This window comes from Ursus americanus, chromosome 25 (assembly GCF_024610735.1).
Source record: "Ursus americanus isolate L20-20 chromosome 25, mUrsAme1.1.p, whole genome shotgun sequence".
Lineage (NCBI taxonomy): Eukaryota > Metazoa > Chordata > Mammalia > Carnivora > Ursidae > Ursus > Ursus americanus.
The window spans coordinates 18,133,152-18,709,867 of NC_142151.1; the positions used below are offsets into that span (position 1 = coordinate 18,133,152).

The 576,716-nt window shown below is 36.1% G+C and overlaps 3 protein-coding genes and 2 pseudogenes across 5 annotated transcripts; 3 read left to right on the plus strand and 2 right to left on the minus strand.

The window, feature by feature from the left end:
- Positions 1 to 23,317: 23,317 nt before the first annotated feature.
- Positions 23,318 to 377,526, plus strand: PIK3C2G (phosphatidylinositol-4-phosphate 3-kinase catalytic subunit type 2 gamma). 3 transcript variants are annotated; one of them, XM_087855664.1, is made up of 33 exons: positions 23,318 to 23,360; positions 52,639 to 53,397; positions 58,027 to 58,109; positions 61,775 to 61,932; positions 66,392 to 66,506; positions 84,308 to 84,410; positions 89,854 to 89,924; positions 100,655 to 100,718; positions 113,132 to 113,254; positions 117,837 to 117,870; positions 122,746 to 122,941; positions 127,943 to 128,065; positions 134,432 to 134,563; positions 148,565 to 148,679; positions 156,248 to 156,378; positions 163,980 to 164,168; positions 180,034 to 180,127; positions 183,362 to 183,456; positions 243,649 to 243,829; positions 246,817 to 246,924; positions 251,693 to 251,785; positions 253,222 to 253,351; positions 257,577 to 257,713; positions 259,554 to 259,723; positions 281,935 to 282,091; positions 288,611 to 288,720; positions 307,219 to 307,408; positions 307,903 to 308,024; positions 311,387 to 311,495; positions 332,822 to 332,897; positions 344,099 to 344,193; positions 362,008 to 362,133; positions 370,918 to 377,526. In XM_087855664.1, the coding sequence occupies exons 2-33, from the start codon at positions 52,720 to 52,722 to the stop codon at positions 371,068 to 371,070; spliced, it is 4,461 nt and encodes a 1,486-aa protein (XP_087711790.1). In that variant the 5' UTR covers positions 23,318 to 23,360; positions 52,639 to 52,719; the 3' UTR covers positions 371,071 to 377,526. The 3 variants fall into 3 exon arrangements, with proteins under 3 accessions (XP_087711790.1, XP_045637337.2, XP_045637338.2); XM_045781381.2 differs by lacking the exon at positions 23,318 to 23,360 and adding an exon at positions 26,192 to 26,275; XM_045781382.2 differs by lacking the exon at positions 23,318 to 23,360 and adding an exon at positions 26,896 to 27,444.
- Positions 117,911 to 122,733, plus strand: LOC123781711 (serine/threonine-protein phosphatase PGAM5, mitochondrial pseudogene; annotated as a pseudogene).
- LOC123781758 (tetraspanin-2 pseudogene) lies at positions 166,354 to 167,180 on the minus strand (annotated as a pseudogene).
- A 20,598-nt stretch (positions 377,527 to 398,124) lies between the features above and the next one.
- Positions 398,125 to 445,420, minus strand: PLCZ1 (phospholipase C zeta 1). The gene is made up of 12 exons (XM_045781377.1): positions 445,292 to 445,420; positions 433,791 to 434,022; positions 429,829 to 430,030; positions 425,378 to 425,522; positions 420,171 to 420,320; positions 416,848 to 417,078; positions 415,270 to 415,417; positions 411,017 to 411,133; positions 409,765 to 409,937; positions 402,638 to 402,770; positions 398,995 to 399,144; positions 398,125 to 398,210 (listed from the first exon to the last, which is right to left on the minus strand). Exons 1-12 carry the CDS (start codon positions 445,400 to 445,402, stop codon positions 398,125 to 398,127), a joined length of 1,878 nt encoding a protein of 625 aa, XP_045637333.1. The 5' UTR covers positions 445,403 to 445,420.
- Positions 445,421 to 447,419: 1,999 nt separating this feature from the next.
- Positions 447,420 to 448,319, plus strand: CAPZA3 (capping actin protein of muscle Z-line subunit alpha 3). Its single transcript, XM_045781380.2, has one exon. It carries the CDS (start codon positions 447,420 to 447,422, stop codon positions 448,317 to 448,319), a length of 900 nt encoding a protein of 299 aa, XP_045637336.1.
- Positions 448,320 to 576,716: the final 128,397 nt, after the last annotated feature.

Sequence of the window (576,716 nt, forward strand, 5' to 3'; positions counted from 1 at the left end):
GGCCTGGGTGGCTCAGTTGGTTAAGTGTCTGCCTTTAGCCCAGGTTATGATCTTAGGGTCCTGGGATTGAGTCCCACATTGGGCTCCTTGCTCAGCAGGGAACCTGCTTATTCCCTCTCCCTCTGTCTACCACTTTCCCTGCTTGTGCTCTCTCTCTAAAATCTTTTAAAAGAAAAAAAAAAGACACAGAAAGATTAAAAGTAAATGGATTTGTAATGCATTATATATGCATACATGTGTGTGTCATTGGCTTCTTTGTCAAACCCTGCTCAAATACTGTATCATCTATAGAAATACTATAATTTCTAATAATTCTAGAGACCTGGAGGGTTAAGTATTTCTTAAATTCTTCTTACTTTCAAATTATCTTAGCCTGTCTTGTTCTTTGCCTTTTCAAATGAATTGTAGAAAAGCTTATCAAGTTTCATGAAAGAACATGTTGAGATTTTAAGTAAGAATTACATTCACTTAATAGTTTAATTGAATAACATTTCTGTCTTTAAGACATTGAGTGTTTATATCCATAACAGTGATAACTCTCTCCAGTTACTTATGCTTTGTTTTATATTCTTGAATAGTAATTGCTTTCTCTGTAAAGATTTCATCTTTTGTTAATATTTGTTCAGAGGCATATTATTGTTTCCATGTTATCATACATTATATCTATCATTAAGTTGCATTTTTAATTGTGAATTACAAATATTGGAAACCTGCATATTTTTACTATTTATTCCATAGCCAGAAAGTTTTCTGAATTTTTACTTATTCTAATAGTTTGTGAAATCTCTTGGCTTTTCTATACAATCACATCATCAAAATATAATAACAACTGTTCCTTCTACCATTACTATATTTTAAATCCCACTGTGTTAGCTAGGACCTCTAATGCAATGGTGAATACAAGTGGTGTTGGTAGTTCTTATTTTATTTCTTATGAAAACAGAATTATTTTAAATACTTCATATTTCATTGCAAATGATGTTTTATATTTCTGTTAGACATTCTTAATGAAGATGAGGCTATTCCCATCCATTTCATGCTTGCTAAGACTTTTTATTTTGAATTAGTATAAAATGTTAATTTAAAAATATTCTACCTATAATGAGATAGTCATATATTTTTCCTCTACTTGATTGTTAATATGTAAAGAAATCATAATAGATTTCCAATGGTAAGACAGTACTAGATTAAAATCAACTTAGTTATGAGGCATCATTTCATTTTCATAAGTACCTGTTTTCTTTTTTTAAAAAGATTTTATTTATTTATTTGAGAGAAAAAGAGACACAGAGAGTGAGCTTACAGCCAAGCAGGGGGGAGGGGCAGAGGGAGAGGGAATCTCAAGCAGACTGAGCATGGAGCCTGATGCAGGGCTCAATCTCACAACCCTGAGATCATGATCTGAGCCAAAATCAAGAGTTGGTCACCTAACCCACTGAGCCACCCAGGTGCCCCTCATAAGTACCTGTTTGCTTTTTAAATTACTGTCTTAGAATTACTGTTCCTATGTTCAAAAATAAGTATGGATTATATTTTTCCTCTCCTTATCTGTTTTCCTACTTTGATGGGATTTTGGGTTTTTGGGTATCCAGGTTATATTAACCTCATAGAAGAGTTAGTTTTCCATTCTTTCAAAAATTTATGCACAATGAATTACCTGTTTCTTCAAGATTCTGTGTATCTTGTATTAATGCATTAAGAAAAACAACTTGTTTTCATGACTATTGTTCTAATATTCTATATCCTTCTACTGCTTGTTTGCTTTAGCAATTTTTCAAGAGTTGGATTAAATCTCAAAATACTATTGTAGCTTTTTAAATATTTCAATTATTTTAATTTTTGCTCTGTAAATCTTGAAGTTATGTTGTTAGGTATGTTCAGGTTTGAGATTTTTATGTTTCTGTAGAATTTCTGTATCATATATATAGAATATCTTTACTCAGTAATAATTGTTTTGCCTTCAGTCTATTTTTTCTCATACTAATACAGATATCACAGTTTTCTTTTGCTAAATGTTTGCCTGAGATCTTTCTACATTATTTAAATTACACCCTCCTCTTTGTTTTCTTAATGTCTCCATATTTCACATTTTTCACTTTTGTATAATGTACTTATTTATTGTTTATTTTCCCTCCCTCATTAGAAATTCAATTTCATGAGAGCAGGAATATTTATATGTTTGATTCAATGATGTACTGAAACTACTAGAACAATGCCTGGCACATAATATCTCAAAAGATATTAGTTGAAAAACAAAGATATTAGTTCAATGAATAACATGATGTCTTTCATATTACACTTACCTGGATACTTTTATATATTTAGTCTAAACCAGAGTCTCTGTCTTTCAACTTGAAAGGTTCTTCCTTTTTATTTTAAATATCAACATATTTGGATTTATTTCTACATTGTATTTCTTGCTGCCATGCTTCAAAGCTATTTGCCATGCTTTTTAAAACAGTCTTGTTTTGGGGCACCTGGGTGGCTCAGTCGTTAAGCGTCTGCCTTCGGCTCAGGGCATGATCCCGGAGTTCTGGGATCGAGCCCCATGTCAGGCTCTTCCCTGGGAGCCTGCTTCTTCCCCTCCCACTCCCCCTGCTTGTGTTCCCTTTCTCGCTGGCTGTCTCTATCTCTGTCAAATAAATAAATAAAATCTTTAAAAAAAAATAAAATAGTCTTGTTTTTCTTAATCTACTCATAACTTTCTTCTCTTATTTTATCTGATTTTTCTTTATTCCCATTTACTGGTTTCAAAACATACATATTATTTCTGTATTACTAAGGATTACAATAAAAGGTTTTTTCCATGTGCATGTGACTTAACATGGTCTACAATGATTCTTAGACCTTGCTAATCTCTTGGACTGGGGCACCTCTGCAGTGCACTGCGTGTTGTATCCGTCTCCATATTATCTGAGGTACAGACCTCAGGTCTTGATTTCTCACAAGGAGACATTTTTCTTTATCTAACAGGGAAAAATTTTGGTTTTCTTTTCTTCCAAAACTCGTGCTCAGAATATGTCCAATACCTCTTTCACTTATTGGGAAGTTCCTTGTAGGTTCAAAATTTATTGCTAGAGTCTTTTTAAACTCATACCCCCAAAGTAATCACAGGGTTAGCTTATGCTCTTAAACCTAGTTTCTGTCCCCTCTCCATGTGTGTCACTGGAGGTTTCTTGTCTTTTGTAAGAACTCAGATAGCAATTCGTATAATTCAGCACTTCAAATTGTAGAGATAAGGAAGATTTTTGGCATTAGTTTAAAAGACAAGTTTATGGAAATAGATTTGTTGCTGCAAATTACTACACTAATAATACTTGGTGTGAGTTGTTGTTTGTTGTCGTTGTTTGAGAGAGAGAGAGAGAGAGAGAGAGAGAATCCACATACACAAGCAGGTGGTGAGGGGCCAGAGGGAGAGAGAGAATCCCAAGTAGGCTCCATGCTCAGCACAGAGCCTGATGCGAGGCTCAGTCCCAGGACCCTGAGATCACAACCCAAGCCAAAATCAAGAGTTGGACGCTCAACCGACGGAGGCACCCAGGCACCCCAGTGTAAGTGAGTTTTAATGGAAAGGGAGGAGGAAGCTGCTCAAACATATATAGCACCATAACGGCAGGATTTCTAAAGTAGAAGTGTACAGAATATCACCAATATTTGCAGAAATATTGTAGAGTTTGTATATTCACAAGGTGTATATTGGGAATTCAAGTTAATTTCACTTATCCAGACTAATTATAGATCTATAAAGTGATATAAAGTCCTCCAACTGATGCTGCTGAAACAGTGAGTGTTTTATAATAATCTACAAAGGGAAAAATGATGATTATTAACTAGATCTATAAGAGGGAAGGGCCCAGGTGCATTCTTAACAAAGACAGAAGTTTTAGGAATTTTTTTTGATAATTATTCTTATTTAGCCACAGAATCCAATTAACTTGAATGTGCTATTACTACTTTTTTAAAGCAAGATTTCAGTGTATTTTCAGAATAGATTTCTCTAATTGAATTTTTAATTAAATAAAAAAAGGAAAAATAGCACTCTACCCTAATGTAATCCCATTTCTAATTACTAATATTGAAATAATGTAAAGTTACCACGTAGCTATAACAAACTCACACTGGACCAACTTTCAAGTGATTTTTAGGAATTACCAGTAATATCTACTATTATGTTTTCACAAAAACGGATGAGCTTCACTAATTAAGCAGATGAAATTTCATCACATTTTATCCCTGTGTAGAATCTGGGATACATAATTTAGTTCGTTCTAATGAGGCTCAGATTTTACACACACACACACACACACACACACACACTTTCTAATAACATAACAGTATGTTAGTATTGTGAAGGATGTAATTAACCCTTTAATTTTTATAGGCTTTATAGATGAAGAAACTAAGATTAGAAGTTTAAGAAATTTACCATAAATTACAAAATAATTACAACAAAGCTGAGCTACCCATTAGGTCTCCTAATGCTAGATGGAAGCTTTTTTCACTAAGACCAATGGTTCTCAAAACGTCATTGATAAGCATACATGTTCTAGGCACCTTTGAGGAGGACCATGAGGTCAAATAATTTCATAAAAATACAAAACTTATTCTTTTTCACTTTGTTGACATTTGCACTGGTAGTGCAAGAGCGATTATGGTGAAACTGATCACAATCCAAAAAACTGGAACTAAATTGTTCCAGTTGTTATTGTGTTCTTCACGGGCCCACAGGGACAGTAAAAAAAAGAAAAAAAGAAAAAAAAAGTAAAATTCACTAAGAATGAATAGAGGAAAAAACATTTTTTATAAAATCTGATGAAGTCATATAATCATTTTTTGTACAAAATCTCAAACTTCAGGGGTGCCTCGGTGGCTCAGTTGGCTAGGCGTCTGCCTTCAGCTCAGGTCATGATCCCAGGGTCCTGGGATAGAGCCCCACATTGGCTCCTTACTCAGTAGGGAGCCTTCTTCTCCCTCTGCCTGCCGCTCCCCCTGCTTGTGCTCTCATTCTCTCTCTCTGTCAAATAAATAATTAAAATATTAATAAAAAATAAAATAAAATCTCAAATTTTAAACACAAGTTATTTTAACACTTTGTGTAATTAAATAAGAATTGCACATAGAGCATGCTTGTTACATGTTAAAATATAAGATTATCATGAGGAAAGGCAAACATGCAACTGTTCAAATTGAAAAATGAACTTTACGTTTCTAAAGAACACCATTTTTACTTATCAGAATTAGTGACAGGGAAATTATGGCTACTCAACTTGGGTATTGAATATTTACTATTTTTTTAAAGATTTATTTATTTATTTGAGAGAGATAGAGAAAGTGGGGGGAGGTTGTGGGGGGAGAGAGAGCATCCTCAAGCCAATTCTCTGCTAAGTGTGCAGCCCTACACGGGGCTCCATCTCAGGACTCTGAGATCATCACCTGAGCTGAATTCAAGAGTTTGATGCTTAACCAACTGAGACAACTAGGTGCCCCCTTGAATATTTGGTTTCCTTAAAAGTGAAGTGTACTTGTCATTTCAAAGAAAACAATTATTTGTTGCCAAAATAAAACAAAACACCTTAATCTTTGAAGCAAAAGTCTGAATTCTGAAGAATTATACCCACCACTCTGAACTCTATATGTTGCCAATACTTAAACAGATTAGTGGTGATATAAACAAATATGATTTGTTTTTGGATATTCTATAATGAAACATGCCAATGTTGGGAACAGGTGCATAACTCAGTAAATCAATATTTTCTAAATAAACAATGCTTGGTGTTGTAAAATCATGCACGAGTAAAAGATCCATTGCAAGATAAAACCGTGAATTTTAAAGTAGCGGTGTGTGAAAGGTTTGTTAACAGGATTTCAGATTCCATATTGTACTAACACTTAATGAGTGTTACTAACATTTAATGAGTTACGAGGTAGTATCAAAGAACGATGTCCACACTGATTTGAAAACAATAATAAAATATTTCTCCTTTTCCAACTACACAGCTGAGCGAGGGCAGGTTCAAAACAATACCATAACACATTGAATGCAGGAAAGTTTATCAGAATCTATCTGCTTTTATTAAACCAGACTCCAACAGGTTTTGGAAATATGTTTTTTAAAAATGCCACTTTTCTCTCTCTGTCTCTCTCCTTTGGATATTATAGTTATTTTTTCATTAAAATGTCTATTTATTTGTCATATAATAATTTGTTATTTACAAATAATTCCACGACAATAAAAGGATTATAAGAGACTACTATGAACATTATATGCCAACAAATTGGATGATCTAAAAGAAATGAATAAATTCCTAGAAACATATAACTTACCAAGACTGAAGCAGGAAGAAATATTAATCTGAATAAACCAAGTATTACTAAAGAGATTGGATCAGTAATAAAAAACCTCCCCACTATCCGATGGCTTCACTGACGAATTCTACCAAACATTTAAAGAGAATTAATACCAATCCTTCTCAAACTCTTCCAAAAACAGAAGAAAAAGAAACATTCCCAAATTCACTTTACAAGGCCAGTATTATCCTAATACCAAAGCCAGACAAGGCACTACAAGAAAAGTAAATTATAGGCCAATATCCTTGATAAACATAGATGCAAAAAAATCACCAACACAATATTAGCAAACCAAATTCAACAGCACATTGAAAGAATCATACACTATGATCAAGTGGGAGTTAGTCCAAGGAGGCAAAGTGATTCAACATTCACAAATCAATCAATGTGATGTATCACATTAACAACATGAAGGATAAAATAATATGATCACCTCAATAGTTGCAGAAAAAATGTTTGACAAAATTCAACATTCATTCATGATAAAAACTCTCAAAGAACTGGGTACAGAGGAACATACTTAAAAATAACAAAGCCCATAAATGACAAGCCCACTGTTAACATCATACTCAATGATGAAATGCTGAAAGCTTTCTTCTAAGATCAGGAATAAGAAAAAGATTCCCACTTTTGCCACTTTCATTCAACATAGTCCAAGAATTCCTACTCAGAGTACTTAAGCAAGAAAAAGAAATAAAAGGTGTTCAAATTGGAAAGGAAGGAATAAAGTTGTCTCTATTTGTAGATGACATGATATTATATATACAGAAATCCTTAAAGATAGTAAGTTTGCAGGATGCAAAATCAAGATACAAAAATCAGTTGTGTTTCTATACAATAACAACAAAATAGCAAAAAAAATGAAGAGAATCCCATTTACTATATATATATATATATATATATATATATATATATATATATATATATATAATACTTAGGAATAAATATAACCAAAGAGATGAATAATCTGTACAAGGAAAATTATAAGAATTAACATTGTTAAAATGTCCATAGTACCCAATGCAATCTACAGTTTTAATGCAAACTCTATCAAAATTCCAATGGCATTTTTCACAGAAATAGACCAAACAATCCTAAAATTTGTATGGAATCACAAAAGATCCTGAATAGCTAAAGCAATTTTAAGAAAGAAGATCAAAGCTCGAGGCATCACACTTCCTGTATTCAAATGATATTGCAAAGCTATAATAATGAAAACAGTATGGTATTAGCATAAAAACAGATGCAGAGATCAATGAAACAGAATGGAGAGCCAGAAACAAATCCATACATATTTGGTCAACTCATTTACAACAAATGAGTCAAGAATATAGGAGAAAGGATAGTCCCTTCAATGAATGGTGTTGAGAAAACTTGAAAGCCACATGCAAAAAAATGAAAAATGGTCCACTATCTTACACCATACACGAAATCAACTCAGAATGGACAAAATACTTGAACGTAAGACCTGAAACCATAAACTCCTAGAAGAAAACATAGGAGAAAATCTCCTTGACATTAGTCTTGCCAATGATTGTTTGGATTTGACACCAAAAGCAAAGGCAACATAAGCGAAAACAAATAAGTGGACGCATCAAATTAAAAACTTTCCCCCCAGCCAGGACAACCATCTACATCAACAGAATAGGAAAAAGTATTTGCAAATCATATATCTGATAATGGGTTAATATTTAAAATATACAAAGAATTCATACAACACAATAAGGAAAAAAGAATCTAATTAAAAAATAGGCAAAGAAGTTGAATAAACATCTTTCCCAAGACATACAAAGAGCCAACAGATACATGAAAAGGTGCTCAACATCACTCATCATCACGGAAATGCAAATCAAAACTACAATGAGATGTCACCTCATACCTGTTAGAATGTCTATCATCAAAAGGACAAGAAATAACAAATCTTAACAAGGGTATTGAGAAAAGCGAGCCCTCATGCACTGTTGGAAGGAATGTATATTGGTGCAGCCACTAAGGAAAACAGGATGGAGTTTCCTCAAAATCCCCATAACAGCTACCATATGATTCAGCAATCCTACTTTTGAGTATATATCCAAAGAAAATGAAAATGGGATCTCCAAGAAATAACTGCACTCACATTTTGTGGCCAAGAAATGGAAACAACCTAAGTATCTATCAGTGGATGAATGGATAAAGAAAATATGGTATTTATATATAATGGGATATTATCCAGCCATGAGAAACAAAACCCTGACATTTGCAACAAGATGGATGGACCTTGAGGGCATTATGCTGAGTGAAATAAGTCAGACAGAGAAAGACAAATACTGTATGGTCTTACTTATATGTGGAATTTTAAAAAGCTAAATTAATAGAAACAGAGAGTAAAATGGGAGTTCCTAGGGGCTGGGAAAAGAGGGAGATAATGGTCAAAATTACAAACTTCCAGTTATGGGACTCCTGGGTGGCTCAGTCAGTTAAGCGTCTGCCTTCAGCCCAGGTCATGATCCCAGGATCCTGGGATTGAGCCCACATCAGGCTCCTTGCTCAGCAGGAAGTCTGCTTCTCCCTCTGCCCCTGACCCCGTTGGTTCTTGTGCTCTCTTTCGCTCTCTCTCTCTCAAATAAATAAACAAAATCTTAAAAAAACAAAACAAAACAGAAAAACCCTTCCAGTTATAACATTAAGTTCTAGAGGTCAAATGTATAGCACAGTGATTATAGTTACAAATTTTGTATTACAGGAGCTCTGGGGTGGCTCAGTTGGTTAAGTGTCTGCCTTCAAGCTCAGGTCATGATCTTGGGGTCCTGGGATTGAGCCCCATGTTGGGCTCCCTGCTCAGCGGGGGAGTCTGCTTCTCCTTCTCTCTCTGCCCCTCCCCTCCGCTCATGCTCTCCCTCTCAAATAAACAAGTAAAATCTTAAAAAAAAAAAAAAAAGAACTCTGTATTACATACTTCGAAGTTGCTAACAGAGTAGATCTTAAATGTGTTCAAGATAAAAAATAAATAGTAATCAGGTGGCATGATGTGGGTGTTAATTAATGCTACTGAGGCTATCATTTCACAATATATGTGTATTAAACCAATATGTTGTATACCTTAAGCATGCCCAATGTTAGATGTCAATTACATCTCAATAAAGCTGAAAAAAATAAATACACAGAAAAAATTTATATATATATATATCAAATGTTTCTTAATTTTAATTTCCAATAGGAAATCCTAAAAGATGTAACTTACATGAACAGAAGCTATTCAGCGGTTTTTATCTTTCAGAAGATAAAAGATTCTTGAGACCAAAAAGTTTTTAGAATTGCTCCATTAGACTTAACTCCATTTCTAATGAGATCAATCAATCTAGTAATCTTTTTATAGAGAAGAAGTTTGTAAGAGCTACAACATACACCTCCAGTCCCAGCCCACTAAACCACCAATGAAAACTTTTAGATTTCATATGGGTGACAGAAAAGAGAGTGACAATTTCAAACCATAATCAAGTTTCTAAGAGAAGTTTATAAGAGACCTTGTATAGTCTGGACCTCCCTGTCCAGGCCTTGGCAGCTAGTGAAAGAGGAAGGATTAAACAACTAGATTATTACCAGTAACCGTTTAGTTGTACAAATTAAATGTGTCAATAGAAAGTGTTAATGGAAGAGATTGGAGAAAATGATTTTGATAGTTGTCATGCCAGTCACTCAAGGTGCTCAAACAAAGCATGGGAACATGTAATTTTAGTTGTAGCAACTGATAAGATAAAATCAAGGGTGAACAAGAATCCTTTCACAGCGTTGTAGTGAATCATTAAACCTGTAATAAGCTTCTAAGCTCAACCTGTTTGCATTTCTAATGGAAATAGAATTAAAATTTTAAAATAGAGAAGAAAATATATGGTGAGTCATACTAACATACAGTGTGTTGTGAAATATTTAATCACAAAAATGCCTAAATAATTGTAAAAATTATTAGTTCATAAATGGAGTTTGAATTCCAATAAGCAAAATTTTCTTCAATGTGCATTTAAAAAAAGTGGGATAGTTGTTCTGGACAACAACTGTGGAGAGAATAGGGTAAAGCAAAAATACTTTGTATAATCAGTTAACTGTTGAAGATCTTGGTTCAAAACTCTTCTTTTAGAGATGGGACTATGAAACCCAGAAAGGTTAAATGACATGGTCAAGGTCAGTATTTGACTTGCACCTGGTCCAAAGAACAAATTCAGAATCAAAATCAAAAGGGGGTAAAATAGAAACTAGAAACAGAGAGATAATTGCACATTTTAGCCACAAGTAGAGTAGGGAGCCACAGAATAACAATTAGTGAGAAAGAACCCTAAACCCTCAAGAAACCAGTGTCAAGATAATAAAGTCTTTCTTACAAGATCCATCACTTTAGATTTTTTCATTTTCTACTTTATGAAACTAGCTTTCATTTTTAATGCATATACCCATTTCTTATGGTTCTCATTTTAAAAAAGAATTTCAAATTCTGAAATTCAAACATAAAGTGGGCTTCACACTGAATCTGCCATTTTAATATATTTAAAGGACACTCAAATTCTTTAATGTATTAAACATTCTGAGCATATTTATGTGCTCTATTCCTATAAATAACAGAAATATTTAAAAGAGTACAATTAAATCCCTGCATTCAAGAGTTAACATTAAAAAAAAAGAGTCGATGTCCAGTGGGAGAGAACAAAGTGACAATTATAGGTCCAGGTACAGTGTGGTGATAACTATGAGACACAGAGACTCTATTACAAGAGTTTAGTATAAAAATAATGATAGAAGAATATTAGCTATCAAAGTGGTCTTGGTAAATTAAAGATATAGAATCAAGCAAAATAAATTTATCTGCCAAAGAAAATGTGGGGAAGAAAAATACTTTTTTCCCCAAATTTTGTAATATACAACAAAGTAGAAAACTAACTGCCAGCCAATAGAGATAACAAGATACTCAAAACCTAATAACAAAGCCTAAAAAAATAAAATATGATGAACCGAAGATAATTCCAGGATAATTGACTCTGGTCAAACCCTTAGTAGATAGACATTTTAGATTGTAATATGTTAGGCAGTATAACAAATTGGAATTTTGGAAGTTTTTAGTGGATTGATAAAAGGGCATAATAAAAAACAGAATTTTGGTAGGCACAAACATTGTGTTACTTTTAGTGGAATTCTGGGCTTATCTGATATCTGATTTCTGGGTCTTTGAGAAGCACCTTTTTCCAGGTGGTATTTCTAAGTCCAGGTACTTATTTTCTTTGATATGTTACATTATCCTCCTACAAGTCATTTTAAAGTAAAGTGTTAACCAAATCAAGAAACTATGATTCCCAGTCATTGTTTGATGAGATACATCTATCTGCTATAATGCTATTAGTTGTTTTGAAGCTGTCCTGTCCTCAGGACAATTACGGTACATTTGTAACAATAAACATTAATTTTAAAAACAATTCAGAAATAATTCATGACAATATAGGGTTAAACAAAGTATACATCATAGATAATACATAATATTGATGGCATCTGGGAAGGAAAAAAAGCACAATCTCTTTTTTTTAATTTAGAAAGCTAGATTATTATAAAAGATTCCTTTTGAATTTTAAGTTTTGGATGAGATTCTCTGATTTTTTTTTAAAGATTTTATTTATTTATTTGACAGAGATAGCGAGAAAGGGAACACAAGCAAGGGGAGTGGGAGAGGGAGAAGCAGGCTTCCCACTGAGCGGGAAGCCCGATGTGGGGCTCGATCCCAGGACTCTGGGATCACACCCTGAGCCAAAGGCAAACGCTTACCGGCTGAGCCACCCAGGCATCCTTGATTTTTCTATGTGTACTCAGGCAAGTCTTGTATTTCTTCTGGCTCTCAATTTTTCGACTATAAATGGGATGTATTTTCATTTGCCCAGCCTTTTTTTTTAAGAAGATTTATTTATATATTTATTTTAGAGAGAGAGAGTGAGGGCAAGTGCAGGATGGAGGGGAAGAGAGAGAGGGTCTTAAGCAGACTTTGCCCTGAGCGTGGAGCCCAATGTAGGGCTTGATCTCATGACCCTAAGATCAGGGCCTGAGTGGAAACCAAGAGTTGGACACTTAACCCACTACACCACCCAGACACCCCTGCCCAGCCTTTTTAACAGAATTTTGGTGAGGGTCAAATGACAAAGCATATGAACTGAATAGTACAATAAGAGATTAAACAGGCATCTGTATTTTAAGATATTAATTTGGAGGCACGTGATCCAAAAAGTTAGGGAAACACTATGGAAAAAGAAAAAAGACATATTCTATAATATCCAGTTCAATGGGAGTATTTCTTACTGGACAACCATGGTGCTTAATTCTTCATATTTTATTACCTCTTATTTTCAATGAATTCCAATTCTAACTCAAAATTAACACCTGCATTTTACATTTTTGATGTTTGTGCAATATAATTAAATATTGAAAAGAAACCTACTTCATAGTGAAGGATTTACTTACATTTCAGTATTATATCAGAAATTGTTAAGGTAGGTCTGAATACTTCTGCAGCATTCTCTTACATCATTGGTATATAAGGCAGAGTCCAATTCAGTCATTTACCATTACCAATTTGACTGTCATGCACATTGGAATTCTCTGATGGTCAAAACTAGAACATCCTCTCCCCACAGGCTGACTTATATAGAAGCTCAAATTATAATCAATTGTTTGCTTTGCAGAGTCTGAAGCAGAAAAACGGAAATTTTATAATTTGAACATTTAATGGCAATAGACTAAGATGATGGGATTCATTTATTTTTATGTTGGAGATCATCTATCCCAGAATTTCCCAAATCATATTATAATGGGTTGATGAAGAAAAATGATATGCTGTGTGAATCAATGTGTACTCAACAAATTCTAGAAATTTGCTTTCTCATTGCAAGACTTCTTACAGCTTTTCACACCACAGTGTTCATTCTTGATGTCTCAGAGGGAAATTTAATAATCCTTATATCCCAAATAGATTTTTTTTAATTTGGCAGGTAATGGGAGCTGAACATCTGAACTCTCCCAGAACTAGAGATCCAAGAAACCCAGGCTTAGACTATATAATTATAAGACTCAAAAGGCTCCAGTTTCTCCTCCCAAGATGTGTGGACATCTCTTTTGTGGCATCTCCAACATTTATGGGGAAGTGGCGGGAGTCAAAACCATCAGAATCAATGAGATTCAAATTAGTGAGAAGTGGTGGGAAGCAGAAAGCAATACCTCTAAATATATGTTCCTCAGACTTTAATGAATCAAGGAAATAGAGCTTTTAAATAAAACAACCAACATAAATATACATTTATATTTTTATAGTTATTTGGAGAGATAAGAACATGGTGTAGATGCAAAACTTTGTACAGCATAATGAAATATGTTTTGCTTAAAAAGAAAAGAGAGGAGGGATGGGGAGGAGAAGAGAGATGAGATTAACTTCCTAGATTGTGAACTGTGGAAATGGTACCTGAGAGTTGCCAAGGGCACTTGAGAATGGTGTAGACAAAGAACCAGAAATGAGATAGGAAGAAAGATCAAATCAGGTAGTATAGAATTCTTAGATCAAGCAGTGTCTGAGGTCAAATATCTCTCTTAATTTTTAAATCACATAAACTTGTAAATTCTCTCTCTCTTTCCCTCCCTCCCCTCCTAAACCAACTGGCAAACAAAAGTAGGTTTTACTGATTCACTTGGGCGATATCTGGATAGGTTTCCTCAACTTTGACTTCATAGCTGCCTTTTGTATGTTTCTATTACTGACCAGTCACCCTTAAAATTGTCATGTTCTTTATATGTGTCAAGGTCACATACTATACATAAAGACAATACTTTGGTGCATGTCTTGTTCCTATCATATATCTCTTTGAGGTGATTTATTTTATCTCTGTTCTGACCAATTATGCACTGGTTTTAAATTTAGTTCTCCAGGGAATTTTGTTTTATTCGTAAGTTCTCATTTTTTTCCCCTTCTGTACTACTTGCAGGCATAATTGTGAACTGAGTTGAAGAGTTCCAACCACCTTCTTTTATATAAATCTCTTTGATCTAATGGGGTGCTTTTTGTTATTAGGACTCTAGCATATATTCTCTGTATCCTAAGCACATAAAACAGTATCCAGCACATCATAGGCTTGAAGGTTGTTGGATTTCTTCCTAGACAGAGTAATTAATCTGCAATTTTCTCTTGCTGGGACTTTCACCGTGCCTGAACCGCACATGTGCTGAAAAATTTGGTCTGCCTTTCTCTCTCTCACTCCTTGCCAAGAAAAGATGTTTTTAAGGTGACTGAGATTTTTAGAAAATAAATGTGATACAAGTGTTAATGATTATATAGTATTATGTTTTTTCACCTACTGATGGTAATTTCCTATTGAATAAGAAGAATTACTTTCAAAAAAATGAATATCTAATGGTGAAATTTAATTGAAGAGAGTTTGAGACTATCAACCCTGTTTGCCATCTTAAATTAATCAGTATCCATCTTTCCCTTAAAATTGCTATTATTCTTGTTCACCTTTTTCTCCTACTTCCACTATAAGTATTTTCATCTTCCTTGTAGTTCTTTTAGGCCTTCAATAATGAGTAAGTTTTATCTCATAAATAAACGCTATTCTGCTAAGACTGTTTGGAGCAAAGTATTATATATACTGTTTCCTGGATTAGAAAGAATGGAGCCAAGGTCAGTTAGTGATATCTGCCATGGGGAGGAGTAGTTGTTCATGTACAATAAATTTGCTCCTCCAAATTTAGCCAAATGTTTGTATGATGCCATTACGATTGACTAGACTGTATATCTAAATCTGATGTGACCAGAATTAGAAATTAAAACAGGGATTAAATTTTTTTTTAGTCTTCAGGGGTGCCTGGGTGGCTCAGTAGATTAAGCCTCTGACTCTTGGTTTCAGGTCATGATCTCAGGGTCCTGGGATGAGCTCCACAGCACCAGCACAGGGCTCCCTGCTCAGCGAGGAGTCTGCTTGTCTCCCTCTCTCTGCCCCGGCCCCTGCTCATATTCTCTCTCTGAAATAAATACGTAAATCTTTAAAAAATGTTTCTCAACCTTTACCTGATTTTTTTAATTAAAAAAATAAAACCTTGGAAATACCAATAGTTCCTTTAAAAATCTTTGAATTGAAGTGAAAATATTGTTTTCTTGGAGGTGACAAATGTGGGATGCCCTGGACTTAAATCTGAACCCTAGCTAATGACAAGTTTAACTAACTTAATGTAGTTAAAATTAGTCAGGAAACAAAGGCCGATTATCTCATGTCTTATGGCAAACAAAACATATATTCATCAATTAGCCTTAGAATATACAATTAACTAGGACTTCTAAGGCTTAGCACAACCTTAACTGTGTTAACGACAGTGTTCCATATTTCTTTGTACTGTTACTAGATATAGAGAAGCAGAACAACTTTGCTATTTAGTTTTATCAAGTGGAAAAAGTGAAATTGACAAATTTATTCCTATTATAGCAGTCAAAAAATCTGTCATTTATTCTGCATTTGCCACATATCGGTGTCTTCTTTAACTTAAATCCACCAGTGGGGGAGGTGGGGAATATCATATTTGCTTGAAAGAAGCATATATTTCTCATGAGGCATGATTTTTCTCAGTACCAAGACCAACTTCTGGCACAATCACAAGGAGCCTCTTCTATTTTTAGAGAAGCATCTAATTTTCCAGAAGGTGGCACTCTAGAATAGTTGGGAACCCAGATTTGCTTTCATTTGAAACACAGCAGAGGTGCACTCATTAACATGCAAGTTAACCAAAATTCTGAAAACACAGAATGTGTACTCAAACCAAATAAATGCCCTGCTGTCTTTTATTTGATAGCTTTCAAAGCTATACATATTTTTCTATGTCTCTGACCTGATTTATTGTCTGGGAAAACTAGAGACACAACAGTGTAGATACTGCAGCATTAAAATAAAATAGACAAAAATATAATGGGGCATGTTAGAAAAGTGGGTCAGTTTTACAGAACAGTATAGCAGCTTCTGTTTTGATTTTCAATAAAGTTCATTTATAAATGTACTTGAATAACATTTGATGCCATAGAATTGGATTATATGCAAAATATATGCAAAATTAGATAGTTATAGAAATCTGTAATTTCCCAGAGACTATTAAAGATATAGCTGAAATTATAAAAACCTTAGTTTGTAATAAGCATATGGAGAAGCTGAAAAAGAAGTAGAAAGTAAGAGTTATAAAAAGAATTTCTTCTTTAGAGAAGAGAGGAGAATACCATTAATTCCTGAATTTTCTAAGTAGAGTTCTTAGAAATCTTTGCCTAGTAAAAAGGTATGTGGCATTATGGAAGTAATATAGTTCGGCTACTGTAAACTGATCCATTTTCTATGAGGGACAAATTGGGAACATTTGTCATCCTGCTGAGATTGCAAATATCTCCAGCACATTTATTTATTTCTATTGGCAGTAAGAAGTTATTTAGTGGTCAAAGTCAAACTATATTTACAATGTCAAAGTCCATTTACGCTGTCAACTAATAATTTTCTGAAATAATTGGAAGTTTTAGTCATAATCATTTATGTCCTGAGAGCCATTTGTCTGAGTATGATTGTTTACCAATTGTTATATTACACAAGCCACAAACGCATCTCTTATATAACTGTATGTGACAGTAGCACAAGCTGCCTAAAGCCTGTTGGGGTCAAGAACAGATACCCGACTCACTATTTGAGTATTTAAGCTGTTATATTAAATCTGCTTTTCTTGAAATATGCAACAAAAATGCTTTATCCAAAACATTTAATCCAAATCAATTTAACCCAAAAATGGATTATTCAAAAGTAATCATCCTTTGGTCTTGGTTAAATTATAACTTCTCTTCGGCCTCAATTCACAATGCATTATAGAAATATATACACACCCATCTGTAGGGATTTGTGAGGATGTTTGCAAATTAAACCAGTAATTTATCTTAAGGGAAAAAGACTGAGCATACCAAAATTACATGCGATGCAATATAAATATCTCTACTAATAATCCATCCCTGAATGTAATAAACTATCTTCACTTATTTTAAAATATGTAAATTAAATTTATTTTTCTTTAAATTTGTCTGAAAATAGAGTTTAAAGTTGTTCCCAGCTAAAAAGCTATGAAACAACTCTTTCAAATATTAACATTTGGAATTAAGTAGACCAAATATTCAGATTCAAATCAATGTTTCCAGTTCTCGGGCAAATATCAACCAAGACAGGATGTCAAAAAAAAAATGTAAGTAAAAATTAACCTGATTATGGGGCTTTCAGTTCTGACTGAAATGAGTAATGTTTATCAGATTTATAATTCTGCTGCAAATAACTACAAATCTGGACAAAATCGGAAAAAAGAGAACTCAGGGTTGCGTCAATGAAAGAAAGTTAACACAGAAAAGGAGCTCTAAGTTCATCCTGGCTTTCTGCTAGGGATCACTTTCCAATTTAAGAAGAGGAGCTCAGACACAGAACAGCAATCTCCCTGAGAAGGAACAAAGATTGGAGTTCTGTGCCACCAAAGTACCTGATATTTGCAGGGAAGGGTACCAGAAAGAAAGCAGCTGGGCAGAGAACTCCACAAACTGGGTAAGAGTCATCTTGCATCTTTGCGCAAATTCTAAGCTGTGCTTGTGTAGAGAGAGTCTCCACAGGCATGGCACACTCTTCTGTAGATTTGTAAACCCAACTGAGAATCTGGGCATGGCAGTACTAAAATATACCATAGACCTCGCCAGACGGAAAGGAGAGACTCTGTTGAACATCCTAGCAGTTAAGTCGAAACTCCAGAATGGCCAGGGCTTTGTGCAGCGCTGGTCTATCCCCATATTGTAATCAAGCTCAAAATGATCAGGTTGAAACACTAGTAAAGCTACTTGTCTGCCAGAGCAAAATTAAAGACCCTTCACAGTCTTCTGAATCCAGAAGATCTATAAAGGTGGGAGAAATCGATGTGATAGAATTTAGGACAGTAATTGCATCTGGGAGGAGAGGTTTTGTTAAGAGTCTGATGCAACTTTCCCCGGGATGATGGAAATGTCCTGTATTTTGACAGAGCTCTGAGTTAGGTCTATGCATTCTGCCTAACATCGAACTGTGTACTTAAGATCTATACATTTCATTGTATGTAAATTATGTCTCCAAAAAGATAGATCACATTCAAACAAGATAACAGAAAAAAGGGGGGGTTGCATTTTAAAAAGTTGTGCGAAAATTTTTTATGGAATCGAAGAGGACTTTCCTTCCTTACTGTATTAATTTTGGCTCTAAAGAGCAACAAAATGAATAAAGAAATAAATGTCAATTTTTATTTCCCAAATGCCCAAAATATAATTCCAATATGGTTATCACTATCCCTTATGTTCAAATTCTAATTATCTATGGTAAGGTAAAGTATAACCATTAGTAAATAACATCAACCCAAACCAATCTGGCGACTTCAACTAATTTTCTTTCACTTTCAAGAGAAGTTAGCCCAATATTTTCTTCCCATCTCTATTCCTCAAGCTTCATATTTCAGCTTTGCTCTCACCCTGGCAACTCTAATAGCCATAAGGCAGTGAGAATTTTCTCAGGTTGTTCCAAGGAGACAAACCTGAGCAAAAGAAAATAAAATGGATATAGACCTTTGGTCTTGGATTTGAGAAACAAGCTTTGGGATAAAGGAGGAATACACTTTTAGTTTTGTTTTTCTTTTCTTAAAAAATGTAGAAAAATTTGGGACACCTGGGTGGCTCAGTCGGTTAAGCGCCTGCCTTCGGCTCAGTTCATGATACCAGGGTCCTGGGATGGGTCTGCATCAGGCACTCTGTTCAGCAGGAAGCTTGCTTCTGCCTGCTTCTTCCTCTGCCTGCCACTCCCCCTGCTTGTGCTTGTGCTGTGTCAAATAAATAAATGACGTTTTTAAAAAAAGTAGAAAAATTTACTCTATGATGTCGTATGCAAAAAAAAGTCTGAATTCCTTTTAAAATCAATCCTGTGTTTCTTTCTGTGCACTCTGTACTCTGAACATTAATTTTTACACACACTTAATGATCTAAGAGAGTTTTCAGTTGTTATTAAGTTTTAACTTGCTTTTTTTTTCAGAATGGAAATTAGAATTAGATATTAGAATTAATTTAATGATTACTGGCATCAATATTCAACAGAAAAGTTTTTAATGTAAATATTCTCTGAAAATAATTATTGGAGAACAATTAAATTTCTATTCTAAATTTGTGGAATATAAATATTTGTACTATTCTTATTTTTGAACATGCATTCAGCCAGGAAGTGTCAGTTTGAATCTCTGACTTAATTTTTGTGAATAATGCAAGTAAAATTTTAAGAAAAATAATCATTTGAATTTATGCATACTGTAGTAGTTAATGTAGTTTTAATTTAAACTCTGCAACAAAGATACCCAAAATACAGCAGTGTAAACAAGACAGAATTTTCTCTTTTGTGTTTTCTCTCTCTTCTTTATATCTAAGGTAAGGATAAGAGACAGCAATTCTGGGCCGCCAGGGTGGCTCGGTAGGTTAAGCATCTGATTCTTGGTTTTGGCTCAGGTCATGATCTCAGGGTCATTTGATTGAGCCTCACCTTGGGTTCCATGCTCAGTGGGGAGTTTGCTTAAGATTCTCTCTCTCCCCTCCCCTCCCTCTGCCCCTGCCCCATGCTCTCTTTAAATAAAATAATCTTTTAAAAACAACAACAACAAAAACCAAAAGACAAAAATAGCAATTCAGCTTTACCTTCCTCAGCACAAGGTATCCCTTTCCAAGGTGGCTACTCTATTCATCACGATCTCCCAGGAGTGTGTGCGTGGGGGGGGGGGGGATAGGAAAGAACAGATAGGACAACGTGTATACAATCCTTCTAAGGGCACAACTGGAAGAATCACACATCACTTCTTTTCACATTTCACTGAGGAGAACTAGTAACTTGCCCACATCTCATTGAAAGGGGAGCTGGGAAATGTGGCTTTTGAGTGGGTGACCATTACTATAAGGAGGGAAAAGGATGCAACTTGCAGCCTGCCACCAAATTTCCAGTGTACAACTTCATTCCACATATCTGCTCCCTCTACACATATGTACACACCCAATATTATAAAGTCTTATTAAAAAAAAACAGAAGAGTATAGTGTTGTAGGTAGAGTGGTAAGCATAGATAGCTGCCTTCTAAACAATGAAGAAAAGGAAAACACAACTGTCATTTTTCAAAGCAATAGTCAAATCCTATTGGATAAGAATTGCAAACATTCCCTTGTCTGGCAGTGAAATTATTAGAATAGATCCTGATTATATTTTCTGGGATTCTCTCATCCCTTGTCATTTGTGGTTCCTATTTTTTTACTATGGGATCTTTTTTTACTGTGGGATATTTATCCACTATTCTATTGCCATAGGGACTGGTTTTCTTGTGACCATCCTGATTTATATATATTGTCCTGGTTTAATATTGAATGAATGAATTCGTTGTTCTACATGTGTCCCTTTCACTCTCAAAAATATTGATGACCCTATAATTACCTCCTTACAAGAGAACAGGATGCTAGTTCATCAGAGACTGCACACATTTTGTGGGCTATATTCTGCAAAGCCACCTTGGGAAGCTTCTAGAGTTGCTTTAAAGGTCAAACACACATTGGCTTTTACAAATCAATACAGTCCCTAAAAAACTTAGTATGCTTTTGGTCTAGTTACTGACCATCAGATCCACAGGCAAATAACCATCACCAAAGATCTCATCTAGACAAGGTTTCTATGCTTGCAGACGACCTTTTTATATTTACTGGTTTCTTTGCTCAGCACGTTTCTGCTTCCCTTCAATTTAATGGTGTCTACTTTGAAACTATCTGAAAATATTAGTTTAGATAGGAAAGCTCACCCTTAATTCAACCTTTGAAACTAGAATGGACCCCAATTAACCGAGAAGTTTTAATGTGGGCACTGGAGGCCTATTTACTGTTAAAGAGGCTTCTTTATTTTTTTTTCTTTTTTTTTAATGTTTTTTTATTATATTATGTTAGTCACCATACAGTACATCCCTGGTTTCTGATGCAAAGTTCGATGATTCATTAGTTGCGTATAACACCCAGTGCACCATGCAATACGTGCCCTCCTTACTACCCATCACCGGTCTATCCCATTCCCCCACCCCCTCCCCTCTGAAGCCCTCTGTCTGTTTCCCAGAGTCCATAGTCTCTCATGCTTCACTCCCCCTTCAGATTACCCCCCCTTTCTTTATCCCTTTCTTTCCCTACCGATCATCCTAGTTCTTATGTTCCATAGATGAGAGAAATCATATGATAGTTGTCTTTCTCTGCTTGACTTATTTCACTTAGCATTATCTCCTCCAGTGCCGTCCATGTTGCAGCAAATTTTGAGAACTCATTCTTTCTGATAGCTGAGTAATAGTCCACTGTATATATGGACCACAGCTTCTTAATCCAGTCATCTGTTGAAGGGCATCTCGGTTCCTTCCACGATTTAGCTATTGTGGACAATGCTGCTATGAACATTGGGGTGCATATGGCCCTTCTCTTCACTATGTCTGTATTTTTGGGGTAAATACCCAGTATTGCAATGGCTGGGTCATAGAGTAGCTCAATTTTTAACTTTTTAAGGGCCCTCCACACTGTTTTCCAGAGTGGCTGCACCAACCTGCATTCTCACCAACAATGTAGGAGGGATCCCCTTTCTCCACATCCTCTCCAGCAATTGCTGAAAGAGACTTCTTTAAAATCACCTCTTATAACCAGCCCAAGTACATCTTGTCATAGAACTTTGCACAACAAGAAACAGCTGACATGCCTAAACAATCTGTTTTTTCAATGTTCTGAGTTCTTCCAAACAGTTCATGGAGGTTACATGTTCTTTCAGCAAGTAGACTACCTTTTTTAAGGATGACAAGTGACAGTTTTACCAAATGTTTATAATGGTGTCATTAGGATCGCTTGTTTCCAGACTGCAGTATCTGCACCAAAGCCTCATTTTTTTTAGTACAGTAGAGTTCCACTTCTAGTAACCAAGTTATATTTTATTTAAGATTAAGATGCCATTAAAAGACTAAAATCCAGCATTTTAAATAAGATAGATGTATGTCTCATAAAATTATTCAGAGCAATCTACCATTCTCAACATGTAACTTCTATTTCTGGATTCAGGGAAGTGGTTCAATTTTTGCCTTCACACAGTGATCAGTAAGAGGGAAAGGTGCCAGAATATTGCATGCTGTATCATTTTAAGGACAAAAACCAGAAGTATCAAATCTAACATCTGTTTAAATTCCATTATCTAGAACTTAGACACATGGTCATACCTTTCAGTAAGGCAGGCTGAGAAAGGCAGTCTTTAATTGAACAGATATGTGACCTGTCGAAACCATATTATGGAAAGAGATGAAGACATGGGGCAACAACTCATAGTCTGACATGGTACTGTGTTATTCAGAAACAAATCTAAGTACTTAAAGCAGGGGGGAAGGCATAACCAGAGAATACAGGACTTTCAAAAAATGATGAAAGGAAGAGCCAAACCTGTGGGCTCTAAACTGGAAAAGAATACTCCAGAACAAACACATCCAGGAATTGAGGCCACCACTGGAACTACTGCGTACAAACATTCCACTTTAAAAGCAACCCCATACACAGAAAACTGGGAATTAGCTGTCACCACTACTTTTGCCACAGCTGCCTCCCAACGCCCAGGGAAGAGAGGAATGAATGGTGGAGGATTGCTTTAGAAATCATGATCTTGCTTGGAAGTAGAAAAGAAAATCCAAAGCAACACAAATATTCCTTGCTTTCACCTTTTAAAATATGTTCGAATACACCTTATTGGTGGAACCTAATTCTCATCCTGACTCTTGGCGGCAAGGTCCGTGGGAAGTGTCACTTTAAGATTTCAGAATCTGCAGGCAGATGTGTACAGAAGGAAAAAGGTTGGAATGGTGTTTAATGAACCAATCCACAGCATTCTCCAGTGCTAGTAATGAACAATGGGCACCCCAGGAGAGCAGGTAATATTAAAACACTGTTTTATTTCAACTGAATACTCTTTAATGAACCTTTCATTTCTGTTTATTCTTTAGTAATTGAATAATCCTTTACAATAAAATGATAGGATTAATTTCACAAACAATGTCAAAACATAGTTTGTATAAGGTTTGGAAATATGAATATCAATTTCTTGCTCCTTTATACTAGACTTTAAACAAATACTATTTTTTCTGAAAGTTCTATCTTTATAAAGACTTCATACTCTATTGATACATTTTCTTCCTTACCCCCAGGCTAAAGTGAATGAAAGAACAAGCAATTTACTTTTCATATAGCAGCAATGCAACTAGCACTTAATTTCAAAATGACTTGATCAGGACATTTCCTTTCTTTGTCGGTTTCTTAATATTTGAAGTGGGAATATACAAATAACTATATCATATCTGCAACTGCCTTCACTTGTTTGTCAACGAGATACTAACTGTGTTCAAATCACATTACTAGGCAGGGCTGGGGGAAGGAAATGTAAGCTCCATGATAGCAGGGACTTTGTCAGTTTATCAGACTACACCCAGAACCAAGCAGGTGCTAAGCACTTAGTAGATACCCTATCAGAATTCTTGACTTAGTAAGGGAGGTCCTATTTTCAAAAGGATTCATGTACATAATGTTAAGAGGAATGAGGGGTAGGGAAATTGCTGAGCATATATGAAACATGCATCTTGCCAGTCTCAAGGTGTGAACTATAATGCTCTGTATCAAAATTTCAAGATTACGCTTAAATTCTATCTTATTGTTAAAGCCTGGGTTGAAGAATCTTTCCCAGGTTTGAGGCAAGACTGCAGGCTGACTAGCAAGGACACTTACAGAACCTATCTTGGAATGTGTTTTCTAAAAATAACAGCATTTAAAAAAATAAAAAAATTAAAATTAAGGCATTTTGAACAAATAAATTATATTTCCTAAAAGTGGGGGGGGGAATAAACATATGTAGAAAAAAAAGTTTGTATACTTAATGCCATGAGCAGGAAAGTTTTAGGAGTCTATCCACCAAGACACTTAAAACTCCTGTTTTCAACACTTTTTAACTTTGCATTTTATAATAAAAATATAGATAAGATAACCTAAAGTAATATTAACACAACACACAGGAAATGGAAGAAACTGATACTCTAAAGATTGCTCTTTTCCCAAAAGACTTGCGATTTCAGCATTGACAGCTGATCATTTTGTTTAAATGCTTCTCCTGAAAAATGAGAATACTACTTGGTAAGAGACAAAGTTTTGCCTGTTTAAGTAGTAGGCATAGAACAAAAACATGAGAAAGTGAATGACAAATAGCACAATTGTCCATCTGATTTTATTTTTAATTAAAAGTTCTTCTGAAATAGGTAAGCATACATATTAAGTAAGGAAATAGATGGTATTGAAGAGCATATTTTCAAAGAAAACAAAGTACAAGGTACATTTTGGTACCCGCTCTTGTTAACAAATAATGACTACCAAACCGTGCTAACCTTAATCTTTCAGTTCCTCTAAGATTAGATTGTTCCTTTCCAAAACAGTTCAGCTCTCTCAGCTTCTCCTCAAATGTACATGAGTCTACCATAACATAGGATAAGAGATTTGTAGGTCCAAAAATGCCCAATTTTTCAAGGGAGTATTTTCTTAAAAATTAGTGGCCCATTGTAGGAATTAATGTAAAGAGAGTTTAGCATAAATGTATTAAGGAAAGATCATTACATGTAAAGCTATTTTTAAACCCCTCTACCTCTCCAGAGTCTCAAAGTTAGAACTGCAAACTAGGTTATGATTAAAATATAAAGGTGCAACCATTTTCACCTTCCATTTCCAGGCGAAGCTTCCACTTTGTCTTAATGCCTCACACCTGTGTTGCTCTGTAAGGAAAAGAGTATGAGGGGAGGACGTTCATTTTGAACCTTTGATATTATAAATATCTTTTCATAAGCAGCACTGAGAGTGAATTAAATTTACAATTTTCTGTTCTCCATCCTTCTATCTAAGAAATCCAGTCTTAAAAAAAAAACTAATAAAATATTAAAAGAAAGGAAAAAAAACAAGAAAAAAGTGAGGGTCCTATGATTTTATTTTGGTAACAAAAAAGTGACCCAACATATTTTTGGTTGCTAAAACTTTCTCCAGTAAAGCAAGCATGCTTCTGGCTGAACCTAGTTCCTGGATCCAATTAGATAATTTTAGGGGTTGCCACAAAATTTCCACTCATTGCTCATTTTCAACAGCGGTATACCAAAACGAGAACAACAAACTACCCACATCTATTTTCTTGTTAGCCTTCTAAATATTCCTTTTTATTTCTGTTTCTTTGAAATATGATTAGATAATAAGAAATATTTTAAAAATTGAAATTTACTATGGTCCTGAGGTTGAGAAAACAAAATTGACATTTCCCTAAACTTGAAAAAAACCGAACATATTAACTAAAGAAAATAACTTGATAGTCAAACTCACAGAATGGCTAGAGTAGCATTTTCAAGGGTTCACTTCTGCTTCTGCGAATTGAAACCACTTGCCCCCAACCACTTCTGCATTCAAATGAATAGTAATATGAGCAAAAACACGGAGGAGAAATATGCTCACCTTACCCACTTTTTTCAAAAGTATTTTTTTGTTTGCATGTTGCTATTTGGCACAAATTCTGTTTAGCACAGAGAAGCTAATTCATTGTTAAGTTTTGTGCTTAAATCCATTATGTAAACTCCTTTTTTCCATATAGCCCTCCAGGGTTTGATGAAAAATAGATTCCTAAACAAGCCAAACCTGCCAAACAGGAATAAAAGCTTTCAGAGGAAGCATAATGTTCCCTTGAAATAGAAGTGTTTTAGCTTGTAGGAGCGTATTTCACTCTTGAAAAGAAATGAGATCATGTTTCATTTCAGGAAGATGTATGCTTCAGGTAAGACATTGAAACAAGTAAACTTCCTGTACTTAACCAAATACATAGAAGAGTATTTGAACTCAAATGTACTGCTGAGGCAAACTAGCTCCTTAATTATATTGTAAAACTTAAATGTAGAGAAGTTTAAAATCGGAGTAAGTTTGTAAATATTCTCCAGATGAACTGATTATGCCTTTATTATCCCTTTTCTCCCTCTCTCCTGCTTTCCTTCCCTTTCTTCGGCTGACCCTATAATATCATATCCTTTATGTCATCTCCTAACTGCTCACTTTTATGTCTGTCAGAGTCTTGTGCCAATTTTCGTCATGTCTGCTGGTAGATTGTTTCTTTGTGCACATTTTCTTCAGTATCTTGAAGCTGATGCCTGTAGTCTATAGACTGCACGCTGATGATGACTCCAAAAGGATTTTCTTATTAAAGGAAGGGTGGATATTCTTAACATATGGGCTGCAAACTGACCGGAGTCCCTGCTGGAGAAAAGCAGCTGTTTTCTTTCTGTTCTGTAACACTCCAGGCTGGGCTCCTGCCCTGCCCTGTCTGCCTGCCACTGTACTGGCAGCTCACTGAAGGCCAAGGGGAACGCATATGTGTCCCAGTCACCCCCTCACTTTCATACCTGGAAAACAAATAGATTTCTGGTATTTAGGATTAAAGACAGAAATGATATGCCCTACTTTAAAACAGCAATTTTAGTATGTAACTTGTGTATAGTGTCAAACTTTTTAAATACATTATCTAATGCCATAGCGTATATCAGGTAACAGCAGAGAGGTTAAAGAACACATGTCACTTACGTTACGAATAACGTCACCTAGGTCATTAGTAATGTCATCAAAAGCTCAGATTTGAATCAAGGGTTTCTTGTTCCAACTCAAGGGCTCTTTCCATGACATGCAACTCCTGTTCCATACTTGTCTACTTGCCATGTGGGCCAGGCAGAAAGAAAGTCTGTGAGCTGAGCATAAGGAAATAGTACCAGGACGGAGCTGGCAAACAAGATGGTGGCAGCCAGCTTCTATGCAAAAGGATCACGTTAAGCCGATGAGTTAACTCATTCATTGAATGAACAAGCTCATTTGCTGCCCGCGTCAGCCTCCAGGCCGTGATTTCACTTATTTTTCTTCTCTGAGCTGGGATCATTTTCGTCGTGAGGAAGCCCTCTTCAAGTAAGCAAACAGAACAATATAATTCTCTTGGAGCTTAGAAAGAAAAAGTGATACAGTAGTCATTTCCTATCTAGAAATATATTGCATTGGATGTCTACCTAAATTACTAGTTTCTTTTCCAAATTTATGATCCGGTGAAACGATATACAGATAATCATAGCAAAAAATGAATCCTTATAATTATTTAGGCATAAATCTATTTCTTATCAGCTCTTAGCAATAGTCCTTTAATGATACAATTTGTCCACTTTTTATTATTAGTTATTTGTTTTTCTGTTGGATGGAATATTTTCAAGAATTATTTTCTGGTACAAGAATAAGGATGATGTGTATCTTTGAACATCTAATTTATACAAACATGTTTCTTTTCTTGACAACTTTATTTTTGTATTTCTTTTTTTATTGTGATTTTTTTCATCTTGAGTTATTTAGAAATGTTTTGAAGTTGAATATTTATGAGTTATTTGTAAATTTTCTTTTTATTGATATTTAACTATATACTGGGGTCAGAAAGAATAGTCTGTGTAATACTGACTTTGAATTATGTTAAAAGTCACAGACTATATGGTCAATTTCCGTAAGCAATGCTTGTCCTCGAAAATGATGTGTAATTTCCTTTAATTGAATGCAATAGTCTACATATGTCCATTACATCAAGCTTGTTATTTTTTTCAACTCTTCTACATGCCTAATGATATTTTATCTAATTGACCTATAAATCTTGTGAGATTACTATACAATCCTTTCATTATGAAAGTGGACTTGTAAGTTTCTCTTATAGCACTATAATGTGTAATGGCATGAATTCTGAAGGAATTGCTTTTAGTACATACATATCTCAGATACCTACAAAGTGAATTGAATCTTTTAGTTCTACAAAGTGATTCTTTTCTCCTCCAGACATGTTTTTTGCAGGTAGGTCTGTTTGGGCTGTTTTTAACATAACGACGCCAGTTTTCTGTTGTTGCTACTGTTTGCCTGAGATAAGCTTTCCTGTCCTTTTCATTTTAAGTAATCCTTATTCTTGCATATCTAGTATGTCTCCGTACACCTGATGGGTTTTTTTCTTTTTTAATACAATGTCACAATCTAGAGATTTTACAAAATATATTCAGACCATTTACATTTATGTGCTTCCGATACACTTTTTCATTTCTACCATTTATATTTGTCCAATTTTCCATATTTTCCTGACACCACTGGACCTTCTTCCAAATTGATCAAGGGTGGTTGTTGTTACTGCTTTCATTTCCTTCTCTCTTTCTGCTGTAGAAAGATACACCCTCTGTTATCTTAGTGGTTACATCTAAAAATTTAGCATGCATTCCTGAAACATCTAAAGTTATCTATATCTGTACTTCTTCCTAGACAATACAAAGAACTTTTAAAATTTGGATCACCCAACCCCAACGTACATAGCCTTGTGGTCTAGTATTTAATTATATCTAATTTATTTTGATCTCCAAATTAACAATTATTATTGTTTATACAGCCAATGTTAGTTTAGAATTATCCACATATTTACTACAATTTTATTCACCATTCTTTATGAGAACATGTTTTCATCTTGTTCTACTTCTTGAAAGACAGTTTTGCTGAATATTGATTGACTTATGTTCCTCATTTGATTTTTTTCACCATCATTGTTGGCTCCCTCTTTTGTTGTGATATTTTTGCTTAGGTTGCATTCTGATTACTTTCTTAAAATTATGCACTTTGAATAGTAGTGATTTTTTTCTGAGGCAGCACCCTCTTGAAAGACTGTATAAGAAGGAAACCAGGAAAATTAGCTATGCGAGCACACAGCCTGGATTCAGATCTGTTTTTCAGAACATTTTCTCATCAACACTCTACCTTTTACATCAAAAACTAATGACGTACTGTACGGTAACTAACATAATATAAAAAAACAAAACAAACACTCAACCTTTTGGGTAAACATTCTCCAATCCAGAAAGACATCTACCTGGCTCACAGTGAAGGCCAGAATGAATGGTCAGATGAGCCATGACAAGGTATTTGTCTTCAGCTAATTGAAACCAGTGTCACCACTTTTGTTCTCCTCTCCCTTTGGAGACTAATATCCTGTTTCTAAAAGCATTCATGGTATGTCTGCATGCTTGCTTACTCAGCAACGCTGTTCTTCAGTTATTTGGAGAATTCTCTTTCTTAGAGTCTTCATGATGATGTTCTCCTCCCACAGTATTGAAAAAATTCTATAACATCAGATTGGTTATTTATTGATTGTGTGTGTGTGTGTGTGTGTACTTGTGCATGTCCATATGTTTGCATATACACATGCATGGCTATGTATTCAAACTTTAAGAAGAAAATGTTTATCCAGAGAAATTAGTGATATATGTATTTTCTTTTTAACTGTACTCTGATCAGTTATGCTCTGCTTGAATCCCCTCAGATGTGCCCTATTTTCTAGCTCCCGATGAGCTTTCAATTTATCCAATTCTAAGGAACTAAAAATAATTCCACACACCCATACCTAGATTCAGATTACCTGAATACATTACTACACACACATATGTGCATGCACAAATGTACACACACACACTCAAACACACACATCCTCAGAAAAAAAAAACTGCTGTCAGAAGGTTTTTAATCTTTTTTTCAAACTTACAGTGACTTTATACAAGAACACTGTATGTTCTTTGATGTAATTCACCATTATTAGCCACCCCCTACTACTACTACTTTATAGCTCATTATTTTCACTTGGTTGGAGTTTCAGAATTGAAGAAGGGAAAAAAAACCTTTTTGTAACATGCATATAACATTCAAAATTACTTTCTTAGATCATTCTCAGGTTTTTCAGCACCATAAAAGGAAGACCATGGTCTTATCTCTATTCAAGGTCACATCTCCAGTGACTGGCATTGAACAGGTGTTCAATATACTTTCATTTAATATAGGAAGACATAAACACTGATTGCCTCAAAGAGCAGAACTCACACAACACATAATTTTTTTCCGATCTTTGAGACAGAACAAGATAGAAGCCTTCTCTACGCCTTTCCAACAACTTACCTTAATTTTCCTTTTTACTAAGGGTTCACAAATCTGACCTTTTTGGTGGTAAAGCAATCCACTTTAGTGAATTGTCATTTCATTATTTGTGTTAATTTTCATGAATTCATGTCAATTTCCAATTACTTTGCCAACCACATATCTTTGTTATTTCAAATTATTTTTAAGCCTTTACTTTAGAGTTACCAAATGGTTTTCTATGCTAAATATAACAGATGAAAAATACATATACTATTCCTTAAAATCAAAAAACCATGAGTAGTGTTCAAAATAAAAAAACAAGACTAAAAATCTTCCTGATATGTATTTTAAAAGTACAGTACTTGGTTTGCTAATCCTTATACAATATAATACCATGTAATTATTTCTGTTACTTCATGCTTTAAGTTTATGTTACTACCAATCAATAATTTCTTACAGTACTAGTTGTCCAAAAGATGATATCAAAATCACTGACATCAAGAGTGGTTTGTTGAGCTGATCTCTTAAAATATAATAATCCTCTTTTTTCTAATTGTTAAGGGTTGATTCCAACTCTTCCATTTTCTAGCTATATAAGTTCCTAAAGATGCTTATTTCTTCTAAAATGAAGAAATTGATAATGCCTATTCAAAGGACCACGATGAGGCTTAAGTTTTGTATTACGATTAAAGAAGTTAGAAAGCACTTAGAATAATGTTTTGCACATTCTAAATTATCACTCGAAGATGTTTGGAATGGTTGTAATTATTAAATTATATTTTTTCTTCCTAAGCAGCATTTTCCAGAATATATTCTGACAGACAATTTTCCAGAAAATATTAATGAGTGTGGCTAGAAGGGGTATGGCCATGTCTGGGTTTTCATTCTCCTGTTAACAGAACATACAGTTAGGCTCATGGTCCAGTCTTGGCTAATCCTAGTACTTCACTCTCTGCCTACCACTGACCCCTGTGATTTACCCAAAAGATGTGCGTATGATCTAAGCCAGCTCAATCAGATTCCTGCTCTAAATTTTCAAACTGATGTAATTTACTATGCAGGAAAAACATGTTTCCCAAAGGTCTCTACCCATATTTCCCATCCTGGAGAAAAAGTCCATTTTGCTGTAGAAAATGCAGAAGCCAATGTATTTAGAGAAAAAGAACTTCGAGAGAGAGAAAGAGAGGCTTTGTTGTGACAGTGTTCATGTTCCTAGTTCACATCATATTCTCTATTGCATTTTCTGCCACTTGTGACCAAGACACCTGACCAAAACAAAAGTGCTCTCAAAAAAGTATCTTGAGTAAACCAGTTGTAAAATACTGCAAACTATAGCCCTGTCCTGACATTTTATGAGGTTTAGTAACATTTCTATGTATTTCTACATTAAAACAAACAAACAAACAAACAAACAAACAAAAACATGCTTACCTTGTGTAAGTCAGCATTTCTTAAAACATATTTGGGTATATTTTCCTGACAACTTCTCTTAACAAATGACAAACTTGTGTTTCATAGCACAATCTAGTGTTTCACAGTGGTTTGAGAACCACTGATAAAGGATTCTCATGATTCCATTTTTTAGGTCTCTATTCCCTATAAAACTTACTTTATGATTGTAATCCATATTTAATGGTGTTGTTTTTTTATCCAGGTGATTAAGTGTGTCTGCCCAGTTACATCTATTAAGCAACCCAGTATTTCTTTCATGTCTAACTTAAACTAAAAATTTATATATGCTAAGGTTGATTCATGCATTTTCTTTTTAGTTTCTTTGATGCATACATCTGTAACTGCTTAGTGCATTGTTTAACTTATTGTGTCTTTAAAATGTGTATTATTTTTCATATGCAAGTCCCTACTAATATTTTTCCATCCTTTTCTTTACCAAAAGTGCCTTAGAATCAGCTTATCACTTTCCCAAATAACGGTATTGAATTAAATGATAGATTCTTCCAAAGTTTATATTTTTTTAATTTTACATCTTCTCATATTGAAATATTGTGTCTCCACATTTTTAAGGATTTAACACATTCTCCATACATTAGTATATCATTACAAATAATAATAATAATCTCCCTTCTAATGGTTATAGCTTCATTTATCTTATTGCATTGGCTATATTTCTAAAATAATTTGACAGAAGAAATAATTTTCTTATTCTTGATTTGAAGGAGAAATTTCATAGTGTTTCTTCATTAAATAAAATTTGATTGTTAGTGTGTGCAAATTATTTTTTATCTGTTTAATTGTTTTAAACAATTTTAAAAAATCATAAATAGATGAAAATATCAAATCCAAATTTATTTTTCTGTTATGATTTATTGATGAACTACTTGTTAAAAGATTCAATCTTGGGCAGATTAAAAAAGAAAAATTATAAAATGTTAGTGTAAAATTTTCATCAATAAACAGTTGGTTATAAAATCCCAGAACTGTCCATTAATTCACTTTTTAAAAAGTACACACAGACACACACACACACTCTCTTATTTGATACACAAATGCCTATATCTATTATAACTTCTTTAGAAATTGCAGTAAAATGCTCTTGGCGCTTTTTGTCCTCTATTGTTTTCTGATACTAGACACCAATATTTACTATCTTGTTTAATTTTGTGTGCTTGTGTGTCTGTGTGTCTGTGTGCATATGTATGTGTATGTTTGAGTAACATATTTGGCAACACTTTTAACTTTGCTTTGATGCTTTTTATGTTTCTGTTGCAAAAATTACATAATTGAGAATATATTTTTGAATGATTTTTAATCTGATTAGCTGCTTGTATTTACTGTTATTAGAGATGCAATTGATCCTACCTGAGTCATTCTGTTTTCTGTTCTTAATTCATATTTTTAATTTCCTATTTCCTCGATGATTATAATGTAAATGTCATCAAATTTTGATTCTTCTAGCATTCTGGAAACTATACATGCCATTTGTCTTCAACCAGTAAGACTCTGTAATACATAACAATTATATATATGTGTGTGTATATATATATATATATATATGCAAAAAATATAGGTGAATTTATTTTTTCTTTTTTAAAATATTTTTTTAGATTTTATTTATTTATTTATTTATTTATTTATTTATTTATTTATAGCACAAGTGGGGGAGGCAGGGGCAGTGGGAGAATGACAGAGAATCTGAAGCAGACACCACACTGAGCACTGAACCTGACATAGGACTTGATCTCATGACCCTGAGATAATGACCTCAGTGGAAACCAAGAGTCAGTTGCTCAACCAACTGAGCCACCCTGGTGCCCTGAACTTATTTTTTCTTAATCATCAATAAAATGAAAACAGCATATTTAATCCCCTTTCTTCCTGTAAAACAGAAAATTTAGCGTGTCTTTCAGTTTTTAGTTGAAAGTCTATAATTTTTCATCTAGTTTATTAATACCAAATAATTTTTGAAGTTATCATATTTAAAATTGTTTGCAATAATTATTAAGTCTAAGTCAACGTTAACCAATTTTTTAAAACTTATTCTTAGTTCCCTATTCTTGAATTCCTATTTTGATTAAAACTTGTCAACCAATGCACCTTTTCCATTAGAAGGGTACAAAGATTTCTAAGCACATACTTACATGCAAATATGTTTTAGCTGGTCTCACAAAATGGAAAACTGAACACTCAAAACTATATAACTAAGTAGCTAGTGTTCCCTTGTCTTAAAGGTGAAGTCTATATAAAAGCTAACTTTTTCTTTCCTTTTTCCTCCCTTTTCCCACCTCACCTCTTCCTCCCTATTCTTTTCAAAGGTAAATATTTTTGAAATTTAAGAAGTTTACATATTTTTCTTATTTTTTTCCTAGTTGTGTGTATGCGTCATATACGTATGCAGATTTGATATGCATATTCAGAGCTTTACTCAGCCCAGTTTGATTTACTTTTACAATCTTTAATGTTATCTTTCTATTTGTTTCATTTTATTTTTAGAATTTCAGTGTGATGTTAGATGTGCTTTCTCTGTTGTAATTGCAATAGCATCTCTCACTCATTTCTATCACTAGCTCCTTTTCCTTTGTATTCATAGTGTTTCTCAGTGTTTATCTCAAAATTTCATTTTCTGCTGTGCCAATTCTGCTTTTATTTATTTATTTTTAAATATTTTATTTATTTATTTGACAGAGAGAGAAAGAGAGAGAACACGAGGCGGGGGGAGAGCAGAGGGAAAGGGAGATGCAGATGCAGGGTTCTATTCCAGGACCCTAAGATCATGACCTGAGCCAAAGGCAGACGCTAAAGACTAAGCCACCCAGGCACCCCCCCCAATTCTGCTTTTATTTTATTTTATTTTTTAAAGATTTTATTTATTTATTTGACAGAGAGAGAGAGACAGCCAGTGAGAGAGGGAACACAAGCAGGGGGAGTGGGAGAGGAAGAAGCAGGCTCCCAGCGGAGGAGCCTGATGTGGGGCTCGATCCCATAACGCCAGGATCACGCCCTGAGCCGAAGGCAGACGCTTAACAACTGAGCCACTCAGGCGCCACCCCCCCCCAATTCTGCTTTTAACAAATATTTTAAATGTGTGACAACTTTTAGTTTCTTTACATTTCAATAGCTCATTAAGCTCCATTTTTATTAACATCTCCCTTTTATCCAATCTCTTCTATATTTTTATCCTGTATTTTGTTGCTATATTATTTTGTACTTAATTTTTGTCATATTTAATCAAACACATGGTTCCTTAATTTTATAAAAAAACATATAGCTTAATGCACTTGCGTGGCTCAGTCAGTTAAGCGTCTGACTTTGGTTCAGGTGATGATCTCAGGGTCCTGGGATGAGCCCCACATAGGGCTCCCCACTCAGGGGGAAGTCTGTTTGTCCCCCTCTCTCCCCTTCAGCTCCTCCCGCTGCTTGTGCTCTCTCTTGTCTCTCTCTCACAATAAATACAATCATTTAAAAAATATATATAGCTTAAGTTTTTATACAATTTACTTAGGAATACTATAGCATATATTTTTCAAAAGTAATTTTTCCTTTCGTGTCTTGTTAGTCATTTTACTTCTTACGAAATATTTTCACATCTCCCGTGTTGATTTTTTTTTTCTCAATTACTCATCCTTTAGGAATGAAGGTTTTCTCCACTGATGACTCATAAATAATGTCTGTAACTTCTCCTAGTTCCTTTCATTTTTTTTACCTGGTTGCTGTTAGAACACGTTTCTTAGGTTTTCAGCTAGAGGAACGGTAAATGCGAACAGACTTAAGTTTAATTACTGGTCACTAACAGTCAATTTAGCTAAATTCTGAACTTCATCTCTCTTGCTTTTGTTGTCTGGTTGATCACTTTGAGAAGGTAAAGATATTTCTATATAATTCTAATCTATATATAGTCCTTTTGCCAAAAATAGTCTCCTTTTGCACTTTCTCATGGCATTTTCTCATCTCCCATTCCCAGATGTAGTAAACCAAATGCTTAGCCACAGAAGACTCCAGATATTTTCATTAATGCAAAATTTAATCTTAGAAAGCATGTAAAAAGAGGGTTGTTAAAGCAGCTCTGGCTACAGATATCCTTTTTTGGGTTCGGAGGAAAGCTGATCAGACCCTAGATCCAAGCTAGGCAATAGTAGGGAAATGAGTCATCTCCTTACCATTTTTCAGGCTGGTAGATTTATTCACCTTCAGATAACAAAGCAAGTGTCAGCCATTTTTTCCCCCTTCTATTTCAGTTTGATCTACTTTGACTCACATATGGTGAAAATTGGGGCGATCAAACGAATGGTTGTCAGTCTTTTTTGCTGGTAATGTCATACTATGAATAGATACTGTTTGGTTTTTAATTTTTTTTTAAACATAGGATTAATTTTTTAAATCACATACTACCAGCCAGATGCCATTCTAAAGAAAATAACTGAACTGATCCTGAAAACTCCAATCTCTTTTATTATTATCATTATTCTAAGATTAGGGAACTGACTCATTTACTAAACTCACAGTCTGTGAATCAATTTTTATTTTGGTAATTTGTGCTTTCCAGAATGTTTTAAAATTTTCTGATTCTGCCTTACTGTTTATTTTTTTCATTTAACCTTTACATACTGTTAAATAACAAATACTCAACCAAGTAAATTTTAAAGGTTTAATTGGCTTTATCAAACAATTCATAAATCAGTCAGGATCCCATCTAGCAAATAGAGGGGCACTCTGAGGAGTTGTACATAATGGAAGGTTTTTATAAAAGGAGGATGAGGCAAGAAAGTTATTAGCAAAGAAAAAGGATTGTTTCAAGTAAGGCTGCTTCCCTTGGGGAGAGGGCTAGGGGTCTTATGCAGATTACCTAATCTTCCTTTTGGGGTTGAGGGGAATGGAGAGGGCTCTAAGCAGACTCATTGGTGATGATGGAAAAAAGTCTTTACTGACCAGTTAAGACTGCATTTCTGGAGGAGAGTGAAACTGCAATTATATTAAGTATTAAGCCTGGTTTGGAAACTAGATTTAAGTGACATCATTTTGGGCCTGTGGTTTTCTTTTAAACAATACTATTTCACTCAACTCTTATACTATGTTAATTTTTATGTGCATTCTTACTGTTGTAGCTCCTATGCAGTGAATAATATTATGTATGCCTTTCAGATGTATATTTTAAATAGAACACACATATTTTAAAGGAACTCCTTGTGGTGTATGAGCTGGTACAATAAACATGCCCGTAGAAGCATTAAAATTACCACTGTATTTATATTATTATGGTTTTTCCTACACTTTTTTTTTTTTTGAGAGAGAGAGAAAGCGTGTGTGTGTGTGTGTGTGAGGAGGGGTAGAGGAAGAGGGAGAGAGAGAATCTTAAGATCTTAAGCAGGCTCCACACCCAGCACAGAGCCCCACACGGGGCTCAATCTCAGGACCCTGAGATCATGACCTGAGCGAAAATCAAGTCAGACACTTAACTGACTGAGCCACCCAGGTGCCGCTCCTACACTTGGCTTTTTACAAATTTGTAAGATCTCTCTCTAAATCATATTGAAATAAAAATTATCATAGCAATAACTCTTTCAAAGATTCAGTTGAAATTTAGATTTCTTGAGAATTCATATTATGTGCTAAAGATTATGTTAATACTAATATCATTAAGTAGGTATCTCTTCATACCTGCAATATTTTGAACATTTAATTCACCTGTAAGTCTGAATGTATTTGGTGAAAACATGGATATGTTTCTAGATACTAGAACAGTAACGAATACCATGTGGCATGCGTGCCTCTGCTCCCTCTTCTGCATCCGGGCAGATGGTGGTAATGGGGCATTATCGCTCCCTGACCTTTGCTCAGCCACACAATTCTTCTCCAACTGTGTCCTGGAAAGCTACTACCATGTAATGAGATTTCATTTGTGAGATAAAATTATTTACCATTTTAGTTTCAGATCCGTATTAGAGTTCCCCCAAAGAAAAAAATGTTATTGACCTGCTTCTGCTACTTAGATCAAATATTTACAGAAAGGGTAACCTTTTGCATGTATGGAAAATTTTGCTAAGCTATGTTAGTATTTAGCAATGAAACTTGAAGTAGATGGAAATAAATATGACAATCAATCAATATTTTTATATTTATTTAAAAATGCCCAGATTCATGTTTTTAAAAAGGTAAAATAGATAAAAATTTATATATTGGAGGATATGGTAGAAGATCAATTTGCTGTAGTTTCACGGAATTATGTTTAGCCCCTGGAATTGCCCTAATGATTATTGTTTCCCACGAAAATATTTAAGGGCTAAGTTCCTGGGTCAGGTAAAACAAAGTAGTCCAAATGATTTTGGACCAGGATACTATGAAATTTAGCCTAGTTACATAACGATTTGTGGTTTTACTCTAATTCTTGACAGTTTGAAATGACAGAAAACAATCTATTGCTGGTACTTTATAATAAAAATGTATAATGTTTCATAAATATAAATCCTTTTAAATAATATTTGCATATTCTAAAAATGTAACTTTGATGTGCCTGAAATGGATTACTATAAAACATACAAATAAATTGTTATTTAAACAATTTCAATATACTTTAATTAAACAGCTAATTTTAAAAAACTAGAACAGAATTAACTAGTGCTTTGTATTCCGTGTCCCCTCAATGTAAGAAGAGTAACAGAAATTCCAAGTCGCAAGATACAGGGGGAAGCACTTTTTCCAGATGAGATTTAATTTCTACAAGATGTGTTGTTGAATTCTTTAGCCTTCCTTCACTTTCTTTTCCTAAAGGGAAACCTGGCTCAGCTCAGGACCTGCTCCTTTGCAGCCCTCCTGTGGAAGCTGTTGATTCTTCCATGCCCACATACCAAGGAACAGGAGGAGGCAAGGCCAATGTTCATCCAGATTGCCACTGCTTTATAGGTCTTTCATTTCTAACATTTTATTCCTTTTTAAGAAAAGATTTATTTATTTATTTATTTATTTATTTATTTATTTATTTACTTTAGAGAGAGAGAGCGTGCGGGGGGGGGGGGGGGGTTGGCAGTGTTGGGGGCAAAGGGAGAGGAAGAGAGGAATTCCAGGCTGGCTGCATACAGAGCCTGACACCCTTCCCTGGTCTCCATTTCCCGACCCTGAGCCGAAACCAAGAGTGGGTGGCTCAACAGACTGTGCCACCCAGGTGCCCTTCTAACACTTTATTCTTAAACAACAACAGTTCATAGTAAACTCTACTCTTCAGAATCCCAGGACATCTTGCTCTATTGCCTACATCCTTCCTACTTACTAACATCTACTGACCTTGTTTCTCCACATCTATCAGGCACTTCTGTTCCTAGTGCACCTGGTTCAATGTGTGCATTTCACATTCTAACTCCAGGCCTCCCAGAGAAATGGAAAATCATCCCATCATGAATGTTCTAAATAAGATGATTTCTTCCTCTTAGTAACAGCATAGTCATCTTTTTTCTGGTCTCATGGCAACACCATAAGGAACCACATTTCCCAGCCTTCCTTGTGGTTTTATATTCAGGCCAATGGATGTGAAAAGAAATACGTGCAACTACCTAATGAGGTCTTAAAAGGGAGCCACTTGCCTTACACTTTTTTCCCTCTTTCTACTTCCAGAAGTGTACAAAGTGAAATGATAGTGGCTTACAGTTTTCTTCCTACCTCTCAGAATATTTTTTATTTTTACTTTTGGGGTCCATTCCTTAAATAGGGGTTGTCTCCTACATCAGGATTCCATTTTTAGATCGGTTACATCTCTTCTTAATTAATTAAACTCTCCTTAAACAACTCTCCTGAATGAAAAAAAAACGTATGTGCAAATATTTACTTGGCATCTTCATTTAGATTTTGTACAAATCCTCAATTTCCACATGTCTACAAAATCAAGCTGCCTATTCCCTTTGTAAAATTTATGATATTAGCAATGACATAAAGCAAGGGTACAGCTTAATGTGCTATCATAAGTTGAACAACCACCCTCGTTGTCAAGAGATAAACCTTTCCTGCCACCGATAAACTCCCCCATGCATCTCCCCATCACAACACCCATCCTCTCCCCAAAAATAAACACCCTTCTGGTATCACACTGTACTTTTCTATATAGTTTCATTATCCAAATGCATATACCTAAGCTGTATGGCTTTGTTTTGTCTTTTTTCCTTTGGCAGTCAGGTGGGAGTAGGTACGTTTTTATAGTTTTTTTTTCGATTAATGTATTTCATTTTCATTCCTTTTTTTCCTCGCAATTTATTTGTTGAAGAAATTAGCTTATTTTTCCTATATCGATTTTTATCTTGTTTTTGGTTTAACATGTTCCTCTGCCCTCTGTGTTTCTTGGACATTAGTAATTGGATATAGAAGTTTAATCAGATAAATTAAAGTTGAGTTATTTGTAAGATTTCTTCATGGTAGTTTCGAATCTTGTATCAGAAAGGTGGCTGATGTTAGAAGCCACCAATGCTTGATGCCTAGATTTTATAATTCATGATTTATTGTAAACTATTGATAACCCAATTTATCATTCTTTCTTCATTTATTAGTTCACGGCGTCTACAAAGAGAAATTTTGCCTTAGTTATGCAGGGATCATTTGATATAAAAAAAGACAAAACAAATGTTTTATGATGTACTCTATTAACCCTGTGTTGTACAAAGGAAATTAGTTGTATGTGTGTCATTATGAATGTATGCATTTAAACACATACGGTATGTTTTCATCCATTTTGGCACACCCTTGTATCTTCTGATAGCTTCCTTACTAACTACAGTAATAGGATCTCTTAAACTCACCTTATACATTATTTTCTCTAGATCAGAAATGAGCTGGTCCCCCAAGCAGCCCTGCTTTTAATGAGTAGTATTTCAATATCACAATCTGGATGTTAGTGATGCTCATTGCTATTGAGATGGGCATTTTTTTTCTAGCCTTTCCAAGGAAAGGCTTGTATATTTTTGTATATTTTTCATCATGTTTAGTATAATATCATTAGCCTTGAATAATACCATTGGACCCATAAAGTGTCACCAGCGATGCTGGAAGTTTGCCCAAGAAGCAGAGAAAAGTCATGATATTACAAGAAAAAGTTGAATTGCTTCATCTGTACGGTAGATGGAAGTCTGTAGCTGCAGTTGCCCACCATTTCAAAATAAACGAGTCCAGCATATGAACTATTGTAAAAAAAGAAAAAGAAATTTATGAATCAATGATGGCAGCCACACTAGCAGGCATAAAAACCTTGCACTTTTTGTGAAATTCCTTTTAATCTCATTGAAAGTGCAGCTTTTATGTGGGTGCAGGATTACGAAAAGAAAGGCGTACATATATGCCTAATATGGGCAATATATACAACTGAGTCTGATATGACTCAAGAGAAAGTGAAGTCATTATATGACAACTTAAGGCAAAAGAAAGGTGGAGGATCTAAAGCTAGAGAATTTAATGCCAGCAAAGGATGGTTTGAATATTATAGAAGGAAGTTTGTATTTAAAAAATGTCAAGATAACAAGAGAAGCAGCTTCTGTTGATCAAGAGGGAGCAGTTCCCAGATATCATTAAGAAAATCACTGAGGAGAAAAGATATCTGCCTGGACAGGCTTTTGATGCAGATGGAAGTGTCCTATTCTGGGGGAAAAAAATGCCACAAAGGACATTTATTAGTAAGGAAGAGAAGCAAGCCCCAGGATTTAAGGCAGGAAGGAACAGGCTAACCCTACTATTTTATGTAAATGCAGTCAGGTTTATGATCAGAACTGCCTTTATTTATAAAGCTTCTAACCCCAAGCTTTGAAGAGAAAAGATGAACACCAGCTACCAATCTTTTGCTTGTATGACAAGAAGGGCTGGACAAGAACCCTTTTCTTCTGGATTAGTACCATCAATGCTTTGTCCCTGAAGTCAGGAAATACCAAGTCACTAAGGGACTGCCTTTTAAAATTCTTCTGATATTGGACAATGCCCCTGGCCACCCAGAACCCCATGAGCTCAACACCAAGGGCATCAAAGTGGCCTACTTGTCCCCAAAAACAAAGTCTCTATAATCAGCCTCTAGATTAGGGGATAATAAGGACCTTTAAGGCTCATTACACACAGTACATATGGAAAGGATTGTCAATGCTATGGAAGAGAACCTTAACAGAGAGAACATCATGAAAGTCTGGAAGGATTACACCATTAAAGATGCCATCGCTGTTATAGAAAAAGCCATGAAAACCATGATTCCCAAAATAGTAAATTCCTGCTGGAGGAAAATGTGTCCAGATGTTGTGCATAACTTGAGAGTATTTAAGACAGAGCCAATCAAGGAAATCATAAGATTGAGAATATGGCAACAAAGGTGTAGGATGAAGGCCTTCAAGATACCAATTTTGGAGAAATTCAAGATCTAAGCAGAGGAATTAACAGAAGACAACTTGATGGAGATGAGTCTTTCAAACCAGTGCCAGATCATGAGGAAGAAAATATAGAAGAAGCAGTGCCAAAAAACAAATTAACATTAGGTAATCTAGCTAATGAAGGGTTCCAATTATTCAAGACTGCTTTTGACTTCTTTTATGACATGGACCCTTCCATAATACATGTGCTGAAAGTAAAACAAATGATAAAGAAGGATTGGTACTGCGTAGAAACATTTTTAGAGAAATTAAAAAGCAAAAAAAGTCAGAAATTACTGTGAATTTTTGTGTGAGTGTGCCTGAATCTCCTGCCTCCCCTTCCACCTCCTCCCCCTCCATGCCTGAGATGATAGAACCAACCCCTCCCCTTCCTCCTCTTCCTCCTCAGCCTGCTCAATATGAAGACAATGAGGATGAAGACCTTTATGATGATCCACTTCCACTTAGTGGACGGTATATAATCATCATGCCATACAGTTAATAAACTAATCTATTGTGTGTGTCTTTGTGTGGAAATCTAATAACTACATGGCAAGAAATGTATGAGATTGTGTCATTAAGTATTCATTGTGTAGAACATTGTGTATAAAAGACTTGTATGGAAGTGGATAGCCTATCCTTACATAGGCATAGTGTGAGTGGTATTTAATATAAAATAACCATGTTAATTTTCTTACTGTTTTATAACTTTGCTTTAAAAAAAATCACATTATCATACAGTATGTCTCTCTTGTAATTGGAGAAACTGGGTATCAGCCTATCATCATAGGTAAATGATTTTTTAAAAAATGTAGCAAAGGAGGCACCTGGGTCTCTTAGTAGGTTAAGTGTCTGACTCATGATTTTGGCTCAGGTCATGATCTCATGGGTCATGGGACACTGGGCTCCATGCTCAGCATGGAGTCCGCTGAAGATTCTCTCCCTCTGCCCCTCCCCCAATTCCCATGCCTGCATGCGCTCTCTCTCAAATACATGAATAAATCTTTTTTAAAAAGTAACAATGAAAAAGTGACAGTGTTTCTATAGTGTCTTATGAACATGAATTACCATAAAGCAATTGTTTGATTACACTAGGCTATCAAAAAGCAATCATATTGCTGTCTTTGTTATCAATGCATGAATCATTGTACCTGTAATAAATATGAATTTTTTTCACATTATCTTTTATTTTTGATGTCTAGTCTTAGTAATACATATATAACACCTACAGTGTTTTGTATTACATAAGCCAATATTGATGTAGGTTCTGACAGATGATTCATTTTTTAAACTACCTAAACTTTTTGTGTCAATAAGTACAGTACAGTACTGTGAACGTATTTCTTCTTCCTCATGATTTTCTTGATAACAATATGTGTTAATCGACCATCTACATTATTGGCAAGGCTTTCAGTCAACAGTAGGCTATTAGTAGATATTTGGGGGAAATCAAAAGTTACATGTGGATTTCTGACTGCAGGAGGGATCAGCGTCCCTAACTACTGCATTGTTCAAGGGTCAACTGCAGATGGATGAATAAATGAGTTCATTTATTTAAGCCAATATCTCCCCAAAATAAGAATAAATAAGAGCTTCAGATTTTTCATGTATAAGAAGCTTAGGCAGTCTAATGAGAAGTGAGGCTTTTATTGGATTACACGTGTATAAGAAAATGTCAATTGTTCATGTAAAAATGCACCTGATAGAGACTTTTGGAGATTAATATTTTCCCCAAGCACCCCTTGCTTTCACTTAGGTGAAAATAATATCAAGGCTCATGATAATAGTAACACATTTACGTCATCATCACCCAATTCCAAATTAGACATAATGTAAATTATATATATATTACATACATATATATAATTGTTTGTGGTCTTCTCTATATTCATACAGCAAATTGAGCTGAGAAAGTTCAAATTTACATCTATCTAAAATGTAAGTGTCTCTCTGTGTCTGCATGATATATGTAATTGGTTCAGCAGATGAAGAAAGATGGGAATTTCAGATCGATCACCCTTTCAGCCCAGAGTTTTCTCAGGAACCAGGTTAGCTCCATAGTCTATAGACTTTCCCTTCACCTTACTGACAATACGGATCGTTTGGCTTGATTAGTCTTTGACATGTCTTATGTTGGCACGATTTTATCTTCTACGACATTTATATATATTTTAAAAACTGGTAAGTTTCCAATGCCTACAATTTGCTATCTGATACAAAAATCATTTTTCTTCAGCCTTGTAATATATTTCTCTCACCCTCTTCTCAGTTCCCCCCTGCAGATATACTAATTCAGTAGGATAGCCAGGACTTTTTGAATCAAGAACAGACACCTTCAGACATTTTCTTTGCTCTTTTGTAAAACAAACATTTTTGTTCCCATTCTGAACACTGGGGCTATTTGGATGATATCTGCACCTTTGTAGATTTAGAAAATGGAAGCAGCGGGCAGAGGCTGCCCTTTCTCTGATAGTGCCTAAATTCTGTCTGTACTTTCTCCTGAGGCCAGATGAGTAATTAACCCTCAATAAAAAACTGATATCTGAAAAGTTGAACTGAATGGAAGGTTAAAAGCAATTGCAGTAAACTAAGTTGTCATTATTAACATCTTTTAAATACCCCATTTGAATTTAGCTGAACGTACCAACAAAGAATAAAGGACTGTTTTTATGCTGTCTGCTATAATTCCAGTCTCTGGTTTTCCAATTAATTTAGGAAGCAGCTTCCAGTTTGCATATTGTATTGATTTTATATTGTTACTGTGACAAATGATTACAAACTTAGTGCCTTAAAACAAAACAATTTATCATACAATTTTGTATGTCAGAAATACAACATCGGTCTCATTGTACTAAAACCAAAGTGTTGGAAGGGCTGTGTCCCTTTCGGGAGGCTTTTAGAAAAGGGAAAATCTGTTTCCTTGTCCTTTCTAGCTTCTAAAGGCTGTTTGAATTCCTTGGCTTATGGCCCGTTTTTCCATCTTCAAAGCCGGCAAAAGCAGGCTGAGTCTTTCTCAAATCATATCACTCTGACCACCTCTATTACTTCCTCTTCCACTTTTAAAGATCCTTGTGATTATGCTGAGCCCACTCAGGTAATCTCCCTATTTTAAGGTCAGCTGATTAGGAAACCTAATCCATCTGCAACCTCTTTGCCATATAACCTAACATATTCACTGGTTTTCATGTATTAAGACATGGAAATATTTTGGAGGGGGGCATTATACTGCCTATTACACTTTTTTGGGGGGGTTCTGAAGTGTCTTATATAAATCAGGAAGCGATAGCCATGTCTTCTCAATTATGTTGTAATTGCTTTTAATCTGTATGTACAGTTCTGCCTCGAAGTCAAGGTATATGACTTTCAATTAGTTTATTCATTACTTCATAATGCAGAGTATACACATTTGCTAGCTGGTACTAAATAATGTTTTTATTTGTTTATAAACTAAGAAATAATTTAACTTCTAGATTGTGATGGTAAGGATGGGATTTAAAATTATTAGAAATTCCTTAAAATCACCAAATTTAATATTGAAAAAGTGAATCTGAAAGAAGTTTTGTTTTTATTACATTTTCAATATAGATAAGTATTTCTCATTCTCCTTTATCTCATGATAATGAGATTTTTCAGAGAGGCCTCTAACCCATTTCAAATTTCAGTACTGTGAGAAATGCTTGAGAAAATATCATTATTAATAAAAATTTAAAAGTTTTCAACTCTTTTCAGTAGAGGTTCTCTGAGTTGAGTTGGTACTGTGTTGCAGTGCCTAAATTCAGGCAGCTCTAGATATGATATTAGTATGATATGACCACCTATATGTCTCTCTTTAATCCTTACTTAAAACAAATCTGTAAACACAAATTTGGAGACCTTGGGTAAATTAATTCACCTTTCAGTGTTTCAGTTTTCTCATTTGTTAAGTGGCAATAATAATATTACAGGTTGAGATGAGAAATAAATGTGTTAATACATATAAAGTAGTAGCACAGAGTTGGTCTCAAAAATATTAGGTATCACTTTTATTATTAACAACAACAAATGCTACAGCCTAAAGGAATCTTTAACTTCAGGATCAGACTAGTGATACCTTTAAAGACCTTCTTTAATGGCTCTACAAAATTAAGAAATAATTTTTAAAAAACCCAATCAGTTCTTTGAAGCCACGAAAAATTATAAAGTCACTTCTCTATGTGTAAAGAAAAAAATCATATTTTTTCACTTTAAAAAACTTTTAATTTGTTTAATTTTTTAATCATTTTATTTATTTTTATCATGATAACTATACTTTTTAATTCCCATCCTCTATTTCCCCCAACTCCCCACCCACCTCCCCTTCAGTAACCTTCAGTTTGTTCTCTATAGTTAAGAATCTGTTTCTTGGTTTGTCTCTCTCTTTTTCCTTTGCTTATTTGTTTTGTTTCTTCCACATATGAGTGAAATCATGTGGTATTTGTCTTTCTCTGACTGACTTATTTTGCTTAGCATTATATTCCCTAGCTCTGTCCATAATGTTACAAATAGTATTCTGGTGTATATACATATACCACCTCTTCTTTATCCATTCCCCTATTGATTGACACTTGGGCTGTTTCCATATCTTGGCTATTGTAAATAATGTAATGCTGTAATCAACATAGGGGTGCATGTATCCCTTTGAATTAGTGTTTTTGTATTTTGGGGGTAAATACCCAGGAGTTCAATTACTGGATCATAGGGTAGTTCTATTTTTAACTTTTTGAGGAATCTCCATACAAACCGTGGCTACACCAGCTTGCATTCCCACCAACACCGCAAGAGGGCTTTTTCTCCACAACTTTGCCAATACTTGTTTCTTGTGGTTTTGATTTTAGCCATTCTGACAAGTGTAAGTTGATAACCTCATTGTAGTTTTGATTTGCATTTCCCTGGTGATGAATGGTGTTGAGCATCTTTTCATGTGTCTGTTATCCATCTGTATGTCTTCTTTGGAGAAATGTCTCTTCGTGTCTTCTATTTTTTTAATTGGATTATTTGGGTTTTGGCCATTGAGTTGTATCAGTTCTTTATATATTTTTGATACTAACCCTTTATTAGATAGGTCATTTGCAAATATCTTTTCCCATTCAGTAGGTTACCTTTTAGTTTTGTTGATTGTTCCTTTCACTGTGCAGAAACTTTTTATTTTGACATCGTCCCAATAATTTATTTTTGCTTTTGTTTCCTTTGGCTTGGAGACATATCTAGAAAAATGTTGCTACAGCCAATATCAGAGAGATTACTGCCCATGCTCTCTTCAAGGATTTTTCTAGTTTCAGGTCTCACATTTAGGTCTTTAATCCATTTTGAGTTTATTTTTGTGTATGATAAAATAAAGCTGTCCATTTTTATTATTTTTGCATGTGGCTGTCCAGTTTTCCCAATACCATTTGTTGAAGATAGTGTGTTTTCCCCATTGAATATTCATTCCTCCTTTGTCAAAGATTAATTGACCATATAATTGTGGGTTTATTTCTAGGTTTGCTGTTCTGTTCCATTGATCTATGTGTCCATATTTATGTCAGCACCGTACTCTTTTAATTACTACTGCTTTGTAACATAACTTGAAACCTGGAATTGGGATACCTCCAGCTTTGTTTTTCTTTACAAGATTGTTTTGTCTATTCAAGGTGTTTTGTGGTTCCATACAAATTTTAGGATGGTTTTTTTGTAGTTCTGTGAAAAATGCTGTTGGTATTTTGATAGGAATTACATTAAATGTGTAGATTGGTTGAGTAGTATAGACCTTTTTAAAAAAATGTTTTTTTTTTAATTTTTTAAAAAAAGATTTTATTTATTTATTTGACAGAGAGAGAGACAGCCAGTGAGAGAGGGAACACAAGCACGGGGAGTGGGAGAGGAAGAAGCAGGCTCCCAGCAGAGGAGCCTGATGTGGGGCTCGATCCCAGGACTCTGGGATCATGCCCTGAGCTGAAGGCAGACGCTTAACGACTGAGCCACCCAGGCGCCCCTAAAAAAAATGTTTTATTTATTTATTTGAGAGAGACAGAGATAGCGAGAGAGAGCACAAGCGGGAAGGAGAGAGGAGAAGCAGGCTCCCCACTGAGCAGGGGCTCAATCCCAGAACCCCAGGATCATGACCTGAGCCAAAGGCAGCCGCCTAACTGGCTGAGCCACCCAGGCGTCACAGTATAGACCTTTTAACAATATTTGTTCTTTCAATCCATGAGCATGGGATGTCTTTCCGTTTCTTGGTATCATCTGGAATTTCTTTCATCGTTGTTTTGTAACTTTCAGAGTACAGGTCTTTCACCTCTTTAGTTAAGTTTATTCCTAGATGTTTTGTTGGTTTTGGTGCAATTCTAGGTGAGATTGTTTTCTTGATTTCACTTTTTGCTGCTTCATTATTAGTGTATAGGAATGCAACAGATTTCTGTATGTTGATTTGGTATCCTGCGACTTTACTGAATTCATTTATCAGTTCCAGTAGTTTTTTTGCTGGAGTCTTAAGAGTTTTCTATATATAGTACCATGTAATCTGCAAATAGTGAGAGTTTTACCTTTTCCTTACCAATTTGGATGCCTTTTTTTCTTTATGTTCTCTAACTGCTGTACCTAGAACTTTTAATACTATGTCGAATAAAAATGTTGAGAGTGGACATCCTTAACTTGTTCCTGACTTCAGGGGAAAAGCTCTCAGCTTTTCCCTATTGAGTATGTTGTTGGCTGTGGGTTTTTCATATAAGGCCTTTATCATGTTGAGGTGTATTCCTTCCAGACTTACTTTGCAGAGGGTTTTTATCATGAATGGATGTTGTACTTTGTCAAATGCTTTTTCTGCATCTACTGAAATGATCATATGGTTTTTATTCTTTCTCTTACTGATGTGACATATCACGTTGATTGTTTTGTAAATATTGAACCACCCTTGTGTCTTGGGAATAAATCTCACTTAGTCATGGTGTATGGCTTTTTTTTTAATGTATTGTTAAACTCGGTTTGCTAATATTTTGTTAAGGATATTTGCATCTATATTCATAAGAGATATTTTAAAGTTCTTTTTAAAAAATTTTTTTATTTATTTGAGAGACAGAAAGAGAACCGAGAGGGCAAGGGACAGTGGGAGAGGGAGAGAATCCTCAAACAGACTCCCCACTGAGCATAGAGCCCATCACGGGCAAGATCTCACGATTCTGAGATCATGACCTGAGCTGAAATCAAGAGTCAGATGCTTAACAGACTGAGACACCTAGGTGTCTCTGTAGTTCTCTTTTTTGTGTTGTCTTTATCTGTTTTTGGTATCAGGGTGATACTGGCCTCATAGAATGAATATGGAAGTTTTTCTTTCTCTTGTATTTTTTGAATAATTTGAGAAGAATAGGTATTAATTCTTCTTTTAAATGTTTGGTAGAATTCACTGTGACGCCATCTGGTCCTGGACTTTTGTTTTTTGGGAGTTTTTTGATTACTTATTCAATTTCATTGCTGGTAACTGATCAGTTAAATTTTCTATTTCTTCCTGCTTTATTTTTGGTAGGTTATATGTTTCTAGGAGTTTATCCATTTCTTCTAAATTGTCCAGTTTGTTGGCACATAGGTTTCCATAACATTCTGTTACAAATGTTTGTATTTCTGTAATGTTGGTTGTTATTTCTCCTCTTTCATTAGTGATTTTGTTTATTTGGGTACTCTCTCTCTCTCTCTTTTTTTGATGAGTGCTGTTGGAGGCTTATCAATTTTTTTGATCTTCCTTTTGTTGGGTTTGAGTATTATTTGTCAATTTATTAAAATCACCTTAATATAGCCACATTTACCACATTTAAGCTAAGACAGAGCAGGCTGGGCTAAGAAAGACTGCAATAGGGTATTAAGTCTGGTTGTCAGAATTAAAGTCACACCTGCTGACAAATACTGAGTTTCATGATAGAGTCAGATGAGGGAGTCCCATTTTTGTTTTAATATTTATTTATTTGTTTGTTTATTTATTTTTATTTTATATTATTTATTTATATATTTTCAAGTTTAGTATTTATTAATTTTAGAGAGCGAGAGCATGAGCAGGAGGGGCAGAGGGAGAGGGATAGACTTTCAGGCGGGCTCTATTCCCACTGTGGAGCCCAACATGAGGCTCGATCCCGCAATCTCAAGATCATGACCTGGGCCAAAACCAATAACTGGATGCTTAACTGACTGCACCATCCAGGTGCCCTGAGTTTCATTTGTTTTAATGAACCATAGTATTCATTACTAACATGAAGATTAAAAAATGGCAATTCCTGAAAAAGACTGGCTAGATAATGTGACCTATGAATTAGCATAGTTTGGAATAACATTTTATAGATTATTTTTTTTTGGTTAACACTTCATTCTATACACTTCTTACTTATATCTCTTGAAAGTTTAATTCTTGACTGCATTGAACTAAAATTTTTCACCAAATCTATCTGTTCAATTTCTTGTGTAAAGCAGTATAATAAATCTAACTCATTTATTTCTTAGGTCATTCTGAGTTTTAAGTAAATCTTAGTGCCAACAGAATAAAAATCAATTGCCATTGTAAAAATTGATAGAGAATCATATTTGATAGTGAACCACTATCATCATTATCCCCCCTTTTTTTTAGTCTTTAACACACAAACATATAATTGTTAAGGGAACTAATAAATTCATAAAAATGACACAAATACTTTTCAATTTCATTTTCTTATAACTCAATTATAATTCTTTAACTTATTGAATCATCTGTTCAACAAATACAAATGTGTAACTACTATGAGTAAAACAAAATACTTGGTAGTGAGCTATAAGTGAGAAAGATTAACATGGTCTAATGATACAATGGGAAAGAGAAATCTTACATATCTATAGATGTTATCCTGAGGCAGTAGGAAAATCACTGAAAAGCTATATCCAGAAGAGATACTTGTGTAGTCTCTTAAATACATCACTATAAAGGATTACAGGACACAAGAGTGGATGCAGAAAATGTAGAAGCAGTTTCAGAGACAACGCCACATTCCCAGTAAGGGGATAAAAGCTTTAGACTAGGATTGTGGCAGTGGTAGAGAGGGAGAAGAAAGATTTTCTATAGAAACTGGTAGTTTATTTTATATAGGAGAATAAAGATGAGGTAAGATTCAAAGATGAAACTCTGGTTTCTGGTCTGAGCAATTGAGTGCACGGTCAAGTCATTTTCTGTCACAGAGAACACGAATTGGAGCAGGTTCTTGGGCGAACTATGATACTAGTTTTAGACTTTCTCTTGTAGGTTAAAAAAAATTTCAAAGTGGAGACATTGAGAAGGTAATATTAAGATAGTCCAGGCTGGCATCATTAACATATAAATGGTACTTAAAGCCACAGGAAGTATGAAATAACTTACAAGAAGAGAATAATTGAGAAGAAAAGAAGCACTGACAAGAATCAGGTGGAAAATTAGTAATAGGCAAATGAGTCTTTGAGAAAGAATAAACAAAGAAGGACTCAGAAAGTACAGTATCACAGAGTCAAAGTAAGAAAGCAAAAAATTTTAAAATGAGAAGTATGGTGAATGGAATCAAGTATTGTAGAGAGATAAAATAAAATAGAAACTGATGAATATTGGGGCACCTGGGTGGCTCAATAGATTAAGTGTCTGCTTTCCACTCAGGTCATGATCCTAGAGTCCTGGGATTGAGCCCCAGAAAGTGGTCCCTGCTCAGTGGGGAGCCTGCTTCTCCTTCTCCCTCTGCCTGCAGCTCCCTTCTCTCTCTCTGTCAAATAAATAAATAAAATCTTTAAATAAAAAAAAGAAACTAATTAATGTCAAGTGAATTTACTGACATGAAGCTCATTGGTGAACCTAATGAAAGTCATTTTGGAGAAGTAATGAAAGAAGTTTGCAATTGTTTAAAGAGTTTTGGGAAGGAGAAGAAAGGGTCTAGCCAACCTACAAGATAATTGGTTATGGAAAGGAGAAAAAAAGTTAAGACTATGTCTAGGGATGGAGTAATTGCTGATCCAGAAGAGACAGTTTAGCTAATAGAAGACTTTAACATGCTAGCACACTTATAGATGATTGAATACAGAAGGAGATGATAAGTGGAGACAAGTGTTATCTTCAGTAGGAAAAGGAGTTCAAAGGGGAATATTGATTTTTGATTGATTCATGAAATTCCTGTCATAATTCAGATGGACTTATTATTCTCTTATAAGAGTTTCACAAATCTAAAGTCAATACTCTCCCATAGACTTTAATGTTGTGAGCCCTGATGGAGTTTTAGATTATTCATGAATCATTTTATGTGCTAAGGAGAAGTTTCAAAACAATTGTTTATATTTATTCATCATATTTGTTTTTTTGCAAGTTCCTTTATTTCTAATTAATCAAAGAATTTTTTGTTTCTTTTTATGTTTTCTCTAGGAAAATTCCTATCCTCTTTTATAATATCATCAGGTATATATCTGGAGCAGAATCAACCCGCTCAGTCACATAAAATAAAAAATGGCATATTGTTGGAAAACAGATCTAAATACCAGTGAATCACATCAAGAGCAGCATGAGCACCAAGAATTTCCCTCTGTAAATCAGTTTCTTTTCCCTAGCCAAGTCAGTCTGGGTTTTGATCAGCTAGTAGATGAGATCAGTAATAAAATTCCACTCTATCAGAGTGAAATTGAAGACAACACTGGTTTTGTGCCCGGTGCACCAAGCTGGGACTCAAGAAGGCATTCGTTAGATGAAACACACCAAATATCCTTGAATGAATTCACTTCTAAAAGCTCAGAACTCTCCTGTCACCATGTTAAGAAAACACCAGTAATTGGATTTAGGAGCTCTGTGCTATCAAATCCTGAAAACACGAACAAAGGAAGCTCTTGGGGAAACCCCACAGGAAAATATCATGGTGCCGATGATTACAGATTCAATATTTTAGCTTCATCATCCACTAGTTTGGATAAAATTAATTCACAGAGCGAATTAGAAAATGAAAATCATAACTACCACATAGGATTTGAAAGTAGCATCCCTTCTATGTATCCAGCCTTCTCAACTGACTTCATGCCAAAAGAAGAGAATGAAATATGTAGAAATATGGACACTGTGGAACATTCTCTGATGCCTTTTGAAGGTTCTTCTTTACCCAGGACCTGGGAAAATACATGGCCAAAGAATAGAGAGGTATGTATCATATATGTTGACCTAAACAAAAGAATCTGGAAGAATCATTCAATAATGTACTGGATTAATTTGGTAATGAGGGTCACTCATCTTAAATAGGAAAATGTATTAATATTATTTGTAAAAAAATAATTTATTATTCACAAATTCTATCTTCCTAAATTAATGATTTTTTTCTGAAGAAAGAAAAACAAAAATTTTATATCATTTTTAAAGTTCCAGTTTGATCAAAACAAAATAAAATGTTATAGTCCTTACATTTTATTGGATAAAAATATCATAATTGGAGGTTTTGATGAAAGTACTTTTGATTCTTATTGTGTTATTATACACACACAGAAACATATATACATCTCATTAGATTTATATTTTGAGTCATACTGTCATAAATTAAAACTTTGTGTCATTATGGTAGAAAAAATGTCCTTTTGCCCAGAGGCTCCTAAATTATACTGTTGGCAGGCATCTTCTATTGGGATCATTCCAAGAATAGGAAATTAAGCAATCATTGTGCAATTCATCCTAATGGTTTCATCAGTAGTTCTCCAATCAATTTAGTCACCTTAGAGTTTCTTGTATAATATTTGAATATTTCTCTGCTTACACTGAGTCTAGACACAAGTGAAACTGGAAGTAAACAGCAAAAAATTAAAAAAAAAAGAAACACTATTGCAGCTGTAATTTATAGGGTGAAGCAAAAGGATTCCTCATTTATTCAACAACTATCATATTCTTAAAATAAACATGATATACTAGGCATAATGAATGCAAAGAAAAGACATGATACTTCATTTCGGAAATAGCATATTGCTCAAATTAACTTGTCAACAAATAATGGCAAGAAGAAAATAACAGATAGAATGAGTCCACAGAGGAAGAGATACCTAATTTTGTCTGAGGCATATGCAGAGGAGGTAGCAACTCATCTCATCTGAATTAAAAGTCAATGAATTTTAGAGACATCTATTTCTGATCAGGGCAGAAAAACAAGTACTAAATTTTTCCTGATTTCAGGCAATGAACACAAGGCAGTATAGGACATGGCGCTTGAGAGAAGCGAAACACCAAAGTGTTGCATGATCATTCTCGTTTCTGCCTGGGGGCACTTTCTTGCTAGTAGAGAAGGACAGTAGAGCCTAATTTGAGCAGCAGTATCACTAAGCTTGAGCAGGCAGAGCCTGCGTTCCAGAGCAGAGTACCTTTCCAGCTATGGAATGGGTGGGAGTCAGAAATATGCATGAGATTTACTGCAGGTTTTTGGCCAAGCGATTGTGTTCACCACACACAAGTATAAGTTATGCAGCGCCAAAATTCTAACCTAGCAAGAGAAGACACTGAGCTGAGTACTTCAGGCATTCAACTGAGATCACCCAAAGCTACCTCTTAAAAGTATAAAGCAAATACTCTAGAGTGAATGCTGCACCTACCAAAATAGAAGTGACCTAACAAAAAATAAAATAAAGGCTGAAATACCAAAGGATCTTCCTGCCTGCCAGAGAAAAATTATATACTCTGTAAAAAAGACAACGCAATTTACAATGTGTCATCTATAATGTTGAACATATAATAATAAATGCACAGATATGTAAAGAAGCAAGGAATTTTGGCTCCAAATCAAGAAAATAACCCAGTCAATACTGAGATTCTGACACAGTCCAGATGTTGAAATTAACAGATAGAGACTTTAAGGTGGTTATAAAAGAATGTTGAAGTAGATGAAATAAAAGATGGACATAATGAGTAGACCAATGAAGAATCTCAAGAGAAAGTCAGAAACTACAAAAAAAATAAAGACTACGAAAATTCTAGTACTGAAAATGTAATACCTGAAATGAAAAATACCCAGTGATTACAGATCTAAGAAGTTCAACAATTCCCAAAGAGAATAAATAAAAGACAACCACATGTAAGACAAATCATACTCAAATATCTGTGAACAAAAGGTAAAGAGAAAATCATAAAAGACAGCCCCAAGAGAAAATAGATTTCACACTGTGGAACAACAATCTGAATTAAAGCAAATTTCTATCAGAAATAATAGAAGCCAGACAACAATGGAATGACATTTTAAAAGATATATATCTATACCTGTATAATATATACATGTATCTATATATAGATACATACACACATATGTATATCTCCATACTTCTGTATCCATTGAGTATACACTTCAAAACTTACAATAGATATATAAACAAATGTTGAGTGAAATTAGTCAGCTAACAGGTACACAAAAATACGAAAGTAAGTGCTTTGGGTGCAAGGAAAATGACACCAGATGGAATCTAGGAATGAACAAAGTGGGACACCTGGGTGGCTCAGTTGGTAAAGCATCTGCCTTTGGCTCAGGTCATGATCCTAGGGTACTGGGAAAGAGTCCTGCATTGGGCTCCCTGCTCAGTAGGGAGTCTGCTTCTCTCTCTGCCTGGTCTGCCTGCCACTCCCCCTGCTTGTGCTCATGCTCTCTCTCTTACAAATAAATAAATAAAATCTTTAAAAAAAAAAGAGAGAAAAGAAATGAACAAAGAAAGAGCAGTACAAATGGTAAATATATTAGTAAATATGAAAACCTACTTTTAAATTAACTTTTGATAGCTGTTTAAAGCAAAACAACAGCATTTTATTGAGAGTTATATAAATATATCGATAAATGAAAAATATATGACAACAATAGCATAAAGAATGGAAGGAGTAAATATTATTTGCTATTGTGAATCCTTACATTGTAAATGCAGTGGTACAGTTTTAACTGTGATATGTTAAGGATGCATGTTGTCATTTCTAAGCTAAGACAGCCACTAGAAAAATAATACTGAGAAGAAAAACTAAAAATCCAAAAGAGAAATTAATGAAATGAGAAAAAAATCAAATAAACCAAAAAAAAAGCAAGGAAGGAAAAACAAAAGAATAAAACAGAAACAAAAATGAGTATGGCAGTCTTAAATCCAACAATATCCATAAGTACACTAAATATAAATAGACTAAACATTCCAAGTAAAAGGGGGAAATTGACAAACTAGATAAAAAAGAAAGATTTAACTACTATCTACAAGAGACACACTTAAGAAAGGCACAAATAAGTTTTTCGAAAGTAAAAGAAATAAAAATATATCATATTCAATCAGCAAACAAAAAGCTGATTATTAACAGCAGAAAAAGTACAGTTCAAGGCAGAGTATTATTAGTATTGGCATTATCATTTCATAATGATGACGGGGTCAATCAGGAAGATATAATAAACCTAAATGTGTTATGTACCTAATAACAGCTTCAATATACACAAAGCAAAAATTACTTCTTTGATAGTTAATCATACACCCACCTTCTGACTGAGCCATTTATGGATTTATTTGTAAGAAATAAAACACATGTCCATATAAATATTTGTATATGAAAATTAATAGTTTTCTTTATAAAAACTATGAACAACCCAAATGTCCATCCATAAGAAGATGGATAAACAAATTGTGAAATACTCATCAATAGAATAGTACTAATTGGCAATAAAAAATGAAACTATTGATGTGTGGCACCACAGATAAATTTAAAAATATATATCATTTAAGTGAAAGAAACCAGAAAGAAAGGGGCATATATACTTAATCTATGATGTTAGCAATCTGAATAACAGTAGTTACCAAATGGATGTACAGTTTGACAGAAGGAGGTGTGGGGGCACTTTCTAACGTGATGCAGATGTTCTGTATTTTTATTGTGATATTGATAGCATGGTCGTCTACATTCTTTAAACTTGAATTATATATTTAAGATTCATACATTTTCTTTTTTCTTTTTTTAAAAGATTTTATTTATTTATTTGACAGAGAGAGAGAGAGACAGCCAGTGAGAGAGGGAACACAAGCAGGGGGAATGGGAGAGGAAGAAGCAGGCTCCCAGCGGAGCAGCCTGACGTGGGGCTCGATCCCAGAACGCTGGGATCACGCCCTGAGCCGAAGGCAGACGCTTAACCGCTGTGCCACCCAGGCACCCCTCATACATTTTCTATATATGTTACTTCACTTAAAAAATCCCCAAAAAATAAAAACAAAAAACAGAATGAATTGAAGGGATGCAGGATGAGATGCCCCAAATGGTGCCACTTTGGCATAAAGATTATTTCCAGTTAAAAGTAATAAATACCAAGCAGATGCCAAAAAACTCTCCACTTCCCCCATAACTACTTGAATTTACCTTGAAAAGGAGAGCCTGCAACAGGAAGAGAGCTAATAACAGAGACACCCCTTTACCTAAGGAACTTACCTGCATAATAGGGCAACTTTCTTTTCAAATATCTCCTTTCCCCTTCTTGCTAATGGCTTTCCTCCCCTTTGTGTCCTCAGGCTCCTACCCCTCTCCCTAGCTCAAATAAGCTTCAGGTTGCCTCACTGTTTTTGTAATCTCCTGTCTGTGTGGATTCCCCATACATAGGACTGTGAAATTTGATTTTCTCCTGTTATTCTGTCTCCTGCCAATCTGATTCTAAGTCTAGAAGGACCATAAAAGGACCATAGGGCAGAGGAAGGTCTTTCTTCCAGACAGAATCTTTAAAACAAAATTAAAATTGTACAATTGTATTAATGTCTTCTTCACACCAAACTGTATTAATTTAACAGTTTTTACTTTCAGCTGACAGGTTTTTCTCTTCGGCTAGCTGAAGTACCGCAAGGCAGTAACAAGACTCTGGCCTCCTTCTGCGACAAAGTAAAAAAGTGAGTGTTGCTATTTCATTAAACTTTGAAATTTCTGTACCAGCATAAATTTGTCTATTGTAATTTAACATAACTGAACTGATTAATTTTAAATATAAAATGTTAAAGTTTTTAAATAATTTTTAACATAATGAAAAACATAAATTTATGACAAATTAGTTCATTAACTGCTAGTATTGTTTTTGTTGTTTTAGTAAAACAATTTTACTCTCTTGAAAATTCAGTTAAAGCTAAATGTTTCATAATTTCAGACCTGCCCTTGCTATTTATTGATCATTTAGATTACAGTGAATTAATTTCTTACTTAATGACATAATTGACTGACTTCTCCGGTTCTGTACCAAAACATCATAGATTTATCCTTCTTACCTGGGATATACTATTTAAAATGGTGACAATGCCCTCCTCTTAATAATTTAATCTTGCCTTGAATGAACTGCCAAAATAAATGAGCAAATGCATAGGTGTTTGTCCACTGAAAAATAAATTTATTCGCTAGGGGATATTACAAAAACATCACTGATCCTCTTTGCTCATTCAAAATGAACTTACAACTATAGATGCCTTTTTTAAGGAACAATTTCTCATTAGCAGTTAAAATTTATATAACGCCATCTCTTCTATTGCTAAGGTTCCCTAAAGTTTTGAAAAATTAATGCATTTACATTTTGTTCTCTTGATTTTTATCTATTTATAGCTGTTTTAAAAATAATAAGCACACATATAAATGAACTATAACTTATCAGCTATAGCAGCTTACTACTAAATGGTCATTTGGGATTAAACACTGGAATCATTTATGTAATCATTAATTTAAAAGGCTATTTGAAAGCCTAATAACTAGTCCATGTATGAGAGATAATTGAAATGTAGAACAAGCAGAAAAGCAAGGTCTGTGCCCTAAAAAACTTGTAACCCTATTGGAAGAATTGAAAGGCACACAGATAAAAAACAAAAAACAAAACCAAGGAACTCAAATCCATGAAAATATTTAATATTTAATTAATGCCTCACTCTTGTTCACAGAAAACAATTAAAATGACTGGATTCCTAAATTAGGATCTTTAAAGATATCAATATTGATTCTTTTTTTTTTTTTTTTTTTTTAAGATTTTATTTATTTATTCAACAGAGATAGAGATAGAGATAGCCAGTGAGAGAGGGAACACAAGCAGGGGGAGTGGGAGAGGAAGAAGCAGGCTCATAATGGAGGAGCCTGATGTGGGGCTCGATCCCATAACGCCGGGATCACGCCCTGAGCCGAAGGCAGACGCTTAACCGCTGTGCCACCCAGGCGCCCCTCAATATTGATTCTTTTAAGAATAAACTACTCACTGTCACAAATTGACAAGCATTGCCAGGAACTTGACACTTTAAATCTAAAATGTGATCATTTCTATCCTCTAAGCACGAGAAATAGCTCTCTTAGTATCACAAGACATCGCTCAGTATAAATCCATTGACAAAACACTTATTACTAGTCCTTCCCATCACTTTTTTTAATACAATGTAATATTCTTAGATGAAATCTTCTTGTGGATGCAATAGTGACACAAAATATTTTATGTAATGGTTTGTCAGTAGCTCATGGTGCATTTTCTGAATTCTTAAATGTAAATTTTCTCAATGGTTCTTTTCAAAGTATGCATGAAAACTAAAACAGACAACCAAACAGTAATAAACTTTATAGAGTAGTGAAAGGAAGATATAGGTTATATCCACACACATTTCTCTTGGTTTTCAATCATCTTTTTGGATGTATACTCATATATAAAATAATGACATTTATAGATGCATAATTATTTTGTACACAAACACACTATTCATTCAACAGCAACTATTTCGGAGGATCTACGGACTTGGCACTGTCCAAGTCTCTTCATTCAAGAGAAGACCAAATTGAGTTTGAAAGCCAAGTTTCATAAGAGGGTCACAACAGAATGGATTTATGTATCCAATTTCATCTGTTTTTTTTGGTCCAATATTTAAATAACCATACCTACAAGTGTTATTGACATTCCTGTTATACACCCTTTAAAGAACCTGTCTACTTTGTTGGATTTGGTTCCTTGTGACATATTTTAAAGCCACATCTTTTAAGGAATGTGTCATATTTTTGTAAAAAATACAATAAAATGGCATGGCATATGAAAAGTTTTGAATACAATAGACACTCAACAAAGTTTTAGGAGAGAATAGGTCATTAATTTGCATTTTAAATTTAATTCCCCAAAACAGTAGAAGCTTAAATCATGTATGCATAGAGTAGTATCCTATCATATGGTGAATGCTAAATCATAAAGCTCCTCAACCAGAACTGGAGTCTAGACCTTTTTCATAGGTGTAACAAAGGAGAGTGGCCCATATCTTTATCCTAAACAATGGGTTCTCAAATTGTAGTGCCAGAGTAGCAGCAGTAATGGCTTACTTGGGAAACTGTTGGTAGGGAAAATGTGAAGATTCCTGTATAGAACTATTGAGTCAGCAAGGATGAGGATGGGACTCAGAAAATAAGGTGATTCTGATGCATGCCATGCACTTTTTCATTTGTCAGGCCCCTCAAGGAGGGGATGTTTCTATGCAATTTAAGGGCATAGAGATTAAGCTACTTCAATGAGCCTGGCACTACTTTAATGCTGCACAAATAGAATGAATGCCAAGGATGTAATTCATATCGATACATTACATAGAATGCATAGTATCCCTTCTATACACAAAACGTATAACTTTCTCTTTGGAAATAGCACTACAAAATTTAGATATCTGCATAATTAACAACAACAACAACAACCCCCCCCCCATGATTTCATATTCATCGTCAAAGCCATTTTAAACATCTAAGTTGCAAATAATTTTATGTTATATTCTACACGTGGGCAATAACATGGATCAACAAGGATTCAGCTATAATAATATGTAATGATAATTATGATGCATCGTATGGGTATATGCTTATGTTCTACAAAAATCTTTTGCATGACTTTTCACTTTTAATCCTTGCAATAAACCTTTGAAGTAGATATAAATATCCTCATTTGTACAAAGAAACTGGTCAAATAACTTGCTTCTGACCATAACACTACTAAATGGAAGAGTCAGGATTCAAGCTCAAGGCTTCTGGCTCCAAGGGTAAACTATTTTGCAATTCTCTGACTCATCTGAGCAATAAAGAATTGTTCAGTGTGTAAAATGACTTCTGGGCTAAATTACTTATGTAAAATCCAGAGATTTGTGTAAAATCCAAAAATTTATAACCAAGAATGGTATTTACCAATTGGACACAAGGTAATTTATTTAAAAAAATCCTTAAATCAAAATGAATGTCTTCCAGCTTGAGAACATTATGAAAAACCAAGGGGAGGCATTCAGGCTTCGAAACTAATGTCAGTGAAGGAAGTAATCATTGTTCAGAGTGAATTTTCATGCCTAATGAATGACAGTGTATTCTTAATTGCTTCAAATGAGATGCTCCTGGGGAAATCTAAAGAATGGTCCTTTACAGTTGTTTTGGTATAACTGTAATCTTTACCAATCTGGCCTAGCTAACACCACTGTACCACAAATCAGATGTTGACCGTTTTCATATTTTAAATCTTCTATAGCAAAACCGTGCATGAAGTTTCTTATAATCTTCTCCTAAGTATTATTTTCCATATATTTTTCAGAATAAGAGAAACATATCACGCAGCTGACATTAATTCCAATTCAGGGAAGATTTGGAGCACTACTACAGCATTTCCCTATCGGCTTTTTACTAATACCAAGTTTAATATAAATATTTGTATTGATAACTCAACGCAACTACTTCATTTTATGCCATATGGTAAGCAACCTTGCAAATAAGTATAAAAATCTACGTTAAGCTGGTATAGGCTGCATAGCCTTGAATCCACAGACTGAAAGCATTAAAAGAAGCATTATTAAATGCTAGTATTTTGCTCTGAAGTGAAGAGGAAAACAGCTGGAAACCTTTTGCTAACATTTGTTTAGCTATTGTTTTTAAGAATATGCTACATTTTTTCACATAGCTCACCCCAGGACACTTTACTTTTCTGCTATAAAATAGTTGGTGGCAAGCATAACAAATTTTTAGAATATTAAAAACAAAAACTAAATTTCAAAAAGAATACAGATAAAGCATATGAATGAATATACTATACGAAAATGGCAATACTCCCCATTAGAAACAACTACGTCATTCAAATGTGAATGAATTATGACATAAAACAGGCACTGATACAGTCTTTATTCCCACTGTACAAACTATAGGAGCCTTATGCATAATGAGCAGATAGATGCATAACGAGCAGATAGATCCATTGAATCAGTCTCTGGGGATGGATCCTGGAACCTAGAATCTGCATTTTATCAAACTCATCAGATGATTCTTATTTTTCTAAAGTTTTAGGATCTCTTTAAAGTTGTTTACTATTTTATTTCATTGTTATTGTTAACTATTTTGCAAAACAATAATAGTTCCTCAAACATTAGTTGTTACTAAATGAGTTTCTGCATATGAACCGTTTTATCTTGACAAATAATGTTCCAACAAATATTTTCTTTCATTGATTGTTATTAATATAATTATTATTTTGCTTTTTTTCTTTCTTACTCTAGTCAAAATTCTGAGTTAGTGCAGATGGTTACAAACATAACAATGTTATGTTGGAATATTTAGTTAGGACCATCTGCTTTGAAACTAACAAAAAACAACTCTTGCTGCCTTAAGAAGAAAAAAACATTCTTAAAGAATATAGAGAATTCTTACAGAATTTAAGAGTAGGAATACAGTGGATTCAAGAATGTACTAAAGGCACAGATGAATAAGCAGTCCACAATTCCTGTATGCATCTCACCTCATCTCTTCTATATAACTGCTTCTCAGGTTTCCCTTGTTTTCTGCTGACTCATTTCTCTTGCTTTTCCAAACACATGGGAAGCCAAGCTCTCAAGTTTAAATGCTATTTGGCCAGCTACCTAAAGAAAATTCAATCTCTCTATTCGATCTAATTCCAAATTTCTAAAAGCAGGATTCTGATTGCCCAGCCAAAATCAGTGGTGTTGAACCCTGAGCCAATCACAATCTGTGTCTTGGCCTCAGTTGCTGGAGAAGAGGGAATAACTGAACTAGGGAAACCACTTCTCTTCTTTCAGTTTACAATATTTAACTTCCAACATCTCTCTCTCTCTCTCTCTCTGGATGTTCTTTTGATGAATATTGCAAGTTGGAGGTCATTTTTGACTTTTAGAAGAAGTTTCAGGAAAGTGATTAGGTCATTGTGTCTAGTGTTAGAGATGTATAGTTGTAAAGAGGCTGTCTACACTCTCAAGGATATTAAAAATGTTTATAAGAAGGAGGAAGGGGAGGTGGAGGAAGGGGTGAAGTACAGAGGAAGAAGGAGGACAAAGTAGAGGAGAAAGGACACATTAAATAAAACACACAGAGCAGCATAGGCCACTGTTGGGAGGAAAACCTTTCCTCTATTCACTTATATTTGAAGGGGGTGGGGATGGTGGCTGTAAGGTAGCTGACAATAGACAGATTAGTAGGAGAAAAGACAAAGTTATTTACACATGCATGTAGGGGTTACTTGCTGAATACCCAGAGGTAAAGGTTTATATACCAGTTTAATGTAAAAGTGTGTATGTGTGTGTAGGAGGTGTCACTTGGAGCTTCAATAGGAAAATAGGAACTCTCTCTCTATATATATATTTATGTTAATTGATGGGCAGTCTGTCTCCTTCCTGGAATTTGCAGGAAATTACCTCAGAAGAAAGTTAATGGAAGCTGTATTTTTGGGAGTCTCTGTTTTAGTCAGATAAAGAAAGTTCAGTTACAAGATTTCAAATGTTTTCACTTTGAAACAATCTGTATGCCAAAACTGTGATCCTTTCACCACTTTACATAAAGTGTTTTACTAGTAAATACAGATGTGCTATAAAGAACAAAATAGTGTATCTGAAGAGTATATCAAGAACGACTTCAATAAAAGGTAGAAGCTATTCCTAGAAACTTCGGGAATAATGAAATCTAGATAAATAAAGAGGTAGAGATAGGTGAAGATAAGGCATTTTCATCCAAAGAGAACACTGTTTCCCCAAGAGTGAGGAAATGGAATCCTTTAGAGAAGTAGGTGTTTTGAGCAAAGAATTCTGTGTTCCATCATCTTCAATTATCACTTCAATGAAGATGGTTCCCTTATCCTTATTTCCAAGTACAAAATTGCTCTAGAGTGTCTTTCCTTTCAGATTTAGATGATTCATGGTTAGAACTGTATTAGGAGGCCATTTGTGACCTGCAAAGTGTTGGAAGTAGAAATCAGTTTGCAAAGACTAAAGAGTGAAGGACAATGGTTTGCAGAAGTTATCTACTTTTTAAAGAAGTTTGGCAGTAATGGGAAGGTTACAAAAAATACTGTCTTAATGGAATGAAATGGATAAGGGGAGATTTTATTGGAAGATTAAACAGAAACAGAAATTTTAAGAAAAAACAAAAGCATCTTTGTAATGGAGGATATTGAATATATAAAAGGGAGGGGATTTAATTGATAGAAATGGAACCTAGTATAAGAAAAATAAGAGATTAAGATGTAAGAGATAGTAAAAAGCAATGATACTTATATTTCAAAAGATGGGTAAAGGTAGAGGATGATGTGCAGAAAACTAGATTTAATGCACAGGGTACTTAATTAAAGAATCTCAAATGGGCATTTTCCTCTTCAATATGGTAGGCAATATTGTCAACAGATTGAGAAGGACTCCATCAAGTAGAAGAGTACAAGAAATTGTGAAGCGTATTATATTAGCTGCCAAAGTGAAGGTATAAGCATAAATCTACTTAAAAGAAGCCATAGTATTTGTTGGCTTACAATATGGATGAGAAGTTTAACTTACAGACACTTAATGGCTCACTTCAAGGAGAAAGATGATAATTTCAGGTTTAGATATGTCTAATTCGAAGTAATAATGAAACATTCAAAGAGTAACATGAAACAAATAGTAGGAGATAATTAAACTGAAGCACATGAAAGAAGTAGCAGTAGAAATTGGATTATGGAGGCTATCCTATAGAGTGGAAAGATGATTGTAGTGAAATAATGAATTCATGCATGCCCCCTATAGCACAGGGGATGCAGCCTGGAAATGGGAGAGCCAAATTAATTAAAATGAACTGATGTTTCTGGAGATATTTTCCTGCCATCTATACGAGCAATGTTCTCCCCTCCTTGTCAGAACCCTTACAGTCATGATTTTGCTGTGGCCATATTTTCTTCTAGCATCCATCATAGCATTTCAGTCAGTATTCCCAAGCAACAGAGTGTTTAAGATACGCTCTACCATGTCAAAACATTTCCACAATCCCTAATTCCATGATGATCTTTACCATTTGTTTCTCTGATCATTTCTTAGAAAATACCTCCATCTACCATAAAACCCACATTTTAAAATCCAGCATTATTCTCTCCCCACACCCCTTTTTTTTTCTTTGTGGCAGGTCCAGCAATGTCAGTTGCACTACATTTTGTTAGCCAGTTTGTGTCAAAAACCTTTTCCTCCAAACAAAAACGTATGGAAGTAAAAGAAGCTACAGCAAAGTAAACTCGTAATTGCAAACTAAACACAACTCAGATGAATACAATTGAGTGTTTGCAGTATGCAGTTCAAATTCTCACTGGTTAGGGGTCATCAGTACAGTCTGTTTGCACTTGCTTCACTGATTGAGACTGTGAGAGCATACTCAAAGCATGGAGACATATATATATATATATATATAGTTTAAAGATTTTATTTATTTATTTATTTGACACAGAGAGAGAGCTAGTGAAAGAGAGAGAGCACAAGCAGGGGGAGTGGCAGGCAGAGGCAAAGGGAGAAGCAGACTCCCTGCTGAGCAAGGAGCCAGGCTCAAACCCAGGACCTGAGAGATCACAACCTGAACTAAGGTCAGACCCTTAACTGAGGGAGCCACCAAGACGCCCTCACAGAATACTTTTTATGCAGAGCCACAATGTATTAAGGTATTAACATGAGGAATACAGTACCCTAGCTCTGTCAGTAATATGAAAACAGACTGATTAAAAAAAATGCAAAGAATTGTTTTTCGAAAGTATCTCCAAATTTAACCAGACAAATAAATGAGATGCATCTCATTTTAATTCCTCTTGATGGAGCTAGACAGTTACAATAGTTCATAACGTATCTTTTTTTGTGTGCTCAAAACATTTCCCAGCCAATATATGACAAGCTCTTATTAACTTCTTACTATTCACCTTTGTTTTTAGCTAATTATCTTGTCAAAGACCTAATTGCAGAGATTCTACATTTTTGTACAAATGACCAGTTATTCCCCAAAGATCATCTTCTAAGTATATGTGGCTATGAAGAATTTTTGCAGAAGTGAGTATCTTATTAAGGTAAATTTTGATCGCTGTTATAACCTATGCTAAGGCATGCTTCACTTTTTTTCTTTTAAACATACTTTGTACAAACACTGTACTCTTCTAACCAACATTATTAAATCAATTTTGCCCTTTTTAAGGTGAATTCAAAAATTTTATGACTCATAGTGACAGTCCCATTCTTGGTTTTATTTTGTATTTTGTGTATTTATGGCAACATGTATTTAAGTGACCTATGACCAGGAGGGTGATAATCTCAAAACAAGGAAATTTCAGTTTTAAAACCAAGAAAATCCTCGGCAAAACAAGTCACTGTAATAAAGTTTATTAGAACTGATCACAATTTTTTAAAAGTAAATTATTTTGCAGTAAGTAATTTTTTATTTGGAATAATATGAGTATGCTGATTAAATGCTGATTTTTGAAAATCACAGAGGGTTTGAGTATGAGCATTACAACATTTTCATAAAAGAGAAACCTTCATTTCTTTAGTAAGGCAGCTCTTATAACAATTAGAAAAGTCTGTTCTCATGTGGGTCAACTGCAAATATTTATTTGGTAGAAAACTCACCTTCTCTTATTTATCACAATTATGACTATTTTGAAATTCCTTAAAGACCAACCTTGAAAATATAAAACAATTTTAAGAAAGGAGATATTTCTCTGCTGGTACTGCGGTTGTTATAGATAGTAAAGTCATAAACAAAATTAGTTAATAAAGTGGATTGTTATTTACATTTTTCCTTTGTGTTTCCACAAGTGTCTAAAGACTGACAACCGTCTCATGGAAGTAAAAGTGTATTTCATTTCAGATACTCATTGTCACTGTCATTATTATTCCTTTACAATGTATGTGAAAACTTGATGAATTAAAATTATCAGTAAATCCAGTCTTTTATTGTGCAGTGTTAACTGTGAGCGACTTTTAAGACTGATTATGTCCCTTTTTGTAATCCCAGCTATAACAAAATAATGATAAAGATTTATATGAAATCCCAGATATTTTGTTGTACTGAACTCACAGATAGTCCCCTTCTCTCTTATCTATTTGAACCTATTAACATACCCAATGACTAGGCTGCTACTTTCTTCCAACATATGGTTTTTTAAAGTATATCCAAAGACCAAGGAGAAATACTTGAGAAATATAACCTTATACTGGTAGTCATTAAACTTCATTTTCTGAATGTATATGTCTCCAAATGTACATCTGGACTTTAGCTAATGTCAAACATCAGATACAAAGAATAAGAAACATTATCAAATTTATGTATTTAGTATTATCAGTAAGAAATATCCCATAAGCAAAAGTGTTAAAGAAACAGAAATTTGGATGAGTATAATGTGAACAAATTTAGAATGGACCTTGTCTTAATTGTTGCTTCAAATGTGTAAGTCATCTGTAATTAGCTCAATTGTTGATTGCTAAAAATGTATATATCATTTTGCTCTTGTTTCTTGCCAATATGAATATAATAGGTTTCTAAAATATTTTATAGTCATTTGTTTCTAACAAAATTTCATTTACCTGGGTTTTTATTAAGATGGTAAAGTTACAAGTATTAGTATAGATTAATTACAGTCATTTTTCCCTTCTGGAATTTGAAAGATATGTATATATCAGGGATCTACTTACTATTTAAGGTTAACATCCTACCTGTTTGGAATGATTTTTTAAAATAAGCATAACATTCATTATCATTCTTTCTAGCATCTAAATCATTCAGATAGGTTTTGTTGTTGTTGTTGTTGTTGTTGTTGTTGTTGTTGTTTTATTCCCTTGCAACTTGTCTAAAAAAATATGTCCTGGGGTGCCTGGGTGGCTCAGCTGGTTAAGCGTCTGACTCTTGATTTTGGTTCAGGTCATGATCTCAGGGTTGTGAGATGGAGCCCCACATTGGGCTCCATGCTGGGCATGAAGCCTGCTTAAGATTCTCTCTCTCTCTCTCTCTGGGCGCCTGGGTGGCTCAGTCATTAGGCGTCTGCCTTCGGCTCAGGGCGTGATCCTGGCATTCTGGGATCGAGCCCCACATCAGGCTCCTCCGCTGGGAGCCTGCTTCTTCCTTTCCCACTCCCCCTGCTTGTGTTCCTTCTCTCGCTAGCTGTCTCTGTCTCTGTCAAATGAATAAATAAAATCTTAAAAAAAAAAAAAAAGATTCTCTCTCTCTCTCTCCCCCACTCCTGTCCCTCCTCCCCCACTCTCTCTCTCTCAAAAAATAAAAAAATTATAAAAATAAAAATAAATAAAAAATATGTCCTTAAATACTTGGAAATCTTTATAATGTTCTTCTATAGAAGGAATATAGGTAATACATAATGAAGTTAATAATGTAATAGGTAATAATTTAGACTCTAACAGTTATAGTACTACATCTGGAATATTTGATTAGCTTTGACTGTAATAATAACAACCATTTATCAAGTGCTCATTATTTGGTTACCTCATATTGGGTAGACTTCTAAGTCTTATGACATTATCAATATGATAGATACAGTAATTACCCCTGTTTTACAGACAGGAAGTCTGAGGCTTTGTTTAAGATCACACATCTAGGAAGCTGGTAGAGTGAAGCCTGAATTCAAACCTGGGTTTGGCCGCTTGCCCTGGGTCTAAACTATGAAACAATAGTGCAAAAGCTCTTGAAGGATATACAAGAAATAGCAAATAGGTTCTTCATGCAGGAGCACAGGGTGAAAAATCTACGTAGTTTTTTAGGTGTCTGCGGAATGGGGTGCAGAGATTGTATTAGTCTACTTCAACTCCTATTGAAAACCACACACATATAAAACATATGGTTAATCATTGAGAATACAAAGATAAGTTACATATAATTTTTGCCTTCTCCCTTTCTTAAAAATTCATAAAGCCCTGTGATCACTTCTTACAATGTCCTATCATGTGGGCAGTATTGGCATTATTATATACAAATGCTGTAGATCACAGAGGGATTAATGGCAAGAACATGGAAACAGTGCACAGAAAAGTCAATGATAAACTTATATTTAAAGAATACTGAGGAAAAAATCAGTAATTTGTGATAAAATGTTAATGGCTTTAGAGTATATAAAATGCACTCAAATTTTGTTTTTAAAAAACAATTGTCAAGAAAAAACAGGTTAAGAATGTGAATAGCATGAATAGAAATTCAAGGGAAAAATTATTTAAAGAATTTAATCTAGCTAATAACAAACATCCAATTAAAACAATGAGATACCATTTTGCCCATCAAATTCTTAAAATACTTATGATGAAATTCAGTTGGAAATGGACAATATGTAAACAGCTGCTAGAAAAACACATTGATATAGAATTGAAGAGAATTTTGTCAAACATGTTAAAGGTCTGTAGAAATGTGTCTAAAACTGATAGATTATCTGTATTTCAGAAATTCTGTTTCAGTGAGTATTTCTAAGTAAGCATCATAATAACACAAAAGACTTAGTTATAAAGGTTATTTACCATAATGTAATTTCTAGTATTAACAACAACAAGAACAACAACTGGGAAAAAACTACATCTCCAATAGTACTCTGAAATAGGAGTAAGATAGGTCATGAACATAATTTATTATAATATGACAGAATTTATAAATTATTAAAAATATAGAATCATATGTCTTGAAATAAAAACATACATCATAGTTTTTAAGGATAAAAATATCTTTTTCAAATCATGTTTAAATATATTAATTTTTGTTAAAACAAGTATATTTCTATTTGGAAAATAAGAAGAATTTTTTTTTTAAAGATCTTATTTATTCACTTGAGAGGGAGGGAGAGAGAGTGAGGAGGGGGGAGAGAGAGAGAGAGAGAACCCAGGGGGGAGAGGCAGAGGGAGAGGGAGAGGCAGACTGCCTGCTGAGCAGGGAGACCTAACTAGGGGATCAGGGATCATGACCCCAGCCGAAGGCAGATGCTCAACGTACCGAGCCACCCAGGTACCCCAAGAAGAAATCTTATATACTAAAATGTTAAAGTAGTTACTTCCACCTTTAAAAGGAATTACAATACTAATGATATTTATTTCATTTTTAATTTTAAAAACTCCTATGATAGGGGCGCCTGGGTGGCACAGCGGTTAAGCGTCTGCCTCCAGCTCAGGGCGTGATCCTGGCGTTGCGGGATCGAGCCCCACGTCAGGCTCCTCCGCTATGAGCCTGCTTCTTCCTCTCCCACTCCCCCTGCTTGTGTTCCCTCTCTCGCTGGCTGTCTCTCTCTCTGTCAAATAAATAAATAAAATCTTTAAAAAAAAAAAAACTCCTATGATAAACCTGCCTCTTTTTTTTTTTTGCTATCAAGAGATTAAGGAAATAAATAATTTCACATGGAGATGAAAATATTAACAGTTAAAACAACAGCAAAATCTACACCACTTTTTAAGTTTTTAATGGACTAGAATTTTCACCTGTAGTACCATTCATTCTCATATAAGAGAACCATGATCATTTTCATTTTACAGATGGGAAAATTGAGGCTAAGAGAAAATAATGACTTCCTTAAGGTTATAAAATTTGGAAGCAACAAAGTCAGGATAGCACAGGTTTATCTGGCTCTGAAGCCCGAATCTTTCTAATATAAAACAAAGCCCCTTCATAACAAAGGGCCACTTGAAAATAAAAATTATAGGGATAATATTTCGCTGGGGATAATGACCATTTACTTGGGTTGTAAACATGGGTTTATAATTCAGCATACAGCATTTAAGCCAAACACAAGGAAAACAACTTGTAGAGCACTCATTTTCTGACATATTTAAATTTTTAAAAATCTTTAACCAGAAAACATTTAGAAGTGTTTTGACTAAAACGAAGGTAAATTATAATCACTAAAGGTGGGCTTGTTAAATTTCTGATTAGATAAAAATTTTCTTTTTGGAATTTTGAGACTCCTTAAGCAAATAAACATTATCAAAACAAATTCTGCCCACTATTGATAATGTTACTTTATCACTGTTGCTTTGGCAAAATGAGTTTAACTTCCTTTAACTTCAATTTCTTTATCTTTAAAAAAAATTATTTTTAATGTATTGTTCTACTTTACAAATGTGCCATAGGATTACATTTCGCTAACCTCTAATTTCAAATGTAAAAATTTTATTAAGCGTTTACTAATCTTTTCAGGTTGTATAGATTGCTTTGAGGTCCTGTGAAGTGTAGGTCTAAGTAAATTGAAAATATTATGTGGTTGTTCAGATACAGTGAACTTAAAAGTAGAAAAGTATTCTCTCTCCCCCTACCCCAGCAAAAAACCACTATTATTTTTGTGGGATGATGTAGAAGTATTTTTTTCATTTTAAGTTCTCCTTATGTCAATCAGAACTATGTTTTTCAATCTGTTCTGCGTTATGAAGATAGAGATAAATTATATTTAGTTGCTAGTTTTGCAATTTCTCATCTACTTTAGACTAGGAAAGGGCAAATCCTTAAAATGTAAACTCCTTGGTTTCTTCCAGTCAGTATATTTGTCTGACTATTCTAAGACTTTCTGTCATCACAATTAAAATGTCAATGGTCTGGATGTTTTCTCATAACTTTGCTGATAGTGTATTTATGATGCTCTATTCGTATTTCCTCCTTAAGTCATACTATGCTATTTCATTGAACTCCCCTGTCTGTAGAGGCCCAGAGATATTACTAACCTAATCATTTAGGCTCTATGAAAAATATTCACACACTTTTCCAAAACAGTACATTGAACAAAACTGAATTTAATAAGCAAAGCAACTAAGATACTATTTATATTTTGTAGCCTATTGCAAAATTAAGAAAGATAACTTTTCTAGGAAGTACAAATTCCCTTTTTATATGTCAACTATATTATTATAGCAACTAAATTATAACATTCAACCTAATTTAGTATTACAACCTTTTTCTGTAAATTTAAATATTCTGTTTTTTCTCTCTCTCCCTTTCTCCCTCTCTCTCTCTCTGTAGCTCTTGCTCTTGATCTTCCTTTCCCTGTTCAATGTTTCCATAAATACAGGAACTCACTTTAATAGCCTGTCTCCATAACTATTCTCAAAAATGAGAAGGTTCCTGACCTCTTACATCTAGATGTCATGTATTTACCAGATACTTCAATTATATCAAATAGTTTCATTAACTACAGTATTCTCCTCAAAAATTGTTTTCTTTATATATTTTAAATAATATATTATGAACAAAGAAAAAAATTAAAGAATTAGGACAGAAACTATCAATTTTCTGATAGGCTCAAGATAGCTTAATACAAAATGGTCAGCATTAAAAAGTATGGAATACAAAAACTGCAAATTAGAATTTGAATAAATTAAATAGAGAAGTAACAGAAGAATAAAACGAATCTTGTACATTCAAAAAATATAAACATCTTCCATTATGTTCCTGGTCTGTAGACCCTAAATTAATTACCGCAGTAGGAAATGTCCTTGGTAATTTCATTTCCCCTTTTCCCATGATCTTACCCGGTAGACAGACCCCATCAGGCTAATACAATGGCAGGCTTGAGGACAGGATCTACTACCTCTTTTCTTCCCTGTTAGTGCAGCTAACAGATATAAAACCCAGAGTGTGCCTGCTTCTGCTTTCCTTCCAGGGAGTAACAAGACTCCTACTTCACCTACTCTTGTAACCATTTTACATGAGCTTTTTCTTCATAAATATATTTATAATATATGAAGTATAATGTTACTTCACAATTTACCCCTTACCATCTAGCCCAGCATTTACTGGGAGTGCAAGTTTTTCTGTTTCTCACTCCTAACGTATGTGATTTAAGTAATTTCTTCTCTCAAAAGTCTTGCTATGTGTTTTACTTTCTAATTCAGCTTAAAAACAATGCTTCTTAGGTGCTGTGTGAAACAAAATTTACTGTACTTAAAAGCTTTTTGTTGAATAAATCATGACGGCACTGTCAGTAGCAAACCACAAGTACTGTGTAAGAAGAAACCGAATAGTCTTGAAAATTCTGCTTGGGCCAATTGTTCATGGTTATGACCAGGTGTTATATCCTTGATTTAAGCAAAACAAAATGAAACAAAACAAAACTGTTCTTTATGATTTAATTGACTCTTGTCAAGGAATGCTGGAACCCAGAGTGCTGAAAAAATGTACAAAGAAAGAAGAAAAACAAAACCTATTGTAACTAAAAATCTTACTTTGAAATTGTCATATACATTCTTAAATCTAAATTTAAAAGGCAGTATCTCCCTCTTTATTCATCGGCAGCATTGATTAGTTTGATCTGGCTTTCTACTTGGAAGTCCTTTTCTCTTTTCTGACCTTTCCTAGTAGAGAAAATGTTGAATAACCTTTGATTAGAGTGAGAAAGTCCTCTTCGAAAATTAAAGCTAATTAGAATTTTAAAATAAACTTCTTAAAAAAACCTTCTATTTAAAACAAAATAGCTAATCTCATGACAATTTGTATTAATTTATTCTTTAAACATTTGATTATAAATTGGAATTTTTATTCAAAGTAATCCGACTATTAAATACCATTTATTTAATAGTTAAATAACTACTAAATATTAACTATAAATATAACTATTAAATACTAAATTTTATATAAAGTTTAAGCTATATAAAGTTTAAACTTTATATATAATGATTATACTCATTAATAGTAAAAACTGGGTTGTATATATTCCTGGGGGAAAAAAAATGAGTCTCTTTCTTCTTAATAAAAGTAAGGATTCCATTTAGCAAACTTGAACAAATTGATTATTTTCAGCACATTTGGAACAGCCTAAGATTACCAATATTATAATTGACTCTTTTTTAGCTTTTTAGTCTTAATTTGGTCAAATAAATAGCTTAAGGTGTTTTTCTCTTTTACATAACTTCGCTCTTCCACTTACAAATCACAAAATCATGACAGAGAGTTGGAAAAAGCATGTCATAACACTGAGATCTCTCACATATGATAATAAAAGTTGTGTTCTGGTAATAAATCATTCATTAAGAGTATCTTGAGTTACTTCAATTCAGTTATTAGATCTCCTTCACAATACTTTTCCTAACATTTAAAAATTAATTTTCGCTTCTATCTTTAAGAAGTAGTTAGCTAAAATAACGATAGTAATAATATATAAACTTGCATTTGGTTTTAAACAATAATTCTATACTAGAACAAATGTCCTAATATGTGAATTCTCTCTACATAACTTCATTTGAAAGAAATTCCCCAAAGAAAGAGCTTGTACTAAATAAAAGTTGTTTTTAAAAGCTACAGGTAAGAATTATAGCATATTTCAGACCCAAGTTTTCTAAAAAGCTTTGTCATGCTTATACACGCATCATTAACCAACAGACTTCATAAAAATAAAAACCTGTTGCATGATATTTCCAAGAAGACAAGGCAAATCAGAACTAAACAAAGGTATATAATTTTATTTTGTTATACCTAACACTATAATAAACAATAGGCAGCTATCAAGTTATTTTTGTTACTTGAAAATATTTACTTGTAAGAGCTAAGAAATAAAAATCCTACTGCCACCCCCCACAAATTTTGAATCAACTGAAGTTCTATTTTTCTTAAATAAAGTAAAGGAATTAGCTAAATAGTATGTGTATTGCATAGTATTTCAAATTAGCCAGTATCATCTTAACGAGGTCTAATGGCATTATTTTAAGTTTAGTTCTTTAAAGTCTAAAGAATGTTTCTCCTCTGGAGATTTGTGGGAAAAATAATGAAACCTGGAAATGGGATAAGATCTGTATTTTTGCTTTTCTTGAGTTGGTGACTGTATAACAAATTTTGCACACCATTACTCCAAAATAACTCCCTAGAGTTTAGTATACATTTTTGCAAAGGACACAAAGTTCCACATTCACTGATGTGTTTCTTCTCTATTTACTTTCTATCTTCCTTACCTTTATTTATTTAAATTGTTGTGCTAGTATTTGTCTTTGTGAATGCACAGCTTAAAAGAGGGCATTGTAAACTTGAAAGTTGTTATAAAACATTTCCTCTAGATTAAAAAAAATTGAATTTTAAAAAGTATGTGTACTGTATATGTAAAGAAATACAACCATATTCAAGTGAAGAGCCATGAGGGATAGTTGCCTTTTTGCAAGCTGGAGGGAATTCTTAAGAAAAAATGGGGCATCTGAAAAGAAAGGTTTAGATTTCTTAGGTGCAGCTCTCTCTTGAATTGTAGCTGCTGGTATCAATATGTCCCATAGAGGGTCCCTATTCAAAACCATGACCCTCGTCTACTAACCACCCTATGGCTGTGAGCCCATGTTTTAGAATTTAACCTATGCTTGTCTCTCTACATCATGAAGTTTAACTTTTCCTATTCATGGTTCCCCTGAAAGCAAAATAACAATAAAGTTGAGGAACACTGATTGAGGGAAACAATATACCACTGATCTTTATCTATGCTGAGTAGCAAAAAGTAACACTTTAAGCATAAATCCAGGGTGTTTTCATTGGTTACAAAACTTACTAGAATTAAAGATTATGATAGATGTAACATCATCAACATTTTTAAGTGAAAATACAAAAGGAATATGTGTGTGCGCAGAATACACACACATAAGTATTTGAAAAATATTCTCTGGTGTGCTACACTATTATTAATATTTTAATATTTTGTTATATTCACCTTACATCATTTAGTCAACCTAACTATTAAAAGGCAGCTTAACTGTTGAATTTCCTTAAAGAAGTACTTTAATAGCTCTCAGCAATCCTGGCTTTCAATATTTATAAAATCAAATGGACATACTTTTTTTCCCTACATATGACTATAATATTTCACAAGCATCTCTGTGACTACTTCATACACATAAGAATGGAGAATATTTAAACCTAACTAGGTTATCCTATTTAAAAAAGGATACATGTTTATTTCAATAAAAGAATAATGTTTGTAAATGGGAATTTACAAGGAGTGCCTAGCCTGCTGAGAATCAATATTTGTAGGTCCAACATTACTTACAATGTCTTTTTTTTTTTTTTTGCCCATAAGATAAATTTGAAGTATTTGCATACCATTTTTTGGTGTTAAGGTCAATAGTTTCTCTTTATATAAACATACTGCTCTAGAAATACTTTAAAATAACATGAGCTACTTATGAATAGGAAATAGGAGTAATTATGTACAAGGATTCATCTTTCTGGTGTTCATCTTAAATGACAGGTATACTCATAACAGTTCCTAAGATAGTAGCTAAGAACACATAGTTGGAATCAAAGATTTGTCAAGGGAATAAATAAATGGATGTGCAGAATTTTGATTTTCTAGTATATATGAAGAAAAAATCTAAACTTTTCATTGTATCATAAAGATTCAGTCTTAGATTAACTTAGTTTAACAGTCTTATTTTTTTTACATGATCGTTAAATAAAACTACTAAGACCCCATATTTGAAATATTACCAGATTGAGACAAACATCTGCTGTGTATAATCTGAAGTAGATAATTCCAATGTTCACATTATAAGTGTAGTAATACCTAATGTGCCCTTTTCTCTTAGTGCTCAAATCCGGTTCTCCAATATTACCCATCTTAGTGGCGATGTTTTTTGTTTCTTTCTCTTGGTATGGTAGGCTTTCTTCCTATCTTTTCTGATACCCAGATTCATCAAACACTAATTGCTTTTTCCTTATTCCATTTACTCATTAAATTCTATATACAAAACTTCTTTTTATTCTTTAATGCTTTGTTTTCTTTTTGTCTCTTCTCTTTCATTCCCCCTAGATAAGGCTCTGTCCAGTGGAAATGTAATGTGGGCCACATAATTATTTAAAGTTTTCTACTAGCCACTTTAAAAACATAAAAAAAGAAACTGGTAAAAAATAAGTTTTAATAAAATATTTTACTTATTTAACTCAAATATTTTATTTAATGAAAATAGAATCATTTCAACATGTAATCAAAATTTTTAAAATATTGAGATGTTTTATATTCCTTTTCTGTGCTAAATCTTCAATATTCAGTATGTTTTTATGCTTAGAGCACATCTTAATTCAGACTATTGATATTTTAAGTGTTCAGTAGTCACATGTGCCTAATGGTTACCATATTGGATAGCATAGCCCTAGATCATCACAAACAAATTGACCAAAATGGTGGTCTTGCCAAGTAGAGTGATGGCAAAGTGGTGAATAGCAGTCTATAGCTCTTAGAAAGCATTATGGTTATTGGTCTTAATCTTAAGTAACAATCCTAGCACAATAATAGTTTCTGTTCTTGCTAACATACATAAAAAGGACTGTTAGTATTTTTAAAATGATATCTGAAAAAAAATGAGGTACTGAGTACAATCTCAATATAACATGTTCTGTAACATAAATTAGCTTATCCATAGAAGTCACCTTAATACATGTAAAACATTCTGGCATGTTAATGTTTTGTTCCACTAAAAACAGTAGCTAAAAGCAAAGTACACAGGAAGCTGCTGGGGGTGACGGTATTGTACACGGTGACCAGTGACCATGCACAAAACATGCATTTTTTTTCTCAGCTCAGTCTCAGGCTCTGTCTTGAAAATGCTTACTGCAGAATTTTCCAGTTTTTGTGCCTTTTGCTCTTACCTCTGTATTTAGAAGCATCAAAGGTTTCTTATATCCTCCTCCAACCAAACTAAGACTTTTATAAAAGCCAACTCTTTTATTTACTATGATATTTCCTTATATTTTTTGGAAATTAGATGCATCTTTTTACAATTTTTCTTTTATTTAAATTCAATTAATTAACATATAGTGTATTATTAGTTTCAGACATAGATTTCAGTGATTCATCAGTTGCATATAGCACCTAGTGCTCATTACATCAAATGTCCCCCTTAATGCCCATCACTCAGTTACCCCATCCTCCCACCCACCTCCTCTCCAGCAATCCTCAGTTTGCTTCCTATAGTGAAGAGTCTCTTATGGTTTTTCTCTCTCTCTGATTTTGTCTTATTTTATTTTCCCCTCCCTTCCCCTATGATCCTCTATTTTATTTCTTAAATTCTGCATTAGTAAAATCATATAATTGTCTTTCTCTGATTGACTTATTTCTCTTAACATAATACCCTCTAGTTCCATCCATGTCATTGCAAATGGTAAGATTTCATTTTTTGATGGCTGAGTAATATTCCATTGTATATATATATATACACCACATCTTCCTTATCCATTCATCTGTCGATAAACATCTAGGCTCTTTCCATAGTTTGGCTGCTGTGGACATTGCTGCTGTAAACATTGGGGTGCATGTGCTCCTTCAGATCACTACATTTGTATCTTTGGGGTAAATACCTAGCAGTGCAATTGCTGGGTCATAGGGTAGCTCTATTTTCAACTTTTTGAGAACCTCCATACTGTTTACCATCTTGCATTCCCACCAACAGTGTAAGAGGGTTCCCTTTCTCCATATCTCGCCAACATTTGTCATTTCCCAACTTGTTAATTTTAGCCATTCTGACTGGTGTGAGATTGGTATCTTATTGTGGTTTTGATTTGTATTTCCCTAATGCTGAGTGATGTTGAGCATTTTTTCATGTGTCTGTTGGCCATTTGTATGTCTTCTTTGGAGAAATGTCTGTTCATGTCTTCTGCCCATTTCTTGACTGGGTTATTTATTTTTTTGGGTGTTGAGTTTGATAAGTTCTTTATAGATCTTAGATACTAGCCCTTTATCTGATAAGACATTTGCAAATATCTTCTCCCTTTCTGTTGGTTGGTTTTTGGTTTTGTGGACAGTTTCCTTTGCTGGTCAAAAGCTTTTTATCTTGATGAAATTCCAAGAGATCATTTTTGCTTTTGTTTTTCTTGCCTTTGGAGACAGGTCTAGCAAGAAGTTGCTTTAAAACCGTGCTGATGTTTTTATTATGATTTGTATATGTGTGTCCATGTGTGTTCTGGTTAGAGATCTGTATTGATTTGAGTGGTGTCTTCCAACCCTATTTTCCCAAGAGACCTGTTATTTTTAGCCCACAATTTGCAAAACACTTCACTGCCACCTTATATAAAAAGAAAGATGTGGAAAAAAGAAAGGAAAAAAAAGAAACACGTGTATCATATTATACCAGGAATGCCTGAATCTATAAATAAATTTTAAGTGTGCTATTTTTACTCCAAGTATTTATGTTCTAATGTCTGGTCTTATTTTGTCAAACCCAGTGTCTTAGTTTGCAAAATGAGAGATCTGGGCCAGAACTGTTCTTTTCCAGTTTTTGAGATCTTTCTTCATGCAAAATCATACATGATACCCCCATAATTAGAATCATAATTAGATATCTTCAGGACTGATTAATATACTAAAATGCAAATCTACCCACCAGCCCACCAAAATTCTCATGAAACGACAGGAAAAAATATTACTAAAAAACCTCCTGGTAAAACAAGAACAGTGACAGCATGGGAAGGACGAAACAATTGCAAGGGGATTGTGGAGCTCCTAGATAAGATGTCAAAAGATATTTAAAATAGGAGGGACTTGGAACATTGATTTGACAGCTTTATAAAAAACAAGACAATTTCCTAAGGAATGATGAGCTTTCAAAATTAGCTCAAGGAGTGATGTATAAAAGTAAGAAAACAATGAGCAGTGTGGAGTGTAAAGTTAGTTTTCGGCAAATTGCACCAAACCTTCAGGGACTAGAGATTTTCCAATTAAGTAAACTATTCCAGGACAGAGAAAAGGTATATGCAGTTTACAAGGCTGGCCTAATTGTGATGCCTAAAACAAATAAAGGTAATAAAATGTTAAAATTATAGGCCTATCTAAATTTTGATATATGCAAAAAAAACTTAAAAAACTGCAAATTAAATCTGCTAGTGGGACAAATCTACACAAAAATGTAAAGATAATTATACATTAGGAAAATCTATCAGTGAAATCAGTATATTAACACAATTCAAGAAAAAAAAAATGATCTCAATATGATGCCACCCGATAGATACAGAAAACCTCTCTGATAAAATTTGAAATTTATTTATAATTTTTTAAAACCATTAACAAAATAGAACACAAAAAGTACACAGCAGGAATACACAGCAAATATCATATCCAACTGTTAATCATTTGAGGTATTTCCTATAAGCAAGAAAATGATAAGGGTGTCTACTATCATTACTACTATTCAGGAGTGTTCCAGACAACAGGAAGCAAAAGTATTGGGAAGCAATAGATAAAAGTGTAATTATTTTAAAAGAATATAATTTTCAACTTATCCAAAATAATCAACTGAAAAACCATTAGATATTACAGCAGGATTCCACAAGCTAAGTCAACACATAAAATCAATTAATAAATATGAAAAAAACCCTCTGACTTATAATAGAACAGAATCTATAAAATATCTTGCAAAAAGCATAATATGTGTAGTGATGACCTGAAAGAAAACTAACACTTTACTCAAGGGCATAAAAGAGAATTAGAGTGCATGTAAAAATATACTTATCCTTGAAAAGAAGATTCAATATTATAAAAATACCAATTCTTCTTACATAATCCCATAAATTAAATATAAGTCAACACTATATTAGCATTTTCTCCTTAGCAGTGGCACACTAATTCTAAAATTGTTCTGGAAGAGAAACTGTGCAAAAATAGATACTATAATTTTTTTAAATGGTGACTTTCATTTCCACACTTCAAAATATGCTAGAAAATTATATAACTGAAGCAATTTGGTATTGGCACAGGAATAGATGTATAGATTAATGGAATATTTAGAGTCCAGAAACAGATCAGATATTTATGAAAGCTGGTCATGTGATAAATATAATAGGTCAGAGATGAAAAGATGTCCTCATTAAAGATGTTCCAGAAAGTTGCCCTTATGTAGGAAAAATGTCCAAAATTGGAGTTATACGTCATTCTTTACTTAACAAATGCATTCCAGATAGATTGTATATAAGGACATAAGTATAAAGAACAAAAAAGAAAGTGTTGCTATGAGAAAAATTAAGTTGAATTCTTTATAGATAATTGATAAAGAGGAATCATTAAAAACTAGTACTGCTGGATTAAATGTGGAAGAAACAACTTTAAAAGATTAGAGCAATAATTATAAAAATCTAAACCAATTTTTTATTCAGGTTGTTCTTCAATTCCAAGTATATGCTCTTTATAAAGAAGGTGGAACTAGAAGTTAGAGATAATTACTTACAAGTTTAGTTTATGCCATAAAGAATCAATAAAGGTGTAATCAACAGACCTGCATCCTATATCAAAGGCTTTCTGTACTATGATACCAAAACTTAGGCGATTGAGAGTCTATTTACATACTTTTAGTTAAAAATAAAATGTTCTAAGACATCTTTTTTATAATTCCAGTCTCTACCTTTGTTTTATTTACACTTTTCTCGATCTCATCAGTTAAGTGATAAGAGAATATGGAACTAAAATTCAAAATGGTCTCTAATTGGGCAATTGGAGGGCAATGGGAGAGAAATGAACTGAAGTCATATTTAGGCTCTAAGGCTTATTTGAGAGTGTGATATACACAGTGCTTAAATTGAGGTTACAATGGAAAAGTCTTGATACATGTTATTTAAAAATTACGTAACCATTGGAAGATTAAAACTATATTTATCTCACAAGCATCTAAAGATAAAGAAGAGATTCAAAGAAGTCTCAATCTCAACAAATGAAGGAAAACAATAAAAAAATTATAGTTAATATAAACCAATGGTAACAAAGCAGAAGGCACTGCCTATGAGTGAGATACTTTAAATTTTCTGATTATAAAGCAGTCTCAGAGAATGAGTTAAAAAACATTTAACTATGGGCTAGAGATACAGCTAAAATAAAATGATTTCATTTTTAACAGAAATATATATGTACTTGGCCACTTATTCTGGCTTATGAAAGAAGTGCCATAAACTCTGAGTAATTGTTATTCTGGAAAAGGGAAAGAGGAGAATTTTTTTATCTGTTTTGTTTTTTACAGTTTACTGCAATTCAAACGTTTTCCATGAGACCACATTCCCATAAGATAACTTAAAAAAAAATGGAAAGATGAGTTATAGGGGAAAAAGGAGACTTGCAAAATCTGATAATTATCCAAAATCTGATAATTACTCAGATCTTGCCATACACACATACACATACCCAGAGTGAGGCAAAGATAAGGGAAGAATTAGATCCTACTTTTAGAAAGGGGTAGAATTGGCAGATTAAGTAAATGAAAATATAGGCTGTCCAGTTAAATTTGAATTTCAAAGTTTTAAATTATATATCAAATATTACATGACACATACCTATACTAAAAAAATTACTCACTATTATCCGAAATTAGTATTTATCAGCTATCTTCTATTTTATCTGGAAGCCCTAGTAAGGGGTATACATGCATACAGGTGGGTGAAGAAAAAAAAGTTATTTCAAGAAAGCAATAACCATATCTGAGGCTGAAGTCACTAGACTGGGGTCCGTTGTCCGGACTTCAACACACTGAGGAATGGAAATACTGATAGCAAGGTGGGCCACTACTTTTAAGCTGGTTCCCAGGATAGGAATAAGAAAACAGGACTCTAAGCGTGGAAAGAGGATTTGGTGGTGGGGGATGAAAGGAGAGGAACTTGAATCCATGTGAGAATATGAAGAATGTCCTTGGAGCAGAACTTGGGTGATGAGGAAGGCAGGAGCTCAAGTAATACACATGCCATGCCTTATGTTTAGACTAGAGGTAGTAATAACTCAAGGAGCAATATAGAACTCCTGGAGAGCACTGGGACAGAAATCTAATAGGGGGAAGGGGCATAGGGTGTAGAACACATGTTGTGAATACTAACATTCACCATTTTGACAAGTGGATAGGTGTTTTCTTAAAAAAATAACAATTGTCAAAATAAGAACATTTACAGAAAATTTAGTAGCTATCAACAGAGTAATGCTTTATTTTCCTGCCATTGTTGAGAATAAGTGGTCCCAAATATTTAGTGAATTTTCCAGATAAATTAATATATCACCTTAACGGCCTCAAACGTTTTAACATGTTATTTTTTTCTTCTGAAGCCCTTCATATATTTAATTAAGATCCTTAAACAAAGTACATTAACAAATTCATCCTTTTTAATGACTCTTACAGAGGGAGAGAAGGGAGGAAGGAAGGAAGGAAGGAAGGAAGGAAGGAAGGAAGGAAGGAAGGAAGGAAGGAAGGGAGGGAGGGAGGGAGGGAGGGAGGAAGGAAGGGAGGGAGGGAGGGAGGAAGGGAGGAGGAAAGTAAGTAGGAAGGGAGGAAGGGAGGAAGAAAGAAAAATTATGCCGTTAGAAATTTCTGAAATATGTAGGGATATTTTTTTCTGTTTAATCTGCTCATCAACACTTTGATGTAGATATTAATAATATCAATTTTAAAAAATGTATATTGAGTTTCAGATAGTTTAATTGGCCTGCCTGTCATGGAGCTAGTAAATCTGTCTCTAAAGCCTATGACATTTCCACCTCACTGCTCCACTTCCTTGATACAGTGGTCCCCACATATTCTTTGTGGCATCAGTTAGACCTCCCAGAAGCATGTTGTCCTCACCTTTGAGATGGCTAGATAAAACTAACTCTGAATATGCAGAATATTCTTTATTATAATTTATGTCCATTCTAAAGGTATCTAATCATTTTCTAAATTGATGTACTTGAAAAATAATTGTAATATCTTAATAACTATAATATTTTAAATTGTCATTTAAAAATGAATATGAGGATATATTTTTAAATAAATATATAAAACTAAGGCTATATATAAAAATTTACCAGACTAAATTCCAAAAAAAAAAAGAAAAGAAAAGAAACGAAGTCAATGAAGTCAGAGAGGAAAACATACACTTTGGGGCATTATGGGAGGAAATAACTATATTCATTTTCTTTCTCCTTTAGTGATTACTCTTTGGGGAGCCACAAAATATTTCAGAAAGATAAATCTGTTATTCAACTTAATCTGCAGAAAAATGGGGAAGTTCCAGGAAAGTTATCTCGAAAGGTAAGATTTTCTTAGCATTGGTTTTAATTTGCAAGCTAATCATTTTAAGGACAATATTCTTGTCTTTATGGATTGTTGACAATTTGGAATTACATAGCTTAATGAATACATGTTCATTTAAGTATATTTACCTAAACATAATAAAATATTTATCTAAATGCCTGTTAATGATTTAGACTGAAGCAATCACATGAACACATTACTGCAACCTTAGCATAATAGCAAATCAATTGGTCTCTTGGAAAAATCATTTATGAGAAACTTATTAAGATTATTACATTCATACTATCCATGAAGCCACTAGGAAGTGAACAGAACAAAAAATGTGAAGGGGAAACTACTGAAGAAAGAAAAATAACACAACTCTCATTCTATTTGAAGACTGTTTATGTCAGTGTCAACACAGTTTAAATCAGGACAGATTAATATTCATAATATATATAATAAAACAACCTCAAAAGGGATTACTGTGCTTTAAAGACACAATTTCATGCTGTTAGATATGAATTTTATTCCCTATATGATGTCTTGTGTTATTTCAAACCCAAATTGCACAGTAAGCAATGAACTTTGATATTTTGGCAGCTTTCTCTGTAGAATCTTCCAATTACCTGCTTTAAGCAAAAATCCCATCACCCTGTCATTTACATCTGATAGCAGATTTCCAGTGCATGACTCTTTTTTTTTTCTAGTCTGAGGTGTTTCATCATAAAAAGTGTCAGGTGGTGCATTAGGTTGCAATATATCTACGTGGAATATAACATAATGAGGCCAAAAGAGAGTTGTTTAGAAAAATCTTTTGGAACAGGTACTCAGCTCAGCCAGTGTTGACAGCTCCAGGGCTATGCATCTGAAATCTCCACAGAGAAACATTATAAAGTACAACTAATACTCTCAGTATTAATATATCCTAAGAGTCTTCAAATTGTCCTCAATGTTTTGGAAAAAGCTGAAATCATCACGTTTCATTTCAACACAGGGGAAGAAGAGAAAACGTCTGATTAGAATTTCTATTCTCCCTGAGAACTTTCATGTTGCTGAAAAATAACTTACTTCATTGGTAGTAATTCACAAATCCCTAGCATTTCAATTTCATGTAAATTAAGGTTTATATTTAAATACATTTAACACCACTACTCGGATACAATGTGTACTGACATATATTTTATGTCTGAGAATTAACATTTCTATTAATCTTCACAATAATTCTATGCGAGAAATACTACTAAAAAATAATGAAACTGAATCACAGGGAGCTCCATGACTTTCCCCAGATCATATTCATGGGACTAGTAAGTAAGCAGAAGAGGTTGGGTTTGAATCCAGTCAGTCTCCACAGCCCATATTTTTTGCTATCAATTTATATGACAAGCACACTTAGGATTTAGATGTGACTGAATGCAAAAGGTTTAGATGTGACTTTCAGCACAATTGGTAAAATTATATATATATATAAACATATATTAACATAAATATATATTTTGATTTTTAGAGAAAGAATGAGTAGGGGAGGGGAAGAAGGAGAGGAAGAGAGAGAATCTTAAAAAGGCTCCACTCCCAGCACTGAGCCTAATGTGGGGCTTGATCTCAAGACCCTGAGATCATGACTTGAGCCGAAATCAAGAGTCAGGCATTTAACTGACTGAGCCACCCAGGTGCCCCTTGTTTTGTTTTCCACAGGTATTTCACTTACCCCAAAGTCTGCGACATCATAGGTGTTTACATGTATTAACTCACAACAGCTCAAGAGCAAAAAAAAGGGATAGTTACTATTATTTTCCTTTTTAAAATGAAAGTACTGAAAATTCAAACCAGTAACTGAATGGCCTAAAGTTTCACAGCTAGTAAATAAGGGAGATGGGATTTGAGAAAATCTAGCCTGGTGACAGGTCTCCCTATAACATAAAGCCAACCAATTAAGTATCTTTGGGGTGTTGTCATATGTTTTTGGGACAAGCATATAGTCACTTCTGGGTGTAAAGTGTATAATTGTCACTAGAAACACCTGTTTTTCGATGTGTCATTTGGATCATAGCAGGAATTAAGTTACATGGTTGCCTTTTTTAAGCTTCAACTCACAAACTTTACTTCCTACAGTGAGTATCACCATCTCTTGGCTAATTCAACAATTTACAGGTAAAGAGTATAAATGCTTTTTCTCATCCACAACTTTTCCTAGCACTAACACTGCTATTTAAAAATAGATAATATGCTTGATGACACAGATTTATATATATAGTCTTCATTCATTCAAAATATTAGCTATTAAACTGTTGTGTACTAGGCCCTACTCTAATGTTAGTTAGAGTGCTGAACAAAATCAACGAGATCCCAGTCTTCATAGGGCTTAGTGTCCAGGAGATTCAATCTGCTCTGACTAGCAATTAAAGAGTAGTGGTGGCCTCCATATAGACTATCAGAAAGGCATTCCATGTCTCTATCTCCCCAGATCCTGGTTCTTGAAGGATTTTTTTTTTAGCATCATATTTCCAAAGAGAAGATATTACGTTTTATTAAAATCTATAAGGATTTACTTTCAGATACCATGCTAAGTACATTACATATATGATCTAAAAATAATTAATTCAATAAATATTTATTAAATAAATTTACATGCCATATTTAATACTTGCCTTTGAGAATCTCATATATGAAGAAATAGGTTAGTGAACCTACTTAAAATTCAGAATTATGACTTAGAAAACATGTATACACAGATTGATACTTACTTGTTCACTGAACAAATGATAATTGAGCACCTACTTATACCAGGCACTCTTCTAAACACTGGAGATACAGCAACAAACAAGACATCTCATTACTTATTCTAGAATGCAGAGTTCTCATCCTAGTAAAGAAGATATGCAATAAACAAATATACATTTAAAAGTCTGATAGACTTAGGGGCGCCTGGATGGCTCAGTTGGTTGAGTATCCGACTCCTGGTTTGGGCTCAGGTCATGATCTCATGGGTCATTGGATCAAGCCCCACCAAGGGCTCTACTCTCAGCGGGGAGTCTGCTTGAAGATTCTCTCCCTCTGCCCGTTCCCCCACTTGTGCACATGCTCACATGCATTCTCTCTCTCTAAAGTAAAATAAAATAATTATTTTTAAAAAGTCTGAGAGAGATACTTGTTTTGAAAGAAAAGATAACTATACTTTTAAAGCCTAGGGTAGGAACACCTGAGACAGATGAATATGACGGGCTAGTTGTGGTGATTATTTTTATGTATAAATCCTAGAACATATAGACCCAGTTATTTTAACCTTATAAAATAAAGAGTGTTAAATTTACTGATTTGGCAACTTGTTTAAAAACAGATTCTGGATTCATACTGCCAAATTCAAATGTCTGCTCTTGGACAAATGCTTATATTCACCCTAGTTTTCTGGTTAAGAAAAATGTGAATAATAATACATATCTAATATGGTTATTATTAGAACTTAATTGAGAAATGTAAATGAAGAGCTTAAATCAGTGCCTGTGCCTAATCAGGACTACAGAAGTATCAATTATTGATGTAATAAAATTAGGGTGTTAGACTAGATGGTATTTTAGCCTTTTACTATTAAAAACTCTATATGGAAAGGAGAGACTGACTGGTCTCCTCTCTTGATTCTATTGTTTAACATAGTGTCAAAATTCTCTAGGATTTTCATAATTTTAGCTGTATAAAAACATTTATAAACAATTATATTTTCTTTCCAGTAACATAACATAAAATGGCTTATGGTATTCTTTCTTTATAATACTAGGAACATAATGATGACTGTCATTCATTAAATTTATTGACACCATTGCCTTACAGTAAATAGAGTTCTCTAATTGTACAAGCATATTGCAAAGCTCAATTCATCTCAGATGCCTTTCCTATTTTAAACTTGTTTGTGTTACACTGAAATATGGTAATTTAATTCTTGTTCCATGAGATTATTCATAAAATACATTGACAGTCCTTAGAAATCTTTCTAGATTTCAAAATTTTATAATCCCTATCCTGATTAGATGTGTGTAACTGAGTCTTTTATAAAAAAAAGTTGTTCTGTATCTCTCTCAAATTTGATAAGTATTGCCAACATTGTTGATATTAATCATAAAATCAAGATTTCTTTCTAGCTCAAGAAAACATTCACGGAACACATACAACAGTAGATTTTTCATATAAAAAGGCAAAAAAAAGACACCTTGATTTTTTCCTTAAGATGAAGGGATGGCCTTCAGCTTTGGAGAAAAATAAAGTGTACAATATATTCCATGGACAACTGTTCAAACCTGTTCTCCAGACTTTTGAGCTCCTTTAAATAAAAAATACTTTTCTTGTAAGTGACAATATGACAAAGGCCAATTTCTCCCTAAAAAGCATCTCTGGAAGCCAAGTAAAGTGGTTTTAAAATGAACATGATTATGCTATACAGAAAGATGCAAATAAGTCATTATTTATATGCTTGCTTTGGTTTTAACTTCAGAAAGAGGTTTCTTTTCTTCTGCTGAAAGCGTTTCTTTTCTGTAGCATGCATTCTAAGCATTGTATTATAGGAATGCCTTAATCTCTCCATGTAACTGCTTCCTTACTCTTCCCCACAAAACCACCCAACAAAAATATTAATATACCTTTGATCTTAGGCCATATAAAAGTTTTCCTTCTGATGTTTTCTGTCAGGAGCTCTAATACGCAGTTTTAAAAATAGATTGTATATTAACATACAAGATTACATGCACTCCAGGCATTTAGGGACTCACTCAGCTCCCAAACTTAACAGCTGTGTGTCATGAAATAGTGCCATTATGAGGGTCTATATCGCATTCTCCCTTTCAGACTTGCATAGGATTTTCATAAGTGCCTGTTGCAGAAGAGCTAACTGAGGAGTTGTGGGGTGTGTGTGTGTGTGTATATGTGTGTGTTTGTGTGTTTATGCATATGGACCACACAACTGATATTTTATGATGAGTTAGTTTCTGGTCATCTTGGGATAACACACATGCCTACTGATAACTCTTACACTAATATTTGGGAGGCAAGATGTGGTAAAGTTGAAAAATGGAGTTCATTCCTAGTCTGCCAGCCAATCTGGCAAGCTGTTGAGTCATACTGCCATGGCATCCCCAGCCTAATCATAAAGAAACTGTGCATGTATGTGAAAGAACTAGTGTCTGCCAAACTGCCTTCCTGTTAGGAGAACTTAATGTTTGAACTTGGTGATGCCAGGATGTTTTTCAAGTGTCCTTGAGGTTTATCCTCAACCAAAGCTCAGTTTTCTGATTCACTTTTTGGAAAGAATGCTTACAGAGTTAAGAAGAGTCTTTAAAACAAAGTATTAAAATGATGAATGAGGGTTATCAAAAGAGGTGAATAAAATGACAGCAGGAAGTTACAGACCTATTTTTATCTGGTACTCATTCCTATTCACTCTATAAATATTAATATATTCTGCTGTCTACAGCATGAAGATGACCACAGTCAGTTTTATCTGAACCAACTTCTAGAATTTATGCATATTTGGAAAGTATCCAGGTAAGATACTTTATTTTGTTCCAAGACTACTTTCTGACTGAGTTCTCAAGTGCCAAATCACAATATTTTTCAGTTGATTGTAAAAACTGTCCTTTCACTAGTACCGTGGAAGCTATTGTACTTTTAATAGGTATCTCCCTTTGGCAAATTTTGTTAATAATTATCTATTCTTCACAGCTATTCAGATACATTTGAAGAGCTGCTAACACCTTCCAGAACAATCTAACATTCATTTTAAAATCTCTCTGCTACCCGTTATTACGTTTTCAAGGATTTTTTTTCTCATTCATTTTGTGAATTTGAGTGTGCATGTGTCACTGAGCTCTTTGTATAATTGAATTTCCATACTTTGAAAGTCAAAACCTCCTGCTTTAAATTTCTTTCTTGAACTCCCTGAAAATAATTGGTATATCATAAACAGAGGAGTGTGAATTCAAATTGGAAAACTCAAATGACAGTAAATGAACATATCCTAATTGATTCCGATATCTAAATGTATGCATGTATTATTTGAAAGAACAGACCCATCAGGAAGCTAAACTGGGAGAACATAGTAGTGCTACACTATGGGTTTATCTGGAATTAAAGTTGTTCTGAGCTGAATGAGTAAAAAATGGGGTATGGGACATATATTTCATTAATCTCTGAAGCAAACCCTGATATAAAAATATGAGTTAAAATTGTTCTTAGTGACTATTCACTTAGTGAATAGCTATCAATCACTTAGTGGAGTTATTATAAATTTTGCATACATTATATCATCTAATTCTCCCTACAACCCTGTGATAAGACACAGAATTTACTTCAGAATCAAAGAAACTAAAGTTCTAGAAGAGTAAATACCTTGCCTAAGGCCACTCAGTTCATTAGTGGTAGGACCAAAATTAGGTCTGCCTGAAATTTGCAAAGACGTTATTTTTTTTTTATTAAACTACTGTGTCTTTCCATATGTGCCTCTCTTTATTTCCCCCAAAATATTCGTCCTCAACAATAAAATCATAGAATGGGTACGGATAAGGAGGACTTTCAATATAACCTAATTTTTTATTTTATAGCTAATTTTTATTTTATTTTATAGCTAATTATATGAATCAGGTATAGGTTCCCATCAAAATGACATATTAATAAAGGCTGTAGTTTCCTTATTCCAAAATAAATTTATCAAAAAACAAACAAACAACTGTAGAGAGACATCAACTCTTACAAATTCTTTAAAAAGTGAGAATTCCTTGGGAGACAAAGGATTGTTTTGAACTGGTTTGGTGGAGGGTTGTGACTTACATGTAGACAGCTGTTGCCTGGGACACAGAGAAACAAGGGGAGGCTAGGAGAAGAAGGTGAGAGCAAGGTAGTTTTCCTTCTGTTCCTGACTCACTCACCCTGCCATTGCCTGGCCCTTCACAGAAGACTGGTGACCTTGACCATTGTGCAGTATAGGTGTTCACAGGGTTAAATTAGGGCAAAGCAAGAGCTCTGCCACAGTGAAGACTAGAGGAAACCTGACATGGACAGACTAGCCTCAGAATCTAACTCCTCCACACTTTCTCTTCAATCCCGGGGCAGTGCTGCTTATCCTCTGGTAAGGAAGCTAAAACACAGAAAAGTTCACGACTTTGTCAACCATCATACAGATAATTAATGCTCTAGCTAGGACTAAAATCAAATGTCTCTCAGTAAGTGTTTATTCCACTTCAATTGTATATATTGCATATAATTTTATGAGTATATATAAAATACTTATATATATATGATACATATATAAATATAAATTTTATATTTACATATAAAGTATACAGAATATATTTTTATTTTATATATAGTATTTTATATTGATACATATTATTTTATCTATAATGGCATTATATATGTGTGTGTGTATATATATATATATATGTATGTATATATATGTTTATGTTTGTGTGTGTGTATATACATATTTATCCATTCATCCATTGATGGACATTTAGGTTGTATGTCTTGGCTATTGTGAATAATGCTGCAATGAACTTGGGAGTGCAGCTATCTCTTCAAGATAGTGATTTCATTTCCTTTGAACACAAGAAATGAGAATGCAGGGTGATATGTTAGTTCTGTATTTTTTTAATTTTTATTTTTTGAGGAACCTTCATATTGTTTTCCATAGCAGTTGTACCAATTTAAATTCCCAACAGTATACCAGGGTTCCCTTTTCTCCACAGTGTTGACAAGAGTCTTTTTGATAATAGCCATTCTAACAGGTGTGAGATGATATCTCATTGTGATTTTGATTTGTATTTCCCTGGTTAGTGATACTGTTCATGTACATGTTATTCAGATGCTTCTTGACTATTTGTAGATATTTTTTAGGAGAAAGGTCTACTCAAGTCCTCTATCCAATTTTTTTCATTGGATTTTTCACTATTGAGTTTTACATTTTAGGTATCAATCTCTCTCTTTTAAAGATTTTATTTATTTATTTATTTGACAGAGAGAGAGAGACAGAGCACAAGCAGGGTGAGCAGTAGGCAGAGGGAGAGGGAGAAGCAGGCTCCCTACCAAGCAGGGAGCCCAACGGGGGCTCAGTCCCAGGACCCTGGGATCATGGCCTGAGCCAAAGGCAGATGCTTAATGGACTGAGCCACCCGGGTGCCCCTAGATATCAATCTCTTATCAGATATATGGTTTGCAAATATTTTCTCCCATAACCTAGGTTGCCTTTTCATTTTGTTCATTCTTTCCTCGCTGTGCAGAGCAAGACTTAAGGTTTAAGATAGGGGTGCAATTTCATTCTTTTGAATGAGAATATCCAGTTTTCTCAACACTATTCATTGAAGAGACTATCCTTTCCCCATTGATTATTCTTCGCTCCTTGTCAAATATTACTTGACCGTGTATGTGTAGGTTTATTTCTGGGCTCTCAAGTCTGTTTAATTGGATTATGTGACTATTTTTATATTGGTGTCATAATTCTTTTTATTTCCAAAGCTTTGTAATATAGTTTGAAATCAGGAAGTGTGATGACTTCAGATTTGTTTTCTTAAGATTGCTTTGGCTATTCAGGGTATCATGAGGTTCCATATTAATTTTAGGGTTGGTTTTCTTATTTCTGTGAAAAATGACATTGGAATTTTGATAAAATTATATTGAATGGGGTGCCTGGCTGGCTCAGTCAGTAGAGCATGAGACTACTGATCTCAGGGTCGTGAATTCAAGCCCCATGTTGGGTGCAATGCTTACTTAAAAATATATATATAATGATATATATATTGAACTATAGATGACTCTGAGTAATATGGACATTTTAACAATATTAACTCTTCTGGAAGCCTTTCTATTTATGTGTTTTCTTCAATTTCTTTCATCAATGTCTTATAGTTTTCAGTGTCATCAGTTCTTTCACTTTCTTGGTTAAATTTATTCCTAAGTATTTTTTTATGCTATTGTAAGTGGGACTTTTTTCTTAATTTTCCAAAACTTTCATGTCAGTGTATAGAAACCTAACCGATTTGTACATATTGATCTTGCATCCTGAAACTATAGAATTCATTTATTAGTTCTAAGAGTCTTTTGGTGGAGTCTTCACAATTTTCTACATACAAGATTGCACCATCAACAAACAGACACAATTTTACTTCTCCCTTCCAGTGCGAATGCCTTTTATTTCATTTTCTTGCCTGATTACTCTAAGACTTCTAGTACTATGTTGTATAGGAGTGGTGAGAGTGGGAACTCTTATTTTGTTCCTGATTTTAGAGGAGGTACTTCCAACATGTCACCACTGAGAATGATGATAGCTGTGGGTTATCATACATGAAATTTATTATGTTGAGATATGTTTTTCTATACCCAATTTGTTGAAAGTTTTTATGAGAGGATGTTACATTTTTTCAAATGCTTTTTCTGCTTCTACTGAGATGATCAACGATTTGTCTTTCATTTTATTAATGTGCTTTATGTCACATTTATTGATTTATGTAGGTAAGTCATCCTTGCATCCCAGGGATAAATTTTCTTGGTCATGGTGTATATGATCCTTCTAATGTGCTGTTGAATTTGGGTTGCAAGTATTTTGTTGGGAATTTTTGCATCTGTAATCATCAGGGATATTGGCCTGTGGTTTTCTTCTCTTGTAGTGTCCTTCTCCGGCTCTGGGATCAGGGTAATCCTGGCTTCATATAATGAGTTTGGGAGTGTCCCCACCTCTTCAAATTTTTGGAAGAGTTTGAGAAGAATTGGCATTAATTTTTCTTTAAAAATTTGGTAGGATTTATCCATGAGCCCATCTGCCCCTGAATTTTTCTTCGTTGGGAGGTTTTTTATTACCAATTTAATCTTATTTATTGGTCTATTCAGATTTTCTATTTCTTTCTGATTCAGTCTTGGTAGGTCGTATTTTCTAGGCATTTATCCAGTATTCTAGGTTGTCCAATTTTTTTGGCAATTAATTGTTCATAGTAGTCTCTTTTGCTCCTTCTTTGTTTCTTATAACAGCTTTTAAAAAAGATATTATTTTCCATAAATGAGTGAAACCATATGACTCATTTATGGAACATAAAAAGTAGGAAGATCGGTAGGAGAAGAAAGGGAAGAAGGAAGGAGGGGTAAAAAGAAGGGGGAATGAACCATGACAGACTATGGACTCTGGGAAACAAACTGAGGGCTTCAGAGGGGACGGGGGTGGGGGATTGGGATAGGCTGGTGATGGGTATTAAGGAGGGCACGTATTGCGTGGTGCACTGGGTGTTATACACAAGTAATGAATCACGGAACTTACATCAAAAACTAGGGATGTACTGTATGGTGACTAACATAATAAAGAATTATAAAAAAAATAAAAAGATATTTATTTGAGAGAGAAAGAGAGAGAAAAATACAAGTGGGGAGAGGGGAAGAGGGAGAGGGACAAGCTGATTCCCTGCTGAGCAGGGAGCCAGACTCAAGGCTGGATTCCAGGATCCTGGGTTCATGATCTGAGCCAAACACAGACATTTAACCCACTGAGCCACCCAGGTGCCCCTTGTAACAGCTTTTAAGTTAAAGTCTATTTTGTGTAATGTAAGTATAGCTACCTCTGCTTTTTTTTGGTCTCTTTATGCAGGAAATACCCTTCTCCATCCCTTCACTGTGACTCTGTGTGTCTCTGAAGCTGAAGGGAGTCTCTTGCAGGCAGTATATCCTTGTGTCTTTATCCATTCAGCCACTCTTTGCCTTTGACTGGAAAATTTTACATTTTTTTAAAAGATTTTATTTATTTATCTGAAAGAGAGAGAGAGAAAGAGGGAGCACAAGCAGGGGGAGGGTCAGAGGGAGAGGGAGAACCAGACTCCCCATGTAGGACTTGATCCCAGGACCCCGGGACCATGACCCAAGCCGAAGGCAGATGCTTAACCAACAGAGCCACCCAGGCGCACCCCCCCCCACTTTTTTTTGAAAGATTTTATTTATCTGAGAGAGAGACAGCAAGAGAGCATGAGCAGGGGGGAAGGGCAGAGAGGGAAAACTTTATATTTAATTAAGTATGTACTTACTTTAAGTAAGATAGGTAATGACTTACAATTGACATCTTGTTAATTGTTTTCTGGCTGTTTTGTCCCTTCCTTCCTTCCTTCCTTCCTTCCTTCCTTCCTTCCTTCCTTCCTTCCTTCCTTCCTTAATTGCTGATTTGCCATAGTAGTATAGTTTGATTCCCTTCTCTTTACCTTTTGAGTATCCATGATAGGTTTTTGTTTTGTGTTTACTCTGAGGCTTACTTGAGGTATATTAGAGATATAACAGTCTTAAGCTGATAACAATTTAACTTTATTTGCATACTCTGCCTCAGAATTTTATGATTTTGATGTCAGAATTTATATCTCTTTACATCATACATCCATTGACAATTATTACAGCTATAACTATTTTTAATACTTTTTTCCTTTAACCTCTATACTAGAGTTAAGTGATTGACACATCACTATTACAGAATTGTGAATCCAACTATATACTTACCTTTCCAGTAAGGTGTACTGCATATTTTCATGTTTTCCTGCTACTAATTAGCATCTTTTCATTTCAGCTTGAAGAGCTAGCATTTTTTCCAAGGCAGGTCTTATGGTGAAGAATTTCCTTTCTTTAGTTTTTTGTGAAAGCCTTTATCTCACCTTCATTTCTGAAGGACAGTTTTGCTAGGTAAAGTATTCTTGGGTGGCAGGGGTTATTTTTGTTTTTTCTTTCAGCAACTTAAATTTATCGTCTTACTGTCTCCTAGCTTGTAGGATTTCTGCTGACAAATCCACTCATAGCTTTATGGTGGTTTTCTTTTAAGAGGAAAAATTTTTCTTCCTTGCTGCTTTTGAAATTCTGTGTTTTTGCTTTTAGACAGTTTCATTATTGTTATGTGTCTTGGAGAAGATCATTTTGGACTGAAATTATGAGGTGAACTATTATTAAATGCACTTGGATGTCTAAATCTCTCCCCAGGTTTGGAAAGTTCAAAAGCCATTTTTTTTATTTATTTATTTATTTATTTATTTATTTATTTATTTATTTAACTTGTCAGAACCTTTATTTTCATTTATTTATTTTATTAACATATAATGTATTATTTGTTTCAGAGGTATAGGTCTGTGATTCATCAGTCTTACACAATTCACAGCACTCACCATAGCACATACCCTTCCCAGTGTCCATCACCCAGCCACCTCATCCCTTCCACCCCTCTCCACTCCAGCAACCTGTTTATTTCCTGAGCTTAAGAGTCTCTTATGGTTTGTCTCTCTCTCTGATTTTGTCATGTTTCATTTTTTTCCTCTCTTCTCCTATGATCCTCTGTCTTGTTTCTCAAATTTCACATATCAGTGAGATCATATGATAATTGTCTTTCTCTGATTGACTTATTTCACGTAGCATAATACCCTCTAGTTCCATCCATGTCATTGCAAATGGTAAGATTTCATTTTTTGATGGCTGCATAATATTCCATTGTATATATGTACCACATCTTCCCTATCCATTCATCTGTTGATGGACATCTAGGCTTTTTCCATAGTTTGGCTATTGTGGACATTGCTGCTGTAAACATTGGGTGCATGTGCTCCTTCAGATCACTACACTTGTATCTGTGGGGTAAATACTCAGTAGTGCAATTGCTGGGTCATAGGGTAGCTCTATTTTCAACTTTCTGAGGAACCTCCATATTGTTTTCCAGAGTGGCTGCACTAGCTTGCATTCCCACCAACAGCGTAGGAGGGTTCCCCTTTCTCCGCATCCATGCCAACATCTGTTGTTTCCTGACTTGTTAATTTTAGCCCTTCTGACTGGTGTGAGGTGGTATCTCATTGTGGTTTTGATTTGTATTTCCCTGATGCTGAATGATGTTGAGCACTTCTTCATGTGTCTGTTGGCCATCTGGATGTCTTCTTTGCAGGAATGTCTGTTCATGTCTTCTGCCCATTTCTTGATTGGATTATTTGTTCTTTGGGTGTTGAGTTTAATAAGTTCTTTATAGATTTTGGATACTAGCCTTTTATCTGATATGTCATTTGCAAATATCTTCTCCCATTCCGTCAGTTGTCTTTTGGTTTTGTCGACAGTTTCCTTTGCTGTGCAAATCTTTGTATCTTGATGAAGTCCCATTAGTTCATTTTTGCCCTTGCTTATCTTTAGACTCAAAATGGATGAAAGACCTAAATGTGAGACAGGAATCCATCAAAATCCTTGAGGATAACACAGGCAGCAACCTCTTCAATCTCAGCTGTAGCAACTTCTTCCTAGACACATCGCCAAAAGCCATTATCTTTAAATAAGCTTTCTGCTCCTTTCTCACTCTCTTCTTCTTCTGAGATTCCAATGGCATGTACATTGTTTCTTTTTATGGTGTTCCATGAATCCATAGCCTTCCTTAATCTTTTTTTTTTTTCTTTTTGTTCCTCTGTTTAGGTAATTTCAAATAATCTCTCTTTGAGTTTATTGATTTTTTTCTTCTGCTTGGTCCCTTCTTCTGCCAAAGCTCTTAATTGAATTCTTCAGTTCAACCACTGTATTCTTTAGCTCCAAAACTTCTGGTTCTTTTCATGTTTTCTATACCTTTGTTGAATTTCTCATTATATTGTGTTGCTGATTTCACTAAATTGTCTTTCTGTGTTCTTATATTTTTGAGTATCTTTAGAACAATTATTTTAAATTTTTTGTCAGGCCATTCATGTATCTCCATTTCTTTGAGGTCAGTTGCTATGTTACCGTGTTCCTTTGGTGGAGTCATATTTCCCTGATTCTTTGTGATCCCTGGAGACTTGCATAGGTATCTGTTCATGGGAAGAAGCAGTCACATCTTCCAGACTTTATGGGCTGACCTCAGTAAAGGACCTTCACCTGCAGGTGAGGCACACTGGAGCATGCTACAACCCTGGGTCTAGTGGTGCAGGGCACCAAGTGCAGAGTGATGTGGAAGACCCAGATCTGGTGAGTGTGATGTCTCCTCAGGTCAGGCCACTGGGGCCCACAACATTAACTTTGTGGTCCTTGAAGTGGCTGCAAGTCCTGTTGATATCTTCAGTGGTGCCTCCAGGTCCAGTAGCTAGGGACCAGGGCAGGCTGTGGTTGTTGCTAGAGCTGGTGGCATATACACACACAGTTGTAGCTGCCAGCTGCAGGTGCCTGTGTAGTGGCAGGGTTGGTTGCAGGCATACATATAGTGGGGGAGGGCAGGGCCAGCAGCAAGGACTAGGATAAACTGTAGGTGCACTGGCACTGTGGGGACCCTGGCTGTTGGCATGCACTCCTGTGGCTGCAGGCCTGGATGTGCACAGCGGTGGAGGCTGTTATGGGAGACAGGCTGGTTAGGTACACAGCTGGAGGGGCTGGTTGCAAGCAAGCCCAACAATGTGAGTTAATGACAGGAAACAGGGCCAGGTCCAGGCCCACAAGCAGCTGTGGGTGTCCTTGGCTGTTGGTGTGCATTCCTGTGACTGCAGTGTCTCCCTAAGATATGTGCACAGCAGTGAAGGCCAGTACAGAAGTCAGGCCAAGGGCTTGCAGGTGCACAGCTTGGGAACTAGCTACAGGTGAGCCCTGGGGTGGCAGTGGGGTGAGGAAGGGAGTGGAGAGGGACTCAAGCAGCTGCTGTTTGTGAATGTGAATAGTGAAATCTTCCGGGGAGGGGAGAAAGAGTGAAATCTTCCGGGGAGGAGGGTCTACAGCTATATGTTGTTGTTGGTTTCTTCAGTGGTAAAAGCTACTGGGGCCCTCTGCAGAGCAGGTCTCTGGGAACCATAGTGACTCCACTGTGTGACTGATACTGGTGGCCCCAGCCCTTCTTCCTTGTTCCTAGCTGTCTTTATGCATCTCAGCTTTGCTGGTCTCTGGGTGGAGTACAACCAATGCAGGTCCTTCTTGTAATGGCCCAAAAGGCTGGGGAAGCTGCTGGCTCTCCACTCTCCGTTTTCCAGCAAGGGGGTTTCCCTCTTGGCAGTGAGAAATGCTGGACTGCGGGATGGGATGAGGCAGGCAAAATGAAACTGCCCTCCCTTCCTTTTTTGTGTGGTTATTCTCAGGTTTTGTTGTTGTTGTTGTTGTACAGTGTTGTGGAAGTTTCTTAGAAGGACTCCTAAGCTCTCCCAGAGCTGTTTTTGTTTATGGATAGTTGTTAACTGTGGGAAGACAGAGACTGGAATCTCCTACTTTGCCATCTTGGTGACCTACAAGACTTTACTTTCTGAAATACAAGGCTATTCTGCCTGCCCTCCTCAGACCACTTTGTGGTGTCATTAAAAGATCAAACACTAGATGGCAGGAGCTTTGTTTTCAGTTTTCCTCTTCCCTTACTTGACTTCCTTTTAGAAGTTGGCCAAATCACATACATTCCTTAGTTTCTAGGAGTTTTTCTAAAAAATGAATATAATATTTAACAGCAAGGTGCTGACCTAGATATATATTCTTGGGGGTCTTTTAAGTTTTAGGGTCAGATTTTATAATAAAAACCTTCTCTCCCATAGCCAAAAATTTTCACTATTCTTTTTCTATACCTCCACTGACTTTTACATAGTCTACGAATTTTGTCTTTGAACTGTTAGGTGTAACGCAACTCAAGCGATGATTTAATAAAGGCTGTGAAGGTAGCTATTGTAAAATATATTGGTGTGTTTTAACACTGTTTTTGTGTTATATGATTTGTTCAATTCAATTCAGGAGTTTTTAGGACAAATAGAAAGGGAAAGTCATAATGTTTAGGAAAATAATTTTGATAAGTGAAGTCAGAACAATCTCTACTAATCTCACATCTATTCCACCGATGCATAGAAAAGATGAAGCAATAAAAGCAGCTCAGGAAAGAAAAACACAGAGGTTTGATGTCAGAGACAACCTTATCTATTATAAATACACATCATTAATTCTGACAGCAATTCTCTTTAGGGTTTTGCATATTTAACAATTCGTGATGTTAATATTTGTCATTATCTGCTCATGAATCTTTTTGTAACTTACATTTTGAATTAAGAGTAGTTTGATACCATGAATGGTCTTTGAGAGGTTTGGTTAATTTGTCATGGATTTTTTTGGAGTTCTAAAGTTTTTAAATATGTTTATAGCCTATCAAATTACACAAAGTTTATAAACATTCATCTGAAATGGTTTTTAAAATCGTGTCAATAGCAATCCTTTTTAAACCATGTCTGCTATAGAATCATGGACAAAACAGAACTTATGATAAATATGCTAAAGTTAATATAAGTTTACCTACCCACTTTTAAACAAAGATTTTTTTTTCTTTCCAGACAGTGCCTCTCAACAGTAATAAAAAAATATGACTTCCACCTGAAATACCTACTGAAAACCCAGGTATTAACTTTTTTTTACTTCACCTGTCAATTCAAGAAGCATCTATTAACCATATACTCTTTTGCTAAAACTTTGCAGTTTTCTGAACATAAAAAGATGAATAAAGTAGAAGATCCATACTTGAGCAGCTTTCATTCTATCATGGCAAAGCAGACAAGTAAATAGATGTGTGTTAATCAAGTGTCATAGATACATCGGTCTTTCACAGACCGATGTGCATATAGGGCATCAAATTTTACCTATTTGATCTGAATATTGAAAAATGAGTATGTCAACTAGGGAAGCAGCACACTGAAGGAAGGTGGGGAGTGGGGATAACTTTCGGTGAAGAACACCATGAACAGAAGCAGTTAGGAAACAGCCTGCTGTGATTTGAAAACTGTATGAAATTGGAATGGCTACAATTAGGGTTCAAGGCCTGCAAAGAGACCAGATGAAAGGGACAAGCAGGGGCCGTTATATAAGATCTTAAGGACACTTTATGGACAATTTAATGGTTTTCTAATTTATCAACTGATGACATACAGCCATTATGCAAGGCAGTAGATTGACAGATGGGTGATTAGAGGAGCATTTCATTAGCCCAAAGAAATGATGAGGGTATTGACAAAAACTCTACAATAGGGGTAGATAGGAGGGAACAAATTCATAATAGGTGAAAGTGTGCAACTTATATGATTTGGTGAAAGACTATGAGTAAAATAAAAGAAGAGAGTGTCTAGAACACCTCCACATTCCTGGCTGCTAACTGACTGATGGAGACCTCAGTTCACTAAAATAGCAAAGAGAGGAGAAGCTAGATTGACAGGGAAAACTGATGGATTTAGTCCAAGACTACTAAGATTTGGTCACCAACAGGGCATCCAAGTTGTGGTCACCATTAGGCAGATCATTTCTTATAGCTTATTCTTCCAGGGAAGGGTTAATCTTCCACAGATAAAACAACCTATGATTATAGAAAATTGTGTAAGACAGTGGTTTTTTTTTGTTGTTGTTGTTGTTTTAAGGTTTATTTATTTATTTGAGAGAAAGAGAGAGAGAATGGGTGGAGGGGCAGAAAGAGAAGGGAGACAGAATCCTAAGCAGACTCCAAGCTGAGCACTGAGCCCGACACAGGGCTCGAGCCCACAACCCTGAAAGCATGACCTGAGCCGAAACCAAGAGTCAGACAACCAACTGACTACACCACCAGGCGCCCCAAGACAGTGTTTTTAAAACAAGTGAGGATTTTTTTTTCCATTAAATAATTGACTCCTGATATATATGAAAAGATAAAGAACCTAGGTAACTATCCCTAATATTACTTAACAGTAAAAGATTCCAAAAATAATAAATAATATTTCTTGATGAAGATACCAAACTCACGTAAATTCCACATAAATTTTAAAGACACAGTGATGACAAACACACAGCTCATATACCCTCCCAAAGTGTAATCCTCTCATTCTAATTCCATTTTTCTTTCATAAGCCTGGCTTAAGTCTGGAAGTTTAAAATGTGAAATGTGAAAAAAACTGAGAGATTGGTTTAAACCTCTAAAAGTGTCATAATTAGTGCTTCTTTCAGCCTGATTCTTCACCTTTGTGATAGTCATTTCTAGTGTAGAATTTGAAATTTACCAGGTACCCAAGGCAAATGAAGACTTCATTCCTAGATCATTTATGTCTCTTGACTATATGTAAATATACTTTGGGGGTTATGGTAAGCTACTTACGAATGAATTGTAATTACCTAAATGTCTTGGTACTGCTCATGTATTACAGATGCCTTTTTATAGACACACATGCAAATTGTTGAAAATTTGTGAAGTTCTCAGTTTCCAAGAGGTTTGATCATCTTATATATAAAGCCTCCAATATTCCCACTTTAAAAGAATCCATTGATTATTATAAATTTTTCCAGTATGACTTAGAAGTTGGCAAAACATCAAATAATTACTGTCTTTACAATAACACAGGCAAATAGTTATCATTACCCAAATCTGAATTATTTTATAAATAGGCCACAGAGTGTGAGACTTTCCAGAAGAACTCCTTCCAAAACAATGAGCTTTTTAAATGTGATTCCTCCTATGAAGTATCACTGGCAAATATCTGAGAAGTGAGGACAGACTGTGATATGATCAATTCATAATTTTGTTTCCTATTTATCTGAAAATTGCATTAAGTTGCATTTCATCAATGTTTAAAGCAGTACCAATTTGAAAAACAATTTTTTTATATTCCCCAAACTTAGATTATTTTTTTTCCCAAGGTTTTACTTACATATGTGAGAGAGAGAGAGAGAGAGAGTATGAGCAGGGGAGAGGCAGAGGCAGAGGGAGAGGAAGGCTCCCTGATGAGCAGGGAACTGATGTGGCACTCATTCCCAGAACCCCGGGCTCATGACCCGAGCCAAAGACAGACAGAGACCCAACCAACTGAGCCACCCAGGTGCCCCCAAACTTGGATTATTAAACATAATTTTGTAAAAATAGCAAACACGCAGGCTGAATAAATATGACATGAATATTATTGAGTAATATGGATAATTTAAATGTTCAAATATTTTATTTCCCCAGCCATGGTCATTTAAATATTTTAGACTTGACTTATTTCAGATTGGGCATTCTGACTATTATGTTTGCTAAATAGATAGTTTTGTAAGTAGTTTACGTAGAACTTTTCCTTTGAACATTTTCTTCCTCTCACCTATTCCACTAATACCCAGAATGGTAAGGAATATTTTCATATTCCTTTTGTATTCTGCATTCATCTCTAATATTTCAGAGAAATTAAAAATAGGAGAAAGAGAAAGAATGTTCCCTCTAAGATATTACTCAGTGCTTACTTAATGCAAATTAGTGAATTATTTACTCACTGGAATCAAGAGAAATGGAAATCAGAACCATACTCTGAAGTTGCTGATGATCTAGTTGGGAAGACAACATATTCACGTAAATACATAGAGTGGTACACATACAGAGCAAAGCAGTGTAAAACAAGATTTCAATTCATGTGCAAGAATCAACTTCTGATTCCAAGTTGCTTCTTCCTAGTAGCCTCTAATGCACTGTCTCTAAAATTTTTATTACAATGCCAAATAGGCCTTTAGAGAAAGTTAGCAATCCCTACCACTGATGATAAACTTACACTAGAATCCAAAAACTGGTGAACTAACTGTAAACTAGATGGAAGTCGTTCGAGAAAAATCTACTCATGCTTCAGAATATTGTATGGCTTCATGAAATATCTTCTTGGTCTACAAAGAGCTACAAACCTCCAAATACTTTACCATCTAGCTCATGACTCATAGAGTGTACCAACTAGATAACCAGAACGGCATCTCTATTATTCAGGTGTAAGTAACTCAGTGAGTAAGGAGGAATAATAATTATCTCAGTTTCCTCTCCCCGAGACCAAAATCCAACTGTATTCAGCCTCTAGACGGAGGCTAAAAAATTCCATATACAAGTAGAAATAAAGGGGGCACAAAGGGATCTTATATATTTAGCTTTATTAGAACTGAAGCCCTTTTAGTAACAAACAGATCTATTATTGGATTTTTAGAAGTTTAATTTCAAACATAATTTAAACACAGTGGCAGTAAAGACAGATTTAGGAGCAGAGATTCCAAAGTCAGGAATCTGTATATGACAGCCCTCCACCACTATGGAAGTTTTTATTCAACTTTCCTAGAGTTTGTATTATTCATCACTAGAGTGAATATAATAAAATATAATATAATGATATTTTTAAAAATTAATAAAAAGTGGATGTAATGTGTTTAATATAATATAGTGGTTGGACGATAAAGAGTGTTCAAGTAAAGATAAGTACAAGTGTTATTTTACTGCTATGAGAGTTACTATTTTTAACACTATTACTAAGCTAGAGGACTGTACAGGATCCAGAAGAAAAATGTCACAAAACCAATTTGCATTCACAACAGAATATAAGAAGAAGTAGGAAATGACCAAAAAAATCATAAGAAGAAAATAGAATAAAATGAATAGGTAACAAGGACCCAGCTAAAGGTTACAAAAGAAGAAGTCAAGGAGATGAAGGAGATAAAGTCAGGTCACAAGGAAAATAAAACACAACTGCAGAATTGGAACCTGCCTTAGCAGAAATAAAGGGCATACTGAAACTACTATAAGTCAAACCTATTATGTATAGAACACTCTCAGACTTAAAGAAGAAAGAAAAAAGTGAAACTAGATCTGCAATAAGGGAGATAATCACTAGCCAACATAATTTGTATTCCAAGTGAGATGGAAAGCACTGAAGAGTTTTGTCAAAGGGATGACATGATCTGACATTTTATTTGGGATTTGTGCCTTGAATTATATAATACATGAAGAACATATAATAATATATATACAAATTAAAGAATGATATTAGAACAGGCCTTCTTATTAAACAACAAGTTTAGCAACAAAATATTGCCAGTATCATAGGATCTACCCATGTGCCACTTTAGATATCTTTTCCTCTACATAAGAGATAATCTTTGGAGAAAAGTGTTTTGTAGCTTTTCTTTTCACCACTTCACCTTTTCTCGTTTCACTATCAAAGGATATCTATGCATTCATTAGCAATACAAAGTTTAGGCTTCCTTTTTAATGTCTACCTAAGCAGAAGCAAACTATATGTAGTTTTTGAGCCATGTATCTTTCACTCATCGTTTTGCAGATTTATCCACCTTGTTCCATGTGATTTTGATTTGTTTCCATTGTTGCATGGTACTCAATTAGATCAAAGAAACTACTTATTTATCTATTCTACTGTTGATGTATACTTGAGATAATATCAAGAATTTTTCTAGGGTATGTACCTAGGGTCATAGACAGTTTTCTTTTTTATATATATTTTATTTATTTATTTGAAAGTGAGAGAGAGAGAGCAAGAGAGAGAGCGAGCACACACAAGCAGGAGGAGGAAGAAGCAGACTCCCCACTGAGCAGGGAGCCCAAGGTGGAGCTCCATCCCAGGATCCTGGAATCATGACCTAAGCTGAAGGCAGATGCTTAACTGACTGAGCCACCAGGTGCCCCAGACCCTTTTCTAATAGGGTCACACATATTTCATAACAGATGAGAGTTCCCATTGCCCCATTTTCTCACCAACATGTGGTACAGTCCAACATTAAAATTTTTGACTAAGTGAGGTATATGTTTTGATCATATTTCAGTTTTAATTTTCATTTCCCTGAATATGAATAAATTCATTATTCTTTCCTTTTTAAAATATAACATCAAACTGTCTTTTTTTATTTCTGAAATATTTTTTATTTTTATTATTATGTTCAATTAGCCAACATATAGTACATCATTAATCTTTGATGTTGTGTTCAGTGATTCAATTTGTGTATAACACCCAGTGCTCATCACAACACATGCCCTCCTTAATACCTATCACCCAGTTACCCCACCTCCCACCCCTCTCCCTTCTGTAACCCTCAGTTTGTTTCCCAGAGTCCAGAGTCTCTCATGGTTTGCCTCCCTCTCTGATTTCTTCCCATTCAGTTTTCCCTCCCTTCCCCTATGGTCCTCTGCACTATTCCTTATGTTCCACTTGAGTGAAACCATTTGATAATTGTCTTTCTCTGCTTGACTTATTTCACTTAGCATAATCCCCTCCAGTTCTATCCATGTTGATGCAAATGGTAGGTATTCATCCTTTCTGATGGCTGAGTAATATTCCATTGCATATATGAATCACATCTTCTTTATCCATTCTTCTGTTGAAGGATGTGTTGGCTCCTTCCACAGATTGGCTATTGTGGACGTTGCTGCTATGAAGATTGGGGTGCATGTGCCCCTTCTTTTCACTACATCTGTATCTTTGGGGTAAATATCTAGTAGTACAATTGCTGAGTTGTAGGGTAGCTCCATTTTTAATGTCTTGAGGAACCTCCACACTGTTTTCCAGAGTGGCTGTACCAGCTTGCATTCCCACCAACAGTGTAAGAGGGTTTCCCTTTCTCCACATCCTTGCCCACATTTGTTGTTTCCTTTTTTAATTTTTGCCATTCTAAGTGGTGGAAGGTGGTATCTCTCTGTGGTTTGATTTGTATTTCCCTGACAGCTAGTGATGTTGAACATTTTTTCATATGTCTGTTAGCCATTTATAGGTCTTATTTGGAGAAGTTCCTGTTCATGTCTTCTGCCCATTTCTTAACTGGATTATTTGTTTTTTGGGTGTTGAGTTTGAGAAACTACCATCTTTTATGGTATAGACAGTCAAACTTTTCATCCATTTTCTACATTATCTTATCTTTTTCAAATAGATTCATGGGAACTACTTATATATTTGCTCATCATTTGATTATGTGTATTGTAAATATTTCCTTTTAGATAGCGGCTTGTCTTTTCACTTTCATTACAACTTGTATTTATTAAATCAACCATCTAGGATTTTAATCTACATAAAATAAAACACATTCATGTTAACCAGATAGTTTGACTAGTTTTGGAAATGCATATGCCAATGTAACCACCACAGAAATCAAGATATAAAATATTTCCATTACAGCAAAAAGTTCCCCATTTTTTTTTTGCAGGAAATATCTTCCATCCTAGACACCATGCAACCAAAAATATACTTTCTGTATATAGATTTTCTTTGCCTTGATCTCCAATAGAATTTTACTAGAAGTGATAAGAACAGGACTCTTGCTTTGTTGTTAATCTTAAGGAGAATGTTACAGTCCTTTACCATTGAGTATGAAGTTATTTGGAGTTTATGTAGTTATGGCATGAAATTAGTTGCCCTTTACGAGGTTGAAGAAATTTCCTTCTATTTCTGGTTCACTAGGAGTTTATATTATAGATGGGTGATAAATTTTGTCAAATGCCTTTTCTGTATCAATAGACAGGCATAAGGTTTTTCTCATTTAATCCTTTCAAATTTTACAAATATTTTTGCATTACTGGGATAAACCGTACGTTGTGAAAATTTAAAACCCTTTCGAGGTATTTCTGGCTTCAATTAGATAATTTTTTGTTAAGGAAATTTGCATTTGTATCGATGAGACACACCGGTCTGTATTTTTATTTTGCTGTGATGTTGTAGTTTGATTTTGATGTTGGAGTAGTGCAGAACTTATAAGTTGAGAGGTATTCCCTTTCAGTATATTTTGAAAGAATTTGAGTAGATTTGATTTGACTTCTTCCTTAAATGTTTGATAAAATTCACCAATGATCATCTTTTTGGAGTTTTCCTTGTGGCAAGGATTTTAATTATAAATTCAATTTCTTTAATTGCCATAAAACTACTCAAATCTTAAAGCCATCAACTTCCCTCTAAAGTTTAGTGGCATCCCACAAATTTCAATATGCTGGTCATTATCTCTTTAAATATCTCTCTACCTCATTCTTAACTCTCTAGAATTACAACTGCATATGTGACTTTGACAGCTCTTAAATGTCATGTGTTAGTTTTTCTCCCCACTGTTTTTTTCCCTTCATGATTCAGTTAGGATAATTTCTCTTGACCTATCTTCAATTTCATTGATAATTTCCCTAGCTACGTTCAATCTGCTGATGAGCTCACTGAAGGAATTCAGCTCTAATATCACATTTATTTTTATATTTCTAAAATTTAAATTTGCTTTTCTATACAGTTCCCATCTCTGTGTTGAAATTCCCTATCTGATCACACATGTTGTCCATATTTACTAGATCCTGTAACATGTTAATTATAGTTATTTTAAAGTAACTTGTCTGATTATTCCAATATGTAGGTCATACATAGATTTGTCAGTTGTTTCATCTACTGACAATGGGTTGCTGTTTGCTTTTTTATGCAAATTGTAATTTTTGATTGAATGCTGAACAACACATGGAGAATAGTAGAGAATGAGATAAATTGAAATCACACCTGGAAATGGGCAATGTTCTTCCTCAGTTATGCCATTACTATGCATGGTAGATATAATCTAGCCAAGATTTGTGCTTTATTCATGTTTTGTTTTTGCTATCATTATCATCAGGGCACTTCACGCTTCAGATTCCTTCAAACAGTGGTTAGCCACTATTACCTGTACATACAGTGGGGCTTGTGCTGCCAGAATTCTTTCCTCAGTATTCTTGCTTCATTTTCAGCTTTCAACAATCCCTGCTCGCTATGCCACAAAGATGGTCCCTCTCAATACTCTAGTCTCTCCCCCAACACTACTCTGCTCTTTGTTTATTATTCAAAATAGACTCATCCTCTGTAGTAAGGTAAAGGGAGGTCTGTGTTGTAATGATCAGTCACAGCCATAGGCAGACTGTGTTCTATAGTCTCAAGATTGGAACTTTCTGAGAATCCCTGCCCCTCCACCTGGCAGCCAAACTATGTCTTATATCTGTATTTAGTCTTAAGCAGAAGATGATTTTCTGCCCTTTCTGACACTAGTACTTGGCCTCTGATTGGTATCCAGGTAGGATCCTTGACTCAAGACAGAGTATCCTTCCCCTTCCCCATGGCCCAAAGGTTTTTGCTTTTACTTTTCCCTCACTGGCAAAGGATCTTCAGCTATGTCTAGCTCTCACCCACAGGGAGAGTGCTTTGGTTTCTCTTCCTGTCCCCCAAAAGTAAGATTTTTTTGCCTGGGATCAGGGTGACAGAGAGTGTTCTGCCCCTCTGAGTGTTATCGTTTTCCTAGCTTTTCGCATCAGCGTAAGACTTTTACTTCCTGTTAGAGAAGTGGGCCCACAGAAGTGGGCAGGCCTTTGTGCCTATCTCCCAGAAACAGCTGATCATCTGCTACATACTAGACCGCTAAATGGACCTTCATTTTCCTGAACAATATTTCTCCTGAACAGCTGGTAAGCATCCATGGAAAATAACTTAAATAGTGACTGTAAACTCTTCTTATGTTTTAGACTCCCAGATATTCCAAATTGACATGCTAGTTCCTACCTGGCCACTTAAGAATTTGTTATAATTTTAGTTAATTTGTTCTTATCCTCTTGTATAGTGGTCACCTCTTTCTCCTGTGCTCTGCTAAAGGTCAAAGACTTTGTATGCCCCATCTCTCCTTGGAGGGGCCTATCATTCTTTGGAATCCAGTATATTTGGTCACTTGTGACCTCAAATCTCTACTGAGGTCAGAAAAATTTATGATTTTGTATATTACCTGCCTTTTTTCATTGCTATGGTGTGACCAAATATCTACATTTTAAGCTGAAATGGAACTCCAAAGACTATTTTTAAAAAGATTTTATTTTTAAGTAATCTCTACACCCAACATGGGTCTCAAGCCCACAACCCTGAGATCAAGAGTTACATGCTTTACTGACAGAGCCAGCCAGGCACCCCTCCAAAGACTATTTTTAATCTTTAAAGAGCAATTTATAATAGCCCTAACTACTTCATCTGGAACAAAAATAATTTTAACTTCTCAATTTGTCTCGAAACTCATTAATTGAATTTGGCATTTTTCAGTGTGTAAATATAAATAGAAACTCATCAAAGTTTATAAAAACTTGGAAAATAGCAAGCTCTTACATGGCTGTTCCTCTGGTCTTCATCACAGCTAAATAACAGTGGGGAGGGAAGGATATGTTTTGTTTTGTTTTGTTTTGTTTTGTTTTGTTTTGTCTTCCAGAAAGATGCAGAGGAGAAAAGTTATCACCTATCTTCTCCAGTGTTCAAAATACTTTTAGGATATGCTTAATACCTAAAGTATTAGAATGTTGCTCCTCAGAGTCTATGATACATCAAATATTTCCTAAGATAAGCTGGGGATATAGCATATAAAATAACAAAAGTGCATTACCGTCAGTTTTCACTAACCCGAAGAGTCACAGAGATAAAAAGAATTTAGAGGTAGTCCAGTTCAAATCCTATATAATGCAAAAATCTCTCGATATTCCTGACTCTTTGCATACCTGTAATGTGGAGTAATTCTCTACTGACAGAACAGTCTCTCAAATTTTCAACAAAATAATTTTTATAAAGATTTTCCTCATACTGTGTCAAAATGAATGTCTCTAAGTTTGCAACCATTTGTTCTAATTTATCATTCCAGGGCTACTTACAGTAAAATTAATCACATTTCACTTAAACAGCCTTCAACTACTTGAAATAGTTATCATGTTTCCTTTTTCTTTTTTTTTTCTTCTAAGCTAAAGTTTCCTAGTACCATCAACTACCTTTACTTTATGCCCATTAAACTATAGTCTTCTGGCTCCGGTCTCAGCACTCTGTGCTCCATCTGTGACACAAACTCCCATTCCCATCACCTAAATATTAGATGTTCTGAAATGTTACATACCCAGTGTTCAATTTTTCTTTCCTCCATAGTCTCTGTTTAGACAGTCCAATCAAATTCTTGGCCAGGTGTCACCTCTATGAAAATTATGCTCAAATTTAGCTTTAATATCACTTCAAATCAGGGACTAATGCATGTTTCATAATCTGTAGAATCTCTCATATGGTGGATCAGCCATCACCTTCTACGAGGGTGTGTGTGTGTGTGTGTGTGTGTGTGTGCGCGCGCGCATGCGCACACATATACCCATGTGTGTATATACCAGAGGAAATTCCAGGGTTTTGGAATTTAGGAAAGTGTTTCCATATAGCAATTTTGCATGTGCTTCTGCCTGGGTCCAAAACAGTCACTACATTCTGGCACAATTTTTTGGCATAAATTCCTGCCATAGTATAAATCCATACTTCACAGCTACACATACAGTTTTTCAGGTAATCATTTTCTTCACTCAAAGCTCCTGGGTAGAGAGAGGCTTTCTCAAAAGCTCTCTTGGTCAGTAGGCATTGTTTTTCTTCTCCCACCTTTTGCAGGTAACAGTCTATCCAGTGTATTCAGAGATTTCAGCTCCAGATCTGCTCCTTTCCCTACTCCCCCCTACTGGTTTAGGTCTAAAATCGCAGCACTTGTCCAGTCCTGAGCGGTAAACTTGTCTCTGAGCCTGAAGGCCTAAATCTAATCTGGTATTTCCCTTAGGCCATTGTAGCATCATTGTTAAAGACACTGCTCTGGCTTTAAGTTCCCTCTTTAAATTTCTGTCACCCAGAAATTTATCCTATCTTTGTTTTGGGCTAAGCTATATACTTAACACATTTTTCCTATAGTTCATCTAGTGTTTATATGAGCATGTGTTCTGTGTGTGTGTGTGTTTTCTCAATCCAACAGTTGGCAGAGCTAGAATCTCACTGCATTGACCAATATCTGGAGGTTGTGTCTGCTTGGTCGTCACTGTGGAAGGTCAAGCTCTGCATATCAAAAACCGCATGCATCACAATCTCATCAAAAATCTTCCCAAAATTTGTTGCCATAATTGGTTTCTTGGTTTCCTAAGCATCTTCTTGGTTTCCTAAGCATAAAACTTTAGAATCACTTAAATCCAAACTTTTTGTTGTCCACACATCCAATTAATCATCAAGTTAATTCTACTATTGGAACATTTCACTTAACATATTCTAGCAATCTCAGCGATTCAGGAATGTAATGAATATAATATTTATCTTTCAGAATTTGAGGAAGATTAAATGAGATAAATCAGATATGAAGCACTTCAAGACTAGAGTTAAGAGATGACGTAAATTAGCTACTGACTGGCCAAGTCAACTCAGCATTTGCATTTTAATTAGTAATATTCTAAGGATTTCCACAAATTCACATCACGCATCTACTTTGAATGTATGAATGAAAACTAAACATAGCACCTAATACATGCCCTTCTCATAGTTTTTATTACCTTTTAGTTTTTATTTTATTGGTTATATGGAGATGTACAGTGTCTGATTTCTCATATAAAATGAAAAATTTGTGTGAATGAATAAAAATCAAAAATTAATTAATTAGCTAAAATTTAACTCTTATTCTCTGCCAGGGACTTTTTCATATTTTATCTTATTTAATCATTATAACAACCCTATAATTAATTATTATTGTTCCAATTTTACAGAAAAGAAAACTTAGATCCACAGAAGTTAAATAATTTGATAATAGTCGCAGGTACAAATAGAGCAGAACCAGGATTTTAGCACACATAACCTTACTGTAGAGCTGAAAACAAAGTCAACTACACTGTTCAGAATAAGTATATTAATAGTATATCAATAGTTGGGTTTCTCTTCTTTGGGAAAGTCTAATTTGTCAAGTCCAGTCTCAAATGTTGTACCAGAATTAAACTCCTGGTCAGATTATACTCATGGAAAATGTGGTGGGGATACTAACTTTCTAGTTATGGAGAGTATATGGCTTTCAATTTAATTTAATAATGAAGCAGGTCTTCTGTTAGGCATGTCACAATGTTGACTCATATTGAGTTCACACACAAATGAAACAACTGGCTTTTTCCATATGAACTACTCATAAATTTTTCTTCCCCATGTTGTAATCGAGTAATTGTGTTTTCTTAATCGGGAAAAGACGTAAGATGTATTCCAATTAAATTACATCTTATTTTTCATCCATAGCAAAATGTAGATAATATTATTGAAGAAGTAAAAAATATATGCAGTGTTCTGGGGTGTGTGGAGACCAAACAAATTACAGATGCTGTAAATGAACTAAGTCTAATTCTTCGGAGGAAAACAGAGGTAAATATACCCATTTATTATACAGTAATTATTTTAAACCTGAGTTCAATAATTAATTAAGAAGAGTGAAAGAATTTTGAGTAAGTATTGTGTGTTTGTGTGTGTGTGTGTGTGTGTGTGTGTGCACATATATATTTCAATCATTTGGGGCTAATGGAAACTTGATTCTATTATACCAAAAGGATTTAATTAAATTAAAAGGAAATTTCTTACACCTTTAAAGTTTGTAACTGCAATATATCTTCCAAGTGAGACTGAAATCAATCCTACCATCCTACCTAGAGGAATATGCTTATATAATAACATTCACAGGCAAGTGTTTATATAGACTATAAATGGCTCTCATGTGCACCAGTATATACATGGGTAAGAATCCATGCTTACGTGGACAAGCACACATATAGGAAAGACCAGTTTTTGTGCTATCTTTTGCTGAATTTGCAATGCACACTGCTTATATGATCCCACATCATCAAATAATATCCTGTTTTCTTCGGTTTAAAAAATAAGTATTATGTGATTTTTTTAAAATCTCAGAAATCTGATGTAGAACTACATGGGTGATTATTGCCCAAGAAAAAGATGAAGAAATCTGGTTACAATAAATTCATTCAATCTTGTTATTAGTTTAGCAAATGATGAAGCAGAAAGATATGATGATGATAATAATAACTAATACTTGATAGTGCACTGCAATAATAAAATAATTTCACTTATTTATTATTTCATTTTCATTTTATTTCAATTCATCGTCATATCAATGCCATGAAGTTGGTATTTTAATGTTAATTTTATTATTAAAATCTGAGGCTTAGAATGCTTGTGTACAGAGGATTAATAAGTGGCAAAATAGAGATCTGAACCCAGGCCTCTTCTTCAATATATATGAAACTCCATAACAGAGAGTGATTATATGCATTCCTTATTTGCATGGAAAAGAACAGCACAGACTACATTGAATATGCCAGGCTTCTACTGTAAAATTGGAATAATAGTAATTAATAATAGGGTTGCTATAATGATTAAATAAAATAAAATATGAAAAAGTGCCTGGCAGCCTCTTCGTCAATATATATGAAACTTTATAACAGAGAGTGATTACATGCATTCCTTATCTGCATGGAAAGGAACAGCACAGGCCACCTTGAATATGCCAGCCTTGAAATTTCAAAAAGATTGATTCAGAAAGTGGACAATTATATTAGTATATATAAATCATCATCATTGTTTCAAGTAGGTGACTGAAAAAAATGAGTAATTTCTCAATGTTGGATTTTATATGTCTTATTTTCTTAGAACTTGTTTTTGTAATTACAGAGTAATAATGAATATAGAAATTTAAATACCTTATTTGCATTACATAGTGACAGTGATGACTCAGGAGCAGTGGAATCATCCTACCAAAAGATTTTCCAGATAAGCATCCATTAAAAACTAAAATCCCAAAGCAAAGAAGAAATCAAAATTTAAACAATATAATCAATAACCACCAAAATTTGATGTCTGAAATTAATAACTGTTTATTACATTTTTCTTAATGGGAAAATATCTACTCTTACACCTTCCAATTATAGAAGAAAATGAAATAACTATGTAGTCTCCAAAGCTGTTCTTATATGTACATATTAATATCCATGGTCTTCTCAAATGATAACAAGGTAAAAAAATTGAAGTGATCACATTTAATCTGGTCATACTTTTTATTCTGTGTCAAAGTGGGAAAATTATATAGTCTTGAAAAGCCTATAATCAGTATGTTGTGAAAGTAAGTATTTTCATGAACTCAAAAACTTAAGAATTATATGATGCTAAGAAGAGCTTTCCAATAGCTAAAGTTATGTCAGGATAACAAGGTAGTGAGAGTTAACTTTCAACAAGCAGCTAGTTTCTCTTAGATGATCACAGTGGGAGACATTATAAGCACCTAGACCTGACAATAAAATACAAAGAGGTTAGGGTCATGCAAATATGATTTGAACTCAATATCTACCAGTTTTTAGCTGAACATCCTTGGGAAAATTAATTCACATCTCTGAGTTTTAGCTTTTCTCATCGTATGCATGCACAAAAAATTAAATAAATAACAGAATTTGCAGAGTTTCTATGAGCATTACAAATAATGTTAATAATAGTCCAGAGGATAATGTTTCTTGCATGAGTCACCTTATTACTGGAGGTAGTGGGGATAGTACTGGTGGTAGTTGTTGGACTCCTCCTCATGTAGCCAACATGAGGGTTTTAATTTGCCCAAGCACCACTCAGGTCCTCCTTTTCTCACAACGATTGATTATAGCCAGCCTCATGACAGATGTGAGCTTTTGCCAGAGGAGGAGATCACATGCATGAATGTGGACACATGTCCTCCCATCTGTTAAGACCACTTGGTTGTGCTTCAGTTTTTATGTCCAGCTCTCAGTGAATCAGTACAAACAAACCACTGATCAAAGAATGAGGAAAATCTAATTTTAGGATAAAGCCCTTCAAATGCTATTAAAATATTACTAGATACAAAAAGCTTTATCTTTAGAACATTCATTTTTCTGAAACTCCCTAAAAGAACAAATATAACAATTTTCTCAGAAATATCAAATCTTCAATATAGCTGAAGCCAAGAGAATCCTTCAAAGAGAAACTGAGTATTTCCTAGGAAAGCTATAACAATTATAATTCTCAAAAAAAGCTCATATTCACATTTAACATTTCTTATATACTTATGAGCACTAAATTATATGTGATTACTGACAAATAAAAATTAAGAGTTGATAATCACTAGTTTTATTTCATATATGTCAATGGCAAAAATTAGATAGTTTAATACCACTTAATAAGCAGATTCTTATTTTGAACACACTTTAGAAGTTCACTTATTCTGTATCACCTTCTTTCACACTTTTTGTTCATCTCTTTCTCTAACCTAACCATGAGCCTACCTATATATAAGAATATTGGTACAAACAGTAAGTACATTTTTCAGAACTTGTATAGTAACCAACTGCAGTTAACAATGCCAAAGTATCTCAGTGTGTCTACCCACGATGAACCTAAGATTAAAGAAATACTGAGAAAAATGAATCTTCTGCCAACAAACTCAAATTTGAGAAGCTTTCCTTTCCCTTGGCTGCAGTTTTTGGTCAACTTGCAAGAGACTATTTCCTGCCATACAGAGAAGTAATTAGGTATTTATTAAATGTAAGTTTTGGCAAGATGATGAATTATATCACAAATGCAGTTATACTCTTGTTCATGCTCTCATTCGGCATTGGAAACAATTTTCTATCCTTCAAAATTATATTCCAGAGTCTCACATAATATATTTCCATTACACGTTCACACAATAAATGAAACACAAAGTGAAAAATATGGTCTTACACATTGTGCTGTAGGTGGATGTCATGGTGATTTTAAAATACAAGTTTATATTTCTGAATAAACTGAATTCTAGTTAAGTCAGGCTAACATCTTTAATAGTCTCACCCACATGGATGGGGTGAAGATCTTGTGTACTTATTAAGCCTAGTGGTTGAAACTATGCTCAGATGAAATATTATACCTAACAGAAATGCTTCTGAAAGGGTTCATGTGAACAATGCTTTTAAGTGAAAAGCTGTATATAAATTTAATTACATTTTAAACATGATAGAAGTGTTTTCTCTCTCAAGGAGTATTGTAGCAAGTTCTTTGTTATAAGAAAACAATTATTCCTTAGTTTGTTTGAGAAATCAGGCTTTCATTAATTAAAAGCAAACTTGTCCAAACAAAATTTTTAAAAATTTAGTTTTGATTAAAATGGATTATATTTGAAAATGTGTTTGCTTTTGGACTGAAACCTTATTTTTAGTGAATCTGTGAATCATCTTACATAGTTTTTGTGATAATGAATTTATCACCAGCAATTCCTAAACCACTAAAGTAATTCTAGGCCTCCAACAAATATAAACACAAATAAACAAACAAGCAAATAAATAAATAAAACCATACTAATTGATGTGAACTAAAATGACAACAAAAAATAAAATTTCAGATAGTACTTTTTAAAATTTAGGATATGGTCACAAATGTTTTACTATCAGTTTTTAAAAATCTCCTAAACATAAATAAAGAAATGAAACTGTATCATGAGTCTGTATAATTTTGCCCACCTCCATCCAGCCTTCTTTTCTTTGCAGCCCAAAGCTTGCAACTGAATGACTGCTAATAATAAGAACTGGAAATATTAAACAGAGAATTCAAATGCACTTATTTCAAAAAAAATCATTCACTGCTGTGGAAGGGGAATTGAGGTTAGCCAGTATATAGAGAACTATTCTAATAATATCAAACAGGCTGAATTTATTCTAAGCTTTTTTCAGTCAAAAAACCTAAATTGTTTATTAAAACATTCAGAAGGCCTTTCTTTCATCTTATAATTTAGGTTCCTTCTGTTTATTAAGCAACATTGATATGTGATACCAATAAATATTTTGTGTTTTTACCATGCCAGAGAAATTTCAGTGTTTAGATCTGGATATTATCAGTTTGATTGTTTTGTGAACTTTGTTTTCTAAATAACAATTGTATCTTTGCACTTATTTTTCTTTTTCAGAATTTTCATCAAAATTCAGAGACTTCAGCAAGAGGTAAAACATACATGTACCCACATTTAAAAAAAAAGTTATAGAACCCAAAATAATTTAATTTTTTTCAATTTTTCATCCAAATATCAAGGTAATACACATACACAACGTACACAAATATTTTTTGAAGTGAAAATGCTTTGCTAAAACTCTTTTTAATGATGGAAATGATTACTCAGCAAGTGAATAAAAATCCACTCTCTAAACTTCTAGCCTGACATTTTTAAGAAATGGGAAAAGTCAAGAGATCTATAAAAATGAAAGGAATACTGAAAATATTCTTATAACTATTCTAAGAAACTATAAAATTTTATTTAGCTAATTATATTTTGATGTAAGAAGAGTCAGAAAAGTAGCAGATGTCTTTCTTCAAAGTCACTAACTTCAGATTTAAATTCAAACTCTATTTGAAAGACTAATCTAACATAATATGTAGAAGGATTAGGTTCTGGAATAATTAGTGTTCACAGAGGCTCTGAGCCTATAAAACGGCAAGCCACAGGAGGACTTTGCCTCTACAGAAAACAGTGGATGAGTAATAGTGTGATGTAGAGCAAAGGACCCAGCTTTTGAAATCTGGTTAATTTCAACTCTGTCACTTTTTGACTCTGTGATCTTAAGAGAATTAATTATTTGATCCTAAGTTTCCCTAATATACATAGAAGACACCATAGTATTTAATGTGCAGGGTGTGGTTAGAGTTGTACCTGTTTGCAAAAGCAAATGGTATTTGGCATATCAATACTCTGAGTATCTTCAAGGGAAATGACTCACAGATGTTCAACTCACACTCTAGGTGTAGAGGTCACAGTGAAGTGCAAGTGATAACCCCAACCTGCCCTCCAAGCCTTAATCGTTTTTTTTGGAGAAAGTTATGGGCAGAGGGATATCCTCTCAACTCTAATTCTCACCACTCAAAAAAGACATAATTACATTTGAAGAACTCCCTCACTTCACATCACAGAGGAAAATGGGATGGCAAAGGGCATGGAAAAAAAACAAACAAATGGCTAGTGCAAAAATCCCTGTTCCAGGCATTCATAAAACTCCAGAACATCATAGAGGAAAGGAAAAGATAGACGCCCCCTAACAATATCACCAACAGAGTCCAAGTGATAGAATGAGTAGTCGACAAGCTGGAGGTATGCTTAAATGGAATCTTCCTTTCTTTTAGGAATGTTGGAATAAAATCCCTTCATCCCATATTCCTCAGGGGTTGAGATATAAGATTCCACAAAACTCTGTAGGAATGTTCCCAAAGGTTTATATTCAATGTTAAATCATCACAGATTCTAATTAATGTATTTTAATCAAATATATATTGCCACTGTTTCTCAATTTTATGATACTGTAACTCCTTTCCCAGAGTAAAATCAGGTGTGATAAACATTATTACTCCACATTTCACCACCAAGCCCAGTATCTTGAGTCCCTAGTACATTTCTGATGATATCTGAAATGTACTCTTCATCCAGAGTTCTGGTAGTAAAGCATAATGCATAAGCACACATCTCTATACTACCCCAAAAAAGCAAATTATAACCAAGAACTGTATTTCTGCACAGGAAGTCAAGAGTAGAGTTTGAGTAATTATCCAAATAATTAACGTTTCTCAAAATACATGCTGGGGCTTGAATTAATAAGATCTCTGACCCAACTTCATGATTTCTTTTAAATGTACATTCATTTGCACAAGACTGGGAATTATTAACAAGAAGTTTGTACTTTCTGCTTCAGAGTACCAAACAGCACAATGTGGGGACTGGGAAACATGTTTCTATAAATTTATAATTCCCTGCCTCTGTTGTTCAGGAGAATCCCTGTTGGTTGGCCTCCAGAGTTTGATGAGTCCTCTTTAAAAACTATTTTTATGCTACTTTACTCTTCTGTTTTATTAATTGCTACTGCTGATTTCTCAGAGAATATTAATTAGAGCTCTTTCACGCTGCTTGTCCCCTCACTGTTTTAATAAAGGCCACCATTTCAAGTAAAATTTGGCCATCTTATAAATTTTGTACAAATTTATGAATAACTAAGTGAATAATAGCATGTGTTGAACAACAACAACAAAAAATGTTCAATTATGGACAGACCTACTTAGGGGAAGGATGTGGGAAGCAGCTCCGTGCTGAAAATGGCCTGTTCTTTGAGTAGCCAAATTGTCCGGTATTGGAACACTGCAGACTAATGGAGGAAAAAGCTGGCTCTTTGTATTATTTTCTTTTAAAAACAACTGGAAATTACAAGAAATTTATGCTTCAGAAACAACTTGATGAGAAGTGCATGTGTTTGAAAAAACAACAGTGCTACTGTGTGACTTGACTTGGCATGCATCAAATCACAGCCGGTTTTAAGAACAAAATTTCTAACGATCTGCTTACTCGTCTCTTGATGACTCCTCAAGGCCTGGGGGGGTCCGTCACAGCGTTCTTCTCTGAGGAGTTGGGGGCGCCCGCGCAGCCCCAGAAGTGCGCTGAGCCACCGCCACTAGGGGCGGGGCCGTCTGCTGCAGGGGTGTCTGGGACGCCATCCGGGACAGATGAGAGCTGCGTCCAGGTCAGTGTGTGGGAGTGGAACCTGGAGTCTGGGGATAACTGGGGTCCCAGGCTGGGCCACTACGAAGGCCAGGCCATGCAGCCCATCTTCCTCATCAGGTACTCCCAGTACCGCATGGACGCCTCCTCCCAAAAGGATTTTACTACCAACTCCCCTAAGGTGGCAAACGGGCGAAGCTAACTGGTGTCCGACTTGCAAGCTCGTCGTTGAAGCTTAATAAAATTGAGCATTCCTGCATGACCCACGCAATAGAAACCGCTGACATCATCAGCAACCACATGCCAGCGGCCTGCAAAGTCGGCACAGACTTGCTGAGGGAAGGCGCCCCCATCTAGCCTAAGGATCCGACCCTGCCCAAGTCTCAGTGGAAGCCAGAGACTGAGGGTATTATGAAGACAGAGCCCGAAGGGAGGTGTCTTCCCAAACCGCATCCACCCGGCAGATGCCAGGCCGCGGAACAGTTCTGAGATCTGCCATGCGGTCTTTCGCAACCTGCTGTGTCGGGCGCCATACTTCCTCCACAGGGCTGGCTCCGCCTCTCCCTCTACAGTGGCTGCATTATCCACTTGGTGGTCCCGCCCAGCGCCCACGCAGCGCTCAGGACCTTCGGGTACACAGGGTTCAGGCCTCGGAACAAGATCTCCCGCCCCTGAGGAGGGCCTCGAGGTCCTGCTCTTCTCCGCTGTGTGCCCAGGTCAGTGGCTGCCGCTGAAAAACACAGATTCCTTCTCCATCTTCCCTCTACAGGCTAAGCTGTGGTTCCATGTAATTTCTCCAGGACGAAGTGGCGGAAAAGTAGAAAAAAATGTGGCATTTCAGCGTGTTCTTCTGGCCCAGCATGGGAAAGGATCTCATTCAGATCAGATCAGCCTCTCAGGGTTTTCTCCCTTACGCTTGTCAACCAGAACGAACCTGTAGGATTTTAGGAGTCCTGTTTCGGGGATTGGACGAAGCCTGACAGATGCTTGTGTGAGGATGACGAACAGAGTCACACCGAGGGGTCTTTGACCATGACCACAGCTTGCTGTGCGACACCTCCGGAGACTCCTTCAGCCAAGCCGGTCGGGCAGGAGAGACTCCGAGGAGGGCACCAGAGCTTCCATTCACAACTTATTTCACTTCATACAGTCTTTCATTCCCTAAACCCTTTTATCGCTTAAATGTTTGTCAAAGATTTTCCTGATCTGGCTTAAAAAATAATAATGTTTGAGATTTTATATTTGAAATTACTCATTTAACTTTTGAAACACTACTATAGTGGAATATTAAAACAATTACAAGTCGTGAGCATATTAATGTATGTGCATACATAATGTATGTGCATTCAAAATGTCAGTAGTGAGAATTATTCACTGGCCCCATTAAGAGGTCTGACAATGAACTCCACCAGTGGGATGACGTTCATCATCCTCGTAAGCTTCTCCATTGTGATGGCGTCATCTTTCCTGATTTTAATTTAGAGTCCACTACCTGTACTACCTGGTCCATTTCATCAGTCTCTTTTTCCTTCCTCTCAGGTAGGAGTTTTTCCAGGAAAGAGTTTATTGGAAGAATGAAAGCCAGGGAAGTTTACCTTAAATTCAGTGATTAGGTCTTTTTCATATGGTCTAGGATAAATTGGTATGCCTTTATTTAATACACGCTTGGAGCTATTAGCCCCTGTACTTAGTCATTTTTTTTTTCATTTTTCTTCCTTCATGACAAGTCACTATTAGAAATAATCAACAATCCCTCTTAAATAACTAATAGTAAAACTTAGGCTTTGATTTTGAAGAGATTTAGTAAGCATCATAAATCTTTCATTTCAGGCTTATTTCAGATCCCATCCAGGTACTATTACTGTTTTCGTTTTACAGCAGCACAATGTATATGATTAGTGTTCAGTTAATGGTAAACATCATAGCATGGTCAAATCTATTATGATTAATTTTTAGATGGGATTTGTTTGAAGTACTTACAAGCCATTAGAAAACATGTTCTTTGTCTGAAAATTAAATCTAAACAATCATAAAGTAGAGCAAAACATTGCAAATTATAGAATGCCAAATTAATAATCCAAAACTCTGATTTATGATTAAAGGCCATGCTTCCAAGATTTCTGCAACTGAAGATATGAAAGCGTATTGATTATCTACACTACTATCAGCTAATTCAGGCTGCATACAGAGGCACAGATGGCTAATTGGCTTCAGTTGGTGGATGGTTATTTTAATTAAATTTTATTTAAAATTTATAATAAGAAATTTCAAAGCTGTAATTGATGGCTTATAATAAGTATGGCCCTTCAAAGATGACCTGATTTCTGTCCTTTCTTTCCCTTAGGCTTGATAGAGAAGGTGACAACTGAACTATCCAGATCCATCTTCCATCTTATCAATGCCTATTGCTGCAGCTTTTATGCAGATTTCCAACTTCTAAATGTGCCTGATGACATTTCCTGTGTAAATCGTGGGCTCCACTCCCACCTTAGCTTCACAGTGTATGCAGTCCACAATGTTCCAGAGACTTGGGTGCAGAGGTGAGTGGTGGTGAGTTTTTCATAAAAATGTTAATTTTTACATGGTTTCTAATTAGAATATAATTTGTCTTATTCTTCTTTGCAGGAGCAAATATTTCATAAAATTTTGAAACTTAACCAGTGTAGATTTATCTTAAAACCATTTTTAAAAACTTCATTCCCAAATGCACATTCCTTTTCCCTCAAGTCTTTTCCCATTCTCCATATTAAAAATCGCTACATATTGTCAGTATATCATTAGGGAAACAGAATGCTCATCCTATTTAGTAATTGCCCTAATTTTTTTTTAACAGTTGAGTTTAAATGACTAATGCTAATTAATAGAACACACAGAGAGAGAAAGCACACACATAGGGAGTAGTACTTAATAGGAAAAAAGCACTCTGATACCCATCAAGTTGTGAGTGGTAGATATTTTGTGAAATTAGTACCTTGATAAAGTGGGAATTAGCCAAGAGTTATTTGAGTTACAATGGAAATTAACCACAATTATGCATGGAGCATTGCTAGATTGTAGGTTGGCTCTATTATGTAGTATTTTTTTGAATAACATAATTAGATTAATATTATAATCATTATTTTAAATTCCTTATAGATTAAATCTATAAGAGAATGCAGATTAAATCAATTAAAGCTAATAAGATTATAGTAATTTATAAATGGATTTATTGTACCCACTGCATTTAGCACCTCAAAGAAAAGCTGAAACCATTTCAGTAAAAAGAGAAAAAATGCTATATGTATTTTTGCAAGTAACTGACCTGTACAAGTAGTTATAAAGTTAATTAGAAAATGTACTTTTGTATGTAAAAAACACTATCTACCTATGTACACATACACATATTTCTTTAAATCCATGGGGTGAGGGGTCCCTGGGTGGTTCAGCTGGTTAAGTGTCTGACTTCAGCTCAGGTCATGATCTCAGTGTCCTGGCATCCAGCCCTGTGTGTGGCTCCCCACTCAGTACGGGATCTGCTTATCCCTCTCCCTCGGCCCCTCCCCCCATTTGTGCACGCAGGAGCCCTCTCTATCTCTCTGTCAAATAAATAAATAAATAAAATTTTTAAAAATCAATTAATCAGTCGATTCATCCATGGGATGAGAATGTAAAAAACACTCTTTACCTATCTACACATACACATATTTCTTTAAACCCATGGGATGATTCTTTTATGCCTTTTCTTTCTTAATTTTATGAAAATTTAAAGGCCTGCTGTATAATATAATATACTGCTACTCTGATGTTTTCTTACAATATTTTAACCATTAGTAAATACTTATTAATTTTAATTAATATGGAAAAACTATGCAGCCAGATAAATACGGATAAAGCTATATGCATGAGCCTGCATGTATATATGGTGTGACAGTGTTGTTTATTTTTTTCCCTTTTTTTTCTATTCTCTGCTTTACTTATTTCTGGTGTAATATTTATGGTTTTCTTCCTACTTGTAACTTTGGACTTAGTTTGTTCGTCTTTTTCTAGTTCTTTCAATATAAAGTTAGGTTGTTTATTTTTTATACTTCTTTTAATGTAGGAATTTACAGCTATCAACTTCTCTCAGTACTGCTTTTGCCGCATCTCATAAGTTTTGGTATGGTGCGTGTTTATTTTCATTTGTATCAATATATTTTCTAATTCCCATTTGATTTCTTGTTTAACTCACTGATTTCCAGTTTTATTTCTGCAGTTGATTTCTAGTTTTATCCCATTGTGGTAAAAAAAAATACATACGGTATGATTTCAGTCTTTTCAAATTTGTTAAGACTTGTTTTGTGACCTAACACATGATCTATGCTAGAAAATGTTCCATGTGTTCTAGAGAAGAATGTGTATTCTACTGTTGGATAGAATGTTCTGTATTTATCTGTTAGGTTCAGTCTGGTTGTTGTATTCATTATTAAAAGTGGACTATTGGAATCTCTTATTATTGTGTTGCTCTCTATTTCTTCCTTCAGTTCTGTCCACGTTTGCTTGATATATTTGCTCCAATTTGGGGTGCATATATATTTACAATTGTTATATCCTCTTGATGAATTGACCCTTTTTTTATCATTATATAAGGTCCATCTTTATTTCCTGTGACATTTTTTGACTTAAGGGCTATCATGTCTTATGTTATGTAAGGCAACCCCTATTGTCTTTTGATTGCCATTTGCATGGAGCATCTTCTTCTGTCCTTTCACTTTCAGCCTCTGTGTGTCCTTCAATCTAAAGTGAGTCTCTTATAGGCAGCATATAATTGGATCTTGTTTTTTAGCCAATCACTCTTTGTTAAGCAGATAACAACTTCAGTCACTTACAAAAACTCTACTCCCCTCACCACGCTTCTTTTTTCCTCCCCTCACCACACTTTATGTTATTGATATCACAAATTACATCACTTCGTTTTACATATTTTTAAAAATATTTTATTTATTTATTTGAGAGAGAGAGAGCATGAGCACAAGGGAAGGGTAGAGGGAGAAGCAGACACCCTACTGAGCAGGGAGCCTGATGCAGTTCTTGATCCCAGGACCCTGGGATCATGACCTGAGCTGAAAGCAGACACTTAACCGACTGAGCCACCCAGGCCCCCTGTTTTACATATTTTTATTATTATGTTTTTTTAATACGTTGCCCTTTACATTCTATACCAGAATTAAAAGTGGTTCATGCACCATTATTAAAATATTTTACTGTATTCTGTATTTGCCTACATTTTTACCTTTACCAATGACCTTTGTACTTTTGTATGCTTTTGCGTTGCTATCTAGCTAGCGTCTTTTCATTTCAACTTTGAAGACTACCTTTAGCCTTTTCTTATAAGTCAGGTCTTGTGATGAAATTCCTCAGGTTTTGTTTATTTGGGAAAGTATTTCTCCTTTATTTCTGAAGGACACCTTTGCCAGATATAATATTCTTAATTAGCAATTTTGTCCTTCAGAACTTTGACTATATCATCCCACTCCCTTCTGGCCTGCAAGGGTTCTGCTGAGCAATCTGCTGATGAACTTATGAGATCTCTCTTTTATGTGGTGGCTCACTTTTTTCTAGCTGCTTTCAAAATTCTTTGTCTTTGACTTTTGATGATGTGATTTTAATGTGTTTTAGTGTGGTCTTCTTTGGGCTCATCCTAGTTTGGTTTGTGGGGCTTCTTGAATCTGAATGTCCATTTCCCTACACACAATTGAGAACTTTTCAGCTATTGTTTCTTTAGAAAAGCTTTTTGCCTCTTTTTCTCTATCTTCTCCTCCTGGGACTCACATAATATGTGTATTTGTCTGGATGATGGTGTCCCAGAAGTTCCCTAAGCTTTCTTTACTCTTCATTCTTATTTCTTTTTGTTCCTCTGATTAGATAACTTCAAATGACCTATCTTTGAGTTCACTGATTCTTACTTCTGCTTGATCAGTCTGCTCTTGAACCTTTCTAGTAATTTTTTTTTCCAATTCAGTTATTACATTCTTCAGTTCCAAAATTTCTGTGTAGTTCTTTTTAATATTTTTTGTCTCTTTGTTTATACTCTCATTCTGTTCATGCATCATTTTCCTGAGCTTGTTGAACATTTTTATAATGATCATTTTGAAGTCTTTGTCAGGTAATTCATATACTTCAATTTATTTAAGATCGGTTTTTGGAGATTTATTTTATTCCTATTGTTGGGCCATATTTCCCTTTTTCTTTGTATGCCTTGTTACTTTGTTCTAGAGTCTGTGCGTTTGAAAGAATACAGTCTTTATAGATTGGTTTCATACAGAGAAAGAATGTCATCAATCAGCACAACTAGAGATTCTGGGGCCTTTCAAACCTTTCTCTTCTCTGGATTTGTGTGTGTAAATTTCCCAATTAGAGATGTTTTGCTTCCTTCTTCAGGAGCTCATAATTTCTTGTTCCCCCAGTGTCTCTCTGTGGCACTACCAAGTTTGCTGGTGCTGCTGTAAGCTCCCCAGCTGTTTTTGTTTGTTGTTTATTGTTTGTTTATTTTAGGATTTTATTTATTTATTTGAGAGAGAGAAAAAGGGAGCATAAGCAGGAGAGGGGCAGAGGGAGAAGCAGATTCCCCACTGAGCAGGGAGCCTGATGTAGGCCTGATGTAGCCTCACGACCTGAGCTGAAGGCAGATGCTTAACTGACTCCACTCAGTAGCCCTACCCCCAGCTGTTTTTGATTCTCAGCTGTTCCCTGGCATCCAGAGTATGCCAGGTCCCATCTATGCTATGAGTTGGGTGACAGAAACCAGTCTTTCAGGCCACCACCCAAAAAGCTGAAATATTGGACACACGCACCAACTCTTTTTCTCCCCTTGTAGAAGCCAGAAGTTGGGGATTTCTTCCAGATTTTTTTCCTGTTCATTTTGCACTGAGAAGCCATAAGTTGGGATTTTTTTTACTGTTTATTTTGCACTGAGTTGGGGATTTTTTTTCCTTTTCATTTTGCCCTGAGATGGGACAGTGGTAAGTGAATTTGTGTTAGTTCAAACCATTGGCTTTGTTCTTAGAGGCCCCCAACCTGGCACCCATTCCTATTCAGCATTTAGATTTAGGTAGGACATAAACTAGTCCCTTGGGTAGCCCCTTAAAAAGTCTGAATGCTAGACATATGTTCCAGTCTTCTCTTTCCCAGGGAAAAGCTGGGAGTTGGGAGTTTCCTCCTGATCAACTGCACTCTGCCAGGGAAGGAGTTCTGGAAAAGGAGTGCCACAAATTTTCCTAGTGATTTCTGTGTGACTGGTTTGCACTTGCCTGGGGTGTAAGAGCTTCTTGCTTCTGAATTTCCCACAGAGGAAATTGATCCGTGTATTATTGAATTGGTGTTTCCATGGGGGAAGGAGAGTCTGGGGCTTTCTGTTGTACCATCTCGCTGATGTTACCCAACATAAATTTTTAAAGTAATTTTTAAAACATACTTTATACAATCGGATGTAACTTTTTCATTTGACTTTTAACTATAAAAATAATTGACCCATATAGAAAACTTTCTTTATAGTTTTCAGGTTATTGAATTTTTTTTTTTTTAAGCTATAAAGCATTTTCTTTCTCCTGTTGGCTTACATATGCTGGAAAGAAGTTGTGCCAAGTGAGAAGCTACAGAAGTATTCCAGTCAAAAAATTGTTTTTTCTCTTGGTCAACTGGAATGAAACGTAAGTTTAATCTTTATTTTGGCAGTGTCATTTATATAATAAAGATCAAGGATTCTTTTTTCTCTTTTTTTTAAAAGTGGAAGGTTTTTTTTTTTTTAATATTGCCAGTTGATATGATTCAGTGATGTGACAGAAAAGCTCATGCTAATAGATAACTGACTGTACAGTTCAACAGATTAAAAGTCCATTTAGAAATCTAGACAAGTGTCTAATCCATATTACCAAAGTAATCAAAAAGAGAAATTGGAAAAAACAGAATTTTAATCATTCATAGACTATGGATATAAGGGATACCCTCTATTTGGGTTTGGGGAAAGTAGATTCCAGGTATAACAATGAAGAAAGAAATTACCTAATAACATGTAATTTCCACTTGCCCATGAAAGCCAATTATAAATTTATTTAAATAGTCAAGTTTTTTGATAATAATTATCTATACATGTGTAAACTACCATCTAATTTTACGTGATTGGCTCCTACTTTCTCATTTTATAGAGACTTATTAAATCAAGAAGAAAAAAAGTACCTTCTTGACAAAATTCATTCCTTCTTGCTCCCCTCTGTCCCCCTCCTCCACCTCAAGTCCTTACTTTACGCAGAATCTCAGGACGTTCATAGGCCCTATGTATGGCTATTTTGTGAATACTTCCACTTTCCCTTGCTGTTCCTATGACACTACTCCACTAGCTTTCAGTCATTTCTCTGGGGTCTCCTGTGCTGCACTGACAGTCAGTTATCTTCCTACCTCAAATAGTAGAAAACTTACCTACATCTCATCAGCCCTTTACCAGATCTGGCTTTCTTCAAAGATGATTTGACTCCCCAGTATTGTGCTTTTTCACTGAGAAATACGTGCTGAAATTTCTGGGACTCCCAAGTATGGTGTTAAATAGCACCACTTATCCTAATCTTAGTGTTACTGCAGTCAATGGAGACATGACATGTGGCCTTCAATTTTTATGTACTCCATGTTTCCTTCCATGAAAGCAATTCCTCCTTCCACTAGGACTATGACAACATTTATCTTCCCTTCTTTGGTTAGCTTCTTAACTCCTTTGTCAGAAGACCTGATCTTCAATTACAAAATCCTCTTCTATTGCACAGAATGAGTTCTGCTTGTAAAATTCTTCAGTGGTTCCCCAGTTCTCATAAGGTAAAATACAAATCCTTTAGCACAGCACACAAGACTCCCAGTAGTTTGGCCCCTACCGATCTCTGCACCTTTGTCTCTGTAGTTAACCCCACTCCATGGCCCTGCACCCAGTCATTCTGCATCTGATCTATTTCTCCTAACTATAAACTGAGAAGTCATGCCTCTGCTAGGGGTCCTCCATCTGTCAAGAGCACAGTGCCTTTACTGCCCACCTTGGGAACACCCAATTATCTTTCAAGACACTCTTTCACCTTCTCTGTAAAGTCTTCTTTGTAACATTAGAAATGATTTGCCACTTTTCTTTTGTTAGTTGATGTAAACCTCAGTCTACTCTCTTATGGTCCCCTCTTGAATGTGTTTGCTTGTATTTCTGTTTGCTTTTGCCAAATGACACAAAGATCTTTTTTTTTTTGTTTTTGTCATTTTATTTTCTTTTTAAAATTTTTCATTCTGGCCTTAGCAGCAGCAGTATCAGATAGAGTAAGAATTCAGTAAGTGTTCTTGGGCAAATAAATGAATTTCATGTAACAAGTGATTCTTTAAAAATGTTATTAATCAGCTCAATGACTAAAATTATTCTTCTGACTTAATTAAAACTTACTCCTAGCTATTTCAAAAAATCAGATTAATTTTCAACTGATAGATATATGCTATCATTTAATTCAAGAAAAAACTTACTAAATCTAAAGTCAATTTTAAAAAAATCTCCCCCCCAGAAAAGTTCCCAAATAAATTGGAAATCATTATTGTTGTTGGAATAATTACACTGATATATTTTTCTTCTGTTCCTTCAAGACTGTACATGTGTTATCTTTACTGTTTTTTGCTTCCCTCAATAGAGTTAGTGACCTCACCCTAGAATTATTTTCATTTTATTTCATTTCCATTAAAATAGTTATTTACCATTTTTCTAGGTGCCTGTAGCATTCTTTTTGTATTTTATTAACATATGTTACACTATAATTGATTATACATTTCATTACTAGACTGTACACTTAAGGACAGAAACTCTGTTGTTTAATAATATGTGACATAGATTTTGACTATATATTTCAATCATCATTATATACCCCAAATATATTATCTCAACAACAAAAATATGAAACAGATATTGTCGTCCTTTTTTAAAGATCAGAATATTGAGGTTTATGAAGCTTAATTAAATTGCCCCAGGTCCCACAATGAGTAAATGTCAGAACTAGTGCTCAGACCTACTCTCGAGACTCCAAAGCTGATGTTTTTACTGTGATTTGTGTACTATTTCTTAAAACATATAAAATCCTTGGCAGAGTATTTATATTCTATAAGTAGTTCTTGCATCTTAAATTTAAAAACAAGTTCTACTGCATTCTCTTACCAGCAGCCACCCTATTTTTTCCCCTCTGCTTTAGGGCAAAACCCTTCCAGAGAGTTGTATATATTCACTTTCTTCAGTATTTTTTCTTTTCTTTGCTCTAAAATATACTCCAATTAGGCTTTCATCACCTCTGTTTCACTGAAATTGCCATTAGAGTCACTAGTGACCTGCATAGCTAAATCTAGTGTTGGGTTTTCAGTCTTCATCTTACATGATCTATTTAGGAGCATTCGGCACTGTTGATCTCACCCTCTGTCTTGAAATATGCTCTCTACTTAGCTCCCATATTCTTTTTGCTTTCCTCCTCCTGTACTGGACATTCCTTCTCTATTTTCTTTTCTTTACCCAGACTGATCATGGTCTTAGCACCTATGCCTCTTTTCTGTTGTATTTACCTTGCTCCTTTAACATTCTTTTATCGTCACATAGCTTTAAATGCCATCTATATGCCAGCATCTCCAAAAATTATATCACCAACCCAGGCATCAGTCATAAACCTCACACTTCTAAATTCAACATGTCTAAAACAATACTCTTAACCTTACATTCCAAACTTCTTCCATCTGTGGATAGCCTTGGATTATCCTTTTCAGTTCCAGTTGTTCAGGTCACCTCTCTACCCTGAATCTCCTTCTCTTAGATCCCATGTCCAAGAAATCCTATAGTCTCTGCCTTCAAAATATTTCCAGACTATTACTTCTCATCACTTTCTTTGGTCTAGGCCCTCATTCTGTCTCCCCTGAATTACCACAGTAGGTATATATTGGTCTCCCTACTTCTCTTGCGCCTCTAATAGTCCTTCTCACACAGTGGCTAAAGTGACTTCTTTTAAAATGGTAAGTCAGGCTATGTTATTATTCTGTTTAAAAATCCTGTAATGGATCCCTGTTTCACACCACAAAAATCCTTACAATGGTGTATTGCTTTATATCAGTATTAAAAGGAGAGTTCTAAACATTGTGACTTGATTAAATCTCCCATTTTCACTATGAAAAACTTACTCTGATCTTAGGAAAACTATTTCGTATAGAAGAAAAAAATATTTCAGAAAAATTATAGTATTTATTCATTTTCAACAGTAGAGTAAGGCAAATATATGGTTAAAACTTGAGGTCTATGCCAGCTGCTTGCATAAAAACAAGCAATTCAACTTCACTTATTGATTTGTCCCTTAAAGTATTTTTCTTCTTTTTTTGTCTAAAAGTTCATTCTTTTGATTTTTCGATAGCTATGTAGAAGTTTAAAAAAAAAAAAAGATTTTCCAGTGAGTATGAGATTATTCTGGCTTTAAAAATCCATATGTATTCAATAAATGAATAAATAACTATTTAGAGAGCATGTATTCTTACCCTAGAAGAATTTATTTTTATTAATAAAATGACAAAATGGAGATTGACAGTAACTATCCACTGTAACTTATTGAATTTTTGTTATTCTTGATATGAAAGCTCACTAATAAGTGAAGTTATACATGAAGAAGCCAGACTAAATGAGGAAAACAACACTCTAGATTATGTGAGGAATAAAGTGAAATTATAGCTTCCATTCTAGCACAGAAATATGAAAATCGAATAGAAAATCAATTACAAGTAAGAGAGAATTTTCAAGAAATTATTATGCATTCCACAAGATCATCAACATTTTATGTTGAGTTTCAGAGCTGCTTATAAGCTGAGAAGTATGTCCACATGGTCTTCAGTTGATATTATGAGTATGAAAGAATATGAAGGAAAAGAAAGACTTTTAAAGACCTAAATGTAAAACAAATTAATTTTTTAATGATCTAAACTTTGCTAATCTTGAACAAATAGACTTTCTTTACCATAGTCTTCCCTTTATTTCCCTTCCCTACTTTTATCTAGAATTAAATTTTGCCTGTCTATAATGGCTTATATAAATTATTATATTATTGATTGAATAATAAATGCATTGCTAATGTATTGCTACCGCTTGCCACCTATTATCTTATATAATATTTGATCCATTATGTGGATAAGCAAAAGTGAGGCTTATTAGTCATAGGGCCAGTATTTGAATACAGATATATCCAGATCCAAACTTCTGACTTGTCCTCTTCACACAGCTTACATATTGACATTTCACAGTTATTATTAGTTCAATTATATCATGCCTTAAACTGCACATATTACCCCATCCCAATGTCCTCTTTCTTTTATATTTATGTATCAGTTAAAGTTACCCACTATAACATAATCTAGAAGCCTAGAATTCATCTTTAATTCTTCATAATTCTACTAATATACTGTGAGTCAAATATTACTTATTAATTTTACTTCTAAAATAGCCCTTCTGACTTCCCTCTTGTTAGCCGCTTTATTGACACCTTGGATCTGGGGCTCTTTACACAGGGAAGAGTGTATTGGGGAGATAGATGTGTACTTCCTTAAAACCAGTATGGTCACTAGGCTGAATTGATGCCTCATCATTTCTTAGGCTGGATACTGCCCCACACTCATAAAAGGGTGTCACCAATGTCTTATTTGACATACTCCTCATACCTAATACCATCAGATAGTCTATAGTACAAGCTGTCCCATTTGCTTTTCTAGTTACTTCTTTTCTTTTTCCCATCCCTTGGTGAATCACTTCCCATGAGTCTTCACTTATCTGCTAACCTCTGTTCAATTTTTCCGTTTCTTCCTAGCATTCTCATTGTCTAGCAAACATATTGCCCCATCTAAGCTTCTTGATGTCTTTCATTTCCTTGTCTCATATATTGATCTCTCCTAAATGCCATACTTGTCTTGATATTCTTATGATAGAATCTGACCATTTTTATATAACTGAGATGACTCCAAAAAGGAAAGAAAGGCACCCTTCTCCCTGCCCACCATTAGAGACCTCAGATCACACTCTCAACTTTCTGTCAAAGCTTTTTCTTCTTGGACACTTACGCCACCCAGGTGTGTCCCTCCCAGTCTTTATAGTATCATTAGTGACCTTCTAGACATTCTCTTTTATATATTGATGGGTTCAGTATCTGAATTCAAGTTTTTCTCACCACTAACAATCCTGTGTTTATCCTTGGCCACATTTTTTGCCCAATATCTACAATCCATCTAGGATCTGTATTTGGAGTTCCTTCACCTTGACCTATCCAGAAATTGTATGTCCATTACATTTTACCAATCATCCCCCAAATGCCTGGGGATCTCATCATTACCCAGAATGGTTCACATTTAAGATCGTAAACAACTCTACTTTTAACTGTTTTGTTCAAATATTCCCTTTTGCATTAGGAAAAAGCTCAAATTCCCTTGCCTGGCATACAGAGTTCTTAAGCATTCTGGCAACTACCTACCTTTTCAATGACATCATCTGTAACTTCCCCAACCAACTTGACCACATCCCTCGTTCTAGCCACAATGATCTACTCACCATTTCTCAGCTACACTTAATCTTTTCATGCGTAAATGACCTTGTCTTTGTACTTTTCTCTTCTTGGAATATTCTTTTCCAAATCTCCACTAATTATAGCCATCTTACTCTTTAAGACCCATTTCAAGTTGTTTCCTTCCTTCCCCCCACTCCGTAAGACAATGTTAGTTATTCTTTCCTCTATGTTTACAAAGAGTAAATGTATAAGTCATCATATTTTTTAAAAATAAGCTTACATGTCAAAATTATAATTAAAGGAATCCCCACTGATTGAATAACCAATCTCAGTACTCTATGTATTTCTGCCATATTTCCATTTTTAGAAGATGAAACACAAAATTTCAAAAGGATCCCTCAATTCAAAAACTTAATTTTATCACATACCATTATATTAAAAAGTACCTATGAAAGTATCATTGTAACTGGGTAGATAATCTGCTTTTTTCTTTATTTTAAGGATAAATTTTCCTCTTGAAATAAAGTCACTTCCAAGGGAATCCATGCTTACCATAAGATTGTTTGGCATTGTCTGTGCAACCAATAATGCCAATTTACTGGCTTGGACTTGTCTTCCATTGTTTCCAAAAGAGTGAGTATATCATTTTTTCTTAATAAAGCTCTCATATCAATAAAAACCTCCTTGGAAATGACTGTTTTGCAGTACATGAAATAATGAGAAAATCAAGAGGACATTTTATTCCAAAATTGAGGTAGCTCAATATAAATCATGACTGTCGAAAGTGAAGCTGAGAAGCAAAAATGTAGAAATGGCTTTAGTAACAGGCCTCATGCTCAACTTGTCAACTGGGTCATTTATAATAAAAAGGTATTGGCATAACCAATTTCAATTGCTTTTCTTTCTCTGACCAGTTTCTTCGTCATTAGTAATTCAGAATGACTTAGATTGGTACTGTCATTTAGAAACAATGTGAGTCATGGAATTCTGGCTGAAGTAAAATTATACAATGTAACTGGCCTGCTGATCTTTTATTGCCAAGAAGAAAATATTTGGTAACTTTAAGAGAAATTTTTCAGAAAAGTAAACCAACTATAAGTACAGATATTCTATCAGAACTAATGGCCGTTGCAAAATTAACTGTTGACTTCACCATAAGGATTTAGAACAATTAATACTTAGAATATTTGATAAAGTCAATTACATGGTTTTCTATGCTATTAAGGAAAAATATTTCAAATAAATCAGCTTAGTTATTTTTCACATGACAGGACTTGCTTTACAATCGAATTATAAAATACAGGACCTTCAAAAAAATAGAATGTATATTGCTATTTTAATATTGTTATAAAGAATATTTATAACATAAAATGTAATAATATAATAATATAAATAATATAAAAATGCTAAGAAAACTCTTCATAAGTTTTCTCAAATTTAGTCATTATAAATTATGATCACAACAATTGTGATAAATCTTTACGATCTTCTTTGTTGGATTAATTCTGATCTGGTGTGTGTGTTTGTATCGCTCTATCATTTGTTTTCATGTGCCCATTTCCACATATATGTTTCTTGATGACAGCAACATATTTATCTTTGTAATAGCTATCATCTAACATTGTACCCCTTATAAAGAGGCAATCAGTGGAGGTTTTCTTTATTAAATTGAACTAGAAAAAAATCAAACCCTATAGAAGATTTAGAATAAAGTAAAATTTCAGAAGTCTATAAGAAACTGTTTAGTCCTGAGGTGCCTGGCTGGCTCAATTGGCAGAGCATGCAACTTTATTTTTTTTACGATTTATTTATTTGAGAGAGAGGGAGAGAGAAAACATGTGAGTGGGGGCAGGGGCAGAAGGAGAGAGAATTTCAAGTACACGCCCCACTGAGCATGGAGGCCAAGGTGGTGCTCTATCTCATGACCCTGAGATCATGACCTGAGCTGAAATCAAGAGTTGGGTGCTTAACTGACTGAGACATCCAGGTGCCCCAAGCAGGCAACTCTTGATCTCAGGGTTGTAGGTTCAAGCCCCATGTTGGGTGTAGAGATTACTTAAAAATAAAAATAAAAAAAACAAACAGTTTAGCCCTAAAAGGAATACCTACTGCTGTTAGCAGATATTTCAAAAATCTGATTTGTGGGCTAAGAACTTTCATTACTTTCTCAGTAGGAGCAGCTCTGCAAGTGCCCTTCCTTCTCAAGTGAGTTTCTTTAAAGTTTCAACTGCTATGCTTGTAACATCTAGCATGTTTGTAGAATAAAAATTCTAGGTATTCATTGTAAAAATACAGTCCATTTTATTCCCTTCCATTATTTAATACATTACTTTCCACATAGTATGCAATCAATAAACATTAAATATATAAGAATTTTGGAATATATCTGTCTTTCAGACTAATCTTCAAGGCTTTTTTCTAGATGGTTATGGTAGTAAAAATACTGCCTCCATGTTGTTTTGTCATGTATCACTTACCATTAGTAAACATTTTTATGCGAGTGTTCATGTGGGACTGATACTAGGAGGTGTTTTCCTAAGGGCAAGAGATTGAAATTGTGGATGATGATATATCACATCAGAAAACAAAACTTACTTCAAAGAGCACTTTCATAAGCATTTGTAAATATATTTCCAAAAGATCATTTCTCACGAAGATCAGAAAATCTCCTTCTCTCCTGGGCTAAACAATTTGAAGAAATCCAGATCTTTTCAAAACATCAAAAATCCATCATATAGGGCAATTAGGGAATGTGATGACTCCCACTGTGTTCGTTGCTCTGAGTGACAGAGATTCTAACCCAATTTATTTGATGCAGATATTTGCAGATCACAGCAAATAGGCCACTTAATTTCATTTCCTTTCATGGAATGACTCCTTTCCATAAACATTTCATATTAAATCTGTCACTTATTACAGTTTGAATTGCCCATACCTAGCCATGTGGAGTTGTCGTGAGCACCTATATCTTTATTTTTTCCAATGTACACACAACCCGAAAATATGCTGAATTAAAAGCTTCCTATCTCTTTGTGGTTTTCAGAAGTGGTTTTCAGAAAAACCAACGGGTGATTAAACTCAGATATTTCAGTTATGGCTGCATCAGGAATGTCTACAAATAAAAATAAACTTCAACGTTTTGAAGCACACAAATTCACCTTCAGGTCTATAAAAAAAAATCCAAAGTACAAAGGTAAAACTTTGCCCACAGAAGTTTTGTAATCCTCTCTTTTGCAGATAGAACTTCCATTGCATTTATATTCACAATGCCTCCACACTGCAATAAGAAAGTGTTTTTCTCATGTCAACAATTTCTGTGAGCTACCTTCCCTACTTAAAAGAAATAGTGTGGTAGTTACTTAGCATTTCTAAATTGTTGTAAACTCCTTCAACACAAAAGTCCTCAACATTGAACAATAGATTCTCCTGGGGAGATTTTAAAATAAATCCAAATCCCAGATGTTCCCAAATATTCTGATTTAACTGGTCTGTAGTGGGGTCCACGTATTAATGTTCTCAAAGCTCTCCGGGTGCATTTAAAGACCGGAAAAATTAGAATCTTTTCAGATTTTCAAAAGAGACCCAAAATAAATCTTAATTTCAAAACAACTTGATTCCTTAGATTGTTGCCTACGTAGCCAACACTGACCCCACTGTATCTCATCATTTCAGATATATCCTCAAAATCAAATATAAAAAAAGTTTTTGATGAGAATTCCTTATTGTCTATCCTTCCTGTCCAAGAGAGACCCACAGAGTTCAAATAGTACAAATACCTCATTTACAGGGGAAGATATCTATGATAAAGGAAGGTTAAGGGAATTTTTATAAGTCACCAGGCTAGACTAGAACAAGTACCAGAATGCAAGTCTGACCTCTCTCTACATGTGTTACTACCTTAAGCTGCCCCCCTTCTTGCCCTTAGGTGTCACACCTTGCTCCGTGAATGCACTGTGACAATCTCAGCAACATACAAGAAGCTCCTGCCTCAGCTTTGCCTGTGCTCTGCTCTTGGGCATGAAACCTGTTAGACCTATGATCAGCAGAATCCCAAAGAGTTTTATAACATCAGATCCTATGGACATGCTGGCTGCCCATATCGCGAATCTTTTCTATTCTTGGTTCTAGAATGCCAAGCCATGATGCACATAAAATCCTGTAACTGAAAGTGACAATAATTATTTTATTCAAACCGTTTATTTCATAGCTAGAGGAACAGGGGTCCAGAGAGGGTAAACCAGCCCATCTGTTCTGGTGCCACAGATTTGGGGTTGGTTTTTCTAGGCATAGGAATTTATACAATATTGAAATCAGATAGATCCTTAAGGATATTCCAGAACAAATATTTTGAACTGTTACATTTAGCAGTGTGGCCCTTTTTCTGATGGCATCTAATTCAAAATCTCAGAGTATAAGAGTGATGACCAGTCCATGTGTTTTGTTGGGTGAGGAATGGGAAAAGGGGAGAATTTAAAATCCTGGCATCCAAACTATTTACCATCTCCTTACCACCTTCCTGAAGTGCACCTCCAACCATCAAGCCATATGAAAACAAATATAAAACTCCTTTGAAAACCACTGATTTTATCCAAGAAGTTCAAAGAAATTGAACTTAGCCTACCTAATGAAGATAGGGTACAGATGCCCTGAGATATCCTGGTGTTTTTTTCACAAAAGAAATGGTTTCCCATTTCGTATCTTCATCATGTTTTTAATTGTTTGCTTAATTTTAAATGGACTTAATCAACCTTCTAACTGTAGTAATATAAAAAGTACTATGATCCCCATTGGCCTGGGTATTAAAAGTTTCCATTTTCATTTTCTTCCTGAGACCACCATCTTAGATGTGTTCTCTTCACATCTTAATTCCACTAATCATCTTCATCATCCCCATATTTTCTGTTTACCGAAGTCTTTGGGAATTTATTAGATATTACAGATATTAATGTATTAGAATATATTAGATATTATAGATATCTATTTGTAGAGATATTTGCAATATCTCAAAAGATGTTTAAGTACAATCCATTATCAGAAAGTAAATTAGCTAATATTAAACATACAGAGAGCCCAAAGAATGGTGCCAAACATCCTTTCCCTCTTGAATTGCCTTGAAGTATGTGATATATAAGCCTCACTTGGACAGCTAGAAGTTTATTCTCACTATTCTCACTATTCTCACTATTGATAAGTCTCTTCATACACATACTTGATTCAAATGTTCTGACTTCATTCTGCACACTGTGCCTCAGGGTTAAGGCCATGGCAACTGTTAATCCAGACTTCATCCAAGGAGAGTAATGACAGATACTGACAGTTATTCTTGAGTCCCTTCATCCACTGTAGGAATTACCTTGGATCACTTAGATTTTCAAAGTGAAGTATGGCCAAGACATATAAGTATAGTAAGGTCAAAAGTATAATTCATCATACAACTTAGATGTGAAGAAAAATGCAATAAATAAATCACACTTTTCCTCATGCGCTCCCACCCTGTAACTAATAAGAAGAAAAACTTTACATCAATGACAAAATATTAGTCAATTCAGTAATATAAATAGTTCTTTTAGAAATACACAGTTCTTTTGGATAAAACGTTCGGTCATTCAGATAGCTTCCTTAAACTCTAATTTTCTAAGGGTGCTGGAGTCACAGGATCAGAAAGGAACAGAAGCTTTGGCCTGTGACTTCTGATATACGGATCAAATGCATGTTTTAAGCTGGTGACTGCTTGTTACAGCTAGTGTAGCTCATGGCTGGGGCTCTTCTAGCTTGGTTAGGGCTTACTGGCATTCCCTGAATGACTCGGGCTCTCATAGGTACCACAGAGCCATCTGAGGTTTAATTGTGACTCCCAGTTGGCATCATCTTGGGTGGTTCAATCAGATGCCCTTATCACAGAGACCCCTTCTCCCCACCACATGACCGCTTTTGGGGGACCCCTCACCTAGATATTTTTAGCTGTTCCTACATCTCATCCCTTCTGTACAGAAACCAAAAAAAGGTCTAATAAAGCTAAACTCAAGAGCTCCTTCTGTCTCTTTGCCATGTGGCCCCAACTTTAAGGTCATGACACAAGTAGGTACAGGAGTAGCTCAAGATGCGATTTTCCTCCAGCATTTGAAGCGTGGAGTGCTAAAGGAGCACCCTCTGCATTGAGCTGTGCTCATTTATCTAACACTTCTCTGCATTTGCCTTCCAAAGGCAGAAGAGGGGGAAATTGGAACACCTATGTCTGCCATACTCATTCTGTTTCCTCTTTCTCCATCTTCTGCTTCCTATAATATCAAATTGCCAGAAAGTAGTGGCAGTCTCCACCCAGTGTGTCACATCCTCCTTCCTCATTCTTGTTAACCCTAAACTATGGACAGAATATTTTCTATAAATGTTATGGGGAATATTAACATCTGAGTCCTCCAAGTTTGGTGTTAGATGTGCTCCTTCTTCCTCTTGCATTCTGCCTGACGCTAATCCAAAACTTTTTTCTAGGCAGATGGATGCTTCGGACCATTTTGGGGAAGGTTATATACTCTATAGTGAAAAATGAATTAATAATTTTCTAATCTTTATAGCATTAAGCTGACTTTTAGGTTGCTAATACCATCCCTCTGGATTGTTATACCAAAAAATAAGTTTCACCAGCTGAAGGAGGTATGGAACAAAGATAAAGAAAATTCAAAATTCATCCTGCTAGAAGAATAATCCTGGGTCTTATAAAAGTATCTGTCCAATAATGTTTACAGGTTATACTCCTTTGGGCAGATACTTTCTAACAATATCTTTAGACATGGGAAATAAGCAAGTCTCAGAAAGCTAAAGGTTTAAAGAGAACTTTATTTGTTGGATTTTTCCTTCATATTTTACATAGTGTCTGTTGAATGGAAAAATGGAAGTTGATAGTATTTTTTTTTAGTTTCAAGTTTTTGTTTAAATAACTGTTACTTTACAAACAGTGTAATATTAGTTTCAGGAGTAGAATTTGCTGATTCATCACTTACATACAATACCCCAGTGCTCATCACAGCAAGCACACTCCTTAATCCACATCACCCATTTAACCCATTCCCCCACCTGCTTCCCCTCAGCAACCCTCAGTTTGTTCTCTTATAGTTAAGAGTCTGTTTTATGGTTTGCCGTTCTTTTCTCCCATGTTCATCTGTTTTGTTTCTTAAATTCCACATATGAGTGAAATCATATGCTGTTCGTCTTTCTCTGACTTATTTCACTTAGCATAATTCTCTCTAACTCCATCCACATTGTTACAAATGGCAAGATTTTATTCTTTTTTATGGCTGGGTAATATTTCATTTTATACACACACACACACACACACACACCACCTCTTCTTTTATCTATTCATTAGTCAGTGGACATTTGGGCTCTTTCCATAATTTGGCTATTATTGATAATGCTGCTATAAACATTAGGGTGCGCATATCCCTTTGAATCAGTATTTTTGTACCCTTTGGGTAAATACCTAGTAGTATGATTTCTGGATTGTAGGGTAGTTCTATTTTTAACTTTTTTGGGAACCTCCATACTGTTTTCCAGAGTGACTGCACTAGTTTGCATTCCCACCAACAGTATAAGAGTTTCCCCTTTCTCCACATCCTTGCCAATCTCTTGCTTCCTGTGTTGTTAATTTTAGCCATTCTGACCAGTGTGAGGTGGTATCTCATTGTAGTTTTGATTTGTATTTCCCTGATGATGAGTGATGTTGAGCATCTTTTCATGTGTCTGTTAGCCATTTGGATATCTTCTTTATGTGTTCCTTAGATAAGTGTCTATTCATGTCTTCCACCCATTTCTTAACTGGATTGTTTGTTTTTTGGTGTTCAGTTTGATAAGTTCTTTATAGATTTTGGATACAAACCCTTTATCAAATATATCATTTGCAAATATATTCTCCCATTCCTTAGGCTGCCTTTTCATTTTATTGATTGTTTCCTTCACTGTGCAGAAGCTTTTTATCTTGATGAAGTTTCAGTGGATCATTTTTGCCTTTGTTTTCCTTTGTTTGCCTCTCGTAATGTGTCTAGTAAGAAGTTGCCATGGCCGCGGTCGAATAGGTTGCTGCCTGTGTTCTCCTCTAGGATTTTTATGGTTTCACGTCTCACATTTAGGTCTTTCATCCATTTTGAATTTATTTTTGTGTATGGTGTAAGAAAGTGATCCAGTTTCATTCTTCTGCATATTGCTGTCCAGTTTTCCCAGCACCATTTGTTGAAGAGACTGTCTTTTTGCCATTGGAATTTCTCTCCTGCTTTGTCGAGATTAGCTGACCATATAGTTGTGGGTCCATTTCTGGATTTTCTGTTCTGTTCCAGTGATTTATGTGTCTGTTTTTGTGCCAGTACCATGCTGTCTTGATGACTACAGTTTTGTAATAGGTGTTGAAGTCCAGAATTGTGATGCCTCCAGCTTTGCTTTTCTTTTTCAAGATTGCTTTGACTATTTGGGGTCTTTTTTCGTTCCATACAAATTTCAGGATTGTTTGTTTTAGGTTTGTGAGAAATGCTGGTAGTGTTGATAGGGATGACATTAAATATGTAGATTGCTTTGGGTAGTATAGACATTTTACCAATATTTGTTCTTCCAAACCATGAGCATGGAATGCTTTTCCATTTCTTTTTGTCCTCTTCAGTTTCTTTCATAAGTGTTTTGTAGTTTTCAGAGTACAGATCCTTTGCCTTTTTGGTTAGGTTATTCCTAGATATCTTATGAGTTTTGGTGCAGTTGTAAATGGGATTGATTCTGTGATTTCTCTTTCTGCTGCTTCATTATTAATGTATAAAAATGCAACAGATTTCTGTACATCGATTTTGTATCCTGTAATTTTAATGAATTCATATGTCAGTTCTAGCAATTTTTTGGTGGAGTTCTCTGGATTTTCTACTTAGAGTATCATATCTTCTGCAAATAGCAAAAGTTTGACTTCTTCCTTGCCAATTTGGATGCCTTTTATTTCTTTTTGTTGTCTGATTGCTGATGCTAGGACTTCCATTACTATGCTAAATAACTGGTGAGAGTGGACATCCCTGTCTTGTTCCTGACTATAGAGGAAAAGCTCTCAGTTTTTCCCCATTGAGGGTGATATTTGTGGTGGGTCTTTTACATATGGCTTTATGATATTGAGGCATGTTTCTTCTATTCCTACTTTGTGAAGAGTTTTTTTTTTTTTAATCAAGAACGGATGCTGTACTTTGTTAAATGATTTTTCTGCATCTATTGAGAGGATCGTATGGCTCTTATCCTTTCTTTTATTAAAATAGGGGTATCACATTAATTGATTTGCTAATACTGAACCACCCTTGCAACCCAGAAATAAATCTCACTTGATCATAGTAAATATTTTTTTAATGTACTGTTGGATTCAATTCACTAGTATCTTCTTGAGAATTTTTGCATCCATGTTCATCAGGGATATTGGCCTGTAATTCTTTTTTAGCAGGGTCTTTGGTTTTAGAATCAGGGTAATGCTGGCCTCTTAGAATGAGCTTGGAAGTTTTCCTTCCATTTCTATTTTTTGGAATAGTTTGAGATGAATGGGTATTAACTCTTCTTTAAATGTTTGGTAGAATTCCCCTATGAAGTCATTTGGCCCTGAACTTTTGTTTGTTGGGAGATTTTTGATTACTGATTCAATTTGTTTGCTGGTTATTGGCCTTTCCAAGTTTTCTATTTCTTCCTGGTTCACTTTTGGTAATTTATATGGTTCTAGGAATTTATCCATTTCTTCCAGATTGCTCAATTTGTTGGCATATAAGGTTTCATAATGTTCTGGTTATTTGTATTTCTGTGGTGTTGGTTGTGATCTATCCAGTCTCATTTGTGATTTTATTTATTTGGGTCCTTTCCCTTTTCCTTTTGATAAGTTTTTCTAGGGGTTTATCAGTTTTATTAATTTTTTTCAAAGAACCATGTCCTTCATTGATTTGTTCTACTGGTTTTGTTTGTTTCTATATCATTTATTTCTGCTCTAATGTTTATTATTTCCATTATGCTAGCTTTAGGCTTCATTTGTTGTTCTTTTCCTAACACCTTTAGATCTAAGATTAGGTGATATCTGAGATGTTTCTTGCTTCTTGAGATAGACCTGCATTGCTATATACTTCCCTCCTAGGACCACTTTTGCTGCATCCCAAAAGTTTCAGACTATTGTGCTTTCATTTTCATTTGTTTACATGTATTTTTAAATTTCTTCTTTAATTTCCTGGTTGACTCATTCATTCTTTAGTAGGATGTTCTTTAACCTCCATGTTATTTATGGTCTTTCCAAATTTTTTCTTCCGGCTGACTTCAAGTTTCATAGCCTTGTGGTCAGAAAATATTCATGGTATGATCTCAATCTTTTTGTACTTCTTGAGACCTGATTTGTGATCCAGTAATTTATCTATTCTGCTGAATGTCCCATGTGCACTTGAAAGAATGTGTATTATGTTGCTGTAGGATGAAATGTTCTGAATATATCTGTTAAGCCAATCTGTCCCAGTGTGTCGTTCAAACCATTGTTTCCTTGTTGATTTTCTGCTTAGATGATCTGTCCCTTGATGTAAGTGGCGTCTTAAAGTCCCCTACTATTATTGTATTATTATCAGTGAGTTCCCCTATGTTTGTTATGAATTGTTTTATGTATTTGGGTGCTCTCAAAAAATATTTATAATTGTTAGATCTCCTTGTTGGATAGACCCTTTTATTTTGATACAGTACACTTCTTCATCTTTTGTTACAGTCTTTGGTTTAAAATCTAGTCTGGGGGCGCCTGGGTAGCGCAGTCGTTAAAACGTCTGCCTTCGGCTCAGGGCGTGATCCCGGCGTTCTGGGATCGAGCCCCACATCAGGCTCCTCCGCTAGGAGCCTGCTTCTTCCTCTCCCACTCCCCCTGCTTGTGTTCCCTCTCTCGCTGGCTGTCTCTCTCTGTCAAATAAATAAATAAAATCTTTTAAAAAAAATAAATAAATAAAATCTAGTCTGTCTCATATAAGTATTTGCTACTCTGGCTTTCTTTTTATGTCTATTTGTATAAGAAAATATTTCTCCATCCCCTTACTTTCAGTCTTCAGGTGCGTTTTGGTCTAAAATAAGTTTCTTGTAGACAGCATATAGATGGGTCTTGCTTTTTTATCCATTCTGACGGCCTATGTCCTTTGATGGAGCATTTAGTCCATTTACATTCAGAGTAATTAGTAACAGATAGCAATTTAGTGCCATTTTATTGCTCGTCTTGTTGTATCTGGAGATTTTCTCTGCTCCTTTTTAGTCTTTTTCCCACTCAATGAGTCCCCTCTAATATTTCTTGCAGGACTGCGTCAGTAGACACAAACTCCTTTAGCTTTTGTTTGTCTAGGAAACTCTTTATCTCTCCTATTCTGAATGATAGCCTTGAAGATAGAGTACTCTTGGTTGCAGATTTTTCCCATTCAGGACGTTGAATATATCATGCCACTTTTTTCTGGCCTGCCAAATTTCTATGGATAGCTCTGCCACTAACCTTATTTCTCTTCACTTGTAAGTTAGGGAATCCTTTTGTCTTGCTGCTTTTAGGATATTTTCCTTATCTCTATATTTTGCAAATTTAAGTACAATATGTCTTGGTGTTGGCCTATTTTTGTTGATATTGGTGGGAGTTCTCTGTGCTTTCTGGATTTGGAAGTCTGTTTCCTTCCCCAGATTAGGGAAGTTTTCAGCTATAGTTTCCTCAAATAAACCTTCTTCCCTCTTTCTCTCTTCCTCTTCTGGGACTCCTATGATATGAATATTAGTACATTTCATGGAATCACTGAGTTCCCTAAGTCTACTTCCATGATACAAGATTTTTCTTTCCTCCTTTTGATCATCTTCATTATTTTCCATAATTCTATCTTCTCTATCATTTATTCATTCCTCTGATTCTTCCGTCCTTATGGTCATTGCATCCAGTTGGTTTCAAATCTTGGTTATTGCATTTTTTATTTTGGCCTGATTGGTTTTAAGCTCTTTTATCTCTGCAGTAAGGGACTCTCTGGTATCTTCTATGCTTTTCTCAAGCCCAGCTAGTATCCTTATGATTATTTCTTTAAATTCTGGATCAAGCATATTACTTATACCTGTTTTGATTGGATCCTTGGCCATGACCCTTTCTTGTTCTTTCTTTTGGGATGAATTCCTCTGTCTTGCTAATTGTCTAGGTCTCTGTCTTCTTCTCTGTGTTAGGAAAGCCTGCTGTGTTTCCTGCTCCTTAGGGTAATGGTTTTATGAAGAAGTCATGTAATGTTCAAGACCTGGTTCTTCAGGAAGTGTCTCTGGTGTATGCTGCATGCACTCTGCTGTTGTGTTATGGCTGCTCTGTCCCTCAGGTCAATCTTCTTCAGGGTTTCTCCTTGCCTATAGTGGAGAGTGTTTGAACCTTGGCCAGAGTGTGGTGAATTTTAACTAGGTGTGCTCTAATCTGCCTTTTAAAAGAGACCGGAAACTTTCCACTAGAGCTGAAGTATTGCAGAACTCTGTGGTCAGTAGATGTGGTGCATGGAAGGGTTTGTGCCGGCCTTCAGATGGAAGAGCCTGCTGCACTGGTCCTCAGGCACACTTGCTGGAGAAAAGCAGTACCAGCAAAGCACAGTGGGGACAGGGCTTAGGTTTAGGCCACCAGTGTTGGTGCTGTGCTGTTTACTGAAGTTGGTTTATATTGAGGGGTAGGGGAGGGAAATGGCAGCTCCTTTGTCCCCACAGAGGGAAGTCTGTGCTTGCTTTTGTCAGGGAGGCCCTCCTAGAAGACTGAAGAATTTCCTCTCCTGCATCATAGGTGTTTTTCAGATCACTGTTTTCATGCTATCTGTGTCTGGGTTAATTATAGTGGAGCAGAACAGTGCACTTTGGGTTTTAGCCCAGCCAGAACAGAGTCTTAAAATTCCAATCTTTAAGCCACCCAGGTGGCTTAATCAGTTAAGTGTCTGACTCTTGACCTCAGCTTAGGTCTCAGCTTAGGACCTTCTTAGATCATTGTCTCCGGATTGAGAATTCAAGCCCCTTGTGGAACCTACTTACAAACAAACAAACAAACAAACAAACAAACTTTAGGGACCTGGTGTGGCAGGCACCTGCACTGGTGTTCTGGGGGAGGATCTTGCAGCACTGGTATTGGTGCAGGTTTGACACAGAAGGGCGGGGTTTGGAGCAAAGTGCACTAAAGAGCCAGTGTCCAGGTTAGCTGCCCTCAGCAGGTATCTCTGCATCTATGCTGAGGGGTGAAGGGAAGGAAATGGCGCCTGTTGGCTCCTTTGTGCCCAGAAAGGCAATGCCTTCTCTCTCAGATGAACTCCAAGAAGGGGGAACCATCTCCCAGTGCTTCTCAGGTGATCCACAGATTGTGCCCTCTGCCCCCTGAATTACCTTCCTGCCTTCTCTACAGGAGCACTGCAGCACCCTCAGACCTTTATACCAGCCATGCCATGGACCTCTCAAACTCCAGTCTTTGAGCCCTGCTGGTGGCAAATATAAAAATCAGCCCCTCTTATTTTCCCAGTCAATGACTTTGGGGAATTGTTTTTCTTGTGCGATCCTGTGTGCTCCTCTTTCTCTCATCTCTCTCTCCCTACCTTCCTACCTTCCACATCTGCATACCTCCTACCTTCCACAATGTGTCCTCCTCTCTCCCTCTAGCTGTGCAGTTTGTTCTGTAAGTCCTCAGATTGATTTCTTGGGTATTCAGAATGATTTGATACTTATCTAGCTGTGTTTGAGGGACAAGGCAAGCCTAGGGTCCTCCTACTACTCTGCCGTCTTAGCTTCTTCCTCCTTTATAGTGTTTTCAAAAAGACTCACTTGATGTCTTAAAGTTCTTTATAAACTTAAATTTAATTTTTGTTGTCTTCCTCACATTTTTATTTTGGCATATTAAAGTCAAAGACTGTCCTCAGTGATCATTGGAACATTTTACCAATAATCTAATTCATACATACAGTCAAGTATAGATTCTCTTTTAATTCCTAGGAAGATCTGTGGATTTGGATGTTACTGAAGCTGTTAAAACCATCCATGAATTCTTCCTGTCTAAAGTCTTCCTGTATGCAACCTCATTTACAATGGTAATTTACAACCTATTTTTAAACATTCATACTATGAATAATCTTTCTATTTAGAAGCATTTCCTCTCTGAATTCCCACAACTATTTTGATTCTGCAAATCATATGCTAATTTCAGTCTTTTCTTTCTATAAATTTAGAGCTCATACCTTTAACGATGCTCAGCAAATTTAGTCACTTTGTGGAGCAAACATGTTCTAAGGAATTGATATCTTCATTGACTTGAGGCACTCATAACTCCAAGAATATAAATTTAAGATCCTTAGTCCCATCTTGTAATCAATATTGTTGGGTATTAAGAATAAATTCTACCTGTCAGAAACTATTGTGGAAATAATTTTTTCACGTGGAAAATAAATGTAGCTTCTGTGAACATAGCTATGCATGTCATATATTAGAATTAACTACTAATCAGTATCAATGCTTATGGAATATTGTATTTCTATTCTAGCTACTGAATGAAGCCACTGAAATAACTGGTTATGTTTACATTCCAGAAGAAAGCATTTATAGATAATAATAACCTTCCTCTTGAAGTGACTTCTGTCTGTCTATATGTGTTGTCTTTTGTAGCAAATCCATTCTCGGGTCTATGCTATTCAGCATGACATTACAGAATGAGCCTCCCATAGAAATGATAGCTCCAGGAGTGTGGGATATAAGCCAGCCATCTCCAGTGATCCTGCAGGTAAGTGTCAGGCTATGAGATTAAAGTATACATGGCAAAAAAAAAAAAAAAAAAAAAAAAAGTATACACAGCAAGTATTGGTTGATAAGTAGCTTCTCAATTACAGAAACAATTTCCTATTAGGATCACACATTTTAATAGTCTTCCCTTCCTCCAGTCTGCTGGGATTTGTAAAACCTCTAGTTCTTTTATTTTGTATTCAGTACTCTCAAAACACTTTTCCCCCAGCTTATATAACAGCAATTTCGAGCCATTCTCCCTCAACCATGATCACAAAGGAAAGAAATGGAGTGTTGCCATTAGTATATTCATTATGTGGATTCATTTTTCTTTCCATTGTCTGAAAACAATCATTGGTATATATTATTAACTTGGTACATCTGCCTCTGCATTGTGTCATGATTCCTTAAAATCCTTCAATTATACATTTCCTATATGACTAGCACTAGGTCAGTAGTGGAGGAGAAACTGCAAACAAAATCCATTCAGCATACTTTCTTTACTCTTAAGACCCCCTCTTCTTTCTGTGATTTGTAATCATGAATAAAAGGTGGCTAATGATTCCAGGCTTTGGTCCTTACTGCTGAGAGCTCCTTGTGTGTTCATCATTATAAATGATCATATTGGTTGGATACTTAAAGCATGCCACTCCCATATATGGAAATGCAGGGAATATGGACTTTCCATCTTTACAGGGTAAAACTGGGAAGTGCTGTCTGGGCAGCACTGGATTTCTCAACCTCAACACTAATGACATTTTGGAACAGATAACTCTTTGTTGTGGGGGCTGTCTTATGCATTGCGGGACATTTAGCACCATCTTTGGCTTCTACCTACTATGTGCCAGTAGCATCTGCCTAGTTCTGACAATCAAAAAATACTCCTAGATATTGTCAGATGCCCTCTAGGGATAAAATTACCCTCATTTGAGCAGAGCTGTTCTAGAGAAAGCTAGTGGAGTTTCTAAGCTCAAGTTTCCAGGTTTGGGGTGAGGGACAAAGTTTAGCAAGATGCTGAAACTGGAAGAGAAAAATAATACTAATAAAAATGTGATTTCCACTGTGAAAAAGAAAGTCCTTGTCAAACATTAATCAAAGATCTACTTCTAGTTCATGGATGTGATGAGGAGAAAGAGTGTTTGTTCAGGTTCAATCTTGGCACAACATCATAGGTACTCAACATATAATGGCTTATTATTTAACAGATGTTCCATTGTAACATGATGACTACCTTTCTTTAAAAGGACAAATGCAGGAGCACCTGGGTGGCTCAGTTGGTTAAGTGTCTGACTGTTGACATTGGCTTAGGTCATGATCTCAGGGTCGTGAGATCAAGCTCCAAGTTGGACTCCACATGCTCAGCATGGGGTCGGCCTGAGATTCTCTCCCTCTGCCCCTCCCTCCCGCTCGTGATCTCTAAATAAATAAATAAATAAATAAATAAATAAATAAATAAATAAAATCTTTTAAAAAATGCATTTTTTAACAGACTATTGCTTGCCAGATACAAACTACCTCGCTTAATGAGAATCTTCCAAGTCTGACCATTGTCCAAGCTTTTAGGCTATAAAGTTATGATTCAAGGAGTCTTTATCGGCAGTGGTGGGAGTGGAAGAAGCAGGAGAGACTATCAGATTATTCTTCTCAGATGAGAAGAATAACTCCTTTAGAACACAGATCCTAGCAAGTGGAATCTCAGGATTAGTTTCAAGTATTCAAGAGCAGCATAGATTTCCAACTAGACATCTGGAGCTATAACCAAATTTATCTTATAAAAAAGGGGGGGACATGTAAATCATTCAACAGTATGCAAAAAGTTAAATAATCTAATTTTTACAAAATAGTTTCAAATGGCATAGACATGAAAGGAAACTTCTCAGGATATTTTTAATTGATGATAAAATATATGAAATAAAATAAGAGTTATTAAAGTTAAAACCCTTACTAACCAATATCACTCTAATTATATACAGCCAAATTTAGAGCAGAATCTTTCAGCCTAAAGATTATAGTGAGGAAATTAGCAAATTCTGCAACCAGTGTTTGTGTTAAGGAATCAGATAGGTATCAGGTAAAGACATCAGGCTCAGAGTTAGAAAATCTGGATTATGGTTTTAGCTCTTAAACAGAAAACTTTATGACTTTGAACAAGTCACCAAACATATTTTCACCTCTGTACAATGAAAGGGTTACACTATACCTATCCAACTTCTTTCAGATCTGTACTTTTCTGATTGTCTTTTATTAGATAGGCAGTTACTGCCCCATGGTAGCCACCCTAGTATGAGAAGGGATATGATATGTCACAAAACCTGAATCCTTTGAGTCCATCACTTTATTTTAGGTTCTATGGATTAAGTGCCAACCAGAAGCAGTGGATGGAGTGAAGCAGATCTGAGTTCAGAAATGGACAAAGATTGGGGCGGCTGGGTGGCTCAGTTGGTTGAGTGTTTGCCTTCAGCTCAGGTTGTGATCCCAGGATCCTGGGGTCGAGCCCCACATCCAGCCTTGCTTTGGGCTCCTTGCTCAGTGGGAAGCCTGCTTCTCCCTCTCCCTCTGCCTGCCGCTCCCCCTCCTGTGCTCTTTCTATCTCTGTCAAATAAATAAATAAAAACTTAAAAAAAAAAAAAAGAAAGAAAAACATGGAGGCGAATTATTGCATGATTCCATTAACCTGGATCTCCTTCAACTTCCTACCTCTCTCTATGTACAATCTAGTACAGTGGCTCTATCACAATTTAAGAACTAAGGGCAGAGTTTTAGTCAATGTTGCTCTTGTTCTATTCTATATTCCTCTACTTCCCCATCTCCCCATTCATGTCTAAATTCACCATATTCTGGCTTATTTGTTATTCTTAGTTGCCCTATCCAGTGGTGGTTTTAGTTTTCTTCATACTAGCTCTCTGCAACTTCTGGCACTCTCTTTCCCATTACAGAACACTCTTCTCCTCTCATTATCCTTTCTCTGTTTCCTTCCCAGGCTCCCCTTCTGCTAGTCTTCCCTGTTGACAGTTCTCAAAGGTTCCATCTGCTGCCCATTGCTATTCTCAGTATATATACTCTCCCTGGGAGAATCTCTTAAAAAGCTTTGTTGCGATAGAATTCACATATCATACAACCTTCCCATTTAAAGTGTGCAATTCATTGTTTTGGGACTCTTTTTTTTTTTTTTTTTTTTTTAGTTTTTTCAAAGATATGTACAATTACCACCAGCATCAATTTTAGAGCATTTTCATCACTTCAAATAGAAATCCTACATCCTTTAGCTATCACCTCCTATTCTCCCATTTTCCCCAACTCTAAGAAGCTGTTAATCTACTTTCTGTCTCTATAGATTTACCTATTCTGCATATTTTATATAGATCAAATCATACAATACTTGGTCTTTTGTGACTGTCTTCTTTCACTTAGCATAATGTTTCAAAGTTCATCTACATTGTAGCATATATCAGTATTCATTCCTTTTAAATGTTGAATAGTATTACATTGCATGGATATACTATACTTTATCCATTCATTAGTTGATATGGATTTAGATTGTTTCTACCTTTTGGCTATTGAGAGTGGCACTGCTATGAACTTTTGTGTACAAGTTTGTGTGTGGACATATGTTTTCATTCTCTCTCTCTCTATATATATATGTATATATATATATATATATATACATATACATATATATATATATGTATCTGGCACTAGAATTTCTAGATCTCGTTCATTTCTGAGGTTTTATTCACAGTATCCATCCAGATTCACTTCTTAATCTATCTCCAGTTCAGGTTCTTTCATACTACACACTTCAGACAAATACAGCCACATACCTGCTGAAACTCCCACGTGGATATTCTATAGACAGTTTCAAAGAAAACATATCCCAAACTGAGCTCACCTCTCTTTCCAAATTGCTCTCACTTCCTGAATTATTTATGTCTGTTCATGCCCCTACATACATCTCCTTGTTTCATTTGCCTCGTCCCTCTTTATCCCTACTCATATTCAGTCTATACTATATCCTGCCAATTTATCTCCCATATATTCCCCAAGTATATCCTTTCAATTTGCCACATCTGCCCTAGTTCAAAAATTCCCTTCTAGGTTACAATAGTTTAGCTGGTTTTCTTGCCTTTAGTTTTGTCATTCTATAATCCAAAATCCATAAGTTTGATCTTTCTAAAACTTAAATGTGAACCTGTCACTCTTCTATTTACACTCTTCAATAGCTCAGCACTTCCTAGAGAATTAAGGTCACGCTCTACAGCATGACTCCCTTCCCATTGTTTCTCTTGCCACTCCTTGTCTGACACTTCAAGCTCCAGCAACTTTGAAAATGTTGTTGTTTCTGACATGCACTGTCCTGCTTTTACCTTGTGCATTTACAAATACTGTTTTCTGCTGGCAGTGTGCCCTCCCTCTTCCTTTTACCATCCACTGCCTACCCCTCCTCTGACTTTGTTTGTGTAATTAATATTCATCTTTTAGGATCCACAGGCCCTCCTCTAGGAATCTCTCCCACATGCTCTCCTCTCTTTCGACCTCAAGCTGGGTTAAGTGACCTTCCTCTGCATTCACATAATAACTAATAAGATTTTTATCAACACATGGACCATATTACATTTCTTTCTTATTGACTTTTTGCCCATTGAATTCTTGATTTCTGAAGGCATTGGGTGTTTTTATGCCCAACATCTAGCATAGTACCTGAGATATAATATTTGTAAAATCAGTGCTATGTGTCATCACTACAGTAATCCAACCTACAGATATTTCTAAACTTAGCACTTTATTGCAATTTTTGGAATCCAGATTCTAGAGTGTTTGGTTCTTCCTTTTATCTAAGTGACCTTCCTCTTAAACCAGTTCTTACTCACTCACCTGAAGTATTTTACTTTACCTAACATTATATTAGATGCTTACTCTCCATTATCAACAATGTTAGGGAGAGGCAATAGTCTTATTGATACTAAGTCTTTAGAACACAGTACATTTTGCATCCTAATGTAGCAGATTTTTTATTTCTTTTCCACCACTCCTGAACTGCCTTATGGTTCCCTCTTTTACAATTCCTTCCTTTAAACTCGCCACAATTGCATCCAGTTGGTAGGCATTCTTCCTTCCCCTGAACTACCATAGTACTTATGGTCTAACATTCATGTGCCTTATAATATCCAAAATACATCTACAGTCCAAGGAGTTAGTTTTTTGAACAAGTTGACAGAATCATGGGGGCCCAGGCTGGGCCCATGGACACCTCTGGGCATGGTTGTGTCGTGGAAACTGGGGACATTCATAGCAACTTCCTCAAGGAATTCCAAGTCATGAAGTCATAGTAGGAACCATGGTGGTCAAGTATAAATGGAGAAGGATGAGGAGAAGAAGTAAAGTAAGAGGCATAAATGGAACACAAGAAGTCAATATCCAGATGTATAAGGAGGTGTGAATCAGAGGATTGGATAATCAGGTCTGAATTTTTTCCTGCATCTCTCAGAGAAAAGAGCCTCAACATTTTTTGTCGTTGCTGTTCTTGAAATCAGGAGTCTATCCTCAATGCTTGAGGCAGGAATGTAATAAATAGGTATTAGGGCATATGCAGTGGAGACAGTTGAGGAGATCTCTTGGAGCACTCCATTAAAAATACTTTTGAGACCAAAGCAGGGTTGGTTAGTTACAATGATAGAAGGAGAAAACCGGAGTCACATGTTTGCCATCACTGACTTGAAGCACGGCTTTGGGGTTTATGTATATATATATATTGTACTATACTTTAATTATTAATGTATATCTTTTCTCCTTAATTAGACTTTAAGTTTTTTGAAGGTGTTGGATCCTTTTTATATCTTCCATAATTCATGATACGTGAAAAAATTCTAGAGCAAATATAATAACATATACTTTGTGGGAACTTCACTTCTGTGAAAAATTAGAACAAGAGGCATTTGGGAGAAGTGCCAGTATTTTCTATCAGTGGGTCAGTAATTTTAGCCTCATGACATATGAAATATTGCAGTCTGTATAGGGCCTTATTCATATATCAGAAATTAAAAATTCATAGTGGAAATATATCAAAATTTATTATATATTTGTGTATAGGGATACTTCAATATTCTCATCCAGTAGCTTTAGTTTCCTCATCCACTGTGCTCTTCACTTAAAACCAACATAAAGTTGAGCTAGTTCATCAAATACTATTTCTAGTATTTTTGTTTCATGTGTTTAAAATATTTGGGCACAGAAAAAGTAACATAACCTGCCAATACTGGAGTTACTTCTCTCCAAGGGACCAAAATTAATCTTTCTGTCAAGAGGGAAAATTTATTATAATATTGCTTTTCTATGACTCAGTTCTTTTATCATGTTGGAGTAATAAATGGTACAGTATAACAAAAATTATACCAAAAACAAATGTGGCAACAAATTTTAGGGGTTATAAAATTGCTAAAACTTTTTTCAAGTAAATAACCCAAATAGATTCAACTGTATTTCAAGCTGTAACTCTCACAGTCTACCTTATAATATTTCTCAATTTTCTCTGAGATCCCAAACTAACATAGTTCAGCAGAGAAAAATAATTTAGATTTTTTAGTATGAAAAAATGTATTATAACTTTAAACACACATATGGGGCACTAAAATATCTAGCTCATTTACATAGTTTGAAACCGTATATTTTGTTAACTTTTTTTTTTATTTACGAGAATAAGATCATTGCCGAAATATGGTTTAAAGGAAAGCACATTCTGCCAAAAAAAGGCCTGAATTCTAGCCCTGTCTATAAATCTGAACAACAGAGCAAGAGCATAAATATTGTATTTGGTTATACACTTAAACAGATCTTTACCAGAAATTTCATGTCTACAAAGTGGTTCACAGCCCTGTAGATTTCCAAGTATAAACCAACATAGAGTAACTCTTGTTCTTTTCTCAGGTATTTACATGAGAAAAATATAATCACCATCTACAATTTTTGTCATTTAATCATATAAAGACATTTTAATACTGAACTGTATAAAGGATATAATTTCAGCATTAAACAAAAATATAATATTTGAATTCATGAAATTTCATATATTGCTATTTTTTTCTCATTTTTCCTCAGACAACATTACAGATTACTAATTTATACCATTAATATAAATAATTGAGGATTTGCTAAATACCATATGTATTTAAATACCAAGTCCAAACCCTAATGATTCATGATTCCTTTTCTTTTTTTTTTTTTTTTAAGACTTTACTTATTTATGTTAGAGAGAGATAGAGAGCACACAAGTAGGGGTAGGGGCAAAGGGAGAGGAAGAGAGAGGCTGTCAAGCAGACTCTACGCTGAGCACAGAGCCTGACATGGGGCTCGATCCCACAACCCTTACCCAAAATCAAGAGTCAGATGCTTAACCTACTGAGCTACCCAGGTGCCCCAACCCTAATGATTCTTTTAAAAATTAGTTTTAAGTAAAAAAGAGCACAGAAAACATAGGAATTTTCCTTTAGTTTCTATAAACTTTAGAGAGATAATATTAAATTAATAATGCATTTTGAGGCATTTAATACATGGCAAATCATTTCTTTATTCCAGATTGATTTTCCAGCTACTGAGTGGGAGTATATGAAACTTGATTCTGAAGAGAATAGAAATAATCTTGAAGAACCACCAAAAGAGTGTTTAAAACACATAGCCAGACTTTCACAGAAACAGTCACCCTTACTGTAAGTGACCCAGGTCTTGTGAGTGAATTTTGCCTACTGTTTTTGATACCATCAGTTATACTGGAAGTCACATCTGTTGGACTATCAATTAATGTATAGGAGTTAATTAGTGATTTTGTATGTTTTTTAAAGATTTTTTTTCCCATGGCTTTTAGTAATAGAGGTTTAACTTTAGTCAAAGTAAAGTTAACTTTAGTCAACTTTTATACATAAAAAGTATAAAAAGATTGGAAATCATTCAGTTCAGTACAACAAAGCAGAGACTGATTAGATATATATCAGCATTTAACAGTGATAAACCATTGCTTAACCATCCTTCAACTAAGTAAAAAGTTGTTTTAGTAAATAGGAAAAAGCAAAATTTAAATTTCATGGCAGATTTCAAAAGAATAGATATAAATAATGTTTTAGTGGCACTAAATTAGTGACTAAGGAGTACTTAAATTTTGTCAAACAGTAATTCTCCGAAAAATAAAGTAAAATCCCAGGAAGAGCTATAAGAGAATTAGTGATATCAGTACTTTCTACTTGGTAATATCTAAGCCATAGGTGATTGTGCTCATTAATAGCATGCAAAAACATAAAACTAAATAAGTAACATTTTATGTGTATACTGTGATAAGATATAAAATGTGATAAAGCCTTTTATTCCAAGAATAAGAAATTGTTTAAATACTTCGACCAGGAGAGTCATGTGATCTAAATAATGTTTTTGAGTGTGCCCTTGGACCACAAGTTGAAGAATGGCTTAGGGAGAAAATAAGAATGGAATCAGTACAGTAAGAAGGTTGATGTAATTTTTTAAGCAAGAGGTCATGGTGGCTAAAACTAAGGTGATGGCAATGGACATTGGTAGAAATGGCTAGTTTTGGGAGATCTGTTTTGGAAATTAAGAACTTGATGATTAATAGTAACTAGGGGATAAGCCAACTGAGAAAGCAAAAAATCAAGTTAAGTCAATGGAGAATCCAAATTTTTGAATGATTGAATAGGCAGATGTTAAGAATTATTTTCTGGAGAAGAAGTAAGTTTGGGCCATTTCAGACTGAGGCATTGAGGTGATCAAGGGTTCCGTTTTGGGTAATCTTATTACTGCCCTTATCTCTAATTTCACCTTGTAATACTTTTCTCCTCATTCACTTCAAGCCAGTGACATCAGTCTCCTGTATATACTTCAAATGTGCTGGTCCTTCTCCCATCTCAAGGCCTTTTCATTTGGTGTTCCCTCTACCTGAAATACTCCTTCTTCAGTTCTTCACATGACTGAATCTCTCATCCTGTAGGTCAGATATTTCACTTCTTCTTAAAGAAGCTTCTTTGATTACCCTATCTAATGAAGTTTTTCTCTTTACTCTGTCTTTTTACCTTTTATTATCACACATAACACAATCTATTATCATCTTGTTTGTTAATGCATTTTTTCTTTTCCTCCTCATAAATTTGTAAGAATTGGGAGAGCAAGGAACCCATCTATCTTGTTTGTCAGTGTATTTCCTGTACTGTACACTGTGCTGATAAATAATACATGTAAAATAAATGTTATAATGAATAAAGTTCCTTCACATAACATCAGATATAAAAAGTTGCCTTAAGGGTTGTAAATGATGGACTATTCTCACAGTCCTTATTATATATACATTTTGAAAATCCATTGTTATACTAGACTACTGTCAACTAAGTGAAGCATCTTTTCTACTACTTACTCAAAAATATAAAACGTTACATATAATAAGTGTGTCACATATCAGATTAACTAACATATTTGTAATGGGTTTTTTTTAAATATGAAAAAGGTGCCATGCTTTGTAATTTTAAGTATATTCAAACAAAAAAAATCAAAAGCAACAAATAATGATAGTAACTTCCTTTAAATATTAGGAGTTTGTGTTTTTTAAGTTTACCCCAGTGAATCCCAAATTGTTTTGGACCTAGTTGCTATTTAAATGAATAACTTATATATAAAACGAGCAACATTTTCCTCTGTTTTACTTACTCAAATACAATTATTAAGCTCAGTACAGTAGAATTTCATTCTAGATTGTGAAAAAGATGGAGAACAGCCTTCAATGTGATAAAATTTGTGTTAGAATCAGATTAACTTGTTTCAAAATACCACATTTTGTCATTTATATAGTGACAGTTATTCCTTCTTTCAAATTTATCAAATGTAATCAAAGTCAGGAAATTCAGACTCAATGAAATGCAGTGAAATGTACATAAAATATTTGTAAAAATTTTAAAAATATCGATTCTTGATGACAACTAAAAAGTTTCTTTTCTTTTTTTAAAGAGTGTTTCTAATATGAAGAAGATTCCAGAAAAAAGACAGAAAAACATTTGTTTTGAAAGGAATTAATGCTTCCAATTCTAGCTATGAAAGGCACCTATTCCTAGACTAATTCTGACTTAAGGGAATATGAGACAAGAAAAATACATATGAAACAAATGCTTTCAGAAATTGGGTGGGTCTTGAGGTGAAGTCATGAATAAAGTAGTTTTCAGCCTGGAGGCACTTTCTACATCATGGCTCTGGGAGGTATAATCAAAGAAGTGGTCTTGCTGAGATTAAAAAAAAAAAAAAAGTGGGCAGAGACCAGAGTTTAATGATGCTGAAGCAGCTGGAATTTCTAGAGCATAACAGTTAGAAAAGGATAGGAGCTGCAGAAATACATAGCTGAGTACTTAGCTCCTCATGAGCAGGTAGAGATTTTGTAAGGCCTGCAAAAGAGCCACCACAGGGAGATGTGAAATGAATGTAGATTCTGCAGGTGTCACAACTCTGAAGGACATAGAAATATTGACCAGTAAGAATGAAAAAAGATCCCAGAAAACCCCAAGCATTCAACAAAGAAACCTGAAAGATCCATATTAAGAGTAAGCGCTCTCTAGCCCAAGATTAAAGACTATGCTAGACCTAGTCTAACCTAACATATAAAAACAATTCTTAAAAGGCTAAAGCTGATCTGCTAGTACTTAAACTGCCTACTAAAAAAATCGAAACATTTAACACCCAAAAGATGGCAAAATGCAGACAATGTAGCATTTTAAATATTTAATGTGCAATCAATAATTGCTAGACATAGAAAAACTCAGGAATATATAACCATAGCCCGGGACAGGAGACAGCAGTTAACAGAGATAAATCCAAATATTTTTAAACTAGCAGCTAATGATTTCAATACAACTATTATAAAGACATCTATGGATTAAAAAAAAAAGATGTATATGAGTGAACAAATGAAGTCTCAGTAAATAAAATTGGAAATTTAAAGGCTGAAAAACACAGTATCTAAATTTTCTAAAAACCACTGAAAGAGCTTAATAAATTGCATAATAAAGAAACAACAATGAGCTTGAAGAAAAGGCAATAGAAAATTAGCCATGTTGAAGTACAGAAAAAAATAATCCTAAAAATAGTGATAGATCCTTGTAACCTGTCAGACAATACTGACAATATGTGTATTGGAGACACAGGAGTGAAGAGAAAGATCTAGGCCAAATAAATTAATTAATTAAGTAAGTAAGTAATCATAGTCAAAATTTTACAAATTTGTTTTAAACTTCTACCCACAGATATAAGAAACTTAGCAACTCCCAAACAAGCACACAGACACACCCACACATCCATATTATAGTCAAATTTCTAAAAATTAAACATAAAGATAAAAATTCTTAATGCATCAGAGAAAATAAACAAATTCCTACAGGGGAATAACTATCATATTAACTGCAAATTTCTCATCAGAAATAATGGGATCCAAAAGACAGTAGACTATTATCTTACATCTAGAAAGGGAAAAAGAAAATCTATCAACTTAGAATTCTATAACCAGTAAAATTATATTTCATAAATGAAGGCAGAATGAAAATATTTTCAATTAAACACAGCAGAGTTTGTTTATGATCAGCTTATCTGTACTGTAAGAAATCTTAAAGGAAATACTACCAGCTGATAGAAAAGGATAAATAGATAAAAGCTTAATATATAAGAATAAATGGGGGCGCCTGGGTGGCACAGCGGTTAAGCGCCTGCCTTCGGCTCAGGGCGTGATCCCGGTGTTATGGGATCGAGCCCCATATCAGGCTCTTCCGCTATGAGCCTGCTTCTTCCTCTCCCACTCCCCCTGCTTGTGTTCCCTCTCTCGCTGGCTGTCTCTATCTCTGTCAAATAAATAAATAAAATCTTTAAAAAAAAAAAAAGAATAAATGAAAAGCTCTATAAAGGGAAAATAGATGGAAATAAAATTACTTTTACTTACACATTTAACAATTTCTTTAAAAAATAATTAACTATATAAGGCAAAAATAATTACAATGTACTGCTGGGTTTGTAATATATGAGAATAAAATGTATAACAACTATAATAAGAATGAGAAATGGAAGAATGAAAGCATACTGTTTTAAGGTTCTTATACATAAGGCAGTGTAATATTAATTCATTGTTGGCTGTGATATGCTAAAAGATAATATTGTAATCTCTAGAGAACTACACCACCCAAGTTTTAAGTGCACATTTACAGACCAAGAGGAAGACAAAAATGAAATACAAGAAAACAATTCAAAAGATGACAGGAAAAAAGGGAAAAGGGACAAAGAAATTGTTTGAAAACAACAACAAACTAATAGCTATATGGTTGAGTTAAAACCAATTGTATCCATACTATGTTAAATATAAATGAAATAAAACTCTAATTAAAAGCCAGAAACTGTCATCTATGTTACAAAAGCAAGATGCAACTTTATGCTACTTACAGGCCTATATTTTTAATATAAGGATTCAGCCATATTAAAACTTTAAAAATGGAAAAAGATATATAAGAAAAATTATATCATCTTGATAGATTTGGGGAAAAAAAACAATTGACAAAATTCAACACTCATTCATAATAAAAATTCACAAAACTAGGAATAGAATGGAACTTTCTCAACCTTAAAATCCTGAGTTTTAAATCTAGATCTATGGAAAAATCTAGAGTTAACATCATACTAAATGGTGCAAGAATGAATGCTTTCCCCCTATAACTGGAAAGCAAGTATATCTATCTAAATATTTCTCCTCAATGTTGTTTTGGAAGTCCTAGCCAGTGCACTATAGTAAGAAAAAGAAATTAAATGTGTTCAACTGGGAAAGAAGGAAATAGAACTTCCTCTATTTTCAGATAACATGATTATGTAAGATCAGAATATTTGGCATCAATGTACAAAATGCAATTGTATTTCAGTGAAAAACAGAAAATAAATTTTGTTTTAAAATTCAATTTACAGGGGCACCTGGGCGGCTCAGTCAGTTAAGTGTCCCGCTCTAGATTTCGGCTCAGGTCATGATTTCAGGGTCATGAGATCAAGGCTTGTGATGGGCTCCTCACTCAGCAGGGAGTTTGCTTGTCTCTCTCTTCTTCTGCCCCTTGCTCTACTCTCTCTCTCTCTCAAATAAATAAATAAATCTTAAAAAAAGTAAAATTCAGTTAGCAATATCAAAACCTCTACATTAAAAAGTATAAAACTTTGCTAAGAGAAATTAAAGAAAACCTCAATAAATGGAAGGTTATATCATATCATTGATTAGAATACTCCCCATTGTTAAGATGACAACATAATCCTCCCCAAATTAGTCATATAGATACCACTTTGCACTCATTAGAAGGGATAATATCTTAAAACGGGGAAAATCAAGTGTTAGCAAGAATGTGGTACAACTGGCACTGTCATACTCTGCACATAGTAGTGTAAAATTTTACAACTACTTCACAAAATATTTTGACAGTTTCTCAAAAGGTAGACACATACCCGACATAAAACCCAGTCATTCCCCTCCCAGAAACTACCTAGGAGAAATGAAAAAAAATACATCCTTACAAATCATGCATACAAGTGTTTACAACAACTTTACTCATAATATCCCCAAGCAGAAACTTCAAATGTCCATCAGGTAGGAGAATGGATAAGCAAACTGTGGTGTATTCATACAAAGGAATAATACTCATTAGTTAAAATGTATGGACTACTGATATACTCAACAATAGGGATAATTTTAAAACAAACTGAGTGAAAGAAGCTATAAATAAAAGTATTTCCTCTATGATTCCATTTATGTGAAGTTCTAAAATAGTTAATATTAATCCAGAGTGAAAGAAATCCTGCCAGTGCTTACCTCTGTTTGCATGAGAAAACGTATCTTGAAAGGAGTATGGTTTTCATTCAGAATATGCATTTGTTAAAATTTATTGAACTGAGTGTATGCATTCTTTTTGATGTAAATTATGCTTCACTAAAAGAAAGTAAAAGAAAAATATTCAATATTGGGGAGAAAGGAATTTAATCAGAACAACATAATTTGCGGGGCACATGGGTGGCACAGCGGTTAGGCGTCTGCCTTCGGCTCAGGGCATGATCCTGGCGTTCCGGGATCGAGCCCCACATCAGGCTCCTCCGCTATGAGCCTGCTTCTTCCTCTCCCACTCCCCCTGCTTGTGTTCCCTCTCTCGCTGGCTGTCTCTATCTCTGTCAAATAAATAAATAAAATCTTTAAAAAAAGAAAAAGAACAACATAATTTGCTTTAGTAATAATTTGATAATAATTTTGTAATAGGATTTTTTCTTCTGAGGACTTTCTGGTGGGGAAGGTAGTGACAAAATAGGACAGGAGCCCAAGCATACTTCAAAAATCTCTATAATCCAACCCTTTCATTTTGTAGATGAAGATGGCTTTTAAAATGTAGAGAAATATTAACCTTTAAAATATTTTAATATTTCTTACTATCCTTCTTGGAAGTTTTAGCTAATTTAAGCTGAGCAACACTGTCAGTTTGGAGGAGACAGTGTTCAAAAGCTGTCATTGTCATGTGAGAAATGCTGTCCTCCAGTTGAACTGTGGTTCTGAATGCTTCTGCTGGAGTGTGAGCAAAACATGATAAACTGTCAGCAAGTCAATGGCCCTAGTCCTAGATTTCGATCTTCTGTTTGGAACCATTCTCCAGGGGGAAACACTTGGGCATTTAAACAAATCCTATTCACTGGCATTTTAACTCCAAACTTCCTGCTAAATATGAGAATTTAAAGCCCAAATCCAGGGATGAATTGAAATCTTTGTTTTTGAAGTTTAGTGCAGAGTTTTCTGAACTCTCATGAAACTTGCTTTGAGATGAAGGAATATCATCTTTAAAATATGCCATTTTTTCACAGGCACACTTGGGTATAAATTAATTTGTAAAGAAAGTAAGAGAGTAAATTTTCGATTACCTCTGTTCTAAGTAGTACATGTGGCAGGATTCAGATAAAACTTGCTCTGCCCTAAAGGAGACAGAGATTTTGTTAACCAAAATGACATTTAAAAAAAAAAGAATTAGTGGCAAGAATGAGAGGAAGGAAAAATAAATGTGAATTATCTGAACTGAACTCTATTTTATTTTTCTATAAAAGAATGAGGTTAGTAGGAAATAAGCTAGTAAAATAACCTATCAAATTATCCCAAGAAGATAAAGGACTTGTTTTCCAAAGTAAACTAAAATTGAAATTCAAAGAACTGAGTAAGATTTTGTACTGTAATGTTTGTTAGTGTAGCAAACTCCAATAAATTACAGTTTCCAATCTGGTTTTGCAGACTCTCTGAGGAAAAGAGAAGATACTTATGGTTTTATCGCTTCTACTGCAACAATGAAAACTGCTCCCTTCCTTTGGTCCTGGGTAGTGCCCCTGGATGGGATGAAAGAACTGTTTCAGAAATACATACCATTTTGAGAAGATGGAAATTTTCTTGCCCTTTGGAGGCACTTGGACTTCTGACTGCTAGGTAAGAATTGCATAACAAGCATGATATTACTGATGAGAAAAATTTGAAGAGAAAAAAATAGGACTCTATGATTAATTCAATAGCTATTCTGGTTGTTCCCAATTTCAGTAGTTATAGATATTAATTTTAGATAAATGTAAACTATGAATGTAAATCTTAAACAGATCTAAGCTATAATTGTGTCTTCTGTACTAAACTGGAAGTATAATTAATGGTCATAGTTTCTTAAATGAAGAGTTTAGTTACTCTTACAGAAATAACAAAACAAATAAGGAAAAATAAAATTCTCTATTCTTTACTCCCCTCAAAAGAAAAAAGTCCTTCATAATTGGAACCATATCTTTGATACAAAATGCCCCACGTATAGAGGGTCTACAATTAATATGCTAATGATAACGGTAAGGATAAAAGGGAAAAACTTATCCCTTATGTATTCTCCAGGCCTTGTCTCAGAATAAAATACACAGGGATGCAGTTGGGAATGGAGTAATGATGTCTTCTTATAGTTAGGGAGAAACATGTGGGAATAAGTGTGGAAACTGGCTCTAGTTTGGGGAAACAGCTCTTCCTTGGCTTCTATTTTATATTAAAAGCCAAGAAAAGCTATTTTAAATCTGTCTTGATAGCATCAGTTCACTGATGCCATGAAGAAAGTCTGCAGTCTCTAGAATCAGGTAAGAATTGTGGAGCCCAGTTCTATTCTGAATTCTCTCTCAAGGTCCTGACAGAAGGGAAAATGTGGGAGAGAGAGGGACACAAAGGACTTTTCAAACTGACTTACTTAGGTTTATGTTAAAATTAGTGTACTTTCCAAAACTTCTGGGATAGAAAAGGAGGTGAAAGTGAAAGTTTTCTTTTTCTACCACAATGAGATACCACTTTACACTTACTAGGATGGCTATAATCAAAAAGACAAACAATAATAAGTGTTGGTCAGGATTTGGAAGAATTGCAAAATTCACACATTGCTTGTGGGAATGTAAATGGTGCAACCACTTTGGAAAACAATTTTCAGTTCCTTAAATATAAAATACTGAGTTACCCAACAATTCCACTCTTAAGTATATACCCAAGATAAAATACATGTTCAATCAAAAACTCATACATGAATATTCAGAGCAGCAGTATTTATAATGGCCAAAAAGGAGAAACAACCCAAAGGACCATCAACTAATGAATGGATAAATAAAATGTGGTCTATCCATACAATGTAATATTATTCAATAATAAAAGGAATGAGTAATAATGTTATGACATCAGTAACCTTGAAAACATTATGCTGAATGAAAGAAGCCAGTCACAAAAGACTACATATCGTATGATTCCATTTATAAGAAATGTCCAAAATAGGCAAATCTATAGATACAAAAAGTAGATTAGTGGTTGCCTAGGTCTAGGGAAGGTTGGGGAAAAAGGGAGTTGACTGCTAATGGATATGAAGTTTCTTTTTGTGGTTATAGTTATACAACTCCGGGAACATGCTAAAAACCATTGAATTGTACACTTTAAGTAAATTGTATGGCATTGGAGTTATATCTCAATAAAGCTATTAAAATTTTAAAAGAATAGTTGTAAAGGTAAAAACAGAGGTATAAATCTCTATAGTATCTCTAAAGCCTAATTTTCTCACCAGATGATAAAACAGCTTTCTAGTTTCTAAAGCATAAACTGGCTTTATGGAGGGGAGTTATTATTGTTTTACTAAGATATACCTTGGTGTATTTTAAGGACATTTAAATGTGTCAACTAATACTTTTTATAAAGTTTATGGAATATTTCTTAGAAAAATCTTTTTTTTTTTGAATACCCAAGTTTTTAAACTTTATAACAGCTTTTTGATCTTCTTTTGTTCAGAGGTACATAGATTGTTGCTCTGACATAGCAAGAATTTGGAATTCTCAGCAAACAGATTTCATTATATATATGCATATATCAGAAGCATGCAGATCACACATGAATATAATTTCACTCAACATAGGCAGTAGGCATTCACTCAAGTTGGTAAATCAGTAATGAGCCAAACCTTCATACATGTGCAAATGTACAATTAACAGCAGATTATTTTAGGTCCTAAGTGTCCTTCGAATATTAAAAATGAGCTAGGAGACCGCTTCTGCGACAGCCTTGTGAAAGCTGTATCTTGCAATTTTCATGTAGAAGTGGCTTCATATCCCATCTCATGAGTTTAGCATTGCACAACCAGGGACCACGCTGATATCATGCCGAAGATTGTGAGACCTGCAATTCCAATACCAACAAATTCCGGTGACCTGAAGCTTAACGCTGATTATGGTCTCAGTGTCATCAATACAGTGTTTGTGTCCTAAAATTTCCTTTGGGCATGTGGTTTGGACCTGTTCCAACCTTTTGTTTCATGGCTTTGAAACATTGAGCGGAAAGTTCTGAGAGTCCTATTTCCCTTTTCGCTATCTGTAAGGTAATAGTTATAATAAGGCTCTTCTTACGTGGTCTGAGTATGTCATATAGCTACACCGTTGCCCATAAAAACAAATACTCCAATGGTTACTTCAGCAGCAAATATCACCAGTAGGCAGGTGAAAAGCCCCAGCACACACTGCAACTGCCTCATGGCTTCCTAACACCTGAAGAAGCCCACAGCTATTATCAGGGCTCCTTCCCCAACCAGCACATAGAGCCCCAGGTCGATATACTGCGATGACTCAACCTCTGATAAAAAATCCTTCATGGTGGGGCGCCTGGGTGGCACAGCGGTTAGGCGTCTGCCTTCGGCTCAGGGTGTGATCCCGGTGTTGTGGGATCGAGCCCCACATTAGGCTCCTCCGCTATGAGCCTGCTTCTTCCTCTCCCACTCCCCCTGCTTGTGTTCCCTCTCTCACTGGCTGTCTCTATCTTTGTCGAATAAATAAATAAAAAATCTTTAAAAAAAAAATCCTTCATGGTGCCTCCAAACCAAAACCATAGTCCAAAAGCGATGACAGCTGACCTGGTCAGCCAAAGGAGCAGGTTGAACCCAAGCTGTAGGTACTTCATGTACCGTGGACACCTGCAAGAGGCGCTGCACAGGGCTCTAGTGGGATCCTGAGTCCCCAGCCCCACGCTTGTGTTCAGAGTTGTGGCAGCCTCTTACAAAAATCTTTATCAGAATAAAGCCTATAATAGTGCTTAGTTTTCTTGCTTGTAAAATGAAAGGATTCGCTAGACGGACTTCGATATTATCTGACTCTGATAAGTAAGCATAATTCTGTTTATAGTGAGCCTTCTCTACCAAAATAGATGCTGAAAATCTATTTGACTCAATGTTTTAAATATAAAGATCAAATTGTTACTTAGTGCCCCTTAGTACTATCTAATTTTATTATCTGCAATAACCCTATCAGTCAAATACTATTATTATTCCAATTGTACCTGTGAGGAAGCTGAGGCTTACAGAGATTAAGTTGCCCAATGGAATGCTAGTAAATTGAAGAGCTCGGGTTAAATCCAGAGATTTAGAGCTTGAAATTTTAACCGCTGTGCTTACAGCCTTTCTACATAAATACTCTAGGCTATTTACATATTAAATATGTAAATAAAACTATCTTAAAATGGTCTTATTATAGTAAATAGCAGTACTTAACTATCTTATCATGCTTGGATGTTTCTACTTCACTGTATAATTTCTTTTTCTCTCAACAATCAGATTTTTAGAAATCATAGGGACTGGTTTCAAAGTAGAGTGCTGTTTATTAAGCATCATTCAGGGAACTTACCAGAAATTTGATTTATTTGAACATTGGACAGTTCCTTATCATGCACCAAAGAAGGTCACTGGGAAGGTTAAAATATTTCCATTGTGCTCATTCTATGACTCCCACTCTTTTTAACTGAACTACTAAAAAACTTGAGGACAAGCTGTTTCCGAAAATGATCCTTTCAACTTCTCTAAATTCAAAAGCTGACTTTTCTGAGAACAAACAGTTTGTGCTTGTTAAGTGAGTTGTCAGAGTGAGGTCTTCAGAGATCTGTATTTTTTCTCCTTTGAGTATTCTATTTTTCCAATGGTTTAACCTCTTGAGAACCGGTGTGCTCCATTTCTAGCTCAGAGAATTTTTAATATTGCTGTTTATTTAATCCAATCCAAAGATTCACCACCTCGTTTTGGTTTATTTTTAGCAAGAGACATGTTGAGATTTAATTTACCTAGTGTGGGGCACGGGGTGTTAATATTTCCACTACTGAGTGCCAGCAGTGTGCTCACCGGGTACTGATATTTCCATTAGAGAAGGCAATGCTGTCAGAATACCAGAGACCAAGGGCTAAGGTCTGTGGTTCTTGGCAGATGGTTGCTATTTTCTTGAACTCTGATGCACAGGCGTAACTATTCAACTGCTAATAGCAAGCAGAAATTACCCAAGGAATTAAAAGACAGTTCAAGGAAAGTATTCATTTAAAAATAGCAACTCTGAACTGGCATCAGAGCATTACATCAGAAGCTTAAATAAAAATTTGACAAGGTACTAGAACTTGCCATCCCACATGGTGTAAAATTATTATTTTGAGGGAAGAAGAACAATGTTTAACAGGCAGTGCCTTAGCTTCCAAAATCAGTTTCCTTGGAAAAATGTTTCATAAACATGTTTGCATGAAACCACTGTATCTTTTATTATAGAGATTAATTTACATTAAAGACATTCTTGACTACCATTGTAAATAGGTAGCATGGAATATGGAAAAGGAGACAGTTATAACTTCTACATTAGACTAAATAATTAAGTGATGATGATGGTGTATCTTTCCCATTTATATATTGAACACAAATATGTGTACGTGGAAATCAACATGCAATGAATCAAAGAGACTGAATAACAAGTCATAGTGACTATCTCTAAAACACAATTTAGAGAAAAAGACTAATGCTAAAGATCAACCCACAATATATCCCATACTATAACCAGAGTATTAAGTACTATATGTGCCCAAAGGAGAAAGGGACAGATTCTTTCTGAGAAGGTAAGGAAATCTTCACAAAGGAATTGAATTCTGAATTGAAATATTCACAGTAATTTCCTGAGTGGAGAAGAGAGGAAATGGCATTTCAAGAAGAAAGTCTAGCATGTGCATAGTTATAGAGGCTCAGAGAATAGTAATTTAATATCATATTAGGAGAGAACTGTACTGTGAGACAAGACTGAAAAGGATAGGTCAGTTTAGGATGTTTTAGGTCTCATGAGCCAGGTAGTTACTACAGACTCATTTCTGCAGCCCATGGAATTTTGTTAAGAATGGGAGTCATACAACCAGATTTATGTTATACAAGAATAATGCTGACATCAACGTGAAGGATGGACTAAAGAAAGAAAATGAGAGCAAGGATATTAGATAGATGTCAGGTATTGAAATAGTCCATTTGAAAAATGGTCTGGGCCTGAAAATAGTAGAGATCCACAGAGCAGATCTGAGATACATTTCAGAGGAAAGTGAAAAAGAGAGAAGAAATAAGGAAGACTTTGAGCTTTCTGTTTGGGTAAATGATAGAAAACTATATCGTCAATCAAGACAAGGGTTATAGAAGAAAGAGAAAATCTGGGTGGTGTAAGATAGAGAGTTCTGTCTTGGAATGTTGAATAATTAAAAACCTTTGGGGCACCTAGAAGGAGGTGACCAGTATGCAGTTGTATATTCAGACCTGAAGACTAGTAGAGAAACCAAAACTTGAAAAATAATATGCAAATTACTGGCTTGAAGGCAGGAACTGAAGCCATAGATGTAGAAGTACTGTGTGTATATGTGCAGAGGAAGTATACAAAGGAGCAAAAGATGGAACCCTGGAGAGTAGTAACATTTTAAGGTCAGTATAGAGCAAACAAAGCCAGGAAAGGCAATAGGAAGAGTGACCAAGAGGTTGGAGGAGGTGGAGAAAGGTGTGGTAATTTAGAATTCATAAAAAAGGTTTTCAAAGGGGGCACCTAGGTGACTCAGTCAGTTAAGTGTCAGACTCTTGGCTTCAGCTTAGGTCATGACCTCCAGGTCCTGAGATGGAGCCCTGTGTTGGGCTCTGTGCTCAGTGTGGAGTCTGCTTGAGATTTTCTCTCTCTCTACCCCTCCCCCTATGCTCTCTCCCTTCTCCTCCCTCTCTCTTTCTTAAATAAATAAATTTTTTTTTTTTAAAAAAGGTTTTCAAAGGTTTTGGAAAGGTATTAAATAGAATTAAGTCAAAAAGAAATCAATGTATTGAGAATAGAGCAGTCACTGATGGTATTTGTGAGACAGTTATCATACTGCAGTAAAGTTGGATACCACACTTCAAGATCCTAAAGAGGAAATAGAGAGAAATAAATTAAATAAATTGTGACTCTTGAAATAGGATTGATGGTAAAGGCTTTGAGGTTTGGGGTTGGTATGCTTGTTCAAATAAAAAAACTTCAAGCATGTTTACAAATTGACATGAAGGATGATGCATGAAGGGAAGATCAGAGAAAGTAGAGGGATGGCGAAGTGGCACAGTGAGGTGGTATTAATGGCCAATAGCCTGGAACAAAAGTACAAATGAGAATTTTATCCAAGGAAAGGAAGAGCGTAACTTCTTTATCTCAGGCAAGGAAAAATCTGAATATAATTATAGATAAGTATGAATATGGGAGAGAAAAATGTGGAAGTTTCAATATTGTCTATGTAGGAAGAGTCAATACTCTTCCGATACACAGAGAATGAGAATGTAGAATAGCATAAACCCAAAAGTGTATATCTTGTCTTTGTGCACTTTTAGAGAGTTTCTGGAGTTGCTTTCAAATTTCACAGGTGACAACATAAAGTTTTGAAATCAGACATATCTGACTCTGCCACTTATTACTTGAATGACCTTGGACAAACTTTCTTATCTATAAAGCAGGGGTAATAACATTATGTACCTTATAGGATAAAGTACTTATGAGAGTATTCAATAAAATTCTACCAATCATCTTTATCATTATTATCTTCTTCATCATAATTATATTAAGAGTTTAGAGTTTTCAGATTCTTTCAATGCCAAACTATAAAAATTGATAAATTCTTGGGAATAATTTTGTTTCAATTAAGCTTACATAAGGTAAATTCACTTGTTAAAATTTATATGATAAATATTTCACAATTGAATAATGACATAGCTTGCAAAGCACTTTCATAATATGTTTTATGATTTGTTCTATAAAACAACCTCTTTAATATTATTACCAACATTTAGAATTTCTCCCATTTTACTGATCCCCATTTTACAGATGAAGAAATTGAAGCCAAATTTGTCTATTCACTTACTCAGTGGGTATTTACTGATGGCTTACTCATGTAAGGCACTTCATTTGGCACTAAAGCTAGCATAATGCACAAATTTGCATCTTTTAAATATCACTCTGGCTTCTGAGTGAAGCATAAATTTGGTGAGAGAAGCAAAAGTAAATGAGGGGACAGTTAGGAAGCTATAAAATAGTCCAAGTGTCAGAGGATAAGAAGTCAGCCTTAGAAGTATGGTAGTGGTGAGGAAATAAAATGAACAGAATCAGAGCATTTAAGTAAAAGTGACAGGACTAAATGAGGAAGGGCAGCAAAAAAGGAGTGTGTCAAGGATTACTTCTAGGTTTCTGTATAATGCAAGTAAGTGGAAAATAGAAACATTCACTAAGATGGGCACTCTTGGTAACAAATAGATTTTAGAAGAAGAACCCTGCCATTCGGGTTGGGGTAGGTTGGCTTTGATGTGTGCTTGAGATGGCTGGTGATGGTTCAAGGAAGAAACCTAAGCTAGAGATCCCATTTGGAAATCATCTACAGAAAGATAGGAGTTAAGTTAAAGGTATAGATAAATTTGCTTAGAGAGAAAGTGTAAAATAGGAAAAGAAAATCCTCCATATTTAAACTCTAAATCCCTTATTCTTTTGCATAACTTCATGCTGCTTTTGCATGTAATGTTGAATCCATCCAAACACAAGATTTTTGGGGCACCTGGGTGGCTCAGTTGGTTAGGCATCTGCCTTCGGCTCAGGTCATGATCCCAGGGTCCTGAGATGGAGCCTCTCATTGGGCTCCCTGCTCAGCAAGAAGTCTGCTTTTCCCTCTTCCTCTGTCCCTTCCCCCTGCTCATGCTCTCTCTCTCTCAAATAAATAAATAAAATCTTAAAACACACACACACACACACACACACACACACACACACACAAAATTTCTATGTGATGCCTCCAGGATACACTTGCTTTATGTAGTGCCTTTCTAAGCTTCTCTGTACGTAAAATCAAAGTGTAATCATATAGAACAAAATAAGTAACTACTCTTTAATTATAAATAAGTCTAGTTTATACCATAAATATATAGTTAATTCTCAATTTCTATATGCAAATCCATGGCTATCCATCAAGAAATATCTCTGCACAGTTCCTGATATCTCTTTGGATCATTCTTATTCCTACTGGGTTATGACTGGGCCAATGTCCTAGTCCAATCAGAAAATTATATTTCTCACTATTATGTCTCTATTGATCATTTAGAATACCATAAAATAAATAATACATTCAAGCTCATCTTGTGGATTTCATATAAGTATATATGATAATATCTAGTTAAAAGAGAAAAGGCCTTCCTAGAAGTACTATAGAAAGCCTTATGGCCTAGTATTCTGAATGTTTGGATCCTAGTTTCAGTGCCACCAACAAATGGCCTTGGAAAAACAGCTCAAACTCTCTGACTTTTAGTTTTTTCATCTGTATTATCAGGAGATTGATCCAGGTCTCCAAGTTTCCTTGAGTTCTAATGTTCTGTAATTGTGTGAAAATCCTTGAAGGAATATGAATTATTCAGTGGGTAGAGGTTTACAGTCATCTTAAAGGATCCTTATTCCCCACTTTCCCTAGAAAAAAAATTCTTCTGTCATATCTGATCATTTTTTTGTACTAGAAAAATAGCAAATATATTCATATTGACATTTTTCTTCCAAGTTGATGCTGAGTGTGTCATCAGACTCAAAACCTGCTGGAGAAACTGTTCTGCACTTCTGATAGTTTTCTAATTCTAACCTGACATTGGGGCTTTTAACTATGAATAGCCTCATGGCATTCTGCATGAATTCTTACTGTGTATTCTGAAGTCTGACATTTCTGTTACACTTAAATTTGATCTCAGATTTCTTTGCTTTTCATTTTACCCAAAGTTGCTTTTTTTAAAGGTCGACATTTGTTACATTACATTTGGCTTTTACCCATCACTTCAAAAGTTTTTTGAGTAAGATATTGACCCTGTATCATTTTTCAAACTAGAAAAAGAAGAACAAAATAGAAAAACAATGATATGGGGAGAAAATAAGAAAGGAATAGAAATGACAAAATAACAAGTGGAAGAAGTTGAAACGTGTATTTTTCTGTTGAAATATCACTTCATGATGCCACTGGCCCTGTTGCAGGTTGTCTGGATCCTTGGTGGTATTCCTTTTGCCTCTGAGAAGAGCTATAAATGATTGAGGGAAGAGTAGAGGAAAGATGATCACCAAATCTGACTGTTGGTCATGTGACTTCAAAGCCAATTTGTCATTGAGGGAAAAGATAAGTTGATGTGTTGCTTGTCTTCAAAACAGACCACAGGTTCTGATTCCTTAACTTATGGCCCCACAATAATAACACATGCCAAAACTATGTTCTCGCGACTAGGTTTGCAGTCCCCAAGATGCTTATAGGGGTGTTGTAAGGTCAAGACTATTTCCATAATGACTCTAATATGTCACTTGCCTCTGTCACATGTATTCATTTATGGGTGTAGAGTGTTTTCAGACATGCGGTATTGCAACAGATCTAATACAGAAACAGATAGGGGAATCTAGCTGTCTTCGATTAAACCAGACATTATAGATACTTGCAAAAATCTGAAACAGTATCATTCTTCTCTCTAATATTTTCTTTGTTTTTGAAAGTGTAGCTATTTTTCATAGGAATATATTGTTTATGTTAACATGTAAAGGGGTAATTGATGTTATCTTAAATGAATTTCTTAAATGTTCTAGGTTTGTTTCTAATATGGCAATTCTTTTTTTTTTTTAAACAGGAAGACCTTTTTTTTTTCAAGATTTATTTTATTTTATTTATTTATTCGACAGAGATAGAGACAGCCAGCGAGAGAGGGAACACAAGCAGGGGAGGGGGAGTGGGAGAGGAAGAAGCAGGCTCATAGCGGAGGAGCCTGATGTGGGGCTCGATCCCACAACGCCGGGATCATGCCCTGAGCCGAAGGCAGACGCCTAACCGCTGTGCCACCCAGGCGCCCCTTAATATGGCAATTCTTGATAAATATAACTCACATAAACAAAAACTCTTTGAATCTTCCATAATTTTTAAGAGTGTTAAAAGGGTCTTGAGACCAAAAATAGGAGAACCTCTGTTGCACAGCAACCTACTGGACAGTTTCTACTTCTACATTCAGCTAAAGTGTTAATCTAAATACTTAATACTCTTCCTTTCCTGCCCAGGTAAGGATTACTATTCCATCTTAATCCTCTGGCCATAAACTTTGTGTTTACACTGTTGGCAAAAAAGAGGCGATATTTCACTAAAGTTCCTCTGAAAGTGTTTATCTTGAAGTTGCTTTCATTTTACTTAATTTTTTCACCTTTGATTTTTTTAGCCACATGTCTTAGATTTCTTTTATTAACTTTTACAATTCTAGTCTTCAAGGAGTAGTTTTTTCTTTGTGTCTAAATGAAGTCATTAGACAATGGACTATGTGCAATTTTTAAATATTTCCTTAACAATTATTGTACAGAGTTATATTTATCTTAGCTGTGGTATTATGTCCTTTTACAGATGCCAAAGACTCAATTGTTAGTTCAATTTAGAGGAAACTAAGGCCTGAATAGATAGAATCACTGCTCATGAAACTCATATAAAAACTGAATAGTAAGCCAGTCTGATGTTTTGCTTTTGACCAAAATTGGTTTTGCTCTCTATTCAGACATGCTTGGAAAGTAAATTAAATAACCTAAAGTTACTTAAATGAACAATTAAAAATTATGAAAAACGTTAAAGAAGTGATTATTTCACATGAACCCTTGTTGCACCTAATTTTAAAAATTCGTAATAAATAAAAATTCATCACCTTATATGATCTTCTCTCCAACAAGTCATAGAATTTTACCGACCTTGTATCTTTTTAATATCTCAAATCTGATAGATTGCCATTTATTACATTATAAATGATTTGTTTTCTGAATGATTATAAGAAAGCATCTTACAAGTTTAAGTAAGTGAGGACCTAGTTCGTATCAGCCTAATGAATCTTCTAATGATACTTTCGTTTCTTCCCCAGACTCAAGGTATAATGTCCATGCCTCTAGTAATTAGTAGTCCCAAGGTTAGCAGAATCACTAGAGAGTGGCTCCTGGTTTATTATTGGCAGGAATTATATGTATTTTTCAAGCAAGTCAGGTCATTGGAAAGTACAATAACCTGGCTTGTGGAAAATTCAAAATAGGTTGAGTTCTCCTGTCACATATGACATTTCAGTCTGTAAATATCACATGACATTCAGAAAATATGGGTAGCCCTCACCTCATTGAGGAATGTGTTACTGAGCCTGAAATGCCAGTAACTATATCCCAAGAGAATGTTTAAACAATTTCAGACAACATCACGGGGAAGAAATGCCAAGATTTGTGGAACATATTTGTCCATTGATCTTTGCCTGAGTTCAGGGCCCTAGAAAGGTATTAAGCAGAAATTCTCTAGAGGCAGAGATTCCTGTTTGGACCTATTATGCTAAAAGAATATTTTAAGTTAACCAAAAAAATATAATACTTGTTCTTTTACAGAAAGATGCTTATTCTTAAAGGGACATGTGATTGGGAGCTTTTTTCTAGTGCTGGTAGTGAACTTGCACGTATTCATGTATATTCATAATTAGTTAAATGAGCCTTATTTTTTAAAAATCATTATATTTTAGTAACCAATGAAACTTCCATATAGAATGTTTGAAAAGCTTTAAAGATTAAGCTTAAAAAGGAAAACTAAAATCATCCATGAAATTTCCAGATATTTGGTATTAATATTTTTAATGTTCTCATATTTTTGTCAAACTTATGGAGAAATATGCACATTTTAAGTGGTATTATACTGCATATATTTTTCATTGTATTTTCATATCACTAAATGTTCTTCCAATATTTTTAGACTGTGTGTATTCTATTATATGGTCATAGCTTATTTAACTTTTATTTTAGACATTTATGTTATTTGCAATTATATATGTCCTCACACATATCTCTGATGATCTTCTTAGGATAAATTCCCTGAAGTAAATCATTGGAATAAGGAATAATCAAATTTTAAAGATTTTTTAAAATACATGTTGCTATGTATTGCCATAATGTATGAAGGAACACATTTCCCAGGAGCTTCGCTAACACTGCCAACGTCTCTCTTAATGTGGCCAACTCTTCCTAAAATAATCAAATGAAAGTTATATTTGGTTATGCTTTGCTGTTGTTAGGCCTTAGTCACATCCCAGGATGTCATGTGGTTAGTCTCTTAGCAATTTCTTTTCCAATTTATTCCTAAACTTCATGCAAGAGTAGTGAATAAAAAGATCCATTCCTTTCCATTAACATGTAAAAATGTTCTTCCCTGCATTTCCACATATTAATGCAAATATCTAATTTTTTCTTTTGGGCTGTACAGATGTAACTAGTGTTTGTTCTCCTATTCCTGAAGGAGTCTGAAAAAGAATAATACATCCTTCTTTTTCATTACCTTCAGATTTTTCTCTCACTCTTTTGACCAAGGGAAAACAAATTTTAAAAATCTGGGATGTACATAAGTGGTATTTTTGAGTTAAATCTATTGCTACCAATGTAAATTATTTCAGAGCACAGCAAGAAATAAAATGGGCTCAATAGTATGATTTTTCTCATTATTATCATCATGATCAATGTATTGTTATTAATGACCCAATATATACGGAGCATGGTGCTAAATCCTAAGAATTAAAAAAGAAGAAGAAGAAGAGGATAGAACAATTCTTATCTTCAGTTGATTTATTCACTAATTGAGGAATGATGGGACATATATAATAAAAGATAAATTCTAATAAACACTAGCATATCCTAATTGCCCAATGGAGTCAGCCAGTCAATGCCCTTGGAGTTCAGAGAAGTGATTAATAAAGATTGGGATAGTCTTTTAAAATCCTTTAAGAGGATTTGATCCACATTTTGAAGGAGGACTGAAACTTTAGCAAGAAAAGAGAAGCTGTTCCAAGTGGGGGTTACAGTGCTCACAGAGGTGAGAATGCACATGACATTTTCAGAGTAAAATAACCAGTGAGCCAAAGCAGTTTATTCAGGATTATAGTAGGAGAAAAATCTGGTGTTCATCTAGCCTTGGCTATCTAGATAAGCAGTATAGACCTAAGAGAAGTACATTGGAAATAGAAAACCATTTAGTGTTTTATGAGAAATGAATTTAGAAATAATTTAGGGAAATGTATAAGCTATTACTATGAAAAATGTTAGTACCAGCATGAGATAATTATGGCCTAGACTAGCTAGTTGCGGAAGAAACTAAAAACAGACATAATACTAGAGTACCATTAGGATAAAAAAGCCAACCGAACTTGGCAACTGATTGGATATAAAGATGAGAGACTACTAGGAACTTATTATTCTGCTGTGCTTATATCAGGGATTCATAATGAATGAGCCTGCCTTCAACCAAGTACATAATATAGAATCCCACTGAGAAGGCTGTGATAAACTCTACAGGGGGCTACCAAGTAACTGGAACAGCTTCCCAGGTAAATTGGTCCTTGAGTTTTGACTTCAAAGATGAATCGAATTTTGACAGATGGGAAAGGGTGGAAAATTCAACAAAGAGGGCAAAAGAGGGGGAAACATGACTCAAAATTTTAGACCTACATGATTGGAGAAAGATAATGCAGACCACGAGAGAAAAGTCTAGAGGTAGAGATGTTTTAGATGGGAAGATAATTCAGTTTAGACATTCTGCAAACATATACGTAGAGCATATTCACCAATCTGGAGGCATCTGGGACACATCCATGAACAAAACAGTGAAAATTTTCTGCTTTCATGGAGTTTACATTCTAGTATTTGGAAACAAATACATAATTAGAGGTGTAGTGTTCACTAAAGAGTTTTGTTTTATTGTGATGTTTGTTTCTATTTTTCTTTCTCTATTGTCATTCATATCAATAAGATAAAATAAGCACAAAAGAAAGCATGGGTGACTAGTATCTGACTTAAGTCGTCACTTAGGCAGCAAAATGTTCCAAGTAACTATTCCCTCTAAGACTTCAAACTGTCCTCAAACTGACCGTGATGTCTACAGGCTTCAGACAAATGGTTTAGTAATTGAGAGCAATAAATTAGAATCAATCACATTTAGTTAGGAGAAAGTAGTCTCAGTGTGCTAAAACAAGCTGACCTTCTTCTAGCTTTGCATTTTTATTGCACCCTTTCTGCTCTCCACCTGCGCTTGATGCTATGCTGGGATCTTCTGACCTTAGTAGTACTTCAGGAGATGTGTCTGGACTATAGTTCTTAGTAGGTCTTACTGCTAGATTGTTAAAAGGGAGAAAATTATTGGAAAAGTATTCGCAAGTCAGAAATAAGGGTTTTGAGGGACTAACTGTGGAAGTGAAATTTTTGTTGCAATTAAAGCACTCAGTTTAAGAAAAAATATGTAAAACATTACATTTAAGCACTGCATTTCAAACTGCTATGAAGGACAGTTGAGAGATACTAAGTAAAACCAGTTTTCCTTGACACCGTAACTGTATAGTATTCATTTCACCCTTCAGTAACCTGATATACTGAAGAGACTGGACATTAAAGACTCTAAAGTTTCCTGACCTCCTTAGTGTCAGGAGCCAGTCTTCAGAGCTCTCACCTGATTGGTTGAAAGCATTCAGTTTGTTTCCATGCAAAAGGATTTTTTACTTTTGCTTGTTTGTTTATTTATTTCCTTGTTTTTCAATCAGTTTCAATCAGTTACTATAAGTAGTTTCTTCAAGTTTTAAATTACACATATCAATTTTTTTCCGAAAACTTGTTTTTTTAAAATTAATTGTTTTTGCCAAAGCCCCAGTTATATCTAATCATGTCAAAGCAGTATGTCAAAAGCATGTCAAAACGTTGTGGTGCCAAAAGTTATCTCTAGGCACTTCCCAGGAGCTTGGAGATAATTGAATCTAATTCTTCTGATGAACAAGATGATGGCAGCCTGTGGAGCCCATTTGAGGATTAATTGTTTTGGGGATAGATATTCAAATGCTAAATACTTTCATAAATTAAGCTCAGTAACAAACATTTATTAAGTGTCTAATGGGTGCTAAATCTTAAAACAGACATATGCAACCCAAAAATGAATAAGACACAGTTACCCTCAAGACCTTCATATCCTAGTAAGATTTAGTCTTATTAAATTATTTTTGTTTATTAGATTTCTGGTTTTTCATTATCATCTGGCCAAAACTCATTTAAATATGTTATATCCCATTTTTAATCATATAAACAATCAGGTCTCCAGCTGGTAATAATTTACTTAACAAATGCATGGCTAAATAATAAGCGAAGATTTTCATACACTTTAGAAAAGATTTTAGATATCCTACAGTCTTTTATAGACGAGGAAGCTGGCAGTTTTTCTGACTTAAACTCAAGTTTCCAAAATCTAGTTGAAAAGACTTTTTATTGCAGTCCACATTGGAGTACAGAATGAGAGAGTAATAATTTGGTGCTGATAATCTTCTTAACTGGTTGTGAGATTATGATTTTATCTTATGTGCTGGGGGTGGAATTCGTTCTCTCTTCTCCCTGGTATTTCTCATGGATTACACCATACCATTGGTAGCTTAATAGATATATTTACTTTGTATTAGTTTTCCAGATCAAGAAATTCGTAAAGTGGCAGTTCAACAATTAGACAACCTCTTGAATGATGAACTACTGGAATATCTCCCACAACTAGTTCAGGTAAGAACAGCAGAGTTTCCAAAGGATTCTAGGATTTTAACTAATAGTCCTCTAAAAAAAGTTTCCAATAAGTCAACAGTAGACTACATAAAAGTGGTATTGTAATTTGGCAAGCCAGGGACTAAATTATAGCTCATGTGTCAACATGGGTAACATAGACATTCTTTAGCCCAAACTGGTAGTTACAAAAAAGGTCTATAAGAACCAAAGGGGACATTTTAAAAAAATATTATTATTTAGAACTGGGGGAAAAAATAGAAACACTGATGGTGAAATCTTTTCATCTAACTGTGTAGAACAATTAAAAATAAAATGAATGATATTTAGAAAATAGTCTTTTGCTAGGCAGCTCCTCATAACATGTTTCTTGCCTTTCCCTTAGAATATTCTAACATTGATTGTAAATTTATAAAAGTGGTTTTATAAGATAATACCTGAATTTTGCCAACAGATACTGCATTTTAGCCATAACATTAAATATCACAATGTTGGAGTAATTTTAGAAAATAATATGGCCAAATAAATGAAATATAGAAATATGAGCAAAGACTGATTTAGTCTGAATATTTTGAAATATAAACAACCATACATCTTGCTAATGACCATGTAAATGATTGAGTATCCGAACTACAAATAATATTGTTTTCCCAAGTTGACAAATGTAATGAGGGCTGAATAGTAGTTCTAATATAGTGGTCTTTATGTTTTTCAGTTTTTGTTTTGTTTTTTAACTCTGATGTTTTCTTATCTGAAAGGTCAGGTTGTAATTACAAGCTATTTTAAATGCCAAGTGCCTCAGTTTTTGAACATTTAAGACAGAGAACTTTTTTTTTTTTAAGATTTTATTTATTTGAGAGAATGAGAGAGCACAAGCAGGGTGGAGGGGGAAGGGGGAAGAGGGAGAAGCAGACTCCCTGCTGAGCACAGAGCCTGATGTGGGGCTTGATTCCAGGACCCTGAGATCATGACCTGAGCTGAAGTGAGACAATTAACCGCTTAACCAACTGAGCTACCCAAGTGCCCCTAGGACAGAGAACCCCTATCAATGACTGAAATACCATATTGCTTTGCACATGGTTTGCCCAAGGACTCCTAAAGCGAAAGCTAGCTTAAAATAGCTATACCATATAGTTACTTCTACCGATTTTTATAGTTGTGATTTTTCTATACTTATCAGGATAGTGTAGTGAAAATAAAAATTAATCAGACTTGTAGGAACACTGTTCCTCATTATTCATGAGTATTGGCAGCATGCTCTATCTAACCTAAATCAAAAAAGTAAGTTTTTACAAAACTTTATATATACTAAACCCATTTGAAAACGGCAGTCTGGAATAAATAAGCAATACACTTGGCACCAGGAATATCGCTGAGAGCCATATACCTGCAAATCCAAATTCATATGACAAGGTGGACACAGAACCCAACATAACAGATACACAGATGTAAAATTAGGAAGTGCTGCAACGACTCCCTAATTAAAAATGAAGATTATAAAGTGTTTTGAGATGGAAAGAAATGACTCGAAAATAAATAAAACTGGGAAGAATTTTCAAAACATTTATTATAGAATTTACCCTTAAACTTCCATGCTCTCCCCTGACTTTGAAACTTCAAACACATAAAAACTTTTGAAACAAAAAATTCTACCCTACTGATTATTTTCTTGAAGTATGTTATTTTATTATGTATTATATTGTTAGAGTTATGCAGGATATATTAAAGAAATAAGACAGGACTCCAAGACCATAACAGAAACAGAACATATTGTTCATAGCCAGAAAGCAATTAAGACACAGTCCCAGAGGTTACGGCAAACCACAGGTCAACACCGTGTGGGTTAGTTCCAAGAACAGTTCATAATAATGCGGTGTGCACCAGAAATATTGCCTACCTCCTAGATGGTGAGATAGGATTTAGGGGGAAATTGTACCAGTGCACAGAGTGATGCAGGGAGTTTGGAAACAAGTGAAGCATAGAGCAACAAGTAGTTATTCAAGAAGAAATAGTGGGGAAACCTAAAAGAAAAGCTAAAAAGACAAGCATGGAAATAAATTCTAAGACATCTTCTCTTGCTCATATGCCCATATGATACGCTCTTAGGGCATCAGCATGACTTAGTCAGCCCACTATTAGCAAGTAAGTGAAAGCAAGCCATGGCTGCAGTTTAAGAGAACATACATTATGGTCTTTATACATTCAGACAACATTAAGAGTTTATGTAAATTTGCTAAAATCAGCTTTGGCACTCTATACCTTAGGAGTTCATAAACTTTCCCATCCTTGAGTATGGTCAGCATATTGAGGTATTTCTTCAGGTGTGTATGTGAATGTGTGTTCTGCCTACTTTTGTCTGCTGTCTGTACTATGGTATAAAACCTGGCTTAAACTCTGTGTGTGTGGGTGTGTGTGGGTGTGACTTAAAATGGCTATTGAACAACTAAAGATAGAAGCTTTGCCTCTTAAACAGGGATGGAAATATTTTTGAAGAGAGCCTGGTTTTCATTTTCAAATATGTTCAGATTTCTGGGCTGATGATGGGGCCCAGGTACTGCCTGTGGACAGTGAAGCCCCTGCCGAGTACCTAATCTGAATTAGGTCCATAAGGATATTAGGGGTTGTCATACTGTCTGTATTTTCCACCAGGTTGGGTATCCTAGAAAATCCTAAAGAGCTGTTCACAGTGGTGATGAGGGAAAGGATTTGGGGAGGGGTGGGCTAGGGTGGCACCAATTAGCTCTGAAACCTCTAAGTAAAGTTTCAGGTTCTTCAGGGTAATACTGATGTATCAACTGGTGATTTCAGTTAAGGCTTTCGATGTGCATCAATTTCATTGCCCAAAGAGGAGAAGTATCTACTACTTAATAATGCCATTTTTATATCTAGGACACTAATCATACTATGTATTTTTGTGTGTGCCAGGATTCTCCTCCTAGGCATGGTTGAACACCACGGACCATCTGCTCTTATTTATTATCCTGTGATACTAAAGCATAAATAAGAAAGAGACTACACAAATCCAAATTGTGATGTGTATGTGCTATGTTATTATACACCAGCAAATAAGGTTATCTTATTATATCAAATATCAAATATCAAATATAATTTTAACATTTTGTTACAATGTTAATGCTGTTTTCCATTGTCTTTTCATAAGCCTCTTAAGCCCCTTTGTATTCTGCTAGAATTTAGTTACTGAGAAGAAGAGTAAATTAATTATATCTCTTACTTCAGGCTGTCAAGTTTGAATGGAACCTTGAAAGTCCTCTGGTACAACTCCTATTGCACCGTTCATTGCAAAGCATCCAGATTGCCCATCGTCTTTACTGGTAAGATTAACTAAAATAGGATAGGATGCCTTTTTTTGTTGTCAACTTCTCTCTGTGGGACCGCACTAGAAGAAGTAGAAGATTTCTTACCTTGTAATTGATATAAACCTCCACTTAAAGTTCAGCCAAATTTGAGTCTTTGTCAAGGTTATTTTTATTTATGAGTATAATTTAGCTGTCATCATCTTCAAAATCTTCCTTTTGTACAGTTGCTGCTGTTTAAATCCAATCAGAATTTTAAATCTGGATAATATCTTTCCTATAGCTTTATTATTTTTTTAAGAGTGAGAGAGCACATGCTTTCACATATGTATGGCAGACAACATCTACTAGCTTCAATTGCTAATGAAGAACTTTAATTAATAGGATTAAAGTGAATCTCATTTTTTAGTATGTTGACATCATTCTTCCTATGAAAATAACTCAAGCATTTCATAGTAAAGTGGAGATACAAGGAATTGTTAGGCACCAATGTTTATTTTGATGTTCATTTTCATTTCAAATGTCTAATATAAAAAGCAGAACATTTTCCTCTTCTATGTTAGTATAGGGAAGCATCAGACACATGACTAGCCCTGGGCCCTTCACTGAATGGACTCTTTCATCAAGCTTTGAATGAAGTCCTATTCTTCTTAGTTTTTCAGTCAGCAACTACCTTGTTAAGGGAGCTTAAGTGGATGCATTTGGTGATCTGCTCTCACAGTAAAACTAGGACTAAGTTACCAGGGCCCAGCTGTGCACATGCAAACTTGTGACAGAAGGGGGCAGAAGAGGGCTGCTTGAACAGTCAATCAGGCTTGATGCCAAACCGGAGCTGGCAAGGCTAGAGCAATTTCAGGGCATTGACCCAGTCAGGTATTAGGTAATTGGTATCACTCGTGAAGTCAAAACTGGATTGGAAAGAGAATGTGAGCAGAAGTCAGGGACTAACCTAAATCAGGAATTAGGGCCCAAAGAACAAGTTGTTGCATCAGTGTCTGCTGGCCCTGAATAACAAGGCAATGGGATTTCTGGCACCACCAGGCCTTTCCAAGGTGGCGATGGCATTGAAGGACCAAATCCTATGAGCTGTAAGATGCCACTCATAAAATCGAGATAATGCAAAATCTTACCATTCATTTTCTAAACGCTCTGTCCTAAACTTTTCTTATCTAGAATTTTGGTTCAATTTCTCAAATTTCTCAAATCAAGGACTACTCTAAATAAAGCTAAATAATGTGGAAATTTTGCATCATGTGATTGAAGTCACACCTGTCCCTCTCATCCTTTCTTTCTTTTTTGTTTTTTGAAAGAGAACTTTTTATTACTTTTTTGTACAGGAAATTTAACAGCGTCCACTCAGTCCAGTTTGGTAGCCAGTTCTTTAGTTTTTGTCTTTTCCAGTTTGGCAATGCAAGCCTCCGACTTCAGACCTGGGACGTTGCTTCCCCAGTGGCAGCAGATCTCATATCTGTCATTGTAATTGGCCCTGGTGGCTGCCACCAGCTTAGCCAGAACTCCTTTGTCTTCCGAGTTAACCTGTGTGAAGGCGACAGTGGTGCAGGTCTTCCTATGGACCAGATGCCCCAGCCTGGCCTCCCTCTCATCATTTCTCCTAAATACGGCTCAGCTGATGCCGGAAATTCTATCATCAGTGAGTCACTACTTTAGGTTAAATATTGTTCCCTCCCAGAATTTTTTTTCCTAATGTGGAAATATATATATTCAGAACATAATGGTCACGATGAATTAGATGATCATTTGTTCATTTATGTAACAAACCTTGAGATACTAGACACTGTTGAACTATTAAGGATGAAACAGAACAGTCCTTGCCGAAACAAACTCACAGGCTAACAACACAACAGCTAGCAGCCAGGGGGCAGGGAGGAGCCCACTGGCTATGTGAAGGAGAAAAGTGACAACAAATCCTGTCCACTTTAGGGTTATCCATCCCAAATATAACCACAAGGTAGAGAGGCAAGGCTGGCCATCAAGTAAATAAAAAAGTCTAAACATGCACTCCCATTCTGCCAGAGTTAAATACCGATGAAGGCATACAAATGAATACACAGAGGAGGTAAATGCTCTCTCTACTTTGAGATCTGAAACACTCCCTGAAGAAAGAGTGAAGAGCTGTACTTCAGGGAGTTATCACAGTGTAATAGAGCATGCATGATACAGAATCAATAGAAGGTTTCAAAGCCTCTCCTTTACCTTCTAGAATCATTATATTACTACTAAGTCACCTTTTACCTTCACAATGTAATGAATAATAAATTATTGCTTCACTCTTTTATGAAGGAAAGCTATGTCTTGCTGTCATTTAATATTGATCTCTTATAATCATCTTTCACCTTATTGTTCTCAGAAAAGTATGCACAGGATAAAATCTCTACAATAAGCAATTCTCTAAGCTAACAATAGCTATTCTCTACCTCAACCAACCTGAAGAAAGTGGTGGGTATTTTTAAGAAACTTCACATTTTATGCAATAATCTGTAAAATCCATTAGCATAGTTTTCTAGTTAAGGCACAATATAGGAACAGCTGGGTTTTTGTTTTATTTCTATTTTATGTGATAAGGGTTTTATATAGTTCTTTTCATAAAAAGATTGTTTTTTAAGATTTTATTTATTTATTTGACAGAGAGAGAGAGTACAAGCAGGGGGAGCAGCAGAGAGAGAGGGAGAAACAAGCCACCCTGCTGAGCAGAGAGCCCAATGCGGGTTTCAATCCCAGGACTCTGGGATCATGACCTAAGCCAAAAGCAGACACTTAGCCAACTGAGCCACCTAGGCACCCCTTCATAAAAAGATTTTTAAAAACAGAATGCAATTTTAAGTTAATTTTCTTGTACCATTTGTGTTATTTCTTGTATTAAGTATATATGAAAATAGAATCTTACAATCTTATAAAAAGTTCTACCTCAAATCAATGCAAAAGCCAGGAACAAAGCTCCACCTTAAATTTATCCCTAATTTAAATTATTTCCTCTTCAAATTCTTCTATTTTGTTAAAAAAAAAAGTAAAGAGTTAAAAAAAGTGAACATTTTGTGCATGCATACTGACCTCAAATGTTGGAACTTGCACCAGAGCTGGCCTTTGGGAACTTAACTTTCTAATCCACTCTCCAGCAATTTTTCATTACAGCAACAAAATGCAATTATATCACTGCTTCCTTAGATAGTAATCTGGTATTCCTTTAATAATATCAGTCTTCCTCTGTCATAGTTTATGCTGGAGATTTGGGTTAAGGCCTTGAAAAACAGCATTATACTACTTAATTTTCACTGTTTGTCAGTGAGACTACAGCTTTACTTTAGCCAACAAGAGATATGGTCAACAAAAAGGAAATCTATTCTTCTTCAATATGACCTGAATATTAGTAATTATCTTTGTCTTCTAATAATATTTGAATTTGGCTTCCAAAATAAATAGACTGTTAAATACCCATGGAGTTACAGGGTTTGGGACTCAAATGGAACCTTAGGAATCAACTACTGTAGCATTTTTTTTTTTTTTTTTTACCCAGAAAGGATTTCAACAAGTGACTCATCCAATGACAATCATCTACATAGCTAAGGAATTGAGATTAAAATATTTTTTCATGACATCTCATACCCAATTCAGGTCTCTTTCCAATTCAACATCTACTTCTAAGAAAACTACAGCTTGGAAGAATTCACAAAATGTTTGTTTTTCTATCAAAAATTGGGAACTTGGGGCGCCTGGGTGGCATAGCGGTTAAGCGTCTGCCTTCGGCTCAGGGCGTGATCCCGGCGATCTGGGATCGAGTCCCACATCAGGCTCTTCTGCTATGAGCCTGCTTCTTCCTCTCCCACTCCCCTGCTGTGTTCCCTCTCTCGCTGGTTGTCTCTATCTCTGTTGAATAAATAAATAAAAATTAAAAAAAAAATTGGGAACTCATTTGAGTACACTAAAGTGATGGCTTTTCCTTAACTTGAATGCAAAACTGAAGAGAAAACAATATCCCAAATCGAGATCTTTATATTTAATACTCAAAAGTTTTTGCCATTACGTGTTGGCATAATCCACAACTGCTGTCCTTTATAATATTAATTAATAGGCATGTGCAGGAAGCTCCAAAAAAATTGTATACTTGAAGGAATTTTGAAGGGAATAGTAGGTTTTTCCCAGAATTTCTCTTTTGTAGTTCCTGATTCATACCTAAAACACTAAAGTTGTTCTCTTAGTTTACTATTAAACCACGAGTGTTAAGAAAACAGTTCCTGAGTAATTTCCTTAGTAGACTCAGTTTGTACTTATCTTTCAATACTTATTATATAAAACCAAGACTCAGTTTTCTCAAAAATACTATTTAATTAAGCCAGCAATATGCTAATGAAATTCAAGTCAACCCATTTCATCAAGTTAAATGAGTTAGAAAATAAATTCCTGTAGTCCAGGCCAGAACTTGGCAATAATAAAATGTAAGCAAAATCCATCTTTAGTTTCCTTCAAAGTAAAAATACCCAGTAAGCTATTGGATATAGAAGCCTAAAGAGCAGGAGAAAGATCTAGACTGGTAACAGAATGGGACTGTATCAGCACATTGATGGGACTTGCCTAGCTTCCATCTTATGGTTCAGTCATCCCCCGAATTTGGAGTTTTCACCAGATTCCTTGTACCTGCATCCAGATTTTAAAAAAGAAACCCAGAGTATCATGGGATAGGCCGGTGATGGGTAGTAAGGAGGGCACATATTGCATGGTGCACTGGCTGTTATACATGAATAATGAATCATGGAACATTGCATCAAAAACTGGGGATGTACTGTATGGTGACTAATATAACAAAATAAAAAATATTTAAATAAAAGGTATTTTCAAGGGCCAGGTCTAGAAGGAGCACGTACCTCTTTTGCCTATATTACATAGGTCAAAAGTCAATAACAAGACCCCACCTACATGCAAGGGAAAATAGGAAAGTGGACCATGTATATATCTATATACAGAAGCAAAATGCTGTTTGATCTGGTAAATCCAGAGAAGTGTCTGCCACAGAGGTAAAGCAATGTAGATGACTCAAGAAATTTGATCATCAAGTTGTAGAGAAAGAGGACATGGAAGGAAAACCAGTACTCGCTCTTACATATATTAATTGGCTTTCTTTTCAAAAACTAAGATTGATCTCACTAGACAAAAAAGACTATTGCCTAACTACTTGAATAGAATCATCATTTTGGCAGATATCCTTTAAAAATGTCTTCTGTCCAACAATTCTGTAAGTATTTCCAAGAGATTTAACCTGTGCGTATATGTTTAAACCGTTTTACCTAGATGGCTCATTATTAACTTATTTATGTAGCTATGGTGGACAACGGGTATCTTGGCCCAAGAGGTCCAAAACTGAATTAAATATCCCTACACCCTCTCCTCTTTCAGTCCTTGCGCTCGCCATGTCCAAACCTCCTTTTTTATCTGCAATATCCTGGCTAACAGCCACTACTAAGATATCCAACACAGAAAATCTGGGAGGCATTATTCTTACCCAACAACCTTCCTCATTCAGTCAGTCTTTAAGACCTGACTATTGTTTCTCATAAGTATGTCTTAAATTTGTACCTTTTCTATTTCCATGGCTAGCATCTTACTTCAAGCCTTCAGTACTTGGATGATTACAACAGCTTTCTAATTGTTTCTTGTTTTTATTTTTTGGGTTTTTTTTTTTTTTTCACTTCCATTCTTACCTACCTCCAGCCCATCCATCCTCCACGCTGCTCTTGGTGTAATCTTTATGTAATACAATTTGATCCCTAACCCATAAGGTAGGTTCTAGTTCCAAGGTAACCCACAGCTGGCTAGCATAATTCCGTAATTCCAATCAGCTCTTTCTTGCTGGTAGAGTTTAGAATTTTTAGATGAAGAAAAAAATCTATTCTTCCTTAATATGACCTTGCAATAGATTTTCATGATTTCAACTCTGCCTGCTTCCCACCCCCATTTTATATGACTTTCTGCATCTGAACATAGTCTTTTCTATTCTCAAGTAGTTATTCAGATTTCCAGAGAGCTTTCATGTGCTGATGGCTTTGTACATGGTATTTCTCTCTGTTTGAAATGCAGTTGTCCTATTGTTTGCACAGAGTCCTATAGGACTCAGCTCAAATTTTTATCCTCTTTGAAGATGTCTCAGCCCTTGTACACACTGCCGATACAATTCTTAGCATATTACATACTTTGATTACTTCACCATTTACCTTTTTTCTAAGATATTTTGGGCTGCAAATAACAAAAATGCCAATTTAACTGGCTTAAACGATATGAAAAATTAATAATCGCACATAGCAAAAAGTTCGTTAGTAGAGCAGTTCCAGAGTTTTTATCGCAGCAGCTCACCGATTTTGTCATAAACCCAGTTTCTTTGCCTCATCCTCAGTGTGTTTACTCGTTCTTAATCCAGTTCACGTCATGGTTACAAGGAGACTGCCACAGGTGATATCACATTCATACAGGACACCATGCAGCAAAAGAAAAGGGGCTGATCTTTCTTCAACATGAAAAATTTTCTTATAAACTTCATAGCAGAGCTAACTTCCTTTATCATTTGCCAGAATTGGGTCTCATATTATCGTGAGACAATCACCTGATCAGATGGCAATCAGGTGAACTGACTTACCTAATTGGTTTAGAATATTCAGAATATACCCCTAAACTGGTCATCTTCCCTGAAGGTTTGCTATCTGAACAAAATCTGATTCTTTCTTCAGTTGTGAAGGGGAGACTAGATTTAGTCTGGATGAAACCCTATGTTCCCTTTCTGGATTGTGAGGCCTTATCTTAATCATCCATCCTTAACACAGAATATTGCATGTAGCACATATAATTGGTATTGAATAAATACCTGTTGAATGAATGAAAATAATAATCATACCACATACATTTATACTGCCTATAGGCTAACTTATCTTGACTACTGTACTTAAAACAGCAGACAATCAAGTTGTACTGTACTGAAGAAGCCATATGATATTAACGTCATTATATTAAGTGTATAAGTTCCCATTGATACTCTCATAATCACTTTTGCTCTTTTTAAGAAATAGAATTCCCTAGCTCTCTGTAATCGGGGGAAGTTGAGCTAAATGGCTTACAGATAAATATATCCTCTGGAATAAGTTTTTGAAAAGCTATCAGTTGTTAACAATGACTGGGTCTACAGTATGAGGTGCTTTATACTGACTTAACTATGCTGTTTTTTAAAACCCTGACTAAAAATAAAAGGCTATCGGGGCACCTGAGGGGCTCAGTCAGTTAAGCATCTGACTTCAGCTCAGGTCATGATCTCAGGGTCCTGGGATTGACCCCTGCTTCAGGCTCCATGCTCAGTGAAGAGTCTACTTCTCCCTCCCCTCCCCCTCCCTCTGCCCTCCCCCTGCTTGTCCTCTCTCTCAAATAAATAAATAAAATCTTTTAAAAATATTTTAAAAAGGCTGTACCTAGTGATTTAACAAGAAGTGTTTTATGGGCAAATCTTAAGTTAGTAAGCACTACTTACTGTCTTTTAAAATATAATTTTCTATGTTAAGACTATATGAGTTTTGGGGAATTACTGAGTAGTTTCTGATTTTTGCTGGCTCCTATCCTACTTTTTTTTTTTGTTTGCTTGTGGGGTTTTTTTGTTTTTTTTGTTTGTTTGTTTGTTTGTTTGTTTGGACTGTGAAGATTGATAGTTTTTTGTTGTTGTTTTGTTTTGTATCAGCTGGTGAGTAAGTCCTTTATTTTCAGGCTTAACTTTATTTTCTATGTTACTCATCAAAAGATCACTCTTTGAAAAGGTTGAATGGAGGTTTTTCTTACTTTTCTTCTAACTCAATTTTCTATTTTGTTTGTATTACTATAGTTACAAGAGAAAGACAATTACTTTGCTGTTCCTTGTCTAAAGAACTTCGTATGTGTGGCTTTTTGCAGCAAAATCCAGACTTGGATATTTCAATCAAATTCTTGTCTTGTTTAATAACCTAGAATTCTTGTTTTTGTTTTGGCATGTATGATTCAGTTTTGACCAATGCAAGTGAACAGCTTGCACAAATAATGCTCATCTTCTCTGGAGTTGACAGTCTGCCTGAAACACTAACCACTCTTGACAGATATGCCACATAATTGTATCTTGCTTGGGTTTAGTGATCTGAAATTGTTAAAGGGAGGAATCCTAATGTACATGTCACTTTCCTTTTTTAAATTAGGGTACTGTGTACTTATGTTTCTTGGGGTGTTATAAATGTCCTTATTTTACCAAAAGGGTAGAACTTTTATTATTTTCTTCCAAGTAAAATTAATATCACTCTTAGAGAGGCTGCTGCTCAATAAACTGTTGACATAAATTGATTGATGATTCTGAAAATCTCACAATACTTAATCTAGAGCTTCAGTAACTAAATATTGGAGGGGTAACTGCACGAGTAGACCAGTGGGCTTCAGTGAACAGATGCAGAAAAGTGTGTAAGTATATTAAGGAAAGAGAGATTTTTATGTTCGGCATCCATTCTTTCATTCATTTGTTCCCTAAGTTTTTATTGAGTGCCTATTATATACATAATTTCTAGCTTTTTGCAAAAGGGATAGAAAATATAAACAAATGATAATAAACATGGTTTAAGCAATGTGTTGTTGTTTTTTTTTTAAAGCTTCCTGGCTATTTTAGGCAGTTATCACAGATGTTAAGAATCTATTTTTCAACTCTGTTGTCTCCATAAATTAATTTTAAACATTCCATTCAGTGATTTTCAAATCCTCTTTAGGATTATAAACCCAAATTCAATGTATTCCTTCATAATTAAAATAGTTGTGTCAGTTGTCCAGAGAACCCATACCAGGATCAAGGAACTTCAGGAACTGAATTGGGGATCAGATAGTGACTTGGATAATCTTTAAAATATCTTACTCTTCTTTCTCTGCTATAAAGACCAGAATACTAAGGTTTATCAACTCTAGTATGGCTGTGACTTATAGGATATTACAAAGAATTCTAACCTCTGTCTTCAATACTTTTTTATCCTTACAGGTAGAAATAATATAGTTAATCCTAGATACTATGCTAGTCACTTTTTCTTATATTCTCAATAACTTCATTCTCTCCATTTTTCAGATGAAGAAATTAGTAAAGAGGCTAAGTATGAAATGCTATTAAGTAGAACAGCCAAAATTTGACCCTGTGCCCTATTCACTATGACCTTCCACCCACTTAAATATAATGAAGGATATAACAAAGAACACTAGAAAGCAGAATAATGTAATAGTAAGAGAACAGGATTTGGGGGAAAACATACTTGAGTAGGTCTTCCAACTCAGATCTCTATTAGCTGTATGGTCTTAGAAAAATTACTTACCCTCCTGATTTTTTTCATAATCTGTAAAGGAAATGTAATTATGCCTAACAGAATTATTGTTAAAATAAATTGAGATCATGTTTATCAAGGTCCTTAATATATATTTAGTATATCCAGAGGATATATGTGTTTAATCATTTAGTATTCCCAAAATTCCAGTTCCCAAGGTTATATCACAAATTAATAATTATGTAGAATTCAGATCTTGGATGCTTGACATTTGACTCCTCATTCCTACCATTGTTCTTTCTTTGTTTTATTCCAAATCAAATTTAAAATTAAAGTTTAATGACAGAATCTGAAATGGGTGAAAGTGGGAGCAGAAAAGTCACTGTATAAAATAGTTCAAAGACTTGATGAGCAAAGTATCTTGAAGCACTCTTAAGTGTCAGAAAAAGCTGGGAATATGTGCATCATTTAGTATCAGAGAAATTTAACAGGCAAAGGAATGTAGCGAAGTTCACAGATCACTTGTTGATAAATGCTTTCTATCTCACTCACATCATTCACTTGTCTGTTAGCACAGTTCAGAAGAAGAAAAAAATGAGTAAAAATTTTCATTGATCCTTTCATTATTTTATAGGATTAGGTTATGAACTACAAATGAAAAACTATACTCATTGAAAGAAGTTGAGAACTTAAAAGGCAAAGAACTTAAAGAACCCCTTCTAGATCCATGTATTCTGAAGTATGTTTCAAGTAAAAAATGTTCTTGTTGGGAAAATAAAAAACTTCAACTGAGTGTACTCATTTAAAATAAAGCATATCAGAAGGGAGGTGGGTGGGGGGACAGGTGAAATAGGTGAAGAGGATTAAGAGTACACTGACTGTGAGCATTGAGTATGATGTATAGAATTGTTGAATCACTATATTGTACACCTGAAACTAATATAACACTGTATGTTAACTATACTAGAACTAAAATTAAAAACATAAACAAACAAACAAACAAACAAACCCTTTACTACAGGAAAAGAATGGATCTTGTGTTGCTAAACCTACCACACTAGGAAAGCACTGTAGACCATCCGAAAAAGATAGGAACTCCCTGAAACATTTCATTAACTAGTGAAGAAAATGTGATTGGTGATTATTCTGGATTTTTCCATTATTAAGCCATATTTTTAAATCTTGAATGGTTTACTCCTTTGTTATAAAATATTTATAATAAACCTTATTACTGAGCATGTGACTGCAGTGAGATAATTTATTCTTGAAGTATAATGATAAACCTGCCATTTATATAGGACTCACTTCCATGGTCACAGTTAGCAGTTCCTTCCCATTTGACAATCGGTTAAGGACAAGTGATGATTGTGCATTTCTCTTTTCTCTTTCCTCTACCCAGAATATTTAGCAGTGGTTGTCTTGAAGAAGTCGTTTGTTGTTTCCGTATATACATTACAGTTAGGACCAGTTGGTGCTCTAACTTCTGGATAACACTGTACCCACCAGTTTCGGTATTTTATATTAAGGCAACTAGTGATATCAGCTATGACATATCAAGCTTTTTGGTTCTGGGTAATTGACTTAAAATTTCTGAGCCTCCATTTCCTCATCTGTAAAACAAGAATAAAATACCAAAAGTACTTAGCATGCGACCTGACACTTATAGCTACTCTGTACATTTACATTGAATAAATCAATAATTTGAAGAATTGAAATTTTTTTGAGAGTGAAGTGCACATAAAATTATGCAGTATGCCTTATACAACCCCTAGCCTTAACAAATGTTTCTTATCTTTCTTTTTATTTTTTAATCAAATGATGACACTTCATTTGTTGGAAGATAGGTTAAGAACATTTTAATTAGCACTCCCCAACTGAAGTATGTTATCAGATAAGTGGGCATAAATCTAATAATTCTGTGATCTAATTCATGCACATTTCACCTAAGTGTAAGTGGGAAAACCATGTAAGTGGGAAAAGTTCTGGGACACACTTCTAGTATTTCTCACCACCCCACATCTTGCCACCATTCTGGACAGTTTCATTTCTAAATGGATGATTCAGCTTAAAAATGCCTCAAGAGCCCTTCACATCCTATTTTACCAATAAATTTAGCTCCTTCATACTTCAGCAACCACTTTCCATGGCTACATATTAAATCTTTTCATCATTAGGAATGGCTCTTCATCCAAAGTTTTAAACTCAGAAATCTAATGTATTATTAGCCCTTTCCCATTTTGACTTTACCGTACATACTAAACCTAGAGTTCACTGGCAATAGAAACTTGACTCCTGATGTTTGCCTTTCTTCAGGCTCATCCAGCCACTCATACTGTGACTTACTTTCCTAGTGATTTTCTTAACTGTTCATTTACATATCTGAGCTAATGTCCTCCATCTCCCTCTCTATCTACCAAGTCACTTATGAAATGTCTCAGGAGTCAATACTCCCCTCTCCATCTCCACAAAACCCTTCACTCAGGACATTGTGATTTCCTGTTTAATACTGCTATTGTTTATTATTTCATCTACCTGATTCAATGATTCTGCAATGCTCATAAGATAAAGATAAAGGGCACCTGCTTGGCTCAGTTGGTTAAGCATGTGCCCTGAGCTCAGGTCATGATCTCAGGGTCCTAGGATTGACCCCTGCTTCAGGCTCCATGCTCAATGGGGAGTCTACTTCCCCTTCTCCCTTTGCCCCTCCCCCCCAGCCTGTGCTCTCTCTCCCTCTCTCTCTTTCTAATAAATTAATAAAATCTTAAAAAAAAAAATAGGGAGGCCTGGGTGGCTCAGTAGGTTAAGCGTCTGCCTTCAGCTCAGTTCAAGATCCCAGGGTCCTGCGTCAGACTCCTTGCTCAGTGGGAAGCCTGCTTCTCCCTCTGCCTGTTGTTCCCCCTGCTTGTGCTCTCCGTCTCTCTCTCTGACAAATAAGTAAATAAAACCTTTAAAAAAATCTTTAAAAAATAAAAATAAATACAAAAATTAAAAAAGATAAAGACCAAATTGACTACTCTTATTCTATATAAAATGTCCAACAGAATAAATTTTATTATCAGTGTCAGGAAAACTTATGTTTCTGTGTGTTTGGAACTTATGGTTCCAAAGCAACCAGTTTGTTTTTTAAACATATGAAAATGTTGGCTTTCTTAACTCATAGGGTAATAATTCATAGTTTAGGATCTACTTCACTGTGCCTGGATGCAAACCCTGGTTCTACTATTTATTAGGTGTCTGACTTTCCACAAGGTACTTAGCTTTTATAAGACCAATTTTTGTCAGTCATTAAAATGAGGATAATAATAGTATTTACTTTCACAGGATCATTGTGAGAATTAATGGAATGTGATAAGAGTTGGACAGCCTTGTGACACAGAGAATCCAACCAGGTATCAGGCCTATATCTACAAGTTGTGGTCCTATCTCATAGGAAGAATTTATTCATTAAAAAATATTATTAAGTACCTTCCATGAGTAAAAAAATCATTTTGTGGTATTCAGGGATACAGCAATGGATAAAAGAGACAAAAATTCCTACTCTTCCTTATATAGCTTTTAAGAAAAATAAGATATATACTTACAAGATATTGATTAAAGCTAGAGAGAAAAGTGAAAAAGTTAGGAGATACAAGGAATATGAGGGTTGGGGAAGTGCAATTTTAAGATAGAGTAGCAAGGAAAGGCCTTATTAAAAAGGTGGCGTTTGGAAAAAGACCTCAGTGAAGTAAGAGAATGGATGATTAGGTGTCTAAGGAAGAGAATATGAGGAAGAGGAAAAAGAATATGCAAGGGCATTGAGGTGTGTGTTTGGGGTGTTAGAGAGAAACCAGTGTAGCTTGCTGAGGCTATAATGAGGCCAGTGTAGCCGGATTAACCTGAACAAGGGGAAAAATAATAGGAAATGAAGTCAGAGGGGAAAAGGGGAGAGGTGAGGACAGGTAATGTAAAATTTTCTATGCCATTATTAGGATATTGGCTTTAATTTAAGTAAAATGGGAAGTCATTAGAGGGTTCTGGGAAGATAAAAGACATGACTTGGTTTATATTTTAACAGAATCACCCTGGCTGTTGTGTTGAGGATCGATTGAAGAAGAGCAGTGCAGGAACAGAAAAAGCAGTTAGGAAGCTAATGCAATAATCTAAATAAAAGATTATAGTGGCCCAGGTCAGGGTACAGTAGTAGAAGGAGTGAAAATCATTAAATTCTGGGTTTATTTATAAAAGTAAAGTGAACAGAATTTTCTGATGGATTGGCTAAGGGGCATAAGAGAAACAATTAAATAATGATACTAAGATTGTTGCCTGAACAACAGAAAGAATAGATTTTCAGGAAAGCATGTTCTAAGGGTGGGAAAAAGATATCAAGAGATCAGTTTGGACCTATTAAAATCTGAAATAACTATTGAACATCTTTATCTGGATTATGGATAAAAATGAAGGAATTATCATATCAATGCAAAGATGAGGTTTAAAGGCATAAGAGTAGGTGATATAGAAGAATGAGCACAGATGGAAAGGCAAAGAAGTCCAAATATTTGGTGGTCAAGCCAACATTTGAAAGCCAAAAAAATAAGGCAGAGGCAAAATAAGACTAAAAAGGAGTCAGAGATATAAAAGATGAATGAAGTAAGTACTGAATCCTACAAGACTAAAAGAAGTGTAAAAGTACAAGTGATATGATTAACTGTATCAAATGCTGCTAATAGGTCAAGTAACTTTGAGATCTGAGTAGCACCATGAAGATCATTGGACATCATTGAAAAAACAGTTTCAGTGAATGGAGGTGAAAGCCTGGTGGGAATAGACTCAAGAGTTAGAAAGAGGAATACCAGAGATAATAACTTTATGCTGAGCGGTATGGGGGAGTAGCTGAAATAGCTGAAGAAGAAAATGGAATCATGAGACGAGTTGTTTTGCTTTGTTTTGTTTTGTTTTGTTTAGAATGGGAGAAACAACAGCTTTTTTTATATGCTGGTGGAAAAAAAACAGGGCGATGTTGATAAGACAAGAGAACGTGGGGAAATTTCCCATGCAAAATGTTGAGTAATGACAGGGATTAGGATCTATGACACAAGAGGACTGACACAGAGTCCATACATAGTAACAAGAAGAAATGAAAAATAGATGTATATGGAATAGGTGTTGTGAGTAGACGTAGTGGTAGTTGCTTTTGTAGTGAAGGAAAGAAAATCATCTTTTGAATGGGGCAGCAGGTATCGGGAGTTTGAGGAGAGTGGACTCATTTGAAATTACTGCTTATAAATTTAAAGTAGGACCAACTAGAAAAATGTGTGGTTTTCTCCTTGCCCAAGAAATAGGTGGAGTGCTGGATTTAACCAGAAATGTTGTTTACCATAGCACATCATGAAACTAGGGAGGCAAGAGAATTGAAGGTATATGCAAAAGATAGACAATATAATGATTTATAACTTACAATGATAATCAAGAAATTTAACGTGTGTAAGGACAGACGTGAGGGCATAAACTGGACTGAAGAGAGTAAAAGAATTGACGAATTATAGAGGTCCATATAGACAAAAAGATGCAAGCATTGGGATTACTAGAGGCAGAGAACTAGAAAAATAGGAGGTGGTGGGTGGAGGGTGAGATGTCTGAAATTGAAATTAAAGAGAGTTTGCAAACACTCCCAATAATGAAATCAAGTATTTAACATGAGATTGACTGATATTAAGGATAAAAGCATCAAAGAAAGAGATTAAGGAATTGAGAGTCCAAGAAACTGGAAGACTCATCTACATGGATAGTGAGATCACCAAAAATCGTGATGTAAGTGATGTTGGAGGGAGTGACAAGTGACCCTATAACTAAAATCTTTAGTAATTAGGACAAGAATATATGTGAATCAGAATTTCTCTTACATTTAGTGGTTACAGAGCCAGAAGGAAAGTCCTTGAAACATTTTAAGATCCAGAGAAAGACAAAACTTACTTGAATGACACAGCAGCAGGCAGGAGGATGGGGAGCTGGGAGAGCAGGAATGGGGTTGGGAGGCAAGTATGAGGGGATGTAGCAGAATGTCAATGTCAGTCTGAAAAATTATCTAATTTCTAATGTGAATCTAAGGAACATGAGTTGAAAGATTCCCTCAGTTGGAAGCCATTGACCTAATCAAGCAGAGAAAGCAACACAAAAATTTTTTAGAAAGGTAGTTCCAAGATTGTTTGGGGTAACATGTTTGCTTTTTTAATGACAAAGCATTTTAATTTTTTATTATAAATATGTTCAAACATCTATAAAAATAGTGAAGATTGTACTATGACCACATACCCCCTTACACACACATACTGCCACCAAGTTTCAACAATTACCAAAATTTCGGTGCATTTGGGAAAGTGTCATTTATTTCTTAGATTTATAATTATGTATAGAAATACTTGAGAGAATTAAACTATAGTAATTATTATTACATTTGTTTGTATGCCACCTTAGTTTTTTTTAATATTTAAGAGAATTTGGCCTCTAGAATAACAGATTAACCAGGTAATCAAAGAGGCTTGTGATTTTTAAGTTGAAATGGTACTACATGTATAAGTCATATGGAATAGTTGAGTAAACAGTGTATTGTATTTATAATATTTACAGTATTATGTACCAGATATAATAAAAAAATTCTCTATCAAGATAGACCACTGAGTAACTTTAAAAAAAAGTTGAATATCTAAATTTATAAATGAAATTCAAAATATTTAAGAGCATTAGGTTTCTTTTTTTTTTTTTTAAGATTTTATTTATTTATTCAACAGAGATAGAGACAGCCAGCGAGAGAGGGAACATAGCAGGGGGAGTGGGAGAGGAAGAAGCAGGCTCCTAGCAGAAGAGCCTGATGTGGGGCTCGATCCCATAACGCCGGGATCACGCCCTGAGCCGAAGGCAGACGCTTAACCGCTGTGCCACCCAGGTGCCCTGAGCATTAGGTTTCTAACTGGGAAGACAATAATCAAAGACCTTCCTCCCTGAAAGCCATTGTTAAAACTTGGTACATTTATAAAGAACATAAGAAGTATAAATTAAACTTAAAAGTTTAAGAAAATTTGTGTTTTTTAAATTTAAAAGTTAATAAAGTGAATATTAATTTTAAAGCCAGAAAAATTTTTGAAAATCTTTTCTAGACTCAAAGCTGTTTAAAAACACCAGACAACTGATAGTGTTAAGAACACTGGTTGGCACATAGTAAACATTCATTAAATGTCATTACTTCCTTTTGGCTGCTTACATCCTTAGGATCAAAAATTTAGCTGACCTCTAACACAACATTGTACTATGATTTCTGAATACTCAGCTGCCTCCTGGGTTCACCTTTCCTGTCTTTCCTATCACCTTCCACCTTCCCTTTGCATCATTTTCCATACTTAAGTTAAATTTTATTTTTCCACATTATATACATCTATAACAAATATATAAATAGAAAACCATATAAACCTTTCACATTTGGTCCCTCACTTACTATTTCAGCCCCATTTTTTACTATTTGCTCAATGTACTCATGGTCATACTATACTAACATATCTGCTAGTGCCTGGTGATATCCTGACTTTCACATTTTCCTGCTATCTAAAGATACTAAAATCTCTTCTCTTTTTTTCCTGGAAAACTTCTTGGCATCTCTCAATATCCAATTTAAATATCTTCTCTAAATCTTCTCTGTTCTTTGCTAGAGTCAGTTAAGCCTTTCTCTGGATTGCCAAACTTCTTGTTTATATTGCTTATCAAATTGTTTGGGAATTAATTATTTAAAATCTGTTCTCTTGCCTAAGCTCCTAACCTCCTTAAATTCTCCTACAATGATTTCTTTGAATTATTTCAGTCAAGAGTTGGTAAATGTAGAATATGATTTCCCCAAAATGCTTAGTTGGCTTATTCATTCATTTAATTACTCATTTGCAAAAATACTGTGCTTGGGCCTATTTTTTATATGCAACAAACTCAAACTTATTTACAGTAATAGAAGTCCAAGATTTTCCAGTGATACAGCAAAGAACAAACCAGTGAAGCAGATGATAAAAGCACAATAAAAGTAGAAGAGTGTGCTAAAGACAAAGTACAAGTGCCAACTGCAGCAATGCAGATTGTTCTACTTAAACCCCTGATTAAACTGTTCTTTAAGCTTTGTTTTCTTTTAATCTCTTAGTTCCAGCTATGCATTTTATTATTCAAATGAAGCTATAAAATGCAAAACTTTAAATAAACAACATTTTAATTCAGTAGTGGGACTGAATACTAGTTTCCATTAAGGAAAAAATAATTTGACCAAGTATCAGCAGCATTTAAGATCTGTACTCTATTAAAAGACTTTAGATTGGAATTTAATGTATATTTTTGCATAACATATTTAAATGAAAGCTATATTGAAATGAATGGTCACTGTTACTTTGTTTCAACTGATGATATGAACCCCCAAACTATGAGAAATAACCGTATTCATTTCACTCAGAGATATTTATTTATTTATTTGTTTGTTTGTTTATAAGAGATTTATTTATTTATTGTAGAGAGAGCACGAGCAGGAGGGGCAGAGGGAGAGGGAGAGAGAATCTCAAGCACACTCCATCTGAGCATGGAGCCCTATGAGGGGATTGATCTCATGACACTCAGGTCAGAACCTGAGCCAAAGCCAAGAGTTGGGTGCTTAACCGACTGAGGCACCCAGATGCCTGGGTGGCTCAGTCAGTTGAGTGTCTGCCTTCGGCTTGGGTCATGATTCCAGGGTCCTGAGATCGAATCCCATATCGGGCTCCTTGCTCAGCAGGAAGCCTGCTTCTCCCTCTGCCTGCTGCTCCCCCTGCTTGTGCTCTCTCTCTGACAAATAAATAAAATCTTAAATAAAATGCACAACACACACATAAAGAATAAGGTAAAACGGAGGCAGAATAAACAGAAAATTATTTCATGGCTAACTTAACATTATGATTCTAATAAGAAGATGGATTGCTAAATCAAAATATGTAACTAGAAATTCGATTCCCGATCTTTTCCTGTTCTTTAAGTTTAATAATTATACATGCCATCTCTAATCATTTAGACACAAGAAAGATGCAAGGATTTCCTTAGTATGGGCTGGTAAAGTTTTTAATGGAAAACATTTTAGAATGTAATGACCTCCTCACCACCCAAGAGCTGTTTATTTACACAGTTGCCACCTCAGCATTCTCAATTCATGAAGCGTTACATAACTATGCAAATATTCACTTCGGGCCTGACTCCTATTCATAACTCTCATAGGTATCAAATGTATTTCATTTGATAAGAAACAAATATTAGCTTTCTTCTTGTCCATCAAAGAGTATCAAAGCACTATTCTCTTATAAAATGAATGTGTAAATGAATCAATGAATATAAAATCTCCCATTCGATAAAATCTAAACTATTCTCCAAACAATAGGAGCCATCTTCCCTCTATAACATTATATTTGACCTTCAATCCCCCTTCCTGGAATGACCTCCTGAGTCATAATAGTCACCAGTTCCATCACTAGTATGAAGTCCTACTTGAACAACTTTGATCTCAACAATTTCTAGCTCTTCCCAAGTCTTATATCACATTGTTTTTATCAGTCAGTTGGCACAGTAGTCCCCTCTTATCTGCAGAGGGTTGTTTGTTCCAAGACCCCCAGTGGATGCCTGAAACTGCAGATAGTACCAAACCCTCTATGTGCTATGTGTTTTTCCTAGACATACATACCTATGATAAAGTTTAATTTATAGATTGGGCCCAGTAAGAGATTAACAACAATAACTAATAATAAAGTAGAACAATTCTAACAATGTACTATGATAAAAGTTACATGAATGTGGTCTCTCCCTCTCTCTCAAAATATCTTATTGTACTGTACTCACCCTTCTTTTTGTGCTAATGTGAGATGGTAAAATGCCTGTGTGATGAGATGAAGTGAGGCGAATGATGTTGGCATTGTGACAGGCTGTTAGGCTACTACTGACCTGCCGCCTATAAGTCAGAAGGAGGGTCGTCTGCTGGACTGTGACTGTCCACAAGTAACTGAAGCCATGGAAGATGAGACTACAGATAAGGGGGAGACTACTCCATGTGTGTTTCAGTCTTGTATGTAGGCTTGCATCTTATGAATTTTCACACTTAACCTAACATATGTAACAAATGCTCTCATCAGTATTTTTACTGGGCTTGGGTTGTGGTTCTGATATTTTCTAGCTGTGTAATCTTAAATTCTCTGAACGTCAGTTTCCACAGTGTAGAACGGGGGTAGTGATGACCAGGTTCTGCATACGAAAGTCAGTAAGTGGTGGTGGTTCTGTTGCTGCTGCTGAGGACAGTGACAAATATGACAACATCAACAACGACTTTTTTCTCTTTTGTTATTTTCTTTATGTGTACTTGAACTTACTTTATCCTTTATTCGACACAATCTGAATGTTTTTATTTGTTGTTTTTATTAAAAATATTTCTCTGAGTCCATTTGTTTCAGCCAAAACGCAATTAATTCATTCAAATTATGTTCTAAGCTTGATATGTTCATAAATATACTATAGCACATTGGATGCTTTTTTATAATTTTAGTACATTTGTGACAAAAACTAATCATTATCCATAACTAAAACTGAGACTACCCAAAAATGATTAATGAGACACAATAGAAAGTCCAGAAATATACACAATTATCTTCAAGAATTTAGATGTTAACAAATTTCAAATCAGTGGAGGAAAGATCAATCATTTAATAAATTGTGCTTAGATAACCAACTTGGGGAGGAAGCTGGAAACATAACTCGCACAGTACATTAAATTCCAAATGTATCAAAGACTTACAAAGAGAGAGAGAAACAGACCATAAAAATATTAGAGAAACAGAAGATGGGAGAATTTATTTTATAAATAAGGAAAAACTTTAATAGACCAAGTATTTTGTATATAAAGATTTTTTAGAGGCAAAGAACTAATTTCCTTAATGAATATGGAACGCTTACAAATCCATAAAAATGATTAAAAGATATTGATAAGTAATTTAATAAAAATAAATATATTGGTCCTTAATCACATGAATTGGTGTCAACCTGAGTCATAATAATAGAAATTAAAATACGGACATATACCACTTTAACCTGTCAGATTGGCAACAATAAAAACAATAAAAAAATTTGGTGACATTCCACTGGTGAAAGTGTGGACAAACAGACTCCCAGGCGCAGGTGGTAGTTTAAATCTTATGACCTGTGTGGGGGTTAATTTATCAACATCCTTTAAATTTTTAAATTCAATTACCTTCTAATAAAATCATTTTGCTTTTAGCTATTTATTACAAATATAGTAGGACATGTGAAAATGATATATGTATGATAATATTCACTGTAGCTTTGGTTGTAGAAAACAATCAGAAACAAATACTCATCAACAGAAAACTGGTGAAGGTTTCATTACACCTATAAAAATAAAATTCTATATACTTTAAAAAGAACTCTATATACTGATTTAAAGCTGTCTCAAGATGTGTTATTCCATTTTAAAAGTAACGTGTAGTCTGTGTGTGTAATATGTCACTATTCTTATAAAAAAATAAGAAATATATATTTATCTACTTTCCATTGATAGCAAATGCATGGAAAGTCTTTGTAAGGATAAAAAAGAAACTAGTAGCAATGGTTTTGTATGGGGGGAATTGGCACAGGGAAAGGAGAAGAGACTTAATTTTCACTATAGTCCTGTTTACATATTTCGGACTTTGTAACATAGATGCATTACCTATTCAAAAAGTAAAAGAAGTAGATAATTTTTTAAACCTGTAATTAGTCATGCTTTAGGGCAACAGACTGTATAATCTCCTCATATCTTTTTTATAAAAAACATAATTTAGTCACTGCCAATCCATTTAGTTACTTTATCATATAGAAGGGAATAAACTTGAAGATGATCTCACCAGAGAACTTCTGTTTGCCCCAGAACACTGGTTCTGTTTCTCCAGAACCACTCTCTCCCTTCACCCTGCTCCCTGCCCAGGAAAGCTGGCCTACATGGGTAGCATGAGTCTCTTTTGCTGTGATTGGATACTGCCAATGGGTAGCCCTCGCAGGAGATTACAAGGAAAGAAGAAAATGCAGTTGGGATGTATTACCTGGGGGGTATTCCCTGTCTCAGGTTCTGTAAGGCTCTCTTTCCCTTAGTTGGCTGTGTCTTCACTGCTCCTTTCAGTTACGAACACTCTCTCCTGAGGTCCCATAACTCTCCCATATCTCAGGCCTAAGAGGGTTAACAAATCCACTGCTCCTGTCCCCAACTTTGTACCTATTCAGCGTGGTTTCCCTCCACCCCACCCATCTCTTTTTTAGCAGTCTCATTAACTCTTCCCCAAATTATTTAAATAGGCATCATTTCCTATTTGAACTCTGACTGTTACAGCGAACGAATTAGGTTTTGTTGTTGCTGACTGTTGTTTTGCTGTAACTAATATAGGAAGGAGCAAAAGAATGTTTTTTATCATTGGCATGAACCATGTGCAAGAATATCATGGTTATTGAGTGTTATTGGTTAACATCAAAATAATACATATGTTAGAGTATTCAAAACAAAGTGCACTCTATAGTCTACTGGTTTTCAAAGACCAAGCTTTCCTCTTTGTTTCTTTTTAAAAAATTTTATTGTTAGATGTTTTTACTATTTAATAGTACACCTACTATCCAATAGAAAGTAGAAAAGGAGTAGAAAGTAGAATTTCAGTGAAATTCCTTCATTTAGAAGGGGTGAAAAACATTGATATCTCCTTCTAGGTAGGAATCTTAAATTTTTCGGTTTCTTTTCACTACTCTATGGCGTTTCACCTTGGTTCGGTGATTAAAAACAGACATTGAACTACATATTGTAACCATTGCATTATTAATATAAAGATAGTCATTGGTACCCTCACTTGATTCATGTGTCAGGTCATCATTTTTCACTTATGACTACATGACGTCATGAAGGAAGAGTGAATTCCACAATATATAGTAATTGACAGTGGCACTGTTCATGTATGCTTGGTCAAGTAGATTTATGTTATTTCGAATGGCAAAATCATTACAATACTTTGTAATAAGATAGGAAGTAACTGTGAGGAATTTTTTTCCAGGCAGATGTTCAGTGGTTATCTTGTGACAGAACACTTAAGAAAGTTGTCAAATATAAAAATGAGTTATGCATTTTCATTTACAGAATGTGAGTTCCAAATTTGCAGCCTGTCCTGTAATGTCTAGTAGTATGCTACTTGGCAGATACTCTCTGGAAACACACACACACAGACACACACACCCCTCATTTCATGTGCATCTTCAGGATAAAGGTAATTTTTAACAGTAGGAAAAGTAAATATTTTTTTTAATGTACTACGGAGGGAGTATTTTGAAGATGTTATGTTTGGATATGTTTTCATAGCTAAGTGGATTTGATGCCAAAATTTATGTAAAAGGATTACTTACAAAATTTCTCATATCTGCATACTTTTAAAATTTGGGGAAAGAAAATTCTAACCTGTTAGAAAATCTTCTAAATAAAAAATTTAAAGATGTGAAAGTGCCACAATTTCTACTAGTTTATAAGAACAACTAGTCACTATCAGGTAATGTTAAAATTTCTCACAAAGTGTTTAAAATGTTTGCTTAGCTATTAAATAGTAACACTAAAACTTACTGTTATTATTATTATTATTATTAAAAATATATCAATGACAGTAGAGACTCTGTTGCATTTTCCCCACTTGGATCTCTGCATCTTTGTGAAGATCTTCCACAGCAGTGGAGCCAAAGAAACGAAATATGTAAACCAGACTTCTGTACCGTAAAATGATAAACTAAGATCTTAAATGTATTGCAGAATATTCAATAATATAATTCTTACTAAGAAATATTAATTATAATGCTGAGATTGAACAAAAAATGCATTTTAGTTAAAACATACAAATGGAATTTTAATTATTTTTAAACATTAGTTACTCTTTTTCTTTCTTTTTAAAATTTTTTCCTATCTGTATGTTTTATAATGTAACATATTAGTCTATAAGAATATGCATATAACTCTTGAGAAAGCATATATGTCTGAGAGCTGCTCCCCAACTTTTTCCTCTGAGAAGTATGTGATAAAAAGTTATGTGACCTGTGCTTTTTTTTTTTTTAATTTTATTTATTCATTTGAGAGAAAGAGAGAGACAGCCAGCGGAGAGGGAACACAAGCAGGGGGAGTGGGAGAGGAAGAAGCAGGCTCCCAGCGGAGGAGTCTGATGTGGGGCTCGATCCCAGAACGCTGGGATCACGCCCTGAACCGAAGGCAGACACTTAACAACTGAGCCACCCAGGCGCCCCTGTGCTTTTTTTTTTTTTAAAGATTTTATTTACTTATTTGTCAGAGAGAGAAAGAGAGCACAAGCAAGGGGAGCGGCAGGCAGAGGGAGAAGCAGGCTCCGCTCTGAGCAAGGAGCCCAATGTGGGACTCCATCCCAGGACCCTGGAATCATGACGTGAGCCGAAGGCAGATGCTTAACCAGCTGAGCCACCCAGGCATCCCGACCTGTGCTTTTAATAGCTGTCTTGCAGGTCCTGAATGTCAGGGTCAGGGGTAAGCCTTAGGTTCAATATTAAAGTTCAAGCAGACACTCTCATTTTGAGGTTAATGGCAATACTAAACACATTGGAAAGTGCCTGTGGGAATTTTCTTACAGGTGTTGATTCTGAATAGTAATTTTGAAGCAACGAAGAGAGACCCTCCATCAGCTTTGTTTTGTTCTTTTTAATTAAAATAAGAGAAAGAGGAAGTAATTTACTATTGAATAATTTGTGTAAGTGAACACAGCTCAATTAGCTTTTAAATGTAAGTTTTAATTAGTGTTCTGACTCAGTGCCTAATTTGAATGTTGTCAGTTATCTGTGGTTTAGAGCAATCCATGCCAAAGTTTACTCCTGTTTGTTAGGAAGAGCCAAGAGTTGGCTTAATTCCACCCCACTGCTTAGCATATTATTAACGTAAAGCTCCTTGTAGCTTTAAGTGTTGTAAGAAAGCCACTGCATACTTATGTAATACATGTCCTCTTTTCAAAATGGAGTTTTTCTACTAATTTCTTCCAGTAAGTGAGAATTAGTAATATTCATTCATTCATTCATTTAATTAATTCAGCAAATATTTAATGAGTGCCTACTATATATTAAGCACTGTCCCATGTGCTGGAAATGCAGCAGTAAACAAAGTAAAAACAGGGAGCTTACCTGCTAGTGGAAGAGACAAATAATAAACAAGATGAATTAAGTGTATAAAATATTCCTTTGTAATAAATACTAAAAAAATAAAAATAAAACGGGAACTGTGTTGGGGGGAGAAAGTACAATTTTAGGTGGGGTGTCCAGGAAAGACCTCTCTGAGTAGGCGTCATCTGAGTGAAGACATTGGAGGGAGCCAGCCATGAAAATATTAGGTGAAGAACATTCTATACTGAGAAAACCTAGTGCAAAGCTATCAAAGTATGATAGCATGTTAGGTAAGTGTGAGAAACCACTGTGGTTTTGCTAGTGGTGGTCGTGTGGTCATATACACAAGGAGAGGAAACAGATCATATAGGACCTTTCAGGTTTTTGTAAGGTGGGTGAGTATGTGAAGGAGAATAGAATCCATTAACAGGATCACTTTGCCTGCTGTTTTGTGAATAGCATTAAGGGGACAAGGGCAAAAGCAGAAATGTCATGTATTCCAGGAGGCGAATGCAGTAATCAAGTGAGAAATGATATTGCATTATATGAAGGTGGCAGCAGTGAGATAGTAAGATTATATTCCAGTTTTGAATTTCAGAATTCAGAAAATTGTATAATTTTCTATTCTGAATGTGAAGGTAGAGCTGACAATTTACCGTTGAATTGAATATAAGGTGTATTCATTATCTAATGCTGCACAACAAATCACCCCAAAATCTTAGTAGCTTAAAAACCACATATTTATTATCTCACTGCTTCTGTGGGTCAGGAATTCAGGCCTGGCTTAGCTGGTTCTTCTGTTTCAGGGTGTCTCACTCAAGAGCTCTAATCAAGGTAACCTGGGATCCATAGTCACTTCAAGATTCAACTGCAACTGGATTTACTTCCAAATTCACTCAAAGTAATGGTTGACAGGATTCAGTTCCTTGTCAGAAAGCCCCCTTTAATCAGAACAAGCTTGCAAGAAAAGCCAGAGAAAATACCAGCAAGATGAAAGTCAGTCTTTTATAACATAATCACAGAAGTGACATCCCATCACCTTTGTTATATTCCATTGCTGAGAAGCAAGTCCCTAGATTAAACCCATACTCAATGGTGGGGATTCCACAAGAGCATGAACACCAGGGGGCAGGGATCACTGGGAGTCATGTCAAAAGATGCTTCCCAACTGAGGTGTGAAGGGGAAAAAAGAGAGAGAGCTAAGAAAACTCTCATGTAAATAACAGTGAATAGAATCATCTTATTAGATAAAGTCTCTTTGGAATTAAATTTCAATTTTTCTTCCTTGAATTGCAGAATTTGAGTTGCAATAGATTTTAAGTTCCAAATCTTTATGATACTGTTTTTAAAAGACTTTCTGCCTCCATTCATAATCTGTCACTGACATTTGCCTTATGCCATCTTTTGTTTTCTTCACCATTCTGGAGTGCCCTGAAGTGACCCAGATACATTTATTAAGGTTTAAAATGTGCCCATTATTGGGTTACAGGACAGTAACACAGAGTCCTTGCCCTCAAGAAGAACTCAGCAAGAGCAGTTGTTTACTAGTTAGTTTAACAGAGATTTAAATAAATCTAAACACAAGTTTAGGAATAAACTAAGTTTTCAAAAGGTTAAAAGATTTGTCCGAGGCCATGCTGCTGTGCTAGTAAGTGGCAGAGCTGGATTTGAGATGTGCCTATCTTATTTTATAGTCCATCCTCTTTACACAACAGTTTTGAATTTCTAAGAATTATGTACTCCTGAGAGACAAAACCAATATCCTTAAAACCATCAAAAAGTGGTTACTTGCAAAGCATTTTCAATGAGAATAAAATTGAAACCTGGAAAAATGAACAATCTCCAGGATGAACTGGAATAGAGAAATTGGCTGGAAGGAGACAAGACCAAGATGGAGCTGTGAAGAGTGGGTAGGATAATGATATGCATATTATATTGTCCTTTGGGGTGTGTGCATGGGAAATTATTAGATAAATGTAAATGTAAGATTGATATCACAGAGAATGATTGCATGCTTCTGCTTGAGCCTGCAAAGTTACATATTACCGGCTCTCTAAATTTTCTTTATGACAGTAACTGAGAAAGTAGAAAAATGAATATGCATACGATGTATCCCTGTATAATCCCTTCAATGCAGAAAAATTTAACAATCCTTTTTTAGTGGCCATCAGGAAATTATTCTGTTATGTAGACTACCAATAATATGGCCCATTTTTCAGGACCACTAGCACTGGCCTCGGTTCTGTGTGAGCCTGTTTCTACCTGTCTAAACCACATCACTGATTTTGGAAGGTTTATGTTTATACTCTTCCAAAAAACTTCCCTAGGGCTTTATGTTGCAACTCTCCAACAAGTACACGCTCCCAAACTCTCCTTCTTTGTATTGTAATCATCTGTGCTGATTCAAAAACTTTTCAATCTCTACAAAATAAGAATCAGGTGCACTGACTTTTTTCAAATGAAAGGCCACAACTTTTATTCCAGACTGTTTTTGAATCAGTATGAATCTAGTGATATTTACGGGAGAGTTAGCTGCCAGTTTTGGGGCTTGTCTATACATAGTAAACATGAAAAGTGATGAATTAGATTGTGTACATGTATCTAGAATTGTGTTAATTGTGTTTATAGCGAGTTAAACCTAATCAGAAAATTAGCATTATTTAAATAGAATCTGAGTATTACATAGTATGACCTTTTTGTCAAAATTGTACCATCTATTTTTATCATTTTTTCCTTTTTAATGTTAACAATTTATTTCACATCAGTCTTTAAAAGATTTAAACATCTGAAATGTTATGGGTTAGCTCTTCCTATTCTTATTTACTACCGTCATTATATCCATCATTACTTAGCTTACTTTTATAGACATGAAAGGATGGCAAAATTTTAGGGATAGATCTTCCAATTGTTTTTAATTTCCAAGAGTGTACTGAACATTTTACTATATTACATATTTTAAGGAATGAAAGAAATATCAACATGAATCAATAGCTGTCCAGGCATACTGTATTATTTAGAGAAAAATATTTCCATATCCCAAACAATTTGCCTATATGACGAGCCATGGACCATATCAAGAAGAATAAGTAGATTGTATGATTAGTCTTGTTACATCAAATTCTTACCACTGTACCTGGCACCTTGTAGATGCTTGTTATATATATTATATAAATGTTAAATTAATCTTTCAAATCGATCAGTGAGACAAGTGCTCAGTAGCTGTAGTACACAGAATTCTGAGATGACCCCCAATGACCCTCATCCTTGTGAGATTTCCTGCCTTTCTGTGGGAAGAACTTGTGAATATGATGAGCTATCGTTACTGTGATCCCACAGTATGTTACATTATATGTCAAAAGGCAGATTATCCTGGGTGGCCTGAATAGTCAGTTGAGCCCTTATAAGCAGAGCATTGCCTACAGTTAGCAGAAGAGGAAGTAGTCACTAAAACAGTTCAAAGTGTGAGAAGAAATCAATGCAAGGAGATACTCTGTGCTGACTTTCAAGATGGAGGGAGTCATGTGGTAAGAAATGATAATGACCTCTAGATGCAAAGAGGGGTTCTTGGCTAATAGCCAGCAAGGAAATGTAGACCTCATTCCTACAACTATAAGGAACTGAATTCTGCCAACAATCTCAGTGAACTCGGAAGTGCATTTCCCCTAGAACCTCCAGATGAGGACCCAGTCTGGCCAATACCTTGATTTTAGCCTTATGATACCCTGAGCAGCCTACCCAACCATGCTATGCTTGGACCACTGACCTGCAGAACTGTGAACTAATAAGTTGTTGTTTTAAGCCACTAATTTTGTAGCCTCTCAGCTCTCATCCTTGTTAAAAATCTAAGAAAAGAAACTTCTTGGGAAAAGAGAGTTTTTAAAAGTTTATAACCTGGAAACCCTAAGCCATTTTCTAAAAAATGCGTAACTGTTCCTCAGATCATCCCCAATATTATAATATAGACCTCATAAATAATTGCACAAAAAGAGCAGATGTTTGGAACAAGTCAGTCCAGTATGAGTTGTGGCTACTCACCTAATTCTAAGGCATTTAGAAAAAGGAAAAGAGACTGGCCTGTTTGAAGAACCAATTAATAGTGTTGCCTACATTAGGAAGCAGTTATTTTGGTTGAAAACTTCTTTTATTACAAAAAAAGCCTCAAGGATATGTTCACAGGAGATGATGAAAGATTAATTTCTACTGTTTACATATTAATTCCTCCGAATGTGTAGACTGCTTTACTTCTTTATATGATATACTTAGTGTTTTCCTATTATGAACAATTAAATTCTAATTTTCCTACTTGGATTTTATATTGGAAACACATTAATTATATTGAGATTCATATCTAGTCTGTTGAGTGCTTAACCTGTGCCTAAATTGAACTCTTTAATAAAATATACTCAACATAACCAAGTCTATGCTATATAAAGAATCAGTGCTATTATGCTACCATCAAATGCTGTACTGAAGCTCTCTGAACCCAAGGATGGAAAAGGAGGGTTTCATACTGGCCTATTTATTTGGTCAACACGGTATAGTGGTTAAGAGTGATGACCCTAGTTTCAGGTAAATGTGAATTTAAATCTGACACTGAGTGGTTGTGTGATTGTAAAAATGTTTCTTAACCTCTCTGAGACTTAGTAACTTAATATGCAGAAGAGTATGATTAAAAATATTGCCTCATAAGATGTTAATTAGGATTGAGATCATGCTTATAAAGCACTTAGCACAATGCCTAGAATAATTAAACCACTCAATATATCTTAGTCTTGGCTATTATTTTTGTTGTTTTTATATCAAAATTAGAAAATACAGATCAGCAAAAAAAATTCTTTTTAATTCACTAATCCTAGCATTCATGTTTAGTCCCTATTAAGGGAAGCAAGTATTGTCTAGTGGTTCGGTACACAGACCCTGCACATTAATTACCAGGGTAGAATTTCAGATTTCCCACTCACTATATTTAGATCATTTTGAAAAAATCAACTTTTGGGACCTGAATTTCCTCACTATAAAATAGAGAGTAGTAATAGTACTTACTTTGCAGGTTTAATGTAAAGATCAAATGAGTTAATATATGTAAATACTTAGAACAGATCCTATAATTCCATTGTGATATATACATGTTAGCCTCTAGTAAACCCTGCTGATGAACATTCTTCTAAACTGTGTGCTTATGTGTATGTATGTGTATAATCTTTATATTATATATATAATAAAAAATTATTATATTGTCGATACTGTGTTGTACATAGCTTTATTTAAAAAAATTTACCTTGAACATCTTTCCAAAAAGTAATTGTACTTTCAAGTATCATTTTTACAACTGATCTATATTCTATTGTTAATTAATATCATTACTTATTATAATATCATGATTTATTATGATATAATTAGCTAATCCCTATTATTGGATATTCAGTTTGTTTTCAATATTTTCCTATTACATTTATATTAAGATTATTATTATTGATTATATATTGATTATATTATTGAAATTGTGGTTAAATACTTGCATAGGTCCTTTGATATTTCTTTGGACTATTTTCTGTTTGTTTGCTTCAAGTTTTTACTTAAATTCTAGTTAACGTATAGTGTAATATTAGTTTCAGGACTAGAATTTAGTGATTCATCACTTACATATAACACCCAGTGTTCATCACAAGTGCCCTTCTTAATACCCATTACCCATTTAGCTCATCCCTCAACCACCTCCCCTCCAGCAACCCTCAGTTTGTTCTCTATAGTTAATAGTCTCTTATTGTTTGCCTCCCTCCCTCTTTGTTTTCTTCCTTCCCCTATGTTCCTCTGTTTTGTTTCTTAAATTCCGCATCTGAGTGAAATCATAGAGTATTTGTTTTTCTCTGACTTATTTTGCTTAGCATAATACACTCTAGCTCCATCCAAGTTGATGCAAATAGCTAGATTTCATTCTTTTTGATGGCTGAGTAATATTCTCTTGTATCTATATATACCACATCTTCTTTATGCATTCATCAGCCAATGGACATGTGATAATGCCACTGTAAGCATCAGGGTGCATGTGCCCCTTCGAATCAGTATTTTTGTATCTTTGGACTATTTTCTAAGAGTGGAATTGCTGGAGCCGAGAATGTAAATGTTTATGATTCTTTTGATCTACGTTGCTTTCTCTAAGGTTGTAGAGGCTTCCTCTCCTACTGGCATGCACAAGAGTGGCTGTTTCCTATACCATCACCCACACTTGCACTCTAACTGGATTTGATAATAATGTCTAATTGTTGGGTTGATTTAATTACAAATGAGGTTGGACATGGTTTTCTGTTAATTTTTCTTCAGTATTTCTTAATTGAATAGTATACTTATTTTAAAAGGCTTATTGTATAATATGCATTACAAAGAATTCTATTTCTCAGTAAGACCAACCAGTAAATGTATTAGTTTACTAGTGCTGCTGTAACAAATTACCACCAACTTAGATTTGGACATCAAAAATCAGAAAATGGGTCTTAACAGACTAAAATCAAGGTATTATCAGAGCTGCATTCCTCCTGGAGGCTGTAGGGGAGAAACTACTTCCTTGCTTTTTTCAGCTTCTAGAGGCTGCCCGCCTTCCTTGACTCATAGCCCCCTTCCTCCAGGGGCATCACTTTGCTCTGTGATTCCATCACAACTCCTTCTCTTCACTCTGACCCTCCAGCTCCCTCTTATAAGGAAACTGTATTACATTGGGCCCACCCAAATAATCCAAGACATGTGCCACCTCAAAATCTTTCCTTAATCATATCTATAAATCCCTTTTTCCATATAAGGTAATATATTCACAGGTTTGGGGGATTAGGACATGGACATAGTTGGGGGGAAGGGGTGCATTACTTGGCTTACCACAACCAGTTACCTTCAATTTTTCCTAGTGTAGCTATATTTTAATCCACAATATATTAGCTAATTCTTTAAAAAGGCTGAAGAGATTTAACTCTAATATTAAACTTCATATATGGTCCACAGAATATTGGATACTATTTAAATTAAAACACAACCCCTTTGCAAAAGATAGATAATGCACTTTGGAGAACCACACACATACACACAATGTGATTTTCCCTTATATAGATTTTACATGCATATTATAACTGATATTAGGATAAACTATAGTGAAATCATATAAGCAGTCCTTGTTCCTCTCATTTCCTTATGTTTTCATTATCTTGACTACCTTGGTTCAGGCCTATTTTTGTAGATCACTGACAGAGGATAAGCCAAACGACATTGATGATTCTGAAATCTCGGCCAATGCTCATGGGAAAGCTGAATGAGACAACTGCATATTTTTAAACTGTGAGGGAGTCCAAAAACTTAGGTCCAAGTTTACAAGAGAAGAAGTTTTAAATGTGGACCCCCTGGTTTTATTCCAAGTAATGTCAGTTTACAACTTTGCAAGTTGGATTTCTGGCTCGGGAATTTCTTCTCACTGATTAAATTGGCCTCATTTCAACACATAATATTGGCTGCTTTCTAAAGACCAACTTGCTTACCAACAATATAATCTATTCTCTGTATTACTAATAAAACTAAATTATCCAACATTTTCAGTGGTTTGGAAAAGCTTTTTTTTTAATGCTGTCATTTATGAAATGTAGCATTCATTTGGCATACTATCACTGCTTATACAAAAATACCACAGCCTTTATCAATGTGTTTAAAACTATAGTTTTTCTGTAAAGCATACGAAAATTCAGCAGTTAATGAGGATATATTTGATTTTGACTCAATTTAATTATTATTAATAATCACTATCACCAGCATTGATTGCTGTGATCTGATTTCTATCATTCTTTTAGAGTCATAGACTTGCTTGAGCTATTCATTGTCATGCTATACCTCACATACCAAAGTTTTATAATGTACGGAATAGTTTCTCTCACCGCGTGATTTTCAAACATACTTATGGTAGAACATACCAATTTTCAATAATGCATTTAAGCAAAATTAAATATAAAGGTGGCAAGAAACCAAAACATTATCTCCCCTTGATGATGATAGCTCAGCAGTTGAATAAAATCTTGCAAATAGAAATTGTTAGCCACCTCTCCCCCTTTCTTCTTTAATGTCTCAAACCAAGTTTCTCCTGTCGCAAACTGGGTATAGCAACATGGAGGATTCCTGTTAAATGTTTACACGAGGGGAAGAATGCTCTCTAATTAATCACCAGTGGACTGCATGGGTGAATATGTGTTGATTGGGTTTCTGAAGCAGATGTTCATAATTTCAATGGAATTTAATGAACACAGGTCATTTAGTAGTTTTTATTCTAGATTGCAAACTAAGGCAATTAAGATGGTGTTTGTATTTATGGGATCACAGAAACATAGAATGTGAAAATGGAAGAGACCTTATATGTCTTCATGACCTTTCTCTCATTTTACAAGTGAGGAAACTGACACTCAGAGACTCAGTGTCTCCTTAGCCCAAACCCCTTTGTGTTAGCTCTAAATGAGTTTATTGAGGCCTCAGAGCTGGCGATAGGCAAATCTACAAAGATCATAAAGGCTCTTTGCTTTTCCACCCTGCCCATTACTTTTTATCTTACTTCTTCCCTGAGTACTTGCAGGTTTTCAGTGCTTCCCCTCTTCTTCATATCAACGTCAGTCTAAGCTCTGATCTCAGACTTTCACACGTCACTTGACTTGATTCCATTATTACCTTCCCCAGAATTATTTATATTACCAAATCGTAAACTGTTGAATGATGAAATGAATTGTCTGGCATTAGTGAATGAATGAGGTGATGAAACTTGAAAATTGGCTGCCTCTTAAGTGTAAAGCTGGCCCCGTATGCCCTTAAGTAATGTTTTATTTAAAAGAGAGAAAGAGAGAGTTGATCTCAGACACCTAAAATGCGTTAATGCTGTCAATGTCCCACAAAGTTTTGTATAGATTTTATTTTTAATTGTTTTCATTAACTAGATATGAAAAGAGAATATAAAATAGGTCTAAAACTATAAATGACAATAAAACAAACACCTACAAGTGCATCATCAAGTGTAAGATATAGCAAAATATAGGGGCGCCTGCGTGGCGCAGTCATTGAGCATCTGCCTTCGGCTCAGGGCGTGATCCCAGCGTTCTGGGATCGAGCCCCACATCAGGCTTCTCGCTAGGAGCCTGCTTCTTCCTCTCCCACTCCCCCTCTTTGTGTTCCCTCTCTCACTGGCTGTCTCTCTCTGTCAAATAAATAAATAAAATCTTAAAAAAATAAGATATATCAAAATATGAATTTTGACACCTGTGTGGCCTCTCCCAATCACATCCATTTAATCTTTCCTATCAGAAGAAAGAATGACTTTTAAGTTAATTATTCAAATTCATTTGTGTGACTTTACCACTCACCTTTATACCCTTACAAAATTATATTATTTAGTTTTATGTGTTTTTAACACTCTGTAAATGGAATCATTGTGTATGCCTTCTGCAAATTACTTTTTTGGTAAAATATTATGCTCTTGAAATGTATGTGTGCTTGTGATTCTAGTTTATTAAATTTCACTACTTTGTAGTATATTTATATCAAAATGATTTATTCTGCTTTGGATACCAGGAATATTCATTTAAATACTGATACATTTAGGGGCTCCCGGGTGGCTCAGTTGGTTAAGCAGCCTCTTTGTTTCAGCTCAGGTCATGATCTAAGAGTTGTGGGATCAAGCCCCACAGTGGGTTCTGCACTCAGCCGGGAATCTGCTTGAAGATTCTCTACCTCTCCGTCTACCTTTACCCCAACTCATGTGCACGTGCACTCTCTCTCTTTCTAAAATAAATAAATAAATCTTAAAAATAAATAAATACTGATACATTTAGATTTATTTTTATGATCTTATTTTGTGCTTTTTAGGTACTTTTATCTTCTAGGGTTTTTTTTTTCTTTCCTTTTTCTTTCTTTTAATGATTTATTCCATTATCTCTCCTTTACTAGCTCGACATTTTTAAGCTCTTTCTAATCTTATAATAATTGTACTAGAAATTACGACATTTACACTTATCAGAGTATAAGATTGAAAAATAAGAAACTTTATTCATTTATTCATCCATTCAGAACACTGATACAACCCTTAGAATATCTCAGTAAAACACACAAACAAAAGCCCTGCCCTATCAGAACTACATTTTGATTCTGTGAAAATTTATGTATTGGTGACTTCAACATGCTTTATCTCTGAACAACTTGCCTCCTAGTTGATATGGTATTGCTGTTATGTATTATAGCTCTATTTTGTTTTATATTTAACTCTATAATATATTGTTATTATTTGTATGTTTAGTAAATATTTGTGTATATTTTCCACTTCTTTGTTCATTGTTCCTTCTTGAATTTTGGGCTTTTCATCTGAAATCACTTTCCTTCTATCTAAAGGGAATTCCTTGTGGATATGTGTTGATGCAAACTCTGGCCACTATAATCTAAAATAACTTTAGTTCACCTTCATTTTTGAAAGATATATTGTTGTATATTCATACAGCTGTAGGTTGACAGTTGCTTCTTTCAGCAGTTTGACTGTATCCTATGGTCTCTTGACTTCAGCTGTGGTTATTTGAGAAATCATTCATCATTTTAGTTATTTCTTTGTTGTTATTTGTTTTTCTTTCTGGCTATTTTTAAGTACTTCTCTTCGTCCTTAGATTTACTATGATGTGTGCAGATGTTGACTTGTTTTTATTTATTCTGCTTAGAACTTTGGACTTCTGACTTTAAGAATTGAAGTTTTTCATCAGTTCTGGAAATTTCTCAACTTTTATTCCTTCAAATATTGTTTTTCCTCCATTCTTTCTCTACTCTCCTCCTGAAATCTAACTAAATATATATTGCATTCTATTTTATTTATATTTTTTATTTCTTTTCCATATTTTTAAATTTTTTTTCATCTCTCTGGACTAATCTAGATATTTTTTTTCAAATCCACCCTCCTGTTCATTAATTCTCTCTTCAGCTATTTCTAATGTTTTGCAGTTTGTGTGTGTGTGTGTGTGTGTGTGTGTAGAAAGTTTTAAGTTTATGTTAATCACATTTTTATTTCTGAAAGTATTTTTATTATTTATCTTACTATAGTGTCTCTCTCCTGTTCATCTTTTTTATTCCTTCTTTAAATTCTTTAAACATGTGAAATATAAATATTTTTGTTGTGTGGTTGATAATTCTAACAGGTGAAGTCTATATGGGTCTAATTCCTCCATCTTTTATTGCTGCTAATTATGATTCATGGTTCCCTGTTTCTTTATGTAAATTTGGGTATTTGATTAAGAGCTCATATTTTCTGGAAACATATTTGTAGCCATTCCTATCTGTTGGTATGAGGCCTGCCTCAGTAGAAGGTAGATTCCTTCAAAGAGGATTTGTGTTTGCTTCTGCCAGGTTTGCTTCTGCCAGGTTTGCTATTTGTGTTTGCTTCTGGCTGAGAGCTCTTTCAATCCAGAATGATATTAACTAAGTTATTTGCTTAAGGATTTTTTTTTTTTTTTTTGACTACTGGTGTACTATATGTGTGATGTATAAACCCAGGTAGAAGCTAGAAGAATTCCCCCACTCAGCACCAAAGTTTCAGGAAATTAATTTTCCTTGTGCTTTGGAAGTTGTCTAGCTGATTTTAGTTGACTCTTACACTAAAACCAATCCCTTTGGGCTCCAAGATTTTTGTGTAGATCTCTTATTAAGTTTCCCGTTCTTAGGGCACAGTCTTTGTTTCTTATCTCCCATGTGAAAAACAAAACTCCAAGTTGCTTGAGTTCAGCAAGGGAAACCAGAATCTGCCTTCAGAGTCTTGTTTACCTCTCCACATTTCTGCCTTTTCTTAATTTTTTTGTTATCCGAGAAATCTTTACTTTCCTCCTGGCTCATCGATGCATTTAATGCATTTAAAAATAAATATTTTAAATTATAATCTAGCATTTGGGGTTTTTTTTCTGCAGGAAACTTGGTTAGGACATTAAAACTTGTACTGCTGGAAGCAGAAGTCAGTAATCAATTTAAAATATATTTTCAAAACTGTTGTAACAAGCAATATGCACATTATGACTCATTGCTTTCTGTGTCTCTCCAGTGTTTAACACAGAGTCTTGATTTTAGTGATCTTTCAAAAAAAATTATATATGTACACATAAACACTAAGAGTATGGGACAGGCATTGTTTTTTAGATATTTATTAAGTGGCAGGCACTGTAATAAGTTTCACATGGATTAGCTCAATAATCCTCACCACAACTGTATGCTCTCCTAAAGAAAACTCACATTCTGTAGAATCATTTACTAAAGGAATAAGGATTATGTGGGAAAAGTGTTGAACCTGAAAAAATTTCTATCAACATTGTTATTAGAACATGAGCCAAAATAATAGTAAATCTTAAAAAATCTTAATTAAAAATATCAGAATAATTTTTAAAGATGTTAAATTTCTAATAAAGAAATAATAAATATAAAATTTTAATTTAAAAATGTAAAATAAAGGTACCTAGATGGACTCTTCATATTAGAATATTTCATAAGAGAGCTCGTGGCTCTCTTGTGCCTCTCTCTAATCCATGTGAAACTTGGCTATTGCAAGCCAAGAGTACTTAGATACTACTAGAAACTACTAGAATTCTACAATTTTTCCTCCATGGTTTATTGTGTTCAACTCTTTTGCTATACTTTGCATTCAGCTGCTGCTTCTTAGTGGCACATAACATTAACACACTGGAAAAAATTGCTTATGAACCAATGTGACTTCTGCATTATGCTAACATCATTCCCCATATGTTAATCTGACATGAGCTAATTCACATTAAAGAAAAATGTGCTATTGTAGAACAGACTACGTTAATATCCTCATCTTCCAGATAAGGGAAATGAGACCTAAACCATTAAGTAACTTGCCCAGAGTTATTCAGCTAAGTCGAATGTGGGATTTGAGCAGTGTGATTTCAGACAGTCTGAGCTCCTATGTGTCTCTTTGGTATAAAAGATCCAAAGAAATAAAGGTCCACCTGAGACCAGATGAAGTATGGTAAAGACTGCGGCTACCTGGGGACTTGCTATGGACTGTCTTTCTAGAATTATACAATTTTAAAATTATCATAGAATCAGACTGAAAATTATCTTAGATGGATCAATTTTTCTAAAATTTTGATTTTTAATTGCTTTAACCTTGGGTTAACATCTCAAAAACAATCACCATGTCAGAGTTGTGAAGATATTCCAGGATTAAATAATGTAAAATAGTTTCTTTTGCTTTCTTTGGTGTTAGTCTACATCAGCAGGATAAGAGAAAGGGCATGCACGTTCATTTAGTTATCTATTCATTTATCTAACCTTTATTGAGTACTTCCTAGTTGCTGGGTTGCATCAGTGAACAAAACAAAATTTGTGCTTTTAGGGGCTCATATTCTAGAAGGAAAAAAGAAAATATACAAATAAATGTATAATGTCAAGTGGTAACAAGCACTAGTAAGACATATAGAGCAGTGTTCAGGATGCTGCTGGTAGGGATAGTAAGATATTCCACAAATATCTGAGTAAAGTGAAGGGCAGGGGGCATCCTTTTGAATGCCTGGAAAAAACCCTTTAGGATTGAGGGCTGGGTTATGTGGTGCACCAGAAAAGGCCAGGTGGTGAACTAGAATGAGCCATGGGGTTAGAAGTGAGGCCATGGTGGTAAGTAGGGATCAGAATATCATAAGCCATAGCAAGAATCTGGGATTATATTATGAATGAGATAGAAATTCTTTTTTAAAATGTATTTTGAACAGGGAAAGATATGAACTAACTCACAATTTAAAAACCTCATAGTTGTTGCATGGTGTATAGATTTTGTATGTATCTATGTTCAAGTGGGGGATATAAGGATGAAAATAGGCAGAATAGTTCACGTAGTCCAAATTTGGAGTAAAGTAATAGTGATGAAACTGGTATAAAACAGTCAGATTCAGGATATGCATTAAAGATAAAAATAACTCAATTTATTGATACAGATCCTCACACGAACATGAAACCATGCAAAATTCCCATCAACAATAGAAGAAAAAGAAATAGGGAGCTTAATGAACTTAAAAAAAAAAAAAAGCAAAACGTCAATAAAAATTGGAATAAGGTCCTTAACCATTTCACATTCCATCTTGAAATATTCAGTTTTCTGCTTTCAACCCCAACCATCTTTAGGGTTGGTAGTAGCATATTGGTTTCAAAGTTTTTTAATTTGTAGAACCCTTTTAAAAAACAAAATCTTATATTATACCACAATATATAAAATACATCATTGTATTTTATTTATGTAGATTTTTACAAAAATCTTAGCTTGTAACATTTATAATAAATTTATTCAGTTAAATAGGTTATTTTAAAGAATATTTAAAAAGTGTCTTCATGAAACTTAAACCTTTGTTTAATGGCATGATAACCGAATGGATGGGCGAATTTATTTAGGGAAGCTTAAAAGTTTTAAGAACTAGCACATGGGAAAAAGTCAATAGCAAACCACTTTACTTCAGCATAGGAAGGAGAAAGCTCTGTTTAGATGACTCCAGGGTCAGATAATCACCATTACCCTTCCCTAACCTTCATCTGCTGCAAACTTAATTCAATCACACATGAATAAAGTATTAACATTTGACACAGATAGAATTAATAACCTGTGTTTTTTACTTTGTATGTTCCTAATTTAATAGAACTAATAGGATAATGCAAGATCACAGTTCTTAACACACACACACACACACACACACACACACAATCAGTAGGATTCTTCATTTTCACCTTTCATTGTTACTTTTACTGAGCTCACCTTTGAAGCTTACCATGTTTTAGAAGAACGAGTACTGAATGACCTTACTTTTATCATTCATAGTGTACTGTTTTGAAATGCTGTAAGATAGGAAGCCATGTACAAATGACTTGATATTGTTACTGACTGTCCAATTAATCATTGATTACAAATTCACCAATTCAGTCGAACAAGTTACAAGCTGTCAAGCAGCTTTTAAATATACAGACATTGCTTCAGAGAATTGATTCTACTCCTCTGACTCTTAGAATCGTTATGGGTATAGTTGTCTTTATTCTGGTAGGAAATCCAATGCACAGAATGCCGACTTCTGAAACCAAGAAGCAAGGGAATGACAGAATAATATTTTTCATTTCAAAATGTTATCCTTGATTGGCTTCCTTGTTGATTTTTGAATGCTCTCTCCAGACATAGCCTTTAAAATATTGTTTGAACTAAAATTTCATTTAGAGTTAATTTTTCAGAAATCTTTCAGCTATGTCAAGCAAAGTAGACCTGAATCAGGAACCAGTGTAAGACAAGATTTACTTGACATGGATCCTGATAAATATTTCACTTTTGATAAATAAGGTCCTTCCCTGGGAATCTGCAGAGCAGGCTCCTCGCTTTCCATGATCAAATGTTTGGTCTGTCACCCTCTTACAAGGATCACTGCCCCTTTTCTTATAAATCTTTCTGCCAGGCTCTACTCACTACCTCACAACGACCGACTATTCTTCCTTCTTGCTTTCAGGAATGCCTCGTCTTTGAATTCATGGGCCTATTCTTTAAATGCTTCAAAGGAAATTCTTGGATTTCTTTATGTTTGATTGTTCAATTGATCTGACTGACATGGTTTCCTTAAGTTCAGTTTAAGGTCATGATACTCCAGGGAACAAATAGTTATTGTGACATCTTCTCCCTTTGTTGCCTATAAATAATATACCGTCATTAATTGTTGTATCTTAGAGTCTTTGAGCAGTTACATTCTTTGTTTAAAAACCAATTTCTGACCATTTATAATTCAGAATTGTTTTTTCCAGGATTGAGTTTAATAAAAAAAAAATGAATGTAAATGCTGCCATGGATCACTTTTTTAAAAATATTTTAATCTCACCCTTGTTGCGGTGAACAAAAAAGGCATGTGCTTAACGACCAGAAAATGAATCAATGTATTGATGTGAAACTGAGTGGCTTAATTTCATGTCAAAGGTGAATAATGCACAAGATAAACCAATAACTGAAATGTATCTTAGGGAGAAGAAAAAAAATGCGACATGGTTTTATTTCTCTGAAATTATAACATCATAAGCCTTATAATCTACTTTTTGTAGCAAAAGGGTCTGTAGGAATTGTTGAATATGTTCTTTGATCATGCACACAGGTATTTCAATCAACTATTCAGATAAAGCCTCTGTATTGTACTTCCAAACATTTTTTCCAAGTCAGAGTTAAATGTGCTTCATCTGGAAATGTGACTAGCAGCTCCACAGCCCCCTCAATCCCTAAACCATTGCTCCTAATTGGGAGCTGCCTGAGAGGCCCATTTCTGATAAGGAGGCTCTTACCTGCAAAGTAGTTTGTAACTTCTTTGATGTTAGTGCAGCGAAGCTTTTGACTCTACATAGAATTGAAATGATCATTTCTTATGGGAAATAAGATTAACCCCCATGAAGTAGGAGAAGGGAATGTTTCCTTAGAAATACTTTCATAAACTAGGCAACTAATGGCAGTAAATTGCTTACTTCAACTATGACCTTTTCAAAGACATGATACACTCAAATTCTACTGGACTTTTAATCATATTTCAAATTGTAGTTGAAGTTTATTTAAACTAGCTGTTAAATGTGTTACTCTGACTTTTATCCTATGGATGCTCATCTCATATTTAACACTTTAGCTCCTTTAAACATTTTCTAATAACCCATCTTTCCCAAATTTTCTCCATATTATTCTCTTTCTCTCCATCATTCCTTCCTGTCTACATTTAGTTTTTTCTATTATCTTCTGATCTTTCAATGTATTTTTCTCTTTGAAAGATGCATGCATGCTTCTTTCACCTATAGAGTTTCTTTTTTTGTAAGCTTATTTGACAAACTAGTTATTATAGTATTAGATAGCAGCACTTCTTACTTCCTAGCTATCTTCCCTATGTGCTTAAAATTTTTTAAGTGAGGAAAAACAGGGGCTCCTCGGTGGTTCAGTTGGTTAAGTGTCTGATTCTTGATTTTGGCTCAGGTCATGATCTCAGGGTCCTGGAATGGAGCCCCACATCAGGCTCCGTACTCAGCGCAGAGTCTGCTTGGGATTCTGTCTCCCTCTCCCTCTGCCCCTACCCCCACTCAGTCTCTCTGTCTCTCTCTAAAGTAAATAAATAAATCAATCTTTAAAAAAAATATGTAAGTGAGGAAAAACAAAGAGCAGCCCCCTACTACTTTTTTTCTTTCTTTTTCCATTTAGGCTTTCTGAGACTTGGTACTACTAATCTTGTTAGAAGATTTGGAGCCCTGTATAAAGTTGACCGGAGAGTTAAAGCCCAACATACTTTCTTTCTTCATTACATCCAGCAATTGCGTTTTATCTTTAACCCACTCATCTTTCCGTTTCTGACCATAGTAGGAAGTGGACTTCCAATTTAGGCATAATAGGGTAAAAAGATTTGGAAAATTATTGTTTATAGTAGCATTATAAATTGGGAGATTATTAATTATAAAATAAGCAGGAGTAGAGATAGGTGGCTGGCATGGTGGTATTTAAACTCATTAGACATAGATCCAGACCCACATTTGGGTTGGAAGTTAGTCAAGGCCAGGGTATTTGGCAAAGTCGCCAGTTAGTAGAATGAGTGTTAAAATCAGGGCAAAAGGCCAAGGTAGGAAGACAGGGTTCAGGGTGTCTGTCACTTGGTCAGAGAGCTGTCAGGTAGAGAGAGCTTCTGATAACTTAGAAGCGCATATCTCAAAAATGTCTTTCAGGAACCACAGTCCCATGCTGTTAGGTCTCAGTGGTCAAAAGTAAACTTTCAAGGAGCTGGATATGCTGTTCCAGTCATGGAGAGTCACAGTGCACTTCAAGATGTTTAAGTCTCTGAAAAATCCTGTGCTTTAGAACAGTTTTGTTTATGTGGCTTTTCCCAAAGCTATCTCATGTGTTGACATTCCTTGAATGAACACTCTGAAACTTAAGCCTTGGATGCATCCTTACCACCTCCTGTCTCAGCTTCATATCCAGGCACCAAGTTCTGTAAATCCCAGGGATTCTTTCCTCAAAGAATCTCTTGCAGGTCTTCCTTCCTTCCTGCTGCCACTTGTGTTCAGGTTAGTGGCTCTCATTGTCAGTAGGACTGAGGAGAGATAGATGTAGCTCACATCTATAAGAGTATGTGTAGTTTGAAAAATCAAATTCAACATTATAATATTTGATTGTTCATCAAAATAATTTACTTGATTTCAGAGTTTCCAAAGAGTACTAAAGAAGTGAGATTGATTTTATGTATCAAAAGAGAGAATAGGTTTTTAAGAAGTCAAGAAACACTGATTTAAATCTTTATGAAGCCTCAGGTATTTTATTAGACTTAGTCTAAATTGTTTCTCTGCCCTTCCATGTACCATAGCCACTCTCAGCAATGCAATTATCTGAAAAGGAATAAATGAAAACTTGTTCTCATCTTGAGAAGCTATAAATATGCACTGGAAACCAAAAGACTGGTACAGAAGAACCAGTTTCCTGACATCAGGCAAGATAATTACTCTCTATGGAACTTACTCTCCTCATTTGCAAAACAAATGCACAGGATTTGATCAATCTCAACTTACATAAATTTAACATCTCTTCCCTACCCAAAAATCTGGAATGCATGTACTACTCTCCCTAATTCTGGCTATAGAACAAATCCCATCTTCTTAGCTAGGTATTTAAGATCTTTCATAATCTGTCACAAATCTGTCTTCACAACTCTTTTTCCACTAGTCCCACTGTAAACTCTCTGCTCTTGTCAGATTTTTCAGGTCATTATTGCCTGAGTAATCCTTACATACTTCTATCACAGAGTCTTTGCTTATAACAGTCTCATTTTGGGGAACTTCCTACCACTTACTTCTTTTCCAACTCATATTCATCCATGTCTTAACGTATTTCTTAGGAGTTAATGTACATCTGACTTTCATAATCATTCTGAACAACAGCAATTTCCTCCTAATTAATTTTCTGTAACAAAAATCTTTATGCCATTATTTCTCATAATGTTAAGACCTTGTGTATTTAAGTGTATCCTACTTCCCCTGTCCAAGTTGTATGTGCCTCTGAAGCTAAGAACTCTTTCACTTCTGTGGCTTTCTCACTATGCCTAACAATATATACCCATGGTCGGTAATTAATATTTATGAACATTTGGGTATTAATTATTCATGGTAGATCTAGAAATGCACAAGAGGGTATATTTATATCAAATTCAAGGCTGCACCCAAAAACTCAAAACGGCTTACCCTTAGAAAGCTGTGAGGAATGTGATTCTATTATTTTAGACTGAGACAGTCCTACTTCCTCACTAACTTACTCAAAATAGAAACTATTTCAGTTTTTCTTTATTTTCAAATTTGAAAGGACAGTCAGCATTTCTTGATTCAAAAAACAAGCTCAAATATATAAAAAACATGAAAAGAAGAAATGGATTAAGCAGTCATTAATTTAGTTCAGGTGGTTATATTATACATTTTTTAATTCTTTGGCTTTTGCTTAAAATATTTTTCTTTTAAAATGCATACACATTTTAGGAATGAAACATCTATGGATATTTTAATTGTATTTTTTGGACTCTGGCTTTCTGTCTAAAGATGTTTTTGGGGGCGCCTGGGTGGCTCAGTCGGTTAAGTGTCTGCATTCAGCTCAGGTCATGATCTCAGGGTCCTGGGATTAAGCCCCGAAGTGGGAGTTTGCTTCTCCCTCTTCCTCTGTCCCTCTCTCCCACTTGTGCTCTCTGTTCTCTCTCTCAAATAAATAAATAAATAAACAAATATTTTTTAAAATTTTAAAAAATTTAAAAAATCAAGATATTCTTTTACTAGCTGTACTTAGCTATCTAAAGGTCTGCATTCAAGTTGCTTTATATAACATTTTTAAATTATCTAGCATATTCATTTTTGTATTTGTTTAACATCCATTCTCTCCCTACTAAAATGTAAACTACATGGCCACAAGAATTTTGGTCATCAGATCACCATGGTGTTTGGTTACTACTGTATTCTCATATTAAAAGGTCTATGTAGGTAGTTAGAATTTATCTTTCATTTTTTAAATGATTTTTAGAAATTTTTTGTTTAAATTATAGTTAGTTAACATACAGTGCAATGTTGGTTTCAGGAGTAGAATTCAGTAATTCATCACTTACAACACCCAGTGTTCATCACAAGTGCCTTCCTTAATACCCATTACCCATTAATCCCATCCCCTACCCACCTCCCTCCATCCACCCTCAGTTTCTTTATCATTGAGAGTCTTTTAGGGTTTGTTTCCTTCTTTTTCCCCCTTCTCCCCCTTCCCATATGTTCATCTGTTTTGTTTCTTAAATTCTATATATGAGTGAAATCATACAGTCTTTGTCTTTCTCTGACTGACTTATTTCACTTAGCTCTAGCCCAATCCATGTAATTGTAAATGGCAAGATTTCATTCTTTTTGATGGCTGAGTAAAATTCATATATATATATTCATATATGTATCATATATTCATATATATATGAATGGATGAAAAAGATGTGGTATTATATACACATCTTCATCCATTCATCAGTTAATGCACATTTGTGCTCCCCCAGGAGTTTTGCTATTGTAGATAATGCTGCTATAAACATCAGTGTGCATGTACCCCTTTGAATCTGTATTTTTGAATCCTTTGGGTAAATAACTAGTAATGCAATTGCTGGATCATAGAGTAGTTCTATTTTTAACTTTTTTTTATAAGTAGGCTCCACACCCAGCATGGAGCCCACTGTGGGACTTGAACTCACGACTCTGATAACAAGACCTGAGCTGAGATCAAGAGTCAGACACTTAACCAACTAAGCCACTCAGGTGCCCTTATATTTAACTTTTTGAGGAACCTTCATACTGTTTTCCAGAGTGGCTGCATCAGTTTTCATTCCCACCAACAGGGCAAGAGTGTTCCCCTGTCTCCACATCCTCACCAGCACCTGTTGTTTCTTGTGTTGTTTATTTTAGCCATTCTGACAGGTGTGAGGTGGTATCTCATCATGGTTTTGATTTGTATTTCCTGATGATGAGTGATGTTGAACATCTTTTCATGTGTCTGTTAGCCATCTGGCTGTCTTCTTTGGAAAAGGGTCTATTCATGTATTCTGCCCGTTTCTTAACTGGATTATTTGTTTCTTGTGTGTTGAGTTTGTTAAGTTCTTTATAGATTTTGGATACTAACCCTTTATCAGATATGTCATTTGCAAATATCTTCTCCCATTCCGTAGGCTGCCTTTTAAGTTTTGTTGAGAATCTATTTTTTTTTAAATAAATAAATATTTGCATAAACAAGAACAAGTCACTCTTACTCTTTTGGCCTGAACCATTGCATCTCTAAATATAGAAACGTTTATCTATTCTGGTATGTTTTAAATATGTGCTTCTTCAAACCACGAAGTTCCATCTGAGCTATCTTGACATTTGTAAGAGAAGAATAAAACCAACAGTGGTCTAGTCCCTATCTCACTCTCAATTGGGAAAATCTTTTTTTAACTGTTTTTCTAATGGGACCTGGAGTAGGAGAAAGAAGATGGTCCTAAATAAGATTTTGTTTAAAAATGTATAATGTTTTTACAATTTAAAAAAAAGAACTTCTAAATAACATTATTTCCATAAATCTGTAGTCTCCACTCCTATTTTACAGCTTATCTTTCTGGGGCATTTTTTATTGGGCAAACACTGAAAGAAATAATTATTCTCTCCAATACTACACAAACTCTAACACAGAAGTGATTAACATGTGTCTTATGAAAAAACAAAATGCAGTTGTATTTCTTGGCCAGTCTAGCCATTTATATGGTATTGAAGTTTACAATGTCAATTTCCATCTTATTCTTATGACTGCTACTCCTTTGCTGCTCAACCAATTCTGCTTAAATATTGAAAACAACAAGCCCAGCTCTATGGGTCAAGTATAAATGACATACCTAGAGCAACTATTCAGTATTTGTTGAGGAACTAAGAAAACTACTCAGATATATTCAGTCTTATCCGTAATAGTAATGATCATTTTAGAAGGTGAGCTGAATCAGTTCCATTATTGTTCTTACATTGGTGCCTTGACTTCAACTATTGCTGTTATTATCATTATGCATTTGTTTGGTTTGTTACTATAGTGGTTGTTTTGCCAATGCTTTTGACAATGACATGAAACAAACTGAAGATACTGAACTTGAATCCTTGAAGCCAGACTTGTCTTGAATAGTGGAGAAAGCGCCACCATTCTTCTTAATTGCTTTTAAGAAACTGAGCATGTTGGCTAAATACCATTAAAATAAGAAATACCTTTAACTTAGCAGTTATTCTGATAGAGAAAACTTTAGGTTTTCCATTCAGTCATGTTTTGGAAAACATTTTTTTTTAAATGAACCACACTGTAATGAAAAATATTTATGAAATCTAAGGAAATATGAGGTAGAATTCCAACTGCATATATCTAAGAATAGCTAGAACAACAGCTACTATTATTTTTAACAGAGCATGTATTATTTCGTTCATAATTCAAGTTAATAATTTTCAAATTCTGACTAAAAATAAATGCCATTTTCTTAAAAATGTGAACAGTAAACTACTTGTTGTTGTTTTTAATGTGTGTGTCAGAAAAAAAGAAAAAGAAAATTGCTAACGAATTAATTCCAAAGCAATTTCAGTTATCTGCCCTTTTAGCACTATCACCCAACCTCCACTGATGATTTCAGAGACAAAGAAAGAGTCTCATTGAAGTAAGGCTCCTGAAACTTTTCTTAAAGGATAATTTTGAAGGGAGAGTCTCATAAAGGACTGAAAAATTTGGTGGTTCAAAATGAAAAAGACTTGTTTCTAAAGAGGACAGACCTAAGACAAAAATAACAATTGAAATAAAAGCCACCAATAGATCGTTATAGGTTATTTTCATTTTAATAGCTATACCTTTAACTGCTCACATCTCAAATAAGACTAAATTTAAGGGTCTGACTCTTTTTGAACTGATATTATTGATATCAGACAGTCTATACATCTTCTAAACAAGCTTTTGGAAATCCTTTGGAAATAAATGCTCTGATTACTCACCTAAATAGATATAGTCACTTTTTTCTTATATTTGTCATTTTTTTCCCTCTGATAGAAAAGAGCTTCTCTTTAAATTACCTAACATTTAGCTAATGTAACTTTGCCAGTGATGGATTTTCCATCTGACCATCCTCAACTAAATCCACTTAATTAAGCCATTATTTTTGCTTAGTAAAAATTACTCCAGTATTTTGTGCCCATGATCTGACTCCTGAAATCACAATATGATGGAGCATCTCTAGTAATCTCTTGGAATGTTTCAAAATTTTCAAATAATTAATGTGTAGGTTAATAAATATATTTTAAATATCTGCATATACATGTATAGTATAAATATTTTGGACAGTAGAGGAAATGGCATGTGAAAATATAGTTTAATAGGATTCTATAATTCCAGAATAATTAAGAAATTACTTTAGGTTCATAACCTAAAATTTTAATCAAGAAACGAAAGAAACCAATTTTAGGAAAACCAGGTTTATTTACTTAGTAGTCAATTCATTTATTCAACAAAATTGACTGGTTACTCTTGTCACAATCAGAAACTCTGGTAGGCCACAAAAGGATAAAGTCGTTGACCTTCCCTAAAGGAATTTAAAGTCAAATAGGGAAGAGATTAAAACAAAACAAAACAAAGCAATTAAAGCACAATTCTAATAAAAAAAAAAAACACAATAAAACAAGTGTTGAAAGAATAATGGATATAGGGAAGTACTTCACCCTTACACAGGAAATGCTGCACACCTGCCCAGGAAAGACTTTTTGAAAAAGTTGTTAGTTTAGTTGAACATTAAGGGATAAACAGGTGTTGACATATCGAAATATGATTTCAGACCCAGAGGATGGGATGATGTGAAAGTATTGTAGCCTGAGAAGGCAGAGAAGATTCAAATTATTATAAGTAGTACTTTTTGTTTGAAATGTGAGCATATGAATGGGACTTTAAGATGCAAAGACACTAAATCATGAGTGCCCTTTAAGTTATACTAGTACTTTATATTTTATCGTGAAGGCTCTCTGGATTTTAATCACAAGAACAGTACTTCACTTGACTAAGTAAAAGGGACTAATTTGAGGGAGAAAAAAAGTTTTAAATGCAGGTGGTAGAAAAATCAAGTACCAGAAGATTCTAGTAATACCTTGAAGAAATTAAGGCCTCAATTAAATTCTGTCAGTGGGAGCAGAAAAAAGAAATTAGATCTGAGATCTATTTAGATGGTGAATGTATTAAGTCATGGTAACAAATTTGATGTGGCTAAAGGTGAAAGAAGAATCATAAATAACTGCTTCATTTTTAGTTAGGGTGATGGAAGGCTGGTGATTCTATTCATGGAGGTAATTCAGGTGAAAAAGAAGGTATTGGGGGGAATGATAGTGAAATTAGTCATGTTAAGGTTGAAATGCCTTAGGAAAATGTAAGAGTGATAGCTTATAGACAGATGAACATGTAGGTCCGGACCACAGGGAAAAAAAAAAAAAAGGAGTTTTAGGCTGGAAACTACATCAGTCAGCTAAGGCTGCCACAACAGAATACCTCGGACTGGGTGGCCAAAACAATAAAAATTTATTTTCTTACAGTTCTTTAGGGTAGAAGTTTAAAATCAAGGAGCCAGTAGGATTGGTTTCTATTGAGACCTCTCCTCCTGGGTTGCAGACAGCTGCCTTCTTGCTCAGTCCTCACATGACTTTTTCCTCTGTGCACATGCTCCCATCCTCTTCTTATATGGGCACCAGTTCTATTGGATTAGGTTCCCACCCTTACAACCTCATTTAATCTTAATTACCTCCTTGAAGGTCTATCTCCAAATACAGTTACACTGGGCATTAGGGCTTTAACATTTGAATTTTAGGAGACACAGTTCCGACCATAGCAGAAACACAGATTTAATGACAGGACAGACAGTATCATCATCATTTTACAAATGAAGAGACTGAGGTTGGGCAGTGATCTGCTAAGTTACTTGGGTAGTGATTTAGAGAGCCTTGGAAATGGAATATGTCCCCTTTTAAATGCATATGATCTAGTGCATAAGACAGTTATTCCTGCCTGGCAAGTTCCATCTGCACAAGAACAAAGACAATATCATCACATAAATCAACAGAGAATTAGCTGGCTAGGTAGGTTGTGGAGGCCTTATAGAACACCACTAAGTCTTTATTGAATTTCCAAAAGAAATAGGATTAAACAGTGCTAGCCGACCTCAGGGGACATACGATTTCATGACAGTGAGCAAGAATGTCCCAGAAATTTTCTCAGGACATCAAACACAGCTCCAAATCTTACGGATAACATCCCAGGGAACCTTTAATATCCTCACAGAATAAACCACGCTATTTGTGACTCAAGAATGAAGGGTGAAGCAGCTGCCCAGCTGTGATTTGAAACTGAGGTTCCAGGGAAACTAGGTATTTCAAAGCTAACTTTGCCTTACACCTATAAACCTGCCCCTCTGGCTGTGTTCAAACACATGAATTGTTCACTGCACAATATGATGATTATCCAGCCTTCACCAGAGGGCTATGCAAGAACAAAAGGCTGAGGGGTAAAGAGGATCTTTATTATTAGGTTGCTATTCTTATGAAACATTCATATAGCAAAGGAATTGTCTTGCTGTTAAAAGAAATTTTGTTAAGGAAACTTTATGAAAAAGATGCTTATACTGCCTTGAAAGCAACTATACATGTATTCAGAGGGGAAAAAAAAGTTCAGAACCATATTTTCAAAAAGTAATGGAAAATGCAGGCATCTATTGGACTAATTTAAAATTCCAGGAGTATGGACTTCAACATTAATTATATGTCAAACAGAATTTATTTTATTACAGCACATGTGCTGATGTTAGTGCCTCCCCACTTCTCTTTTGCCACAACTTGAAATCATTTGGAACCACAGGCCCAATTAAGGTGGGTAGCTCAAGGCACATCTGTGTGTGTGCACAGTTCATCTGGATTCTTAGATCCTCAAATGCAGTCAGGGTGTTACTTTCAATTTAGCAACTTTTCTCTATACTCTCCTAGCCCCACCCAGCACTATCACTAGTCTAAGTAAATCACAGGAGGCCAGATCCATAGAAATTACGGTATTGGTCTCTCTTTCTAAAGTGAGGAAGGATGGAGAAGAGGTGGGTCAGGTGTATGATTTGGCATTTCCACAAGTAAAGTCGAGCCCCCATATTCTATTCTTTTTGTAGGCTAGGCAAGGGAAAGAAAAATATTTCTGCTTATAAGTATTTCACACGAAAGTATACTTAGGTTAACAAGCTTTGCTTTAAAAGTTCAAAAAAGGGGTACCCGGGTGGCTCAGTTGTTAAGCATCTGCCTTCGGCTCAGGGCGTGATCCCGGTGTTCTGGGATTGAGCCCCACATCAGGCTCCTTCGCTGGGAGCCTGCTTCTTCCTATCCCACTCCCCCTGCTTGTGTTCCCTCTTTCGCTATCTCTCTCTCCGTCAAATAAATAAATAAAATCTTTAAAAAAATAAGAAATAATAAAAAAATAAAAGTTCAAAAAAAAGTTAAAAATAGAAAGGAAAATATTATTAGATATTTTGATGATTGGGTAGAGTTTATAGGTGGCAGAATGAAATGAAGTGAGGCACTTTGGAAAAAAGAATCTGGAGAGCATGAGACTTCCGAGGGTTAGAAAACAAGAAGCCAGAGAAGGATTAAAGACAAGCACAGTAAGAAAGTAGCGAGAAAGGATTTCTAGATCGTGTGTTAGTTTCAGGCTAAGTCATTAGCTGGTACCCATGTCAGGGTATCAGGAGGTGGTACAGCATGATGGTAAAGAACCAAGACTTTGGAGTCAGATAAACTTGAATTTGAATCCCTGGTCCCCTGATTGGGTGACTGTGCAAGTTACTTGACCTCTATAAACTATAATATCCTTGTCCATAAGATGGAGTCATTACCTGGAGCAAATACAAGGATTACTTAACACAGCTATGTAGAATGCTTGGGAAATGCCTGGCATAGAGTAAATGCTTGATAAATTCATCAAGGATTAAAATTATAGAGCCCTATAGTTGGAAGGTCACTTGCTGAACCTCATCAATTCCAACTTTTACAGACTAAAAAATTAAGGGCCAAAGTATTAAGTTCCTTGCCAGAGGTAATGCAAGCAGAAAATTGTCTTCCAAATCATAGTTTAATGGTTGTTAGGACACTATGTTAGTCAGCTCAAGTTGCAATAAAAAAAGTAACATAGACTATGTGCCTTAAACAACAGGAATTTATTTCTTAAGGTTCTAGAGGCTGGGAAATCTAAGATCAAGATGCTAGCCGATTCCATTTTCCCAGGAGTACCCTCTTCCCAGCTTGTAGACAGATGCTGGACATCTTCTCACTGTGTCCTCACGTGGCAGAAAAAGCAGAGAGCTCCAGGCTCTTTTTCTTCTCTTAAGGGCATTAATCTCATAAGTGGGCCCCACTCTCAGGACTTCATCTAAACCTAATCACCTCCCAAAGGTCCCACCTCCAAATATCATCATATTGGGTGTTAGGGCTTCAATATATAAATTTGGGGGTGAGGGGACACAAACGTTCAATCCATAACAGACATAGACTATGGTACTATGGAAAGACCCTGGGGCAGTGGTTTAGGGACTCTGGGTTTTAGTCCTAAGACCTTAGGCAAGTCCCTTAATCTTTCAGCTTTCTCACCCAGTAAATGTGAGGGGTGGGAGATATTATCTGGAAATGTCATTCAGCCCCATGCTCAAGTAATTCTCTGAGTATATGAGTATAATGTACAGTGAGGAATAATGTGTTTGACTAGAGTAAGAAGGAAAAGGGCTAGCTGGGAGCTCGGGACAATAGGACAAGAGGAGAGACCAGAGCTAGGTGGAGTTTTCAGCAAAGAAGAGCAACAGGAGAACACAAATTCTTAGGGATCAGGGAAAGCAGAAACCAGACTGTGAAAAAAGAGAGATGCAATTCAGGAGGTTCTCATAGATACCTATCTCTTCCAAAGTGTGTCTAGGGCTAAAATTCCACCTGTTTTGTTTTGTTTTAGAATTAGAACCAAGAGTTATTCACAGCTTGGTGCTTAATTTAGAAGACTGATTTGAATAAAATATCTTAAAACCAGTAAGTGTATGTTGGAATCAGAGGACAGAGTTGCTGCTTTTAAATCACATTATTCAGTACATTTAACATGTAAACATATGAATGAGTACATGTGAGTAGATCAGCAAGATGAGTAGATCTTATTATAGATCCAGGAATCTCTTCAGAGGAACTTATCTGCTCAACATAGTTTTGAGGTGTTTTTGTGTTTCCCTCCTTATTTCCCAGCTGAGGTTAAGAGGGCATCAGTGCTGTAATCATGATGACAATTATTTACATAAACTGGGTACCATCTATGGCTCATTTTCCTTCAGAAAAAAATCCCGTTTAAGTTTATGATTAAACATGTGACTGGTCATATCTGTTAAAGAATTTATTTAACTATAATAATAAATTATCAATTATAATAGTAACTGCATACCTATATATCCACATATATGCAGTGTTAATAACCAGTCGCTGAAGAAACAAGTTCGACTTCTTGAAAACAATTGTGTGTAGCATTAGTTGCCCATGAATAAAATCAAAATGGGCACTGTTTTTATAGAAGTGGCAAGGGAATAAAGAAACACAAAGAAAATTCTCAGCCAACCCTCTTAAGAGTTTTGAGATAAAATCCCCTCAGTTCTTATTCTGCATTTTGAGGCTTTTTTTGTTTTCTCATGCAGTGCAGTCAGTGCATTTCCTGAAGCTGTATTTCTTCTTATACCGACTTAGATTTTGAATGGTCTTAACTATTCTCTTTAAACTGGCTGAGCTTGGTAGTCTCCAATAAAAGTTTTTATTATTTTTAAAATACTACCTTTGCTCTTTCACATTCCCTAATTAAAACCAGAGTAGATTCCACAGTTTCCTGCTCACTTTTAGATCAAAAACTCCTACTAGTTTTGTCCATTTTAAAACTTCATTTTCTTCTCCAATTTAACAAACACCTCCTCCTTATTCTCCAGCACCGGCCAAGTTTTGATTTGGGAGCTTGCCGTGGGTAGAGAGTATGATCCGATATTTCACTCCTATTCTGTCTCTTTTCTGGTTCTTAATTCTCTTGACTCGGGACTAGAAGAAAAGAAAGGAACCTGATCTTCACACTTGGACAAACAATTGCAATCCTCTGTCTGAGGTCTCTGATTTTCCATCAGGGCTCTGTGTGGTTTTACTGTGAAAACTGGCTACCTCATGTGGCTGAGTTCTTTGGGCAGTCTTGCAGGAGATTCCCATAGGAAGATCTGGCCTTGGAATAACCCCTTTCTACACAGGAGTGGATCACATATCATTACTTTCCATGTATTTATTTGAACCTTGAAAAACTTGTACATCCTTGCTTTGCCAAACAGTTGAGGTGTGGGAGTGTGGGCTGCTCTTTCCTGTCTTGTCTCTCCACCCTGCCCTAGCATTTTCTTCCTGTTCACATAAGCCCAAGGGAAATCAACAAACCCTCTTTCAGAACAGAAATCTAACCTGGGAATGAGGCAACAGTCTTCAATTCTGGCACACAGCTGAATAAATGGCTCTCTTTGGGCTTTCCTCTTTGGACTTTGCAGAGAGAACGGGGTATAGAGGAACTAGTCTATTCCTCACTAGGCTAATGACTCATGACTCTCATGCTCATATGGGTACTTCCTTTTCCAAAGCCATTGGTCCCCTGCCTCTTCAGCCATTTAGTCTTCAGCTGTTAACATTAAGGCAAAGCTCTTAGTTTCCCAGAGCAGCTACATGTGCTGCCTCCCTCACTGCCCTAAGCCATCAGGCCCTTTGTCTTGTTCTGTGTTAGATAAGTTCTAAAAAAAATCTTGCCATTGCCCTATTGCACTCATTAGTACAACATTTTTACTCAGAAAGAATCTCCTACTAGACACTCAAAACACTTGGCTAGACAAAGCAACAGATGGTACATGGGCCTATTCACACTTTCAAATGGGTCAAAAAGTATGTTAGTGGTAATAAAACAACAAAATGTCAGCAGTTTAATGGAAGATACATGCCCAAATGAGCCAGATCAAATCATTTTTTAAATCCTTTTGGAGCTTTTTGTGATCCATAAAAGAAAACCATTTTTATTACTTTTATAGTTTTTTTTTTAATCTTTTTTAAATCTCAATATAGTATACTCAAATCGATTACTCATCTAATTCACCAGACTTGGCTCCAGATGACTTTTGTTTATTTTCAGTAATTAGATATACCCCAAAATATCCTCAGGACTAACACTGTAGATGTTTAAAAAATATGCTGCATATTCTAAAGGCAATACAAACAAATAAATAAAAACAAAAACAAAGAAAATGGAAAAAGAAAGAATATGAAAATAGGCATATTCATTAGTTTTTACTATAGCAACAAATAGCCTCAAAGTTTCCGTGGCTTGGAACAACACAGATTCGTTTCTCACTGACTGAGTACGTAGGCTGCGGACTTGCTATAAGTTCTGCTTGGCTCCACTGGACTCCACACAGCAATGCTTAGCTCTGATTTACATTGTCTTGTTACTCCGTGACTGGAGGAACAGCCCCCCCAGCTGGGACATACTGTTTCCATGGCACAAAGCAGAAGTACAAGCTGCCACACCAATCCATAATAGCGCATTTACAGCATCTGCATGGACATGGGCGTACATCTCATCAGTAACATCCTATTGGCCAAAGTGAGTCACATGACCAACCCTGAACCTGGGTAGAGAAGTAGACTCTGCCTATGGGAAGGGACTGGAAGTCACAAAACAAGGAGTGTATATGTATGCTCTCCCTCGGAGGAGAACGCATAGAGTTGGAAACAATAACCAGATCTATAACACATAGTGTCAGCACAATGGGAATGGCATCAGTATGAACATATAACATTTCAAAGAGAACACTTTTGAAGTGGTAATAAATATTAAGTATATAAATTATATTATGGGGATACAGTTAAGTCAGCTAATACTTTATGGTCCCCTCTCACATATTTAAGTGTTCTAAAAATGTATACCATGTCTACAGTATGGCTGTCATTACTTTCTGAATTTATTTCCTTTTAATAGTTTTATATTTAAGAATTGTTACAAAATAATGTAGTGACAGATATTGCAAAATAACTATTGATTGGAAATTACATTTCTGCAAACCTGGCCAATATAATGCTCTTTACATGCAAAATTCAACAGAAGTTTAGTGTTATATTTCAAAAAAAGCAAATTAGTATTCTAAGAATAAACTTGTCCTAGGAAATGATTATCTTTGCAAGGACTATAAAATGTATCAAGTTCCTGGGGTGTCTGGGTGGCTTAGTTGGTTAAACATCTGACTCTTGATTTTGGCTCAGGTCATGATCTCAAGGTCATGAGGTCGAGCCCCGTGCAGACTCTGAGCGGAGCATGAAGCCTGCTTAAGAATCTCTCTCTCGGGGCGCCTGGGTGGCTCTGTTGTTAAGCATCTGCCTTTGGCTCAGGGCCCAATCCCAGGGTCCTAGGATCGAGCCCCACATCAGGCTGCCTGCTCCACTGGGAAGCCTGTTTCTTCCTCTCCCACTCCCCCTGCTTGTGTTCTCTCTCTCGCTGGCTGTCTCTCTCTCTCTGTCAAATAAATAAATAAAATCTTAAAAAAAAAAAAAAAATCTTTCTCTCCCTCTCCCTCTCTGCCCCTCCCTGGCCCCCTCTCCTGCCGGTGCTCTCTCTTTGTCTCTCTCTCAAAAAAAAAAAAAAAAAAAAGTATCAAGTTCTTCAGTTTGGAAAAATGTTAAATAAATGTCTTAAACACTAAGAAGTAAAATAAAGTTATAAAAGTTAGAGAGATACATGCTTTTTACTTTTTTAATTTTTTTAATTTTTTTAATTGTTTTTTTTAAGTGAATTCCATGCCCAGCATGGAGCCCACAACCATGACATCAAGACCTGGGCTAAGATCGAGATTGAGATGCTTAACCAACTGAGCCACCCAGGCACCCCACATGCTTTTTTACTTCTTAATCACACTATTAAAATCTTAAAATTAGTAATTCCGTATCAAGTATTAATATCAGCCTTTATATGTCCCAGGGTTTTAAATACACTTGAAGAAGTGACATTCTAGAATCCTTCTGTGCTCCCTAAAATCTGGTCTACTGAGCCACACACCTTGCCTTTTATCAACAAACACAAGAGGAAATGGGAAGGGGAGGTCCTGGAATGACCTGAAATCACTCATCTTCATTGTGTAGCTCAGTTCTCTGATGATGTTGTTTCCCCTTTTCACTCGCAGGAAATAACTCAATTGGGTCAAAATTTAAGGTAGCCCGTAAGATGTGGGATACTGTGCTATTGAGAACTACAATTAGACCTTCACTGAAGAGAATCAGGAGGCAAGGAGGGCGGGGATGGTGTGATGACTCTCTTCTGTCCTGCTGGTAGCCTGAGAAGTGAGAACAATGTACTCCTCCTGTGGCTTTAATAAGTCACTCTCTGTGGGATCAGAAGCAGCCATGTGCATGACGAAACAGAGACAATCTCAATATCCAAGGAAAATCTCCCTATCATGCTAGCTGGAGTTTCTATCTTAGGTATCTCTGAGTCCACCATGATCCCCTTAATACAGTCAAATACCTTCATAACATCCTCTAACAACTGTGCTGTTACCTGGGTTTCCTCCTTATTCTTGCTTCTGCCTCTCATTCTTAACACTGTCAAAACCTTTAATCAGCTAGATTTTATGCATTTATCCTCATTTTAATGTTGTCATGACTTACAGTCTATAAGATGTGTACAAAATCATATCAAATTGAATTAGATCCCTGGATCTCACAGATATTAGGATAAACAGGTCTCTGGCATTTTAAGATTTACCTCACAGTTTATACACAGTCACATTGCATGCACTTTAAAAGTCTGATCTTTCACCACCAAATCTTAATACTTCTCAGTCCCTTGGCCTTAACTTTGAAAATTAAAAAAAAAAAAAATTATTCGACATAAGCAATGCTGCTTCTCTTAGGTGACAATGTCTTTTGAAAAAGGTTTCTGTGATGTTCAAGAGAGAGTGGCCAGCTGTTTGCTAATCTTCCAGACAGAGGCAATGGATACAAATTATGGCATGAGGAGTTTAGCGTTTCCTTATGTAAAAGTCATCGATGCAGAACTGCATAACTCTCTACCTCAAACTGTATAGTCCAACTTTCTTTGCAGTTGTTTAAAATAAAAGGACATGTTAATTTTTCTTGACTGTGCCTAAGGACACAGGGATGGACTATTTGACCTCTCATTGTCATCTACCTTTACCACTCCATGATTTCAACTCTGCAGTGTGTAAAGACAAACTCTTCATTAGTCGGGTAAAAAAACATAGAGCTTGAGCCAGATCTCACCAGGAGAACATATGATCTTAGCGGGGATGCAGGGTTGAAATGAGGCATATTCTATAAGGAAAATAACCACAGTGGAATACACTGAATTTTCTTTGCTTTTATATTTTTTTAGAACAGTCATATTCTCTCTGCAAATCTTCCTTCCTCTGTTTTATTTTGAGCAAGGAATAAAATTGAGTTTCTCCTTGAAAAAATCAAATACATTTCTAACAAAAAAAATTGAGAATATTATGAATACAAATTAGATAATTCTGACAGTTCCCGTGACCCCCCATCTCTAAATGTATCTTTTTAAAGAATTATTTTAGTAAAAACTTGACTTCATCTGTACAAAGTAACTTTTCCTTTTATCATGTATATAGCAGTCAGGAGGTTATACAGTTATATTTGTGTACAAGAACTGGTTAAAAATATTTTTTAAACAAGCGACTCAATATTCAGTGTATGAAAATGCTGGCAGGCATTGATAGAGATACAGAAATACTCTACCTGTCAAGTGCCTATCTCACTGAAACCCAAGGACACTATAAAATGGTACATTACCAAAGTCTTCAAAATACGGGGAGAATTGAGAGATACACAATTTTACATAAAATTTCTTAAAGTTTTACATGTAGATGCTTGCATTTGCGGCTTTCCAATTCACACTCACACAACACTCATTTTCTTAGAGCTTCCAAATAATGACAGGTTTCATTTATTACATTTGACATATCAAAATCTCACCATAGGGTAAGCATAGGAAAACTTCATTGTCCGCTACTATTCTTACATTGAAAATAAGCAGCTATCAATAGATTACACTGTTTCATCAATACATCTTTAACCCCTTGAGGGTTTTTTAAACGCTTTCCAGAGGTAAATAAGAACCGTTATTCCACTTAAAAGCAAAAAAGGTGCTAGAAGATAAGTTGGCTTCATTACAATGACAAGAGAGCAAGCCCTCACCTAAAAAAAATAAAAATAGAAAAGAAAACAAATCAAATTTTTAAACTTCTTAACTTAATTTTTCTAAATCTGTAGAAACAGAGAACATAGAACAAATGAAAATAATGTGTTATAGTCTCTGTAACATAATACAGAGGCAGAGATGCAAAATTAAGAATGCAGAATGAAATTCATCTATACACTTTTCAACTGCTCTGCATTTAGTCTTTTTTTTAGTATTCCATTCTCACAATAACTTTCTTCTATTTTCTTGAATGTTAATTTTTCAGAGAAGGACAAGACTAGAGACCAGTTAAGATTAAAAGAATCAATCAAAGAGAGGTTAACATTCAAAGGAATGAGGTTTTTTTTATTCTATTTCAGTGGCTTAGGGCATAATAGAAAGTAAAGTTTGAGCATATTGGAATTAGTTTCAAGGCGATAGAAATTCTCACATGGCAGACAGAGTAATAAAATATTTGTTACTGCTCCATTATCTATCATAGTATTCTCACTTTTTTAAGTGCTATGCCTCCCATGTTAATGACTTGAGCAGACAGCCAGTCAGTGACAGAAGTTGGCTGGGGGAGATCGCAAAATACAGATGAACTAATGTTGGCTGACTGGTAGGTACGTTGTGCTAAGCCCTTTTGAATGCATTAGCTCATTCTGTGTTCTATACAGCTTTACAGAGTCAGCGTTATTACTTTGTTTTATAGATAAAGAAATTTAAATCTCAGTCTAGTTAAGTAACTAGCTTAAATTACTTGTAAGTTGTAGGGCTGAGATTTGAGTCCAGAAATGCCTGAAAACAAAAACCATGCTCTTGCCTTTACAATGTCTTTCTCTAAGTAATCAAGGGGAGGTACTGGAAGAAAGAGACATATGTAGGTATGTGACAGTGGGGGCTGGGGGTGGGGGCAGACATTGCCTTTTGAAGAAAAGTAGAAAAAGGTAAGGTTGATGGTTGAGTTCCAATATAGTGTGGTCACTTATAAATACTATTTCTAAAACTTTGTCCTTATTTTAATAAGAAGAAAAAATATTTGTTTTATTTGTTAAAGAATTAAGTATTTGTTAGAGAATTAAGAAGGCTGAAAAAAGAAAAAAAAGTGCATTGTGAATTGAAATGAGAAAAAGCAGGTCTCTTATTGATTCTTCACTCTAGGAATCACATTAACTATCAGAATTTGATGACTGCCAACAAATAAACAACATTTTCCCCGATTCCAGGCTGTTAAACTGCCCAAAGCCACCAAATACAGATAAGTCTGAAATGCACTGATTGTTCCTGCTGTAGGTGGTTAAAAAATCAGCTATGGATACAAGAGTTCTTTTTCTCTCTTTCCTTCAGGCTGCTAAAGGATGCACAGAATGAAGCTTATTTTAAAAGCTGGTATCAGAAGCTATTGGCAGCTCTCCAATTCTGTTCAGGAAAAGCCTTGAGTGATGAGTTTTCCAAGGAGAAGAGACTTATTAAAATTCTAGGAGACATCGGGGAAAAAGTCAAGTCTGCCAGTGACCCTCAAAGACAGGTTTGTTGAAAAATTAATCTTCATGTAGTGTTTTCTTTAATCTTTTGTTCAATTAAATTTTAATTTTGTAGCTTGGAAAGCAAATTCATTGTCTATACTTACTTATGAGACACCCAACTCAATTAGTTGGATCAAGATTTTTCTCCATTTACAGTCTTAAAGTTAATGATAATGTCTACCGAAAGGACATGATTTTTTATGATTTTCTTTTATTTATTTATGAGAGCGAGAGAGAGAGAAAGAGAGAGAGAGAGTAAAAGCAAATGGTGGGAGGAGCAGAGGGGGAAAGAGAGGGAGAGGGAGAGAATCTCCAAGGGACACTACACTGAGTGTGGAGCCCAATATGGGGCTCAGTCCCACGACCCTGAAATCATAACTTCAGCCAAAACCAAGACTTGGACGCCTAACTGACTGAGCCACCCAGGTACCCCAGTATAGTTTTTTGATCTAAGTAGCCATGCAGCATATGGAGAGTACCTGACAAGAAGAAATCAGCTTAAAGGCTGTTTGTCTAAAAAGACCAGATGAAGTAATTTCCTCAAAATGTTAGCACAACTCGGGCTAGTAGAAGTCCAAAGGGGACTTTTTAGGGCACACTTGTCCAAGGTACAAAATCTAGGTCTAGATTTTTTGAATACTGCACTAATCAAAATAAAGACTTTTTTTGGCAAAACAAATAAAATTAATTAAACAAATCAGTAGTGGTTTGGATAGTAAAACTTTTATACTAAGATCCATGAATGATAGTCAAAATATTGTGCATTTTCATCACTGATTATAATAATAGACCTGGCTATTCTTTTTCTTGATCTGATTGAAGAATATTTGTTCTTTTTAATTATCTGCATCACTAGTTTCCCTCACTGATAAAGAACATTAAGTAGGTTCTCTTACATTCAACATTCTAGATGCAGGGAGAGAGTGGGCATCCATTCATTGTATTAATAACATCATTCAGTAACAATTAAGTACTTACAGACTGAGAGTTAAAGATGGAAAGATGACAAAAACATTAATTTTGTCCTCAAAGGGAGCACATAGTTTCTCTCACCTCCTGTCTAAAATCAAAAAGAGTTTTCAGCAAAATAATATAAAAACTTTGACAGGCAAAGTGTCCCAGAATTCTTTCCCAGCCCAATATTTTTTTTTGCTGGAAGTCGCTCATTTGATAGAAATGCCAAAAGCTATGGCCCTTCACCTATATAGGAGTAAATAGGAAATAAAAAGCATAAGCATGGAATTTATTCTTAAATGGGAAACATAGACTTTAGATTGACAGAAAAACCTAATAAATATATAACATGATGAGCAATGAAAAAAAAAACGTCTATAATGTCTTCATATTACTGCAGATTATTTTCTGGTGATAGAAAAAAATTGAAAGCAAGTAAAATAAACTGGTTTAAAATTTATAAAATTTATGTATAAGTTTAGTCTTTATTTCTTAGATTTTAAAATTCCTCACATATTTGATATGCATACTACAGTTAAATAAGTCTGATGCTTTTTTTGACCATTTGCATTAAGTTCCAAAGTGCTATTACATTATGCTTTCAAATAAATACATTTCGCTCACTTAGACTGTTTTTGTGATAACACTTCTTCACATAAAAATAAGAAAATAAAAATAAAGAGATGGAAGATGCATTTGTAATTTCATACAATTCAAGTTACTGTTAGCTATTTTTTTCTATTTCATTTTTAAAAGTACTAATTAGTGTTGTATGGAAGTGTGGAATCACTATATTGTATACCTGAAACTAATATTACACTGTATGTTAACTCACTGGGATTTAAATAAAAACTTAAAAAACCCTTTTTAATAGATAATTCATAATTCTGCAAACCTACTTATAAATACATGTCTGTATATTCTGATAAAGGCTAGGGTTTTTAATATATTAAAATTGTCTCCTTGATTATTTTTCCTCAGATTCCTCAAAGTTATTTCTTTATATATTGTTTTTCTCTGCTGTTTACTATTAAAGCATGTCATCTCATCAAAAATAAAATGAAATAAATAAAAAGTACTAATTAAACTGTGTGAAAGAAGATACTTAAAGACAGTAGAGATTCCCCTCCATGGTACTCCTTAAGAAAATCCAGGTATAGATAGGACAAAGGACAAAGAGTCCCATAGTGGAATTTGCCTCATTTTTCCACCTTGTTCTTCTGGATTCTGGGAGCAGTAGTTTCTATTATTTGCCAATGACCCAGGAGTAAGAGCTAAGAAACTCTTGGGGGTGAATTAAACATTATTAATCTGATCCTTCATTTTTAGAATTGGACTTAAAGCTTTGTTTCTGAAACTGGGCTAAAAGGGGCCTTTATATTTTGAATTATTGTTTTCCCCCTCTTTTTGTTATGGGATACACAATTTTAAAGGTGTTGTTTGTGGTTTCAGATCTTCCACAGGTACAGAGAACTATGGAAGGGAGTGAGGCAAGTATCAGGAATATACTCATTGACATTTAGTAAACCATTTGTTCAAATATATTACTATTTCTGACAATTATCATTTTTTGCCATTATAGTTCTTAATATATGTGAAATTTTTCTCTAAAATGTGCTGTCACTATTATAAATCTTGAGGGTTACACACTAAGATTCCAGGAAATTATCAGAATTGGATTGTGTTAACAATTACTTAAAGCAGGTGTTGTAAGATGGTGGGCACAGGTCAAAGCCAACACATCATGTTTTGTTTGAACAAAATAGTTCTTTGTTTTGGTTTTGTTTTTAATTGAATTTAAATCCTATAGAAAAGGCATGAACTCTTTAGTTCCCCATTTCCCCAACACTCCCTGTTGTTTTTAGCCCTCTGCTTCCTTCTATGTGGTTTACATCACCTACCTGACCCCAAAGCATCCAAGTGTGCAACCCCTGAATTAAAGAGTTTATTTAATCAATGGAAGAAAATTATAACTCGAAAGAAAGTTGAGTTCTTTACAGTTTCTAAAATGCTTTTTCAAATGATTTTTTCACAGGAGGTACTAAAGAAAGAGATTGGCAGACTAGAAGACTTCTTTCAGTGTATAAAGACGTGTCACCTTCCTCTGAACCCTGCCCTGTGTATAAAGGGTATTGATCGTGATGTAAGTCAGATTATTCAGTAGACGAGTGGAGTATTTTTGTTTTGTATTGTTTAGTTCACTGTATGCTTTTGAAATGGCAAAAACAATTTGTAAATTGTCATTGCAAGTATTTTAAGAAAAAGGTAATTGAATCCCATCCAAACTATGTGCTGCATTTGATGCACTGTGTAAGGTGGAGATTGCATTGGCCTTATCACATGATTTGCTGGTTTAGAAATAAACTATCAGTTCAGTAAAAATAAATAAATAAATAAATAAATAAAGGTACTTCTACTAAATTGATTTCTCAGTTTATTCAAAATGGTTGATTTGGTGACCTTATGCAGGCTGGCTTTAATTTCATGGTTATTTAGATGATGTGCATACCCATGCCTAGTACACTAAGATTATTAGCTTCAACACCTCAGTTTTTATTTAATTTAAAATTCATTGAAACTCATATGTCAGTGTACTATATATATTGTGATTTTACTTATGCCTGGAGTGACCTTCCTGGCATCAGAAACAATTTCTTTCTCTTCTTAAGCCTCTGTCAGTCACACTTCCCTAACTTAGAATCATTCTTTCTCCTTTTATCTCCGTTAACTTTATTGTACTCCTTCTCAAAAGTCCACGGGTAGAAAGCACTAATAGAGGAGGATTGGTAAGTGAGACTTAGAAGTGAAGAGTTTAAGCTATTATGCATGCACAATAAATGCTACTTGACTGATGGCATAATACAATCAAGAAAACAAATCCAATAATTAGGAGAAAAACTAGACCATTATTAGTATGAATATAAAAAGTTTTGTTAAAAAGTTGGTACTGTTACCTTTACAACTTTGCTGCCTCACAGACACCTTAGAAATTTTCCTAATATGCTACACAAGCATATTTTGAAAAATAACAAAATAAGGCATCAAAATCCACAAACTGAGATATGTCTATCTGGGCTAAAGTCCAAATCATTGCTAATTTTTAAAAATGTGTAACTTTTCAATCATATCCGATATCCACTGATTAATGTTGAAAATACAGGGAAATGCAGCATTTCAAAGACATAGTATCTTAAAGTAGAAAGAACAGTATGAATGATTGAGTCTAGACATTGATTTTTTGTTTCTGCTTTCTTGGTTTATTGTTCCTTAAGGAGTAGAATAATTTTCTGTTAAAATTCCATATGAGTCTTCGTTTTGGTAGTCCTTGGGGATGTGGGATATCAGCTCTAATGGGTATCTTCTGTGGGTGCCTATGTGAGATTGTTGGGCTGAGGGTCACCAGCCCAGGAGCCACAACCCCTAGCACTGTAGCTGGGACCATACTCCTTTCCTATACCTACATGCAGACAGTGGTACTTTCTTTGAGTCTGGAGAGTAGACCAAGTAAAGCTCCCTCTTTTCTCCATTTGCTCTGGCCAGCTGTGCTTGGCACAATGCTGGGCACCTGTGTGTAGAGCAATAAACAGGGCAGATGTGGCCAGGTGACACTCTCCCCTGGGGAACATTTTAGTCCATCCTACAGTCCTGCCGAACAAGGAAGTCTGAAGGAACATACATCTCATCTGAAGATGTGGTGAATGTGGCAAAGTTTCAATCAGAGCTTGCATCAGAGGATCCATACTGGAAAGAGCCTCTAAGAATGTAATGAGTATGATAAAACATTTAGAGAAACCTCTCAGTCAATGGTTCATTTGAGAATCTACTAAGGGGGGGAAGACCTATGAATGCAGCAAGCATGGGAAGACCTGTCATCACTACTCCCATCTCATTCAAAATCAGAGATTCCATAATTAGAAAAAATCTTATAAATGTGCTATACGTGTAAAAACCTTCACTCAGAGTTCCCTACTCATTGACCCTCAAATAACTCATCCTCGGGAGAAGACATAAATTTCATGAGTATAGGAGGCTTTCATTCAGAGTAAAATCCTTTTCTAACATCAAGTGCTTCACATTAGTGAGAAACATTACAGTTGAAATGAGTGTGGGTAGGCTCTCTGTTCCAACAGAAACCATTTTGACCACCAGAGAATCCATACTGGGAAGAAGTCCTGAGAGAATAATGAACATAGTAAGACCTTCAATCAGAGTAAATGTCTTATTTGACATCAGAGCCTCCACACTGGGGAACAAGCACAATAAATGCAGGCAGTATGGAAAAGGCTTCAATCAGAACTCTCAACTTGTTGGCTACGAGCAAATTCATACCAGAGAAAAACATTTGGAATGCAATGTGACAAGATATTCAGTCAGAGTAAATGTCTTATTTTATGACACCCAACTTCACACAAGCAGAAAACCCATAAGTATGGAAAATATGCAGTGAAGACTCACATTTCATTATATAACAGAGAATTCACACTGGTGAAAAATCCTATGAATGTGATAAGTATGGGAAGGTCTTTGGTGATAGCACCAACTTTACGATGTCAGAGAACCCATCTGGGGAGAAACTTTATAAATGCAATGATTGTGGGAAAGCCATTAGTGATTGTTCACAGTTTATCATGCATCAGAGAGTTCACTCTAGAGAGAAGCCCTATGAATGTGGTGAGTATGGGAAAGCCTACAATCAACATTCTATTTTAATCACCATCAGTAAACTACACTGGGGAGAAGCACTCAGACCAATTCACTCTTTAAAGCTTGGCTCTCCAAGATGAGGACAAAGGTCTTAGCTTCGAGTTAAGCCTTTTTTCAAAGAATTTTCACCCTTGTCTCTCCTTGGAACCACTAATTACAATGGACCATTTCCTATTTTCCTTTGGGTCACTAGAGAATGGACCATTTGGGAAAGTGGTTGTAACTTAATGTAATCCTTCTCCACTCCTGGGAAAGTAAGGACCACACACTTCATTTACTAATAGGTTCCTTTCCTTTTTTAAAACTATTTTAAATCAATGTCATTAGTATGTGCTTCTCAAGAACAGAGATCATATCTTTCTTTCTCTATTCCAGCTCTTCTTATATTTTCTCTATTCCAACTCTTTTATCTCACCATTTACATAAAATTATCTTCCAAGACTCCAACTTATTCTTTCCCGTCTCCTGGTTGTGGCCCTTGCAATCCACTTTAAGCATCTAATCTAAGTTCTCATTGTTTGCCTTTCCCTACCCAGAAAGCCTTTTTTTTAAACCTGTTTACTAATCTCTATTTTTACAATCTTCAAATCCAGCTCATCTCTGAAAGACTTCTCTTCTTTAAGTGCTGCTTCATTTAACTGTGATAAATAACCTTGTAAATTACTTTCAACTTAATGCATATGTGTTTGTGTTCATACCAACTTTCTGTAGGCTCTTGGAGAGTAGATATGGTATCTCTGATATCACATAGATAATGGTTTGGGCGTATTCGTTGTCAAATATAAAATATTTTTAACATGACTCTCAAAAAGTATACTGCATGTGAAAACCAAAATATAAAACAATGAAAGCAGAGTAGCTCCGAGTGATATAATTGAGAAGAAGGGCTAAGCCTTGTCTTCATCCTCCCTTTGCCCTTTTTCTCTTCCCTGGACTTGGGGTGCCTCAAAGAGACCCCCAAGAATTGTATGAGCACAGAAAACTACTGATCTAGGCTCATTTCTGGCCTAATACAGGATTTCCTAATTCAATACCATGACAGAAGGTCGTATGTTCCCTGACTGACTGATTCTCGAAGCAAGTATTCATTACTTAACAAGCAGCCTCACCCATTTACTATAAATCTCAAATTGATTCAGTAAGCAAGGGTTTCTGTTTGCTTACGGATTAGGTTAGATTTCTGTTGATAGGTTAGGTTAAAAAAATATATCCTTTCCTCTCTACTTCTACTGATTTCAGACTTCTCAAAAAATGATATTCAAACTGATCCTTCAACATGTATTGATGTCATATTTTACGAAGTTGATAAATTGAAACCATCAAGTTCTTTTCCTTTTAGTATTGATTTAACTCTTCACTGTCATGAAGTCTCTAATAGTCTAAAGACATACAACCTTTTAACATTTAAACAGCTGTAAGTGCAGGAAAGGAAAATAAGCAACAAGGAAAGTATAATGGAAAGTAGTCAATATCATAAAACTGAAAATGGAAATGCAAAGTGTAACTGAAAGAAAGGAAAGGAGGAAACATATGTTGTACTGTTATTTGTAGAGGTAAGAAAATGTTCACTAACGAAAAGAGAAGAAATGCGTTATTTTTTTTGAAGTACCTAATTAGTGTCAGGCACTGCACTGTAGAAGGTCTTTTATATCTATGAGCCCATATATCTATTACAAATATGTTTGTTATTATCCCCATTTTACAGTGGGATACATTTAAGTAGCTTGCCCAAGGTCTTGCAGCTAATAAGTTAGAGAGTTCAAATTTGAACTCAGTCTTTCTTAACCCTATATCCATATTTCCTTAAAGTATTCTGTAGGGAAGAAATAATTAAAAGGAAATAGGTTTTTGAATGCAATTTTATCTTTTAGGTATTAACCAACTATCATAAACATAATGCCTACCTACTACCTAGTTTATTTAAACCCCCAACAAATCAACACTGTTCAGTGAGAAAAACTGTAGTTGAAGATTTACAACCTGCCAAGAAACTGGATTTTCAGTTTCTAAGTAAAGGCTTTGGTTAGTAGACTAAAGTTTTTTTGTTGTTGTTTTTAATAAATATGTTTCTTTATTCCAAAGTGTAAAAATTATTCATGTGTGTTATATTTGCTCATACAACAAATTATACAAGAAGCCCATGATTTCAGGGAAAGTGTTCTTTTTGCTTTATTTTGCTCACCATTTTTTCTCTTCTCTTTCTATAGGCATGTTCATATTTCACATCTCATGCTTTGCCCTTGAAGATTACTTTCATCAATGCTAACCCAATGGGCAAAAATATCAGCGTCATTTTTAAGGTACAAAAACATCAAATTGATTTCACAGGTAGAATTATTGATTTATTTCTTGCAAAAAGATATTATTATAGTTATTTTCCTGTGACGACAACACAGAGGATTCCAGTTATTTTTGATTCTGCATTTTTACAGAATTATAGTACCTGTAGAACAATGATTGACAATAAATCAATCATTATTGGCTCAAGCTAGTGTACCTTCAGTGCAAAACTTAAGATATGTTTCAATAAATGAAATTATACACTTCTTAGTAGCACAGAAAGTGGAATGTGTAGTGAACCCTTAATAGGAGAGTTTTCTTTTGGTTTAGGTATTAAATTAGAATCAATATTAGCTAAAATTCAAATGATATGTTAATTTAACATAAAATTCTTATCTGCAGGCACTTGCTTACTTTAGTAATTTGGATTATTTTCTTCTTTTCAAATAAATAGAGGCGAAATCAGTCTTTATCATGAATCCCATAGGAGAATAGAATAAAAGTCGTAACAGGGTTATAGACAAGTAGGAAAGACAGATCAAAGAAGCTATGAATGAAAAGGAAGACTTTGGAGTCATTTAGTTGATTTAATCAAGTATTTAGCCAAACCAGACAACTAGGTCTCAGAGTGAATTATTTAGTGGATTTTTTACTATCTTTGAGGATAATTTTTAGCACACCCATACTTTGGCTTTGACCTATGTCACTTCAAGTGTTAATGATCATGAAACACTGCATTTTGGGTGAAGAAAAAAATACCACAAAATTTCATCTTGGAATATTTTTCTGCATATAATTTAGAAAGCATTTTCAAAACCAAACCTCTTAGTTCAAAAGCAGAAAACTATCCTTTCCCTTTGGACGTATTCCATTTCCTTCACCTATGCTAGAAAATCACCCCTTAATCATTTCTTATTATCAAAGGCTGTTTACTCTGAAAAATTTTTAACCACCTTCATAATATGAGAAGTCAATGATTTAAAGTCCGATGAATCCTGTGTGTGCTATTTATAGTCCTAGTCAAGAAGCTCTTGGTATTCTAACTGTGTATCAGTATATACATTTATGGCATACCAAATAATGTTTTAGTTAGAAAGAAATCTCTCTTGGCGGAGTTTAAATTTTGAATAAACATTCATCGAGCCTCTCTTCACTAGACTTCGAATCTAAGACATTGCACGTGCATGATAAATTGAAAGATTACTATCAGCATACAACATTCCAAGCAACTTCTAATTTGGTGGCTGAAGCTTCTGTAATCATTTAAAGGAAAGTTCTTAGTTTCTTTGATCTTCTCCCAGAAACACAAGGTGTTCTTAATACTAACAAAACAACTGAAACCATCCTAAGTTGGGCTAGAAATGTACTGGAGGAAAGAAATGACATATACCATATTTGAAGGCCTTTAATGGAATTCAAAAGAGAAATCCAGAGTCTATAATTTTGTTATTAACAGGCCGGAGATGATCTTCGTCAGGATATGCTTGTTCTGCAGATTATTCAAGTGATGGACAATATTTGGCTGCAGGAGGGCCTGGATATGCAAATGATCATTTATAGATGTCTATCCACGGGAAAAGGTCAAGGTCAGTATAGATTGGAAAGTGATTTGACTTATATTATTTGTCTGAAACTTTCTCTGGTAACATGACACCAAACTTTCCACAACCTTCATTTTAGACCATAAATTTTAAAGTCAAAAGAACTATACAAAGTCATTCTTCTTTCTTAAAAAGAATTATTTTCAAAAGTGGCAAGTCAAAGTAATTTAGAATGTCAAAGAATGTAATGTCTTTTTTTATATTAATTAGGATTTTGACAATCTAGATGTTAACTGTGGTGTCCTTTTGTGTGTCATTTGTATGTTTTTTCTCTTCTTTAAAGATAATAACAGAAAAGCTTACTCATTCCAAAAAATTCAATTTATTGCCTATTAACACAAAGTTTACAAAGTTGCAAATGCTTAAATAAGTTCGGAACATTCTAAATACATTATAAATCTGCATTTAATTTCTAAAAGACTTTTAAATAAATCATAATATCAGTAGTCAAAGATGACCGAACATGCAAATTTTGAACATCCTTCTTTTCCTTTATAAAAGTCAAGATGTTAATATGGAACTATAATTACATTTAATACACATTTTCAATGAAAGTTACGTCGATGGTCCGCCCAAATTATTACCATCACAAGTAAAAGCTGTACTTAATTATAACCATGCTAAATTGAAGAAATAATTCCCAAAATACCTTATAATCTTTTTCTGAATGTGGTCACGGCCACTCAGAATTTCATTCAAGTAATTGGTAGGATAGCAAATACATCTGCATAAATAAAAGCGTAAAAAAAGCATAGAACTAGAAAAGGGACCTAGAACCATGTAGTTGTTGTTATTCAGGCAGGACTACAGTTTAAACCTAACAGAAAAACTATCAAAGTCTGCCAGTCCCCAGTTTCTGAAGTCCCACCACACGGCTCAGTACCCCAGTCAACTGTGACTTGAAATTTTAGAAGCTAGGTATGGAAACACCTCCGCATTAGCTTGCAGCCCGATACTTCAGGATGATTCTATTACAGGCATACTACCCAATTATTTTGATTCTGATAGTAGGGCTCTTGCTTCCATGACAAGTATCCACCCCTGAACCCTTTCTAAAGCTCTATTTCTTAAGAGTCTTTATCATTGCCACTCTGAGATTGTTATTCCTTGCATTTACTCTCCTTTTTCTTACATAAAGTAACCTAATTCTTTCAAATCCTAATGTATTGAAAGAGTAAGAATAAAGGTAGATGAGCCAAACCGAACTTTTTGATGTCACATGGATTACCTTTTCTTCAGAAATTGAATACATCGCTGACCTCAGTGGAATTCTTCAATTGCATGTACGCATTTCTCAGTTTCAAATTATAGAATGTAACAGAGGCTAAATCTTTTAGAATTAATAAAATGACTCAGCAAAAATGAATGTAGACTTGCCCAAAGTTGCAGATGTCATAAGACAAACAAGCTATTAATCCCTCCTACCTACCAGCAATCTTCTATAGTTGTTAAGATTTGAAAGGGCATTATACTGGCAAAATACTTCTTCAAGAAAAATAGAAGTAATTAAAACAAACATCATGTTTAGAAGATCAGATTCCATTTTTAATATGCTTCTGAGCCTTATTGAGTATCTATTGTTTTCAAGAAATATCACAAAGGTAAGGAATATTAAAATGAACTAAACAGAGTTACTGCCCATAAAGGAGAGTATATTCTAGGCCGGAAGTTTGCATGACTTTATCAACATTATTGCTGATTATAATTCTCATGACTACTTTGTATATAATGTCGTAGGAGCTTTGGGGAGATTATCAGGGCAAATAAAAATTCTTTAAGATTTATTTTATTGCAGGCTCTCCAAATTTGATGGGCATAAAAATTACTTAGGGAAATTGAGGAAGTAGATATAACTAGGCCCCAACCAGGTACTAAATCATGTTTTCTATTTAGGCATTGAAGATGGGGGGGGTTCCCACGTCTCTGTAACTGTAAAAAGCTGCTCCAGTGTTTCTTATGCACCCCCTTTTGAGAGTTATATGATACCACCTTAAAAAGTTTTGTCCCTAAGAACCTAGCAGCATTGACATTGCCTGGGAGCTTGCTAGAAATGAAGAATCTCAGGACTCACCCCCACCCTAAAGAATCAGAACCTACGTTTTAACAAGATCCCCAAGTGATACAAATATGCATTAAAATTGGAAAACTCTGCATTAGAGGACTGTAAGAATAGAACTACACATATTACTCAATGCACACAGATTGTTTTAAGTATTTAAAAGGTGCATGATACATGCTAGCTTAAAATGTATAAAATATAATTTATGGTTTTAATTGATACACAGAATTCAGCCACCATGATTATTATAAATTTTCCAAGTAGTCAGCAATGTAAGTGTTATGATAAATGGCTTGGGATTTAGCAAAGATTAATTCCCTAAAGACAAATGTGATCTGAAAAGTAACTGATATTGCTACAGCACAATATTTAAATGGTGCTAATAATCTAAATCTTAATTTTGGTCATGGTCAAATGTGAGGCAGTGAAGCACTAAGGAGACAGATAGGAGGTGCTTTCCCTTTAGAAAGATTAAGTGGAGGAACTGGAAACACGAGGAGGGAAATGTTCAGGATTAGAAAGAGGAATCACCTCTTTCTGAAGTAATTACATTACTACTAAATGTAATGCTTTACATTTGCTATCTCAGTTAATTCACATGAAAAAATCTGCACAAGAGCCAAATATTGGCTATAATATTAAGGATATGCCCAAGATTTACCTCTGGAGTGTAAATTAGTCTGTATTTTTCTTCCCCTTTCTCTTTCCTTCCTTCTTTCTTTCTTTCTTTCTTTCTTTCTTTCTTTCTTTCTTTCTTTCTTTCTTTCTTTTCTTTCTTTCTTTCTTTCTTTTTCTCTTTCTTTCTTTCTTTCTTTTTCTCTTTCTTTCTTTCTTTCTTTCTTTCTTTCTTTCTTTCTTTTTCTTTCTTTTCCTTTCTTTCTCTTTCTTTCTTTCTTTCTTTCTTTCTTTCTTTCTTTCTTTCTTTCTTTCTCTCTACAAATACATTATATAGGTCATTTCTGCAGCCATTTAAAATTCCATTCCCACTCCCCATGTTTGAGTTTCTTTCTGATCCAGCAATGTAGATGCCTAAAGGTCACAACTGGGCTATTAAGTATTAAGAAAGATTAAAGCTGCAACCAGTTACTACCGGCCAAATCCAGCACAGAGAAGTGTTTCATTTACCAACACGATTTGCTTGCTGCTTGTTTAATTCGAATTTTTTAAGATAGATTATGAAATAGTTTTAAAAATTCAACCATCTGTCTTTTCACATAGTTACATTTGGGTCTTTGGTCCCTTCAGGTATTTGAGTTTTCAGCTCTTGAATTGCCAAAATTGTGGAAATCAGAAATTCTAGACTTTTATTTCTTTCAGTGACTTTATTTATAGAACTGAATATTACAGGTTGTTTTGTGGACACAAGTCCTGGGACGGTTTTAAATACTGGGTCTAAATCACTATTCTGTACAGAATAAAATCAGAAGATTTGAAAATATTTACATTATAATAACCTTAGGAACACAATGCAAGAAAGGAACACAATCCTTGATGGATACATGGTCAGTGGGGCAAAGGTCCTATTGAAGTTCAATCAACATATGCCCTCCTTTAAAAAATTATTACCATAGTTTCTCTTTAATGTTGACTGAGAAGGAAGGAGCAGGTGGCTCTCCACATGTTAACTGCAGGTATTCTATTCACTCCTAGAAATGGGACATTTCACGGTGAAGCTTTTATTTACCTGAACATTGATTTTTATAATATATTTGAAATATTTATTATAGAGATTATATTCGGTTCTCTTTCATCATAATTATGCTTGTTACACAAATTTGAAGGGTCCTTCCTTAAACTGTAAATGAATGCACAAGTCATATGTTAATTAACCCACTACTTTATTGACTCAGTGGGAGCTCTGTGAGACCGTCTAGATTGGCTCTCTACTGTAGTTCAAGAAAAAAATCGTAAAGCTTCTTCTGATAGATCTGATCCAAACACTACAAGTAGCCTCATTGCGCCCCAGGATTTCATAAAAATTAGAAAGAAAGCCATCTAGATAAGGCTCCTTCAGAAAAGCAGGTTTGCAAAGAAAAGGGTAACCCACGTAGTACTGGTAACTATTGTTGCTACGTAGATCAAGATGTGTTTCCTAAGTATTCCTCATCCTGCAAAGAAAGAATTAGTTCTATACTCTTTTTTATCAACCAGGATTGGTGCAGATGGTACCCGATGCCGTAACTCTAGCAAAGATCCATCGCCATTCTGGACTGATAGGACCGTTGAAAGAAAACACAATCAAAAAGTGGTTCAGTCAGCACAACCATTTAAAGGCAGATTATGAAAAGGTTTGTCCTGCTGTACCTGATTTTAAATAATGTACTAAATAAGAATATGCTCTGCATCATTAGCTATTGTGGTTTACGAAAAAGTAAATTAAGTACACCTTGAGTTCTAATTCACTCAGTCATGAGCTTAGTAATAATGATCCAGTTTAAATGGTATATTAAGTAGATAAAATTTCTGTATTTGGTTTTACTTCTTACACCGATCTCTTCTGAGATGCTGCTCCTTGAAATATCTCTTTCAAGTTACCTCTGCGTGTCCGTACACAATCCCCAATTTCTATAAATGCCCCTCCTTCCTTTGCAATGCATTTCTTCTGCTAAGCTCTACTTTTTCAAGCCTTATTCTTTCAATGTTTGCAGAAGGCGTAATAGAGGTGTTTTTTTTTAATATCTCAAAACTTTGCAAAATATAATGTTTTATTTGACTGCAAATATTTTTTCCCACTTTACTTCATGCTCGCATCTGGCCTTTGGTGTACAGTTGTGCAAGTTCTGCCCTATACCAGGGCTCCCAGCTAAGGGGATACCTTGCCAAGGTATGAACTGGTACAAGGGGGTCTACCCAGAGGCAGAGGCACCTTTATGCTAATTCACACAAAGATACAATATGGGCTAACATTGAATCTGCTTGGAACTGTCCAGAGCACTGAAATTCCTTCATCCTAAGAAACTCCTTGGTCCTGAGCAAACTGGGATGATTGGTCACCCTAGTTAGCACAGGCCATGATAGAGAGATCCAAGAGTTCATCTATTCCAGACTTCTATGAGATTGGAGTAGAACAAAATACAGGCCTTTGGAGGTCAAATAACAAAGATAAGATGACATTATCTTGAAATCTATTTTTTAGCCATTCCCAAAATTATAACTTGAGTTTTCCACAGATCTTTGGGGTTATATTATTTGAGGTGTTTTCACATATATTTGCTCTTCACAACTACTGTGTAATGGTATCTTTTATTATCTTCACTTTGTAAGTGAAAAATATCTAGAGAGACAAATTAAATGACTTGTTCAGGTACTTGGGATATCCGGAACTAAGACATGTAGTTCAGTGACACAGATTCCACTCCAGCCACACCATTCTAGGAGACCCATTACCATGGCCCAACCAATCTCTCATGGTTACACCATGGTTACGTCAAAGTTGCATCAATGATGAAAATGATGTAGACCCAGGAGACCATTTTGAAAATAAGAGTAATTTTGGCAAGAAACCTCTTTTTCTTAAAGAAACAGAAGCCACAATTGACTCAGTGGTGATCTACTTCCACCCACACTCAGTGGTGATCTACTTCCACCCACACAGACACTGATATATACTGTACCAAACCATTTTTGGACATCAACTGGATCACCTATTTGTAAGGATAAACATAAAATATTACATATATCTCAACATGGCTTTTTCTGTGTTAAAAATTCAAATATTCAAAATTGATATTTTAAATTTCTGTGGGGATAGGCAATATTGAGCCATATGGTTCCTTCTTTTACCTTGTGAGAGAATCATTCAATATTGTATATTTGAGACATCAAAAAAACCACACCAGGAATCCTCTTCAATAAACTATGAAAATTAGATCCAACTGAGTAAAAGAGATATTTTGCACAATTTCAATGAAAACATCCATTAGGCCAAAAAGAGGTTGCTTCATGTTCTGTAGCATATCAAGAACCAGTCATTTAATCATAATCTTCTCTCAACTGAGATGTAAAAGTAGTTCTCTATTATATAATTTTGCTTTTTATGATGGTTTTTACCATTAGCTCTGATGGTGATGCATTTGCTTATTTTGTGTGTACGTGTTATCTTTGTGTTATTGTTTTTCAACTGATTAGGCCTTGAGGAACTTTTTCTATTCCTGTGCCGGCTGGTGTGTGGTAACGTTCATCCTGGGAGTCTGTGACCGACATAATGACAATATCATGCTGACAAAGTCAGGCCACATGTTTCATATTGACTTTGGAAAATTCCTAGGTCATGCACAAACATTTGGAGGGATAAAAAGGTCAGTGTGCAAATAATGTTTATTACAGTAATTAAGCAATGTCCTAGAGTGATATATAACATGTAATGGCATAGAAACCTAGCAGATGACTTGCTCCCCATCTCTCACATCCCCCAGATGACATAAACATGTTTATATATCTAATAACATTGAAGGAAGTATGTTTTTCAATAGATTGTTAATGGAACAAATTAGATTTCCTCAAATTGTTAGTGGACTTCTCCCATGAGACACTAATACTGTTCCAGGCTGGATTGTCTGAAATATAATATTTTCATTTTCTTATAAACCTTGAGTGGACAATGAGGCATGAATTCATGGCCTCAGTAGATCTGCTATATTGCCTATGGCAAGCACCATGGTCTACATATCATAAAATTAGCACATTTCCTACACTGAAATTGCCTTGAATCATTCCAAAAATACCTAGTAAGCAACTACCATTCAAGGCTCTGAAGATATGACTGTAAACTAGGCAGGCACAAACCCTGATCTCTTTCTAGTAGAGATTACACACATTAAATAAGTTAGCATGTAAAGAAATAATATGAGAAAAGGAGGAGTTTAATTTGTTAATAAGAAACTGAAGCAAAGAAATGGGATAGAGAGTGATTGGAAGAGGGATGCTATTTTAAAGAGGCCTCTAGGAAGAGATGAGACACAACTTTGTGATTAATGATCCACCGTGTGGAAATCCATGAGAATAGTACTCTAAGAAGAGAGAACAGCAGAAATAACAGCCATGCATGTGGAAATAAGCCTGCTGTGTTCCAATGACAAGAAGGCCTAGAGGTGGATGGAGAGGGGTGGGCAATAGGAGGTAAAGGTGAAGATTTCATGTTATCATGAATGGCAAGACTTCACTCTTTTTTATGGCTGAGTAATATTCCATTGTGTATATCTGCTACATCTTTATCCATTCATTTATTTATAGGGGTGCATATATGTTTTCAAATTAATGTTTTCATTTTCTTCATGTAAATACCCAGAACTGGAATCACTGGATTGTATGGTACTTCTGTTTTTAATTCTTTGAGGAACCTCCATGCTGCTTTCCATACTGAATGCATCAATTTACATTCCTACCAACTGCACAAGAATTTGGTTTTTTTCCACATCCTCACCAACATTTGTTATTTCTTGCTTTTTGGTACTAGCCATTCTAAAAGCTGTAAGGTGATATCTCATTGTGGTTTTGATTTGCATTTTCCTGATGATCAGTGATGTTCAGCATCTTTACATACATCTGTTGGCTGTTTGTATGTCTTATTTGGAAAAATGTCTATCCAGGTCCTCTTTTTGCCAATTTTAAATCTCTTTTGTGCTATGTCTGAGGTACATGGAAATGTACCCAGCATAGATCCTTACTCATAGTAGGTTCTTAATATTGCTTATCAGGTAATAAACCATTCACGGGGAAGCCTTCAGTCATTCAATAATTATTGATTAGATGAACAAAAATGAAGTTGGCACTATCTTCCTTTGAGATTATTAATTATTGTTAACCAGTTAAGGGGGCCAACTGCAGCACTATGAACCACTTGGATTATTATTTGCAAGATTTTGTCTCCACCAGTGGCTATGTAAGACTCATTAGCAATGTGTCGTTGGATTTCTGTCTTGAAATTGATACTTCTGCCCCGAGTTTAAAAGTTAAACTGAACTATTCCTACTCATTATTACTCCTATATGTTCTAACAGTCTAATAATTTTCTTCCAAGTCTTTTTTAGTTATTTCAAGAGTTCATTTGAATGCTGTTTCATAAGATAGCTGACTTCTTCTATCCTAGGATCATTGGTTGTTCTTATTGGTTGCTAGGTTGACAATAGGCTTCTTATAAATCAAACTTCTGTATCCTGTATTCTGTATTCTGAACATTCTTATTTATACTACATTTTTTACATTTTAGACCTGATCTTTAGAGAAAAACTGAGTTTCACTAACTTCTTCTAAACACATACTAGACATATTAATAACCTACCCATAATGTACAAAGTCAAGTATGTAAATCATGCCCTAGGACTATCCTCATCTCTCACAGTCTAGCAAGGCCATATAATGCTCTAATAATAACAGTAATAACCCAGGATCATACTCATTAACATAAAATGCTTCACCCACTGGGACAAGAAAGTGTATGTATCCCAGACACATGTGTTTCTACTACTGTCTACTTCTTAAAAACATGGAAGAGGAAAGTATTTGTATAACTTTTTAGGTTTACAAAGATTTACTAACACATTTCAACTAATTTTACTTCATAATACACTTACCTAAATCATTGCTCAACTGCACATAAAGAGTAGTATTTTTCAGTTGTGGATGGTTTGTGGGTTGGCAAAAAAGAAATCATGTACACACATGAGGCACCCTCTAAGTTGTAGATATATCCTTTAGCCAAGGATACAGAATTTAATAATGGAAATTAGCAGACCAACAGAGCAGAACCAGATGTAGTATATCTGGGGATAGATTTTCCTTTCATCTTTGGTTTCCTTAAAAGGAAGAGCAATGAGGTGATGTTTTCCTTACAAGCAGGATCTTGAGAAAGAAACTGATTTCTTGCTGGGCCATTGCCCTTTTATGTCCACGCTTACATCATCATTCCGGAACATCTCACACTAAACATTTATGCGATTCTGTTTAGAAAATGTCCATAGACATTGGCTCTCCTGATTCTTGGATTATATTGAATTAGCCCAGCAAAACTCTCATTTGGAATTCTTGCCCAGGTGTCACTGAACCTTTCCCCTGAATTCATTTTCCCAGAAATCCGGAAAGCCCATGCTTAGACCAAATTGGAGCCTCCTGTAGACTTTCTAACTTTGAAGAAAGAAAAAGAAATGTCATCTCAGTTATGAATATGAAGGATTTCAGATCCTGTATATAAACAAACAATCCTTCCTTATTGGTTTTAATTATGAGATTAGATAAAGAGGATTTAAACCAGTAGATTAAATCACAGGGCAATTCAGCCGTAGCATTCTCTAATGATTCTAGGGAAAATTTGGCTAATCCTTACAATGGAAACAATGAAGAATTTCACCAACTTTCTGAAGCCAATTGGTTTCTCTTTTGAAATATTGCTTAATTATTATCTTCTTTCTTTATTTTCTCTCACAAAGATTCAAATTAAAGTGGTTAACAAATTATGCATCCACAATTTTTCACTCAAATTTCCCCTGTAGCAATGATTTCTATATAGCAATTTTCTCATTACATAAAAGATATCATTGTAATAAACTGTAAATTTCAACTCAGTAATTTCTCTTACAGAGGAAGAAAAATTAAGGAAGGCCTTTTATTGGTGATGTTTATTGTTCTTCTAATTCATTGTTTCATATTTTTATTTTTTCAAACTATGTTTTCACAGTCTATATGGTCTTTCACTTCAGTAATGCTAGAATTGCATGAAGTCTTTAATTTTAGAGGTGGTATGAGTGGTGGTTAAGCTCAGATACCCTGGAGATAGACTGTATGATTTTCTTTTAATTCCATTCTACAACATACTGGTGATGTGACCTTGAACAAATGGCTTCTCTGTGATTCAATTTAGTTTTTCATGAAACAGTTTTTTTTGAAGATTAACTGATATATGTAAAGTGCTTAGAAGAGTGTCTTGCTTCGAGTAAAGTCTCTAGAAATGTTGTTGTAATTAACTGTAATGTAAGTACTCGAAATGAAGTAACAAGAAATGAGACTGCATCTCTAGGTGATTATTGTGTCTTTGTGTTTAAAATTATTTAAATATCTTATTTTTGTACTTTTTTTAAAGTGTGCACTCTGAAATTCATGAGTTGAACTATTAATCCCTAAAGTTCTCTGACTTTGAAGCTTGTTGACTGACAGATTGCATTGCAATTTTGTTGATTGCATTGCAGTGTTCTTCAGATTCATTTAGACTGGAAGGTATTTCACCAAGTCATTCTTGACTTCCAATATAATTTCAGACATAAGCAGAAGTGTGCTAGACCTGGATCACGCTAGCTTGCAAGAGCATATTGTGTGTATTCCTTCTCAACTCCATGTTCAACGACATCACTTTGGTAGCCTGAAAGCAGCCATAGTGAAAGTATATACACCATGAAAATTGGCAAATGTCACAAATAAGACCTTTTTTTTTCCCTAAAAAAAAGTGAGTTGGTTATTAAATATGCACCACCATATCAGAGGACATAAATCCATATTTAAAACAGATGAAAAATCATTCCAGAACACAAACAAAATAAAATTCCAACTCTTTTCTTTTCCTATTAAAATATTTACATGAAGATAACCAAAATATTATGTATCTATCTTCTTATAGCATGGTTTTTACCCTTTTCAAGCTTTTCCCAATAAATCACCAATCACTGAATATAATTAATCTCAGAATTTTCATCTCAATATTAGTCATAAAAATGCCCTGTATCTATAATTATCTTGACATTATCTTCAATAGTTAATAACCACTGATTTAAAAATTTGTTTAATTTCTAATTTGAGTATTATGTTTATATTCTAAATATCCTTAATTTAAAACCATCCTTGAAAAAAAAAAACTCCCTTAGCAGATTAAAAGATTTTTTTGTCTTACTCCAATCATTCTGGTTTAATGTAATATTCATAGTAATCCAAATGTTTTGTAGGCATTAATGATCTCCCACAAGCTTTAGTTACTATCTTAATGTTCTTTGAAACTAGGTGAGTCTCATTGGTCTGTTATTCACACAATTGTTTATTAATAAACATTGTGGTTCTTTTTACTGAAAGCAGTATCTGAAAAAAAGTACACTTTCCAATACCTCTCCAACTGTGAGTGCCTTTATTAAAGACATCTTTGTATCTTAAGCACCTAGCTAGTTCCTGACACTTAGCAGAGGCTCAATTTTGGTTGATTGAAGGATCACTACAAAAATGTCATAAAATTTACCTCTCTTGACCTGAGAAAGTACAATTTCTCTGAAGATAAAATTATAAGAACTTGCTATATTCTGTTAGTCTAACTATAAATTTACCGAGGGATTTTTACTTAATGGTCAGTCTACGTGTGGGAGTCTGGAGAATGAGACTCAAAATTTGATAATCATTACCTCACACCCATTAAGATGGATAATATTAAAAAACAGAAAACAAGTCTTGGTGAGAATGAGAAGAAATTGGACCTCTTGTACAACGTTAGTGGAAATGTAAAATGGTCCTATTGCTATGGGACACAGTATGGCCTCAAAAAATGTTATGTTTCTCAAAATTTATAAAAAATTACTATATGATCCAACAATTCTACTTCTGGGCATGTACTCAAAAGAACTGAAAGCAGGGTCTCAAAGAGATCTTTGTACACTCATGTTTGTAGCAGCATTTTTAACAATAACTAAAATGTGGAAGCAATCCAAGGGTCCATCCACAGAAGAATGGATAAGCAGAATGTGGCATACACATATAATAGAATATTATTCAGCCTTAAAAGGGAGGAAATTCTAACACATACTAAAACATGGATGAATCTTGAGGACATTATGTTAAGTGAGATAAACCAGTCACAAAAAGACAAATACTGCATGATTTCACTTACATGAGGTACTTAGGGTAATCACAATCTTTGAAACAAAAAGCAAAATAGTGGTGGCCAGCTACTGGGTGGAGGGGGGAATGGGGAGTTATTGTTTAATGGGTGTAGTGTTTCAGTTTTATAAGATGAAAAGAACTATGCAGATGGATGATGGGGATGGTTGCACAATATTATGAATATATTTAATACCACTGAACTATACACTTAAAAATTGTTGAGATGATAAATTTTATGTAATGTGTATTCTACCACAATGAAATAATTGGAAAAAAAATTGGTACGCTATAAGTTTCACAAAGGCTTCCACCAGTCACAAAGCCAGTCCTAGGAAAACTACACCTAACATCTGAATAGTGTTTTGATGTTCAAAGTACTCGCACATGGACTTATTTCCAGAAAAATGTTGTTCTGTCATTTTCATCTACTCACTATCATTTATCTTCTCCCACCCCCCCATATTATTCCGCTAGGTTTTATTATCTGGTTTCTTCTGAGTAACCCTTTCTATATTTACCTCCCTCCCAATATATGTATAAAACAGTTCCTCCAATTAAAAAAAAAAAAAACATGAATTTTCATCAAAGAGAGACTTGTGAGCTTTCAGATGAGAAGAGTGAGGGATAATTAAGAAAGGGTGGAGAGTATGAGAAAGAGGGAATAAAAGGAACAAAATGAGAGAGGGAAGAAGAGAGGAAGAGAGAACAATTAAAATAGTAGGAGGATTCTGCCTTCTGGTATTCAATGAGTCTGTACTCCATTGTGAACAAAATATGCTTGACATGGAAGACACGCATTCTCTCTTCAATTGGTCTAAGGTATGTGCCTGTCAATATAAGCATCTGATAGTACTGTGTCTGAATCTAGTTTTTAAAGAAAGGCTACACATGTCTCCTAAACATGACCCTAGTGTAAGAACTTCATCTGGCGTTCAATTGAAGAAACGGTACCTGCTCCTACACAGAGTTTAACTCATGGCGTTTAACTTAGTAAGAGATAAAATGTCCATTTCAAGCATGGTTCATAAATTTTGAACATGTAAATGGTAACTCTATGGGCGATTTAAATGTTTTCAGAGGTAACTTGGACTACTTTTGATTTCATTTCCAACTTGATTTGAGAACCTAATCCTATTTAAAATGTGATACCACAATCCAATTTCACATGAGCATTATGGCATTGATAATCTTTTCCTCATAGCTAGACTAACGTCTGTTCCAAGCATACACTGGAATTCCATGCAAAGCATAACTGTACACTTATTCTTGGACTCAAACTCCAGGGAGGAAACATGAGATTCTAGAGGAGTTGACCTAACCAGTCTCTTCTTATCCTCATAAAATCCTGACTTACTATAAACTCACACCCAAAATATCAGACGTGAGAAAGTATGACTGATCATTTTGAAGAGGTAGCTGTTTTAACTACCCTTTTCAAATAAGAAAGATAATATATCTCAGCCTGACAGGAACTCCAGAGTCAGTCCTAAAGTTTCTAAGCAGTTTAAGATCAGGGACCTCTCAGAGTCTAACTATGGACCCACAGCGCATCTACAACAGGCTAGACTAGGAGAAAAAAACATACTTTACAGTTAACAGATTATTGGTGAGAGTCCCCTTAGTTAATAATTGCTGAGAGCTTGAAGATCTCATGGGGCATTAAATGCTCTTCTTGTAATGTACATTCACCCTATGTTTTCTCTATATTGCACATAGGAGGTTTCCTGTGTTGTCTAATTACACAAGGTTCTATCCTATCCAATGGAGATTCCAAATTTGCTTTCTCAATTAACTCATGGATATTAGACAAGAGACTTGGGTTGTTTCTGTTGGACAGCAAAATGTGTTCTCTGAAATGTAGGTCATTTGTGATATCAAGAAAAATGTAGGCTTAAACATTCCCAGTGTACTCTGTCTGCATTCATTTATTTGTATACTGATATCACCATTCACTATGATGGGAGTCTGCACTTTCTTAAATCTCCAAGACAATATATTTTAATGTTACTATGATATTTCCTGAGAGCAAAACCATATAGAAATTAATAATAACAATTTCAATAATAAAAATAAAATGTACCTCATTACTGGGTCCCACATTTCAATTCAGGCTACAAATACATATTCAAACACTCGAGTCTGAAGTTTGGGAATAAAGTTTATGTCCATTTACTGACATTATCAGTTGCTCAAGTAAATACTAGATGAACTATAGTATAAAAAGAAGAAATACATATGTTCACAGAGACCAGCAAACAGATTCTATTGTCATGAATCCTTCATAGAGTTCTCTATCTTTCCATTTTACTCTCCAGATCCCCTGCCTCCATCAGCAGCGTTGAACTAGGTAGCTCTTCTCACATTGCTCTGGATTATCACTGGGAGTGGCAAAAAGTAAGCACTCCTTAGTGTGATGCTGCATCATCTGGTATAAGGGATCACATTCTAAAGGAAATAGTCAAAATTACCCTTTTAAGCCTCATAAATACTTGGTATGCATTAGCTAATTAATCCTCACAGGGACTCTTTGAGGTAGCTGCTGTTATTTTCTCTAATTTACAGATCAAGAACTAAGAGAGAGAGAAGTCTTAGTTGTTATAACTTGTCCAAAGTCATACGCAGTAGGTAGTAGGACCATTGGGAAGATGCCGTGTAGGAAACTGATACTCCCATTTCTCAATAATCCCAGAACACTCTGTTTTCTCTCCAGTATTGGGACAGATGGCTGTTTTTTTAGTTAGTAACAGATGACATAGTTATCCTGCATTTATGGCCATGATATATATCAAATTTATATCTCTAACAACTACAATCAAATATGTTGCAAGATGATTGCACCGTGAGAAGCATTCATAAACTAAGACCACGTGTTAAAGTAGCAAGGCCGTTCTCCCATCTGTGGGCAATGTGCTCTCTTAGGGGTGAAAAGGCAGGCACAATTGTCATTCTCTTTTAATTTTTTTTCTTACATTAAAAAAAAGCCATCTAATAGGAATAGCTAAGAGAAGTTAATTGCTTATGGCATGTGACTCTAGTTTTCAGAGTCTACCAGGAACGGTTTTATTGAACTTCAGATGGCCAAAGACCACCCCGAGCTGTTGGGATGAAGCACAGGGGTGTTATCTAGACTGTAGAATTCACATTGGAGAAAGTTACTTCTGTAAATTATGGTGTCCTTAAATAGCTTATGTGCTCAATACTTTAAAATTGAACATCATTCATTTTTAAAGTATGTACATATTTGCTTAAGGAATAGAACAATAAATGGAAGACCACTCATTTTAAGGATATACAACACCTCAGTTATTTCAGAGGGCATCCATTAAAATTAGGATGCTTGGTCCTTAAAAATATATTTCAGAATAAGGCAGTCTCCACTGTGAGGGCTAGTGATATTGAGATTTCAAGAGGAAGTGTAACAATAGCCTGACTTTGAAGAAAGGGTGAGAGCTTAAATTAGTGGGAAAAAGATGAAAAAAGCCTATCTTTAATAGTCAAGTATTGTGAATGAAAGTATGAAGGCAGAAGATAAGCATGTGCCATAACCCACTCATCTTTCTCTGTTCTACAACACAGCAGCCAAGTACTGCAAGAAACCATCGACGCTACAGGGCAAACATTGTCCCCATTTTCAAATAAGCTGTCCTCATAGCCCAGCAATCTCACAACTCTTCTGTGACCATCTCACTATTTCATGCTCCACAAGGATTTGTACTTTATTCTTGTGGGATGAACCTCATATCTTCCTTCCCATTATTCCCCACTCCCTACTTTATTTAGATAGACAACCACAACTTCCTACTTTCTTGGGAAAATAGAAATAGTAACAGAGCCTGCTTTTCTACTCAATACAAAACTCACAAACTTAATTACATCTTAATTACATAAACTTCTTCCTTCTTGTTAGAGTAGATCTGTTTTTCCTTCTAAAGCCAATCCTTCCATTTGTACTTCAGAGCCATTTCCCTCCCACCTTCTAGCATACGTTATACTATCAATAATTCATTTTTCCTTGCATATTTATCCTCTCCTTCTTAAATAATCCTTCTAAATATCCTTGTCTCTCCAAAGTTTGAATAACCTTGCCTCAAATGCCCAATTTCCGTGCCACTTTGCTCATCACAAACTTCCTGAAGGAGTTGTCTAAATACTTGAGATCTCTTCCTTACTTTCCATTCCATAACCACTTCAATCTGACTTTATTCTTTATTAGATGATAAAATCAGGGGAATCTGGTGGCTCTGTCAGTTGAGCGACTGACTCTTGATTTCAATTCAGGTCTATCTCAGGGTCCTGGGATGGAGCAGCTGGGCAGTTGGCTTGAGATCCTCTCCCTTTCCCTCTGCCCCTCCCCCTGGCGCTGTCTATCTTTCTACTAAAAAAGTGAATCTTTAAAAAATAATAAGATCAACAATGACCTGCATAGTATTTAATTCAACAATATCCATTCCTCATTTTACCTAATTTATCAGCAGATTTCAATGATGACTTCTCCTTCCTCAAAATACCTCTCCACTTGCCTTCTGGAATAGATAATCACTCTCTGATTTTTCTCTGCTTCTCAGTATTCAATGCAGGAGATTCCCTTTTACCACACCACTGAATGTTAAATTCCACAAGACTCATCTTTTTTTTAATATATAATAATTTTTTATTATGTTATGTTAGTCACCATACAGTACATCCTTAGTTTTTTATGTAATGTTCGATGATTCATTATTTGCGTATAACACTCAGTGCTCCATGCAATATGTGCCCTCCTTAATACCCATCACCAGCCTATCCCAATACCCACCCCCCTCCGAAGCCCTCAGTTTGTTTCCCAGAGTCCATAGTCTCTCATGGTTCATTCCCCCTTCTGTTTACCCCCCCCTTCATTCTTCCCTTCCTTCTCCTACCGATCTTCCTGCTATTTCTTATGTTCCATAAATGAGTGAAACCATATGATAATTGTCTTTCTCTCTTTGACTTATTTCACTTAGCATAATCTCCTCCAGTCCCATCCATGTTGCTGCAAATGTTGGGTAATCGTTCCCTCTGATGGCTGAGTAGTATTCCATTGTATATCTTCTTACTCCAGTCATCTATTGAAGGGCATCTCGGCTCCTTCCACAATTTAGCTATTGTGGACAATACTGCTATGAACATTGTGTCTGTATCTTTGGGGTAAATACCCAGTAGTGCAATTGCCGGATCATAGGGTAGCTCTATTTTTAAAAAGGAACCTCCACACTGTTTTCCAAAGTGGCTGTACCAACTTGCATTCCCACCAACAGTGTAAGAGGGATCCCCTTTCTTCACATCCTCTCCAACATTTGTTATTTCTTGCCTTGTCAATTTTTGCCATTCTAACTGGCATAAGGTGGTATCTCAATGTGGTTTTGATCTGAATTTCCCTGATGGCTAATGATTTTGAACATTTTTTCATGTGTCTGTTAGCCATTTGTATGTCTTCATTGGAAAAGAGTCTGTTCATGTCTTCTGCCCATTTTTTTATTTGATTATTTGTTTCTCATGTATTGAGTTTGAGACTTTCTTTGTAGATCTTGGATACCAGTCTTTTATCTGTAGTGTCATTTGCAAATATCTTCTCCCATTCTGTGGGCTGCCTCTTAGTTTTGTTTTGTTTTGTTTTGTTTTGTTTTGTTTTGTTTTGTTTTGTTTTGTTTTTTTACTGTTTCCTTGGCTGTGCAGAAGCTTTTTATCGTAATGAAGTCCCACAAGTTCATTTTTTCTTTTGTTTCTCTTGGCTTTGGAGATGTGCCATGAAAAAAGTTGCTGTGGCCGATGTCAAAGAGGTTGCAGCCTATGTTCTCCTCTATGATTTTGATGGATTCCTGTCTTACATCGAGGTCTTTCATCCATTTGGAGTTTATCTTTGTGTATGGTATGAGAGAGTGGTCAAGTTTCATTCTTTTGCATATAGCTGTCCAATTTTCCCAGCACCATTTATTGAAGAGCCTGTCTTTTTTTCCACTGGCTGTTTTTTCCTGCTTTGTCAAAGATTAGTTGCCCATAGACCTGAGGGTCCATTTCTGGGTTCTCTATTCTGTTCCATTGGTCTATGTGTCTGTGTTTCTGCCAGTACCATGCTGTCTTTGTGATCACAGCTTTGTAGTATAGATTGAAATCCAGCAACGTGATGCCGCCAGCTTTGTTTGTCATTTTCAACAATTCCTTGGCAATTCGGGTTCTTTTCTGGTTCCACACAAATTTAAAGCTTGTTTGTTCCAGTTCTTTGAAAAATGTCATTGGTATTTTGATCAGCATGGTATTGGAAGTGTAAATTGCTCTGGGTAGCACAGACATTTTAACTATGTTTATTCTTCTGATCCATGAGCATGGACTATTTTTCCGTCTTTTTGTGTCTTCTTCAATGTCTTTCAAGAGTGATTTGTAGTTTCTAGAATATAGATCCTTTATGTCTCTGGCTAAGTTAATTCCTAGATAACGTATGATTTTTTGGTGCTATTGTAAATGGGATCGATTCCCTAATTTCTCTTTCTTTAGTCTCAGTGTTCGTGTATAGAAATGCAACTGATTTCTGAGCATTGATTTTGTATTCTGCCACATTACTGAATTATAAGTTCTAGTAATTTGGGGGTGCAGTCTTTTGGATTTTCCATATAGAGTATCATGTCATCTGCGAAGAGAGACAGTTTGACTTCTTCTTTGCCGATTTGAATACCTTTTATCCCTTTTTGTTGTCTGATTGCTGTTGCAAGGACTTCTAGTACTATGTTGAATAATAATGGAGAGAGGGGGCATCCTTGTCGGGTTCCTGATCTTAAGGGAAAGGCTTTGAGCTTTTCTCCATTGAGAATGATATTCGCTATAGGCTTTTCATAGATGGTTTTTATGAAATTGAGGAATGTACCCTCTATCCCTACACTCTGAAGGGTTTTAATCAGGAAAGGATGCTGTATTTTGTCAAATGCTTTTTCTGCATCAATTGAGAGGATCATAAGGTTCTTGACTCTTTTCTTGTTGATATGATCTATCACACTGATTGATCTGCGAATGTTGAACCACCCTTGCAACCCAGGGATGAATCCCACTTGGTCATGATGGGTAATCCTTTTAATGTACTGTTGGATCCTATTAGCTAGGATCTTGTTGAGAATTTTGGCATCCAAATTCATCAGGGATATCGGTCTGTATTTCTCCTTTTGGATGGGGTCTTTGCCTGGTTTGGGGATCAAGGTAATACTGGCCTCATAGAATGAGTTTGGTAGTTTTCCTTCTGTTTCTATTTTTTGAAAAAGCTTCAGGAGAATAAGTATTATTTCTTCTTTGAATGTTTGGTAGAATTCTCCTGGGAATCCATCAGGCCCTGTACTCTTGTTTTTGGGGAGGTTTTTTTTTGTTTTGTTTTGTTTTTTAAAGATTTTATTTATTTGACAGAGAGAGACAGCCAGCGAGAGAGGGAACACAAGCAGGGGGAGTGGGAGAGGGAGAAGCAGGCTCCCAGTGGAGGAGCCTGACGTGGGGCTCGAACCCAGAACGCCTGGATCACACCCTGAGCCGAAGGCGGACGCCCAACCACTGCGCCACCCAGGCGCCCCTTTGGGGAGGTTTTTGATCACTGCTTCAATCTCTTCATAATTAATTGGTCTATTTAAATAATCAATTTCTTCCTGTTTCAGACTTGGTAGTTTATAGGTTTCCAGGAAGGCATCCATTTCTTCCTGGTTGTTTAATTTATTGGCATAAAGCTGTTGATAAAAGTTTCTAATGATCCTTCCTATTTCATTGGTGTTGGTCGTGATCTCTCCACTTTTATTCATAATTTTATTAATTTGGCTCCTTTCTCTATTCTTTTGAATAAGTCTGGCCAGTGGCTTATCGATCTTATATATTCTTTCAAAGAACCAGCTTCTAGTTTTGTTGATCTGCTCTACTGTGCTCCTGGTTTCTAATTCATTGATCGCTGCTCTAATTTTGATCAACTGCCTTCTCGTGTGTGGGTTAGGTCTGTTTTTCTGTTCTTCTGTTCTTCTGCTCCAGCTCCAGCTTCTTGAGGTGAGAATATAAAAACTGCATTTTAGATTTTTCTATTCTTTTGAGTGAGGCTTGGATGGCTATGTATTTTCCCCTTAGGACTGCCTTTGTAGTGTCCCATAGGTTTTGGACCAATGTGTTTTCATTCTCGTTGATCTCCAAAAATTGCTTAATCTGATTTTTAATTTCCTGGTTTACCCAATCATTCTTGAGCAGGGTGGTTCTTAGTTTCCAAGTGTTTGAGCTTCTTCCAAATTTTTCCTTGTGATTGAGTTCCAGTTTCAAAGCATTGTGCTCTGAGAATATGTAGGGAATAATCTCAGTCTTTTGGTATCAGTTGAGACCTGTTTCGTGACCCAGTATATGGTCTATTCTGGAGAAAGTTCCATGTGCATTCGAAAAGAATGAGTATTCTGTTGTTCTGGGGTGTAGTATTCTGTAAATATATATGAGGTCCATCTGGTCCAGTATGTCATTCAAAGCTCATGTTTCTTTGTTGATTTTCTGCTTAGGTGATCTGTCTATTGCTGAGAGCGGAGTGTTGAGGTCCCCTACTATTAACGTATTATTATCTATATGTCTCTTTATTCTGGTTAAGAGTTGGCTTGTGTATCTAGCTGTTCCCCTGTTGACGGCATAGATATTTATGATTGTCATATCCACTGGTTAGATACATCCTTTAAGAATAATATAGTGTCCTTCTGTATCTCTAACTACAGTCTTTAGTTTAAAATCTAATCTGTCTGATATGAGAATTTCTACCCCAGCTTTCTTTTGATGATCTGGTAGATATCAGGCTCGATTCAGGGGACCAGCTGAAAAAAGGGTCCCCTACTCCTCTGCCATCTCCCCCCCCCCCCACAAGACTCATCTTATCCCTCTTATTTTAAGTCTTTTGGTGCAGTCTCCACCAAACTGGCATCAACCACACCTAAGGCTTCTATCAATATCAGTATCTAGATGATGCATACAAATTTTAATTAAACATTTTATTTTGAGATAATTGTAGATTCACATACAGTTGTAAGAAATAATACAAAGAAATCCCATGTACCCTTTGCCATTCCCCATAACAGTAACATCTTATAAAATCATAGTATAATATCATAACCAGGATATTGATATTGATTTGGTCTAGATGCAGAAGAGTTTCAAAGCCCCTAGTATTCTTTGTTGCCTTTTTATGATCATCTCCACTTCCTCTCACCCTTGTCCCCTTCCATTCTTATCTCCTGGCAATCACTAATTCGTTCTCCATTTCTATAATTTTGTCTTTTCAAGAATATTATGTAAATGTAATCATATGATATGTAACCTTTTGGGATTGGCTTTTTCACACAGCATAATTCTCTGGAGAGTCACCCAAGCTGTTCTGTGTATCAATAGTTTGTTCCTATTATTGACAAATAATAGTCTATAGTATGGATAAACCACAGTTTAATTATTCACTGATGGAAGGATACCTGGATTATTTCCAGTTTCTAGGTGTTACAAATAAAGCTGCTATGGGGGCAACTGGGTGGCTCAGTCAGTTAAGCGTCTGTCCAGCTCAGGTCATGATCTCAGGGTCCTGGAATCGAGCCTCACGTAGGGCTCCCCGCTTAAGTGGGGCATCTGCTTCTCTCTCTCCCTCTCCCTCTGCTCCCCTCCCCCCTACTCATGCTCTCTCTCTCTTCAAATAAATAAACTCTTTTAAAAATATAATGCTACTATGGACAGTCATGTGCAGGCTTCTATGTGAATATAAATTTTCATTTCTCTGAAACAAATTTCCAAAAGTATAATTGCTGGGTTGTATAGTAGTTGTGATGTGGGAAACAAAGGCAAAAGAAAAATTAAATTTCCATACTACTTACAGCCCATTGACAAGTCCTTGAAACAGGCAGAGTGACATTCCTCTAGAAACTCAGCTGCCTTGATGTTAATACTTTGCTTAGGGCAAAACGAAGTCTTGGCTTAACATTATTCCGATCCTCCAGGATCCTGTAAGTCTGCTTTAACATATAAAAATTCCTTTGGAAACGGCCTTTATCTCTACCCCCCAAGATATATGTTGGCAATCATCCCCCCAGCATATGGCCCACTGATATACATCTGAAGGGCCTCATGACTAGGGTCTTACTAGACACTAATAAATAACCTTTTCCTACCATAACCAACCCCCCTCAAGGTCCTGGAACCTTGCTTCCAAAATTCCTTAGAGACTTACGCTATCCCTAACCCTCCTCCCAACTTGAAAAGTATGATCAGCCATTCCTCATGACCGCAGGGCAGCCCTTTCTGCCCACAGGTCCTGTCCCTGTGCTTTACTAAAACCATCTTTTTTGCACTGAAGACATCTCAAGAATTCTTTCTTTTGTACATCAGTTGCATGTTGTTGTTGTTGTTGTTTAAGAAACTACCAAGTGGTCTTCCTGAGTAGCTAGAGCATTTTACATTTCCACCATCAATGTCCGAGTGATCCAGTTTCTCCATATCCTTGCCAGCATTTGGTATTATCATTCACTTTTTATTTTAGCCATTCTGATAGGTATGTTGTGAAATCTCATTGTGGTTTTAATTTGTATTCCCCTAATAGCTGATGTTGAACATCTTTCATGTGCTAATTTACCATCTGCATATCCTCCTCTGTTGTCTCTTCATGTCTTTTGCTGATTTTCTAATTGTATTGTTTGATTTTCTTTTACAGTTAAATTTTGAGACTTCTTTATAGATTATAGGTATTACTCTTCTGCTGGCTACGTGGTCTGCAAAATTGTCTCCCAGTCTATAACGTGTCTTTTTATTCTCTTAAAAACTCTCTCCATAGCCTTAGATCCCAAAGATTTTCTTCTACATTTTTTTTTCTAAAAGTTTTGTAGTTTTACATTTTATATTTAAGTCTGTAATCCATTTTAAATTAACTTTTATATTAGGTATGAAGTTTCAGTCTCTTTTTGCCTAAGAATGTCCAGTTGCTCCAGTATCATCTGATTTTTCTTTCTCCATTGGATTGCTTTTGCACCTTCACCAAAAATCAGTTAGACATATTTGCATGAGTTTATTGCTGTTATTTATCCTATTCAAATGATCTCTGTGTCTACCCCTCTACTGCAGGATAGTCGGGAAAAAGGCAGGCAGGGACAAGGGGCTCCTGCCTGAAGAGGAAACCACCCTTAAAAGGATTTTACATCACCCCAGAAGGAACCCTCCACCCCTTCCCACATGATAGGTAGATAACAAAAACCTGATTGAATGACAGGCGCATGGAGGGTTAATCAGAGTAAAACAATCTGGCAACCAGCCCATTAAAAACCCCTAGACTTAGAAACGCCAGTGGCAATCCTCACGGGTGCCCTCCCTCTTGGGGAGCTTTGTACTATCACTCAGTAACTATGGCTCAATAAACTTTGCTTTGCTGCCTCCACACTTCCTGTGGTCTACCTCTTCATTCTTCAGAATAGCGTGACCAAGAACTGAGGGCACTCAGAAAAAGAAATCCTTAACACCTCTACCAGTACCAGTTCCTTACTCAACTGTCTCTGATACCACATAGACAGGGGACTGAGGACCCTCATTACAACTCGGTGAGAATGGAATTTTAGGGTCCCTCTGGAGACTTCACTGGTGTGGTGGGGTAGTAGAATTACATTTTTTTACCTCCTGCAATATTTGGCTGGAGTAGAGTCGTTATTGCCTAAACATTTTCTGTCTCGTTAGGCTACCACTTTCCTGGGCCTTTGGCTAGAAAGTACAGGCCTTTTTTGGCAATTTTTTTGTCTGCACCCACTGGCATTTCCAGATTGCCATCTTCTTGAGCTCTATGTTTGGAATACAGATCACCATCTTCTTGAGCTCTATGTTTGGAATATATGTGCCAAAAACAACAACCTGAGACTTCACCACCGTGTTGTTTCTTGAGTCCTGAGGTCCTTAGGTAGTCAAAGTAGAAATCTGACTCACAAAGTTTTACCTCCAGGCTAGATTTTTTTCTTTATGGTCTGGAAATAAGTATCACAATACCTCATTGTTATCTGCTCCTTTATGTCTCAAAGACACCTCAAAGGTAACTTGTTCAAAGCTGAACCCACTCTGAATGTTGCACTATAGTCTTCCTGACACAAAAGCCAAAAATTTAAAGGTGTTCCTAACACTCTTCTCCTTTTGAAAAGAGTGAACCATATGAAGTCCTCTTTTCATTTTGAACCATATGAAGTCCTCTTGGTTTTTGAGTCAAAATATTTTTTGTCTTCCCGCTTCTTTGTATCTGCATGCCACAATCCTAATCTGAGCTATGCTCATATCTAATTAAAATCTTCTGCAAAAGTCTCTTGTCTGATTTACTCACATACACCTTCCCTTTTCCAAATTCTTCACCATGTTACAGCTGGAGGGAACTTTTCAAAACACTGTTGTTATTTTTATCAGTACATTTTTATTGCTTTTAGGATATTTATTTTTAAAATCTTTAACCTCATCTATAAGCCTTACACATATCTATTGTAGATGCTCAATAAATATTTGTTGATAACTATAGTACTCTAACATTTTCGGTGCATGCCTCCCTAGCTAGATTAAAGTCACCTAATGGAGAGACATATCCTGAAAACTTATGCACCCTCAGTGCAATGGCAATGTGGAAATTTTTAGTGATGATGATCTTAGTATTCTAGTGACTTTGTACAAGGAGATTACTTTTACAGAATGGTTAAAGGGGAAGCTTATGCATAAGTAATAACAAACAGCAGATTATTAATTGTCTTGCTATTTCCCATATCAAATGAATGTATTTGTCTCCTTAATAAATAGTACTTTTTGTAATAGAAATATCCTTAAATTTCTCAAGTATATATGCATTTTTAAAGTACTACTCACTTCCCACTTATACGGAAATCTAGAAAGTGTTCTCAGCATTTTTACAGAATAATACTTTCAGAGAAAGACTGGTTATAAGTTAATAAAAAGATTAACTTTGACAACAAAATGTACTATCACTCAGCAACTATGGCTCAATAAACTTTGCTTTGCTGCCTCCACACTTCCTGTGGTCTACCTCTTCATTCTTCAAAACAGCGTGACCAAGAACTGAGGGCACTCAGATTTTTAACAAATAAGATTGTTCACACAGCCTTCCCACATAAATGTTAAATTATCCAACTTTTTAACTGTGTGAACTACGTGTATTTACTGTTGCATCCATTGCAGAATGGCTTCGAAATATTGTTTGAGACATTAAGAGTAGATAAAGGAAAGATAAAATAGTGTCTCTCCCCCTTCAAAATCACACAGGTCATTTGGGGGGAAAAGTCATAAGACAACTAGAAACTGTAAAGAATGAAATATATTAGCTATAGGGCTAAGTTAAAAGATAAAGCAAAGTAGGAGAGAAATTGGCAAGGGATAGGTAAATTAGAGAAGACTTACTAGGAAAAATTTAGGGCATTGGGTGAAAGACAGAGAGCGAGAGAAAGAAGCATGGCCAGAAGCAGGAAACAATACAGGTAAGAGGTACAGAAGCAAGAACAGGTAGAGCTTAGGCAAATAATGGTAAAACCACTAATCTGGAAATAAAAACAGTAGGATAGTCACAACAAGAAATTTCTGGTAAATTTGTCCAGCTATAAGTGAGAGATTTTCAGCATATGAATTAGAGTGCAGTAACAGTATGGACTCTTAGAGATCAAATAGTTTCCAGTCTTCTCTCTTGCCACAACTAATTTATATCTTAGATTTATAAACTTCAGACATGGTCTCCAATACATTAATTCTGCGACCTCGGGTTAGGTTCGCATTTGAGAGAACTGATAAAGCACGTCCAAGCTACGACTCGTACAGCTTGTAGGGATGAGATAGGAGTCTTTTTCACATGTTCATCTTCTTTCCACTTACAGAAAAATTTTAGTCTAAGTCATTTTAAAAATCGGTCAGAAGTGAGTCATGCAAGTCATATAGAAAAAATGTAGCATTTTATTTTGTTGGACCCACTGAAAATTAAGATTATGATAATATTTAAGCACAGCTAAGATTGGGTCCTTCAATATTATTTTTAGTTTATGTTTTCTCTACTTAGATATGTTTCTTTTGTGTATTTGACTTTCTGCTATGGTGTTTCTTCATCTGATTTATAATAGTGGTTACCGTGGAAGGAGGAAATGTGTTATCACATGAACTTGAGCATAATTACAACACCTTTCCAAGGGAAATCCATTTGGTCAAGCATATGGAAGAAAAAAGGATCTCTATCACATTAGAAAAGAAAATTTCAGGAAGTTGTACAATTTAAAACTCTCTTAAAATTATTTCAAAAGTTCCATTCAATATAGTAAATATAGTATAAAGAGTAGGAAAAAATTGGAAAAATTTTATACATAAAAATATTTTTTTTCTAGTCATGGAAGTCTGGGATATTGCTAAGTCTACTAAAATGTTAGCGACAGTGATGACTACACGTATGAGTGATATAGAAAAAGTGCTACCAAATTCGAAGGTCCACTTAAGGATTTATGCAGACAAAGAAGTTACATAGAGTTGCTGGGAGTAAAATAAACCTTGAAAGAAGGATGGAAATTTCCTGGCAGCCTTTTTGAAGAGAGTGGGAGATTTAGTTATGACAAGATTCAGCTCTGAGAACCCATTTATTTGTTATTAGTTTGAGAACTAATAATAGTATTTAACATTTGTTGAGTGCTCACTATGTACCAGACTATGTTCTAACATTTTTATATGCTTTAACCCACTTAATCCTCTCAGAAGTCCCAAGAGTCAAGTGCCCTTGTCTCCATTTTACAGAGGAGGAAATTAAGGCATGGAGAGGACAAGTCACTTGTCCAGAATTACAGAAGTAGTAAGTGCGAGAACACGATTAAAAACCTGGCTGAGAAGGGCCTGCAGTCTGTGCCCTCTGCATAGAGCTTCTAATCATAGCAATTCACAAGTGTGTCGCCCTCTCTATGTGTCAGGCGTTTGTGTGCATTTTTTTAGTAATCTTCACAGCAATTCTAAGAGCTAGGTATTACTTACTGACCTCAGAGATGGGAAAATTGAGATACAGCAGGTCCAGGATTAGAACCCATGGTATATCTCCTATTTTCAATAGCTCTGCTTCCAACTTGTCTAAAATACAGGACTGTAAAGTAAATTCATAGCATATAGATTGGATAAATCAAAAGGATTAGAGGCAAACATTTTAAAATTTGGACTTGATTCTTAAGACACATTCCTCAGTATCTAGGTGCTCAATAAACTTTGTTGAATGAATGAATGACTGACTGAATGAATACAAAGTTAAGATATTGTTACAATAGCCTCCCCTCCAGACAGTCAATGGTAGCATGGATCACTAAAATAAATAAATAAAATAAAATAAAATAATCAAAACCAGACAGAGGTAGATTATTTATTTTCTTTAAAATATTTGTCTGTAGTCAGAATCTACTGATCCAGCTCAGCTACAAAATGCCTGAGTTGCAGCATTCTGATTTGAATATCTACACTTCTTAGAGGTCTAAGTCAGATTAGCAAGATTTTCCATTATGTTATATTTTTATTCAAATGCTAAGCATACAACAATACAGAACATAATCATTCTTTCTTTAAAAAAAAAAAAGCTTTCTCAATAGTCCATGACTTTTTTCAATTATTGCTTAGACTAACCTTAATTATATTTAGGCTGCTAGGCTCAAATTTTAAAATATGTTTTATTTCAATTCATTCAAAAGTCTTTACTTTTAGAAGCAATGTTTACCCAAAATTTTATTCCCATCTCAAGTGTTTCTAGAGGACCTTAAGCTAAATCACTATCTGCACCGTTTGTCTCATTATTGTTTTTCACATCACAGAGAAGTGTTTCCAATACTTCCTCTGCTAATCTCTTAGAAATACTATTGCTTCATCTTGGGTCTCTTCATCTCTCAAAGAACATGAGGGAAAAAATGACAAAAATAGAGAAAACAGGATCATTTCTCTCATCCTTTGTTTACCTATTTCTTCAATCTTGGGACTATGGGAGGCAATATTATTAACCTACCAACTCATATTGGTTTGCTCATATTTCCTTTTTTCTGATCATTATTTTTATTATTGTGACTAGTGTGAAATGGAATACAGCCCTTCTTTTTTTCCTTACAAAGCATATGACAGTGAATTTAACTTTTTTTCATAGATTACTTTCTAAAGAATTTGTCATTACATATCTTAGCTATTACCTGAAACTTTTTCCCTAAAGAGTCAATATCTTCTAAGAAAAAAAAAGAAAAGAAAAAAAGAAAACTTAAAACAACAACAACATGAGGCCAAATACATGGTCTGTTCTATTATTTTAAAATTTAGCAGCAATTTAGCAATATAGTTTCTGTAAAATTATCTTTGTTATTAACTGGCCTTAGATTAATTTTTAATGGATAATATTTCCATCAAATATAACGTGGAATTAAATATTTGAGACCACATAAATCTATGTAAAATAACTTGTTCTTCTTTCTCTGTTGCAGCCTACCTAGGCTATTCAAACCCTACAATTAGCAAGTTTCTCCAGCTATCCCATAAAGGAGGTGGTTCCATTCTTTAGGGTAGAAAGAAAATAACATAAAAAATTCAAATGAAAATAAGTTGCTGTAAATGCCTAATTGAGCTCTATACCCCATTTCTCCTCCTGCTTATGACTGGTGTTGTTTTTGGTTTGTAGGGACCGAGCGCCTTTTATTTTTACTTCAGAGATGGAGTACTTTATTACTGAGGGTGGGAAAAACCCACAGCATTTCCAAGATTTTGTGGAGCTTTGCTGTCAAGCTTACAATATTGTCAGAAGGCACAGTCGACTGCTCTTGAACCTGTTAGAAATGGTAAGTCCCTTGGGGAAACAACAAAAATAATAAGCTTTATTTATGTCTCTCTTTCAGTAGTCTATTTTTGCTAATGGCTTGGCATTCCCCAAAGAGCTATTCAAACCAGAAAGGAATGAACAAACTAAAAGTACCATTGTATAACTTATAAACACATTTCTTAATAATTCATTCTGTTAATTCACAGTTATTGTCTCAAACATTTCTATTCACAATAACATTGATGTATTCAGGGGTTATCTCAGTATATTTTGATTAAAGATTAAGGACAGTAATTTAGAATATTGTATCAGTTGTATTGTATTCAAGGATTTTTTAAAAGTACTTTAAAAAATACTCTCTCATTTACACATTATAGCAATCCAATGATGGAGACCAGGCAAGGATTTTTCCTGGCTTCCCTCCCATCTCTGCCTTTTTCCAGATTAAGAAACTGGGGGTCAAAGACAGCTTCCTAGCAACTCAACCAGAGAGTAGTACATTTAATGGTATGTATTGGGTCTTCTGAGCCATGCTCCTATATGCTTTCTGTTGACTTACTGTGGAAAATTTAAGTTTCATTCCACTGTCCAATGTTAAAGAGATGGGGACTAGATATACAGGGTGAGAGGAGAGGAATCTAATAGAAATATCTTTTGGGAGAAGGATGGGGTGATTCCTTTGGGCACATACATACACACTAGTAATTGCAGCAAAATGTAAGAGAGAGACACACCTTTGGTAAATCAGTATGGTGTTTGAAGTCAATGCAATCATAAAATGATTACATAAAAAATAGCTGATTTAGAACTTTCAGATTACAATAATTCCCTCAATTCTTTCAAACTGTGTTAAGGGCATAAAAAATAGCTGATTTAGAACCTTCAGATTACAATAATTCCCTCAATTCTTTCAAACTGTGTTAAGGGCACAGACTTCTTACTTAACTCCAATAAGATGATGCTTCTCATCTATCAAGTGAAAATAATAGCATCTACCTTGTAGGATTGATGAATAAATGACCTAATAGTGAATGTTTTGCATGAACATTATACTGTTTTATGTGTATTGATTGATATATGTTTCATAATAACCCTATTAGATATTTAATATAAAACACCTAGCACAGTGCCTGTCATGTTGTAGGGTTTAATTAATTAATTAATTAATTAATTTTATGAACAATTTTATTTATTTATTTGACACAGACAGAGAGAGAGAGTGAGTGAGAGATCATATGCAGAGGAGTGGCAGAGGGAGAGGGAAAACAGACTCCCGGCAGAGCAGAATTTTCAAGCTGGCTATTCCAAAAAGAGGCAATGATTCCTATTGGAAGATTTGCATTCTCTGTCCCAATTCTATTAGCCCATATTGCAATTATGAGATGGCTTATGGCTCATAATCTGTGTTCATACCACAAAGGAAACATTACAAGGACTAACTCTGTGACCTTGACTCCACTTACATATAAATATTTAGGTAGTATCATTCTAATATTCTTTGGGGCTCTAACAGGCTCTGAATCATGAATCCATGAGTTCATGAGTGCTTACTGTATGCCAGAAACTGTGAGGATACATTAACATATGAGACGTAGGCAGCCTTAAAATTTTCAATATGGTAAGGAAGATAAAATTCATGTATATAATAAATGAGGTGTCCAGCATTTTTAAGTGTCTATAATATTATAAATTACTGCATACAAGGAGTAACTACCATACTCTAACAACCACTTGAACCAGCCACAGACATTTTAAAAATAAACCCAAAGTAGAAAAACACAAATACAGATTATACCGTTTCTCAGGTGACACTAAAATTATGCTGGATAACAAAAGTGAGCATATTAACTAAACGGATAGCCATTTGAAAAAATTGATTGAAAAAGCTATTGGTGGGCTTTTTTTCTCTTGTTTAATAAACTTTTCTACTTACCTAAAAAGAAAACTTTCAGCACATATGTCATAATACATAAAATAATTATTAAAGTAAAGAGTTTAGGGGCACCTGGCTGGCTCAGTCAGGTAAGTAACTAACTCTTGGTATCAGCTCAGGTCTTGATCTCAGGTTCATGAGATCAAGCCCCATGTGGGCTCCACGCTGAGCAGGAAGCCTGCTTAAGATTCTTTGTCCCTCTCCCTCTGCTCCTCCCCACTCACATACATGCACACTCTGTCTCTAAAAAACAAGAAAAAAAAAACCAAAAAAAAAAAAAACCTATAACGTAAAGAGTTTATATAATGTTATTTCATTTAAAAGAAGTAGATGGTGTTTTAATCAAGTACCTGAAGTAATTTTTCATAAAATAATATTAAAATCAAATGTTGAGGGGCGCCTGGCTGGCACAGTCGTCAAGCATCTGCCTTCAGCTCAGGGCGTGATCCCGGCATTCTGGGATCGAGCCCCGCATCAGGCTCCTCCGCTGGGAGCCTGCTTCTCCCTTTCCCACTCCCCCTGCCTGTGTTCCCTCTCTCGCTGGCTGTCTCTTTCTCTGTCAAATAAATAAATAAAATCTTTAAAAAAAAAAAAGAGCTTAGGCCTTTAAAAAAAAAAAATCAAATGTTGAAGGTTTCTGCATAGTATACCTAAAAAATCCTCCCTGTGTTCTAATTATTCAAGTCTTGACTTCCAGGCTAAGGAGGAAATTTTGGCAGTAAAGAGCACTAATTCAGATTAAGCAAGTAATCTTAGATTTAGACTCTCACAAAAATTGAAACAGACCAGAAGCAATGTGGACCAATTAGACCAATGAGTAAATACATATGAAACATATGTTATATATATTACTAACTCTGTTTCTGGTCATTTACCTCTCCAGTCTCTGCTTTTGAGGTTTCTTTCTTATGGGATTCTGTAGATAACCAAAGCATCAGTAAAGGTTTCAGGACCACATTTTCTCTGGCATAGCTTCCCATAAAATAAAAACTGAATTTAAATTTGTGAAAGATTATTTTCTGCCCGTGTGGATAATCAATATTTTCCTCAATTCTTTCAAACTGACTCTTGTTGTATTAACTTCTTTTAAAAGAACTTAATCTACTACTCCATGACCCAGTTCCAACTTGAGAAATGATTGACATGGGTCATAAATTCTATCTTCTGTGAATGGTCAGTATCCAGGATTATGAGTCACAAGTGTTTTGTGAGTCTACTATGGAGTTAATGGTTCATCCCTTGTTGAGAGCAGCATATTTCCAGATATCCACAGTTCTTTTTATTTACTCCTGGGAGAAGCAGGGAAAAAATAATCCATGAAATACCCATCTTGCTTAAAAGCAAAACATCTGTAGGAGACCCAAGAGTGTTGCTGGCTGAATTCACTAACATAAAAGCCTGTATTTCATCAGCTTTTCTCTCATTAAAAAATCAATATCAGCTATTATGGAAGACTCCCAAAGAACACAGGGACCATTCACCCAGTTTAAAATGTTTATCACACCCATTATTATATCAGATATTTCCCAGAAGAAATCTCTCTAACTGCTCTATGTGGTGGCAAAGAGTGTCTGCTTCCCTAAGCATAACTATCAAAATAGCTTTGGACTTAGTAAGAGGAGAATAAAAGTTGAAAATTTAAAAGTGTCCTGTCCTTTAAATAGGAACTTATCAGTTTATCACCTGTATCTGTTCATTACCTATACTAGCCTAGCCACCCTTTCCCTTTCCTATTGCCCCAATTAAAGTTATTACCCATGTAATCTAGGCTAAGAGGTACTTGAACCACATCTCTGTGAGTCAGAGGACAGACGTGACTAAGCGGATGCCGGTGTGAGGCCATCCTTACTCCGATGGCAGGGTCACACTACTCAAAGTCTCCTCTCTCAACAAGGGCAAAGTTTGCACTAGTTACCTTTAATCAACCACATAACAAGGAGAGAGCTGGGTTCATCTCCTTTGAAGCCATCTGCACTTGGCAGTTGTTGTATAATGGGGGTAGGAGGAGTAGAAGGAGTATGTATAGGGTGTACTTATCAAGCAAATGTTTGACAGAGTTCTAAGCAAGGAGGTATGAATTCTGAATGTCCAGAGAAACCAGAAAGCAATTCAGATCTAGGGAAGAAGACTCTTCTTAGCAAATGGGCAATCATAGTCTGATAAAGGGGAAACTTCCACAATAAGTACACATATATCTCTAGAACTCTAAGTACAAAACTGAAAATACAAAGCCTAATCTAGACTTTAGTTGCTGCTGGGAATATACCTCTCTATGGTTTAATAGTCAGGGTTCAACTTGCTACTTCTAGACTTTTTTTACCAGGTCAGAAATTTTTTTCATTCATTCATTCATTCATTCATTCATTCGTTCATTCACGCATTCATGCATGCATGCATGCACACATTATTTCACAGACATTCATTAAGTTCTTTTTGCAAGGCAGCATGCTTGGCAATATAAACAATTTAACGTCAAATAACAATCAGTTCTTGTCCTCAAAGGACTTCAAATTGAATGTGATTAACATATATGTGAACAAAACATCGTACTTGAAAGAGGTGTGACCAAGATTGGATTGCTGTACAAAGCAAGCAGTAATTAAATCTTATCAAGAAAATCTGTGGTGCTTCAAGAAGAAAGACACACTTAAGCTGTGCTTTCAGAAGGAATTTCAATAGATAAGGAGGGAGAGGAAAGGAATCTTGGCTGAGAGAAAAATATGTGTATGGAGGCTCGAAAAGCATGCACGTGACCTGTGTTGGAAATAGAGGTAATCAAATGTACCTAGTCTGTGGTACAAAGGAAGACCTATATAGCGATAGATGAAGCGACAGATCACAGTTAGATTACAAAGACATTATGACCAGGATCAGGATTTTGGACTTTGATATATAAGCACCTGAGAACCTAGAAGTTTCTTTGCTTTTGATGAAGAGAGTACCATCATCTAGCTTGGATTTTAAACAGAGATTCCACCAGCCCTCCAACTCCATCCAATTAATCATCCAGCTCTACTTCCTAAATATCTTTAAAATCCCATAAATAATCTTTTTCTTTATTCCTAAACATTATCCTAGTTTAGTCTTTTATTTGGCTTCACTTCAGTCCACTTTCCATAAATAACAACCATGATCTTTTTAAAACACAATTCAATTCTTTTCATGCCCATTTAAACACACTAAAAGAGCTGTCTTGCCTTTAGGATAAAGCACAAAACTTTTATATTGCTAAAAGATCTTAACCCTACTTATCTCTTTAGCCCCATCTCTTGTCACCCACCTACAGGACATCTTATGTTCCAAAAGCTCTCCTGGAGTTCTTTTTGTGAACTAATGAAAGATATCTTGCTCTCCTCAGTACATCTATATATGCTGTTCCCTCTGCCTGGGTGGGGACAGTAGGAAAGGTGAACGGTTTCAAATCCATTTTTTTCTCAATTGAACTTCATCAAGTCAATCACAACTTCACCCATCTTTCCTAACCATATTCTCACTTTATCCTTTATTTTTAGCATTGTTCTTAACTTCCCACTACTGTAAGAGAGCCTTTATTCCAGAACAGGAAATAATTTATCATCTTAGTCATAGAGGTACTGTTGACATTCTCCACCTTCTCCTTCTTCTCCTCTGCCTCATGCTCCTCCTCCTTCTTCTTCTTTTCAAAGTTTAAATTTATTTCAGAAAGATCTACTTTTTCTCAAAAATTTTTTCTTTATTTTTGCCTATAACCAAAAACAATAATATCTCTTCAGTCTACATTACAATATAGACACTGTACGTTTCCAAATGTTGGCAGAAAGAAATATCTGAGACTTTGTATAATTTTATCTTTACTTCATTACTTTAATAATCTTTAATAAATGGAAACACCACTTAACCAGGGAAAATTGTGTTCTTAGAGTATGAGTCATAGGGTCATGAAAGAATGTAAGATTAAGAACCAGAGAGATGAGTTTTATACTCTGTGCTTACACGCCATTTGATCTGGACACTTCACTTACACTTTTGGGGGGATTAAGTTTTTCTTCTTTAAAATGGGTATTGTGATATAATTTTTGTGTAAGAATTTGTAAGTATAAGCCTTTTCTTATTCATTAGCCTTTTGATTGCCCTAGAACATGTTGGGTATTCTTATCTCTACTTTAAAAAAGAAAATGGAGATTCAAAGAGCTTAAGAGATATTATTCATGATTATTCAGATTTTAAAGAGTAGGTCCAGAAATTCTGACACTAGAACTCCTATTATTCTACTGTCCAGTGCTGAGTATGCCTCTTCTACAAAAAGACAAGGTGGGGATGATCATACTATCATGCTTACTTCACTGGTTTATGATGAAGATGAAATTAAATTATTAATCTGCAAGCACTTTGACAACTTTATTGGTTCTTATCATTATTACTGTTTTATAACTTCTGTTAGTAAACACAGGAGGTTAAAAAAACAAGAATATATTATGTTTACAAGCTGAAAGGCATTGTTATGTAAGTTTAAGTTTATATGTATTTGTAGAATTAACCAAGTAAGCTTAACCAAATTTAACGAAGTAAGATTTGATTTACGTTTATTCTGAGTTTTTTTGCTTTTGTTTTGTTTACTTTGCTAAGATGCTACATGCAGGATTGCCTGAGCTGGGTGGAATCCAAGACCTGAAATATGTGTATAATAATCTTCGTCCACAAGACACAGACCTGGAAGCCACAAGTCATTTTACCAAGTAAGATTAGCTGTGAATGTTGAGTGTGCATATACTCATGTGTGCAGATACATGTTTCACATTTGAGATGATTTCAGGGTGAAGAATCATTGGTATAAAGCTGTCATTTCTAGAACCAGCCTGTGTCTTCTTTCCCAGGGGATGCAAAGGGAGCAACGTGAATGTCTAGCAGAAGGCCTTAGTCGGTGTTTCTGTAACATACTATTGTTTGCTACCCAGCCTCTTCATCTAATACACTGCTCAATAAGAGGTCACTAAAAAGAGCAAGGCTAACATAAATAGATTGGTTGTTCTACTTGAACTATGTCCAGGAAAACAATTTAGAAAAAGAGATTTATGATGAGATACAGAATCACTACTTTTCATCTCTAAGGCAATACAAATATTGGAATATTTGGTAACTATCTTCTATTTTTAACCTATTTTTTATTAAGCAAGTCTGGGAAAACACTAATGCACATCAAAGTAAGAGTCTGGGCAGAATACAGTGAGTATTAATTGGACTCAAAATCATTGTCAAAAGGGTGGTGCATTTTATAACAGAAGATTCCTTTGACCTTCAGTATTTGAATGGATAACATAATTGCTAGCAAATTTTAGGTGCTCAAAAATGTTAACCATAATTATTATCATATTAAATAGTTTAAGTAGAGAAATACAGTGATCTTTCCTGTAACTTCTTAATACTAAATCTTATTTGAGTCTACTTTTTAATTATTCTGTTACTTTTAACCAGAAATTTATAAGTGCAGATTATACTCTTTTTAATGGATGTATGCTTTGTCCTTCTGAGGAAAACAGTATTTACAATAAAATCTTTCCCACACGATTATTACTTTTTCTCCCCCTCTTCCAGAATGTATAGTTAGGACTCTATTACAATGGAATAATGAGAGTTAATTGGAATATCCTGGATACTTGATGAATTTCATTTTGTAAAGAATCTCTGTTTTTTGAAGTCTAATTGATAGGCTGCTATTGTGGCTGAGTAGAAGCAATATGGCATAATTATAGAATACTAGAGCTTGAAGTGCCCTTATACTTTATTTACTCTGACAATAAATATGCAAATGAGGAAAGTGAGATTCAAAGAATTTAAGGTCTTGCTCCCTAGTAAAGAAGTAGTAAGAAACATGGGGCGCCTGGGTGGCACAGCGGTTGGGCGTCTGCCTTCGGCTCAGGGCGTGATCCCGGCATTATGGGATCGAGCCCCACATCAGGCTCCTCTGCTATGAGCCTGCTTCTTCCTCTCCCACTCCCCCTGCTTGTGTTTGCTCTCTCGCTGGCTGTCTCTATCTCTGTCAAATAAATAAATAAAATCTTTAAAAAAAAAAAAAAAAAAGAAAACCAAGTTTAAAAAAAAAAAAAAAAAGAAGTAGTAAGAAACAGAGCTAGGATTAGGGACCACAGCTAGGACTTGAATCCCCTGGTCTAGGGTTTTTCAACGTATCATTAAGGAACCCCAGGCAGAGCCCTTGCCAAAAATATACCTTCCTGCTACCTAATTTGTTTCTGAAATTCTACCATTAGAGATTCTTTAGTGGAGACTGGTAGGTTTTTTGAGTCTTGAAAAATGCCCTTTAATAGTAAAAGTTATCTCTGAAGGAAGCATTTGTTTATGTCCACTTAGAAAGCTACAAATTTTAGTTGACAATTGTTTGTGGCCAAAGACACTAGCTTGAAGATTTTCTTAAGTGTTTCAGGTTCCTGGTTTTATGGATAAGGAGCTCTCAAGTTGCCTCAACTAATGGGGACAGGGGATTTGTGTGAGAAATCTCAGGGAAAGGCTAACAGCCTGCCTCAAGAAGAGCAGAAGGTCTTCTGTCCCAGAGCCTGGAAGGTCCTTTGGAGTTCAAGACAGCTCTGGGATCTCATCAGCAGGAAGCAGCCTTTCACTCTAGCTGCTCACCCCCAGTCCAGTTAACTCCATCCTAAGGTCACATGGTACCAGAAATAGCCCCCTCGGGCTATTCCATTAGGATCTGAGTGGGATACCTTTCTTTAAAGTGAGCTGCTACACAACAGGCACAATGATTGATGTGTCAGTGGAAGCCGGCAGGGAGACAGAGGAGGAGCACCGAGAAGTCCAGAAAAGGTGGAGGTCGGAAACATGTGATTAGGCTAAAGCCTATGTTTGTGTGTCATTGTTTAGATAGTTTACAAATAGTCCCTACTAGCATTTAAAGCAAAGGAAAACAAACAAACAAACTATATATTGGATGAAGAAAAGCTCTTTCAGGCCCTGGCCACAGGAAAATATAGATAGGCTTTATTTGTCTGCCAGAGTTCCATCCCTCCACATTTCCTGACTTCAACTGACACATCTAGATCTGTACAGAGCAGAATCTTAGATATGGGTGAGCTTGCCTATGTTGACTTATCTCCTCTTCCTATTCAAGAGATTGTGAACCAATATGGGAAGTAGATCTGAAGCCACTAATCTCCTGGCAGTGAGCTAGACCTCATTATCCTGCCTGCATATCTCTGCCAGGCTAATTTTCTCACTTCCAGGTGTTATGTAGTATGTTCTGTTAATTAAACTTCTTTCCACAACTTTATTGTAAAAAACTTGTTCTCCATTGCAGACTTAAAAGCATCTATTCAACTAAATGAGGGCACATTATTTCTCTGCTCAATAATTGTCTTTGACTTGCCATTTCCTACCTCCTACTTTTCAGGACCTTATGATCCGATTGTCTTGATTATCAAGGTTTATCCACCCCACCTCCATCATTCCCAAATGAGTCCTCTTCTTGGGTAGATAACTTCCTCAATATACATTCATTCTTCTTTTGTCTATTTAATGCATCAGAAGTGCTTCCAAGGAATCATAAAATTACTGGAATAGAGGGGGGAGTCTGATCTAACTTTCAGTTCTACCTATCTCTTGAGATGCTGGACCATTCGTACCTCATCCATGAAACCTTCTCAGATTATTCTAGTAGTGACTAGTCTTTTCTTCTATAATTCTACAGAACATGTACTATTTCCTGCTATACTTAATTTATTACTAAATTACATGCTGTCTAGCATATCACCTTAATATACTGGTTGGTTATACCAGTTTCTCCCGAGTAAAATAGGGGACGTATTCCCATTTTTCCACTTCCAAAAATATATGAATGTGAAACAAGTTTTATTCCCCTTAAGATATATTTAGAAGTTTAACAGAAAATGCAATGTAAACATCAAACATTAAGTTTATAGAAGTTATGTAACGATGGCTAACATTTAACATAGTACTTCTTATGTGTCAGGCCCTGTTCTAAGTGCTTTTCATATAGTAACTTGTTTAATCATCATAACAAGTCTGTGAGATAATATCATTTTTTTAATTTTTTTTTAAGATTTTATTTATTTATTTGACAGAGATAGAAACAGCCAGCGAGAGAGGGAACACAAGCAGGGGGAGTGGGAGAGGAAGAAGCAGGCTCAGAGCAGAGGAGCCTGATGTGGGGCTCGATCCCATAGTGCCAGGATCACGCCCTGAGCCGAAGGCAGACGCTTAACCGCTGTGCCACCCAGGGCCCCGATAATATCATTTTAATGTACATTTTTAGATTAAGACATTGAGACCCCAGAGAGGTTAAGTAATTTGCCAAAGGATATAGCCAGCTGTAGACAGAACCACAATGTGTATCCAGGGGGTATGCTCCAGAGTGTGGGGTCTTAAACTCTACCCTGCGTGCTCAAAACCATCTCTCTCATATGCAGGCTCTTGGGATAGGCTGCTTCATAATTCAGACCATAGTTTTCTCAAGGTTCCTTAGAGCCCAGTTTGGCTACAGTTTGAACAAAGTAGATGTTTTCTCAGGCAATAATCTTCATATCCTGAATATCCCAAGCTTTGATGGAGGACTGATGTCCCTTCCCAGTACTATCTCTGTGCCATCACCAGGTGTCCTTTGGATGTTTGGTTTAAGATCTGCTATAACTGCTACCCCCGGGGGGGGCCACCATGGGATAATTTGACTAGTGACTCCAAGATAGTCACCCTCTTTCCTCTTTCTGTTTTTGCCCTTTACCAGATTCCTTGAACCTCTCTCCATTTTTCCCCTTGTCTGCTCAGAGAAAGGAGATTTTGGGGAGCTCATGGGAGCATGAGACTCACTCTCCCTTTAACTTCCAAGAGCCTGTCTCAGTAATATACTTTATTCTATAATCTCAATCACATACCGTTATTTTTAGATATGATTTAATGTGTTTTGAGTTTGCCTTTCCACCTGTTCTCTAAATTACCTGGTAAGTAAATGTAGATCAAGCGTTGGGGATCTTTTCTATCACACAGCACGGTGAAGAACCTGTTATGGAGATTCAAGAAACCTCAATTAATTGTGACTGTGACTCTTAACCATTTTAAAAAGTTACTTACGATTTTTACAACTGATTATAGAATAGTTCTTTTGTCAATACTTAATGTATAGAGTGAATTTATAAAAGTAGCCTGAATAATTAAAAACAAGAGTGGAATTTTAAATGACATGATCCACATGATTAAAATAAATGTTAAAAATAATGTGCACTTGTTTACTTTTACTTTTCTATGTAAATAATATTGTTATCTTAAGCTTTGTTCTCTGACATCACATGGATTTCAAAACTTAAGGAGGTACTTGAAGAGTAGACGTCAGTGCACATAATTTGCCAAAAGAGAAATGAAGTTATGTAATGGGTTCAGCATTAGTGTTCGTTCTTCAATGAGTGGCATTAACTCCTTTAATATACTTACGAGCACTCCTGTATATTTGAAGCCCCTGATCTCTTTGTTCTGACGGGCTAAAAGTGCTTTATGCCACTGTTTATTCTGATATTACTACTAAGAAAGAAATAAAAATAAGATAAGAAAAACCTTCCACCACCGCCACCACCAAGCTCACAGATCTGGGTCATGAATGAGGACTAAGCCATCTGAGACACTGCATGTGTGGCTACCTAAGTCCCTCGTCCCAACTGCAGTATTAACATTACGAGGCTGCCTTCTTGACATTGTTTGAGGAACATTGTTTGAGAGACATTTTTTCTTGAAAGAAAAAAATGGCTTTTCCTGCCTCTCCAAGAGAGTAATCAATTTATGAACAATATAGGATCCTACCTTATTCTTGGGTATTCACATTCAGGGTTGAGAGCTGATCATGAGTTTTAGAAGATGCTGTACTCCACATGGCATTAAAAATTGTATTACAATTAATGGTATTTAGAGGAAAATGAGAATAAAATTGGCTTACTGGCCACAAAGGTTTTCCACAGCACTGCCAACTCCTCTCTCTGCTTCCCTTACTTTTTTCTACTCACCTTACAGCTGAGTACTGTTGAATAGAATCAAGAAAGTCTCATGACTCAGTGCCTGAAATTGACACTCTCATGTAATATCTCTGCCGAGCCCACTGTGAGGCAACAAAGGCAACGATCCATTAAAATGTTGTCCGAATGGGTTATTTTAGAATTTTCAATCACTTTCAAACCTCGGGTTAGCTGTCCTTAGAAACAGATAACCTATTTCACAGACCAGACCGGGATCATTAAGCATAAACTTTCCTGCCTACTTCCCCTCCCACATACAGATCATGCTTTTCACTTCATCCATTTTCTGCTCCAAAAATGGGAGAGGAAATTTTCCATGTATTCCCAGATATTCCATGTGGCCTGCCACACAGATTCTTTGGTTTAGGAAGTGTAAGATCTCCTGCCCTTCGGCTGAAACTAAAGTCAGCTTGAAACAAAACACAAAACTCCAAACTTAAAAAAAAAAAATTATTTGTATTAGTGAGTTATTTTGGTAGCCAGAACCAATGATTCTATCTGATATCCTTAGAGAAAAGGGTATATATGGACTCAAACTATAACCTAGCAAATCCCAGAAACCAATGGGACCTGGCTAGTTTCCAATGGAAACAAAGGCCTTCTACTCTGGTTACTCTACCTCTTTGCCCTTTGGCCAGTATTCTCTAGTCTAAATTCCAGAGAGAGACAGTCTAATTGACTTAACTAGTTGCTTTTGCCCCAAATGGACAGGATCTTTCACGCAAAGCCATCATGGGTTCTGTTGCCCATCCTTACACCTATCATGGATCACCCCTTGACAGAGAACAGCATAGAGTTTCTTCTCTGAACTTTGAGCTTTAGAGAGAACATCTTAGTTATGAGGGGGCCCTCATAACAGGCAGGATGACTGTCCCAACAAGTACAACTATAAAACCACTGGAAATGTTGATGACATCCAGAAAGAGTGCTCCTGGACTCTTCCTTACAGAGCCAGAGTCTGTGAGGCACCTATGGTGTGCAGACATAATGCCGGAAATGCCCAGTGTTTCTGTCATTCCTCCTTATGTTTCGTGGCTACAGGGTGAATGCGCTCATATGTCTCAAAATATAGTTCGATGACCGTTTGTCTGTGTCTCTTCAAAACTGAGAAAGAAAATACAGGACAGGGATGCAGATCCCTGGATTTTTTTATCATTAAATTTTCTTGATGCTCTTTTAGTACTTTGCAAATTGTTATCTCATGGGTGGTTGTAATTCCATAAATATGGGTCAAAGTTTTCCTTTGGCTTAGATTAATCATTGATACCCACAGAAATAAATCCTCACAAGAAAAACAAACGAAACAACAGAACCTAGAGGAATTAACAATCATGATGTCCAACTTTCCCTAAATTAAGAAAGCAGATTTCAAAGAGACATACAAACAGGTAGAAGTTTCCCTTTCATTGCAGAAGTCTCCCATTTAAAAAAAAAATGAATTATAAAAACAAATCTGAACTAAATTGACTTTATAAACTACTTTTTTAACTGCAGGCATAATACTTTTTGCAATACTGTATTTCCTAAGTTGCGTGACCCAGTCACATTCATTATAATGTTTGATAGCTTGGCTGCTGTTCTAAATTTCTGCAACAGAAGAGTCTCTGTTTTTGAATTATATATGCTACACTGAGAATTTGCCCGATTTCCCTAAATATCAAATCATGATACACCTTAGCTATTAGCTTTTAAAAAAAGATATTTTAACTCTTCGGGAAACTATCAGTCTAAAGGTTAAGAGCATTTGGAAAGTTCAATGTGCCCACCAAGAGTGCCAGAACTCATTAGTTACAAAAGATGAATAGTCCAGATGGCGCTGTTTCACAACAGCTGCTAACCCCACAACAACTACCTGCATTAGCCTATCCTCACTGGTATTCCTGACCCTGTGAGTTACACATTAACTAAAGTCATTTACTATTTTCAAATACATTTTTTTCACATTTTAAAGATTCTTATTACCTTACTTATAGCACCATTTATCACTATGGATTTTTCTGTATTATTGCATGTTAAGACTTATTTTCCTGCTTTGTGTAAGATTTCATTTTAATACCATCAATAAAATAAGCTGGCATGGGGGCGGGGTTGGTGGGAATAGAAACTTGGAATATCATTTCACTGGCATAATACTTATACATAATAAGACCAGTCCATCAACTTTTTTCTCGTCCCTTTCTTCCATTTGCACTGATTTGGTTGGTTTTTCTCCCTAAGACAGTGTAAGAATTACTTATTGATAGTCAAGACCATGGAGCCTAGAGTTCTTGTTCGTATGCAGAGTTAGGTGCTTGTGATGACATTTACATGAGGCTAGCTAACCTTGTAGGTAAATTTTGAAGACGTCAAACTTTAACTTGGAAAACAGCAAAGTTTTTCTCCTTTTTTTGTTTTGTTTTTATTTTTGTTTTCGTTTTGTAAGCCAAGTTCTAAACGATGAAGCAAGAGAAAAGAAAAAAAAAAAGGAAGAAAAGGAAGAAAGATAAACCTAAAGCTGCCCCTTGTTTTAACCGTTCTCTAATTTCTCTTTTGTAGGATTTCGGGAGTTTACTACAAGTCATTTTCCAAAAAAACCCATAAATCTACACATTTGTTTTCTTTTGTATCCCTCTATCTGTAGTTTGCTACCTTTTGGGCTCATATATATTCATTTCTTTACTTACTTGGTAGTAAGCTTTCTGAAATAATATTTGCATAATATTATTCTATTTCCAATTACTTTTCATATGTTATCTAATTCAATTCTATCGACAGTCTTGGGGGAATGGCATGGTTTAGTCATCACCTATGTTTTATAGATAAAACAACTGAGTCTCCTGGAAGCTAATTGACTTTCTTGAGATCACGGGCAGAACTAATAAGTGAGTTCAATATAGAACAAAATTGATTTCTTGCATAATAGATGCTCTTCCCAGGACCTTAAGCAAAATCACATGATAATTTTTCACATGGTGAAAACTCCTGCATGTGAAACTGCCAATGCTCTGATAATCTCAGATAAATATAAATGTTTTTTTAACTTTACTGTCTTTAGGTTAGGTGAAAGAATATGGTAAGAAAATATCTGATTATCTCAATGTTTAACAAGAAAATATCTAAATGCTCATAACCATGTATCTCAAATTAGGGTACCAGGCATCAAAACCACAAGGATTAGCCTGAGATATTATTTCATAGTATCTATTTTATTTAAAAAGTTAGAAAATGAAGCTTAAATTTTCATGTTCGCACAAATGTACATACATGTGCACCCAAGGTTATCTCTTTTTCATGTCAGAAAATCTTGAATTTTTAAAAATAAAAATGCATAGAGAGGAACTTTTTTTATTGTATACCAAGGATGCATCAGCAGTGATTATTCACTGAATTCATTTCAGAATGGTATTGGTTTTTTGGTTAAAAAATATGGGTTTGAATACTTATTATTCCAGTATAAACTTCTAACAAAATAGGAATTATCTTGATAGCACACTTTACAGGCTTATGTATAAGAAAGTGTTGGGCAGGTATTTTAGAGATTACCGATTCAACGTTGAACTATGATTTTTCTTCATGGAATAAAAGAAATTATGGGGCACCTCGGTGGCTCAGTCAGTTAACTGTCTGCCTTCAGCTGAGGTCATGATCCCAGGGTCCTAGGCTCGAGCCCCACATCGGGCTCCCTGCTTGGTGGGGAGCCTGCTTCTCCCTCTGCCTGCCAGTACCCCTGCTTGTGCTCTCTTTTTCTGCCCATCAAATAAATAAAAATTAAAAAAAAAATTGTGACAAAGTTGTATTAAGTCATTATTCCCTCTGAATCTAAGAATGACTCACAAAGCTGGACAGTCAGTAACTCCAATATAAAAAGAAAAAGTAGTGTGTTTATCACACATGAGTATGAAGTTTGGAGGTTAGATGAAGAATTCATTCATGGGGAGTATGAGTCACTTGACACTCTTCTATTTATATATGATAAAATTACAGAGTCAATGGTTAAATAAGAATGCTCTTATGCAAATTCCTTCACAGATAAAGTCTTTTGAGAAATATTTCCCTGAGACTATTAAAGAGACTGACTGGTAAAACAGGTATTTTATCAAACCACAAAATGATATAAACAACTTCAGCAATAGAAATATGCTCTTGAAATTTCCATCCTGTTGCCTCAGAAGTTTCGCTCAACTGCCATTGCACAGCGTTATAGACACCTCTCCTCGGTGGTTATTCTGATGTGACTCACAAAGCAGTGAAAAACTTTTGCCCCTTATAGTCACATATTAATATAAATGTGAGTTCAAAAAATATTACAATATTTAATCTAAGAAAAAGAAAAAACTACTGTTCTCTGTCTGTATGTTGAACCTGATTTGGAAGATCAGACCACCTGGATTCAACCCAGTTTTCTGAGACTGATAAACTCAATTGTGCGTTCACACGCACACATAACTAGGAAACCTGTTAGTAGCAGTTGTTTCTAAGGATAAGAAATTTAAAATATTTATGTCTTATGAAAAGGTGAATATGTTATGAAGCAGATTAGATTTTGTACACATTTTTAAGATAGGATCTAAAGCTTGAGATTCTATGGTTATTGTTTAACCCTTTGGACTATAAAGATGAAAAGATTAACGTAAGGCATTCAATGCAGTGCTTGCCAAAGGATATATACTCCCTGAGGGCAGAAATCTGATTTCTCTCTACCTCTATGTCCCAGCACATAAAACAGTGCCTGACAGGGAGTTAGAAGTGTTTAGCAGGATGATCTGGAGGTTTCCCCTAAGAAATTTAAGAACTGGGTCCTTCCAATTGCTGCTTTGCACCTGTAATATGAGGATACTTAAAATATAATCCTGCTGATGCTGCCATTAAACAAAATAAATCATAGGGCTACCATCTGCATAAATCAGATCCTTGCAGAGGCCCAAAACCTCCTACTCTCAGGTCCCCAGTCCCAAACTGGGTCATATTTAACAGTGCTGTTTTATCTGAGCTGTTAAATCTGTCACTCATGAGATAGGAGATAGATTTAGGTGAAAGTCTACCCTAAAACTATAAGCTTATCATAAAAGTTCATCCTTCATCACGAGTCTTCTTACCTCTGAACTGTTGGCCAATGTAAGAGTAAGGCATGGACATAGTTGAGATTTTGTGAAGGTGAGTACATCAGAACTTAGGACTTATGGTTCATAACCAATCTTCATGAGAAGTGAGTACACACAGTCACCCTAGAGTTTCCACCTCAACACATGAAATACGTTCAGTACATATTTGTTGAATGAATGAATGAATGGTTGGGTCTCCATAAATCATGATTAACATTGTACTCATACTACTGTTATTATCTTTGCTCTTTAAACTATGAATGAGAAAAGAAATAAATGTTTTATACTATACAATATACCCATAAATTCATAAAGTCAAAGAATATCTTTAGAAACTTGAACACTATGGAAATGAGTAATGATCAGAGTCATATTTTAGCTTTCTTAGCAAATTTTGGCCTAGATTGATGTATAATAATGTAAAATTTTGGATTTATTTGAAAGAGTCTAATACCAGAACAAGATAAATGGGTTTGAAGCTTTATAAAATTGAGGAGAAAATTATAAAACGTTATTGAACTACATTGTTAACACTGAGGACATGGCAGGTTAGTCTAAAAAAGGCATTGTATGATAACTTTGATAGATGCCAACCCAGAAAAGTAGTATTTAATTATATTCAACATCCATGCCTCTTAGAAAATTTTAGTAAGCTCAGAATAGAAGGAAACTTAGATAATCACCATACTTTTTTTTTTAAAGATTTTATTTATTTATTTGACAGAGAGAGAGGCACCGAGAGAGGGAGCACAAGCAAGGGGAGTGGGAGAGGGTGAAGCAGGCTTCCCGCTGAGCAGGGAGCCCCCCCATGTGGGGCCTGATCCCAGAAGGCTGGGATTATGACCTGAGCTGAAGACAGATGCTTAACGACTAAGCCACCCAGGTGCCCCAAACATCATACTTTTAAAAGTGGAAAATTGCAAGTATTACCATTAATGTCAGGAAAAAGATAATAATACCTTTATGTTGATAAGTAAAGCCCTATGTTTAAGTTTTATTATATTGTTATTTTCCATTTGAATAAGACAACAAATAAAATAATCCAAGAGAATTAAAAAAAATGGAATAACAAGAGTTCAGTAAAGTAAGTAGTTAAAGGTAAACAATCAAGACTCTGTAGTAAAAAAGATTAAAGAGGAAATGTTATATGATCACTTCAATGATACAGAAAATGTGCTTGGTAAAATTTAGAATTACTTGTTTCTTAAAAACTGCAGAAATAGAAAGGAATGTCCTTAGCTAAAACCGAACAGAAAACATTATACTTAATGGTGAAATACTGGAAATTTCTTGGTAATCAGGAACAAACCAAAAATGCTTGCTATCACCACTTCCATTTAACATTTATCTTAGCAGTGCAAAGGTATCAAAAATCTACCATGCTTACCGGGTGCATGTCTTAATATTGTAAAGACGCTAATTCTCCCCAAATTGAATTATACTTTCAATGCAATACCACTCAAATCCTTATACATTTATTTTTTTGTATATGTGAGCTTGATAAGCCAATTCTATGGAAGAAGATATTTGTAAATGACCTGTCTGATAAAGGGTTAGTATCCAAAATCTATAAAGAACTTACCAAACTCAACATCCAAAAAACAAATAATCCAGTTAAGAAATGGGCAGAAGACATGAATAGACACTTTTCCAAAGAAGACATCCAGATGGCTAATAGACACATGAAAAGATGCTCAACATCACTCACCATCGGGCAAATACAAATCAAACCAAGATGAGATACCACCTCACACCAGTCAGAATGGCTGAAATCAACAACACAAGAAACAAGTGTGGTGAGGATGTGGAGAAAGGGGAACCCTCCCTCACCGTTGGTGAGAATGCAAACTGTTGCAGCCACTCTGGAAAACAGTTTGGAGGTTCCTCAAAAAGTTAAAAATAGAGCTACCCTATGACCCAACAATTGCACTACTAGGTATTTATCCAAATGATACAAAAATGCTGATTCAAAGGGGCATAGGCGCCCCAAAGTTTATAGCAGCATTATCAACAATAGCCAAATTATGGAAAGAGCACAAATGTACATGAATGGATAAAGAAGAGGTTATATATATATATAGACACACAATGGAATATTACTCTGTAATCAAAAAGAATGAAATCTTTTCATTTGCCACAATGTAGATGGAACTAGAGTGTATTATGCTAAGCAAAATAAGTCAGAAAGACAAATATATGATTTCCACTTGTGTGGAATTTAAGAAACAAAACAGGTGAACATAGGGGAAGGGAAGGAAAAATAAAATAAGATAAAAACGGAGAAGGAGGCAAACCATAAGAGACACTTAAATATGGAAAACAGACAGGCTTGCTAGAGAGGTGGTGGGTAGGGGGATGGGCTAAATGGGTAATGAGCATTAAGGAGGGCATTCGTTGGGGGTATTTGGTGAGCACTGGAGGTTATACGTAAGTGATAAATCACTAAATTCTACTTCTGAGACCAATACCACACTGTTAACTAACTTGAATGAATAAAATAAAATAAAAATAGAATATATTTGGGAGATTAAAGGGTGAAATGATGAAAAAACAATACCTAAAGAAGAAGAGGATAAAAGGGCTTGTGGATTTCAAGACTTATTATAAGTTCCAGCTTTTGAGGAAGTATAGTATTGTCACAGAAATGGACAAATGACAAGGACAACACAATAAAGGGGCCAAAAGCTGGCCTAGGCATATATAGAGAGGCTTAGTATTGGACAAAATTGAATCCATAACGAAAGAATAGTCTTTGCAATAAAAAAAAAATTGGTTAGACTTAGGACTGTACATCTATACTTTCAGGTACTGTGTGGTCAATTTCAAAAATAGGTCTAACTCTGTGTTCTGAATTAGAAAGGTAGTTCACTTAGCAGATATTTTGGGGCCACTTACTATGTACCACTTACTATAAAATTTTTCTTCCAAAATGTATTACGAAGTTAAAATAGCAGATTTCAACATTGCATAGAATTGTGGTTTTTGACTCCTGTCTTTTTTACTTCTATCTCACACAACATCACAATCCTCACAAATGTTGCTCTTTTTATCCATCTAATTCCGCTTTTCCCTTTAGCCATTCTTTGCAATCTGCCAAACACCAGTCACCCATCTACCTCTGAGTTTCTGGACTAGCTGTTGTTTCTGTTTTGAATGTCCTCCATCAGAAATCCCCATGGCCTACACTCTTAGCAAATCAAGGTCTGTGTCAAATCATTCAACTCTTTTTTCAGTGAGATTACCCATTGCAGCCTGTATTCCCTCTCTACAATTTCTATTTTAGTGTTCTTTGTAGCATATATTGCTTTCTCAGATTCTTTATTTTTAAATGTTTATTTCATTATTGTCTGAATTTCGCATTATATAAACTCTATAAAGGGAGAAATTTCTGTTATTCATTGCTATATCCCAACACTAGAAAAGCACCTGTCATGTAGTAGGATTAAAGATAGTGTATATGTATGTCTGTGTATCTGTTTGTTTGCACAAATGTATAAAGAAAGCTCAAAAGAATAATATCAAATTGTTTCTAGTGGTTATTTCTGGAGGAGAGTGGTACTGGAGGAAGGATGAAGGGAACCTTTCCCATTTTACTTCACATTTTACTGTGTTGCTTGAATTATATATTGTAACAAGTCAAGTTTTTTAATGTTCCTGAATCTCTTCCAAATAAAACAGACATATAAAATAGGGTTGAAAAACTCAAAAACTATGGGCAATATCTACAACGATACTATGCAAGAAAGTATTTCCAAGAACCCTAAAATACAAGCAGGTAGGACAAACCATTCAGCTTGTGTAGACCTGTGCTTGTAAGACCTGTGCTTGTAAGACCTGTGTATCAGCATGTTATGGGAAGAAGCTAAAAGAAACAATAGGTTATCTGATTGACCTGAGAACAGGACTCCAAAGACCCCACAGGTACTCATTGGAAAGCTGAGCAGACCAATTTGATAACAGCAGCTAAAACTGGGAAGAATTTTTACACATTCCAATTCACTGGGAAGGGCAAGGGTTCAGTGGCAGATGTGAAAAGGTCAGAGAACTTCATGAGCTTTCAAAGGTAACTGGAGCTTCTGTCCAGGAAAAAGTCCTACACTGAAGAGAAACTGCTAGATGTATATTTCAAGATGAGAGGAGAAAGATCATAGGAGAAAGGAAAGCCAAAGTCCAGAAAAAGTTGGGGATGAGGGGATAAGCAAAGATGCATATCTCAGAAAATATGAAACAACATTATTTTATCACTATTGTTATAACAACAGAAAAAGGAGCTTCAGACCCTCAAAAACCTTCTACTCCTTTCTGAAAGTTCAGGAATGCTAATTTCATATTAAAATGAGCAAGCAAAATGGATCGTGTTTGAATGTCATACGAAATTATAATGAGAAATAAAAAAATAAGATGTAAAACAAACTCCCTACAATGAAGTATGCCAGAAAGACTTTCCCACCAAAGGAAGAAACTGTATCTTTATATTTCAATTTGAGCTAAAAGAAATCAAGACAATGATAATGACATGAAAGAACAATATATATCACAATTAGAAAAACTCAGAAATGAGGTGACTGAACCCAAGAAAGAATTAAAAATAGAAGAAAACATAATTTTTAATTGCATTTTTTTGTTTTTATTTAAATACTGGTTAGTTAAAATACAGGTAATATTAGTCGCAGGTCATACAGTGTAATGTTAGTTAATTTATAGTGAATCAGCACTTCCATACAACACCTGGTGGCCATCACAAGTGCACACCTTAATCCACATCACTTATTTAACCCATCCCCCCACCCACCTCCTTTCTGGTCACCATCAGATTGTTCTCTAAAGTTAAGACTTTCTTGGAATGCTTCTCTCTCTTTTTTTTTCTTTGCTCATTTGTTTTGTTACTTAAATTCTACGTATGAGTGAAATCATATGGTATTTATCATTTTTGACTGACTTATTTTGCTTAGCTTAATAGTCTCTAGCTCCATCTGTCATTGCAAGTGACAAGATTTCATTCTTTTTTATGGCTGAATAATATTCCATTATATCTGTATCTATATAGATATATATATATAGATAGATATAGATATAGATATAGATATACCACATTTTTCCATTCGCCAGTCGATGGATGTGTGGGCTTTTTCCATAATTTGGTTATTATATGTTGCTATAAACATTGGCATACATGTATCACTTTCAATTAGTATTTTTGTATTCTTTGGGTAACTATACCTAGTAGTGTAATTGTTGGGCCTTAGGGTAGTTCTATTTTTAACTTTTTAAAGAGCCTCCAAACTGTTTCCCAGAGTGTCTGCACCAACTTGCATTCCCACCAACAGTGCAAGAGGGTTCCCCTTTCTCCACATCTTAGCCAACACCTGTTGTATCTTGTGTTGTTGATTTTAGACATTATGACAGGGTGTGAAGTGATATTTCATTGTAGTTTTGGTTTGTGTTTCTTTAATGATCAGTGATGAACATCTTTTCATGTGTCTGTTGGCCAAATATATGCCTTCTTTGAAACATGTCTATTCATGTCTTCTGTCCATTTTTAAAATGGGTTATTTGGCTTTTGGGTATTGAGTTTTATTAGCTCTTTATATATTTAGATAATAATCCTTTATTAGATATGTCATTTGCAAATATTTTCTTCCATTCCATAGTTGCCTTTTACTTTTGTTGATTGTTTGCTTCTCTGTGCAGAAGCTTTTTATTTTGATGAAGTCCAAATAGTTTATTTTTGCTTTTGTTTCCTTCGCCTCAGGAGACATCTAGAAAGGAATTGCTATAGTCGATGTCAAGGAAGTTACTGCCTGTGTTTTTTTCCAGGATTTTTATGGTTTCAGGTCTCACATTTAGGGCTTTGATCCATTTTGAATTTATTTTTGTGTATGGTGTAAGAAAGTGGTCCAGTTTCATTCTTTTGCATGTTGCTGTCCAGTTTTCTCAACACCATGTGTTGAAGAGACTTTTTCCCATTGGATATTCTTTCCTTCTTTGTCAAAGATTAATTGACCATATAGTTGTGGGTTCATTTCTGGGAAAAGAAAACAATTTTAAAAGCAAACCAGAAGAAACACAGAATAAACATGACAATATAACAGATGCCTCCAGAGAAAAAGATGAACAAAAGGAGGACTTTTTAAATAAGGCAATGAAAATCCACCATATATGTACATAATGAAAGTCCTAAAAAAGAATACCAAAATAATATATTAAGATGGTATCAAAGCTAAATTATTTAGTATTTTTTAAAAGATTTATTTATTTATTTTAGGAAGATGCAGAGAGAGAGAGAGGTCGGGAGGGGGGAGGGCAGAGGGAGAGAGAGAATATCAAGCAAGCTCCATGCTGTCCAAAGTGGGGCTCGACCTTAGGACCCTGAGATCATGACCTGAGGCAAAATCAATAGTCAGATGCTTAACTGATGGAGCCACCCAGATGCATCTTTATTTAGTATTTTAATAAATACTAGTATCATAATTATGTTTTCTGAAGTCAAAAGACTTGAAATTACATTAAAACACATTGAATATTTGGAAAATTTACCCAGAATAACCAACCTGAAACATACTTTAGAAAAGCTACTGGACTTTGAAGGAAAAGAAACTTCCTTCAAGCATCCAGGCAAAAATACCAAATTATTTATAAGAGAAAGAAGTTCAGTATGTGTTCAGTTTTGGATACTAATTCTTTATTCCAGTAGAAAATGGAATGATGTTTTTATGGTATTCAAAGAAGAAAATGTGAGGGCCACCTGGGTGGCTCAGTTGGTTACACGTCTGCTTTCGGTTCAAGTCATGATCCCAGGACCCTGGAATCAAGTTCGGCATCGGGCTCCCTGCTCAGCGGGCAGACTGCTTGTCCCTCTCCCCGCTCCCCAACCCCCGGTGTGTGCTCTCTCTCTCAAATAAATAAATAAAATCTTAGAAAGAAAGAAAGAAAGAAAGAAAGAAAGAAAGAAAGAAAGAAAGAGAAAGAAAGAGAGAGAGAGAGAGAGGAAGAAAGAAAGAAAGAAAGAAAGAAAGAAAGAAAGAAAGAAAGAAAGAAAGAAAGAAAGAAAGAAAGAAAGAAAATGTGAGCCAAGGATGATGTATCCAGCCAAACTGTCTTTCAAGTCAGGCCACAAAATTCAGAAACTTATTTCTCTGAGCACTTTCTGAGGAATTTACTAGAGAATGAGCTTCAGGTAGTCAAAATGACAGAGATGCAGACATAATGCCTGGTAGAAAATTTAAGATTTAATGATAGAGGAGAGACTATGCAGTATGTATAGTACAGATGCCATACAATGTAGATAGAGTAGCTCTATTAAAAAATGGAAGTAGAATAGGAAGCACATATGAAGAACAGAATAAGCACACCATTTGCTCTATAGTATTAACTGGGATCAAAAGGACAGCACTGCAAATCAGATACTGGAGAAGAGGGTACAGAGGGGATAAAGAACATTATATGAAGATATTTATATCATTGGAACACAATTGCAAATCTCAAATACAAGGGGAAAAAAGGACTTCAAAAAGCAGAAACACATCAAAACCAAACCAAAGACCACAGGGTGCAAAACAATTAATGTAGAATACTGTATATTAAGTATAGTGTATCATATGCAACTTTTTTGCCACATAGTTGAGAGAATAACACAAATATATATATATAAATAAAATAAAAAAGCAGCAAAAGTTAAGCCGTATTTTTTTAAATATTTAAATATGGGGAAGAAAGGAATAATACAGAGAATGCAAGGATAGATGCACAGGTTCTTGGAATATGCATTGCTCTGTAGTGTTAACTTCTGAAATTATTTCAATATTTTAAATAATTATAAATCAAAATTGAATTTTAAATGAATCATTCCTAAAAATAGAAAACAAAACTAAAATAAGTCAAAATACAAAATTACAGTTAGTTTTCTATTTCACCAAGTGGGTTTCTTTTATATCCTAACAACTCAAGATGTGGACTTGGGGTTTATAAAAATAACGTTTAATAGTTGGGCTCCAAATAAACAGACATGGTTCTTGACTTTTTCCTCCACATCCAACAAACACAAGAAAACAAATCTTAAATGGAATGAGTCACTCAGGGAAATGTTACTCACCATCTTTTCTTTTCATTTCTCTAGGAAAATAAAGGAAAGTCTGGAGTGCTTCCCTGTTAAGTTAAATAACTTGATCCATACACTTGCACAAATGACAGCCATAAGCCCTGCTAAATCTGCTTCACAGACTTTTCCCCAGGAATCCTGTCTGCCGAATGCAACCAGGTCAATTCAAAGAGCGACAATTTTAGGGTTCAGCAAGAAAACTAGTAATGTAAGTCTCAACTCTGTCATTTTGACTTAAATATCATTTGATTTCATCTCAGACTTCCCTTCACTATGCTACACATCCTTCCTTATATCATGATTTTTTTTACTATGCAAAGGAAAAATCAGTTACAGTCTGAGCAGAAGCGCCATTAAAAGAGAATGTTCTAAGGAGAAATCATAACAACCAGAGCTATTAGTAGAGAACCATCAAAGAGAACAGTTCCTGCCCTGTGGTAGACTATAAATCAAGAGCTAATTAAAGTGTCCACATGAAAAAAAGAGCAGAAATTAGGCAGTCTGTCCCCAGCACGTAAGATTATGATATTTTTATATACTGTTTATAGGTAATTTTGCCTTTACAAATTGCATCTTTTAGCTCTTGCGATGGCTTTTTGCAGAAAGGTTCTTGCTTTGTTTAGCTCACATGAAACCAGATTTTAAACTGTATCACAGGTTGATAATGCCACCTTTTGATTTTTGTCTATTTATTTTCTGCAGCTATATCTAATCCGGGTGACACACAGTAACAATGAAACAAGCCTGACAGAAAAATCCTTTGACCAGTTTTCAAAACTTCACAGCCAACTTCAGAAGCAGTTTGCATCATTGACTCTCCCAGAGTAAGGCACTGCCCTCCCTAGTGTTTTGCCTGCAGTACTTGTCCTTGAACATAAGGAAAAATTATGGTTATGGGATTTTCTATTTGTGAGCAACACAACATTCTGACTCCAATGCCATTGAACCTATCCCGGCAGAGTCTGTATTGCTCCCAGAGTAAAGAACCTTTGTCTCATAAAACAGAACAAGGTTTGCAATTTCTCTGTTTGCTTCTAGCCATTGATTTTGTAGACAGAAAAATTCAGAAGCAATTTCATTTTTCATCAATTATCAGGAAAATTGTTTTATTTGCTTGTTTTTAAATTTAATCTTTCTAGTTTTTTCTAGAAAAAATAAAATTGAAATTGAAAATGCAGAACTAAATTGGATATATCTATTCTTTCAACAAATAACTGCAGTAAAAGGCTCTGATATATTTATTTCCTGTACCCGAAAACAAATCATTAATATCTTTTAGTATATAAGTAAAATTTACTAATACCAACTCACCTTTGTTGTGAATTATTAACTTTGACATGGATTACCTAAATTTAATTTGTTGTTATGTTCATTGTCAAACAATCTTGAAAACCATTGCTTTTGTTCATGTTATAATTTAAAAAATACTAACCACAAACACATTAAGAATATAATTAAAAACTACTTCTGTCAAACAAACCTTCTAAAATTCATCACTTAGAACTAACCAAATTTAGGTCATAGACTTCTGTGTATACCAAAGGAGTATCTTGACTTTAAAAAGATGAACTTGCCAGAGATTCTACTGGCACTTAGGGTAAATCAAATGTTATTTTATCTATACTGAGATTTTTGTCAAGTAAAGGGTCCTTTAACAATGTGAATGTCCATATCTGACCTGACCTACTTTTTACATGTGGATTTTTACCAGGCTTTCAGGATTTAGTCACTTTCCAAAACATAACTCTAAGCAAAGTTATCAGTAGATGGAGAGATACTGTGCAATATTGAAGGGCAAAGTACTTCATGTTTATGAAAAACTGTGCTTGCAGATGTCACAGAAATTTTGAAATACAGATGCTTTAAGCATCAGGAAGTCAACAAATTACAGTAAGAGTATGTTAAGAGACTGAGAGGGAAGGAATGTCATTATGGAAACTTAAAAGCAGCACCAGCTTTAAGAATTACCAAAAAACATCTGATAGAATAACAGAAAAGGAGGTGCCAGCAAAAAAAAAAAAAAAAAAAGCAAAGCTTGACTGCAAATATCAAATTCAACATCAGTGGTTGCCATTGTACTCTGCTAATTAATGATTTAAAATATGTTAGTGATTGTTAAGTGGCTGCCCTTTTAGGTTTCAAAAACTTCTCTGTTCTACACTTTTATCTGTGCAGTACATATTAGGACAACTTGTAAAACCTTTAAAGTGTTGATAATCTCTCTCCATATGCCCCTTCTCAGTTTTCAGCTTTAGTTAGGATTATGCCTTGCTCAACAACTACTGCCTGGTATTTAAATTGATTTTAAAACCATTCCAGCAATGTGTATGTGTGTGCATATGTGTGGTGGTGGGGGGTGGCATGTAGTTCCTGCATGCCCTTGACAATATTTGTATGCTGACAGTCCCAAAGGAGCTAAGGCTTCCAGTGATGCATATAAATGAAGGATGAAAGCAAGATTTCCTCTGACTCCAAAATTTACTATGAGGAGCCCTACAAGAATTATGTAAACCTGATCTGGAGAATACGATCAGAAAGTTAGAGTCACAAAGAATAAAATTTAAATTAATCGTAGTATATAATAGTGGTCTTCAAAGAAGGCTGTTTATACCTGTGGGTACCTTTCAAGAACACACAGGCATTGGAATCCTCTTTAAAATTAATGGTCTTCTTTAAAATTAACCTGCTTAAGAATTGACTTCCTTTCCCTCTTCTACTTTCAACATTACTCTTCTCCCAACCATCCAGAATCTCATCTCATTTTGATACATTTTCCCAGAGAGGAAAAAAATCTCTGAGAATCAAATAAAAGACAAACCAAAACATTGGTGTTGGTATTGAAAAAAAGGAATTATTCTAATAATCAGTTATCAAATCTGTTTGCAGGTCTAGTGTTTCCTAGTCTTTGGCCTGAACAAAATGGAGGGCATTGTAACATAAAAGATCATAAAAAATCATTTTCACAAAATGATTGCTATATTATATTCAGCATAGAAGTCAAAAGTATTTCAACAATTGAATGACATTATTATAGCTAAGTTTTTCAGTTCTCTTGTAATTGATTATATACAAGATTTCCAGTACATACTTCTGTAAAAATATCAACAAAGGAATAGAATTGATGTTGAACTCCATTTTATTTTAACAATAAGTAAAATTCATCTATGGATATACAAATTAATATTTAAAGCCTGCCCAATCCATCTGTTTATCAAATGCATTTCTGGTTTGGTTAATTGTATATGGTACTAAATGTTGTGATAATTAAATCTGGATGAAAAATTTTAAGCCTTAGATAATACTTTAAGCCTTAGAACTGCAAGATAACTTTTTAAAAATAAAATGTCAATTATTTAAATACACAAACATTGTTTTGGACTTCCTTAACATTTCCAACAAGAAGCAGTGAATGGGAGGGCCTGCAGTTGAAACAAACATACTTCTTTGTTTGCTGACAGCCTTTCACTATCCCTCATGACCTTTACCCCAGAGAAATATCTATACCAAAGAAGCAGAAGTATGAAGGAGGCAGCAGCAAGACTGCAGTCAGAGGAGGCTGCTATATAGTTCCGAAAAAGATGTATTTAGCCAGCAAAATGTTTTACCAAGTGCTAACCACAAACAGGTCATCCAACTTAGTAATTGGTCTTAATCACATCTAAACCATCAAGATGAATCATCAGATAGTGCAGAGGAAATTCTGCAAGTTGGACTCTGGAGGAAAGTGATACTTTGTTCCAAAAGACTAAGACCAGATGGAAACATATGTCACTTGGTAAAATGTTTAATTTAGTTAGGATAGAAATATCTCTAGTGAACCCAAAAGAAACAATACAATCTGACCTTTTTCAAAAATTATGAATCATTAACTTCAAAAACAATTTATTAAGCCTCCATATATATTTAAAGGACAAAATATGTGGTCCTTTATAAACACAGTAAGAAAGAACATATATATTACTATGTTAAATTAAATTAGTGTTAATATTGATGAAAGTTAAAATAACACAAGTGACCAAAACCATGTTAATGAAACCCTCAGGATTAATGATGTGTTCCATTTTTTAAAATATTTTCATTGGCCCTTCAATCTAATGCTACAAGTTCATGATCAACCCTAAGATGCAGAGGCCAATTTTCAAACTAATGAAGATACACAACTTTTATTTTGTTTTGTTTTAAACAGGTTTCCTCATTGGTGGCACTTACCCTTTACAAATTCAGACCACAAAAGATTCAGAGACCTAAATCATTACATGGAACAGATATTAAATGGATCATATGAAGTTGCAAACGTATGTTACAATTTACTTTTATATTTTTTATAAAAATATCCACTATTTTATGTATTTTTATTAGAAATCTTTTTAAATACTTGATAACGTTCTTTAAATCCTATTTTCATTCAACAAATGTGCATGCCCAATATGTGTAAAATTCCTGAACAGGAAGCTGGAACAGCAAAAAAGGTGTAGCACCTTGACCTCAAATAACTTGAAGTAATATGTGATTAGTGGACTATCAGGGGCTAGTAAGTGCCCTAGCATTTTAGAAGATTAAGAATTATTTCTGACTGTGATGGTAAAAAGGATTCAGAGAGAAGAGAGCACTGGATCTGGATCTTTAACACCAGGTACGATTTTTTTAAATGTATTATTTCTTTCACAGGTACAGGTTTGTGATTCATCAGTCTTTTGTAATACCCAGTTCTCATTACAACACATACCCTCACCAGTGTCCATCACCCAGTTACCCCATCCCTCCATCCCCTCCCCTCCAGCAACCCTCAGTTTATTTCCTATGATTAAGAGTCTTTATGGTTTATTTCCCTCTCTGGTTTCATCTTGTTTCATTTTTTCCTCTCTTCCCCTATGATCCTCTGCCTTGTTTCTTAAAATCCACATATGAGTGAGATCATAGGGTTTTAAAAAGAGTTGGCCTAGGGAAGTATTTCAAATAGAACCAAACAATATAGGAAAGGTCATAAGTGGGGGGGGGGGGGGAGAACATAAGTGAAAAAAAAAAAGGTCAAAAGTGAAAAAAAAAGTGAAGAAGGAGAAGACAAAGACGAAGAAGGAGAATCATTAGATTCAATTGCTCCTGTGATAAATTACAACAAATTTGGCAGTTTAAAACAACACAAGTCCATTTCTTTCAGTTCTTAAAGTCAGAATTCTGAAAATGGGCCTTAAGGCACCAAATTCAAGGTAGTTGGTAGACTGGATCTTTCTGGAAATAGAGAGAAAAAAAAACCTCATTGCCTTGCCTTTTCAATTTCTAGAGATTTCCTGCATCCCTTGGCTTGTGCCCTTTCCAGCAATTCCACAATCTGACCTCTGCTTCTGTCACATTTCCTTCTCGGACTCTTGGTCTGACTCTCATTGTGTTTACACTGGGCCCACCTGAATAAACCAGGATAATCTTACCATTTCAAGATTCTTAATTTTATTTTATCTGCAAAGCCCTTTTTGCCACATAAGGTAATACATATTCACAGGTCCTGGGGATTAGAATGAGAACATCTTTGGAGGGCAGTTATTCTATCACAGAGATACATGAAAAAGTGCAAGAACACAATTCAGTTGGATCTCAGCATTCTTGTAAAGTATCTGTGAAAGGAAGATTGAAACCAGCAAGGAAGTCAGGGCCAGGTTGTCAAGAGCTAGAACTAAGCCTTAGAGGGTAGTAAGAACCTGAAAACAATAAAAACAATAACAAATATGAGAAGAATGTTCTTCCAGATATATTGACCTTTTTCTCAACAACCTATTATTCCAGATCCTGGGCCTCATGGAACTACATTCTTTTCAATTTTTAGCGTTTTAAACTGTAGAACATGTATCCAGAGAAGTCTACAAAAGATTTGGTAGAAGTGACACTGCATGGCTTTCAAGTTAGGGTAGGAAAGGCTATGCAGCTTCTGCCAATTCCTCTCCATATATTCCCTATGGAAACCTTCAGCTGCCATATGAGAAACTGAGCTGCCCTGAGTCTGCCAGGTGGAGAAACAGTATAGAGAGATAGCCAGGGAACACCGCTCTGCCAGTGCCCAGCTGAGGTTCCAGCCAGCAGCTAGCATCAACGTCACAGTAGTTTGAGTGGATGACTCCAGCTCCAATCGCCAAATAACTGTTTGTTAGAGACCTCAAGCCAGAACACCACAAGTGAGTTCAGCCAATCCCCAGAACTGAGAGACAATGACAAAATGTTTGTTTCAACCAACAATGCAGGGATATCCACATCTTAAGTAGGTGGGTTTTCATTGTTATATAGCATTCTGTTACATGAATATATTGCAATTTGTAGATTCCTCTCTGCATAGACATTTGGAATGTTTCCAAGTTGGGATTATTACAAATAATGCTGTTATGAACATTCTTTTACTTGTATGTCTCTTCATGCACTTGGGTTGGTCATTCACGTAGGAACAGAATTTCTGGATTTTAGGATATGCTTCTCTTCAACATTATAGGCTTCTGCTTGCATTGAATAAGTGTTCCCATTTTCCCCAACCTTGTCTATACCTGATTGTGCCAGTCTTTCTAATTTTAGCCATTCTGGGGCGTGTGCATCTCATTGCGTTTTGGTCTGTATTTTCCCAACTACTAATGAGATGGAACACCTTTTCATATATTGTTTGGTCATTTGGATATCCTCTTTGGTGAAGTGCCAGTTTAGGTCTCTTGCCCTTTCTTCTATTAAATTGTATGACATTCTTTTACTGATTTATAGTATTTTTCATACATTGTGGATAGAAGGCCTTTGTTAATTAAATACATTGTAATGATTTTTTTTCACTCTGTGTTTTGTCCCCTTGTTCCTTTTATTATGTCTTCTGATAAACAGAAACTCTTCGTTTTAATATAGTAAAATGTATTGATATTTTCTTATATGATTAGAACATGCCCTACCTCAATGTCATAAAGAGAGTTTCCTGTATTATCTTCTAGAAACTTTGTTGTTTTGCCTTTCACATTTAAGCCTACAATCTGTCTAGAGTAGACTTTAGTGCATGGTGTGAAATAAAAGTCATCTTATTTATTTTCCATGTAGATTTTGAATTGTTCCAATACCATTTAAAAGACTTTCCTTTTCTTGTTATTCTTCTGTGCCACCTTTATGATAATTTAAATGTCCATCTAGGTATGTGTCTACTTCAGGGCTCCATATTCTATGCCACTGATCTCTTTGTCTACCCTTGTGCCAACAGTCTTAATTACTATAGCTTTATAATAAGTCCTGAAATCTAGCAGAGTAAGTTCTCCTATTTTATCCTTATTCTAAACAGTATTTGGCTCTTCTTGGACTTCTGCATTTCCATGTAAATTTTAAATTTTTCTTTTCTTTTTTTTTTTTAAGATGTTACTGATTTGAGAGAAAGAAATAGAGAATGAGCGGGGGGTGGGAGGGCAGAGGGAGAGAGAGAGAAGCAGACTCCTTGCTGAGAAGGGAGCCCGAGGCAGGGCTCGATCCCAGGACCTGAGCCAAAAACAGATGCTTAACCAACCCAGCCACCCAGGCTCCCTGAAATTTTAAATTTCTCTTGTCAATTCCATGCAAAAGCGAGCTGGGATTTTAGTTGAAAATGCATCTTAATATCTTACAATCCATTATCATGTACCTATTTAAATCTTAAAAAAATTTTTTTTCTCAATAATAGTTTATTGTTATATGCATAGAGATCTTAAAAATATTTTACTTGATATCTTATTGTACCTTTTTAAAATTCTGGGTTTTTATACCACTATATAGATAACAACTGATTTTGTATATTGACATTTTCCTCAACAACCTTACTAATTTCACTTCTAATTCTAATAATTTATTTGTACTTTTTTAATATTCTACTTACATCATATTGCCTGCAAATAACAGGAGTTTTATTTTTTTCTTTTCAATATTTATAGTTTCTATTTCTTTTTCTAGCTATTTTGTACTCTGTAGGGCCTTCAAGTGGTGATGGCGGATATGCTTGTGTTATTTCTGGATTCAGGGAAGAACTGTCTCAAGTTCTTCATTAAGTACACAGGTTTTGTAGGTACCCTTTATTATTTAAAGAAAATTTCCTTCTGTTATAAAAAAAAGTTTTGACAATAAAGAAAATTGAATTTATCAAATTTGTTTTCTGAATCTATTGGGCTGATAAATAATCACCCAATAATAAATGGTTTTTCTCCTTTATTCTGTTAGTGTGGTGAATTACACTGATAGATTTTCTGATTTTAAGCAAATTTGCATTACTAAGATAAACTCTACCTAGTCGCAATATATTATCCTTTTTATGTGTTGCCGGACTTGATTTAACATTTTCTTTAGCATTTGTTTTCACCTTTGTTTACGACAAAGATAGTCTATCTTATAATGTCCTTACCAGGTTAGAATGAAGAGTATGCTGGCCTCATAATATTAGTTGCAAAGACTTTTTGCTTTTCTTCTTTTCTCTGGAAGATTTTGTATAAAATTGGTTTTATTTCTTTAATTTGGAAAGCCATGTAGATCCGGAGATTCGATTTATTTAAGAATTATAGGACAATTCACATTTTCTATTACTTCCTGGGTCTAAGTTATAGTTCCCTAGGAATTTGTACTTATTTATTGGCATAAAATTATTCAGAGCATCTTCTCCCAATCTTTTTAACATTTATAGGATCTGAAAAGATGTCAACTCTTCTATCCCTTACATATGTCATTTCCTAGTCAGTCTCGCCAGAGGATTATGAATTTAACCAATCTTTGCAAAGAATGAAATGTGGGATTTATTAACTCTTTCTATTGTATTATTTTTCTATTTCATTTATGTTTGATCTTTATTATTTCCTTTCTTCCATTTCCTTTGGTTATAATTTGCTGTTCTATTTATTACATTCCCAGATAGTTACTTGTTTATTTTCAACCTGTCCTCACTTACACATTTAAAATTCTTTAAAAAAAAAAAAAAAGATTTTATTTATTTATTTGTCAGAGAGACAGAGAGAGAGAGAGAGAGAGAGCACAAGCAGAGGGAGCTGCAGACAGAGGGAGAAGCGGGCTCCCTGCTGAGCAAGGAGCCTGACTGGGATTCAATCCCAAGACCCTGGGATAATGACCTGGGTGAAGGCAGACACTTAACCAACTGAGCCACCCGGGTGTCCCATTCACATTTAAAATTCAATCCCCCTCCTAATCAAGATTTAATTGCACCCTGCAAGTTTTTACATACTGTATTGTATCTTTATCATTCTCCTAAAATATTTATAAATGTTTACTATGATTTTTCCTGTGACCGTGGATTAAGTCTATTTAACCCAGTTGAGTTTTATATGTTATACTAATAATATATATCTATATCTGTATCCCATAAACTTAGTATCTGTTGAATATTACTCACATATCTCATTCCCATTGCTGTAACTCTGATTTTATATCTGATGCTGCTGTGCCTCTACCTGAAGAATACCATTTATTATTTCTTTTAATATGAATTTGCTGCTAGAAAAATATTTCAAAATTTGTATTTGTCTGAAAAGTTTTTATTTGTCTGAAAAGTTTTTGTCTTCATTCTCTGAGGATATTTTAGCTGACTATAGTATTTGGATAATAATGATTTTATTTTATAATCTTTAAAGCTATTAGTTCATTGTCTTTTAGCTTCCACTGATTCTGTTTAAAACCCACCTATTATATTTGTTGCTTCTTTGAGACGATTTTTTCTTTATTCTTTTTTTTTTTAAGATTTTATTAATTTATTTGACAGAGAGAGACAGCCAGTGAGAGAGGGAACACAAGCAGGGGGCGTGGGAGAGGAAGAAGCAGGCTCCCAGCAGAGCAGGGAGCCCGATGCGGGGCTCGATCCCAGGACTCTGGGATCACCTCCTGAGCCAAAGGCAGACGCTTAATGACTGCGCCACCCAGGCGCCCCTATTTTTTCTTTATTCTTTATCTGCTTTTAATATTTCTCTTTTTACTGTTGGTTTTCACAGTTTTATTTTAATTGCTCAGATATAAGTTTGTTTCTTTTTATCATGCTTGTTAGCACTTCTTGAATTTGTTCCCTGATGTCTTTCATCAGTTTGGGAAAGTTCTGTGATTAATGATTCAAATATTGTTAATATTTTTTTCCTTTCTTTTTTTCTGAAGCTGTAATTACATAGAAGTTAATCCTTCTTGCTGTATCCTCCATACTCATGCTCTATTCCTGTATTTTTTATCCTTTTGTTCTCCATAACTTATTCTTGTGTCTTCTGACTTATCTTCTGAGTTGTTTATTCTCTACTTATCTGTGTTTAATCAACTGTTAAATCCATCCTTTAAGCTCTTAATTTCAGTTATTTTTCAGACTTAGAATTTCCTTTTTTTCAGTTTTTATTTCTTTGCTGAAAATCTGTCCTTTTTATTATTTCTTTGAAAATAGTAAGCATAGTTTTTTTTTTAAGATTTATTTATTTATTTGAGAGAGAGAGCAAGTGAGCAGGGGGTGGGGCAAAGGGAGAGAGAGAGAGGGAGAATCTTAAGCAGACTCTCTGTTGAGTGGGGAGCCCCACACAGGGCTCAATCCCAGGACCCTGAGATCATGACCTGAGCCAAAATCAAGAGTGGGATGCTTAACCAACTGAGCCACCCAGGAGCCCCTAAGCATAGATATTTTTAAATCTTTCTAAAAATTTCAATATTGGGGCCCACTGCGTATATATTTCTATTGTCTAGTGTTTCTACTGGTCTTTAATCATTCAGTCTTGTTCCTTTGTAAGCCTACTTTTTTCCTTTTTATTGGGCCAGATATTGCACTGCAACCTCTTTTGTAAAAATAATTGGAGGCCTATGTTGCTGTTTTCTTAGTCTAGAGAACTGTAATATGTGAGGACATTAACAATCTAGGATTGCTGAAATTCAGTTGCAGGGATTCAGATTTTTCAAAATCAAACTGTAGCTTTTATGAGAGCCTATTTCTGGCTCATCTTGTTCCTGAGATGTAGCCATTTTGAATCTAAACCCAAAATAAGGTGGATTCACCGAGATCCTCGTTGGCAGCTCTGGATTCTAGTTCCTTTCTTATTATCTCTGCAACGTGGTCAAAAGTACTGCTCAACCTCTCAGCCCTTCCACGGCTCAAACCTATATCAATAAACACTCACAAGAAAAAAGTAGTGCCAAAACCCAATTCACATCTCCAAATCCTTGCCGCAAATCCTAGCCTGGTAATTCTTCACTATCTTGTTAGTTCTCTGATGCTTTCAAGCAAAGTTTTTAAAAAAAATTGTGTAGTAATCCAATTATCCTCAGCAGGAGGTTTGCACTAAGTGACTTACTCTACTATCAACAGAAAACAGGAGTCTAGAACTGCAATCCTTACCATACTACCCCTCAGCTTTCAGAGATATCTGCCATTCTGTCTCCTCAGCCCCATTCTCTGCTCAAATATACCTTTTCTATCATAAATAACCGTTTCAGACGATCTAGGTCTATTGACACTTCCCATCCGAAAAAATATTTAAGGATTTCTTAGTGAGGTGTTTGGTATACTCACCAGTGTTTCTGAGAAAAGCCTGGAAAATTGAAGAGAAATACCAGACCCCAGTTCTGCTCCCCTCTCTCATATGGGTCAAAAAAAAAAAACATTCTTAAGATCCCCCACCCCATACACACACATATATGTATATAAGCTATACACGCACACAGATGTTACAACTCCTTATAAATGTTCAAGGGAGCACTAGCTTTAATATTAGGTGTTCATATCACCATCTGCATGAAAGGTTTCTGTGAGACAGCTGCTAAGTTTCAGAGGCAAGTACCAAACTAACAGAATCCTCCAGAATTCCTGGACAGACATAGGGCCCTTCAGGGATTTATCTAGAACACTATCCCTAAGGGTACAGGGTGCATGCCTATTAGGGTTTTTGCCTTTTAATGCAAAAATGGAAACCATTTATGGAATATTCTTAAGTAATCCACATATCTGGAATAACTTTGATGTCACCAATGAGAGCCCATTTTTAATATTAACCAAGCTAGCCAACCAGCTACCATTTTTATTTAAAAAATATAATCTCTGACATTCAATACGCTAATTATAAAACACCCATTGTTGATGGAGTTGTGAGTGAATGACAGAACCACTTACACTGACTGCCCCTAGGATGGCTTTCTCAATTAAAATATTGAGAACCCCTATTTCTCCTCCCCCATCCAGGTGCCCCTCTTAGTGCAGCCTCTGATTCAGAAATTAACAGGCCATGCCTGAACTCTGAGGTCGTAATTAAATGCCAGCAGCACTTGGGTTATACCATGTGTATGATACATAATATCATACTGTATATGTAGACATATTTTAAGCTTCACTAAATTTTAGGCACTGTAGTAGGAGAACTAAACTAGATCCCACAGCTGGGACTTAATAAAGAGTCAAAGAATCCTGTTTTTCTCAGCTGTTTCTTCAACAACCTTTCTTCTCCACTTGGAGCTTGGGAAAGTCATTAGATGAGACAAGTCATGGTTTGAATTTTTAAAAATTACATGCTATGTAATACATTAAATCAGTGTATAGCAAGGAAATCTTACTGAAATTTAAAAATACAATATATTAATGAATGTATTGAAAATTCTGTATCAACTGTAGACTCACTGATTTAGGATGTTAGCTTACTGCTGTACCTTCCAATTGAGTAATATTGTGGTTTAATGATGAATGGACCCACTTAAGAAAATCCCACAATTCCGACCATAAGAGTCCTATGGCTATTAGAAAAAACCCAAAATTGTCAATAATGACTACACTACCTTCCAGGAGCAAGGTGAGACTTTTGAATCCCTATTACCAGTTTCTAAGACTAGTGGTTCTCAAAGCACAGTTTCTGGACTATGCTAGGAACCTCACTGGGGAACTTATAAGAATGCAAATTTTTGGCCCCATCCTAGACAAACTAAATCAGAAATTTTGGCCATTGGTCATTATTTTAAGTTTATTTTTTATTTTTAGTAATCTCTGTACCCACCATGAAGCTCAAACTCATGACTCCGAGATCAAGAGTCGCATGCTCTACCGACTAAGCCAGCCAGGGGCCCAAAATCAGAATTTTGGAGATAAGGCCCATCAGTCTGTTTTAACAAGCCTTCCAGGGTGTTCTGATGCACACTGTTGTTTGAGAAAAATTACTCATACTATAGACATCTTTCCTTTTTTTTTCACTTTGGACATGGTCAGACATTTGGCCTTCAATATAAGAGATACTCAGGTGTCCTACTATATTATTGACTTTTAGCAAATATGGACTCAAGAAGTTGTGCTACAGTATTATTTCCAGGCTAGTAGACTCTCAGCTGGAGATGCTATTTTGTATCAAAGGACAAGTGGCTGAGCACTTATGTAGGTATACTTAACTCAATTCCAAGTGAGTTAGAGAAGACATCCCAGACAGTAGGACATTCAAGTTGTCTTTAAAGGGCAAATAGGAGTTATAAATAGAAATTTGGAGAAAGTTATGCTAGATAAAGAGACCTCTAAAGACAAAGCCTCCATTATGGTTATACACTTTTCTCTTGTTTTGAAGCTTAAAGAATTCAATGACTATATTCATTCAATTTTTACCCATTTATAGCACAGTTATAAACTCATCAATATTTAATAGATATTTTAAATGAATAATAACAGAATCATTAGCATATATTAACTATGGAATTTATATTGCTTTTCAAAAACTAAGAGATCAAAAGTTTGCATCTGAAAAGTACTTAGCAGCAGTCTCTTATTTATTCTTATAGCCTACAAGTTTGGGTTTTTTTTTTTAAAGAAATTAGCTCATGCTTCCAAAACATATCCTTTATTTATGTTTTACACAGAAATTACTAAACTAGTAAATAATAAATGTTTTAAAATTTGTAGAAAAAATAGATGGGGGGCACCCAGGCAAGGTGGCCCCTCCCTTCCCCTCCCTCACCCACACTTAGTTTTTCCTCTGGATCAAACACGTAATGAAGAGAATGTTTGGAATCTGAAAAAATGAAAATGATAAATATATGTATATATATATATATATATATATATATATATATATTTGTAGAAAATTTGAAAATTTGGATGATGTTACAAAATAAAATTTAATGTAATTTTGATATTCTTTCCTCACCCCAGTGTATAATCCGTCATGAACCCCATGACAGAGACCTCTGGCTTGCTAGAGAATAAAGTTGGGTGCCCTACTAGCTGCTAACATAGAGACAGGTTCCACTGGTTACCTAGTACCTAGCTCAAGAATACTGCCTGGCCATGCTTCTAAAGGATAAGCATTAATAGTGCACTGAGTCATAATTGTACCCTTCAGAAAGACTGCTCAGAGCCTGTTTTTAATATGTCTGTTATGAACAAAGAGAAAGAAGTAAACAGTATGTGTTCATCATGGGAATAGAACTATGTAATGAGGAAACTGAAAACAAAGATGTAAAATAATTGTTGAAAACTGTATTAGCCAATAGTAAAGTTATACTATAATAAATGGTTATGTGTAGATATATTGCATATGCATGAATTTAAACTGTTGTCCATGCATACTCAATATAAATTATATCCTATCTTTTGAATATATTCGGTCTTATGTCTTAATCAGTGAGTAATGAGAAATGAGATATAACAGAGGCTTCTGCCCTATAGGACCGAGGCAACTTAATTTATTTCATTGGATTTCAAGTGCTTTTTGTATATTTAGGAATATAGAATGTTGACATCTTTTTAAGTAAACTTTGTGCCCAACATGGGACTTGAACTCCAGGGTCACATGCTCTACCAACTGAGCCAGCCAGGTGCCCCTTTTTAGAATGCTGACATCTTAATGTCCTTTACTTCGTCTGACATTCTCTGAAGGCCATGTCCATTAACTTACTCTATAGTCAAAGGGCCTCATGGATATGGCAGTTTTATAAGGGAAAACGCTGAGGGGATAGTGAATGGGATTGTCATCTTTGTATGCTGAAGGCTGCCTCACAGATTATGCTAAAGCTGTTTTAAAGGCTATGCCTTTTCAGGATAATTGACAAAATATCTGGTAACCACAAGAGGTGCCAGCCTTTAGCTTAATTAGGCAGAAATAAGTAGGTGCAAAGTGGAGAGACCTTCTGATTTCTGGCCCTAGTGTGAATAAGGCAAATACTGAGATCCGTTTTCATGTGGCAGCAGGCTCTCATTAGGGAACTCTTAAATGTGTCTGCTCACAGGATAAGTTCATACAGAAGTGCTAGCAGAGGACTGTTGTGAGAGGGCAAAGCAAAGGAGTCAGACATAACAAGTAGGGAAGATTTGCAAAGGTGCAGCTTAACACGGCAACGTTTAGTGAATATTGTTGCCCATCACAATCATTGCTGCACATACACGGATGAACAAAACCACCAAACATGGAGCTCACAGGATTCATCACATTCACCTTTGCTAATTCGCTAACTTAAGTACGATTACGGATACCCCAGGAAGAGATGTTTTCATTTCATTTTGTGTTGTTTTTAATCTCCATTGGTCAGTATTTAGGAAAAGGAAGGCTAAAGAAATTTCAGGCACCGTACTGTTTTTTTTTCCTTAGAGGAATTAAGGTCTAAGAATTGAGTGAGGGGAAAAAAAAAATACAGAAGGACAAAGAAGAGGTATTTATATCATCAAACATGAGACACTACCGTAAACTCACATGACCTAAAAATGCTCTGAGTGAGAATGTGTTAGCCGTCTTCTAGCACTGGACTTCCAAAGAAGGGGAATCCCATTTGTCTCATATCAAAGGAAGCCAATATTATAGGTGTGCTTTCTCCCAAAGTAACACCCCCCCAATAATTTAACTGAATTTTGCACAATGAGTAGAGTACATTAAAATACCTTCCTGAGATGTAAATCCTGTATCTACTTATTCGTTGTCATTTCTGTACTACAAAATAAATAAAGTAGTGCTATATTAATAAAAATCAAATCAACAAAAATTAAATGTGGGCACTAGCATAATAGGGGCCACTTTGGAAAACTACTGTATCAGTCATTCAACAAATGTCTATTGATGGCCTACATTGTATACTGTGACCAGGGAGGTGACCAGGGAGGTGGACCAAAATTGCACCTAGTGATCAATTTTTTTCAAATAAGTTGAGGAGGTTTTTAAAAGTATGCTCTGAGGCGCCGTCCTTAGAAATGCTGATTTGCTAGGTAAAGGCTAATATGTAGGTATCTGTATTGTTTTTTAAGAACACGGGGTGATTTAGATGCACAGCCAGATTTGAGAAATTCTATTCTAGAAAGTCGAAAGCTGAATCAGATGTGGGCACTGCCCTAAGAAGCTTACAGTCTTTGTCAGTAGTCTATGTTGTTAAGTGCCAATGGCCCCATAAAAACTGTCATAACGTCGTACATTGGTTTTCCCCCATTATTCCTAAGGAACTTTGTGGGCCTTGATACAATACTCATTATATGAATTACATGGTAATAGAACAATAATAATTTGACAGGGATGTCATCAGATGCTGATTAACATTAATAAGCAGTGTGACCTGCCTAATCACCCAAGTTCTTTGTGCATAATGCATAATGTGGTCAGTTTTCAATTATCTTCAAATGGGTTAATGATGGTGAAACCTTTATGTGTCTCTGTATATTGGTAGACACTTCCTGATTCAATTCAACGTAATTTCATTCCACAAGCAAATAATAGTTGTCATAACAGGAATTGTTTTTGCTTTAAATTTTGCTCTGTTTTGGTGGAATTGTCCTGTGAACTAAGTAAGATCTTTATAAAGAACAACATAAACATAAAGTTATAGGAAATGATTGCAGTACCTAAAAAGTTTTTTTATATAGTGGAAATGAAAACTTATTTTACGATTAACTAAATAAGGGTGCCCACGTGGCTCAGTCAGTTTAGCATCTGCCTTCAGCTCGGGTCCTGATCCCAGAGTCCTGGGATGGATCCCCAAGTCTGGCTCCCTGCTCAGCGAGGAGCCCTCTCCCTCTGCCACTCCCCCTACTTCTGTTCCCTCAAATAAATAGATAAAATATCTTTAAAAATTAACTAAATAAAACATTATTGGCCTAAAAATCACATAAATGATTTCAAAGTAAGTCATGTTGAGAATTTTTAAATTTTGTATTACTGATAGTTTTTCCCTGTAAACATAGTTATCTACATAGTTATCTACATAACCATCAAAATCTATAAAGTCATGGATGTAACATGAGTATTTTAATTTTTTTAAGTGATGTGAATGACTTAGAGGAAATTTTTATACATACACAAGTGTCCTTTCTTCTTCTAATAAAATGAGAGATATAAAGTAAATTTATATTTGTGCTGAATATTCCTGGGATAAGATAATCCCCATCTCTGGCCCAAGAAAAATCCGTATACAAATATTTTTCTTCTTGGGGCACCTAAGTGGTGCAGCTGGTTAAAAATCCAGCTCTTGGTTTTGGTCGTGACCTCAGGGTCGTGATCTCCGGGTTGTGAGATCGAGACCCACCATGGGGATCCACGCTCAGTGCAGAGTCTGCTTAAGACTCTCCCTCCCTCTGCCTGTCCCCACTGCTCATGCTCTTTCTCTGTCTCTGTCTCTCTCTCTCTCCTTCTGTCTTTCAAATAAATAAATAAATCTGAAAACAAAATACTTTTCTTCTTTCATAGCTGCTTGTCATATGGCAGTGTAGGGAAAGCAAATAATCCTATTATGCCTATACACTAAAACTCATATTCTTTTTTAGTTACATTAGTACATTTATTATTAAAGTACATCTAGTACATTTATTTGTAACTGTTTAAAATATTTTTTATCACTGTACATAACTTTATGAAGATTTTTAAATTTGTATTGGGCCTGTATAACTATAACATTACTGTGTATAACACTCTAGATTAAGAGCTTTAAATTGGTTGTAGAGAACAAATTGGAGAGATTCAACTAAAACCATATCAACTTTATTCTCAATGCATTTATAATATGGTGATAAATACAGACATGAACATAAAGAAATCTGTGGCGGTGAATGGAAAAGGGGGAGAGAAGAAGTAGAAGATACAGCTTGAATATAAAACGGGACAACCTTATCTTGTTAAAATCAACTGTCATATTCCCATCTGGGATCATTCCCGATTCTAAGCAGTCTTGCTTTTTGTCAAGGAAATGAGATAAAAAGTCTGTTCTAAAGTCCAGTGGTGGTGGGGTGCCTGGGTGGCTTAGTCGTTAAGCATCTGCCTTCAGCTCAGTTCATGATCCCAGCCCCGCATTGGGCTCCCTGCTCAGCGGGAAGCCTGCTTCTCCCATCCCACTCCCCCTGCTTGTGTTCCCTCTCTCGCTGCCTCTCTGTCAAATAAATAAATAAAATCTTTTAAAAAAATAAAAATTAAAAAAAATAAAGTCCAGTGGTGGTATCTGAATTAAGTTAGATGGGACAGACATATTTGGGGCTTTAGTCTAAAGACACAATAGCAACCCAGATAGAGGGATGTTTGTAAATCTCTGAGACCATGTCTCTCTCTCTGTCTGCCTATCTGTCTATCTGTCTCTCCTCACACACACACATACTCTGTTGATAAAAGAAAATAGACATAGATGAAGACTTTAATTACATACCACCTCAATATCTCTTCTAATGAGGTTGGAAGCATCAGTTTAGACACCCTAGTCCTGTATCTACCTGGTTTTTGTTTGTTTATTTTTACTTATTCTCTCATGCTAATATAAACTTCTTTTTTCCGTTCAGTGTAATTTCATTCCACAAGCAAATAATAGTTGTCATAACAGGAATTGTTTTTGCTTTAAATTTTGCTCTGTTTTGGTGGAATTGTGTTGTGAACTAAGTAAGATCTTTATAAAGAACAATATAAACATAAAGTTATAGGAAATGATTGCAGTACCTAAACACACATGTATCCACATTTTACTTCAGCTGAGATATATAAACAGCTGTTGCCTTTTTTATTTTAAAGCCATATTAATTATAATTTCTAGCTCTTTGCAGTATTGCCGTTCATTTCTAAAAGCCTCTTTAAATAAGAAATAGTATTACTTATGGTTTAAGCAATGTTATTTTTTAAGCAGAAATCAAATGTCAAAATAAATCCAAATGGGTAAATCCTGTCTTAATAGTGAACATATGTTTCTTGTTCCCTGCTTGCTAAACCCAGATGTTAATTACTACATTTGTCACTACATTGCTCTTTTCCTATTTGGAGCTGGCTGAGATTACGTTGCGGGCAAGATAAATGTCACATGTGTACCATCAGTAAGACCAAGATTATTTTTCAGAGTCTAGTGAAGTACTGATGACATTTTAGAATCAGAATTATAAAAGATTCCTTAGAAGTTCACCGTTCTTCATAGTGTCATTATTCTATGTAACTCCAATACGAATATAGTGGGTTGAACTACATTAAAGACTGGACATTCTGACAAGCTGCTTTATGAAAAAGGCAATAAAATACAATTACTGTTCAACTTTGATTTAAAACTCTTATGAGAATTCATTTTTAAATTCACATTTTTACAGCCTTTCACAGTGTTTGAGAGAGATAGATTTAGCTTATTGTTTTAACTCACTGAAACTAAATCTTGCAGCCAATTCTAGATGTTGGCTGGCTAGTTAATAAATGGGAATTCTTAATGTGTTATTTTAAAGTAAGAAAAAATTGATCTCAGTGTTATATTACATTACTTCTGATCTTTGCAAATACTTTAAGTCTCTGTAGTCTTTGAGAGCAAGAATATGTTCATATGATATAAGAAAAACACTGAAGTTTCAGCAACTTTGAATTGATCAACTTTCTCAAAAATCAATCATTTTAAATTGCAAATGGATTAATAATATAATTGGCAAACAACATATTAATAAGATTTCAGAATTTAACAAAAAATAAGCTGATACAGACTTTAATTTTAAAATTGTTATTTGGCTTTCAAATTTGCTCTTTATTGAATGCATTTGCAACTTTAAAGTACATTATTAGACATTTTAAGACCATTATTAGATAAACATCTACGCTAGCAATATATATAATAACCTCATAAAGCATTTAACATAGCCTAATGCATTTACTGGAACCATTGATATATCAAAGACCAGTAACTTTAGAGTCCCTAAACAAATCCCAAACTTGTATTAATTTATTCACTAAATATATAATGTTCTACATAAGAGGGATGTTCCAAATATTTAACAAGTGTTAGGACACAGGTACTGACCAGTCAGGATAAGTGCCAGTCACTAACCCACTATTATGGCCATACGAGCTTGTATTGGTTGAGTATTTGCTGTGATGGAGAAAACTGTAGGAGGAGCAGTGGAGAGTGGGGGAAAACAGGAGTTTAGTTCAAAATATACTAAGTTTGATTTCCATATGAAATTTCTAATTAGAGATGTCAAGTGCAAAATTGAATGTCTTGAGTTGAGGGAAAAAGAGAGGCTGGAAATAAAAATATTGGAGGTGTCAGCAAAAATTGGTTTTCAAAGCCATGAGATCGGATGAGATTACATAGGGTTAAATGTAAATATGAAAGAGAAGGGATCTGAGGGCTAGACCATGCAGCACACCTATTTTAAAGTTTGAGAGGATGGGAGAGAATCAAAAAGAGAGGCTGAGAAAAAGCAACTTGTTGGAGACCAGAAGCATCTTATACCTGGAATCCCAGACAAAAACCTATTTTAAAGAAGGAGAAATCAGCCATTTCAAATACTACTGATAGGTCTAAATTTGTGAATTGGCCACTGGATTTTAGCAAAATGGATATCATTAGTGAATCTAACAAGAACACTTTGATGTGAGTGTTAGGAACAAAAACCCTGATTAGAATAGGTTCAAAAGAGAATATGAAGAGAGGAATTTGGGGTAGAAAGCAGAAAATTATCTTTAAAGGGGCTTTGCTCTAAGGATGAACAGGAATAAGATAGCGTGCAGGGAAATGTAGGTCAGGAATTTCGTTTATTGAAATAAGTCATAGCATATATGTATGTTGTTAGGAAGATCCACTGAAGAAGCAAAAATTGATGATGAGAGAAATGAGAACTTAGAGACCAAAGTGTTGACCTTGAGTAGAGAACAGGGCATGGGATTTAATCAGTCTCAGATTAAAGCACAGACAGTCCACCCATGTAATAGAGGAAAGGACCGAAGTGAGGTAAGATGACAGATGTGTTGGTGGAAGCTTATCGAAGTTCTTTTCTGTTTCTATTTTTTCTGTCAACAAGAAGATAGCCTTGAGAAGACTGAAAGAGGGGGAAAGTGTGTTGGCATGTTGAGGAGCGAGGATAAGGTATTAAATAAACCTATAGATGAGTAGAAGAATAAATGGACTACTGACATATATAGGTTGCCAGAAAATCTTAAACACCAACTTGAGGGTAGTGGGCATGAGGTAATAGTAAGAGCAGTAAGTATGGTTGAGTGCTTTTTTCCAGGAACATTCAGCAGCTTGCTACAGTTGTCGAGTTGGCAGAGAATAACCCAAGTTGGGTTTTTGACATATATATGATAAAATAAAAGGAGAGAGGGCCAAAAGAGTTGAAAGAACTATGCAATGGAGTTATTGGTATCAACCATGGGATCCAAGTTCACCAAGAAGGGACACGAGCATATGAAAGAAGTTAAGGCCAGTGAAAATGTCTTATAGTCAACAGATTGTTTGAGTTGTGTAACTTGAGGAAATGAGCTAGAAAGGAGGAAGATGGTGATGGTAGACTAGGCAGCTAGAAATCAAGATAATGGAAGAGCTTTCTTCACTGATCAAGACAAGATCAAGGGAACAGGAGTGAGTGGCTGAGTGTGATGCAGAGCAAGATCAATGGATGAGAGGAGTTCAAAAACAAAGAATGTACCACAGGGAAGGAGAATTGGGGTGACTATTAAAATAAGTGTGAATTATGACAAGTACTATTGAAGACAGTGACAATGTTCCAAGGTGGAAAATGTTCAAGAAATGAAGGTCAGTGACCTAGAGATCAGTAGGCAAGTTCAACAGCAAGTGGAGAGGACAGCATAGTTAGCAGACAGGATCTTCAAAGCAGGGTATTTTTATAAAAGAAGAATGAATGGAGGTTAGAAGACCAAGGAGATGCAAGAAGGTTACCTACCTCGCAACCAGGACTAGGCTTATAAAGGGAATAGGAAAGAACAGAAATGCCATTTTAAAGATTTGGTGGTAAAGCAGAATGGAATGCTCAGAAAACACAATATATTGAGCATATGAGTAATTTTGCTGATGATATTCTCCAAAACTGGCTACTGTTTTTTCTTTCCTCCACAATGCTGCACTGTCATCTTTCTAAAAATACCTGATTGCGATGCTTTTATGCTTAAAATTCATCAATAGGTCATAGTAGTTTCAAACTTGAGTAGAGCTAGCATGCTCTAAGACTCCTACAAAGCTCTCTCTATCCACATCTCCCACCTGTCCCCCATATGCGTTCTTTACATCTATAGACCATTGGCAGTGATAACACAGGTGGGCCTGGGCTTACTGACTACACTCTACCACTCTTTGTTTTGGGGGCTTTTTTTTTTTTCTGGTACTAATTTCAATCAGTGAATCACTTATGCTATCTAATAGTCAGTTTTCTCACTTCTAGAATAAAGTAATTAGATTCAGAATAAAGTAATTAAATTCAGAGGGTTTTTTTAATCTGGTAAACTATTACCTTTTGAAGAATTAAGCAGAAAAGCAACATTCCTCATAATGTGAGAATCTCCTAGGTGTATTGCAAGACATTTAGGATAAGTGGCCTTGCCCATTAATTGCCAAATGTATCCTCTGAGACAACCAAAAGTGTGCCCACACATTTTCTAGACACCTCATATTGTAGGGTAGTGAGATAAAATGCAGGCCACCCATTTAAATTTGAATTCGAGATAAGCAAAAATTTTTTTTAGAATAAGTATGTTGCAAATATTGTGTGGACATTCTCTGTTTTTATTTGCTATATCTGCCAGCCTTACATATGGGCAATACTGCTAAGTAGGATTATACTTACAGTCCATGTAACAATGGTACCTGTAGAGTTGCTCAGTATACAATTTATACAACTAAATGTAGCACATTGCTTAGGAGTCAATACAAACCCAATTGAGAATATTGATCTAAGTTATCAGTAAGAACAATTGTAGTTACTGACATTTCTATAACTCAAACTACCCAGTGGTGCAATGTGCTAAAAAGCAGTGGGAGGCATGCACATGAGTAAAGCCAAGTCAGAGAAAATTTTAAAATCAATTATTTTGAGATCCAGCAACATTACTTTTCCTACCCTCTTCATCTCTTTTATTGATTTCTGCCTCCATTGACACTGAATCATGTTTCTCCTCAAGAATGAAAACAATCTTGTTACAATAAGGAATTAGTATTTAGTATGTCACCCACACCTGGAATTACAAATGAAGATTTCAAGGATATGACAGTGTAAACACAAGGCAATAATTAGCTAGTGGTGACATTTCAGACACTAACTGGGAAGATATTCTGCCTACTATTGAAGTTTAATAACCATTGGGTGGTGAGGCCAAAATGTCGCCAGAGAAGAATAACTGACTAGTTGTCAAAAGGCCAAAGAAGGTCAAATTTTCTTCAACAAATTCTGCACAGTCTGAAGTTTGACTTCAAGCTCTCAAAATAAGAATAAGAAAACTTAGTTTGGTCAGCATCCTGAATATGGATACATTTCTTGAGGATAGATTCTTATTAAGCAACCTCATAAGAGAGCAATACATAAAGATCAAAATTGGTAATTAACTAATTTACAATGGTGCATAAAACTGCTACATAGATAAGAATATTTGCATTAGAAAACCAATGTATTCCATATCTAAAGATAGACCTCAGTTCTGGTTAAGAAATATCTATTGAGCAAAAATACTGTATTAGATATGAGTGAATAAATGATGATCCCTGCTCTTGATATCTTATTGAGTAGGCTAAAAGAGTAGAAAAGAAAGCATGTGATAAACCTTGGGCAAATGGGTGAATAAGAGTGGAAAGGATGGGTAATGAAATGTGTAGGAAGACAAGGAGGTGAGAGAGCATAGCACACTTGAAATAAATACAATTCAGCCGTAGTTAAGCATAAAATACTGGAGGAGAAATGGTGAGAGATGAAGAAGGGGAATGAACAAGATCCCGATCAAGAAAGGTCGGAAAGGCCTTGTGAAGTACTTGACCTATTTCTTAAGAGCAATGGGGAGCCACTGCCAGATTTTATGCAGTTAGCTGTTAGATTTTTATTTTGAAAGATCAGTTTGACAATTAAGTGCAGAATAGATTTAATCAAAAGGTAACAGGATAAGGGTTGGGAACCCCTGCTGTAATTTAGGTGAGAAGTAATGATGCTAGAAGTCAGAAGCATACCTGGAAGGAAGAAATGGATAGTTGAGATATTTAGGAATTAAAGTCAATAGGACTTAGCAATAAATATTATGTGTGGGGTAAGGGAGAACAGGGAGTCTAAAAAGACACACCTTATTTTGAGCCTGGACATAGGAAGAAGTGGCAATTTGAGGGCAAAGAGAATGTATTTATTGGTGCACTTTCCGGTTTCCAACAGTCAAGGAAGCCAACAAATAGGTATTTTGAAATAGAGGGCTGAGGCTCAGGAGATAGACCTAGGATAAAGGTTTAGACTTGTGCATAATTATAGAAGGCATCAAAAGGGATAACATCACCCAGAAAGAATAGATCAGTAATGAGAGGGATGGCCTGGAAGAGGAACACTAGAACTTAAATTATAAGCAAAAGAAAAAGGAGCCTGAGAAAAAAAAGTTCCAGAAAAAAAGAGAGGACAGATAGAAGCAAAACTGGGAGACCTTAGTATCATAAAAGCAAATGAAAGAGAGTTTTTCACTAAAAATGGAATAACTATATAAAGGCCAAGAAAATCCCCATTGGATTTGGAAAAAAAAAAAAATTGAAAAGAAAAGGTTGTTAAAAATGATGGTAAGAACATTTTTGGAAGACAACTAGTGACAGAAACCTGAGTGTCATAGATCATAAAGTAAGTACAAATTGAAGAAGTGGAACCAGTATGAATGTTGGCAACTTTAAGTTTTGTCAAGGAGGGGGAAAATAAGGATTTGAAAGGGTCATTAGTGACAAGGTTATTATTTTGTGTGAGTATACTTTGTGTGGTTTGAGTCTTCTGTTTTCTAGTTGTTAATGGGGAGACTACTTTAGGTTGGTGAGAAAGAAAGGAAAAAGGTAAAGGTACTAACATATAGATTGAGATATTCCACAAGTATCCTGAGGAGGAAGGAATAGAATCTGGGTCATAGATGAAGGGATCACCACTGGGTGCTGTGTTAGTGAGCTTGGGCTTCCATAACAAAGTACCACACACTGGGTGATTTAAACAACAGAAATACATTGTCTCCCATTTTTGGAATCTGAAAGTCTGAAATCAAGGTGTCCACAAGGTTGGTTCTTTCTGACCACTGTGATGGGAGAATTTACTCCAGGCCTTTCTCTTTGACTTATAAAAGGCCATCGTCTGCTTGTGTCTCTTCACACTGTCTTTCCTACATGAATGTCTGTGTCTAAATTTCCCTTTTATAAAGACACCAGTCGTACTGGATTAGGGGCTCATCCTCCACCAGTGAATAGGAGCAATAAATATAAAATATGAAGAAATGTTGTACTTTGTCTTATTTTTCAGAATGATTATGTGCTTAGTTTTTTCCTCTCTGAGCCTGTGCAACAAACAGTTGAAGAATCATCACTTGTGGACCTAGGTAAGTAATTTCATCAGTGTTGTTATGTACAATTTTTGAGTTTCAATATAATTGTGCAAAAAATATCACAACTATATTTTTTCAACTTTCAAATTAAAATATTTTTAAAGAATAAGCTATAAGGGTCTTTTCTAACGACTTCCAAAGCTTTTTAACCCCTTAGAAAATGTTCAAGTTAAATTAAACCAACATCTGTTTGTCCAATTACAATAACTACATGATGTCACATTATTAACTCATTTCAATTAATTGTGGAATTGCATTTCAGAAACAGAGTTCCTGCTTTCCCCCCGCAGGTAAGTCTTCCAGTTTACTCAACAGCTTAGGAAGCAACAAAAATAAATATTAGGCAATAATAATGATTGCGAATTATCTCACAGTTTCTCTCTTATCTTTTAAAGCTCAGTAATTACTCTACCTCCCTCATGAAGTCTTCTTTTTATTACCTGGATCCCAAACTAGCCCAGCACAATTTTCTACCCTATTCTCTGCCAAATGTGTGTTAACTCTAATTAACTTTTCTAGCATTTCTCCTATATTGGCAGGGACTCTCTTTGAATGTCCCATCAGTTTTAAGCATTCATAATAAAATTCCATTGCCAGTAGCTATCCAATACTGAGACTGGTTTTTATGTCACGCAAGATTTGCAAGCCCGTAATTTGCTAGACCTCACCCCCCTTTCCTTTGCGACTCTGTCTTTTATCCCTATCCTTCTGATACTTTGCCTTTGAGATTAGACCCATCGGCTTATCACCTCTGCTTTTATCTGACACTGTAGTTACCTACACTTACGTGCATAGTTCTATACAACCAGATCAAGTTGAATAACGTGATTGCTTATTAAGTTGTATATTTATGTGTGTGTCTACCTGCTTCTTCTGTTAAACTGAAGTAACTTTAAACTGAAGACTCACTTCCCCACTATGCACTGCTCTGGACTCACAAACTCCAAATTAATATGTGAGGATTGTACCTTTCTCATTCCCCTATATTTTACTCATTTGGCATCACTGTCTAAGACACTTTGCTTATATAGCCAAACCATAAACATTACTTAGTAAGTTCATTTCTTACAATCTATAGCATGTATATAAAGAAGAATGATATCACCTACAAAAAATATTTCCTTTTAATTGTCATAATACACAAATATCTAACAAATACCTTCTTTTTAAAAATACTGTTAGCTGGGGATATATTTTACCATTAATATTTGTAAACTTGAATTAACCAGATTTAAAAAAATAAGGTTGCTGATTTCTAGAATTGTCAGACATTTTAAAAAGTAATAGGTTGACCTCTATTTTGTCATCAAAGTCCTTAAAGAAAATTGATTCTCTGTGTATCAAAAAATTAAGCCATGGATCACTATCAAATTTTTAGTTTTGCTGATAGTATTATTTCTCTGTAAGGTATTTGAAATTCATAAGCACACAAAAAATTAGGATTATTATTGTAAAAAATAAAATGGTGGTTTAATTTTTTTCTCCTTCACTTATTTCTTACTATATCATACAGTATTCGAGACTTGTTTTGGCAGAATGATGATGGACAAAAGATTTGATTCTCAATATTTGGTTGCATAGGAAATATAGCCTATTGTTTTAAGACAATAGAACACATCTTCTGAGTAGAATGTGCAAATCATTACAACAATCAAGGACTAGCAGGAAGTTGGTCCTCCTTGTATTCTTTAAATTATTTTCTTTTCCATATTTCCAAATTCTTCATAATTTTTTCATGTTCATAAACAAGAAAAAACAATATTTATTTTAAGCCCTATTCTTGTCAGTTAGTTGAAACTTTCTGCTTATGTTGTTAAATGATTAGAGGACAAAATTTTTTAAGTGTATTAAAATATTGGTTGACATAGGATGACCTTAAGCAAAAATCTCAGACTTTACCATATTTACTACTTCTACTAACAAGTTGAGTAGATTCTGGATAACTATGTATCTAAGCACATGACTTGTAAAGATCATATTAGTAATAATTTGTAATCCTGGATCTGAGAGATATTAATATTCCTTTGCCTTTACTCACCAACCAAACATGCCTTGGTAGAACGATATAAGAATTTGACTTTTTAAAGTGCCAATCCAATCATCACTCTTCTGTACTTCACACTTTTCCTTGGCTTCTCATTGCCCTTAGGTAAGGCCAATGTCATGGGCTTGTGACCAGTGCAGTCACACTAGGCAGTGCTTAGAAAGGCCCAGGATTTGGTTTAACAATCATCTGTCACTGTCTTGAAAATTAATAATTTTTGTAAAAGGAACCCTACATTTTCATTTTGCATTTTCATGTCACTGAGCCTCAGAAATTATGTAGCTACCCCTGCCCTTAGGATAAAGATCAAAATGCTCATGATGGCCTCCTAGCAGAAATTGGGGCATCCCCCAATTTCTCTTTCCAACCTTAATATCAGGCTCTTTCCTATCTTGATTCTTGTGTTTTTCCAGTTCCTCAACTAAGACAAGCACCTCAGCGCCTAACAGATGCACCTTTCTCTGCCTGGACCAATTGACCAATTGATTCCTATTCTACCTCCTCCATCTTTTTTTTTTTTTTTTTTTTTTTGCATCCTTCAGATCTCATCTTATTTGTCTTTGCTATATACTCCTAAATGTTTTTTCTTCAAAATTATTACAATGATGTTTATGGCTTGTGTGTTTCTTTGTAGACCAGAAATCCATGAAGACATAATCCATGTCTGTATTGCTCACCATTGTGTCCCCAGGACTTAGCACGGTGTCTGGGCTACTCTAGATTTTCCATAAATAATTACTGAATAAGTGATTGATGATAGAAAGAGCAATGGAAGACACATTTATATTCTCTACTGTGGTAGCTTGTCATGGTGGTAGCTTTGTCCTAAATAGGACAAAAGAGAAGAAATTAAAATCCCAAATCATGCTACTCCTCCCACACTTAGCACTTCCTATGGCAGTGCCCTGGCACAAGGAATTCACTGCCTCCCCACCACTAGAATTCTCTTGAAGTGTCACCTAGAAAAAAAATCTTCTACACATTATCACATTAAATATTATGGACTCAACCACACTCAACCAAAGCACTACCCAGGAAGTTGCTGGATTTTATCTTGTGTATTCTTTAACTCTCTACTGGCATGATCCTCTATATTCCCTCCAAATTAATATAGGTCCCATGCCAAATAGTACCTCCATTAAAATATAAAATTATCCATTCTCCACCAGTACACAACACTGACATACAGAAAATAGATTTTTGTCAAGTTGTAGAGACAATAACATAAGTAATGGAGTAGAAAATGATCAAAGACAACAATTGTCAGGGTTAAGAAGATGAATTAATGAGCATGCCATTGATAATTACAAATGGTTACAAACAGGAGCTTTTAATCATTACCTCACATCACTACCACCAACTGGAGATGCTAATTTAAAAGGAAACTTGAAGCCACAGTCTCCATGGCAGGGTTTCTCTGGTTAATGTTATAGCTACTTGCTCTGGCAGAGCCCAGATCAATTATCTATATGGTGGAAGTACGGTACCAGGTTTTCAGTGTAAATTTTAATGATACAGAGGGACAGAAGGCAAAGGCTAGGACTACTTAGAAATAAATGCTTATATTAAGTTGTTTCTGAAAGTTGAAAGCTTTAAAATATTACGGTTTTTACTATATTATATCGTATAATATCATGTTTCCAATTAGGAAATTATTTTAGACTTTTACTTGGGGCTGATGTGGGCAAGAAAAGATGATAAGATGAGAGAAGAGTTTCTTTAATTACTTCATTTCTAATAGCTGGGTATCAAAGATATCACTAAAATCCAACAAATCAGGCAATAAAAAAATCTTAACATATGTAATATTAGTGTTAGAGAAACACTAAGATCACCACATTGAATATAATTGGGTGGTAGATGAAAGAAGAGTGCAAAAGATTATGCACACTAATTTCATCTGTTTCTATTAGGAAACAAATATTGTCAAAAAAATAGAAGTCTAAGAATATTAAATAAAAGTAACCACTAAAACAAAAGTAAAAGTTTTTCTAAGTATCACAAGTACATAAAAATAAAAACAAATTCCTGAGCCAAAGACTGTCTTTAAACATCATAAAAACAAAAATGTTGTATTTCTTTAATAACAAAACAGTAAGAACAAGGAGGAAATGAATCCATTATATGAATAAGTATAAATGGACTTAACTCATCCATAAAGAAAAAAAATTTCCAACTGGAGCAAAAATATTAACCATAACTCTATACTTTATGTAAGAACACACCTAAGATAAAATGATATTTAAAAATTGAAAATTAAACTCCAAGCATAGGTATATTAGGCAAATCCAAAGACATGGAAACCAGAAGTCACAGTCTTAATAAAGAAATGGTGGCATTTAGGCCAAGAAGCATTGAATTAAACAAGAATGCAATGTTAAACTCTAGTAAGTACAATATCCTCAATAAAGATATGAGCAGTTATATATAAATAATGGTTTTATATATATATAAATATATAAATATATAAATATATAAATATATATATATATATATATCAATTGTATGGCAGCAACAGACAGAAATTATGGAACATTCAAGAAAAATACACAACAGACAGGTAATAGGATATTCTAATTCACTTCTTTTGATTTATGAAAGACTGGGTGGAAAATATAAGTAGATACATAGAAAATTAGTAAAATTAACAAGACAAATTTATTAATTTATATCAAACTCTTTGTCCTGAAAATCATGAAAATAGATTATATATTAGGCCACAAAGAAAATTTCAATTAATCCTAAAAAGTAGAAATAGTACAGACACACTTTCTAATCATAAGAAAGTAAGGTAAGAATTTAATTTTAAAAATTAAAATTTAAAAATTAAAAGCTAAAAGATACTTGTTTGGAGATTTTAAAAAATAAGCTCTCTTCAACAACTCTTGGGCCAAAAGGACTTAGAAAACAAAATTGCAAGATTTCAAAAGAATAGCTATCCCTCTCAAAAACCACAGGAGAAAGATAAAGAAGTGCTCAATAATTGGAATAATTAGAATAAGACCATAAAACGAACCAAAGGAATACAAAAAAAAAAAAAAAAAGAAAGAAAGAAAGAAAGAAAGAAAGAAAGAAAGAAAGAAAGAAAGAAAAAAGAAAACAAATGGATGAAGATTCAAGTAAAGATTAATGAATTAGAAGACAGAAAACAGCATAAGTAAATCTGGAAGCTAAAGGTAAACAATAAAGAAGCCAGTGGTTAAACTGATCAAAAGAATGGGGACAAATGCAAATATATAAAATACAAAAGGAATCAAGAAGTAACCATAGAAAAAGATGAAACTGAAGAATACTAAGAGACTACTTTGTTCAAGTCTACAAAGCTAAACTTGTAAATCTGTCTGAAATAGTGTTCCAGGAAAACACAATTTACTCTCCCTAGAAAAGATCAAATTTGATAGAAAAGAAAATGCTTCAAAAAGCAATGTTTAGAACAGTACCTAATTCAGATGATTTCCAAAGGGATTCTACAAAACCCTTAAAAAGTAGATAATTCCACTGTTATTTAAACAATTCCAAAGCAGAGAAAAGTAAGGAAATTTTTCCAGATTATTTTTATGAAGCACATAAGTATTTATGCCAGTAGTTTTAAGGATGCAAGAACAGCAAAAAAGGAACCACAACCTAATCTGACTTCTGAGTACCAATGGAAAATTCTAAGAAAAATATTTGCCAAAATAATCCATCAGCACAATAAAGAAATATAATTCACCAGGACCAGAAATGTAAGAATGGTTCAATATTGGTAATATACAGTATACGTGTTATCATCCTAAAAGATTTAAGGAGTTTAAGAAACAAGGCAGAGGATCATAGGGGAAGAGAGGAAAAAAATGAAACAAGACGAAATCAGAGAGGGAGACAAACCGTGAGAGACTCTTGATCTTAAGAAACAAACTAAGGGCTGCTGGAGGGGAGTGGGGTGGAGGGATGGGGTAACTGGGTGGTGGACATTGGAGAGCATGTGATGTAATGAGCACTGGGTATTATATAAGACTGATGAATCACAGACCTGTACCCCTGAAACAAAGAATACATTATATGTTAATTACTTGAATTTAAATTAAAAAATAAAAATAAAATTAACTAAAAAATTAAAAGATTTAAGGAGAAAATCATATGGTTGTCTCTATAGACCCTGAAAAGGTACTTGATAAATTTCAATAAACTTTCTTGACAAAGCACTGAAATAAGAATAAATGGTTAATGCTTTAACATGAGAAAATGTATCTATCTTGGCTATCCAAAGCCCACACCAGGCATGACAGGGAAACAGTGGAAAAGCGTTTCCGCTGAAGGATAAAGTAAGACACTATGCCATGATCATCACTATAACCGACAGGTGGCTCACTCTTTCACCTCCTTCACATCTTTGCTCAAAATGTACCTTCTCAATGAGAAGCACATTGATCATCCCATCTAAAATTGTAACCTGACCCTTATTCTGCTAGTCCCCAGTGCCTTCATCATGTTCTGGGGTTTTTTTCTTATCATTTATCATAGTCAGCTTATCATAAATTTCACTTATTTATAATGTGTTTTGCTTTTTTTTATTTCCCTCACCACTGTAGAAATAGAAAGAGAGGAATTTTGTCTAACCTGTTTCAAGGGCCTAGAGCAGTGCCTTGTCCATAAAAGGTAAATAAATACTTGTGAAATGACTGTATGAAATTGAAAAAAAAATTAAAAGCAAACTTTGGCAAAAAGAAGACAAAACAATGTCTACCAGTAATATGATCCCATACCTAGAAAAATAAGAATCAACTAAGAATCTATCACAAATGATGAAGACTCATTAAAGGTATCAGGTACCAAATTGATATGTAGCTACCTATTACTTATTCTTATGTGCAATAGAATATAGATAAAAGAATAAAGGTAGAAGAAAGATCCCATTTGCAATAGCAGGGGAAAAAATACCTAGGAATAAACTGAACAGGAAGTGTGCAAGATCAAATGAAGAAAACTTTTAAACATTACTCAGGAATTACAAAAATGCCTTGAACAAATGAAAAGACAGCATGCTCTCATATAGGAAGATTCTACATCATAAAGATGTCAGGTATTTCTAATTTAATTTTGAATATATTTTTTAAAAATATTAATAGATCTATTTTTAACTAGATAAGTTAATTCTACAGTTCATAAACAAAAATAAACAAATAAAGGCCAGGAAAAATTAACAAAAGCATAGAGGTAAGACTAGCCCTATCATATACAAAACTCCTTACAAAGCCTCAGTAATTGAAACAGTGTGGTGTTAGTCCAAAAAGGATGAATAAATAGAACATAATAGAATGTCCATGAATAGAGTCAAATACATTCAGGGATTTAATATGTGGTCAAAACACTAAGGGAAAATTCAATAGTGCTGAGATAGCATATTTCACACCATGTGCCAGGATAAATACCAAACGGATGAAAGACTTCAAATGTAAATAACAAATCCATATATATAACAAAGAAAACATAGAAAAAATCCTTTACAACCTGAGGATGACTTAGTATAGTTATGACTACAAATCCAGAAGCCATAATAATTTTACAGGATATAAAAAACTATAGCAAAGTTTAAAAAAAATTCAAAGATAAATGACAAAATGGGTGAAATATTTACGATTTATCACAAACGGTTTTCTAATATATAACCATTTCCTAGAAGTTAGTAAGAAAAAGACCAACAACCAAATAGAATATTATGTAAAGAATTTGAAAAGATAATATGCACACAAAAAAATACAGAGGCTCTTAAACAAAAGAAAGGATCCTCAAACTCACTCATAATAAAAATGCAAATTAAAATTACACTGATACCATTTTTAACTCATCAGATTGGCAAAAATTCAAAAATTTAATTAATAAGCTTGGTTACAAATCAGCAGGCACTCTTATACACTGTTGGTGGTGATGCAAATTGGTACAACCTCCATGGAAGGTGATTTGGCAGCATTTATCAAAATTACAAATGCTAATACCCTTCGACCAGCAATTCTGCTGCTGGAAATTTATCCTATAGTATTTGTGCACAGGTATACAAAATGACATGTAAACAAAGCTGTTTGTTGCAGAATGTTTTGTAACAGCTGGAAAACATTGGAGACAACCCACTTGCCTATCAATGGGGAACTGGTTACATAAATTATGGCATTTCACATAATGGAATAATATGCAACTATATTTTAAAAAATAAAGAAGCTTTGAACGATTATAAAAATTTCTCCAAGATCTTTATGCAGAGTAGTAAATGTGCTATTCCTTCTGTGGAAATGCAGGGAGGGGGGCAATAAAAGTGCTTATTCATATTTGCTTATATGGAGAAACTTTGGAAGGATGTGTGTCGCTCTAGAGGGATATATGGGAAGCTAATGAAATAATGGTGGGAGAACTGGGTGGATAGGTATTAGGAATGGGAGGAAGGTGTTTTACTGTATACTTTTTAAATACTTTTGTATTTTTTAGTTATATGAATATATTATATTTTGAAAAAAGATTTTGAAATGCTGCTTTTTTAACATTAATGGACACATTGTGCATAATAAGTGCTGTATTAGCTGCTAAAGTGTCATGCGTTCAAACATTTCAACACAGTCATCCTAGGATCGATAGCATTTTAACAGCTTTTAAGGTTATTATAAATGGTTGGATTAAACATAATCAGATTCACCAGACTAACTTGAAAGCAGAAAATCAAAATAATCCTGCATCTTCTTGTCCATATGAAACTATTCTCAAAATTCTCCCTCTTCCTTTAAATTCTTTCCCTTAGATTATTTCCCCTTCTTTGCAGCTTTACAGCATGATGTTCAAGAACATAGGCTTTAGAGATCATTTAACACTGCATGGTTTATTGTCTGCGTGACCTTTGACCAAATGCCTTGGTTTCCTCTTGTGTAAAACAGAAGTAACACAAACTTGATGTATTTGCTATGAGGATTGAGTTAGTTCATGTACATAAAGCTCTTAGCCCAATGTTTGGCATACAGTAAAAGTTCTAGAAGTACTAAGTACCTCTACTATTACCACATTGACTACTCAAACTTCCTGGTGGCCTGAATTTTAACTGAATTCTGAACTCTGCTGTGTCTTGACGGATACTGGTTACTAATCTTGCACTAGAGTTCAAAATGGAATATCACTTCAGTCAGTTCAAGTAACAGTTATACGGTGACTATTTAGACACTCAATCGTAAATTTATGCTAATTTCACACCTTCGAATTATAACTCCTCTGATTAAACACATTGAGTTTCTATGTAGTAATCTTTTCACTCTTTATTCAAAAATAACGTTCATTGTGCATCGAAAAGTCATCAGCATTTTTAACATGCTCATACCAAAAATCCAATTACATTTCTTTTTTTACTGTGAATGCAATTTACCTCAGCACTACACTCAGAATTATCTCATAGTATCTCTAACTCACAATGTCTCTCAGTCATTGTAATCAAATAAAAATATTTTAAGGAAGAATATTTTTATTATCTTTATGTGATTGCCATTTCAATTGTAAGAAACAATGCCAATTTTAGTTATTTCAGTGTCAATAATCCACGTTAATGGTAACATTAATTCATATTACCTACACACAGTATGTAAACTACTTTTACAAACATGTAAAAATCTTTGGAAAAGGAAACATACCAGTCAGGTTTAATTATCAAAGGTTAAAGAGGATTAGAGACCTGAAACTGACTCTCAGAAAACAATGTGGACCACAATGAGCCCACAGTAGAACATTGCCAAATTTCTTGTTATTAATAAACTTCTCTCTAACTTCCCTCAGAGAATATACAACCAGAGTAATCAATGGAAATATCAAAAGAACTACAAATTATGCTTAATTTTGGGGCCATAAACCAGAAATTTTTAATTAAAAAACCAAAGGCTTCATTTTAATGATGGAATGATATAACCTGAAAAAAATAAGACTACTTTTGTTATTAAATAAATGTTTAGTGTGACGTTATGGAGCAGGCACTGGTTTATATATCCCTTGGGAATATGGGGAAAAAGTAAGCCTTGAGGGACATTAAAATCCACTAAGCAAATTGAAGCATGTAAGATAATAATTATGATAAAAATATTAAGTGATAAGGGCTATGCTAGGGGAGTTCAAAGGGAGGTGACCACAGAGGCTATTTTGCATTTTAATTAGGCCTTTCAGAAAGATAAAAGTTCAATAGCCAAAAATGGTGGAAGAGGTCATTTCAAATAAAGAGGATAATATGAGCAATGACTGGATGGAAATAGCAGAGCATGTCTGTGGAATTGAACTTACAGACTACAGCATGGAACAGTAACAGTGGGAAATAAAAAACAAAGATTCAGTAAGAAGCAACAAGTCTGAAAAATTCAGGGTTTTTTTTTTTCATAAGCACTGAAAAGCTATGAATAGTACTTTGACCAAAAGAGTAATTTTAGAGAAATTGCAGGAGGAAGAATATACCAGTAATTGTGTACAGATAGATTTGGGTTTTAGGAGAGGAGAAGAGAATGTTCTAGTAGTTCAGACAAGAGATTCTTATGAGTCTGAACTAGGAGCTATGGAAATAGACAAGAAGAGATAAATGCAAATATATGGAGAAGAGTATTACTAATTGCAAACATGGATTGAGAGATTACATTGTGAAAACTTTTGAGTTTCTCGGTTGATCATCTCAACTACCCTGAAGTAGGTAACTATTATCTCCATTTTAAGGAAGTCAGTTAACTTAGTCATAAGTTAATTATATACGCATAACATAGTCTTAAGTATAGTTCTGGGACCTGAACCCCAGGCTCACTGACTTTTAAAGCCAACACTTCATGCTCTCTAATACTTAAGCTTATTGTAGTGAATGTTGAGAAAACTGGAGCCAAAAATGGAACTAGGTTTTCAATCTTAAATAATAGGGAAAAATAATCAATCAAAATGAACACAAAATCCATCAAAAACACAAAATATGAGGAGAAAGGGTTGGTTCAGGATGATTAGACACCAATCCCATCTTTTACCATCTCAGTTTCCTAAAGAGTATTATATTTTCTGAGTGATCTGAAGAATGTTTCTTTTGCATATTATTCATTGGTTCCATTTTAGTCTTTAAATGTTTAATTTATCCTGTGATGAACCACTTCCAATGTAACCCACCGAAATTTTATTACTTTATCAGGTGAGAAGTGTCCTGACAAGACGCCTAAGGTGCAGTTAGTGATATCACATGAGGATGCGAAGCTGACCATCCTAGTGAAACACATGAAAAACATTGTAAGTTTATTATTTCTAATAAGAAACATGTAAACCTGCATTTAGAAATCACTTTCCTCCTTCCGGCAATTAATGTCAACATTAGTGAGAGGAATGGGGCCAGCCACCAAGTTTAAGTGAGGAACAGTGGGCCAATTACAATGTTCTGCCTCAGTGTGATGGTGATCTCTGGGGTAAAGACTCTAAAATACTTTACAGGCAAAGTCCTAGAATGAAAATTAGACTTTATTCACAATGAAGCATCAGGCCAAATCTAGTGAAAAAGGTTTGAAAATGCGGGAATAGCTAGAGTATTAAAATCCAAAGGAAAAAAAGCTCGGTCCCAAGAATTTACATCTGTCTCATCCTGCTGAGCTTAGGGGAAGATGAACTCATCTTTTTAAATAATGCCAGTACCTTCTCTATAAAGCCAGTAACTCTTAGGCTTTCCCCCCAGATGCCCACTGAGTACACTGAGTTTATACCACCAGCACTGTTACCATGTTCTGATGTAATTACTCAAAGATATATATTTTCCCTCAAAAAAATAATTTTTTTTTGAGGACAGGAACCCCATCTTTGTATCCCAGAACCTAGAACAACAATGGTAGTTAGGTTCTAAAGAAAACTAAAAGCCGTTCCATGATCCCCCATTCCTGAAGATGGGTCAAGTCGGAGGCATGGAGAGCAATTAGAACATTGTCATTAAGGGTGGAAGCTCTCTCCGTCACCGTGTAATTGATTAATGGGCCCAGTCTGTGTGCCGTATACGGTAAGGGATAACTCTAAGCCTAGCTACTTTTCTAGTCTTCCTTTAATCTACTCAAAACAGGTTCTCCATATGGTAAAACTCCCCAGGAGACTGCTCGATATAAAGAAAGTCAGTAGCCCTATTTTGGCTCCATCCCTTATGCCTGTAAGTCTCCCACAATGTGCTTGGAAAAACTTAAAAGAGCAAACTCTTTCATTGTGACGTGCATCTGGAACATACTAGAATTTAATAAATATCTGTTCGGTGAACAAATAGTTGGCATAATTTGCAGGGGATACATCCTTTACAAACAGTATTAGCAGGATATCCAAGGATGCTTTTTGTAAATCTGTGATGTTCATAATCTGCAATTTTTGTAATAGCTGGGCAGGTATTATTAGATGTGTTTTTGTAGATGTTTTACTCATTAAAATAATTATTTTCAGTTGCTTTTGATAAGATAATCATCTTAAATGAGAATAGGAGTTGTTTAAGGAATTCTTAGTCCGGGAAATGAAGATACAATTAGATATTATTTATGGCTATCTGAGTGTTCATAGACTTTAAGCATCTCTATAAATATATGTGATAAAGTAATAGAATGTTAGGAAATGGTGTAATCAAGTTAACAGAACTTATATTTGTATATGATATACGATTATTAATTGAAAATAGTCCTCTTGGAAATTATATATTTATTCTAGTAATGTCATTGCTCAAAACGGTTTTAGAACATCCCTCTTGACTTTGCTTTTAGATCCGGCACATAAACCACACAGTAAACTTGGTGATATTACTCAATAGTCATGCCTAATATTTGATCAAAAGCAGTTTTAACCAATTTGGTCACCCATTTTATTCACTAGATAAAATCCCCAAATTACTTTTGACAGTTTTCAAAAATGCATTTTATAGTGAGATGGAGTTGCATTAACAATAAGAATATTCGAAACAAATGTGATGCAGGCCCTAAGGGAGGGAGAGAGTAAGAGCAAAAATTGAAGATTTAGTTCAACTGATGGGTAAGTGGCAAATGACCAGGTGAATCCTACCAAAAGTAAAAAAAGACCTAGGGCCTCTAGAGCCTATACATTGCCAATCTCCTCTGAAAGAAAGTTATTATTAATGAAGTGATACTTCTTGCAGTCTGACTTCTCAGTCTAAATGCCAGGTCCTCTCTTCTCCCCGGTCTCTTAGCATTGCCCTGGAATTCATTCCTATACCTCTTCTCTCTTCTATTCCCAGCCCTGTGGCTTTAAATATCACTAACATGTCTTTCTCGTCCATATTTATAACTCCAGCTTGGAATTCTCCCTAAAATCCAGAGGTGGTTGTATAACTGATTACTCAACAACTCTAGTAGAAATTGAATAGGCATCACAAACTTAAGATACACCAAATCAAACTTCTGATTATTATCCCGTAAACCTGTTTCTTTTGCAATCTTTCCCATGTCATGAAAAAGCACCTTCATCCCACTATTTGCTCAACTTAAAGTCCTTAGAGTTGTTTTGACATCTCTCACAAGCTACAACCGATTGATCAGCAAGTTCTGTCGGCTCTGCTTTCACAATACATCCAGAATGAGGGGAGGGGGGTGAGGGAATGGGATAGGCTGGTGATGGGTAGTAAGGAGGGCACGTATTGCATGGTGCACTGGGTGTTATATGCAACTAATGAGTCATCGAACTTTACATCAAAAACCAGGGATGTACTGCATGGTGGCTAACATAATATAATAAAAAATACTATTACAATAGATCCAGAATGCCACCACTTTGCACCTTCACCGCTACCACAACTGCCATAAATGGTTCAAGCCACCATCATCCCCCACCTGAATCACTGCTGTAATCCCTTAACAGGTCTCCCAGCTTCTGCCTGTATTTCCTTCTATCTCTTCCTAACCTAGGAGCCAGAATATTCCTTTGAGAATAAAAGTCAGATCTTGTCATTCTTCTCTCATATCCTTCCCAGGGTAAGGCCTCACACCACTTACAATGAAAGCCATAGTACTTATCGATGATCACTGAGGCCCTACCAATCTGGCCTCTGTGACCTCTCCGACCTCATCTCCACGGACTCCCTCAAACACTCCACTCCAGCCTCGGTGACTTCCTTCCTGCTCCTTAAATAGGTCAGGCATGTTTCTGCCCTAGGACATTTGTACCTGTTATTCACTTTATCTGGAACGCTCTTCCCCAGGCTCATGGCTCAGTCTCACATGTCCCGAGGGACTATGTCTTACTGCCACCTTTCCAGTGAGGTCCTTTCTGACTCTTACATGTAAAACTGCAAAACCACTACTTGTTGCCACTTCCAAACTTCCTTTCCTTCTTTACTTTCTCCACTGCCCTGTATCACTGCTAAAACCCAAGGGGCTAAAACAGTGCCAAGTACATAGTAGGTGCTCAATGAATACTTTGTTGAATAAAAGAATGTCAAATTATTTCTGATGTGAACAACTAAGAATTAGGATCTTGTTCACCTTGCAAAAATCATCACAACAAAGTTCTCGTGCCTTGCATTTTTCACAGCTTCCTTTAAATGACTATTTTATTTCTTCTGCTTATCTGAAGACAGAGATAACGCTATAATATAAATGACAGAAAAATCTATTAATTGTCCACATATTTTCTTTGCTCATTTCAAGTTTTAACTGATTGTTATTTATTTTTGAGCCTTTAGTATTTTCACATGCTGAAGTAATCAGACTAAAGAAGTTGTGCTTCATTTTATTTTAATGTTAAAATGAATTATTCTGCCTGCAGTTCTGTTATATTTAATATTAAGTGTGATGAAAAGAATTGTTTATCTTATATTGAATCTTTGAAGCTTTGCTCTAAGAATTACTTCCCTCCTGTGAATTCACAAGCTAAAACAAAATTGCTAAAATTTTCCCCTTTTAAAGAAACCCAAAATGATTTACTCTGGTGAACAGAGACTGACAAAGTAATGCAGTTATTTAGAAGCTAGGCCAAGATTTTTTAAATAATATTTCGGTTTATATAACAAAGAAACATATAAAAATCATTTAGATTGGAAAAATTTTTTTACATCTTTCTAGCATTTTCCCACATAGCCCACTATAAAATGCCTCTTCCATTGATGTCTGCATGTCTCTATGCACTGCAGTGTCTACAATGTCTCTCCTGGTGTCATGGATTCCCCTCATCTGTGTCACTTACACACTGTTTTCTTTTACCTGCTCCAGAATATGTGCATTCTTGAAAGCTCTAAAAGTAATCAATAACGATTCCAGATTCTTTCTGATATTGAATATGCTCATACTGTTAGAGACTCTTACATTGTAACAAAATAATATAATTTCAAGTGAGAAGCAAGGGAAGCATGACACACATCAAATGGAGTGCTGTTTAATCCTTTCATAAGACAAAATACAAGAGAATTGTTGCTATATGAAAATTAACAGGAGAAAAAATAGGAAATAACAGGTGTTGACAGGAATGTGGAGAAAAGGGAACCCTTGTGCACATTCCCAACAACAATGTAACGTAAATTGGTGGGAATGTAAATTGGTGCCCCTACGTTGGAAAATAGTGTGGAAGTTCCACAAAAAATTAAAAATAGAAATACCATATGATCCAGTAATTTCACTACTGGATATATACCCAAGAAGATGAAAACACCAATTTGAAAAGATATATGTACCCCTATATTTATGGCAGCATTGTTTACACTATCCAAGATATGGAAGCAACTTATGTGTCCATTGACTAATGAATGGATAAGGAATATGTGGTATATGTGTGTGTATACACACACACACACACACACACACACACACACACACACACACACACTAGAATATTACTCAGCCATTAAAAAGGATGAGATCTTGCCATTTGTGACAACATGGACGGACCTAGAGGGTATAATGCTAAGTGAAATAAGCCAAACAGAGGAAGACAAATACCATATGATTTTACTTATATCTGGAATCTAAAAAACAAAACAAATAGCAGAAATAGACCCATAAATATAGAGAACAAACTGTATTGTTGCCAATGGGGAAGAGAGTAGGAGAATGAGCCAATGGTGAAGGGAAGTAGGAAATGAAGGCTTCCAATTATGGAATGAATAATTCATGGAGATAAAAGGTACAGCATAGGGAATATAGCCAACGATAATGTAATAGCATTGTATGGTGACAGATAGTAGTTACACTTGTGGTAAGCTTACTATAACATACAGACTTGTTGAATGACTACATTGTACACCTGCAACTAATGTAACATTGTGAGCCACCTGTACTTCAATTAAAAAAAAGACTTACGTAGCCCTATTATCCAGTAAGCGACTCGTATAGTAATTAATTAAAAGGTCTGTTTCATCTTGCTATGAATATTCATGGTATTAGATCTTCTAGTTCAGACAGGATGAAGGAGCAGAAATGATGGAGCTTGTCTCATTCTATGAGAAGACAGATGTATCTAGAGAGACAATACTGGGATAAAAACTTGATCTCATCATTGATAGCCCTACACTTGTCTTCTGACCATATCAAGTCCTCCAACAGTAAAAGAACTGGCTTCAAAAGCATTAAGGATAAAACTTTGTTCTTATTTCTTTTCTCCCTCCTCTCCTCACTTTCTCCTATTTTCTTTTCCTGTTTTCTTTTCACTTTTGTTTCCAACTCTTACTAGCCCAAATTTAGCTATAGGACAGAAGACAGAATATAAAAATATAAAAATACGTAAGATTTAAATGTGTCTCTTTTTGTTGGATTTGCTTAAACATTTGGGGTGACTGACAGTGGCTACTAAATTTTAAAACACACACACATTTGGACTTTAATGCACTGAAATAAATATATTTTTTTAAAAAAGAAAATAGGAGAGAAAGAAGTAGACTCAAACACATCAGTAAGAACCCCAGGCACCTGGCTAACTCAGTTGGTTAAGCAGCTGACTCTGGATTTTGGCTCAGGTCATGATCTCATGGTCATGAAATTGAGCCCCATATGGGGGCTCTGCACTCAGCACAGAGTCTGCTCGAGATTCTCTCTCCCTCTCCCTCTGCCTTCCCCCACCCCTGCTCACACACTTGCTCTCTCTATCTCTCTCTTAAAAAAAAAAAAGTGTGTGTCGGGGGGTGCTTGGGTGGCACAGTCAGTTGAGCAGCAGACTCTTGGTTTCAGCTCTGGTCCTGATCTCAGGGTCCTGATCTCAGCATGGAATCTACTCAAGTTTCTCTCTCCCTCTCCCTCTGCCCCTCCCAGCTGTGCTCTCTCTCTCTCTAAGATAAAATAAATAAATCTTAAAAAAAAGGGGGGTGATTGTGAAAATAAAGCACAGACGATGGCAATGTTCAACATGTAAAAATAACAATGTTCTGTGTATCCTTTTTAAAACTAACTTGGCTAAATCCTCTGACTATCCCAATTCAATTTTTTAATCTAGATTTTTAAAAGAAATTTGTCATTGTTCCATCCCAGGTGCACTTCAATCTAAATAAACATCAATTTCTTGATAAAAGGCAATTTTCTAATAATAATTATCCCCTCAATTGTATCTGGCTTATATTTCATTAATAAAAAATTATTCTTCTAGAGTTGGCCCATTATGACACTGATCTCCCATTTCAAATATGATGCAAAGCAGTGGATTGTGAAGAGTAGCCAGCCCAGATATAAATATTTCATTGTTTCATCATCAGCAAACCCTTTTAGTTTCTGTACTTTTATTATTGCCAAAATCCTATTCTATATTCTCTATTAATTCACCTGTGCATTATTTTGATTGATTTTTATGATATTTCTAGCCTTGTTTTCTACTTCCTTCAATCCATCTGCATTAAAACATCCTAAAATTCTATTTTTAACATATAAATTTAAAAAAGCTAATACAATCTTTATAAAACTCAAATTCCTTGGTCTAATAATTATTTAAGGTACTACACAGTCTAGCCACACCTTTATATCCACCCTCCCCGACACAGAACTCATATTCTAGATGGTTCATTCATGTTTGCCAAACACACTCCCATCCTTTAAGCAAACTACAGCATATTTCCACTTACGTTCTATTTGCCTTCCACATCTAATTCAACCTTCAGGCTCAGCTCAAACCTCTCATCCTTTCTGAAGCTCCTGGGTCACTCTTGCTCCTGGTGATCCTTCTCTCCGTTGGCCTCCTATTTTATTTACTGTTTACACCATCCATTTGATATTCACTGCCTTATCCAGCTCTTGAAACTCTTATCATTTTGGTTTATCCTGTAGTTTCGGTTGTTTTAAAAATATACTGATTGTAAAAATTGTGGAAAGTATATTTTGTATACTCTGCAGTGCTTAGCATAATACTATGCCCTTAATACATGTTTGTTAAATAAGTGAATATTTATTTAAGTGTACGTTACTGTGAAAAATAGCCACAATGCAGAGCAGTTTAATTTGAGCTATATTTGTAAATGAATAGCTTTTCTCTGTGAATTTTGCTCTCTATAATACATGATGCTAAACTGAGAATGACAAATATTTGACCTTCACATCTGTCTCACTTGAAAATAAAGTGATTTCCTGCTGAGAATTATTTCTCTAAATATTCAACAACTCTGGACTCTTACCATATCTCCAGCTGACATAGCCATCAATGTACAGGTCACCACATGATACAGATTTTATCTAATCACTCTGTTCTTTACTGACAGGCTTGTACCCTAATTGCTATTCTTTATCCAAATCTCCCTCAATTCTACATTCTAACTCAAACAAGGAAACAAGCAAAACATAAACCAGGGTCCTGACATTGGTCCTTTTAATCTGGTTCCTTCCTGGCTTTTCTGAAATCAACTTGGGAGTCACATTAGTATCATAGTTGCAAGAGACATCCCTCACCCAGCTACAAAAATTTGGCATCCATTCACAGACAAAAGTATGTTTGTGGGAGCTGTGGAACCTAACACCATATACCAAGGGATCCAGGAGGACTCTCACCCACCCATGCACCAAACAAGAGATGCACAGACCTAGGTCCCAGCTGAAGAGCCTGAAGTGGCTCATGAACTGGTTCCAGCCCCTCGTAGCCATGGTCAGGGAGTTCCTGGAACGCACTGCCTTTAATAGTCATCCACAGATGAAAGAGCGTTTGTGAAAGTCCAGGTTTGCAGAGGAGAAGTTGTAGAAAAAAACATGAGCTTGAACACTTTGAAGTGAGCAGTTAGTAAAGACTGGAAGAGGTGACAAATTTGAAGACAACAATGCAAAACTTCAAGTAACATGAAAAATCAAGGTATCGTGACACCACCCAAGGATCACAGTCATCTTTCACTAACCAAACTCAGAGACATGAAGATATGTGATTTGCTTGATACAAAGAATTCAAATAGCTTTTCAAAGGAAACTCAATAAGCTACAGAAAGCACAGAAAGACAATTCAAAAAAATCAGGAAAATAATACATGGGGAAAAAATGAGAAGTTTATCAGAGAAATAGAATTTTTTTTAAAAAAGCAAACAAAAATTTTGGAGCTGATGAGTATTATAAATGAAAAGAAAAATGCAACAAGCATCACCATCAGAAGGATCAAGCAGAAGAAGAATCTGTGAGATAGAGAACAGAAACTTTGAAATTATCCAGTAAGTTGAGAACAAAAAAGGGAAAAGAAAAATAAAAAAGAAATGAAAAATACTGAAGAAAGCCTATGTGATCTTAGGATACCTTAACAAGAACTTTGAATTATTGGAGTTCCAGAAGAAGAAAAGGAGAAGAGACAGAAAGCACATTTAAAGAAACAATGATTGAGCACTTTCCAAATCTGGGGGGAGATTTGGATATCTAAGTTCATGAAGCTCATAGTTCCCTAAACAAGCTCTTCTTAAAGATCCTCTTCAAAATACAGTATAATGGAACAGTCTAAAATCAAAGACAAAGAATTTTGAAAGCAGTAAGAGGGGAAAAAAGCTTGCAACTTCCAAGGGACCCTCCCTAAGGTAATCAGCAGATTTCTCAATGAAAACCTTACAAGTCAGGGGGGAATGGAATGATATATTCGAAGTACTGAACTAAAATAAATGCCAGTCAAGAATACTCTACCTGGCAAAGCTGTCCTTCAGAAATGAAGGAGGGATAAAGACTTTTCCAGACCAATGAAAGCTAAAGAAGTTCATTACCATTAGACCTGCCTTATAAGAGATGCTGAAAGGAATTTTTCAAGCTGAAATGAAAGGATACTGACAGATAACATAAATGTATATGAAAATATATAACCTATCGCAAAAATAAGTGTACAAAGTCAGAGTACTCAAATAGTGTAATATGGTTGAGTGCTAATCACTCAGGTCTTGTATAAAGACAAGAGTATTAAAAATAAGTATAGCTGCAGGGTGCCTGGGTGGCTCAGTCAGTTAGGTGTCTGCCTTTGGCTCTGATCATGATCCCAGGGTCCTGGGATGGAGTCCCATGTCAGGCTCCCTGCTCAGCGGGAAGTCTACTTCTCCCTCTCCCTCTGCCCCTCCTCCTCATTCATGCTGTCTTGCTCTCTCTCTCTCAAATAAATAAAATCTTAAAAAAAAAAAAAAAAACTGGGGCACCTGGGTGGCTCAGTTGGTTAAGCGTCTGCCTTTGGCTCAGGTCATGATCCCAGGGTCCTGGGATTGAGCCCCACATGGGGGCTCACATTGGGAGCCTGCTTCTCCCTCTCCCTCTGCCTGCCACTCCCCCAGCTTGTGCTTGCTCTCTCTCTCTGTCAATAAATTAAAAATATATATATATATTTAAAAAATATATATTTATTTGACAGAGAGAGAGGGGAGATCACAAGTAGGCAGAACAGCAGGCAGAGGGAGAGGAAGAAACAGCCTCCCAATGAACGGAGAGCCCTATGAGGGGCTCGATCCCAGGGCCCTGGTATCATGACCTGAGCCAAAGGCAGACACATAATGACTGCACCACACAGGTACTCCTGTACCTAAGATGTTTTATGTAAGCCCCACGGTAACCACAAAGCAAAAACCTGCAGTAAATTCACAAAGGATAAAGGGAAGGGAAGTCAAAGCATAGCACCACAAAAAATCATCAGTCCACAAAAGAAGGCAGCAAGAGAGGAAGAAAAGGACAAGGGAACTAAAAAACAGCCAGAAAACGATTAATAAGATGGCATTAGTGAAGTCCTTAGCTATCAATAATTACTCTACACGTAAATGGATTGAATTCTCAATCAGAAGGCATAGAGTGGCTGAATGAATAAAAAAAAAAAAAATGACCCAAATATATGCTACCTACAAAACACTCATTTCACCTTATTTTTTTCTTCTATAGCCTTACTGATTTTCTGTATGCTAGTTCTATGAATTATTAAGAGAGGGGTGTTAAAATCTTTTACTATAATTGTGAATTTGTATAATGTTATATGAACATTTAAGACTATTATGTCCTCTTGATTAATTGGTCCCTTTATCATTATGAAATGAACTTCTCTATTCATGGTAGTATTTGTTACCATCAAATATACTTTGTCAGATATTTATATAAGTTTTCCGGTTTTCCTTTGATTCATGTTAGCATAGTATATATTTTCTATCCTTTTACCTTTAACCTTTCATCTCTTTACATTTAAAGTATATTTGATATAGATAGATAATATACACATAGATGATAGATGATAGATAGATAGATAGATAGATAGATAGATAGATAGATAGATAGATAGAGATAGATGATAGATAGACAGGTGACAGATAGATGTACCTAGCAATCTCTTGGTCATAGATATATTGAACCTATAATCACATGTAACTTTTTAAAGTTTTCCCAAGTGCTATTCCTAAGCCAAGTGTTTCATATCCTGGATTTGCAGAATGAGTTTTTCAGATCCAAAAGAACTTGGCATTGACTCTATTGTATCTAACCTTGTTAGATATGGTTCATCGTTCCAGCTCTTCACATCTCAGTCCTGATTATGTGATCAAGCATATTGGCCATAACACTCAGACTATTGATAGCTGTATATCACATATCTGTATCTTTATTTAAATCATGATAAAACTGTTTAGTAGGACAGAATCAAGGCAAATATTTGAGGTATATAGGTAGAAAACCATACTTTATCTCTGAATTACTAGTTTCTGGGTTTTTGTGCAAAAAAAATCTCCAATACTATCAAGTATAACAACATCATAAATCTAACCTTCCAGTATTTCATCTGTTCTTCACAGTTCTTCAATAATCATTAACAAAATGTAGTCTGTCTCTTATTTGTACATTTTTCTTAGCATGTGGGGATAGAAGCTAAGAGTTAGAGGATTTGAAATCATTTAAAGTGGTTCAGTGCAATTGTAAAAAAAATAAAAGTTTAATTACACTTAACTCATAAACAGTTCTTCAGCGTTTTCTATCAAGTAGATTGTAAAAAATAAATGAGGTTTAAAGCCTTACTTTATACATGTTATTAAGACTGAGAAATGGAAAAGCTTGCCAAACTTCACAAGACACTTCAGTAGCAAAGTCTGGAGCTCTAATTAAAACTCTGGATGTTTAGGAGCAATTCAATTCCTATGTATTGAGTCAGAAAATATAAGAATTCTATCTATTAAACTGCGACTTCTATCTAGTTGCTAACTGCATCAAGTTGAAGATTAAAAATTTTTAATATGTATATAGTAAGATGATCATACCCATGAGTTTGTTATTTCTTCTAAAGTAGAAATGGTTTCAGCAACTCTTCTGTGACTTCTCATAGATCATCCAAAGTGTTAGACACATGATGGTGTGATTTTTGAATTGTTTTAAAAAATTACTGAAAATCACCTATTAGTGGCAGAATTCAATTAAAGGCTTAATTAGTGTGAAATGAAGCAGAAGACCATCCTAATTTAATTCATGAGGACCTGAAAGCATCCCATTCTATGTTAACAAAGACACACAGAAAAGTTGGAAAGATCATTCCACCATTTCTTTAACTGAAGCACTGAGCAAACTATGTATCACAAGCACTTTTCTTGTACTTCTGCACTTTTATCATACATTGTCATTTTATAAAAAGACCCTCTTCGTGGTAGCTAGCCTGAGTTTCAGAACTGCAGTTTGGCAGGCACATAGATGAGGAAAACACTTCTTTATTGCTGTTTTGTTTCTGGCATAGACCTCGGGTTTTGACAGCACTATCATATTTTAATCATCGTCAGTTGATTTCTCCCAAAGCCTATCTTATATGATTGGAAACATTTAAGTCAAAAAAAAAAAACTTGATGGGAAATTCTCATAAATTATTCATCAAAAAGATAAGAACCTATTAAATACAATTAAGCTTTGAATTAATCTACAGAAGTTATTTTTAAACCATCTATCTTCATCACATTTCTGATAAAACTTGATCAGGAAGTGCTCTTAATTTGAATCTGGTGGTTTCCTTTGCATTCTTTGTAGAGGGTCAATAAAGGGTAGTGGTAAAGAGCACAAGTTGTAATAAAAGCTTTTCAATAAGGTAAAGACAATAATACTAGCTCAAAGGTTATTTTAGAAGAGTGATTTAAATAAATACCCATTTGTGATAGCTATTATTATTATTACTGTATATGAAAAATAAGTATCTTCTTCATAAACTCATATGAAAATACTAAAGGGTTGCTGGCCTACCCTGCAATGTGAAATGTTTTATTTTCTTTAAAAACAGTTTACATTATGCTTTGTTTTTATAGCAACATGCTACTGCTTAGTCTTTTTTCTTAATTTTGATAAATTAACCATTTTTTCAATATAGTTTTATTCATTGACAACAAAAACAACAGAAGTAGCATTGAAAGCCATTTAAAATGCTATGTGCAACGTGGGGCAAGAAAGGAAGGCAGAAATTTAGCATATTTAATTATTTATACACCTAAAACAATACCATTAAGAAGTCAGCATTGTGAATAATGATTTACTAATATACGTATATGCATTTTAATTTTTATACCCAAAATAATAACCAAGATAAGACTTTCCTATATTTCATTCTTAGTAGAAAAAGAAGTGTCTGCATCAGTGATGCTAAGAATATGCTAAGGCCTTCATTTCCAACCTTTTCAATTAGAGGGACCTCTTTCTAAACTTTAAAAAATTTTTCTAAAAATCTAGTAAATTTAAGAAATATAAAACAATTTTTAAACTACTATAAATTCAGCTAGTGCTTTTTAAAATATTAAAATTGTGTTATCAAAAGCACCTACATATATTTGAAAAAACAGTATCACATATGTATGAGACATATTTATTTCCTCTGCAGGGAACGCTTGGTGCAAATGTGGATCCAGCACCTTGCCGCCACCCAAAGGTCCCCAGTAGGCACATCTCTAATTAAATTGAATGTACCTGTTTCTGTTTCTTTCATGTACTCCATAATAGGGGCATACAGAAGGGGAAACTGCATAAGGTTGACCAAAGGCATGGGAACAAAAAAATGACTTTAATTCACAGTCCACCATCTATTAGGGCTCCAAAAAATTGTCAGGTCATTGCTAGCTCTAGAAGGAGATTTAAATAACCTGTTGTACTTATTGTTAAGGAGATTTTTTTAAAAAGGAGTTAAGTGGAAACAGTCCAGAGAGGTGGGGAGGACTATCACAGAAGACTGGACGAGGTGTCAGGAAAGGAAGACAGCAATCAGAGGCCAGTTCTCCAGGGGAACATGAGGATGGCAACTAAGGATTTGTTCTGAGACTGATTATAAGCAATTATGTTACAAATCCAGTCTAGCTCCAGTTGCAGGCAGAAAGCGGTAAAGAAAGGAAGTAAGCATCTGATTGTTTAGTATCTGAGAGATGAGATAAAATCAAAGTTTTGGAAGTGAACCATTGAGATATCAGACATAACAAACCAACCTTAAAGACAAATACTCCTGATCAGCCATGAAACCCAACAAAGTACATGTGAAGATCTGCTCTATCTGCAGAGAGATGTCACCAAACAGCAAGTGTTCAGGGCAGACCTAGGGCAGACATTGGAAACAGACCCCAAGACGCATCCACTTTCCCTTTAGGAAGTTAAGAACACTTGTAGTTTTTATATTGCATTATAAATAATGATTCAACAAATAGATATGGAGTGCTTTCAAAGAGCTAGATGCTATGAATATATAGCTCATCCATTCAGTCATTTGATAACTATTTATTTAGTATTCACTGTATGCCAAGCACTGTGTTAAGCACAGGATTTCTAGGAGGAAAGGAATGCTGTAGAAGAAAGACAGGACTATGAAAGGAAATAAAAGAATAAGGTAAATGGAAGCCCAATCTCAAGGGAGGATTTTAAATTTTTCATTGGAGATTCAGGGACTCATTGAAAGATTAGGACAAAGGAACTGAAGGTGGGGTTAGGGTAATAGAGTAGTGAGTCACCAATGGAGCAAATCCCAAAGGAAATGTGAGGGGAGGGAAGTGTAAAACATTGAGACATGGATTTTCCTTTTAAATAATTTCTAAGTTCATAAGGGAGCTAGCACATATAAAACTTCTAAAAATATCAAAATGAGAATATTTTAACAGAAAATCTAGGATATATAGAATTCAGAGTTAGGATGAGTAATAAAAATGAAGTTTGAATGACTTCATGTCATCTTCTGAGCATAGTAAAAATATTAGCCAAAATTCTAGAAGAAAGTAGTAGCGCTGTTTGACTTCAATCCACTGTGACTAAGAAAACCCTCTTGGTGATAAAAGGAAACTTCTCATTGTTTAGACTGAGCATCAGAATAAGAACTCAGTATCTCTGAGCTTTATGACTCCTCAGGTCAAAGTGTTAAATCTTTGTGAAGGTCTAAAATGCAACCAGTGTAAAAATCCTAGGTTAAGACATTTAGACAAGTACGGGTTATTTAATCACTTTAAAGTTAAATTTACTTCACATAAACATAAGGGCAAAGGATGAAATGAGAAGTATTAAGAAGAAGACAGCTGGAGTTTTTTATAATAAAGAAACTGCAATCTTTAAGAAACAGGATATGGCAAAAGAAAGAAAGAAAAAAATAACATTGATAAGACAGCTGCTTTGGAAAAAAACAAAACAAAAAAAGAATCTCTAAAAGACCTGAGAAATCAATGTCTGCATTGAAAGCTGTTAGGGACAGACTAAGCCCACTGCTGCTCAGATTTAATGCACCCCTGATTTTGAATGGAAACCTGTGCTGTTCTATTATTCCAAAAACTCCAGGATCTTCAAGGACCTTGTCAAGGACATTAACTTGGAAACAGAAACCCAAACCTGTAGTTGCTAAATGCCTGCTGAAGGCTGGTATGCAACATATCTTTCTTCGTCTGTGATTAGGAGTTTATTCTTTAGGCAGTGGGGAAAGTGATGTGATCAAAGCAGCTTTGTAGGAAGGTTAAGTACAACAGTGATCTATGGAATGAATGAAGGAAAGAAGTGGGAAGACTAGGGCATAAAAAGTCATTAAAATCCAGTTACAATAAGTTAGGAAATAAAGATCTGTGGTGGCAGATGAACTAGGGTAAACAGGGAGGATACTGATCTCGGTACACACTTGGATTTGAAAATCAGTGATAAGGGAGACACTAGAGAAAACAAATGGTATGACTTAATATAGTTTGAACAACTTGGAAAATTTCGTTTTGGAGTGGTAAGGAAGGATAGAAGATAGATTTTGATTAGACTTTATATAATGGTACCAAGAAGATATTCAGGTGGAAATAGTCGCAGGTCACAAGGCTGGGATTCAAAGGATGAACTGGAGAGTCTTTATTTGGGAGTCATCTAAATGGTTCTCAATTAGGGTTAATTTTGTCCCCCAAATGACAGTTAGCAAAGTCTGGAGACATTTTTGGTTGTCACAACTGGGAAGGTGTTGCTATTGTAATCTGGTGGGTAGAGGTCAGTGATGCTGCTAAAATATTCACATTGTATAGAACAGCTCCTTACAGCAAAGGATTACGTGGCACCAAACATTGATAGTGCCATGGTTAAGAAACTTCTGCTCATTAATGTCATAGTAATTAGGGATATCTCGTCCAAGCAGTGTTTATAGTATATTTATGTTTAATTTAAATTTAACTTATAGAAAATAAAAATAGTATCAAACGTTTAAGTCTTACTCTATTTCACACACTGTCTTCATTACGTGGTTTATTTAATCTCCTGAATGCAGTAAGTCATCACCTTTATCCTCCTTTACAGGTTAGGAACCCGATCCACTAAAAAGTTAAGATACCTGCCAAAAGCCACATAGTTGGCAAATTTGGGGGTCCAGATTGCAATCAAAAAGTCCATATTCAGAACCATGATTCTAACCACTAAGTTGGAACATACAGTGATTATAGGTATGGTATCCTCAACACCATGGCAGACGAGAGAGAATTACATAGAGCCAAACATTATACTCCCTTCATCCTTCTTCCCAAGCCAAACTAAACCAAATCAAACAGAACAAAAGCACTCTCTCCAATATTAACAGCATTTTCTTTCTCTGTCACTGAAGATTCCATTATGTCATTGATACATTTGAGACACTGAGCATTTTGTCCTGGTGGGGGAGGAAACCTTGAGCTCTAGGTAAAGCAGCAGTTTTGACAATCTTAGCATTTTGACAGTCTTACCAGATGTACTGTATCTAATTTGTGAGTAATAATAAAGAGCCAAATTTTCCTAATGTAATTTTTACTATGTAAATTAGAACCGAGTAAAAATTAGTACTATAATAATATATATCATATTTTCTTACTTTCCACTGTGCTTTTTTGAGTGCCAAAGAAAGACACAAAATTAAAGCTAATGACATTGGGGGTGGCACTGGATATTCACATGTAAATGTCACTGTGATTCAGAAGACTGAATGTATTTGTTGAAAATTACCAATTTAATAGTTAGAATGTAGTCAACAAAATAAACATTTAATTCCTCAAGCTTGACTTTTAAATCATCCTCTTTGAATATAAATTACACAAACATTTATCTTTTTATCAAACTAGGTATTCAGAGTTTTAGTATGATTTACTCTCCGTTTGGTCAAGATGACAAAGGTGAAACACATTTCTTTGAAGTGTGGTGGCTTCCAAATTTTTGAAACCATGTACTTATTCCTCAAATGAATATTAAGAAATAAAAATATCCAGTGGCGCCTGGGTGGCTCAGTTGGTTAAGCATCTGCTTTAGGTTCATGTCATGATCCCAGGGTGCTGAGATCAAGCCCTGAGTCAGGCTCCCTGCTCGGTGGGGAGCCTGCTTCTCCCTCTTCCTTGCCCCTCCCCTGCTCTTGTGTGTGTGCTCTCTCTCTCTCTCTCAAATAAATTAATAAAATCTTTTAAAAAAAGAAATAAATAAATAAAAATTTTAAAAATTAAAAGAAAAAGAAAGAAAAATATCCATAATAAGGAAAGGTGGAAAAGAAGAAGGAGAGAAGTTCTGAAGCCAGAATAGGGAAGCTAGGATTGGAGGTAGTTGGGGGGCCAGTTAGGACAAACTGGGGAAAGGAGGTCCAAAGATCGAGCCATTTGACAACATTGATCTACCCATCAGGCAGCATTTTAGGCAACTTTGGAGGCTCCATAGAACATAATTTGAGAAGGATTATACGATATGTTTTAGGGTAATTTAGATAATAAAATTATCATAACTATCTTAAAATCTTTCAAGTATATTAAAGCGGCAAGTCTAACTGATATTCTAATTAAATTCTGCCTTGAATGTGATATTATGTAATATGCATATACATATCATTAAATGTTACATTTTATGTGTTAAACTTGCATTTTTTTTATTTTCAAGTGGTGGACAGTATCCTGAGGCACTTAATTCCTGTCTCTGCCTGTGGCTTATATTCATCTCTTGACCATTTCTGTCAAAAATGCAAATGTAGCTTTTACTGTAAAAAACTAAAGTAAATTATATTTAATAGGCTTTTAAATATAGTTCTCTGACACAACACTTAATTTAAAATAGACACTTTTACTCTTTTACACTGTGCTTTGGGAATATTTTTGAGCAATGATGTATTTCTTTTGATTGTTCTCTTATTTCTGATAAACAGTACTGTAATAAATTTTGATCCTGCCTTTGGTCTTGATATTTAGTAGCTATGTATTTGTTTTCTTTGATAGCAACACGCATTAATATTTATGACCATTTTCCTCTGCAGCATCTCCCAGATGGCTCTGCGCCCAGTGCACATGTTGAATTTTATCTTTTACTGTATCCCAGTGAAGTTCGTAGGAGGAAAACAAAATCTGTTCCAAAATGTACCGACCCCACTTATAATGAAATTGTAAGTATGATTCATCTCTTGTCCAGTCCCTTTGTATTTTTCTTACCATTTTTTAGCTTAATAACCAAATATGGAAAATTTGCAGTAATTGGCAGCATTATTCCATAAAGGGAAGACATTTCACAAAATAGCCACTATGTGCTGATCACTGTTCTAGATGCTATGGGAACTGGAAAATACAGATCTGCTTTCAAAGCACTGATGAACCAATTTTCAAATTGTGGCTATCCTCCAGCAATAGCCCAGGATGGCTTTTTTTTTTTTTTTTTCCCCTAACATTGTCCCTGACTTCCTCTTATTTTCTCTAACCTTATTTTCCTCTACCTGGGCTTTCATACATAAAGAGTTTATCATAGTCTGTCCTGTGTTTAACAATAAACTTCAAAAATCTCCTTTGGAAAATAAAAGGAAATAAACAAGTACAAAGCACAAATTAAATTGACTTATATATAGCTCTCTAATTCATTTGTATTTCACAATTTGAATATCCCATCCCCTCCTTCTTTCTGAGATAAACCGTACATTTATTTTCTTGATTCCGTCCCTTCCCATCTCCTCTGTACGTTGCTTGGATGATTATTTGTTTGCCTTTCATCCACTGGATCCTTAGGTCAGAAGTCTTAAAAAAAAACAGACTCCTCAACTCAGGCTTTCTAAAGCACCCATATTTTTTTTCCCTCCCTATCACCCCCAAACTTTTGCAAAAGTTGGGGCGCCTGGGTGGCTCAGTCAGTTAAGCGTCTGCCTTCGGCTCAGGTCATGATCCCAGGGTCCTGGGACCGAGCCCCGCATCAGGCTCCCTGCTCAGCTGTCTGTCTGTCTCTCTCTCTCCAACAAATAAATAAATAATCTTAAAAAAAAAAAAAAAAAAAAAAAACTTCTGCAAAAGTGACTCACATTTCTTGCTCTCACTTCATCACTTCCTTTTCATCCTTCAATCCTTTGCGGTATGGATTCTGAACTTAATTGATGTTGCTTTCTTAGAGTGACATCCCTGGACTCCTAATGGCTTAATCTAATGAACCCTCTACTCTCCCGAACAGTTACATAACTGCCTCGCCGGCTGCACCCTCTTTTTCACACCTCCCTTTTGCTTGAGTCTTACCTTCTCTTAACTCTCTTTCATCGTCTCTCACCACTCACTCAGTTTCCTTCATTGCCATTCTTCTTCTGAAAAATGTTGTTGTTTGCTGAAGTTCCACAATCTACCCTTATCTCCTCTTGATATATACACTCTCAATATCATCTTACATACCTACATCTTTCATTTAACACCTCTGCTAGGTAGGCTGCATCTGAAATTATTCCTCAACCTTTTGACCCGCTCTTCTGCCTGATTACTGAAGAGCGCTCCGTTTGAAAGTCTCCTAGACACTTTTAAACCAGGTTTCCCTCCTCTGTTTGCCATCTCAAAAGATACATTCTAATGACACCATCCTCTCCCTCCCTCATTTTTCCAACCGATCCCCAAGTTTTGTCAGTTTAACAGTCTGTTATGTGTGCAGCCACCTGCCTCTTGAATCCATCACCTTCTGCCTGCCCCATTGCTGCTTCTTTGTTTGAGGTCCCGGTGACTTTGGCTATAATAGAATAGCCTCCTATCTGCCTCTTGAGTTTTTCAATTGAATCATTCACATTTCTATCTAAGATGTCTTTCAAAACCCAGTCATATTGGGGCGCCTGGGTGGCACGGCGGTTAAGCGTCTGCCTTCGGCTCAGGGCGTGATCCCGGCGTTCTGGGATCGAGTCCCACATCGGGCTCCTCCGCTGGGAGCCTGCTTCTTCCTCTTCCACTCCCCCTGCTTGTGTTCCCTCTCTCGCTGGCTGTCTGTATCTCTGTCAAATAAATAAATAAAATCTTTAAAAAAAAAAAAAAAACAGTCATATTTATTTCTCTGCTATTTAAATTTTTTTCAAAGGCTTCTCATTGCCTACTGGATAATGTACAGAATCCTAAATGTGACATTGATAGCCCTTAAAATGTGAGCCAGTAACTTTCCTGAGTTGTCTCTTGGATAGTATCATCTTCATACACTTTAAGAGTTGTTTTGAGATCACTGTAGATTCACATGCCGTTGGAAGCAATAATACACACAGAATTCAAATAACATTTAGCCACTTCCCTTCAATGACTACAGTACAACACCACAACCAGGAAATTGACATTGGTACAATTCACTGACCTTAATAAGATTTCATTAGTTTTATATGTGTTCATGTGTATTTAGTTCTGTGCATTTTTTATTTTAATTCCTGTTAGTTCCACGCATTTGTATCACATGGGTAGATTTGTAGGACCATCATCGCAGTCAAGGTACAGAAGAGTTCCATCACAAGGATTCCTGGTGCTACCGTTTTATAGCCAAAGACACTTCCCTCCCTCTAATGCCCAACCCCACCCCCAATTACTGGCTACTAGTTGTCATTTCAAATGTTATATAAATGGAATCATACAGTTTGTAACATTTTGAGATTGGCTTTTTCACTCACCATAACTTCCTAGCAATCCATCCAAGTAGCTGCATGTATCAATAGTTTGTTTCATTTCACTGCTGAATAGTAGTCCTGGTATGGAAGCATGGTATTTTCTTTAACCGTTACCCATTAAAGGACATCTGGTTTATTTCTGGCTTGGGCTATTGCGAACAAAGCTATTGCGAACAGTAATCTATAGGTTTTTGTGTAAACAGAAGTTGTAATTTCTCTAACATAAATGCTCAAGATGTAATTACTGGAATACATGGCAGTTGGCATATTTAGTTTTACAAAAAATTGCCATACTCTTTTTCTATACCGTTTTATACTCCCACTAGCAATGAATGTGTCTATTTTCTCTGAATCTTTGCCATTTGTTATTACTTACTATTTGTTTTTTGTTATATTTGTTATTATTTGTTTGTTATTTGTTATTTGTAACAAATTTGTTATTATTACTATTATTTAGTTCTTTTGAAAGGTATAACATGATACCTCATTGTGTTTTTAATTTGCATTTACCTAATAACTAATAATCCTGAACTTCTGGTCATGTACTTATTTACCATCCTATTTGGTAAAATGTCTCTTCTTGTCTTTGCTCATTTGCTAATTGGATAGTTTCTGAGTTTTGAGAGTTCTTTATATATTATGGATAGTAATCCTTTGTCAGATAAGTGGTTTGCAAATACTTTCTACCTGTCTGTAGCTTGTCTTTTCATCCTCTTCTCAGGGTCTTTCAAATTAAAAGTTTTTAATTTTGATTTTGTATGATTTAGCAATTTTTCCTTTTATACACTACAAGTCTAAGGAACTTTTCACCTAGCATGAAGTCCTAAAGATTTTCTCCTATATTTTTTCTAAATGCTTCATAGTTTCACAATTTTATATTTAAGTGCATTATCCATTTTGAGTTAATTTATGAATAACGTATGAAGTTTAGGTTGGAGTTCATTTTTTTTTCTTTTACCTATGAATGCCAATTACTACAGCACCGTTTATTGAAAATGCAATGCAGTGAATGTCTTTTGTACCTTTGTCAAAAAAAAGTCAGGAATATTTGTGTGCTCATGACCTTTTATTTCCTCATACCTAATCACATTCTCAAGTCACGTAACATGGCCTGTCATTCCCTAAATAGTCCCTATGCCCTGTGAGATGGAGCTCATGCCCTTCACCCTTTCTGCTCTTCTCTGCCAACTTTGAAGCTTACCTTAAATGTAGACTCTGTGAACCACTCTTTCTTGCTAGACTCTTACACCACACTTAACCATCTTTTACTTAGTCTTACGTGTTTTTTATTTCTAGTATATTGTAAATTTCTTGAGAAATTTAAGGAGAATGAGGAAAAAACCTTATCTTCTTAGTATCTTTATAACTTAATTGTTTCTAAAAAGATTTGTGGAATTTAATATTTGGTGTAGTTTTATAAGTGATGCCTCATATACATGTGTGAAAATGTAAAACTATATATACACTTACATATATAATTTAGTAAGGAAAGAACTTTTGACATTTTATTATTTTTCATGACGTCAATAGCTAGAGATATTCCCTCTCAACAGTATGTCATTAGTTTCCATGTGTTTTGAATACAAGACCCCCTACATCAATATCAAGAAATTTCTCCAGAGTTTATGCTGTGCTTCAGCATTTGTAATCTCAGGAGGGTCATAATGACATAAAGCCACTAACAATTCAAGAGTTTAAATAAACATCTGTTTTATTTCTTTCAAGCTATATGTATTATTTTTAAAAATTAGCAAATACACATGCATGGAGATTATTTTATAATGCTTATTGTATCCATAAATTTTCTAATGACTTGCAGTAATTCTAGCTCCTCCCACATTCACGGCCCATTGATCAGAAATCACTGCAATACTTTCTTCATCAGCCAACACTTGTAGCTTGGACACACACTGTTTATACTTTGAACATTTTTAAAATTGCTTCAGAAACAATAGTCCGTAGTCCATGCCTAGTACATTTCAATTTATACATAATCTGAATGAGTGGAAATGTGAATTAATATGTGGATAAGTGACTATTTTTAGTAGTAATGATCATCATATAAACAATTTTTGGTGGGGAAGCTGGTTGAATTTAGCCATGAGAAAGAAAAGACAACAATATTTTGATTTTTCTCCCATTATGTTCTGTGTCCATATCAATACAAGAATCTTTATTAATAAGAAGTGCAAGAAAAAAAAAGTACACCAGTTTTAACTCTGGTTTTACTTTCTCTTGCCTTCTGCTATGATGGAGGCTTTATCTCTGTGCCAAACCCCTCAATTATTTCAGTGCACCCTCACCAACAATGTATATGTGTTTTCTAGGAAGCCCAGTAAATTATCACGTGGCATCGACCTTATTTTTAACTTCTTCCCTGCTTTGTTTCCTGAGCACTACTGTATCAGCCACTTGGTATGGCTGGGATTTCTCAAACTGCGCAAGCAGTTCGATGTTCTGGGAAGTAGGAGAGAATGACTTCACTCTCCTTCTTATATAAATCTCTTAAAGGAATACAAAGGGTATATTACAATTGCATCACCAATGTCTTACAAAGCTTTTCATGCAAATAATTCTTACCACTTTTATTCAGATCTCTCTCTCCCCCTAGTACCCAGACTGAGAAAGGCTGAGTCAGGGACACTGCCAAGGGTCCCTTTCATATCCACCGTTCAGATACTAAACTTTTTTGATACAGGGCCAAGCTTGTCTATTTGACACTTCCCAGAATGATTCCCAACAGACTTTGTCAGCAGTCTCCCTGAAAATCCCTATCATATACAAATCCCTGCCGTAGACGTGATTGGGCTGAAGGTGGGGTGGAGCTGGCAGAAGGAATGCTCACAACACTGCCGACAGCTTTTAAGAAACAGAGCCGGGATTCTGGCTCCAATGCCATTGCTCTTTCCACTCTACTATCTTTGGCATCTGGTTAAAAACCATCATTTTTTTTTCAATGATTCTTTAGAAATATGGATTCTATTTTATAACAGAATTATATTGTTGGAGTCAATGTATTTCATACATTGTATTCCTTTCTTAGATATGATTCTATTATAAAATATAAAGAAGAAATTAGAAAGGACATTAGAACAGGAACATTCTATGTGTTTTACATACCTTAAAGTATCTTGCAAAATGTGCATAATTATCTACCATAACATGAAGTATATGGTGTACTAAGTAAGCCATAGCCATTGTTATCTGTGTCAGAGTCTCATTTGATATTCATAACATGATGAAAATTCTATTTGTAAATGAAGACATTGAGGCCCTGATGTCAAACATTTCAACCAGGGTCAAGCAACTAGTTTTTAAGTCCAGAACTTCCAGATTCCAAAACCTATATTGACCCCACTAAGTTATGCTGTTGTCCCTTCCTCTCCCCACCCACAGAGTTCTCCTGTTCTCACTTATTTTGAACTCTCCTTTTCATTATCCTGCCTCCTCCCTCCCTTTTCCACCAGCACTAGACACATTTCAGTTTCCATGTTATTGTTCTTCCACTGAAGTCACTCTAAATACACTAAATACACTTTAGAATTATTTACTATACCCTTATGTCAAATAACATACAATGAGTGCATGTATACAAGTTACCAGATATTAATTACCTGAAACAAGGTTTTTCTGTTAGATGTAATAATTTCAAACCTACAAATTCAGTATTTGTCAGAAGGCAGTGAAGACTTGGTGCGTGTCTGTGGGTAAAAGGTATTATAAAGTGAAATTGAAAGAGCTCTGCATTTTGGTTCTATTCATGTGAAGACAGAATACATATTAAAGCATTTGGTGAAAAAGTCTCAAAGAATACAATCATTTGTGTACTTCTTTAGTATTACCCACTAATTATTCATTGCACAGTAAGAAAAGCGTGCTTATTTTTTTCTTTCTTATTTATTTCTTTTTTAAGTTTTCATTTAAATTCCAGTTAGTTAACATACGGAGTAGTATTAGTTTCAGGTGTACAATACAGTGATTCAACACTTTTATACATCACCCGGTGCTTATCACAAGTAAGAGTACTAATTTTTTTAACAACGTTACGGATGCAGTAAAGCAATTAAAATAGATATATATTATCTATGATGTGCAATGATTACATGTTTATAAAACTTACTTTTAAGAAATAATTTTTACATAATGAAGCACAGGGAAAGAAATCCAGAAGTTAATATAAGCTCTGGAGTTCAAATGTTTGTATTTTAACCAGAAAGGCAATTAATTCTTAAAGGCATTTCTTGAGAATTTCAGCTTGCTAAATACCAGGCAGATTCAATTCTGTCTGGAACTGTTTTCTCCAGTCAACTAATGCAAAATACCAAGAAACAGCTGTTCTTCTTTGTGTCTTGATGGATCTTTTTCAGCTATAATTTATTAGTGTTCAATATGTACCAGGCTTTGTAGTAAGGCTTACATTCATTATTTCACTTGTTCTTCCCCACAATGCTAAAAGGCAAATATTATTATCACCATTATGCAAATGAGAAAACATATAGTTGACAATAGATTCATGTAATAGAAATTATTATGTGTCATAGAAATTTGTATCTTTAGAGCTTAGTTATATGATTCACAGAGTTTTTAAGCCAGACTTTCACAAAACCCTAAGGCTTAGAGTTATTCCATTTTTCTACTTCACATATAGTAACATTTTGAGGGCCCCTTCATCTATTTGCTCTGTAAAATAAATGACTTTGTCTGCTGAAAGTGTTGTGGAGAGGAAAATGGAGGATAGTTTAGACAGTTCAAAATAACCACTGTAGAGAAAAGAAAAGGAACTTACTCTGAAGTCTTGGAAAGATAAGAGTCCAGGAGGAGACATGGCTCACAGAGTCCACAGTGGGCATCCTGTCGCTATTAAAGAAGATGAATTAAAGTGGCAGGGTTTTGAGATTTGCAATGCAGCCCTTAAAATCCTTTACTATCCCAGAGAACTCAGTAAATGAAATGGAATAATTTGAATCAGTAGTCCTAAGAAACTTAAAAGATAATCTTCTGTCTGGAATGGGGTAGGATTCTAGAAGAGGAGCTGTCACATGAAGCAGGGTAGACTGGATTAACATAGTATATTGCATATCATGTCCCTTGACTGAACTGTTATATACTTCATTAGTAAATCATTATTCAGAAGAGCTATCAGATTGATCTTGAATGGAATTTCATTGATAACTTTATAGTTCATAAATGGTAGACAAATGTGATTCAGTGCACCAGAAACCATATCCATACACACTGAGGATGCCTCCCAACTGACTCAAAGGGCTTCCCTCTCAAGTTTTTCCTCTGCTTCTTTTTTGCATATGTAGAGAACACTTCTTTCTATCTTGTAGCTTAGCTATAAAAAGCAAGCAAGTTTGTGGCAGCTCACGAAACTCCTTTTCTAAATGTGTTCTAAGGAGTTTCCCTGGCAACCATGTCGGATTTATACACAGCTCTCCCCTCCCTTCATGATGGGTAACTAATTTCTTGATAGTACTACACTTTTGAAGTTTCTTTACTACTGTAGGCACCCGATGGTAATGCCCATGACTTTCTTCCTGGATATTATAAAGCACAGTTAAACAGATCCCTTTTTAGAAACTAGTTACATGACTAGCAAGCAAAAAAGAGCAAGACACAAAACTACATACAGCAAAATTACAGCTCAGATTCTTAAAAAGTAATTATATATGTAAAAGAAAAAGAACACTGAAATGTTAACTATAATTATCTCCCAGTGGTAAAAATATAGATTTTTCCTTTCTTTTTTGTTTCATACATATTTTATTTAATAAGCATGTGTTTTCATAATTAAAAAATAAACTATTTTAAATGAATTAAAGTAAGCATAGAATGAATTCTTCATGTGGAGATGGAAATATTGTTATACCACACTAAATTAACACAAGGAAATCATGAAGATTGGTCTGCTCTCCTCATTAGTCTTCAGCAAAGAAAGATAGTGTTCAAGGTCCCATGTTGCACAATAAATTCAAGGACAGTTAAAAGGTGATGGGTACTTAAATTTCTTCCTAGAGAATAATTTACAGTCATATTAAATTTGGGATGGACAATTATTAATGGAATCAGAATAAATTCTAAGCATCTGAGAGAAATATTCTGTCATTAAACTCCATTATGTTAGCAGAATCTTTAGCTTTCCAAAATTAGAGTTAGACATGAAAGATTCTACATTAACCTATCTATTCCAAGCTAAATGATATTAACAGCTAAATATTTTTATTAAAAGCAATATTTTTAAAGGTGCATTTAAGCATATCTGATTTATATTTTAATTATTCTCTTCCTTTTCAGGTGGTGTATAATGAAGTCACAGAGCTCCGAGGACATGTCTTAATGCTTATTGTGAAGAGCAAAACCATATTTGTGGGAGCAATTAACATCCAACTTTATAGTGTCCCTCTCAATGAAGAAAAATGGTATCCACTAGGAAACTGTATAATTTGACCATTTCTATCAACCAATGCATTATTCATTAACTACTTATATCTTTTTCCACTTCTGGGCCTCTCTATCACAAGAGCAGGACATTTTTGTTTTCAAAGATAGCTTAGTGCACCAAGGCCACAAGAAAAAGAAATAAGAATAGTCTTTTATAGTTATATATTCTCTACTTGTGTTTCATTGTTTTCTTAGAATCTATTATCCTTAATGAAGTGCCAATTTATTGTGTAAAATTCAATACGTAAAATAATAACAGAACATTTAACTTTAATATATCTTTTAAATCAAATATAGTCACATTTTTTAAATTATGTAACTATGGTTACAGCAACACTGTTACTATAGTTTCCAAGAAAAACAGCAATAAATAAATCTCATCAATTAATTCAAGACCTAAGTATATCTCTCACAAATTTTTAAACTTGAATTTAATATATATACCTGCATAGTGACTTACACTCCTATTTATTGAGGGAAATAATAAGCTACAGCTTTTCTACCAGAGAAACAAAGGATAAATGCCTGAAATTCTTAAATCCAATTTTTGGAAGAAACTTCTTTGTAATTTCTTACCCTTTTCAATGTCAATCAATTAATCATTGCTGGATTTCATCCAACTAGAGGCATGATCACATTTTAAATTTCATTACCCCTTAACTTCAAGATGTCAAACTCTGAAACTCTCTCCCCTGATCAAAATCTCTTCTCTTTGCACATCAAGAATTTCTCTTATTTCTGAAGCTACTTTCATACTCATCATGACCTGAGTAGATAATCTTATAGATTTCCACCTACAAAGTAGGTACAATCAAAGCACTATGCCACATTCTCTAAGAGAATCAAATAGGAATTCTTTTTCACTATCTGCCATTTAAATTACTAAAAAAAAATGTTAAACTCTTACCTTTTTTTCAATGCCTCACTGTAAATGAATAAAAAAGTAATTTAAGCTCTTATATATGGTCATTTACATAATGATGTAAACATGTAAAGGAATGTAAATTTATTCATTGAAAATATTTGAATGCCAGCCTACAACGGGCAGAGAGGCAGTGCAGAAAACTGCACTGAAAGGAAAAGTGACTCAAACACAACAGCAGGGCATAAGCAACACACATAGGATACTCTCCTGAAATGCCAGGTTCTGGTGAATAGGGGACACTGCACAACAGCGCGCTTCAGGACCTCTTCATCATAAAGTCACTACTTTCAAGAGCAGAAGATAAAACTGACTTTCTTAACACAGAGAAACAGACACAGAGAGGCAGGCAAAATGAGGAGACAGAGAAATTTATCTGAAATGAAAGAACAGGACAAGCCATAGCCAGAGATCTAAGAAAAACAGATATAAGTAACATGCCTGATAGAGAATTTAAAGCAATGATAATAAGGATACTCACTGGACCTGAGAAAAAAGTGGAAGAAATGAGTTAGACCCTTAACACAGAAATAAGGAATAATGTAGCAGAGATAAAGGGCCCAATATACAAAATGAGAAATGCACCTGATGGAATGAACAGCAGGATGGAAGAAGCAAGGGAACAAATTAGTGACCAGAGACAGAAATGGAAAGTAATGAAGCTAAACAAAAGAGAGAAAAAAGAATTATGCAAAATGAGAATAGGATTAGGGAACTCAGTGGCTCCATCAAATGAAATAGTGTTTGTATTATAGGAAACCCAGAAGAAAAGAGAGAAAAGGGAGCAGAAATTTTATTTGAATAAATAATAGCGGAAAACTTCACAAATCTGTGGAAGGAAACAGATATCCAGATCCTGGAGGTACAGAAAACTCCCATCAAAATCAACAAAAGCAGAACCACACCAAGACATAGTTGTAATTAAACTGGCAAAATGTAGTGATAAAGAAAAGATATTTAAAGCAGCAACAGAAAGAAAGACAGTAACTTACAAGGGAAAATCCCTAAGGCTAGCAGGAGATTTTTCAGCAGAAACTTTGCAAGACAAAAGGGAGTGGCATGATATATTCAAAGTGGTGAATGGGAAAAATCTGCAGCCAAGAATATTCTATCCAGCAAAGCCAATATTCAGAATAAAAGGAGAGCTAAAGTTTCCCAGACAAAAACTAAAGGAGTTCATGACCACTAAACCACCCCGCAAGAAATATTAAAGGGTAAACAAAAAACAAAAGCAGTACAAATGAATATTTCTGTAAAAAATCAATGAAGTAACTCACAAAATAAAAGGATAAAAATATAACAACATATATCTAAAACAGGGAGGAAAGGAGTAAAGAATGGGTTCAAACTTAAACAACCATCAACTTAATATACACTGCAATATGCAGAGGAGGTGATATACAAACATAATGGTAACCATATATCAAAATGAATAAGTATGCAAAGAATAAAGAGAAAGAAATCCAAATTTATCACTAAAGAAAATCAGCAAGCCCTGAAAGAGAGAAAGACAGGAAAGGAACAGAGAAAATCTTTGGAAACAACCACAAAACAAATAATAAAATGAAAATATATATCAATAATTACTTTGAATGTAAATAAACTAAACACTCCAATCAACAGACATAGGGTGACGGAATACATGAGAAAACAAGACCCACCTACATGCTGCCTACAAGAGATTCATTTTAGACCTAAGACACCTGCAAATTGAACGTGAGGGAATGTAGAAACATCTATCATGCAAATGGAGATCAAAAGAAAACCAGAGTAGCAGTACTTCTTTCAGACAAAATAGACTTTTAAAACAAAGACTATAACAAGAGACAAAGAAGGACTCTATACAATGATAAAGGGGACAATCCAACAAGATGTAAGCATTGTAGATATTTATGCGACCAGTATAGGAGCACCAAAATATATACAATAACAAACATAAAGGAACTAATCAATAATAATACAATAGAAGGAGAGGACTTTAACACTTCACATCAATGGACAGATCATCTAAACAGAAAATCAATAAGGAAACAATGGCTTTGAATGACACATGGGAACAGATGGATTTAACAGATATATGCAGAACATTTCTATTCTCAAACAGCAGAACACACATGCTTTTCAAGGGCACATGGAACATTCTCCAGAACAGATCACATATTAGCCCACAAAACAAGATTCAACAAATTCAAGAATATTGAAGTCATACCATGCACCTTTTCTGACCGCAACACTATGAAACTAAAAGTCAACCACAAGAAAAAACCTGGAAAAACCACAATTACATGGAGGTTAAATAAAAGCCTACTAAATAATTAATGGGTCAACCAGGAAATAAAATAAGAAATAAAAAAATACATGGAAACAAATGAAAATGAAAACAGAATGGTCCAAAAATTTTAGGATGCAGCGAAAGCAGTTCTAAGAGAAACGTTTATAACAATAGAGCAATACCTCAAGAAGCAAGAAAAATCTCAAGTAAACAACCTAACGTTACACCTAAAGGAGCTACAAAAAGAATAATAAAATCTAAAAACAGCAGAAGAAAATAATAAAGACTAGAGCAGAAGTGATACAAAAACAAACAAACAAAACCCCAATAAAACAGATCAATGAAACCAGAAGCTGCTTCCTTGAAAAAAATCAAGAAAATTGATAAATCTCTAGTCAAACTTATGAACAAAAAAAGAGAAAGGACTCAAATAAATCAAATCACAAATGATAAAGGAGAAATAACAACCAACACCACAGAAATACCATTATAAGAAAATTTTATTAAAAATGGTATGTCAACAAATTGGACAACCTAGAAGAAATGGATAAATACCTAGAAACATATAAACTACCAAAACTGAAACAAGAAGAAATAAAAATTTTGAACAGACTGATATCCAGCAAAGTAATTACATCAGTAATCAAAAAACTCCCAATAAACAAAATTCCAAGACCAGATGGCTTCACAAGTGAATTCTACCAATGTTTAAAGAAAAGTTAATACCTATTCTTCTCAAACTATTCCAAAAAATAGAAAAGGAAGGAAAACTCAAATTCATTCTCTGAAGCCAGCATTACTCTGATTCCAAAACCAGATAAAGACAACACTAAAAAGAGAACTATAAGACAATATCCCTCGTGAACATAGATGCAAAAATCTTCAACAAAATACAACCCAACAATACACTTAAAAAAAAATCATTCACCATGATCAAATGGGATTTATTCCTGGGTTGCAAGGGTGCTTCAATATTTGCAAATCAATAAGCATGATATATCACAACAATAAGAGAAAGTATAAGAACCATAGATCATTTCAACAGACACAGATAAAGCATTTGACAAAGTACAACATCCATTCATGATAAAACCCTCAACAAAGTAAGTTTGAAGGGAACATACCTCAATATAATGAAAGCCATATATGAAAACCCACAGTTAAGTTATCCTCAATGAGGAAAAACTGAGAGCTTTTCCCTTAAGGTCAGGAACAAGACAAGGACGTCCACCCTCACCACCTTTATTCAACATAGTACTGGAAGTCCTAGCCACAGCAATCAGACAATAGAAAGAAATAAAAGGCATCCAAATCAGTAAGGAAGAAGTAAAACTTTCACTATTTGCCGGCAACATGATACTCTATGTAGAAAACCTGAAAGACTCTACTGAAAACCTGCTAGAACTAATCAATGAATTCAGTAAAGTAGCAGGATACAAAATCGACATACAAAAATCTGTTGCATTTCTACACAGCAATAATGAAGCAGCAGAAAGAGAAATTAAGAAAACAATCCCCTTTACAAATAATAAGATATCTAGGAGTAAACCTAACCAAAGAGGTGAAAGACCTGTACTCTAAAACTATAAAAAAACTGATGAAAGAAAATAAAGACAATGTAAAGAAATGGAAAAACATTCCATGCTCATGGATTGGAAGAACAAATATTGTTAAAATGCCTGTACTACCCAAAGCAATCTACATGTTCAATGCAATCCCCATCAAAATACCACCAGCATTTTTCACAGAGCTAGAACAAACAATCCTAAAATGTGTATGGAACCACAAAAGACCCTAAATAGACAAAGCAATCTTGAAAAAGAAAAGCAAAGCTGAAGGCATCACAATTCCAGACTTCAAATGATATTACAAAATCGTAGTAATTATGACAATATGGTACTGGCACAAAAATAGATCCATCGATCAAAAGAACAGAACAGAAAACCCAGAAATAAACCCACAACTATATGGTCAACAAATCTTTGACAAAGGAGGAGAGACTATTGAATGGGAAATGGACACTCTCTTCAACAAATGGTGTTGGGAAAACTGAACAGCTATATGCAAAAGAATGAAACTGGACCACTTAAAGAATATACAAAAATAAATTCAAAATGGATTAAAGACCTAAACATGAGATCTGAAACCATAAAAATCCTAGGAAAGAACTCAGGCAGTACCTCTTTGACATTGGCCATAGCAACTTCTTTCTAAATCTGCCTCCTGAGGCAAGGGAAACAAAAGCAAAAATAAACTACTAGGACTACATCAAATTAAAAAGCTTCTGCATAGTGAAGGAAACAATCAACAAAACTAAAAAGCAACCTACAGAATGGGAGAAGATGTTTGCAAATGACATATCCGATAAAGGGATAGTATCCAAAATATATTAAGAACTTATAAAACTCAACACTCCCAAAACAAATAATCGAGTTAGAAATCGGGCAGAGGATATGAACAGACATTTCTCTAAAGATGTACAGGTGGCCAACAGACACATGAAAAGATGTTTATCATCATTCATCATTAGGGAAATGCAAATTACAATTACAATGAGATACTACCTCCTACCTATCAGAATGGCTAAAATCAACAACAAAAAACAACAGGTGTTGATAAGCATGTGAAGAAAAAGGAACGCTTGTACATTGTTGGTGGGAATGCAAACTCATACAGCCATTGTGGAAACCAGTGTGGAGGTTCCTTAAAAAGTTAAAAATAGAACTACCCTGTATCCAACAATTGCACTCCTGGGTATTTACCCAAAGAATATAAAAACACTAATTCAAAGGGTTACATGCACCTCCATGTTTATTGCAGCATTATTTACATTAATAGCCAAGATATGGAAACAACACCAGGGTCCATCGATTGATGAATGGGTAAAGAAGATATATATGTGATGAAATATTATTCAGCCATAAAAAAAGAATGAAATCTTTCCAAATACAATGACATGGATGGAGTTAGAGAGCATAAATGCTAAGCGAAATAAGTCCATCAGAGAAAGACAAATACCGTATGATTTCACTCATACATGGAATTTAGGAAACAAGCAAAGGGGGAGAAAAAGACAGAGAGAGACAAATACAGAAACAGACTGTTAATTATAGAGAATAAATTGATGGTTACCAAGGAGGAGGGAGATAGGGGGATGGCTTAAATAGGTGATGGGGATTTAAGGAGTGCACTTGCGATGAGCACTGGCTGATGTATGGAATAGTTGAATTACTATATTGTACACCTGAAACTAATATAATACTGTATATTAGCTAATTGGAATTAAAAAAAACTTAAAATATTTGAGTGCCTGTTATGAGTTAATGTGATCCTATTTAAAATACATAATCATGCTAGTCAAGTAAGTCATCAGTGCTGCTGGGCAATCGGTCTGTATGTTCCAGGTCCCTTCACTCTCCCTTTCTGCTAGAGAATGACTATAAGCTCTTCTCTCTGCTGACACCCTAGCACCTTCTACCCCAGCCCTCTCTTTCAGCTGATGTTTCCTACTTCACTTAGAAATTAGAATCAGTCAAAAGACCTCTGCAGATTCCACTATGGCATCTACCCACCTAGTTGATCCTATGTTCCACCTTCCTACCTATTACCATAGGAAAACTACCTGTGCTCGTGCACAAAACCAACCTCTCAACGCGTACATGTGATCCCAACCCCTCCCACCTGTTCACAACAAATGTTACTGGAATTCTCTTTTGCTCAAAAGCATCATTTCTTTATTTGCTACTGGGAAGAATTCCCTTCAGCATAAAAGCATGATGTGCATGGTTACATAATGTTACAACCGTCATAAAAAACTTAACAGCACCCTCCTTCCCCTTTTAAAAACTTACCCATTGCCTATTCCTCTTTGTAACAAAACTCTTCAAAACAGTTCTCTCTACTCTGTCTCTGGTTTCTCTGCTTGCATTTTTTCTCAGACCAATTCCAAGGAGATACTTGCCCTTGACACTTACTTCACCAGAACTACTTTTATCAAGGTCTCTAATGACTTTCACACAGCTAAATCCAAACGTCAATTTTCAGCCCTTTGACACAATCCGTATCTGTCTTCTTCAGTATTCCTTCTTGACTTGGTTTCTAGGGCGCTCACACCCTCTTGTGCTTTTCTCCTATAACACTGGTCTCTCCTCAGTTTTCTGGGCAGGAGCATCATCTTCTCCACAGCCTCCAATGTTGGTGTGTCCCAGAGCTCCCTCCTGGGTCCTCTTCTCCATCAACCTTCACTCTCTAATGATCTCATCTATTTTCATGGCTTTAAATAACATCTGTTTGCTGATGATCCCCAGTTTTAAAACTCCAGCCCAGATCCCCTCCCAAATTCTAGAGTTCCTTATCCAACTGCCTACTCAATATTCCCCTTGAATATCTAGTATCTAGTATCTCAGACTCAGCATGTTCAAGACTAGACTCTTGATCTTTTCCCTTCCAACCTGTTTTAAAGAGCAAAAAACTTGAAGTAATCTTTGATACCCTCCCCCTCTCTTTCTCTGAATAAATTTCAGTGCATCAGATATTCCTGTTGGCTCTACCTTAAAATATATCCCAAAGCCAAGCACTTATCACTCTCCATCTGTTACTCTTCTTGTTCAAGGTACCACTGTCATCTTTATCCCAGATTGCTAAAATCGCCTTCTTCTAAATAGTCTCCCTGTTTCTATGTTTACCCTGTCCTCTTTATAGTCTATTCTCAACACAGAAGCTAGAGGGATCATGTCATTCATCTGCTCAAAACTCTCCAGGAACTGCTAATCTCAGAGAAAAAGCCAAAAAACCTTTAAAATAGCCTAAAAGGCCCTATGTTTTCCAGCCTCTCATCAGCTACCTCTCTGATTTTAACTCCCATTACATCCTCCTATGCTCACAGCACTCAAGCAACACTGGCCTCCTTTCTGCTCCTTGAGAACTCCAGGTATGCTTCCGCCCTGGATTCTTTATCAGATAGCTCCTTCTTTCCAAAAGGTGCTTTTGTCCCACAAATCCACTAGCCTAACTCTCTCACCTTTTTCAAGTCTTGATCAAATGTTTCCAGCTCCATTAGGCCTACGCTGACCACTCTTTGTGGTATTGTAACCCGCCCTATACCCAGATAAACACCAGATCCTTCCTCCTCTGCCCTACTTTTCTTCTTATGCACTTATCACCTCTGAACACTCTACACAATGTATTTCTTTTATTTATTTATGTTTTGTCTCCTTTCGCTAAAAAATAAACCCAAGACCACAAAGAAGTTTTGTTCACTGACAGTACAGCCTTAGACCCAAGCAAGAAGAGTACTTGCCCTGGTGCCCTCACCATAGAGAAACTTGCTTCCTCCAGTTGTCTTAGCCACCCCCAGAACCCTCACTCTAGACCACATTCCCAGTACCAGGACCCCAGATCTCCCTGCCTGAACAGCCTTTGTAGGCTTCTTCTAAGGGCCCATTCATCTAAAGTGATACTGCATCACCAGTGTGAGCAATGTGTAGTCCCTGGTGGTGGCCAAAGGGAGGCTGCCTGCAGGGTATATGGATGCAGCTTGAATGCGCCAGCTGGAATGGCCACAGACGTGCATGAGGCGTCCACAGCAAAAGACAGATCAGGGCAGGAAGAAAAAGTGGGGCACACAGAGGTTTCTAGGAGAGGAGCCAGCCCTTTTCAGGCCACCATAACCTGGTGACAATCTCCAAGGAGTCCAAGAATTCTAAATTAAAGCCTGTCTTTCCAGGTGTTTATGAAGATGAATTTGTCACAATAAGAGCACAAAGCATATTATATTTAACAGCTTGTTAGTTTTATTTTTAACCTTTAAATTTAGGCAGATGGTATGTAGTTTTTATGGATTGAATCATGTCTCCCCAAAATTTATATGTTGAATTCTTAACCCCCACCACAGAATGTGACCTTATTTAGAATAGGGTCACTGCAGATGTAATTAGTTGAGATGAGGTCACACTAGAGTAGGGTAGACCCCTAACCCAATATAACTGGTGTCTTTATAAAAGAGGCAAATTTGGACATGGACTCAGACACAGAAAGAACACCACATGAACATGAAGGTACAGATTGGGGTGATGCATCCACAAACCAAGGAACACCAGATTGCCAGCAAACTCCGCAAAGCTAGGAGAGAGACATAAAACAAACTGTCAGGAGGAACCAACCCTGCCAACCCTTAACTTCAGACTTCTAGTCTCCAGGACAGCGAGACAAAAAAATATCTATTGTTTAAGTCACTTGGTTTGTGGTACTTCGTTACACAGCCATAACTAACCAGTACATTGAGTCTTCATTTGTTTTCCTGTTTCAACCCCACAAATACCTGGTACGTGGTTGAGCCCAGCGAGTATTTGTGAATTATTGCCAAAATAAATGACTGAATGACACACCAGTGAGCAAGAAAAACAAGGTCCCTAATATTAATTTTCATTCATATAATGTTTTAAAGTTCCTTTAGCTTTTTTTATAAATGCACATTATTTGTTCTCTACAAGAAGTCTAGTGAGATGGGGAAGGGAGGATTTATTATATCCTTAGAGAGTAATGACATTCCAATGTCTCATCATAGCATCATCTTCCCATTCAAATGAAATTTTAAATGGAGTGTGTGTGTGTGTGTGTGTGTGTGTGTGTGTGTGTGTGTGTCTGAGAAAGACAGAGAGACAGAGAGAGACAGAAAGGTATTTTTTAGGGGGGAAGAGCAGAGGGAGAGAGAGAATCATAAGCAGGCTGAACACCCAGCATGGAGCCCCACATGGGGCTCAATGTCACAACCCTGATATCATGACCTGAGCCAAAATCAAGAGTCACACGCTTAACTGACAGCCACCCAGGGGCCCTAGGAGAGGTATTTTTAAGTCAAGTGGATGTGAGGGACCTGAAGCATTTGACAATTGGCCACCCCCTCAACCCCCTCCCAAACTGCCCATTCTCATCTTAAAAATTCCTGAGAAACTTCCACAGAAAAGTAAGACATTTCAAAAAGCACAGGCTGAAAGAATTGGAAGATCAGGGGCTCCTGGGTGCCTCAGTTGGTTAAGTGTCTGCCTTTGGCTCATGTCATGATCCCAGGGTCCCAGGATTGAGCCCCTGAGCCCCGTGTCAGGGTCGCTGTGCAACAGGGAGTCTGCTTCTCCCTCTCTCTCTGCCCCTCCCCCCCAATTCATGCTCACTCCCTCTCTCTCTCTCAAATAAATAAAAATAAAATCTTTTTTTTAAAAAAAGAAAGAATCTGAAGATCACAGATACAACATAGCTACCAATAACAGGTAGGTAGTTGTGGTAGCAGAGACCTACTTCCAGCAAACATAGTTCAAGTTCAGAATTTGATTCCCAGAGGGAATGGATTATTGGGAGGGTTCCACTATTTACATATTATCCAGGCCAAAAGTGAAGACTTGATAGCATGTGGGAGAAATGCTAGTGACTAAAGCAATTGCTCAGCAATTTCAGCCCTATGTTAAAATACATATTTCACAAATTAAGGTATATTTTATTTCCAAGCACAGGATCTTGTAAACTCTGAAAATATTTTAGTTGAACTGATTAAACCTAACTAAAGCTTTTTCTTCAGAAAGAATGTTGGGGCCAACACTGCATTAACATAGAAGTTTCAGTGGATCAAGACACTCTGCTTAGACTTCAGGCTTTGGTAAGTGTGGGCCATGTGAATTTATTAATCTTGGTAGTTTGTAATAGCTTATATTGCAAATGACTGGTTTTTATCATTACAGGGATGTAGCATTAAACCTTAGGCATTATCATGAATACAGACCACAGAAGATTTAGTCCCTGGAACAAAATAGACTATAAGGAAAGACAACCCTTTTTTATTTTCTTAAATAAGCTTTTTTAAGCATTAAGTGATAGAAGAACATTGGCACAGTGCCTGGGTGGCTCAGTCAGTTAAGCATTCAACTCTTGATTTCAGCTCAGGTCATGATCTCAGAGTTGTGAGATGGAGCCTTCAGGGAGTCTGCTTCTCTCCCTTCTCTCCCTCTTGGTCTCCCTCTGCCCCTCCCCTACTCGTGTGCACCCAGGAGCGCGTGTGCTCACTCTCTCTCTCTCTCTCAAATAAATAAATAAATAAATAAATAAATAAAAAGGAAGAACATTGGCTGTTTTCTTTAATGGATTTCTTAGCCAGATCTCCAAATACTAGGACAGAAATTTTAATAGTAGCTGAATTCAAAATGTGCTACAAATTTTAGTAGAGTTGTAGCTTAAAATTCTTAGCTCCAGACACGAGTATCCTTGCCTACTATATCGACTTCCCCAAATTGTGTTGTTCTCTGTGTGTGTGTGCTATTTTGAAATGAACATAGGTTGATAGAGCAATGGAGGGGACAGAACCAAGCTTAAATTCATGTGGCATGCTCATTAGACCTCCGTTACTTCAACAAAACAGTTTCAAAAGCAGGCTCTACATTTGATCATTAAAGGAACGGTGGTTATTAGAGCTCACAGGTTCAAACCATGGCTGCAATCATAAAAGGAATGTTGATTGTGTTAATATTTAAATCAAAATGACTGGGGACTCTTTTTATAAAGAGAATATGTCCTCTTCCTAGGCTGAGGTCAAAAAATAACTGACTGAGGTTATTAAATGCTCCAAAATTGAGAAAGCAATTTAAAGGTCTGTGTCTGTCAGTCTGTGGCTCTGAGATTCTGATTTTCCCCAGGAACCAAGAAGAAACTAGAGTAGTTTAAACAGGTGCCTTATTTCTTACCATCAAAACAAGGGTAATAGAAGAAGGAAAATAAAATAAAAGACGTCCAACAGTGTAGTAATGAGAAAGATATTTCCTTAAAAGAAATATTGAGATCTTAAAACATAGGATGGGGGGCGCCTGGGTGGCGCAGTCGTTAAGCATCTGCCTTCGGCTCAGGGCCTGATCCAGGCGGTGTTCTGGGATCGAGCCCCACATCAGGCTCCTCCGCTGGAAGCCTGCTTCTTCCTCTCCCCCTCCCCCTGCTTGTGTTCTCCCTCACTGGCTGTCTCTGTCAAATAAATAAATAAAAATCTTAAAAAAAAAAAAAAACATAGGCTGGGCAGATATGAAGGAAAAATGAGATGCTAAGAGGTGGGAGAAAGAGCTACAAAGTTAAAAAGGTGATAACGCTCAAGTCTAACTTCTCTGAAAGAAGGTGATAGAAAAGGGCAATATATTTCAGTTGTTACCAGTTCAGAAAGGAAGACTGGTACCTAAAAAAATCAATCAGATCAAAAGAGGAAACGCCTTAGAGAGCAGATATAATGACATCCTGGAGAGAACTAAGGTCAGAAATTTTTTTTAAAGATTCCTCTTAAAGCAGCAGCATTTTGTAAGAACAACTGACAAACAACCCCTTAAAAACTAGGACAGAGCACTAGAGTGGTTAAGAAAATCTAGTCAGGGGCGCCTGGGTAGCGCAGTCGTTAAAGCGTCTGCCTTCGGCTCAGGGCGTGATCCTGGCGTTCCGGGATCGAGTCCCACATCAGTCTCCTCCGCTATGAGCCTGCTTCTTCCTCTCCCACTCCCCCTGCTGTGTTCCCTCTCTCGCTGGCTGTCTCTCTGTCACATAAATAAATAAAATATTAAAAAAAAAAAAAAAAGAAAATCTAGTCAGATTTGAGAGGGAAACCCCAGGAAGATAGAGACAAATGACTCCAAGAATTATTGTATGATATTTGGAGAAACAGAATTGTCGCCAAGGGGGTGGCATATTTGGAAAACGTATTTGGAAAATTTATGGAACTGGTGTTCTAAAGGAAAATTAAGCAAAAGAGAACTTACTAAAAGGAAGTCAGACAAGATGATTACAGGTCAAGTCTTGATCTGAAGCACATGTTGGTCTAATAGGAATAGTATCTTTTAGGTGGGACTGTCCTACTCAAGAGGGTCAAGATAGTCAAGACTTGTTTGAAAGGGTTGTGTGACAAACATGGAAACTCACTGACTTCATCTGCCTCAAGACAAAAATTTGAGAGTAGAAAGTTAGGGGCCAGAGGGCAAAGGCAAAGGGAAAAAGGTACTGGGGTCCAGGAAAAAATGTTGTCCCTCTGTGAGCTAGAGAAGTAAAGAAGCCAAAATAAGAAGCTGAATACAAAGTTACAAACCCAGCTGGAACTATCTGAAAAAAATAAGAATATGGAAATAATAAAAGGGAAAAAATATACCAAAGACTTCGACTAAAGAAAATACTATTCAACACTTGTAAAATTTAAACCTGAAGAAAGTTTTTTCAAGATCGGATGGCAAAAACATTAATCATCACTAGACTCCTATCATTCATAGACATCAACCACCGCTTTGGGTAAAGGATCTGCCACCAGGGATCCTCCAACTGAAACAAACATGGTGATGGGGGTGAAGATATTCCCTAGGGCAAGGAGCCAACTGGAAGAGCTCCTAGTGACCGAGGTTGGGACAGGTTGAACAAGTAGTATTAGATTGTATAAAGTATAAAATAGTTATCCATGAGTCCATATTGATATGAATGACTGTATGAATATATAAATGGGGAAAAAGAGACAAATCTCCCATGCAGAAGAATTCCAAATAATTTATGCAGATATTCTGCCTTCTAGAAAGTGAAACATAGCTACCCATTCTTCAGGTATGGGTTGTACATAGTGACTTCCTCTCAAAGTATGTATGGAAAATGGGGGGGAAAGTAGCTTTACAGTGGAGAAACTTAACAAACACTAACTCAATCAGGCAATGAAGATCAATATCAACAGTGAAAAATCATGGTGACAGAATGTTCCTTTGGTAAGATTTGATGAAAACGACCTCTGAGGTCTTCCTTCCAAAAACTCATAGCCTCAGTCTAATCACAAGAAAAACATCAGTCAAACTCAACTGACAGACATTCTACCAAATACTTGACTAGTAATTTCCAAAACTGTCAAGTTCATCAAAAACAAAGAATGCCTGACAAACTGTCACAGCCAAGAGGAGCCTCAGGAAACATGACTTGTAAATATAATGTATATTCTAGATGGGACTCTAGAACAGGAAAATGACATTAGGTAAAAACCCGGGAAATTTGAATAAAGAATGAATTTTGTTAATAATAGTGGATCAATATTGGCTCATTAGTTGCAACAAATATACTATACTAATACGTTAATAATATTGGTGGAGAGTGACATAGGCAAAAGTGATAGAGGAGGGAATTCCAAAGGTCCGTCTCTCCACAAACAACAACAACAAACCAGCAAATAAACCGGCAAAAACTGTCAAAATGAACTTTATTGGAATTATGGAAACAAATCAAATTCTACAGCAAAGAAAGAAAGAAAGAAAGAAAGAAAGAAAGAAAAAGAAAGAAAGAAAGAAAGAAAGAAAGAAAGAAAGAAAGAAAGAAAAGACAAGTGCATTTTGAGAATAGAGTTTTGCAGCATTTAAACTACCCTGGCCTCATCCCCACTCCCCAGCTTAGTAGCCCCATTAAAGACAATAGCTCCCATTCCCGGTACAAATTCCTAATATGGGAGGAAGCAGAACAGATCTTACCCTAAAAGAACTGTGGTTGTTTTGACCTGTGGGGTGTTCCCTGAAGGACCAGCTCAAAGGGCTTGTTTTCATTTCACCTAACTTAGAACTCCCCCAGGGCTGAGGTGGCTGCCCAGGGAACATTTGTTGAAAACATTCAAGAGCAAATGTATTAGCGCTGCTGCTGGGGACAAGGGATAACAATTGGGCAAATAATAGACCAACTGAAATGCCTTGAAAGAAAGGCTAAGGAATGAGATGACTTGGGGAACAGGGGCGCTGAAAAGCTTTCACTTGTCCACTTGTCGGTGGGAATCTGTAAGCCCACACACATGCTCGGGGCAGAGCTTGTTCAGATAAGACCTGGGAAGGCACAAAGCTCTCATCCCCGGCTGACCTCCAGGCTCTAGGCAACAAGAAGTGAGGGCTAAAACAAAGTTGCCAGCTCGTGGGCTGAGTGTTGCTTAAGGCATCCCCCAATGTACACACATATATACAAAGACTGGAGTTGTAAATTAAAACAAAAGAAAAAATTGGATTCCAATTGTTTGAGAAAATTTCTGTCAAATCACTAGTTGACCACCGAGGAAACAAAACAGGAACTTTAGTGAGCATACACAATAAAGAATACAAACTACTCAACACTAGTTCAGAAAATTCACTAAACAGACAGCTACTACCATAAAAAGCAGCAACAAACTTCAAAGAAAAGGGGAAATTTGGTTTCCAGAGTTGTCACATTATAATATTCAAAATGTCCAATCTTCAGCAAAAAATTATAAGGCGTGCCAATAAATGAGAAAGCATCTGCTATACATAGGGGAAAAAAAGAAATGAATAGAAATCGTCCCTGAGAAATCCTAGTCACTGGAGTTGGTAGAGACTTTAGAAAAAACTTTTTGCATGTGCTCAAAGAGCTAAAGAAAATCACATACAAAGGACTAAAGGAAACCGTAAGAATGATATCTCACCAAACAGAGAACACCAATAAAGAGGTAATACAAAACAGACAACTGGAAATTGGCAGAGTTCGGCTTAAAAAAAAAAAAAAAAAAAAACCTTCAGACATTGTTGCTTTTGCCTGAGATCCTTTCTTAGTCAACCTCCTTGTTTACTACCTCCTGTAGTGAGAAAGGGGAAACAAACTAACGTTTGTTGAAGGTCAGCTTGCATCAGGCACTCTACCCATTGTACGTGATTTAGTCTTCACGAAACTCAGTAAGATAAGCAATGGTAGCTCCATTAAAAAAAAAAAAGTCTCAAAAAAGTCAAGAAATATTTTTGAACCCAGTAGTCAAAAATTTTTATCCAAGGTCTACCATCAGGAGATAATACCTAAAAGATAGCCAGATTTCTGATGTTGCCAAAATTAATATCCACTTAGCATCTTTTACTGATAGTTACGCTTTAAAAACAAAACGAAACAAAACAAAACAAAAAACCTGTCTTTCAGTCTCAAGCTGTACTATCAGAAACTTCTCCCTCCACCTCATTATCTTAACCGCCTGTGTCTCCCAGGAGCTCGTGGACAGCGGTATTTGAGAGAACAAGAACCATACCTTCAATACTGTCCTCTGTAGAACATCACATTAAAGATCTTATTCTTAAGAAGAAAGATACATACAATTTTTCTATAATAGATTTCTACTCATCAGGAGTTTCCCCACTGTTAATAATTCCTTGGAAAGTTGGAGAATCGAAGAACACAGCTTTGCCGTTTTACCAGCTTAACAGTTTACTAAGCTCCTCGTGAGGTGATTTAAACGAAGAACGGTTTTGAGAGGAAAGCCTTGCTCATCTATTGGAAACCAGTTGGAACCCGACCTGCATACAAACAGCATCAGAATACTCAGAGCAACACTAGCAGCACTAGCATCTCCCACCCCGGAGCACCTGCAGCCCCGCACGCCCCGCCTTCCTCAAGGAAACCAGGAGCGCTGGACCCCCATCTTCCGACACACTGAAGGCAAGACCTACATCCCGAAGAAGCCCACAGAATTTAGGTAATTCATCTTCTATGTGCAAGACTCTTCTCACTGCAGATTAACTCACCACCAGCCCCCAAGAAAGAGATTCGTCCCTCTCCGGGTAGCAGTGCTCAGACCCCGAAGCCACGCTTGCTGCCCACGCATGCTGCCTGCAGTTCAGGCCCGGGCCGCTCTGAGTCCCAGCTCCTCACTCATCAGAACACACAAGTGCAGAGGGAGCTCACCTGGCAAAAACTCTGACTGATCTTTTTTAGATTTTCAATTACAAACATGAACAGAGACCCAAAAAAATACCATTTGATACATGAGAAAAATAGTAATAGAGAAGCTTCAGGGGAGTAATCAGGGTAACTTCTCCCGTTGAAAAAAGCTAATGCAAACGTGATGATAATAGTGACAATAGCTAATACGTATGTGGCGCTCATGTTTCAGGCACTGTCTCAAATTCTTCATATGCATTTGTCAATTTAATCCTTGTTACAATGATTATTATCTTGATTCCCTGATGTGAAAACTAAAAAGCAAAAAAAAAAAAAAAATTTTTTTTTTAGTAATTTGCCCAAGGTCCCTCAGCTCGTAGGTAGCAGAGGCTATGAACCTAAGAAATCAAGGACCAGAATTCATCCTTTTAATCACTGGGCTATATTCCGTTTCAGTTATACTTATAGACACTTTCTTTCATCCTTCTTATGAGCCAGGCACAGTTGTAAACATTTTATATATATTATTTCATTTGATCTTTATCATAAATCTGGTAAGCGTTATTATCCTCATTTTCTAAAAATCTAATTCTTGGGGAGGGGGTGGCAGAATGAACAAAATAGGGGGAGGGAATTAAAAGGTACAAACTTCTAGTTATAAAGTAAATAAGATAATATACAGCATAAGGAAAGTAGTTAATAATATTGTAACAACTTTATATGGTGACAGATCACCGTGGTGATCATTTCTTAATGTATATAAATGTTGAATCAGTATGTTGTATGCCTGAACTTAATATAATATTGTATGTCAACTACACTTCAATAGAAATAATATTTAAAAAATTAAAATAAAGGGGTCACACTGGATTGGTACATGCACATACATACAAAAATCTCATTCATATTCTCAGCAAGATCTAGAAGATACTGTCTTACTAAACATACTGCCTTAGCTTGCTAGAATAAAATACCACAAACTGAATGACTTAAAAAACAGACATTTGTTTCTCACAGTTCTAGAGACTGGGAAGTCCACGATCAAGGTGCCAATAGATTTGGTTCCTGAGGAGACCTCTGGCTTGTGGACTACCACCTTCTTATTACATTCTTATATGGTGGAGAGAAAAAAATCTTGTGACCCTTCCTCCCCTGATAAGAGCACAAATCCCACCATGGGCTCTCTGACATTATGACCTCATCTAAACTTAATTACTTCCCGAAGGCCCACCTCCTATTTCAGATCACAGTGGGTGCTAGAACTTCAACATACGAATTTTGGGAGGGACACAAGCATTCAGTGCATAACAGATAACAAATCAATACGTAGAAATATGCTAGCTTAAAACAAGATCAATATAAAAATAAAGTGTTTTGGGAAATAACATTTTTCAAAAGTTATCCTATACCTGATTGTTACATTTCCACAATTGCAAAACTTACACACACCACACACACACAACGCAAAGGATGGACACTATCAAAAATCAGATTATCGATTTGGACATGTCAGTTGTCTTTGTTACTGAGAACTGGAAGTAAACTTAAAGATTATTTGGTTCAGAAACCTCACTTTTAAAAAGGAGTAAATTAGCAATGACAAGTAAAGGGCTCTACCCAAGACAACTTCAATATATTATTTTGAACACATTTCTTAATCTCTTTAATTTTTAGTGTTTTTATCTGCAAAATCTCCTGGAATAGCCATGAGGATTAAACTAGTTAATGCATATGAAACACTTGACACAATGCTTGGAATATTGTTAGTACATAATATATGTCTTTATCACCTACTACTATATTATTATTATTATTATCATCATCATCATCATTATCATCACTGGTAGTAGACATGGTTTCCTGATGTCCAATTCAGGATTCTTTTTACATTATCACTGAACAATTTTAAGCATTTTTCTATAATATTGCAAAATACCAACGTTTATATTGTCAAACATTCTTTTAAATGAGCTCCTTTACTTGATCAAATCAGGAAACTTTCACTTGGGAAAATCACTTAAAAAAACCACAGTTTATAGATATATATACATAAGGATCAAACTAAATAATGTGTGTGAAAACATTTCGTAAACTGCTAAGTGCTATCCAAAGAAGATACTGTGCTGTCTTCTAGGATTGGATCCACAATAGACTGAGGAGGGCGGGAAAGAGACACATATCAGAAAATGACATAGTAACTATCATGTCCTTTCTGTAGAATAAGGGATGGTGTGCGAGTCAGCATAATGGAGAAAGCCTGAAACCAAAAGGAGCAGAAGCGAGCCCGGCAGTCCGGAGCTCTACCCACCCGTAGGGTAGGCACCAGCCCCATGTAGTTACTTCAATTTAAATTTAAACAAAACTACAAATTCAGTTCCTTCATGACACTAGCCGCGTCACCGGTGGTGAATAGTCACGTGCGGCTGGTGGTTCCCCCACTGGACAGAGGGGCATAGGACAATTCTATCACAGCAGCAACCCTATGGGATGGCGCGCTCTAGAGAAACGATGAGGCAAAGGAGTTCTGCAATTTTTTCCAAATACAAAAAAGAATAAAAGAGGGGCGCCTGGGTGGCTCAGATGGTTAAGTGTCTGCCTTCCCCTCAGGTCATGATCTCAGGGTCCTGGGATCAAGCCCCACATTGGGCTCCTTGCTCAGCGGGGAGCCTGCTTCTCCCTCTCCCTCTACTGCTCCCCCTGCTTGTGCTCTCTCGCTCTCTGTCAAATAAATAATTTTTTTTAAATCTCAAAAAAGAAAAAAAGATATTACTTGATACTTTGGTATATCATGATTTATGCTTTATAGTTTTTACATAATTTACATATTTTACTTCAGAAAACTGTTTTGCATTACTGTTTTTTAATGAGAAAATATAGCTCTCACCTTGTTCTAACTTAGTTCTCAGCACCTCTGTTATGTACGTACTGTCTGTCCTGCAACAATCTGTTTCTAGCCCCCAGGCTCAATCTTCATTGCTCATCTAGCCAAAAACTTTCTTGAATTAAGTTAGGCTTTTGATTGATTGTTTCTTTGCCTTTACTCATTATGCTGCACGCCAACTCTCTCATTTCTCACTGGATCGTTTAATGCGTTATCTCTCATCATGTAAGTTTTAATATAGAGTTTGGAATCAAGTCAAATACCTTGAAAAAGAGGGAACTAATATAAATTCTGAGTAAACAAACTATATAAGAAATTTTGTTGCATTTAATATACATTTAACATTCCATATACTGGAGGCTGATTTCTATTCCTACAACGCATCACACTTGAATGACTATAAAAGAAAATCAGAATATTTGTTTTCATTCTTTGACATTTTATTTTCTTTGTTGTTGTTGTTAAATATGTTAATCTTCTATTTTTTATAATAATATTTTTATTATGTTAGTCACCATACAGTACATCCCTAGTTTTTGATGTAAACTTCCATGATTCATTACTTGCGTATAACACCCAGTGCACCATGCAATACGTGCCCTCCTTAATACCCATCACTGGGCTAACCCATCCCCCCACCCCCGTCCCCTCTGAAGCCCTCAGTTTGTTTCCCAGAGTCCATAGTCTCTCATGGTTCATTCCCCCTTCTGTTGACATTTTATTTTCTGACTTTGACTCTCTTGACCAGAACCCAGAGAAGCAAGTCACACTGAGGACCACAAGCACTCCAAGGTGACTTCATTGGGAAGAATTAGAGAAAGACACACACTGAATTCATTTTTTTCTCTCTCTTCAATCCCCTGTTAGGCTTCTCCTCACAGCCTTTGAATTTCTAAATAGTCCTCTGATTATGCTATTAAACTGGTTTGAGGACCATATTTAGAAAACCCTGGATTCAAATAAACTGAAGAGCTTCTTAAAACCCCAACACTCAAGCAATGCCACCTCAATTTTATCAGAATCTCTGAAAAGATTTTTTTAATGTTCTAAATGACACCAGTGTGCAGATAAGTTGAAAAGCACTGGTCTAGACTAAGAACAGTATTTGGTATTTTAAATAGATCTAAAAAATTCAAGCACACGTCTATCCTTTGTTTTGGTTTAAATATCCAGAATTTACTAACTTCAGAATAAAACTTGTAATATATATGCATGTGTGTGTGTGTGCACATGTATGTGTGTTTGTATATGTGGTGCTTGTGTATATTTGTGTGTGCATGAATTAGTTTTAAAAGACCTCCTGAAGAGATTAGTTAACATTTTAAAAAATTCTAATGAGGAATCTACACTCCAAAGGTGACGACTACGTTATGACTTCAAATATCCCTGCCTGTAGCTGCACAATAGAGTATGTCAGTTATTTGGAGGGATATCAGCAATAGTGTTCCTTGGTTAAAGGAATGGTGTTCAGTATGCCAGTTTCTGTCAAGCCCAGCACCCCGCAGAGTCTAGAATAGGGCTCTCTGCTTACCACTCCACTCAATCTTGTGTCCCCCAATTGAGGGAAGCTTATATCACCTGATCTGATTAGAGGACTGGCTGATCTTGCTGTTAGAACACATATCGTCACAGCCGAGTCAGGAAAACCTTCTGGGTACCCCTGATGCAGCTTACTGGTGGGAACGCCCAAAAGAGAGCTGAGACTATATACTATTTTCCTAGACTCTGTATTTTTTCAACTTTTTGAGACCTAATTGAAGGTCAATAAACTTCACATGTTCAAGCGTACAATTTGAGTAGTTTTGACATATATAGAGATACCTTTATTAAAGCATCACCACAGTCAAGACATTTCCGTCACTACCAAAAGTTTCCTCGTAACTCCTTTTAATCCAGCCTTACTTCCGTCCCGAACCCCCTTCACTGATTTGCTTTCTGCCACTATAGTTTGCACTTTCTGTAATTGTAAATAAATGGCACCACACAATATGTACTTATTTTGCCTATATTCTTTTATTCACCGTAATGATTTTGAGGTTCATTGATATTTGTGCATATTTCAATAGTTTAGTCCTTTTTAACTTTTTACGGTGTTAAATAGCATTCCGTTGTATGGATATAACACAATTCATCTATCCGTTCACCTGTTAATTTGTACATTTGGGTAGTTTCCAGTTTGTAGCTATTATAAATAAAACTGCTATCCACAGTCATACATATATTGTGCGGACATACGTTTTCATTTCTCTTGGGTAAATATCTAGGAGTCATGTGTAGGTATATGTTTATGTACCTTAGGGAATAGCTGAGTCATATGTAAGTATATGTTTCACTTTATAAGAAACTACCAAACTGTTTCCAAAGTGATTGAACCATTTTACATTCCCATCAGCAATGTATAAAAATTCCAGTTTCTACCTCCCTCCCAACACCTGTATGGCCCCTTTATTCTATTTTAACCATTCTATTGGTAACTCATTATACTTTTAATTTGCATTTCTCTAATAACTAGTGGTGTTGAGCATCTTTTTACACATTTATTGGGCACTTACGTCTTTTCCTTTGGGAAGTGCATGTTCCAATGTTTTGCTTGTTTTTACTGGGTTGTCTTATTGACTGGGAGTATTCTTTATATAGTGCGTATTCAAGTCTTTTGATAGGTATGTTAAAAATACTCTCTTCCATTCTGTAGACTGCCTTTTCATTTTCATATTTCAAAAAGCAAAAGTTTTTTTTTAAAAGCTTTCTTTTTTTTAAGATTTTATTTATTTATTCGACAGAGATAGAGACAGCCAGCAAGAGAGGGAACACAAGCAGGGGGAGTGGGAGAGGAAGAAGCAGGCTCCTAGCGGAGGAGCCTGATGTGGGGCTCGATCCCATAACGCCGGGATCACGCCCTGAGCCGAAGGCAGACGCTTAACCGCCGTGCCACCCAGGCGCCCCAAAAGTTCTTTTTTTTAAATAAAGTCCAACTTACCATCTCTTTTATATATGTCATGCTTTAATGTTCCAACAAACATTTGCCTACCACAAAGTTACAAAGATATTCTATCTGCTTTCTTCTAAAAGTTCTATGGTTTTTGTTTTAAATTCACATTTGACACTTACATCTATAATCCATTTTGAGTTAATTTTTGTGTATTGAGTGATGTAATCAAAACATTTATTTTTTTCCAGACTGCCCTGGATCAGTAACCCAAATTCTGGCATTTACTGTAGACCTTAGGCAACTCAAAGTTTCTGAGGCTGTTTCATTACCAATAAAATATGGAATTGCTGAAAGGATTTAGGTTAATTTATGTTTAATATTCGGCACATGTTAGGTATTGCTAACACTGCAGATATGTATCACATTAGAAAAGTAATCGCCCTGGGAGAAGAACAGGAAAGATGACTGAAAGTGTGAAAGTTAATTGTATATACATGGAAATTAGAAAGAGGGCACTGGTTGCTGAAAGTGTGTAGGTTTGTAAGGCATTTAACATCAACTTTCCCCCCACTACCGCCAGGTGTTGGGCTGGTGCGTAACTGTGTAAGACACATAGATTCCAATCTCTCCTAAATTCAAATCCCACTTTAATCCACCCCTTTGATGTGTGCAATGGAAATTTCTAGGGGCTGGGGAAAATGCTTGCTCTGATTATACAGAGAGCTCAAACGTATAGCCTAAGAATCCAAACCACGTCATGAGACTCCTTTGTTGGTACAAATATTGCCAGAGGGTTATTACTTTGAAATAAATGCAATTTAATAAATGTTTATGTAGCACCGAGACTATGGAATCTTAATAACTCCTGAAAAATGAAACTCATATATTCCCCCAATAAACTGTTCACTGTTCAACCTCATAAGGGCCTCACTGAGAGTGATTCCATTCTCTCTATACCAGTCCACAGCATGAACTTCTAAACCATTGTGGTTCCCGATATCCCTTGAAATTTGCATAAAGGTTTTAACACCACCCTTGGAGGAGCTATCTTGGGTACACTGTCTGCATCCCTCAAAATCACTGTACACTCCCCATACCCCAAATTAAAATAAAGCCCTCTTTTCTATGACTACAGGGAGCTTCTCCACACTTCTTTCAGAGACAGGGCAACTTTACTCCTCAGCAATCAGCATCAGTGGCCTCCAGAGGCCACCATCTCCCAAACAAAAGTCAGAGTAAGTCTAAATGGGGAGACTGTGCTCTTTGTGTTTTCTGAGGCCCTAAACAACCACAAGCAGAAAAAAGAGAGAAGAGGTCAAAATCAACAACATAACAAAATTTTCCTGTCACACGGGTCACTCCAAGGTAATGCATGTTACAGAAGGAGAAGCCAAGTTTATGTCAACGCCCCCCAGCCAAAGATCACCGGGAACACATAGAGTTGGGTTTAATGCTCGTTGCAATAAGGAGCTACACAAACAGGGAACCATGGGACATCTCAGTAAAAGGGTGTTGAAAGTACTTACTATTGGATTTAGTCTTGTGTGAGATGATTGGGTAGGGGGGCGCAGTTCAAGGAAATAGGGCTCTTCTCTGCATTGGATGTTGTCAAGAGGAGGGGGCAATTCTATGATTGGAATAAATTTCATTCATAAGATAAAAAGTATGAATCGAGGCAAAAGGTATAATTGGTAAAGAATCAACAGTAGAGGGGCACCTGGGGGGCTCAATCAATTAAGCATCTGCCTTCGGCTCAGGTCATGATCCCAGGGTCCTGGGACCAGTCCTGCATCAGGGTTCCCTGCTCAGCGGAGGGTCTGTTTCTCCCTCTCTCTTCTACTTCTGCCCCTCTTCTCTGCTTGTGCTCTCTCTCTCTCTCTCTCAAATAAATAAATAAAATGTTGTTTATGTAAATGTGTTGTTCTGTGAAGCCGGCCATGCTCAACAGGATACCAGGGTCTAACTGCAAGTGTCAGGCCAGCTCCTAACAATGACAGGGCCCACCTGATAATGCAACGTCAGCTCCCAGCTGTCGTTTTTGTCAGTTGTAGGGAAACATACACCAAGGAACATGACCAAGTCTAAGAGATGGTGGATGGCTTCCCCGAGGAACTGACATTTCAACTAAGAGTTTAAAAGAAAAAAGGCCTTCTGTTGCCACAGCCCAGGGGTTCATTTAGCCCTTCTTTCTAGCTCTTTCCACTCACCAATGCTATTTTTTCCTGCAAATGAATTATGCTTAGGGGTACCTGGGTGGCTCAGTGGGTTAAGCCGCTGACTTGATTTTGGCTCAGATCACAATCTCATGGGTCGTTAGATGGAGCTCCATCTCAGGCTCCACACTCAGCTTGGAGTCCGCTTGAAATTCTCACCCTCTGCCTCCCCCTCTGCTCCTTCCCTCATAATTCTCATGCTCTGTGTGTGTGTGTGTATGTGTGTGTCTGAAAGAAAGAAAGAAAGAAAGAAGAAAGAAAGAAAGAAAGAAAGAAAGAAAGAAAGAAAGAAAGAAAGAAAATCTTAAAAAAAAGAAAAGCATGCCTAGACAGCACTAATCAAAGCCGGATTCTCACATTCTTCCCAACCTTCTCCAAAATGATCGCATTCCCTGACTGTGGAGTTTCTATTATAGTTTCTATTGTGAGAAAATTAATAATAATAGTAGTAGCAGTAATAATAATAATATGCCAGTTCAATTCAAAAGGAAAGTAAATGATAAATAATGCATATAGGAAATGGGACCAAAGATGTTTAAAGACATTATAAGATTATTGGACAAGATATAAAATGATCTAATGTTTCCTTTCAAAAGTGCACTTCTGATGTAAAGTGGGATATTGAAAAATGAAAGATTTGGTCTTCAAAGTTAGTGAGCTGAATTTGATTAGTACCTGAAGCAAAAGTAAGAGAAAAATGTATATAACCTTTTTTCTACCTCATTTCAAATCTCGATGGTATAAATAAGAAATAGAAGTTTATCCTGCTGCAGAATTAGTGAACTCTTGCAAAGCTCACCTGATCAGAATCTTTAAATCTCATGGAATTCCAGATCTTCAGAAGACTTTAGGAGTTTAGAAAGGTTAAAGCCTCGGGTCAATGGGCTGAACACCCCACCTGCTATCAGACTGAACGATAGACGATTTAAATAAGATCTTTCTACTACCTGGAAAAATAAAAGTATTCCTCTGAGAACTGGCTGTGGCCCCACACTGGGAAGAGGGTACCACACTCTTAAATCTAGAACAGCCACGAGGGAATATGTGGATGATGAGGCGCTGGGACTTTTCTTGCCACTTATGGCTTGGATAGTTGAATTCCCAGTGGGCTCTTTATTTTAAATATTTGGTTCTGAGGGTAAACTATACTAGTAAAATATAGTAGTTGGGTTATTTTGTATTTTTCTGGCCATGAAGAGAAAATGCATTAGTAAACATCTCCAAGTCATTTTTGTTATTTTAGTTATAAGTTCAGATTTAATTGCAACAAATTAAATCTGAGCTATGCAGGTTCCCCAATTAGTCAAAAATTGTGCTGTGTACTTTCGCCTCACTCCGTGCAGCAATGTGGTAGACTAAGTATTCATATGCCTGGTTATTCTGAAGAAGAAGAGTTAATAAGGACTATATTGTTCTACGTACGACAGTTAGTAAGTCAAAGGGCTGGTTCTGGTGAGAAGCCCAGCCTACGAAACAGCACAGGAATCTCATCTTTGACCAAAGACAATCTTCAAAGTACATTTAGCACAGATTCAGAAATAGTGTGAATTCAGAGATCTAAGCACAGAAGTCCGCAGAGTAGATCTCTTTTACAGATATGGAGATTGAACACTGTTTGACTGCAAATCAATTTCACAGGCACTCATAAAAATGTCTGTGTAATTACAGAGCACCAGATCCAACGCCCAGCATCTAAGAACTAGCCTGAGAAGGGCTAATTACTGTCTAGGATATAAAAGGGCACAAAGCACCTGGGAATCTAATTCCAGTTCACTACAACATGCAGCAGTGGGTGTCTAGAAGTTAAAACACTCTTAGATTTCACAGTTCTTTTTACCGATAAATATTTGCCAACGTATCTTATATAATCAGACATATTTTAAGAGCGTGTAAGTTCTACTCATTTAAAATGATACAAGCAAGTTGCAAGAGCAGCGTCCGTAGCCGAGGGGCGGGAGCACTGGGTACAAGAGCGCCACATTGTCGGGACCCTCGGAACTGTTTTGCTTTCTTTTTTTCCACTGTTCTATGTTGCGTATTAAAGAGGGATTTGCTCAATATTTCTGTTTTTGTAAGTATGTTGCTTTATGCTTTTTAAAAAAGAAAAAAGGTGTAGGCATTCCTTGTGGCTGTTTTATTACGATGTCCAGCTCACGATAGGTCAGGCACTGTTAGTCGCTATCTGATGTACCACACATAAATAAAGAGGGCAGCAGGCTCCAGACTCTCGCCCAGCTTGGAAAACAGAGGAACACGTCGGTAACCTGCAAAAGGAATCATATCTAATTAGGACAATAAAAATAAATCCGCAGTGTTCTCGATAGTGCTATGAAGACTCTATCTTTACTAAGCATATGTCAAAACTATAACTGCATAGTTATATTCGTCCTGTATATTAATTTCCTACAAAAGAGAAACTATCTGAAGTTTCTATTCTGACTTCTTACTGCCTAACACTGAGCACACAGCTCACACTTCTCCTCCCTCAAAGTGCAGTGTGCTAAATTAGCCACCTCCCTTCTGCTTCACAGAGACTCCGTTTCCGAGGTACAGCTCAGATGGTGCTAGAGAAACACACATGGAGACACGGTAATTGGGGGCATAGTATCAGTCACCTCCGCAAGGGGACTGCAACATAAAAGTGGCCCTGAAAAGAGTCAAGGAAGGATGGTCTTGGGCTCCCAGGCTCCTCTTGGGCTGGAAAAATGAGTCACTGATTCTCCCTTCTCTTTGATGCCCATGCTTTATTTCTTTGTGGTAGTCATGACTACTCCTCATTGAAACAAAGGAGCAATGGTCCATGTAAAGAAATGCTCATACATGCCAAGTTTGTCTAATTTCTCTTCCTTGCAGTCCCAAACCACAATGCCACCTTCCACATGAGAACACACTTCTATAATAGACCCCTGAGAGAGAATATGTGTCCGTGCATAAAATTTCCTTTACATCTAACTGTCATGGGTAGAGCTATTTGGTGTATCAATGTGGGTCTTTGGTAAATGTAAGTTCTAATTGTTAGCATAATCATCTTACTCTTAGGAATATTACCTCTGTTCATGCATAGAACTGGTAAAGTATATTGGCCAAGAAATTCATTTCCGGTTATTAAACCTTGATTTTCAACAACAAAACGCATCAGAGCCAATTCTGGCACCTGAATAATGAATGTGAATGTTTCATTCCATCTTGGACAAAAAGCTGAAATGTAAAGGAAGATATCGTCAAAGAATCATAGACACTATCTCTAGGGAGTAATGCATAGTATCTGTTCTCTGAAATTTTTCTTTTCAACACTTAGTAATATTAATAGCTTATGTTTTAGAGCACTTGAATTTTTCATGCATCCAATGAGAAAGAAATAATAATGACAGTAACAATAGTTATTGGGTTTTTAGTATTGCTGGGCAATATGATATGAACTTTAAGTAGATAATCTCATTTCATCCTTACAACAAATCCATCAGGGTTATTACTATCTACATTTACAGATGAGAAAACTGAGCCGGAAAGATGTTACGTAACTTCCTCAAGGTTTCAGATACATAGCCATTAAGTGGCAGGACAGGAATTCAAACATATGGAGTCCTATTTCAGAGCAGAAACATTTCACCACTAGGCAATGAGACTGCTGTGTCTAGGCATTGTCCTAACAAAGGAGTTAAATAACATCATTTTTCTATACCGGCTCCCGTGATGGGAAGAGCTCCATAGACAGTTGTTGGCCTGAGAGCTAAGTGCTCCAAAGCCAGCCTTTGATCCTTCTTTTGAATAAGTGCTCATTTTAAAGTCCCAAGTTGATGAGTCATTTAGAACTCCAGCAAAATAATCATCCCAAACAAAAATCTCTTGCCAAATAAGAAATCCAAATTGTGTCACAAATCATCCAATACTTAAATATAATTTAATGGAATCAATAAATTCACATTCAGATCAAATATACAGTCTACTTAGATTCAGAGAGAAATAATATGCATTATTTTCACGTACAAAGGTAATGCTATGCTTGCTATGTCAATAGGTTTTGTTCTTTGAGTTACCTTTCCGGAAGCATTAAAGAATTTGTGGCTAATTATATTTTCTGTTTTCTGTGGTGCAGCTATGGTCACAAGCACACATTTACCAGATAGTAATCCAGGACGCAGTCTAAGCCCATGAAAATATTAAACCAATTGACTCATGTTGGTATAACGAATGTATTGCCTTGCCTTAAGAAAAGAAATAATTCCATGGAGTGCAGGGGCAGGTCTAAGAGTCAATTCCTTATAGACACTTTAAAATGTCTGCACAAAATTCTCTCACACACGCATAGATGATATATATTACATGAGAAAGCCCTTTCAGCTGAAAGAAGAAAGAAGAAAGAAAGAAAAAGAAAGAAAGAAAGAAAGAAAGAAAGAAAGAAAGAAAGAAAGAAAGAAAGAAAGAAAGAAAGAAAGAAATGGAGGAAGGAAGGAAGGAAGGAAGGAAGGAAGGAAGGAAGGAAGGGAGGGAGGGAAGGAGGGAGGGAGGGAGGGAGGGAGGGAGGAAGGAAGGAAAGAAGGAAGGAAAGGAAAGAAACCAGCATACCAAATTTGGTAGTTATAAATATAATTTTCTCGGGCATGACCAAAACTGAAGAATTACTTCCACACCTTATCCAAATGCGATCTTTTTCCTTCCAGACTCTCAGTTCTCTTATTACACTACAATTACTCTAGTAGCTCAGCCATCTTAGAATCCCACTTGTCCAGCTCTCTAGACTTTTATTCCTGCTAGTCTTCCTCATACACGTCCTCCACTCTTTTTCTGATGCCATGGGCCTTCTTTGACTTCAATTCCCCATCCTCTAGCTATGAAACCATATCCTGACTCGATTTTGTATTTCTCATTTCTCTCCCATATACTTCTTCCCACCTAATCTGCAGAAACAATCTCTCTGAAGCTCAACTATGTTAGTGCTATATCCCTGTTAAAGACTTTTAATTTTGTTCATTTTCTACGGAAAAGCAGTACCTAACACCTTATCATGGCTCTCATGATTTTCCATGACCACCCCCAACATAACTTTCTCATTTTATCTCACACTAATCTTTAAGTACCCTGTATTCCACCCATCTTAAATTCTGTATTTTTCCCTAGCATATTTGAATTTAGTCTTCTCCAGGTTTTAGGGCTCATATTATTCCTTTTGCCTTCAATGCCTTCATCCTCAATCTCTAAAAAATTCTATTCATTCTCCAAGAACCATCTCCAAATTTGCTCGTTCCACTACAATTCTCGTAGTTTCTTAAAACACTAATGACTCTATCTTAAATCTTATTGTATCTCACCTCCCATACCAAACTGAAAACGATCTACAATAGGGTTGTGGGGGCATACATAATAATACATTTAATAAACAGAGATTTTAAGTTTTTTGATACTTATCACCAGGCTTCTAATAAAACAGGTTCAATATTATTAGATAAACCAAATTTAATTTCTGTAGGAATATTTCCATTAAACCCAGGGATATAATCTAAATTCTAACGGAAGCTAGAATCATATTATAAGGGGTGCACTGAATAAATAAATGTTCTGTACATTTTGTCATGAAGATTCAAGTAAGGGGATGAAGAGAACAAGAGATAGGATACTATAAGCTTCCTGATGTAAGCAGTTACCATTTCCTGAAACCGCCCTTGTAGTACGCCTTCAACGCTAAGGCGTACAAATAAGGCAGTGAGTCATCACCAATATCCCTCCCCATAGATAACCTAGGATGAAGTAGCCAGAACTTCCCACATCTTTTTTCCATACTCTTTGCACCAGGGGGACTCTGGAGGACTACTCGTGGTGTCAGTACAAAGGGCAGATGGTGGATATTATTGGAGATTATCACCCAAGAAAAAAAAAGACTAATACAACTGACCTGTTTTTCTGTCGGTGCCATTTAACCCGGCACATATTTCCAGACTCTGAAATGAAGCCTGCTATACTTTGAGAATATGCACCCAAAGAAGATTCTAGACTCAAGAATCAGTTCCAAGGTCTCCTCCAAGGTGACCCTGACTAAAGGTCAATCCCAGGAATCTACACTTTACTGTCCTTAATGATTTCAACCTCAACGAAGGTGTGACGCTGTCAGTCGTGTATTACATAAAACATCACGGGATGCTGGAACTGAAAATCTTACCCAAGTCATTTCTTCCATTCCTACATTTCCCTTCTGGCAAAAATGACTGAATTATGAATCCAAATATTGTATGAGTAGGTTTCTATGGCATCCTTAGCCAGAGCCAAAAGCCACAGACTTTTGATCTAAAATAATTCAAACAGTGAAATAAAAATGGGTAACATACTATATCAAATAATCATACGTTCTTTATTTTACACAAAGGCTAGAAGCTAAGTAGGTTTGCAGCCATCAAAATGTCCCTTTAATTCAGCAATACGGGAAGAGACATAAAAAGGAGGTCAAAGTGAAAAAAAATAGTAATTTTTCAGCTCAGTTAAATTTTTGTATCTGTAATCTGAAAATATATCAAAACAGCACATTGAATCATTATCAAATTGTTTTTACTGCATATAACACTTTGCTCATCTTGAACCTAATGCAAAGCCCTTGCCTTACGAATAATAAAGATGCCTCTAAATTCTATCAACAGATAAATTTTAAGTTTTCCAGCCAGAAGCCTAGTAGAAGTTCAGTAAAAATATATTAGGAGCTCACCATTTCTTTTAATTACACGAGTCTGCTGTTTCACATGATCATTTGGAACACCAAAAATTTCTAGAACCACTAGTGTGTCAGCTTTGTTAGATGATGAATGGTAACTGGGAGGTAACTGGATACCACTGATGAGCTGCACAAAAATATTTGAATGCAAAACTTTAGCAGGATATCAAACCGCATAATCCCATAATTTCAAAATAAAATATGTGTTCTAAAAAAATGATAGACTCTCAGTTCCCACAAAAAAATTAAAAGTGGAATATAATGCAAATTTTAAATTTTAACTTTTATCCTCAAGTGTCAGCAGGTGAATACTAGAAATATGTCTACATTATTCAATTTTACCAATATAATTACAGTAAAATTCACATTGTGTGAACTTTATAGTTCAACATATTTTTTTTTTTATTTTTAAAGTCTTCGTTATGGTTGTTATAAGGCGTTGCTTGAAAGTATTGTTATAATCATAACTGTAATTCAGGCTGAATTACTCTGATAACATGAACTATCTTGAAATTCATTTTGTATGTAAACAGCCAAAAATTAGAAACAATAATAATACTACTTCTGAAATGTAAGAAAAAACACTGCATAATTTCCTATGACAACATTTTTTTGATAGTATAATTTATATGTTTGCATAACTCATGATAAAATTTCATAGTATCTATTATTGTCAATATTATCATAAGTAATGTGAGTCTGACAAAATCAATGATCTCGTACGTATATTAGGGACTGGGTATCAGAAGAACACTTACAATAATTAACAATAGTTTCATTTAACCATGTATTGGTCAAACTAACTGACTTGAAGCAAAATTTTGTCTTACTTTAGGGAACAAAGTCCAAAAAAAAAAACCACTATTTCAAGTGTACTAATTTGTAAAATATACTAGTATAAAAATTAAGGCATAATTTCAATTTCTGAAGATTATAATAAAGAAGAACAAAATAAATAATTGAAAAAAAAGAAAGAAAGAAGGAAAGAAGGAGAGAAAACAAAGAAAAAGAAACAGAAAAAAGTGCCAACGTATAATTTTTCCTTTCCTATATCCACACATTATAACATTAGCTGGAAACCAGAGTGACTGTGCAAATATTTAACAACTATGGAATGGGTATTGATCAATCAGCATAACTAGACATCAGGGTAAATAGAACATTGGCCATAATCAATAAGTACCCTGATACCACAGCCTCCCAGCTGAATATCTCCTCCATACCAATATGGAGAAGGTTCAACTTTGGTGCACTTGGTGTCCAAAAAAAAAAAAAAAAAAAATTGACTAAAAAATAATAATAATTGAATGTGAGAACTGAAAGAGAATTTAGAGGCTATTATTCAAATACTTTCTACACTCTGATTCACAGAGCCCTTACAGGGGCCACCACAGAGATAGATGTCAAAAAAAAAAAAACCCTTGATGGTCAACTAGAGTAACTCTATTGGCCTTATGCGTAAGATTCTGAACTTAAAAATGGTTGTATCATTTTTATAAGTTTGAAAATGATTGACCTAATCCAAAACTCTCAATTTGCAGATGACAGAGATCAAACCAGAAATCTTGAAATGTCTTCATCAAGGACATAAAGTAATGGCAAAACTAGGTCTCTTGATTCCCAAGGCATGCCTTCCACAATTTGTATAAGTTGTAATCAAAGCTCTCCAGGATGATCAAAGCAAGAGAGAAGGACCCACATGGCTATGGCAGCAGTTTTCCGGGAAGAGTGTTAATCCTGCCTGTTTTATATCATGCCACTTACATCCCTATATGAGACCGTTCAGAAGCAAACAGGTGGCATCTGTAAACATCTGCGCATGCTAGTTATCTTCCATCTTTGCTTCCTCAATAAAAGAGCACATCTGTTCTCTTTACTACTCTTAACTTGAAAATGAAATCATTCAATTAACTTACACATATTGAGCACAGACTTTGTGTCAGGCACTGTGGATAAGACGTGAACAAAACACAGTCCATAACTTCCAGGGCCTCGGACAGGTCAGGAAGAAAGACAAGCGCTAGTAAGTAAACAATTACGGCATACCTCATGTTATGGAGCTTTGTTTTACTCTATTTTGCACACATTTCATTTTTCACAAACTGAAGTTCTGTGGCTATTCCGCATCGAGCACAGGGCACCGTTTTCCCGACAGCAGATGCCCACTTCATGTTTCTCTATCGCATTTTGGTAATTCTCACAGTATTTCAAACCTTTTCACTATTATTATATTTCTTATGGGGATCTGTGATCAGTGATCTTTGATGTTACTATTGTAATTGTTTTGGGGGTGCCACCAACGATACCCACATAAGACAGCAAACTAACACGTGTGTGTTCTGACTGCAGATGGGGTGGAAACAGCAAGAGAACTACAATCAGAAGTGGAGCCTGAAGATGGGACTGAATTACTCCAATCTCATGATAGAACTTGAACAGATGGGAGTCGCTTCTGGTGGATAAGCAAAGAAAGTGGTTTCTTGAGATGGAATCTACTCCTGGTGAGGATGCTGTGACGACTGTTGAAATGACAACAAAGGATTTAGAAGACCGCATCAACGTAGTTGACAAAACAGTGCCACAGCCACTCCGACCTTGAGCAACCACCACGCTGATTGGTCAGCAGCTACCCATGTCCAGGCAAGACCCTCCCCCAGCCAAAAGACTGTGCCTCGCTGAAAGCTCAGATGATGGTCAGCCTTCCTTAGCGACCAAGTATTTTTTATTAAAGGATGCACGTTGTTTTTTTTAGACCTAATACTATTGCACATTTAATAGACTATAGTATAAACATCTGTCATGCTCCGGGAAACCAAAAAGCTCATTTAACTTGCTTTATTTTGACGTGCACTTTACTGTGGTGGCCTGGAACCAAACCAGCGATATCTCTGATGTAGGCCTGTATAATACAGCGGCATAGGGTAAGCGTCTGCAAGGTGTTATGGAAAAACAAAACCACAAAAAGAAGCCTAACTAATTTAGTGTAGGAAAAAAAAGCTTCCCAAAAGAAGTGACCCTTAAGTCTTGAAAACTGAGTCTAAATGCAACCGGCAGGTGAAGGATGGAAGAATGATCCAGTCAAAGGGAAAAGCATATGTAATGCATGGAGGTGTCATATGGTTACAGAATAAGGTGCAAGACTAGAAGTGCTGAGAGATGGGCCTAGAGAATTAGGCTAAGCCCTAAGAAAGCAAGCAGGACGCCCAAAGAAACATTAAGTAGGCATGATGAGATTAGCCCTGGAGCACGATGTCTCTGAGCAACTTGTGGATGATGAATCAGGAGGACTGAAACAGGCAAAACCCTTAGGAGGCCAAAGGAATAAATGTGATGACAGGTAACAAATTCCTTAAAAAGGCAGGGGGGTGGGGACGGTGGCAAATGGCATCAGACCAAGGGATTGGATAAGGAAGACATTTTGAATCAATAAAATTTAGAGATGGGACATGGGAAGTGACAGATGTGGAAGAGAGGAATGCTTCCCAATTTTCTAGCCTGAGCTAATTAACACAATGAATTCGGTGCAGTTCATTGACATTTAAAGAAAATAAGATTGGACTAGGAAGGGATGTTCAGCCTTTAATATGTTAAGCTTGACAGAACAAGGATTAAACAGGTAAGGATGTTTAGTAGGATATTTAAAATATGTCTTTACATTCCAGAAATAAAGTCAGATTAAAGATTTGAGTATTGTTGGTGGTTGAAACCATGAACGTATATAAAAGGACACAAGGAGAATATTTAGTTTGTGATGAGGATTAAGAAAAAGACTTAGCCTAACAGACACATGAAAAAATGCTCCACATCACTGGGCATCAGGGAAATACAAATCAAAACCATGATGAGACATCACTTCACACTGGTCAGAATGGCTAAGATTAACAAGTCAGGAAACAAGAGATGTTGGCGAGGATGTGAAGAAAGGGGGAACCCTCTTACACTGTTGGTGGGAATGCAAGCTGGTGTAGCCTCTCTGGAAAACACTATGGAGGTTCCTCAAAAAGTTAAAAACAGAGTTACCCTATGACTCAGCAACTGCACTACTAGGTATTTATCCAAAGGATACAAAAACAGTGATTCAAAGGGGCACCTGCACCCCAATGTTTACAGCAGCAATGTCCACAATAGTCAAAGTATGGAAAGAGCCCAGATGTCCATCAATAGATGAATGGACAAAGAAAATGTGGTGTATACACACACACACACAGACACACACACACACACACACACACACACACACACACACACACACACACTGGAATACTACTCAGCCATCAAAAAGAATGAACTCTTGCCATTTGCAACAACATGTATGGACTAGGTTGTACTATGTTAAGCAAAATAAGTCAGTCAAGGAAAGACAAATACTATATGATTTTGTTCATGTGGAATTTAAGAAGCAAAACAGATGATCATAGGGGAAGGAAGGAAAAATAAAATAAGATAAAAACAGAGAGGATGGCAAACCATAAGAGACTCTTTACTCTGGGAAACAAATGGAGGGTTGATGGAAGGGAGGTGAGTGGAGAGTATGGGGGAGCTGGGGGACCGGCAGTAAGGAGGGCACATGATGTAATGAGCACTGGGTGTTCTATGCAACTGATGAATCGCTAAATTCTACCCCTGAAACTAATAATATGCTATATGTTAACTAGATTGAATTTAAATTAAAAAATTTTTTTAAAAAGAAAAAGCCTTAACAATGTAAATACTTCAGAGTCAGGTAGAGTAAAGGAGCCCACGAATTCAAGAGAGAAAGAATCAGTTGAGAAGAGAAAAGAGAGGGAGGGGAAGCCCCAAACGCACCGCAAGGAGGTTTGTGAGGAGTAGGAGGGGACCTTCCAAAGTGGCTGATTCATCCCTTTTTCTCACTAGAACAGCAACTACAGCGCCTAGACTTGGTGTTTAGAACAATGCAGCTTTTTGTATTTTTTCATTCACGCAAGAAGGCAACAGGGAGACACTGGTTCAGATGTGGGAAGATGTTGAAATACCACCCACCTTATAGTGCTGAAGAGAGCAACGGACATTTAAAGGTGCTAAAGGAAGTCAATGGAACTTAAAATATTAATGTATACTTTCTAGTTTATATCATAACCAGGAAGAGGGTGCCTGGGTGGCTCAGGCGGTTAAGCGTCTGCCTTCGGCTCAGGTCGTGATCCCAGGGTCCTGGGATCAAGGCCCGCATCGGGTTCTCTGCTCATTGGGAAGTCTGCTTCTCCCTCTGTGCTCTCTCTCCCTCTCTCTCTCTCTCAAATAAATAAATAAAATCTTAAAAAAAAAAAAAAGAATGCCAAAGTTATGATAATATTTTGCCAAGTAAGCTTGATGGACAATATTTTGCTGGATTCTAGAACAAGTGCCCACTAATTGATTTGCGGCTGCATCCAGTGCTGGAGGCAATTTCTACCTACATGGCCCTACTTTTCTACCCTATAGGCCCCTACTCTTAGAGTCACAAAATCTGGGGGATGTGTGTGGCTCAATCAGTTAAGCATCCCACTCTTGATTTTGGCTCAGGTCACGGTCTCACGTTTGTGGGATTGAGCCCCACATCAGGCTCTGTGCTCAGCACGGAGTCTGCTTGTCCCTCTCCCCACCCCCTTGCTTGCACTCTCTATCTCTCTCAAATAAATAAAACCTTAAAAAAAAATTAGAGTCACAAAATCCCTAACAACCAAGAAAAAATTCAGCTACGTACTTCACTGATACTATTCCCTTTAGTGGCCAGGATCATTTCTGTCTCATTGAACTTTGCTCTACTCTCTTTCCACATTAATCTCTGGAAAACAGCAACATCTCTTAAACCTCTATTCTCAGCCAGGACAAAAAGGCTAGGGCCGGAAGTGGATGAAAGTGGTCCCCCCAGTCCTGTGACATCAGGACAGTAAAGGAAGGAGCCGAGAGAGGAGGCTTATGAAGGGCATGCACTCTGGGCTGGAGCGTCTCCTGCGCTCTGACTGCCAGGGCACCAGAGCAGGGAAGCTCTCACCAGCCAGCACGGCCAGTGGCGCTCCCCTCAATCAGAACAGCAGACACGAAAATCCTCACCAGCGACAGCAGTACAAGGACCGAAATTCCAGAACAGAATCTGAAATGGTTCCTATGGTTCTAGGAGCAACGAGCTAAACCAAGAGAGGAACCAAAGAGCTCTACCCACCCAATTCGCTGCAAACCACAGGTACAGATACAATCTAAAATAGAATTGCTTATAACTAAGCGGAGAGAGGGAAAGCTAAGGGCTTTTTGGAAGATTCAGAGATATTAAAAAAAAAAAGGAAATAAATATAGCCCTTAGGTTTTAGAAGAATAAGAAAGTTTTCAAAAAGTGTATGCTATTGGAAACAATAAATTTTAGACAACTAAATATCCAATAAAATCACACAGGATCTAGTAAGACAGGGGTGGGGGAGGGGAAGTGTGCTGGGTAGAACACAGAAATAAAAAGGAAGCAGGATGACGTAAATAAAAATTGGAGGGGAGAAACTGATAATGCAGGAGAAAAATGCACATCTACATTAGAATCAGTAAAGAATAAAATCAAATACGAAGGAAAACCAAAGGCAGAAAAAAGACAGTGATAGAGGTGACAGGAATTAGTAAACACGCAGGCAGATACTCAAGAAAAGCATATGGATAACTTTTGGTTTCTAAATATTAATCAAAGAATATTCAGAGACAAGGGGCAAAGATCTGGAACTGTGAAAGTCTAATTCCGGAGATTAATGAAAAAGCAAAGAGCTCCTAAAATTTGCTAGTAAAATTCTATAAAGTTAAGGAGGGAGAGAGTCACATATCCACGTGGGTAACTAGTGGGCTGAACTCAGACTTCCTTATCACAATATTAAATGCCTAGAGACAATGGAATAACATAGACTTTGGAGAGGAGAAACTTTCAGCCTCAATATTTCTATTCACAAGCAGGTAATCATTCATGCAAAAAGTCAACAGAGAGATTTTTCAGATATGAAGAGGTACTGAAACACCACCCACCTATAATATCGAAAAAGATGAACGGAAATTTAAGGGACATTAAAAGAAATCAGTGGAACTCAAAATATTAATGCAGACTCTCTAACTTATATAATAACCCCCCAAAAAGAAAAAGTTATTCATCTTACCCTTATCGTGAGTGTAACTGGATCAACGTCTTTGGGTGTTTCATTTGGATTAAACTGTGTTTCAATATCTCTTAGGAATTGTGGTTTCAAAATATATCCAGAACCACCATTATCCAAAAATTTCCCGTTTTGAAGATCCATAGGCAGACCAGGGGTCTGGAAATTTAAGGCCACTGTGAGAAAAAGAGTGTTTTGATATTGGCAGGCAAGAGAGGGTACAGCTAAAGAAACACAGTTCAAAGATTCACTGAAACTGAATCGTGGATTTTATATGCCCAAACATTTTAAGAGCCAGCATCATTAGCCAAATAATTCCTGATTTTTAAACATGTCTTCTTGCCATGTGTGTATTAATGTATGAAGGTGAGTTTTAATTTTTAAATTATTTTATGGCTTTGAGTTCTGTACGGATTACAGAGTAGCAACGCGCAGGTCAGATGACATCCAGGAAATAGGAGAACAGAGAAAATCAGTACGCTTAGTGCCGAAGAAAAGACACCGAGTATATTTTAAATTATCAGGTCCAAAGAGATACTGCTATCACTTGAAGAGAAAGTGAGACACAAGCAGAGTAATAATTGCTGTTAAAGTATAGAAGTCCCCCCATAGAGGTTGGTAAGTAGCCACTATATGCGGTACCATCCTCCACACCCCTCCACACCCCCTCACCCACCTATCCTAACCCCACTCTCTCCCTCCCTCCACAAAACTATGGGCCGTGCCACAATCCAGGAGCAGAGGGGTTCACACCTGGTACCTTCCGACTGGTTAGTGCCTGAGCTGTAAGAGTTAATCAATTGGAATAGGGAGAGACTGGTAAAGACAAGTAGCAGAGCTACGTAATCTCATTCACTTTGCGATACTGTGAATGCAAAAGCCGGTGTAAAGTATAAAAGGTAGAGGTCTCTTGATTCAAAGAGGCCCTTAGCATATCTTTCAAGTGAAGGATTTGATATTCACTGTCCTCTTACATCCATTTTGATGTCTTTTTTCCCTTCCAACACTTCTTATGCCAACTCCTCATGAATTTAACCTCCATGCCCCTAACCCTCACTTAGAGTTACCCTCTCTCACCCATTTAGGAATAACTTCAGCTCTTGAACCCAATGATCCATCATTATTGCCTGACCCCAAAACACCCAGGGCCAAAAAAATCTAGTTGGGAAACTCTTTTCATAAATCTTTCATTAACTCACAAAATGAACTTTTTTTATCTTATTTTTGCAGAAACTCAATATTCTATATAACATACCCATTTGACAACCTATATTCCAAAATTCTTGAGGATTAAAATTAGAGGAGTTTGCTCTTGTTGCTTTGGGATAAATTCTGGTAATGAACTTCCTGGTGTGAAGAATAAACTCCTGGGCTAAAAAAATATATATTAGAACATTGTGAAAGATTTCAAATAAATTACATAAACTGCTATGCTTCTATATAGTATATAATTCTACGATTGTTTCAGTACTTTGATATGTATGTTTTAGCAAAAATATTTTTTTAGCAAAAATATTTGCAATTCGTGGAAATCAAAATAAATCCAAGCCTTTGTTTGACAGTGTAATTCACTGTTATTGACAAGTTAATAATCTTTATTACACAATTTTATGTATACTAATCACTCAAGGAAAAAATGATTAAGTTATATATTTGCTTTTAACATCCAAATTAATCTCCCTTTGACATTAGAGTATATAAAATTCCCAAATAAAATGCATCCATCTTTTAAAACAAAAGTTGTATCTTTCTCTGTTTTTTTTTTTTTTTTTTTGCTTTGGTTTTCCCATTAGGGCAGAAGCACATGTCAGTCATATAAAGATATATAATGCCATCCAAATTAATCCAGTTGAATAGCCAACAGATTCTCGGGGTTGAAAGGGATGTTAAAGTTATTCAGTTGCGCTCCCAACCCTAACCACCGCGACGTCTTTCCTCAAAATTCCTTCAGTCTCTGTTTGCATCTCTCCATTGAAAGAGAACTTGCTACCTCCCAGTGCAGCAGTCCCCCCTTATCCATGGTTTCGCTTCCCATGGTTTCCGTTACCTACGGTCAACTAGGGTCCGAAGCAGATTATCCTACTTCTGACAAGTCACCAGAAGTTTGCTAGTACCGTAACAATGCATCACAACGCATGTATCATTCATCTCATCTCATCTCATCTCATCTCATCTCATCTCATCTCATCTCATCTCATCTCAATGTAGGCATTTTATCAATTCATGTCATCACAAGAAGGGTGAGTACAGTACAATAAGATATTTTGAGAGAGACCACATTCACATAACTTTTATTACAGTATATTGTTATAATTGTTCTATTTCATTATTATTATTGTCGATCTCTGTGCCTAACATAAATTCAACTTTATCATCCTTATCCATATATATATATTTATATATATAATAAAAAACATAGTATATATAAGGTTCAGTACTCCACAGTGTCAGGCATCCACTGGGGGTCTTGGAAAGTATCTTTCATGGATAAGAGGACTACTATAGTTCTGATTATTTCAAATGTTTTCCTTACTCATATAAAGTCTATACTTACAGTACACACACACACACACACACACACACACACACACACAGAGTCCACTTCTCTATTTTTTTATGTTTCTACTTACCTATTTTTGTAAGTTTCTATTTCTATATGTTCTATTTAAATCGCTTGAGATTCAAAACTAATTTGTACCCTTTACCATTGGACACCCTTCAAATTTTTGAACACAGATCTCATGTTTCTCCAAGGCTTTTATTCTTTCACTAAGTGAATCCTGTTCCCACAACGACTCCTGCTAATATGGTGACCAGTATTGGGAGAGACGGTTACTGCCTATGGGCCACTACATTTGCTGGTCAAACTGGAATAGAATTGATGCCACCCTCATTCCCCATATTATTCTTTAGGAAGCATTGTCAAGTAAAAAATTATAATTACTGAAGTTAATTATTATAATTAACAGCAGCTCTCAATTTTAGAAGTTATACACTCCTTGAGAGAAAGTTTATTTTGAAGCTACTTGTGTATAAAGACACCATGCGTGTCCATCTGTCATGATCCCTTACCCAGCCCTAAACAAGATATTTATCTTTTGCTAAGATGTGTACTCTTCTGGATCTTAATTTTTCCTATCTACAAAGTGATAAACACAAATGATCACTAACGACCCTTAGCATAATATGAGCTTGTTACTTCTGAAATTGACCTTTAGAAATTAAACATGCTATGTTATTACAAATGCAATTCATGTTCATTTTAGATAAATGAGAAAATCAAATAATAAAAAATAAGAAATAAAACTATAATCTCATGACTTAATTAATAAACAGTAATCTCTTGGTATATATCTTTCCAATCTATTGTCATATGTATATTCTTATTTTTTAATTGAATCATACTGTTTTTTCCCTTTTATAAACTTCCATTTTTTTACTTAAAAATAACATAATAATCATTCCGTTTCAATAATATGCACCTACTACATTATTTTTAAATGATTGAAAAGTATCCACGAATGTGAAAAGTTGTTTCTTATTTTTCTGCATTACAAAATTAGTGACGTTTAAGTTTTTAATAATGATGGCCATTCTGGGCTCCTGGGTGGCTCAGTTGGTTAAGCATCTGCCTTGGGCTCAGGTCATGATCCCAGGATCCTGGGATCGAGTTCTGCGCTTCTCTGCCCTCCCCACCCCAATAAATAAATAAAATATTTTTTAAAAATGCTTTTAAAATGATGGACATTAGAGTACACATGTCCCCACATCATTAATTATTTAGTATTGGCTTTTGGTACAAGAAAAATGCTCTATACTCTTTCCAAAGAAATGGTGATGATACATTTTATGACTCTACTCAGAACTGCCCAGTGCCTTTTCAAATTTTGAGCAAGTGTCTAATACAATGTGAGAATTATAACAACTTTTGCTGTGTCCAGAGGGCTTGTCCCCTCTAAAAACAGCAAAAACTATCCAATAGTTTGAAAGAATAGAGACTAGCAAAGTAGGTCATTCAAATTCAAACTTGGTTGACAATACTCACAGTAAGAAATATATTTTATATCACACTCAACATACAATACACACACATAATTGTTTCATAAAATAATACTCTTATTGCATCTCTACTGTATTATTCTATTCTATTCCATTTTATTCTACTCTATTATTTTAATGGTGATTCAGACTTACTGAACTGATTTTTTTATCATAATCTACATCTTAAAAAACAACAAAAAGGCCCTAAAATATCCAGAGTCAGTTTGAAGAGATGGGCTGAAGTGCATCTCAAAACCCTTGGGCGCCAGTGGCCAGCCCAAAGAGGTTAACCAACAGATATACCAGAATCCACATTTCCAAGCAGCCAACAGCTGTTTTGAGTCAGTTGTTGCTGATTTCCCTGCCACGGTGTTTCTACACGGGATGGTAGATCGCATTTTTTAAGGAGGACTTGGAGAGTCACTTGACTGCTGGGTTAACTGCCCATCCCTTTTTAAGGTGAGGTTATTCCTCACCATACAAGCTGAGAAAAGGGTAGAGTCAGCTTCTCATTCTCTTTCCAAGGCCTTGTTGCATCTTCGGCTCTAGCAGACAGAAATGCCACCTCGGGTTGAGAATCAGAAGACAGTGAAAAGAAGGTGCAGATGGGGCGCCTGAGTGGCACAGCGGTTTGGCGTCTGCCTTCAGCTCAGGGCGTGATCCCGGCGTTATGGGATCGAGCCCCACATCAGGCTCCTCCACTATGAGCCTGCTTCTTCCTCTCCCACTCCCCCTGCTTGTGTTCCCTCTCTCGTTGGCTGTCTCTATCTCTGTTGAATAAATAAATAAAATCTTTAAAAAAAAAAAAAAAAAAAGAAGGTGCAGAGACTAATGGTACCACTGCAAGTGTGCAGGGACAGTGCACACTCTGTCCAGCCATGTGGCAGCCGGGCCTGGAGGTCGCGTCCTCCTTCTCCCTCACCTTGGACATACAGCCTCGAGGTCTATTTAATTGTTTGCCTCAGGTGCCTACTGAGTCCACACAGTTCACTATGGCTCCCTCTACCATGAGCCTTCATCATCTCCTCCCTACAGGGACTCTCACCTTTACACTGTGATCAAAGGCATCCTTCAGAAACACAGAGAGGGTGGTGTGACTCCTGAGATTTCAGTCCTGCTCGCCTTGGAGTCTAGGACTAAGTTCACATTTCTTGTGATTTGGCCTGCCTGCCTCGCAGCCTTGTCACTCCCCGCTCTCCTCTACTAACAGCTCACCGGGGCCCCGCCCACAAAAGTGTCACCCTGGACATTCTCAATCAAAATCTCATGACGTGAAGAAGTTAATAAAACAAATTCTGTGAAATCACTTATTGTGACCTGAGGCATACAACCTTTTTAAAATTACAATAAATATGTTGAAATTTTATGAGAATATAGTTTTTATAAATGTCATTGACCAATCTTGACACCTTTGCAGTGAATAAAAGTTGTTTAAACACTTCGTCTGCTTGAATCATAAGAATTTACCTTTCAACTTTGAAAGTTTTCGGGCTTCTGACTCCCCAATAGAATTACTTTCATTAAACTGCTGATACAATCTTGAATGCCGAAAGCTTCTGAACTTCTCGGCTTTGGTATAAATGACAAGATCAGATAGGGCCATAGCCACTTTTACCTTTGTGATATAAAAATAAAATGCAATAATTTCATATTTTGGCAATAAATCATTTGAAAAATTCCTTTTCGAATAAAGGAAATATGTTTTCAGATCAATTATATGAGTCTTTTCATAATATTATCTCCTCAAAAACCATTTGGAATGGGTCAATCTGATTATTTTTCCTGATGATAGTATTGAATGTTAACATGAGACAGCATACATCTAAAATCCCGCTAATGTAGTATTGAAGATGACAATTACTACTATTTCCTTTTTCCCAAAGTTCTGTTTATTCTCGTGGATTTTACACCTTGAGGATATTTAGTCATGAGTAGATGTATGTCTAGTGTGATCTAACATTTGGGAATAACTTCTGCTGTAGGGTACACGTTTGTTCTTTTACATGCTAGCATCTAGACTTTCTACACTTCTGCTAGCTCCTTCCCAAGTTTTGTTTTGGGAAAACATTCCATGCTCAAGCTCAATCCATGGGCTTAAGTATGGATAATGTGCATCAGGCCCGGCTAATCAGAGCTTTGCAGTTCCCTAGCAATAGCGGTTGACTCTGGGCTCTGCCCACCACTGGATTATAGCCAATGCACAAAACCTTTTGCTTGGTAATCAGAGAGATAAGTAGGTCTTCCATTGGATTTGAGCTTGAAAGCATATGAAGCTAAAGCTTTGCGAAGTTTTGCACCAATGTAGAGGAAGTGGGTCCAAAGTTGGAGAAAGAAAGTTCTGTGGCCTTTGCTTGAGATATTATACCACGTCATTCCTGAAATCTGAACCCCTTTCCCTGAACTTTTCATTGATGTGGGCCAATTAACTAATTCACATTTTACTTAAACCAGCTGAATTAGTTTCATGTCACTTGCAACTCAAGATACCTTCTTTTATCATGCTAATTTGTATACTTATAATACTCTATATTATAACAGTGATTTTCTTGTCTCTGACAGTATGGTCTCCTTGAGGGCAGAGATATTATGTTGTTCATTGTTCGTATTTTGTACATTGCACAATGCCAAGTACATAAAAATGCATAATATTGGACCATTGAGAAAACATTAAAAATAGCCAGGAGCACTTGGGTGGCTCGTGAGATCAAGTGCCTATCAGGCTCTGTGCTCAACAGGGAGTCTGCTGGAGAGTCTCTCCCTCCCTCTCCCTCTGCCCCTTCCCCCACTAGTGCCCCACTCTCTCTTTCTCTCAAATAAATAAATAAATCTTAAAAAAAAAACTAACACAGGAAAAGATATAACTTTAAAATTTTCTTTTCCCATGTTAATTTTTTCCAAACAAGTTTTAAATGATAGACTAGAATTTTTACAAGGACTATTTTATAAAAGATTTTTCCCTCAAAAAAAAAAGTTTAATTCTCCACCAGTAAGAAAATAAAACAACTTTTCAATCACTTGTAAGATTTTCACAAAGTATCGTCTCACCCTCCTTCTCCTGAAAAGTGGTAATCCAGTTACAAGTGTTGCCCTTGGCTCCTTTTCGGAATTGTCTTCTAAAACAGCCAAAGCTTGTGATTCTTTGACTTCATCGTCCACATCTTGATCTGTCTCTTCATATTCCTCTACCTGACCGTGCTTATCAGAGCCTTTTCTTTCACGGGTTTCCCTTAAGGAGCCTATTTTCTTGTTCCTAACTAATATTTTGAATTTTAATGCCTACAGAAATGATTTGAAAGAGAGATACGATTACACATTTGCAGGGAAGTTTGCATTCGAACAGTCATTGAAAAGTCTTTCACAGTGTTTTCAGTGAGCCCACAGTAGTAAAATGTGTAAGAACTCCATCTTTTTCCATACTCCTATAATACCTTAATAGAAATCAGTGATATTAAGGTATTGACCAAAATTCACCCCAAAATAAGCCTGTTATGATTGGGACTTACTGTGGCTCCATTTGTTTTACATTCCACAAATTCCTACTATTTTTAAAAACTGGCATACATGAAAATTATATGTGTGTGTGTGTATATATATATACACACACATATATTGTATGGATTTATGTATAATTTATATATATTTATTTATAATACATTTTATATTTTATATTTATATATATATTAAAATCCTCGAAATGCTATAAAAGAATGTTACAACTTTTGGTAGTAAATGCTTCAGATCATTAATCTGTTATTCAACATTAAAAAGTATTCAATGAGATCAGGTATTCAAAAATGTCTATTGTAATATTTGACACCTAGAATAGACTAAATTTAAATTAAAGATTTGCAAATCTTCTTCATATTTCAACTGTATTAGCCACAAGCATCATCAACTTAATATTTCCTGTACGTCAAAACTAGGAGCATGGCAAAATTGACCATCAGAGTCACTCGCTCTAAATCCAAAGACTTCCAGTTCCTTTCTTTCCCTTGTTCAACCCTGCCCTTTTCAACTATTCAATTTATCAACATACTTTTTCTTTTTTTTTTTTTTTTAAGGTGGCTCCACACCCAATGTGGGCCTTGAACTCACGACCCTGGGATCGAGAGTTGCATGTTCTACTGACTGAGCCAGCCAGGCACACCTATGAATGTTCTTATTAAATGCCTGCTGTGTTTTCCATATAATGCTGCTGAAATCTGGACGATGAAATACAATTCTTTTCTTCAAGGAGCTTTGATTTGTCCCTTCTCTTTACTATCCTTAGGTACCCACTCAAATTACTCCATCACCTTAGGTCTTCCCTCTATTACTATGCACCTTCCATGACTCTCAAATACGGAGTTTACCAAAGTGCACTACGCAACCCCATGCATCAGAAGCATCACCTGGGCTCAGTCAGTTAAGCATCTGACTCTGATTTGGCTCAGGTCATGATCTCAGAGTCATGGAATCGTGCCCTGAGTCGGGCTTCACACTGAGAAAGGAGTCAGCTTGAGATTCTCTCTCTCCTTCTCCCTCTGCCCCGCCCCCATTCTCTCTCTCTCTATCTAAAATAGGTGAATAAATCTCGAAAAAAAAAAAAAAAAAGCATCACCTGGAGTGCTTGTTAAAGGAACAGCTTCCTGGGATCTACTATCAAAATTGAAGAATCAGAACCTTGAGTTGTAGGACTGGAATTATGCCTCCTTAACAAGCCTCTAGGCAATTCTTTTGTACCCCAGTGACCAAGTGAGGAATGAGAAAATGACTGTATCTCTAATTCCTCATTTACTCGTTGGAAAGCATCTCCTTACTTTAGTACAGAAGCAAAATCGTTAATGAAAACTCATATCTGGATGCTAGAAAGTTGATTTATAAATAACAGGAGGAGGATTCCTATTCCTAGAAAACTAAAAAATATTATAATTTCTTGAATTAGACCATTAAATTAAACCTTAGATTATATCTTTGATTAGATTGGTATAATTGAAACATTTTCTGTCTTTTCTTTCATAATTGAGGCATTTAGTCATGAGCATTCTTATGGGGTGAAAGAGTCACAGTTTTTCCATCTGTTCAATTTTTTTTGTTCATCTCAATGTTATCATGAGTCCTATACTTCGTCATTACCCGTGTCACAACTTTCATCTTTAAATTTTCCACTCATCTAAATAAAATAAGGAAAAATATGAAGGAAAATATTCAAGTATTAAAAAAACACTGCTCTACATACCAAAATGATGACACGTCAAATGCAACTATTGATCGTTAGACAATACTATCCTGTCATGCAAAAAAAAAAAAAAAAAAGTTCATTCATTTATCACCTGATGAAATTTGGGGTGAGGAGAATAGGCTGGCAGAGGAAACTAAGAAAGACTGGCCAGAGAGGGATGAGGAAAACCTAAAAAATATGGTATTACAGAAAAAAGCGTTTCAAGGAAAGGAAGGAGTCTTCCCAGTATTTAATGTTGTGAAGGAAAGAAGTCACATGGTGACTGAAATAGGTCTGTTAGAATTTACTGGTAGGAAAGTCTCTGATGACAATGAGATACTTACTGAGGTGCAGGTGGAAGAGGAAGCTCGTTAGGTTGTGAAAAGATGAGAAAGTGGAAATTTGGGTTGAAACAGAGAATAATAAAGAGATAGCTGAAGAGAGATCGAAATCATGAAACTAGGGTGGGGGTGCTTTTTTAAACCAAGTATTTGAGTATGCTCAGATGAAGATGGAAAGTGTCCCATAAAAGAAAGGGAAACTGGAAAGAGCAGATTTAAAAAAAAAAAAAAAAAGAAGGGCGCCTAGGTGGTGCAGTCAGTTAAGCATCTGACTCTTGGTCTTGGCTCAGGTGGTGATCTCAGTGTTGTGAGACTGAGCCCTGCATGGGCCCACTCCCTGCAGTCTGCTTAAAATTCTCTCTCCCTTGCCCTATGCCCCTCCTCCCAATCTCTCTCTTTCTCCTTCCCTCCCTCTTAAGTAAATAGATAAATCTTAAAAGGAAAAAGGGGGGGAGACCTGCCACCAGATGCTAAGGAATTGGACATGGACTTTATTAACAAGCTAGATCTTTGCCTCTTTCTTAGCCTTTGCCTATAAAACATACCAAATTCCTGTGGCCTAATATTAACTGACTTGAAATTTTGGACATATGGACACACAATAAAAATGTGAGTTTTTACATATATCTCTATATATTCTCTTTATCAACATATATTTACCTAGATGCTCACGGGAACATTTCCCAGGCAACACATTGCAAAGATACGCCTCTATACATAATCAAAACTAAGCATTTTCATTGAACTCTACCCAGTTTACGGATCAATGTAATAATGACATGCTTTTTCTTTTTTTATTAACCTGAGCTCCTCAGACAAAATGTTACCTGTGGTGAAGGTAGTTTGTCTGGAAAATCATCAAGCATATCAGAAAGCAAGGCATCTCCAAAAACAGACTGCAAAATGTCTGCCATCACTTCTTGTTGGGAAGGGGAGCAGTGATTTTCTAAAGAGAGCACCACTGGGTAGTCAGATGTCTAAAAAATTAACCATTACTACGGTTATTGATCAGAACTCCTCAATAATTTTAATGCAATTAATAGAAACAGTTAATCTATTTTAAAACTTACATTCAATGTTCCGTACTTTTACAAAATAAGTATTCTTTAAACTGAAAGTACTTTTGAGTTTGACATAACAGGGAACATTAAATCTGTATAAAAAGGAAGATTATTACTATTTATACTATAAATATAGGAAACAACTGAAGCATCCAACAGTAGGTATTTGTTTAAATAAATTATGCCACGTCCATTTAAAGGAATGATATAAATCTGCTGAGAAGGAAGTAGAGCTATATATTCTGCTATAGAAAGTTATCCATAATATAGTCTTATGAGGAAAAAAACAAGTTGCTAAAGAGTAAAATTCTCCAATTTAATGTTTTAAGCATATATATTTTGGTTTATTATATATATTTATTTCCACTTTTTTAGTTTTAAATTCTATAATCAAAACTCATGGTTTTATAATTAGAAACATAGATAAAGATATAATAATAGAGAGAATCTATTAAATAAAAATGACTTTACAAAGATATTTTTTGCCCTTTGTCACCACTGTAAATTTGAAATGGGTCACAAAATGGAGAAAACAACATTCATTTTGGGGTCTCGTTTAAAATTATTTTATTTTGTTTCCTATATACTCATCAGGGCACAATTTTACCAACTTGTAAACAAGCCAAGGCTTGCAAGGTCTGTTGTATTATCACCAACCTTTGAATAGGAGATACAATATTAAGCCTTTTTAGTGTGTATTAGTTTCTTGAGGCTGCTGTAGCAATCGGCCACAAACTTGGTTGCTTTAAAGAACCGAAATTTATTCTTTCATAATTCTAGGGGCCAAACTTCTAAAATCAGTTTCACTGGCTAAAATCAATGGAGCAACAGGCTCTAAGGGAGATCTATTCCTTGCCTCTTACATTCGTTAGCTTGTGGTCATATCACTCCAATCTCTACCCCTCATCTGCCTGTTGTCTCCTCTTCTGTGTGGCATTTGAGCCCACCCAGCTAATCCAGGATAATCACCTCATCTGGAGGTGTTTGATTTCATCTATATGCAAAGACTCTTTTTCCAAATAAAGTAACATTGACAGGTTCCAGGAATTAAACCTTTGTGGGCCCATATTCAGCCTACTACAATAACCTCATACAGACTCACATACATATATATCCTAGTCTAATATGAAAACAACAGTATAAAATTTTTCCCAAATATAAAAAGTGATTTCAAGAATAAGCAAAGTGATGGCCTAGCAGACAGATTTCTCAGCCCCTGACACTCAGTGGGGAAAGCTCATCTTTTTTATTTCTAGACCAAAGTTTGTTTTAAGGCTCACCTAAGAATCATACTTCTGTTGTATTTTGTCGTGCTTTATCATGTTGTGTTTTGGCAATGTAATTCCCTTAAAAAGTTAGTCTCCTCATATGTTTGCTTCTAATGAGTAACATGGGCCAGTAACTATACCCCAAATTTTTTCCTAGTCATAATTATCAAGTCTATTTTATTTTATTTTATTTTATTTTATTTTATTTTATTGCTCTCTCTTCCCCAAATTAATGGTGACTATCTTGAATAGAAAATTCAGCCTTCAAAGAGGAGAGCACAGGCAGCAACCTCTGTGATCTCAGCCACAGCAACTTCTTGTTAAACATGTCTCTAAAAGCAAGAGAAACAAAGACAAAATGAACTATTGGGATTTCCTCAAGATAAAAAGTTTTTGCACAGCAAAGGAAACAGTAGACAAAAGCAAAAGACAACCGAAGAATGGGAGAAGATATTTGCAAATAACATATCAGATAAAGGGCTAGTATCCAAAATCTATAAAGAACTTATCAAACTCAACACCCAAAGAATAAATAATCCAATCAGAAATCGACAGAAGACACGAACAGACATTTCTACAAAGAAGGCATCCCAATGGCCAAGAGACACATGAAAAAGTACTCAACATCACTCGGCATCAGGGAAATACAAATCAAAACCACAACAAGATATTATCTCACACCAGTCAGAATGGCTAAAATTAATCACTCAGGAAACACAGATGTTTGTGAGGATGTAGAGAAAGGGGAACCCTCTTACAGTGCTGGTGGGAACTCCAGCTGGTGTAGCCACTCTGGAAAAAAGTATGGAGGTTCCTCAAAAGGTTGAAAATAGAGCTACCCTATGACCCAACAATTGCACTACTGGGTATTTACCCCAAAGATACAAATGTAGTGATCCAAAGGGGCACCTGCACCCCAATATTTAGAGCAGCAATGTCCACAATAGCCAAATATGGAAAGAGCCCAGATGTCCATCAACAGACAAATGGATAAAGAAGATGTGATATCTATATACAATGGAATACTACTCAGTCATCAAAAAATTGAAATCTTGCCAATTGCAACAACTTGGATGGAACTAGAGGGTGTTATGTTAGGTGAAATAAGTCAATCCAAGAAAGACAATTATCATACGATCTCGCTGATATGTGGAATTTAAGAAACAAAACAGAGGATAATAGGGGAAGAGAGGAAAAAATAAAACAAGATGAAATCAGAGAGGGAGACAAACTGTAAGAGACTCTTAAGCATAGGAAACAAACTGAGGGTTGCTGGAGGGGAGAGGGATGGGAGGATGGGGTAACTGGCTGGTGGACCTTAAGGAGGCCATGTGATGTAATAAGCACTGGGTGTTATATAAGACTGAGGAATCACTGACCTCTGTCTCTGAAACCAATAATGTATTACATGTTAACTGAATTTAAGTTAAATAAATAAATAAATAAGAATATACACAGATATTATATATATCTGGCTAAAATCAATGGAGCAATATAGAATATATAAATATAGAATGGAGCAACAGAATATACACAGATATTATTCCACTTATATAAAGTATAAAAACAGGAAAAGTTAATGTGTGGTATTAGAGGTCAATACAGTTGCCAACTCTTGTTTGTGGATTAATGACTAGGAAAGGCATGAGAAAGGGCTCTGGCTGTTGGTTATGTTGTGTTCAATTTGTAGAAAGGTATCAACTTGCATGATGTTGATTTATATACTTGTACATTAATATAATACAGATTATATTTCAATAAAAGCTTATACAAAATGAAAGGTGGAAGTTAAAAATAAATAAATAATGAAATAATACGATCGTTCTAAAAAAAAAGGAAAGAAAATTCAACCTTTGATCTAACAAACTTGCTACAAAACTGAGTAACCCTGTTCAGCTGCGAAGTCCCATTGAATCTTTGTTGTTCAAAATTTTTTTTCATTCCGTCTCTTTCTCTGAGTCTTAGAAGCTGTAAGGATTTCCATCCTTTCAAGGCTTTTGAATTTTAAGATTGCCTCTATTCCCTCAATCACTCACCCTGAATGATGTGAGAGGGTTTGCTATGCAAATATTTGGGAAGAGCGTTTCAATAAAAGGAAGAGGGAGTTCAAGGGCTTCAAGATGTGTCTGAAAAAGAGTAAGGAGGCCAGAATGACCACGTGAACAATGGAGAGACAAGTAGAAGTTGGAGGAACAGAAAAACAGGTTAAACATGGATTTCAGTTTGTATTTTGAGTGGGATTGAAGGTTTTGAGAAGGGGAATGATATGATTTGACTCACCAAAAAGTCACTCTGGCTGAAACATTGAGATGAAACTTGAGGGGAAGAGGGAGAGAAGGGGTGAATAGCAATAATCCAAGTGAGAGGTGACGGTAGTTGCCCAGACGGTGACAGTGAGAATGGGGAGAAGGGGTTAAATTCAGTGTATATTTTGAAAGTAGACCCAAGAGGATATACTGAAGAACTTACGGAAGGGTTGGAGAGAAATGAGGAGAGGAGGGTTAAAGTTGACAATGATGATTTAGGCTTGAACACGGGAGTCACCAGTAACTGAGATGGGGAAGACCATGGGAAGAGTGAGCCTGGGATGAAGAGGAATATCTGGAGCTCAGTTCTAAACATGTTAAGTTAAATATGCCAGTTACATATGCAAGACGAGATGTCCAATACATACTTGTCTATGTTGGTGTAGAGTTCAAGGGCGAGATACAAATCTAGAAATCATCAGAAATTAGATGTTTAAGAGAATCAATGCCATATATCAATGTTTTATACTAAAATAGTAATTTTTCATATTTTATATGCATATTTTGTTGATTTTTAGTATTTTATACTCTCACATAATAGAGCAGTCGATTTAAATTTGTGATTTTTAAGTTATGTTTATATTTATAGATAATGTATTGACCTACTTAGGAGAACTTCAGGTTTATCAAATTTGTAAGTTTAATTTATCAGATATACATTGCTTAAGTATTCAGTAAGATTTTGTTAAATCTCTTCAATGGCACTGCAATTGAAGTACTTAAGAAAGAAATCAAATATACTAACTTTACAAAAACACTTTAAAATGTCTGAAGGCGCTTAATTAGCCAAGTCTGTAAATAGAACCAAGTATTATTCTAAACTGAGTGTTAAAACCCACTCAATTTATAGACTAGGATTTGTGGGCTGAATTTAGAAGCTCTCAAAAGAACTAGGTCTTTGAATCTGTAACTTTAATAAATCCAACAATATTTTTTTAAAATCCAAAGTAAACTTCTAAACATCCTTTGCCTTATGAAATGCTGCCATCATAGTCATTATAACTGTCAACCATGTATATAATACATTTTTGACATAGTTTGTGTTTTGAAAGCAAAGTACTTGAATATTGGTAAAATATTTACTACTCTATAGACCAGTATTTCTCAAACTCTTTTTTGACTGTAACTCACAGTATGAAATATATTTCTATGGTAACACAATACACACACACACACAATATATATATGTTACATAATTAAACAAAAAGTTCCCTGAAACATTCATCTTATTACTTGAGATTAACTTTGATAAATCTACCTTTAACTACACACTGCATAGATCATAACACACAATTTGAAGTATCACTGATCTAAACTAAGGCCGAGCATTATAGGATTTTGAAGCAAGTAAATTATATTGTGCTTCGATAACTGTAATTTAACAAAGATACGCGCGTACTATGAATGCATATTTCTGTATTGCTTGGATAACAGTTTTAAACAGAAGCTTGCTGGTGAGCGTATAACCATGGTAGACAACGGGTTCATTTCGTGATCCATCCCAGCAGTCAATTTCCAGGCAACGGCATCCTTTCACAAGGGCACTAACAAAATTTAAACAAAATAAATTGTCATTTCTGGATCATTAAAAATGTATGCCATAGTGTCAAAATATCCCAAAGACTATTTGTGATTTTGCAATAAACATATAACCGAGCCCGTAAAAAAGACAAATTGTTGTGTTGAACTGACACATTTTTCTTCTTATTTTCTGTGAGCACAGCCCAACATGGAAGTAATATGGGCCATCCACAGTTCCAGCACCAACAAGATGGTGCGATGGGTAGTGCAGTGGACTCTGAACCCTGCAATTTCTCCCTATTCCTTACACTCTCATTTCTACAAGGGCAGGAACTAAAATTCAGTCTCATAAAAAATGTTTGTTCGATACAGTTCACTATCAATAAACGTTTATTGTGTTTTTATTAGAAAAAAAAGGGCATTCTAGGGATGTAAGAAAACAAGTGGCAGGCAGACAGAAGTGATCTCCTAAAATACAATCTTGGAGGAGAAATTGAATGAAAAGAGGGCTGACTTGAGATATCAGGATCTTAGAATTGATAGCCATGTATCAGGGAGTAGATTGAAGAAGCCCCTGCTATACTCAAAGATCTTTTTCCCAGAGAAAACCAAGTTAACACTTGTTTTGCAAGAAGGATATTGAGTTATCCCACTGTCTCTAGGCCAGTGGTTTCCAGTCAGGACAATTTTGCCTCCTAGGAGACATTTGGCAATGTCTGGAGACACTTTGGGTTGCCACAACTGGGAATGGAAAGGAAATTTGCAACTGGCATCTAGTGCGGAGAAGCCAGGGTTACTGCTTAACATTCTACCATGCACAGAACCAGCCCCCCACAGCAAAGAATGATCTGACCTCACAATGTGAAGATTTGAAAAACCCTGCCCTAAGCCATAACAGAAAAAGGGAGTGTGGTCCCAGCACCAAGAACTTGATAGAAAATCAGCGGTTCTTCCTAACGGAAACACAGAGTATCAAAGAGACCATGTGAGAAAATAGACCTTTTAGATCTAATACTTGTTGGGGGATCAAATTTAGCCAACTTTCTAAAGATATGACTCAAGCAATATTAACAGACGAGTGTTAATTGAGCAAAGATAAAGCAATTATGACCCCAAAATCCAGGTGCCGAATTCAGAAAATAAAGAGACCTTATGCTCCTTTGGGAATAATACAGATGAAAGACAGAGGGAAACCGAGAGGTAGAGCATTAGAGGGGAAGGAAATCTCGTCTATCTTGGAGGCTTCACCAAAACAATGCAAAATATAAAATCAAATAATTAACTTTTTTTTTTAGTTTTTTTGAGGTTTGTTTTTTAAGACCATTTTTGTTTTACTTTTTAAGATCACACAGCTTTATTCAGGTATATAGGGATGCACTATAATGTAAAATTTCAGAGTTTTGTTGGTCTGTTTGTCCTTGTGTTGGAGAAATGACCTAGTGTGCTCTTCTAAGAAAATTTTGTTTACTCATTGATATTTCCATGGGCGAATTACATGATGAACTAATTTACGTACAAGTCCTAAACTGGGCTATATTTGTAGAATTCAAAATGAATGTATTTCTCATCTTGTGGATTTATTTACATATTTAGATTTTAAATTGGAGAAGCAATATCTATTTGTAAACTTTATTCATTGCCAGTAAAAAATGTTTGCATTACTCTCCTCTTAGTTGATTGTCAAAGTAAATTTCTTGCCTTTTTTTTTTTTTTTTTTTTATCACTACAGAGTATCAGTCCTCTGGGCCGTTACCAGAGAAAAATCTTGAACGCTCTGCTGGGAAAACAAAAAAAAACTACCAAAAACTAAATTGTGAAAGAAAACTTTCCATGAAGGACAACCTACACAATACTGGTTCTTGCTACTTCTCTAGATAGCTTTAATTTTTTCCTTAGATCAAGCCAACCTTTACCAAACTGCTTATTTCCACTACAAGGTTTGGTCCCCAGCAAAAATGATTTGAGTGGATTTCACTGTGTCAAACCAACTCCTTTTATTTGGAGGCACGTAAAAGAAAGTTGTGTCTCCACAACGGTGTTAGGGAAGCCACTTTCTACTATTTCACACTGAGTCCCCATTTGGAAGTGACTAATAGAAATTTCTCTGTCACTCAGTAAAAAAAAAAAAAAAAAATCCATTTAAATAAGTTTAAGAGGCTTTTCATGGATTAAAATATTTAATGCTTTAAGGCAGTTAATATTAGTCTTCCTTTTAGAGATGAGGAAGTTGAGACTCAAAGAGGTTGTAGCTGTCACATAATTAACAAAGGAGGGAAAGAGAGGAAAGATCAGCACCAGAAACTTCGCGTTAATTGAACAACATTACATTATACCACCTCTCGTGCATAGAGAAATTTTGAAAAACTTGCATTCTAAGAATGTATCTTCCACAAGTGGGTGGAAGAAATACAATTAAATTTAAATGCAATTACATTAAATGTAAATTTAAATGTTTAGTTGGGTGGAACATTTTCTTCATTCAAAAGTAAATTTTCTGCATTTCTAAATCAACCTGACTAAAATGCATATTTTCTCTTTTTAAAAAAAATTAAAGTAAAATAAAAATTATAAAAAAATAAATAATGTTCTTTCTATAAAAAAATTAAAGTAATTAAGTATGAGTAGAAATTTCTGTAATGAAAGTATAGCTGTGAGTTGGGTTATCCTTATGGAATTCTAAATGGATATATTTCTGAGCTCATGAATTCATGTGTTTACATAAGATTTTAAATTGGCAAAGCCATGTTTATTTGTAAGTTTGATATTATCATGGAATTATGAGATATCTTTTCCACCCATGATTTCCTTATTAATGACAACCAATCACGTAGCTTTTAATACCAGTATATTGATGACTTCCAATTCTATTTTTCTAGTCTAGATATTTAAGTCCCAGACACATATACTTAACATCTGAACTAGCCCTTTGACAATGAATTGGTATCTCAACTAAATGTGGGAACTATTACACTCTTGCTTTTGCCTCACACCCTAGAATGCCCTCATCAGGCTTCACTATCTCTGTCGATAGTATCCTCCTATGCTAAGTTATCAGGCCAAAAATCTTGACAGTATTCTCTTTCCCTTATACCTCCCTTCAAATCACTTGGTAAGTCTTCTTGGCTCTGCCTTCTTAAAATAGTTCAAATTCAACCACTGATCTCAACAGCTGCCTCATGAATTCATTATCTACATAACCATCATCAGCTGCACTGCTACGATATCTTCTCCAGTCATCTACCGCCACCCCTACACCGTCAGTCTTTCCTGCACAGTAGAAAGTAAATCAAATTATGACATTATTTTAAGGAAAACCTCTTCAATGACTTCCCAATACAACTGGAATAAAATCTAGTCTCCTTTCCATGGCCTCTAAGACCCTCATAAACTGACCCTGTCTACTTCCTCAAACTCATCTCCTTCATTCTCCATTCATTTGTTTCCAGCTATACTTGCTTTCTCTCATTTGAATATGCCTAAGCATTTATTATTTCTTCTACTTAGTATGCCCTTCTTACCAAACGTTTCTGAGACTTCCTCTTTATCATCACTCAGACCAAACTATGTCTCCTCTTGAGAAGTCTTTCTTGACCCTTTAACTAAAGTAATACCCTTCACCCCAACGTTACTTTCTCACATGTTACCCTAGTTTACCTTCTCTATGTGACTCATCTGTCCTTGAAAATATCAATCTGTTTACTTGCTTATGATGTCTATTCTCATGAACACATGAGCTCCGAAAATCTTGTTCACCAATGTATTCTCAGCTGACTGCCTAAGCTGAAGCCTGGTATTGACAGCGTGGTACCTTGTAGAGTGCAAAATTAGAGGTGTAGTATGGATTGCTTAATCTATGTAAATCATTTGACATATAAATATCTCTATTCATCGATCTAATCTATAAATGACAAAGTATATAATTTATCTATTTATGTGTTGCCTTTATTTGTAGCATGGTGTCTTGATGTCTGGGAAATAATTTTAACTATATTTTTAAAAAATCTAAGATGTTTTGGTGAAATAAGATAAGAACGTTCTTGTTCATATAGTTTCCTATGAGAGGTATCCAAATTATTCAGGGAACCTCAGAGGGGCAATAATCAGGGAAAGGAGGTCAACAGACAGAATTTGAAGGAAAGTGTATGATACTAAAATATGGAATAATTATATAGCCATCTAAAGGTTGCCTCTCCAAGATATGCACAAATCAAAATTTCTCTTTCCTATGTTTTTGCCCAACATGCATAGCCTTCTCCTACTGTGAATTACCACTTATTGGAACTTCCAAGTGTTGTAAAATGTAACAGATATAAAAATCAAAATAAATACCTTACATATCCCCAAAGGTCACTTGGTCCCAGTAACTGGTCAGATACCAAGTATGTATTATGTGAACTTGAAATAAAATAATCATTTAATGGTTGAGTCATATCTTGATAAACTTTTCCACAATCAGTTTTAAATACTAGACATTCAGGTGAACCCATGTATCTTGTAAAACCTTCAAATGACATCTGGTGTGCTCTCTTAACTATAAAAAATAAATTAAAAGGATGCAGAAATATCATTAACTGTATAAAAATTACATCTCATTTTAAAACTTATTCTGTGGTAGAGCATGTGTCTAAAATATTCATTTGAAATTAATATTGATACCATTTCTAATTTTTCTGTGGAAACAAATTTTTTCTAATGAGTACCCCTAGTCCCTCTACATCAACATTCAAGTAGAGAGTATATTATTTAACTCATCTCTGATTTTTTAATGTTTAAAAAATATATATAAAAAATACGAATATCATAAGTCAATGAATTTCCATAGCTTAACATCTAGATAAGGAGCACCCACCTCAAAGAACAAAATATGGCAGCACCCCAGAAGCCTGCCTTCTGCTAACTTTACACTTCCTCCCTGCTAACGCAAGTGTATTCAATGGTCTGGCTTCTAATCATCTAGATTAGTTTTCTCTGTTTTTTGTGATTTATAGGAATGAATTCACACAGTACGTATTTTTTGTGGCTGATTTTTTTGCTCAACATTGTTTCTATGATTTATTCTTATAGTTCCGTATAGTTAGGCACTTTTTATTCCCATTGTCGTATAGTATCCCATTGTGTGAGTACACCACAATTATTTATCAGTTCTGTTCTTGAGGAACAGTTAGATAATTTCCAGTTGGAGGCTATTACAAAGAATGCTGCTATAAACAACCAGTACATGTCTTTTGGTGCAAATATGTACACATTTCTGTTGGGGACATGCATATGAGTGGAATTGCTGGATCATTTGCATGTTAGCATCTTTATCAAACTATCTCTGAACTTTTATACTATTGGCATAATATTACCAAAAGTATCTATATAAGCACAACACTGACTCTGGAATCAGACAGTTTTTGTTAAATCTATTTACTCGTTATACATCAAGCACGTTAGTTAACTTCTCCCTATCTTTGGAATGATGGTAATCGTAGCTTCTATCCCTATATATTAGTTACATAAATTAGCTCTATAGATGCTAGTTGTTATTATTATTTTGTTGTTCATAATTCAGTTTGTCTCAAAATAACAGCTGGTGTGAATATTCACTTTAAACTAGAGAGTGATCCTTGGCAAAGAATAAATGGGGGAAAAAACAAATTAAGGCTCAAAATATGATACAGTATTAAGCGGCAATTAAAAATAATGTACCAGAAAAAATATATAGTGACAAAAGTAAATGTTTATTACTTCATAAAAGTTAAAAAGCCAGCATTCAAACTGCTATTACAATTTTGGCTTAAAAAAAATGAAAGCTAGAAGAGAATATATAAAATGTTTATAGGCATGCAAACTCTCTGTTTGAAAGACATGCAAATTTAGGAGTATGGGAGCATATGGGCAAATGTATCATATATCATAATAGTAAAGATTTGCATGAATTTATTCTTTTTTCTGGAGCAGTGATTGCTTTATAGTCCTTTTGAACTACTGAATAATTAAGTTAATATCTTTGATAATGGAATAGAAAACAAACAAACTCATTTTGTGCCCTTAAAAGCTACCAGATTGAGATGAGCGTTAATTTCATGGATATTTAAAAACCTCATTTGGTCCACATCGTGTACCAAAGTGGGATGAGATTGAGGCGCCAGCAGCATTTGGGACCATCCGATTATAATTCTAACTGGCCTTAATAAGTGATCAGAAGCATGTAAATAAAACACGAGGTCTTGGCTGTGTGTGAAAGTATCTGAGGCTGAGGGAGGCTCAAACGATGAAATGGATGAACAGTGTAGTATTATAGTTAAAATGCAAACACAATTCTGAGATGTCACTTTCACCATCCCATTATCCTTTTGTGTTTTTTGATTTACTACCTGCAAGTAACAGTGCCAAAGTAATTTTTTTTTTTTTGAATACTCACTACTACATCAGTGCTACTCAAAGAGTTTATCTGTGGACTGGTCGTTTCCAGTCAGCAATGACATAAAGAGCTTGAGCCAAAACATAAATCAATCCACTACTTCCCTAGAGAAAGTTTTTGCTATTAAAAAGAGAAGACGTAGTCAGCTAGTCATCAAGCATGCTTAGTGATGTAGTTTTACATCCTGGTGCAAGCTCTTGATCTTGTTGCAAACCTGCAAAAATTTTAATAGTGATCACACTAAACTCTCACCAGTACTGCATTCAGTCTTAACCGCTACAACTCTTTTCACGACAGTGAGTCATGGAGCCCAAATCCTACTTATCACCTAGAAGACAGACATGATTTGATCCTTGCTTATCTCCCAAATTCATCTTGCCCTCATTCTCCAAGTTCTAGCCATACTGTCCTTCTCTTGTTCCTTGAATTCTCCAGCTCAGGTCCAATACTTTTCTTCCCTTGGCCTCAGAAATTTCTCTCATTTTGTCACATGACTAGTTCTTTCTCACCATTTTGGTCTCAGCTTGAAGGTCACATCCTCAGAGTGGACCACCCTAAACACCCAACCAGAGCTAGTCTTCCCAGGTTGTTTACTCTCTATCGCTCACAGAACAGAGTGTTCTGTGGAATCATCCTTTCATACATTTATTTATTGTCAATCTCCCTCACACCCCCATCATTAACATAAGATCTAGTTTGCCTTATTCTTCACTGCATCTCCAGTCCCCAGAAGTAGACTCGGTTGCCACAAATAAATATTTGAATAAATTATGAATATATGACTCAACGAAGAAATGTTTGATTTTGTTAGAATCCATATTGTATAATAAACATTGGTACATAAATCAACTTTCAAAGGCAGAACTTGAACTTTCATACTTCCCTGTTAAATAAATATTTTGAGCTATTTTATTAATTCATGTATGGTTAAACACTGCTTTAATGGTACTTTTTCATAACTATGTGAATATTTTATTATATTATGTCTTTATTATTTCATTTTAAGATAAGCATAAGTGGAAAAACTGTGAAATGTTTTGCCCATTAAAAAGGACAAGGATCAAAAATTATATGACACATTATTAGCTTAAATGGTCATTTAATTTAAACCAGAGGACTAGGGGTGCTGGGGTGGCTCAGTAGGTTAAACATCTACCTTCGGCTCAGGTCATGATCTCGGGGTCCTGGATCAAGCCCCCTGTCAGGGTCCCTGCTCAGGAGGGAGTCTGCTTCTCCATCTCCCTCTGCCCTGCCCCTCCACTGGTGCTCTCTCTCTCTCTCTCTCTCTCAAATAAATAAAATATTTTAAAAAATAAAATAAGCCAGATGACTATATTCAAAAATGAAGGAAAAGCAAAAAATCTTTAATGTTTATGAAATGTTATAAACAATTATGTGTATAAATAATGAAGGAAGTAGTGATTTTGTAATATTTTATTTTTTCCTAGAATAGTTTTCACTTAGCTATTTAATACTTCTATATATTTTCAATAGTGTAATGTATAAATGTAGAAGACTGACTATTACTTGGTTTTTAACTTGTTAATGAAAATGAAGACTCTTTCATCACAGTACATGTAACAGAATCTCATCTTGCTTTCCATGCCTAAGCTCATCTCTGAACACTTTAGAGAAATACCAAAGCAGTTAAAAAAAAAAAAAAAAAGGAAGCTGGACAATTAAGTAGGAAAGAATGTAATTGTTCTCACAGTGCAGTTTTCTAAAAAGGATATACACAGTCTATGAAATATAGAAATAAAACTGCCAGTATTTTACATTATCCAGAAGAAATCTGACCCATCCAAAAGTTTGAATTTGATAACTGTAACTCATAAAAACCACTTTGCATTTAGATAGTTGAGAGAACTTTGAAAGGTAAGCATACCTTCTTCAATAGGCTCATATTTTTGAATGATCTCAAAAGCAATATTTGTGGTCATGTCAAGTGCATACTGTTCTTGTATCAAAAATTGAAGCAGATTTTTTTCAAAAAGAAATTTCTGGTTTCCAGAATACGTGTTGAAAATCTCAATAATTTCTTCTCTGTGCGCGATAATTCGATAAATTGATCTAAATTCTTCTATGGTGATTCTTCCTTGCTTCAGCCTGTCATTATCCTACTAAAAAAAAAAATGACTGGTGGGCTCACATTGTGAATATAAAAAATACACAAAATAAATAGGTTAGCGTATTTGTGTAATATATATAACAACTAAAACTGTAAGAAGATGAATCTTACATTGGATTCTTATCGCAAATAAAATATATAAAACTGCATGAATGATGCCAAAGTTAGAAAAAGATATATGGAAAATCACCACTTAAAACCCAGTGGCTGTAGTGGGAATGGAAAAAGCGTGGGAGATGATGAAGGTTCTAGATTGTCTTTCAATTAAATGTTTCTTTTTCCTCTTCCACTCTCCTTCGGTACCTTCTTAAAACCACGCGAGACAGTTTCTAATCCCATACTGCTGATATGCGTAAACATCAGAGGAAATCAGAGACACTCAAGGGCACTGTAACTTCAGAAGCTGCAGGAGTGGTAATAGCACTACAGTACTGCAGTAGCTACCTAGCATCTTGAGGAAGTGGAATGTACGTAATCATTGAAGGATTGGGGGCAGCGACAAACAAGGTGGGTTCTGACAAGAAAGAGTGGATTCACTTGGCTCTTCTGGAAAATTCGTGTTTGACCTTTACAAGATAGAAACAAGAAAGTGGGCTGTGTCCAGTTATTAAAAGCATCAGAAACTGTGAAGTTCTGAGTAGGGAAATGACTAGCAGAAGTAAAAGTGTAGAATGACCAGGTGTGCATGACCAATTGGAAGCAATAGAGAACTTCAGGATGGAACAGAGAAGAGCAACCCACGGGGGGAGGCAGTGAGTACAAGCTAAAGAACTAGTATCAGTGAAATTATGAACAGAGAAGTCGGAGGACTCAATGTAATAAAATGTTACATGCATTCGGGAGAGAAGTCAGGAGTGTCTGGAGTTGGGGAAGAGTTAAAAAGAAACAAACTAGTAGGATCACTTACAAATAAAAAACTTTGGAGCGTAGGAAGTGCACCTTACAAGGACCTTTAATTTCAAATGAGGCTATTCATTTATATTTTAACTTTCTCATGACACTGTAAACGGCTTGAATATAAGAAACATGTGCTGAAGGACCATTGTATGGTGGTAAAATCTGACAATTTGTAAACAGATGGAGCTCACATTATATTCCTAGCTCCAAAGTATGTGGGACTTTGGACATATATATTAAACTCTCTGAGCTTCATATTCTTCATCTGAAAAATGGGGATTTTTCATTACCTATGTCATCAAGTTGCTGTGAGGACTGCAAATATACAATAATGATTGTTCTAGATCTCAATGTATGGCTATGTCTTATCAAGTTTTGCTTCCCTCACATCATTCAAACTACTGTCTTATCTTTTGCACTTTTGCCAATAAAATGAACCCTTATGGTAGAAAAGCAAAAGTTTAGTGGTAGACCAGACAGTTTGCTATGAGGGATCCAAGAAGCAGTCTGAGCTGGGAATCAAATATAAAGAGCATCAGTTTAGTTCACAAAGGAATATTAATCAATGTGTATGGAGCAACATGAGGAAGCAGGGGCTGGGATGAAACCCCAAGTAGGAATGAGATGAAGACAAGCTTGGGAGAAAAGCTGGGATCTGTTCTTGTCAAATTGGGCCCAGAGCTCATTCAACGATAATAGCACCTTAAAATTATATAATCTTAATTTATATTATCAATTATCTTAGTAGACTAACAAGATTCAACTTACTATTTTTAAATTCTGGATTAAAGTCAATATCATATAATTAAATTTATTTTATTTTAGTGCCATCCCACTCATAATTTGTTATAAGATCTTTAACAAGCCCATAAAAATCAAGTGTGCCTATAGTTCCTGCAAATTTGGTTATATAAAATTGTGTAAATTAAAAATTACAGTCCTACTAAGTAACAGTATAAAATACATTATCCACTAAGGGATGAAAGTTTTGTTACTCTCAAGCAATGTTTAAACTTGGCCATCTGACTTGTTCTGTTTTGTTTTTCCCAAAAGGTCAAAGCTGTCATCTGCTACTAGAAAGAGTTAGAGGTGTAAAGTTCACACAGAATATTCCACAAATCCAAATAACTGTTATTTAATCCAACTCAAAGGAGTTAACAGTCAAACATTAATTAGATTACCAAAAAATAAAAACCACACAGACTAGGTGAGAATTGTATTACTGAAGATGGGAAGTTTTCATTTCAACAGAAAGAAGAAAAAGGAAAGCAACAGAAGTCAGTAATGATGGAGCTTGGGTAACAAAATCAGCAACAGGGGAAGCAGGAAAAAGGAAAGTGGTGAGCAAGAAGCATTCAAATCTGAGGATTGACACACATAACAGCAGCAAAACTGATAGAGTACCAATGTGTTCATTTAATATCACCCCTGTTAGAGGAAACTGGAGCTCCGAAGTCTTACATCAATTGTCCCCAGTCCCACAGACATGGTAGAACAGGAGTTGAACTAACTCCAAAACCACACAGAGGAGCAGCAGGAAGAAAGACATGGCAATACACCATCATGCATATTGACAGTATAGAAGTAGAAATAAATTGTGTAAAATACAAATATGATCCCTTCAACCACCTGTTAAATTGTTCAGTATTCCTTTTTTGTCTTCAAGACAAAACCCAGACTGTATTGTGTGGCATCCAAGGTCCTTCAAGATGTCACTGATGGTGTCTGCTCTAATCCTTGTCTTTCTCGCACCTCACACTTTTGGTGTTCGGAATTAGTTACAGTATAATGTCAAACTATCTTGCTATTGTATAGGCTGTTTCTTCTGTCTGGGATACTGTTCTTTCATTTCCTAACCTACTAATTTTTACTAATTCTTGAAAAAGTATCTTCCTCTAGAAATCTTCCCAAATGTTCCTGTCTGTCTCCCCCAGGCCACATCAGATACCCCACCTCTGGGTTTTTATAAGACTCTGAATCTTCTTCTATCATAGGGTTTATTACACTGAAACGAAAGCCTTTTTTTCTAAATCCCTTCTAGAATTGCTTTGGACAGGAAGTTTGCCATTTGTTTTTCATACTCTTAGTACCTAAAAGAATAAAAGAATGCCTGACTAAAGGTATTAAGAACATGATCTACCGCCTAAACATTTTTTATGATTCTGGTGAAATATGTGCATTTAATTGGATAAAGAATTAACATATCCCTAAACCTAGGGAAAATTGGAAAAGATATTTTTAAATACCTATTACCAAAAATATGCAAAATTACAGGACCCCTTCAGGGAATACTACAGCTTTTAGAAATGTTACATATTAATCATTTATAAATACAGCATAAAATAAGAGTAATGAAGCCCTTTTTCTCGTTTAAAAAAAAAATTCATTAAGTGGTTAGTATCTACAAGGCATTACAAAAAGAACTTTACCAAACAACCCATTCAATGTTTACGTATAATTTAAAAATATATGTCATACCTTAAGACCATAAACACCATGAAGGTAGATATTTTATTCTTTTTATTCCCAACATCTAGTACTGGACCTACCCTAGCATAGGATATTAGTTACTGTGTGTTTGAATGAATGGTTGAAAACATGAAGATAAAAGAACATAGTAAAATGACTCTATTGACATTCTGATAGTATGCTTTCAGAAAACAGAATTAAAGCTTTTTGTGTTACCATTTTCCCTTGCTCAGTTTGCTAGTAAAAAGATGAGGTGTCACTTAAAATAAATGACCTCACGAGAAAGTTGATCTATCAAAACACAGAATTCACTTTTAAATTAAGATGACAAATTAAAATTTGTCTCCAAAATTACACTAAAAACAGAGTATTCAGAATATCTCACAGGAAATGATATGACTTGCCACCTTTTTTCCCAAACTCTGACATACTAATTTAAGCTGCTTAGCAACTCTGTCTTCTGTCTTCTCATTCTTCCTAACTAATCTATGAATCAGAAATGAAATTGGGTAGTAAGGAGGTGAAGGCAACATCTTATCAGTGCCCTCTGGGAGTTCACCCTCTAGAAAGGAAAGCTGACATGAAGGTGTTACAATGGAAACTTTATACACAACAGAAAAAGAAAATTGGGCAATTTTAAAGAAGGTCTTTATAGAAGAGGTGATCCTAGAGCTGAACTTTCAATGAGAAGAAAGATGGTTGCCTGAAAGTAAGAGGAAAAGGGTTATTCTAATAGTTGGAATCAGAGCAAATAAACACATGACAGTACAAAACAGGAGTGTGATTAGAGAGCATGCTAGTGAAGCTACAGTGGGAGGTGAGGGTGAAGTCAAAAATTGCATCCTAGAGGTCCTTGGATGCCACGCTGAGGCTCTCAGACTTCATTCTCAACCAGTGACTGAGTGATGAGTTTTAATGAGGTAAATCATACAGATTTTGTTTTAGAAAGATCATTCTGGCAGCTATATACAAGATAGGATTAAAAGCAAGGAAACAGTTTATAGGGCTATTCAAATTTTAATGGACATATAAGTCACAAGGGACTTGTTAAAATGCAGAGTCAGCTTCAATATGTCTGATTCTGCATTTCTAACAAGCTCCCAGGGGATGCCAGAAATGCTAGTCTGAGGAGCACGCTTTGCGTAGCAAGCAGTTGGAGACCAACTGACTTTGTGTAGGAATCACACAGGCCTTAAAAGATTTGGAAATCTGATGTAGAGGTAAGGTAAGAGAAGGAGTTTGGGAATCTCTCAGATTTCTGGCTTAGATAACCGAGAGAATGGGGCTGCCATCATCAAGAAGAGAGAGACAGTTTTGAAGGGAAGGATGGTTTATTTTAAACATAATAAACATGAACTATCTTCATCCAAACCAAGACAGCCGGAAGACAATTGGTTGGGTTGGAAGTGAGCATTGGTATTTTACAGGAGAAAACACAAGGATTTTGCAGGCAGACAGACTCAGACATGGGTTTTCAGAGCAATATGATATAAACAAATTATACCAACTTTCTTACCCTCAATATCTCTATTTGTAAAGAGAGGCTAATAACAACTTCCTTGGATGTATGTTAAAATAACATATGCAAAAACCTAAGACAGGGCCTAGGATATGGCAGGTGATGAACAAATAGTAGCAGGTACATGGCTTTGTTGCTCAGGATAGAAAACTTGTGCTTTGCTCCCATTAAAGTGGTAATGAAAGACATTGAAAGTCAATGGGGTGGTGACCCAGGAAGCTCCAGAACTCACCTCCTCCCTGGACATACCAAATCTCCAAGTACCTATGGGACAATTCCCTCTGAAAGAAATCCAAAAACCAGTTGAGTGAACTAACTGGCCTACCTATTGGGCAAATGAGAAAAAATTCTGTATCAAAATAGGCAGGAGAGGCTGAGACACAAACAGTCCACAAACCTCACCCCCCAACATGGTGACATATAATTGGAAGAGAACTCACAACTCTCTGCTTCTCCCTGAAGAGTGAAGAGTTTGGACCCAACTTCCAGTGCCCCAACTTTCAAGACTGACACCTAAGAGATAGGCTCCCAAAACACCTAGCTCTGAAAGCCAATTGGGGTTTGTGTCCACAAGATCCACAAAACTATAGTAAAGAGTTCTTAACAATTCAGAAGGACTCATGGTGGCTCTCCCCCCAGGGCTCAGCACAGAGGCAGCAGATTAATACGTAGTTTTTCCCTAAGAGAGGCCTATCTGATTATCTTAAAAGCTACAGTCTGAGAGTCATGCTTCTGATCCAACACAGGTGTAGGGGCAGACTGCAATCTTCCCCAAAGACCAGGGAGGCCAACAGGTACCATCTTCATGTTTTCCCTCTGTCTCCCTCCAGATCACCAGTATCTCCCTGAAACAACTTGTGTACACATCTGTCACCCCAGCTTCTGCAGCTGCCGCTCAAGGGATAAAAATCCCTTGACAGCCTGGATCTGGTGGCCAGTAGGGTTTGTGCTCACAGGTTCAGCACATATTGTGGCAAACAAAGAGAAAATCCTTGGCTAATTGTCCCCCTGGAGCTTGGTGCAGAGGGAGCGGATAGAGACACTCATTTCCAGTCTTTCCCGGAAAAAGGTTTATTTGTATAATTTACAAGCTGCCACCTGGGGGATTGAGCTTCTAATCAGCCCATAACTAGGTGCTGACTGGGATCCTCCCTTTTGGAACACTGATAGGTCTTGGCACTCCCTCAATGACTGGGAGCCACTAAGAATAAAGTAGGCTGCTTGGACAAAGTTTGAGAGACAAACAAAAGCTAAGGCTGAGCTGAACAGTAAGTTTCATCTTCTAAATGAGGCCACTCCTTCAAGACTGGTAAAGGTGGCTGTTCTATCTAATGCAGAGAAGCTAACACAGAGAGTAAAAGAAAATGAAGAAACAGAGGAATATTTTCCAAACAAAAGAACAAAATAAATAGAAAGATACTTAAATGAAACAGAGATAAGAGATTTACCTGATAAAGAATTCAAATAATGGTCATAAACAATATGAAGATTACTCAAAAAATTAAAAATAGAACTACCATATCATAAAACAATTCTACTGCCTGATATTTATTCAAAGAAAACAAAATCACTATTTTGAAAAGAAATCTGTACCTCCATGTTTATTACAGCATTATTTACAATAGCCAAGACATGGAAGCAACCTATGTGTCTATCAACGGATGAGTAAAGAAGATATGAATAAGATATTATTTTGCCATAGAAAAGGAGGAAATTCTATAATTTGTGACATCATGGATAAACCTTGAGGCCATTATGTCAAGTGAAATAAGTCAGAGAAAGACCAATACTATATGATTTCACTTATATGTGCAATCTAAAAAAACTGAACTCATAGGAACAGAGAACAGACTGATGACTGCCAGAGGCAAGGCTGGTGGGGGTGGAAGAAATGGGTAAAGATGGTCAAAAGGTACAACCTTCCAATTATAAGATAAACAAGTACTAGGGATGAAATGTACATGATGACTGTAGCTACCACTGATGTAGGATATATAATAATAAGTTCTGGGGCTGTAACACACAGTCTGGTAACTAAATTAGCAATACCGTATTGTATATTTGAAAGTTGCCACTGGAGTTATCTCAAAAGTTCTAATCATAAGAAAGAGAAATTTGTAACTATGTGAGCTGACAGATATTTACCAAATTTATCGTGGTAATCATTTTTCAATATACACATATGTCAAATCATCATGTTGTACAGCTAAAACTAATATAATGTTGTATGTCAATTATATCTCAATAAAACTGGAGGAAAAAGAAAAGTCAATAAAATTGTTCAGAATAGTATATAAAGTAAAAAAAGAAAGAAAAGAAAATTAAGAACTCAACTTTAAGAGAAGAGCAAAAGAAAAAAGATGGCAGGACAGATGGAAAAGGAATGATCAGAAAATTTAAAAGAAAACTAGGAGACAGTGATGTCATAGAAGTCAGAATAGGGAGTAGTTTAAGAAATGAGGGATAGGGGCGCCTGGTGGCTCAGTCGTTAACCGTCTGCCTTTGGCTCAGGGCATGATCCCGGCGTTCTGGGATCGAGCCCCACATCAGGCTCTTCCACTGGGAACCTGCTTCTTCCTCTCCCACTCCCCCTGCTGTGTTCCCTCTCTCGCTGGCTGTCTCTCTCTCTGTCAAAATAAATAAATAAAATCTTAAAAAAAAAAAAAGAGGAATAAATACAATGCACAGAGAGCCTAACCATTGTATTTACCATTTTTAAAAATTGAGGTTTTAAAGGTAGGTTATTAGAAAGGCAAAATTAATTGCAATGAATCATTAAAGAAGTGGAGAAAGTAATGTAAAGGATTCTTTCAGCTTCTCTGCTAAAAGAGAGAATGTAACATTTAGAAAAGCATATGGAGCTACTTGTTTTTGAGATAAAAAATAAGCCTAGACAGTGGAGGACCAACTAAAGCAGGAAATCATAAACTTGAGGGGGAACCAAACAAAAATATAAGCGGCTGAGTTGACCCAAGGTGCAGATTTGTAGGGCAGAGGTAGCAGAGATACACGTTCCCTCCTTTCTCTCCCTTTTAACTCTCAAACCACCCTACACTGCTGCCAGATTTATCCTAAAATTTGCACTCTTTCCCTACTCAAAAATTTTCAGTGGCTACCCATTGCCTATGAAAGTAAATCCAAATTCCATAGCCTCCCACTCAGGACTTTTGTCATCTGGCCATGCCTCGCACGTGCAGCTGTTTCTCACCACTCCCTTGGTGCATCCTACATGCAAGTCATGCTTCATTACCTTTTACTCCCCAAGCACTTCTCACACTGTACTCTACACATCTGCTTGTTATTCTTCCAAGGCCAACAAGAATGCTACATCTACAATGGCGTCTTTTATAGAAGCCCAAGTTTGAGGCGCTGTCTCCTCAGATTCCCTGTATGTATCACCTATGAAATTTATTATAATCTACTTATAAAATAGTAATTTCTGCATTTCTTTTCCTTCTGATGAAAGAGTGCTTTATTAATTTTTTACAATCCGCAGTTTCTAACAGAGTGCCATGCACATGCTATAGATTTAGTAATGGCTGTTAACTGCCTACAGAACTTGAAAACTTAAGGTAAGCCCAATAATAATATGAATTCTTAAAATTAAGAAGGATGCTATTTCATACTCAACCAACAATCAAGAAGGTAATCTCAGGCTAGCATGTGTATCTAAATGACACATGATATTTCCTATAAAATATTTTGCATGCTACAAATTAAAGATAATGATTAAAGCAAAAAAGATTTTTTTAATCTAGGGAATTGCTCCTCAAGTCATGACTCAATAATTAATTTTGTAAAATGAAATTTAGAATATTTTTCCAAGGTCATAAAGGTACATCTTTTTTACTTAAATTTCATGGTAAATATTTACCTAATAAGGAAATAAATTCACATCAGAATTTATGCCAGCTTCTTAAGAAATCAATAAATATAACGCAATTTTCTATATTTTTGAACAATTATGATTGTTATAGCTTCAACTAAAATTTATTGAGTGCTTACTCTTTGCCAAGCCTGATACTGGACACATTCACATATAATATTTAATATTCAGCACAATTCCTGCAAGATAACTATATCAGTATCCCCATTCTGCAGATTATGACATTTGCTCAGAGACATTTCTGATTGGCCAAGTACTACACAGTTAAGATCTAATGGAGTAAAGAATCTCCATGCCCATTGAGCTTGCCAATAGCAATAGCCTTGAAACACTAGAAGATTTTGGACACCAAAATAAGATTCATTTTGATTCATTTTATTTACTCTGGCTACAAGGTGTACCCATGAAGTGCAGAAAGATAAACAACAAAAGTTGAAGCAAAACAGTCCGCTATTTAAGCAGCTTAATTTTTAGCTATCCAGAAAATTTACTTGGCCAATACACCTTTCCTAGCATCCTATTTAGTTAACATTTTAATGCATGCATGGTAATTTAGCCTAAGGCAGCAAAGTATTATTTATTAAAGGGCCTAGGGGAATTATTTTAATAGATAAAAATTGCTTATCCAGATCATCAACCTTGTTTATATGCAATTTATGCTTTAAACTATTTGAGGTCATTTGAAAGAAGCTTTTGAAGAATTCTAAGCAACCTCTGCCCCTCTAATTCTTATAATTTGCATTGTTTTCACAGCCACTCCAAAAAGGTTTTGCTAAATGGAATAGACCTTCATTCCTGCCATGTCCAAACAATCATCAGTTTCAATTAATGAGCCATTTCTTTACATGTTATAACTGCTGCGCATTCTACATAATACTATTAAATATGGCATGCATTTTACTCAAGTGCATTTCAGACACCTATCTTTATTTTGCAGATAATTCAAAGCAACCTGATAATCACCAAATAAAATTTATCATATTTCAAATTTGATACGGATTGAATACATTGCCTCCATATTGTGTTAACTGTGAATTTTATTAAACTGGAAAGTACGTAATTGTTTCTCCCTTTGAGTGACACCACTGGAGGGAAATTCTGCATGTAAAGATCTTTCACATAAATTTGTGTTCTTCAGGTACGGTATTAGACATGAGTTGATTAAAATTCTGATTGCTTATGGCAGCACACACTACTTGCATTCATAAAAACAACCCAAAACTCTTGTCTTTACTGAAATCTCTTAAGAAGTACAGCTTTTCTTTTTTGAACCTCCTCTTTGTGATTTTATAAACATGGGGGCTAAATCTTATTGAGAGAAGAACTTGATGGGGGGCTGCTCTCCATGGTCTCCCGTGTCTCTGCAAGTTTCTGAGCAGAGGCACAAACAACTTTCTTCAGAATCAGCTTTTCAAGGGTGATGAAGAGATAATGCGTAATGAAGAGATAGTATCTCCTTCCAGAGGAAAGAGCAGGCTGGGGGCGATAATAATGATAATGACACCCTCCAGGGCAAAGATCAGGCAGGCTTACTGCCCACAATAAAAGATTTGGTCTCCAGAAGCTTGAGGTCCCTCTCTGGTAACGCAATCCACTGCATGTGCGTGTGTCAGCTGGCCCTCTTCACATCACGCTTTGGGAACCGAGGCTGGGAGAAATCGCACCGAAATGCTGATGCTCTTTCAACTGCTATTTTTGTGAGTAACAAGCTAGTCCCCTGAACCAGAAACCTGGCTCTGCCTCCATCCATGCGATTATATCAGGCTAACTGGTTAGCTTGCAAGTAGATAACACAAGCTTTGCAGTTTACAATAATGGCAACAATTTCAACATAGATTGTTATCTGGGTAGTCACTTCCAAAAAACTCTATCGCATTCGGGATTTCTATCTTCCTAACGATCTGGATTGACCAATCTAGTATTCCTGCCTGATTTGTCAAGAAATTTGCCATCTTCCTAATGCAAAACTCAGCTTGACTTTTTCTCTTGTATTTATAATCTTTCCCTCTGTCCTCTAGGGAAAGAATTGAGTCAGGTTCCCTCCCTACTGGTTCTTCTTCAAACAAAGAGAAATTTGGGCATGATTTTCTACTTTGATGTGAGTAAAATGCCATTTTTCTCAAAATTGCTTATTCCTTCTATAATTATTAAGATCCAATCCATTTACCATTTCATCATTTATATGATTTTGATCTAATCATATGACCAATCCTAATCTTATGTGAACATTCCTAAATTCAGCTAACTGTGCTAAACTAATAATCTGGTATTATTTTAAATTTTATCAGTAACTCATTTTACCACCTACCTAAGTTCTCTCCTTCTTGATTATAAATATATTTAGCATAATTAATAGCTTTAATTCTTAAGAGACTAATTTTTCATATGTATTTTCTGCAGAAAGCATCCAAGTAGCTATTGACATTTCTCCATATTGGATCAAGTCCTTCCTAGGGTGGGGTAGACAGGGAGCAGATATCATCTCACCTTGAAAATAGATTTCACATGAATATAATTGCACGGAATATCTAATTTTTCAAGTAATCTGTAAGTTTTTTCTACGTTAATTTTTCCACCTCTAAATTCATCTCGAATCATCGACAAAAACCATGTATGAAGCACAAAAATAGAAGTTAAGGAAATTCTCAGAGAAAATCATTAAGTACTTAAAATGCCTAAAGAAGTATTTGATTTCTCTTCAGTTTAACATTTTTATTTTTAAGGGATAGTCTATTTTGTGCTTAAGTGACAAGATAATGCTATGATAAATAATATTTAAAACAAAACTAAGTAGGTACTTTCTGCAGTAAAGGTATGAAAGGTCATATATAACACAATAAAAATTACAGGTAAAGAATAAAAGTAAACATCTGAGAAATCAGGTTATTATTGTGGAAATATAGTCTGTTTCCTGAAGACATGGAATTGGGGGACAGCTGGGCTTCAAGATCTCCCTGTCACTTGACCTGTCTCTCAGCTTCACTTCCCTTGTCTGAAAAGTGGGCAAATCAATATTTAGGAAGGTGGGGGCATTAAATGAGTTCTTAACATATTATCGAACACAGTTTCTGTGTTCATAGTTACATGATACATGTAACTACATACATAGTTACATGTCTGATATTAGTTAACATTAGTTAGCTGTCCAGCTACACACACACACACACGCACACACACACACCCCAAAAAGTAACATTTTAAGTACTATCAAAAAGAGTTAAAGATGCCATGCTGAGTGTGTATATTTGGTATGAGTGAGAAAACTAAAACAAGTTTACTCATCGTATACAGATAAACTACAAATATTAGAACACTTCAATTTGAAAAACTAAGCTTGAGAATTAATATGACATAAAATCATGAAAGGTACCAGTAAAAATTTTTCAAAAATCCACTCAATTTCAGATTGTTAAAGCTAATGAAACCCTTAAATGTAATGGCTATGACTTAATAGGGCAAAGCTCATGTTCTTATAAGAAAAAGACAAGAAGCTAGGGAAGCTCAGAAAAGCTTAGGATGGATGGAAGGAAGCAGTTTATACTTAAATGAGAGAGGCTTAACTTCAAGGCTCTTTAAAAAGAATGAGAAGAGAATCAAGGGGATAAATCAAGAGAAAGAAGAGAAGAGAGGAACAGAAAGGACTTCTGAGCGGATATTTGTTCTCCATATTTTCATGACCTGTTGTTCCGTTTCTCCTTGCTTAGAAGTCTCTCCCCATTACGTGTTGTCACAGGTTCCGAACAGAGTTAACTCTGCCCTTTTGTAGTAGAGGAATTTCTCGATATTCATCAGCTGTTGTCTCTGCCCCTTTTCTAGAGAGAAAGCAGAAAACACAGAGTGGTTTGTGCCCTTGTGCTTTGGAGATTACCTCACCCTCAAATCCCACAGAAACCATATGCAAGGTGTGGTCCCTGCACTTCACTGCCCTTGAAAGTTTCTCGCTTCTTGTTACATTCTGACCATCTTCAAACCCTCAATGTTTATAAATGCAGCATTCTCAGCTCTTTGGCATTTTGCTATCAACTGCCTTCGTACCTTGTTTTTATTTTTACTGTTTTGTTGACCCCCCTGAAACTTTTCAGCATAATGTGCTTCCAGCGAGTTTGGGGAAACTATTCTGAGGGACTGAGGATAAATCAATGCCACTGAGGGACTGAGGATAAATCAATGCCACTGTGGTCCCCAAAGGTGCAAAGGGCTGCCAAACACTTTCAGCCCAGAATGTCTGGGCTGCTTCTCTAGATCCCGGCAACATATAATGCACACAGAGACACACCCCTTTTGAAGAAGGCTGTTCAAGAGGTTAAGTTCTTAAAATCTTCAAAATATGTACAGCTGGTTGGCTGGGTACCACGCTGTCAGGTGACTGTCATGTTTTTCGTCGGGTCTGGACACCCATTGTGATATCATCAAAAGTTCTGCACTTCACACAGAAGGCTTCTTTATGACTTCATCAGGAGACTCAGAGCTTGCCAGACAACCTGTTTTCATGGTTAGACATAGTAATCTTAAGCTTGAATGTTTAACACCTTGATGGGAAAGGTGTCTCATGGAATGTTTTCTCATCCTATGAACACTCTTTATTTCAGAAGCTTTGCTTCTGCTGCAACCAAGCATGTCACGTAGCGTTCTGAGTAGGAAAGAGAAAGAAAGAGTAATTCGCAGACTGTTAATACAGGCTCCTCCAGGGGAATTTGTAAATGCCTTCGATGATCTCTGTCTGCTTATCCGTGATGAAAAACTTATGCACCATCAAGGTGAGTGTGCAGGCCACCAACACTGCCAAAAATATTCCGTACCACTCTGCATCGATGGAAATCCAGTACTCTTGTCTCACCACAATGTAGTGGGCGACTACCGATTTTTTGACTATCAAAGCAAACTTTCTTTCAAATTCGACCTGCTTCAAAACCAGTTAAAAGACATCCAAAGTCACGGTATCATTCGGAATGAGACAGAATACCTGAGAAATGTTGTTCTGTGTGCCTTAAAACTGTATGTGAATGATCACTATCCAACAGGAAATTGCAACGTGCTGAGAAAAACAGTGAAAAGTAAGGAGTTCTTGATTGCTTGCATTGAAGATCACAGCTATGAAACCAGAGATTGCTGGAATGGCCTTTGGAAATCGAAGTGGATTTTCCAAATAAATCCATTTCTAACCCAAGTAACAGGAAGAATTTTTGTGCAAGCTCACTTCTTCAGGGCTGTCAACCTTCATATTGAAATCTCCAAGGACCTGAAAGAAAGCTTGGAAGTAGTTAACCAAGCTCAACTGGCTTTAAATTTTGCGAGGCTTGTGGAAGAGCAAGAGAACATATTTCAAGCTGCAGTCTTAGAAGAATTACAGGAGTTATCGAACGAAGCCCTGAGAAGAATTCTACGAAGAGATCTTCCAGTGACCCGCACTCTTATTGACTGGCAAAGGATACTCTCTGACTTGAATCTGGTGATGTATCCTAAATTAGGATATGTCATTTATTCAAGAAGTGTGTTATGCAACTGGATAATATAAAGGATTGCTCCTGGTAACTGTCTCCACATGATTTCGTTGTATTTCCGGGGGGGGGGAGGTGTTGGTATTTTCCTAAAGTTGAGAAGCCACTAGAGATGCTTATCATTTGACAAATGCAAGTTTAAGTTAGGGAAAAAGGTAACAAATAATTTGACTCAGGGAATATTAACCAATAAGGCAAGAAAACGGTAAACGTGTTTCATAGAAGCAACCATCACAAAGCCAGAGCTGTTTATTAGAACCTAAAACATCTCCGTAGAATATGGCACCCAAAAGTATTAAAAAGGTGGCCAGGGTTAAGGCTCTGTGTGTGTGTGTGTGTGTGTGTGTGTGTGTGTGTGTGTGTAGGAATGACCTTTGACTTTCTTTGTATGCGAATCAAAGTCTCTCTGCAAGTGATACTTTACATAATTCAATTCAGTCCTACACCGACCCCGAGAGAGTGGATTTCAGTAAGTGACATTAGGTTGGATATTCCATGAAACCAACAGATATCAAAAATCTACCTCAGATGAAGAACTATTAGTAAATTTGGATCCACTGCCCCCATGCCTGCCCCTGCCCTCCAAGAAGTGGGATGACTCAAATCCCTGGGCTTTTCTGATAACTAATGTGGTCTTTGAAAAATCAACTCGAAAAGCCTGACCTCTTTATATAGTCAAACTCTTGTGAAGTCATCACTCTAAGCATTTAGAAATGTTTATTTCATGCCAGGCCTGTGCTAAATGATTTGCACACAATTTTTCATGATTAGGCTGGCACTAGTAGTAACTCCACTTTATGTGAGAAGAATCTAAGATTTCAAGTTGTTTCATTCATCCGGGCACATGGTAAGTGACAAGTGTGTCTGACTCTGCGTTTAACCTCTAGAGTATGACCACTCTCAATGGTGCCTTGTTTCGTTAAGCGTTATGAGCTCTACAATGATTTAGGGAAGCATTTCACCCAAAGGACACTTCCATAGGGACTGGAACTGGTGGACTGCTGTTTTTTAGCCAAGACAAATTACCCATTCAGTCGCTCTATCGCTATTCTCAGCAACGTTGCTGACCACTTGCCTCTGGTCTCAAAGAAGTCCAAATCTAAACCTCTCCAGTGAGATGGCGGTAGCCCAGTAGAAAGGCCCCATCCCCTAATTCTGAGGGGCAAAATGCTCTGTATTATGGATCCATGCTGTTGAGAGAGGATCTCACTCTACTTAAGGCGCATTGGAGCAGACAAGATTAGAATTCCTAAATCTCAAACTTTCCTACCTCAACGGGTGGTTCTTAGAGAATCTCAGGAGAATTACCTAGAGTGTACCTTTAAAAATACAACTTCCCAGGACCCAGCCTCAGATTCCGATTTAGTAGGTTAAGAAGTCTATATTTTAAACAATTATCAGAGATGACTGTTGCAAGGGATCCCAGGATCATATTTTAGGAAATATTGGTCCAATCATGAAGTGACACATTTTATGCTTTCTATTTACTTAATTAAAATCATTTCTTATAAAACTATTGCCAAATGAAGGGCATGTCTACTACTTCACTGGATTCACTATGCACAGACCAAGGTCATGCCTTCATCTGTTAAAAAGTTAAGGGAAACCTTTCTAAAGAAAAGCAGCAAAGACAATTGTACTCATTGTACTAAAACATAGCTGTCTGACAAATTATTCAGCAAAAATTTTAATTGATATTATAGTTATATATGTAAGTGTTGATTTGCCAGAATGTTCCAGAATAGGACTCAATGGTTAATGGAACAATCACAGAAGCATTTAGCTCCCACTGAAACATAGGGTTTTTAAAATAATATTTATTGGTATGTCTGGATATAAAAAGCCACATGTACAAATCATAGAAAATGCTTGAGGTATAAAGCATTTTGGCCTATTTCTTCCCATGCAATTTTATGGAATTGTTTTAAATATTAAGAATTTACAACATATATAAATTTTTATCATGTTCTTTTTACATAACCTCCTATATCATAAATATGATCCCATGTCATTAAAATTCCTTGAGCACATAATTTTAATTATTTACATGATATTCATACTGTTCATGCACCATAACAAGACAACTATTTCTCTAGTCTTACATATTTTAAATTTTTAGCATTTTATTTCTGTTATTAATTGGGCTATTGTGAATATTTCTATGCATAAAGCTTTGCCCACATTGTGGATTATTTCCCTTAAGATAAATTCCCTAAAACTGCATATTGAAAAGATATGAACATATGAATGATTTAAATACATATTGTCAGATTGCTTTCCAGAAAGATTTAACAATTTATAATCCCATCAGTAGCATAAGAGAGTTTCTAGCTCACCACAGTGATCTTGGCAATATTGAATATCAAATGTTTCTTTGATAGGCAACAAACCTTAAAAGAATACAAAACAGGTTAAAAAGGTGCTCACTAACTTATGCTGTATTGTGCCAAAAACTTTCCCACATTGATTTTATTTGGTAGTTATTTTCTTTGTATGGAGCTGGCATAGCCAGAAAAATCTACAACTACTCCTCTCTGTACCTTTATCACAGAAACACACACACCCTATAGTTAAACCTACTCTAGCAATATACATATATACACACGTGCCCAGGCATATACACACATACACAAGAAAATGCTTCAGATCTTGAGGACTCAATGCATCATTTTTTAATATTCCAGTGTTTTCTCCTCCCCATTCCAGTCCCAACTGCAATGTAAGTTCCATAAGAACGGGGACCTTGACTATCTCAAGAATCTAGTCTATTACTGTCTGTTATTTGGTAGGTACTGAATGAATGAATGAATGAATGAATGAGGGTAACAAAGACATGAAACACGGTAGGTTTAATTGGCCTTAAGATTTTGTAGATCATCAATACCTGCTGTCCCTTTAGGAACTGTGTATTCCTTTGCAGACTTCCCCAAGCTGATGTTGTGACCCTTTACTCTAAGGCGATGGATTGCATTCTGAAGCTACCATTGTCCGCCTACCGCTCTGATGAAAACTTTTGCTCTTTTCCCACTCCAAATGGACAGAGATTTCTTCTCCAACAAGTTTAAGAAAATCAAGCTCTTCGAAAGTCATGTATTTCTTTCAATTTTGCATGATCCTCTGTCAAAGATTTTTGTGCCCTTCCTCTTGGGGGTCTGGTCTAGAGGGCTACCCAATGGACATACCGGCTAAGCTACATCCTGTTCTACTCAAGCAGAGATTCAGAAGGGGCAGAGATCCTTCAGCTCCACCCCTACTCCCCACTGCCCCACCCGGTCAGACTGAGTCCCTGCTGTTCTGGGACATGCCCTACCCTCAGGCTTGCCTTGAGGCTAAAGCAGGCATCGGCTTTCCTTTTTTGTTGGAACTTTGATCACAGTATACAAAACCCAACTACTTTCTGCTTATCATTCAGATCTTCAATAATCAAATAGAATTCCTACTGGGCTGTGCATATTTCTGAAGGTCCCATAGCTGATTAAATTTTAGTGAATCAATATAAAAGAACTTTCAGGTCACTGCCACTCAACCAATTTTTGATTTATCTCACTTTCTCCTCAATCTCCATCCACATCATGACACATCTCAGATTCTGACTCTTTTACTTGGGTCATTTCAGCAGCTTCTTAGGATATAGTACTATTGTGAAAGAATGGGTTCCCAGTCTACTGCTTCCTATATTCTAGTGAAACCTATCTCAACTTCACATCAGTCACTGGTTTCCCTCCTGATAAGCAGTCAACTTAGCCTTTTCTATTGACCCGCGTAGGCTTCTTCTTGATATGCTTTTGAATTTCTCTACTCTACTTAAGCTCTACTTCTTCGTCATTCTCTCGTTTAGTAAATGACTGTCCCTTTACTAAGAAGACGCATGCTTTCAAAAAGAGCTTCTATAGCTTCCTTTCTCTACACTTAAAAATATATTTATTCTCCTTCCAAATAGTCTCCAAAGAAGTGTATGTTCCTTTCTAAGACTAACTCTTCCTCCTGTGGACTTGATCCTAAATCAAGGATCCAAATCATTGATCCAAAATCAATCTTTTGTCATCCAAGCTGTTGGTTCTTCAGTTACTTTGGTCCTTAGTTCCTCACTCTCCCCATCCCATCATGGTTCCTCCCCTCCACCAGCAAGCATGCTCAGTTTCCACTAGCCTCAAATTTTTTCCCTATAATTTCTCAGGTCCTTTCACCACAAAACTTTTCAAAAGATTATCCTATTAGTTTTTTCTGCATCCTTACCACTTAAGAACTGGATTTAATTAAGAGACTGCTATGTTCTAGGCATTCTACCAGCAATTTCATCTGCCTCATTGATTCCTTATAAGAATCATAAACTGGGAATTATTTTTTACAGCTTAGAAAACTAAGAATATTCTTAGGTAGCCTTGCCAAACTGACACAGCTGGTAAGGAACAGAACTGGGATTCCAAATAGGTCTGTCACACTTCAAAACTCCTGCTCTTTATACCCTATCGTGCTGCCTTAACTCTGCACCTTCTGGCTTCCAGTCTAAGGAAAAGCCATTCTCAAAAGTTTTCAATATCACAATTGCCTTTTGTCAGTTATCGTCATGGGAGCGTGACTATTTCTTTATCCTGAAAAACATTTAATTCCTCAGTTGTGACTGCTCTTAGTCTCTCCCTCCTCTAATTCCTTTCATTTCTCCTCCTCCACTGTACCCTACAGTCAAACACAGGCATTCTCCAAACCTTAGTTTTCCATTCGTTGTTTACATTATCACCCTCAATCACCAAGGTCTTCAGCAACCACCCCATTGTGAAGAGTGACCTCCAAGAATATTCTATGTTGGCACTGCTCCTCCTCTGTCCATTCTCCCTGCCCCTCCCCCTCCCGCTCCCACATCTATTCAACCCATTTGCTTATGCTCTATAAATGAAAACAAGATATCTACTAAATAATCATACAGATGACTCTAATCAAATTGATTCGGGGCTTCGTTTTCCAGTATTACCTACAAGTCCTACCTTACAGTGTCCAAATCAATGTTTCCAGAGCTAAGCTTTTATTCTTTCCTGCTCCTCATTCCCTCAAACAAATTACTCTCTTTTTTTCTGCTCTTAGAAGCACGATCTTGCCGTTAACTCAAGGTCGAAACTTCAGGCATCCTTAACTTCTTTCCTATTTCCTAAAATTTAATTAGTCATTGAATCTTTTTATTTCTGTCCCTGCAAGTTCTTTTCTTATTTATTCCCTCTCTCACCTTCTCAATAATCTTTGTTACTTGTCACTTATCAAATTTTCTAACAGGTCTGCCTTCATTTCTTTTCCTTTTTTAATCTCCAATCTATTCTATGAAGTTCTGCCAAATTAATTTTCATAAACCTCAACTGATTACTCACTGCTGTTACTCACAATCTTGATCAACTACTGTTAAAAGATACCTATTAACTAGGGGATATATTTCAAATTTTCTGGCTTAGAGTTCCAAGGTTCTCATGATCTAAGTGCCCCTTCCTCTTCCATGGACCTTAAATAACTAAACTGGACTTAACCAATTCTTCTAAGAACCCTCTCTTAGAAGCTTCACCAGAAGTGCCCTCTACATTTCCTAAATGTGAGCATATTTTATTTAATTCTGCCTTGGTACTTGTCTACTTTAATTTGTGTATTAAATGCGTGTGTTTGTCCTGTTTCTCTTAATACATTGAAGGAGAGATTTTTGTTTAATACACAATGTAGTGGAAATCTATGAAATTTCAAATCAGAATATCTGAGTTCAAGTCTTAATTCTACCAATTACTAATTTGTGACATTAGGTAAAGTTAAAATATATGACTTCGTTGATACTCAATTGTTCCATTTGTTAAGCAAGGGTTGAATGCACATTTAGCATAATGTTTTACATATACTGTGTGAGCAATAAATGATTGATGAATAAATAAATATCCAAGAGAAAAAAGCTTCCATCAGTCTCTCAGGTTGGCCAGAACTTCACAACCAGCATTTCCTAAATATAAGAGAAAATTCCTGCGAGCATCAAGCCCACCAAATTCTCCACCTTTCAGGAATTGTGATTTACAAATGCCTCTGAATTGAAAGTATAGCTTTGCATTTTAAAAATCTTTCATAGTGTCGGACACATGATAAGAATACAATTCTCACACTATATTTCCCTGATAAGTCATGCTTGATGTTATATTATATGCCATGTGGACATAGATACCTTAAGGAGGCTCCAGGGACAAGAATTGTCTTCCAAATTTAATCGGTTTTTTCCCCCAACAGAAAACAGATGACAAATACAAACTGGATTGTTCAAAGAAGATATAATGAAGGGATTATCCACAAAAACATCGGAACACAGAGAAGAGTAAAATAATATTAAGGCCATTCACATATTTATTTTTTATTTTATTTTTTTTTTAAAGATTTTATTTATTTATTCGACAGAGACAGAGACAGCCAGCAAGAGAGGGAGCACAAGCAGGGGGAGTGGGAGAGGAAGAAGCAGGCTCATAGCGGAGGAGCCTGATGTGGGGCTCGATCCCAGAATGCCAGGATCACGCCCTGAGCTAAAGGCAGACGCTTAACCGCTGTGCCACCCAGGCGCCCCCATTCACATATTTAGATCGAGGTTAAGGAGTGGCCACTAGAACCTGGAGGGGAGGAGTCGATATAACAGGCCAGAAGGAGGGCTATAACCATCTGTGAAGAGACACTGCCAGCATGAGGAGGCCCCTCAGAAAGAGATGTCTCAGGAAGAGACCCCTCAGGAAGAGAGGAAGGGCATAAGTGCTCTCCTCAGAGGTCCCCATTGGCAAAACCAATCAAAAGCCAGAGGGCAAGGGACTCCGCTAATACGGTCTGTGTACATCAGCCTCCCAAGACCTAATAGGATGGGGAAGGAAAGAAGGTAGAGGGGCAAATGGAGGATACCAGACACACATTCATTCATCTGAATGTGATTTCTGACATCTTACAGGGTTTTTATTTTAATAAGATGAATATCTGGCATTTACTAAGTATATTTTGTCCTTTTGTTCATTTAGAAATGCCATTAGTTTAAATAAATAAATATATTTTATAGAGCTACATAAAAGATGTATTTGGAAGGATTTCAAGAAATTTTTCTGAATATTTAGTCCGTTTTAACTGCCTTGAAAAGGACAACCTCTTCGAGGTTATAAATGCAACAGCTTTCCTGAATTAACTTTATTGCATAAATATAATGCTTATCATACTGTTCTTATCTCCCTAGTCACTTTTTATTCTTATTTTAGAATATGTAAAGTGCCCTCACTTCGCAAGCACCATGTTCATGTTCCAAGCTCATACAAATAAAAAAGAATTTATTGTGTGAATAGGATTTACTAATTGGACAGATTTATTTTTTTCATTCCTTAGGAATGTGATCTGTGACCCTAATAGCATGCAAATACAGCCCTGAGTTCAGAGACAGTCATAGCGTGAGACTGAAGAAAAGGAAAATTCCATAAACATTAAATGCGTTTTTATCAGAGATACCTGGGCAGTATCCTAATGGTTTTTAATGAGTATCTCTCATGTTCCCTTCAGTACTTCTTTCTACACCTCATTCTTGGATAAACAATCTTCAATCCAACAGCTCAAATTCTTGTGGATTTATAAAAAATATAGGATTTATAACATTTATAAAAATTTATTTATAAAAATAAAGGACAATCAGGGCTCTTTTGCAAAATTATTATCATTGAATAACAAATAACTAAAGTTTAAGAAGGGCCTATAGTGTTTGTCTGGAATTAAATTAGCTATGTCTACACTGGTAATCATACGTCAAACTGATTCTTCAGATTTCTAGAAATACTTGAGGAGTAGCCTGATCTCTAATGACAAGACCTCAAGAAATAGGAGAGGAAAATTTGGTGACAGTGGCTTTTTATAGTTACATGGTACCTTTCAATACATTTGGTTGGAACTAAACTGACTCCCAGCACACATCTATTTACGGGGAATTTATGGAAAATTTGAGTTAACTTGCATTAACCTACTTAGCTTGGGCCAAGATAAACTTGTAACCCACTTGCCAACATTCATAGTCCCACTGTATTTGTTTTACCCAAGAATACCTCACTTGAAACCCTTCAAAACCTGGTAGAACAATCTGACCTTGCTACCAACCCATCCATACATGAGTTCTAGCTTCCTCCTAAGGGACTGCAGTCCCCAGAGCCTCCCTTATGTTACTACAAATTTATTTAACTCGATCCCAAAATTCTTTTGCAAAATATTTTCAGTATGACTAACTCTGCTTCCCTTTTATCTTCTTATTACTCAATTCCTTCATTTAAATTATTTTTCAAAAAATAGTTCTTTATAAATATGCCTTGAGGAAAAAGATTCTATCTTATTTACTTTGGTGATCCCATTACTCAGTCTGAACATAATGAGTGTTTAATAGATACTTGATGAGAATGTAAATGAACAGTTAAATGGGTAACTACGTTGAAGGAAGAAAATAAACTCTACTACTGTTTCCTTTACTTTCTTCTTTTGTTTTCATTTTTTTCTTTTGTTATTTATTTATTTACATCTTATTTTTTAATCTTTTCAATTCAAGTATAATTAACACACAGTAGTATATTAGTTTCAGGGGTACATTGTAATGATTCAATAATTCTATTACTGTTCCCTTTAAATAGATAATCTTCCACTAAACATTTTAATTTCTAAAGCATCAAGAGGTGAATGTCAATTTGAGAACACAAGCACAAAGGATGTCCTAAGGTTTAAAGAGAACTGTCTGGGATTCCATGGACAAACAAGTTCAAAAATGTTATGTGTGCCCCTACTTAGATTCTCAAAGTACATTAATACATTAAAGGCTCTGAGATAGTACATCACTTAAAATATATATATATAGTTGAGTGTTATCTGGAAGTCATCTGTGATTCTTCCCTTTTCTGCTCACCACCCACATTTAATCTATCTTCAAGGTCTATGAGTTTGACCTCCAAAAGAATATCTGCCCCCCTCCCTCCATCACTGCGGCCATCACTCCAGTCCAAGGCACATCCTTTCTCGAAGGAGCACGGCAATGTCCTCGTAATAGATGTTACTGCTTCCACTCTTAGTTTCTTAAACCCATTCCAGCAAAGTAGCCAAAATGAGCTTTAAAAAAAAATTTTAATCCTCTACTTACTGTAGCATACCAACACGTTTAATGTTCTTAAAGTCTAATCTTAAGTATATTGGCCTATCGAGTCTTAGGACCTCTGGTTCAAGCCTCACTCTCCTTCTCGCTGACGACTCTTGCGTCCACTCAGGCTTCCTTCTAGGCCTTTTCTATACCAAGCCCTTTCCTGCATGAGGGCCTTTGTACTTAAAGTTTCCTCGGCCTGAAAACTTACACCCTTCAGCTCTTCTTATCACTAGTTTCTCTTCATCCTTCAAGCCTCAGTTCAAACACCATCTTCCTTCCTTTCTTTTTTTAATTGAAGTACAGTTGACATGCAATGTTACGTTAGGTTCTGGTGCACAAGAGAGTGATTCAACAAGTCTATACCTCACGCTATGCTCACCTCAAGCATAGCTACCATCCGTCCCCATGCAATACTCTTACAATATGCACCACATCGTCAACTGTATTTCCTTCATAGCATGCAGCACCATTTGAACTTTTAAAAATTCTGAATTCTATCCTGGAATACAAACTTATGAGGGCAGCAACCTTGTTTTTCTTGTTTCCTGGAGTATCCTCAGAGCCTAAACAATGCCTGGCACACAGCAGAGAATAAATATTTGCTGAACAAATATGTTTGTGCATGGAACCCTCTTTCAAGTAAAACTTATTAACATTCCACACAACACATTTTGGGAAAGTCAAGTGTAGGCTGTCAAGTTACCATTTTACATAAGAGGTCCATGTATAGCTACAGGGAGTTAAGAATTTCTATTCATATATAAAAGCTTTATAATTCTGATACAGAAAAGCAACACATGTGCACAAAAGTCCATTACACAGTCTATGTCAAGACTATTAGGTGAAGGTGATACATCCACCATGCTAACGTATTTTTATTAGCCATTATATGTTCTACTTTCTATAAAGAATTCTCCTTTTCTTTGGGTATTTCCTTACAACTGATTCCATCCTTGTCTTGAAAAATTCATGTTCAAGGCTTCTTCAAGCCCTTAATAAACGTGGTAATCATTTGAAGATCTTCATAGTTTCTTTGGTTTTTTGACTAAGACATAACCATCATTCAGCTTTATTTCTTCATTCATAGATTGGGAAACTGAAATGAGGCCCTAAGAATTTGTGTGCTTTTTTCAAATTAACACTATAGTCCTGGGCCAGTTTATAGTTACATTTTGTTCTGTTGTCCTTATTATTCCTAAATCCACAAGGCAAAAATGAAAAGGAGTGTATATGAGAAAATGAACCCAAAGGATGAGCTTAAGAAACACCTAACTTCAGGGAGGATGCTTGAGAAGACCCACTCCCATCTCCATTTCAGCGGAGCAGTCGGATTAGTTGTTCATTCTGACAGAAGTGGGATTAGAGGACAATTTTATTTCCCCTTCACCTTCTGATAATTGGAAGGGACCTGTCCTAACAAAGAAAGTCTTGACAGCTCCATCGCCATTTATATTGCCAATCTTCCTACAAATGGGTGGTATCAAGAAAGGAAGTAACCTACAACTTCCTACTAAATCAAGTTAATACTAACGCTCATAACTTTTAACAGATCTTTTGACCTGATCTTCATGAGGTTGACGAATGGTAAAATTATATGGGTCTTGAGTGGGAAACTATAAAGGAGAGAAGTAAATCTTACCCTTCTTCTAATAACACACACACACAGTTTGACACAAGAAGGGAACTGGAAGAAGACAGCAATCCTAATAGAAAAATGGGCAAAGTGTATAAACAGGCTATTTGCAGAGTAGGAAATCCAAAATGCCTATGAAAAAGCACATGAGAGAACGACATGCAAATTAAACGACCATTAGTTGCATGTTACACTTATTTAAAAAGGCAAAACTTAGAAGCTGGTTTAAGGAAGTTATGGTAAAGATGTGCGTGCACATGTGTGTATGCACGTGCGTATTTGTGCATGTGTGTGTAGGAATTTTCATCAATGCTGGTAGACGGTTAAGCAAAAGCTGCTGTTCTTGAGAGCAATCTGGCACTATTTAGGCAAATTAAACATATGCATACCCTATGACTTAGCAATCCCTGGGTGTACCTCCTTCCAAAATTGTCACACTTGTCTGAAAGGAAACATGTACAAGGGTATTCAGTGCACTGTTGTTTCTGGTGGTAGGAAGTTCACAGCAATTTAGAAGTCCATCACCAATGAATTAAAAGCTAAAGATGTGGCCCCACCGGGAGGAGGACCATGGACGGCTGGAAGGGACAGAGCGAATGTCCACAGAACAGTATGAGTGGATCTTAAAAACATGCTGCTGGATGACAGAGTAAGACACAATGTGATTTCTGTCACAATAACAAATGCGGAAGTTAAACATGGATGTTCACAAATACTACACATTTTTCAAGAACACGCTTTAAAAAAAAAAACACACCGAATGTATCAGAATGATTTCCTACACAGGGCAGGTTAAAGGGGGGGGGGGGGCAGGTAAAAAAAAATAGATAACAGGGGTAAGTTAAAAAACCAAAAGAAAAGAACCAAGGAAACAAATGAAAAATAAGTAAATAAATAAACCATAAAGAAACAACTGGAAACACAAAAAAGAGGAGAGTAAAGAGAAAATAAACCGAAGTAAAAACAGCTTCATTTCTAGAAGCAGCAGGAACTTAAAGCTCCCCAAAGATGAACTGAAATACTCTCGTGCAGGTTCCCCCCCAGCACCCCCTCCGGCCTCCTGCCCCCCTCACTCCCCGGGCACCGCACTTCCTTGCCAGCTCAGGTCGCGTGAAAGACGGGCAGTAGTGAGGCTGAGGCTGGGAGTCAGGCCCGGCTGTGCTCCGAACCAAGGCAGCAATGCCCCTGGTGCGTCTGAGGTTGAATTCCTCCTGATAAGCACAAAGTGAAGTTGGGGAAGAAGTCCATCTCCGGTGTTGCCTCCGGGTAACTGAAAGGTGCGTCTGGCTTCGCAGCAGCCCCTGGTACCGAGGCATTGCTCACAAGAGAGCGACAGAGGCCAGGACTCCAACCGGGTGTAGGGTTCCAACCGGGAAATTGGAACGTCAGTGAATCTCTTACCAGCTTGGGAGATTATGAGAGTCTGACCATAAAGACAGAGCATGGCTTTCCTGTGACTTGCACAAAACTGTAACAATTTTCTGTTTAATAAAACTGCTTTGCAGAGTACATAAATTACCTGCTTCCTCAGTTTCGTGCATTCTGATCCTCAATATTATTCATTTCTATCTTGTTGCCTCACCTATTTCCTGATGGCGAAGAAAATTTGCAGAAAGAAGTTGCTGAACTACTCATTTTTAAATTTTTACTTATTATAGTTCAATGCATATGTCAGAAAAAGCAAAACCACAAAGATAAAATCCATTTATCTTTAAGCAGAGTGTTGCATTCAGAGGAATTTAGCTGTAAAATTATTAGTGATATTTTTCTGAGAAATGACAGTATAACAGAAAATGAGTTGACACTTTTGAAATAGGTATTGGAGACGCTTGGTGCCCTTCCACACAATCACATGTATTCTCGGGATGCCCTGGAGTTTCTGGCACAAAGAACAGAGAGCGCAAGACTTGATATTAGACAGCCAATTTACATCTACCCCAAGATATGTGATTCTGGGGAATACAGTGCATTTCCACAGTTATTACCATAACGGTAGAAAATATTATGGGCATCCCTATAGCCGAACTCAAAATACACACAATAACATTGTAAGCATGTTACTAAAATGTGGCTCTTACACACTGAAGCCAAAAGGTGTTTGGAATGACCACGGTTGAGAAAATATCTTATGAGTCAGTAGAATGCAAGAGATTCCCTTCCAAGCTGTGTGCCATGGCCATCCATTTAATTCCAGAGTTAGAAATGTATGTATACTATCCATCAATTAAAACTATTCCCCTCTTCTGCATTCCCACCCTATTAACCTTCTCCTGGGAAAGCGACCATGGAGAAACTTCACATGATGCCAACAGTAAACTCTTTCCCAAGGTCTAACAGAACACGGGAATTTCTAAATCAAGATGAATTCATCTACCGTTGGTGAAACAAAACATAAATCATCGTTTGTGATGTTTTATAACGTTGGGTTTATGACGTGTAGAATTGACTTTTCATCAATTTATTATTCAAGTCATTGTTCTGAAAACACCACTGTACCAGGAACTGTGGAATAAAAAGGTAAAATGAGGAGCGCCTGGGTGGCTCAGTCATTAAGCGTCTGCCTTCAGCTCAGGGCATGATCCCGGCATTCTGGGATCGAGCCCCACATCAGGCTCCTCCGCTGTGAGCCTGCTTCTTCCTCTCCAACTCCCCCTGCTTGTGTTCCCTCTCTCGCTGGCTGTCTCTATCTCTGTCGAATAAATAAATAAAATCTTTAAAAAAAAAAAAAAAGGCAACATGAGTGATGATCCCTGTTCTCCAAAATCTCGATGGTGCAATGCTGAGGAAACAGGAATAATTGTATGTCATGTAATTAGTGTCCTTATGAAGAGTGATCGTTATTAGTATTTAATGATGAAACTTCGGGTTTTCCACCATTTGGAGATGAAAATTTTAAGAGAGCGTTACTGAGAAATTAGTACCTTTGCTCTTTGCTCCTATAGACACAACAATAAAAAGAATGGAAAAGTAATAATTTTTATGAGAAGGAGAGTTTTGAATTCTGGAATCCCTTGTCCTAGAATTCAGAGGTTTTTGTGGTTTGGGGTTTTTTGTTTTGTTTTGTTGGTGTTTTTCGGATTCAGATCCAGAGAAAGTAAATTAAGTTGGCTTAGGGATAACTAAGCGGCAGGAGATGGCGGGTTTTGTGTTTTGAAGGTAGAGACAAGTGAGGCTAAATGGCAGTCTGGCAGAAATACACTCTTTCTAACACGTGGCAAGAAGTGTCAGGGGCACTGATAGGGCTGCTTATGCAAACAAAGGGGTAATTACTCCCAGCCCCATCTATGTGATTGAAATTAGACATTCTACTTTTCTTGTATTCAGGTGTCAAGGATCCATTCCTACCCTCTTCATGAAAATAAACTAAGGTCTAGTTTGTAAGATATATGAATTTTAAAAGACCCTTCCAATGAATTATTCTATGATTTCCTGGACAGCTTATTTTCTGTTTTTCAGTCTTAGGAAAAGCAAGAATATTCCTTCATTCCGTTATATTTAGTTAGTCCATTCTTCATGCCAAGCCCTGTGTTAGGCGCTAGAAACACAAGAAAAAATAGGACACTTTTCCTGTGTCTGAGTAGGTCCCAGCTGAGTCAAAGATCCTGGCATATCAAGAACCTAGTACCTAATAGGCAGAATCATAAACTACGCACAGGGAGAAAACAGATGAGAATTAGCAAACTTTCCCTGGGGAACGTAAGGAAGGCTTGTATAGTGGATGCTGCCACCACCCCGACCAGGGCGCACACACCCTCCCCAGAACTGGAGCATGGCTGATGCTGGGAGACCCCACCCCCCTCGCACTAATTCAGGACAGCTCTGCATCCTTATACATGGTCTGTGAGCCGGATTTGCTTTGCTGACCCCTGCTCCAACCCAAGCAGCTTCCTCTCCTGCTTCTGACGGGAGTTGATTTTAAAAGGACTTCCTAGTAATGATGTGACAAAGGAAGTAATTGAGACTCTAAGGTTTACCAAGAGTTTGCTAGACAAAGGTGGTGACAATATAGATTTTATCTAAGCCCTGGGGCCTTAGAAAATAAAAATGGTTAATCCTCCCAATCTTTCTCTTTCCAAAACCCGCGCCCTGTTATGTTCCAGGAAAGTGCTTACTGGGAAGAACTACCGTTTCAGCTTGACTTAGAAAACACTCTGCGTGGGCGCCTGAATGGCTCAGTTGGTTGAGTGTCTGCCTTCAGCTCAGATCATGATCCTGGCTCAGGTAGTGATCCCAGAGTCCCAGGATCGGGTCCTGCATCAGGCTCCCTGCCCAACGGGGAGTCTGCTTCTCCCTCTACCCTTCCACTGCACCACCCCCCCACCCCTGCCACCCCCCCACACTCATGCTCTCTCTCAAACAAATGGATGAAATCTTTAAAGAGGAAAAAAAAGAAAAGAAAACAACTCTTCCTCCTCCTGACTCCCATAAGACTCTCAGATGACTCCCTTATTTACATAGGACAAGGCCAAACACCAACTCTCAAAATTCTCATTTTTTGTTTCATCAATGATTGGCTAAACTGTTTGTACCCCCAAAGCTAGATTGACATAATAAATAAATAAATAAATAAATAAATAAATAAATAAATAAACCACTTTGCTTGTTCATCTGACTGACTCTTTTTTATTTCAAAAACCAATCCCAACTGTGCAATTACTCCACCTATAACTTCTCTATTCTTCTCTACAAAATCTAAGGTAAAACCTCTCTGCTGAGACCTGATCCTCAGATCTGGGGTGCTCTCTTTTTGCAATATTCAAATAAAGTCAATCTTCCTACATGTCCTGGGTTTCCTGCCTTTGACAGTGAGAAGACTGCAGGCACAATAAACATAATGGACAAAGGCACCAAAGTACGAAAGGACCTGATATTGTCCAAGAGACACTGGGAATTTGATGTGGCAGGAATGTAGATTTGTGGTCAGGGCCAAGGTGGGTGACAATCCCCTAGGGTAGACTGAAGCGCCTTGCATATTAAACCAAGCAGTTGATCCTTAATATGAGAATTTCAAAGGCCTTTCTACAGTCTTTCTTGAAGGTAGTTTTGGCCACTGGTGAGGGGAGAATAGATCCTGCAATGGACAAATATTCTTTAAAAGTTGTCATCAAGAGGACATGTCATCAAGAGAACAAGGTCTTCAGCTCACAAATCTTTAAAATCCTCAAAAGAATTTCACAAAACTATATGTTACATTTATGATGTTTCATAAAAAAATTTAAACAGTTGCATGTAATTTCAAACATATTGTAAATATTGACATTTTGAAATAAAATATTCATATCGACTTTTAAAAAGTATCCAGGAGAATGTAAATACCCTGGATTTATCTAAAAGATAAGTGAACAAACACTTGGCTAATTTTATATGGTTCTTTTATCTTCTTGAACTTTCGCATTTCATTTCACCAATATATTTTATACTAATGTAATATATTTTTATGCTAGAAAGGCTTTTACTCAGAATCTTTTACATTAGAAAGTATAATACATCTTTGCTACAAAAATATGGCTATCATTTTTTTCTGTGCCCATAGAGTCTATATGTTTTTTTAAATTTCTTCTATAAATAATTATTCAAAAACATAAATATATTACAAACAAATGATTGATTATTAAAGATAAAAATAAAATTTATTGGAAATTCATCTCATAATGATATGGCTCAAGCTAATTTATTTCCAATTAGTTTACATATCTGTGAATGAATATTATTGTTAGAGAGAGGGTTCAGCATAAAATCTATTTTTATTTTTATTTCATAAATATAAGCAATGAGCAAACAATCAGATAAATAACAGGAATGAGAAGAGTTTTTTTATAACAATGAAAAATATCACTCTTTTCTTTAAGTTCTTCTGAATTTTATGGCAAAATCACACAGTAATCTATTACCAAAAAATATTTTAATACTGTATCAATTCATAACTTGTCAGGTTGCCTTTCTGTTGTATTAAAAGCAAAGAATTAGAAATCAACTTATTTACGAACGCTTTATTATAGGCACTGACACTTTCAGTTTCTTGGAGGAGCACAAAGGCTTTACCAAAACCCATCCAATGACTAGGCTTACATTATAACTCTTTCACTTAAAGGTATTTTATTAATCCAGTATACTCACACAGAGAGAGGGAAAATGAAATATTAAATTCAATACATCTTTGTTAGTGCAACAATCTTTTTCAACAGTGTGGTTTTATCTTACCCAAGTCTGGGAGCTGCAGAGTTAACTCATTTAATTAGTGGGAACCTTCTAGCTTGCAACCTAATTAGCAAAACAAACCCTCATTGTCAAACCAATCAAGCAGATCAGAAAAAAACCCGGACTTCAAGTGTTCACTTTCAATAAAAGTGTTATCACATATTTTTAGAAATATAAAAACTCTGTGAAATTAATTAGGAATCAAATCTTATAACACAGATTACTAAAAGTAGTCATTAAGACCTAATTTTTTCATATCTAATATAATTTAAGTTATCCATATTCTAATAAGTTGAAAGCATGATAATATGCCATTTTTATTTCTTAATTTGCAAGTCTGTTATGTGTAAATTTATGATTTATTTATGAAGTGAGGAGTATGATATCAGGTATAGTATCCCTTTGGTAAATGTGTACATTTGGTGTATAATTAAATAAAAACTATGTATAAACTACAATAAATCCAGAATCAAAATTCCTTATGTATTTTATGAAAGAAATGATATGTACTGCTAAAAATTACTTAGCCCAAAATTAGCATATGCTTGTATTTTTGCTAATAGGAAGTAGAAAATACTAAATATTTTATAGACAAAAAAAATTAGGCTAACTGAAATCAGAATTAATATTTTATGAAATGATTTGAGAAAATAAGTTTAACTACATTAGTAAATAATTAAACCAGTCTAAAAGAAATCATAAAATGTACATTTACAGTTTTAACCCAGTATCTTAAAAAATTTTGATAATGTCGAGATAATTTCCAGTTACATGTAAAAGAATCAACCGCCCAATTTTTAATCCTCTGGCTCTTCATTTCCAGCTCACGGCCTGGCTTGAGGATGACTACTGAAAAGAGTTGGAAAGAATCAGTTATCTTCAAACAGCAAACCTTATTCTCTAGACACTCTCTTTCAAGAGCAATGCGTTCTTCCACACATCTCAAGGCAACAGAAGAAGCAAAGTTACTCCCATTATCCCACTCTACAATGTATCTAAATTCAGAACATAACAACACTCAACCAACGCTCCAAAGTCCTTTTGCTTAGAGCCCTAGAACTTTTTACATCCTGGGAAAATGTACCATAGTAAGGTTTGGTTGAAGGCTGTGCCTTTGTTTCATACAGTGGGGGTATAGCTTTTATGAAAAGAAAAGTGGCAAAGAGACTCTGCCTGAATATGCAAGAAGGTTCTCTTCAGATATGTTTTAAGAAAAATATGTATGGAAATTGAGGATCTAGAAAATAATTCCCTTAACCATCTTCCCAAACTTCCCAAACTCATGGTCCAGTTGGAAGACTGTCATCATAAGGCCGCGCATCTAGTTCTAGCCCCTTGGAAATAGAAAGCTAATAATGAGAGAATGAAAAAAAGATGAGATACCCGGCAAAGTTTTTGTGTCTTTCTCTAGGTCACAAAAGGTTTTGCATACTTGATTCTCTATAACATTTCTATGAAAGAACAGAAGGTGTCTGCTTCTTTACATCACAAACAAACAAACAAAAAAAATTGTAATTGAGCATCATTACTCCCAATCATTTCAGGTGTGTAAAAAAAAGAAAAAGAAAAAGAGGGTCACTTCACTTCCAGGTAAGTAGTGACCAGCATAGTCCACTAAGTTTGCCTCCTTTTTTTTTTTTAAATAGGGTCCACCCCCAGTGTGGAGCCCAAAGCAGGACTTGAACTCAGGACCCTGAGATCACGACCTAAGCCAAAATCAAGAGTCAGATGTTCAACCAACGGAGCGACCCAGGCACCCTGATTTTGCCTCTTAGACAAGGACGGGACGGGGAGGGTGGCAGAAGTGGGGTGATGGGGGATCTACTGGGGCAGAACAGGGGGAACATCTTCACTGTTCAATCATTTGAAATAACTCCAGGAAAGTAAACTTTCCCAGTGTAGAGCTAAAATCCACTACAAGCAATGCCTGCTTATGACTATTTTTGAAAGGAAAATAAAAGGAGTTTTATTTAAAAACTCTTTAGGCTGATGTCTGATTCCTAGGCTTCTGACTACTTCATGGGCTGCCCTATGAAGGAAACAACTAATTCATTTAGGGCTACTAAGTAGAAGAAAGTCCATTTTTGCCTAACGACTGATCTAAATGAGGTGATACATAACACGATATTTTTTAAATTGTTATTATATGAAACATATAAATAAAAATGGGTTTGATTTTTAAAGCCTAAATACTTATATATTCTTCATATTTATTATGATAAAAAAGATTGAAGAAAAACAAAGAAGGAAAGTCTCAAGAAAGCTTAGTAGGAAAACTGCTCGAGTGCTTTAATTTCCATTTTAAAAATTAATCTTGCAACATTTTATACAAAATCTTATAATTGGTTCCACAGTTAATTAAAATTTCATTAGTGAGCAGATATGAAAAGCACAGCTTATTTGAAGTATTTATTATTCCTTCTTGGATTGTTAATGAATTAAACCCTCAAGTGCATCTGTATTAAAGTCACCTTCCTGCTCATCTATGTACATTCTCAGAAAGTAATATGTTAAAACCAAGAGGGCTTCATATATTTCGTGCTATTATTTCTCCTGCCTAACTTGAGAATGTAAATTTATTCCATGGTACTTTCTGAAAAATTAACTACTGTTTCAGCTATCATAGTCTTTTCCAGTCCAGTTACTTTAATAATTAAGATTCTATTTGAAGTTCATTTTCATTTAAGCATATTATAACTTTTGTCAACATTTTTCTCTCCATCAAAAGGTTGGTTTGAAGTCACGTCAATAACGTTAACTGTTCTAATCTGTGTACTCTTCATGAAAGAAGATGCTATTTCATCTTCAGGAGTTGGGTTCGCATTTCACAATCCATTTAAAACAGATTTAAAAGAAACCAATCACTACTACAAATATCCATGTTTTTGAAGACGCTTGGAATATTTCTTAATTGCAAATGTCCTACCATGAAATTGATTAATACTGGTAGTAAGTAGTGATAGTAGTAGTAGTGAATGTTATTAAGATCTGCTTCTGTATCCAGAAAACCATGAAAACCTTCCTTAAGGGCTTAAAATATTTCCTATTATGAAAATTTCTCACTTAATTTATTATAAGCCAATTAAAGAAAACTATCATAATTATGAATGTTAGAGCAGACTACTATAACATACATTTCTCTCATTGCTGTAGCAAGGTGAATTGTTCCCACCTGTAGTGGGAGTAAGATGTTTTAATGAGGGGTATGAAGTTTCGGGAATTCTGTTTTTCTACAACCAACAGCAACGGAGGCGTTGAATCCTAAATTCATTTAAGGGACAGATACAAAGGTCAGAAAAGGGAAGGCTCTAACCCCACTCAATGTCTATACTGGGACAAACCACCTGCAGTTACTGATATTCGACCATTGTGGAGGCACAGAACTGGCAATTTCATACACTTCAGCCTGTAAAGTCAATGTTCATTTTTAATCCAATTTTCCTGTGGTTTTAGACTGTGTTCTCCATAAAGAGGTTCCGTGGAAGGGTCTACATTGCTACTCAAAAAGAGTGGCAGGAGCTAGGGCCATGTGGAGAGGAAACTCTGTAGCTCTTTTGTCATTGATTCAACCAGACAAGCTCTGTTTTTTATCTTTTTTATATAATGGAAATCCCAGTAAACATCGTTTTGAAAGAAAGAGGTCCACATTTGTAAAAAATAATGTCGAAAAATCATAGATCAACTCCAGTATTACAAAAAAGAGAGTGAAATGATAGTATCATAAAAACACAGAGGTGATCTCATCCAACACCCTCAATTAAAGGTTTTCCCCAGGACCACAGTGCTTGCTAGTTAGTCAATGGCAAATGCACTTTAGAACCCCCTATTTCCATTCAAGTCCCGCATTCTCTTCAATATAGCATTTGACAGTATTCCTGCCTTATAATCATAAGCGAAGCCTTTCATTTTCTAGGCTGTATCTCTCCAGCTCCTTCACCTATGCTTTGTGTCCTATGTTCTCCAGACACGTCATCATCCTCGTTTCTTCTTCCTACGTTCCAACTTTTCAAGCTTCCTACCATTAAAACGTAGCCAGGTGCCATAGCATAACCTGATTTTGCCCACTGCCAATACAGTGGGACCATGCCCTATCAGTTCTAGGCACTGCAGTTCTATTTTTAGTCCAGCACTCCATTGGACCCTTTCTGGTGGAAATGAAAGTGTCAGATGTGACTTTCCAGGCTGTTCCAAGTTTCTGCCCCTTTAAGACTTAAAGAGGCAAAGACTATGAAATGTCACCTCAGAGCCAGGAGAAGAAAACCATAATGAGAGTGAAATGGACCACCGTGGGTGAGAAATGGATTGCATCATCATAACAAAGCTCTGTCAGAGGTCCTAGAGACTCTGCAGTAGAGCACAGTTAGCCTCTGCAGCTTGGTAGATAGAAATAGCAGACCGTTTTCTTAAAGGGAGAGAAACCCTCTTGCTGAGTACTGCTGAAGACAGCCACTTTATGGGGGGAAAAATCCCATCTTTAAGTGGGCTGCTCCCAGAATGGGGGCGAAAACAGTTATAAAGTCCAATTTTAAAGTCTGTGGGATGTAGAGATGGGAGAAACCCTCTGACTACCCAAACTCATCTTTGGTATGAGTTCAAACTTTGTTAAGTCCTAATGTCAAGATTTTAAATGTAAATCGAGGCTGGATCTTACGATCTGCCTGGAAGAAAGGAAGCAACTATTCGAAAGCACCAAATACTAATGACTTTGCATGGGACCACGCAGCGACTGTAGAAAATTTGAAGTAGAATGTGTCCAAATTTAAAATGAAAAAATGGAGCCGTTGCAAAGCCTCCAAGCAAGTCAATTTGCTCTTATAAAGACAGAAGGTTATTTTAACACCTGCAGAACCTGAACAATCTATTGAGAAAGTTAAAGTACACTTATCAATGTACAGCAAGGTACACTTCAATAAGAAATTTAAATCAAATTGCACACATTTTCCCTGTGATTTGATAGTGTGAGGATACATCTTTAAAATTTTAACTATGTGGCTTCTGTTTGCCAATTTGTGTTAAATTGTTATTAAATCTTTTTTTTTTTTCACCACCAAAAGTGCCAATGCCATTTGGGTGAATATGCTTACCTACCCCATTAATTGATAAATTAAATCCTCCCATATACGTGTGTCTATTTCCATGTCTCTGTTTTCCTTTTCTTAAATCCTTGTCACATATTTTTAAGTTTGTCACTTTAGGACATCAGCAAAACTCTTCTTTGTCAAAAAGTTTTTTTTTTATAAATAATTTTATTTTAAGATTTTATTTATTTATTTGACAGAGAGCCAGCCAGCGAGAGAGGGAACACAGCAGGGGAGTGGGAGAGGAAGAAGCAGGCTCATAGCAGAGGAGCCTGATGTGGGGCTCGATCCCGGAACGCCGGGATCACGCCCTGAGCCGAAGGCAGATGCTTAACCACTGCGCTACCCAGGTGCCCCCCGTATGATTTTCTTAAATCCAGTAACTTCAGTGAGATTACTTAATGGTAGGATATCTATACAAAAAATTGTATCATCTACAAATAATCATAATTTGTCTCATTCCTTCAAATCACTCTAGCTCTTATTGTTACATGTCTAATTACATTGACCTCTTGTGATACTATTAAATAACAATGCAAAAAATAACTCCATAGTAAGAAAAGTACTTTTGTTTAACCATTAAGAATGATGTAGCTTTTAGTTTGAGACAATTTTTATTAATTTTTAAAGTATTGATTGGTTTTCAATAATACACACATTAGATTTTATTAAATACTTTTTCAGTGTCAAGATTATTTTTCCTTATTTAATCTATTGATATGAAATAAATGCAGTAATATCAAACCATCCTTGTGTTTTTTTAATACAAACTACTTACTCATAGTGAGTGCTTTTCACCATGGTAGAGTATACGAATTTATTAACATTTAATTTAGAATTTTCTTTCTAATGAAAAGTGAGATTAGTTGGTGATTCTTTTGTGCACTACCTTTTTCAGGCTTTGGTATCATACGTGATACTTTATTAAATGATTTGTTTATTGTATTAGAGTGCCAACAAGAAACTAATATCATTTGGTCAAATTAAGATAATTCCATGGGACGCCTGGGTGGCTCAGTCCGTTAAGCATCTGCCTTGGGCTCAGGTCCTGATCCCAGGGTCCTGGAATCTAGTCCCACATCAGGCTCCTTACTCAGCAGCAGCCTGCTTGTCCCTCTGCCTGACATTCTCCTGCTTGTGCTCTCTCTCTGACAAATAAATAAAAATTAAAAAAAAAAAAGATATTTCCAGGGGCACCTGGGTGGCTCAGTCGGTCAAGCTACCTACTCTTGATATTGGCTGAGGTTATAATCTCTGGGTCCTGGGATTGAGTCCAGATGGGGCTCCACACTGGGCCTGGACCCTACTTAAGATTCTCTCTCTGCCCCCACATTCCCATTCATGCTCACTCACACTCTCTCTCTTAAAAAAAAAAAAAAAAGATAATTCCAAAACAGATTAATAAATTTACAAAGTACAGACAGGTGAGCTCTACCGCAGTATTTTAGGGCTGCTAACACACCTGGATCTTAGAAAGGAAGAGTCACCGGAACCTGGAATGAGAGAATAACTTGAAAATGATCACTTTGAGAAAACCTGTGATCTTCATTTGGGGGTCTCAAGCAGTAAGCTCCTCAGGAGGGGATCCAAGGGAATAAATCCTGCAGCCTTCCTTTCTTCCCTCCCTCCCATCTCCTGCTGGGTTTCCCATGTGGGTGGACCCCATCCAAAGCAGAGGGCAGGGAGTCTTTAGATGCAGGGGTCTGGTGCAGAGGGCAGGGTGGAGAAGGAAAGTGAATCTGAGGGGCACACAAAGAACACACAGCACACAGGTTTTCAGGGCTCTGGAGTGTTTATTGCAATGAGGTACTCCTTGAAAATTTAAATGGATGATTTTCAAAGACTTTGTGACTCTGGAGCCTGTATTTTTAAATAATTGGCTGTTTCAAAATTTCTTTCCTAACGATTACGTTAGAAAGGTGTTCTAGGGGTGTCTGGTTGGCACAGCATTTAAGCGCCTGCCTTCAGCTCCGGGCGTTATCCCGGCGTTCTGGGATCGAGCCCTACATCAGGCTCCTCCGCTATGAGTCTGCTTCTTCCTCTCCCACTCCCCCTGCTTGTGTTCCCTCTCTCGCTGGCTGTCTCTATCTCTGTCGAATAAATAAATAAAATCTTTAAAAAAAAAAAGAAAGAAAGGTGTTCTACATCTTGAGTAAGTATTAATACTTTTTCGTCAGAAAGTTATTCATGTCATTGAAATGTTTAAGCTGTATGCTTTAATAGGCAGAAAATCCCTTATGATTTCTGTCTGCTCTTCGTTTATTGTTAAATCCTCTCTCATTACAAGCTGAGTTTGTATGTTCTTTTGTAGATTTTCCATTGGTTTGGCTTATTTTTAAAAACTAGTTCTTGTATATATTTATCAATTTAATTGTAACTCCTTTTCTAATTCTATCTTATTTTTTTAAAGATTTATTTATTAGAGAGAGACAGTTAGTGGGAGGAGGGGCAAAGGAAGGAGAGGATCTCAGGCAGACGGACGCCACGTGGAGTCAGTCACGGGGCTCGCTCCCAAGACCCTGAGATCATATCCTGAGCCGAAATCAAGAGACCGATGTTACACCACCTGATCCACCCAAGCACTCTGAAATCTATCTTATTTTTAATGTTCTACCCTAATATATATATAACCTCCTCCCACTTGGATTCCTTAAATTTCACTGTTTTTCTTTTATTTCTATCTTTTTTAATTGAATGCTTGATTCATTTTTTTTTTTAAATTTTCAAAACATGTGGAAGTGTTTACTTCTGAGTATATCTGGTCAAATCACATAAGCTTTGATATGATTTATATATTTTTTTCTTTGTTAAGCTGTAGAATTTTTATTTGCTCTTTGTCCTACGGTGATTCGTGGGGATGTTTAAAGTATTTAAGTGATTGAGGAATTTTTATTAAAATTGTTAGTGAGTTTTATTTTCGGTAAGCAAGGAATATGGCCTATATGGCCCTTACCTTCCATAAGGTAAGCATTATAGTGCACTTAATATTTATCGTTTTTATTTTTAAAAATTTTATGGGGTATATTCTGTATCTGCTAACGAAATATATTATTTCCTTTTAAATTTATATAAATGGTATCATATTGTATGTATCCTTTTTATCCTTGCTTCTTTTTAGCTAAATTTTATATTTTTTCTTTTTTTTTTAATTTTGTATTTTGTAGATCCATTGATAGTTTCAAATAACCATAGGTTACTCATTTGAACGCCTATAGAACTTCATATTGCATGTATGATCCAGCATCTTTTCTTCTGTAAATGGACAGTTCTCTTCCATTTTTCCAAGTATAAACAGTGTTGAGTAGCTTTCCCTACACACATGAAGAAGAATCTTTATACGGTATTTGGGTTATGCACATCTTCAACTTGGAAAGATTCTAAGTTATATTCCAAATTGATTATAACAATCTTTGTGTACTTCCTATTTTTAAAATGTATTGATTTGGGGGGGTCTAGTTAAGATTCCGTGTTAATAAAGGCTCCTTTAACACTTGAAAAATATGTAATCTATACAATAAACCAGAATAATACATTACTAACTTGTAGAGACGTGTTTTACTGTGGCAGTTACATGTGTAGGCTCTGACTCCAGAATTTGAAGGTTCAACGTCCAGCATCAAAACACCAAATTTTATGCCCATGGGCAATTTAAACCCTCGGCAGCTTGATTTTTCTGCCTGTAACTAGGGACAAGAGTAATACTTGCTCCTGTGGTTATAGTGGGGTTGAAATGAATTAATGAAGTGAGTACTTAAAACAGTGACTGGCGCCTGGTAAGTACTCAATAAACATTAGCTTTAGCGTTATCATTATCATATTAAATTTACAGGGATTGCAAAGAGTGATACAGATCCAGAGTAGGAAAACCTACTTTTCAAAAAAGGGAGTGAAATTGTACTGCTTTGTTATTGAATGTGGTAGTTAATTGAATATAGGTCATTGCAAAACTTGATGGGATTCACTAGTAGGAACGAAGTTGATTCTTTCTCTAGGATTTCTTGACCGAATAATGGCAGAATAATGAAGGCAGACATGAATAGATGCGTGAAATAGATGCACTGAAACCAAAGCAAACTAAACAGTTTTGATATTTAATGGAAATGGAAATTTTGGAAATAGGGATATATATTCTAATATTGATATCTTGAATCTCCCAAATCAGTATGAAACAAAATACAGTTTGAAAAGTTTAATGTCCATCGAGATATCACATAAATGGAAAGAGAAAGCAAAGAATGGCATCATTAAATTTTAATTTATGAATTGATAATGAATAATGCAAGCGAGTGAAGTAAAAAATTAACTGTAAGTAAGGAAACTAAATTTCCTGTAAAACAAAATTAGCCTTAATTAAATTTAAAAATAACTTGAACAAGCTGTGGCTTATAACAGGTGCACTTAAATCCAAAAATACTAGTAACTTAAAACTTAGGGCGTAGCTCTTGCATTACTCCTTCATGACTATAGAGCAGTTTATTATCATTTGACCTGCATAGACATTCTAATGAAACAGTAATTGACAGAAAGGCAACAGAAGCCACAGTGAATCTTTTATGGGGTGTCTACCTGCAAAGATATTGAAACTTGATTGCACAGGGATTGCTGCTGTAACAAATTACCGTAAACTTAGTGCCTTAAAAAGACGTACATTTATTATCCTGCAGTTCTGGAGATCAGAAGCCTAAAATGGGTTGGCAGCAATGTGTTCTTTCTAGAAGAATCTATGGAAGAATCTATCTCCTTGCCTTTCCCAGTTTCTAGCATCTGCCTGCATACCTTGGGTCAGGGCTCCACACCATCGGCTCTGTCATCAAATCTTCTCTGGCTCTGACCCTCCTGTTTTCCTCTTCTAAGGACCTTCGAGATTACATTGGGCCCACCAGGATAATTCGGGATAATTTCCCCATTTTAAGGCTTGATCACATCTGCAAAGTCCTTTTTGCCGTGGAAAATAAAAGGTACACAGGTTTAGGGGATTAGGACACATACGGAGTCCCCAGTGGCCTTCTGTCCCACTCAAGATGGGAGATACTCGGGTATAGTAAAGAAAATATTCTAGTAAAACGGAAAAAAATGACGACGCCAGAGAAAGAAGACGCAATAGTAAAATCCTTAAGACATGAAAGGAAATAGCATCCCAATATGTTTATTCCATTTTAGTAGTACTTGGCACATTTTAGGGGCTTGGTAAGTGTTTGCAAATACATGCTACTCTGAAGTCCAAGTATTTACTTGGAAGATGCCAAAAGACAGAAATTTGCACTACATTTGCAATATTCATAGCAAAACTAAACAAAACCATAGTTATCTAGTAATAAGTTAAAACTACTACCTCAAAATCTTATTTAAGAGAGAGACAAAATATCAAAATATTTGAACAATAAAAATATAAAGAAAACACATCAAAATGCATGTTATTTAAATATATCTTTATATATAAATTATATATATTATTTAAATAATATATAAGTATATATAATTTAAATAATATTTAGAAGAAATATTTAGAAGAAAATATACTTTTCTGAATATATAGGTTAACTGATACCATCCTAAGACTTAAGAGAGAAACAAATTAAACCAAATAAAGTTGGAAAGAGAAATTATACAACTAAGAGCAAAAGCAAGCATGCTTGGGGAAAGGGAGACAAAAATCAGTAAAAATTGAGCACCGAAAACAATAATTAACTGGGAAGAAGGCGTTAAAGCAACTGGCCTTCAAGTCATTCAGTTCCTTCAGGAGGTGGAGAGACCCCCAGAGAAAAAGGCAGGTGACCACCTTGTCAACAGGACCTACAGGTAAATAGACTAGAGATATTTGTTAGGAAGGAAAGTACTTATTTCTGAAATGCCTTAAACTGGAAGTCTCAGGCTAAAGATTGCCTAAAGCAAGTAGAATCCAAGATGTAGGAGGGGTGGCTCCTTGGACAAGGCCATCCAGGATATAAAATACAGTTGTTTCATAACCGAAACACTCTCGTGGGGGGCAGTGCTCCTGTCAGCCTCACACAGCGACCTCTCTGTTCCAGATCAGGGGAACGTATTCGAGACAGGAAGAACGTCTCTCGGTTGCTTCTGAACTTTTTGACTGCCTGTATACTTGCTCTTATTTGATGAAGCTTGTTACTAAGTAAGATTTCTGATTCATGTGAGTCTGGTTTTTCAATCCAGTCCTGAGCATTGGTAACTCATTAATCAACAGAAAAACCTAACATCAGTGATCAACCACCGGCTCAATTAAAAAAAAATTTAATAAATTCTATTTTAAAAAATCATTTAAATTATGACAAATATTCTCAACTATAATGAGAAAGCAAAGTAACATGGGTTGACTATTTACAAAAGAGTATATTCAAATGAACATTTCATAAAAGGTCCACATTAATAAAATCAGTGAGACAAAAATAGAAAAAGTCATTACATAATGTGCATTCCATTGTTACAGATTCATTGTAAAACTTTGTAAAAATGTCAAAGGATAATACATAGATAACAATAGCTGCCCAGAAATATTTAAAATTAAAACATAGCCCAAACAATTCTGTGAAGCAAAAACTGTTTGGATTCCAAAACCTAAAAAAGAAATACCACAGAAGGTTTATTAGGCCAATTGCAATTACAGAATGATACACAAGCATCCAAATATTATAAAAACTACCAGTGATTTATCCTAGGGTTTTAAACTGATGCAGCACAAAGAAAATAACCAACGTGACTCATCATATTAACAAGGAGAAAAAAAAAAAACCTAAAATCTTCTAAGCTTCTCAGTAAATGCCAAGAACACATTTGACAAAATCTAATATTTGCTCTAAATTTTAAGTCTAATAACTAAGCCCAATAACCAAGTCAATAACTAATGTCATTAGGAATGTCTTAACTGACCATCAAATATGTCCATTTCAAGTCCTGTGTTTATGTATTTAGTACAAATCCATTGGAGCCATTCCCTTAAAAAAATGACAATGAATCCCACCCCTTTTAGCACTTCCGTGTTATATATGTATAACACTTGCAATTCACGTATTAGGATTATGGCAATTACCATTCAAGCAGGAAAGGAAATAGGGATTACAAACATAAGAATGAAGATATAAATGAACTATATTTGCAGATGGCATGAATATGCATCTGGAAACAAAAAAGAAAAAAAAAGATAGAGATTATTACTAGAGACAATAATCCAGCAAGGCTCCAGACTGTAAGATAAATCCTCCAAACTTAATTGGATCCCTTTATAAAAATGATACCTGACTAGAATAATTTAGAAACAGAATTAATTTCACTGATAATAGAGGTCAAGATATTTAAGTGCCAGAATATTCATTTAATTTAGGTCATAAGGGTTTGGGAGTTTTTAATACGTAACAGAATAAGTAATCTATTAGAATTCTGGTTGGGAAAGTTAAATATAGAAAAGATGTCAACATGTCTATAGTTGTCACAGATAATAAATTAATGGTAATAATAAATAGCATTTATTGCTTACTATGTGGCAGTTAATACGGAAAGGGCTTTAGTTGCATTTCTTGCTTAATTACTAATCCTCTGAGCTAAATTCTAATCTCTTTACAGTCAAGGAAATTGAAGATAAGAGAAGTCAAGTATTCATTTACAGTCACTATACAGTAAGTGACAAAGCCTGGACTCAAATGACCACACAGAATACTTCGTACAAATTAAACAATTGTTAGTGAAGCTTCTTGAAAAGAATAGGCAAAAAGTAATAGCACATTTTTTTCCCTTAAAGAAAGGCTAAAAATAATAAACTCCTTGTACCAGATATTTAAAAAGCTTCAAAGTGATAATTACGTATTTGTATTTTTTGAGACCAGCTACAAGTGGTGTGTTTGATTAAAAATTAAAATATAGAAGTACTTCGTTAACATATAATTAGAAAATGGGTTTCTGCCAAGTAGCTCAATTGCTCTGGGCACTGGGCCCGGTTCATACCCATGTTGCCCACGACCTCCAACTGGCAGGTGCCCTGGGCCTCCCAGGTGTGCCTACAGGGCGGGGTACAGGCCACGGAGGAGGACACGGCCCCACCCTACTGGGTGTTGCTCTCTGCTGGGCTCTGGACCTCACCATAGTGTGGGCATGGCTGGAGGAGGAAGCCTCCAGAATACATTTCCAACATCAAATGTCTACCAACACTTCACCCTTACCTGAACCACTGTGTCTCACGAAAATGATTAATAATTCCCTGAGTGTTTTCTTCCTAGCCTTTAGACTCTATTTCATTTTTTGAGTCTAAAAAGCAGCATTATTCCCATGTATCCTGGTTCACGCTGATTTGACCCTGTTTTGGGATCTCATTTCTTATGCTTAAGGTACTCATTTAGACTTCCTCTAAATCTCTTGATTTTTTTCAAAATTTTATTTGCTTTATCATTTTTTTAAGTTTTTATTTTAATTCCAGTATAGTTAACATACAGTTTCAGGTGTACAGTATACTGATTCAATAATTCCATACATCACGCTGTTATACTAGTTTCTCCTTTCATTGTTTTAACACAAACTGGGCATCTGTTTGCAAAGCCAGAAGTAGAGATGGAGTCTGGCATCTATTGTCAAAACTAATGCTCAATCACTTTTTAATTAAATACTTTTTATATGTTGATATTGCCTGTCCTTAACCTAATCTTTCTTTGCGAATATTCATCCCATTTGTTATAATGCTTTTAACATTCTAACTCTCAATATTAGTTACTTCTAACTTTGTGAAGTTGCAAATTATTTATAATTCATGCATTTCAGTTTTTCAAATGGTTCCTTAACTTTTGGTCATAATGTGTGTCCACAATTGTTTTTCAGGATTCACAATTATTTTTCAAAAGTTTTGTCACTTACTACGTAGTGTTTCTAACAATTCTTGATTTTTCTTCCTTTTATGATTTTAAGTATAAATATTTTTCCACTTAAAACATGAACTAATTTTTCCTTCGTGATGTGTCTTCACAGTGGCTGACAAAATATAGTCAAGAACGCAGTAAGAGAGAGGTCCATCATAACAGGAAAAACACACAGGGAAAAGTTCTTTCCCTATTCTTCCTCCCCTACCTGCAGCCGCAACATGTAGATTTCTGCTGTCATCCCCACCATCACCCCAAGCCTTAATCTTTGGCAGCTCACCGGTTAATGATCCTAGCCAGGGGATAAAAATCCTCCCCATCTATCCATCACACTTACTCTCTTGTGATCAGTGTGATTTTCTTAATTTATCAGCCATCATTTTCATAAGAAACTATGTGTTCTAAAATCCATGGTCACTAACAGATATAGATGGAGGGCAAGCCCCACCATATTTATGGTACGGGATAGGCAGGGCATTAGTCAGAGGTCAGATCGTTACAGGTGTAATCTTGGTAGAGGAACCAGATGATGTTGAATTTCTGGCCAGCATTCGCATAGGAATGTTGACATTCCTGAGTCTGAGGCCCTGATTCTAACACTCCTTACTTGCAATATTTCTGTATTATTATTGAGCTATAATTGACATATAACATAGTGTTAGTTCTAGACATCCAACGTAAGATTCTATATTTGCGTATATTGCAATATGATCACCACAGCAAGTCTGGTTAGCAGCCATCACCGCACACAGTTACAATGTTTTCCCCCTGCGATGAGAACTTTTAAGATCTACTCTCTCACCACATTTCTATCTTTGGTTTTTCTACCTTTTTCTCCACTTAGCTCTAGGATTCTCCTGGCACCTGGGCCCGCTCTTATCCTTCCCTTATAATGGGGGACACGTTGATGCTGGCTTGACCTGAGGTTTCCCCTAAGAGAATTTAAATTGAGAGATCATTAGTCTCTGCTAGTCTCTCCTATTATCAGTAAAACCCTTGTCCCCAACTTCTTCTAAATTACCAGAATCCTAAGAGAAAGGGAAACCTATTTAAAATCTTTGCTATGGATCCTGTATACAGGTAGCATCAACATGACCTCTCTGATTCTTTGTCTTCTCAGGTTGAACAGGATGATATTCTGGACTGATTAAATTCCAAAGGGTAACAAAATCAATCTTCAGAACTCAGATCTCAAAGTTGATTCTCCCAACATCATGCAAGTTTACCCTTCTGGTTGTTTCTTTAGGAGAGCCCAACTAAAAGGAAACTTTCACCTTTGGTGGAATTATCTGATACGGCGTAACCTATATAAGACACTTACTATTCTGGTTATTTATTGCCATGTAACAAATTACCCCCTAAACTTAGAAGCTTAAAGCAATAACCAATTTATTATGTTTTATGATTCTGTGAGTCAGGGCTCTTGGCAGGATTCCACTGGGGCTTCTTTGGCTCCATATGGCATTGACTGAGGTCACCTGTTGGTAGTCAGCTGTGCCAGAGAGTCTAATACAACTTCTCTTATGGTGCAAGCACATCAGCAGACATGCTGGAAAGCTGACCTCAGCGGGGAGTGTCAACCAGAGTGTCTACATGTAGCCCTTCCAGCATATCTGGGATAGTCAGAAGTCTTCCATGGTGGCTGAGGGCTCTCAAAGAGGGTATTCTCAGAGAAAGGAAGTGAAAGGTGACTTTCTTTTGGACGTGGCTAGAACACTGGTGAGGGTCACTTCTGCCATATTCTATCGCTCAAAGCAGCCAAAGGCCCAACTCAGATTCAAGTGAAGGGGGTATAGGCTTGTAGCTCTCCTACTACAGGGAGTATACACCAAGGGGCCCAGGTCCTGCACTTTGAAGTCCGTATCTCCCACCAGTGATTGAGTATGCCAGACATAAGTCAGACCTGTTGCTGAAAGACGTAAGACTCCTTTATCAGCCAGCTTTGGCCCAAGGGCTCCCCAACCGCTCTGCCGAAAATTCCTTGGATACACAGCAATCTAGGATGCTTTCACTCTTCTCTCCCTCCCTCCTTCACTCAGACTCGCGCTGCTATCTGATGTCTCTCCCAGCCTCTCCTGTCTCCATCCCCACTTCCTTTCATAAAGACATTGTCTCTAACAACATTTTTGCACATTTAATGTTATCTTGGTTTCTAGTTCTCAAGAATTCCTGCTAACATAAAATTTTACCTCTCAGTAGGAAGAGGGTTAAAGAATTTGTGGCTATCTTCAATCACATCACTTCTTATCCCATGCTCTATCCCTGGAACCTTCTCAAAGTACCGAATTTCACCCAGAGGGCATAGTTACTGGTCTGCAGATCCTGCCCGGCTCCCACCCCCAGCCACAGCTCCTTGAACCCCAGATGCACTCCCAATTCAGACAACCCAAGGCTGAGCTGAAGCGATCACAGTGTCTCTCTTAAGAATTAACAGTCAGTCAGTCAGCGATAAGGAGCTAGCTGCCAGAATGGTAGCCCCAGAAGCCAGAGTCAGCACCATGACAAGCCAAAGCTACAGGGGAGCCAAAACCAAAAGCCGTGTAGAAGAAGCAGGTTTGGAGCAAAGAAAATAGAATACGCAGAAGGAAGCAGAGAACCAACCCTTGAGGCAAAGTGATACAGAGACATTCCAGAGATGCCGATGGATTTCCAGTTTCTGTGAGACCCAGGTGTACATTGTACAAAGGAGATTTGGGGAAACCCATTAAATTGTTTCTCCCTGAAAATTCATTTGTTGAAATTCTAAGCCCCAGTACCTCAGAATGTGACTTTATTTGGAAGTAGGGTCGTTGCAGATGTAATTGGGAAAGATGAGGTCATACTGAAGTAGGGTAGGCCTTTGTTCTAATACAATTGTCTTCATAAAAAGGCGGAATTTGGACACACACACAGACACGCACGCACGTGTGCGCACACGACAGGGAGAACACCACATGACGGTAAAGGCAGAGATGGGAGCGACGTTTCTACAGGCCAAGGAATACCAAAGACTGCCAGCCAAACCCCGGAGAATTCTGGGGCGAATTCTCCCTCAGTGCCTTTAGAAGGAACCAACTGTCCCAACACCTGGATCTCAGCCTTCTAGCCTCCAGACTGTGCGACCATAAATTCCTGTTTAAACCATTCAGTTTGTGGCAGCCTAGCAAACCAATATAAGCCCAATACTTTCCGATAAAACCCGTTTCTATTTGAGCTAATTTGAGTGGTTTTCTGTTCCTTGCAAAGAAAAGGAAAAAAAAAAAAAAGATATGCATCAAAAGGCCTGACTTATATCAGCTATGCTCTGAACAGAGAGAACACCCTCTGGCAGGGCCGGGATTCTTCTCAGAAAATAATTCTGAAGCTCCTCGAGGACAAAGATAAATGAACGAGCAAAGTTTAAAAGTTCTCTGCTAAAGAGTATGTCAGAAGAGTTTCAGCCTGAAAAACTTTGAAGGCACATAAAACCAGAATTTTGCCTTGATGAAACAAACTCTCAATTAAGCGACCTCAGTGTGCAGAGCTTGGGGAGCTGCTCTTTCCTCCTGTGCGTTCCAGGATAAACGATTACCCAAAAATATGGCAGTCACCACTCAGTTTTATATGGGATCGCCATTCATTGCCAGTCAAAAAGCAGGGACTGGAGACCAGAAGAATTTTAGTTTTGGAAAGGAGGATTAGAAGTCCTTTCTTGGCAGTAATTAACTAGCAAGATCCTGCTGTCGGCACATTAAACAAAAAATTATCTTTCTGTCTCCCCTAGCAAGCGTGTGCAATCCAGCTCCTCCCGAAGTGGCTCTAGAAGGTAAAAATAAAAATTTAAAACAGGGAGGGGGCAGAGAAGGAATGAGAAGCAGGTAAAACATAACCACGCATTAGCAATTCTAACACCTCTGTCTGGGAGTAGTCATGAACCACCCTAAATCCCACTGGAGTCTAATGACTCCAGGTGAGTATCTATAAAAGCCACAAATTATCTAATATTGTCCCTGATTTCCTAGGTGTGGAGTAGCCATATATAAAACCTGACTGTTCCATAAAATACTGGCCTGAGAATCCCAGACTTCAAAGCAAATTGCAGACCAGGGAGGAATATACCACAAATTAATAAAACTATAATTTGGAGAAACTAGCATATTGCCTTTTTTTTTTTTCTGGACAGATTGCCTTTTTAAATATGGAAATCTCCAAAGTGCAGCTTTCGTAAGAGAAAATTTTTTGTTCTGCCTCAGACATGCTGATTGAGTTTCAAAAGCCACGCCTTGCTAGGCACAGACCTCTGTGATAGTGTTTAATATTGTGTTTGTTAAAGACCAGGCCTTTATAAAACTCATCACTTCCTGTAAACATTGTAAGCCTTTTGTTTGTCTTCCAGGAAGAAAACAATTTTTGACTAATGGCTAGTCATGCAGGTATCTGTAAATCTCAGGGAAATTTCCCAAGTGCTGTGTCTTTCTAAATAGGGGCTTGTTTCTCCAAGGCCAAGTCCTCACTTCACCAAGTTGGCTGTAACTTCATGGAGACTTGCCATCTTACAATTGTGCCTTCTCATCCATGAACGTGGGCCATGTGTCCGATTTAGTCAAGTCGTCTTCACTGTCACTCAAACCACATTACCTAGTTTTCTGTGTATGGGTTTTGCAAATCTCTTGTCAAATTTATCCCTAAGTATTTCAAGGTTTTCATGTGCTATTATGAATTCTATTTTTAATTTCATTTTTCAATTGTCTGCTGAGAGTACATAAAAATATTATGTATTTATATCTATTGATCTAGTAAACTACAGCTGTGCTCAATTCACTTTATTCATTCTAGCAGTTCTTTGTTAAATTCCTTAGGATTTTCTCCATTAAAAAAACATGTCACTTGAGAATAAGTAATTTTGATTCTTTGTTTCCAGTCTTGAACCTTTTATTTCCTTTTCTTGCCTTATTGTCCTAGGCTTTCCAGTACAATGTTGAATAGAAATAATTAGAGCAGAAATCTTTGCCTCGTTCCTGATCTTAAGGGGACAGCGTTCAGTCTTCCACAATTAAATATGATGTTAGCTGTAGGCTTTTCATATATACCCAATTGATCGTTTTAAAATAAAAATTAGATCAGGTTATTCATTTGACCAATGTCCTCCAGTGGTTTCCCAAATCATTTAAAATAATTTCCTAAATCCTTAAAATGGCCTGCATCGCGTGGCTTCCTGTTACCTCTCAGAACTCACACCCTACCATTCTTCCCCTATTCGTAGTCTGCCTCCCTGGCTTGTTGCTTCAAATGCTACAAGTTGCCCCCACCTCAGTACTTTGCTGCTGCCTGATTGCTCTTCCCCAGATGGCCATTCTTTGCTCAAATTTCACTGCATTAGTGAGACCCTTTTTGACCACTTTATGTAAAATAGACACCCACCACCCCTGCCTTGACCTAAATATTCCCTGCCCCCCATCCTGCTGTATTTCCTTCCACAGAAGTTATCACCAACCAACATATTATATACTTCTTTATTTATTTATATGTCCTTTCCTTCCATCATGTAAGATCCTTGAGGGTGGGAACGTTTTCTGTGACATAACTGAGCAAATGGTTTGTGTTTAGAAAGTATGTATGGAATGAAAACATAAATATCTATTCTATGTTTGAGTGTCAATGAGGCTCACCCTGCTAGTTACTATTTGATAGGGATGATGGGAAGCAAAATCGTTGTCATCAAAGAACTCAGAAAATACCTAAAATCTTATGTAATTTAAATATATTGCAATCTGCTTAGTATTTTAATATAAGGATCTGGGTTCGGCAATTAAAATAGGGAATGAGACTAGATTCTGGGTTATAATCACCCATGGCACGATGTCATAACTGAACTCATGGAGGAATTCTCAGTTGGAATCTTGGAGACCTATTTTCCTAAGTTTAATAGTCCAAGGAAAACTGCCCCCAACTTTGTCAACTTCAGATCTCTTTCTAGTCGACTATAGACAGTGTTTTCATTTAAACACAGTTAATTGAAAAGCTTAAATCACATAAAAATTTTTGATTCTTTATTTGATTCTCCCTGCAGAACTGTGTTACGGTGCATGCTGGCAAATACTTGCCAATTTGCTTAGTTATTTTTTTTAAGATTTATTTATTTTTTATGTGACAGAGAGAGAGAGCACAAGCAGGGGGAGCAGCAGGCAGAGGGAGAGGGAGAAGTAGGATCCCCATGGAGCAGGGAGCCCAATGTGGGGCTCAATCCCAGGACTCTGGGATTATGACCTGAGCCGAAGGCAAGCACAACCGACTGAGCCACCCAGGTCTTCCTGTTTAGTCTTTTGAATCTAGTATTCCAGTCACATCTGGATGAATCTGGAGTATACTTTATCTTATTTTTGTAAAGGTGATTTATTTTCCAAAATTACAATGCTACTAGTTCGTAAATTCACTGAAGATGTCGTCTGAGCTCTGTTATTGATTTGTAGGGGATGTTACGAAGACTCTCAAAACCTTGGAAATAGAAAACGAAAATTACTCTTGGAGGAACATGTGCAGATAAAGGGGAAATCTGTTAACTATGACAGCAAGAAAAAGAAAGGTTACAATGGTTAGCATCACCCCCGCCACGGAAGAAACCCCCAGCTCAGCGACTGAATCATTTTGTTTCAGAGATGAGTGTGATCCATTCTTTATGGAAATGAATGCATGAAGCAATCTTAGACTGATGTCACTAAATATGAAGTATGTGTTACTAAAACTTTCTAATTACAATGGTGTGCAAGAGAAAATAAACTAGCTAGAAAATGCAAGTGTTCTTGAACTATTGGGACCTCATCAAGATATAAAGTTTCTGCACAGCAAAGGTAACAATCAAGAAAGCAAACAGGCAGCCTACGGAATGGGAGAAGATATTTGCAAATGACATATCTGATAAAGGGCTGGTATCCAAAATCTATAAAGAACTTACCAAACTCAACACCCAAAAAATAAATAACCCAGTTAAGAAATGGGCAGGGGACATGAATAGGAGTTTTTCCAAAAAAGGCATCCAGATAGTTATCAGGCACCTGAAAAGATGCTGAACATCATTCATCATCAGGGAAATACAAATCAAAACCACGATGAGATACCATCTTATACTTGTCAGAATGGCTAAATTAACATCACAAGAAACAACAGGTTTCTCTTGCAGAGAAAGGAGAACCATCTTGCACTGTTGGTGGGAATGCAAACTGGTGCAGCCACTCTGGAGAACAGTATGAAGGTTCCTCAAAATATTAAAAATAGAACTACCCTATAATCCAGCAATTGCACTACTAGTTATTTACCCAAAGGATACAAAAATACAGATTCAAAGGGATACATGTACCCCAATGTTTCTAGCAGTATTATCAACAATAGCCAAACTATGGAGAGAGCCCAAATGTCCATCAACTGATGTATGGATAAAGAAGATGTGGTATATATACATATATATATATATATACACACACACAATGGAATATTACTCAACCATCAAAAGAATGAAATCTTGCCATTTGCAATGACATGGATGGAGCTAGGGTGTATTACGCTAAGTGAAATAAGTCAGGCAGAGAAAGACAAATACCATATGATCTCACTCATATGTGGAATTTAAGAAAGAAAACAGACGAACATTATGGGAAGGGGAAAAAGGAAAAAAGGAGAGAGGGAACCAAGCCATAAGACACACTTAAGAGACAGAGAACAAACTGAGGGTTGATGGAGGGAGGTGGGTGGGGGATGGGCTAGATGGGTGATGGGGATTAAGGAGGGCACTATCCTAATATTCTCCCACATTCCCTCAGGAGAAAATGTATCTGAGAAAACTGACACATCACCTAATTATAAAACAATTCTTAGCTAGCTCTAGGCTCTAATTTTAATGCAAAATACAAACTTGAGTCACTTATGTATGATTGAAGAGTTATTTCATGCTGATTTTATTTTAATGGAAATAATCCCCATAAAGAATGAAGATGCAGCCAAAAGAGCCTTTAAGGTAATTTGAAAATAGATATCTTGGTAGCAGGAAGGAAAAATATAATTTATGTGTAAACATCCTTTGAACATTTCTGCATAATCAAACTTTTCTTTAGCAGGAGAAGTAATACCCCAACAATAACTGAACTGGCTGTTGAACATTATTTCTCTAATTGCAGAAATAGGGATGTCTTATATCTTAAGCATAGACATTGACTTAGCTCTTGTATTTTCATTTATTGATTGATATTTATCCCTCTTTACCCATTCTACAATGTTGAGGTAGATGGTAAACTGTTGTTTATGGAATACTAAGATATTTTAGGTTCTGTATTTGGGAATGTTTAAGTTTATTAAACAAAATTACTCTAGTAATCTTGAGTACGCCAAAGTTAAATTAAGTTCAAATTATGTCCTAAGTCTTAGAACATAGAACATAATGGGTAAAGACCAGTGTGTTAGGTTCAAGTTCTTACATTAAAGACCAGTCTCTTAGGTTCTAATTTTTAGGTTAGAGGCCTTTATTCAGCCTGACGATAGTACTAACTCTTAGCATATATACTTTTCAGTCAATTTATGGAAAAAACTTAATTTGATTTTAAAACTTTGTAATCAGATTAGCTCCATCATCAGCTAGGTCTTTGATGATTCTTATTTATATAAATTCATTCTCACCTACTATCGTATAGACATACTGCTTTATCCTTGGTGCTCTTTTAGAATCTGCCATACTAAGTTTCTATCATCTACACTGATCAATGTGAACTTGATTATAGAGATAAGGGAAAACAATACACCTATAGGACACTGTCCATCCTTATTGTGCAGTTATTAAGTTAATGCTAGTTAATGCTAATCTCCACGCCTAATAAATTAAAGATATCTGGCAATTGGAACACTTGAAAGAGAACCAGAATCCTAATGTAACTTCATTTTTGTGTTAATACAAAGACTAAAATGCTAAAAATTAATCTAAAGTTTTGCATCCATTATTCATATCCAGTTAGTGTTCTGCTATTGTGCCCAGAAGAAAGTGATTAATGCATGTGAAGCACCAAGGTCAAATTTATTTTGGGTACAACATAATGTACCTATGTATTTCAGACTACTGCCATGGCATGAATTCTTAATAGCCTCATAACATTAACTTTATATTCAATCACAATTTAGAAATTATTAATGCTTATACCATATTAATATGTGGGACCAATAGGGGCTACGGAACCACAACACCAACACAGGCCATCAACTAGTTATATTTCAACTACGATGTGGGAAAGAATGATTAGATATTAGTTTTTAAAATATTTCAGGTACATATTAGCTTTTCCTGGTCTTAGTAGCCTGGCCTATGGGGAAAAAATACAATCACTATCATTTTCACTTTTAATCCCCCTCTATTTTCAAATAACCTCACTGTAACACAGCTTTAGCGCATTAATGATAGATATCCATCCCTTTCAAAGTAGTTATGCTTCATTGAATTTGGCCACAATGGGAATCTATACGGAATAAGTCCTATATTTTTCAATGACCTCCCAAATAGAATAGAATACGTGGTATCATCGAAAAGATACACTCTATCAACTTCCATGGAGATTCGAGGGGGAAGAAACCCATGGCCACCAGAGGCTCCCTTTGGTGTGGAGTACTGCATGGCACTGACCGTGGGCTTTGGCTGTTCAGGCCTGCACCCTGCCTCTCCCACCGTGAGACCCACAGCCCCTGTTGCTCAGCCCCCCATTCCCTCAGGACTGCCCCGGGGCCTGGGGTAGAGACACACTTTCCTCAGTGAGCAAACCCAGGCCCATGCACAAGTCCCTCAGTAGACTCAGGCAGACTGATAATCAAGTACACAACACTTAAATCGAAAAGCCTCAAATTCGCACAGCTCTAAAGCCCAAAAGAATTTTTGGTAGCAAAACGAAACTGACCTGAATCATTTGTCTGGAAAACCTGACCTGAACTAGTGTAAGGCTATTTATAGACCTCATTTATCCGACTTTAGGTGAACATTCATGTTTCTCTGCCTAAATATGAATCTGTTTGATGACAGGGAGCCCCAGACCTGGGGGGGGTGGGGAATGTTCATAAAATATATATTTATACTGTATAAATTCTGGTATTGAAAATATAGCCGGCACATAGGGATTTGGATAAGGGATAGGAATACCATGTTTTGTAAAATTACATTTACATGAATTTAAAACTTAATCTGCTGCTAATTACTAATTATGTGACCTTGGATAAATTCTTTAACTTCCCTGAACTTGGGTCTTCAGTCATACAAACGGGGACGTCAGAGGAGCCTGGCTGTTTCAGTCAGAAGAGCATGCAACTCTTGATGCTGGGGTCATGATTTCAGCCCCCATTTTCAGTGTAGAGACTACTTAAATAAATAAAACTTTAAAAATAAATAAACAAATAAGAATGTAGAAATCAACTAACGCTGCAAATGCTTTGATGATACTTACCTGACTCGGGAATCACTTTTCACCATTACCTTTCCCTAAAATTTCACTCCCCTCTATCTGCCCCAGCCCTCACCAAATATCAGAACTCAATGGCTTACGCAGAGACCTCTGCCTTTACAGCATCCCAATGTGATTATGCCTTCTCCTTTGGTCTAATTATTTACAGCATCTCATAGAGCTAAATTGCAGCATTATTCTGAAAGCACCTGCACATGTTGGGGGTGGGGGAGACCACAGATTAGGAATTTCATATAAGATCCTATCACAGATTAAAAAAAAATAGATGTCAGGCAACCAGAAGGGAAGTGTGTACGTACTAAAGACTAGAGACCACCTCAACCCAACTCTTCAATGCATAGGATTACAAATTTGGCCCCCTCCCATTGTCTTGATGTCACCAGGTTAAGAAGGGTTTTGTGACACTCAGGTAAGGGGAGGAATCCTAATGCTATGGGACAGGAGAGAAAAGACCAGTCACAAGTTAGCAAATGCCAAGAATATGTTTCCATAATTGTCCACAAAGATATTGAACATATGTAAAAATCCAGAGTTTTCATCCAAGGAAATCACACATTATAAATCTTTCTGGTATTTGAGATTTTAACCAGCTCTGTGAGCTATGAAGACTGATTTCTTCATCACATGCTAATAGGAAGACGTCGGATAAATTCTTCTCAGATGTTAAACATAGTGAAAAGCATAGCATAAAATCAAAATCTTGGTGTTTGAAGAGACCTTAAAGATTAATCTAATTTCCTGATCATTTGACAGATGAAAAACTGAAGCCCAGAGAAGCTTTATAACTTGATTAAATTTCTCAGCTGGTAAAAGGCAGAGCCAGAGGACTGAAATCCTTGCATCCATTAAGAAGATAATAAATAAATGACAGCCTTGTGTCTCCATTGGAGTATATTTGTATTAAAATTCAGTATTCTGGGGGCGCCTGGGTGGCTCAGTCGTTAAGCGTCTGCCTTCGGCTCAGGGCATGATCCCAGGGTCCTGGGATCGAGCCCCGCATGGAGCTCGGCATTGGGCTCCCTGCTCCGCTGGGAGCCTGCTTCTTCCTCTCCCACTCCCCCTGCTTGTGTTCCCTCTCTTACTGCTGTGTCTCTCTCTCTGTCAAATGAATAAATAAAATCTTTAAAAAACATGAAAATAATAAATAAATAAATAAATAAATAAATAAATAAATAAATAAATAAAATTCCGTATTCTGAACCATTCAGTGGTGCTGCTATAGAAAGAACATGGGGGATGGAAGTTGGGAGGCTTCTGGAAGGGGCTCTGCCACTAACTTAGGCAAAGCAAAACGGGAGCTAAGGCCCTTCCAGTTGGGAGACGTCATGGTGCTATGGTTCTTGTTACACAAAGGAAATGTCATCTCCAAAGATAAAAACTAGCAAGGACATTCGATCCTGCGAGAATCTGATCCAGTGGTTTTCAATATTAAGTTTAGTATTAATTAAAGGAGACTGGTCTGATTGCTTAGGATAGGAATATATGTTGTATTTGAACACATGACCAAACATAGTTCTAAATTATGAAGATGATATTTTCTCTGTTGGAACTATTAGGGATTGTAATTTGATGCATACAACTTGTCGTCAGCTACTTACGCCTGTTCAAAGGAAACCATGCTGAGCTTCTCTGTCAATGATTTCAATCAGAGAAGCCTTCTCTCTGCTCGGCATAAATAGGTGTTGAGAGCAAGGAAAGGGCATCAGCATTTGTTGCAACACTTGACATTTAATATGGGGGAGAGAGAGGCAGAGTTAGTAAGAAGAGAGATTCAAGAATACTCTATGAAATCTTACCTTCTTGCTTTTATTTTATTTTTTAAAAATATTCTATGCCTCCTTGCTCTTTTTCCTTGTTTATGTCAATTTGATTCTCTTCCCCCGCCCCGTAGACTTGTTCTTCCTCTTGTTAAATTGACATGCTATGAATCCTTGAGATATTCTCACTAGAAATCCTTCAATATTATTGAAGTCCCTGTGTTTGCATCTTTGGACTTAATATTTTTCCCTGTACGTATTATTTACTTCAAACCATGTAATACACTCTTTTTTTAAAAAAAGATTTTTTTTATTTATTTGACAGAGAAAGAAAGACAGCCAGCGAGAGAGGGAACACAAGCAGGGGGAGTGGGAGCAGAAGAAGCAGGCTCCCAGCGGAGCAGGGAGCCCGATGAGATGCAGGGCTCCTCCATGCGGGGCTCAATCCCAGGACCCTGGGATCGTGCCCTGAGCCGAAGGCAGACGCTTAATGACTGAGCCACCCAGGTGCCCCACAAACCATGTAATATACTTTAGAACTTGTATTCACATTATCTTTTGGAGAAAGTTCTCTTACCCCATGGGACATGTACAGTGCAACAGCAAGCTTCCCTCGGAAAAGCCCTTATAAAACATGAGGAGAGTAATTATTTGAATTACAAAAGGACTCCTTTAAAAAGCTAATCCCTTGGTGCATTTAAGTGCTTATTTACTGATCCCTCAGACCACTTGTGAGGGAAGTAGCTTGCGTAGCCACTGCCAAACAAAGGCCAATCATAAGAGATAGCGCAGCAAGGACAATACAGGGTGATCAGTAGAAAATGGCTATTACGTTGCCCTTAGTACTCACCTCATCATTTAGGCAAAACAAAATATCCATTTCTAAGATATCATAGTACAGTTAAATAATGAAAGTTATACCAGCAATAGCTATAAAATAATCCTGCTATTTCTGGGTCACTAAACATTATCCATAAAGTGTACTTTGTTGGCAAGAACTGGAAAAAGACCCTTTAAAAAAATCTATAGGCTACTGTGGTCTACTTTGTACATTAAATTTACTGTTAATAATACTGTCAATGATCAGACAGAGCTTAAAATATTTTGAGGATAGTATAATAGAATATGGTTCTGTAAAGTGAATACTAATTATGATTACTTTTAATGATATGTTCTTTGCATCTGAAAGAATTAAGATATAAATTCTTATAAATAGCAAATTTGTTGTATCCCAGGGGTAAAAATAATTATTAGAAAACAGGTATGTTAAGTAATATGTGTGGCATATGAATATATTATATTCTGAATTTTGGGAAAAGAAGTATCCCTGCAATTAGTGATTTGTCCATTCATATTAATAATCATTTATATTAGGCGAGTGGCTGTATAGTAATTTTTAGAGATCTTTGACATAGAGATCTCAGCCCAAGTTCCCTCCTTCTGCCTATCTTAGTATTGTTTCACTCAATTTTTAGAATAGTGTGACCATCTTCATCTAGGTTCTTAAAATCTCACTCGTAACAGTCACCTTCTCAAAACAGAGAAGTATTTACATAAATTTCTTCAGAGAATTCTTTAAAACAATATGAAAGCACACTACTATATTAGAATAAAGAGGTCTACCATACCTTCAGTATCTAAATTATAATTTGAACAAAACCCATAAATGAGTAAGGCATGAGTTATTTTTGGTAGATAAGAAGAAGTAATTGCATCCATTAAAAATAAGAGATTCTTCAAATGTAAGAATATTTTAAAATGTTGTTTCAAAGTCCTCTTGTAACTTCTATTGCAATTGTCCTATGTATTTCCTTATAGTTCTGACTGCTCGCCTGCATGGACAGGAAGCTTCTCGGGCTCCTTCTCCCACAGGTTGTCTATGTGTCCTTGGAACTTAAAGAAAGGGAATCTTAACATGATGGTGTCATCCCATTAAATCTATCAAAGGATAAATGGATAAACAAATGTGACATACTCATACAATGGAATATTAGCCATAGAAAGAAATGAGGTACAGATCTTCACCAACTTACAGTGGGGTTAAATCCTGATAAACCCATCATAAGTTGAAAATATCCTAGATCAAAACGTATTTAACACACCCTAACCTACAGAGCACCATGGCTTAGCCTAGCCTAACTTAAACATGCTCAGAATAGTTGTAGTTGCCTACAGTTGGGCAAAATCATCTAATACAAAGCCTATTTTATAATAGAGTGTGGAATATGTCATGTAATTTATTGAATACTGTACTGAAAGTGAAAACCAGAACGCTCGTATGGGTTCAGAATAGTTGGAAGTGTCCCGGTTGTTAACCCTTGTGATCTCATGGCTGACTCGGAGCTGTGGTTCGCTGCTTCTGGCCAGCATCACGAGAGAATATCATACTGCCTATTGCCAGCCCGGGAAAAGAGCCAAACTCAAAATTCAAAGTACAGCTTCTACTGAAGGCATATTGCTTGGTGCCATCATAAACTTGAAAAATCGTTAAGTTGGACCACCATTGTATCAGAGGGTTGCCTACTAATCTATGCTACAACATGGATGAACTTTGAAAGATTGTGCTGAAGGAAAAAGCCAGACACAAAAGATTACATATTATATGATGCCGGTTATATGAAATATTCAGAATAGGCAAATCCCTAGAGACTGAAAGCAGATCAGTGGTTGCCAAGGACTAAGGCCAGGGGAGAATGAGAAGAGTGTACATAAGGGGTCTGGGGTCTCCTCTGGGGGTGATGAAATGTTTTGAAACTATTACTAGAGGTAATGTTTGCATAATATTGTGGATGTCCTAAATGACACTGAATTGTACATGTTAACATGGTTCATTTTATGCGATGTGAATTTCAACTCAAAAACAAAACAAAACAGAGATGCCTGGGTGGTTCAGTGGGTTAAGCATTTGCCTTCAGCTCACGGCATGATCCCAGGGTCCTAGGATCAAGCCCTGCATTATGGTCCCTTCTCAGCAAGGAGCCTCCTCCCTCTCCCTCTGCCACTCCCCCTGCTTGTGCTTGCTCTTCCCAGCCTCCCCATTCAAATAAATAAATAAAATCTTGAAAACAAAACAAAACAAAACTTTCAACGACTTCACACAGCTCTTAGAATAAAGTTCAAGGTCTTAAATGTGGCCAGAAATGCCTCATGATTTGCACCTTCTTATCTCATTAATATTGATAGTGCCATTCTCATCCTCATTCTTGTACCCCTGTCCCCACGTAACGATCTCTGCTGTCCACCCTCATGGCCACATGACATCTTGTAGTACTTACTACAATGGTAATGTTTCCAATAATTAGCTGAGTAGTTTTGTGTTTACTATCTATCAGTCCTTCTAAATATGTGCTCTACTGGGGCAGGATTCATGTAGTGTCCCTGGGATATAGTAGGGATACAATAAATACATATTAAAGAAATGAATTAACTGAGAATCTGTTATGTCAACTGGATTCAATATTTCTTTTGGTCTTGTTCATCATCTAGTAAGCTATGAACTATGGCTGAAACAACAGATATTTTCATACCTCCTTTTAACAATTAGAATTGACATTTATAGAATATCATATGCTACTCATGGTGCCAAATGCTTTACAGATATGATCTGATTTAATTCTCATCAAAACATCATTATTGTGCATTACTATTATAATAGTGTTCCCACTGTGCTATTAGTCCCATTTTAAGAAGAAGAAACTGAGAAGTTCCCTGGGTTACTGAAGCCACACAGTCAGTGTGTGATTAATTCAAAATCCTATTTTTCTGAACTCATTTTCACCATGCCTAACAGTCTGCTGAAAAGCATATAAAGGGCTGGCATTGAACCAGACCTGAGTCATAGTGGTTCTTGGAATAACACTGGTAAATCAGAGGGGCACTGACGAGATCATGCTGAGTGTAGAACAGTAGTTTAAGAAGAAAACGTGGTTTAAGATTAGATGTTCTGGGTGGAAACCAGAATCATACAGCATTATATGAATTCACTAAAATGAGGAACCAGAGAAAATTTACTCTTAAAGTTACAGAAGAGATATTTGTTTTTAACTCCATTTCAATGCCTGACCATTATATTTTAGCAATTAGATTTTTTTGCAAGAGAAAGATTGATCAGACATGCTTGGACTAGTTCAAATTCATATTTGTTTTACTAACTAGATCTCCTGGAGACTAGGTGGGTGCTGTGGGTCTTTCAGTTGGTCTAAGTAGCCTGTAAGTTGATGCAGGCTACATCGATGTTACAAGAGCAATATCCAGACTACGCTATCTCAGCAGGAGTCATTTGAGTAATGATTAACACATAGCACTGAAAATACAGGGCAGCAGGTATTGGTAACAGATAAGGCTGGAGGATTAAGTGAGGGTGCACAAAACCCAGCATTTGAGTTTAGATAAGGAATTCAAAACACCAGATTCTCCGTGTCCCTAGTAGATTGTTTCCTTGCCATAGAAAGTTTGTATAGCAGACTGAAAAGCAGCAAGGATTTGCATGTGGAAATCATAACCAAATATCAAAATGGGGAGAAATGATCCATTTTTATGTTTCTAGTAGAGGGACTGTTGCAGCGAGCCAGTTCTCCAGGAACAGTAAAGTTAAGCCTTGAGCATCAGAATTGATTGGGTCAGTCCCAACAAATGTGATTTTTATCTATCAATTATTCAAAAACCTAGAGTAAAAGTGAGAACTGCATAATTCTCAGAGTTATGAAGCTCATCAGGTCTGAGGTGATGCTAGAGGTCCTTTGAGAGTTGGACCAAAAATAGAATTCAGACCTAGGTCACCAAGATGGGCTTGTGAAACGAGGCTGAAATACAGACTGAGAAAAGAGAGCAGTGAGAGGATCATATGGTAAGATTTGGATAGATGAGACAATGTTTTAGCAGCTGGTACGAATGCGTAACATTTAGGCGAGGGAGATGCATTAGTTATCTGTTCACAATAATGCTGCATAACAAATTATCCAAAACTCATAGCTGAAAACAATAGACATTTATTTAGTCACGAGTCTGTGAGTCCTCAATTTAAGCTGGCAATTTGGATTCAGCAATTCCGGCTGAGCTCGTTCACATGTCTGGCAATCAGTGGCAAGTCACCTGATACTGAATAATAGCCTCAGTTGTAACTGAGCAGTTCTGAACAGGCTCTCTTCTCCAGCAAGCTAGGCTTGCTCATGACAAAGGCAGAGGAGCAAGAGAGAAAGCAAAACCACACCCAGTCTTTTTAAGCCTCTATTTGCATCATCTCTGTAAATATGTACCCCATTGTCCAAAGCAATCCTCCGAGGAAACTCAGAATCAAAAGACGGTGAAATGGATTCTGCCCCTTTCATAAGAGAGAAATGCAAAGTCATAAGGCAAAGGGTGTCATGTCAGTTATCTATCATTCTGTTAAAAACCACCCCAAAACTTAGTAACATGAAACAATTACCATTTACTTTGTTCACCCTTTGGGGTGATTCTTCTGCAGATCTTTCCTGGGTTTAGCCAACAATTTAGCTGACACTACATCATCTAAGTTGTCCTTACACCCACATCTGACCGTTGGTGTTGGCATTGAGCTATGTATCATCAATAGGCTAAACCAGGATTTCTTACGGTGACTAACAGTTTACAAAAGCAAGAGAGAGCAAACTGCAATGGACAAATGTTTTGTGTCATGATGGCTAATGTCCCATTAACCACAGCAAGTCAAAGAAAATCACAGAGCTAAGTCCAGAGTTAGTACCAGAGATTACACAAGGGCATGGGTACAGGGATCTATGGTTATTGGGGACCATTCATGAAACAAACTGAAGGAGTCAAAATAATGGTGCCATCAGTGTAATCAATCTACCACCGGAGAGATGGTGAAAGAAAAATTCAAGGAAACTTTTGTTGCATTATACATTACATTTCCCTTGGCATTTTCAAGAATAATTTTAAAAGCTTTTTAAAGGAGTTTTGATGAGTTTTGTTTTATAATATACTTGACTATCCCCTCAGTGTACCTATTTATCAACATTACTGGCAGTAAAGATAGAGATACTTCTAATTATCTAGTTGGGAATAAATCCTGGCTACAGGAATATTTCCTGAATTGCAATTCATGTGGGACTGGCTATGAGTATCTTCACTTTATAGAGGTTACACAATATTGACTTAGGAGATATATATATATATATATATATATATATATATATATATATATATATATATATATATATATATATATGTATTGTTTTTTTGGTAAGACTAGGGTATACAATAAATTTATTTCTGAAAAATCACAGTTGCAGAAAGTTGAAAAACTAGTATCTTTATGGAAAAAAAGGAGGGAAAATGACTGAATACTTACCAATGGCTGCTAGACTCATGGTGACTGATTTCATCTCAATATGGCCTCCTTCTTTAGGATGGGTTCTTCGAAGCCATATCTCTGAAACATGATTCCACCTCACTGTTCATATTGATGATTGAGGAAAGACACCTGGTCTAAATTGGGCCGATCATCTTTACTATTCTAGGAATATGAAATTTGAGAGCAGGAAATTCAAACTAAGATTAGAAATTTTTGGAGCTAAATCAAATTGACAGCAATACTCTTTTATCTGAAGTCCCTAGAGCCAGTCTGATTTCTGCCTTATTTAGATGCTTACCACATGTTTAGATTCCATGAGCTACCCCCAAATCCAACAGTCTTCCAATATATTTCCCTCCCCCCCTTTTTTTTACCTTAAGCCAATCGAATTTCTTTTCCAGGGGCGCCTGGGTGGCACAGCGGTTAAGCGTCTGCCTTCGGCTCAGGGCGTGATCCCGGCGTTATGGGATCGAGCCCCACATCAGGCTCCTCCGCTATGAGCCTACTTCTTCCTCTCCCACTCCCCCTGCTTGTGTTCCCTCTCTCGCTGGCTGTCTCTATCTCTGTCAAATAAATAAATAAAATCTTTAAAAAAAAAATTTCTTTTCCATATGTAGTGGATGCAGTAGTATGCTACCCCAGAATACTCTTCAGGATTGGGATACTCATTCCTCAAATTGGCAGAACCAAAGCGTCATATCAACCAAAAAATTACCTTTGGATGATGGGAGCTGCCTTGTTTCTTTCCTGGGGGCAGCCCCAGATATGTCACCAGTTCCAGAGAAGACCAAATCAAGTATTTGATAGCAATTTGATTTTATTGGATCTCTTTAATTCTCAAAGAGACAACAGGCCTTCTTGACCAAGATCAATACATGTTCCAAATATGAGTTGTCTTTCTTGCCTTCCAGGCATTGGCCAATACCACTCTAAAAGGATTTAAAGAATATTTGATCCCCTGACATGGGAATTCCTCTTAACATTGCACTGGACTAAGGGACATGTTTTATAACAAAGTAACTGTAGGTGGGTACATACATGTCCATGGAATCCACTGGTCCCATTTCATGCCACCAGAAGCTACCATGTTGCAAGACAACAGTCATTTGATGGCACAGCTGAGGCATTGTCTTGAAGATGCCTATGAGGATGGGGCACCATCACTGAGGACACAGTATATGCCAGAGAGCAATGACTATTGCTTGGTTTTTAATTGAATAGAATACATTAACCCAAAAACCAAGAGCAACAGTTAGAGTGGCTCTACTTACCATACTCCCAGACCACTTGGAGAATTTGTATTTTCCACCCCTACACATCTGGACTCTGCCAGTGTAGAGATTCTGGTTCCAAGAGGGTAAATACTGCCACCAGAGAACACAGTAACTTTGGCTATTACCCAGTAGATTCCAGGATTCATACACGAAGCTACAAGAGCCCAGAAAAGGACTCGCCACACTGGCAGGGGTAAATGACCCTGTGCATCAGTAGGAAGTAGCTGTTCTTACATATGTAAATAAGAATACATTTGGCACTTGACTCTCTCTTGGTGCTCCCTGCCAAATTTTGATGGTAAATGGATAAAAGCAGTAGTTACATCCCTAAAAAAACATGACGACCCCAGGCTTAGACTTCTCAGGGACAATAGAAGAGGAAGATGATGAGTATCAGTTGCTCCCCTGAGATCAGCAACAGTGGTGGGGGTACAGGTACAGTTCTTTCTCACTAACTTTGTCTTGTAAGTTTCCCAGGAAGTGATAAAAATCAGAATCCTGGAGGATCTGTTCCTAAATGGGGTAAACTCACTTTAAGAAGCAAAAGGTTCTAAGCAACATAAGTGTGAAGAATAGAAGATTCAGAAATGCCCTTCATGACTGAGGCACTGGTTTCTCCTCAGCTGCCAGAAGTGTTGGCTGCTGACACTTCAAAGCTGGGTCCCTCTCTGGGAACTACCTTCAGTCAATGGGACCCACCTAATCCAAGCTCATGTTTCCTCTCTGGGGCAGCCCTCATCCAATGCCTGTTCAGGCCTGCTAGATTTGGAAAAACTCAGAATGGCCACCCCAGCTCCAGATCTGCCTATGGGGTCACCTGAGACCTTTATTGCAATTGCATCACAGGTCAGCTTTTCTCTCTGCCTATTCCTGCCTTTAGGTGTTGTCTTGAGTGAGAAATGCCTCAGTCAACTTCCTGCTCAGAAAAACATCTCAGAATTTTTCTCTAGGAACTCAATCTAAAACACTCTAACTTCTGGGGCGCCTGGGTGGCACAGCGGTTAAGCGTCTGCCTTCGGCTCAGGGCGTGATCCCGGCGTTATGGGATCAAGCCCCACATCCCTCCTATGCTATGGGCCTGCTTCTTCCTCTCCCACTCCCCCTGCTTGTGTTCCCTCTCTCGCTGGCTGTCTCTATCTCTGTCAAATAAATAAATAAATAAAATCTTTTAAAAAATAAAAATAAATAAAAAAAAAACTAAAACACTCTAACTTCTATCAACATGAATATGGCAGTTTATTTGGAGGAAAGTATTATAACAACCAAGCAGATGGGAGAGAGTGATGCTCACAAAATCCCGTGCGTTGGACACTATCATTATTTTATAGATGAGGACATGGGAAGCTCAGATAATTCAAAAGTTTTCTCTAAACTCATTCATCATGGCTAACTGGTCTGACTCAAGAACCTGTATTTTACTACTGTATTACTCATAAATAGCCCATGCCCCTCATATGGCTCTTTATTAGGCTGGAAATGAAAAAAATAAAAATAATTTCCACCATTCTCTCCCAGATACTCTTCATGAACTGAGTTGATGCTTAAGCCAGGATAAGATGCTCTCTCTCGTAACAGCAGTTCAGTCTCTAATGCCTATGTTATGAGTTATAGATAAGACTCTATGAAAAGACTATTTGAGAAGTAGTTAAGTAGCTCATAAGCAGCATCCTAAATATTGAGAAAACATCTTTGTATGGGTACATCCATTGCATACCTGAGGAACTGATGGGCCAAAGTGGTCTGGTAGAGATTCTGCTTCCAAATGATGAGTTTCTTAATGCATTATATGGAGTATTATGTTTTTTATTTGCAATTTGATTTAATCTGACAGGAAAGGTAGGAAGGAAGAATAGAGGATAGGAAGGAGAGGGGGAGAGAAGGAAGAAAGAGAAGAAACCAAGATGCTAATATTAATTATGTCTGGAAATAAAATTACAAGATTTTTATTTATCTTTCCTAAATTTCCCGCAATTATCATAGTGGTACAGTAAGAATCAGATAACAAGGTGCGAGATCCTCTGATTTATGATGCTCTCGAAAGGATGGAGGCTATACCACTGGGAATGTGTAGCTAGAGAAACAAGGCTGGATAGTATTTTGAGGTCCCAGGGTACCCTAAAATGGACTATTCCAATGTCATTCTAATACAGACTGTTCCCAGAGAAAGAATAGATTATGGAGGAGTGATTCAGTCTGCTTTGCTTTGTGAACTGTAGGTCAAATTGTGTACATATGAATTTACAGAACTTTATATATTCATGAGCATAGAATGAAAGTCAGCAGGATCACGAACTCGTTTCCTCCCATCAGAAATAGCAACTGTGTCTAAAATTTTCAACAAAGATTAAAAACTATTAATAACCAAGTTAATGCTGTTACTCTCTTAGAAGACAAGATTGGAAAGTCAATTTGTATGAAGGTCTTTACAAAGACTTTACAAAGAAAAAATAATGATGGGTTGTAATCCCTTACCATTTTCACTATGATGCCTCTATCAGGTTTATTTTACTGAACTACATGCTCAAACAGCACATCTATTTGTGTTATTTTCTTTTTCCAGCCTGTCACTGGGGTAACCCTATTCGATGAACTACTATTTAATTGCCTTATCATGGGATCTAGTAGTCACAGCCACAGCAAGATAATATGGGTAAAGAAAAAGAGAACAAGTTTGTTTTTTATTTTTCTATCATCTCCAATTTATTCTTCCACAATGTACCTTAGAATATAGTTTTTCCTGTAATTCAGGAAAAGAATATTGGAAACAAGCTCCAGCCTGTCAAATCAAATTCTATGTAACTAGCTTGTCTGGCGCTATTCTATTAAAATGTTCTGCACTTTGAGATGTCCTCATTTCTGAAGGGCAAAAGAACCCAGCAGGTGACCGAGTGATTACGACTTCTGATTCAGAGCTCATTTTTAAAAACATGAACTGTTTAATGCCTGCTGATTGCCATCACTAACATTCCCTTGTTTTCAATACCCTCCTCCTCTTACTAACTGAATCCTGCTCTGCATCCAGAGAGGCCACTTAAAGGGAGTCCACAGCTAAGTTTCAAGCCCCTCAATGGCAAGAAAACCTACTATAATATTAATTTTCCAAGACATATTTAGAATCCTCTATTTTCCTATTCCAGATGTAAATTTTAAGAAATGGTTTGAAGTAAAAGATTCTTAATAATAGAGTGAAATGAAAGGGAGCTGCTGTCAACAAGAGACTCCATTTCTTCTAAAATATGTCCTAGATGGGTGTCCTGAGGAAATGTTGTAGCAGTAAAAGCAATTATTGTCGTATTCTGAAAAGTTATAAAAGCGAAGCCAAACAAAACAACAACAGCAAAACGGTCACAAACAAATCAACTCTGCTGGCACGGCCTTCTTTATTAATACTTCTGGGATATTCCTGAAATTCTGAATAGACCATCTTTTGATTATAAGAGGAAATCCTGTATTTTATTAGCTTGTAACCTAACTGCAAAAGATAAAAACAATCATGTGTTACATTAGAAAGCCTTCTACAGTTTTCAAATACTATGTACACACTCTTCTTTCATCTGATTAAGGTATAATAATACTTGGCAACAGCTCTTTGACAAGAGATGGAGGTGTTTATCCCAAATCGTAATCTCTTGGAAGATGTGGGTGTTAGCCCATCTTTAAAAAGACATTTTTACAGTAACTAGAAATTCAAGAACCTCCAATAATGCTACAAGGTTGTCTCTTCATCCACTGAATCCTCAAGTGCTTTATCACTTGTCATTTTGAAAATGATCATTAATCAGAGCACTTTGCACTCAAACCAACTTGTAACCTATGGGCTTTTTACAAACATAACAAGCTACATCAATAAAATGCAGCTGTCGCAAAGTGAAATGGGGCTGTTCATCATAATATGAGTAGCAGTCTAAACAGGAAGATAAAGATGACTACTATACCCGGTTGAAAATGCTGGCATCATTTCTCTCTTCCTAAACTCAATTTGTTTTCTGAAGTATGCGTATCAGGTGTGGAGGGAAGAAACACACGATAGTCATTATTGAAAAACACAGAGATAGGTGTCGGAAATAGAAAAGTATATAGAAGTTAACATGAGGATTATACCAAAAGGCTCAGTTTGTATCTATTCAGTACATGCAGTCCTAATTGGTGCTTTTTGATTGCTTATTCAGACACCAACTATGTAAAGCAATAGTGGTTAGAACCTATGGACAACTGCTCATCTCCCTTCGCACCAACCGGGCAGCTGAACTTAGTACCTTGAAACATCCCAAGCATCCAGATATATATCCACCTCTTCAACGTACTAGCTAGACACAAAAAGATGTCTTATTGAGGTTTTGTGGGAACATGTCAAAAGGGCTTGTATTACATACAGTATGGCCGAACTTCTATTATTTCCCCCAAATGTTCTCTCTCAGTTCATCAGCCTGTCTCTCCTCCCCAAGTCCAGCATTTCCAGCTAACTTCTAAAGCTGAAACCTGAGTCCCTTTTTTTTTCTTTCCAGAACAACTGAAGTCTCTAACTCCCCATCCTCATGTGCTTCTCCCGTGTGGTGAAGTATACACATCCTTGGAAGGCAGGGAAAATTGTAAATAATAATATTTTCTCTTTTCACAGTTTTAAGGATATGCAAGTATCTCAAGGGCAGAACTGCTAAGTCAACCTTAAAAAGGGACTGGATTCAAAAATAGGACCACCACTAGAAAAACAAAGAAGCTTCAGTCTTGTATCAGCTTCTCTCTGATCATTTGCTTTACTCTTCTCTCTAGTTTTTCCTTTTTCCTTGTAATCCTCTTGTTGTATAAAAAGTAAAGGCTCCCAGAGTCGGGGATCTTTGTTATGTAGATTGGTAGTTTTCAAGTCTAGCTTCAAGTCTACATCAGTTCAGTTTATTAACATGGATTCCTGAGCCTCAAATGTTACGGCTTCAAAATCTGATAGGGCTTGAACATTTATATTTTTGAAAGCTCCCTAAGTGGCTTAAAAATTAAGCTCCTAAAGCAAAGAGCACCTCCTCCCCCACCCCCCAAAAATATGGCAACGTGAATAAGACAGAAATGTATTTCTTTCTCACCTAACAGTTCTAACGTTAGCAACCCAGACAGGCAGAGTAGCTGGGTTCCATCCAATCATTAAAGATCCCAATTTCCTTCCTCCTCATTCAACCATACTCCCAGCTTACAGCCAAGAAGTGTTTTACAAACTTGATGCCTAGGGTCTTGCCCTTGATTATTTGGTCAAAGTAGGATCACTGACATATTCACTTTCTGGCTCTTGGGAAGGTAAACAGTAGAGGTTCAAGCCAAACAATCTTCTTATCAGCAAGTAGGGCAGAGGTGGCCTACACCACTTCTTCCCCCCAAGCTCTTGATGAGGACTTAGTCATTGACTGGGAAACATGTCGATAGCTGGATAGCCATGTATCCAGGAAGACGTGAAGAACATTTGTGGGGATCCTAGGCACTCTACCATACTCCCGAAGGGTTTCTAATGCCCAGGCAGGCATAGAGAAAAGAGATGGTGACTTTCTACCTGTGTCCTTCAATTCACATCATATCAGCTGTCACATAGAGGAAAGGGCACTCAACTTACAGTCAGAGGGCTCATGCGCAAGTCCAAGTCTGCCATCAATTGTGTGACCTCAAGCAGATCATTTCATAAAAATATTATATGCTTAGTGTTAAGTGATTTGTCTGCATCATTTCTTTTAATCTTACAATGTAAGGCAGATATTTGTAATCCTATTTTATTAAGAAACTAGGTAATTTTTCCCACTTCACGTGGTATATATTATCAACACTAGACTTCAAATTCAATATTAGCTGAACCCAACGCATATTATCTTTCCCCTTTGCCATATTTAACTCACTGAGACTCATTTTCTCATAAGTATAAGTGAGATAAAATATCTACTCAATGGGATGTTGTGAGGGTTAAATGGGCTAATTTAAAGGTGCTGTATAGACCTCAAATACCAACATAAATAGAAGTCATTATTTTCTTTTGTAGACACAGAAAATGAAACTTGTTTGCCATGGTGTGTCTGTGTTTTGAATTCCATTCTGACAGTGGTGATAGATTTGCACTTACTCATTCACAAGCTCTGGTTCTGTCTTCCATGATCAATAGCACCCATTTATGAGTTGACAGTTCAGAGTTAACCTGTAGCCATGGAACTGAACAAAGCCAACTGACCCACAAGGGAATTGAATTAATGATCTGGAACTGATAAGCATCGTACTCAGATGAACTGAAGTAAGTAGACATCGACTATCATCATGAAGACAAAGACTAAAGATAGTAAGACTCAAGGAAGAGCAATATTTCTTTGTCGCTCTTGTGAGTTCATTCATTAAAGGGTTACAAGTAAAACCAGCTATCTTGTGAGCAAGTGTCCTGTTATCATAAACCAAATTAAAGCGAATCCCAGCACATTTCTTCATTTCGGATTCCAGTCATATTATTGCAAAGCCTACCTTTTCTTTTATGGAAGCTAAAAACTTAAGCCTGCAAATCAGAAGTTGCAGCAAACGAAAGAATAAAACCAGACACCAAAGAAGGTTAAACACATATTCCCCTCCCATCATTCCTGCCTGACCTCTCAAGCAAGCAAAAATATTTGGGGAGAGAATAAAATAAATAAAAATTGAATAACATGCCATTATTGCCCAGTTGATTTTTTTTGTAGCACTTCTAAGTATATAACTATATATGGGGATGGGTATTAACTTTTTTATAAAGTAAAATCATTGCCTTTTGAAATTAAGACAAGAAGTCTGCTCAAAAGGGTCCCAAAATCTCTGACAATTCCTGAAATAACTAATACCACTCAAATCTTAAATTCTCCTAACTGCTCCACCAGGAGTATCCAGGTTTTAGCCTCAGGATTTCCTTAGTTTTCAGCTCTGTATTAAGTCACTTACCTCATAAAATTTTTTTCTAACCCCTTATGAAGAAAAACGTCCTAAATTGTTCAGGAGGAAAAGGCTACGAAACACAAAATATACTCTCCATCTCCTATCCCCACCCGAGCAGTGTGTTTTGCCAACAAGCCATTCATGCATATTTACCATAGGTAGGGAAATGAAGTGAAAACTAATTTCCCCTCAGTTCAAAGAATCTCTACTGCCAAAAAACAAAACAAAACAAATCAAAAACAACAACAACAAAACCCTCTCAAAATGAATCCACTACACTTATATATCAAGGATTCTTATTTCAGGGGTGCCTGGGTGGCGCAGTCGTTAAGCGTCTGCCTTCGTCTCAGGCCGTGATCTCAGCGTTCTGGGATCGAGCCCCACATCAGGCTCCTCCGCTAGGAGCCTGCTTCTTCCTCTCCCACTCCCCCTGCTTGTGTTCCCTCTGTCGCTGGCTGTCTCTGTCAAATAAATAAATAAAATCTTTAAAAAAAAAAAAAGGATTCTTATTTCACTTGAAAGATCTCTTATTTCAGATGACCTGATAACCAAATTAAGAAAACAAATTTTTTTTAATGATAAAAGCCAAGTTTTGGAGTTGGGGGAATCTAAATTTTCAAATTGAACAAAAGGTAAGTTGCTTTTTCACTGTAGCTAGAGGGGAATCCTCTATAGCAGACGGAGTATGAGAAATGAAAAGCTTTCACTTTCTTATTGGAATAGAAACAGAGGAGATCCGGAACTTGTAATATACCTCTGTTTTCATAGATTTTATCAGAGTGAGTGAAACAACACAATTTTTCACTGAACCACACATAGTTAGGGATATAGTCTATGTAGTGTCTATTGTCCTAGCCACTGGCCTGCTTATTTCTGAATTCAGTTCTAAATGTTTAGATTAAACTGTAAAGCTAGGTGAGTCAAAAAAAATTGTCAGCTTATGAAAAAAATGTTGAACAACAATCACATTCTCTGACGAAGAACTAAAGCACTTCAGTTAGTTGTGGTCCTTCTAAGGCTATTTAATGGCTAAGCTGAGAAATTAGTGATTAAGTCTCCTTGAAAACATAATGGGCACCAAGGTTTTGGTGTTTAACTAAAGGAACAATCGGTGACTCTCAGTGCTGCTACATACACAGTAGATCTTGGGAACATAGAAATGCAGATTTTTCATAATAATTACTAAGGCATTAGAAAAATCTGTGCAAATTTACAGATGTCTTCAACTAAAGAACATTTTTCCTAGAATAGAAAAAACTGAAATGACCCAAGTTCTTCGATGAAGATTGGGTTCATTAACATAGCTCGTTTGTAAAGAATCACAAAGCAGAAAGTTTGAGAACCAGGGTTCTTGGTCATTCCTGAAAGGTTTAGCAACATATGTACAGAAACAGAAAAATGCACAAATCGTAAGTGTAAAATTTAATGAATATTCTCAGAATAAACACACCTGTGTAACCCTACCCATATCAAAAAGTAAAATATTATCAGCACCCAGAAGCTTCCTTTTGCCTCCTGCCAATCACTGTCTATCCCCTCCCCACAAATAATCACTACTCAGGACCATTCTACCTGTTCTTGAATTCTATATTAATGAATCGTGCCATATGTACTCTTTTCTACAGGCATACCTTGTTTTATTGTCCTTTGCTTTATTGTGCTTCACAGATACTGTTTTTGTGGCAACCCTGCATCACAGAGTCTCTCAGTACCATTTTTCCAACAGCATGTGTTCTCATCATGTCTCTGTGTCACATTCTGGCAATTGTCAAAATATTTTGAACTTTTCCATTATTATTTTATTTGTTATGGTGATCTGTGTTCAGTGATTATGACTCACTGAGAGCTCAGATGATCAGTGGCATTTTTAGCAATCAAGTTTTTTTTAAGTAAAGTATGTACGTTGTTTGTTTAGACATAATGCCATTGTACACTTAATAGACTACAGTATAGTGTAAACATAGCTTTTATATGCACTGGGAAACTGAAAAATTCATTAGACTCCCTTTACTGCACTATTTGCTCTGTTGCGGTAGCCTGGAGCTGAACCCGCAACATCTCCAAGGTATGCCTCTATCTGGCGAAGTCAAAATTGCTCACTATTACGGTTGTAAATTTCATCCATGTTATTTCATGTAACAGTAGCTGAGTCATTTCCATTGCTGTACAGCATTCTGTTGTATGGATATACCATAAATTTGTATCTATTCTACTACATTTTGCTTAGTTTTAAGTGTTTGGCTATTACAAATAGTGATACAATGAATATTCTTAAACATATTGTATGGTAGTCAAATGTGCACATTTGTCATGGTCTCAATGTTAATGTTCCCCCACAATCATATGTTGGAATTTTCATATCCACTGTGATGGTATCAGGAGTGGGGTCTTTGGGAGGTACGTAGGTCATAAATGTGGAGCCCTCATGGATGAGATTCGTGTTCTTATAAAAGAGACCCCACAGAACTCCCTTGGCCCTTCCTTATGTGAGGATACAACAAGCAGTCTGAGACTCAAAAGGCCCCTCACCCAAGCTGGCACCCTGATCTCAGACTTTCAGACTCTAGAACTGTGAAACATGAATATCTGTTCTTTATAACCTGTGGTATTTTGTTATACAGCGTAAATGGACTAAGGCAACATTTCAGTTGGGTATATAGCTACAACTGGAATCATGGGGTCATGGGATATGATTATGTTCAATTTCATTGATTGAATTGATTATGATCAATTTCATTAGATACTACCAGTTTCACAAAGTGGTTTTACCAATTTACACTCCCACCAGCAATGTATGAGAATTTCAGTTCCTCCATATCTTGGCCATGACTTGGTATTGTAAGTATTTTTTAGCCATCTTCTAGGTGTGATATGGCATCATGATGTGGTTTTAAGTTGCATATCCTTAACAACTAATAAGGTTGAGCATCTTTTTTATGTTCATAAGCTCTTTGAATATTTACTTTTTGAAGACTTGTTCAAATATTTTGCCAATTTTTCTTTTTCTTATTACTGTGTTATTTTTATATATTGTGGACATTAGTCCTTTAACTGGATATACCTATTGCAAATATGTTCTCCACACTACACCTTGCCTTTTCATTTGTCAAATGACATCTTTTGAAGAATAAAATTTAATATTAGTGTAGTTCAATTTATCAGTCTTTTCCTTAGTAGCTAGCACTGCACTCCAGTCCAGTCACACTGGACTTTTGCTGTTTCTCAGTCGTGCCAGATATCTTTCCACTTCTTCAGTTGCTACTTGCAGACATATATTCACATGGCTTACTCTCTTCAGGTCTCTCTGTTCAAACGAGTCCTTGTCAGACCACAGGTCTGGGCCTGCTCTTCCCTGGTTTATCTATATAAAGTAAGACACAAGAACACTTACCTGCCCTGCCTTGCTCCCAGTATCTTCTACTCCCTATCCTCTGTTTTATTTTCTTTTTATCATCCATAACTACCTAGTATATTATTTATTTGTTTATTTTCTCTCTCCCCTACTCACTACAATGTAAGCTCCATGTGAGGACAGGAAATTTGTCTGTTTTGATCAATCCTCTCTGCCCAGAATAATACCTGACACATAATAGGTATTCAAAAATGCATATTTATTTTATTTTTTTTCCTGTATCTATGAGTTTGGCTTTTTAAATTTCTTTTTTTTTTTTTATTTTTTTACTATTTTGTTAGTCACCATACAGTACATCCTTAGTTTTTGAGGTAGTGTTCCATGATTCATTGTTTACATATAACACCCAGTGCTCCATGCAATACGTGCCCTCCTTAATACCCATCACCGGTCTATCCCATTCCCCCACCCCCCTCCCCTCTGAAACCCTCAGTTTGTTTCCCAGAGTCCATAGTCTCTCATGGTTCATTCCCCCTTCTGTTACCCCCCCTTCATTCTTCCCTTCCTTCTCCTACCGATCTCCCTGCTATTCCTTATGTTCCACAAATGAGTGAAACCATATGATAATTGTCTTTCTCTGCTTGACTTATTTCACTTAGCATAATCTCCTCCAGTCCCATCCATGTTGCTGCAAATGTTGGGTAATCGTTCTTTCTGATGGCTGAGTAATATTCCATTGTATATATGGACCACATTTATATATGGACCACATCATGTGTATGACATGTCCATAATAGGCATATCCACAGAGACAGAAAGTAGATTAGAGGTTTCCAGAGAATGGTAGGAGGGAGATGGGGAGTGACTGCTAATGTATATAGGTGATGCAGGTAGGTGAAGTAAAAAAAATGTATATACATTTGCTTACTGAATGAATGAATTGTGTCTAAGTATGAATTTATTTATATTTTTCTCATGACTGTGCTTTTTCTGAGTGCTCAAATCTTTCTTCAGTTCTGAAAATTGTCAACTACTATGTCTCTTAATTAACCTCTTTTCTTTTTTCTTTTCTGCATTGTATACTAGGCACATGTTAGAGATTTTAGAGATCTATCTTTCACATCTTTAAACTTCTCTTAAATATTTCCTATCTATCTCACTAGGCTACATACTAGAAGATTTCCTCAGAGTTGTCCAATTCAATGATTCTCTCTTTAGCCTTGTTTAGTCTACTGTTAATTCATCTATTAAGATTTTTATTTCAGTAACTATATTTTCTATTTCTATAATATTTATTTGGGAGATTTTCAATCTGCACATTTTTTCTTCAGTGCTGTGTTTCTGTTTTGTGGATAACCTTATTTCTCAAGAGATAACTAAACATTTTAGGCATACTTACTTCAAAGCATTTCTTAGAAAGGTCTTGTTCTCCTCAGGTATGAATACTCCCATTTGTTTTATCTGCTAACTCTATCTCATTGCATAATTCATAATGTTTTTCATATGTAGTGGGAATTATTTACAAAAGTTCCCTGTGTCCTGGGTTACAGAGGTTTACCCCATGAGTCAGATTTATAATTTCTTCTGCTAAAGTCCTTTAAGGTTCATTGATTTCAGACAGTTTTTATGACACTCTTTTAGGCTGATATTTTTGTACCTTTAGGGAGATGAATTTTGGCTATCTACCAATGCACACCTTGAGCCAGAATGGGAGGACTTGGCCAGCTCTACTATTTTAAAAGTAAAAGGCACTCTCCACCTCCAGCAGGGGGCTACACTGAAGTTTCAAATAAAGTCCTAATAGAAGTATGACCTTTCTCTGGCATTTTCTTTTATGTATCTATTTCTCTTGGAGATACTGTTGTAGCCAGGTAGAATTTGTATATATTGTGATCCTGTGTTCAGGCCTAATATTATCTTGTTCAAACACTATTTTCACTGATGACTGGACATCCAGATGGAAATATTCAACAGGTAGTTGAAAATAAGGCAAGAGTGCTCAGAGGACAAGTCAAAGGCACTGAAAAGTGTTTATGTGACTGTCCACAATGAATAAAATATTTGGAATTATGTATTCTATTGACACGCAATAACATAAATTACTATTTACTTCGAAAATCAGAAGACAATGCAAGTTAACAAAGCAAAATCTCTTTAGTATTTTCTTGCACTCGAATTTCAAAAGTCATTTAATAAACATTTATTAATGGCCTATTGTATGTGGAACACTCTTCTGCATTCATTAGTGTGACATTCATTCCTGAATAAAATTAGAGCATCAGCGTGTAAAAGAGAGGATCAAAGAATGGGAGAGGTTGGGGCGCCTGGGTGGCACAGCGGTTAAGCGTCTGCCTTCAGCTCAGGGCGTGATCCCGGCATTATGGGATCGAGCCCCACATCAGGCTCCTCCCCTGGGAGCCTGCTTCTTCCTCTCCCACTCCCCCTGCTTGTGTTCCCTCTCTCGCTGGCTGTCTCTATCTCTGTCGAATAAATAAATAAAATCTTTAAAAAAAAAAAAAAAAGAATGGGAGAGGTCAATAGCCAAATAATCTATGTGAAGAGTCATAAATCTTTGGAAAAATCATTTACCATAGTAATAATATGTTACACTTCACATACAAAATTGATAATACTTAACTTCCCTGTTTATTTTGGCGGTCTAGTTGCAGGTAGCAATAGATTTGTCTTGATCCATTTCCTTTCCTGCCCAGTTCCTGTTGTGAATGACAGCATGCCTTTGTAAAACAATTGACAAGGGTTTAGGAAGAGTGGATAACCATAGAATGGTACAAAATTGATTTGCTCTACTAAGGTTCTGCATCTTGAGCTTGACCTCATTAACAGCCCAGTCAACTGAGCTACCTAAGTATAACCAGAAACTTTTTTTTAAGGACAGTTTATTATGTTGCAGCAGACAAGACAAGCTGTCAGCAGCACCTTAGCAGATTCTGATGGCTCTCTAGAGACAGGTAATTCTGTCTGCATTATCCATAGTTGTGAAAACACCAGGGAGTTGATATCTGAGCCTGTTTCATGAAAAAAAAAAAAAAAGGTGGAACCACTGGAGGCAGTAGAACAAACTGCACGGGCCACCACTAGTATTTGGGAGCATGCCTATATTTCACAGCCTAGATTTTTAGGTCAGAATTACAGGAGTCATTCAGCATTACAAACGTTGTCTTAATAACTTCCAGGAGGCAGGGAGGATTGGAATTTCCTATACCTGAAACATATAGGAGAGTAAAAAGCAAGGTTGAATCAGGAATGTCTTCCTGTAAAGTGGGTCAGCCTCTATGTTAAGCTTTACCATTTCAAAGATGTCTAATAAAACAGCTAAAATAAAGATGGAGTATATGCAGAACAGTTGAGGTACCAAATTCAAATTTTCTTATTTTCCAGTCTCTTGTCAATATTAGGAGTATTTAAAAAATTCTTTGGTAACCATTAGAATGGTAGTCCATTGCTTCCTAAACTTTCTGAGAATTTATTGTGGAACTGTATAATAACTAACTTCCTATACAAGTTCTTTCCTTCATGTCTTACATGTTCTTTGGTTGCAGAAATAATAGACTAAAAGAACTAAAGAGTGGGAAAAACTCAGGAGTGGTTGTCATTCTGATAGCCTTTTTTAATGGGGCTCTATAAAACCATAACAATGAACATTATGTGCTGTAATTAGGCCTCCAATGGTTATAAAAACCTTGGCTAGAATGTAGTTGTTACATCCATTACATTTCTTATTCGGGTAACTTCAAATTAAGCAATCCAGTGAACTGTGTTAGGACATGATGATTTATTTGCACCAACCCTCAATCTGAGGATAATATTTTGTTATTCATCTCACCATTCCCAAATACATTTTTATTCCCTTTTTTTTCTTTTCTTCCCTTAGATTACCTCCTACAAATTTACCAAGTAAGATTTATCATATTTATGTATTCATTCACCTGTAATGTATTCACTGCCTACAAGCAACTGACCAGTACAGTCAGTGACAGAAACAAATGGTCAGCCAAAACAAAATAAGCTCTTTGTCTCAAAGATTACAGAGGAGCGGGGAGCAGGGAAGACAATCAAATAATGACACAAAAGTGAAAAACTGATCATTGTTATAAAATGAGAAAGACATGACAATATGAGAGTTTATAATAAAGAGTTTGATGTATTCAGGTAGGGCTTTCCCAAGAAAGTGACAGTTGAGTTCGAGGGATGACTAAGAGCTAACCAGATACAAAAAGGAAGAAAGACAGACTTGTGGGCAAATGTCCTATGTAGACTTTCTAATAACTGGTTATAGAGTTGCAAGAATGTAGGTAAATTGGCCTTATTCCTAGGGCTAAATATGCTCCTAATTCTAACTAAACAGGGAGGGTCAGACATTTTCAGGATACAATTCAAGAGAAAGCATTTGTTTTGTCATCCAGTTCTTTTATTTCTTAATCATCTTTGGCGGAAGAAAGAGAAACAAAGTTCTAAGTTTATTGTAGTTAAATTAAAGGTCCCTTTCAACACCCAGGGCACAGATCCAGGATGTTTGCACATGCTAGCCACAGAGCTTGGTGCACATGAGTTTTCTCTTTATTTTTATTCTCTGCATTATGCTTAGTACCTAGTTATAAATAAAGTGTGATGGGCTATTTTGGTTTGATGTGTGATTATGCTGTAGTTTGCATTTCATTTCTATAATTCATGAGAATTTACTGTAGAAAAGCATTTTAAAATGAAATGTAGGGAAAAGTGATTGTTAAAGCTTAGTATAAAAATAAATGAATTTCTTCCAAAAAAACAAATGAGAGTATTATTATAGAAAATTATCAATCTGAGTCATTTCAAACTGCTTTAGAAAATATTGGCTTCCATTTTACATCAGTGTGATACCTAAATGATCGTTTTTACTCTATCATTGTCAATCACTACCTTAAATATGTATATTATAACTGAAGACCACCAGACATATATAGTCTATCTTGAGAAATATTAACAGCTAAATTCTTGAAAAATATGTTGACACAATATCTTTTGAAGACTAAATACTACATAAGTGCAAGCAGAGAAAAAGTTTGGTTTAGTTAGGTAATAAGGCCATGAATCCCATAAACAACAAAAATTTCTAGCATCCCTATGTACATGTGTGTGTGTATATATATATATGTGCATATGTGTGTGTGTGTGTGTGTGTATATATATATATATATAGAGAGAGAGAGAGGGAGACTTACCATGCCACAAATATTAATTATAAAATTATAATTTGGGGTAAGTTAAGTCACTCAGTATCTTCCTCCAATTAGTCAGTGGTTAACTTCTCATGTATCTATGTGTATTGACCACTAATTCAAATTGATCATATCAGAAAATAAAACTTAGTGAATATTAAGGGTTTAAATAAACCAGACATGTATTCTAAAGAAAGAATCTAAATAACACTCAAAAAATAATCTTTACCTATTACATAGTTACATTTCTTTCATTCCATTAACAAATTTCATTAAGCTCCTACTGCACTAAGTAGTGGAAGATCCTGATAAAGAACACAAAGCTCTCAACTCAATGGTGCTTAACAGTGTTTACAATTGTACAGTAACTGATACGCTTTTTCTTTAGATCTCACACTGAACCAAAAACACATGAAAGTTTTGCTAGTTCTCATTCTTCCCCTTCTCGAAATATCATTTCAACACTTTTCTAACACATGACAACACCTGATTGGGCTTGTGTAATAATACAACAATGAATTTCATTAATGCAGCCTAGCCACAACCCTAGGGAATTTTATAATTCAATGGAAATAGGCGAATAGTAATTATTATATTTACATGGTATTTTACAATTCAAAAAGTACTTCACACAAAACATCTCATTTGTCTATGTGTGCTGCCGTGGTAATGCATATAAAGATATTATAAACTGATGAGTGCTTATGAAGATCAACAGAATAAGAACTTCTAAGTAAGACACACATGAAAAGCAAGGCATACATCCAACACAATTCAAAACCTGAACGAGATAAGGCAAAGCCTCATGAGCATATGGTTCTGCAGTATATCCATACTGAAAGGCTTTGAAAAAGAGATGAGATTTCAGGATGCATTCAACTGACAGAAAGGCTCCACTTAATAGGTTAGGATAAAGGAAGTACAGAAGACATTCCAAGGACAAAGTGCTACTTTGGAAAAGGCACAGACTTTTATAATATAAATTTATGCAAAGGTTTACAACCATGTAGCTTGTCTCACTCTATAATGCCTACAAAAGCGCTGTTGGGATCAATACCAGATTCTATAAATGAACAAGATATAATTCATCCAGTATTTCCATCTTGCATCTTTTATTTCAGGTTTTTAAATCTTTTAAGTGCAGTTAAAACAAGTTAACAAGCAAAGTCTTCTAAACCCTCCTATAACTAATCTTATATCCCAACATGCAATGTAAGACCTTTGAATCATAGTAACTAACTTGAATAAGTGACCCAGCATCATTCCAATTATGAGAACAGGCCATCTGTTCATTGTCCTAGAAAGCTAAGCACTGCTCTGACTTAACTTTTTTACAACAGTGATTATTCACTTTGGCAAGCATTGCATTTATTGTTTGTTTCATCACCATAAAGATTCTATTTTGGCATCCAAATGCTGTATATTTTCTTCTTTGGCATTATATGAACATTCATTCCTCTTCATTCTATGGGAAATTTATTCAGTGCCAATTAGAAGAATAAACTGCAAGATGGTGATAGCTCTGTTTCATCAGAAATCATACACAAACTAGTTTCTTCCTGCTATGAACCAGTTACAGAGAAATTGCTTCAACAAATTTTCTCTCTCAAATTTCAAATAATTACTAGCTTAAACCATATGAAATTGCCAATATTCAATTATTTGACTCTAAAAAATGGCAAATCCATATGGTTCTGTCTAGTAAATGAGCCAGAGAGTCCACATACTTTTACTCCTTAAAGTTAGCCAGATATCTGAACCCCATGTTTACTGCAGTATTATTTACAACAGCCAAAAGATAAAAAAGAACTTTAATGTTCATTAATGGGTGAATGGACAGAGAAAATGTGGTATATATAAAAGATGGAATATTATTCAGCCAAAAAAAGAGAAGGAAATCCTGCCATTTGTGACAGTATGGAGGAGCCTTGAGGACATGAAGCTGAGTAAGGTTAAGTCAGACACAGAAAGACAAATGCTGTGTGATTCACTTGATGTGGAATCTAAAAAAGCCAAACTCATAGAAATGGAGAGTAGAATGGGGTTGTCAGGGATTAGAGGGTAGGGAAATGGGGAGATGTTGGTCAAATGATATAAATGTCCAGCTACGATATGAATAGTTCTAAAATAAATCATACCTACATACATACATAAACACATAAATAAATAAAATAATAGTTCTGGGGATCTTCCATACAACATGGTGGCTAGAATTAAAGTTGTATATTCAAAAGTTGCCAAGGTGGTACATCGTAAATGTTCTTACCATAACGACAACAAAGAATGGTAATTCTCTGAGGCAATGTGTTAATTAACCCGATTGTGGTAATCATTTGGCAATATATATGTCTACCCAAACATCACATTGTGTCCCTTAAACTTGCACAATATTATATGTCAATTTTATCTCAAAAAAGCCAGCCCTGGACCCTGAGGGCAGTGGGCATCAGTCACAGGGGTCTAGGTTGGCATCTTGCTCATGCAGAGCCAGAGGCCAGGGCTGGCTGCCAGGGCAGATTCCAGGTACTGGGTGAGTAGGGAGTGAGAGGATTCAGGCAGCTGGCACCCGGGAACACAAAAAGTAGTGGGGCAAAAACCAGTGAAATCTGCAAAGGGTCTGCAGTGGTTGTGTTGGTTGTTGGTTTCTTCAGTGGTGAAAGCCCCTGGAACCCTCTGCAGACCAAGCCACTGGGAACAACAGTAACTCTCACAATGTGTTTCATACTAGTGGCCCCTGCCCTCCTCCCTTGTCCCCAGTCATCACTATATGTCTCAGCTTTGCCAATCTCTGCCTGGGGTGAAAGCAAAGTGGGTCTTTCATGTAGTCCCCCGTAAGGCTGAGGAAGCTAATTGCTCACCCCTTTAATGGCCAGGAGAACTCTTTCTCGGGGAAATGTTGGCACCAGGCAGTGCAGCCAGGCAATGGGATGATGAAGGCAAAATGAAGTTGTTCTTTCTTCCCTTCTCATGCTATTATTCTAGGTTTTTTGTTCCACTGTGCTGCTGAAGTTTTGTAAGCAGACTCCTAAGCTCTCCTACAGCTGTTTTTGTTCATGGATAGCCGTCCAGTTGGATTTTGATCTTTGTGGAACGATCTTCTATTCTGCCATCTTGGTGACATCACTCCCTAATATTCCTAATTCTAGTGTAAGTTCAATCACACAGAATTTAGATTTTAAGTGTCCTTGATTTAAATAAATTCTATTTTAATAAGTCGGTTACTTTTATATAGAATTTTATGGTTTTTGTCAGCTTCCTGGAATTGATCTTCAAAATCTTCGTCGAGGGAAAATTAGAAGCTTTAAACATACTCTCTTGAGAATGTGTGAATTGTAAAAATTATCAGAAGAAAAAACTAACAGAAGATATACTTATTTGTATTTAATTTCATGCCTAAGAAAGTGAGCTGTGAGTCTACAATATTTAGAAGAGGCAGAAGTGAGAACCTTTGTACAAAAACGGCTATGATCAGGATCTCTGTTACCTGTGAATTTAAGTTTCATTTTAACTAGTAAACTAGAAATACGAATATTGAATGGGACTTTACCTTTTTTTGGAAGGAAATATCTTAACAAAACACATGTAATGCATAGAGTTGGGTTGAAAACTGAAGAGTCCTTTTCTTAACAGAATTATTTAACTTATACATCAAGGAAATGCAATAGACATCAGGAATCTAGACCTCTTCAAGGCTGAAAGCCTTGACAATGTCTTTTTAAATACCCTTGTGAAAGAGATAGAGAAGAGATATTGAATGTTAATGCAATTGGATGGATTTCAAATGAATTGAAAAGCCATTTCTTGAGGATACTGATTAATGAAATGATGTCACAGTCTGTGGGCTCTGCTTTCAGCCCCGTCTTGTTCAACGATTTTATCAATGACTTGAATGAAGACAGCAAATATATGTGTGTTACATTTGCAGATGATACAAAGCTGGGAAGCACAGGGAATAAGTTGGATGACAGTAGGCCAGTATCATAAGCCAAAAAGATCTTGATAGGCTAGAGAGACGGGCCAAACCTAACAAGATGGAATTTAATAAGGATAAATGTAAGGTCAATGCAACAATAACAAGAAGAAAGAAAAGAACCCTACTATTGAAGTACAAGCTGAGGGATCTGTGGCTTAAGGGCAACAGGTGAAATGAGGACTGAGGAATTTAGTTGAATTCACAGTAAGCTCACTATTAGCCAATAGTATGAATTGTGATTAGGGACTTGCTCTTTAGACTCAAAAAGATGGAAAGTTTTAAAAAAAATAGGAAGATGGAAAGTAATAGATATGACATTTATTAGGGATTAAACTTGGCAAATTACTTAATTTCTACAAACCGTGATTTCTTTATATGTAAAATGAGAGTGATACTAGGAACATTTTCAATGTGAAGTCTACTTTAGTTTCTTTATGGAAGTGCTGACCCTGAATTCTTGAATCTTTAATGATTACTGAGACTTTCTTTAAATATATCATAGTCTCTTTTTTCTCCTCTTTCAATGGGAGGAGAGGTAGAGAAGACATGAGGATGGAAATGAAAACAAGAGAAGAAAGAAATCTACCAATATTCGCTGAGCCACTCCTTTGGTCCAGGTGCGATGTAACGTACTCCAAGTACATAAGCTCACTTAGTTCACATAAGTAAATGTAACAAAGATGCCATCATTTCCATTTAAGATATGAGAAAACTGAAGCTTACAGGGAGTGGTTTTCCCAAAGTCAAAATGCAGAAATTAGCACAATTAGAATTTGAGCCCAGGTCCAGGGGCGCCTGGGTGGCTCAGTCGTTAAGCGTCTGCCTTCGGCTCAGGGCATGATCCCGGAGTTCTGGGATCGAGCCCCACATCAGGCTCCTCCGCTGGAAGCCTGCTTCTCCCCCTCCCACTCCCCCTGCTTGTGTTCCCTCTCTCACTGGCTGTCTTTCTCTCTGTCAAATAAATAAATGAAATCTTAAAGAAAAAAAAGAAAAGAATTTGAGCCCAGGGCTGGACTCCAAGACCAGACTCCTTCTGCCACCCCCATCACCTCAGAACAGGATCCTCGGTGATCACCTAATGACAAACGTCCTCGCCATTTTTTCATTCTATCTACACAGTCTGAAATTCAACTTAAAACATTATTCTATTACCACATTTATATTAATGTTATCTGGTTGGTTCAATCCCTGAGAACTTATTTTAACACATTAAATTATGTCTATGACTCAACTTGCCTATATAAAGCAATTCAGTAGGCACGATGACATTCCTGATAGTCACCCATTTCTTTAATAGTAACCCTTCCCATAACTGGTTCTGGAAAACCTTTCTTCCTTGGGCCCTTTCTTTTTAACATAATTAAGCTTCCTTTGTGCTTTAAGTCATTTCTTCTGTCTTTCTTTTCCACCAGCTACATGTGAGCAAACCTTGAAGCAAGCCAGCAGCAACAGCAGCAGCAGAATTACCTCTTATATAAACTAAAAGAAAAAAAATAGAAAAAATTATTTCAGCTAATAAATGCTACGCATTTGTAGTTTACCACCTCTACTAAAGGAATTTAGAAGGAGACCAGTAGGGGAAAGATATGGACACAGGAAGAACATTCTATGCCATCCACTGTCAAAGCCCTGTGCCACCGCATGCTGTCATCCTTCAAAATCCAAGTCAAATATCGCATTTCCTGTGAAGTCCTGCTTGACCACATCCCCTCCCCAGGGGAGATTTAATCACTCTTTCCTTTGCTCCATGCCGTTTTATACCTCTTCTATAAGGCACATTATACTGTTTTGCAAATATTTGCTGATGTAACAAGATGGTAAATGATAAGTTTCAAAGGAGGCTCCAACACAATAAATGTTATATTCCAAAGAAAGTGCCAGGCCACTTACAGAATTTTTAGAAAAAATTTATTAGGAACAATGCCTGAATCCCTCATCCACATCAAAAAAAAAATTTTTTTTTTAAATGAAAATGGAGATGGGGAGGATTTTCTGAGCTGGTTTCTAATATGGTGCTTAGAGTAATATCCTCCATGGAGAAGCCCTCAAGCCTCTGGAGGGGGCATCATTGAGTCTGCCTTTAAAAAAACTCATCCTGTGAGCCGTAACCTGGGAGGAGCACAGTGGGCTGGTATCAGAGCCCCACCCAAGATCAAGCAATAGGAATGAGCTGATAAGCTGGTTACCTCCGACCATTGGAGTACTGGGGCTTTGTGCAGGGACCAGTGTGCAATCCCAGCATTTGCTGAGGCAAGGCATTTTCCAACCTATTACATGGACTTCTAAGTATATTCTAAGGAAAATGTTTTTTTTAAAGTTGCCAATAACTACCCTCCACACTGAAAAATTCAGTGCACTCTTCTAAATCCTTGGATAACTCAACATCTCTTAATAACTTAGTGTGTGTGTTTGTATTTGAACTTTCACCTTCCCTGGTTTCTGTGACCGTTCAGTGAGGTACTGTGCAAAGACCATGAGCTTTGAAATCAAACAGACCTACGTTTGATTTAATACAATCAATAAGTATTTACAGAATGCACAGAATGTGCCAAGGACTGAACTAGGCTCTGGGGATCAATAGTAAACAAAGCAGACGTGAAACAAGATGCCCTCACTCTGTTTAATATTTAATCCAGCCACACTACCTCCCAGCCATATTACCGTAAGAAAATTTATTAAATTGTCTGAGCATAAGCTTTCTCACCTATAAAAGTAGAATGATATTACCTATTTTATGTGAACTACTATGGAGATTAAATGAGGCAAATTACGTAAATTGCCAATCAATCTCTTTCAGACACGTAATAGTCATTCAATAAATGAGCAAGCCTTTCGCCATACCCTCCCTCTCCACCACCTTGCCCGTTACCCTGCATATTTTCGTCTCTGTTACTGCTTTTGCTCCACTCATTCTTTAATTATCCCAGTTCTACTCTGGCTAGCAGGTATGAAATGCTTGCATTCCCCAAAACTTTCCCAGCTCTGTCTTTCCTCTCTTCATTTTCTCCCTCAGGGACCTCATTCAGTCCCTTGGTACCACCACATCTATGTAATTGCTGCTTCAAGCTCTGTCTTTAGATGTGATCTCTCTTTAGCTCTCATCCCACATTCTCATGATGCCTCTATTTCAGTGCCTCTAAAAATAAACTCACCATACTCACCTGAAATCTATTTCAAAGCTCATACCATTGATATTAATTAAATTCATTTAAACATGCATTTATTAAGCACCCATTATATACAAGAGATTTGCCTGGAGCTAGAGACCGCTGTCACTATCTGAGTTCAAAAAGACTGAAATTCATTTTTAAAGTAGGGCCAGTATCCTTCACTAGCTGAACTCTCACTCTTTGCTCTCAGAAATTCAGGAACTGGAACACTTGGGTGGCTCAAATGGTTGAGCATCTGCCTTTGGCTCAGGTCATGATCCCAATGTCCTGGGATTGACTCCCACATCAGGCTTCTTGCTCAGGAGGAAGACTGCTTCTCCCTCTGCTCCTCCTCCTCCTGCTCATGCTTCCTCTCCCCCCCCCACCCCACTCTCAAATAAATACATAAAAAAAAAAAGAAAGAAAGAAATTCAGGAACCAATAAGACTTGATCAGCAAGGGATACTTATATCTACAAAGCATTGTAACTTATACATAGTAGGTAATCAATGAATGTTTACTTAGCTAAGTTTTAGTTTAATTAATGGTGTAAGCAAAAGAAGAAAGTATTAAAATATAAGGTATGTTGAGAATGGTAAATAATCCAGGAGTATAGTTGAGTATAAAGTAAGTAATATACACGAAAATGTATATTAAGATCAATATTGGAAGAAAGAAAAGTGCTTTGAATTTATCTAATAGCATCTAATAAATAAGGTTATCAAATCATTGATGTTTGTCCAATAAATCTAATGTAGTAGAAAACTACTAGAAGTTTCGTTTGAGTGAAAATACTATCACAGCTAATGATTTTTTCTGTTGGTACCATGACCTTGAGAAACTATATGCGGGGAGATAACTAAAGAGCTATTGTAATGACATTTATACAAACAAAAATTTGCATGCAAATGCTTGCAGCGGGCTGTTTCATTACAGCCAAAAAATGGAAACACCCAAATATCCATAACTGGTCAATGGACAAACCAATTGTAGTACAACCACATGATGGATACTATTCAGCAGCAAAAAGGATTAAACTGCACTGATACATGCAACATGAGTGAATCTCAAAAGCGTTGTGCTAAGTGCAAGTGACCTCAAACAAAAATTTACATACTGAATGATTCCATCTGTGTGATGGTATAGATAAGACAAAATCATAAGGGCAAGAAACAGATCAGCAGTTGGCAGATGCTAGAGGTCTGGGGAGGTGGAAATTGACTCACACATTGATTGCTATGTTTTGAGTTGATGCAAATGTTCTATATCCTGATCGTAATGATGATAGCACAACTTTACACATTTGCCAAAATTCATTAAAATGTACCACACGGTTATTACAATATTATTAACTGTATTCCCTATGCTGTACGTTTCATCCCTGTGACTTATTTATTTTATAACTGGAAGTTTGTACCTATTAATCTCCTTCCTCTATTTTGTTTACCCCCAACCTCCCTCCCTCGGGCAACCACCAGTTCCAGGTATTTATGAGTTTGTTTCTGGTTTGTTTGTTCGGTTGGTTGGTTGGTTTTGTTGTTTTGTTTTTCAGATTCCACATATAAGTGAAATCATATGGTATTTGTCTTTCTCTGTCTGATTTATTTTACCTAGCATAATACCTTCTGGGTCCATTCATGTTGTCACAAATGGTAAGGTAACATTCCATTGCATCTGTATGCCACATCTTTATCCATTCATCTATTGATGGACATAAACATGGGGATGTATATATATTTTCAAATTAATATTTTCATTTTCTACATGTAAACACTTGGAAGTGGAATTACTGGATTGTATGGTATTTCTGTTTTTAATTTTTTGAGGAATCTCCATTCCACTTTCCATAGTGGCTGCACCAGTTTACATTCCCACCAACAGTGCACAAGAGTTTCATTTTCTCCACATCCTCACCAACATTTGTTATTTCTTGTCTTTTTGATATTAGTCATTCTAACAGCTGTAAGATGATATCTCCTTGTGGTTTTGATTTGCGTTTCCCTGATGGTTAGTAACACTGAGCATCTTTTCATATACCTGATAACTGTTTGTACGTCTTCTTTGGAAAATATCTATTTAGTTTCTCTGCCTATATTTTAATCAAATTATTTGTGTGCTTTTTTTGTTATTGAGTTGTATAATTGTCTTTATCTTTTGGTTTGCAATTATTTTCTCCCATTCCATAGATTGTCCTTTTATTTTGTTGATTGTTTCTTCTGCTGTGCAAAAGTTTTTGGTTTGATGTAGTCCAGTTACTAATTTTTGCTTTTGTAGTTTGTGCCTTTGGTGTCATATCTGAAAACAAAACAAAACAAAACAAAACAATGTTTCCAAGACCAATGTCAAGAGCAACTTCTTCTAGAAGTTTTACAGTTTCAGGTCTTACATTTAGGTCTTCAATACATTAGAGTTAATTTTTGTGAATGATGTAAGACAGAGGTCCAATATTCTTTTGCATGTGATTATCTAGTTTTCCTAACACTGTTTATTAAAGAGACTGTCCTTTTTCCATTGAGTATACTTGGCTTCCTTGTCAAATATTTGTTGACTGCATATACAAGAGTTTATCTCTGGACTCTTAATTCTGTTCCGTCGGTCTATGTGTCTGTTGTTATGCCAAGACCATACTGTTTTGATCACGTTAGCTTTGTAATATAGTTTGAAATCAGGAAGCATGACCCCTCTAGCTTTGCTCTTCTTTCTCAGGATTACTTTGGCTATTGGGGGTCTTTTGTGGTTCCATACAAATTTTAGAATTGCTGTTTCTATTTTCTGTGAAAAATGCCACTGTAATTTTGATAAGGATTGCACTGAATCTATAGATGGCTCCGGGTAGTATGGACATTTCAACAATATTAATTCTTCTGATCCATGAACACATGATATCTTCCCATTTATTTGTGTCTTCTTCAACTTCTTTCATCAAAATCTTATAGATTTCGATGTACAGATCTTCCACCTCCTTGGTTAAATTCATTCCTAAATATTTTATTGTTTTTAATAAGAATGGTTTTCTTTATTTCTTTTTCAGGAACTAGAGAAAGAACACACTAAGCCCAAAGTTAGGAGAAAAAAGGAAATAACAACGATCAGAGCAGGAATAAATGAAATAGAAATCAGAAAACAATAAAAAAGATCAGTAAAACTAACAGCTGTTTTTTTAAAAGATAAACAAAATTGACAAGCCTTTAGCTAGACTAAGGAGAGACAAGACTCAAATAAATAAAATCAGAAATGAAAGAGGAGACATTACAACTGATACCCCAAAAATATAAAGGATCATAAGATACTACTATGAACAGTTATATGCCAGTAAATTGGACAACGTAGAAGAAATGGGTAAAGTCCTACAGATATACAACCTACCAAGACTGAATTACGAAGAAGTAGAACAAGTGAACAGACCAGTAACAAGTAATGAGATTGAATCAATAATCAAACACCTCCCAACAAAGAAAACACAGGACCAGATGGCTTCACTGGTGAATTCTACCAAACAGTTAAAGAATGTATACCAATCTATCTCAAACTCTTCCAAAGACTGAAGAGGCAGGAACATTCCCAAACTCATTTTACAAAGCCAGCATTGCCTTGATATCAAAGACAGATAAGAATACCACAAGAAAAGAAAATTACAGGCCAAAATACCTGATGAGTACAGATGCAAAAATTCTCAACAAAATATAGTAAGCCAAATTCAGCAGTATATTGAAAAGATCATACTCCCTGATCAAGTAGAATTTATGTCTGCAATACATGGATGGTTCAACATACATAAATCAATAAACATAATATACCACATTAATAGAATTGAAAGATAAAAATCTTATGATCATTGCAGTAGATGCAAAAAAAAATGTTTGACAAAACACAACATCCTTTCAATGGTAAGAACTCTCAACAAAGTGAATATAGAAAGAATGTACCTCAACATCATGAAGACCATATTAACAAGCCCACAGGTAACATCATTCCCAATAGCGAAAGGCTGAAATCTTTTCTTCTAAGATCAGGGGACAGGACAAGAGTGCACACTCTCACCACTCCTATTCAACATAGTACTAAAAATCTTAGCCAGAGGAAATAGGCAAGATAAAAGAAATAAAAGTCATCCAACTCCAAAAAAGAGAAGTAAAATGGTCTTTGTTTGCAGACAATGTGATCTTATATAGAGAACATTCTAAAGGCTCCACCAAAACACTGTTAGAACTGATCAACAAATTTAGTAAAGTTGCAAGACACAAAAATCAACACACAGGAATCAGCTGCATTTCTATACACTAAGAACACAACACCTGAAAAATAAAGAGAGCTCTCTTTATGTTTATTTTGACTTTTGCCATTGCATTTGAGACTCTGTCATGATAGGGTAACCAAGTTTAAAAAGTTTAATAGGCAGTGAGAAATACAGTAACTAAAAGAAAGCGAGGACTGGAAATCAGAAATTTCTACCTAATATGCATAGAATTTACATTTGTATAGGTAAAAGTAGATTAGAGTACTATGAAAATATTGAAAAAAGGGATGCTTTGTGGCCATCCGCAAAGGCAGCAGGATGGAGAATAGAAAACATCCAAAGGACAGAGAGTTTTAGGAAAGTGGCATTAACAATCTTTAGTGCTTCAGAGTAGTCAAAAATTAAAAACCAAAAACACAATTAAATGTGGATTTCTGGCATCATTGGGTGACCGTAAGTAGTATAATTTAAGTAAAATTGGAAAGGTAGAATTCAGATATCAAGTGTTTTAAAAGAGTGAGCTCTTGAAGACTTGAAAATAATAAAAGCTTTTTGCAAAGATTGCCTAGAAGGTTATCCTTAGTAATCTTTGCTCTTAGCAAACAAGAAAGGAGGCTGATAAAATGATGGTAAGGGAAAGCATTCAGAATTTTCTTTAATGATCAAGTACTTGGTTTCCAGGCTATGCAGAGAGAGAATCAAAAAATAAATATTCATTAGCTAAAATATCAACATTCAGTTTATCCAAGGGTCATCATGCCCTAGGATCCATTAGGTCAGGATGCCCAAACTGATTTATACCAAAAGGCAATTAAATAATTTACAATGAAAAAGCACAACTGTTAAGCAGACTGCTCTTTGTAGGCTGGGTGACACATTATTGCACCAGGGAAGAAGCATTCTCAGGGAAACAAGCTTAAAATTATAAGGTATTTGTCCCCCCCACCAGCAAATACATTTCTTCTCCATATCTTCCCTCTTTTTCATTGCCAATTATTTTTAATATAGTCCAGACTTCATTAAAACTGGGATGCTTTTAAAAATGCCCGTTTCTGGGTTTTTCCTAAAGCTAAACTAAGGACTTCTAAGACTGAGACCCAGAAATCTCTGTATTTTAACAGCTTCACCACTCCATCCAAATAATTTTAATGCACATTAGAGAATCTCTTTGGTACAGTCTGTACCCACTTCCTCACTTCATGCTTATTATTCATTTCAGTGTGGCTTCTAACCCACTCTGTCCTCTTGCTGAAATATCCAATGACATCTTAACTTTCAGCTCCAATGGCATTATTCTCATTAACTATCCTAAAACAACATTTTTGCCACTCTCTCTTGCAACTTTCCAACTTCCAACTTTCTGGTCCCTCACTTGACCTTGTTTTCTTCGCTTTATCCCCTTCCAGTTTTCTTAGCTGAATCCGTTTCCACTGCTTTGAGCCATCCATTTTGGAGGTCAGTCCTTGTTTTTTCCTGTTTTACTTCTAAGATTTCCTTGGGGATAATTTCATTCATTCCCATATCTTTTTTCATTGATTCTATTTCTATAATTCCCCAGTCTTTATTTCCAATCCTGGACTCATTTCTTAACTGTGTCATTAACTTCTGGTGCTCACCAAATACCTGCTCTCAGGGATTAAGAAAACTTGAGAGAGGAGCTGCAGAAAAGGCTGTCAGTGGAACTACTCACATAAAGTCTGGGAAAGATTGGGGCAGTGACCTGACAGAACTGTCTAAGATTGGGTATATAAGAGACATACTGAGAACCAGGACGCATCTGCCCAGGAAACCTAAAGTTACTGATTAAGTAGATTGATCCGGCCCAGAGATCCTAAAAGACTGAAGATAGTGTCAGTGTTAAGACAACTGTGGGTCATGAGCAAGGGGCTGCAGAGCTGATTGCAGGCCTGGACAGAAGCAAGAAGTAAGGCAAGAGCTTCGTCCAGGGCAAGACGGGGAGCTATAAATGTATTGATCCAGGTGACTCCAAAATGCCTGGTGCCAGGTGCGGAAGCAGTCAGCAAGCAGTTAACCTGTCCACGGGTGGGGAAGCTTAGTTAGATCGTTCTGTCAGTTCATCTATAAAAACTAATAAAAGGAATCACTTAGAGGGATTACAAGATACAAACGTCCAGTTATAAAATAAACAAGTCAGGACACCTGAGTGACTCAGTCGGTTAAGCGTCTGCTTTCCGTTCCGGTCATGATCCACCACTCCTGGGATCTAGTCCCCAGTCGGGCTCCTTGCTCAGCTGGGAGCCTGCTTCTCCCTCTGCCTGCTGCTCCCCCTGCTTGTGCTCCCTCCCTCTCTCTCTCTCTGTCTCTCTGACAAATAAATTTTAAAAATCTTCAAAAAAAATAAATAAGTCATGGGGATATTATGTATAGCATAGGGAATACAGGCAATAATATTGTAATAATTACATACGGTGACAGAGGGTAACGGATGTACAGTGGTGATCATTTGTTAATGCATATAAATGTTGAATCACTACGTTGCACACCTGAGACTGATATGATATTGTATGTCAGCCACACCTCAATTAAAAGAAGAAAAAACCTGGGGTGGGGGGGAGAAATCACCTAGAGATTTTGGATTTAATATGTGTTTAATCTGAGGTGGTTAGACCATTCCAAGATTATCCTGAGAGCAATTTCTCTTCCTGCATTCCCTCCTCTTAAAATGTCTAATTATAAAACATTTTGAACAGAAAATACAATACATATGTAGCTTCCACAGGGATTAAGCAGATGTTACTAATTTGCTATAATTGCTTGGATTGTTGCTTTTTTAAAAGAGATAAATTGGTGTATATATAGAACTACAGATCCCACCACTGCCCCCCAAAAACTTTTGCTCTTCTCTCCATTCTCCCAAGGGAGTCACTCGGCTAAAGTCAGATTTTGCCAGTCTCAAGCCGGTTTTCATTCCTTTACTACAGCACAAATATAATAAATCTAAAGATTTTAATTCAGCATGGGTAAAGTTAAGAGAAAAATCTATGTCACAGTGTTATTTGACAGCCACATTGGGTTGAATGACTACTGTCGAAATAAGTATTTTGAGGAGTCAAAGCATAGTACTGGCCATTACTGGCCTCAAGAAGAGAAGGAAACAATTACAAAATATTAAGATTCCACCAACCACTGGAGCAAAATGAGCAAACAGCTATGAAACTGACTAAGCAAGGCAATGATATTACTTAAATCTAAAACTATATAAGGTTTGCTTATTGTTTTCTTTAAAGTAAATGCCTTCTTTTCAGTGCTTACTGAGAAGAAAGAAGGTCCCCAAGTTACTCAATGTTTAATTATAGCTTTGGTTACTCATCAAAGAATGTGATCTTTCACCCCAGACATGTGATAACTCCAAATCTTGGTTTAGAAATTTTCTTTCTCATGTAAACAATGTTTGCGATAAGAATTAAAATTTGGCCGTCTAAGTTATAAATGTCTTCACACACCTTGTAATTATTAACCTAGCACTATATATATAAGGGTAGTTTCTCCTGCTCTTCAGAAAGTTTCAGACTCCTTGGGTTTTGATTTCCTTGGCAGACAGAAAAATTGTTTTCATTTTTTTATAAAGCAGGTGCAAAATACAATTAGGCCAAGGAGATTAGACAGAATAGATGATAGATACATAGATAGATAAAGTGTAAGTGTATACTTAAAATTTTACATAAATAGTAACATATCTTTAACATTATGTTTTAAGATTTATTCTTATAGATATATGTAAGTCTCATTCACTCCTTTTAATGGCTGTAGAGTATTACACTGGAAAAATTAACTCTAGTTTATTTTCCATTACCCTAATAAGGAAAATTTAGTTTGCTTCTACTGGTTCACTATTATTTATTTGTAATGAGTATTCTCAAACATAACTCATTTTAGATACACGTAAGAGTTTTTTTGAGACAGTTGAAATGAAAGTGCTACATCACAAAATAAAAGCATCTGTCGAAAATAATAAAAAATGTTCTTACTCTATTTTTCTAATTTTGGAATTTTAAAAAATAGAGTAAGCATTTTTTATTATTTTTGAAATAATATGGAAAATCCAAGTAGATCTGATTAATGAAATGTCCTAGTGGAATTACACATTAAAGTCAGTTGAAGGAAACAACTCAACACGCAGGCAAATTTAAACTAGTGTATTGCAGAGAACAGGAATTTGTCCACTCCAGGTCCCCATTTCCAGAGACTGTGATTTAAAGGGCTTGAGGATGAGCTTGGAAATCTGCATTTCAACAATTATCCCAGCTTAATCTGTTCTAGTTTGTCTTGAGAAAACCTGGTATAAACTCTGGTGCATACATGGTAAAGAAACAATAAAGATTTTGGAGTAGAGAAATAAATTAATCAGAACTCTGACTTAGAAAGGTTATTCTAGAATTTAGAGGAGGTAGACTGGATCAGGAAAAGAACCAGTTAGAGAATTATTGCAAAAATGAGTTGAAAGTTAGAAAGGGTAAAAATAAGGTAACGACTGGGAGATCAGAAAAAAGAGGATGGGAAAGAGAGATATTGAAAAGTAAACTCCACAGGATATGACAAAAGATTAGAGATTGAATATAAAATACTGGAAGAATTAAAGATGAATCAGAAGTTAGCATTTCAGGAGCATGATGATACCATTTGTAACATTGCAGCACAAATGCATGAAAATAGAGAAAATAACTTATTTGATCATGAATATTAAGTGAGTATTAAGTACTGGAGAAGGCTTACAAGCAATTGGAAATGTATGATTAAAGTCAGATAGAATCTAAAGAGGTAGTTTTATGAGTACTGTGCAATGAGATAATAGTTGACACCAAGGGAGCCTGCGAACTTGCCAAGAAGAAAAGAAGAAAGAAGATGAGAAGAAGGGGAAGGAGAGGGGATGGGAGGAGGCAAGAGGAGAAAGCCAAACGGTGAGCTTTGGGGAAAATCTAAATGTGGAGATTAGAAGAGAAAAAGAAATCAAGAAGCAAGGTAAGGCAAGAAATGGCTAGAACAGAGTTTCCCAAAAAAGAGGAAGTAAAGTCATCAGTTGTGCTAAATTATCCGAAGAGGCTACCTGTTATAAGCCAGAGAGGATCGTTGGTGGACTTTCAGAGAGCACTTTCAGTTGGCAGGATTAAGAGAGCTCCAAGTGGGGGGGAAAATAGGTAAGAAATGAGAAAGTAGACATGATAAAATTATAAAGAGTTTCAATAGTAATTGAGGGCACAAAAGCATGGAGAAAAAGGTGGGGTTCTGTGCTCAGAAGATACAAGAGTTAATCTGTATGCTGAAGGGAAAGAGAAAGTAGAGCAAAAAAGAGAGAAGATAGGAAATAAAAAGCATATTTGATGGAGCAAAGTCAGGGGAGGGTAAAGGGGATGCATCACAAGTACAGCGTGACAGGGTTAGCCATGAAAAGGAGATATGTTTCTTCTTCTGAGCTGGAAAGAAGGACAAAAAAGTAATAGATGAAAGTAGAATTAGAGTGCTGTAAGGGAGAAAATTAAGAGCATTCACATTTACTTAATTTAATCTATTCAGAAAAGTAGAAGGTGAAGCCACCTGCTTAGAATAGGGACGGCGGGGGGGGGGGGCGGTTAACTATAGGCTTGCAGACAACTGAGTGGAAAACTGAAATGTGTCGATGATAGAAAAAATATAAAAGTTCCAAAGCTATATTGCTTATAAGTCAATTACCTATTCTTAATGGCATGACCATACTGAAAAATACATTTGACTCTAAGATCCAGATAAAGATAATCAGTTATCTATTGCCACAAAACTTCAGTGGCTATCATGGGTTAAGTTTTTATTGCTCACATGTTTGGGAGTCAGCTGACAGTTGGCTGAGCTAGACTATCTTGACTGGAACAACTGGGGTGACATGGTTCTGTGCCCCATGTCTCTCATCCTCTGGCAGGAGAGCTCAAGTATGTTCCCAACGTGATGGCAGAAGCACTAGAGAGCAAACCCCAACACACAAGCCCATCTCAAGGTTTGTGTTATGTCCCATTGGTCAAAGCAAGCCACATGATTGAACTCACTGTCAAGGAGCAGGACAGGTCACCCCACTCGTGCTGGAGGGGCTCAGCAAAGATATGGATACAAGGAGGAATAAAGAACTGATTGCTGTCACCGAATTTTTGCCTAGTACGTAAATAAAGAGATGATGTCACAGTAATCCCACACCTCAGGATGAAATATTTCGACATTTGCGTCTTTAAAAATAACATGTTGGAAAGGACCAGGGTCAGAACTTGTCACCAATCTCCAGATGCTGGCTATATGAGTCCAGCACCTTGTTTTCTGAATGTGACACAAGACCTAGTTAGAAAAATACAATGGGAGTTGCCTGGGTGGCTCAGTCGGTTAAGCATCTGCCTTCGGTTCAGTTCATTGTCCTGGGGTCCTGGGATCGAGCCCTACATAGGGCTCAAGCCCTACATCGAGCTCCCTGCTTCTCCCTCTCCCCACCCCCTGTTCATGCTCTCTCTTTCTCTATCTCTCTCTCAAATAAATAAATAAAATCTTTAATTAAAAAAAATACTACAGGATGGGAATGGCTCAAGGAAAGCCAAAGTTCTATGTTTCAAAGGGGAATGAAATAAATCTGAAAATGAGGAAAAAAGATTAAATAAATAAAAACAACATGTTGGGAGTAAGCTTCTAGCCAAGGTGCTTGATGTAGTTAAACCAAAGATTTTTCATTAATGTGTTATCATATTTTGGAAAATTATGAGTATTACACAATTGTCCCCAAATTACCATAGTTATTGTTGTGAAGAAAAATAAATGCAAATGAGAAAGCAATTAACTCAGTAATACAGTGCAATTACAAAAATATCATTTTGACGTGGTCTGGATATTGTGTATTCTTGGTTGCATTGTGGAAAAAATTAAAAACAAAACAAGGTAATTTGGACAAATTAATGTAAGTTATGTTTTAAAGTTCATTCTAAACGACTGACTTATATGTAATTTTTTTAACAGAGCTTTGTAAAATTTTCTGTAAACTATAAGAGCTGTTAAAAATCTACTCCAGGGGCGCCTGGGTGGCACAGTGGTTAAGCGTCTGCCTTCGGCTCAGGGCGTGATCCCGGCGTTATGGGATCGAGCCCCACATCAGGCTCTTCCGCTATGAGCCTGCTTCTTCCTCTCCCACTCCCCCTGCTTGTGTTCCCTCTCTCACTGGCTGTCTCTATCTCTGTCAAATAAATAAATAAAATCTTAAAAAAAAAAAAAAATCTACTCCAACGAGTCTTTTGCCCTTACCAGGCCACACTGGCTCTTTTTGATGTCATGTCACCAGTGACTGTGCTCCCTCCCCTCCATTTTTAAATCCCATCACCAGTTTTTGACATATTTGATTACTCACTCTTTAATATTTTCTCACTTGGCTTTGGGGATACTATATTTTCTCGGTTTTCCTCCTACCTCACAAAGGTTTCCTTCTCTCAGTCTCTCCTGTTGGTTTCTCTTCCCAATCTCTTAATATTGGAGGACCCCAAGGCTTAGTCCTTGGACCTCTCTTGATCCATCTACATTTATTTTCCAGGTAATCTTATCAGGTCCCCTCATTTTGGGTCATAGACTGATTTCTATATCTCCAACCCAGACTTCTCTTCCAAACTTGATTCCTTTATTCAGCTGACCTCACAACATTTCTATTTGTATACCTAATAGCTGTTTCAAATTAAATGTGTCCAAAATCAAACTCTAATCTTTCCGTCCAAACCTGCAGAATTCCCATGTCGGTTGGTAGCAATTCCATCCTTGCAGATGCTCTCGTCAAAACCTCCGAGTCATCCCAGATTTCTGTGTCTTTCTCTTTTACTCCATATCCTTTCTATCCATTCTATCAGAGTGACTTGTTAGTCTCACCAGTAAAATACACCCAGAATCCAATGACTTCTCAGCACCTCCACTGCTATCACCTGCTCCAGCCATCAACTTTGACCTGGACTGCTGCAGTAGCATCCTTAGAGATCTCTGTGCTTCCACACTTGCCGTTCCACAGCCTATTTCCGATGGCATGACCCTTTTCAAATCTAAATTAGATTACTTCATTCTTCTGCTCAAAATACCCCAGTGGCTCCCTGAAGGTGAAAGCCTCAGTACCATCTACAGGTTCTGTATGCTGGCCCCTGTTACCTTGCCGATAGCCTCTACCATCCATCTGGCCCACTTGGCTCACTCTGCTCCAGATATACTGGTGTCTACACTGTTCCTGTAACATACCTGGCATGATCCAAACTCAGGGTTTTATGCTAGCTGTCCTCTCTGCCTGAAATGGTCTTTCCTGCTCCCTCAAGTCTTTGCTCAAATATCATCTCCTCACGAGGCCTTACCTAATATAAAATGGTACCCTACCCCCTCCCATATACACACACTCCCTGACCCCCTCTCTGCTGGATTTTTACACCACTTATCACTGTGTAATGTATTACATAATTTGCTTATTTATTATGTTTATTTCTTCCCCCACTAGAATGTAAGACACGTAACAGCAGGGACTTTTGTGTCTTTGATTGACTTACACATCCCAAACACCTAGAACAATGTGTGGCACATAATAGGTCCCCAATAAATATGAATTTAATATATGGATTTATAAGTAAATAAGTGAAAAAATTAGTTCAATCACTAATGCATCTCTCTCATACAGCATGATGAGTATTTTGCTGAATAAGTGCCGTTAGAGAGTTTTCCATGCATATTTATTTTTGTTCTTCTCCCTACATTTTTGTTCTTGGAATCTGCATCTCTTTGTAATATGATGTTTTAAAATCTATCTGTATTTAAAGCTTTCATTCATACATATATGTTTATGGAAAATACCTCCGCTAAGCATTTTTCCTCCTTTTCATATACAAATGTCAGCTAGATAAGATGCCTTCACTTCTGATATTTTTAATGCAGTTTATGTAGGATGTTTTCATACCGTACATTTTCATTATACTCATTCCAGTGTCTGATTTGATACTTTTTTTTTAATTGGAGGAATAGTGTCTAGAAAGAGCTGTCTTTTTTAATAGTGACAACCGAGCTGTCATCGCCATCTTTCTGTTTGCGAGCTGAAAGCGATAGACTCTTGCCACTTAATGAACTCCACTTGGCAGGCAGAAGACCTTCACGTCACACACTTCAGTGACTCTCTCCTGCAGCTCCCACATGTCCAAGTCTTTCCTCCTTCCTCGCCCTTCTAATATCTTCTCTGGTTCCACTTTCAATAATGCCAATTGCTGGCTCTATACGCCATCAGTGCATGGACCGCAACAGATTGGGTTACATGCCTCATTCCTAAATGTCAGGCTCCCACCTTGAAAACTCTGCATGACCAGAAAGAATGGATTCTGATGAATGCAGAGGAGCCTTAGAGTCACTGAGTAGCCCGGGAGGCAACTGTCAGCTGCACTTTATCATCCCAGATCCTTGTATCTCTTTTCTCTCTTTTCTCCCCAACACCTTCTTTCCTCCTCCTCATTAAGGAAGAAGAAATAAGTGACTTCAGCCCTTGACCTTTTTTTACCCGAATATGCAGTCACTGACCAAAAGCCCTTCTACCACCCTGTTCCCTTGTTCATTTCACCCTTACCTTTCTTACTTCTACCTCAGTAAATAATTACGTTAAAGACATCTAATTCCCGGGGCACCTTGGGTGGCTCTGTCAGTTGGGTGTCTGCCATCGGCTTGGGTCATGATCCCGGAATCCTTGGATGGAGCCCTGCATCAGGCTCCCTGCTCAGCAGGGCGTCTGCTTCTCCCTCTGCCCTTCACCCCACTCTTGTGCTCCCTCTCTCATTCTCAAATAAATAAATAAAATCTAAAAAAAAAAAAAAAGAATCTAATTCCCATCAGAATTTATAGTGCTTGCTAAAAGTATTTTTAATTTTTATAGACTACTTTTTTATATTAAGCGTATTTATGTTAATCATCCGCATTCCCATCCACTGGAGGCAGATTTGTGTGCTACATAAGGAGATCACTGAGGCCATGGCCAAAGTGCCACATTTCCACATCACCTTTGCCCCCATGTGGAACCTATCACACATCAAAACAAAACCAAACAAAAAATAAGGACAGTTGAAGGCAGAAGAGAATAAAGCAAGCATTTGATTTGGAGGATGAAGTCCTACATACAAGAAACAGCTTTGCCACTTTTTAATGGCTGACCGAAGGCAATCTGCCCCAGTCTCATTTCCTGCATATAAGGTTGTAACATTTGCTTCCTGGAGAATGTATGACAATAAAGCTAACATCTCGGAAATAAGTCTGTAGAGTAAAATGTTTTAAGAACACACATAATTATTACTGAAGATCCTAGAAATAATTAGCCCACCTGCTTAAAAGCGTGGATTACAAGAATAGCCTAGAAAAAAAGAAATTGTCTTCTCTGTGATAGACAAGTAAGCATAGGGCTTAGTTATAAGATCTAAGAATAATTGTACTGTAGCATATATATGAAGCTATACCATCCAGGGATATTTTAAGTTTAAATTTTAATCATAAAATAATTCAAAAATAAAAAGAAGGGAAATACTGTAACAGTTACCTATTAACACACCACTAACACTAAGCAGATGTTAACATTTTCCATTAAGTTCTGGCTCTTTCTCCTTTTTTGAGATATAAAATATTACAACTAAAATTAAAGACTTAACTTCCATTTTTGTTGCTTTTCCTCCTCAAAAACAACCACTTTCCCAAAACTGTTGTATATCGTTCCCATGTAAGTTTTGAGGACATTTACCTTTATAAGAAAATGTACCACTGTTTGTGTATTTTAAAACTTTACATACATACTGAATATCCTTTCAGACTTTTTTCTCTTTAAAATATGTTTCTGCAGTTAAATGTTGGTACCTGCAGATCTAGTTTGTATGGTTCTATAACATGATGTTAAAAAACCAACTCTATGGGTCTCCCTATAAGCATAAAACTTTCTTGCTAAAAGCATAATTGCTGGATTTTAGCAGGCATCCATTTTCAGTTATAGCTCCACTAGTAATACATAACCTCACCAGTAGGTATCATCAGAATGATCAAGTTTTATTCATTAGATAGGTTTGATAGGGTATGTCATGACTTAATTTGTATTTCCCTGAATAGTAGCAATGTTGAGAATCTCTTCAAATTTTTGTTGGGAGCCAGTTTCTTCTATGAATTACCTTCTGTGAATTATCATGCTCTTTGCCTATTTTTCTATTGGGTTGGTCTTTTTATCATTGATTTGTAGAAACTCTTTATATATTCTGGATACTAATACTTCGATGGTTATATGCATTACAAATTTCTTGTAGTTTTTATCTCCCTTTTCACATTGCTCATAATATCTTTCAGAAGTTATTATGTAGCCAAATTTGTTAATATTTTCCTTACTAGTTTGTGCTTTTGCATCATATATAAGATACCAAATGATCTACATGACCTGATATAATTAAAATATTATTTTCCTATGTTTTCTTTGAACTATTTTGTCATTTTACTTTTTAAACTTAGACTTTTATTCCATCTGGAATTCAATTTGTATATATGTACAAGTACAAAAATTTTTTCCATATCGATAATTGTCAAGTATCATTTAACAATCCATCCTGTTTCTCCCAAATTTTATTGCCATGCTCATCAAATAAATGGGTTCGGTTCTAAATTTCCTTTTCTTTTCCATTGGTTTTTCTATTCTGTGTTAAGCCTCACACATTTTATTCTTATGGATTTACAGAAATTTTAATATCTAGTCAGGTAAATTTACCATTATTCTTCAGGATAATGTTGACTGTTCTTGGTCCTTTGCATTTCCACATAAATGTTTGGAATAGCTTTTCAAATGCCATTACAAAGAAAGTGATGACTTTTTATTAAAAGTGGATTGAATTTTATAGGCTTCTGTTTATGAAAAGAATAAGTCATGGGAATACATGTACAGCATAGGGAGTATGGTCATTGATACTGTAAGAGTGTTATATGGTGACAGATGGTAGCTACACTTACAGTGAACATAACATAACATATAGATAAGTTCAATCTCTATGCTGTACACCTGAAACTAATGCAACACTGTTATGTCAACTATACTCAAATTAAAAAATTAAAATAAACAAACAAAACAAACACCTAAATCAAGAAACAGTAAGGGAATTGTTTCCGGTGTGTTTTCACCTGTTGAGAGACACTAGTGAAAAAAAAAAAAAAAAAAAAAACCAACTACTATGGTCATGTGAGGATATATTATACAATAACTTAAAATAAACGTGCTGTTGAAAACTTTTAAAAAAGTGCATTGAATTTAGAGATTAATTTGGGGTCAGTTTCCATCTTTATGATTTTGATTCTTCCCATCCACAAATCATGGTATCACAATCATGCTGTATCTTTCCAGTCACTTAAGTCTTCTTTTAATGAAGTTTTATAATTTTCTCTATAAAGGTCTTAATAATCTTGTAAAAGTTTCTTTTTCTGGAAATCTTATAGTTTTGTTTTTCCATTACAAATGGTATATAAAGCTTTTATAGGACATTGTCTAAGGAAGACAGCCTACCAAGTGATTAATACACAAGTTTGGGCATAGAAACCAAAATGCTTGAGTTCAAATCCTGGCTTTGCTATTTATAAAGTGTATTACTTAATGCAAGTTACTGAACTTCTGGGAGATATTTCACTCATCCATAAAATGAAGGATTCTAATAATACCTGCCTCATAGGATTGTTGTAACAACTACATAAAAGAGGAGAAATAGAGAGAGATAGAGAGACTTAGAACAGTGCCTGACACATAGCAAATTGTTTAGCAAATGTTAATTTGCTGATTCAGGATGGAGTAGGGGAAGCTGCATTAACAAGCAGCCCTAAAATCTCAGTGACTGAAAGCAGCAAAATTTATTTCTTGTTTATGCTACATGTGTGACATGCATGGTGGGGGCGGGAGGGGCTTAATTGTTCTATTTCTCTATTTTATTCTCACCCCAGGGCCCAAACTGATAGAGCAGCTATTACCTGGAAGATTGCCCCACACTGGGGAACAATGGAAAAGGTGAGCAAGTCACGTACAGGCTCTTAAAGCTTTCACGTGGAAGTGGCAGGCATCACTGTGCTTATATTTCATTCGTTATAACAAGTCATCTAATCAAACCTAACTTCAAGAGACAAGGAAGTAAAATCTTACCATGTGCTAAGACAGAAAATATTAGCATTAATGGCTATCATGATTATCATTACTTGTTTGGTAACACTTTATAAAAGCTGAATTTTAAAAAATCATCATCTTAAATTCTATCAACTTGCTAAACAATTGCTAAACTGGTTTTAATAGTTTGTGTGGAGTTTCTCTCTGATTTTCTTGGTAAATATTCCACTATTTACAAATGGCGGTTCTGTGCTTTCTTTCCCAATAGTTATACTAACTATCTCATGTGTTTCTGTTCACTTTTGGGTTGAGGTATGTAGCTACACAGGCTAGAATATCTAATATAATGTTAAAGAAATAATAAATCACAATAAAAAACTGTGTGTTGTTATATCTCTTAATTTTTGTGAATTCAGTTAATGTGAATTATGTCATTTTTATATTAGTTGGCATTTTCTCAATTAATAGTGAAGATGAGCTTTTTTGTTTGCTTGGATATTCTTGGCCATGCAACTTCCCCTTTTGCACATTACCAATTTATATCTTTGGCTTAATTTTCTATGGAACTGTTTGTCTTTTCCTTATTAATATACAAGAGTGCTTATATATTCAGATACTAATCCTTTGTTAGTTAAATACATTAAAATTTCTTCTTACAGTTTCTGGCTTGTATATGATTTTTTTTAATGGTGTCTTATGGGGGCACCTGGGTGGCTCAGTCAGTTAAGCATCTGCCTTTGGTTCAGGTCATGATCCCAGGGTCCTGAAATCAAGTCCCATGTCCAACTCCCTGCTCAGTAGGGAGTCTGCTTCTCCCTCTCCCTCTGCTGCTCCCCCTGTTTGGGCTGTCTCTCACTGTCTGTCAAATAAATAAGTAAAATCTTTAAAAAAATAATAAATAAAATAAAAAGTAAATAAATGGTGTCTTATGTCGTACAGAAGTTTAATGTAGTCAAAATTCTTTCCTTCATGTTTTGAGTCATTTTATCCTCTTCTACATGGTTGAAATTCTTACTTTTCACATTTATTTCCTTACTGTACTTGAAATTGATCTATGAGCCCTATGTAGTGGGATACTTGGGAAGGGAGGTAGAATCAAGAGAAAACAGCGATTCACTTCAAGCCAACATATCTGACCGTTAAAAACATTTTTATGAAGAACATTAATTAACATTAATTACATCTCTCAGAGCCTCTAATGTTCTGCAGAGCACAGTTTGGTAAATTCTGAAATCAGTGAATTCTACCTAAAATGTCAAAAGAAAAGGAAACCAATAATTAGTGCCCCCTAAGTGGAAAGCATTATGCTAGATATGTTACCACAATTCATTTCATCCTCAAAAAACAAAAACAACAAAACAAACAAAACAAAAAATCCCCCAATCTTATTAATCCTATTTTACAGATTTCTCAGATCATCTAGCTATTGAACTGTGAAAATAGAATCTCAGGCCAGATTTCTCTGACTTCAAAGTCCACTTCCTTCCATCTTCTTCCCACCACAAAATCTTGGAGTATTTTGAAAAGATGAAACAATGGATTGACACATTGGATTTTAAGACAAAATTAGACACTGAAAAAGAGAGATAATGACTCTGGTGGAAGGTCTCCTTGCTTTTAAATACATAAGCAAGCTCTGTCTCTTTAAATGTAACCTACATTTTATAGTTATTTTGAAGTCAAAAAAATTTACCAGTATTCAAGTCCTGTAGACCTGAGTTTAAACCTGTTATATCAAGCAAGCTATTTTCCCAGCGTCAGTTCAAGGAGGATAATAACAGCCACAGCACACAACTGTTGAGCAGATTACATGGGTTACCTAGAAAAAAGCATCCAGCACTCTGTCTGGTACATAACAGGCACTGAAATATTAGTTCCGTGGGACCTCAACTGTGTTAGTTATATGGACCCACAAACCCACCACAAGGTCCCTACAACCTAAAAACTATGGGAAACCATTGTCCTCTTGTTTTTTTTTTCTTCCTTTTTCTTTTGGTGTTGCTTCTTCTCCTCTGCCTCAGGCAGCACTTTGTTGGTAATACTGGACCTACTATACAAACAGGTATCCTGTTATTAATTATGACTAGGTTCAGCCCAGTGGAGCTAAATAACTTCCAGAAGGCCAAGTCAGTGCCAGGATGAGTCACCAAAACCTGAGACTCTCTTCCTGCTCCCTTGCTGCTTTGTTCCCCGCAGTGGCCACAGCTGCCTTTAGGTTGTTAGGGGTTCGAAAGTTTCTGAACAGTGACCGAGACAGTGACCTCTAATACCTTGTCACTTGTCCTCCTCCAGCATCGCAGAAATGAACAAGTTGGCATCCACAGGGAATCTGTTGGGTCATATCAGGACACATAGAGATGCCACATTGATTCTGTTTTGGGTTCTACCACTCGAACGTGTATCTTTCCTGTCAATTTTTTTCTTATTCTTTCTCTTTCTTTTCTCCTTTCAGTTCTCCTTTGTTAAATATTTCTTCCCTCTATCTGGTATTTTCCTCCTCTTTGCTCACCTTTGTGATATCTTCTGTCTCTGTCCTATCCCCATCCTCCTCCTCACCTCCTCCTTCTTCCCCAACCTATTCAAAAATAACGATGATGATGGATAGCAACAGTAATAAGAAGCAGCCTGCTGATTGCACTGCAAAAACATGGAGTCCTCTCCGTTAGTAATCACAGGTGGCTTCCCAAGTCCCGCCAGCCTGGTGGCTGAATTGTTAGGCCACAGTGAGACAGGTGGGAGAGTGTGGATGGTACCCAGCTAGCAGCCGACTTGAATCATTCTATTGCCAATCCTTCTGACAATGAAATGTCTAATGCAGGCAAATGCATTGTAGCTTATTAAGTCTGCATCGCTAATGCACGCCAAGTCAGTCGCAGCGCAGTTTCCAACGGGAAAATTCCCGTATGCACTGTATGGAAGTAAAAAACAACAAATGAGACTGACTTGATGCTTTAACTAAGACTGTGACATCATCTCTTGATTTTATGTCTGGCCAGCTTTTGTTCTACAAATGAGTAGGCTTGTGCTTTTCAGAGCAATGTTGTAACATACACATGTGCTAAAAATTATACTGGAAGGCCCAGTGAAGCTTGCCTCTCTCCAGACAAATTATCTGGTGGAGATACCCAATGTAGTTAATTCAAGACTGCAAGTTCTTATCTTTTCATATACGACAATTTAAGAACTGACTCAAATGCATAATTACCTCAGTCTCTTTGCTTAATTCTATCTATAATTTGGCCTTGGCTCTTCTAATTTATATTTACTTGGTATTTTTATTTTAAAAAATCTTACCGTTCTTAACACATTTGTGTATGTGTTTTATGTAAGCCACTTCAAATCTTTTGTAGAACGCTTTGAGTTCAAAAATAAATAAATGAGGGGCGCCTGGGTGGCTCAGTCGTTAAGAGTCTCCCTTCGGCTCAGGGCGTGATCCCGGAGTCCTGGGATTGAGTCCTGCATCGGACTCCTCTGCTGGGAGCCTGCTTCTTCCTCTCCCACTCCCCCTGCTTGTGTTCCCTCTCTCGCTGGCTGTCTCTATCTCTGTCAAATAAATAAATAAAATCTTTAAAAAATAAATAAATAAAGTAATAAACTCTCTCTTTATCCAATCATTTAAACCATGTCTTGATCTCTATTTTGATTTCTAGCTCATAGATTTTTTTTTTCATTTTTACTTCCTCATTTACAATTTGACCTCATGCTATAGACTAAATGTTGGTGTCCTCCCCACCAAAATTCCTATGTTGAAACCAAATCCCCCTTGTAGTGGTATTTGGAAGTGGGACTTTTGGGAGTTCGTTTTGTCATGAGGATGGAGCCTTTATGAAGGGATTAGTGTCCATATAAAAGAAACACCAGAGACCTTCCTCACCACTTCCACATATGAGAACACATGAAGCATAAAGCAGGCTCTCACCAGACACCAAATCTGCCAGGGCCTTCCTCTTGGACTTCCCAGCCTCCAGAACTGGGACAAATAAATGTTTGTTGTTTATAAGCCACCTAGTCAATGGTATCTTGTTACAGCAACCCAAACAGACTAAAATACTTCATGGACTATTTGAAAGATATCATTAGAAAACATACAAGCTTCAGGGAGCTTGGGTGGCTCAATCAGTTAAGCGTCCCACTCTTGACCTCAGCTCAGGTCATAAACTCAGAGTCATGAGATTGAGCCCCGTGTCAGGCTCTGCACTCAGCAAGGAGTCTGCTTGAGATTCTCTCTCTCTCCCTCTCTATACCCATGTGCACATTCACGCATGCTCTCGCTCTCTCTCTCAAAATAAATTAGATCTCTTTTTCTCTTTCAAAATAAAAAAAGAAAGAAAACATATAAGCTTCCTTTTATCAGGGTTATGCAAGCCTTCTTAATCTAAACTCAGATAAGTGAAGAATAGGTTTGGAAAAATATCAACACAAAGTAGATATTTATTGGCTGCTATCCTAAGCCAAATATCAAGGAAATTCTGACTTAAAAGCATTTGTTTTGGGGTGCCTAGCTTGCTCAGTGGGTTAAGCACCTGCCTTCAGCTTAGGTCATGGTCTCAGGGTCCTGGGATCAAGCCCTGAGGCAGGATCCCTGCTCCGCAGGGAGTCTGCTTCTCCCCCTCCCACTGCCCCTCCTCCCACTCGTGCTCTCTCTCTCAAATAAATAAATAAAATCTTTAAAAAAAGAAAAAAGTACTTGTTTTGACATGAATAATCCAGATACAGAATTTCAAGCCAAGTTCAGTTTAAAGGCATGAATGAAGCAAGCACTTACTGTCAGTCTTACCTTTATTAGTGCAAGACTCCATTAATAAACAAATTCATCACAGGAAGAAAGTTCCTCATAACCTATTGGGAATTTCTACTGCACTCGAAAGCTCTGATTTGGAAATTCATCTGTATTCATGGGCTGAAGCAAAAACTGATTGCCTTGTATCTTTCTCTTTTTCATTCTTGAAGGTTAGAGAGTCTTTTTCACCATGGAATCTCCAGCTCTGGCTCCCCGTGGCAGCATCTTTGTCACGGGTGAGCCATGGGCTCTGTGGTCAGGTGATCTAATTACAATCCTAGCTCTGCCAATTATAATCTGTACACGTTAGGGCAGTCTGCTTAAACTCTCTGTGCATCTGGTTTTTCATCAGTAAAACTGATAAAATAATAGCTCTTAGAAATTAAACCAATACCTACATATGGAAAACATTCAATAAACCATAAATAAATGGATGGAACAGTTAAATTCTACATAACTGCATAAGCATGATTGCTGAATGGTACGTGTGTGTCTCTGAAATTCTTCGATATGAATGCCAGGGGGAAAGTCTTAATTAGTGACTACTAGTTATCCCAGCTGGCATTATCAACTGCTTGATGACACCTTCCCGGGCATAGACATAGTGCCTGCCTGTAAGAAACTAATCAGTGTCAAGAGCTGTGTCTCTTAAATTTAAGCCTGCTCCAGCCATGGCAAGTATCCTAACAGTATCAGCTTTTTATTGTATTTCACAATCAATTGAGCTGTATATATGGACAATCCCCTTCCCCCACACCCCCACTAGGCCCCCACGCACAGGCAGAATAACAACATGGCCAAAAACTAAGATTTGCCATCAGACCCAGATTGAGGTTTCTGCTCTTCTGCTTATTAGCTACATGTCCTTGGGCAATTTAAACTCACTAAGCTTCAATTCTCACTTGTAAAATGGGGATAACTCCTACTCTGAGAGCTGGTAAGTAGAAAAATAAATGAGACAATATATGTAAATCACTTAACCTAGTGCTTGACATCTATGAAGCATTCACTAAGGAGGGGCTGTTGTTGTTGTTACTATTGTTATTATTACTTCGTCCCAGATTCTGAGAAATTTTTCATCAAGATATAACATTGGTTACAAAATTATTTTATATTAGTTATGAAAAAAAAATCTTCAGCAGCTTTAATCCTTGACAGAATTTCTGGTATTGCAGTTGCCATCTGGGATGCACTGAAACCCAAAAAGCTGATAAATTCAAGATTGATTTGTATTGTGGATAAAGTCCCAAGGTACTAATTAGATAAGAGGCTGCCATGATTTTTCCAGATGACTGTGTTAGAATGACTGGTTTTTTTTAGGTGGCATTATAATTAATAACAGTAATAATTATTAAGCCCTTTAATGTCCCATAATTACAAATGAAGCCTCCACTGAGATGCCACATCAAAAAAATTTTTCTTTTTGCTTATGAATTCAGTTTCTTTGTTCACCATCAAGCACAGTCCATAGATGTCAGTACTCATAATGACCCTTCTTTTCATGCACCTTTTGCTTTGAACAATTTCTTCCAGTACATTTGGCTGGGAGGTAATATGCCTGTATAATACCTACTTCCTTCCATGTGCCTTAGAGGGAAGGGAAGGGACTTACAAGGAGAGGACCTCACTACATTCAACCCAAAAAAAGGAAGGGTAGCAGGCTATTAGCAGTCTAATATCCTATAAAAGATTCATCTGTCTGAACGTGTGGAAGGAGACATTCGTTGGTCCTTTAAGAGAATCTAACAGGCAATCTGAGGACAAGTCAAAAAAGCATAACCATCTCCTCCAGAGGGAATATCTGAGTATAAAAGAGGCCAGGGGTGCCTGGGTGGGGCAGTCGTTAAGCGTCTGCCTTTGGCTCAGGGCGTGATCCCAGCGTTCTGGGATCAAGCCTCACATCAGGCTTCTCTGCTGGGAGCCTGCTTCTTCCTCTCCCACTCCCCCTGCTTGTGCTCCCTCTCTTGCTGGCTGTCTCTCTCTGTCAAATAAATAAATAAAATCTTTAAAAAAATAAAAAATAAAATAAAAGAGGCCAAACTGGGCTTTGGAGAAGTATATAAAGGAAATGTAATATAGTCAAGTCTACTTGGATATTTTCCAGGCTCAGGTCGGTGTTATTGTGGTAGTGGTTTCATTACTCATTTGTACAGCTTCAAACTTGATACTCACTCAGTGTACATGTATTTTTTAAGCCAATCTACACTAGTTCCTTGTTTCACTTTGCAAAGTTTTTTTTAGTGCGTTTCCAACTTCTGGTTTGAAGATTTAATCTCTGAGTAAAATTCTGGAAGACAGTTCAGACGCTTTGACAGCAAAAAAAAAAAAAAAAAAAAGCTTTACTTTTATCTGGCATTGAAGTAGCCAGATATATTGGCATCCTGTTTTCAATGTGTAATAACTTCATTCAATAAGTCTTTCATTCGACAAACATTTCCTGATTGTCTACTAGTGTCTTATGCATATCATTATTTATGAAACCAAGCATAACATGATCCCTACCCTACTATTCCAAGGCTAAAGTCTTTCCTGAGAGTCTCAATATTTTCAGAAATGCATGTCTTCTTGCCAGCTACTTCAAACATTGTTCACCTGGTGCAAGTGGAAGAAACATTCAATCACTCTCCATCACCCGTACCCTGCCTGTCGGAATGAATAAAGCACAAGGGAAGGAATGACAGGAAGGGTTGTAGAAGCTGGGACTCCAAAACAAGGATGAGAGAGAATGGAAGCACCGACATAGCTAATTCAGACAGACTCCCTTCCCTGTTAAGTACCCACAGCATCTGGAAGCTCTCCAGAGGCTTGAAAACTCTTGTCTTCGAAGTGGTCCAATAAAATCATTCTCACTCAATGAACGGCAGGGAACATACAGTTCCCTGGATGTAAAGAAATAGGATTTCCTTTTTCTTCTTCTTCTTATTTATTTATTTATTTATTTGAGAAAAAGAGATAGTGAGTGAGAGAGGGAGAACACGAGTCAGGGGGCATGGAGAGAGAGAAGCAGGCTCCCCAACGAGCAGGGAGCCCGATGTGGGACTCGACCCCAGGATCTTGGGATCATGACCTGAGCATAAGGCAGACGCTTAACTGACTGAGCCACCCAGGTGCCCCAGAGAAATAGGATTTCTAATGGCTTTGTATTTCTCAGGGAAAAACGGTAGAAACACTAAATTTTTTGTGACCCTTGTAGGGTCTTCAAATTTTTTTTATAAAACAACTTCAGTTACAAGTAAACGTTGCTTTTGATAGCAGATTGGAAATCCATGATTGATACTTTGATGGGAAACCATAATAGTCATTACTAACATACATAGTACTCAGTTCCTAAAAACATATCCCTAGCGGCACCAAGATTTCTCTTAAGTGATTCCATAGCACTCATTATCGTTATCTTTTGTGACCTGAATGAACGTCAGTGCCTACATATAGTGTGGTGATATTGCAAAATGCCCTCTGTATGCTAGCACCCAAATTGAGAGAAATGTTTTAATTTGTGAGGCTCTAGTCATTACTCTAACATGGGTATTTAATAAATGCCCAAAGAAGATCTAACCTGCAAAGCTCAGTCTTTGAGAATTAAAAATAGTTTACGATTGTTTATTCCAAGTTAAGCATGAGCCTGATAAGACTATTGTAAAATACTAAACTTTTGTCTTCAAGGTAAAATACAAAAATTCCTGGGTAAATATCAGTTTTATAAAGATGTTATAAATTTGGTTATATTTCCTCTGTGTTCCCGAGGTATTTTACTTCATCATAAGACATGTTTTATAAAGTCTTAATTAGTGACTACTAGTTATCCCAGCTGGCATTATCAACTGCTTGATGACACCTTCCCGGGCATAGACATAGTGCCTGCCTGTAAGAAACTAATCAGTGTCAAGAGCTGTGTCTCTTAAATTTAAGCCTGCTCCAGCCATGGCAAGTATCCTAACAGCATCAGCTTTTTATTGTATTTCACAATCAATTGAGCTGTATATATGGACAATCCCCTTCCCCCACACCCCCACTAGGCCCCCACGCACAGGCAGAATAACAACATGGCCAAAAACTAAGATTTGCCATCAGACCCAGATTGAGGTTTCTGCTCTTCTGCTTATTAGCTACATGTCCTTGGGCAATTTAAACTCACTAAGCTTCAATTCTCACTTGTAAAATGGGGATAACTCCTACTCTGAGAGCTGGTAAGTAGAAAAATAAATGAGACAATATATGTAAATCACTTAACCTAGTGCTTGACATCTATGAAGCATTCACTAAGGAGGGGCTGTTGTTGTTGTTACTATTGTTATTATTACTTCGTCCCAGATTCTGAGAAATTTTTCATTAAGAGGGAGATATAACATTGGTTACAAAATTATTTTATTTATATTTTATTTATACGGAGAATTTTAATAACTTACGGTGACTTAAAAAAGTCTCTCCAGGGGCGCCTGGGTGGCACAGCGGTTGAGCGTCTGCCTTCGGTTCAGGGCGTGATCCCGGCGTTATGGGATCGAGCCCCACATCAGGCTCTTCAGCTATGAGCCTGCTTCTTCCTCTCCCGCTCCCCCTGCTTGTGTTCCCTCTCTCGCTGGCTGTCTCTCTCTGTGTCAAATAAATAAATAAAATCTTTAAAAAAGAAAAAAAGAAAAGTCTCTCCAGAAGACACATGAAATTGTCTTCAGGATCAAGTAGGGAATCCTCAGCTATATTTATCCTTTTAACCAAAAGTGTTTAGCTTGCAGTCTGAGCCCTTATTGATCCAAACTCAATAGAGACTTATGTTTAAGATTATGTATCTTATAAGCATAAATTAGAAAAGTGTAAGAAAATATAACCTGAAAATACCTGCTACAGATTTTTCCCCCTTCTTGGAAGTTGAGTGCCTTATATGTATATGACCAAAAAATGAATTTAAAGGAGCAGTTAGTAAATTGGGACAATGGAAACTCTGAAATTATATGAAAAAATATGAGCATGTGCATGTGTGTTGGTTAGAGGCAGAGAAAAGAAAAGACAAGAAAACACATATATACTGAGTAATTTCTGTATGTCAGACCCTGTTCAAGACATTGGAAACAGAGCATCAAAAAGAGTGTTCCTGACCTCAAGTATCTTACATTCTCGTTAAGAAATATAGCCAGTAAAACATATAAACAAATAAATACATGTCAGAAACATACGCCAAGGGACGCCTGGGTGGCTCAGTCAGTTAAGCATCTGCCTTCAGCTCAGGTCATGATCTCAGGGTCCTGGGATCGAGTCCCTGCTCAGCGGGGAGCCTGCTTCCCCCCCACCCCACTGTTCCCCCAGCTTGTGCGCACTCTCTCTCTCTGACAAATAAATAAATAAATAAATGAATGAATAAATAAATAAATAAATAATTGTTAAAAAATAAAAGAAACATATCCCAAATTTAGAATGCAGGATTTCTACAATTTACATTCAAAATAGTAAGACCTCAAAATCTGAGATGGGCAAAAACAAAAGATACAGCCCACTACGAGCATGGGCAGAAACGATAGACAACCGTTTTAGGACACCAAAGAATCAGCTTTTAGAATTATTAGATATGCCCTGAGGAAAAAAAACATGTAAAGATGTGACCGTTTTTTTTTTAAATATATGATCATTATGATCATGATCCAAAAGATGATCGAGGAAGAAGTAACAGAAATAGCCATGCAGGGGTGCCTGGGTGGCGCAGTCGTTAAGCGTCTGCCTTCGGCTCAGGGCATTTTCCCGGTGCTCTGGGATCGAGCCCCACATCAGGCTCTTCTGCTGGGAGCCTGCTTCTTCCTCTCCCACTCCCCCTGCTTGTGTTCCCTCTCTCGCTGGCTGTCTCTCTCTCTCTATCAAATAAATAAAATAAAATCTTTAAAAAAAAAAAAAGAAATAGCCATGCAAAATTAAGGGAGAATTAACTATACTCGAATTAAAATTAACTACTTTTTAAAATTTTTTTAAAAACAAAATTAACTAAGAAAAGAATTAAGGGAGAATCAACACTTAGAGATAAAACACAAATTGGGTGAAGACGGAGTCTCAGTGAGTGAGTGCGACGTCAGAACAGACAGAGTTAGTAAACGGGAGGATAAATCGGAAGACATCACCCAGAGTGCAGCACAGACAGAAAACAAAGACTATACAAAAGAACAGAGAAAACGAGAGATTCTAGCACACATCCAGTTGAGTCCAAGAAGGAGAGAACATTTAAAAATCCAGAAGGGATAGATTTGGAGAGACAACCACTGAAACATTTTTCAGAACTGATGAAAGACACATATGCATAGAAATAGGAAGTTCCGCATATGCCAAGCAAGATAAATAAATGAGGTCCACATTTGGGCATTTTTTAAATAAGGCTAGAGAATGCCAAAGACAAGAGGAGAAAACTTTGAATCAGATGGAGAGAAATTACAGGACATTTACCAGGAATGATACTTACCCTGATAGCCAACCTCTCAGAGGCAACAAGAGAAGCCAAAGGGCTGAGCATCACCGTCTTCAGAGTCCGCAGAGAATGTAACTGCCAATCTAGAATTATAAATCCAGCAAAACTATCCTTTCAAAATGAGAGTAAACTGAAGGTATTTTCAAACTAATAAAAACTGAGGGAGTTTGCCACCAACAGACCTTCACTAAAGGAACTTATAAATTATGTCTTTCATGAGCAAGAAAAATGATTCTATAAATGTTTTACATAGTTAAATAACACAGACTACTGAGGTGACAGTTGCACGGCTCTATAATTATATGAAAAACCACGGAATTGTACCCTTTAAATGGGTAAATTGTATGGTACATGAATTATATCTCAATAAAGCTATTTTTAAAAATTGTAAGGAACAAAGGTCTTCCTTTGCAATAAAGACCGTGTGACCTGAGACCTTGGGAAAATGAATATCAGAACTTATCCTTATGGTTTGATGCATAAAGACAGTCTGACCAAAGGAACACTGATGTGTATCTCAATTTGATAGTGGAAACATACCTAGAGCAACCTACAAATCAAGAATATATTTTAGTGAAAGCTTGTAAGTTTCCTATAATAATAAATATATTGGAATAATCTTTCTTAAAAAACAAAGACTAAAAAAAATTCTTAACAATACTGAAAAAATGTTTCCAAAGACAAAACTATAAAACAAGATCAGGGAAGTCTTGTGTTCATCCCAGTATCCCTAACTGGCCCTTCCCTCCCACATTGGTAATTTCTATTTGATGTATATCTCATCATTTCCCAGAAAATTCTATTTCAGAGGTGGAAAGTTAATACATCCATGTTTCACTGTCTGATGCAGAAAAGCATGTGACTCAGATACCTGCATCCAGAACGAGATGGACAGCCGTCGAAAATCTAACCTCTGACAATGGGCGTAGACAAGAGTCTCCCACAGCCTTCAGGAATCAGCAAAAGATGAAACCTTTGTTTTGATTTGAGGAGAGTTTCTGGTCAATTAGCACATCAATAGAGCTATTTGGGGGGCCAGTGGCACTTCGAACTCCATATATCAAATTGTTAGCTACTTCCACCAACGTTTGCGGCAATGTGGGAGGAAAATCATTTCAGAGGTAGGCAACTTCCATGCTATGATGGTCTACGCAGTGGGTTAACATCTCTGTGCTTCAGTTTCCCTGTTAAAACAAGGAAAACACCACTCACCGTTTCAGACTGTTCTAACGATGCTATTAAGTGATGTGATGATGCAGAACCCACAGAATGAGCAGTGTGCTGGCATAGGGCGGGCACTCTAAGGCCAAGGGCAGAATTCTAACACAGGACCACAGAGACAATCAACTCCCTTTCAACCATGATCAGCAGGTCAAGGTGTGAGCTAGGCTCCCGTGGTACACAGAACTAAAATCTCAATTTCTATACTGCTCTGAAAAGCATCTGATATTCCAGAACATCATGGTATGAAATCTGTTTAAGAGTGATGTGGAGGGTTCAGCCCATTCATAGAGCTGCTCAGACAAAGCTAAATGCAACTGGAAAGCAAGCACTTTTTAGCGGACTTGAATCATTTCAGGGTTACTGTTGAAAAAACAAACCCACGAGCTATTCTTCTGCTGCTGCCATTAAACAGGGCTTCCTCTGAAAGGAAAGTCTCCCATTGTTTGGCTCACAGAAAATGTCACAGTTCTTTACTTAATCTTACTATACAGAATTTTTGGCTTTCTTAAGAGCTAACTCGCAGGGAGCATTGTAGCCGGCAAGGCAGCCATGGAATATTTCTATGAACTCGCCGGGGAAATGGATCAGTGGGTTTTGCTGCACAACAGTAAAACTTGCTGCCACACGTCAGGTGGGAACACTGGCCAATTATGGTCCTAAAATGAACTGCCCGCTGCTTCTTCTCCATTTCTTAAGCAAACTTCCTTTCCAGATGATTTTTCCATAATGTGACAATTCTAGGCCACCGCAAGCTGCGCTCGTTCAGACCACATTTGTTGAAAAAGTGCAACTGAACTTCACAAGTGGGGAAAAAAAGAGAGAGCTCAACTATTAATCTGGGTCCACAGAGGAAAGGAACAAGCTATTTTTGCTTCTAAAAGCTTTCAAAATAAATAAGTAAACCTTCACTCCTAGGAAGAAGCCGCTCTGTTGCTTTGTAAGCAAGTTGGCTGGCACAGGGGAAGACAACGGACTGCAAGGCTCACGCCAGCGGCAGTCTGCGGGGTGGAGAGGAGCTCCCGGATTTGCTCAGGACCATCTTCAAACCATCCCTCAAACTCTCCGGCTCTACAGCCAAAGCTGAGAAAGGGTTTTGCGATCACCATAGTGATTCAGGCAGAAACAAGCGTTGCCTGTCTATTTATACATGATTTCTGCTAGGCAGGCCTGAAATAATGTAGTCAAAAGTAGGCCAAAACTTCATAGAAATATAGAAAATGTAAAACCGGCTATCTGGCAGGCCTGGTACCTACAAATGCCAACTTGTGTGTTTTTCGAGATCATGTGACAGAGTTGCAGTTTTTCACCTCGAGTCAGAAAAAGACAAATCAAGGATGCTCTCCTTGGACAGGTTCTGCCATGACGATGACAGATGCCCCTAGGTACAGGAGTAACCCAAGGGGGAGGCCATGAGAACCAGGAGCAGAGTCATTATCCCACAAGAGAACTTCCAGCTCCAGGAAGCTCTTCTCTTGGTGGAAAGCCAACAAAACTCAGCCCGAAACCACCAGATCTACTCTTAGCACCAGGTACCCGTATTTCCTTCCTGTACATGCTTCTGCCACCACATGCCACAAAGGAACAAAGGCGGTTTAGGAAAACACATTTCTTAAGTTGATTATTTTTAAATGTTAATAAATATGTTATGATAGTTTTACCCAAACTGGTACATGAGAAGATTTTAAGTAGTACACAGATTAACTCTTTTTGAAATATGACTTGTATTTTTATGTATATATTTTTAAAATACAGTACACATAACCTATGATTTCACAAAGACTAATTATTTAGAACAAGGTTAATTTTTTTTTAGAATTTCCAAATGAGTTTATTCACAGAAATAATAAGTAAGTCACAGTAGAAGTGTCAAATGTAAATGGCAAAAATGTGAAGTTGGTACACATGGGACAGATTGGGGAAATACATAATTAAGACGCTAATACCATGAGGAGATTTGTATGTTTCTAGTCCAGCCATAGGGTTCTGGCCCATGGAAGAGGCTCCTATGGTTTTCCTACCCCATGAAATTTTCTGTGAACCATCTGTATGGGTAGACAGACCTTGTTTCCTCGGCTGTGCATGGACTCCAGGAAGATGGTCCTCACTGCCTGGTAATTCACAAGAGGAGTCTGCTGCTCGTCACCGAGTGAGGGACGATATCCCTTCTCCGCCGGTGATGAACACCACCGCATGTGTTTCTCCCTGAAAGAAAAACACACTGGCCTCAAGGATTTAAATGACTCTTTACTGAAGGGGTTCCCGCAGAAGTTCCAGAGCTTCACAGGATGTGTTTGGGTGGGAGGTGGGGGAGAAGAGGAGGCCCTAGGTCCGAAGTTACGCCCTTGGCCCAATTTTGTTCTCTCATCCTACATGAGAAACCAGGTATTCCAGGGTCCCAGCCTCTTATCTCTCCTTCCCACCACTCCTTCCCCACCCAGTGTCCTCCACTTGTGCTCTCCCATTCTATTCCCCCACTGTGCCTTCTCACACAATTCTGAAAATGAAGAAAGCCTAGCCCAAGTGACATCTTCCTATTCCCAAGCGTGGGGGGGGGGGGGGGTTGGTGGGTAGGATGAGGGGGAGGGTTCTCAGATGGAAAGCAAACCACACTCTCCATTTACTAAAATTGTGTTATAAGTTTCATTCTGGGATTCCCTTCAATCAGAGCAAAAAGAGGGTGTTAAAATCACCATGGTTCCTCAGGAAAAGGTTCTTCTAGGTCTTCATATAGACTGACTTTCACGTAGAAGACACCAACATTCCCTACAAAGAATGCCATGTGGCTTTCCTTTGGCTGTTGCAGAATTCATCTAGGTAAGCTGAGGACCATTTATACACCTTATTGCACTTATGTGTTTACATGTCTGTCCCCTCCTTCCAGACTGTAATTTCCTGAGGATTGGTCATATGTCTCCTACATTTCTCTATTTTCAATGCCAAAAACAATAACTTTAAAAGTGTTTGCTATGTGAATGACTACAGAATCACATGAATAGGACTGTTTGAAGATATAGGAGCTGAAACGCTACATCGAAATAGGAAACATGGACAGTTTTCTTTTTTAAATCAACAGTTAATATTATTTTCACCTAGAAATCTGCTGTGGAGCGGTAAACAGCAGACCAGGTGTTCTGCCCAAGAAGCTGAAATGACTGTCCATGTCAATCAGCGTTCTTAGCTGTTTTGTTTAGCTTTCTCCTGCATTACTCCTGTACAGGCTCAGCTTCCACAGTGTCCGTGTGACTATATTTATCCCTCTGCTTCATTTTGAACACAGGAGCCTATAGGGAAAAAAGGATTGAAACCATAATGTAGAGTGACCTAGATTACTTTTTACCTAGATCATCTTTTTGGGTCCCTCAGGCCTGTGCCAGATCTAGGCCATCTGCTTTGAGTGACAAGCAGACCAACAAATGGGACCAGGTTATCTTTAATTAGTGGTTGTTTATCATAATAAATCAGTCTTTTAAAAAAAGAGACTCTGAAGAAGTGGAACTGGAAATATGGTCTGCTCAGTGACACGTGCTAAAAAAAGGAAGACAGGAGGTTTAGCATAAATGGAGATAACGCTGCGTAAGGTTTTTGTGGACAAAAATATAACAGGTGGTGGAATCTCCTTCTTTCCCTTCCCCAGGATATATACACAGTGGCAGGCTCCTATGTAAATGGTTTGTATTAGTTTGCTAGGGCCGCTGTAACAAAATGCCTCCAACTGGATGGCTTAAATAACAGAAAATTATTTTTTCATAGTTTGAGATGCCGAAAGTTCAAGGTCAAGGGGCTGGTAGGGTTGGTTTCTTCCAAGGCCTCTCTCCTTGACTTGCAGAGAGCCACCTTCTCATCCTGATTTCACAGGGTCTTTTCTCTGGGTGTTTACACCCTTCGTATCTCTCTGTGAGTCCAAATTTCCTCTTCTTACAAAGACACCAATCAGACTGGCTTCAGGCCCAGCCTAACAAACTCATTTTAACTTAATCACCTCTTGAAGGGCCTTATCCCCAAATATAGTCACATTCTGAGTTACTGGGGGTTAGGACTTCAACATATAAATTGGGGTGGGGGGAGATACAGTTCAGCCTATAACATGAAAGCATACTATATTCTTTTCATTTAAAAGCCATAGTATCATCTTAATCAGGAATTGATTTCAATTCTTATTGCTCAGGTATTTTAGGATTATATTGAAGGAAATGGAGGAACTAAGCAGAACAATGACAAAGTGAAGGATCATTCCCCAAGAAAACCAGAGAAGTTTTCTGACTGAAGATCAAGAGTTTAGATTGTTTAAAAAAAAAAAAAAAGTATCTCAAGTTCAAACTAGACCTGGAGCAAAAAACTCAAATGCTTTCCAGTCCAAACAGATAACATCAATGGGCTGCAGCCTGATGTAAAAAGAAAGGGCAAATGGACAAGAAGGACAGTAGCAAACTGGAGAGTGTATATTATAAAGGCAATCAAACTCTATTTTTTTTCAAATGCATCAGCCAGTTTGTGAGCTTTGAACTCGACAATGAAGAAACTCTTTGCTACACATCTCAAACGTTTGCTAAACAGATGTCCTTGCCATGGGCCCCATGACATTTCCTCCTTTCCCTCCTTGCTTTTTGCCAGTCCTGTCCAGACAAGTTCTTTGGATTGGTGGCAGCCCAGGGCTGCAAGCTGCTGACCTCAAGTTGGAGTGTTAGAGCTGCCAACTGTTCTGTTCCCAATCAGTGCCGGCTGTGAAGGCAGTTCCTCTCCTGTGAGCATGTTCTTGCCTCATTTCCATTCTCTTCGGGTTTGGTTGTCATATGGACAGCAGCATGCTTGGGGCCTGGATGAAACTCCAGGACCAGAAAAGTAGAACATATGCAAACCTGCTGGGGCTATGAAGCATTGAGTCAGAACCAGATGAGCAACAGAAAGCAAAGATTCGTGAACGCCATGAAGGAGTATAAGTTGGCACATTTGGAATCTGAGCCAGTGGTTCCTAGCAGAGGATAGTACGGAGATGAGACATTTTAGATTTAGGAACCCTTTGCAAAATACGCATGCCTACTACCCCCAGCCTCTACTGAGTTTTTATCACAAGTTAGCAGCCAATAGCGTGTCAGGGACTAAAGGAATCAGATTCAAGAACAAACTGAAGAAATGTGTTTATTTAACCATAGTTACCTTTATAATCCTCTTAGTCTGCCAGTATTAGGAGATAGAATTGATTCTCCTTTCCTTAGTTCCTTTCTAAAAGGATTGCTCAGTTAGCATAATCCTGGCCTATCTTCACTTTTTTCATCACTCCACATCAAGAGAGTTGGAAAGATTCACCTTAGTGGTGAATTTGGAAATAGTAAACTGGGCATGCTTAGCCCAGCTCTGCCTGTTTTTCCTTTTTAGAAAGTGGCTTGCCCAGAGACAGCATAGATCCCTTTTAGGACCAGCTCTACCCAGCAGTGGGAGTGGAGGCAGTATGTCTGCCTTGGTCCAACATCGCATGTGTCTGTTTGCATAAGCCTGCCTAATTCTGGGCTTTAGTACCAGTAAGGTCACTTTGTTAACAGAACTAAAGCCACATCCTCTCAGCCACTGCCAATATTGAAGGTAATGTTTTGTCCTCCATCTGTCATTCTTTTCTTCTATTTATCACTTCGTTCAGAGCCTGAGGATACAAAACTCCCCAACAGTGAAACCAAATCTGGAGTCTCTTATGGTAATAATGACAAAATAGAAGATTTCTCTTTAATGAATCAGAGTGTGAAGAGTGGATTTAGTGCTGTTTCATAAAAGATAATTTCCCTTATACTAATATGAGTAAATATGAAGATAAATATACAAACACATGCACTTGTTTACACACATAGCATCTCCCATATCAAAATCGAACTTATAAGATTTCAAGGTACAAACGAGTGGTTCTGTATACGTTGTCTTAACACAATCCCTGAATTCTGTAATATCTATTGGCATATCAAGTATCTTTGAAATTCCTTTCAACATACAAAACATAAGCTTGTACAAAACTTCATCTTCAAAGACCAAACCATGCATCAAATTTTATGGGGTTTTTCTATAGCCAGTAGAAGTGTTCCAAATGTTATCAAAGCCCATCAAAATTTCCCTAAGTTAGTACGGAATAAACAAATGTGAAATTTCTAAGAAATCTAGTTGAAACTGTACCTTTCTTGGTTTGGTCAACAGATGAGATATTTATTACTATTTAGTAATGGACAGAGAAATCAAGACATTCACTTGTGTCTTATTTCAAAATTAAATAAATAAATAAGTAAATAAATAAGAAGAAAGATAACCTCCCAATTTGGGGTACTCAAAGGAACTGTTGTCAGTAGGAATGAGGCAGTTCTAAAGACAACTCCACATCAACCTTTGTTTTGGACAGTCAAGTCCCTCAAAAGAATGAGGCTGAATTTCCCCAGAAGACAATTTAGAGTTGACAGATTTCTAGGCTTAAAGGGAGCTTCTTGACATGAATGAATTTGGGGAAGAAAAGTCATAGGTTCTCTGAAATAGAGGGAGCAGAACTCCTGCAAAGCACTGCCCCAAAGTGAAACAGCAATTCACTTGGAAAGAGTGTATGGATGCCTAAAGATGGCCACTATGAAGTAGCAAAGTCCCCATGGTCAAGTTTTGCACTGAGAGTTGCCTGTCTCTGAAAAAAAACTGGAACTTGGGCTGAGAGCATCCACAGGACTGACCACATGGATATCTCTTTTTCTAGACCTGCGTAACTCTCTAGGTTCTGGTACTAAATAAGGGAGTGAGGAGGCTAAATTATTATTGGTATTGCCCTTCTTGCCAACCTTGATGAATAGCAACGAAATAAAGAAGTATTACATTGTATCTATCATATTAAATTGCTTATTTATTTGTAAAACTATGCAAAGTACCCACATTCCACTGTCTGTATGCTGGATTCTGTTTTGTCAACATGGCATTATCACTCCTGTCTAAAGCTGTGAATAACATCTTCCAGAACACCCTACCAGTAATGTCCTAGGTTAAATAAAGCCGGCCAAGAGACATAATTGTGTAAAATTTGGATAGCAGAGTGAAAAAGAAGCCATGCCTCTGAAAAGATCATGACAATCAGACACAGTGACAGACAAGGTAAATGTGCCTAAAGAGATTCAGCTTTTAGCTCATTTTCCCAACTTCTGTCTGCACCATCCAAGAGGAACCCAAACCAACCACCAAATACTACACTGCATTCCCCATAGAGGTGGCACCTTCCACAGACCTCTCCACACACTCCCCCTTCACATTCCATTTCAGTACAGTTCTTTTTTGCAATTCTGCTTAAAACCAACACTTGGGAGATTTTCCCACAAGTTTTGAACTGCACATAGCACTAAAAATGTTTCATGCTACTGTGTTAGTGACTTTCTCTGATCCTCTGATTTCTCTCTTCCAGATCTTCACTTGCCTGGCTCCTCCTGCATATATATATAAGCTCTAATTTCTATAGTAAACCCCATGAACTTGACTCGTTGTTTCCTGATGGTTCAAGTTTTGGTACTGAATGTGGTTTCAGAAGAATAGGAAGGGAGTTCAGAAGGAACTTCTTCTCTGTTCTGATTAGATATAAAGGCCGTAATGACCCTGTCACTAATAGTAAATGAGATAGTCCGTGACATCTAGGGGCAAAAGTCCCTTACATAATCACGGGAGGACAACTGCAATTGAGTGCCTATAGAAGTCAAGGCTTTAGAGGACCAAGTTGCTGCCTTTATCAAACAGCATTGGGGAAATAAAGAAAATTAAGACAATGGAGTTATTTGTCTGTTAATGGAGCTTAGAGAAAGAGAATTATCATCTCCAAGCTTCAAACTCCCCAGTTATGACACAGGTAAGGAACCCAAAAGCACTTAGGATTTCCCTGAAAGAAATCCTCATCTTCCTGTACACACAAGGTCAATAGTTCTGAAAAACAAACCCAGAATCTGAATCTGTAGGTGATTAAATTACAATGCAAATTGAATTCATAGATTTATGAGGTTATATTAAAGTTAAGATATTGTTTGGAAAAATAATGTAATCCTGAAAGATTGGGCAGATTGAAAGAAGCTGAGAACCTTGAGTACCCAAATTATGATGAACTTTCCATTTTAATAGAAGCAGTTCTTCATGTCCTGAGATTAGTCTTCTCTTATCTAAAAAGCTTGTAATAACCTGAGGTAGTGTAAAGTCTGAGGTAGTGACCTTGCAGGGGAATGATGATCCTTCTCAAGACCTATCCCCACTCCCTCTCATATAACCAGCCTCAAGTCCCAGCAGGAACCAGGGGGCTGGGTACAAAGTATGACCCAGTAAGAGGTCCCACACATGCCAAAATAATGAACAGATTTTGCCAATTTAGTGATGGAAGTGATGGAAACCTGAAGTATACAAATATATGTGGGAATGGGTTTTATTGTAATGACAGCAAAGCTAAAGAATCAGAAAGTTTTTACCTGCAGAGTTCATTGATGTTGGCTAATTGATCATGCTGTCACTGGGACTGAAAGAGATGGGCAGAGTACAAAGGTTTAATTTTACTTGTTGTGTTCCGGCAAACAGATATCTGATTTAAATCACCTCCATAGAGTTATGGCTCCTCAACCAATTTCTAGACTTTAGCTTGTACCCAAACCTAGATTCCCATGAATAAAGAAAAGGCCAGGTCCTCTGTACAAGGATCCCTGCTACCCTTAAAAAATGTATAAGGTTAATCTTCCTCTTATATTCTTCTAAAGGAACTGGCAGCCATTTACCAATTTACCAGAGTAACTGTGCATTGGGTAAAGATATTACCCAAATTTTTCAGAGATTTCTGTTCAATAGCTCTGCACCAATATAAATTCCTAGAAACCCAAAACTCTAATATCATCTACCAGAGTACAGAATTACAGAAGTCAAGTGATAATTGAATTTTGATTTGGAGCCCTCCCAGAGTGAACTCAGTGATTCCCCATGACTATTTCCTTAGTTCCAGAATGTAACTGACAGAATAACTGTTATGTACGGATTTGTGTCCCTGTCCCCCCACCCTGCCAAATTCATATATTGAATCCCTAACTGCTGGTACCTTGGAATGCAATTGTATTTGGAGATAGGGCTTATAAGGAAGCGATTAAGTTAAAATAAGACTGTCAAGGTAATCTGATATGACTTGTGTCCTTACAAGAAGAGGAAATTAGGACACACAGAGGATACCAGGGGTGATGAGAACATAGAGGAAAGGCCATGTGGGAACACAGCAAGCAGGTGGCCATCTACAAGCCAAAAAGAGAGCCCTCAAGAAAAACCAACCCAAACCAACACTGATCAGAGATCCAGCCTCCAGAACTGTGGGGAAAGGAAATGCCTGTTGTTTAAGCTACCCAGTTTATGGTTAAATTATAGCAACCCTAATAAACTAATACAACAACTATATTGGTTCCATGAGGGGTAGTAAAGGAAAGAGCAAGTGAAAACTACAACTACCTCTACCTACAAAAAGAGCAAACCACATTCCTGAAAGGATTGCAGAGATTAGTGCCACTGTCAAGGACTTGGAAGACGAAGGGATGATTATTCTCTCCAAATCCCTATTAAACTCACCTATGTGGACTATGCAGAAAATAGATGGCTCTTGGAGAATAACAATGGATTATTAGCAACTTAATCAGTTATTAGCTCCAATTGCAACAGCTATTTCGGATTTGTTTGTTTGTTTGCTTGTTTATTTGAGTGAACGAGTGAGGAAGGGGGGGAGAAGCAGGAGCATTCACACAAATGAGGTTGGGGGCAGAAGGAGAGGGAGAGAGAAAACTTCAAGCAGGCTCCATGTCCAGCCTGGAACCTGACACAGGGCTTGATCTCACAACCCTGAGATCATGACCCAAGACAGAATCAAAAGCTGGACACTGAACCAACTGAGCCACCCGGCACCCCTGTCGGTTGTTTGTTTGTTTTGGACTGAAGCAAATAAACACAGTTCTGGATTCCAGGTATTATAGCTATTGATCCAGAAAGGAATTTTCTTTACACCCAAAGATTCCCAGAAACAGGTCCCCTTCAGATTGAAAGATCAGGAATACACCTTTTTGTCCTACCTCAGGTTACAGCAACTCTCCAACTTTTGATCATAATCCAGTCCACAGGAAGCCTGATCATCTTGCCTTACATAGAATATTATACTGATGTACTATGTTGATAATATGCTGATTGCATCTGAGAGTAGCAAAAAAACCTAACCTTTGGTAAGATTCATGCCAGAGGGTAAGACTGCTACAAAGATTCAGATGTCTGAAATTTCTAAAAGTTCAATGGTCTTGGGCATGTTGAGATATCCCCTCTCAAGACAGATATGTTGCTGATCTTATACCTCTTGCCACTAAAAACTAGGAACAAGAACAAAGGGGCCACTTCAAGTTCTGGAGTCAACATAAATACATCATTTGGACAGGCTGCTCTGACACATTTACAAGTAATCTAAGAGCCATCAGTTTTGAGTGAGAGCCAGAGGAATAGGAAGCTCTGTACCAAGTCTAGCAAGCTGTTGGATAGTATAGGCTGCTGTACTGTTGGGGCCATCTGATCCAGTAGACCCAGTAGGACTTGAAGAGATGCTGCATGAAGCCTGGGGCTGGCCATTATAGGTAAATCACAGTATAGGATTTAGTATTCTGGAACAGTTATGCCAACTCCTACACATAACTATTCTCTGTTTGAGAAAGATCTTCCTGCTTATATATAAAATGCAATGGAAACTGAATGCTTGAATATGGACCATCAATTCACAATATTCAAACTGAGTTACCCAGCATGAACTGGGTATTGTCTAAACCACAAGTTTGCGGGAATAGGTGACCAATTAACTGATAAATGAAAACCCAGGGCCTGTTTTACAGATGGCTTTACACCACATACTGGTACAGCCTACAAGTGGCTTGTTGGAGCTCTGCAGCCCCACTTAGGGGTGGCTGCAAAGGATAGCAGTGAGGCGAAACCTTCCCAGTAGACAGACTTTTAGAACAGAAAACTGGATATTCATTTTGCCCAGAAGGAAAGATTGCCAGAGGTATGGATCTACACTCATTCATAAGCAGTGGCTAACCATTTCTCTGGTTGATCGAGGACTTGGAAGGAACATAATTGTGACACGGATGACAACAAAGTCAGGGAAAGAGCTATTTGGATAGACCTCTCAGAATTGGCAGGTGGCATGAGGATATGCCTCTTGTCAATAAAAGTAATTTCAGCAGAGGAGGCTTTTAATAATCAAGTGGAAAACGTGACCCAGTTGTAGAGGTCAGTCCCTCTTTCTCCAGTTACCTCTGTCATTATCCTGTGGGCTCTTTCACAAAATGGCAATAGCAACAGGGATGGAGATAGCAAGGATTCAGCAACTTGGGCTTCTACTCAGCAAGGTCAATTTATTTATAGTTAGAGCTGAGACCATAATCTACCAATAGCAAGGACCAACACTGAACCTTCAAGATGGCAACTAAGGGAAACTTAAGGTAGGTTGGTTAAATGGATAATAACCATCATGGAAGAGACAGCAATTTGTTTCATTTCTTCCATGTGGACTTGCCTTCACTATTCCTGGCAAAACCACTGTTTATGAACTTATGGAATGTTTTGTTCACCCTCATGGTATTCCAAACAGCATTACTTTTAACCAAAGGACTTATTTTACAGTGAGTAAAATGTGGCTTTAGGCTCATAATCAGGGAATTCACTGGTCTCGCCATGCTCTCTATCACTCTGAAACTGTTGGCTTAATGGTACAGTGGGATAGCCTGAAGGCTCAGGTTTCATGCTAGTTATGACACCATACATTTTGGAGCTGGGATATTGCTTTCAAGGGCCAATATGTACTCTGATTCAGTGACCAAAATATGATACTCTTTCTACCATAGCCAGGATTCGTGGCCTGTGAATCAAGAAGTACAAATGTGAGCAATTCTTCTCACCATTATACCTAATGATCCATTAGCAAGATTTTTACTCTCTCATCTCCACAATTTGGGGCTCTGTTGGTTTTCTAAAGTCTTAGTTCCCAAGGGGGGACTGCTTCCACCAGGGGACACAGTAATAGTTCCTCTGAACTGAAAACTGAGACTGCTACCTGGACACTTTGGGCTCTTATTCCACTGAAATAACAGGCAAAGAAGGAGGTTACTGCACTGACTGTGGTTGATTCTGATTATGAAGGAGAAAATGGATTTCTACTTATACTATATGGGCAGGGAGGAGTATGCCTGGAATCTACAAAGTTCTCTGTAGTGCCATTTAGCATCTCACATTCTGTGCTAAAAGTTCATGGACCACTACAACAACCCAATACAGGCGAGACTATTGATATCAGAGACCTTTTGGGATTAACGCATTGGATCTTGGAAACCTTGACCAGCTCAGAATATGGAATGAGAAATGGAAGAGGAAACTTTTAAATACCAGCTTCATCCATGTTATCAATTACACATACTAGAACTGTAATTCTTATCAATATTTCTTCCTTGCTTTGATATGAATATATTCAAATAGATACAAATCAACTTTCCCCTCTGCCATTTACCTACTGCCCAACTTAAAGTATTGACAATTATTGCCCCATATATCAGGATTTAATTATAACTTATCAAATGGAAAAGGTGATGCAACTAGAAGAATAAACATCTCCCCAAAAAGATGGATAAAATCACACATGGGACTTTGGTTTTCTTCTTTCTTTTTTTTTTTTTTCTTTTTCTTTTTCTTTTTTTTTTTTTTTTTTGGACAAGATTAGCGTGTTTTTCTTTGCACAAAGGATAGTTTCATCATGCTATAAAGAAGCATAATTTTTCTATCATCCTTCCTGGAAGTTAAATTTGATTTTAAAAATGTATATGGAATGATAAATTGAAAAAAGAGCAGATTATGTTAAACTGCATTTTTTCTAATTAATATATTCCTCTCCTGGGGCACCTGGGTGGCACAGCGGTTAAGCGCCTGCCTTCGGCGTTATGGGATCAAGCCCCACATCAGGCTCTTCAGCTATGAGCCTGCTTCTTCCTCTCCCACTCCCCCTGCTTGTGTTCCCTCTCTCGCTGGCTGTCTCTATCTCTGTCAAATAAATAAATAAAATCTTTAAAATATATATATATATATTCCTCTCCTGTCTATGACTTGGAACTAAGTATGTTCTGGATTAAAGTTGACTAAGACAGAAATTTGTAAGAACTTTGGTAGCCAGAAGTGAAGTAGAGGCCATTACTTTCAACAAGCTCCGGCAGTCAGACACTGTGACAGATAGATTAGAAATGTCTAGGGGCCCCTGAGCGCTGCAGTTTGTTGAGCGACTGACCATTAGTTTCAGATCAGTCATGACCTCAGGGTCTTGAGATCAAGCCCCGTAGAAGACTCCGCTAGAATTCCTCTCTCCCTCTCCTTCTGCCCCTCCTCATGCTTGCTCGTGTGTTCTCTCTCTCTAATAAATAAATATATCTTAAAAAAATGTCTAGAGAAGAGAGGGTTAAGATGGTGGAGAATTAGGGCAACCCTAAGCTTCCCTCCTTCCTGAAACAAAGCTAGATAAATATCAAATCGTTCTGAACACCCAAGAAATCGACCAGAAGTCTTTGAGAACAAAGCTGCACATCTACGAACAGAGAAAATGACTGGGAGAAGGTAGGAACTGTGGAGAGTTGATTTGTGGGAGAAAAGAACAGGGGGCATGGCAGAGTGGGTAGAAGCCCTGATCAGGGAGACAGTACTAAGAGAGAATGAAAGAGAGTTAAAACAACAACAACAACAACAACAACAACAAACAGAAATAAAAACAGAACATGAAAGCACACACAGGAGACTGCACAAGAAAACTCTTCCCCAAACCCATTGACTGGAAAAAAGGAGAGAGTTTGAATACCACGAGTTTTTTATAAATAGCAGAGTACAGAATCTGAAGTTTCAGAGGTCTGCAACGTCACCAGGGTCACTGACAAGTTGAGCAGTTCTCAGATGGGAAGCAAGGTGGAGTCCCGGGAGCAGGCAACAAAGTCTGAGAATCCCCTGGGTCAGAGGGGGAGAAGCGGTTCCGCTGCTTGGAGTGCACTTGATAGAGGGTATACAGCCACTCTGTGGGCAAAAAACCCTGTGGGTGCCATTGAGTTAACCCGTTCGCTTGTATTGGAACACTCGGTATGAGGGAAGCAAACCCTACCACCGGCTGTGTGTTGTGCTTTACCATAAATTCTGAACCCCTGCGCAGTCATACAACTGTTTTCTAGGACAAGCCAGAACTGGCCACCATGCAGGGAGACCCTTCCCCAGAGGATCCGAGTGGGTCAAAGGCCAGCACAAACCCTTCCCACGCACTGTCTACTGATCATAGAGTGCTGTAAAGCTTCAGCCCCAGGGGAAACAGGATCTAGTTTCCTTTGGGGTTTTTTGTTTTTTTTAATTTGTTTTTGTTTTTGTTTTGTTTGGGGGATACATAAAGAGCAATGTTGTTATTTTTATTTGTGTTTATTAGTATTTGTTTTTGTTTTTTATCTTTTTTTTTCTATCAAGAGTCTCATAACAAGCAGACCTGAACCCACCTAGGATCCAGCTTCCTTTATTATTTTTTTAAAATTTTTTTAATTTTTATTTTATTTAACCTTTTTTTCCCTCCAAATGACAAGATGAAAGAATTCACCCCAAAACAAAGAACAGGAAGAAATAAAGGCCGGAGATTTCATCGGTGCAGATATAAGTAATATGTCTCAACTAGAATTTAAAACAACAATTGCAAGGATACTAGCTGGGCTTGAAAAAAGCATAGAAGACACTAGAGAATCCCTTTCTGCAAAGATAAAAGAGCTAAAATCTAGTCAGGCTGAAATTAAAAATGCTCTAACTGAGATGCGATCCTGAATGGATGCCATAATTACGAGGATGGCTGAAGCAGCGGAATGAATCAGTGATATAGAAGATAAAATTATGGAAAATAATAAAGCTGAAAAGAAGAAAGAATATCCAATGAAAAAAGGATAGTATCCTCAACAAACGGTGTTGGGAAAACTGGACAGCGGCATGCAAAAGAATGAAACGGGACCACTTTCTTACCCTATATACAAAAATAAATTCAAAATGGATGAAAGATCTAAATGTGAGACAGGAATCCATCAAAATCCTATGGGAGAACACACGTAGCAACCTCTTTGACCTTGGCCATAGCAACGTCTTACTAGACATGTTGCCAGAGGCAAGGGAAACAAAAGCAAAAATGAATTACTTTTATCAAGATAGAAAGCTTCTGCACAGCAAATCAACAAAGCTAAAAGGCAGCCTATGGAATGGGAGAAGATATTTGTGAATGACGTGTCTGATGAAGGGCTGGTACCCCAATTCTATAGAGAACTTACCAAACCCAACACCTAAAAAACAATCCAGTTAAGAAATGGGCAGAAGGCATGAATAGATACTTTTCCAAAGAAGACAGCCAGATAGCTAACAGACATATGAAAAAATGCTCAACATCACTCAACATCAGGGAAATACAAATCAAAACCATGAAGAGATACCATCTTATACCTGTCAGAACGGCTAAAATTAACATGACAAGAAACAACAGGTGTTGACGAAGATGAGGAGAAAGGGGAACCCTCCTGCACCGTTGGTAGGAATGCAAACTGATGGAGCCGCTCTGGTGAACTATATGGAGGTTCCTCAAAAAGTTAAAAATAGAAATACCCTATGATCCAGCAATTGCATGACTAAGGATACAAAAATACAGATTTGAAGGGGCACATGCACCCCAATGTTTCTAGCAGGATTATCAACAACAGCCAAACTATGGCAAGAGCCCAAATGTGTTCATCCACTGATGATGGATAAAGAAGAGGTGAAATGTGTGTGTGTGTGTGTGTGTGTGTGTGTGTGTGATGAAATATTACTCAGTCATCAAGAAGAATGAAATCTTGGCATTCACAATGACGTGGATGGATCTACATTGTATTGTGGTGAGCAAAATATGTCAGACAGAGAAAGACAAATACCATATGATTTCACTCAGTGTGGAATTTAAGAAACAAAACAGATGAACATATGGAGAGGGGGAAAAGAGAGGGAAATAAACCTTAAGAGACACTTTAAGATAGATAACAGACTTGGGGTTCATGAAAGGAGGTGAGTGGGGGATGGGCTAGATGGGTGATGGGTCTTAAGGAGGGCACTTGTTATGATGAGCACAGGGTTTTGCATGTAAATGATGACTCACTGAATTCTACACCTGAAACCAATATTGCACTGCATGTTAACTAGAATTTAAATTAAAATTTTTAAAAATAAATAAATAAAAATAGAATAAAATAGAATAAAATAGAATAAAATAGAATAAAATAAAATAAAATAAAATAAAATAAAATAAAATAAAATAAAATAAAATAAAATAAAATAAAATAGAAATGTCTAGGGAGCTTCAAGTTCCTGCTGTTCTTCCTGATTCCTGGCCTGCCCATTGCAGGGGGCTCCAAGCCACCCACCAAAATTCTGACTGTGGTCCACATGGAGGTAGCAGCTTCCACAGACTTCTCCATGTGCACCTGTTTTGCAATTCCATTCCACTGACTAGACACACAGCTTTGGGGATTTGCCTACAAACTTCAACTTGCATATTTTCACCAAAGCTTCAGGTATAAGATTCCAAACTGTTTGGCCCTCAAACCCCTTTATACTCTTCAAAACTACTGAAGACCCCAAAGAGCTTTAGTATATGTGGGTGGTGTCTATCAATATTATAAATTAAAACCAAAAAATGTTAAAACACAAAGTACACACACACATTCCAGCTCAATGTGTGATCTCAAGTCATGTAACCTCTGAGATTCCCCACTATCTAGTCATGAATGATGAAAGAAAAAGGAAAATACATCTTAATATTGTTATCAAAATATTTTTGACCCTGTAGACTTCCTGAAGGAGTCTTTAGTCTCAAGGATGCTGATGCGTCCCCAGATACCACTTTAAGAGCCCCTGTTCCAGACTATGTGATCAGTGACTTTTTCTCACCCTTTGACTCTTCTCCTCCAGCCCTTCACTTCTCAACCTCTCTCACATTTGTGTAAGTTCTAATTTCTATGGAAACACTCTATTGCTTTTGTTAGTTTGCTAGCATTGCCATAACAAAATATCAAAGACTGGATGGCTTAAACAACAGAAGTTATTTTCTCACAGTTCTGGAGTTTGGAAGTCCAAGATCATGGTGCCAACAGGACTGGTTTCCTCTGAAGCCTCTCTCCTTGCCTTACAGATGGCTGCCCTCTTGCTGCCTCTTTACGTGGTCTTTTCTCTGTGTATGTGCATTTCCGGTGTCTCTCCTGTGCGTCCACATTTTCTCTTCTTATAAAGACACCAGCCATATTGGATGTGGGCCTACCATAACAGCCTCATTTTAACTTAATCACCTCTATAAAAGCCCCATCTCCAAATACAGTCACATTCTGAGGTACAGGGGGTTAAGGGCTTCAACATATGAATTTGGAGGGACACAACTCAGGCCACACTATCTTTGGTCAATGATTTTCTGACTATACCGTGATCGATACATGGTTAAAATCTTTGGTCTTACCCATAACCTATTTCATATTAATGGCTTCACAATTTAGCCAAGTAGAATGAATCCAGCAAGTCAGGATTGGTGGCCTACAATAAACACATTGTGGTCAAAAGGGGGTATACGTACACACACACACACACATACACACATATACCTGTACATTATTAGAGACTAGTTACCCCAATCATTCATATATATGTGTGTGTGTGTGTGTGTGTGTGTGTGTGTGTGTGTGTGTGTGAATGATTGGGGTAACTAGTCTCTAATAATGACTCCAATGAATCACACCTCCTTGTATTTCTACCCTTGTGTTGTCCGTTCCCACATTAGCAATGAGCTGGCTCTATGACTCATTTTAACCAATAAATACAACAGAATACTGTGCCACTTCTAGGCTTAAGCGTTAAGAACACTAAGCGGTTGTTACTTTTGTACTTTTAGGACCCCTGAACCACTAAGACCAGCTATTTTGTTGGAGTGGCCACATAGAGACCCCATGCACAGAGAAGTCCACACACATGGAAGAAGAGAGTTTCTGAGACTACTTGGAAAGAGAGATTCCCAGTCACCCCAGCACCCCAGCTGGTATCAGCCTTCCAGCCATCACCACCATGGTGTCTATCATGTCAGTGAGCCATATTGGATGTCCCAGTTCAGTCAAGTCTCCAGATAATCACAGCCCTAGCCAAGATCACGCAGAGCAGAAGAACCCTCCAGCTGAGTTCACTAAATGTACGGAGACAGTGAAATGGTTGTTGTATCATTATACAGCAATAAGTAAAGAAACAATATTGGACTCCTCCAAAAATCATTTCCAAAATTTAAGAGAAATCTGGAACTCATTGAAAAGATCACTGACAGCATTTCTGTCTCACTAACAGATGTAACAGAGTCAAGTGGCATTTTCGTGGACAGCTTTACACAAAATCTATCAATCCACAAGACTATATTTGTGTACTCTTCCATATTGATGTGGTGAAAATATCCAGTAAAGGAAGGTCGCTTGAGTTTATATCTGTACCACTTCGTTTGCTTCCACTGTTGTTTCATGATATGAAAAAGAAATAGTTTTTCTTTTAATTCTACGGGGCACCTGGGTGGCACAGGCAGTTAAGTGTTGGACTCTTGGTTTCAGCTCAGGTCCTGATCTCAGGGTCGTGAGACCAAGCAGCTTGTCAGGCTCTGCGCTCAGCAGGGAGGCCACTTGAATTTCTCTCTCCATCTCCCTCTGCCCCTCCCCTCCATGCGCTATCTCTCTCTCTAAAACAGTAAACAAATCTTTAATTCTATTTAATCAAACATGCATACCCATTATTTAATGAGTTATTTTGCTTGTTAACGTCAGCTTATTCAGTTCAATCTAACTACGGTATAATATTTAGTTTAGAAATAAAGAAAATGACTTTAGTAAAATATAGAAGCCAAATTTTATAGTACATTGAATTTCTAGACCCAAGTCTCAACACTCTCATCTGGTGAATCTCAGTTTTCTATAAATTGCTCCTAAAACAGAGAAGTTTTATTTAACCCTCTTATTGAGTGTAACAAAATGACTGATGTGAATTTACCTTGGAGATTTACAAACTCAGGGCAGTTTTTCAAGTTATATGTAGTGGGAGAGATCGGTGGAGGCTCCAAATGAAACTATTCCTACTTCCAGGACACTCTACATGATGAAGCCATTTCGTAAAATAAGAGCAGTGTGAAAGAAACTTTTTTAAATTCGGTTTTTATATCATTAATCCTCCTGTGAGATAATAATCTCCAGACATAATAAATGAGCAAGAGTAACCAGAATCAAACTTAGAACTCATTCTTTTCTCTCCACATACTAATTTCTTCTCAAACCTTTCAAAATTCAAAAGGTGAAATGATATGGAAACATGGCAACTATGATCAAACATCAGCCCCGAAGCCTATAAGAAATACTTTGTTCATGTTATTACATTGTGGATTATTGTTTCTCTGCATATTTATTTACCAATGAACCAAAGGTTAATTCTCTCTGTCTGTAAATTAAATGGATTTGTAATTAAGCCTTTGTTTAATTTGCTTTAAAGATCATTTCTGTTTATGTGTGGACCGCAATTCCATTTTTAAATGTAATTGCTTCTAAATCCCAGAGGGTGCCAATGTGGATTCAAACCAATACATTTTAATAGCAGAATTATGATTAAGGATTAACAGCGTAAAATTTTAGAAAGAAAGCTAAGTGCAACTTCGTCCGTGGCCCTTCTGTTCTTGGCTTCTTTTTTTTTTTTTTTTTTTTTTAGATTTTATTTATTCATTTGACAGAGAGATAGAGACGGCCAGTGAGAGAGGGAACACAAGCAGGGGGAGTGGGAGAGGAAGAAGCAGGCTCCCAGTGGAAGAGCCTGACGTGGGGCTCGATCCCAGAACTCCAGGGTCACGCCCTGAGCTGAAGGCAGACGCTTAACGACTGAGCCGCCCAGGCACCCCCTGTTCTTGGCTTCTGATTACATGTTGCTGAAAATGTAACTTCCAGAAGCCCTGGGACACCGCATACCTGCCCCAGCTTCCCCAGCTCCACATTCCTTGTGGAGAGTGGTCTAGAATACAAGCTCTTCAATAAGTCAGTCTTTCCCCCCAGCAGAGCTCAGGAGGAAGGAAAAAAATAATGACAGTCCAAGCGGTTCCTATTTTTCATCTCTTAGAGTTCATCTCCAAAAAGTCATCTCCAAAGGTAAGGGGAGACTTCAGATGGAGCTAGGATATTTCAGTTATGTTGTAGCACATGAGTCAGGCATGTCCTGAAGCAAAATGGTTTATCCAAACTTTTCATATCACAAATTCCGCCCCAAGCCAAATCACAAGAGTGGCTGGGCAACTGTAGTGACCATTTCTAAAGAGTCACTATGTGTCACTGGACAGGAATGAGATGAAGAAATTTGTTTTTCCTTGAACTTTTCTCAGAGAAAATTGGTTATAGATGGAAGGAATAAACTCAGAAGGTGGGAGATCAGAGGAGGTCAGACGTTGTAACGACCTGCTGATTCCACAATCCTTCTACGGAAGCTACACCTAATTGACCACAGTGTGCTTGTTTTTCCTCTTGCTAAGAAGGGAATGCGAGCTGTAGTTCAACCCTAACTCATTGGTGATTATTCTAGAAAAGCCGAGAACTGCTACAACTGGTTGTCTTTCTTTTTCCTTCTCTCCCATCTTACACTGTAACTTCTCAAAGTAAATGTTAAAGGAATATTCAAAGAAGAGCAATGTAAAAAATCACTAAAATTATTATAGCCATCCAGAGAGCCCCACGTCCCGGTCTGGCTTTGCCTCTGCTGTCCTCGACACCAAGTGAAGAGATTAAGCTGGGCTATGTAGTTACCTATAAAACATGGGCTATACATTGAATGTTTGTGTCCCCCTCCTCCACCAAAATATTCATATGTTCAAATCCTAATCACCAAGGTGATGATATTAGGAGCGGGCCTTTGATAGGTGCTTAGGTCATGAGGATGGATCCATCCTTCATGCATGAGGTTAGTGCCCTTAGAAAAGAGACCCCACAGAGTTCCCCAGCCCCTTCCACCCATGTTAGGACACAGCAAGAAGTCAGCAGCCTGCAATGCAAAAGAGAGTTCGCACCAGAACCTGACCATCCGGGCACCCTTACCGTGGAGTTCCAGCCTCCAGAACCATGAGAAATGCATTTCTGTTGCTTATAAGCCCTTCAGTCTGTGGTGTGTTGTTATAGCAATCCAAACGGACTCAGACAACAGGCTACCATCCCTACATCAGCTTCACACATGTTAGACACTCTACAAAACTCTGCTGAAGACTTATTCCACATTCAATAAACACTAAAAGGACATTTCAGTTTCAAAAGTACCTTATTACAAAACAGCTGTGTGACTAGCACCATGTTAAGTATGAGGGAGGCTTCAATGAGAAATATATGGCATGGTCCTTCCCATCAAAGAGCACAGAATCTACTTAGAAAAAGAAGATGAAATGAAGCCTCCACTGGACTTTGGTCCATCTAATGGAAGCCTCTGCTTTTCATTTGGCACTTATGAAATATGGAGTACATGAAAGCCGAATTGTTGTGGGAACCGATCTCCACTTGGCGAGTGTGTGTGTCCAGGTGTTTGAAGATGGAACTTCTCAGATCCCTATCTTGTGACCTCCTGACCAAACTGTAAAGGTAGAGAATATGAAGTACTTAGCAGGAGGCAAATTTCAGCTGCAGAGATGGGGGAAAGACTCTGCTGCATGCTCAGATGCAAAATGAAGAGGGAAGATTTCCTCAGAAACTTAATCATGCTGGACCCCCTACCTGGATAATTCAGGGGGAAATGAGAAAACTGTGTCTGTAATTTTGTCTTTTTTAGATAAATTAGCAAGATAATTGTCTTGACTCCCCTCTTCCCTCAGTGGGTGGAGACACAGCTGGGCTACGTGTAGAAGCCAAGTCAATCGTGATGCAAATGAAGGGGGATCTCAGTAGGGTTGCAAAAATAAACCTCTTGCTCTCAGCCTCTGCTCTTCTGGTAAGCTCCCTTTATAGAAGACCTTTTTCTCTGGGCTGGGATATAATTAAAACTTATCAAATTATCCCACCCATTTCCCTATCACAATTGCTCTCTGTTTTGTGTTTCTCACTAATTTGCCTTTAAATTTTTCTCAAGAATTACTTTTGGGTAATTCTTGAAGAGATTCATATTCTTCCCAACCAAAGCTTAATTTCTGGTTGTGGACAGCATTTCCCGTCATGCATTTCCCGTCATAGGCGCGACCGCGGTAACCTAGGGAGTCTACTTTCCTCATCTATTCATTCAGTATTTGTTAAATAAGTTATTTCGTAAATGTGTGGTGAGTGAGAGTGAATCTCTTCCCTTAGTGCTGAAACCAACACGAAACCTAGGCCTACCAGAGAGGACCAACATCAAGGAAACAAAAAAATTATGGAAACACACTTCTGCAAAATACCTTACCGTAGCACGTCTGCCCCACGTAGTTGATGGAGGTGTTTGACATATATGATTCTGGAGACTCACTTTATATCTACACAGTTTGGATTTTGAGTCACCTTAAATTTACATTCTGAGGTTGAACTCCATGCAATTCACTTAAATTGCAAAATGCTATAGATATTTATACATCAATCTGAATGTATTTATAATTGGATCCTGATGTCTGATTTTCCTGGTGATGTTAATATTTTGTCATTTGCTTCTAAACCACCAGCATATGTATATATTCTCAAAAATAAGGGTTAATTACTCAAAGCTGCACGTGTAATCATTCAAAAATAGCAAAAATGAGAAGAATCTCTGTTGTCTCTTACCAGTGTGTATACAGTTGCTGACAGTCCACTAGAGCACAATTCTTGTATAACTAGCCTCAAACTCTGTTTGCTGAATGCCTTTTCCTGATATGCTGTCCTCATATGTTTTACCGTTCTTGCCTGTTATTCCTTTTTTTTTTTTTTAAGACTTTATTTCTTTGAGAGAGAGCGTGCAAGCAGGGGGAGCAGCAGAGGGAGAGGGAGAAGCAGATTCTCTGCCAAGCAGGGAGCCCGATGCAGCGCTCGATCCCAGGACCCTGGAATCATGACCTGAGCCAAAGGCAGATGCTTAACCCACTGAGCCGCCCAAGCGCCCCTTGCCTGTTATATCTGAGTGTGCTCAAAGCAGATCAGTTTTTCTCTGTCCTTATCAGTGTTTATTGATGTCTTCCAAGTTGGCATCTGTCAATCTGGCATGTTTCTCTCACACTTAAAATTCACTGGAAATTTGAAGGGAAAAATTACTGTGTCCCTAATCCTAACTAGAGCATATGTTCTAGCCTGTGCAAAACAATTTATCCAAAAGGATGCAAAATGTTTTTCAAAAACACAACTGTCCTCAAGGGCAAAAATCAGTAACTTTGCATATAGATATAATGCTAACAGTTAAAACTCTGGGACTCGAGCTAGAAGCTAGACATTTTACTAACTCATCAGAGCAAAAATTTATCTTTAAAGTCCATGAAATGCACTCATGTTTTCATAACTTTAAAAATTTTTATAAATATTTGCATTTATTTTTATTTCCATGTAGCTAAGAACAAAAATATAAAATATATTTCATGCGTATGGTCAAATGCTGAGTTTACAAAAACTAGACACACTAAAATGTTAATAGAAGTTATCTCAGAGATTAGGGTCATTGATGACTTTTATTTTCCACTTCATACTTTTTGGATTTTTTAAATTTTCTGTTTGAACACATATTACTTTTTTTTAGATTTTATTTATTTATTTGAGATAGAGAGAGAGCACAAGCGGGGGGGGGGGGGCGCAGAGAAGCAGAGGGAAAAGGAGAAGCAGGCTCCCCACTGAGCAGGAAGCCTGTCTTAGGGCTCGATCCCAGGAGCCCAGGATCATGATCTAAGCCAAAGGCAGATACGTAACCGACTGAGCCACCCAGATGCCCTGAACATATATTACTTTGAAAATATGTTTTAGATCATTCCAAGTAACCAAACATCTATCTTTCTACTTAAAGGGACTAAATTAATTTCATATTTTTCACATGCCCAAATCCATACCACCAGGTATTTTGGGATAATTTTCCTGGCAATGATCAGTAGACCAATATTTCACTTAGGTCAATAATTTCATTGAAATTATCAATATAAGCTGGAAAGAATTACAGTAAATCTTGAAACAGATCATAAGAATTATTTATTAATACAGTAATCATTGTGGACATACCATAATACATTAAAACCTAAATATCTTATAGAAATAAGGAGGCAACATTTTTTTAAATCTAAGATATTTCTCTACTTATAATAAATTATGTAAGTGCTCTTAACCTGTATTGTTAAAATAGACATGAAAATCACCTACATCCTGAAAAATATTATTATTATTATTTTAGTAAATGGTGTGAATTTTACAGAAGTGCAATGAATACTTGGAAAACTGGTGATCTATAAAATTCAGACTTCATTTGCCATATTATTAGGTGATTTGTATTTGCATAGTATTTTATTTTAATGTATTTGGCAAGACCTATGCTGTTACAGTGAAATTATTCCAATAGCAGCTGAACTAAAAACTTCAAATAATACAGCACAGTCTTGACAGGAAGAAAAGAAAGAGCAATATAATTAGTCAACAGGTTTTTAGTACGTGCTTTATGCCCAGCTGAAGCCTGTTCAAGCGAAAAAAGTATGGGACATGGCCCTGTCTTAAGGAAGCTTATAGCTCACTGAAGAGATGCAACAAAACTCATAAAAAAAAAAAATGAGAACAGTAAGGCATGAAATTTTGTGATGTTGATTATAAGAACCGTAGATATGCAGAGAAAGGGGGTGTGTTGGGGGAGAGGGGTTCTGAATAAGTGTCATAACGGGCTTTCTGAAGGAGAGAGAATTCAAAAAAATGCAAGAAGGATTTGGTCTGCTTAGATGACAAAAGGTCAGAAGATGAAAATTGATTGAATAAAGAGAATAAGGCCATTAATTTAAATGTAATGGGGGAAATGATAAGCACAAGGAGGAGAGGAATGAGAACATTCGATGGGCAGAAGAAATGGAGTGAAGTGCAATAAAAGGAAGGGGGGAGGATGGGAGCTATAAACCACGTCTTCAGTCTGCCAGGCACATGCAACTAGATGCCCCGAGTCCCTCCAGTCTCCAGAAAAGGCTCCCCGGAGTCCCTTAGAGGAGTTTGTCACCAATTTAGAATATCAAATATCAGCTTAGTATGGAATGAGCATGGGCTAATGGCTTGGATCTCGCGCTTAACA

Bases quoted from the DNA above. Each gene is read 5' to 3' on its own strand.
- PIK3C2G (XM_087855664.1), top strand. From the start codon at position 52,720: ATGGCATATTGTTGGAAAACAGATCTAAATACCAGTGAATCACATCAA. The intron at 164,169-180,033 runs GTAAGAATTGCA...ACTTTGTATTAG, and splicing joins CTTGGACTTCTGACTGCTAG to TTTTCCAGATCAAGAAATTC. The intron at 282,092-288,610 runs GTAAGTCCCTTG...TACTTTGCTAAG, and splicing joins TCTTGAACCTGTTAGAAATG to ATGCTACATGCAGGATTGCC.
- PLCZ1 (XM_045781377.1), bottom strand. From the start codon at position 445,402: ATGATTCGAGATGAATTTAGAGGTGGAAAAATTAACGTAGAAAAAACT. The intron at 411,134-415,269 runs GTAAATTCTTAT...ATATTTTTTTAG, and splicing joins AAAACTTTCAAAGTTGAAAG to CCCAGGAGTTTATTCTTCAC. The intron at 409,938-411,016 runs GTATGTTATATA...TTTTTCTCACAG, and splicing joins GAATATAGGTTGTCAAATGG to TGGCCTTAAATTTCCAGACC.
- CAPZA3 (XM_045781380.2), top strand. From the start codon at position 447,420: ATGTCACGTAGCGTTCTGAGTAGGAAAGAGAAAGAAAGAGTAATTCGC.